The sequence below is a fragment of the Rhinolophus hipposideros genome (assembly GCF_964194185.1).
Source record: "Rhinolophus hipposideros genome assembly, chromosome: 9".
In the NCBI taxonomy this organism is placed as follows: domain Eukaryota; kingdom Metazoa; phylum Chordata; class Mammalia; order Chiroptera; family Rhinolophidae; genus Rhinolophus; species Rhinolophus hipposideros.
In genome coordinates, this window is record NC_138055.1 from 44,722,043 (window position 1) to 45,298,758 (window position 576,716).

Sequence of the window (576,716 nt, forward strand, 5' to 3'; positions counted from 1 at the left end):
AAGTCTTAACTCATTCCAATATCAACTCTAAAGTTTAAGTCCAAAGTCCCACTTTAATTTCCTCTACATCGGGTATCAGTGAGACTGAAGGTGCTATTCATCCTGAGGCAAAATCCCTCTCCAGCTGAGGACCTGTGAAACTAAGTGTTATGTTCTTCCAAAATCCAATGGTGAAACAGGCATAGAGTAGATATTCTCATTCCAAAAAGGAGAAACAGGAAAGAAGAAAAGGGTGACAGGTCCCAAGCAAGTGCAAAACATAGCAGAACAAACCACATTGGACGCTAAGGCTCAAGAATAATCCTCTTTGGCTTGATGTTCTGCCTTCTGGGCCCATGAGGTGGTGGTTCTGCCCCAGCATATCTGTACCCCCAGGGCTATGCCACGTGGTCCCACACTCTAGGCTTTCAGCAGAGGCCATCTGATTTTTTGAAAGCAAGGTGATTTCCACCTTTTGAGACCAAGGAAGTGGCCTTAATGATCTCAGAATCGCCTTCAGGGTCATTCTTTCCTTGTCTTACAGATAATACAAGTTCAGAGCCTAATAATAATATGACCCGGCTCTATAAAATCCAACAAGTCCAACAGCCTTGCTTCATTCCTTCCTCTTCAGTTCAAACTGTCAGTTTCCTGCTGAGGTGGTTGATTGAGTTCCTGATTCATATATGTACTAATCTCTTTTTCCAAGCGATGTTTGGCCTTTCCAATTCTCTTCTGAACAGGATTTCCTATTTTTGCAATAGGGATAGGCTGAGAATTTTCCAAATCTTTCCGTTCTACTTTCTTTTCGCTTAACAATCTCATCTTCAAGTCCTTTCTCTCTTCTTCCATTCTACTATAAGCAGTCAGAAGTCAAGCTGCACAATCAACACTTTGCTGTTAGGTCAGCTGCGGGCATGGCCAAGCGACTAGGCACCAAGTCATTTCCCCTTTGCTAAATTAGACCTCTCCTCGCCAGACAGAGACTGGAGCCCCTGGCATTTCCCAGAGAAGGCAGCAGACCGCTAGTGCGATAAGCAACCCTGGACACAGCCGCTTCCCCCGATCTGCTGCTGGGGGGGGGGCCTGCTTATTTGCCACCTCACTCAGCCAACCCCCCACCCCAAAAATCCCATATATGCCTCCCTCCCTCTACCCTGGGAGTGACTTCGCCGGCTCCCGGCCCGGTGAACCTCGCCCGGTAGCGCAGAATAAAGCACTCACTTTTCTCAACCCACCTGACTAGGCTCATTATTTCACCGCAAGCCTTACATCTTGGTGCTGAAACCCGGAAAAGAACCAGGGATTACATTTGCTTAGAAATTTTCTCAGCTAAATATTTAATTTCATCACTCACAAGTGCTACCTTCCACCCAAGACTAGAACACAAACACAATTGGCCAAGTCCTTTGCCACTTTATAACAAGGATCTCCTTTCCTTTAGTTTCCAATAGCATGCCCCTCATTTCCATCTGCAGTCTCATTAAAATTGCCTTTACTGTCCATATTTCTGCCAACATTCTGTTCGGGATTACTTAGGAATTCTCTAAGATGGAGACTCTCTCTGCAGCTCTCTTATCTTTCTGAACTCTCACCAGAATTGCTTTTGAAGGTTGCCATGTAGGTTTGTTCTAGCACACACTTCAAAACTCTTCCAAGCTCTCATTACCCAGTTCCAAAGCTGCTTCCACATATTTAAGTGTCTGTTACAACAGCATCCCCACTTTTTGGTACCAATTTCTGTGCCTTTCATGCCTTTAACAAAGGCACAAATCACTCTTCTGAGGGTTTCAAACTCATGGCCTCATCTAATCTTAATTACCTCCCACAGACTCCACCTCCTAATACCATCACATTGTGGGGTAGGGTTTCAACAAATAAATCTGAGAGGGACACAAACATTCAATTCATCACACCCCCACATGGCACAGGCCAGAATGAATTCTAAATTCTTTTGAATAACATACAATATGCTACCTTGTCTTTGCCTACCTTGTCAGTGTCATCCATCGGTGCCATCTCTGCATTCCCCACTATTCTACAGAAGCACAAGACACCCTTTATTCCCCAGTGTGTCTCACTTTAATGAAAGTCCATTTATTTTTAGGGGTAGCTCACTGGGACTGTCACTCCCTTTCTTCTTTTGCCCTGATTAAACTTCTACTCATCTTGGCATCCATCGTAGTACCTCTCACGGTGCCATAAATAGACAAAACAAATTTTGTAAGATTTAATTGAAACAAATCATCAGAGAAATGTACAATCTTCTAGTGATTCATAATAGCAAAGGGAGTATCTTTGCCCAAGTGAAACGGCTTCATGATCTTTTCCCTATTATGTTAGGACTAAATATACATTTTTATTTTGGTAATTTCTATCCAGCCGTGGAAAGAATAAGGAGAATAAGGGAAAATTCTCTCTCTCTCTCTCTCTCTCTCTCTCTCTCTCTCTCTCTCTCTCTCTCTCTCTCTCTCTCTGTCACACACACACACACACACACACACACACACACGAATAATACTTTATATTCATTATTATATGAAACATGTTAACTGAATGTAAACAACATGCCCCAAATTCCACTACCAACAAATGATTTAAAAATCACTTGAAATAAAACCTGATACATAACTGGCATAGTGTTCCTTGCCCAGACATCCATTTTTCTTATTATTTTCCCATATTTTTGTTATTTTAAGGTATTTTCAGGAGAGCATGTGAAAACTTCAGAAAGGCTCTTTTCCTCAGGGTAGGCAGGAAATGTTCTTGTAAGCAAATAAATGGCACAGCATAAAAGGCTCAGAATTACAGATTTTACCCCATTGCTGATACACATCTATGCCGTCTTTAAGTGGCATTGTCCCTCTTACAGAATAGCAGCCAAATGTGATCATATTCACAAAAGCAGCAGGCTGAAGAGCATGTGGAATGTTAAACAAATAATAAACAAAAATGTAAATAAAACTGGGCACTCTGCCTACAAAACAGAATCTGTGTGCAAACAACACATATGCATGCCAAATTTTAGACCCGTTGAAAGGCCATTCAACTGTGTTTCTCTCTAAGCATACAGCTAGAGAAAATAAGTGAATTTTCCATCAATATACGGTGGGAAGGTATAAGGTTCAAAGATCGTGAATCTACTCTAGAAAAGCCTGAACAAAAGGATGAAAAGTCAACCAAGCCTCATTCCTAATTTGACAGGCTGACATTTCAACATAGGAATATCTACTACCATCACCCAACATCAAGTCCAGGAATCATTTCATAGTTCAGCTCCATATTTTAGAGTTCTTTTTGGTTCATCAAAAACTTTGTGTGTGTGTGTGTTTGTGTGTGTGTGTGTGTCATTATGAGAGACTTCAAAGGCTAGAAATGGTATTAAATGGCATATATCTTATTTCAGATTATGTGATTAGACAAAACACTTTCTTCTGGTCCCATTTTTAAAATAAAGTTAATCATTTCACAAAATCATAAATAATACACTCTAAATATCAGGTGCTATTATAGTTAGAGTTAACAAGGAAGAGGAAGTACATTCCAGACAGAATAATGCTCACTAACATTGCAATTCCAACTGTGGCTCTATGAAAAAATAGCCAGGCCACAGCTGGGAAACAAGTAGTACACCTCTGTGGCTGGTATAGCAAACTGCAAATCTTATCAATGCTTCCTTTGAATAGATGGCTATTCAAAATAGCCATTTCTTCCTTTGATTTTGATGGCTTCTCCAACTTATTTCTTCACAGGTACCTAATGCCTGGCTATAATTTATATCTGAAAATTAGGAAATACAATTGTCAACCTGATCTGAGGTCCCATGACCTCAGTGTCTCTCCATTCTAATCCATCATGTCAAAATTTCTCACATACAGTTTTCATGTACCTGCTGAAAATTCTATAACACTTTACTATCAGAAGCTCACTAGTCTATGTCTGTTCACTACCAGAATTTCAAAATCTTTTATTCATTACCTCCACTCAAATAAATCTAAATTTATTTTCCATTAAATTCTCATCAGGGTCATTCTTTCCATTGCTGGAGAACATTCTCAATCACATCCACTTCTTGAAGGCTCAGTCTCTTTCTCCTTCTGAAATTCCTTTCTTCTCTTCTGGAGTCTTCATTCTTTGCCCACTCATCAAGGACAGGTGGTCTTGAAGTCTCTGCCAACTTCTGCAGCCTCTTTACTCTTATGAGTTCATTTAACCCTTTCCAATTGCATCACACGACTTAACATTTGATTATATCTTGTCACATATGTTTTATATTTTAAGATGGCCCAATTAGATTGAAATTGGGCACAGGGAATTTTGCTTTTTCCATACATAGCAGATGCCTTAAAATGCAACTTGACTGATGTATTAACTGATTGGGAGTGAATCTGAAAACTGATTCAGAGGTCTGACAATACAACAAAGCCACTCCTGTGTCACATAACCCTTCACAGATTTGCCCACTATCTCCCTTGATAAAAGCCTATTCGATTTACCTCACAAATCACAATGAATATCAATGAAGATAAAGACACTTTTCTTGAATCTGATTTGTAGTCTTAAGTCACCGCTTATAAAGGAAACATTGCTTCTTTAGCATAACAAGTTATCTCTTTTGAGTTTCATGACAGGATGTGTAATAAGTTTCCTCCGAGGGTTAAGATATGATGTATCCATAGGAGTGATCCATAGAGGCTGGTCGAACATCAGAAATGTGACTTTCTGAAATCAAAACTATCCATCTGTTTCAGTGTAAACAATGTGGTATGTGCATGGTAAACATTACTTGTATTTAGTATTTAGATTTTGCAAGGACTGAAAAAAAGTTATACCAAACTTAGAAAGGGTGTGAACATAGAATGTAACACTCATGGAAAGGTCTGTATCTTGACAATATTTCTGATCAAAATCTGTTTCTGTAGATATAATATTATTCCCCTTATTGTGCACATTGTGATAAGCTGCTGCATTTTTAAAAATTTCTTAGTTACTGAAATATGAAACATGCAAATTCCATTGATTATTTAAAATTTATATTGAATATGTATTTAAAAATAAAGCAGTCACATCTATGCTTTTCAATTAATGAAAAAGATATGTTGCTTCAAAATTTCAAGTCATTTAGACTTTTGGAAGTAGATATGGCTGGATCAGTTCTTAGAGAAATGAGCTTGATTGAAGGGACTATGTTTACTGTTAATATTTGATTGTGCTATTAATATATTAAGTAAAATAACACTGTGCTTCATAAAAATGAATCCATTCTGTGAATAAGCAGAATACTATTTACCGACACTATTCACCTCCTCTTTCAAAGACATTAGGCCTGGTTTGTATGGGGAAATTTAGGGGGGAGACAAAGCATAGAGGCCTCAGCCACTGAAAGGAGTGTTACACTGTTCCTTCTGGCAGTTTCCAGTTTTACGGCTCTAATTTGATCTATTTTAAAAGGCTGGGGCATAGTGTCAGACTAAAAAGATTTATTATACAACTGAAATATTGCATGCCTTTATGCCTTTAAACTTGGGGAATTCCTTTGTGAGATAAAATAATCTGAGCAGTCCTTTGAAAGAGTGCAACAGCTAGGACGAGAGCACATGACATGGGAAGGATTTAGAAGCAAGGCTGAAAGTGTTGGGTGAGGGACAGGACCTGGTGGAAGGATGGAGGGAGGAGGAGCCCAGAAGTTGCTTTCTCCCAGCAGCAACCCATTTCCTGGCAAAAAGCTACACTGGGGAAGGAAGAAACTTAATCAAGTCCTGGAATAAATAGAACAGTGAGCAGGCTACTGGATTAGAGTTTCCTCAATTATTGCCTCCTACAAAGAACGTTTGTTACCAGTAGAGAAACTAAAGCACGTTTATATCCATCAACTTCCATTACTGAAACTTCCCTGCATTATATCTATTGACTATATATTTACAGATTAAATATGATGGGGGAAAATATCAGTAAGTGGTTGCAAAGTTTAAATAACAGCAGCAGTGTGATATAAGGTAACACTAATTTGATCTGATCCACCTGTCCATGCCAAGAAGCCCAAAGTAATTACCATTTTACAATCACTGCACCTGGATTCTGTATTAAATTTCAGCTGAACTTTTATATAAATTTCACTTTAACACCAAAACCATGAAATGAAGTCACCCTGAATGCACTGTGTGGACTTGGACAAGTTAGATGCTTTGATATGATAGTTACAGTTATATATTATCAAAAGAAGTTTAGAGAGATTATATTTCCATGTTTATTCTCCTGCAAGTCATATAAAATTTTAATGTTCACATAATTTTCCCAAAGGAAACTTCAATTTCTCTGCATGGCATGATGATAGTCATGACATCACTTTTAAAATAATGGTAGTTGTACCTGAGATTTATGCATTTGGGTGAGCCATATGATATATGTGACATTAATTGAGCTGGATGACATCCAAAAGCAGTCAAATACTCATCTTTCCATCTCTGCACAAAAGTTCTGAATTCTGACCTGCCAGAAACATTATTTATTAGGACATAAGATGCTTCATGCTCTGAAATGCTCAAAAGTCTGTCAGCACTTTCTGCTTAAATCTTTCAATGTTCCTTTCAACTTTTCCTCTTTCCCTTTACCTTGTTTCTCTGTGTGTCTTTCTTTTTCTTACACACACACACACACACACACACGTCTTATTCTACTTCTTTTCTTGGTTTGCAATGCATTTGCTTTTGTAAATTTGAATGTTCATGGAATTTGGGGACTTTTGATTATGTTTATTTTTTATTGATTTGTTTTTTTTAAAGTTTGAATAAATAAGCTTCCCATCAATACTTTGTATTTTCATAGGGCCTAGTTTTCATCTCTCAATTTCTTTTAACTCTAAGGGAAAAAGAAAATACAATATACCCAGTCCCTATGACGAGACAGCCACTGTCTTAGGTACTTTTATATACTTATTTCATATAATCCCCTGACTACTCAATGTGATTAATTAATTTTATCCCTATCTCTGTTTAAACACCACCTGGTTCAGGAAAGCCTTCAGTTATCAACCTATCCAAATAGCAACTACTCCTATAATTTCAGTCCCCTTTTCCTAAGTTATTTTTCATCTTAGCACTTACCCCCTGACCCAGTATATAAATTTTCTTTAATTATTTTGTTTCCCCTGCTATAGCATAAGCATTCTGAGAGTAACCATTTTTCCTGTTTTTTTATTTCTAGCTGTGTGACACATCATAGATTCAAATAAATATCTGTAGAATGAATAATTAGATAAGTGATTGACCTGAGGGTAAGGAGCAGACTGTTGTCATAACATCTGGGCTCAGCTCCTCAGAGAGACAATATAAGGTAGATGTTAGGCATATAGCTTTGGAGTCAGACTGCTTGGGTTGGAATTCCAGCTTTACCATTCATTACCAAAGTGACCTTGGACAAGTTACCTAACTGCCATGAATTACAGGTTCCTTATCTGAAAGATGGTGATAATAATAGCAGCCACCTCATAGGATTGTGTTAGGGTTGAATTAATGAATATCACATGTTTAGAAAGGTAACTGGCATTCCATGTTAAATGCTATCATTAACCTCTCAGCTCACAGATGAAGAACTGAGGTTTAAGGAAGTTATACAACACATTAGGTGGGAAGATAGTGTTTCAAACAGAGCTTCTTCTGATGCCACAGATTATTTTCTTAATACATGATTTATTTCTCAAAACTATATTTTCTCTTCCTCTTCTTCTTTCTTTATAATCTTAATAACACTGTCATTAAAAATAATAATTGGATGTTGCATACATGTGAACATTGTAGGTTATAAATAAAATGCATATTTCTCTTTAAAGAAATCATCTAGGGAAAGATGAATAGGGTATAGAAAAATATACTTAGATATTTAAAAGGACTAACAACTCAATCTCATTTTCCTCTAAAATCTTTTCAATACTGAATTTTCTACCTATAGAGATAGCTTTGCATTGCTTATTTAAAACCACTTCACTATGAAATGTCATGTTGTAAGAGTACCACAGATATAGATCCTTTTAATGTGTTAATAAGGCCCTTTAGCTGATTTTTCTCATTTTGTCTTTGTTCTTTCATATGATGATTTTTTTATCTTTGTAGAATCTCCCTTTTATTCTATCATAATAGTCATTTCTCTGATAGCCTATAGTAGTTGTTGACACATATTTTTCCACTTTTGTTCAGAGAATCCTTTCTTCATAAAGAAATTACTGGTCAAGTCCAATATAGAAAACATCTAAGTGGAGTCACTCTGACTGAAATAAGATTGGGTATTGCAGAGTCTGGCTTACTCAGGCCTTCTTTCCCTCCTCTCAGGAGTCCTCTAAAACACATAGAAGACTCCAGGGTAAGATTTCCACTTCAAAAGAAATAGTATGAAGACTGGTTCTTCTTATTATAGAATAAATTCTACTTAAAGGAGATTTAAAAATGAAAAATAGAGTTTAAACTGACAATTTTAGAAGTGTCAGAGAAGCTCGAATCAGAATTAATTTTCCTTTGTTTTCCCTTCTCACTCTAAGCTTGATTTATTATTGTCCTTTTGCCTTTTAAAAAAACCACTCCGTGATTTCTAATGTATTGTAATTATTAAAGCCTTATCTTAAAACTCATCATTGTCTTCTCAGTTGCCTTTCAGATTTAACCGGAAATATGGCTGACCTATCAACCTGGCTTGATTCTCTCTATATGTTCATCTCTTTCCCTCCACCCCACCCCAGCCTAAGTTTCCAGCACAAGCCTGCAGCCAGGCTGTGTCAGAATCTTTGCCCTGAGGAGACATGCAAGCTGAAGGCAAGATTTGTTCTGGTCTTAAACACAAAAGAAGTCAGTAGAGGGGTTCTGCCCCCGTTGGCCTAGCGTGTGCACATGCACAGGTATACACACAAGAAAGACTTGGACAGCTACTTCCCTGGACAAAGAGAGGGGAGGATGTATAGGTGAAGTGAACCTCAGTGCCCGGGCCTCACTTTCCTTTGAGAAACTAAGCTGGACTCTGTAATATTCAACTGGCTTTTGAAAAAGTGAACCCCAGGCCAGGCTTGTCCATCCATGCCCCACACTGGGTACTGCATGACACAGCTTTCTCAGATCAGGAGCAGTCTGCCGCTCACAAAATATATAAATGCGAGATTGCAGTTGGGAACACCCCCTGGTAAGGAGGGCATGAAAACCTCTTAGAGGTTGCTTCAAATAATGACTAAACATCCATATTTTTTTTCTTTCAGTTTGAGAGGTTGGGAGTTATTTAAAGCAAGTGAAAAAAATTACTATGATTACTATTGTACACAGTCTGAGGTCTAACATTCATCTCTGCTATAATTTAAAAGTATTGCTTTGGATTTAGAATTTTTTTCTGATAACTTCTCACTGTACAAAAAGTATGTTATGTCCTTTGGGTATGTAATTGCGTGTTTGTTTGTTTTTTAAACCCGAAGTTTGGATATTATCTTGATGTGTTTGCCTAATAGTATTTCCAAGGAGAACAGAGAGTCGTCAAAGACTGATATTAAGTAAATGGTGATGGGATTGATTTGGCCCTGACAGTACATCATATATAAGTGAATTTTTAAATTGCCTTTAGTAAATAGAGTCTCTTAAATATTTCCAATTTCCAACCTAATATTTGGTTTATAGTATTAATTTGTTAGTAAATACCTTTTTAAAGAGCAAAATACTAAAGCTTATAAAAAAAACAGTACAGCTACAATCCTGATGAATCATTCATTACAAGTTATATGTAAGTTTTGTTGTTTTTACAAAGCTGAGATTCAAACAACACAGAATACACTGTTCATCATTGATAGCAACAACTTTAATTTTGTAAAATAGAAGTGAAAGAAGACAAACACAATGGAATGTCTGCATATCTTTTCAGAGGTATTTAATTTTCTTTCTAAGCATATCTCATGCTCTAATAAAGGGCATAATCTACATGGCCCCTTTAGATAGAGACGCAATAAGATTTTTTTGATGAGGGGTTGGGGGACAATTAATAATGGGGAGAATACAACTTAATAAATATTATGTTAAAAATAATTAAACTAGCTGCGATCACTAACTTAGTGGGCATTTGTAACTACAAAGCTCATTAAGTGACTAGTAACTACAGTGCAGGCTCACACAGATCACCCTTTGATTTGCATTAGAGCTGATTAATAGCTCTTTTTTTTACAAAACCAGCTCCATTTGCTGCTTGGCTTCACTTCAGGTCCTTCTGCTGCCACCTCATCCATCATAAGTCCTGGGATTGTCAGCTGTGATAGGCATTTCCCAAAGGGTTGTAATATGGCACACCACATGAAATTTCCTTCTCTAGGTTTTTGAGGGATGTCGGGTTCATCCCTCTTTAGAGTTGCTATATACTAACTCTACTTTATTAGCTATTATCTCAATAAAATATATTATTATTAAAATAAAATGGTGCCTATTATTAAAATAAAATGGTGCATATTTTGAATACTCAGTATGCTAGACAACATGTTAATTATCTTAGGATCCCTAGCATATCCCTATTATACAGATGTTGAATCTGAGAAAGACAAGAAAATTTTCCCATGGCTAATATTAGCTAATCAGTGTCAAAGGTGTTAGTTCATGATTTGTTTAACAAACATTGAGTACCTATAGTAAGTTGTTCAAATATAACAATGTATGGAACAGAGTGTTGGCCTCTTGGGCCTTTCCACATGGTGAAAGAGAGAAAGGTAAAACAAATTAATTAATTAATTGTTAAATGATTAGGAAGGAAAACACAATGCAATTATTCTTGTGAAACCTAAGGAAACTTATCAAATGAGGGTGATACTGGAATTGATTTTCGAAGGATGAATAGATTTTGGGATATGAAAAAGCATGTTGACTTTGGAGAATAACATCAAGACCAGAGCAGAAAAGTGGCAAAGCTTGAGGGATAGACAAAATCGTATTTTGTGTAGTATTCTAATAAGAATGAATTTTATTATAAATGTAAATATAGTATAAATATGGGAGTATTATAATGCAGATAATTTTTATAAGGTTTAACTTTTATAAACATTACTATAGATAAAGTAGGGCAGATAATATTAAGCCTTGACAAAGACTAGCTGAATTCTGGATCCCAATTTTAGTAATCCTCTTTTCTTCTAGAAAAGAAATACCAGTTATTTTTGGAATAGTTATAATTTGAAAACTGGTGTTTGTTTTTTCTCTGATCGCATTTCTTTCTTTAGAGTTTGGTAGAAAATTCAAAGAAATTGAAGAAGCAACAAACTTCTGAATGAAAAAGCAATATTCACAAGCAAATTCTAAGTACTGGGGTTGTAATTAGAAACACTGGCTTTGAATTTGGCCTCCACTAATTTGGAGTTCTTTATTCATCTAAAAATAGGAATATTTGTTTCTACCTGTCTCAGGAATAATTTGAACTTCAAATAACGATATCTGCAAAAGTGCTTTGTGAATTATACAAATATCATAGAAGGTGTGAGTTAGAGCTTACAGTGTGTGTAGATGTTTGTAATGGGCTTATCTTTGTCTGCCTCAGTTGGACAACTTTAAAGATTTACTGTGGTATCCTGGGTGGTGCGTGTCACACCTTAACACTGATCAGAATAAATCTACTCTTGTGAGTGTCATGAACTAGAAAATATCTCTCTTAGTAATGGTGGAAACACTTCCTGAAATTAGAAAGCACTCATAAAGTAGAGTTTGGCAAAAGAAGTTCTGACAGCTTTTCACCCCCACATGTATAGCTGTAAGTCTCAATAGTCAGACAAGAGCTTCCAGTTGATATTGGGACCTCAATTTGATACAAAAGATTTTCCAATATAAAGCTTTTCCTTCAGAATTTTCTTCCTTTTTGAATGTGTTAGAGAAGAGTATAGCCACATGAATTTATAATGGATAGGGAAATTATAGCATTTCAATTTATTTGAAGCTATTAATTTCATCCTCTTTATTAATAAGTAGTTTGTGCTCCCCCCAACTCATATATTAAAGTCCTAACCCCCTATGTGACTATATTTGGAGAAAGTGTCTTTAAAAAGGTAATTAAGGTTAAATTAGGTCATAGTGATGGGACCCTAATCTGGTAGGACTGGTATTGTTATAAGAGAAAGAGACCTGAGGTACAGAGGAGCTTCTCTCTCTCTCTCTCTCCCTCTCTCCGTCTCTCCTGTCTCCCTCTCTCCCTCTCTCCCTCTCTCTCTTCTCTCTCCCTCCACCCCTCCACCCCGCACCCTTTCTCTCCATGTGCCAGGAAGAAAGACCATGTGAGGACACAGCAAGAAGCCGGCTGTTTTTGTACCCAGAAATTCATATCCCAATCTTCCCCCACAAAAAACTATTTTCTCCCCAGTTGCCATACCAATTTACTTGTGACTTCAAAGGAATAACACTCTTTTTTGATTTCACCTCCTATTCCTAGAATATTTTTACTAACATATTTATTCAGCCAAATACAAATCATCCTTTAAATCTTAGCTCATATGTCTGTGTCTTCAGTAAACTTCTCTTCATCTGTCTGTCTGACTTGACTATGCACTGTGCTTCCAATATACTTAAAGTATACCTCTATCAGAGACGGATTATGTTTTGCTGTAAACTTGAATTATCTTCTCTTCTCTGTGACTATAGGATGAGCTCTCTAAGGATTCACATCTCAGCATTCAGCACTGTTCTAGTCTTTGAGTAGGTGTTCAAAAATTATTTTTTGATCCACTTAGTGGGTTACAAGAAAAAAATATAGGAATTAAAGTCAAAAGGAAATTAAGAATAAAACCCATGAAAGGGAAAAAGGGGCAGGTAACTTCAGTTAGAATAGCTTAAGCACAAAAGCACTAATTGTTGAAAATTAGAAGAAACGATGGAAATTTGAGTATGTAAATGTGGTAAATAAAGTACCATGCAGAAAATAAGTAATCGTACATAAAACTCTATATGGCTGAAAAATATATAAAAGTTTGTGCCACCAGTCATATGGCAAAAGGTGAATATGTATTGCCTTAAAAAATGAATGGATGAATGCATATTTATTAGGTAACTGGAGGAAAATGGAAGGAATGAACAGTAAAGAAGTTAGAAAATACTGAGGATAAATTGAGGAGTGAATGGGTAGAGCAATAATGATAAAATGTTGCTGATACTTCATCTGATGAATTTCCAAATGATGACTCCCAATGTTAGATTCCTTAGACATTCTAAGATTCATATCCAGCTCTTCTGAGTAATCACCTATTTTACTCATCTTTAATAATAATGATGACTTGCACAGTTGAATGGATTTCTATTTTGTAAAGGGTTTTCATACCATAACCTCATTTACAATATTATGTAATTGTACAATATTATGTGAAACATTCCAGGTAATCATTGCATCCATTTTATAAATGAGGGAGCAAAGGATAGACTAAACCACTTGTGAATGGTACTTTCCAATTCATGTTGGAGCCAGAGTGGATCCTTAGATTATGGCAGCTAGCCACTTATTTGGCAGATAAAGAAGAACCACAGGAATATGCCTGAACTTGCTCCAAGTTAAAGAGGAGGTAGCCATCTCATATCTTCCAATCAAGTGCATTTCAAATTAATCAAATTGTTTTTATCATTGTCTGTATCATATGCTTTTAAAATGTCAGAATGTTTCATTTATCCTTTTGCTACATTTTTAGATTGATAATATACCTGTACTGAAATACTGCACCTCATAACCTGTCTCAGGGCAGTTTTACCTGCAGAAACCCTGACTAATACGGTTTTGTGAAGATTGCCCATCAAAGAAAGTGAGGTGATCCTTTTATTTTTTGATTCCTTAGCTGAGCCAAGATGATGGCAAAGAATTTTTATATATAATATGTAATTTGTCATTCTTACTGATATAAGCTCAATTTTGAGGCCCTTCTCTGTGGCTGGTAGTATCTGCCTTTTTAAGAGGAGGTATAAAGGAAGAAATCAACATACTTATTTGGTTTTATACATTTTCATACCCCCACTAACCCCAACCCCATTCAACCACTCACAAAAATCTATGACTAGAATTCCTTCTACTTATTAGTTATCACTATTTTCTTTTTAAATACCTGAAGAAATCCTTCGCTGATTATTTAAAGTACCCAGAACATACACCTATATCTATCAGAAAAGATAATTCCACATCTAACACCGTATTTTATTAAAAGACTTCTTTTAGGAGTATCACATTCAGAAAATATCTACAAACAATGGAAACGATGCACTTCAAATTTGAGAAGAAATGTAGATTTCATTGAACATGGAAAAACAAGAAAAAATATTTTAAACCTACCTTAAAGGGCTTTTGTAAAGGCTAATGAACTAATGTTTATAAAACATGATGAGCATCTGTTTTGTTTAGTACAGAGCAAGCAAAATATTTTAATAATAGCATCACATATTCTCATATTACAAAGATGTAAAATTATAGGTTTTAGTTTGCAATGAAAATGTACTACTCAATTTGAAGAGTTCTCAATTATTTCTCCTCCACTTAGGGTCACCCTTCCAGGCCCCTAGCTCAATTCAGACAGCATGCTGTTAGAACTGTAAGGAATAGAGCAGAAGTGTCTGCTTCTGCTTTGCTTGCTTTTGTCTTAGACCCAATAATCTCTAAACATTTTAAAGAAAACAAATCATTTTAATGTTTCGCCACTTTCCTGTAGCATTAAAGCAAGAATGTTTGCAAATGTTAACACTATGACTCCTGTGAAAATGAATTATATGTATTAAACTTGGCTTGTTTGGCTTCTACAAATAAATTTCTGTTTGCACAGTATGAAGATGAGACTGTACCACAGAAATTTATCACGTCACATAACTAGAATCACCATAAATTTTCAGCCAGGATTTCACTAATTGAAGCCTTGGCACAGTGAGATGCAGAATTAAAATGATTTCTAAATAAAATATAGTTTGACTCAAATAATCTAAGAGAAAATTGTGGAGAGTAGATAGAAGAAAAGAGAGAAGAGAGAAAGAAGAGGGGGCTAAAGAAAGAATGGTAATATCACTGCCTTCTTGATATACGTCCTCCCTTATAAGACCTTTTTTCTCATAGATAAGGCAATTTATGAAGTGTAAAGACCATATTTTAACCTAGCCTTATCCCTTCATTCAAGGAACCATCTTTTCTGTCTCCATATATTCCTGGTGGGACTGTCAATTATGAGGCTCCACCCATTCCTAGAAATACATGTAATATTTTTTGGCCAGCAGTCTGTATCAGGATATAGTGATTAGTAAAGAAGCAGGCATGCGATCTAGGCTAATCTGAGTCTTTCTAAAAAATAATAGAGAAGATCTCAGCTCCCTTTGGACTATAAGATATAAGAATACAAATTGGAGGCCAGTATCCGTCTTTTAGTCCACACTGAAAGAGTCTGCCTGAGATTTAAGCCCACTAACAAATCAGGTGATATTGTTCAAGTCCCTGGTTATAATTCTGCTTGGACTTTTCAGTTATATGAGTCAGTATCTTTTCTTCTGTATTCTTTTTTTTTCTTTTTTTATTTAGGTTGATTTTTGTTGAGTTTCTTATAACCCAAAAGATTTGATTAATACATTCTTTACATGAATTTTTCTCAATCCCTCAAAAATCTAATTTTACAGATGAGAGGCTTAAAAAGGCTAACTAAATCATCCAAGTTTACATCTAGAAAATGTCACAGCTAGATTCAAATTCACATAATGCATTTGGGATTTCCTTGAACATAATGCTAATGTCATTAAAAGGCTGGACCTTGTGGGCCTGGCATTCATGAGAATCACACTTTTTCTCCTTTTTTTTGATTTTCATTTTATTTTATTTTAATTAACATTTTAATATTTTTTTATTCTAGTGTACATTTCATATAAGTTCATGTAGTTCAGTTTGTCCCGTCAGTTGGAAAAACTCACTTCAGCAAATGAGAACAATGTTGCATATATAATTTGATAATTTAGAATTATTTGCACTGATGAAGAAAATAAAACAATGGCTAATGATTCTCAAATTATATTACTGAAATCATGCAATTTTTGTATACCAAACACATTTCTGCAATTTTTTCCTAAGATGTTTTGGGGATGTGTTGAAGGAGAATTGCTAGGCAGCAAAGGATTTTCATGAGCTCATGTTCTCCTTCCTTCTGTCACGAAATCCAGCTTATTCATTCTCCACTCTACCCATGAATGCTCTATTCCAATGTCATGGTTACTAAATCTTTGCATACATAAATCACAAACTTCCTTTTTCTAGCTGTCTCTTTTTCTTCTTCCTTGGTCCTACTGTTTCTATTTACTGCTACCAAACTTATATGGAATTTAATTTTCTGCCTGCTTACTTGCCCTACCATATGTGAAAACATTTTACTAATTAGAGCCTTCTCCTCTGCTCAACCATGGGTGTGAAAATATTATGACATGATCCATAGCCTTAAAAGGCAATATGCTGGGAAGAAAGACATGTTAGTAAATTCTATAGAAATGCCATTAGTCTTGTGGCATGGCTATATAAAACTTACCAAGGGAGCCCAGTGATAGGAGCAAATAAATAACACAAGAAAGTCCAAGTGAGAATGTTAGATCTCAGTCATTAAGGACAGACAAGGGCTGTAAGAATACAACTGGAGAGGCAGCAGTTGTGCCAAACAGGATGTCAGACAGATGAAACAACAGGGACAGAGGTATGAGGCATGAAGGAACTTAGCTTCGGTCACGAAGTCATTTTTGGAATGCTTACCCTGATTATAATAAACCCTTTATCAGAATCTCCATCCTTTGAAACTTCTCATCTATGTGTCTATAACTACACACTCTTGATTATGGTCCATTAGACCAGAGTGCTTCCTTGTTCATGTTGAATGAATAAGCATCCCTTGTATGAGAACTCAGAATTTGGCTTAAAGAGAAAGAAGAAGATATAAAGAGAGATGTCAAGCTGTTGGATCTATACTTTGTGAGTTTTTCTAATGTGCCTGCTAGGTGGAAGAAAGAAGCAATGAAAGCCAATGAAGCCAAGAAGAGAACAATGGATCAGACTGGAACAGAGAGTCCAGACCCATTCATTCATACATCAAAGTTTATTACAGAATTATGATATGAGAAGCATGTGAAGATTCAGAGAGCAAAGACATAAGAAAATAAAAAATACAGGCCCTGCTCTCCTGAAACTAACAGCCTAATGCTAGTGATAGACAATAACAAACAAGACATCAGATAGTGATTAAGGCTACTGCGCAATAAATCAAGGGGATGTGGTAAAGAATATCTTGGGAACTAATATGAATTGGGGATTCAGAGACCATCTCTAAATAACGTAACATTTAAACTGAGATCTCAGTGACAGGAAAAGCTAGTGAAGATAGGGGGAGGAATTTTCCAAGCTGAGAGTATAGGAGGGAGTAAATTTAGTGTGTTAATTTACAGAAAGAAGGTCAGTGATTGTCACTTAGTGAAGTCAAGAATAGTAACAGGTGAGGTAGAAAACAGACAGGGACCAGATGAAGTAAGAGAACTTTTATGCCAGGTAAAGGATTTGGAATTTAATTTTAAATCCAATCATAAGCCATTGAAGTATCGTATGTAGACCAGTGATAGTCTCTGATTTGTGTTGAGAAATAACTTTAACTTGCACAGTGGATTTTTACAAGAGGGAAGCAAGGGAACCAGGGCACAGATAGCATGAAATAGCTCAAGTTGGAGAACATGAAAACTCTTACCACCAGGCTGGTAATAATGTAGACGTAAGAAATAGGATATTTGGAGGTAGAGAAAAGGATTGCTAATAGATTAGACATAGAAGATGATGTAAAAAGAGAAGCAAGAATGATTCCTAAGTTTTGGGGTTTAAGCACCAAAGTGGATGAAGTTGCTATTTTCTGAGATGGGTATGACTATGAGAAAAACAAGTTCAGGGTTGAGTGGGATGAATTACGAGTATTGTTTTGAGTATCCTGAACTTAAGATGCCTCTTGGACATCCAGGTACATATGTTAAGTGTGCAGTTAGATATTTCAGTCTGCAGTCCAGGAAAGCAGTCTGGGGTAAAGATATAAATTTGGTAACAACTATCACGTAGATAGCATTTAAAGTCTGAGCTGGAGGATGCTACGTAGCCAAAAGCATAGAAGAAAAAGATCTGCCATTTAGAGATTAGGACAAGGAGAAAAGTCAGGAAAAAAGAAAAAAAATAAACCTGACAAAGAGTGCCAGTGGTAGAAGAAAATTGCTACAGTGTGATATTTCAAAAGCCAAGAGAAGAAATAGTATCAAGAAAGAGGGAGTATTTAATTATATTGAATAGTTTGGGAAGTTGAATAAGATGAGGACACAGGTATAATCCTGGGTTTGGAATTGGAGAAGACTTTGTTACATTGACAATATCAGTATCAGGATAGTGACAGAGATAGAAACCCTACTGAAGGAAGTTAAAGAGAGAATAGAAAATGATTTAGTGGAGGAATAAATTGGCACAACTCTTTCAAGATTCTATTGTTAAGAAGGCTGGAAATAGGCTGGAGGAGCTGAAGGAATAGATTCCTACAATATGACTGTGCACTGATGAGAATGAACCAGCTGATGATGCAGGAGCCAGAGCAAACAATTATAGGAGTGAGGTCCTTGAGTTAGTGTTAGGCGATGAGACCAGGCACTGAGTGAAGGAGTGCCATTTCATTGAGTGAGATTACAGTAGAAGAAGTACGGGGTGCTGGTTTCAATAACAGAAAAGTGGTAGATTTAGGGATATAAAGGTGTGAGAGTTCCTGCCTAATGCGATTTTTCTCCTTGAGGGCATTGGCTATGAGTAAGAAAAAAAGGTGGAGTGTTTAAGCTTGAAGAAAGAAAGGCAGTTTGAAATACTTGTTGTAGAGAATAGATCAGAAAATATTCTAGAATAGTATGTAGGATTCCTGACCAAAGTTAAGTCCTCACTTGAGATTTGTGATCATGAATATAAGATGAGACCAGTTGGTTCCATTGTGTTTTTTTTCCCAGCAATATTTATTTGCTCAAGCAGTGATAGGGGAAGAGCTGAGATTTATCAGAGTTGGAGCAGGAATTGAAGAAAGGAGAGCAATGTATAATAGTTTAGTAATTTTTCAAGATAGTAATTTTAGTTATTGGCTATACAATCTAAGCTGTATAACCATAGCAATGAGAACTAGAGGATTATGGTTGATATAGAAAAAATAAAGTTAAGAATTAAAAGTCTCAACGAGGGCAAACAATACTGGAGGAGAACTAGAATAAGTAAGCTAAATGTGTAGGAGGTGTTGGTTAGAGTCTGAAGATTGAAAAAGAAATTCTGACAGTGTTTGAGTATTTGTTGGTTATAAATGTCAAAGATAAGACCACGGGTGTTGGTGAGTGAGATAAGGTGAGGTGAAAGAAAAAGAAAGTAAGGAAGGAAGGAAGGAAGGAAGGAGGGAGGGAGGGAGGGAGGGAGGGAGGGAGGGAGGGAGGGAGGGAGGGAGGGAAGGAAAGAAAGAAAGAAAGAAAGAAAGAAAGAAAGAAAGAAAGAAAGAAAGAAAGAAAGAAAGAAAGAAAGAAAGAAAGAAAGAAAGAAAGAAAGAAAGAAAGAAAGAAAGAAAGAAAGAAAGAAAGAAAGAAAGAAAGAAAGAAAGAAAGAAAAAGAAAAGTGAGCCTAAAGCATTAGGAAGACGCTGAATTTTACCTAAATCATGTCAGCAGCCATTGAGTCACAAGAAATGTCCCTGAGTAAATGTAGTAAAGAAAGAGAGCAACTATTAAAGTCATCATGAATGAAAGGGGAGTGGCCTAGAGGTTGGCAGATTAAACTCAGAAGTGGTGGCAGTTAAATTCTGTTGGCATAAACTTCAAAGAACCCAGTGTATTTGAATGAGAAGGATAGAGACGGTTTAGAAGCAGCATTGGCGAACAAGAGAGACACACACCTTTTCGTTTTCTGAACCCAGAGGTATGGGGAAGGAAAACAAACAGAAAAACAAACAGAAAAGCTCTCCACTCCAGAGCTTTGCCGGAAGTGCAGCTTCAATGGAAGATGGCAAGATTTCATTTAGGACAAGAAAGGAGGAGGGATATTCAGAAAAGAAGTTACTGGAAAGGGCAATGGAGAATCTACACATTCCAAAGGGCACAGTGGAAAAGATTCAAAGGGCAGAGATTGGTGACAGCTGGGTCACATTACCTGCTGCAGCATTAGATTGCAATCCACGTAAGGAATATATACATATACACATTAAAGATCCAACCCACCTACATAACATACACATATGTGGCTGAAAGCAGTTTCACAAAACAACACTTCCTTATTTAGTATGTGTGATGTACTCTGACTAGTAATAGTCATTGATGTACAAAGAAAATGCTATTTTGAACCTATTATATCACTTTTATCAGTAATTAAACACTTGTTAGCTGCTCAAATTTTGAAAAAATTGGATTGACTCCTGCTTTTATCTCAGGTGTCAGAGGTTTCCTGGTTCTTTTCTCAAGTGGCCTATTCAGTTAGCTCTATCTCCTTTCTATTTCAATTTGCTTTGTTATGCATATAACCTGTAATTAGCCTGATTATCTGTCTAGTTATCATTGCTCACCTCCTGCCTAAAATGTAAACTTTATGAGCCAGGAGCTCATCTGTCTTGTCTGTCTTTGTCTTTTAGCAGGGTACCTAGTGCTTAACACACTCTAAACAGTGAATGGATAAATTCCTGAGAATACCACTCTTCCATGTTCCAGATTAGAAAATACTTAAATTGTCTCTAGCACTAGGTTTTAGACTTCAGCTATGCTCACTAAATAAATATTCTCTAGAGGGTGCCTAAGAAGTTTTTTTTTGTTGTTTGTTTGTTTTTTATCCTTTTGTTTAATGTATATGTCAAACAGTAAAATAATAAAACCCTGCTAGGTATTCTAGATTTGTCTCTCCAGATTCACTCTCTTCCTCTCTTTGCCCTGTTCTGTGACCCTTTATTGATTGCCTCTTCCTCCAGCTTCCAATGTGTCTGGTCAACAGGAGATCCAGAGAAGGCAGGAGGCCTATCTCTAGTGAACAAGGGTTGCATTGGCTGTGCTCTTCCCTGGAAAACTTCTTCAGGTCTCTGTGACTGCTCCTTCCCTCTGCTCCTGAAGGCCTAGAGGTGTTAACAGTCCTTTCTCGCCTTCTCCCCATCCCCTGCCACGGTTCCTTCTTTCAGTCACTTAACTCTACCCACATCTTTCTAAACAGTTGTTTCATTAAACTTCCCCCAGTCAACTCATTTAAATGGACCATGTGATTCCTGCCTGGACCCTTATTAAAACAAATTTATAAATATAAATATATATGTATATATACATATATGTATATATACATAAAATGTGTATATATATACATAAAATGTCTAATATATATATATATAGCCAAACATGTATACACATTTTTAAGAAAGAAAGAAACTATTACAATTTTAATACTCAATATATGTGATAACAAAAGATGAATAAGATGAATACAAGTCATGTTTGACTTCTGCAATTAGAAGAGGTGCTCAAAGTGGTTACCATCAGCATCAAGACACATCTGATTACAGTGAACTACTGCTTGAGCAACGTTGACAAAAGTGTCCACTTGTATACATTTTTTGGCACCCCTAGTACACACACACACACACACACACACACACACGATGTCTGACAATTAAGGTCGAGAACTCATCCTAGAAAAGTGGTTCATACCTCACTGCTGAATATCACTACAGTCACCTTTGAAGTACTCCGCTTGGGAAGCTGTGCACTGATGCCAGCGCCTAGTCCACCCTTCAAAGCAATTTTGGAACTCTTTCTGGAATGGCCATCAGAGCTGTCGTCGGATTACCCTTGATGTCCGAATGTCATCAAAATGTCTTCCTTTCAATATTTCCTTTATCCTTGGGTAAAGAAAGAAGTCATTGGGGACCAGAGCAGGTAAGTAGGGAGGGTGTTGCAATACAGTTATTTGTTTACTGGTAAAAAACTCCCTTACAGACAGAGCCACGTGAGCTGGTGCATTGTCGTGATGCAAGAGCCATGAATTGTTAGCAAAAAGTTCAGGTCGTTTTTATCTTTTTCACGCAGCCTTTTTAGCACTTGCAAATAGTAAACTTGGTTACCTATTGGTCCAGTTGGTACAAATTCATAATTAATAATCCTCTGATATCAAAAAAACGGTAGCAACATCGTTGCAACAAGTTCGCGAACTTACTTTCAGCTCTTTGTGTCTGTGTGTGTGTGTAATTTATATTTGTAGCATGATGTATTAAAAGTATAAGAAGCACTTTCTAGACTCAGTCTGGTTCAATTTCTCCAAATAACAAATCTCCACTTTTCCCCTATTTTTATCCCAACATCGTACACTGCTTTCTGCAACCTCCAATTTTGGAGCCTTTCGAGGGTTATGTGGTTCATCAATTTGCTTTTCATTGGCATTTGTATCAATTTTCTCCTCTCTGGCAACAATGCCATCCTCTTTTAAATTCTAAAAATGTGTTGACATCTTTTTATCACCATTTCACCACACCATTCTCCCAGTACTGTACGTTTTTACATTTTTATTACTTTATCCTAATTTCAGTAAAGTCTTTTTATGGGAAAAGAAAAGAGAAAAATATGTATTGATTCTGGGATGCTCGACTGGATTCCCAAGGTCTATTTTTCAGTGTCTACACTTTACATACAAAAATATCATAGCACTTGAGATCATTGTTAGGAATCACAGGTTCTTTGGCATTCCCTCTTCTCTTGTTGGATGACTGTAGGAAAGTTACTTTATATTTTAAATCTCTGTCTCCTCGTGTGTAAATAGTCTTTCTCATCTCTTAAGGATGTCATGATAATTAAATAGTATAATGTATGTAACATACTTAGCACAGTGCTTGATAGAATAATAGGTACTTAATATGTGCAGGCATGCTAGTGGCTTTGCACAGCTTCATACTGTATCTTTTACCAGATTAATTGCTATTTACTTTATGTTATTTCAATTACTTTATATTAAAATATTTAGTTTTCTGGTTAATGAAGCTGACAATTTAAAATACAAGCCTAACGTTATGATCAAAATCTCAAGTAGCATATAGAATTAATTTTTGTTAAGCAAAATGCTTCTTTCTTTCCAGTTTGAAGGCCAAAAAAGAAAATATAGAAAGATAATATAAGAGTATATGAAAAATAATATGAGCAGGCGATTTGAGAGCACACTTGAGAGAGTATACCAAATAATCTATCAGTGGTTCTCAAATTTTAATATGCAATTGTTCAATTTCCAGTATGCGTAGAAAAATAATATAGTTTCCTAGAATCAATTCCAATAGATTATGATTCAGTAGGTCTGTTTTGGGACTCAGGGATGCATATATTTAATTAACACCCAATTTGGGCAGCACGTGGCTAGTACACTCACTCTATTCTGAGACACACCAAGCTTCCAAGGGCAAGACATAAAACTTGACACAAAACTCTACTAGCTTTTTATTCTATGAAGATACACAACATGTGCTTCCAGTTGTGAATGAGAAAACACAGTCCCATCATACAAATAAAGATATATGAAAGATAACTGTAAAACAAAGATATATGAAACAAACACATAGCAGCCCAAAATAAACTGACCACAACTGTTTATAAAAATCATTTGGCAAATTTGAATCATTTAAAAGAAACAAGTGGTAAGGATGGCAAACACTTTCAACTTCCAGTTTGTGCCAGTAACTGATCTAAAACCTCACATAGGTTAATCTTCACAACAACTCTGAATGGTAGGTGCTTCTCATAGTCGAAAGATGAGAAAACTGAGGCATAGTAGTTATATAATTAGCTCGAGGACACACAACTTGTTAAGTGGCAAATGCAAGCAATCTATTTCCATAAGCATGGTCTCAATTTTTAGAAGTAGCTTTCTGAAAGGTATAAGCTGAATGGACTCTAACTTTAGTATTTATTTTTGTATTTATTTATACTATTTATTTATTTATAAATACTTTAGTATTTATTATATAATTTCAAGTATTTTGCTAAAACTAAGGTTTCCTTTAAGTTTCTTGTTTTCAGCTTTTTTCCCCCCTAACTTTTCTAATTAGCCTGAATACCAAAACACCAGTTGAATACAGAATAGCAATGGGGATGAGTAATGTTTGGCTGCTTACATAAATATTATAGCAAATCAAACCCATGATATCCTAAGCACTTTTTAAGATGAATGAGCTGCTCTGTTCTGAAAAATTAGTCTAGTCTTCCATGATGCTACTTCATGGCAGGGAAAAACACCATCAGAATCTGTATTGTTAGGCTATGTAATAATAAACAGTCAGTTTACTGTATTCTGTTTAGCACTCAACTTTACTTTTAAGTAGGAGGAAAAATAATTCTTATTTTGTGAAGATGTTTTTCTCTACTATGATGTACCAAAATAGTCACCAAAGCAATGATATTTGCACTGGTCATTTTTGGTTTTGAAAGAACACGATTGCTATCTGAGTGCTTCCAGAATGTATAGATAACATGAATTTTTTTTTTTTTCCTCACTACCCAACTTTCCCAAAGATTGATGTTGCTTTTTAATTCAACAAATCTACTCATTCTGGCCTTTGTTTCGTTTCCTCATCAGGTATCAATGACTTGACTACTTTCCTATCTCACTTAAAATGCCTTGATATTGTTAACTTCTCACTTACTATTCTTAATGCTAAACATGAATTATTTCCCTGCAACTCTCAAAGTGGATCGCTGTATTTTATACATGGCTCCCTACTTGGTTCTTTGGTTCTTTGGTTCTTTGAGATCCAGTGGCTCAAATTTGTGTATGTTCATAATGTCAATTGCCATTTAAGTACCAATGGCTACAAAATGATGACTACCTATATGATTTTTCGTTGTGTTACACTTTTGTATCCTAAATAATTGGTGGGACACACACTTGCTTTTTTATGCAATCATTTAGCTAAGTTTTTTCTTTCCTTTTTTTATTAGTTTCAGGTGTACAAAACAATGTACTAGACATTGACACCCCTCACAGTGATAACCCCCTGCCCTAATCTACTACCCCTCTGACATCGTACACAGCTGTTACAATTCCATTGACACTATTCCCTATCCTTTACTTCACATCCCGTGAATATATATATACGTGTGTATATATGTATATATATAATTATAGTTGACATTCAATATTATTCAGATTCAGCTTCAAGTGTACAGCATAGTCGTCAGGCATCTGTCTATGAAGTGGTCTCCCTAATAACACAAGTGCCCATCTGACACCCTACAAAATCCTTACATTATTGATTATATTCCCCAAACTGTCTTTCATATCCCTATGGCAATACTGTGGCTACTAATTTGTACATTTTTTATTGTGATGTTTGCTTTATCACAGTGGTATGAAACTGAATCTGCACTATTTCATTTTTTTAATAAAAGTTTATTGGGGTGACAATTGTTAGTAAAGTTGCATAGATTTCAGGTGTACAATTCTGTAATACATTATTTATATCTCACATTGTGTGTTCATCACCCAGAGTCAGTTCTCTTTCCATCACCATATATTAGACCCTGTTTACCTTCTTCTAGAACCCCCATCCCCCTAACCCTATGGTAACCCCTGAACTATTGTCTATGTCTATGAGTTTTTGTTCCTTCATTTGTTTGTCTTATTCTTTTGTTGTTTTCAGTTTTATATACCACATATCAGTGAAATCATATGGTTCTCTACTTTTTCTGTCTGACTTATTTCTCTTAGTATTATAATCTCAAGATTCATCCATGTTATCATAAATGGTACTATTTCATCTTTTCTTACCACTGAATACTAATCAATTGTGTATATATACCACAATTTCTTTATCCATTCATCTATCGAAAGACATTTCGGTTATTTCCATGTCTTGGCCACCATAAATAAAGCTGCAATGAACATTGGAGCACACTTGTCTTTACGGATAAAAGTTTTCAGATTTTTTTGGGTAGATACCCAGGAGAGGGATTGCTGGGTCATATGGTAATTCTATTCATAATTTTTTGAGGAACATCTGCACTGCCTTCCACAGTGGCTGCACCAATGGGTATTCCCACTAGTAGTGTATGAGGGTTCCTTTTTTTCCACAGCCTCTCCAACACTTGTTACTATATGTCTTGATGATGATAGCCATTCTACCTGGGGTGAGGTTATATATCATTATGGTTTTTATTTGCATTTCTCTGATGGTTAGTGATGTTGAGCATTTTTTCATATGTCTATGTACCATTTGTATGTCCTCTTTAGAGAAATGTCTCTTCAGGTCCCCCGCCCATTTTTCCATTGGGTTGTTTGTTTTTTTGTTGTTGAGTTTCATGAGTTCCTTGTATATTTAGGATATTAGCCCCTTATCAGAGGCACTGTTTCCAAAAATCTTCTCCCATTCAGTTGCTTGCCTCTTTATTTTGTTGATGGTTTCTTTTGCTGTGCAGAAGCTTTTAAGTTTGGTATAGTCCCATTAATTTATTTTAGCTTTTACTTCCCTTGCCTTTGGAGTCAAATTCATAAAATGCTCTTTGAACCCAAGGTCCATAAGTTTAGTACCTATATTTTCTTCTATGCAGTTTATTGTTAGAGGTCTTATGCTTAGGTCTTTGATCCATTTTGAATTAATTTTGGTACATGGTGACAGATAGCAGTCCAGTTTCACTCTTGCATGTGGCTATCCAGTTCTCCCAGCACCATTTATTGAAGAGGCTGTCTTTTCTCCATTGCTCGTTTGTTCCTTCTTTATCAAAAATTTTCTGTCCATACTTATGTGGGTTTATTTCTGGGTTCTCAATTCTATTCCATTTGTCTGTGTGTCAGTTTTTCTGCCAATACCATGCTTTTTTGATTATTGTTGCCCTGTAGTACAAGCTAAAGTCAGGCAGTGTGATACCTCCAGTATTGTTCTTTTTTCTGAGGATTGCTTTGGCTATTTGGGTCTTTTGTGGTTCCATACAAATCTGATGATTTTTGTTCTATTTCTTTTAAAAAATGCCATGGGGATTTTGATGGAGATTGCTTTAAATCTGTATATTGCTTTGGGTAGTACAGCCATTTTAACTATGTTGATTCTTCCAATCCATGAGCACGGAATATCTTTCCATTTCTTTGTGTCTTCTTCAATTCTTTTAAAAATGTCTTATAATTTTCAGCATGCAGGTCTTTCACATCCTTGGTTAAGTTTAGTCCTAGGTATTTTATTCTTTATGTTGCAATTGCAAAAGGAATTGGTTTGTTTTTTTATTTCTTTTTCTGAGATTTCATTATTAGTACATAGGAATGCAATGGACTTTTGTACGTTAATTTTGTAGGCAGCAACTTTACTGTGTTTGTTTATTGTTTCTAATAGCTTTTTGGTGGAGTCTTTAGGGTTTTCTATATATAGCATCATGTCATCCGCAAAGAGCGACAATTTAACTTCTTCATTCTCAGTTTGGATGTTTTTTATTTCTTTCTCGTGCCTGATTGCTCTGGCAAGGACTTCCAACACTATGTTGAAAAGCAGAGGTGATAGGGGACAGCTCTGTCGTGTTCCTGAACGTAAAGCAAAGGGCTTCAGTTTTTCACCATTAATTATGATACTAGCTGAGGGTTTGTCATATATGGCCTTTATTTTGTTAAGGTATTTTTCTTCTATACCTATTTTACTAAGTGTTTTAATCATAAATGGATGTTGTATCTTGCCAAATGCTTTTTCTGCATCAATCATACAATCATATGATTTTTGTCTTTTATTCTGTTTATGTGATGTGTCACAATGATGGATTTGTGTATGTTGAACCATTCTTGTGCCCCTAGAATAAACCCTACTTGGTCATGATGAATAATCTTTTTAATGCATTGTTGTATTTGATTTGCTAGAATTTTGTTTAGGATTTTTGCATCTATATGCATCAGACATATTTTTCTGTAGTTTTCTTTTTTGTGTTATCCTTACTAGGTTTTGCTATCAGGGTAATGTTGGACTCATAAAATGAGCTAAAGAGTGTTGTCTCTTCTTGAATTTTTTGGAAGAGTTTGAGCAGGATTGGTATTAGATCTTCTTTGATGGTTTGGTAGAATTCACTAGTGAAGCCATCTAATCCTGGACTTTTGCTTTTGGGAAGGTTTGGGATAACTGATTCGATTTCCTTACTAGTGATAGGTCTATTTAGATTTTCCAATTCTTTGTGATTTAGCCTAGGAAGGCTATATGTTTCTAAGAACTTGTCCATTTATTCTAGGTTATTGAATTTGGTGGCATGTAGTCCTTCAGAGTATTCTGGGATGATCCTTTGTATATCTGTGGCGTCTGTGATAACTTCCCCTTTTCATTTCTTATTTTGTTTATTAATATCTTTTCTCTTTCTATCTTAGTGAGTCTAACCAAGGGTTTGTCAATTTTATTGATCTTTTCAAATATCCAGCTCTTTGTCACAATAATTTTTTCTATTGTCTTTTTGTCCTCCATTTCGTTTAGTTCTGCTCTATTTTTATTATTTCCTTTCTTCTGCTGACCTTGGGTTTCATTTGTTCTTCTTTTTCTAGTTCTTTAAGGTGTAACGTGACGTTATTTACTGGAATTTTTCTTGTTTCTTGAGATAGGCCTGTAATGATATAAATTTCCCTCTTAAAACTGCTTTGGCTGCATCCCCAAAATTTTGTGAGGTTTGTTTTAATTCTCATTTGATTCTATGTATCTTTTGCTCTCTCCTCTTATTTCTTCTTTGACCCAGTTGCTCCTTAAAAGTATGCTATTTAATCTCCACATATTTGTGGTTTCTCCTGCTTTCTTTGTGCAGTTGACATCCAATTTTAAAGACTTGTGTTCAGAGAATATGCTTGGTATGATTTCAATCTTCTTAAATTTGCTGAGGCTAGTTTTCTGGTCTATCCTTGGGAATATATGGGTCTATCCTTGAGAATGTTCCATGTACACTCGAAAAAAATATATAGTCTGATGTCCTACGATGAAGTGCTCTGTAAATATTAATCATGTCCATTTTGTCCAGTGTGACACTTAGGGCTGCTATTTCTTTATTTTCTGTTTGTATGATCTATCCATAGCTGTTAATGATGTATTTATACATAATTACATAATAACATACCCTGGTATAATTGTGTTTTGTTGAATTTCTCTCTTTAGTTCTATTAGTAGTTGCTTGGTATATTTCGGTGCTCCCTGACTGGAGGCATAAATATTAATGACTATTATGTCTTCTTGTTGTATAGTCCCCTTTATCATTATGAAATGTTCATCTTTGTCTCTTGTTATCTTTTTTATCCTGTAGTCTGTTTCAACTGATATCAGTATAGATACACCTGATTTTCTCTGGATACCATTTGCTTGGTGTGCCAATTTCCACTCCTTTGCTTTGAGACTATGTTTGTCCTTGTAGCTGAGATGTGTCTCTTGAAGGCAGCATATGGTTGGGTTTAGTTTTTTGATCCAATCTGCTACTCTGTGATTTTTATTGGTGAGTTCAGTCCATTTACATTTAGGGTGATTATTGATATGTGAGCATTTCCTGTATTCTATCTTTAGTTTTCTGGTAAGGCTGTATCTCCATTGTTTCTTTGCCTTTTTGTTGTTGTCTATTATTTATGTGTGTGTTATTCTATGAGTTTTCCCTCTGTTTCTTTTTTTATTATGTTGTATATTTCACTTCTGGATTTTTTTTGAGAGTTTATCATTAAGTTTATGTAAAAGAAAGTTTGATATGTAGAGTATTCCATTTTCTTCAGCATGCTTACTTTCTCCATTCCCATATTCTAGTTCAGGCCTTTACTCTCCCCCTTTTATGTTTTGGTTGTCACAAATTATCCCATTTATGGTGGTCGAATAGCCTCCTTCAGTATTTCTTGTAGTGCAGGTTTTGTGTTAGAAAATTCCCTCAGCTTCTGTATGTCTGCAAAGATCTTTATTCCTCCTTCATATCTAAAGGCTATCTTTGCTGAATATATTATTCTTGGCACATAATTTTTCTCTTTCAATAGTTTGAATATTTGATTCCAGTCCCTCCTGGCTTGTAGAGTTCCTGTGGAAAAATCTGATGATAATCTAATGAGCTTTCCTTTCTAGGTTACCATCTTCTTGTCCCTGGCTGCCTTGAGGATTCTTTCTTTGTTGTCAATTTTTGACAGCTTCAATACAATGTGCCTTGGAGAAGGCCTGTTGGTGTTGAGGAAATTAGGTACTCTCTTTGCTTCTTGGATTCGAGAATCCAGTTCTTTCCAAAAGTTTGGGAAGTTCTTGTTAACTATGTGTTTGAATATATTCTCTGTTCCCTTCTCTCTTTCTTCTCTTTCTGTTATGCCCATTATTCTTATATTGCTCTTTCTGATGGAGTCAGATAGTTCTTGTAGAGTTCTTACATTTCTTTGAAGTCTCAAGTCTCTTTCTGCTACCATCCGTGTCATTTCCAGATTTCTGTCTTTGATGTCACTAATTCTCTCCTCCATCTGGTCAATTCTACTATCTAAGCTGGCTATTTCATTCTTCATTTCTTTTACTGAGTTCTTAATCTCCAGAAATTCTATTTGGATCTTTTTTAAAATTTCAATCTCTTTGGTAAAATGTTCATTTTGTTCTTTGATGGTGTTTCTGAGTTCATTAAACTGCCTGTGTTTTCTTGCATCTCATTGAGTTTTTTAAGAACTGCAATCTTGAATTCTCTTTCATTTATATCACATATTTCCATATCTTTAAGTTCATTTTCTGGAGACTTCATTTTTTTTCTGAGCTGTCTTGTTACCTTGGTTATTCTTGGCAATTAATGATCTATTATTTCTCTTTCTAGACATCTACTGTAGTGGTTTTTGCAACAGGTTGATAGAAAGTGGCCTTTTTTGTTTTCCCATAGGTATTGGTAGAATGTTTTATTTTCTCTCCGACTGCAGGCTTTTATTCTCTCTCATACTGTAGTGTTATATTTTCTCTGCACTATTCTGGCTTCTCACACAATGAGGGTATTCCCTGGAAGGCGGGCTTCTCCTCTGTGAAAAGTTCACCAGGGTCATAGAGCGCCACCTCCGTGAGGGGATGTGGAGAGCTTCTGCAGTTCCAAAGCTCTTCCTGCACCAGATTCAAAACCCATGCATTTCAGCAGTTCTGTTTACTCCTGCAGGGATCCGCCTAGATAGGTGGGGACAGGGGTGGGGTGGGTTGTGCGAGGTGGCCCAGAGCAATGGTGGTGACCCCCACCTCAGCTAGTCCCGCTTCCACAGCTTTCTCCCCTTCGCTGGAACTAGTTGGGCTGTGAGTCCATGTCTGCAGACCACAGTTCTCAGAACTGCAAATATTCTGTTCTTTTGATCTGATACTGCTGTATTCTGCTTCTAGCACTGGGCATGTGGGGGCAGGGCGAGCTCTGGGAGGGTAGGGAGAGGACGGCTATGCTCAGTGCCTACGGCTTCTGTTCTCTGCTGGGCAGTGAGGGCCTAACCGCCGTTTTCAGCCTTCTTCCCTCAGTCTTTGCTCCGAGGTCTCTGCCGTGAGCGTTGGGTTCAGCCACGTTACATATGCTGTCCCCTCAGCTCTGTGGGCGATATGTGGAGCCCTAGCAGTGGAGTTCTCTCTCCCACAGATGTGGTAGTTCCAGAATCCAGTGAGCTCGGAACACCGAGCTAGTCTGTGTCCTGTGCCCGCATGACCCCATCTCCACACTTCTCCCTTCCCTCTTCTTCTGCTCATGCAGTTTGCCCACCTTTAGATGATTTCAGTAGTGCGCCTCTTAATCTTGCCTGCCTGCTACACAGAGAGTCTTTTGTGGAGTTATAGTTGTTCAATCTGTTGTAAATTTGAGGGGAGATTTCAAGAGGCTCAACTCATGCTGCCATTTTTATGACTAATTTGTATTTTCTAATCCCTTTACCTTCTTCTCCATCCCGACCTCCCTCCCATTTAGCAATCATCCATTTTTTTCTCTATAACTCTGAGACTATTTCTGTTTACTTTGCTCATTTACAAGGTATGAAAACTAAGTTTGTGAACTTGCCACCTTGTGATTACATTGGTAGCACTGTATAAAGAACTCAGTAAGGTTTCATAACTTTGGTATATCAGTGTCTCACAGCTGTGTTTGTGTCGACATGTGGTGGTGTCTTGCTGAGTGGCATTCATTGCTGTTGTGTGTTTTTGTGAGCCGTCAGGAGAATGTCTGAGCTTGAACTAGAGCAACAAACAAACATTAAATTTCTTGTTAAACTTAACAAGGGTGGAAGTGAAATCAAGGACTTGTCAGTCCAACTTTATGCAGATAATGCCATGAAGAAAACAGCAGTGTACAAATGGATTAAATGTTTTTTTCTGAGGGGAGAGAACACTTCACTGATGAAGAAGAGAGGTTAGGGCGACCAGTAATGAGTAGAACTGATGAAATATTGCAAAAATTTGTTGAATTGTGCATCAAAATCATTGGCTAACTGTGAGAAGCATAACAACCAAGTAAACATCGATAGAGAAACAGTTAAGAAAATCTTAACTGAAATCTTGGCATGAGAAAAGTGTGTGCAAAAATGGTCCTGAAGGAGCTCACCGATGAACAAAAGCAAAGGAGAGTTGAAGTTTGCCAAGACCTTTTGGAGAGGCAAGACGATGTTTTGGGCCATCTTATCCCTGGTGAAGAAATAATGGAAGTCAGTCAATTCTCTAAGACCAAAAAAGTTCTGTCAATCCAAATCAAGAGTCAAAACGATGTTGCGAACCTTTTTGATATCAGAGTGATTATTCATTATGAATTTGCACCAATTGGACAAACAGTTAACCACATTTATTATTTGGAAGTGCTGAATAGCCTACGTGGGAACTTTTCACCAAAAATTCACCTGAACTTTTTACCAAAAATTCATGTCTCTTGCATCACGACAATGAACCAGCTCACATGGCACTGTCTGTGAAGCAGTTTTTAGCCAGTAAACAAATAACTGTATTGGAACACCCTCCCTACTCACCTGATCTGGCCCCCAATGACTTCTTTCTTTACCCAAAGATAAAGGAAATATTGAAAGGAAAACATTTTGATGACATTCAGTACATCAAGAGTAGTACAACGACAGCTCTGATGGTCATTCCAGAAAAAGAGTTCCAAAATTGTTTTGAAGAGTGGACTAGGCACTGCCATCAATGCATAGCTTCCCAAGGGGAGTACTTCAAAGGTGACTGTAGGGATATTCAGCAATGAAGTATGTAGCACTTTTTCTAGGATGAGTTCTCAGACCTCACATTCTGTTCTTTAGCTAAGTTTTTTATAGGCTTATTTAGGAAATCAGCTTGTAGGGACAAGAAGGACAACTGACATGCCTTCCACTCATACATTCTCTTGAAGTTTCCCTTCTATGCCATGTTATTTTCTGATAATTTCAACTCATATAGTTCTCTTTATCCTTAGATCTCCTATAGTATTTCATTTTTAGCCATTGTGCTTTTGCTATTTGTTTGAAATCTGATCATTGTCCTTACCCAATTATATTGTAAATACATGGGAGCAGAGATTATATCCTCTACCATTATATCCCCTCAAGTGCCCTTCACTGGGCACTGGGTAGGTACTCATTAAATACTCATTGAAAGCTTTTAAATCATATTGGTGGGATTTCCCCCATACTTTGAATTTAACTCAAACATCACTTAATACATATTTTTTCTTAGTAAAAAAATTACAAACTAAGACTTTTTAATCTGGTTACTGGCCTTTAATTATACTAACTGCCACTATTAAGTTGCATTACTGATCCAAAGAAAATACTGACTGTTAGTTATTTTCTGACTCGTGATTGATGAAATGGTATTGAGTAACATTAGGTCATATTCTTTGTCAGAATGTGACTTGGTATTTGGCAGCTATACCATCAATTAACAATACTGCTGATAACTTCTATTTTATATAGCAAGTAATTTGCTTTTCCATATGAGCTGGGAGAAGGAGAGAAGGAAATGATGGTTGCTTATTGCCACAAGTAATCTGTAGTAAGAACTATAGATTTTTTAAAATATTCTTTAAAACTTTTTTTAAAATCTCTTATAATCTTTATGTGGTTAAGTACATTGTAAGCACACACACATGGCCATCTTTTTAGGATTTCTGATCTACCATTAAGTGCTAATTTACTTTTATTGCCCACTTTTAATCTAGATGTTTGATCCTTCATTTTTGACCTAAATGTTTGTATTAGAGTCAGATAATCCATGCGTCCCTACCAAGGTCCTAGAAGCATTCACATTGCCCAACCCAATAGTTGCCAGCTTAGCTTATTTCCCCCCTTTCATGAAATGCGTACCATGGAAGCAAACTCTCACTGCAGTGCTTTCACACCACATTCTAAAACATAAGGATAATTATCGATTTAATGTCTAATGTGTCAAACAATGTTGTTGGCATTTCTCGTAAATTTATAAATGAGAAAAAATAAGCCCTGAATAATTTAGACCAAAATAATACATAGTTTATCAGGTGCCAATCAGGTTTTTAATCTTCAATTGTTTTTGTTCCCAAGTCCAGTTTCCAAATATTGCTCTACCACTCACACAAATATAATCTTTGTTTTATACAATTCTGGAATAATAATTGATATTGGTATTCTAGGTCACACATTAAATAATATCTTGTATGAATATGCATTAGTACAAGGGCATACTCTGAAATGTTGTTGACTAATATTACATCGGTGTAGAAGTAACTTAAAAAGTCTAAGAGGGAAACACTACTTTTTAGTGTTCTAAGTAATTTATAATTCACATGCAATCATTAAGAAGAATCATCTAGTTCAGAATCAGATTATCAAATCATCTGCATTAGTGGCATAAGCTCAGGTTCCCTTTTCCCTAAAAATAAGAATTTTAGACATTTTCCATTTCTCCAACCTCTCTTTCATATTTACCAAGAATATCAGTTGGCATGGGAAAATATAAATTTAATACAGATTTGTAAAGTATAGAAAGAATGCATCCCAACCTCCACAAACAACAAACATATGTATTGAAGTAGGCAGAAAGACCAAAGAGCTTTCTTGATGAAAACTGAAGCACTTCGGGTAAGTAGTAAACCTCAATAGTTTTTATATAAGGAGTCACTATTTCAAAAATGTCTAAACTGATAATAAAATAAAGAATTAATGGCTCAAAGTCAGATTTATAGATTCTAAGATGCTATAATTGATTTAATGCTTTCTATATACAATTTAACATATTTTAGGGATAAAATTAGGAATTATTCTTAATTTTCCTAATTATTCCATTAACCTTCACTTCTTAGCGCACAGTAGCCAGTTAATAAATATTGACCAACCGTTCTAAAACCCACCCCTATCAGCACCCCCCCGCCATACCTATAGACTCATGTGCATTTTTATTGATAATCCAGGCATATATTCAAAGCATGGTGAGGTACATTCAGGTATACATGAATTTGCAGTCTTATATGTACAGTCCTTAAAGAGTAATGAATATAAAGTGCAATGGAAACAAAGACATACCATGTGATTTTAGGGGGGGAAGTACTTTTTTTTTTCTGAATTACGTCTGTGTTCAAATTCTAAATTAAAGTTGTTCTAAACAGTTAGTTGTGAGTGACAGTTGAAAAAACACACCCAAACAATAAATTTAAGAATGATGTGGATACTTTTTCTGCATTTATTTCTAAGTAAGCCCTTCATACAAGTATAGCTATCTGTTGCTTAATAACTTTTATTTCTTTCTAAAAATTCTCCTTCTAGGTGAAAAAAATATTAAATGAAAGAAACATTTCCATTAATTCTAGTGGGTAAAATTATTAGCCATTCCATCCCATCCAAGATACCCAAACAGTTTTTATAGGTAGAATAATGTATCAAATACATAAAAAAAAGTTTATGTAAGTTGTAAAAAATTGAAAGTAAATATGTACATTTTGTACATAAAAAGTAAGGTAATAAAGGTTTATTGTATTCACCAAAAAAAAAAAAAAGAAAGAAAACTTGATAGTGGGTTAAGGTTTGTGAAATTAGTGGAAGAAGGGTACAAAGGAGTCATTCTTTCAAAGATGGCGGAAATGAATGCAAGTGATTGACTTCTGGGCAGTTCTTCAATATGAGAGTCACATGTGCTTGATGATAACCATACGCTAAACATGAATGCCTTTTGAAGCACATGGAAATAGCATGCAGTTAAACAGACTGAAAAGTTTAGAGGATGCTATCTCTTCATCTCCCTTACTGGTGTACATTTGCAAAGCAAAGCATTTTAGGTTTGTCCAAATATGACATATAATCTAAATTTGTTCCAAATGACTGTTTTTGACTAGAAACTTTGTTTCACGTTAAATGGTGAACATAACATATTATAACATATTTAGTGTGTTCGATTAAAAAAGTATATATAAAATGATTATCCGAAAAACATTATAATTTTTCCTGATTTTGCATGATTAGGCAAAAAAAGGGGGGGGGGGAGAAACTGAACAGCCTTTATGTGGAAGAAATCCACATTATTACACTATAATAAAAGGAAACATACAACAATCGAGATGAGAGATGATAGGTCTTCAATCAGGCTGGCAACTACAGTAATGTTAGGAAATGGCCGATTAAGAATATATTTTATGTTGTTTTCAGCAGGATTTCTGGAGAAATTGAAATGAGGTATGAGAGAGCAAAATAATAATAATAATAAAAATAACAATAATAATAACAACAATATAATAATAACTATACCATTCTTAGCCTGAGCAACTGGAAGGATGAAATTGAAGATTGGAAGTAGAGCAGTTTTAGGTGAGAAAATAAGGAACTCATTTCTAATGGGAGTTTGAAATATCCATTAGATATCCAGCTGGAGATGTTGGAGATTTAGGGGGAGGTTTAGACCGGGGGTATAAATTTGCTAGTCTGTAGCATGTAGATGATATTTAAGATTGTGAGTTCGAGGCCTGGGGCACTCCAGCAATGAAGTCAGGGAGAAGAGAAGGAACCAACAGAAGAAATTGAGAAGAAATGACTAGCATAATAAAAAGAAAATGTGGTTAGTACATGGTGCTAGGAGGAGAGAGAGAGAGAGAGAGAGAGAGAGAGAGAGAGAGAGAGAGAGAGAGAGAGAGAGAGAGAGAGAGAGAGAGAGAGAGAGAGAGAGACAGAGAAAGTAATCTCTGTCAAATGTTTATAAATCAAGAAAGGTGATGAAGGAGAATGGATCTTTGGATTTATCAACATGAAAGTCACTGATAATCTATATAGAACAATTCCTACGGAGAAGAATAATGTCTTCTTAATTTTTATTTGTGGTAGGTTCAAATTGTTATTCTGGAGTATAATGAATTAAGCTAATTTATTTAAATTGAATAAGCAAGATCTTTATTTAAAATACCTGAGATGCCAATTTTTACTGCTTTAATACTAATATTCAAATATAAATCATTTTCCCTATTTCAACTAATTATCGTTCATCTCCTGTATACCTTAACTTTTTAACAAACAAAATTAAATGCGGTACATCATATCTTATCCTTAAAAGTATTATAAAAGAATGAGATATTTCATGATGATAAACAGTATAGCATGAGACAGGGCTTGGTTCAAATTCCAACCTCAAGCTTTTATAAGAGTTCATATTATGCGTTCAATAGATGAGTGTAAATACTATTAATTAATGTGATCTGATAGTAAATTTCTTCATCTGGAATAAGTGAGAAAAACCTATCTTAAAATATTTAGCTCAGTATAGGTATCTAATAATTGGAATATGTTAATATTATAACTTCCCTGAAGCTCTTTAGTCTAACACCTCATTCCAATATACAATAACTTTAAAAATAATAAAACTCCACTAAAAATATAATTCAGATTTTTCACAAATTCACATAAGCATGCTGAAAACAACCTAGTTATAGAAGCATTTAAAAGTGTTAGATCATGAATTCACTAAAATGGTTTACCGAGCTCTTTGTCATAATTAATTCTTTACAAATTTAAAGTTATTTGTATTTAATTTTACTTCAAAAATTATAAAAAGTTACTTGGTAAAAAAAAATAGAAACTTCTATTTATAGGGCTAACCTTCTCATTACATAATTTCTCTAATTAATCCAAATACACATTCCTCTACAATTTTCTTTGTTCTACTATTCTATATCTATTATTATATATCTATTATTCTATATCTACTATTCTATATCTAAGAGACACTTGAAATTCTGTTTTCTGCTGTGTGATATATCATGGACATTGTGTATTTTGTTTTAAGAAACACTGTTACCTCCTTTTTAAAAATATTTTTGCAATTATTTTAATGTGCACTTTTTATTTTTCTAAGCGGTGTGGCTGACAAAAATATAATCAAATTAATTTGTTAAATGTCAGTGAATTATATAAAGATTTGAATATAGAAATCTTCTAATAGGAACAATGAGGAATGTGGCAGTCCTGATATAATTATATAATGCTTTAGAACATTTTCTCTAAGAGGCCTATAGATAATAAAAATTTTAGGTCTTGGAGGCCAGACAGTCTCTGTTGCCATTGGAGTGTGAAATCAGCCATAGAAGATACATAAACAAATGAACTTTTTTTCTAATACAATTATATTTATAAAATTGGTGGCAGGTCAGATTTGCCCTTAGGCCAATACTTGCCAACCCTTCTCTAGAGAACAAGATTTTCAGCTTTGCTCTGACGTTCATATCTGATTGTACTATTTTAGTGATGCATACTCTTTTAACACTAATAGGTTCAGAACTAGAAGAAGAACACAGAAGTTTATTCAAACTTTTCCTCAAAGTGCATGCTGTAGCATACCTCATGAGTATGAAAGTATCTTATTAAAAGTTATTTTGAATTCTTCAGAAACTAAAGTAATTTGGATATGATTCAAGAAATATTTGCATATGAAGAATTCTGTAGAGAGAGATATTTAATTCTTCACTTCACTATGAACAAGATAAGTGTAGATTTAAATCCTTATAAATTATATCTTTTATTTTAAATGTTAATAAAAAAATACCTATGAGATTTTTCAATTCAAGAATTGTGTAGGGAGGAAAGGTGACATGCAAAAGTTTGAAATTGCTGAGTTATGGCTTATTTAGGGATGTTTGCGAGGTTGATTAAAACCATAATTTTAAAATAGAATTTTTAAAATGGATAAAATTAATCACTATCTGTTAAAAATACATTATCCTACTAAAATTTAGGAATTAATGACTCTCTTTAAAAAGTAAAGGGAATGAGATGACCCAAATCCTGCCTACATATCCCTGTTATTTGAAAGTGGATGAGAAACCAATTTCTCTTCTAAACCTTTGCTTATAAATTTCCTTCCTTCACTCAACAAATATTTGTATAGCTTCTACCACATGCCAGATATGGTTTTAGACATCAGAGTTACAACAATGAACAAAACTAGTCAGAAAGGTCTGTCTTCATGGAGGCTGTTATAGAATGAGTTAAATTAGAAAATGTATGTCTTATGAAAAAAAAAACCTGTATTTTAAAGGTTAAGATTTTCACGGGGCAGAAAAAAATTGCTGTTAAATAGAAAACTATGTGCCTTATTTACTTCCTAACTGAAGTAGAATTTCTACAGAAAGAGTCTAAGAATTGTTGGTAGGAAAATTGCAGGAAACTCATTTCTGAATTAAGCCCAATGATCCAGCTTCTTGTTCTGGCTGAAATTTTCTATTCTATTGAGTTGACTTAATTTTTCTACATAACACTAACATTAGAGAGACCTGGATGTTTCTGGTCTTTCAAACCTGAGGAAGAGTTTTCAAAAATATTTTGGTGAGAAGGAAACAAGGTTTTAATAGTCTAGTTGTCATTTACGTAAAATAAGCTTCATGAAAAAATAGGGTTCATGGATATTATAAAGTGTAATTAAAAATATAGGTTTTTTGGTATAATCTCAACTTTGAGAAAATATTTAAGAAACAAAAAGGCAATAATTCTGGTGCCATGCTTTCAAAACTAAAGAGGACAAAAACTAGTTTAAATGTAGAAAAAAAAAGCGTTAATCCTAAAATTAGTTGACCAAGATTCAAATTCTAGCTTGTGACTTTGGGCAAGCTAGAATTTTAAGATCTGAGACTCTGTTTTTTAATCTGTCTACAACAGTGATAATAATACCTGTCTTTCCTTGTAGAATTGATGTGAGAGATCAAAGACATAATGAATGGGAATGTGTTTTGTAAACACTAAAGTCCTATTTAAATTAGAAGAATCATTGTTCTTAATCTATAAAATAGTGTTGTGATGAAAGCAGTTTTATTCATTTTAAGAGTCATATATTAAATGTATTTGTTTCTTAAGCTTTTTTCACTTGCTTATTTCTCATTTCTAACGTGACTCCTGTCTAGACAGAGAAAAAAATAGTAAAATGACATCAAATTAATGTTTGTCTCTCAGACATATTTATTGATATTTAATTCCCTTTTCTATTTTGCTTTTAAGAAGACATGTGGGACCCTTTCCCCTGACTTTTAGGAAGATATTTTGAGTCTATCCTTTATGATGCTTGCCTTAGCTTGAAGGTGAGCCAATTGCATTCTCGTGGAATGATATTTAAGCTTCAAAATCCTAATTCCAAGAATTAAAGTTAACACTTTGGAAATCCTCCACTATGCTATTTTTTTCTCCTCATTTTTCCTCTGTTGTGTTTATAGCTCATTTCCTCTTTATACTTCACAATTCATTTTTCTATCCTGTTAATAATGTTAGATCAACAGAAAGAGATTTTTTTATTCTTAATAATGTAATTGTTCAACATTAATTAATTAAACAGATTTCCTAGATCGTATGAGAATCAATCGTTTATGACAGAAAGCCACTAAACAAAAATCCCAGTGTAGCTGTACAGTTTCCTGTGGACACTTGAGGAATCTTTGACAAGCTACAATTTAAGCAAACTGGCCATTCACCTGAAATTTCACTTAAATGAAATTTACTTTAGTGGCTAATAATAACGGTAGTTTCAATATTCAGTTGCTCAAAACTTTGTTTTTGTTAACAATTTAATGTCTTGTAAAAATATAAGATTGGTAAATTAGCTGAGGAAAGCCATTAAGTTTTCGTTGTCTATTTTCTGTGTCTTAAAAAAAAAAAAAATCACAGGTCTTTATATTTCTGGGCTGTGTTGTTAACTCAACAAAATTGCAAGGTAGAAAAAGTTAATCTTCAGAGAAGCCCTAACTCGCCTATTGAACCTCAGCCCCTACTGGGGTGTCTGTTCCTTTTCGTTCAGAAAATCCAACTTGGTAGGCCAACCTGAGTTTGAATCCTGGCTCTACATCAACCCACAGAGTAATTTTGTCCATCTGTAAAATGGGATTACTAATAAAGCTTACCTCTTACATTTGCCATAAGGATTAAGTGATTTAGTAAATGTAAACACGTAGGAAAAGTCTGACACAAGGTAAATGTTATTGTCACAGTAAGTGCTAATATTTTGGGCCTTCAAACTCATGCAACCAGAACTTGTTCTTCATGACTTTCTAGCTGGCCTGCCCTCCCCAGAAGCAGCCATTTTCTACTCTCCTGAGTTCTCTGCCCTCAGTTTTATTCTGCCAGAGTTTTGATAGACAATAGCTAACATGATAAAGTGGACGATAATGATGGAAGACAATAGCTAACATGATAACATGAATGATAATGATGGAAGAAAGCCAATTTGGAAAGAAGGGGGTGCTGTGGAGCTCAAGAAAGGTGGGTTCAAATCCCAGAATGCCACTTATAAGCTGTAGGATTTGATGTCAATTACTTAACTGCTTTCCGCTACAGTGTCTTCATCTGAAAAATTAAGACAGTAATAGAGTGGTTATCACCTATTAAGAATCCTATGGATCCATCACAGAAGTTGAACCATTCTGAGGGACATAACACATTTATTATAAAAATCAGAACTTGTATGACTGTGGGACCTGGCTAAGCAGTCTAAATGTGTTGCTCCTGTATGTAAAGCTGTGCCTGAAGTCAGCAAGGGCCAACAGCGAGGAAGGGGAGGTGAACACAAACTGAGGGGAGCAAGAACAAAATGTGAAGATAAACTGGAGTTTATGGGGACACATTGGGTCTTGCTACTTTCTGTCACTGGCACTTGTGTCCACGTCTCACTGCCTCTAAGCGTCTAATTGTAAAGGTGTTGGTGACATGTGGAAAAGCTGACACTGCCATGGAAATTGGCCCAGAAATAGAAGAGGCTGCAGGAGAATCCAGTGGGAGCTGCAGGAGCTGTTGATTCATGCCAACAAGGTAAGCTAGAAGATCCAGGACACCAGGCCTGAGCCATAGCAGCATCTGACCCTACACCAAACTTCCCAGCAGAAATGCAGCTGCTGCATTACTTCTGCCTTCCAAATCTTGCACAAATTATACCCATGGCCTATCCTAACCCAGAAACATGCAGGAAAGGGAATTCTCAAAACATCAATCCAGCTGAGCTAAATTGACCCACAACAAACACCACACAGCTAGAATGATGCCAAAACCTTATACCTTCCGTTTTAGATGTGCATAAAATAGATCTTCTTTGTGTTCTGCAACAGATGTCTTCCTGCTTCTGAGCCTGAATCCTATAGTGCTAAAAGGAGAAAAGACGTAAGCTTATCAATGAAAAGGATCTTCCTTTGACTTAAACTGTCTTTTTTGGATAAAGACAATCTCTTTCGGGTAAATGCTTGGTGTTTAAGAGTTTCTTCACCAACCCATCTCTACCCAGGACTTGTTCTCTCTACCCCTCCTTCTAGCTAAGATGGCATCTCTATATGGAATTGAGTTAAAAGATCATGGTAAGATAGAGTGTAGGCCTCACATCCATCTATACCCATGGTATCTGTTGGTACCTGCCACAGAAATCTGTGGAACTGAGTCTTAATTTTAGCATAGTTAAGTCCTGACAGGATGACCAACTCATTCTGGTTTTCCTGAGGCTGTTCCAGTTTTAAAAGTGAAAGTGCCATGTTCTGGGGCCACCTCAGTTTCATGCACATCCAACTAGTTTGTCACCCTGGGGTTTGATGTTCCTCACCCTTCTGACTATGTCCTTGTTACGCTTAAATATGCAAAACTGAGATCATATGGATTATCAGGTGGGCCTTTTATGGCTGTTGGCAGGAATGAGTTCCTGTGGGACTGCTAGACTGCCAGTTTCTTGTCGGCCATTGGACAGAATCCACCCTCAGATCCTTGACATGTGGGTCTCCCCAGTATGGCAGCTTGCTTTATCAAAGCCAGAGACAGTCTGCTAGTAAAGCAGAAATCACAGTCTTATGTAACCTAATCATATAAGTGACAACCCATCACCTTTGCGACATTCTGTTGCTTAAAAACAATTTGCCAGGCCAGCCAACAATCAAGAGAAGAGCATGAATACACACTCCTCCAATGCCTTCTGTCTCCTACATCATCACGTTATCCATCTCTAATGGATCACATTAATCAACATGCAAACATGCTTTAGATTATCTAATGTTGAAGCAAACCTATGGATCCACATATCCCTCTAGTTACCACCTGATTTATCATTTTTAATTTTATGGTTAGCACTTTTTACATTTTAAGAAATCTTAGCCTATTCTAATATAATACATTCTTTTATGCTTTTTATTCTAAGATCTATAGTGTTTTATTTTTTATATGTAGCATAGCTGTGTTTTATCTTTACAGCACTTTCGCACTTAGAACATTGTATATTGCATGAGATAGAGATCATGATGTTTTTCTATATTGCTGTCAAATTGACCCAGAAATATATAATAAAAAAGACAATCCTTTCACATTTTACGGTAGTGAAACCTTGTCATAAATCATGTGGCCATATACAGAGGGTGCCAAAAAAATGTATACACATTTTAAGAAAGGAAAACTGTATTAAAATTGTAATGCTCGATATATATCGATAACAAAAGATGAATACAAGTCACATTTGACTTCTGCAGTTACAAGACTGTCTCATAGTGATTATCATCAACATCCAGACACTTCTGATTATAGCAAACTACTGCTTGAGCAACGTTGACTAAAATGTCCACTTGTGTACATTTTTTTGACACCACCAGTATGTGTAGGTTGATTAGATTCATTTTTTATTGTGAAGTCTAAATAAAACTATGGATAAAAATTAAACTTATAAATGATTTTTGTATCCTCAAAGAGGTTATACTTCTCCACGGCAAGGAATGTAAAATCCAGTCAGTCTCACTAATCAATACGTGGACACATGATAGACAGGATTTCATATGCACACACACACACAAACACACACACACACAGATATCTAGACATCTATATTCTCTTAATCATAAATTAACCTTTGACATTTTGTTAGACAAATAGTGTTCTCTTGTTGCTTCTGTATTTAACACGTCTTTAACTTAATGAAATTAACCTTTTGTTTATTTGTTTGTTTTCTTCTTAGTCATTTGTATTTCTTTCCTGTAAATGCTCCCTGCTCATTTCTCTGTTAACATTTTAATATTTTTCTTAAGCGCTATCACCTGCATGTTCATTACTCATTTTTGCTTCTATTTTATTGTTAATATCCAGAAGTTTTAAAGGGAACATAGCCAAATCTACTGATATTTTCATCTATTTTCTTCAGATTAATTTCCAGAAATTAGAATTTAATTATTTCATGCATGTGGAACTTATCTATGCAAATGAAGATAGGTCAAAATTGAAACACTTTGTTTCCAAATATGTGGGTGATTTTCCTAATATAATTTATTGAATCATCCACTTCTTTCCCAATTTTTGTGCTCAATACTGAGACTAGATAACTTAAGAAGTCGTGGGTCAGGGTTAATGTCTAGTGTGTGTAAAAGCCTATTCTCTACACAGCCAATCCTCTCCTTTTCATTCTCTCCCCCAAACCCTCCAGGTTCTGCCCTGGGTTTTGGAAGCTTGGGGTATCTCCATAGCCTAGAGGGATATTTTGTGTGTCTGTGTTCTGTCTTTCCCTTTCAGCTTCTCTTAATGTTTTACATATGTCTTTAATTTAGCTATACTACCCCATAGTAGAAAAAATTAACCAAAAAATATAGTTTATATAATCTTTGAGCACCGATACAAGTATGCATACACAAACATGTTCTACCCTTTACTGTTTAGGAGCTCTCTCTGGCTATGAAAAATAGAACTAACAAATATCTACAAAAACAATCCTGTTACTGCAAATGTTCAGCAGTCTTAGTAGAAGACAAAGCCAGGTAGAGAGATGATTTGCTTTTCCTGCTTTCAATTAAAGTATGGATTAAATCAATCAATTTAATATATAAATATCTCCGTAGTCATTATGTGAACCTACTAAAAGTAAGCAAAATTAATGCACTCATCTTCAGGAAATATGCTTTGGTGTTATATGCAGGTATGCAAACTGAATTAGAACTACTATGAAAAAATTAAAAGTGAAATTATTAAATGAATATTCATGAAGTAAGACCTGACTGTAGTTTCTCCTTCCCTTCCCATTTTGTATCTCTCTCTGTCTCTCTCTCTCGTTTTTATTAGGCCTTATAAACAGAATTGAATGAATCATAATCCTCAGTTCATGATACACCATCATCATTAATCTGTGCAATTCATTTTCTTGATCTTTTCTTTTTCCTTTTATTCCCACTCCTCACAACCATTTCCTTCCTTTCATAGTTACCTACTCTAATACATTTAATATGTGTCCTTGGGTATGTATGTATCCTTTCAAAATGTGCATTATTGTTTTATGAATATAACTGCTTTTAATTTACAAAAACAGTATTCTGTTACAAACATGCTTGTGGTTATTCTAAACTCAATATTGTGGCTTTGAGCTCAGCTGTGTGCTATATGTGTATGTAGATCATTGTTTTTGACTACTACATAGCCCATAGGCTATTTCAACCACACTTTTACATCTCTTCTCCTATAGATGAACTCCTAGGCTTCCCATCATTCCCTGGTCCCCAGACAAAACTGTGGCAAAGCTCCAGAATCAACCTGTGGAAGAGGCTCCCAGGAGAGGGTTGCTGGGTCATAGGGTCACACATTCTTGACGTCACTAAGTGCTGCCAGATTGTTCTCCAGATTTGTTGGCTTCTATTTCTTAAGTATTTTGACAAGATTCACATTAAGTTGAATATCTGGTTTTGCGCCAACATTTAGGGGCAGGTTGAATTATATAACTATGTGCAAAGTCAAAAAGAAATCTAATGTTTCAGATACTTCTACATGCAACTCTCGTTTAGATTATTTAACTGAAAAAAATAACAGCATTTTTGAGAAATGGTACATGCACTATTTGGTTTTATCCATGTTTATAACTGTGGGTCAGATTTTAGGAAAACATTTTGAATAAAATTATATTTCAATTGAAAAGGGATGATGGTTGTATAATATAACTTATAGGATAACCAAAAATTTTGTAATCATTACATACATTTTACACTTACAAATGCCTTAACATAAATTAGGCCTGCCCAGAGAAAATAAGAAGAGTAGCTATTTATTAAATATGGCCTATGTGTTAGAGAAATAAACACTATTTTATTACTTATATATTCATTATTCTATACAGCACAATCACTGTATAGTATTCATTATTTTGGTCATTTTACAGGTAAAGAAATTAATATTGAGATAGTTTAATTATTTCCCACAAGATTGCCCAGCCATTATATAAAGGAGTGAGGATTCAATTCAAGGACTAAATTAACTACAAGTCTTAATTTTCACTATGGACTTCAGATAAAGATGGTAAAGTGGACAGCATGAGAATAGTTTGGCTTGGTGCTTAACAGCAGAGACTTTGAAGCTAGATGTCCAAGTATGAATCCCAGTGTTGCCACTTACATACTCTGAAGCCTTGAGCAAGTCACTCAACCTCTCTATGCCTTAGTTTCCTTGCCTGGAAACCACAGATGATGACAATAATAATAATACCTGCCTCCTAGAATTGTTTTGACTTGTAAATGACAAAATACACTTAAAGTTTAGGGCAGTTTCTGGAACATAGTAAGTAGTCAGGTAATTATTATCTTTTCTTTTTCGAAAGAAGACTGCATTTTTGTTTGGATATTCATTTTTTTTCTGTCAGAGTCCTGTTTACCAAGGGAAAGCTGATCTCATCCACAGGTCTAGGTGCCGGTCCTGGTCAGTCTGAATCAATCAGCATAACTCCGTGACTCTTGCTAGTGACTGATTCTAGAATGCTCTAACGTGCAACTGTGGCCAGTGAGACTCAAGTAGATTTGTTTGTGTGTGTGTTGGGTGGGTGGTTGGTTCTGGCTCTTTGCTTGCTTTTCTGGGGAAAACTACCGTGTGACCACTTGACATGTATGAGGAAGTACAGAAACACTGAAAGTTAGTGGCACCCCACCCCCACCCCATCCCGCCTTCGCCCACGAGGGGAACAAGACTTAGAAACAGCAAGGGCCATAAAGGAACAGAACCTGAGTCACTAAGCACATTCTGGAGCCACTAGATGAAACAAAGCCTACTCTAGCTGTAGACTCCAACCGACTGTTTAAACCAGCATGAGTTGAATTTTTGGTGCAGCGGGTTATTGAATGAAAATTGTAATCATGTGTCTATAAACAGACCATGAATAAATACGGTCAATTTTCCTACCTCTGAGATTTTAGTGATTAGGAAAATGAATTACTTTATTCTTTAATAGTTTCTTGAGGAAGAATTCAGATAACAGAGGAAAATCAGGTTAAGTTGGTATGGTAGATACTAAAATAAATTTCCTAGGATAATTTGAATATATGAGAAAAATTCTTGGAAATAGAATTACACAGGAAAGCTTTGTGAAAGAAGTTGAAAAGAAGATGTGAAAGATATATAAGTGTGGTAAAAAAAAAAATAAGAAAAGAAAGGAACTGAATCAGAAAGAGTTGGGGGAAGACAGTTAACCCAAAGAATTTATAATTTGGATGGTGATTATGGATCTGACTGGAGTTAGTAACATGGAGCTAGGAGGTGGGCAAGAAGTGTATGAATAAAATTAATCAGCTTCCCTATTACAATCAGAAATTTGGTGTGCAGTTGTGGGATGGCTCTGCAAATGAATACTGTAATCGTAACCTTAACTATAAACCAAAATTGCACATAATTTAAACTGTCATGTTTATTTAACATTTACCAAACATTTACCAAACACTGCATTGTGCATACAAAGTTTCATAAAAAAAAAAAAAACAGTTCTTCATAAAATGGTACAATTTTAGCATAGCACATATCAAATAAAGGTAAATGATATCACAAAGCTGGTGAACAAGATTTGCAACATAGATGAAAGATTGTTCTGGTGGTTTCAATAATCTAGAGGGAAGAATCCAGAAGGAGGAAAGTGATTTCCCTGGCTCATGTTCAAAGTTGCATTGAATGGCACACTCTTTTCTCTAAGCATGTAACAAGGCATACATATCTATTTAATGGATGAGGTGGGACACACACAAAAAGCAATGACTTTTATTTCTTCTCTTCTCAAAATAATACAGTAATGATTGATAGTCTGTTTTAAGATCGTTTTACAAAGAATAATGTATGCTCTTCTTTCCTCAACTTTCAAAGATAGAAGATCATAAACAGAATTTAACAATGTTATATAGGCTGTTAAAATTAATGTTCTTAATATATAAAGGACCCATATATAAATTAGAAAAAGACAAATATTATTGTAGACAAATGTAAAGGATAAATTCTGTGAAGAAATATGTATGGTCAATAGTCATTAAAAATATTCAATTCCACTGGTTAAAAAAAAGTGCAAACTAAAATAACTTTTTTTTTCTTTCATTTTTTGGATGGATGGTATTCAGTGTTGAGAGACATACATACTCAAACACTGCTCTCTATGTGTAATTTGATAAAATATTTCTGGAGTGCAATATTGAGGGCCAATACTTACATAATACGAACTATGCTTCAAGGTTCTATATTACATTTATTAACTTGATCTCACAACAACCCAATGAGTTAGGTGTAATTCTGATTTTCATTTTACAGATGATAAGAAACTAAGTCAGGAAAAACTTAACTACATTGGTTAGAATGACACAACCAGTTGGTGGCAACAATGAGATTTGCTTTACCTTAATAAAGATGGGATACCTTGAATTTGGGAGCTTAGAAATTAAATTTATGTCACATATTATACTTTAGTATATGATCACTTTGTCTAGAATTATAAGTGGTTATTAAAGCATTCTAAACATACTATAGATATTTTATTCTTTAAAGATTTCTGGGAGGTATGAGGATAAAGATGTCAATTATTTCATTTTGCAGGTGAGATTATACTAAGATTAAATAACTCATGCCCAAACCCATGGTGTGGTAGAATAAATAATGGCAGAAACATCTCTTTGCTTCTTAGACCTTATAGTAGTCAACACAGTTTTCATGTGGAATTTCCAATACCTCTTATTTTTAAAATATATATTATCATGTAATATATTACTAATGAATATTAACTGTTTATGGATTTCCTTTGAGTTGTGCAAAATGGACAAACAAGTGGCTTCAGAAACCCAAGAGAATTACTGATGGTAAATCTGATTAGTGATTTTTTTTCTAGTTTCTCACACCATTATAATAAGTAGTTAAAACAAAACAAAGAAACAAAAAGTATTGACAAAATAATTTGTTGATTTTCATTAAGCAACATGTTTATTTAATGAATTTATCATATGTCAACATTTTGTGGAAATCTCTCGAATTTTGGAGAAACATCTAGAATATATTAAATCACAGAAAATCTTTATTGAATGACTAACCACGAAATAAGGTTTCAACCAAAATATATAGTGATTGATTTATTAAACCAGGATTTAAGGAATTAAGACAATTGGTTTATTATATAGAAAGCTCCCAGCTATTTGAGACGAGTTATGTGGGACAAAATGATCTAAAAATATAACTGCATTAGTATTACACAGAACAATTAATAAAATCAATATTCTCATTCACATAAATTACTCAAAGACCTCTAATAAATATGACCCTAGAATTTTTCTCCTTAGAGAAAGGAAAACAAAACGTGGTAGCCTTTAAGCAGTGGAATTCTGATAGACACAATTATAGCTTCCAATCACATATCAGGTTTGGTAGTGCATTTTACCTAAAATAACACCATGGTAGATATGAAAAGAAAAAAAAATTACTAAAGCCATTATAGTGTAATGTAGAGTGAGATGTTTTGTTTGTTTGTGTGTTTCTTTTTGTTTTTTATTAAAGTTTATTGGGGTGACAATGGTTAGTAAAGTTACATAGGTTTCAGGTGTACAATTCTGTAAAACATCATCTAAATATCACATTGTGTGTTCACCACCCAGAGTCAGTTCTCCTTCCATCCCCATATATTTGATGCCTTATACCCTCATCTATTTCCCCTTTTCCCCCTTATTCTCTGGTAACCACTAAACTATTGTCTGTGTCTATGAGTTTTTATTTATTTGTTTGTCTTGTTCCTTCGTTGCTTTCAGTTTTATATACCATATATCAGTGAAATCATATAGTTCTCGACTTTTTCTGTGTGACTTATTTTGCTTAGCATAATAATTTCAAGTTCCATCCATGTTGTCTCAAATGGCATTGTTTCGTCTTTTCTTATGGCATAATACTATGTTTCCCCAAAAATAACACCGGGTTTTATGTTATTTTTTGCTCGAAAAGACACATTAGGGCATATTTTCAGGGGATGTTTTATTTTTTCATGTACAACATTTATTCAAATACAGTCATGTCATCTTCTTCTGTAACATTGCCATCACATACTAAATGCGTCCGTCTGGCTGACGATCTTAACCGGGGCTTATTTTGGGGGTAGATCTTATTTTCAGGGAAACACGGTAGTATATTCCATTGTGTTCTTTGATGAGGCAGACCTGGGTTTAATCCCAGTTTTTGCCACTTTCTATTTGTATACACTTGGGCCAGTTGTGGGAATAATAATAGTATATACCCCAAATAGGCATTGGAAAACAGAATAAGATTGTGCATGTAGCGTGTACTGTGGTTCTTGCCACAGAGTAAATACTTATTACATATTAGTTCTTATAATTGTTTCTGATATCCTCTCTCTTTGTCATGGTCTATGACCCACAAAGATATAGCATAAAATCAAGATTAATTAAAGACAGGATTTAATATATTTCCCTGTAAAAACCATATCTCACAACAGTCCTCTCTTAAGTAGGATAATAACGTTACAATAAGTAATGGCTCAGTAACTTTAGAAATCAGTCCATAATTGAATTGAAAGTTGCCACAATTTTTAAGATCTCACTTTAATTTGGTTGTCTTCTAATTCTTCATTCTGCTCTATCTGATAATTCATTCCCATAGAGACTGCACAACTATTATAAATCATTTACTGTATTTTGGTATATATAATAATTGTGTTTATATCATTTTGTTACTCTTAAAAATGGTATTCTGTACTGTCATGGTGCCCCTTATAACTCTTACTTTTGCCAGATAGCTGAAAAGCAAGATAATAGCAAGTAACTTCTAATGGATTACATGTCAACAGACAGGAATCATAACAACTGATATTGCTCTGTGTTCTCTGGGTTTGACCAATTCTGTATTTTCCAAAGAGCAAAGTGCCTATCCAAAAGTGTCTCTTCTCTAGCATAATATGTTATCAGCCTATCTTGTAAAAATAGCTTTCTTGTTCTTTATGAGCTTTCAAATAACAACTTTTATTTTTTTTATCAAGTTTGGAATTTTAAAATAGTGTCAAGCTCACCTTGGTATCTCATATTTTCTAAACACATTTATTTATTCTACTAAGTGCATTTCTGATCCTAGATTATGATGCAAAAAATATAAAGAGAAGAACAAAAATGAATGTAACCTCAATAATACAAATAAATGTATTCAACTGTGTTTTGACCTGAAGTCGCTGGGTATTTCTACCCAGTAATCTTACAGAGTTACAGTTCAAATTCAGGATACTTTGGGGAATTGCATACGATTATAGACCATAATAACAATTCATGATAAATGACCAGAAAATCAGGGAAAAGAAAATATAAATAATGAAATTTCAAGTTCTTAGAATAGAAGATTTAAAAACCACGGTTTTGATAAAAGTACCAAATTATGCTATATAAACATATGTAAATTAAAGAAGTGATTTAAATGGGATTTTTAAAAAAAAAATTTCGCCCGATATTACAATTTTCCCAATATATAGAATAATCTTTTATAGTATGGGAAGGAAAATCATACTATTTAGCTCAATTGATGTCAGAGACTTATTACTCTGCAATGTCTTTATATGGGAAGAGTCCTTGAAGTTCACTTAGGTGTGCCCATTTTCCTCAGTGTTCAACTCTTACAATGTTTTTCTCCTGATACTTAACTCTTTCGGAAGTGTTCAAGTGCACATTTTCTCACGTAAAAGATTTTATGATTTTAGGATTTATGACCTTATGATTCTCAATCAAATGCATGAGAGGACATAAAAAAATCACAAGTGAGTTGGTTTGAAGTATTATCTATGCATAGGGTAGGAAAAAAATTATTTCTCTCTTCGTTGTCACCTCTCCATTCATCATTTCTTAGTCTTGGAATATAGTATTTCAGTATTAGGTCTTTTAGCATTTGATTAACAATCAGTAACTCAGATTCTCTGTTCTTTGTTGGAAGTAGGGATGACTCAGAGCTGGGTTGGAAAGCTGCCTCTTCTCACTGGAAGCACTCATTGGCATACCCCAGTTTCATTACTGCACTAGGAATTGACCCAAATAATATAGCAAGTTAATTCTTTATCTGTGTTCATGAATATATGATCCCTGGCAGCGGATTGAAGCAAAACCAAGTTTCTAAGATGAAAATACCTAGCCAAACACTGATTACTTTAAAATATTTTGAGGTCAGACATGGTCCTTGGCTTGGGGATAAATTCAGTATATTTATTGTCTTTCCATTGTCTCTCAGTTGGCAAAGCATATTTTCATGTCCAGCCTGAATGAAAGGGTGTGTGTGAGAAAGGTGACAGGCCTGGTCTTGGCCACAACCAGCAGGACAGCTAGAGATTGGCTTCGTCCAGCCAGAAGGAAGACAGTGGCTTGCCTTTCAGCTCTTCCCCCAATGTTGCTCTCAAGCCTACAACTTTCACTGACCAGGAATTCTTAATAGATAATTATGATCAATGAATACACAAGGATATGCCCAAACTAATGATGCAAGGTGCTAATTTTTCTCATTTACCAAAATATATTTGAGTGTAACTGGATCTGTTTTGCTGAACTATTTGTGCATATTTTAAACTTATTCCAACTGCTTTCTTTGCTTACCTAATTACTTCAACCTAATTAGGCTCTATGTTACTACCTCATCTAAGCTTTCCCGAGATATTACAATTTTCCTAATGCATAAAATAATATTTTATAGTATGGGAAGTGAAATCATACTATTTAGCATATTATTTATCTCAATTGAGGTCTCAGGTTTATTATGCTGCAATGTCTTCATATGGGAAGAGTCCGTGAGGTTCACTTAGGTATGTCCATTTTCCTTAGTGTTCAACTCTTACAGTGTTTTTTCTCCTGGAACTTAACTCTATTGGAAGTGCTCAAGCTTGCATTTTCTCATGTAAAAGATTTTCGTAAGCTCCCTTTTGGCCTACTTCATTACTTGGCTTCACTTTACATGTTCTCATTTTTGAACTTGTTATTCTCTGTGGACAAGCTTTTTGACATCCATCTTCTCTTTAACAGTAAAAAATGTTATACATCCTGGAATTACTCATACCATAATCTACTCACGTTCATTACTTTTGCTACAGGAATTGCATGGGTAAACCAAAGACATTATATAACCATTGTTGTAATTTCTTTTTCTTTTCAAGTAACTGCAAGTCTCATTTTCCTAATATCTCAATGGAACATATTTAGATTTCATCTCTTCTCTCTCTTTTTTAAAACTTTCTCACTGCCATCATGTTTATTGTGAAATAAATGTCAAGCCCTAGCTATAAAGTCACAGCTATAAGTCATAGCTTTTTTCTATAAAAAAAAAAAAGATGGAATAGATCTCTCCAGCCCAGATTATTTGAATACATTCTGTCACATTCTCCTTTTTACGGTCTATGAAATTCACTAGAATATGTTCATGCTGTTAATGTTAAATGATTTCTTATTTATTCGGGGATTTATTATTTGTTTACTTACTTGGTAAGAGGCCATAAGGAAGGTGGAAATTTAGAGCATTGTGGCAAATGTTACTTTATCATCTATGTACGTATATGTATAAAAATATGGAATATAGCATCTGTCGTGCGGGGGACCCTGCTCGCTGCGCCATTTGTCGTGCAGGGTCTCAGCTCCCACTCCCCGCCCAAGAACGCAGGACACGGTAAGGCCAAAAAGGAACACCCATGGAGCCATAAGTAGGGGAGTCAAACCAATATATTCTCTCTGGCGGCTGGGCTGGAGACACAGGAAGCAGGATCTACATAATCTGCCTAACAGCAGTCCGCGCTTGCCAGCCACCATCTTCTTGCTAGCCCCCATTCCTTCTCTGCTAGCGTAGCCACAGCCATTATATTAGTGGCCAATGGCCTACGGGTTACAGCTGACGGCCAACTAGCCACAGCTGCTGGCATCTGATCACAGTTGATGGCCATTTACTACCCGAGCCAGCACCTTTCTATGTGAGGCCGAGAGCCTGGAAACTGTTTTTTGGGGTTTTGTCCCCACAGCATCTTATTTTGAAACAAGTTTAAAAGCATATCAAATATCTGGCAAGCCACTCCAGGATCCCTACTGCTATTGAACTACTCTAGTAAAATCCCATCTTTCAAACAGAAAGAAGGCTCAGACGGTTCTTATTAGCCTCCATTATTAGCCTTTGCTAATTTTTCCCTTAGCTCCAAGGATTTAAAGGGCAAAGTCTGGAGCCTTTTCCATGTGTTTCAACTGATAGGTTTTGGTACTATACAAGAGTACACAGTTTTCTGGGAACAACACTCAGCTGACAGTGAGGAATTATCAATGATTAATTTAGGAAGCCCATCCTAAGCATGTGGAAGTAGCTTGTAGGATAATGGCAGGAAGTGCCCTGCATTCAGGTGATAAGTTTGCTTTGCATACCTAAGTTTCAGAAGATGGTGATGGAAACCGGGGAAAGAGGGCTTGAAGGCATCTCTTACCGCATGTTTTCAGTAAGGCCTGACATGCGACACACTTTGAAGAGTCAGACTGGGGGAGGAAGCAGTTTGGAACGAAACTGTATATTCAGCGTAAGTAGAGGGAAGCAGTCATTAAGATTTTATTTCTGTTATTTCACTGCTTTCTTTCATAATTCTTCCCTTTAATTCTCCTTTCCAGGTGCCCAAATGATCACATCCCCCTCCCCAGCGGTCAATTCCTGTGGAAGTAGAGATGGATGATGTGGCGATTGGACCTGGTGTCAGAATCCCGGAATCACCCCATAGGAGGCCTTGTATGGAGGTTCAAGTTCAATCACCCCATAGGAGGCCTTGTATGGAGGTTCAAGTTCTCCCCTAAACCTAAGAGAGAGAGGTTTCATAAGGCGAGCTCCTCCTGGGTTTCCCCCCAATTGGCTGCCACTCATCATCCCGCCTCCCTACACTCACCTGATTTCTGGATCGTGATTTGAGAAGCCTGGTTCTGTAGATACCTCTGTGATTTTCCTAAGGCCGTAGACACTTAGCTGGTGATTTTGTAATTGGCTGATTCAAAAGAACAGAAGTACGTCTATTTCAAATACATTTATTGAAGACAGACTTGATGCGGGGCGATGAGGATTCAACGGAAAACCTCATGGACACACATCCTGCTCTCCCGGAGCTTGTATTTAGGTGGTTTTAAAAGTTATTTCTCTACATCCGTGCTGAACCCGTTATCAGCTCTGCTGGAAGACTGCTTGAAGTTCACTGTGCAGGCAAAGGGGAGCACAGTTTTCCTAAGCGCTACTGTAAGCTGGCGTCAGCTCTCGGCGGATAACATTAAAAGAATATAAGTTGCAGGGCAGCGAAGGAGGTGGGGTGGGGGTGGGGGCGAGTTATCACTTGAGGTGGCGTCTATTAGCGTCAATACGGCGGAGTCAGGGGACCTAGCTGTAGCCTGAAAACTTCTAGCCAAACAAACTCTGAGATTACAAACCCTCACCCTCCTCCTCCTCCCCGCGGAGCAGCCAGGGCCGCCACGGGAGCGCTGTCCTAGGGGTCCCCGGGGGAGACGAGGGGCTCGGAAACAGTGGACTCCGCCTTCCAGCCCCGGCCCCTCATCCAGGCCATGGGCTTTGCCCTGGAGCGCTTCGCCGAAGCCGTAGACCCGGATTTCGAGTGCAAGCTGTGCGGCCAGGTGCTGGAGGAGCCCCTGTGCACGCCGTGCGGGCACGTCTTCTGCGCCAGCTGCCTGCTGCCCTGGGCGGCGCGGCGGCGCCGGTGCCCGCTGCAGTGCCAGCCCCTGGAGCCCCGCGCGCTGTACCGGGTGCTGCCTCTGCGCAGCCTCATCCGCAAACTGCGCGTCCAGTGTGACTACCGCGCCCGCGGCTGTGGCCTCTCGGTCCGGCTGCACACGCTGCAGGCGCACGTCGAGCGTTGCGACTTCGCTCCTGCTCGCTGCCGCCTCGGGGGCTGCCTCTCCCAGCTGGGCGGCCGCGGCGGCGGAGCCGTGCCCGCGCGGGGGGGCTGCGGAACGGCGCCCGGGGCCGTCGCGGGCGGGGGCGCGCGCGGGGGGCTGCCGGGCAGCTGCTGCGGGAGCGGGTGTGGACCCGGGCCTCGAGTCCTGTCCTGGAGGCGGCGCGAGAAGGCGCTGCGGGCGCAGCTCTGGGCGCTGCAAGGCGAGGTGCAGCTCTCGGCCCGCAGGTACCAGGAGAAGTTCACCCAGTACATGGCTCACGTCCGAAACTTCGCCAGGGAGCTGGGCGGCGGCCACGGCCTGGTAAGCGCAGAGGGATAGGGCGCCCGGGGAATGAACGATTGGGGTGGAAAGAGGAACGGTTCTTCCTGGTACTTGAGGATTCCTGTGGAAGGTGACAGGCTTCCTTATTATGCAGTAGGAAGCGTCCAGCCTTCTTGATCATACTTGACTATTATCTTTCGAATGTATTAGTATTGCAATTAACAAGGATCGTCCCCTCTCCGCGTGTGTTAGGACTGGAAAGAGTTAAGCAATTTCAATTCCAACTTTTTCATAAAGAAGGAGGAATTAGGAAAACTCATCTTCCCACTCAGACCCTTGCTCCCTGTCTTTCGGTCTCCTGGCCTATCCTTTCTGCCTGCTTTTTGTACCTTTGGCTTGTTCCTGAAGCCAAAGAAAGCAAGCCAGGGAGCAGGGACCTCTCCGATCCTGCTTCCCCTCTCCCGCTGCACCAGCATCCCCTTGGCCTTGTCAACCCCACACCTTTGGCTCTGACTGACTTAGTTTCCCTGCCAACTCCCCGTGTCATCCACCTTCTACTCAGTACAGGAATTATCAGGGACGTGAGGAACTAGGATAATCTCGAGTGGAGAGATTAAGGCCTGCAGAGTTCTTTTCCTCAGCCTGACTTTCCCCAAAGAATCCTTCCCTGCCTTTGGGTTTCATTATTGGTGGTGGTGATGGTGGTGGTGGTGGTGGTGTGTGTGTGAGGGGGAGAGAGAGAGGGAGAGATAGAGATATTTGGGGAACCCAGTCTGAGAGTACCCACATCCATCTGTGGTCAGAGGAGCTCCCAGGCAGCGGCTGTTTCCCTTCTTTGTTAAAGCTGCTGGCCCAGAACTGTCCTCGTGGACTGCCCGCTTTCAGACCGAATAAACAAGCCTCTTTGCAGCACCCCGTGTGAAGAGGCTTGTTTATAAAGCTGTTACTTCTCTTCTGGAGGACTTCTGCACAGTGTTTGACATTGTTGTTCGCTGCCATGGTGAACAGCGATTTAGCAGAACTTGCACTCCATTCAAGGAGCTGTTTTCATTCTTCAGCCTCCTGGGGAGGAGCAACCAGGATGATTCCCATTTGGAACTGCCTCCAACCCAGGCATGGAGCTGAGAAGCTTCTGTCCTTGAACCTAAAAAATACTACTGCTACTACTACTACTACTAATAATAGAAATGCAAGGGACTACAATGTTTCTGATAAACGGAAGCACATTGTTTATTAGAAGACTGGATGGTATCTGTGATCGTTTTTCTATCCTGTTTACATCCAGTTAAATTTACAAAATGAAAAGAGCCGGAGAGAAGCACAGAAATATACTCTGTGTTACCAATTCAGGTTTCAGGTCTTAGGGAAGCATTGGTTGATGGAAGCACCAACAGCTAGAATTATAGGACAGAGAAATCCATGCAACAAGTCAAGGTATGGTTCTAAGAAGTGAGGAAAAACTGCCCATAATTTGCAGACTTAATTATTAGAAGGTTTCCCCCGTGCTCCTGAGAAATGTTTTCTCGCTACCCACTACCAGTAGGGGCTGCTGTGTGCACTGCCTGGGAAAAAAACTCCTCGGAAAAGGTGGTGATGATGGTAGTAGTGCTAATGATGCTTATGGAATTTTACCATACAGAAGTAATTACCAAATATATAATTTCCTAGGATAGTTGATAATGTCCATAGCCATATATAAAACTTGTCTAATCTGGCACTCTTTCATATTAGTTTTAAATTGGTCTCTACTAATGAACAGGTTGCAGTTATGATTCTGATTTAACTCTTATTTGGCCATCAAGAGAGAAACACAACTTTACTTAGCACAAATCCTCTGTTTTGTAAATTCTTCAGGAGTTATGCCAGAACAAATAAGGATACTATTTAAAATTAGGATTACTGTAATCTGTCAGCTCCTGCATTACAATAGCCATCTGAGTATTATGGTTGAAAGAAATTTATAAATAGCTCACTATTCATTAAGACTTTCCAAAGTGAACTTGTATATAAAATAATCCACAGATCCTTTAGCAATTCATTTTACTCCTCTGTAATACAGAGAAAGAATAAGGATACCTGTAGGATTAAACAAGAAATCTGTTTTAAATTATAGTGAAGTCAGAATTAGATGATAATTGCATTAGGATAAAAGCTGCATATGTAAAAATGCCAAGCCATTTAGTTGAAAATGTTTGTTTTTCTGACATACACTATTGTTTCCTTCAAATACATACTTTGAAAATACATTTAGGAATAAATTAACCTTCTCTCAAATTCAACCGTCCTTAATTTTAAGGTTTTCCTCTTTTCAAATGTTAATTTATTTACAGTAAAAGAAAGCTTTATTGTAGTAATTTTTTCTTTTATATTTTTTATCTAGCTACTTATTTTATCCCTTTTCTTCTAGGATAGAGAATATAAGCCATTCACCATTGTGTTAGAAAGAGAAAATGACACTTTGGGATTCAATATTATAGGAGGTCGACCAAATCAGGTAACCCACCTTATTAATGCAGAACTCACTCTTTGCTTATAAAATAATAGAAAACTTAGCTTTCGTGTGTGGATTCTGAGTAAGGAAACAAGTAGTTTAATCTTTAAAATCATGGTTGTGATCAAATATCAGATTCCTTAATGCAATATTCCTTAATCCAGTAAATACCTATATTTTTTTTTTGAGAAAAACAAAATAACAGCTACCAAACTTGTTTCTCTTTGCTTTCAAATAAAGAGAGTACATTTTTATCTACATTGTATAGCCCCGTTGGCAAATTTCTTAAGTAAGCCTATTTCACAATAATATGTATAGACAATGTCTACTTGATAATGTTAGGTAATTATATTGCCTGCTGATACCTCCTATTTATTATGTTAAATTGGTCAGTTTTCAGATGCTTACACAGACCACAAAGTATATAATATATGCTGAATGAATGAATGAATGAATGAATGAACAGTTAAAATAAGTTGAAATAAAAGATATTGTTTTCACAATTACATGGGAAATGCCATATTACAAGATGATACCTAGTTGATTTGGGTTTTATTATATCCCCAAATCAAATCCTTTATTAACTGAATAACATTTTCTACATTGATGCCAATTGTTTCCAAAACACATGGTTATAAACTTATACCATACATTGTAGTTGCAAAGTTCTTTTACATCCTTTAAATACTACATTAGCTTAATTTTCACTATAACTAAAAAAAGGTGGTAGCTTTTTAAAAAATCATGTTCTTTAATTTTTCCCAATAAACCCTCATGACACTTTTTACATCCTGTATTGCAGATGTTGTCCAAGGAAACTGTATTAGAGTTCTTGGCCATATGCTTTGGTTAGGTCAGGATGGCAGTGACATATTTCCTCTTTGTGTTTAGTATTTCCAAAACCTAGCAACTAACGACTGCTGTACTTCTGTTTCCAGAACAGTCCCCTTTATTATGAAAAGATAGACATATTTTCATCATATAATTTTTGTTTCTTTTTTCCCCTAAGGAATATCATTATAAATGCTAGTTAGGTGTCTGACATTTAGATGACTGGATGTTTATAAGAGCCTCTTAAAGTTCATGTTAAGAAAGGCTAATTAAGGAGAAATAATTTTATTATATGACATTTAAAATTATATGCTGTATTATTATAGGAGGATGGGCATTTTCCCTAAATAAGTTTTGCAAGATAATGGGTTTCCTTGAACTGGTTAAAATGTCCTATTTGTACCATATCGGCTCTATGTTTTAGGTTTAATCATTAGGCTCATTGCACCTGGAAATGTGTAACGATTAGCGTTGAATGGGTTCTGTTACAGTTTAGAGTTGGATCTTTTGGGATTTTCACACTTGAGCAAGCTCCCAGTCTTCCTTGTGAATAGAAACAGTCAGACCTATATTTCAAAATCTGTCAAATCATGATGTGAAATTATATTTTCAAAACTATGACCCCGTCTCAAACCAATTATATAGTGAGGCTGGATATGCTTTTTGTTTTCTTTCATTTATAACCCTTTTTAATTGCAGCATCGCTTTAGAAGCGAGATGTTTTACAAATCATACTTAGGAGACAGTTATTATCCCCTTGTACGTTCCCTCTCCCCATAGCTTCTTATGTATACTCAAAAATGTGAGGTGAATAGATAATCTTGTCAGAAATGCTGAACTCATTCATTAAAGCTGCCATCTTGATTAATGACTGTGTGGTGTCAAGTAACTTAAAATTCAGTGTCAAATCCCCAGCTAAGAAAGAAAGTTGCACGTTTAGAGAGGATTGGCAATGTTATATTTACTAGATTGTCCTCTATCAAGATTAAAATTTGGTTTACATCTTCTTACTGTTAATTGTTATATTTTTAATTGGATAAACAGGAAGAAACATCAACAGAAGGAATTTATGTCTCAAAAATTTTGGAAAATGGACCTGCTGACAAAGCAGATGGCCTGGAGATTCATGACAAAATCATTGAGGTAAGACAGTAATAAAACACAAACATGATCCATGGAAGAAATATTTGGGATATCTTAAATTTCCAAACTTACCGCTTTACCATGGTGTGGTACTTATTAGAGTGTATATCTAACTAGAGAATATAGTATATATCTCACCTATATCAATTACTAGATATTGGGATGAAATAATAAATCACCTGAAGTTTCCAAGTGTGATAATGAATTATCTCTGTTTTAATAAATTGGCTCTCCCCATAAACTATGAAGGTACTTGTGTGATAATTAAGAGATTAAATTTTTTATAACATTTCAAAAAATATGATAAATCTCTGCTGAAGGACACCTTTGATGAGGAAATACCACCTTTAAACTTGTGATTAGTGCGTTACATATCGAGATTGAAATAATTTATACAATGTCTTTTACCATTTCGTAGCTTAATATGGTTATCTTGGTCATGTCTTTTTTTAGGTGAAAAAAAAGGAAGCAGCATTTTTTTTTTCCTATTGCAAAAACGTGGTGGGAACTCTTCATTTTTTCTAGTATACATTGTAGCTATATTGTTGTAATTGGGGGGGGCAAAGGAAATACAAGTTAGTGAAATTTGGGCTATGATAATGGAATTTTGTGTCACTGCCATTTATCAACTCAGTGCTTTTGAATTTTTAACTGGTTGTGGTAGTATTATTTAGTGTTACTAAAATGATTAAATTCCTTTTGTCAATGACATCATTTCCAATGTATTAGTAAAGGCATAAATAGAAATTTGGAAGGTGTATTTGGTTCCACTATTCTTTTTGAAAAATTCTGTTTATTCTAGATTATATAATCGCGAGTGATATCTTTTTATGTGTTTATATAAACTATCTTGATGCAGACTGGTTTTCTTTTTTTAAAATTAAAGTTTATTGGGGTAACAATTACTAGCAAAGTTACATAGGTAAATGAGGGTAAAGGAGATCCGACTAGTTTTCTTTATTAAACTTTAAATAACATTTTAGATTTTCATTTATTACTCATATATTTAAAAAGTTAAATTTCGAATAATTTGACCTAGGATAGGGGTAAACAATATAGAAAAGCCAATGGTTTTCTGTTTTGTAAAAAAGAACTCATAACATTTAGAAAGTCGCTGACTAGGCACTTTGGGAAAGAGAGAAGAATTGCCTTTGCCTTTTTGGCTGAAAAACTGTGGTTTATATTTAAAGAGGTCTCTTGTGTCAAGATTTTCTCCTTCCAGTTGTATACCCAAGAAAGTACAGACCTACTTTCACTGATGCTATCCAGTTGGTCTGGACACTTTGCCTAGTGGAAATATTTTTATACTGCAGTTTCTAAAGTTTGAATTTTTCTATTTCTACTCATGTTTGTGCAGTGTGATTTAAAGGGCAACAGATTTTTTTTTAAAATATTACTTTCTGCTTTATCTCTAAAGCATTTTGGTTTTTATAGTTAAATGGAAAACGAATGCCTACATTTGGTACTGTTATGAGGGCTGATAGAACTGAATACATATATTCAATTAGCGCAAATACTCACATGTACACACAATAGAAACACATACTGGGGTTTTAAAATTTAATTTATTCTAGCTGGGTAACATTCATTGATGTTTCATTAAAAAGAGGAAGAATAATCTTTTATATTGTATATAGCACTTTTATTAAAAATTTATTGGTTTTGATAATGTAAAGAAGTAATTTTATAAAAACTGGTGGATAAATCAAGTGCATCTAGACATCTATCTAATACTGTTACTAATACATGTCAAAATAATCTTATTTAAGTCATGTGAGATAGAGATCAAAGAGATGAATCATGGAAATGTAAATAATAATTTATAACTAGCTGCAGTATTATTAGTTCACCTTGATGTGCATATACAAGTATTAGCAGTTAACGACAAAAGCTTGAAATTTGCCTCAATGATAGAAATTTATCAATGTATCTTTTATGCCAGGGTATACTGGTAATATGCATATTTTTCTTATAGTTCTGTAATAGAGTCATGTGACCACATTTTCAGTTAAGAAATGAGTTAGATGGCATGCATATTTCTGGAATGTTGCCTGTTAAATAGCAAGAAATATTTTGTAGGGAAGATTATTAGAAATAAATCTCTCATGTTTAGCTGTTCAGTGATGCCATCAGCTCTTTAAAGCAAATAAATATTTGTGTGATTTTACTTAATATATATATTTAAACAAGTGGCATGCTTATTCTTGTGCATGTATATGTGTAAAAGAGCCCTGTGTACCAATTAAGGTTAGCAATATTTGATGCTTGTCAGTTATTTTAGTTCATCTGCCATTATGGTACCATTCAGCTTTACACATTTTATAATAATGGGAAACTGATAAGAAATATAGTGATTAAAATGTCCAGAGACAGAAAAACAGATTTTAAAATAGAGTAACTTCTTTTCCATTTTTTGTGCTCAATGATTTGTTTACTGAATGAATTTGATGGATTGTTTCTGTTTTTGAATTTCAAACGGCCATTCTGATTTAAACTTGGTGCAACAAGTAAATTTGTTAGCAGTATAAAGTGTTCCAATAGTTCGTATATTATGAAACTACCCATATGACCTACTGCCACAATCTGACACATTACTAAGCGCTTGAAATTCAAGTGATATGTGATTGAAATAAGAAATAGAAACTGTTAGACAATTTATTTTTTATTGTAGTCAAGACATGCTAAAAATATTTTGGCAAGTTAATTGCTTAAAACACACATTACAACAGGTTTATGAATTGTTCTCATAAAATAAAAAATAAAAAAATCATTTCTTAAATCATTCAGTTGAAGGAGAAATTAGATATGTTAAAGGTTCGGTTTTATTAATTAAAGAGATTTTACTAACTCTAATAATAATATTAGATAGGGCAATTTTGCTAAAGTTTAACAAAAGCTAACAGCTTCCAATATATATATATATATATATTTTTAATATTCTGCATTCCACTCAAGCTGATAATGTAAATTCAAGGATCATAAAAGAAAAAAGTCACAGTCATGAGGTAAATCTATGTCATATTTTTCACATAATACAAAGCAGACTCATTTTTGGAGTCAGTTTCCATGAGAAACCACATTTACCAGTTTCTAGATGTTTGCCCATGTACATTTATTAAAATATTTATGTGTGTAGAATCAGAAAAGAAATCAGCTATGATATTTGAGTTACATCAGGTGTCACCGGAGATTGAAAATGCAGAGGATATTGTCAAAGGCATTTTGAAACACAGAAGTTCATAGACCAGAAGTTCACCAGAGTGTACATCCAAATAAAAGCGTCCTTTGCATGCTGTTTTTCACCTTTCAAGACTCAAAGGAACTACAGAAGATCCTTGATGCTATCCGAGGCTTAGGCACAGTTCCTAAGAGGACAATACCATTACTGTGGTTATCCCATTAGGATGCCTGGTCGGTATGTGGGAGGGAGTTGAGAATCAAAGTTCACTGCTGCTGTCAGACTCTGTTCTTCTATTATTATTTCTATGCTGTTGATAGCAGGCCATAAACTCATAACCCTAGAGTGGAAAAGTGAATAGAGGGTGGGTAGTTATTCATACTTGGTTCACAGTTTCTCCTCCCCACCTCTCCCCCCAGCTCCTAGTCAGTGCTGTGTGACAGGAAAGTCAACCCTTCTCTCAGCTTCTGGTGACTGGGGAGTGGGGGTGGAGGTCTGTGAAGTCTATGAGAAGAACAATTTGGAGTAGAAAGCAGACTTTTCGTTAGTGTGCATATTAAAATCTATTTATTTACTTTGAAATTATGCTACATGATGAAATGTAGCATACAAGACATTTTCATTTACTTTAGAAACAGTGCCCACAGTTGAACAATGTCAGTGTAGCACTTTCTAGAAAGTGCTGAGGTTAGTACTAGTAAAAAGAACTTTACAAATGCAATGTCTCAACAAGAACTCAGCTATTGCAGAACCGCCAACTACATTTTCTTTTTTTCTGGAATGTTATACCTTCTGTATTTTCTGTCACTGCTCTCTGTGCTGCTAAAGTAAAAAGCGTTGGTGGTTATCATCTCTATTTGCCTAAGGCTCTGCACAATTTGGTTACAGCTGTTAACGCAGGAAATTTAAATGCAGGTCGGAGCCGAACCTTTAGGAATGCTGTCGAAGCAGATCTACAATGTGCTATCTCTGTATGTGCGAGATGGCAGAGTGCACCTTACTGCCTCATCAGTCATGCTAACTCATGTATGCATAAGAAGCATTTGCATGTTTTGTAGGTCACTTATAAATCGGGTGGACAATTCTTTTTGGATTTTTTTTTTTGACAAAGTGCTGTTTAATTCGATCATATCATTCAACTCTTCAATAAAATATCCGTCAGTCCACATTTTTGAAGTGTGTTTTAACTGTTCAAATAACATTGATTGATTGTCTGAAAGAATTAAGAAAGAACTAAAAGCATTCGTGTTAGTGCAAGTAAAGAATTACATTGTAATGAGATTTGCGATCATGATTCAATGTTACGAAAATTGAATGTAGTTTTAACATTATGATATAGCTATCATTTAGTAATTGTATATTTTTATGTATCCTAAAAAGTACTGTGGTGCAGTGGGAAGAGCATATGTACTGAAATCAAGGGCATCTGGCTAGAATTCCTGTCCCTACTCTTAAAACTTGTGTGGCCTTGAGCAAGCCAGCTGTGCCTCAGTTTCTGTGCCATTCGTTACTGTATACACAAAGTGTGGGGCACAGGGCAGGTTCTTGGAACCCCTTGGGATGTGTCTCAGTCAGTTTATGCAAGTAGTTTGTTCTCCAGAGCACAGAGACAATAGCAGGGTAGGTATTTTCCTTTGCTCTCCGTGATTCCTACTTCCATAGACACCACAGTTTGAATGAGTAAATGTAGGAAGTATTAACTTGTACAGATTCACATGTTCATTTGGGCACTCATGCAAAAAAAGGGCTGTGGGGAAAAAAACTTTGTAATTATACACTCATTATTTAATTTAGTTATTCAACAAGTATTTACTAGTTGACTATATGTGCCAGATGGTGGACTCTGTGTTATGGAAATAAAGAAAAGAAAATCAGAAAAGAAATCAATAAGACCCATTCTCTGCCCTCAAGTAGCTCATAGCATAGAAGTCTGTTTCGTGCCTATACAAGGCAAAGCAGGCTTTTCTGTAAAGCTGTTTCTTTAATTGTTCCAAACATAAAAGGGCATCGCCTTTTGTCTGGTGGAATGATACCATAGGTTTGATCCAGTTTGCCTGTTCTACCAGGAGTAGTTCCATTAATTCTGAGAAATCATGGCAAAGGTTAGTAAAATAGTAGAATCTGTGTACATAAGATAGCACCATGGTTTTGGGAAGGAACACATGCTTTGAAATTGGGTCTTGGCCTTGCATTTGTACTGGGTTATTTTGCAAAGATTTCTTATTTTCATTTTCTTCCCTGTAACTATGAGAGCAAGAATAGCTAGTTCCTAGATCTTCTATCTAAAATGATCAGAGTGTTTGCCACTCCACTTAGTTTCCATTATTAATAAATGTAATTTTATTTTAGCTTACCAAAGAGGCTGAAAAGTTCTTTACACCATTTACCTTTAATGTGTTAACCACTGTTTTATCTTTTTTAAATTTGTGAAGATATGAACTTGAACTTGAGTTTGATCTTTTTTTTTTTGAATGCTAATCTGAGAAAGGAAACAGAGTTACCACATCTGATTTTGCAGCTTACACACTGTGTAATTGTATGTAGTGTCTGCATGTAGTCTTCCTGTCAGAAGATCCAGCTGGAGATCCTATTGTCCTCATTATTCTGTGCTGCAAAATCTCATCAGAGCACCTATACAATTATTATTTTCTTTCAATTTATGTGACTTTTTTTATTAAGGCATAATTGGCATGCAACATTATATTAATTTCAGGTGTGTACAACAATGATTTGATATTTGTATATATTGTGGAGTGATCACTACAAAAAGTCTAGTTGACATTGTCTTCATACATCATTACAAAATTTTTGGACTTGTGATGAGAACTTTAAGATCTATTCTCTTAGCAACTGTCAAATACAAAATAGAGTAGTATTAACTGGAGTCGCCATGTTGTACATTATATCCCCTGATTTATTTTATATTGGACGTTTGTACCTTTTGACTCCCTTCGCTCATTTGGCCCAGCTCCACGACCCCGCCTCTGGCAACCACCAATCTTTTCTCTGTATGTATGAGTTGGTTTTGATTTGTTTTCTAGATTCTACACGCAAGTGGATAATAATCTATTTTCTTTTTTGTCAGGCTTATTTCACTTAACATAATGCCCTTAAGGTCCATCCATGCTGTTGCAAATGGCAAGATTTCATTCATTTTTTTATGGCTGAGTAATATTGCCCTGTGTATATATACACCATATTTTCTTTATTCATCTGACAGTGGACATTTAGGTTGTTTCCATAGCTTGACTATTATAAATAATGTGGCAATGGGAGTTTATATATGTTTTTGAGTTAATGTTTTCATTTTCTTCAGATAAATACCCAGAGGTAGAATTGCTGGATCATATGGAAGTTTTATTTTTAATTTTTTGAGGAGCCACCCTACTGATCTCCTTAGTTACTGCACCAATTTATATTCCCACCAACAGTGCACAAGGCTTTCCTTTTATCCACACCCTCTCCAATATTTGTAATCTCTTGTTTTTTTTAATAACAGCCTTTCTAACAGGTGTGAAATGGTATCTCATTGTGTTTTCAATATTCATTTCTCTGGTAATTAGTGTTTTTGAGCTTCTTTACATATACCTGTTGGCCATCTGTATGTCTTCTTTGGCAAAATGTCTATGCATAGCCTCTGCCCATTTTTAAATAGGATTGTGAGTTTGTTTTTGCTATTGAGTTGTATGAATTATTTATATATTTTGAATATTAGCCCCTTATGAGGTAAATGGTTTGAAAATATTTTCTAACCGTTCAGTAAGTTGCCTTCTTGTTTTATTAATGATTTGGTTTGCTGGGCAGAAGCTTTAAGTTTGATGCAATACCACTTGTTTATTTTTGCTTTTATTGCCTTTGCTTTTAGTGTCTAATTCAAAAAATCATTGCCAAGACCTAGGTCAGGGAACTTACAGCCTATTTTTTCTTCTAGGAGTTTTACTAGGTCTTTACTAGTTTCTTCTAGGTCTTATATTCAGGTCTTTAGTCCATTTTGAGTTGATTTTATGAGTGGTGTATGATAGGGGTCCAGTTTCATTCTTCTGCATGTGGCTGTCCAATTTTCCAACCACCATTTATTGAAGAGACTGTCTTTTCCACATTGTGTATTCTTGGTGTCTTTGTTGTAAATTAACTGACCACATATTCATGAGTGGGTTGATTTGTGGGCTTTCTATTGATCTATGTGTCTGTTTTTATGCCAATACCAAACTCTTTTGATTATTATGACTTTGTAATATAGTTTGAAATAAGGGAGTGTGGTGCCTCCAGCTTTGTTCCTCTTTCTCAACATTGCTTTGGCTAGTTGGGGTCTTTTGTGGTTCCATTCAAATTGTATGAATAATTTTTTCTATTTCTGCAAACAATGTCACTGGAACTTCGATAGAGGTTGCATTGAATTTGTAGGTTGCTTTGGGTAGTTTGAACCTTTTAACAATATTAACTCTTTTGATCCATGAACATGAAACATCTTACTATTTATCTTTGATTTATTTTATCAATGCCCTTTAGTTTTTAGTGTACAAGTCGTTCACCTCTGGTTAAATTTATTACTAGGTTTTGTTTTGATGCATTTATAAATAGAATTGTTTTCTTATTCTAACAGTTCTTTTGGTGGAGACTTTAGAGATCATATTTATATATGATCATGTTATCTGTAGATAGTGACAATTTTACACGTACTTCTTTGCCAATTTTGATGTCTTTTAACTTCTTTTTCTTGCCCAATTGCTCTGGCTGGGACTTTCAATACTATGTTGAATAAAAGTGGAAACAGTGGGCGTCCTATGCTTTTTCCTGATCTTAGAGGAAGAGCTTTAAGATTTTAACTATTGAATATGATTTCAGCTGTGGGTTTGCATGTATAGCCTTTATTATGTTGAGGTACATTCCCTCTATACCCACTTTGTTGAGAGTTTTTAACATAAATGGATGTTTAATTTTATCAAATGCTTTTTCTGCAACTATTGAAATGATCATATGATTTTTGTCCTTCACTTTACAAATTGATTGATTTGTCAGTGTTGAACCATTGTTGTACCCCTGTAATAAATACCAGTTGGCTATGGTTTATGATCCTTTTAATGTACTGTTGAATTCAATTTGCTAATATTTTGTTGAGGATTTTTATATCTGTTCATAAGGGGTATCAGCCTGTTATTTTCTTTTCTTCTGGTGTCTTTGTCTGGTTTTAGAATCAGGGTAATGATGGCCTCGTAAAATGAATTTGAAAATGTTTCCTCATATTCTGTTTTCTGGAATAATTTGAGTAGGATCAGTATTAATTCTTTGAATATTTGGTAGAATTCATCAGTGAAGCCATCTGGTATTGGACTTTTTCTTTGCTGAGAATTATTCATAATTGATCTGTTCAGACTTTCTGTTTCTCCATGTTTAAGTCTTGGAATGTTGTATGTTTCTAGGCATTTATTCATTTCTTTTAGGTCATCCAATTTAATTTATTGGCATATACTGTTTGTAGTTGTCTCTTGTAATCCTTTGTATTTCTGTGCTAGCCACTGTAATGTCTTCCTTTCATTTCTGTTTATTTGGGCTCTCTCTCTCTTTCTCTCTCTCTCTCTCTCTCTCTCTCTCTCTCTCTCTCTCTCTCTGAAGCTAGCTAAGGGTTTGTCAATTTTGTATATATGTTCATAGAAACAGCTCTTGGTTTCATCGATCTTTTCCATTGTTTTTGGTCTATATTTCATTAATGTGCTCTGATCTTTATTAATAATTTCCTTCCTTGCACTAACTTTGGGCTTCATTTCTTCTTCTTTTTCTAGTTTCTTGAAGTGCAAAGGTAGATTGTTTAAGATTTTTCTTGTTTCTTGAGGAAGGCATCTATCACTATGAATGGAAACTTTAGAACTTTTGCTGCATCTCGTATGTTTTATTATGTTCTATTTCTGTTTTCATTTGTCTCAAGCTATTTTTTTTATTTCTCTTTTGATTTCTTCATTAACCCATTGGTTGTTGAGTAGCATGTAGTTTAACTGTACATATGTGTGAATTTCCAGGTTGTTTATTTGTTTTTTTAATTGATTTCTAGCTTCCATAGCATTGTGGTCTGAAATAATGCTTGATATGATCTTAATCTTCTTGAATCTGTTAGGACTTGTTTTTGGCCTAACATAAGTTATATCCTAGAGAATGTTCCAGGTGCACTTGAGAAGAATGTGGACTCTGTTTCTTTTGGATGCAATGTTCTGCGTTTATATATACCTGTTAAGTCCATCTAGTCTAATATATTGTTTAAGGCTCTGTACTGATTTTCTGTCTGAATGATTTATCCATTGTTGTAAGTAGAGTATTATGACACCTATTATTATTGTATTGCTGTCTATTTTCTCTCTTAAATCTGGTTAATATTTGCTTTATATATTTAGGTACTAAGTTTATTTCATCTGATATAAGTATAGCTACTCCATCTTTCTTTTGGTTTCAATTTCCATGGAATATCTTTTTCCATCCCTTCACTTTCAGTGTTTGTGGCCTTATGTCTGAAGTGAGTCTCTTGTAGGCAGTATATAGATTAGTCTGTGTGTGTGTGTGTGTGTATGTGTGTGTTTAAATCCATTAGCCTTTTGAGTAGAGAATTTAGTCCTTTTAAATTTAAAGTAATTATTTATAGGTATGCGCTTATTTGCAATTTATTAATTGTTTCTGTCTGTTTTGTAGTTTATCTGTTCTTTTTTCTTTTGCTCTCTTCCGTTGTGGTTTAATGACTTTCTTTAGTGGTATCTTAGATTCATTTCACATTATCTTTTGGGTATCTACTATAGGTTTTGCTTTGTGGTTACCATAAGGCTTACATATAACACCTATGTTTATAACAATCTATTTTAACTTTATAACAACTTAAATTTAAACACATTCTAAAGCTGTACATTTTTACTCTCACCCCCTACGTTTTGTTTTTGATGTCACGTTTTACATATTATCCTTTTTATCTTGTAACTAATTATACTTTCAGTTTTTACTACATTTGTCTTTTAACATTCACGTTAGCTTTTTAAGTGATTAATCTACCTTTACTATATGGTTACCTTATCAGTGAAAATTATACTTCTGTATGTTTTCTTGTTACTAATTGGCACCCTTTCTTTTCAGCTTAAAAAAGTCCTTTTAACATTTCTTGCATCCCTGGTTTAGTGGTGATGAACTCTTTTAGCTTTTGCTTATCTGGAAAAGTCTCTCTCCTTCAAGCCTGAATGACAACTTTGCCGTGTAGAATATTCTTGGTTGAAAGTTCTTTTTTCCCAAGCACTTTGAATATATCATGCTATTCCCTTCTGTGCTGTAGTTTCTGGTGAAAAATCTGCCTGTGGTTTTATGGGGGTTCCTGTATATTTAACAAGTTGTTTTCCTGTCTCTGCTTTTAAGATTCTCTCCTTGTCTTTAATTGTTGCCATTGCAATTATAATGTGTCTTAGTGTAGGTCTCTTTAGGATCATCTATTTTTGAACTTTCTGGGCTTCCTAGATCTGGATGACTATTCCTTCTCCAGGTTAGGGAAGTTTTCAGCTGTTATTTCTTCAGGTAAACATTCTGCCCCTTCTTCTTTCTTTTCTCCCTCTGGGACTCCTACAATGCAAGTGTTATTCTAGTTGATGTTGTCCCATAAGTATTGTAAGCTAGCTTCACTTTTTTTTTTTTTCCTTTTGCTACTCTGATTTGGTGAGTTCTTCTGACCTCTTCAAGTTCATTGATTCTTTCTTATGCTTCATCTAATATGATGTTGAACTCCACTATTGTATTTTTTTTCTGATTTTTCAGTTCAGTTATTGTATTCCTCAGTTTATCATCTTATATTTTCTGTCTTTGTTGAAGTTTTCACCATGCTCACACATTCTTCTTCTGAGTTTGGTGAGCATCTTTATGACCATTAGTTAGAACTCTTTATCAGGTAAATTACTTATCTCCGCTTCATTACTTTTTTTTATGAGGTTTTTACTTGTTTCTTCATTTGTAACACAGTATTTTATTTCTTTAGTTTTCCTGACCCTCTGTGTTGGTTTCTATTCATTAAATGAAAAGCCTCTTTTCCCAGTTATGATGGGTTGGCCTAGTATAGGAGATGAACCTTATCATTCAACCCTGCCCTAGCTCCTAGTTGTATCTCAAACATTTGTGACTGCCAAATAACCTATTTTATATTTAATAACTCCCAGTATTTGAAGGTGTGTCAAAACCTGTCTGTATCTCAAAGGGGGAGGGGAGATATTTCAATCAGAACCTAGATTCCGGCATATTGGAAGCCAGATCATCATGTAGCAGCTTTGAGAGTTTGTAAATATGCTGTCCTGTGGGACAGCAAGTGTAATCGCTGCTGAGCACCAGAGCAATGAGATCTGGAGGTCTTCCCTGGGTGACAATTGTGAAAATCAGGGCTCCAATGAGTGTCTGTATTTCTTTCTGGGAGATACTGGCAAGCTATCGTATGGCAGAGGGACAGCACAAAGATGGCACTCCCCTGTCTTAAGAGCACTTCCATAGCCTCTGGATGTGTTTCAAACCTGAAGTCTGCCCCTAGGGCCAAAGCCCTAGGACAAGGAAACAGGCTTCTTTCACAAAAAGGCTGGAGATGTGTTTCAGTCTGCTCTCTGTGCAGTGCCCTTGTGTGTGAGGAAAGTCAGGGGAGTAGCTTGCCAAGAACTACCCCTTGGATTGTTACAGTCCCATGGGACCCAGGAGCAGAAGCCCACCTGGCCTCCAGAACCAAGCGATCAAGGGACGTACACTGCATAGCAGTTACAGAAACCGAGTCACGAGATGTACAATCAGGGCACCAGATGTGTGTAAAAACTCCCCTCCAGGAGATACTGGCACTTTGGAGTGTGGAAGAGGAAGAGTGAGAAGATGACACCCACTGTCTGGAGTGAAACAGAGGAGGGGTGCAAAGATGGTAACCTCTAGAAGAAGAAAAAAGGGGGGAAATGTATATGTATATATACACATATATTCATATATATACGTGAATATATATGTGAATATGTGTATGTATATATGTGTATGTATACATATATACACATATATACGTGTATGTGTATATATACATGTATATATGTGTATTTGTGTGTATATATATATACACACACACACATACATATATACCATGTTTCCCCGAAAATAAGACCTAGCCAGACAATCAGCTCTAATGCATCTTTTGGAGCAAAAATTACTATAAGACCCAGTATTATATTATGTTATATTATATTATATTTTATATTACATTACATTACATTATATTATGTTATAAAGATCCTTATATTTTACTTATAGTAAAATAAGACCGGGTCTTATATTAATTTTGCTCCAAAAGACATGTTAGAACTGATTGGCCAGTTAGGTCTTATTTTCAGGGAAACATGGTGTGTGTGTTTGCGTGTGTGTGTGTGTGTGTGTGTGTGTGTGTGTGTGTATAGAAAAGAAAGAAAACAGATAAAAATAGAAAAAGAGAAAGAGAAATACGGTGCCCACTGGCTTCGTAGAGGCCAGAGGAAGAGCAGAGAAGATGGTACATGCCTGCTGGAACATAAAGATGGCACTGCCAGACAGGGAAGAAAAAAAAAGATGGTTCCTGCCAGCTTTAGCGAAGCAGAGCAGGAAGATGGCACCCTTCCACCTTCCTCCCTGGTCCCTCCCCCTCAGACTAATGCTTTAAATTTAGCAAACATGTCTCTTTCACATAAAGTCTGGAGACTATTCAAAGGGCTGCTTCTGTGCTACGCTGTGGGGTGTGCGAGCCTGCACACTAGCCCTTTAAGAGACATGTCTCAGTTTGCCACAGTCATACAGGTGTCAGGAGCGTGAGCTACTTCAGTCTTCAAAGCCAAAAGTTTGGGGTCTAGTCTCTCAGTTGCCCAAGCTGATCCTTTGCTGCTCTGAGAGAAGCTCCGGGTTTTGATTTCTCTCCCGTTGGTGGCTCATCTCACCAGGGTGGGGTTTCTGGCAAGAATATGTCTCAGACTTTCCTACCCACTTCCATGTGCTTCCCCTTTCGTTTGCCTGATGTGAAAGGGTTTTTGTTTATTTGTTTCTTTTGTTTTTTAAGAGGAAATCATTCCATATGTAGCTATAGATTTGCTGTATCTGTGGGAGGAGGTGAGTTTAGGATCTTCCTACATTGACATCTTGAAGTGGAACCTCCCTGTAACGGTATTGAGATTTACTTTAAAATGAAACTCAGAGTTGATTTTAGGTAAAATTTCAAAGTAAGCCATATCTTTTACTCTCCTTTTTACCTTCAATCATCATAGCCATCTGGCATCATTTTTCTCACATTTTTTTATTTTTATTTTTGGGCAGCATTTGTCTTTAGGAAAAAATATCTTTAAAGTCACTTATACCAATAGATATTTGAATAATAAAAGTTTGTCTCAACCTGGGAATCTGAACTTTAACTGGGGATGATGCGTTAATGATTCTCAGGCTTTTATCATTTTCACCATGACTAACACAGTACTGTCTTGAGTAAACTTTTCTTTTGCCCAGTTTCTCACATTTGCAACTCGACTTGCCTACCCTCTGTCAATGTTGTCATTTTTTTTTTCTCCTTTGGTTAAGGTCCTCCATTAGCATTCCACTGTCAGTAGGGTAAATTTATTAGTGAAGCAAAAACGGACCTTCAAAACCTTTATTCTCTCTTTTTTTTTTTTTGTTTCCCCATCAGACCCTGTACTATAGTAATGGAAAACTCCCCTTTTCTTATCTTCACTCTTCTCTACCTTTGCTTTTTACCTGGTATTCTTGCCCTACCCCCACCCATACATCTGTTCTCTAACTGGCAGGTTTCCGAGTATCTTCAAAAATCCTCCACTCCCTGAGAGCCCTTCAAACCCCACCAAGGGGGGATTAGTCTCTTTTCTATTCCCAATTGATCTTTATACTGCTCACTTTTATAGCACTTTTCCTATGCTATGCTGTGTATTTGTTCTTTGGTGTTCTTCTCCTACAAATGTATAGGTTTCTTAAAGGGGTTTAGAATTTTATTGAACTTAATAAGCCTCCTCACCATTCCTGCTCTTAGCATGGTGCCAGGCAAACTGCAGGCATTCTGTTAATTTTTTTTGACTGAATGAATAAGTGAATGGATAGATCTTGAGCTCAAAATTTTAGGCATTTTTTTTAGGCATGATCTAGATACAAGAGTTTTTCAGATGCCAGGTGGGCAGTCACTGAAGGCTATCCCTATTAATCCTATTCCTATTCTTTGTATCATTATCACAAGGTCATTAAGAAGTTGAAAGATTTAACTATTTAAGTTTCAAAATCTCTAAAATATAGCAATAATAGACTGAAGCAATTGCTTTTCTCTGGACTGTTTCTTCTAACCTGTAAATAAGAAAGAACCCAAGTCTACAGCACAATGTTTCTAATTCTGTTTATGCAAATTCTTGAATTGGATCTGAAGACATGTGTGTTCCCCTTCATCCTGATGCATAGTTTTCATTATTGAACTTGAACACTGGTAAAGCAGACTGAGTTCATATGCTTGCCTGCAAAGCAGATTTGTAGAAAATGTCACTGGATGGAACATGGAATTGAACAAAAACATGATTAACCACAGAGGAACTGAAAATATGAAAAACGTTTTCAATGTTTCCAGTTTCCAAGCCTTGTAAATGGTTTGGTGAAAAGACAGAGTTGGAAACTTCCTAGAGCACTGAGGAGTGGCCATGGAGACTCTTTGAAGTTCTCCTCATGAGGATTGCTTGGAATAATTAACAGTAGCCCCAGCTGTTAGGCCTTCCGAGGAAATTTAAGGAATAACTCCCTAAACATTTTGCCTGGAACATTTTAAGGCAAGTTTAAGAAGTTTATGTTTTCGTGGGATACATGCTGTTGTATTTCTAGTATATTCTAGTGTTTCTAAAGACATGAATAAAAAATTCTCCAACATTTTCTAAAATGTTCTTCCCACTGCCTTGAGAAAGCATCACAAAGTGGGAAAGGGCAGTCGAAATGTGGGTGGATTTGGTGTCTGATACTCTTCACTCTATGAATTATTATGACCGTATCACAGTTCAGTGGCTTTATGGACAATACCTTTAATCAGTTTCCCTCCTCTTTTAAAAAGAGTTAATAGTGTCCTTAAGAAGGAGTTTATCACTCCTTTTATAATCAGCATCTTGGATAATTCATTATTATCTCCAAATTAAAAATAATGCCCCAAAGAATAGACATTATTCGTTATATGTTTTAAAATATTTTAAACAGTTCTATATTACTGTGTTTCCCCGAAAATAAGGCCGGGTCTTATGTGAACTTTTGCTCCAAAAGACACATTAGGGCTTATGTTCAGGGGATGTCATCCTGAAAAATCATGCCAGGGCTTATTTTCCGGTTATGTCTTATTTTCGGGGAAACATGGTACTGTAAAAGGTATGAGAATAAACCTTCAACTCATAAGGTTAGATGAGCGATTGACTGTGCTGTTTACTTTATGGGGAAATTATTATTTTTATAATATAGATTAGGAAAAATTTAGCACTGAATAGCTAGAAAAATACATAACATTAAAATAAACTTTAAGGTATTTTTTATATAAAGCAATTTGATATTTTACCCATATAATGTATCACAGTGAAGTAAAAGGAAGCAATTAATTTACCTTATAAATTCATAGTTAGAAAAGAAATCATTAGTTAATAATGTTAATCATATAAAAGATAATCTGTTTTCTGAGTTTGGCGTTTTGTTGTTGTTTTTCCACAAGTAAGTGATACCACACAGTAGTTGTCTTTGTTTGGCTTATTTTGTGTAGCATAATGCTCTCAAAGTTTCATCCACTTTGTCTCAAACGGCAGGATTTCCTTCTTTCTCATGGCTGAATAATATTCCTGTGTGTGTGTGTGTGTGTGTATCTTTATCTATATTTAGCTATCTAGATAGATATAGATATATAGATAGATACAGATATATCACATTTTCTTTATCCATTCATTCATTGATGGACACTTATATTGTTTCCATATCTTGGCTATTGTGAATAGTGTGGAAATGAACATGGGAGTACAGATATCTCTTTGATATCCTGTTTGCATTTCCCTTGGGTATATACCCAGAAGTATATACCCAGTATATACCCAGAAGTGGGATTATTGGATCATATGGTAGTTTTATTTTTTATTTTTCGTTTTTTGGAGGAACTTCCATATTATTTTTTGTAGTGGCTGCACCAATTTACATTCCTACCAAAAGTATACAAGGATTTCTTTATCTCCACATCCTCACCTACATTTGTTACTTTTTGTCTTTTAGATAATAGCCATTCTAACAGGTGTGAAGTGATATTTCATTGTGGTTTTGATTTACATTTCCCTGATGATTAATAATATTGTGTACCTTTTCATGTGCCTGTTGGCTATTTGAAATTCTTCTTTTGAAAAAAAAATGACTCTAGTTCCTCTGCCCATTTCTTAATCAAATTGTTTGCTTTTTATTGGTCATTGAGTTGTATAAGTTCCTTATATATTTTGGTGTTAACCTCTTTTCATATATATCATTTGTAAATATGTTCTCTAATTCCATAGGTTGTCTTTTCATTTTTTGATGGTTTCCTTTGCCAAGCAGAAGCTCTTTAGTTTGATGTAGTCCCACCTATTTATTTTTGGTTTTGTTGCATTTGGTGTCCAGTCCAAAAAATCATTGCCAAGAATAATGTCAAGGAGCATACCCCGAATTTTTAAAAAAACTTGGAATTTTATGGATTTAGGTCTTACATTCAAATTTTTAACCATGTTTGAACTGATTTTTGTGAGTGGTGTGTGACAGGGAACCAGTTTCATTCTTTTGCATATGGCTCCCCTGTTTTCCCAGCACCATATATTGAAGAGAGCATCTTTGCCCCATTGTATATTCTTGGTTCCTTCGTCATAAATTCATAGACCACATATGCATGTGTGGGTTTATTTCTGGGCTCTTTGTTCTGTTCCATTGATTTATTCATCTGTTTTTATTCCTAAACCATACTGTTTTGATTCCTATAACTTTGTAATATCGTTTGAAGTCAAAGTGTGATGCCTCTAGCTTAGCTCTTCTTTCTCAACATTGCTTTGGCTATTGAAAGGTTTTTTTCTGGTTACATGCAAATTTTAGGATTGAGTTTTCTATTTTTGTCAAAAATGCCATTGGAATTTTGAGAGGAAATGAATCAAATCTCTAGGTAATTTTATGTAGTATGGACATTTTAACAATATAAATTCTTCCAAGTCATAACCTCAGCATATCCTTTCATTTATTTGTGTCTTCATCCATTTCTTTTATCAATGTACATGTATTTCACCTCCTTTGTTAAATTTATTCCTAGGTATTTTATTCTTTTTGATGCAATTGTAAATGGGATTGTTTTCTTAATTTGTCTTTGTGATAGTTTTTGTATAGCAATGCAATTGATATTGTATAGTGATTTGGGGTTAAGGGAGAGGTTGATAAAAAGATACAAACTTTCATCTACAAATTGAATAAAGTCTGAGGATTTAAAGTGAACCATAATGACTATAGTTGATAACACTACATTAAATCATTGAAATTTGCTAAGACAGTAGAACTTAAATTTCCCCACCAGTTAAATAAATAAATAAATAAGTTGATGGATGTGTTAATTAAGTAGATGGTGAATGTATACATGTATCAAATCAGCACAGTGTACACTTTAAGTGTGTTACTATTTTATTGGTCAGTTATACTTCCAAAAAGCTGAAAAAAACATAATTACTTTTCACAGTGAAATTTACTGTGCACAGAACTTAGTAAGTAAATAAACATACATTTAAATGACAACAAGCTTTTGTTGCTGGAGCTAGAAAGACCTGTTAGTGGTTGCACATACCTCAAGTCTCCTAGAATCAAGACAGGAAGATAGGTATGCATTAAAAACCTAAAATGAAAGAACACATAATGGAAGACTGGCACAGAGATACTACCAAAAAGACTTCCCTGGTATGATGGTGGCCTGGAGCTTGATAAATAAAATGGTACTTGAAAGGGCCTTTAAAGGAGATATGCGAAATGGATTAGGAAGGAAGAGAGGATGGAGGAAGGGCTTTCCATATTTAGGACGAATGCCATGAGCCAAGTGAAAAGGCAGGACTGACTGTCTTGCTTGGCAGCAATTTTGGCTGATTATCATAATGAAAAAAATAATAGCAAATACATATTGATTACAAAAGCCAAACATTCTTTAGGTGCTCTATAGGTATTAACTTATTTTATCTCCATGAAAACTATCAGGTTGGAATTATAGGTACTAGTAATATCCCCAATTCACAGATGAGAAAACTGAGACAGAGTGAGAGGAAGTCAATTTGCACGGTCACAGAGTAAGAGTTCATAGGTCTGTGCCCTTAACTATCACCTGATACTGTCTATTATTAAGAGTTATATATAGGTGATTCAAGGTAGATAATGTAGGAGAAGTCAGTTGAAGTCAAATACTGATGAAATTAATGGAAGGCATCTTAGGTTTGGCTAAGGAGTTAGGTTTTTATAGTATAGGCAGTGAAGAGTCAGTGATCATTTTTGAACAGGGGAATGACATGGGTAAAGCAATGATTAAAAGATTAACTTAAAAAATAGCCTTCACTGGGATATGTAAATGGATTGAAAATTGAGGGCATTGGAAACAGGCAGACTAATTGAGTGAGTACCCCAGCTGTCCATGTATGCGGTAATGAGGACCTGTAGCAAATACAGTAGAAAACGGCCAGAATGCAGTGACACACCTGTTACCTTATTTATCATACTTATCTTGAATATTTCCCCTTGTCTTCACTTTCATACCATATGCTCATCTTAAACCAAAAATGGTGCTTTACGCTTATGTTTTGTACAGAAGTCACAAATCATAAGCATCTAGTGCAATGAATGGTCATAAAGTGAAGTCACCCACATAGCCAGCATCCAGATCAAGAGACAGATCATTACAAGCACCCAGGAGTCTCCTGCTTTCCCCTATTCCATCATTACCTTCCTCCAATTTTTGCCTATTTTTAAATTTTGTATAATTAGATTCACACAATAAGTATTGTTTAGAATATGGCTTCTTTTGAACATTATACTGGTGAAATTCACAGGTGTCATAACTGTGTGACTGTATGACTATACCATAATGTAGTTACCAATTTTACCATCAGTGGCATTACTAATTTTAGATTAATACAATAACAGTGTGTTGAACATTCTTGTTTGCATCTTTTGTTGAATATATACATGCATTTCTCTCTCTCTCTTACACACTCACATACACACACACCCCTAGGAGTACATTTGTAAATTGCAGAATCATAGGCTATGTACATGTTCAGCTTTAGTGATAACTTCCAAACAGATTAGCTAAAATAGTTGTAGCCGTTTACATTCTTACCAGTAGTGTCAGAGTTCCAATTACTCCACATACTTTCAAAGACCTAGTATTGTGTATCTTTTAAAATTTAAGCCATCTAGTAAATGGTGTACACCCAATTCCTTGATGTCTAATGAAGTCAAACAAGTTTATGTGTTTATTGGCCATTTCAATATCCTTTTTTGTAAAGTACCTGTTCACACCGCAGTGAATGCAGAAATCCTAACTTTTTCTGCATCTTCAATACCTAGCACACTGCCTGGCACACAGTGGCATACATTTGTTTGATGAATGAATTAATACATGCAAGATTATAAGGATACAGCAAAGTTAGCATTGCTATTAAAACTCCACACTTGACATATGTGAGGTGTGCAATAATAATATACCAGTGAATGAAAAAAGCTTTCCTAAATTTCTTTTATATATCTATCACAAAGCAATTATACCCTTCCTATCTTACCCAGTTTTTTCTAGAAGAAGTAATTTTATGTGTCTTTTGCTTTATCAGTTGATCATCTTGGCATGCAATTTTTAATGTTACTGTTTTTGTAGGGCCAGTCTTATGCTGTATATATCCCTTCACAATTCTTTGTTACATTGTCAAAAAGATTAATGTGATCTCTAAACAAATACATTTGGCTTAGATACACTGTGTTACAAATCCTTTAACCTTACTCAATGTGTGGGTGTTATTTTTTCAGAAGCATAATTCTTTCCAACAGATAAGAATGATCAAAGAAAAATTCTTTGTTTTTGTTTTTTCTTACCTGAGCTTTCACTTAGAGGAGATTTCTTTTTATAACCTAGAACTTTGTAATACATATCTCCTGTTTGACCGGTATAATTTTTCTTTGGTCCACATTAGAACTCCAGTCATGCCAGGCCTTACTGCTTCAGAATTACATCACTGAGGCACATTTAGTCAGCCCTAAGTTAAAAGGAGTTTCCCAGGCATACACCTGGTTAGAGCTGAAAGAACTGATTCGCTAAAAATTGTTATGTAAGTAAACAATTGAAAAATTATTTTTATATAAAATTAAAAAGAAATGCTGAACACTCTAGCAATATTTTATATAACTAGAGATTTTATAATGTGGATGCATGAATCATCAAACAAATCATTGGGCTATATTTCATACATGTCTGATACAGTGAGAACTCATAAAATATACTTCAATATGTAATATAAATTATGTGCCAAATGTCTCTTTACTTTCATCAGAATAATGACAATGATGATTTTAAAGGCTAATAATAGCACTAACTTTTATGGAACCCTTATTGTGTAGAAACACTATGCCAAAAACTACATGAAACAAATATATCAGTACAATTAAAGGATACCAGTGAATAACAACTTAAACTTGAGAAGATTCAATTTTATCATAATCAACTTTTTTTTATACCCAAGAAGAAAACATGGGTCGGTTTATTTGGAGGAGGAATAACCATGAACTGACACGTAATGGAGACCTGTGGAGTTGATGGTTCCAACAACACTTGAAGCCAGGAAATGAAGTTCAAGTTGATCATATTATAGTATTAACCAAGTTTACTGCTCCTGAAAAATCAAGGCAATACAGTGATTATTGTCATTTCTTATAGTATTTAGAGTTCATAATAACTTTCATTATTAAAAGATTCTAAGGCCCTTAGAGTAGGTTATAGTTAGTTTCATTGTTCGCTCTGACTGTTCCGTCTTTTGCCAGTTTTAAGCTTTATCTACATCTGGCATCCACTCTTTCCTCTTTCCCAGGACCTGGCTGTTAAAAGCCAGGATTCATAACAGACTGGAAATGTCTAAACTGTTAAAATAGAGGTCTTTAAATGTAAGCTTTACAATAAAGACTTGACTATTTGGTTGAAGGGAAATTTTTAAATCCAATTCCAGGAATAACTTAAAGAGGATAGTTTCTGCTTCGAGAGTATGATTCCCCAAAGTTTAATATTTCTGACATCTTTCCATATGAACTTTTAAACTAAAGAAATCTCCATCTCTATCTATGCAGTCTCATCACTCTTTTTCTAAGAGATTTGTATTGTACATGTCAGCAATATTTGTTTGCATCATTTTTCAGATCTAGTTTCCGATCTTTGTCATTTTTTTAATCAGTAGCAGCTGATGAAATGTCTCCTTTTAGAATGATCACAACCTAATGTGTTTGTCTATCATCTTTTACCATATTCAGGTGAATTCTTGACATGGAGGTGGCTTTGTGATCTAAAAAACTAAGAAGGATATATGAAATTTTTAAATAAAAGCCTGAACTTCGGATCTGTAGGAAACCTGTTCTTTAGTCTTTTTTCCTTTGAAATGAATTCATTAGTAAGATGCTTATTGTTTATTCTTTCAGGAAGAGGTGATATTAAGGAAAGAAAATGAAGGTGGTTATTTTTACAAATATTTTTTGTTGTTTTTTGTGGGTTTTGTTGTTAGAAAAATATTTTCCAGAAAGTTTATATGCACAAGATGAATTCTTGACCTTCATTTTTTCATGCTCTAGGAGGTTAAAAGTGTGTAGATTAAGTTCCATGAGGTTAAGAAGCTGTGTAAACTTTGCGAACTTCTATAAATACGTATATTTGTGCATGCATGCATGCATGTGTATGTGTGTTTCTTCTCTCTTTGCCAAGTCAGAAAATAATGTGTCAGCACTTTGATTTATTATAAGGATAATTTTTTATTCTTATTTTGGAAAGAGCTCCTGGGATACAAATGTGTGGCTAAGTTAATGACCCGGGAGAAGTGGTTTATTTTAAGTGAAAATGAGCTAAAAAAAAAAAAAAAAGAAAAATCGAGTTGCTTCATTAGGTATCTAAGAGGTCAGTTGGATGCAGATGAAGACATCTTAAAATCAGACATTGCCTTTTTTATCACCAAGCACAATATTAGTGGCAAATTTTCTATTGAAAGTGTTCAGAAAACAATATAAGCATTACTTGTTGCACATTATTTATTATTGGTATCTTTTGGAGTGGAAGGGTTAAAATAAATATACTTAAAATCGTACAACATTTTTAAAAATGCAACAAAAGTACCACATTTTGTGTCTTACAACATTGTTTAAAATGCAACAAAAGTATAATATTTTGTGTCAGAAATTCATGGAGACTTTTAAAATGTGAAAATATAAGAAATGTTCTAAATTATTTTATTGTGTACAGTTTAAAAATGAAACCATAGTGTAAAAAAGTCAGTTAAAACTGCTTTTTCTTTTGGGGGAGTCTTGGAAATTCTGAAAGCCAAGTATAAATGAACTTAACACAGTGCTCAAAATATAAGCTCTGGCTCACCGTGTTCTTTGTGTAGTTCCTGGGATCAATTCGTACATATGGATTTTGCAGAAGGTTTAAACTCCCAGAATTACTTAAACCATTTCTAAGATGTTCTTTTTTTGTGTTTTCCAAAAGATGCTAAAGTCCAAAAATAGTTAACTTATTTCCAATTCTTAAATATTGAAATATATTTCTGCTAATTATAGCATTTTTCTCTGCCAAGCTGTTACTCAAGTACAATCTGTAAAATACTTTTAGTTTCATGGATAACACAATGCCAGAGGATACAGATAATCCTTAAAACTTTGAAAATCAAAATCCTATATTTTATTGCTTTAGCAAACACAGCTGACCCTTGAACAACATGGGTTTGAACTGTGCAGGTCCATTTATACACGGATTTTTTTTTCCAATAAGTTTTGTAAATATATTTTCCTTAGTTTCTTAATGATGTTTTCTCTAGCTTACTTTATCATAAGCATACAGTATGTGATATATATATATATATATATATATATATATATATATATATATATATATATAACATATATATATAACACATATATATATATATATAAAATATGTGTTAACTGTTTTTATTATATGCAAGGCTTCCATTCAACAGTGAGCTATTAGTAGTTAAATTTGGGGAAGTCAAAAGTTATATGTGGATTTTCTGAGATCAGCACCCCTAGCCCCAGCACTAAGGTCAAATGTATGTAATTGGAGATAAGTTATGTTGTTGTCAATAGTCCCAACTGCCAGACTTGTCACACCAGGGTACTTTACAAATAGTCACCTTATTGAAATAATTGTTAGTATCCATTTATTCCTTGAAGTGAAAAAAAAAAAATCATAGGGTGTAGAAAGATTCCTCGATTGCAGACTGAGAGTTTAATTTTCAGAATCCAACTGCATCCTGGGATTGTTCTTAGAAGACAGATTCAGATTGTATTGCTTTGGTTTCTTTTAGGAGAAAATCTGTGGTACAATATGAAAGAGGGTTCTTATCTCTTTGGTATTTGCCTAATTTTTTCTATTTTCTGATGGTATTTATAGAAAACTGTTTGGATAGATCTGTTTTCCCTAGTCATTCCTATATTGTTGAAGAAGCGCTTCTCTGATGTGCTTATGTAATATGATTTGCATGAGAAGTGCTAATCACTGAGACAGATAAATAATCTTCACCAGAAAACTGTTATCCTAAAACTGCAATCCTAACAAAATCAAAAGAAATACAGGAAAAAGGCCACCTGTAGATGCTTTCCACTGATTTAATAATTGGATGGTTTAGGCAGCAGGCGTGGAAGCCTGGATGTGTGAAAATGCAATTGAATTTGATGAGCAGTTTGAAGATCAATTTAGGCAGAGTAAAAGCCACTTACTTCAGCCAAAATTGAAATGAAAACATAGTTTCAGGATTATAGTTTTTAATTAGACCAGAAGCCCATAACAGTGACATTAATTATTCATTCACCTGTGGATGTTTTTCTGTCAGGATCTCTTTTTTTATTAGTCCTTTTATATACCAGTTTCCTTTGTGTATGACTAAAATAGGTACATATGCCTTACGTCTAACTTAAAGGAAACTTCACTTGCATTTTTTTCTATTTTTTAGCACATTACTGTACCCTAAAATAGAATAATCCTTTAACTGGGCACTGTGCCAGTCAGCCTAATTTGACTTTAATTTGATCGTGCCTTATACTAGTGTATGTTCCAAAATCAATCTGGGCTATAACAAAATTGCATAGTTATTATGGGAACACAAACTCCCATATAGATATTTAAGCATTTGTTTTGCCTAGACCAAAATATTACTACCATGTAGACTTATTATGATATTGATGCAATGATATTTTGTTGCTCCTGTTTTTAGAGTTTTTCTTTGTTTTTCCATTAACTAGTAGTTATCGAAGAAGGTTCTTGTTTAGGTAGGTGGATTTTTTTCATACTATTCTTATTTATTTTATATCATCCCAACCAGAGCACCTATGTCCTTTAAATATGGAAAGATTGACACCTCTGTGTCATTTTTGTTGTGTTTTATATAAGAATAGTTGTCTGAAATCAACACTCTTTCTGTGACAGAGTATTTATTCTCTAATCCTCTTTTTAAAAAAATATTCATTTTCTCATTCATTCAATAAATATTCACCTAGTTTCTCCTATAAGCTACTGTGGTAGGTACTAGTTTCACTGCACCTAAGGAACTGTAATGATGGTAAAATGGTAGAAACAGAAATTAAACAAATAGATAACTAAACATTATAGCAAACGTGTGAAAGAAACGTTTTTGATGTTGTATGAAAAAATAATGGGAGTGAGGTGAAGGTGGTTTTTAATTTAGTGGATTACGGAAGTCTTAGTTGAGGAGTGATGTTTAAGCGCAACTTGAAACATGAATAGGTGTTAGGCAAAGATTTGAGGACAGAGTTTTTTAAACAGACAGATGAGTATGGCAAAAGCTCTGAGGTGGGAAAAATCTCAGTGTATTACAGGAATTGAAAGAAAGCTGGGTAGAAGAATGGCTCTTCAGCGAGGGTTAGAGCATTTTGAAGGGGCTAATTCAGGTATTGTCTCACCAGCAGGGTAACCATGCATCTGGGTTGCCCTGGGCAGCTTTGTTGATCTGGCAAAATGATTGAAAATGTCCCACTATCAAAAGTGCTCAGATTTGTGTTAAATTATATGGAACCCTAATTATAAATCAGGTTTTTTAAATCCTAAGAAAAATAGAAACCCATTAAAATAATTAAGCAGTAAAATGACAAGATCGAATTAGCATTTTTAAGAAAGCTATTCTGGCTGCAAAATTGTATGTAGACTTGAGGAATCTAGATGGAGATGGGGAAACCAGTTAGTCAGCCAGTAGTTCAAATGCCAGATGGCAGTGGTTTGGGTTAGGGGTTTGGCGGTGGAGACAAAGACATTTTATGGACTCAACATATATTTCAAGGACAAACTCAGGACAGTTGTAAACAACAGGCATATCCATTGTTCTAGCCATAATAACACTGCCTTTCTTCATTTCAGTAAAAATTCACAAAGGCATGCAATACCCATATTAAAATTACATTTTAAGTGACTTCTTCATAACAGATAAGGGTATGTGTTTTGTCAGCATCCTGTCCCCTGATTAACCTGTAGCAAGTTTTTGGAAAGCACTCTTGTCAATAGTTAATCTAGGAAAATATAAAGTATTGGTTTGGAGCCCAGACTCTGGAGTCAAGGGGCCTGGATTGAAATTTCAGCATTAAAACCTGGTGGTTATATCATGGGAGAGTCACTACCTTCTCTGGACCCTCATCTCTAAAATGAGCATAAAAAACCAGTCCCTACCTCATAAAATCCTTATTAAGATTAAATGAGTTAATGTTTGTAACAAGTTTGAAAAAGTTCCTGGCACATAGTAATTCCTGTATAAATTTTGTTAAATAATTAAAAATGAGTTACTGTGTGATTTACAGTACAGTTTGATCAGAGGGTTAGTGGGATAATTCTTGGTCAAATTATCTTATATAACCTTGGTTATATATGTTATCTATTTGTAACTAAGTTCCTTAAACTTAAATAATAAATTATCATCTCATCTTGAACTTGATTAGACTTCTGGCTGGAATAAATAAAGAAAACATTAAAGGAATGGTGACATTTTTAAGAGTGTTTGTAGGCTTAATGTTTATAGGTTTAATTTCTTCAGGCTATTTAGAGTATGGTTTTCTAGCTCAGCCTAAAATTAGATCTATATTTATAGAATGTTAGAGTTGAAAGTCATTATAGATGACTTTTTAAAAAAAACATTCTTTTGTGATAGAAATGTAGAAATCAGAGCTTAGAAAAATTAAGTTTAAGAGAAAAAGGTGTCTACAAAGCTTTATATGTTCAAGGAAGAGTTTTATAGTTAGTAGTCTAATAGTCTCACTTTCTAGATAGTTCTCAGTACTTTAAAAAGCTGTGAGTTGTGTTTGTGAAATTAAGAGATTCATGGGATATGCACATGTTTTTCTAGGATGGAGAAACAGCCATCAACCATAGCTAGTTGGAAATACAGTAGACTGGATATGGAGACTGATGGCCCTGCTTCCCTGACCAAAATATTTCCCTTCACACCTATTACTTGGCTTGAATTTCCACCATTATGATGCATTTTGAGCCTTGAGGATTTCTTAGTGTTAAGGAATCCCTTAATAGAATGAAAATTGTGTATTGGCAGTCTCAATCTAAGACTGTTTTATCTAAGGACTTGTAGGAGGAGTTTCTAAAATTATTGTATAGAAATCACTATGTAAGGTTCTTGAGGAAGTTGTTAAAAATGCGGATTCCAGAGCCCAACCCAGACCTACTCCTAAAATCATCTCCAAGCTATAGATTCCTCAGATCTTTTACTATCCTTTATGTAGCTGTCTTGAGAAGCCCTAGATCTGCAACATGAGCTCCTCAAATTAGACTTCTGTATGCTAAAGCTTGAGAACCACTCACGACAGTGAATAATTCATGAAAATTAGTAGAAGGGTACCTATAAAGGTGTAAAGGACTCACATTGGCTGCTTGATGGTACTGTTGGAATACTTTTTGAATATCATATTTATTATCACCAGGGATAGGTAGAAAGTTTGTAATAAGCAAAACCTATACAGTATACAGTCTATTTCCGCTCTTAAAATAGTAAAGCAAGTTACATCAGTTAAGTTTCTTTGCATTCTGGCTGATTGTCTTTGGAGACTCAGCAGATTGTCTGCCATGATGATATTAATAATAGAAATACTAGTATATTAAGGAATTTTTATTACAGATACTTAATATATTCATTTGAAGTATAACTTGCAAATTTTCCACCTTAAGCAAAGACTATTTAGAATTCTCATTGTCTCTGAGCCTAATTTTATGCTTTTCCACCATTTTCCCATGGTTGTCTAATACAATGCTTTGAGTCTACAGCTTCTTTGAATAAGCCTCATAAACATTCTAAGACTATTTTTTTCCCTCTCTCATTGAATTTAACAGCATGCTCTCCTAAATTTCATGTTGTTGTGAGGATTTAAGTAGATAATTTACATGAAAGCATTTTGTAATTGTAAAATACTGTACAAATGTGAACTACTATTACTGGTTAAGGACTGGAGAATTCCTATTACTCCTTCAATCTTTTCTCTTTCTCAGGACTGTGGTCTCAATTATACTGGTTAACAAAAGTATCAGGGTAATGCTGGCCTCACAAAATGAGTTTGGAAGTGTTCCCTGGTCTTCTGTTTTTTGGAAGAGTTTGAAAAGGATTGGTATTAATTCTTCTTTGAATGTTTGGTAGAATTCATCAGTGAAACCATCTGGTGCTGGACTTTTGTTTGTTGAGAGGGTTTTGATTACTGATTCAGTCTCCTTGCTAGTAATCAGTCTGTTCAGATTTTCTGTGTCTTCATGACTCATTCTGGATAAGTTGTATGTTTCTGGGAATTTATCCATTTCTTCTAGGTTGTCAGATTTGTTGGTGTGACAAATTCAATTTTTTTAAATAAAATTCATCTCTGGTATTAATTGGTAAGATCTATTCCCATGGACCAAATCCAGCTTAATTAGGTACAACTAATAATTATTAAGGATCTAGTATATGCAAAGTATTATTCTGGATATTATAGGAGAATTATGAGAAGTTAAAATGTAGTTCTTGATACTGTTGTAGAGATTTCCTAAAAAAGGAAATAAGAAATATAAACAACCATAATGCAAGATACTATATAATCAGTGCCAGTAATGAGATAAAAAGAGCTGGGTGGGGTGGAGTTTTTACAGTAAAAAGTAAAAAATGCTGTTTAAAAGATTCACGGATGATTCCATATGGACCTTAAAAGATGAGTAGGATTTCAGAAGCTTGTATCAGAGAGAGTATGATTAAAATACAGGGTAGAAGTCATTTCATGAGTACATTTCACCTGCAAAATTTTGAGATTTGAAACCAAGAAAAGTTAGAGTATATTTTTCATTTATAATTTTTAATTGTAGAAAACACATTTCACTAGATCTGAAAGCATCCATGTTGAAAACATTACATTTATGTTCTACCTTCTATTGAATTTTTCTATAGAAGGCAATAATTGAGTAATTATTCTGGGACTGTTGATCTCATGTGCTCTATTTATAATTCATCTCAAAGAACAGAAACAGGTATTTGTCATCTGTTCTTTTCTTCAGGAAATAGGGGATCATCAAGCATTTTTTTTAAGTCACTGAGTCAACATGTTAAGTTTAAATTAATGTTCTTTTATTATTCTTAACAAGAAGTCACTTGCCTTATTAATATTTAGTAAATGCCTTGCATAGAATTGCTCTACTCATCTAGAAATCCTTATTTGTCTCTTGAGAAAATCAACTCCCCAACGTCATAACCTTCCCCAAACAAATAGGCTAATTTTATTATCTTTCCTTTGTGACCAATGATCCTTTCATTTTCCGTATATACCTGAGCAAAACCTATAGTTGTGGAGCTAGTTTAAGTTATAGGTGAAGCAAAAGTGTTACTCAAAGCTGGCATGGTGTCCCAACTTTCAGTTCAGGCTCCTGACATAGAGGTCTTTGACCTAAATCAGAGCAATTCAGCTCATCATTTTCTATCTTTATTTAAAGTCCATAAAGAGGCCAAACAGCCTGTCAGGCCCGGCTGGCTTCATGGACTTGCACTTGTGCAGTCACACTTAGAAATGCCCTGTCCTTGTTTTAATGCTCAGCAGTCACCATCTCGAGATTCTTAGTAATTTTTGAACAAGGAGCCCCACACTGTCTTGCTGTACTGGATCTTGCTCTAAGACTTTTATCTTTTGCTATAGAGGCCTCTCAAAACAGGATCAAAGTACCAAACAAGTGTTGTCAGTTTTTTTTAAACACAAAAAGATTAGCAGAGTTTTGGAGAGCCAATCAGTCTGAGTGCCACATTTTCTTTTCTTTTTTTTTCTTTAAGATACCAATTTTATTTCCTTTGAATATGTGCTCAGAAGTTGAAATGCAGGGTCATAAGGTAGTTATATATATATATTTAAATTTATTGAGGTGACAATTGTTAGTGAAATTAATTACATAGATTTCAGGTGTACAATTCTGTATTACATCATCTATAAATACCACTGTGTGTTCACCACCCAGAATCAGTTCTCCTTCCATCACCATATGTTTGAACCCCCTTACCCTCATCTCCCTTCCCCCACCCCCCTTACTCTCTGGTAACCAGTAAACTATTGTCTGTGTCTATGAGTTTTTGTTTCTCATTTGTTTGTCTTGTTCTTTTGTTGTTTTTGGTTTATATACCACTATCAGTAAAATCTTAGGGTTCTCTGCTTTTTCTGTCTGACTTATTTCACTTAGCATTATACTCTCAAGATCCATCCATGTTGTCACAAATGTTCCTATATCATCTTTTCTTACCGCCGAATAGTATTCCATTGTGTATATATACCACAACTTCTTTATTCATTCATCTATCGAAGGACATTTTGGTTGTTTCCATGTCTTGGCCACCATAAACAAAGCTGCAATGAACATTGGAGCACATGTGTCTTTATCTATAAATGTTTTCAGATTTTTTTGGTAGATACCCAGGAGAGGGATTGCTGGGTCATACAGTAATTCTATTCGTAATTTTTTGAGGAACCTCCACACTGCCTTCTATAACAGCTGCGCCAGTCTGCATTCCCAGCAACAGTGTATGAGGGTTTCTTTTTCTCCACAGCCTCTCCAACACTTGTTACTATTTGTCTTGTTGATGATAGCCATTCTGACTGGGGTGAGGTGATATCTCATTGTGGTTTTTATTTGCATTTCTCTCATGATTAGTGATGTTGAGCATTTTTTCATATGTCTATTTGCCATTTGTATATCCTCTTTGGAGAAATGTCTCTTCTGGTCCTCTGCCCATTTTTCAATTGGGTTGTTTGTTTTTTTGTTGTTGCGCTTCATGAGTTCCTTGTATATTTTGGATATTAGCCCCTTATTGGAGTCACTGTTTGCAAAAATCTTCTCCAATTCAGTTGGTGGCCTCTTCATTTTGTCGATGGTTTCTTTTGCTATGCAGAAGCTTTTAAGTTTCATATAGTCCTATTCGTTAATTTTAGCTTTTACTTCCATTGCCTTTGGAGTCAAATTCAAAAAATGCTCTTTGAACCCAAGGTCCATAAGTTTACTACCTATGTTTTCTTCTATGCAGTTTATTGTGTCAGGTCTTATGCTTAAGTCTTTGATCCATTTTGAATTAATTTTGGTACATGGCGACTGATAGCAGTCCAGTTTCATTCTTTTGCATGTTGAGTGCCACATTTTCACTAGCACATTCTACTGAAAAGAAAACAGGTTACATTTGAAATAGTCAAGGAAGATACAGGGATGTTTGATTGATTGAGTGAGTGATTGATTTTAAATCAGTTCAGCAAGTACTTCTGACAACCTGAAGGAACTATGCTCTGTGTAACACAATGACCATTTTCTCAGCCCTCCCTCAGTGTTCCTCTTGTTTTTGTTTGTTTGTTTGTTTCTCTTCAATGGTGCACGCCCACACCATCCATCTGCTAGGCATTCGTAGTGTGGGCTGCCAATAAGATAGACAACGCTGCATATTGAGCCTGTTTTCCCAGACCTGTTTCTCTGTGTCCCCAAGACCCTTCTAAATCCCATCAGTAACTTCAGTGAAGAAATAATAAAGGGAGACACCGTATTATTCACATAAGCTTCCCACAGAGCACAGCCTTCCAGTCCAGGGGGAAAAGAACTTGGACAAGTCAGAGAACAAACAGCTGAAATGCTGTGAAAATGAATTCATTCCCCAAGCTGAAATTTTGGTGGGGGAAATTTTTAAAAAGCAACTGCCCTATCTTCCCGCAATTCAGTTTGCTTCTCAGACATAATGAACTATTGAAAGGACTACATCAATTTAAAACATCTGACTTTTGTCTGAATTGTAGTGATAATTAAAGTAAAAGCCTATTTTCCTTTTGTATGTTGCATGAATCTGTAAAACTCTCCTTGCTCATTGCTTCATTTGATTTCTTTTTTAATGGACACCTTTCCGCTTAGACAGGGGACGATAGGAGAAAGTAGATGGGGCACATAAAGGGAAGTACATATTAAGAGAATTTAAAAATGTCAAAGTCTGAAAATCAGGAATACTATTTTAGAGCAGGCCTAATTACTGATTTTGAAAATGTTACAGGTGAAAAAGTTCATTCTGTAGTGTAAATCTATAGTTATAGGTATGACGCTCACTTCTGATGTATGTCTTCTATTCAGGTGAATTTGTTTAAGAATATTTTCCAAGTGCTAGAAAACTAGATAACCATAGACTTGGAAGAACTGACAGACCCTCTCTATTGAGTATTATATTTTTTCAGTAGTATTAGTTGGAAGCAGACTGTGACTCCTAAAGGAAGACTCTCAAATAATTCAGTGTTATCTGCTAAAACAAAATAACATAAAATAAATTTACTTTTGTTATTAACTACAGCTCATTTCCAACAAATATGTATCAGTTATAAAGGTTGAAATATGTTCAAATAGTTTCCATCCACTGCTCCTACATATTTTAATTTAATTCTGCCCCTTTATGGAAAGTTCAAATATTTGGCTAAAAGTGAATAAAACTTAAATTAACTGCAGAAATATTTCTAAAATCTTAAGCAGGTATCTAAGAATAATAATATTATTTTGATGGATGAAATAAATGCTGCTTCACTGAGCATGCATTTACAGAGACTCCTTTGTATGCAAGGATACAGTCATTCTCTTGCAGGAGTCGAGGCCATCAGAGTGTTATAGCACTGTGTTCTAAATGCTAAGATGGAAGATGAGAGGGGATATAAACATGTTCTAGCTGGAAATGGTGGAAAGAAACCAGGAGAAGAGATATGAAAATTCCTGGAAGATCTGACCTCTGACTCGCATTTCAGTGACTAAGTACATGTTCAATCAAAGTTGGAGGTGGGGAATGGCAAGGAGAAAAAAACTGGGTAGTCTCAAACCTCAGATTATATTTATTTTAAATATTGTCTTTTTGTAGATATTTTGCTATTAAGCTAGAGATCAAGGAAAAGGAATAATCTAATGATATGCACTAGAACCTTGGCATTCTTTGCAGTGGGAGTAAACATAACTTCTTTGCTAATCAGTTGTAGCCTTGGCAATGTCCTTGGAAATCTAAATTTCAAGTGGCATAAATGCTGAAAAGAAATTGGATTATACGTTAGGTGAGGTGTTAAAGCTACTAACTGGCACACCTGAACTTGCCTTGAGGCGAGACAAAGTTTCCTGCTAGACAAGGCACTGCTTCACAAGTGTACTAGTCAAGAAGTGACCTTGGCATGACATTAAGAAATTAGCTGGAGGTTTTTGCTGTTTTTGCAGAAAATGGAATCTTTTTCTTGAAATGAATATTTTATAGCTGTATCATGCTTTCCAAAAATTTTACTGAGAATTCTATATATTTCAGCACATTTTTGGATAGTGTAACTTGCTACTAATATAACCTACAAAGTTGATTTGGAAAATGAGATTCTTCTGTGTCAATTTGACCTAGAGGCCTTGTCTACCTCTGCTGTCAAAGGGAGGATGGACCAGTGCGAGTGCTTTCCATAAAGGCTGCAAGTGCAAAGGATCCTAGGGGACAGGACTTGTTGGGAGGGGTGTGCTGAGAGGAGGAGTATAATAAAGGAGAGCCTAGAAGCTAAGTTGCAAGAGTGCACAGGATTTTTATCTGTTTTTGGTTTTTTTCTCCTATGTGAAATCTATATTAGTCTCCTAGAGCTGCCATAACAAAGTACTGCAGACTGGGTAGCTTATTTATACGACAGAAATTTATTTTCTCACAGTTCTGGAGGCTAGAAGTCCACTATAAAGATGTTGGTAGGGTTGTTTTTTCTGAGGGTCTCCTCTTGACTTTTAAATGAGCATCATTAGTTTCTGTCTTCACATGGTCTTCTGTGTGTGTTTGTGCCCTGATTGCCTCTTCTTAGGACACTTCCTCAAACTGAATAAGGGCCCAACCTAACGACCCCACATAACCTCATTTATCTCTTTAAAGACCCTATCTCCAAATATATTCACATTCTGAGACTCAAGCCTTCAGCATATGAATTTGAAAGGGACACAGTGCATCTCATAACAGAATTTTCAATGCTTAGAGAAAGTATCTGACATACAGTAGCACTTAATAAACTTTTTCTGAATAAATGTTTCAAAGAATAAATAGCCAGAGAGAAACTGATGTCCAAAGCTGACTTGAATTGTGTGTGCAAATAGACTATGGCAGGAAATACATGGTATCTAAGTCAGTTCTGTAGTCCCCAAAGGTAAGAAAATGAAATGAGGAGGAGGGCATGGAAGAATAGCCCAGGCAGTTCAAAAAAAAAAAGTTGAGCATAAGTCAAGAAGGTCGATTCATAATAGTGATGTCTCAGTCTTGACACTAGTTAAATTTGAGTGTTTTTGCTCATTGCAACCATATTTGGAAGGGAAATAAAATACAGAGAAAATATCTGTTTACCTAGAGGGTCTATTTTTCTACTTACTAGGCCTGGAACTGAATTATAGCTAAGACAATGTTGCATATTTCCACACATTTTTTTTCCTTGTGGATACATTAGAAGACTACATCCCCCCATTTCCCTGTCATATAGGTGGACTACATGACAGAGTTCTAGCCAAAGAAATACAAAGGAAGTAATACTACTTCTAGACTTGGTCATGCAATTGTGTTTTCTCTCTCTCTCTCTCTCTCTCTCTCTCTCTCTCTCTCTCTCTCTCTCTCTCTCTCTCATTCAACCAATCCCACCGGACAAACAAAGATGAATAACATACACCACTTCCTCTCTAGAATTTCACCCTCTAGTCATAATATATAGTACATCGATGGTGCTCTATTTGTTTCTAAAAGTATAATTATTTTATAGTCCACATAGCAAATTTCAAATCAAAGTACTTTTTTGCTGTGAAAGTAAATATTAAATATAGAATAATACTGATTCTGGGAGTTGTTGAGCAGTTTAGTATAGTAGTGGTCAGTTTGCTCAGTGAGCCAAAGTACCAATCAAGCCTTTATTCATTTACTACAACGAGGCAAATAAGAGATACCCATGCCTAGAGTCCCATTTTTTTCCCCATGGAATGGCACTGGGTAAGGGTCAGATGGGTACAGTGAAGATTGTGGGATTGCTTCATTGCTGAGGAGCCCAAATAATACTCTCACCTCTTTATAGAAGGGTGGGTCCAGGGCACAGAGTTGGGGAAGGGCTAGAAGTGAAAAGGTACTGAGTCAAAGTAAAGTAATTGCCTTAGCCAGGCCCTCCAGTAAGGAGGCCTCTGATGGACGTATCTGAGCTAAAAATACAGATTTTCACATACACATGGCTGGCCCGGGAGGTGATGAGAGGGGGACTGAGTCCTTCAGTGAAGCTCTCTCCAGAAAACTGTTCTAATTCTGATGTGGTGAAGACAGTTTCCCCAAGATGAGGCAAAGCTTTGCAACTGCCTGTGGTTGGACCTGAAAGAGCACACATAGGATTTTGGCTTAGAGCTGGGCTTTTTAGGTGCTTGCTATGTGCAAGACATTGTGGCATTCAGTTGCCTTCAAAGCACATGAGTTTGGGCTATTATTGACCCCATATTACAGGTAGGTAAACTGATGTTCAGAAAGATTAAGGTACTTGCTCAGTATTGTGCCACTGAATCTGTCAGTCAGTGTTTCAGATTATAGTTCATCTATTGAGATGTTCATAACATTATATTTTGATACAGTCTTTAAAGTATGTTGCATTAAATATTAATGCCAAGATTATTGGGTCAGCTATTTGCTGGGGTGTAGTCATAAATGGAACTCTTCCTATGCATGGACACTTGATTAAATTACAGATAGTTTTAATGAGGAGGTGATGAAGAAATAGTACTTGTAGTGGGGCAAAGAACAAAGAAAAGAAAATATCAAAAGAATTTCTGTTCCTGGAAGCACAGAATTGTAGATCTCTTATGGTCATAGAGATCATCCCAATTTTAATACTACAGGTGAAGAGAATTTGTTTCATAGAGCCATATATTTAACTAATAGTAGAGATGGGACAAGAAATCAGAATTCCTGAGTTTTAGTACAATTCACGTTTTACTGTATAACAGCAGCTGCAACAGCAGGGGCTATTATTTTTCCAATTTCACAGGTGAAAAAGCTAAAACTTTGAGACTAGAAACTCAACCAGAATTTAAACCCAAGCAGACCAATTCCAGCTCTCACGGTTTTAACCACTACACGATATGTCAGTATTGCCCCTATATCATTGGAATAATGGAGACCATGTCTCCTTGAGCATAAATCAGGATACCTGGTCTGAAAAATGACAATTTAATACTTAGAAAAATAGGGACAAGTTTTACTTTTTCATGTGATCCTTGTAATTATACAGTCCTCCCTTTCCTAGTGTGTAAAAAGTTGTGCTATTATTTTGAGGAAAAATAATATACATTGCATGTATTTATTTTTTTATCAAAGAATAGTACATTAATTACTCTTTGAACTTATACTTTCAGTCTGATGAATTTTTATTACCACAATTCACAGAAGTATTTACCATTTAAAGTTTTAAAGCTAAATAAAAATTGCTGTGATTTCAGTCTATAAACAGGAAAAATGTCTTAATGCTTTAAGCCAGGGGTGTCCAAACTTTTTTCAACGTTTTTTTTACCAAGGGCCATATGCGGTAAAATACACAAACAGCCGGGCCACTCACTCGAGGTGAAGTACGTATTGCCTCACCTGGTTTATTTAAGTAAACTAAATATATTTTTGGAATTTGCTGCAGGTCAATTAAAAATGGATTTGGGGCACAGTTGGCTGTGGGTCACAGTTTGGACACCCCTGCTTTAAGCTGTGGGTAGTTGCATTTAATGTAATAAATTGAGAGGAAGAAAGCTAAAAACAAAGCTTGAAAACAGTGACCTAAAGTATATTGGGGTTCAGATTTGAGGCTATAATTCATTTTATATTAAATTTTGATTATTTTTCTGACACTATACATTACCTTTAAATAAAACTTTTAATTGTGGAAAATTATTATAAGAACTACTTGATGTTGAAATGCTTTTGTAATACTTTTGCCAATTAGCTAAAAGAACAGCAAATTATACAACACACATACATACACACATACAAACTTGTTTTAATGTCTCTGTCTCTTCTTTCTGGATCAACATGGATAATTCCTTGCTGCAGGTTATTACGAGACAACTGAGTATAGGGGTGGGGGCCTAGAAACGTCTCCCCTTACATCCCAGTCAGCAGTCAGTGCAAACCCTCACCATTCCTGTTATCAATTTTACTGTATCCATTGTATCAGCTTGTTTGCATGTTAAATGTAACAGCTATTAAGGGGGCTTAGGATCTGACATCTCAGAATTGCATTTGTGTCATGCCTTCTCCTACCATACAGGGCTATGGAGGAGCCAGGTACCTATGGGGGAGGTGACCCTTGTCAACAGCATACTTCTGCTTCCACTCTGGTCCCTCTTTGTCTGCTCCTTTGACCTCTCCAGGCATTCTTGCTGGTCCTCAGCTCACCTGTTCTGGGTCTCTTTCTCTGAGGACCTGGTTGTATGCTGCCTTAAAATGCTTGAGCTGATCATTTGGCGTTATGGTCCTTAACATGAAGACCTTGAAATTTTCTGAAAAACTCTGCGTGTTGTATGCTGTTATAGGTGCATTATAAAATGAAGAACTCCCTGTGGCCCACTCACTCCATCACTTGCTTCATGGCTTTTCTCAGATATTATGTCCTTGGTGAGCACTGGCCTGACCACCTCTTTCATTGTATCTCTCTACACCCGGCACTTCCTGCCTCGCTTGTCTACTATTTCTCCCCATAGGAACAGCACCTTCTGTTGTGCTGCATAATGTACTTAGCTGTTTGTTTATTTATTTTTTGTCTGTTCCCAGCAGATCAAAAGTTCCTTGAGGGCGTGTTGTTTTGTTTCCATGTTTTTGTCCACTGTTGATAATTCTAGAGCCCAGATCAGTAAAATAAGTTACTAATTTATTTAGTAACTGTTAAATAAATTTTGTTGAAGTTACAAGACGTTATGGGAGACACATGGCTTTCATTATATTACAAAAAGGACCCATGACCTTAAACAAAATAAAGTTTAACTCCGGCTTACGGTGTTCAATCATGAAGTAAAGCATAGAATCCTGATTTTAAATGTTGCTTCAATGTATAAAACAGTGCAGATCATAAAAAATTGGGGGCTCAAATATTGGTCACAAGATTCCAGTTAGCAACCTGCAGTGTAAGGTATATTACTCAATCCAGACATACTGGCATTTTTGTGTTGAGGTTGGAAAAGTTCTTAAGATCCAAAGAAAATACCAAATCATTAGTGGCTGAATACTATAGTAAGCACCGTGACTACTGAAGGAAGCTCTTTGCCTTCCCTCACCCCATCCTCTCAGCCCCTCCTTTGTGGTGAAATCATCTGCCTTTCAAATCATACCATTTAAGCTCTAAAGGCCTATCTATGGCATTCTTCCTTATTCTTGTGTCAAACCAACCAACCTTCTTTTGACCATTTTCTATTTGCTGTTTTGTACACAGGTAGTTTGTCTGTTTGTATCATGCAGGTGTAAAGTATCTCAAATCACAGAGAGACATATGCATCTTGAGTAGATAACTTTTCTCTGTCCAAATTTGTACATTCAAAACCTGTCAACAATCCACATGTTTAGAATGATAATTATTATTTATACTAATGTCAGAGTGTCTTTCACAGAGGATAAATAAAATAAGCAGAATGGTGGATTAAAAAGAGACTTGTGAGAAGGTTAGAGTATAAGAACTTTGTTCAGTCAAGTGGTGATTATAAGTAATTCTGATTTAGCCTGAGGTTTGTGCAATTGGTCTCAGATCAAAGAACTAGAATTCCTAGTGATTTTGAAAAACCCCATTGCATCTTTTTGTTTTGTTAGGACCAATATGGAATTTGCAAAGGACCTATCCAGCTGCAAATTGGGATATCAAAGGTATTAGGGTCTATAGCATAAACACGTATATGAGATACATGCTGTGTGGTGTTTAACAAACTATATCCTACGTCTCTTCTATACAAAATATGGTAATGAGAAACAAAATGGCCAGGAGTAGAGATTGAAGGGAATAGCAAAAATCACATCTTAAACAAACAAACCAAACAATAATTGCCTTAAGCAAGCAAACAAAAATTTACACACACACACACACACACACACACACACACACACACACACGTTACAGATGTACATCACATCACATATGCATCACAAGAGTTGATTCTGCATGTCATTATACATTAAAAACATAATAGCTTTTAAAGATATTTATTAGTACTATTTAGATGACTGATTAAACTATTAAAGAAAAGGTCTTTGATACTGTTGATGATATAAATAAAATGATACAAGGACAAAGAGTTATCTAGATAGAATATGGAGCCAGAAAAACTGAACTCTATTCACTTGTTACCAAAAGTTATGATCAACCCTCTTTAGAATCTGCCAGAGCCCAGTGAAGATGTTTTCTAATGTTTCTCCAATCAGATGAACAGTGGTAGCTATTCATCTGTATATCACCATTTATGTCATCATAATTATCTTAAAGCATAGAAGGGAAATTCACAAGGGTTTCTTTAGGTTGAAGGTTAACTTTAATTAAGTTTTGGGGCAGAAGTCAGACTTACTGACTACAGAATAATTTTTGTACTACTCTGAGAATTTGTGACTATTCAAGAAAGTTCATAACAGCATTAGTATCATATGAATAGTCTGGTTAACTTGAATATAATAGGTAAAAAAGAAAAAAAAAAAAAAACCTGAGTCTAGTCTTGGATTTTGAAAGGCCTTTTGCCAGAAAAGGAGAATGTGCAGGCGGTTAACTTGTTAATTAGAGGGGGGAAATCCCAAGAGAATTTTATCTTCCTAAATCAAAAGGCTACTTTTGTTCAGAATGTGTCACACTCAAGGGGCTATGATGCTCTTATATTCATGAATTAGACAATATCATTGACAAATGATATCATTGACAAGTAAAAGCATGACTTTTCTTAATCTGTGAAAGTCAATATATAAAATGAAGCATGGTGATTTTCTTAATATCTTTGCGTTTATATGTAAAGCCGATGAATTCTTTCCAGGGAAATAATTTCATAGAGTTTAAAAATTAGACAGAAGTGCATTATGCTGGAGTATCAGCCTGGATGGGTTTTAACACTCTAATTCTTAAAGAGGTCTGAACAATTCAGTATGACATTCTTCTCCTTTCCAATAAAATAAGTCCCTACCTCCCTGAATTAGAAGTAAACCCATTACCCTAGTCAAATCGTGCATTATGCAGTACTTTATAATTCCCCCCACATTAACTCATCTAATGTTTATCTTGATAAACTGAGACACATAATGTGTACTACAGCGTTTCCCCTAAAATAGGACCTAGCCGGACCATCAGCTCTAATGCATCTTTTGAAACAAAAATTAATATAAGACCCGGTTTTATTTTAATATAATATAAGACAGGGTATAATATAATATAATATGATACCCGGTCTTATTTTAATATAAGACTGGGTCTAATATATAATGTAATATAATGTAATATAATATAACATAATGTAATATAATACCGGGTCTTACATTAATTTTTGCTCCAAAAGATGCATTAGAGCTGATGGTCCGGCTAGGTCTTATTTTCAGGGAAACACGGTATTGTGCCTCTTGAACTCATTGAAAAACCATGCAAAGTGGGAACTTGAAGATTACCACAAATTGGTTCAATGAAAGAATGACAAGTTCACTATTACAAATAAAGCATGGAGTACCAAACAGGGTTCCTCCAAGTTTCATAACCAAAAATGTCAGATTCAAGATCAGGACCAGAATTTCTGGTGCTTTGTTATTTCTGTTACTTATATTTTCTTATTTCAGAGGAGATATTCTTTTCAAGTTAGTGGAGGAGCCTGTTAAGAATGTACACCACGTTATATCGCTAGAACTAGGCTCCCTCTGTCAGACTGTGTGGACTTTTCCTTGTCTTATTTCCCATCTGCTATATCAAAGCCCAGGAATAGATGCAGTTCTGGTTTCTACTTTCATCTAGTTTCACATTGTTCTTTAAAAGAACTCCATGACCACTAACACCACTGCTGTATTGGAATTTTCATTTGTAACCCTTCTTATGCAGACTTCAGAAGACTTAGAATCCAGAGCTGGAGGCCTGAGTGATTCCCCATTTTATGAATAACCTTTTTTTTCCTCAGGGTCCTAAGTGAGGTTAATGACATTCTCTGCATTTCTCACTAGGAAGATACATCTTTTCTTAGGCTAGAAGCTCATGCATGATTGAACTTGACATTTTTTAAAGGTATAACAATTTTGGTTCTGCGTAAAGTTGGGGAACTTGGTGATTTTCACCAAGTTTCTACAAATGGTTTTTGGTAGAAATAGTTTGTTTTTGTTGTTATGTCAGGGGTCCCCCATAACTCAACAGTAATTGATTTTCAAGACCTCCCTATCTATCATTCCTGGAGGCCAGAAGTCACAAACCTGATAATATTTCTGAACAGAGTGAGCAATGCTCCTGGGAATTGCACTGTGTCAGCTTAAAGTGAGAACCCCCTGTGTGAAGTTGACCAGGTAGAGTGCATATGCTCTTCCAGTCTGGGTAAGGGATAGTATGTCCTGTGTACAAGTATGGTACTTCATGTCACGTAAGGAGACACTTATATGCCTATGATTTTATCAATTGCAGATTTTCACCCCTGCCTGCCTTGTCAAATCTTCTCTCATAACTGCACTGTAGCCAGGAAGTATAACTATAGTTAATATTAATTAGTCTGAAGGAAGCATAATTAGGAGGGTGCATCTTCTGCTAAAATATAAAATTGAAATCTTACAGTACGTTCCAAAGGAATTATTTGTGATTTGTGGGTTACCACTTTGACTTCTGCTTCCCTCCCTTGGCATATAGCCAAAAAAAAAAAAAAGTATCATTAGTGATCAATGTAGGCTGTTATGAATAAGGATGGCATGTTATGATAATAGAGTAGCATAAATAATGTCCTATTCTGCTGTTTTGGGAAATGGTAGATTCCAAGTAAAGTATTTCATCTGTATCAGTGGACTTGTGAACTCCTCATTGGTTTTCAAAGTGATTGGTTCTTTACACGGTGTTTTTGGTTATTTTAGACATGTTCAGAAAAGTAGATTTCTGTCTTTCATTTTTAACTCTTGTACGTGGTTTTATTTGTAATAATCACATACTTGGTAGTTTTTTATTTTTACCCACAACTGATATTTTTGTTTTTATTTTAGCCACACTAAAAAAAATACAATATAGTCTTTTTTTTTTTTTTTTACATGAGCTGTCTAATTCTTCCAGGGTAAGATTAATTTAAAGTAATTTCTGTCACTTCTCCCATGGTTTAATGGAATGTGTAGGTGCATGTGTATGTGTGTGTGTTAATAAAGAGGTTTCAAGGACATATAGAACAGAAATCCATTCATGATATAGAACAGAATCCATTAGTTGCACAGTTATCTTAAATGAAAAACACTGATTAGGGCTGAGCAGATACGAAGAGTTTGGAGCCAATTTGGATTTGATAAGCCCTTGAGCAACTATACTGCTTCATTATCATTAATGGGTTTTGTAAATTTCTCAATTGTGTTTTTCAGGGTTATTATTAGGGAAAAATATGTGGATGCTGAAATTACATTTGTGTCATCAGCTTTAAAAACCCATTTGTTGGCATTTACATTGCCTCATTTCCCACTGATATTATTTATTGCAGAAAGGGTTAGACTTGCTCTATTCTGACCTAAATATAATAGGAAAAAAAACCCTGCAAGAGAATGTGACAAACGTGCCAATTTATTTAATTTGGTGCCCCTGATGTCAGAGGGATGGTGGCATACAAATAGGATCCTCAGAGGTGTGCTTTTCGCAGAGTGATGGTCTTTCCTAATCATATGCTGTATGGTATGGAATATTTTGTTAGACTTTGTAAGAATTTACTTTACTGTTTAAAAATGTTATTAATTTAAATTTTTACTTGCTGGTATATGACAGACAAGCCTGAAGCTATAATTAGTATAGTGGTCCCACCCCAAGCTTTGCTACATGAAAATGAGCAATTCTATTTGTCAGTTGTGGTCGCTAGACTAGATCTTGAATTATGGTCAGTTCTAGTACCAAACATTTATGATTCCATGAAAGCCAACTGAAAAGTCTTAGCATTGAAGTTATTTTGAAACAGGCAGCATAACTATAGAAATGTTTTCAAAATACTGTGGTACCATTTATAACTGAGTTAAAGTTTATTAAACGTAAAAATTAGTGAAATTATAATTGTTTTAGTAAGTGAATTATTTAAAGATGTATTTATATTATTTATTTATTAACCTAGACATGGACATTTTGACTGTTTCTAAGAGTCTATTTTTAGGAAATTCAAAGGTTATGGAATGCCCTAAGCGAGCCCACGTAGATCACAAATCTATTAAGGAACTGCATATTAAGAAGCATGTATTCAATTGCAAATTTCTAGGTTTTGATGAAGTGCTGTCTTCATATACTATTGCTGAATATTTACTTTTCATAACAAGGCATATATAAATCAATGCCTAGGTAGCCTCACCTGCCCCTTCTGCATAGGATGATAGAGTACATTGTTGCACACTCCTTGATTCACTATGCCCTGAATGTATAGTGTGAAAAAGACCCCTATACTAAATTCCTATATATCATTCCTGAATATATAAAGGGGTGTGCAACATTTGTGTTATCAAGGCCTAGAATTTAACAGCACATTGTACAGTTTACTTAGCTTCTAGATAAAGGCACTCCTATCCTATCCTTACATGTTTAGGAAATGAGGCAATGAACTGCAAATAAATATATTTTCAGATATAGCAGAGAACTTCTCTGATTGGACTGCATTATAAAGCAATGTTGACTCTATTAGGAGTATCCATTTTAGCAAATTTACTAGTACTTCTTCATTAGTAGAATCCTCATGTAGCCAAATAAGGAGCACTGTAGGAAAGCATTTGCTCGATAATGTATCTTTACGTTTTCCTTTTAAAACTCCAGAATTACAGAGCTGTCTATAATTTCATAAAAAAATTAACAAATATTTTAATATTATTTGTTTAATTATATTAATATATGATATATGATCATATCAGTATCATACTTTTATAATTAGGATGACTGATACTGTCACTGTATTTTATAAAATTATTTTGGCAAATAATGAGACCTATAATTTTCTTTACATTCAAATAATGTATAAAGAGAGTAACCTCTCTAAATTCATACAGTTGGGAGTCTCATGTAAAATTATAAATATGAGCACCAGGATGAAAACAGAAACTCAAAATCTTTGGTCAGAAAAAACATCATAGAAAAGTTCAAGGATACGTTTCAGAGCTTCCTAACAGAAAATTCCAAGTCCTAGGGAATGGGTGGATACCTTTTATGGAGAGAGACTTTTGCAATGGCACTGTGGAAGAAGTCCTGTGAAAAATATTAAATTTCATTTCATATGGCAAATGAAGGCGTGAAGACATCTTACAAGAAAGAGAGTTTGTTTAATGGTGGTGTCTGGATCTCTGGGATGAGGAGTACCGAGGGAGGCTTTGTGGTTCACCTTTACATGCATTTGTGTCACGTATGAGATGGAATAATGCCATTCACAAAAACCCAAATGGACAATATTTTCTTTTCTAGGTTGCTCTTTAGTTGTTATATAAATGTGTCCTTTAAAAGTTGATTGGATCAAAACTGTATTTTTTAGCTCATTGAATCTCCTGAAATTGGAGATGGTTATTTAACCCTATGACAGATGGAGACAGCCTGTCTCAGCCTTCAAAGATGAAATGTGAATGAACACAAGAGAGTAAATATGAGACTAATTGAAGTGGACTGACTGAGAGACTGAGGAAGGATGCATTCCTGGCACTCCCCAGACCCCAGCTTTGAAGCCAGCCATCAGTCTGTGTAAATGACCCCACTAACCTATACTGGAAGCGGTTAGAAGGTTACCTAAACACACCATCCTTTATAAGTCTATTAGAAACACCTTTCAGGGTATTAGTATCCCTAAATATGTCTGGTCTGTCTTCTCAATTATAAAGTAAGAACTAAGGCATACTGGTTTTAAAATAATCACTTATTTTATGTAGTTCAGATACAAATTTTTAGTGTAATAAAATCAAATATTAACTCTTTGACTTGATAACAAAGTTGATATTTCAAGCCCTGCTACCTTCTCACCTGACAAATTAACATGCCATTTTGTTCCATTTGTAACAATATTCATCTCCTGGGAAAATAAGAAAAAGGCCAAATAATGAAATAAAGTTGAGAACAATGTGGTTTCAAAGTCCAGCTTTATAAATTATAGCATTTCATAAAATCTTAATGAAGAAGAAAAACAATTATGTTAATCAAGGCCAAAATTCAAAATGTATACAAGGGTCAGGAAAATTCCACACAGGGAATAAGTTCATTTGTACACACTGTGCGTATGAATGGTGAGAATTGTGGAAAATTAAACACACATGTTACTGTATAAGCATGTGGGCCCAGAAGTGCTAGACTTGGTTTTTTCAAGAAATGTAGATATCTAAATTTGTATGTAAAATACATCAATTTTTAAATGTTGCTTCAAAAAGTTTTAAACTTTCTATGGGCCAAACTACTTATACATTGGTTTCAAGGGCCATTTGGCCCAAAGGTCACCAGTTTGCAACCTCTGATGAAATGTATAAATATGCACAAAATCAAAGCTTTGTGTATTGTAGACACTGCACAAATATTTGCTTAATCAAATAGAACATAGGCATCAGAGTTACAGAATTTCATTTCCAAATGTATAACATTTATTTTCTCATTTTTCAATTTTCAAGTCAAATTAAACCTATATTAGATATATTCAGCTATGTAAGTTAATAACTTAGCCATTTCAGGAATCAGCATTAATCCTAGAGAAAATAAACTCAAAATTAATTTGAAATATTTTTTCACCATCCAGTTAACTCACATTTATTGAGTATCCAGATTGAAATACATTGAAAGAGGTCATTAAAATACAATTCCTAACCAAAATAGTTTGCAACCCAGGGGATGAGAAAGACTAGCTTTAATATAGCACAGATAAAAGCAAATGTACAAATGTCACGAGAGAGAGAAAATATGATCTCCTTTGTGCCTTCATAGTACAAAGGAAGGAAAGATTGATTCTTTGCAGAGATCAAAGATCAAGGAAAGCATCCTGAAGGAAGTGGCATTTCAGATGTGTCTGAGAGAGTGAGACATTGCAGAATCAGAGAGGGAGGACGGGAGTATCCAAATTCTTGGGTTGAGCAATGGTAAATGGTCTGGCATGGCTAAAGCACAGCAGGACCAGAGTGGAGGTGAGATGGGCGGCTAACTCGGGACAGGCTTACAGAGAGCTCTGAGTAACATAATGTCATGGTTAAGGATTTTATTCTGCAGAAAGAAGAGATCGATCTAAGGATTTTTAATAGGGACAGTCTCTGTTTTAGAAGCTAATGCTACTGAATTGTAAAACATGGATCAGAGATACAGGAAAAGAGACTGAAAACAGATCAGTTAGGAAGCTATTTCAATAGTGTAGGCGACAGATAATGGGGACTTGAGCTGGTGTGGGGGCAGTAGGACTTAAGAGACGATGGATTTGAGTGTCATACTATATTACAGTCCAGGGATTGTGTTTTCTTTCTTGCCAACACTGTGAGTGAAATAATTTGACCTAGATCTTAGTTTTGTTCTTGTCATTCTATCTGCTCACCACTCTCTTTGAAATTCAGCATAACAAACAGACTAAGAAAGAAATGATAAGACAATGGGTATTTGGATTTTTGTACACAATCAAAAACAATTTCTATTTTCAGCTTCTGGGTGTATTTTCTTTTATAAATGAGATTCGTTGAGGAGAGGGGGACAAAAGATAGAAAATGTGCTTCTTCTGTTTTTATTATATACACTAAAGGTGAAGGACTAACATTTCAAATGTATACACGAGTAAAAATCAAAATAAATGATAACAGGGATTACAAAAAACAAAGACAGAAAGGATTAGAACTCCCCAAACTAACTTGCATCATTGGAAAAATAAAACATGAAAATGAAAACACAATTGGTAATATCATTTAATCATCACACCTTCTTGGAGATGGTGTCCCCTTGTAGACGCTTCTTAGAAAAAATGGAAATCAATAGCTTTCCATTTGAAAAGGGTGTACAATCCAGAGATAACTGATGAAATGAAAGAATTATTCATACTTCAAAAAGAAATCTATTGCTTGTTTTTCGTTTTTTGTTTTCCTTCTGAAATGAAAGTATAAAACATTTGGTAAAATTAAGATCACGAAAGATAGATATATTTAGAGCAAATATCTTTATGGATCATATTCTCATTTGGCCATGTTAATTGCTACAGATGTTCAAGTAAATGTCTCAACTAAATTGTTTCATACTTTTATTACTATTACTAGCACGTGTTGCTTTGTAATGTGTGGTAAAATAATTTCATTTAATGCTTCAGGGCACAAAACTGTCACCTGTTCTGTTTCCCAATTTTGAAATAGTGTAATGACATAGGGATATTAGATGCTTTCCTTATCTACTATGTTCAACTCATGCATCAGAACTTAACCAAGCACCTTCTAGATAAATGGTGCCACGTGTGCTATGTGGGTTATAAAGGTGACAGGAACATTGAGTAAGCCATTTTCAAGAATTTTGATTTTTCGTGTGTTTGTTTATTTGAAGCTTTGGAAAGTCAAGTCAGCCTCTCTTATAGCTTTATGTTTTCTGCTGATTCACTGGGAAGCAGGTGTACTGGAGAAATGATTAGGCTGGTGCAAAAGTAATTGAGGTTTTTGCAATTATTTTGAATCTTTTAAACCACCATTACTTCTGCACCAACCTAATAGAAGAGTGAAAAGAAAAAGTTATGTAACTTAGGATTTTGAAGACTATACAGACATTTGTAAAAAAGACAAATATTAAAAACAAAGAACAACCATGAAGAGGATGGAGCTTACAAGTTTTCATTGGAAAAGTTATTTTATAGTGTTTTAAACCTCAATATACCCATTATGGGAATCATTTTTTTCTTTTTTAAAGAGTTCTAATGTGTACTTCACACTTGAGCATTGTCATGCAGGGTATCTTGCAGGGTCTCAGCTCCCGCTCCCCACATAGTAACGCAGGATATGGTGAGGCCAAAAAGGAACAGCCACAGATCCATAGATAGGGGAGTCATACCACTATATTCTCGCTGGCGGCTGGGTTGGAGACACAGGAAGCAGGAGCCACACTTTCCGCAACCTGCCATCTGCTTCTCTCTGCCAACCAACCTCACTTGCTAGCTGCAACCTGCCTCTCTGCAATCCGCAATCCACACTCCGCTGCTTGCTAGCTCAGCCACCATCTTCTTGGTAGCCCCCATTTTGCCGCTAGAGTAGCCACTGCAGTTATATTAGTGGCCAATGGCTCACTGGTTACAACTGACGGCCAACTAGCCACAGCTGATGGCCATCCAATCACAGTTCATGGCCATTTACTACCTGAGCCAGCGCCTTTCCATGTGAGGCCCAGAGCCTGGAAACTGCTCTCCTGGCTCTGTCCCCACAAGCATGATGGACATATCACTGAAGCAAGCAGCAGTTTATATTGTTGAGGATGTGGCAAATTTTATTACTCATTTCACATTCTCTCCTGCTCACTGCTTTGCATATTTGTGGTTGTAAGTATTGCTATTATAATTGAATTTCAATTAATTGTATGCATCTGAAACATTTCTAGCTGATGGTTACCAGAAGTATTTTTGTGGATGATCATTCCTAAATATTTGTTTCTTGTTATCCCCATCAACAACATAATTGAGGTGAGATTCTCACATTTGTGTCCAAGGACCAAAGGAGGCCCTGTCTCAGAATATAAGGGATCGAATAACTGTAGTTTGTCAGCACCATACTAAAAAAGTAAAAGCTAAACTCTAAATTTTAGAGGTGCATTAACTGGAAGTAGTTGAAGAGCCAACTACTTCACATGTTGCTTGTAGCTGCTTTAGGCTGCCAGGTGCATGTAATTATAATGAAGCACATGAAAACATCAACAAAATGACAAACTGGCTGTCGACTAGTTATTTGCTGATTTAATTCTGTATAGATGATGCAGTCTTAAAAGTGGACGATATTCGCTGTCTGTGCCCTACTCTCCCTCCCCAGTGCTTTTAACTCTTTCCCTGATATTACACAGAGAGATGCTATCAAGGGTAGAGATCTGTAGCTAACATCTGCTCCGGTTGGTTGTGATGACCTGTTTTTCTTCATAACACTTCTGACACCAGTGTGTGTGTGTGTTTGCGTGACACCAACCACTTGTCCAACTCTCTGAACACCAACTAGGTGCTGCACAATTCAAATCAGTTCTGACCCTTACTGCCACTTGGAGTTAATGCAGACCTCCCAGGTTAAAGGCTCAGTCCCACAAGACTGCCCCCATTTCAGACGCCAGTAGCAAGTCCAGCCCACCTGTACTTCTGAGTGACCAACTATAAAGTCTTGGCAGAATTCCCACAATCCCCTACTCAGATTCAATAATTCACTAGAATGGCTCACAGAACTCGGGAAAGTGCTTTATTTACTATTACTGGTTTATAGTACAGGACATAATTCAGGAACAGCCAAATGGAAGGGATGGATTTGGCAAGGTATGGGGATGTAGGGCAGTAGCAGAGGTTCCATGCCTTCTTTGGACATGTCATCCTCTCAGCACCCCGATGTGTTCACCAACCTGGAAGTTCCCTGAACCCCATGGAGGTTTAATTGCATAGATATGATTGATCATGTCCAGCATCAGACACAAGGGCCTATATAAATTGGTTAACCAGTGCACACAATTGCCTAAGGTCTAATCTCTATAATATACTCCAAATTCCTTATTATTCCCATTACTTATGCCTTTTGCTCATACTCTGATTGATATACTTATCAAATATAAAAACTTCATTTTGCAATATAAATACATGTATTTGTATTCTAAACTCTTTGCTAAAAGTCTTTTTGGGGAGGAAGTAGGTAATAATCGACATAAAATAAATACAAAAGGACATAGGCACACACACACACACATGCACACACACACACACACCCAGAGAGAGAGAGAGAGAGAGAGAGAGAGAGAGAGAGAGAGAGAGAGACATTTCCCCTGCAGAACTGATATTCAGCATGATCAGCTATACCTGAGGATATCTTAGAATCAAGAGAATATGTATGAGAGCACATGACTCTCCCAACAGTGGGTGAATCAGGACAGCTGTTTGAAGCTCTTTGGCTTGGGGAAACTGAGCATCTGGGCAACTGGGAGTGTTTTCCCAGATGCAAGGGATCAACGATCAGTTGTTTTGCCAGCTCTTGTTATAAACAGAAATGAAGTTTACATAGGTTATAAATTACTTTTTTGACAAAATGCTCTATAATCTTATAACCTAAAGGAATTATCCAGTTTCCCAAAGTCAGATTGCTAGTGCATGCTCTGAGGTGGGAATGTGGGTGTTAGAAGGTCACTGTAGATGCTGTTCAGTATTGTAATGGGCTCAAAAAGGATGGGCTTATCAGTTTATATAAAGCATATCTTTAATAAAATCAATTTTGGTCATATGTGTGTGTGTATGTGTCCATAAAAACAAGCACAAAAGGGCCCCTTATCTTAAGAGTTTTTATTAATTTTGTGTTACAGTTTGGAAAACAAGAGTACTTTGTGCTGGTCCTGAATAGTTTTAGAGTTACTCTGTCAAACATTTCCATCAGAAATCATATAAATTGTGTAGACAGTTGTGCAATTAATGACACATTCTTAGCATCACATCCAGTATTTAACATTGAGAGATATACACATTAACCTGTTATTGAAATTCATTTTGTAGATGTTCAAATAATGACATGATTAATTATATAACCCTTTCTGAGTGTTAGCATTCGCATTTGAAATTCCTTCCTGCCCCCAAGAAGTTACCTTTAGTTTTAGCCTATCGATAACTGTTTTGGAAAATGACCTAGAAATCCATGTGACATCTTCCTTTCAACTGGGTTCAAGGCATTCTTAAGATTTTTATTATTTAATTTTTTTTGCATATGCTATCTTACATTCAATGGGGTTCTTGAATCTTTAAAATTATTATTATTTTTAAAAAATTCTTTGCTGCATCTCTAATATGGCTTGTACTTTTTGTTTCTTACTTCATCTAAAAAGTCTGTTAGATAAAACCTCTGCTGCAAAACATTAATTTCCACAAAATATCCTTGAGGATGGAGAACAGTTGTCACCTGCTGTCGGTTTTTCTGTTATGGAATCAGGGCACTGGCAAAATTGCAGTGCCTGCAGTGCCGTGCTCACCACCCTCAGTGTAGCCCTTGTCTGGGATAAATAGGATTGGCAGAAGCATCTCCTTCTTAATAGATTCCTGACTCCTAATTTCCACCTAATTGCGATGTTTATTCTAAATGTGTTTGTCATATCAGATTCTAAATAAGATTCCTTTCACTATTTATTGGTTGATTGATTGATTGATTGCTGTTCATTCTTTTTCTTTTGTTACTTTATTTCTGCCTCATCTATTTTGAGTCAAAACTTTTTGAGTGTAGAGGGAAGAAGAGTTTTCCCCTCTATCCTTCCATCTCTTTACCTCACCTACAGAATGTTCTCGCTACCTCTAGTAGATTGCATAGAATAAAAAGCATAGAAAAATATAGAGATGTAGTCAAAGTCAGATTTTTATAAGTAATATTTTCAAATTTAACCATTTGAACAGATGTTACTCCTTAGATTTCTTTTAAATTTTAACACCTGGATCAGCTTCATTTATTGTTCTGGTACTACACTGAATAATTGCAAATTTAAAAATTAACAAGTGCAGTTTTTGGTAAAACAAGGAAAAATATAGATGTTAAAATATTTGAAGTTTATGATCACGTCTCATGAGTTGTGTCAGAATAATGATAAAGCCACCAGTTTAAAAGTAAAAAATATCATTCAAACAAGTTATCTGGCAACATACGAGTATGAGCAAATTAAAAAATGGTTTGATTTACTTCACATTTAAAGCTAAATAGATTATTGAAGTCAATTTGTAATTACAGCTGTGATCAAAGTAAAGTTATCAGAAAATAACTTCAATTTAGGGATGGTTTTTCTTACTGTATTTTGCAGATTTGTTACTTGTTTTTTATAGGGGATAGTGTTGCCTCCTATTTATTTCACAGCATAGAATATATCCCTATTTATAATACATTATATACTCATATAATACAGAATTTCCAATTTACTAAATATATCTCTATAACTAACAAAAAAGACAGTACCTGATGTTTCTGTTTTGTAACCTTAGCTAAAATATTCACTCAAACATCATTATTCCCTTCTCATATTCTCTATATGACCTTTTAAAATTTTTCTATCTAGTTTTAGATGATCTCAGCCAAACCCAAGGCTGGAAGAGCTTTAATGGCTCTTAACATTTTATATGGGATCTGACCTCTAACCTGAACTCCACTTGCTTTCCCAGCATTTCCATTTGGACATCTAATAGGCCTCAAATTTTCCAAGTCTCAAAGCAAACTTTTGATTTCCAACTCCTGACCCCTAAGACATCTCAGTAAATGGCAATTCTGTTCTAGTTGTTGAGGTCAAACGCTTGGAGTCACCTTTGTCTCCTTTTCCCACACTCTACATGACATTCTGTCTCACCATCCACACTAAGCCTCGGTATTGTTCTCCTAGACTATCTCATTAGCCTTCTAACTAGTCTCCCTCCTTTCTTTTCTGTCCCACTGCATTGTATTCTCCATTCTGTAGCCCGTGATCAATCCTCTTGATGTTGGAAGATTATGATACTCCTCTACTTAAAGACCTTCATTGAGTCCCATTTCACTCAGTAAAAACCAAAGTTCTGTCCATGGCCCTATATGACCCCCCCCACTTTTACGTCTTTGACTTCATCTTCTACTCTTCTCACCTTTGCTTGTTCTGCCCTTACCAAACCAACACTCTTCCTGTTCCTTCAGCAGGTCAAACCCACTCCCATCTCCGAGCTCTGCTGGTCCCGCCCCTGGGAGGCCTTTCCCTCAGACATATCCTTGGCTTGACCCTCACTTCATATTGGTCACCTTAGAGAAATCTCCTTAGAGATTTCTTCCTTAGAGAAATCTTCCTGGATCATCCCAAATAAAACAGCATCCCTATTTCTCACCTTAGAGAAATCTTCCTGGATCATCCCAAATAAAACAGCATCCCTATTTCTCACCGTAGGCACTTTCTATCTCACGGCGGTATATTATTATATTTCAAAGCATCCTCACCATCTTACATATTTATCAGTTTATGACACCTCCCTCCGTTAAACAAGATGGTTTCCGAGCACAGGAACTTTGCCTGTTTTGTTCACTGCTGTCTTCAGGACCCAGAAGAGTGCTGTCCCCCATTAAGTGTTTAATGAAAATGTGTTTAATTAATGAATGACCAAATTCATTATTTTGTCAACAAACCCATATTGACTATTGCCTGGCACTATTTCAATTGTTAGGGAATCAAATAGGAATAAAATATGGGTTCTGTCTTCAAGTGGGAGAGCTAGACATGCAAAAATTATTTATAATGTGATGTGACTACTACTAATTAGAATCTTATAAAAAAATTCTGTGCACACTGAAATATTTATGAATGACATGATAGGATATCTAGGATTAATTTCAAAATGGTATGGAGGGCATGGTGGGATTTATAAATGAAACAATGTGTTCACAATTGTTAAAGCTGGGTAATGGGTGCATAGGGATTCATTACACTATTCTCTCTACTTTTAAAAATATTTGACATTTTCCGTAACAAAAAAATTTCGTTTTTAAATCCTAGAGGAATATAGTGGATAAAACAGTAATTTTTCCTATGGGGACAGGGAGTCTTTATAGGCAAATGGTATTTAGTCTGCCTCCTACAGGAGATGAGGCAAGAACTCATTAAAATGGTGAGTTGAGAGGGAGCTGCAATCACCTGCCCTTATCTACACTGCAAAAGGAAAGGAGAATGCAAGGACTTGATATTTTAGGTGTGGCTCAAATCACACAAGATATTTAGAGGGGTAGCGTGGGGGGGAAATTGTCAAGGACCTTGTTTGCAACATGAAGAGATATGGAATTATTCTATAGGGAGTCAAAGCTGAAATTTTAATACTTCTAATTTTAGAGCGGTGACTCTGATAGCATGCACGTTTAACAGTGATTGTTAACCAGGGGGCATTTTACTAACTGCACAAAGATTTCTCTACTAGAATATCTTTTTGACAATCGCTTTGTGGGTGTTGTTTGCCTGCTTCATCTCAATACTTGATACAAGCTCTGTCTGCAGAGGAATTTTTTAAAATAACTGTTTTGTCATATGTACATGCCAAAATGTTTAAAGAATTGTACAATTGACAGTTCATTTCAAAATTCACTATCTAGATTGAAAAGTTGTGATTGCATGGTACTTAAGTTTTTGCAAAGAAATTGTGCTGTGTGGATACATGTACATATCTACATCTGATCCTCTTGAGGAAATTCTTTATATTCTTCATGGTATTGTGTTCTTTTATTTTCAAAGGAAGTTTTCCTCCAAAATGTTCAGAGCATGTCGTATTGCTACACTTTATGATGTTATGACTAGATCTAAGCTTCTCAGTTTGTTTGTGTATGGTTGGCTGGAGGGGCAGATCAGGAAACCAGATGCGGCATTCTGATGAGGTCAGCCTCAAGGACTTAGAATCACAAGCAACTTCATGATGACACTTGTTTCTATTCTCATTTCCTTTACCCTGTAAACCTTCTCATTCAGTGGGAGTTGAACAGCAGCACGTTTCACTTCAACTCTTTTATTCTTCATGCCTTAGGAAGGAAGCAGTCCTATGATACCATCGCATTGGAAATACAGTGAAGATAATGACCTCTAAATTGCTTAAGAACCTAAAAAAATTTGCTTTGCATAAAGAGCCTACACAATTTTCCCCTTTTTTTCTCTGTAACATAAGTAGATAATTCTATACTGAGTCTTCAGCTAAGATATTTTTGTTCACTTTGTTTTTAGTCCTTCAGGAATTAACATGCTCTTTATTCCTTTCGTCCTATTTTTTAATTTTTTATTTAACAAACATATCAAAATCTAATATATGCCATGTTCTGTGCAAAGTGCTATGAGTAATATAACGCTGGTGAAATCCTGGCCTCAAAGAATTTAAAATTTAGTAAAAAGATTAATAGGTACCCAAATAATTATGGTCCAAGGTAGAATATGATAAAGTAAGAATATTTTGGAGTACATAGGAATGATATATCACATCTGGTTGAGAGTTCTAGAAAGATGATGCTAATCATGCTGTGTGGGACCTTAACTTCTAAGTGTGGTACAAGAGCATTCTGTGAGAACTTTGCTAGATATGCAAATTTTCGGGCCCGAGCTAGACTCACTGGATCAATCACAATCTTTGGAAGTGCTGCTTTGCTATCTGTGTTTTAACAAGTTGATTTTTGTGCATGTTAGTACATGCCACTGACCACTGCAGCTACTTGATAGAAATATATTGTTGATTTTTTTTTTTGGTGGGGGTTGAGGATTATTTTTAAATATTTTGCATAATGAGCAAAAGTCCTCCTGTGTGGTGGCATACAAAGAGTACTGCCATTTGTCTCACTTTTGCCTTGAGTTTGGCTTTTTTTATGACCAACTTGGAAAATATAGGATCAATCTATAACATACTGATTGTTACATGTGTCTTGGCATAGTAGGTTTGGATAGGAGGAAGTAAATGGACATAACATGTTTTTATGTTTGTTTTGTTTTTTTTAAAGTACCCACTCATCATCTATGCTTTTTAAAAAATATATATTTAAAAATATATTTTTTTAAGATTTTTAAAAGGCAAACACAATAGCCTTTGTGCTTAATATAGCCAATTTAAAATACTGGTACTTAAATTTGTTTTTACAAGATCTAGGCTCAAACTAAAATTTGAGAATATTCAGGTTTATATTAAGATGATAGGACATTTGTACAGGCATTTCAGCAATCAGTACAAGTATTACAGAAATCACTGACATTAGGCCATGTGCCGGGAGAGTTTATAGATGTGAAATTTACTCAAGTGTTGTTTTAGGCAATCAGGGTGAAACAGGAAATGACCTGCACGCAGCAGGCTGCAATGAATGGAAATGATGCTAGTTCTTGCAGGTTTACTTCACCAATTTGTGATGATATTTAAAGTGATGCTGGCCAAAGGGTTTGCAACTGTATTGGTTTTGGGTTCTTTTTCTTGCTTTAGCAAAGAATATGTGAAAATTAGGAGTCATTTTAGTGAATACTTTTAGAGTTAGATGAGTCAAAACCCAAAGTGCTGGATACAATTTGTAGGCCGTGCATTATCAAGATTTTCTGTATGGGAATCAAAACCTTTTTGGCCGAGATTTTATCATTATGCACATGCACTATAGGTTTTACAACTTGCACATGATATGCTAAAAATAGGCACATAATGCAAATGATACGAAAAGTAACATTTAAATTGCTTGAACAGAGAAAGTTTACTTAACATTCAATAGCTAAATCCAGTTAGTGTACAATAGACAGTAATAGCTGAGATTTTTATCCTCCTGTTCAGGAAATCCAGTGTGAAATTGTGATTTTAGAATGGCAGTAATTAATCATTATGGTAGACTGTCAAAAAAGAGTTCAGGTCATTTATGTTAATGATTGCAGTATGCAGTTTTTGACATCACTGTGAGCCCTAACGTATTTCATATATAACAATTAACTAACAATGTGAACATCTGGAAAGCATTCTGCCTGAATTATTGGAAAAAGTGGTATACATGCATATATATTATAAAATACTAAAAATTATAAAATATATATTTTAATAATGTGTTTTATAAACTATGTATGCCACTGGAAGATACCTTCGTGTAAATAATTGCATTATAAAACAGCATTTTATCTGAAACACAGGTAATTTACTTAGCATAAGATAATTTTTCCTCAAACAATTTATATTATGTCACCAGTAAACACAGCCTGATTGTATTTGTTTGGAAATAACCAGAAAGCATTTAGTTGCCATGGTTATGTGAACCATGCATGCATTATACTTAGGCAGATTAGTGGACATTTCCGGTTCTCCAATATTTGTTTTAAATTGCTTTGAAGTAAAAACGTCTTGGTTATTACCAAACAAAAATGACCGTGTAATCCAGGTTATACACACTCGCACACACACACACACACACACACACACACACACACACGCAGAATCAATTCTGAAAAAGGATAATTCTGAAAAAGGATAATTATCTTATGTTTCAATGCCTGAACATGCAGATAGGTACTGCAAAATGTGTTTGACTACAGAAAGTACAATTACATTGTTAGTATAGTGGATACTAGACATACTTCATGAGGAAGTACTTTGTCACCGATTAGGAAGCATTTCTGTGTTGAGTTTGACTTGTAAAGGTTGTATATAACATATCAAAATAAGTTGTTTGGGGAAAAATAAATGTGTACATGGTAACTGTCACACCCATTGATCGCCCCTGGTAGTATAGTACTCTAAAACCTGTGGTCCAGCTTTATTACTGAATTGAGGGGATTCGAGTGAAAAAGGAACCTGAGCTTTGAGGCTGGAGAGAAGTCAGTAGTAGGGTGACAGGAACATAATCATCATTCTCTGACCGCACCATCCCCTTGGTAATCCAGGCTGCTTTCAGCCTTAATTATTTAAGAAGCATAGCAATGGATCACCACTATCCACGAGTGCTTTGCAGATGACTTGCCTAAAATAGTAACCAGCCGTCCTTTTCTCTTAAGACTTCTTACTTTTTGACATGTACTGTTGATTTATTCTGCACAGAGCTAAGAATAGCACAAGATGGAGGGAAGTACAGAGGAAGCAGAGATCACTCAGAGATAGTGTCTGGATTTGGTAACTGAAGCCTGTCTTTATTGATAGGAAAGACGTGTGTGTGTGTGTGTGTGTGTGTGTGTGTGTGTGTGTGTGTTTAAACTACCCCCATAAAGTTTTATGGGAAATGAATCAAATTTCTCCACAGTTTATCCCAGCAAGCATAGTTGTGAGATATAAATCTCATTTAAGGATAATTTTATTTAGACTGATCCTTTATAAAATTCCTATATACGATATATATGATGATGGAGACAATGGTTAAGGTGACTTGTGTACTTTACTTATTTGCTCTTGACTCCGGTGTTCCGACAGATTATTATAGCTTTATTATAAAATAGCCTTTTAGCCATCCCAGACCCACAAAGCATTTTTTGTAATGTTTTTTACTGGTTCATTCCATGTTCCAGCAAAGATGAGCAATTGCTTTTCACTGACACCGTTGTATGGATAGGAAAGGGAGTTGTTACTAGTGTATACTTGGCCATTTGCTTTCCTCCAAAAAACATTTTTTTAGGAATACTGGAAGTCTCTGTTTGAAATCCTGTGCTTAGAACACATTAAGAAATTTCTTGATTATTCCACCATCATCTTGTTTTCTTTTCGTATAAATGCTCTATGGTAAATCCCTCAGGATCCTATCTTCCCTTACCTGAGCTATTTGTACGTTTCTTGTGTGGTCAAATTACAATATAGATCAACAGCTCCTTAAACAAATTGTAAAATTTAGGAATCAAAGTACTTATAAATATGTTACATTTAAAATAAGCATTGCAATACAACTATTTTGGGAATTGTGCAATATCTTATAAAGTTATCCATACTATGTGGCCAGTAATTCCACTCCTAGATATTTACTAGAAAGAAATGAAAACATAACTATATGTATATGCTCTTTTCATAACATAAATATATGTATATGCTCTTTTAAGATTCATCAAAAATCTTAAAGTAACTCAAATGCCCACCAGCAAGTGAAAGAATAAACAAATTTTGGTATGTCAAAACAATGAAATGCTACTCAACAATAAAATAGAATGAGCCACTAGTACAGGCAAATCATAAACGCTGAGTGAAAGAAGGTAGGCACAGAAGTTTCGTTTATATGGAACACTGAAGCAAAACGAATCTTTAATGACAGAAAGAGATCAGTGATTGCCTGGGGCTGGGGAAAAAGATAGGAAGGATTTACTACAAAGGAGCATGAAAACTTTTTGGGGTGCTGGAAGTGTTTCAGATCTTGAATTTGGGGGTTGTTACAGGTGTGTATATTTTTAACAAACTCATCAAATTATGGACATACTTAATATGGGTGGATTGAACTCGTATGTAAATTTTACCTCAACGAAGTTAGTTTTGAAAGAAAAAAGGAATGAATGTGTAAGAGCAAATGAATATGTCACGAAAGTCATATTTCAATATAAAATTGCAGGAAATAACACCCCTAAAAGAATGAGAATTGAATTTGTTTTAAATTAAAAACATATTGAGTTGAGATAAAACTTGAATTATAGAAGTCAGCATTTTCTTCTACACTGCCAGAAAGATCAGAAGCAGCAAAAGTTTATTATTTAGCACAGTGCAGACATTCTTCTAAGTACTTTATAAGCCTATTATTATTTAATCCTCCCCAAAACTCCATGAGGTACGTGGTAAAAAAAACAAAGATTATGGAGACTGAGTAAAGTACTCAAAGTCACATGGCTAATAAGTGGCAGAGCTAGGATTTGAATAAGATTGACTCAAAACTATAAATGCTTTACAGTTATACTCAACGAAATCATTTTGAATCAGTTTGTTATTATGGAAATACCAATATTTAGTATTGTTCAAATAAAATATATGTAAAAACATGTTGCAAACTAGAGAGTAAACCATTGTACCCATGCACATTTATTCAATACATATTTGACTACTTACTATGTTCCAGAAATTGTGCTGTGTACTGGGAATCTGAGAAAATCCCTGCCCTTATGAATTTAAAGATGTAGGTAGTAAAACGAAGAAGTTGAAATAATATGCAAAGAAGGAGGTACAGTGGTATAAGACCATTTTGCATAGGCAACCATCTCCTTGCAAGTGGTGATATCTAAGTGACAGCTGATGTATTAATAAGAGTTTGCTCCCTGGGTGTGGGAAGTGGGATGGAGTAACCGTCTCAGAAGAGATTTATGACAAGGTCTAGAGGAGAGACAATTCATGAAGACAGGTTTAGTGGAGCTAGAGTGTAGAGTGCAAAGTTAGGAAGAAGGTTGAAATGCCCAGGAGGGGCCAAATCATTCAGATCCTTCAGGTAGAGCATCCATGATTCATCATCCAAACGAGAATACTTGAGAGAGAAAGGGGTTGTATTAACAATTATGCCAAGACAACATATCTAAATTGGGGCTGTTTGTGACCAGCGGTTTACTCTACAAGCCTTAACAGGAAGTTTGGGTTTTTTAAGAGTAGTAAGAGTAATTGGAGAGTTTTACGTAGGGAAATAAAATGATTAAATTCTACTTTGTGTTATGTCTAAAAATATCCTTTAGGGAGGGAGTTGAAGGGACTCCTGTAGTACATTTTAACTTCCATAAGTATATTTATGATGCCTTTTAAATGATAGTTACTCAAGAAATAGTTAAGAAAAAACAAAACAAAACACTGATTTACTTTAATGCATTGACAGAAAGAAGTGTAAAGATAATTTTGAAAATAAAATTATTTTATTGTATTATTTTCCTAGTCGTGTAAAAATGGTTTTAGACAAATATTCTAAATAAAATAAAATAGTCTGAAAAATAATAGAGAAAAGAATTTTGCAAAATGACATTTTAAAATGGATAAAGATTTATTTCTTTAGCCCTTTCTAAGGCCTGCTACCCCAGAGTCAAATTTTGATAACGCTGTGTAATATGAAGGAAAATATTTAAGATTGCTTCTTTTTCCCTGACATTTATTTATTTATTTGTTCATTATTTTTTCTATTACAGTTGACATTCAATATTATATTAGTTTCAGGTGTGCAGCATAGTGGTTAGACATTTAAATACTTTATAGATCAATCCCCCTGATAAGTCTAGTATCCACCTGGCACTATACATGCTTATTACAATGCTATTGACTTGTGAACTGGTTTGTTCAGAATATCTGAGAATAACCTTTGATATTGTTTTCATATTTGAGTGATGAAAAAGAATCAAATGTATTTTCTATGAAAAATACTGAAAGCAATTAAATTTGCATTTAAAAAGTGAGATCTTTCAGGCAGCCATTTTTCCCCCCTTTGGCCAAACCTTTGGATAGTATTTTTAGAAAGATTTACTTGTCATGTTTTGTTTTGAGTTATATTAGAATAGGAACAGTAGTATTCCATACACTCTACTTTCCAGCAGAAGGCTGGTATAATTTCCAGAATCACAGCAGTTATGCATGTGTCTGTCCATTTTGGTATAATTTATATGAAAAATTTAGTCTTGATTCCCTTTTAAACAAAGGCTATAAGAAGTGCCACATTCTGGGTGGTCTCTGATTAAATAAACTAATGCTATTTAATAGCTAGTGTTAGTGAATGGAAGTGTCATAGTATATTTTATTCTGAAAATAAGATTAAACTCAAGCTTTAAGGAAATTCAGCTTGTAGCAGATCCAATTTACGACTCCAGCTGTACATGAGTTCACGTAAAATTGTTTCCTTGTTATATAATACAATTATGTAGCCAGTGTTATCATGTATTCTTAGTACAGATTTTTTTGATATTAAAAATTGCTATATACTACATTATCAACAAATAGGAAGGGAAATTCAAGTATATTAGTACCATCAAAATTTAATTGAGGGTCTGTTATATACTATAAAACTATTATATTAAAAAAGAAATACAAAGAATCTTACATAAACTGTGTACAGTTGAAGTCAGAACTTGGAGCTTCTACAGTCTGCACTGCCTTTATTTCGCTCAGAGAGAAACTTCAGTATTTTCCACTTGAAATACTTGTAATGACAGAAAATAAGGCACACCTAACCCTAGAGTTCTGCTGATTTACTACAACATAACCCCTTGCAATCAAGATATTTTTTTAATTTTTTTAAACTCTAGAATAGAGTTATTTTTAATTATAAAAGCAACAGTTTTCCATTAATTCAGTAAAACTGATGACCCAGAAAGATTCACTATCTTTATTTTGTTGCTTCATGAATTCCACCTCATATCCTAATTTGAAAAGGTAAAGAATTCTCTATCCTGTAGATTCAACAAGGATGTACAAAATGTCTACAGGGTCTGAAATTCCCTAGCATTCCTCATACTAATTTGTATAGATTTTAATCACAAACTAACTTTATTTAGATTTTTTTTTAAATAATGTGTATAGTATACTTGTGAAGAATGTAAATTGCAGTGCTTAGAGAAGAAGGGGTGCAGCTTTCTTTAGAAAACACCTAAGGGCAAATGAGCAAATCCCATTCTATGTGATTGTTCTGTGAAAAATCTAATAACTTCTGATGAATGAATTATGCTACATCAGAAGTCATGGGCTTCATCAAGATTTAGGAATTCAAGGAATCAGATCCTATTCTACAACAGCAGTCAAAGTAGTTACATTTTCTTTTTATTGTTTTGGAATCTTCTAAATTTGAGAAAAAACTCAAACCGTTTATAACGAAGTGTAATGTGAGAAAGAGAAACACTCTGTACTAGCAGAGTCTTTGGCTCCTCATTGAAATCTGGACATTTATCCTGTGATTGCAGAATCTTCTCCCATCTTCATCTTCTCATTATCTCATCCCATGATTCCATTAGCCCTCCTTCCAAACTCCTAGATCTTGGTCCAGTTCCCTAAAGACTGTCTTCTCCAACATCAGGACTTCTGGAACTCTTTTTCCTGCTTTCCAATGGCACTGATGTAACAACTGTTACACATCTGCCTGCTGAAGGATTATCCCCACACTCCATCCTATGGCAGAGCCTTGAGCTAAGCAATTGCCTGTTGTATACATAAAGCCAACTTACAGGTCCTTATTTGATGTGCAGGTATACATTTGGTTTTTGTGAGAAGATTCTGTTGAGTATCTTTTTGAAATGTAATGCCTTTGGGCATTGATGTACAAAATAAGTAAGACAAGGTTTGTGATCTTTAGGAATTTTTAAGTTAGTTAGAGAGATGGATAAAAACAAACAAAGAAGCAAACGATTCCAACATATTGTAACATGTACAATTCTCATAACAATATTTATGTAATAGCATTACTATGGTCTAAAAAGTGCTAGCTAGAACTCATTGAAATAGAAAGTAGAATGGTGGTTGCCAGGGGCTGGAGAGATGGGGAGATGCTGGCCAAAGGGTGCAAACTCCCAGCTATAAAATGAATAAGCTTTGGGGATATAATGCACAGAGTGGTGACTGTAATTAATAATACTATATTATATACTTGAAAGTTGGTAAAAGAATAGATCTTGAATGTTATCAACACACACATACACAATTTTAATTATGTGAGAGGATGGAGGTATTCACTAACCTAATGGGATAGTCATTTTGCTATATATACATGTATAAAATCATCACATTGTACACCTTAAACTTACATATGTTATATGTCAATAATATCTCAATAAATGTGGAAAACAGATAAGAAATGCTGGCTAGAAGATACTAGAGATACGACTTTCCTTGAGGAAGTAGCATTTGAGATGGTTCTTGAAGATTGCTTTTGATTCTGAAAGGATGGAATTGCTGCTGGTTAATAACCAGCACAGAGTAAGACCACAGGAGTAAACACTGGCAGAAGAAACACAAGGGGAAACTGATTCTTAGACTGGATACTATTTGTTTAGATGACCTAAAGCAAAGTGAATTTGGGGAAAAAATGAGCACTAAGAGCAGAGATAGCAGAGATTAACTTGCACGCCAACTCCAACCAATTGTAGTAACTGTTCAAAGCATTGTGCTGAATGTCTTCCAACTTCTTACGGACCCCATGGAAGTGAGGGTCCCAATAATTATCGATATCTGTCCTAGGTTTGAGACTTGGGAAGAATGACATTTATTCTACAGATGTTTAATCCCTGTTTTAGAGTGAAGTTACCACCCTTAGGCAAACCATTCCTGACAAGTGCTAGATAATTTAGTAATTAATATCTCATTTTAGATTGATTCTGTGTGAAACTGGTACAAGAAAAATGTAGATCATTAAAGTAATTAGGACATCTGCAATTTTAGAATTAAATTGAAGGGAAATCCTAAAGATTAATAAATAAATAAAGTTGCTATTTTAGCCTGATGTTTGCATCCGGAATAAAAAGCACAATATACATTTTAACATTCTAAGCCACATAGTGTATGTATACTATTTAGTTAAAACATGCACAGTATTAGAAGATAATCTCGTGTTTCCAATTATAAACCACAAGGGACTGTGGTCATTTATATCTATTGGATAAAGGAACTCATAAAAGGGGCTTATTTATTCACTTTAATTATTCCTCAAAATTATTACTTAATCTTATAGTGACTCCCAAAGGCAAGATGTGTGTATGTCTGTGTGTATGTTTACACACATATGTATATCAATAAGACATATAAAGTGAATTATTCAACCGTCCTAATTTTAGGTGTGTTTTGGGAGGAATATACTAATATAGCCACCTTTATTTAATTATATCTAATATTCGTTTAAAGAAAATGAAAATAGAGCCCATCCATCATGTAAATGCAAAATGCTGATGGGGATGAAAAATTAGCAATCATGTTAATATTTGTGCCTATATTAGATTTTGAAAAGACTTACTAGTTTAAATGATATAATAAAAATATTTACCATATCTAGTCCCATATCTTAAAATGCAGGAAGGAGATTTCTCCCTTCTCCCTGTGTTGGTAATATATGTATTAGTAATTAATATCTGTATTAGTAATTACCAGTCCATAAATGTGCTTTTACATGTGTGATCAAGGACTACCCTCGATGGCAAGTCAAACTATGGCCGAAGAAATGAACTGCCGGTCTAACCCACACCTTTGACCTAGCATCCTACTCCTTTGAATTCTTAGAACTATTTGAAAATACAGAACTATAGTTAAGAATATGTGCATACTCACAAGTATCCTAATTTAGGGAAAGGGAAAAATTTTAAATTCTATCATTTCCCTGCTATGTAATTATTCAAGACTGTAAGTATACTGAGTACATTGTTTTTATGTGATAATAAAATAATGAAAGGATTTTATTGTTAGGACTAATAATGATATCTAATTGCAAAGATCCAGTGACTGTGGCTTTTTGCAAGTAAACCTCAAATTGCGGTTTCAAAGATGACTGTGTTAATTTGTTTTAAGATTCAATTAAGTATCATAGCAATAGGAACCTTATATTAGTGATAGCTCTTGAAAATGAGCTTATTGCCACTAAAATATATTCTGTTCACAATTTCCTTAGTATCTACAGAGTGGTTTGTAGTGGTTCAAAAAATCCATTAGAGGGCAATATAATATTGCTCTGAAGCTGACAAAAGGTACTTGTGAAGGGACACGGAATTACTCTGCCTCTTTAGGAATTTTTAATATGGGCTTCCTAATAAGAAAATAAATTATTTAGTTTTGGCGTTCCTTTATTAATATTTTATTTTTGTGAAACAAAAACCCTCGGTTGAATTCTAAAGCTTTTTTTTTAAAAAATGACAATTATAAAGAAATTATTCTGTTAGATTTCTATCTTCCATTTGTGTTTTTAACTTTGTAGATACAAATAGCACAGGTAGTGTTCTCAAGTTTCATTTTAAATATCTTTTTTCCCCCCACAATGTAATGTAAAAATTCCTTTCAAATGGATAAATAACTTTTCTCAAATTTAAAAAACAAATAGAGAATTTGTATGAAGAAAACCTGGGCTTCTTTAACAGTTGATTAATTATATTAAAGGACATATATTTCACATATATATTTAATAAATAAAGGAAAGGCAAAATTTGTACTCAATCATCAACCCAAATTATATTTGAAAATTGAGAATAAGTCTTAATTCATGTGATCAAGTAGTTCATATAATTTAATATATCCTTGTGTTTTACTTTACTTAAATATAATTTACAATGAATATGTCATGAATATGGTTTTACTTTAACAAACAGTTCTATGAGACATGACAGCGCAGCAGGAACCTACCTCAAATCCTGTCTTAAATCCTGTGGATTAAAGTATGTTGCACCAAAATAAGTTGAACATTTAAAGAAAAAAACTAAGCACTAGAAAACTATATTAGGACTTCTGTTTTCTTAAAAAAATATAGTGGATAATTCTGGATTCTTCTTAGCGTAGGGGTAGCTGTGCCCTGGGCCAAAGATGAGCATCTGAATGACACAGGCAACTCCTTCTTACAAAGGCAGATGATGATTTGAACTCAAGAGAAAGGGGATGGTAATTAACTAATCAATTAAACTTACGTTTTTGGGAACTAGACTAATTCCCCTCAGACTTTCAGCCATATCCATGTACCTCTTGTACTATTGTTTACTTCATTGGTCCAGCTTTTAAAATTTAAATCATTGTGTTGTAAAGGGTACCATGACCATGAATTGAAATCCAAAATGATGTGCCATAAATACCAGGGAACAATAAAAAAAAAACAAGGAAAATATTTTAAATAAAAAATGAAATTAAACAATAAAAATAAACTATGATGGATCTATCTACGTAAAAAATGCATAGAAAATAAATTATTCAGTGCAAAACTTTGTTATTATCAGTTCATAGTAAGGGCATTTGTTTTGGTCCAATGTTGCTTAGTTTATGATGTAAGATGAGATTTTTAAATCAGTTAAGATAATTCTTTCTGTTTTTTTTTTCCTTTGTGTTGATGTTAACTGGAGCTTAGAATCTCATTTCACGTTGCACCTAGTTGGATATTATGAGCCAGATCACAACTGACATTTTTAATTATGGTCCTTTGAGCAGTGGAAAGCAGGTATGAAGCAGAATGCTGGACCTCAGACTACTATTCGACTCAGGTCATGTACTCACCTCAGGAAAAAAAATGTTAAGAGACTTTGAAACTATACAGTCTTCCACTCTATCCATGTTCCTGCACTCTTTGCAAACACTAGTTCTGTGCCCAAAGTGTTCTTGAGAAGCCCTGAATGGGAAGGGCCTGTGGCTGACCATGCACTCCTTTGTGCTTTGCGTCATCCATAGCCCAGTAAGTCATAAAAATCTGCATGCCACCATCACCTTGCCATGTGTGAATTAGCCACAATGAAGGCTACTAGCCTGAGATCCAAGGAAAGAAAAGTTCCCTCCAGACACTTCAGAAATCTCACAGAAGGACAGATTTTCATCCTTGTACCATCAAAAATTATTTTGTTAGCATAGGTGTTCCACATTTGGGAAACACTGAAACAGTGAATGTGGAGACTAGAAAATTATAAGTCAGGAAAGAATGGCACGGAGACCAATGCTGAGGAGAATGGAATTCTAGATAGTATCTTTCTAGATCCAGTCCACTCATCACCTTAGACTGATCTGATCTTTTTTATCAGGGTTACCTGGGTAAATATGCAGAAATGTGCATGTTTATTTAGAAAAGAAAAGCTTCTTGTTTAAAAATAATGCAATGTTTCCTGGGAATGTATCCATATCTTGTATCATTCATAAATGATGCTATCTTTTAATCTAAATATATCAGTTAGTAGTTTAAGAGTTTTTAATATGATACCATAAAGCGGAGTGCTCTTTCCAATGTATTCATAAATTTTGAATTACCTATTATTAATACCAGAATTCCATTAGTTTGTCTCGCCATCTGTCCATTCATAGAGTTAGACAACTAGCCTCGCATTTTAGTGAATCAAATCATTGTTTGCTGATGTAACTTCAGCTCACGTTACTTTTATTATTAAAATAAGCTGTTATTTAAAAATAATTTATAATTTAATTTTAATTTAATAATTAAAATAAGCTGTTATTTAAAAATAATTCAGTGCTGGTCTATGAACTTTTTGAAACAAGCCTGTCCAGCATATGGCTGTCATCTTATCTGGATAATGTAAAAGCTACTTATGACTTTTAGCATATAATGAAGCAGAAATATAGCCTTGGTGGGATTTTGGTAGGGATGGCAAATACTTGGCACATATAATTCATTTGCACCCCTTGGTACCTATGGCAGGCATTGCTAATTGATCATTTCCCACTGAGCCTGATCAGGACCTGTCACTAGACAGACATTAACAACCAATTGGATCAGGCATGTTACTTGAAACCTTGATGCCATTCTTGTATTTAGAGAAAGAAAAAGGCAAAGATAAGGATATAGGACACAAGAAAGAGGAATAAGTACTAGGATTTCCCAGGGGATCAGAAATTAGAAATGTTATTTATATGTGTTGCTGATAAAAATTGGAGTTGAAGTAAAGGGAAGGAAAAGAAATGGATAAGAAAGTTATTGTAGTACTGTCACCATAGGAAAAGAATCCTTCACAAAGTAACCCGTTACCAAGACTGCCATTGTTACCATGGTGACCTGCGGGAAAGTAAAGACCTCTGACTTCATGAAATCAAATTCAGCAAATATTTGTTAAGTGATATTATGCATACTATGCAATAGTAGGTTCCTACTATTCTATGTCCTATGGTAGGTACAAAAGAAGAATTCTTACAAATTGAGCCCCTATTATATGCTAGATACCATGCCAGGTCATTAACATATGTTATTTTTATAAAATCTCCAAAGTAATCCCATGTTATGTGTCCACTTTAGAAATGAATTGATTCTGGGGCAGTTAAGCCAGTTGCCAAAAGTCAGTTACTGAGCAAGGCCAGATCTTGCACAAAAATTCATAATCTGTTCACATTGTGTTGCCTCACATGGCCAACAAGATGATTGCACTTGTCTTTTTATATATATCTGGATTTACTGAAAGAGCAAAAGAGCAGAGATGTTCTTGACTCCTGATCATACACATTATTTCCTTCGGACAAACCATACAGGCTCCAAATAATAAAAGTAACATATATATGTATACATATATATTACATATATATACATAAACATATATGTGTATTACGTATATACATACACACATATGTGTATATATATTACATATATATATACACACATATGTATATATACATATGTATATACACACATATATTACATGTATACATATACATATATATGTATTACGTATATATACACACACGTATATATGTATATGTAGAGAGAGATATATCGAAATATATATCAAGTACTGTATCTATATATATATAAAATCAGTTACCAATTCTTGACTACCTATTCTGGTCTCATTACTTGTACTAGTAAATTATTTCCATTATGAAAAACTTTGCTTTTTCTCCTCCTCAAAAACAGTTGCCTATTAAACTTTATTGTAAATATAGCTTTAGGAACTTAAAGATAGCCAACAAATAAGATTGCAATTTCCATGCAAACATATCATTCTTTTCCAACATAGTGTAAAGAATTTTGGAGTCAGACAAATGAAATCTCCATGTTTTTTAGCAATGTTAATATTGTTTAAATGGGACCACCCTTCTTTTGAAAAGACTGGGCTATTTTTAAAAAAATCAAATTAAATTGGCGGAATGAATGTAGGAGGAACATGATAAATGAATCACTGAAGGGTAAAAAGATGGAAAACTGCATGATTGAAGCAAAGGCATCCCTCTTGTACCTTGCCTTATAAGTTATCAACTGGATAATACAGTTCTGTATAGTAAACCTTAGTCATTAATTTTTCACTCAAAAGGAATCATCTGCTTCACCTAGCTGCTTGCCTTGAGCTTGGAGACTGCAAACAAGGATATTTGGGTTTAGCCTAGAGCAACATAAAAAGAAATGGAATAAAATCTTCTCCAGATCTCTGTGTAGCTAGTGGCCTACAGCAGAGTTGGAGTTATTATGGTTCTAAAGCTAAGACCAGTATTGCTCATGTCCATGAAAATGGAAAGCAACTATAAAAATGATTGACACGCTCTATAAAGTAGACTTTCACTGTCAGTCATCTAAATTTGATTCATTAATCATACTATCAGCATTTGACAGCTGACTGACAGTAACAAATTCTCCCCAGAGAGAGCTGTGTAGAAACTTAAGAGCAGCTTATTAATGTTCATCCTATTTAAGCCGGATGTTATGCATCGTACAGGAAGCAGAGAGCTTCTTGCAGCCCAACATAATTGATTCCAGCACAACTTTTATTACCAGAGTGTGCATTACATAGCTTCTGATGCATCCCCAATTACAGAGGACTAATTGGTTTTATGAAAATCTTTATTACAAGAGAAAGAAAAAAAGATGGAAAACACCGCTGATCTAAATTAAACAAATGATTCAAATCGACTCTCTAAAAAATGTGTTTTCAATTTAGTTCAGCACTTTGAGAGCTTTAATATTAAGGCATAAACATTATGTCAGACCAGTGGCAGTTTCTCTATGTTGCATCACTATGTGCCAGAGTTCAGGTCCTCATGTGGTTCCTGTGCTCAGGAACCAGTTGGTCTTTGGGTCACATTCTTATTTCCAAAGGATTCCAAAGAAAGATGCAAAGTCAAACTTAAAGTACAAACTAGGAAGGTGAAGGGTGTAATAATAAAGAGTTGTTTTGCATAGGTCCACTGGTTGTCCTTGGGAAAGACACCAGTCAACATTAGGTTTCGAAGTATGATAAGCGTTCTGCTACACACACACACATACACACACACACACACAACATTGCTCTAAAATATCTAGAAAGTTAATTAAATACCCCACAAAGGATGAGAAACCCCTTTCGCCTCCTCCCTGCCCTCCTTTCTTTCGGGAGTTTTTGAGTAATTTCCAAGGGAACACTGTTGTAGAGTGGGAAGAGTCAGGTATCACACAGACCTGAATTTGAATTCAGGCTTCAAGTTTTGCTCATTTCAAAGCTATGGGCGAGTCCGTTATTCATCTTTAAAGTAGTTTAAAGTAGTGATAATTATTATACTTCCCCATCTAAAGTAGTGATAATTATTATACTTCCCCATCCCCAAGATTCTTATAAATTAAATAAGCTCATAGATAACAAGAGTGCCTACTGCTCAGTTAGCATTGCTATTATCCAGGTTAATTTTTGGAACAATTGTTTGTGTGCACATTTGTGTTTTTAGAATTAGATTTTCAGTGCATATAACTTGGCCATAATTTAAGCAATTTATAGAAATTTAAACTCGATAAATTTTGTCATTGGAAGGTATGGTAGGAGATATCTAATCCTCTAATTTAATTGTAAGGAGAACTAACACTAAAACCCTTAAATGGCTTGCCTAATAAACGGTTTATTTCTTCAATTTTTTAAAGGAATTGTGTCCTAGAGTTTTTGACTTTCTCAAAATTCCTGCTTGTTTTCAATGAAGATACAAGGTTAGAATCTTTTCATTTGCTTTCATCTTGCCATCATTACAATGTAAGAAGTCATTGTTCTATACTAATTAACCTCCTAATAAATCTACTCACTCTTGTAGTAATTATTTCTTGATATTTTATATCCTAATGGGATAAAATAGAGATACATGTAATTGAAAGAAATTATTCAGATTTCATGCAAAACTCATTCATTCTTTTATTCATTTGTTCAGTGAGTCAGAAATCTTAAAATATTTGTATATGTATCGTAATGAGAGTATAAAAACTTAATATATGCAGTGGGGAGGTAATATTTTGAACTAGAAGCACTCTATCCTAAAGTATATTTCATATCTATCTTTAGATTTAGTGACAATTTTGTATTTAAAAATGAGACAATATAGACGATATAGTAAAATTGATCATTAAAACAATTGATCTTGTTCATTGTTACAAGTTGAAGTTATTATTATTTTAGAAACCTTAAATATAAAGTCTTTATAGCATGTAGTTTTCCAGGACTAAAATTATTCTATTTTGCTTTTAGAATTTGCTTTTGTATAATTCTTTTCTCTTGTGTTTTATATTATTTATACCTCATGGTAAAAGATATATTCTCATCTCATCAGATTAAAATAATATAGCTATTTGTTCATGAATGATTATACTTAGAGGTTCTTTTAAACTGATTTAATAAATCTCTTCCCCCATCAAGCAGTAAGTAGAGGCAGGATACATTAAATATCTTCCAAATTTATTGTTTTATGAATATCTAATTTCATTATACTTAGCTCCTTTCCCTTAGGTATAAAAATATGGGTCAAGCCCTATTTTCATGGCCTCATTAAATCACAACTGCAGGTAGCTTGTTTAAATATCCATGGTATTGTTTTAAATACATCTTTTACATAAATGTTTTTTTTAAAAAATCACTCTTTCTTGTGTGTTTGCATAATTGTTTTTTCCAAAACTCAGAGTTTTTTTTTTTTTTTTTTCATATTCTATTCTACACATTTTGCATCTTGCCAATTAAAATGCTAGCCTTTTGGCCCTAACTTCCTTTCCCTTGTTCCCAGCAAGCGTCTGTTTTTCCACATTCTTGTGTAGTTTAACTCAAAATGCCAATCAGTGATGATTGATCACATTTTCAGACAACAGCCTGGACCCCGATTCTGCACTCCACATGCATTTGCCATTTTGATTAATGAACATAAATCAGGGGTGACAATTCACATTTGCAAGTGGATGGAAAGAATTATTAGAAATGCAGCATGTTGGTAAGCTAAAGCTTTCCTTCTTTCTATTACAATTGCACTGAAAACAAATACATGCCCCTCAGAGAACCTTGTGGTTATCATTAGGGAATATCTGAAATATGGAAATAAAACACATGCTGCCCAGGCCTGTTTTCATTATTTTGATCTCAGAAAAGATCTTTATATTTCAATATGGTATACGCACCAAGTGATCTGGAAACGTCATTTCTACATCTACATGAACCTCTATTATATTTTAGTCTCAAAAAGACAGCTTCTTTATCTACCAAATAATGAGCTCATAATTTTTTGGTATGAAAAAAAGTGGCAAGTAGACACTTAAATGTGTTTTCTCAATTTACATAAACAATCAAAATCAAGGATTTTTAAAGGTCCACTCAATGAATCATTTGCTTCTTTTTTTTCCTCTACCAGTATTAACTTTAGGAACACAAATTCATAATAAGTAAACTCTTTTAAAGCCAAAGTGCTAATATTTATGGTGAATAAACCTAAAATTATCTGTTAAATATACTTTGTTTTCTCTGACTATGAAATTTTCTGACCTAATTGGAATTTGCAGATGTGGATCTTCACATAAAATATTCCTAAGTGGCATCCATATAAAATGTAATTCATAGACCATATGTATTGATTCCAAGAGTGAACTGCTTGACATATTAATTTTAAAGCATCGTAACTATAATGGCCCATTCATTGTGTTAAATGAGTATTAAATCTTTACAACTACTTAAAACTGTTTTAAAGGGTCATGGATCTAATTGCCCCACAGATATATACCTACACCAGCAGTTATTCCCATCTTCACAAAAGCAAAAGCACTACAATGTTCAATAAGTGTTGTAACCCACTCTTCTGGTTTAAAAAAAAAAAAAAATGAATGTGGTTTTAAAGCACATGTACCAGTACGACCAGATAAAATATTGCAAACTTCATCACCATTTGGAAAGTTGTAAAAATATCGGCCAGACATGGATTAATTTTCTGTATTTTTATCATAACATATTTTCTTAGAAAATACTGTCTTTCTTTTTTGTGGCAGTCAAATTGTTCCTTGAAGGTATCTGGAGTAGACATAGGAAGAGTTGGGTACATTGTTACACATGTGAGAGAACAGCAATATAGGTGCTGTTGAGTGTTAATCTGAATTTTCAGACGTTACATTAAGGTCCTACTAATCAAATCACATAGGAGGAAATTAACTACTGCAACCAATGAGCATTGTATAATGTTGAGAGTTCCTGAACACCTATTTTCTTGGTATCTTGCTTAAATTTGTCTGGGTCTCATTTAGTAGTCTTTTCATGTTAAATTAAGCACTAACGGGCATGGGAAATAAACAAAGTGCTGAGTGTCCATTTGAATTAATTTTATTCATGCAAAAAGATATATTTTAATGAGACAATATTTTAAATACTGCAGATAGAAATAACAAAGAGATTCAGTTTCTGCTTTCAAAGCCTTCTTACTCTAGAGAGGGAAATATTCATATAAGGAAAATAGGTTATAATCCAGTTTGATAAGTATAATAATGGAAATATGCATAAGACAGAGTTTAACAAGTGGAAGAATGATCACACTTGATTGGAGGTTGGGTGGTGTCATGAAAGACATTATAACTAAACCCTGGAAATGCAGTTCCCCTGACATATAAAGAAGGAAGGGGTATTTGAAAAGAAGAAAGTTAATTCAGAACAGAGAAGAATGAAATAGTGTGGCATGGTAATAAACTACAGGTAGTTTAAATGCAAATTAAACATAGGGCATAAAGCAGAGATGGGAGAAATGAAAAGGGATGGAGTTAGTAAGGATCTTCAGATTAGATATTCTGAAAGTGATGCAGGAATGAATACATGAGGTATCTCACTAAAGAAAAAGTACATTTAACCAGAAGTAGTCATCTTAGGAATTTTTGAAATACCTAAAAATAAAGACTAGATATAAAGTCATACTTTTAATTGATAAAATATTTTGTCAGTTCCATCAGCAAAAACTATGATTGATTTAAAGATATGTCTTATTGTAGTAGAAAACCACCAAATGCATGCAATTTATCATTAAATTTACATTCACTGCAGCAGATGCCAAAGAACTAGTTCAGCAATTATGCCTTAATGTCATCCCATTATCATTTATCATTTTTCTCAATGCATCAAGACCTAAAGTGTAAATCCATGAAGGCAAGCTTGGTCAGCAACCATAGAAATATGGGGTTCATATTCCTTTTCCTTTCCTTTATTATAAAAAGGGTCTTGCCTTCTTATACGTAGGACATGACATTTAAAGTTAAATTCATATAACCTTTTAAGTGAGTACTTTTTTTTTTTTTCATTTTGCACTGGGACAACTACATCACCAGTAAGTGGTAGAATAAATTGTAACCATGTGTCAAAAAGTAGATTATCCTAATGAGTATGGGTAAAGCTGATATTTTCCTTTAGGAAATATTGGTTTTGTTTTATCATAGAACAGTAATACATATTTTTAATAAGTGGTCTGTATATTGTGTAGTTAAAATTATTGACTTTTTAAGGCCTTTAATGTCAAACATTATTTAAAATAATCAATCTTTTAAAAATTAAATCGACAGACTATCAAGGTGCAATTTGAATTGAAATATGTAGACTTGATATCACTAAATGGAAAACATTTGAAGTGCTGAGCTTGTTTCTGTGTTAGCTAAGACCTTTTAGTTGAAACTAGAAAGAAAGAAAGATTGCCGTATGTTAGTAAAAGGTCTGAATTAGAGAATACTTTGAAGCAAATACTGTACCATAGATTTTCAGGGACACTGGAGGTGATCCTCCAACCACCACCTGAAGTCTACCTGATATCCACAGCATCTCTGCCTATTGGCTCCCTAGACCTCATTGAAGCACGTGATTCAGCGGTGGTGCACAGACCCCTTCAGGCAGTCTGCTTCTTCTTTAGAAGGCTCCATGAGCGAATGCTCCCTTATTTATACCCAAGTCTGTCTCCCTGTAACCAGAATTTCCTGGCCTGAATCCTGTCTACTGGGGCCATACGACATGAGTTCTTTAAATATCTGAAGACAGCTTACGATGATTTCCTTCCTTTTTTCTAGATTGCTAGACTGATTAGCCACAAGAGAAGTGTGGTAGACAAAAATATTCTGAATTCAGCCAAATGTTTGCAAAGTCTCTCAATGAATTCTTATAGACAGAAAATGCTGGCTCGACAGTACAATTAAGTTAGAACCAGAGGCTAATTAATGGGTCTGTCAACTTGGAGAGCTGAAGTATCCATGTAGCTTGGATGCCATGTGGATCTGCACTTTAGACTAAGATGCTCTACGTTTGAATTCATGACCAATTGGAGGATCTTGATTGGCATAGGATCAAACTGACATTAGAGGCAACTCTGAGAGAGAAGGGGTACAAGTGCTTGATGACTGACAGTTGTACTAGAGAATTGTATGGCTCATTTCATTTTATTCAAGTCTCTGATAAAAGTTCACATTACGGATAGGCCTTTTCTGATCACTTCATACACATTAGCATTCTCCTTGTATAAATCTCTACCTGCTTTATTTTCTTCATAATACTTATCATCACTTGGTATGTTGTATATTTATCAGTTTACTGGAAACATCATGCTCCACTGGAATGTAAGTTCCGACATTGTTTTCTTAGTTTTCATTGCCAAACGTTCAAACATTCAGTTCTTTCCCATTAAATGGTCTAATGGTAAAGTTAGAGGCATGAGCTTTATAGTAGATTGAACAATAAACTTAGAAACAGTAAGCTCATGGAGTGACGTGGTAGGGAGGCAGGAAATAGACTCACTCTGATACACATTCTTACCCACTACATGCTAGGGTCTGGGCTAGGTGTTTTCTATTATTTTTTTATCTTCTCTAAAATTTCATGAGTGTGTATTGTAGACATTAAAAAAATAGAATCTGAGGGATTATTTTAATACATAGAAGGCTATAGATATATAGTAAGTGAAGGAGATAGGATTTAAATTCAGATATGGTTGACCACAAGACTAGCAGAGAGTTTTTTATCATCTGACCATAAGGGTCATCATTATATGTATAAAGGGGGTTTTGTTGAAAGAAAAATGAAGCATAATTGAACCTAAGGAAATCATTTAGAGAAAAGGTAAGGCTGAATGTGAAGAATGAAGGTGATTCAGAGGGATGAAATTCAGAGTTGGGTAAAGGTTACAGGCACGGGGAGCTCCAGATTTATATATTTCTGTCTTGGTGGATATAGTTGACTAGCAACAATTTTACTGTTGTTAAGAGGAAGGGTGAATGTTGTGATAAGCCTGGAGTATTTTCAATGGGGATGATTATCAACCCCAAAGGGGTGAAATTGGTTCTTAAAGGGCAAAAAAAGATCTTACATTGGCTTGTGGCCCTCCAAAGGACTATGGTATATAAACAGATATAACAGTATATCTGTGTTATTAAGATTTCATGAGGAAGGGGGAGGATGATAATGAAGAGAGAGACAGAGAGAGAGAGAGAGAGAGAGAGAGAGAGAGAGAGAGAGAGAGAGAGAGAGAAACACAGACCTTATACAACAGAGTAAAAGAATAAAAACCATAAGAAAAAAAATAACTTATACAAAGGAAAATTCAAGGAGACTGTTCTATGGTGTTTTAAGAACTCTTCTTAGTATATTATAGTTGCTGAAGGAGGACACTCTGTCCTCAGATAGACCCGCAGATTGTTGTATGTTAATTGTTGTATGCCAAAGACTCTTCTAAATGTTTCCCATGTATTCAATGACTAAAGCCTTCAATAAATTTATGAGAGGTTATTTGAATAAAATTTGCTTAAAGTCATACAGCGCTTAATGCTAGGGCCAGCATCACTATGTATGAGCTTTATTTTCCTTTTGGAAAATTGGGCTAACACAAGAGTAACACCTGTTTTGTAGGTTGCTGTGAGAATTATATGAGATAATGCATATAATTATCATGCATGTAAAGCAGGTAGCACGGTGCCAGGCAGGAATGTTAGCTACTCTTACCATCCACCTGTGGTTGGTACCCTACATTTGTCTGGATAACAAGAGTCAGCAGCATTTGCTATTCTTAAGGATCCATTTCTGGTTTCATTAATAATAATGCATCAATATTGTTAGTGTGATACATGTACCACATTCATGTAAGATGATAATGGCGGAAACTGGGTGTGAGTATATGGGGACTCCCTGTACTTTATTCACAACTTGTCTCTAGACCTAAATCTATTTTTATTTTTGAAAAGATTCATTTCTAGCAGTGAGTTGAGTATTTTCTTTTAACTTGCAATTAACTGGATTTCATAAATCCAGCTGAACAATGACAATGTCAGAAAATCACAATAATGAGAGTGCACAGAAATTTTAAACATTCCACAGATAAGCCAGCAGATGGCAGAGTACCCAAGCATCTGAACTGGGGCCTAAAACCCTGCTTCCCATAAAATGAAGCCTTTTCTTTTTTCATGGAGTTTTGGTTAATTCATGATACCAAAAACATAAAGTACCGTTGCCTCTCAATACCGGGCTATCACTGAAAATAAAACGAACGTGAGTGTGGAGTGGATACTTTAGCTCAGAGGCATTGTAGTGGTGAATTCCCACTGAGGGAAGAGGCAGCTTTGATTCTGAGCTTTGTGAACGCAGATGCTTATTCACTGTCCCCATCCAGGGTCCACAAAGAGATGATGAGTCTTCTTGTCCCAGTTTCCTCTTCACCTTATGCTCACTGTGGTGGTTTCTCACCTGGTTCAGGTGGGTGGCTAGTCAACTCAGTAGACGAGAATAGTTGGACCCATCAGTGATCTCTGGCTGTGCCGACACTAACCTAGACTTACTGGTGGAACGAAGTGTGACATCCAGCTGCAATAAGGTTGGGGACTGCCTCTTGTTACAACAGCTGAGGATACTCTGCTGCCCTTTGGGATGTAGGGAAAGCAATGTTTGATAGAGGAAATCAATTTTTCTTTGGTAGATTAGTGGCCACGGACAGAATTCACACACAGAGTTTCCATATGGATAAAGATGATTTTTTTTTTCTTATGTCTGGGAGAGAAGAAGATAATTTATGTGAGTGAGTGAAAGGTAATGTAGAATAAAAGGGATATTAGTTAGACATTTTAGTCCTCAGCAAAGAATTTAAGGCTAATGGCCTCCATCTGATCCAAAAGCCAATTATGCTAATGGTACTCTTAGATGTAAAAAGCTGCGCCCATAAGTCAGCACAGACCTTTGGCACTTAATATGTTTGCCTGGACACTTGCATGATTCTTTTCCTCCCATTCCCTGGCTGTATTCAAAGTTAAAATCATTTTTACCCTTTGATATATGCATTCCCTATAAGGTAATAGGACTGAATGGGGTGGAGGCTCTTTATAAGGCCACACTTGGATATGTCCTCCGAGCTGCATCTTATGGTATATTCAAAAGTTATGGAAGAAAAAAATAGATACAAGATGCAGTGAAAAGAAGAGTAACCATCTTTCTATCCAGGATGTTGTTTTTCTCCAAATGCAGACTTTTCAATTTCTTTTATTCAGAAGCTTAATCGTTGAGATGGGTTAATGTACAGGCATTGGTTAATCTTAGCGGTCTGTTAAATGAAGAGGTTTATTGACTTTACAAAAGGTTAGTTTGTGTAATGATTACATTGAAAAAGCACAACTCAATAGAGTGCAATAGAAAGCAGTATTTTTTTTTTCTACTCTCCCTAAAACTCTGCTAGTCAGGCCAGTTATTTCCATGAAATGTCAAAGCAGTCCCGTAGCTTCAGTCACTTCTAATTTCAAAAATGGTCTCTTAATAATCAAAACTACCTACTTCACTCAAAGTTAAACCTTCTCCAGTAGTTCCTTTAAAACTTTAACTTAGCTAGAAATGAGGTAGCAGTGGGAAAATGCTGCAGCACATCAGCTCTCATCTAAGAAATTCTATCCCAAACCATCCCATTTCTTAGCTCTAATTTCTAAATATCTTCAAAGTACAGATTGAATTAAATGTTTCACTGTTTGTTTTCGGACCTCATTTTTTCAAGCCTGGCCCGGCGATGTAGTAGTCACTCAGATTATGGGGACCTCAGCCTTTGTGTCTTTAGCCAAAAATATAAAGAGAAGATGTCCTATTTAAATACCATCTCATGTTGGTAGCTCTGGAGGATTTAAGGGATATTAAAAATAAGGCAGTACAATGTGAAAATAGCAAGGTGCTCGGAATTTTGTTGAGGGAATCTCAAAGTGCTGTGGGAATTCAGAGCCACACGTGAGTCTTTGGTTCGCAGTAGTTTTCAAGTGTTTGATCTGATAAAGTTTGAGAACCACTTCTCTTGTCACACCTTAAGCAAATCAAACGTTCTTGACATATGTCATCTTATTTATAAAATAAGAATGTTGAACTAGAGGGACTTGTAAGGTTCCCTTCAACTCAAAATGATTTAAGAATGACAAATCAAACAATAATAAAGAAAATACAATTTTCAGAATATCTTAGCTTTGATTGTATACATACAAGGCAGGCAGTTATTAAAAGCTAAAAAGCTAAAACACCTTGGAACAATTTATGAACCTAAACGAGAAGCAGCATATCTTCATTGTATAAAAAATGATGGCTGTGGTGGTAAATGATAAGGGCTAATTCCCAGTGATAGGTAGGGAAAACAATCATTGAATTTATTAGTTTCTATTTGGGTTTCTCTAAAGAACACTGTGTGTGTGTGTGTGTGTGTGCATTTTTTACTTAAGTCTCTATGTCCTCAGGTGAAAATATTAACATAACCTGGGTTTAGTCTGTGGGAAATGTGAATTTTTAAAACTGAAAATGAGGAAATCAAATGTATTACCATTTACATGTGCACACGAATGCTTTTGATGGAGGAAAAAGAGATTTGTTGAATCAAACTAATAGAGTTTAAGATAATTATAATAGTATTGAGAGACTATAATGATTAATTGAAAGGGCACCAGCAAACACATACAAAGATTTTTTTTTTTTAATTTGAAGACTTTTTTCTCTATCATTCTGAAGGACTATCCTATTTAGCAGAAGATAGCAACGTAATATCTGACAGGTTCGAAGGAGTTGATAGCTCAGAAAATCTCCTTTCTTCTTTATTGGTAACTTTTGTGTGTAATAGGAGCTCACAGCAAACTAGCAAACTTCAGCAGCCATGGGAGAACTGCTCTTCCCCGCCCAACCCCTTAGAGGCTCTCCCTTTTTCTTTCAAAAAGGGTCCCCACCTAATCCCTGACCGGGTCTGCATGATAACCAGGGCACACATTCTAAGGTCTGTGAGGTAGTTAATGCACAATGGTGGTTCTGCACTCCCATTTCATTAGATAAAGGCAGGTGCTATTTAAATAACATTGCTGGTCCTCTCATTGTCATACAGGCACAGGCAGCTGTCTGTCCTGTACATGGATGTGCCAATACCAACCAGGCACATTCAATGTTTGCCCATTCACTAGAAGTCTTCGTATTGGGCGGTTGTTCCCAGAGATCTTCGGGGCAGTGAGAGTACTATGAGAGCACGTCTTTCCTAGCAGTAGTTTGGGATTTCACTGTGTAAATGAGTCTGATAATGATGAGACACCCCATACACACGAAATAATGACCATTTACATTTTAAATATATGACACAGTGTTCCATATTGGTCATTTACTACTTTTCCCTTCTTTTAGTAGTCTTTATGTTATCTAGGTTTGGAAATAATGTGTGTTTTTTTTTTTTGATCAATTTTCCTTATTTAGACATCAAAACATATCCAAGGTAGCTTCTCAGTCTAGGTAGCTTCTAGAGGACCCCAGGCAGCAACATATGTAGAAGTTGTGATATGCAGAAATAGATCATTGTATTCAAACATTATTTAAATCATTTAATAATAATATATTATTAAATATGTATGTATAAATATGTATATATGTATGTGTTTATATATGTATGTATGTATGTATGTATATATGCATGTTATGCTAGAGGCATAACCCAAAGCAGATGCCTTTGTTTATGAGGTCAGATTCCTAATTTGTAAAAGGAAGTAGTTAAACTGATGAGCTCTAAGTTTCTTCTCAGCTCAACGTTGTATCAATTCTTGATGTCTAAAAGAAACTTGCCCTTATTATAAGTATCATTACCCCAAATTAACTTTTAGTCATTACATTGCAACTATTCCTTCCTACATGGAATAAAGAAAGGAAATTAAATGTATTTGCAAAGATCCAAATGCCATTTGGCTATGCAGTCTAATGCAAAAATAACTTGAAAAACTGAAAACAGCAAAGGAAGTCTGAGTTAAAAGAAATCTCATCTTCTTTAAGGACCTTCTTCTCAGAATGTGTTTTAGAATGAGGCACTTCACCATCTGACGCAAGAAAAGAAAGAGAAAGAAACCAAATAATATAATAGCAAACTCTAACAGGACCTCTCCTTTATAAACTAACTTCCTGTTCTTTGGACTTCCCTTTCCAACAGAAGCCTTCCTGTTTAGCATAAAAGACCCCCAGTGAATCTGGGTAGAAAATTACAAATGTCTCTCAGGGCTTTGGGTAAAGTTTCTCCCTTATGGAGCACTGACATTTCTACAAATCCCCTCTAAATATTATGAGAGAACGAAATGGCTGTTTATTTGGAATGCTAGTTGTGACTTAGGACTATTGGTGAAGCCCCTTTGTTTGGGCTTTATTGAAGCATGTCAACAGCTGTCAACAAAAATACTTGTTCTGCCTGCTGCAACGTGATGTATCGATATGTATACAACAATATGTTATAAATTGAAATAAAATATGCATTTTTTCATAATTTATCAGCATTATGATGGCACAAAAAAGGCAGTCTTATGAATAATACAGAGCTCTTCAGCGGGCATTATGTACCGTAGATAATAAACACAGCCTCTCCCCTGGACTGCCAGGAGAGTTGTAAAGCAGAATGCATTAGTTCAGCTCTGTGATAATAAATCATTTTAGTATGTCAGTAGGCTCTGGCTAACTTTTACTCCTGAGGTCTGAAAGAATAGTGTGCCATACGGCCCTGGATGGTTTCTGAAGTGTTTAGACTGGCTCTGATTCTCCTGGGTAATCTTTTGAGTGAGTGATATGGTTAGATAACAAGTGGCAGTATTTCTCAGGTATCGATATTGTGATGCCTCCTGTTGTTTTATTGCCTGGAGTGGCTGATTTTGTCCTAATTGGAACTGTGGTTCTTCTTTGTGTCTCTATTTACAAGATGGTGAAGTGTTTCTTTAAAAAATAAAACTTGTTCCATAATACAGTGCAACTGTTCTAAATGATATCAGCCTGCCTCTCAGTTATCTTTGCATGGATAAGAAATCAATAAGTCCTTACTGTTCTTATTTATCCTCTTAAAAAATATAGATACCCTTATAGGAACTTTTTTCTTAGCGTTTTAATGACAATTAGTTCATCATTACTACGTGTGTTGAAAGATGACAACCCAGCTTAGGAGGTAGCAAATCTCTACTGATTGTATATGATTTAAAGAATCATGTTTACATAAACTTGATTTGAATGTCTGAGACGTCTGTATATATTAATTTCTCTTAGAATAACAGCAGTAAGGGTGATGTTTGGCATATATGTAGAAAAAGACCCAGTTCAAAATCATTCTTTTGGCTGTGAATATACACCTATAAAAAAAAAAAGAAAAACATATTATAGTTTTCTCTTATGATATCAAAGATCTGAAAAATTTTATAAGAAACACCAGATGGAAATTAACAGCTGTTCTGAAGGAGGTGAAACGAGACATATTATTTCAATGTGTCATTATTTTCTTATGTTACAACTACATAAACTAATTTTGAAAAGTACTTTAGCTCTTTTTAATGCATAAGGTTGCTTACCAAGCTTCTGTTGTCTGGATCTAAGTATCCACACATTAAGTTCATGCTGATCTCCGAACAGTTAAGAAAACAGTGATTTGATGCTTCCATGTAGTACCATTTACTGCAGTGTAATAGTACGGTTGATAACGGAAGCCACACTTTAAACATTCAAACTAATTAGAGTCATAAAATTATAATAATAGTGTGTTCTAATCCACTGGTATCTAAACCAGTGTGGGAGGGACTGAGCTTTCCATACAAAAGATCCTGAACTAGTCCTGAAGTATGTTTGAATAGAAACAGGTGGAAAATAGCAGTTTAGGCCCACTTCTGCTTCATGTCCCTGAAATACATAAATGCAGGGACTATTAGCAGTGGCACACCAGCTGAGCTGCATAAAGATGGCCAATTTCTAAGGAAACCAGAATTTATGTAATACAGGGCCTTTTAGAACACATCAACTCGACTTCATTTGGAAGCCAATACGTAACTGGTACAGCTCGCAAGGCACGGCATGGCTCTCTCGCATTTCAAATGGCTTGTATGGCCTCTGTTCTGCTCCAGCAGGCCCTCAAAGCTGGCTCACACAGAAGAGACTGCTGCAGTCCAATATGGGGATTAGAAAGGCATGGAACACTAGGGTGACAGCAATTTTGAAGACAGATGACTTCTATCGGTCTCCAGATTGGAGGTAGTGAAGAAAATACTTGTGCAAAGTCTTTTCCATCCACTTCCTTCTTCCTTGTGTTTTGTGAGTGTACCCTAGAAAAGAAAGCAGAATTCTGACTGCATAATGGAAGCTGGATTTCCACTGATTGTTATGACAGAGCTGGAAATTTTGACACCAAATAAGGGCTACTTATTTGCGAAAAGCTACTATGCTGCATAGGAAATGCTGATGATGGCCTTTCCTTTGGGTTCATGTGTAGCTGGAGATTTATTTGATGTTTGAGATCCATTGTGCTTCGGAATAGAATCCTCTTAGCATCGCTACCATAAGCTCAGATGAAAGATGATTTAAGTGCTGTTGGTGGCTAACATGCATAGCTTTTACTTATGGGAGATATTTTTTTTTAAATAAAAATATTTCAAAGCAAAATATCAAATATGCTTTAATAGGGAATTTTGTATATCACTGAAGTAAGCCTTTTCTTAAAATGCTTTTATTCAAAGACATCTTTTGTTTGAAATTCTGAAGCTGGTTGCTCTGTGTCATCACACTTTAAAAATAAAAGTAAATAGGTCACTGATTTATTACATTTTCTATAAAATTGTTTTTTGTCATTTTATTTAGGAAAGTGTAAAAGAAACAGAAAGTCCCTTCATATATATATGTATATATTTTAAAAAATCACCCTTAGGGAAAAAAAAGCAAAACATGCATATTTACACATATGTATTCTATGACACATGCACAATTGACATATATACAAGCACTTTAACTTGGGGGAAAGGTCTAGAAAATATAAAATCCAGTATTGATATTACTTAATGAACTTTCATAAAATAAAATTCTGAAATAGATCATAATTAAATCTATCAGGGGTAATTTCATATATTCACTGTAATAATTTTACATGTTTACCCAGGAAAATAGAGATTGAAAAATCTTTCAAAGAAAAAATAATCTGTCATTCTTCACAGTTTTATCAGGAATTCATTACTTCTCTTGGGTCTAGCCAGGGTACCTCTTCTCTTACTTTCAGATTTTTTTCACCTTTATTTCTAAACACTTATAATTTTCTAATTCTAAATAATTAGATTCACTTCTTTAAGTATGTTTTGAATTCTGTATTTATCTCTCTCTACATTGGGCAAAGCATAAATGTCAATGAGAGAATGAAAGACTTTTTTTGAAATGGGATATATTTTGCATTAAACTTTATTTTACTTGATTATTAGGGTAATTATGGACATTAAACATATTGACTAAATTCTGAGTTATTGGTGATCAGCAACAATGTAGTTTATCCTAATAGAAAATGCTTCTAAAGTGTAAAGTTTAAGTGAAAGAAACTCAGGAAATCATACCTTTCCCTCACCTTTGCTTAGGTGAAGGGCTTGTGAACATTGCAGAATTTATCAGATGCAGGTGAAAGTAAGTCTAACCCTCAATTTTCTCATTCACTTGATGTGTAAATTTGAATATAGTATTTAAACTCTCTGGAATCTCAGTTTCATCTTCTGTAAATTGAGAATAATGGTTCTCAGAGTTTCTGGAAGACTTGAAAGTGCTCAATAAATATTATTTTCTTTATTTGTTCTATAGTGTAAAATATAATTCATCCTGATTCTGCCAAAGCCAAAAGTAAGGCCTAACTACATAAGGCAGATGCCCAATACACTGTAGTCATACAATGTATGTAGTTACCGAGTGAGGTCAGAACTATCTGAATCTTGGTTGGTATGAACAAGGGCTTTTGCTATTACTTTAAATGGAATTAGTGCTTCAAACCCAAATGGCCCAGAATTTCACCTTTTAAGTATACATGATAGCAAGAAGGAGATAGACAACCCTGTGTACACCATGAGGAAGGTCTTTCGCAGGGTAGGCAGATACTGCAATTACTACTTCATGGAAAACTGCCCACCCCATGATATCAAACCTGGTGCATTCGGTGCAAACTCTGCAAGAGTCTTCATCACTTCAAAAACTTTGAGCACCGAACATGGGAGGAAGCCAGGATCGGGGCAGTTAAAAATCTGCATTGCATTGGGGAAACAGGCCAAAGAAGCTCTATATCCACCTAAGTGGTGTTTCACAATCTTTAGCATGCATGAAGTAATTAACCAGCAGGCAGACTAGAAGAAATTAAACCATAAGTGTTGAGGGTTACAGAAAAACGTAGGTCAGGTATAATGGTTCTTAGACAAGAAAGGGATGCGAATTGTGATAACAAAGGGACAAGAGAAAAATGGGCAGATCAACAGATTTAAGGAACCAGCTACAGAGAGTTGTTGATTCCCACCACAATGCTCAAAAAAACAAAACAAAAAATATTACCAAAGGGGCAAAAAAATTGTTCCAGAGCTTGGCCTGCCTAGGGATCATATATGCAAACCACTAGTCCCATGTTTCAGTTCCACATGAGTTCAGGAAGCGCATCCTGAGAATAGCAAATGCACAGAGGTCAGGAAAGGAAGCGATAATATCATTCCTATCATATATCCCTATCATTGGGATATTTTTCCTGATTTGATTGTTACATCTCAGGATGCCTTATGATTGTGTTTGTTTCCTTTTGCTATTACTTTGAATAGAATTAGTGCTTCAAAACTAAATGGCCCAGAATTTCACCCTTTAAGTATACATGATAGCACCTTGGACATCACTGGAAGCATGAGACTTCTTTTCAATTGTTAAAATAACTTTCTAAGTATGATGCCAACCTGTTAACTTTATCCTTAAGGAATCTGGAGAAGAATATGGCACATTGTGTATATTTTAATAGGGTTCAGCAACTACTGGAAGTATGTCCCAAAGAGTTGTACGTCAGGCCAGTATGAGCAGTTTTATTTAGGCTCTGTATTTCACAAGATCAGGTAAGGGTTATAATAAACAACCTCCAAATCTCTGTGACTTGTGACTTCCCCCAGTAAACGTTTATTTCTTGCTCATGAAAAGTCCAGCGTGAATGTTCATGGGCAGGCAGCTTTTCCTGGGTAGTTCTTTTCTGAAATAGGCTCAGAACTCTGGGTCCTTGCATCTTGTGGCTTCACTGCCATCTTGGAGTCCCTTGCTTCCAGCTGCTCAATCCAGGTAGAGTAGAGGTGAATGGGAAGTGGGAGTGGCGGTGGAAAATGGAAGTTCCCCCTGACTATTTTATGGCCAGACCTGAAAAAAGCATTCATGACTTTCATCCACATTCCGTTAGCCAGAAGTTAGTCATGGGGTCTCACCTAGATGCAAACTGTAGTCTTCCTGGCGCTGTATCGGAAAATACACTAGTTGGGGCACAAGTATTTTGTACCTGCCACAGCCTCTATAAAGTTTAACCACCTCCACTCATGCAACTGGGCTGTTGTTCTTTCCCCATTCCCATCTCCTACATTTTCTCCCTTCTGTCTGTGCTTCTCCTCTAAAGTCAAGAGCTATGACCTGAGAAGTCTGTGAAGCCAGTAGCTGCTCCCCACTCTCTCTGCTACTATTTACAATAAATGTCATGGCAACGTGTCAGCATTTGGGGGGATTTCCTTACAATCTTTAACTGTTCCACTCTTCTTTTGAGAAAGTAAACTCACCATTAATGCATGTCCCAAGTATGTTGTACTCCAAGTAGTGGCAGAAATAACTCATTCTGGCAAAAGGAAATCACCCTGGAAATTACCAGAGGATGTGACATGGATTATTTACTGTAATGGCTGAAGGTGTTTTCAGTAAAATGCAGTGTGTGCTGTGTTCCCTGATCCCATTTGTCCTCTTAAAATTAATTTCTGTAGTGTTTCACAGTTACCTGTTTAATTATTCATTCTGGATGTCATGGAGAATGATACAGTACTGCAAAATAAAGCCAATAAAACAAGTTTCTAATGCTAAATATCGAAGCTGGAAAATATGACCATTACAAATAAGCAAGGATCTGTCTTCCTTTTTCATAAGTATTCTACAAAAGACATGCCATGCAATAAACAATAGTGTTGGTTGGATGAATTTGAAGATGTTTGCATAAATATGCTCAGAGTTTTATATTTTTTTCCACTATAGTTTTTTTGTATCAAAGAATGTGTGTATCCTGGGCAAAACAGTTACCTTAATCTTTCATGTCACTGAAACTTCCACTTCTCCTTTCAGTGTAGGGTTATGGAGAGGAATGAGCTTTTAGAATCAGATCTGAGTATAAGTCCTGACTTTAGTATATATACTTGGTATGCAAATTACTTGCCATCTCTCAGGCCGTTTCCCATTTATAAATTATACTTCACAAAGTTATTGTGTGTATTACACTAAATGATGTTAAACATACCTGAATTTAGCATACGGAATTGCCTCTTAAAAAAGGATTAATTTCTACTAATAATTTTATATGAATTATAAATAGCAAAATTTATTTCAAAGGGTAAAAATGTAAATAAGAATAGGGTGAGAATTGTTATGACTTTATGAAGATTATTAAATGACATAAATAAATTAATTCATTTTCATTTTAAATATTTAACATTTAAAATTATTATATTGGAAATATTATAATATCAAATAGGGTTACTTTAAAATTAAATTTCTTTATTAAAATAAAGATCAAAATTTGATTAACTTAAATATTATCTCCTTTCAAATCTGAGCTCAAGGAATCACACTTCACTAGGGGCAATACTCTGATATTAAGGCAGAGCCCTTGTATATTAAAAACAGGATGACAAAAACAATTTTTTAAAAATCTAGAAACCTCACTAATCATTAGAGAAATGCAAATAAAAACCACAATGAGACACCACCTCACACCTGTCAGAATGGCTATCATCAATAAATCAACAAACAACAAGAGTTGGGGAGGATGTGGAGAAAAGGGAACCGTCGTGTACTATTGGTGGGATTGCAGATTGGTGCAGCCACTTTGGAAATCAGTATGGAGGTGTCTCAAAGAACTGGAAATGCAACTACCTTATGACCCAGCAAATCCACTCTTAGGTATCTATCCAGAGAAATCCAAAACGTTAATTCAAAAAAATGTATGCGCCCCTACTGTGTTTCCCCCAAAATAAGACCTAGCCGGACCACCAGCTCTAATGCGTCTTTTGGAGCAAAAATTAATATAAGACCTAGTCTTATTTTACTGTAATATAAGACCCGGTCTTATCTAACATAATATAATATAAGACCGGGTCTTATATTAACTTTTGCTCCAAAAGACGCATTAGACCTGATGGTCTGGCCAGGTCTTATTTTCGGGAAATACTGTATGTTTATTGCAGCACTATTTACAATAGCCAAGACATGGAAACAATCAAAATGCCCATCGGTGGATGACTGAATTAAGAAACCATGGTAAATTTGTACAATGGAGTATTACTCAGCCATAAAGAAGAATGAAATCTTATCATTTGGAACGATACGGATGGACCTAGAGAACATTACACTAAGTGAAATAAGTCAGACAGAGAAAGACGAATACCATATGATCTCACTTATATGTGGAATATAAAGAATAGAATAAACAAACTAATCAGAAACAGTTTCAGAGATATAAGGAAAAAAACGGCACGTGGCTAGATGGCAGGGGGCCAGGGATGAGGGAGAAGGTGAGAGGATTAGAAAGTACAAATTGGTAACCACAAGATTGCCACTGGGATATGAAAGACAGTTTGGGGAAAATAATCAATAATGTTGTAAAGATTTTGTATGGTATCCAATGGACACTTGACTTGTTAGGGAGACCACTTCATAGATGGTGTAGATGCCTGACCACTACAGTGTACACCTGAAAGTAAAGCTGAATAATAATGAATGTCAATTATAATTTTATATATATATATATATATATATATATATATATATATATATATATATATATAGTCACAGCATGTGGAGTACAGCATAGGGAACAGAGTCAATGGAATTGTAACAGCTATATACTATGTCAGAGGGGTAGTAGATTGGGGGAGGGAGTTACCATTTTGTGAGGGGTATAAATGTCTAATTAGTATATTGTTTTGTACACCTGAAACTAATAAAAGAAAAATAAAATCTATTACATGACCTGGATGATAAACTTGAAGAGGTCTCTTAGAGCAAACAGAGAAATAGACCAGCTCAGGAGGTGAAATATCTTTAACATAAATTTTAAAAGGAAATAAATGAGAAAATGGAAGGGAGGGGATGATCAAATAAATCATAGAAGAAATTTTCTATAGCAGTATAGAGACATGAATTTTTTTCAAAGAGTCTAAAGTCTTTTAGAAAGGAAATAGTATTTATCAAAAAGGTGTAAAAATCATAGTGGCATCTGATTTCTCATTTGTAACACTGCAAAGACAATGAAGGAATTCTTTCAAATTTTGAGGGGTAATAATTTTCAGAGTAGAATTCCATACCCAATCAAACTTCTTAAATTGTGAGGTCAAAATAAAGACAATTGCAGAAATGCAGGGACTCCAAAAGTTTACTTTCCACTCACCATTTTGAGGAAGTTGCTTCAAAGTGTACTCTAGCCAGTCATGGAAACCAAGAAGGAGGAAAAGTTGAGATATAAGAAACATTGGAATCAATCCAACAAAAAAAAATCCCCATATTGTCATCCATAAATCAAAAATAGTCCCCAAGTCAAACAGAAAGCATGAAGCAGAGGGTGACAGAGTTAAAATTGATTCAATTCAAAGATAAAATGACTAAGAAGCTAGAAGCTATTGACTGCAGAGACTTTTTTTGTTCTTTGTTTTTTTAACTTAACTAAAGAATGGCACTTAAGAAAGCCAGAAAAAGCAAAATAAAAAGTAAACAGAAATGTACTACCCCTACACACTTCAAAATCAAAACCTAAAACTCTAAAAGAAAGGCATGGCCCAAAATAAGTAAAAAACAAAAATATACCATGGTTTTGAACAGGGACAGAATCTAAGACAAAAATTTTTTTTATCATAATATTTGAATGTTTGAATTTTAAATAGCATAGAGGTGAGAATATTGGACAAAAATAAAATAAAACTGAGAAGGGAAAAATAAAATCCTAAACCCAGGATGTATCATCTCAGTGGCTCTGGCCTTACACTCCACTCCAGCTTCACTGTTGTGAAGTCCATAATAATGCTTTTGATTATTGTGCCATTTGGCCAGCTAATGTACAACTAAAGCCTTTTCTGTGAAACTTGTGTTTTCATACCCTTAAAAATTGGAGCAGACAATAAACTCGTTATGGCTGGCCTAAAAGATGTTAGGACATTGAAAAAAATGATTTGTTAAAATATAGGCTATTTCCCACCAAGTGGGGATACCTAGTATCCTTGGTGTGACACAGAAACTACTCCTTTTCAGTGGGGAGGAGAGAATCCTTCCTTTCTCCCCCTTTTTTTCTCAAGCCACCCGCAGTGGAAAACTGTGTGTAACTTGTGCCCTAAGCCATGTTCATAGGGTACCCAAATAGTCATTTAGTTGGAGTAAAATAATACAAAAGTGTTGACCAAACTGTTAGGTTAAAAAGGAAAACATGATATTAAATTATAGTCAATCTTTAGGAGATGTAGGAATCCAGAATGGGGCAACTTCTAAGCAAACTGCACAATCGCCCCCTTTAGATTTAATACTTGAGATGGTGACATCATGAAGCAACTTCTAAGCAAATGTCAGAATCACCCCCTTTAGATTTAATGCTTGAGATGGTGACATCTTTGCAGCCCCCTAAAGTAGGTTAGTCATTGTTTTTCACCATCCCTTTCAGAGTCTGTTGCTAGTCTGAACTTCTAAAGAAACCAATACATATTTTCTAGTTCCAATGTATTTTTAAACTTTAATTATATTTATATTATAGAAATAAGGAAGGAAATTAAAATTCTCAAAAATCCCACCCCAGAGAAAAATACTATTAATAGATGTGAGTATTCAAGTATAATTTTAAGAATTGAATTTCAAGATTGTTTCCTGTGACAATTCAGAGCTTGAAGATTTTTTTTTGGTGAATTCAGAAACTCTACTATTTGCATCTTATACATTTTCTTGTTTTCTTTGCTAAGAATGTACTATTCTGGTTGAGTACTCCTCAGCTAATAAATGTAAAGATTTAACAATGTCGTAGCTGTATTGCCACTCAAGTTGCCTTTATGTTTTAATTTTTATTTGCATATACTTCATATCCCATGATACTACTGTATACATTTTTAAGCTTAGTTGTATTTGTTGCCTTATGATTTTTTAAATGAAGATACGTTTTTTTGTAGTAGATTTCTTTACAAATTACCTGATAAAAATTGGATGAGAAATGGTATGTAATGGAGCTAGAGATAAAATAGAATAAGGTTAAAAGGCATTAAAATGAGCCAAACCTGTGGAATAGACTAGTGCTTGCATTGTCTTCCAGAAAGGAACATAGCTTGTCAGAGTACAATTAAGATTGGAATTTCTGTTATTTATCAGTTAAAACGATAGGATTTGGGAGAACATATTTCTTTTTCTTTGAGAAGGCAATCTATCCTCCTCTGTCCTTTGACTGGTTTAGTGGAACTCTTAAGAGTCATCCCCCATTCCTGTTAGACCTCTGCTGTGTGCTGTGAGATCCTGCATCACCCCCCATCCCCACCTCACCCCACCCTTTGACCTTGTTTTCTCATTCCTGTTGTTCTGCCACACTTTTTTCTGACAAAGTCTAAATAGCACCCTCTCTGAGGCTTGTGCCAGACATTCTATGCATCCTTCAATAAAAGCAATAAACAGGAGTGACCCTGGGTTCTTGCAGGAATTCTTCATTCTATATAACATTCTAAGGCAAATAACTTTTAAAAATAGATAAGCAGAGCTAGCCGTCTTCTCTAGCTGCTTTAACCGCTAATATAATTAATCAAAAACTTTTTGTGAAATGGTCTTGTACTTGGTTTCACAGAAAGTTAAAAAAAAAAAGAGCAAGAGAGTTTGAAATTTCCTGCAATTAAATAGCCTTCATCTGAACACATTTCTCAAGCCCCCTCTTGGGCGTCAGATTTTTCTCTTCTGTAATCTGTTAAATCATCAAGATTTGTTGAATCTCAGAATGCTCCTATTGGACACATATTTAATTTGTGAGGTTATTTTAATTATTGGTTTTGATCTTCAGATCCAAATTGATTCCCAATATTTTCTTTCCCAGAATTCATTTATTTTATAATCCTCAGGTTTTTGAGGCTTAGATGCTATCCTTATAATCTTTTTTAATAGCAAATTATGCTTCATTATTCAGTGGCAGAATTGCTGTATCCTTTTATTAATTGGTTCTTAAAGAGTAGAACCTTCAAAGTACATTTTCAGGTAATAAAATTATTTAATCTTATAAGAAACAACTGTAAATAATCCTACTGTGCTTTTACATTTTCAAGCTGAGTTCATTTTTAAAGCATATTTCACAGTATATTTGTGTTTCATGATAACAGACTCAGCAAATTCAGCCACTAAAAGCCATTTAAGTATATTTATATATTGGGATCTTGTATAATTTATAGTTTTCATCTCCATAAAGCAAGAATATTTTATAGATAATACTATTTTATGATGCTTTCATGAGCAAAAGTATCTTTTAAAAAAGGGTGCATGTCACCATACCCTATTAAAAATGAACTTAATGCATGTATTTTATTTAATCTTTGTATCTATCTTGACCTCTGAATAACCTCTACCAGTATTATTCCAAGATAAAGTATATTTATTAATTTATATATTTGCATCATATTTTATATATTATATATTATTATATCACCTTTATTACATTTCTAATAAATATATTCTGAAAAGGATAATACCATGTGACAATAGCAATGCTGCACTGCTTTTGCATAGCTCTTTTAACTACTGTTTTAATATATATTTTCTTTTCTTAAAAACTTTTGAATTATGTAGCTTTATAACCATTTACATTCATTTTAAGAAACTGAGATACTGCAGCAATAAATGGTACGCTGACATCACAAAGCCTAATAAATTCAGTACCAGAATTAACATACAGTTTTCTTGAATCATAGTTTTATAATGTTTCAAGTACAGATAGTCAATAGTGAGCATTCAAATAACTTTAACAATCTCATTTGAAGCGTGTGTGTATGTATTTTTATGTGAAAAAGTTCAATAAGCTTCCTGGCACACCCAGAAATGCCCCCAATTAAAATCGAACATGTATTAGAAATATTTCATAATATGTAGGTTTTATTTTTTCCCTTGTGATCATTAGCTCTTCTTTGAGAAATGGCTTCTAATAAAGATATTCATTTGGCCCCAGGATATGTGTACATTAAGGAAATAAAAACCTCAAGAGCCATCCCTTCCCTATTATATCTGTAAGGTATTTGTCAAATATCCCCAGGGCCTTTCACATACTGGTCAGCTGTACACAGAGATTATTATGAAAACTTCATATAGTTTTGCAGTATAACTTTGTGATCCTTCAGAGCTATTATATCTTCTAAGACTTCCTTGTGCTTTATTGAAAGCTTCAGGGAAAATAAATATGTCTTTCTAGACCCAGAACCTGAAATGACAGTGGACTCAAGAGATCAAGGTTATCAAAACAAGAGTTCTGTGTTATGGCTTCTGTTTATCTGCAAGAAAGCTGCCAAGGTGAAAGAGGTTGTTGTTATTTTTAAAGTATTGAATTATCTAGAAGAGGAATTTCTTATCAATATAGATTATTTTTGTTTCCAATTCTAAATGTTGACCTTATTTTTGATATCATCTCTGTCCTTTGACAGTTATTAGCTTACAGATGATTGCTAGAAAAATAACGCCCAAATTTGCACACACAGGAGGTTATGGAGGATGTTTGGCTGTTTGCTTTCAAATGGGTTAAAAAAAAAAAAAAGGTTGAAAAGATGAGAAAGGAAACACGGACAGGCATCATATCCAACAGAGATTATACTGTCTTGCCTTCCAGGTACCCACTTTCAGGATTCCTAGTGTTTTGTATCTGACATATTAATTTTTCTCAAATCTTCAGTATTTGAGGAGTTCCCTTCGTCTTCTACACTACAGAGGAATAACTGTATCTGTGCCATGATGACGATTGTTGTGTCTATTTTAGATATGATAAAAGGAAAATCTGACCATGTACAGACTTCATGATTTTTCATTTCATTCTTATAGAAAAGTGAAATCATGTTACTGGGGCTCTATGCCTACATGATTCAGAAGTTTTAAATATATTACTTAATTCAAGACCTTTTTACAGTTACTCATCCTATATGTCATAACCCAAAGAAAAGATAATGCTAAATACGAGTATAATAGCTGTGCTATAAGTGATGGTTAGCAAAATTCTTTATTTTTTTTTCTTTTTCACTACAGCAAAGAAAGAGAACACATGGTAAAATAGCGGTTAGCAGAATTTAGGTATTAGGAGTCCCAAAACGTGGGTGGAAAGAACTCAGGATTTGTTTCAGAGTCTCACAATCCTAGGTTACAAATCATGTCTTGATAATTATTAGTCATGTCATCTCAGGGAAGTTATTTAACCTCCTCCAAACTCACATGGCTCATCTCTAAAAGTATCCTAATACTAATTTTCAAATTCGTTGGCATCATATTTGAGATAATGTATTTAAAATGTCCAGCACAAGATAATAGCACAGTAATAAGATATCTGCTCAATAATTTTAGTGTTTTTTCTTTCTCCTCTCTTTTTGATTATAAAACTTATAGAGAGTTTCACATGATATATGTGTTTGTATATGTGTATCTGTGTGCATAAAGATGTGTTCATGTATGTGTATATGCATATACTTGTGTGTATATATGTGTGTATGCTTTTATGTGAATGTTTTCATATGTATATATGGACATTCATGCATATAATGTATCTTATTCAAAATATTTTGACTGACCTGAAGCATAATTCTTTGAAGTTTCTTGTTTAATCTTAAAAATACGTGTACATTTTGTATTTCTTACATATTTTAATACTAAAATAATATCTTCACACTCACCATGTTTTAAAGTAAAATGATTTACCGCAAAAGATACTCAATATTGATTTTGTGGTTTCTTGTGCCTTTTGTTCACCAGTGTATATCGAAGGGAAGTGAAACATACCATAGTTTTCAAAGCACAACATTAAATGACATTTTAACATTTTGAGGATGATTTGTGTGTACAGGTTTTTTTTTGTTTTTTTTTTGCTTTTTTTTAGATGTAAGGATACTATTGAGAGCTATGTGATCTGTTATAGTCACTTAAATTACATAATTCTTACAGTCACTTAAATTTTCCGGGAGGCAGTGAGTTTTTATAGGATAAGGTTCATAATCTCAAAAGGAGTTAAATCTGTTTCATTCCTGAAAACTTTTGCACAAAGCATTTTGGGAAAAGGTCCTTTACAAAGTTAAAAGTTTTCTATATATTCAGTGAGCTATCACAGACTTGCAGAAATATTTTCTGTCTACAATTTTTTATAACCCTAGTTTATCAATTGTGCCTTTTGCCCTTCTACCCCCATCCATAATGTATGGCATCGGGTGTAGCTAATTCGAGTGAAACATCATGTGTATCCTAAAAGAAAGTCACATGTTTAGAATTTTAGTCCTGGCCTAATTTAATTATGGGGCTTGGCTTATTTATGTAGATCAGTACAGTATGTATATCATTTTGTGAATTGAAAATTTAAAAGCTACAAGTATGTATTTCACAACATTGGCCTTGGTACTTGTAGTCAAAAAGCTATGAATCACATGATTTGAGGAATTATCCACTGGGAGCACATGAACTCATGGCACTATAAAGCCAGTCTTTAGGGAGACTTCCATGACAGTTACAATTATTGCTCTAAGTCTTCTATTTCCATAATGTTATTGATGCTGGCCAGTAAATCAGTAAAACCACCAGTCAGATCATGCCCTTGGCAAAATATGATGTGGCATAATTACAAAGGAGGTTTTTGGAAAGAACTCCCCCGATTCCTTTGTGCTAAGTGCCTAAGGGGGTTTTCCTGCTGGCCTGTGATTTGATCCCAGTCATGCATGGATCTCATGCCTCTGGGCTTCCTAGAAGTTCTCTTTATCCATGAACTATGTTCTGAAATGTTTGCATCTTTACATAAGACAAAGGCTACATACATCCAGTTATAAAAATGCTACTTACAAATAAAAATAGTGAAGAACCCTTCTATTTCTCTGGAAACCTCATATTCAATTAGGGCTCAAGATTTGATCCAGTTAATCACTCAAGATGTTATTTTTTTATTTAAACATTAGAGTAACCATGTCTAATTTGTCATTATCCTGCTTCTTGAAAACAATGCTAACGCTGATACTATTTCACCATTTGATACAGAAGATTATTGCAGAACTGTGACACACATCTAGGGTACCTCATTTTAACCAAAGGCAGGTTTTGTTAGAGGATGTGCCTTTGCTTTTCCAGATCAGCTCTTAGCAAACTGGGAGTTCTGAATAAATTAGGTGGCAGCCTCTTTATTGTCCCTCAATGGAGCAGTGACTGGAGGACTGAGAAGGCTATATTGTCTCAGACATGCAAGTGCCTGGCTTCACATTTACTCATCAGCTTTTAAAATTAATTTGGTTCTCCTTTTGGTAGAACACAAACTCTGCACTCAAAATTCTTAGGCTCCAAGTAAGGACATATGAAGACATTATTAGAGTAGAGTTATATACAGTAGAGCAGTTTTCCCTTAAAAGATCAAAACATATTTCACAAAACTTCTACCTTAAGAAGTTTTTGAGTAGAGATGAGGAAAGGCATTTAAGTGGCACAGTCCTGAAGCCTAAAAGAGTATGCTATGTACATATGTTTGAGTTTACAGTGTTTCCAAATATGTGATATGCTTTAATCTTGCACCAGTCTTACATCATAAATATTACATCAACAGAAATTAAATGACTTATGTAAATTCACCCAGATAATAAGTGCCAGTACTAGAGTTTGAATTCATTCATTCTTTCATTTACTCAAAAATATTTGCTGAATATTAAAAAAATAATCCAAATAAACCTTGATTTGTTCTCTATGTCTATGAGTCTGTTTCTGTTTTGTATGTTTGTTTATTTTGTTCCTCAGATTCCGCATATAAGTGAGATCACAATTGACAGTTAAAAAATAGTCATGGGGATTTAAAGTACAGGATATAATCAGTAATGTTGCAACAACTAGGTATAGTGGCAGGTGGGTACTAGACTAGTCGGGGATCACTGCACAATTGTATAACTATCTAGCCACTATGCTGTATACCTGAAAGTAAAATAATATGGAATGTCAATTGTAACTGAAAAAAATAAACAAATAATTTTTTAAAAAGAAAAATAAACCTTGATTAAGTGCTTACCTGAAAACAGTGTTTATCATACTTTTTTTTAAATTATCACTCCATCTAATGAGACTTTTTAGACTTTTTTTTTAACCAAATTGCCCTCTGCCTAGGAAATTTTAATATACCTCAGATATACTATATTTTCTGTTTAATACTGTGGCTCTTTAGAGGTCCACAAACCATTATACTCGTAATAGCTATGATTTTTTTTTTTTACTCCCTTCCCAAGAATCAAGTTTTGCCCCTTGAAAGTACATCCACCCCATTGAGAATGAATGCTTTAGAGACATTCTGCTAAATGCTAATGGTATAAAAATAAATAGGATATGGTCCTTTCCCTTAGTTATTTTGATGACTAATTAATGGATGAGAAGTACAAGCAAACTAATTTCGGTACAGAGTAGTGAGTTCAACAATATGAGACTGTACAAGGTACATGAATAGCACAGAAGAGGATGTTTTCAACTTTGACCTGGAGCACTTAGAAGAGACTTGATGAACTCCCTTCATGTACTTCATCCTTGCAGTACAAGGATGTGACTACCAGGTAGAAAAAAAGAAAAACATTGCACAGGCAAGACCCACATATTCAAAGGCAAAGAGGGGAAACAACATGGCCAGTTTTGGGGTCTGCAAAGAAACCTGAGGATAGAAGAGTGCTGGAGATGTGTCAGAACCATGTCATAAACTGGAAGCCTAAATTTTGTTGTGAAAACAGTGGAGAGGAAGTATGATCAGTTTTGTGTTTTACAAAGATCACTCCGGTGTTTCACTTCCTGTTCAAGGTGGATAAGGAAAGCCAGCAAGTTTCTCCTTTCTCTCTCCTGCTAAAATTGTAAAGAAATCACATAGACCACATCATTGTAAATCTGAGGAATGCCACCAGTAAACCAGAAAGGGTGAGAAAATTTGGGAAGACTTGGGAAGATAAATGAACTAAAGCACTTGGACAGTGCCTGATATACAAGGTGTGATCACAAAATACCATGATTGTTTAAATTAAAAAAAAAACTTATTACAGTAAAAGACGCATGGCCATTAATCCCCCTCAAAATACTCCCCCTTGCTTCAGACATACTTATCCCATCGTTCTTGCCCCTTTCTGAAGCAGTTCTGGAAATCCTCTTTTGTGCATGTCTCTAGTTGGGCTGTTGAGGCTGCGTCGATGTCCTGAATTATTTTGACTTTGGGGAAAAGCCACAAGTTACACGGTGCCAGATCCAGTAAATAAGGTGGATGATGACACACGTAATGTTTTTATTTGACAGAAATTGCCATATACCAGAAGCGATGTGTGACACAGAGCATTGTCATGATGGAGGGTGATTTATAGCACACTTAAAAACACACCTTCTCCTAACCATAGCTCACACCCAACTGACTGCACTTAACAAGTTGAAACTTGTCACACCCTATTACTAACCTTTGACGTGCCACTTCCCATATTGAAGATCCCTCCCTTTCCATTGCATGGCACTCAGCAGCAGCATTCACCGTATCTTGGGATCACAATGGAAAGGCTCCGTGTCACACACATCTCCTGAAATAAAACATTATGTTGTGTCCTCATCCACTTTATTCACCAGATCTGCCACCATGCAACTCTGGCTCTTCCCCAAAGTCAAAATAATTCAGGACATCGAGGCAGACACAACAGCATAACTAAAGACACTCAGAAAGAGGACTTCCAGAACTGCTTCAGAAAGTGGCAAGAACGATGGAATAAGTATGTTTGAAGCAAGGGGGAGTATTTTGAGGGGGATTAATGGCAATATGTCTTTTACTGTAATTTTTCTTTAATTTACACATTCACCGTATTGTTTGATCACAGCTTATACAATAAGCACTATTATTATTATTAGCTATTATTTAGTGGGTACAGCTAAGAGGCTAATAGCTAAACCTGATGAGATTCTTAACCTGAGGCAGGAATGTTGTATGGGGGGTGGAGAGATTTTTAAAATAATGTGTCTTTATATTATACTACACATTCCATAAACTCATATATATTGTCTGTCATATCACAGTCCTTCCACAACAGCCTTTCCATAATTTCTTAGAAATTCACTCTTGGTTACATATGAAAATATCTTTGGTTATTTTGTAAGCACAAGATATCGACAGATTATGGTGTGTCAAGCATTGGGATAATTGTTTTATAGACAGTTATCCATACAGCATTTCTATGAGCTTATTGCTGTTGTTATACCCACTTTGTAGATGGGAGAGAGAAAAAAAAACAACCTAAGGCAGGTTACGTAGTTTTCTCACATACCTATAGTTAAGGGGTTAAATTTGAGATCATGACTCCACACCCCATCTCTTAAACATCTGCTATTTTCCTTTGTATATTATTATTTTCAGATAGCATTATTTTCTTAGTCCTGTTTTGGCCTCCATAACAAAATACCATAGATTGGGTAGCTAATAAACAACAGACATTTATTTCTCACAGCTCTTGAGAATAGGCTGTCCAAGATGAAGGTACCAGGAGATTTGATATCTGGCGAGAGACTGTCTCCCTAGATGGCCAACTTTTGCTGTAACCTCATATGACAGAAGGCACACAGAAGGCTCTCTCTCAGGCCCCTTTTATAAGGGCACTAATCCCATTCATGAGAACTCTGCCATCATGATCTAATCACCACTGAAAGGCCCCAGCTCCTAATACCATCACCTGGGAGTTAGGATTTCAACATGTGAATATTGAGGGGACACCATCAAACTGTAGCAATCCTTACGAATTGTTTTAAAAAAAAATTCTATTTTAACGTTGATAGTATTTTAATTCTTTATTAAGATTATTATTTCAGTTTATCTATCCTTAAGCTAAAATTAAAGACTATTCCTGGCCCATGTGTAATGTATGTATTTTCAAGGAATGGAAAATGTAAGGCATTAATATTTACTGTCTGACTACTGTGTACCAGACCCTGTGTTGGGCCCCTTCTTTCTGTCTCTCATTTCAGTCTCGCCTTGATTTATGATGTAGCATTAGAATACTCAAATATCAGATGAGAAACCTGAGATTTGAAGATTATAATCCTCTCTTTTTGTATGCCATAGTATTTTATGCACAAAAGAAAAATGCTTACCTTTAACACTCACAGTTCAAAAGAATGAATCATTTGTGAATTAGATTATGTCAGACGCAGGAAATCTCAGGAAGCAATAGCAAAGATGAAATCCTGAGGCAATCCTAAAGTCCAAACTAAGAACTAGAAATGAATCCATGTTGTCAACTCGATTATCTTTATAAATGGGAGAAAGAGTTTACACAATGTCAAATAGCAATTTATCTGAAAATATATTCATATGTGATTTTAAAGCTTTTGTGTGGGTGTTTATGGTCTCAATAGAGCATGTACTTTTATTTGAATATTTAAGTTACAGATATTCTAGAAATTATTTTCAAAGAAGAGAGTTTACTTAGTGAAATTAGATTCATATTCTCTTCCTTTTTTATACTTCACACAAGATTCTAGGGATAAAAAAAACTATTCATTATTTTCTACCTAAAAATGCTGTTATACAGACTCTGCTTTATCACATTCATGAGTATGTTTATAATGAAGTATTTCAACATATTTTATGTTCACATTTCAATTTAGAAAAAAACTTTATATCCCTTTTAAAAACTATACCAAAAAATAAATTTCGGATGGATTAAAGACCTACATTAAAATGAAGTATTCCTCTTAAATACAATACTACTAGAAAAGTACTGGAAGAAAATATAGGATACGATGTTTTATACACTTTGAGTAGAGAAGGCATCTTTAAGTACCATAAGAAACACAATTTAACACTTGAAAGGAGAAAAAGATACTATAAGCAAAATTAAAGTTAAAAATATGATTTGAAAAAAATTATTTGCATCATGAGCAACAGACAAGTTAATGATCTTAATATGCAAAGAGCTGATATAAAAAAACAAGTGGAAGTTAAACAATCCCATAGAAACATGATCCAGGCCTAGGGTCAAGTAACAGTGAATAACGGTGAACACATTTGTTAAAAAAAATATGTCTCCTATTAATGATCCAATAAATGCAAAATATCAGTTATCAAAATGAAGAATGACAATGTCCTACAAAAAGTAAGATAGAAAAAGTAAGCTCTACCTTTTTACTGTCTGAGAGATTATGAGGGCCTGTGTGTGTGTGTGTGTGTGTGTGTGTGTGTGTGTGTGTGTGTGTGTGTGTTTGAAGTGTTATTAAAATTTGAATATCTTAAATGAATTATCTATGGATTAAAAATAATACAGTGATGGGCTTTACATGTTAACAATATCTAGAATTTTTTAAAGTTCATGTCACACTCTTAACCTCATCCTCCTTTTCCTCACCTTGTGACTTGCTGTATTAAAGAGTTCTATTCAGTCGCTCTTAACCCTTCCAGACTTGCAAAGAGGATTTAGCCTGGATCATAGCTACATTTGCAATCACCATCCTCAGGACCTAAGTACATTATAACTGCATTGATGGTTCCATTATCACAGCTTGACCATGCCAGGCTTTATATGGTTGCTAAGTGATCAGTGTCAATTGTTGCTCTTGAGGGTGAAGGACAAAATATTTCTTAACATAAAAGGAAAGCTTTATGAAAAAAATAAGTCTACCTTTCCCCACAGTATCCTATTTCTAAAACACTACCATGTCTTAATATTTTATTCATGAGACAAATTCTTTCAAGTATTCTGTCACTTTTTTTAGTAACTTTACCTTGGAAACCATTTACATTTAGGGCAAGTGGTTATAACTAACATAAAAGCATTTTTTGCATGTTCACAAAGTTCATATAAGATTATGGGGAATATTCAGATCTAATGTTGAATCTCATGAGGATATGCCTCTTCTACTCACTTCCTGTCATCTGGAATGTAAATTAGGCCTTCTGCTAATAATATATTTCCTTCAGCACACATAACAACGATTAAAAAATCTTTTTCATACATCTGCAAAATTTCTTACTGCACTGAATCATCAAAAATAGATAAAAACATTGAACAGTTTGAATATCCTTGTCCACAATTAAGGATGCTATATGATTTTGCTCCAAAACTAACACTCCAGTACCACATCATTGTATAGCTTAATTTGGTTTCAGTAAATCTTTTAAAAATCGTATCAGTCAACAAATATGTATACTGAGTCAGAAGTACTATCCCACAGGCAGGGAGAGATTTAAAAATAAAAGGCAAAACTCTTGGACGAGGGGAAATTATACCCTTGCCTATGAAAAGGAATAAGCCACTCATTATAGTTATTCAGAATGGGAGACAGGGAAGTGTGGCAGTGTGTGCTAGAATTTTCGGGATATATGAATACCTCTTTGGCTTCAGTAAGTTCAGATGGACCTGAATATCTGTAATTTTAAAGGTCCACAAGGTGATTTTGATGAGCGTCTTGGGTTGAAAATTGCTTCATTCAAGCATGTGAAGACTGAAATATTAGGTATCATTATGAAGGAACTGGAAAAACACATTAAACCTTTACTACTCAGTGACTTGACTTCCTAATTTACTGCCTAGTTTTATAAAATACAAGATATCTAATAAAAATGTCAAAATCCAGTGATCTTCAGGAAGCATATGCAACCAATATTCAGATTTCAGAATATGGGTGAATAATTTCCTGATTTGTTTTACTTGTTATATGGGATATTAATGACCTCTAAAAACAGAAATAAGTTTATATCAGGTATAAAAGTATTCTCAAAAGGTATAGAGTGAATTTTAAAATATATTAGAAAAACGATTATTCTCAGGGAATAGTTAGCTTTCTAAAAAGTTATTACAGTTTCTTTTAAACGTGGTACACATACAAATATTTTATTTGGAAGAAAAAAAACCTGGCAGTTTATGTTTAAGGAAGACATTCACTGCCATTGATTTGGCCTCGTGCTTTTTATAGCTATCAGCCACCTGAGTGAGAAGAAATCTAGGGTTGTACCTGATACGAAATCAGATTTCCCTCAATCACTATTAGGTTTTTTTCTACCGTGTCAAAATGTTAAACACTTAAATACTATTACTTTAAATACATCTGTACTGTGTGTTCAGTTTTGTTCACTGTCTTTGTGAGCATGATATTTCATTTTTTGTTTTTAACTTTTTCTGAGTATTTTTATATCTAAGGGCAGTCTTCCCTCTAGGCCAAATGCTTTTGTGGAAACACACACACACACACACACACACACACACACACACACACACACACACACACATTTTACATTTCTCGGTAGCAAAAAAGGACTTCCAGAATCATTCCACTGAGCTTATCATTCCACTGAGTTTAGAGTTTGGCAAAGCTTGGGTTTATTAACAAATCCAGGTCTTGTAGCCTCTTCCTCTGCCTGCCTATAAGCACTTCACCTGCAGGTACATACTCTACTCCTGAGGCCAGGCAAGTAACCTCCTCTTCTTCTTCCTCTAAATTCTGGTCCTGGGCACTTTTATTCACTCCTATAGCCCTTAGAGACTCATGACTCTGATGTCCATTATTGCCAAATCAAACGTCTTTTCTTAGTGTTAGACCCCAAAATTCTGGCTGTCCACCAGGCATCTCCAGCTGGATGACCCATAGGCAAAATAAACTCAGGGTACTAAAAATGAAACTTACTGCTTTATTTCAATACCTTTCCTTCCTCCAGAGTTATCCATCCAGGTGAACCAGACCACCATTCACACTCACCTCCAAATCGGAAATACAAAAACCATCCTATTGATTAAGAATCCCAATCCTTAAATGCCTGTTGTATACCCTACCACATGTTCAGTACTAACTCCTAAAATTGTCTGAAATCTGTCCTTTCCTCGTCATTCCCACTGTGATACTACCTTAGGTCACCCCATCAGAAAGCCTCTTTATTACAAAAGACTCAAAATTCTCCTTCCCATCTCGTTTTCCACCTGTCTGATCTGTTACTGCCAGAATGATCATTATAAAATGCAAATATGCTTGTGTGATTCCCTTGCTTACGTTAAAGGGTCCTTGTTGCATTAGGTAATGTTCAAACGAGTGAATTGGTCTTGTTCACAGGCCCTTCTTATTTCTAGCAGAGTCTCACTCTTGGTAAAGCCGTGTGAGTTCTTGACTCTGCCTGTACTATTGCTCATTCTGTTCCCATGCTGAAAAGGACCCTTCTTTATCCTTATTTATTAGAAAAAGATTCCTTTGAGGCTACTCACTACTTCTTGTCCTGGAAATCACTATCTATTCTTCATAATTGAAGATCTCAGAATCAGGAAAATTACAATTTAAGGATGCAGAATATGCTATAGTAACATAGTCAAGGAAGTGATTAGTCCTTGAGCAGCGATGGGCTTTCACCAAAGAAGTGACATTTCAATTGAGTCTTAAATGTCGAGTGGGAATATTCTGTGTAGAAAGAAGGAAGAAAGCATTCCATCTATGAACAGAGATTTAGACATCAGAAAGAATGTGGAATGTTTAGTGAAGATTGGAGAGTTTGTGTGGCTGAAAAGCTGTGCTTTGTAAAGGTTTAGTGTGTTGGTGAATTGGTCTTTGTCTTATTTTGGTTACTTTTATTTTTGAGCAAGATTTTTTGTTTATGTTTTCCCCATTCAGATTCTCTTACCATTGAGACAGCCAAACTCTTCACTGTGGGTTTTGTTTTTTTTTTTCACATTTTATCTAAGTTTCCTGTGGTACTGGCGTAGCCTAAATCTTCAGAAAAGTAATAAAATGCTTCTTGGGAGATTTTAGAGTTTACATATCCATGAAAAATAATTGAAAACTAACTTTAAGTCATTAAGAGTGGCAGCTCATGCAGGCAGAGGTCATGTGGGAGACATTGTGACTCTGAGTGATCTTGTTTGTGTGGTAGCAAGTGGTTTACACCAAACCAAAGCTGTATTCCTGAGAATTCAGGAGAATTCATCTACACACACTTTTTCATTCCTTTCTGAACTCTTCTCTGCAATATTATCCATATTTTCAATCTAAAAACATATGAAGCCAGACCTATATAAGACAAGTGAGCATATATTTCATTGTGAAGTGACATTTTATGAACTCTGTGTGTCCTTGTTCTCATGCATGCCTACTTCATAACAATGAAACCTCTTCTGCCAACCAGCATATAAAATTCAGTTTAGTTTATTCTTTCTACTGTCATGATCACGATAGTGAAAATGCCAAATGACATTTGATTTTCTTCTGCTCTTGTTTATTACATTGATCCACACCACTGGCATTTGACCTTTGAATTAAATGAAGATGTATATGAGAGCAAATGAACGTTATAGCCCCTTTGTTTGAAGTAAAATGTAAACAATGAAATACATACAAACATAAAGATTTCAATGGTATTTGTTATCATTATCATTTGATTTTTAACTTTGGTTAATAAATAATTCTTGTCCTTTAATAAATTGTAGATGAAGTTTTGATGTGAATAAGTTTGTAACACTGAGAAAATTTGGGATCATATGGTGATAGGATTTATAATAGTACTGTGCAGGGGCTGGAAAATAAAGGAATTATCCTAGAACCATATAAAGGACTATTTAGGTAGAGTGCCCTTATACTAAGTTATTGTAGTTATTTATATTGCATTGCAAGTTGTTTTTCTTTTGTTGCCATTCTTGCTTTTTGGATTAGAGAGGTAAAAATGTCCTGGTCTGAACTTAAATTTGCAACCCAACATAAATCAAAGCTCCATTCTCTAGTCTGAAAACTTCTGCCCCTAGCTTCACTCCCAGTAACCCTGTGAATGTAATCTTTCTGAGTGAACCTTGAATCTGGTCTAGACAGCATGTGACTTATGAAGTGAGGTAGGGGGAGGTGTCCAGGGAGCAAGGCAAATCTTTCAGAAAGGAGTCTCAAAATCAGGTGTTTTTTTTCTTGGAACCCTAAAATATGTAGAATGTTACCCACTTTCCTTTTTCACAGGAAAGCTATTTACTCAGATCGGAATGCTGTTTCTTCTTTCCAATATTCATGCCTAGTGATCATAATCCATTATTACATTGTTTCTGTTTTTCCTTTATTGATCCCTCTGGTTTAGAGGACAAGTCAACATAAGTATGTAATCTTGGTTAAGAGTGAAGTGTACTCGTATATTAAAATCAAGATAAGGTAGCGATGAGTAAGAGAGTCTGCCTTTTCTTTCTGAATAGTTCAAACAGTGCTTTCATCATATATATAGTAGTCGCCTTGAGGAAATAATCTAGGAAACATTTCTAATAAGTTCTGAGGTTGGTGTGATTACTAGAGGAAAAAATAAAAAACGTAAATTGTAGTCAAAGACAGTGAATGTCCTACATGGATAGGCTATACCTAAATAAAATTTATTTTAACTTATGAAAGTAATACTAATGTCAGTTTCAGGAGTATTCCAACTACATGGCATCAATGAAAGTGACTGAGTCACAAGAACACCTATATTTGGCTCATAACAAAACTTAAATAAAAACTTTATTTAAGTTTTTAGTACTTTTAAACAATTAAATCCAGTTGGTCCTATAAAAGAGATTGAAGTCTTAACTCTACATGGCATTCAGGAATCAAGGTTTGGTAGAGTTTTTCTTTTGAGAAGTAAAAGCAAAGCAAAGCAGAACAAACAACAAACCTCTGAGATTTATACATATTGTCCCTACTTGGCCAATAAAATATTTCTCTAGTATTTTCAGTGTGACGTTTTTGGACACCTGTACACAGTGTCTGGGCTAGTGCTTCTCCACTATTCTCCAAACCCACACACCAGGAGAACTGAACACATTAGCTGACTCACTATCTGAGTGATTTTCAGCCATATTTCCAATTTTCAACCACTGGTGTATCTCAATCTGGGAAAAGATGGTAGCAGGTGGTGCAAGATGTTTACGCAGGTTTGTGGGTTGAAAAACCCGACAGGTATTTTGATGTTCCCCATAGAGGCAAGTACAGTGTAGCCCTTCACCCTTCTTGTTACCCTATACCTTATAACAGTAAGTGGTTTATTCAATTAAAGTATTTTCCATTAAATTACTTGTTTAATAAATATTTATTGAATGTTGCATTACAAAAAAAAAATTTAAAGTTAATGTAGCTGCAAGAAAACTGTTGTTTAGATGGCTTATTATTACCTAGATTTAGGTCCTGGGAAATTTTCAAAAAATCAAAATGAGCGGGTATTTAGTGTATTTTCCCTAATTGTTTTTCCTATAGATATGTTTATGTAATTACCTTATATCTATATACTACCTTTCAACTATGACCACTCAATAAAAAATGATTTCCATACTATAGTAAACATTAAAAGTCAAAATTGAATCAGCATGTGATGACTATTTTTATGATAAGGAAGGATGCAATTTCATTGTGGAAACTTGGGAAAACAAAGAAGGAAATAAAAATTGCCCATGATCCTAGCACCCAAAGAGAAATAAAAGTTAACATTTGTTTAAATTAAGTTTTATTGGGGATGACAATGGTTAGTAAAGTTACATAGGTTTCAAATGTAAAATTCTGTAATACATCATCTATATTGTGTGTTCACCACCCAGAGTCAGTTCTCCTTCCATCACCATACATTTGATCCCTTTTACCCTCATCTACCACCCTCCTTCCCCCTTACCCTCTGGTAAACTATTGTCTGTGTCCATGAGTTTTTGTTTCTTTGTTTGTTTGTCTTATTCCTTTGTTGCTTTCAGTTTTATATACCACATATTAGTGCAATCATATGGTTCTTGATTTTTTTTCTGTCTGACTTATTTTGCATAACATAAGAATCTCAAGATCCATCCATGTTGTTGCACGTGGCACTATTTTATCTTTTCTTATGGCAGAATAGTATTCCATTGTGTATAAATATCACATCTTTATCCAATCATCTGTCGAAGGACACTTTGGTTGTTTCCATGTCTTGACCACTGTAAATTAAGCTGCAATGAACATAAGAGTACATATAGCTTTACAGATAAATGTTTTCAGATTTTTTTGGTAAATACCCAGGAGAGGGTTTGCCGGGTCAAATGATAATTCTATTCTTCATTTTTTGAGGAACCTCTACACTGCCTTCCACAGTGGCTACACCAATCTGCATTGAAAGATGCTCCACACCACTAATCATCAGAGAAATGCAAAAAGTTAACATGTTGATATCCTCATGGAGCTGCTGTATGTGCTGGGTCCCATATTAAGTCAGTGTGCTCAGATGCAGGGGCTCATTAGCCATATAAGCCTGCAGTGTTTCTCAGTCTTCCAGTCAGTATCCCCACCAGCCGAGAGCATTTGTATCGAGCTTTACTTTCTGTAGTTTGTACAATGACAACAGCAGATGTATTGGTTATGCTTTCTCAAACTCTGTACACCTAGATTCTGATGATTTCCTCCATCTCCTTTTCTCCCACTTCCATCTGAGAATTACAAGTACAATCATATAAATGAAACAAACACAGAAGGACAGGAAACCTCTGATTAGAAGCCCTCTTATTGTTCTGACTCTGTCACTTAAAATCGTGTGATTCATTCTGGGGAGATTATTACTTTTTTTTTGAAATTTACATCAGAGATGTTAGTAGCATTTAATAATTTGTAAAGTGGCTGATGAGAATTAAAATGAAAAATGCATGTAAAGTGTATTGCAGTGTTTCTTCAAAAATAATTAAGTTTAACTTCTTTATGCCAGGACCTGGTTTGCGCCCTATCATTTATGTTATGTAATTAACTCCTCAGAATAACTATGACCTAGAATAAGCATATGAAGTTTTACACGTAACTTGAATGCCCCAGGCCTCATCATTCTATGAGTGTAAATGAGATCTCAGTCACATTAATGTCTAAATTTGGACACTTCCCCAACAGCCCCCATTGACCTCAGCCTCCTCTCAAAAATCTTCCTAGTTCTTCTAAGAGTCTTCAGAGGGATATTGGAAGGTTTATTTATGTTCTGCTGCTCCAGTTAATCTTTATGCCCTCTGTGGAAACCTACATACCCTTGCAGCGGAGGCTATAATAACAAACACAGAATGCCAACGCTGCCAGGTGGATTGGCTTATAGAGACAAGAGAGAGAAGACCGCCCATAGAGCGATGAGTGGTGTCGCCTAGGGCCTGGTTCTCTGCATTTGTGGCCATAGCCTCAGCCTCACATGCCTATGGTCCCTCCCTCATCATTCTGCACAGAACACTTGCTCCAGAGCAACTGAGCACAAGACGCTGCCCCTCCTCAATGCTCACATCTGTTGTCTTTCCCCAGCACCTTGGCACAAGCCTCTTTCTTCCTTCCACGCAAAGGCAAAGCCCACTAGCATACAGACCCTCTCATGATTAACCACCTCATCTAGTCCACAGTCAGCTGGAGTTGAAATTCCTGTTTTGAAAACAAACAAAAAAATGTTTGTTTTTTTTCTCTTAGATAAAATATTTCAGTTCATTCAGAGAAGGAAACTGAGGCGGAAAGTAACCATTAAATATGTATAAAGGTAAAAACAATTTATTTATCTCACCGGCAACCCTGGGGTTCATTTGCAGAAGTACATAGTCTGCCCCCTGCTTTTTAATCTCACGGTCGCCCCACCCTTTTCCGCAAAAAGAGCCACTCCATCTCTGATGCTTGTCGCAGGTTGGCCCCTGCTGTTGCTTCCCAGCAGCCGGCAGCTGTGCAGCATGGCTTTAGACTGTGCTTCTGCATGTCCTGAGGCATTCATTCTGCCTCCTGGGCTTGCAGCCGCCCTGCTCTTGCCTGTTGTACAGCTGCCGTGTGGGTGCCTGCTGTTAGCCATCTCAGCGCAGTCCCACCTGGGGGCTGAGGCAGAGAGAACACAACTGCAGCACTAGGGCCTTGGCCGTGGACCAGGTACTCACCGGTGGTCTTGCCATACCACTTCACACCTTCCTGTGACTCAGAAGGGATTCTGAAGCGACTGGGGGATGCCCAGACCTGTGTGAATGCTACCAGTCTCCTTCGATGTGTCACTGGAGCAAAATCAGATACAGTGTTGACACGACATTGTCATTTCATCTGCTATAATGTGTGCTGACTAAATAGTTCTATTTTTTCATCCCATCTGTCAACAAATATTGGGATTTCTTGCTGCTGAGAACACAGTTAAGGCTATCAGTTTTATATCTTAAATATTCAGGAAAGCTTTTAGCTGTTATCCAGGATGTTGTCGGAATGGAAGGCATCAGGCAAAAACGCCATTCATGTCGCCTTGAGCTGTCTCTCCTTATCACTCCGTGCTTTGCTTGCAGTGACCAATAACTGGGCACCTGGTCAGAAGGGAGCAATGCTTATTTCCAGCTGACCTCAGGCTGTCCTGCAATCAGAGACAAGCAGATATCAACAGGGAGATAGTTCACTCAGTATAGTTTTTAAAGACTGGACAAGTGAAAAATTTCATTAAGTAGGAAGTGACAACACAAAGGAAAAATCTCATCTCTCCCTTTGAATGACAATCTCTGAATTAAAATTCATTAGACTATGTGAACGAAGTTCATTAGAATAAATAATCCTATTACTATAGAAGTGTTAAGAAGAGATCATACCAAAAAAATTAATAAGGGTTATCTTTAGATGATTCAATCATATGCAATTTTTTATTTTCTTCTTGTCGCTTACATTTTCTAGCAGTTGTACAATAAAAATATATCACTTCGATAATAAAAAAATTGTATATGAAAACTTTACAATTTTAAATAATCATACCCTCCAAACATTTAAGTATAAAAAAAAATCCTCTTTGCTTTTCCATGGGAGTTTCTAAAATTTTTCTCACATACTAGAAAATCCAATATGAACTAAATAAAATAAACAAAAACCCCTCCAATATACCTTTTAAAAATAAAGTATCTGCTGTTTATGTCACAAACGCTGGACTATGCAGATAAGCAATAAATTACCCTCCAGTGTTTGAGTTATCTATCTGCTCTCTTACTAAATTACATCGGTCATCAGAAAGCCATGTACCTAGACCACACCACCTCAATAGCTCAGAAACACCTTCACTGAGGTAGGTTTTAGTGGTACATTTTCTGGATCTAACCTGAGAATCATTTTCACATTATCTCTGGGTCCAATTTTAATAGTGTAGTTCAAAATATTATTCAGACACTTGGTCCTTTACACGCAAACTGACATAGAACTTTTTTGTGATGTTATTCCTAGGAAACAGTTTGTTTCTATAGTAAGATTTTGTGTAGAATGAAAACCACCTAATCCAAATCTCCCCTGTCTTAGTGCCTAGAAATCCAAATCAGATGCGCTATTCACTTAGTAATGTGTATATTCACCTAAATGGTGGCATCTACTGCTTTGTTCTATTTGCCTATTTGCTTGCTTTGGATGGTTTTTTTTTGAGATGGAATCTAATGTGTCTTACTCACTGTATTTTAAATAAATAGACTGTCTCATATTTTCTTAGAAGATAAATATATGACAAGACATTTGATCACATATATAAATGGGACATATTACCCTTTAGTTTCTGTGAACAGTGATGGTCTCATCACCAAAAATATCTTATCATAATTTTATAATTTGATTAATTATAGTGGGATTTCTGGTTGAAAAGCTATAATTTTATTTTCCCGTGAGTAGATATGGTTATAAACCAATGGAACTGCCTCTTCATCCTACAAGAGTATATGAATTTATATATTTAAAACTGGTTGCTCATGACACACCTCAGGGGCTGGTCCACCAATGCTGCCGTCTACCAAAACTCTTTAAAACTAGACTTTAAGGATTACCTATTAGGCAATGTGAAACTCATACAAGAAATGTACTCCAAAATGTATAGCCGAAGCTCATTTTATATGATAAATGCATTTATTGAGTATAGTATAAAATGAATTTTGGAAATTTTGACAATTCTATTAGCGTCATTAGAAACATCCTTATTTAAAGGAATCCCGAGTCTGATCATTTTCTTTTCCTTTTCTTTTTCCTTAACAAAAAAAAAAAATAATAATTGTTGTTATTGGGGAGGAAAGTGTTATTTTTTTATATCCTGAAAATAGTTATCTACTGCATTGCAAGGATAATGAAAAACATGGCAAAGGGCAAATAAGGCCAATCTGGCAAAGACATGTGTTCCACATTGTGCTCTGTCTGACTGGATATGAAGGTGGCTAGATTAGTAGTTGCATTACTTTTGTTTAAGACTTTCTGGATCTTATAAAAATATTTCATTTCTTTTAAGCCCAGCAGGATAAAGTACTCTACTTTACCCCCAATGTTTGCATCTCAGTTGCCGCTTCAAATTGACAGGAGGACTATACTGGGACATATAGTAGAGTGTCAATCTTCTGGGGATAGAGTATGCCTTAAAGGAAACATCTAAATAAGTCCTCGTTGTTACTGGAATGAAGGATCAAAGTCAATTTTCAAAAATATAAATATTTTAGCTTAGTATATGAAAATACTGACCCCATTCTTGAAATTTGCATAAGACCTTTAGTTGCGTTTGATGGATATCTAAAAAAGTATGTGATAAAAGAACAAAAAAATAGAATAAAGTCTAAAAGTAATGAAGCTATTGAAATTGAATGCTCCTAAGGTAAACAGAAGATGAAAAAGTAATATTTTTTGCTAGATGAAGAGATAGGTCTTTTTATTGTATTGTCAGGCAAATAAAAGGAAGCAATAATCATAACCGAGTTATAGAATAAAAAGTAAGATAAATTTTCATACAAATTGAAATGATAACATACTTTGAAATCAATCATAAAATTACTTGTTACCCAAGAAGTATGTCACTAATACAGAAACAAACTAGAGTTTAGACATTTACATTTCTCTTTCCTAGTAATGAGTTACAAAATGTCTAAACATTATCTGCACATTTTCATAGTGATACATATTAGTTTCATTTTATTAATAAATCTAGCTATAAAAGTTTCTCATAAAGATGCAATTTACTTTAATTTTCTAAAATTTTACAGATAATACACTAAATGAAAAGTTACCTTGAGTTACTATATTATAACATATTATTAATCTCAAACAGAACGCATGTAATAAAAACATTGTCCAAAACTTTAGCTGTATTGCTCTGAAAAAAAAAAAAAGAACTGCTTAGATTTATTTATTTTGCATTCTAGGTATTTAGCTATTTTAGACATTCATTTTCTTGTAATTGAACTTCCATGTCATTTATTTGAGACTATACTTTCAGTAATGTATGAAAAAGGATATCTTGTTACAGTTAATGTTTTTAATATGTCATAATACACCATAGCATAGAAAGATTGTTTGAATAAAAGTTGTGTCTCAATAAAAGTGATCCAGTTTTTCCTTTTTCATTCCTCTGAATTGGATTTTGCAAACACCAGCAAGTTTCTAAATATTTCTTTAACCATTATACTATTTATAGCTCACTTCAAAGATATATTTACAAAAGCACATATCAGTGCAAATTTATATATAAAATAATTTTTGAAAATTAGGCCATATTTTAAAGTCAGAAAAGTGGCTACTGTTTTAATCAGTAGTTGTGTAGCTTGTTGACTACTGAAATAATTAGATACTCTAGTGCTTTCTGTGAAACATTATGAAAGAGGAGAAATTTTACAGATTATATTTTCATTGAGAAACATTAACCACATTTTTTGTCTTGTGACTTTGGAAAGATACTATTATTTTTCCACTGTAGCTATAGATGACTATAATCCAAATATCAGTTTTCATGGATACATTCATCAAGAATAACTGGTTTAAAGGAACTTTATGATAAATATTCCTGTAGATCCAAATAATTACTTTCCAGACCTGTGCTTTCCAACATAGTAACCACTAACCACAGATGGCTATTTGCCTAATTAAAATAGAAGTCTGAATTGAGATTTGCTGGATTTTCAGGACTTAGTATAAAAGTACCTTGATTTTTATATTGATTACATGTTGATATGAGAATAGCAGGGGTTAAATAAAGTGTTTTATTAGAATTAACTCCACTTTTTTCTCTTTACTTTTTTAATGTAGAAACCAGAAAATTTAACATTTGAAATTATATGTGTGGCTGTCATCTGTGGTCATATGATTTCTATTGGACAGTGTTGGTCTAGATATCTCCAGTGTATTTACCGTGCTTCCCCAAAAATAAGGCCTAGCTGGACCATCAGCTCTAATGTGTCTTTTGAGGCAAAAATTAATATAACACCCGGTATTATTATATTATATTATATTATATTATATTATATTATATTAATTATATTACATTACATTACATTATATTATACCCAGTCTTATGTTATAGTAAAATAAAACCGGGTCTTACATTAATTTTTGCTCCAAAAGATGCGTTAGATCTGATGGTCTGGCTAGGTCTTATTTTCGGGGAAACACAGTATTTTATAAACTAACATAGTAGAGCACATGTCTTTTTTTAAAGTGAGGACTAGCTGTGGAGGTATTTAAGTGTATTTTATTAACATTTGTGAAATAATATTTCAAGTATTATAGCATGATTATTATTTGTATTTTTTTCTACTGTATAGTAATCTTAAAAATAAATATTCCAATGCTTGGACTTTTATTTATATGCCATATTATTATGTGATAATTCAGTGGCATTTGGATTTATACTTTAAAATATTAGACAACCTTATGTTAGAAATTAACATTTCTGTGAGAGTTGTTTGTACCAATATGTTTAGCATAATGTAGTTTGGAGATTTTTCTGAAAATAGAATGAACCAAAATTAGTTTGTATGCATCAGTGATTACAATATCTTCGTGCATATTATTTTAACAGAATTCTCAGAAACAGTAAATCAATTTTAAAAACTCATAACAATGAGTCTTTGAGGAAATGAGATGGGTTCTACTAGGGAGGAGGAGATCAGGACTCAGTTACTCATCTCAATAAACTCATGTCAACAGGGATAAAGTTGATTTCTGTAGGAAGCCAGAAAGATAAGAGGCCCCTTCTAGAGAAATCTACTACATTTAGCCGATGAGCTAAATGTAGGCCCAGAATTTAGTTTCTGACAAAGATCATTTGCTAGAGAGTCTAACTATCAATCTGCCTCAGTGAATTGTTATTTTTGTAGTTTAGATATTGTGAATACAAAAAGTCGAAGTGATCCCAAAAAAGACATTTTAGCAAGTGTTTTCATTCCTAATAAGGGACATGGACTGTGATAAGAAATAAGCAGGTTTAAAGGGCATGTGTCTTAGAGAAATTGAATACAATAAATACAGAGGGTGTGAAAAAAAAGTATACACATTTTAAAAAAGGAAAAACTGTATTAATTGTAAATAATCAATATATACCGGTAACAAAAGATGAATACAAGTCACGGTTAACTTCTGCAATTACAAGAGGTGCTCAAAGTAGTTACCATAAGCATCCAGACACTTCTGATTATGGCGAAGTTACTGCTTGAGCAATGTTGACCAAAGTGTTTACTTGTATACATTTTTTTGGCATCCCCGGTATAATATCAAATAACTTGAAAAAACTTTCTAAGATGATTCCATTTGGAATGTTTTTGACTTTTTACTCTCACAGATAAGTGTTTTTCTATTGGAGTGACTTTCAAAGTTTTTGGACCATGACCAGTAGGAACACATTTACATTACAACATCCACACACATTTACCTAACCATATTTGTCATTATTCCAGCTGATAGATTTTGATATTTTCTGTCTAGTTTATTCAATTTCATTTTCTGGTTATGATCTATAAATTGACCTCTCAACTTTTAATTTAAAACCCTCCTCAATTTGGAAAAAAAAACAAACAAAAAAAAACTGGTTCTATGTCGATGTCAAGTGATAGGAGTCACGAGGTCAAGCTTGAAGAATGAACAGCAAAGGATAAAAATGCTATAGAACGTTTGGGATCAACATACCCCATCCACAGCAAGGGCAAGGGGAGAAGAAGGCTCCAAGCACCAAGTACCTGTGATTAAGATCAAGTGTAATTCTGATGTAGTTATCTTCTGCCCAGAACACTTTTTTTCTCTGAAACCAAAACACCCAAATAAGGCAATATACCTCTCGACTTAGAGTTGGAAAATGAGGATGCAAAGAATGTCTCACAAATGCATACTGTAGTTGAAATTTTTAAAGAAAGAGAATAAAACATCATTTGCTAAAATGAATGGCATTATATAACCTACAACTTAGGACATTCAGGTACTAATAAAGTACGTGGACAAATCAAATTTTTAATTAAATTCTGAATATAAGCAGGAAAATGAAAACAAACATGACTGAATGATGTATTTTTGGTCCTGAGTGTCTGAATTGAATTATTTCTCACCCTATCTTTTCAATCAGTTTCTCTCCAAGGGAATATGGTCGTTTATAATTTCTATTTCTCTTGAAAGTACAGTCCCACTCTATTTTCACTTCCCTTACTATCTTTCTATCAAGGAGTAGACTTTTTTCTTTCTAATTTTAGTTCATATCCTACCTTACTAAATTGGAGTGGTAGTTCCAGCATTGCTCATGCATTGTTCAGGCCATTTTTTAATTGCTCTCTATTCCTTTCTTTTCTTCAGCTGGTAGTGATTGGCAGAAAGCTTCACACATTCTCCTGCGGGCTTATTCCTTAAGGGACTTTTCTTTTGCAGTCAATCTGTGGTGCTGAAGCACAGGCCCCTCTCTGTACTTTTAATGTTACTTCTTTGCTAAATCTTTTCCCTCTATACCTGAGACACCTGAATTGTAGCACATTTGTTGAAATTTAAAGGGCAACTCTTATCATGGTTAGAGTGTGATGCTTGATTTCTGCAGCTTTAATTTTGAGGGAGTGGTTGTAGCTGTGAACATCAATCAAACTGAGAGGCTTGTTCATTTTGAATACAACCTTTGTGCAGCTTGTGAAGGAGAGGGGTTAACAGTGAAAAGCCTGTGAGTCCTCAGCACATCCCCGAACTAGTGGATAAGGCCAGGCAGGGGCTTAAGGTTGTAATGGCCACTAGCTCATTTTGCCACTGTTGGTACAGAGCTCAAAATCACTTCAGTAACTACTATCTTTAAAAATGATACAGTATATACCTAGTATATAAAATGATGTCAAACTGCTCTATGTTGGTATATATGTGTGTGTGAATATACAATATGTACACACACGTGGATGCCTATGGATGAGATCCCTTACGTATTTACTTCTCTATACATAGTTATGCATTCCAATATATTTGTTTAAGCTTACTGAAATAATCAAAATGCATTTTATTTCTTGTCTGTGCTAAGACATGGTTTCATGGTAATAACAAAACTACACTAAATGAGTTAAATATGGGAAAAAAATTGGGTGACGATAATTATGAATCCAAACTGCATTTACTCTCAGAGGACAGGAAGAGGGTTGATCTGCGTTAACTATTCATTTAAAAAGAACAGTAGAAAATAAATCTAAAAGCAAAATCTAATTTCCAATTATGAATAAAGGTAGTTATTTTTAATCTTTTGTCCAAATCCTTAGTATTGTACAAAATGCAAAGATTATTATGTGTCCCTTGACATTTGATGGTGGTATACTAGCTGAAATGTGTTCAAAAAAATATTTTTAATATATATAGCATTTAAAAATATAGACTACAGATTTGGGGAGTTTGTTACAAAACAGCTCAACTTTGTTTAAAAGATTAGTTGTCAAAACTTTGTTTATACGTGCCTAGATCTCCTTTAAGAAAGATGTGTTCAAGTTGTTTCTGAGAGCCCACTGGCTTAGAGAATGGTGCTGCTTGCGCTGATAGACTTACTATTTCCGCAGAGCAATAATCTGTCCAGGGCAAAGTAAAATGTATCTGAAGACTCCAAGCAGACACATCTGGTGAGTCTTATGAGACACAGGAATACAGAGGATCATCACGAGGAGCATTTAGAAAGAGCCAAGTAGATTTGATTTTGTGACTGGGAGTGAGCCTTTTCTGATTTGTTACCTTATTTAGCTGGAAGGTGAAGACTTGAGTATTATGAACAATGCACCAGGGAGTAAATTTGGACACAGTAAAACAGAATGGAACCAACTTGATAAACTTGAGATGATGGTCTTTCTTTTAGATATCAGACTTGCTCCTCCCCTCCATTTCAATTTTAAAGGTCCTCATCTTTATGGAATCATACTGCATGTTTTTGATAGCATCCTCTGCTAGTTATCTTGTAGTACAACTTGATGTTTATTCATTTGGGAGACATCAGAAATGGGAACCTCCCTTGAATCAATCCTAGTTGCCTGTATTTTATAACTCATTCTCCCAAAGTAAGAGGGACTATATTTCATAGAGGAATTTGTTTTCAATCTGTTCCATTATAGCTAAGGTCAACTTTAATACCCACACATTCTATGCTAATGTTTTACATATGCTAATACACTAAGTTTTTTCCCCCCCGCATTAATGGTTTTAAAAAGGTAAGTTTAGCAAAAAACATACATTTTTAAGAACATGTGTTTACAAATCCTATGGTCGCTAGTGAAATTTTCTTCTGCTTAGTTAATTCAGCCATCTTAGTCACTTGTAATCAAATTCCTAATCTTGTTTTTAAAAGTCAGTTCAGCATACTGTTCATGACAATAAATATATCTCTTGTCATTTTTGATGTGACTGTGTATAGTAATGTAGTGTTAATGTGCATTTTTTTTCTTTAATATAATCATAGAATAATGCTAAAATAATGACTACTAAGAACAGGCAAAATAAGATTTTTAATTGCTGATTAAATTCCTTTTCTATTTTCTTTAAGTAAATGCTGTTTCATCTGGCATTGCTTATACATATTCAACCCCATTACACATATGAGGAAATTTAGCATATAAAATCATTATGCAAGGAAAATAGTAGATTAAACTATCACTCAAGGAAAGTATCACACTGTTTATTCCAGTTGCTCAGATCTGACGCCTAAAGATGAATCCACAGTGCTCCCCTGTAATCTTTTATAGCTGATACTCTCTTGATAGCAACTGGGCAGTCTTTGCCTAAAGGCCAAATTTTGATTAATTTTAGAATTATAGCATACAGAGATATAATGTGTGTGTTTTTTAGGTGTATCAGGAGATAAGCTGGACCATTTAAAAATTCTTTGTTATGTGATTTTCAGTAACTGGGTAATTTAGGTTTATTAGGCATTGTTTAAAGAGCTATTTTCCTTTGATGCTTGAAGTTAGCATAATGAGTATTACTCAGGATGACAAAATACAAAGAATTATCTGATAAAATCTGAATAGGTTGAACAATTGATAACCTAGTAGTTGCAAAACTCAAGAGTTATCATTGATCAAAGTCCCCCATTATAAGAAAAACAGTTATCTTGACATTCCAGGTTACTAAGATGCCGTTCCAGTTTTAAGTTTTTCCAGTCATTGAGCCTTACAGACCTGAGTGTGACACAAGCCTTGAGTACTCAACTTCACCGCTTTGTACATCAGTGTCCTCGTCTGTAAAATGGAGATATTAAAATCAGATTAAATCATATAAAATTGCAAGTCTGTAGTTCAAATATGATTTTAAAAATAAGAAAAACAATTTCTATGGTGTATCCTAATAGTAACTATTTCATAAGATTGATGAGAGAATTAAAAGAGCTAATGCATGTAAGCTCTTAGCACAATGTCAAATATGTTAGAGTAAGCTTTCATAAATTTTAGTTACTATTTTTATTATTAGAATCAAAAAAGCCAAGGATGATTTGGTCAATCTGTGAGTGAAAGAAATATATTCAAAGTGATACAATCCAACAGCCCAAAGTAATTGATAATAAATTAAATTTTTTGCTTATATTTCTCAAAGTCAGACTAATTAGAGGTTTGCATTTCTGGAAAGGGGATGTTTTTGCGTGTGGAATGTGTGCATTCACATGACTTGGTACGCCTTCAGTGCAAGAATCTTTCAAAAAATTACCTCCCAAAATATTTTTGGTACTGCATTTATCTCATGTCATCAAAGGGTTTTCAGTATCCAGCTTTAAATTATACCACATTCTGTGATTTTAATATAGCTATTTTCTTCTTTACCATTGAGATTTAAAAAAAAAAAAAAAAAAAAAAAACTGAGAATTACTAAGGTGAATTAAAACTCGAAACACCTGAAAAATGAATAGGCTTTGGGAAAGGCCAATTAACATTGCAAATTGCAAATTACCCCAACTGATTTGAGAAATATAGCCAATGCAATGAACCACTAAGAACCACTCAGAGTGAATATAAAGGATATTTAGATGTTGAGAACTTGAATTTGATGATTGTGGAAAGCAGAGAAGCAGCAGGTATGTTTGGACCATATTTCATTTATTTTGCTTCATGAAGACCGGTCTCATGGTTTTAGAATGTTAAATATTTTTAACTATTTCCTATTCTTTAGTAGGATTATCTGGCCATTTACTGATGAGCATGCCTATAAACAAATATATCAATAATCTTATAAACCCAAAAACAATTACACCCTCCAATTATTTGTGGACTTGAAGGGCTAAAAGTAGAGGATGTAAGTTAGGAACAGGAGTAAGAGCTTGAAAGAGAAACCAAAATGGAATCCAAGCACTTAAGAAGGGATTGGCATTGGCATTTCTTAAATACAAAAGGAAGGAAAAGGAGATCTGTGGATATATAAGTAAGTTTGTAGACCCAGTTATAGAGAATTGGCATTTGGCGATTTCAATTTTCACAGTAAAATATGAGGTAGGACAATTAACTAAGAGTGAGTCAAAGAGTTAGTGTAAGAGAGGAGAGAGAATAATATATGAAATAGTCATGTCAGATATTGAGAAGTGAGTTTGAGAAACATGGAAGAATGGCTAAGTAGTATAAGAGCCCATTTGAGATGTAAGATCATGATGCTAAAGTAAAAACAGTATGCTGGTTTGTATAATGTTTTTCCAGCTACATTCAACTAGTCAGGAAGGAACATTAAGAAAACAGATTATGTTCATCTGGAATTTGAGTTTTGCAAGAAGAGTACAATGGAGGAGAAGAGAAATAATATAGTTGAGGCGATGATTATCATAATGTACTTTTGTTTGTAAGTTGCAGAAGAAGTAAAGTCCAAAGAAGGTGAGAAAGGATGAAAGCTCAATGGGTCCAATGCCCAGGGGACCATAATGTTATAAGGAGAGTACTATTTGCATAAGGAAAAGGATAGGAAAGTGTGATCCCAGGGCGGAATATTTCATTTCATATTTGGAGATAGTGCAGATTCTGATGAGGAAGTCTCGGCTGTGATCAGGAAAAAAGGTACTTGAGGTGCTGTGAAAGATTGGATCATCTGAGATAAAGAGGTCAACAACCCAAGGGTCCATTAAATTGGAAGGATCATTCCAATTAATGATAAAGTTATCAAGATGAGCTAGAGTTTATATGACAAGGAGGACAGGGCCCAGAGCTCAAATGATTTGTGAATCAAGGGAAATGACCAAGAAATAAATAACAATAGCTCCAACTAGGTAGTGAAGGCAGAAAAGCAGTTTTTATAACAGTCAGATAAAGAAATGGTCTAAAATTGAAAATGTGTGGGAGCAGGGTGTGCTGTGGGAAAAAGGAATCAAGAAGTGTATCTCCTAGCTCTGAAGAACATGAAATACTAATAATAATTTATAATAATAAAAAAAAGTAATAAAATAATTGCTGCAGCAGCAGCAATGATGAAATAGCTATTGAGTGTTTACTGTGAGACAAGATACTGTTTCAAGTGCTTTACAGTGATTCTCCCATCACAGTAATCCTTTGAGAAGTAAGAACTATTAACAATATTTCCATTTTAATAAATTGTGCCAACAAAAATTTTAGTAGTTTTGCCGAACTCACATAGCCAGTGAGTGATGCAGCTAGAGTTCAAATCCTGGCAGGAGAACACAAAGCCTGTACTTCTAAATCACTACATGGCTCCCTCAGTCCTTAACTGGGAATTGAGAGAATCAGTTTTTGTTTTAAATATATATTTTTTTAATTTCTCAATTACAGGTGACATGCAATGCTATATTAGTTTCAGTTATACAACATAGTGATTAGGCATTTATTACAACTTATGAAGTGATCACCCTGATGAATCTAGTACCCATCTGACACCATACATAGTTATTACAATATTATTGTAATAATATTGCCCTATGGGCACAATATTGCCCTATGGGCATTGCCCATAGGGCATGACTATATGCCCTATGCTGTACTTTACATCCCCATGACTATTTTATAACTACCAATTTGTACTTCTTCACTTTTTTACCCATCTCCAAACCCCTTCCCATCTGGCAACCATCAAAATATTCTCTTCATCTATGAGTTTGTTTCTGTTTGTTTGTTTTGTTTTTTAAATTCCACAAGTCAGTGAAATCATATGATATTTGTCTTTCTCTGTCTAAATTATTTTACTTAGCATAATACCGTCTAGGTCCATCCATGTTGTTTCAGATGAAAAGAAGACTACATTAGAGGGACTCAACAGTAGATTAAATGAAGCAGAGGATTGAATTCATGATTTGGAAGATAAGGTAGCAAAAAAACACCCAATTAGAGCAGCAAAAATAATCCAAAAAAAAAATGAAGATAGTTTAAGGGGCCTCTGAGACAACATCAGATGTGCCAACAGTCACATCATAGTTGTACAGAAAAAGAGAGAGATCAAGAGTTTGAGAACCTATTTGAAAAAATAATGACAGAAAACTTCACTAACCTGGTAAAGAAAATAAACATGCAAGCCCAGAAAACACAGAGTCCAAAACAAGATGAACCCAAAGAGGCCCACACCAAGACACATCATAATTAAAATGCCAAATGTTAAAGACAAAGAGAGAATCTTAAAAACAGCAAGAGAAAAAAAGTTAGTTACCTACAATGGAGCCCATTAGACTGTCAGCTGATTTCTCAACAGAAACTGCAGGACAGAAGGGATTGGCACAAAATGTTCAAAGTGATGAAAAGCTAGGACCTACAACCGAGATTACTCTACACAGAAAAGCTATCAGTTAGAATCCAAGCATAGATAAAGAGCTTCCCAGACTAAGCAAAGCTAAAGGAGTCCATCACCACCAAACCAGTATTACAAGAAATGTTAAGGAAGGAAGGAAGGAAGGAAGGAAGGAAGGAAGGAAGGAAGGAAGGAAGGAAGGAAGGAAGGAAGGAAGGAAGGAAGGAAGGAAGGAAGGAAGGAAGGAAGGAAGGAAGGAAGGAAGGAAGGAAGGAAGGAAGGAAGGAAGGAAGGAAGGAAATAATACAATAATGAAATAGCAAAAACTACATATCTATCAATAATTACTTTAAAGGTAAATGGATTAAATGCTTCAATCAAAAGACATAGAATGGCTGAATGAATAAGAAAACAACACCCTACCTATGTGTCTACAAGAGATTCACTTCAGATCAAAAGACACACAATCTGAAAGCAAAGAGATGGAAAAAAATATTTCACAAAAATGGAAACAGAAAAAAAAAAAAAAGTTGGGGTAGTGATATTTATACCAGACAAAATAGACTTTAAAACAAAGACTATAACAAGAGACAAAGAAGAACCCAGTAATTCCACTTCTGGGTGGAAGTGAAATTTATCCTAAGAAACCCAAGACACTAATTAGAAAGGTACATGCATCCAAATGTTCATTGCAGCATTATTTACAATAGCCAAGATATAGATGCAACTTGGGTGTCCATCAATGGATGAATGGATAAAGAAGAGGTGGTGCGTATGTATTAATACAATGGAATATTACTCAGCCATCAAAAACAGAGAATCACTTCTGTAAGAGAATGAGTTAACTGGATTTCAGGTTGCTCTGGGACTATTTGGGATCAGTGGGCTAAGGCTCTGAGATAGGAAAGATGGTCTCAGGGATCCATGCTGCAGGATGGAGAGGCACTAGAGGCCTCTCTAAACCCTTCTTTCTTGGCCGCCACATACTCCTACACAGCAGGCTGTCACTACCCCCTCACTACTGCCACCCCACCTTGAACCTAGTAGGAGCCCATCTGGACCTCTGCTTTGCCAGATAAAAGAACAGACTGTTCTTTTATCTGTGACTGGGGAGAGTGCTGCTCTCAGTGGTCCAGATATTGGGCCCTATCCTATTCTTCCTTCATTCCATTCCTCCATGGCAAATCACTACTATTAGTAAGGCTTGTGATTTGACAAAATAAAGTAAATATAAATATAAAATATAAATAATATAAATACTGGGGTGCCAAAAATGTACACCTTTTAAGAGATGTTATCTATGTATTACTTTTTGAAGTTGAATTAAATTGCGTAGTAATGTGTACTATGACGTTTGCTCAAAGGATGGCATTAATCTATGAATGCTAGCATCATTCATTGTATTACAATTTTAATGCAGTTTTTTCCTTTCTTAAAATGTATGCATTTTGGGGCACCCTCTGTATACCATCTTGTTATTCTTTATGCCAAAAGTCTGCCACTAGAAAAATCTCTGCTGTTCACATTGACTATTGAGCTTTCACTGTTTCTAGGTCCTATTAAAGAATACATATTTGTGAAGAAATTTGTGAAGGAAAGAACTTCTTGATTTATGTGGTTTATCATTTTTTTGCTTTGCTTTTATCTGAGTATCAGGATTCCCAAAGCATCTTTGTTGGCTCAACCAGGATATGCTATTCATGCATAGTTATCTTTGTGTGAGGCACAAACAGACTGAGAATTTGAACAATTAATTATTCCACAACCCTTGCCCAAAGTGAAATTTTCCTCTTTCTAATTCTAGTGGGCTTTCAAGTTGCTAACAGGGACCTCTATTCCTAGCTAAGTATCTGTTGGTAGTTTTTAGTTACTGTTTTTACTTACGTACACCTCTTGGGCAAAGGCCGTCCTTTTCTCTGGAAAACTCAGTTAAACCTTTGACTCTTAATTAGCATTTGAATCTCTGTTCTTCTATAACAGGGGTGTCCAAACTTTTTTCAACGTTTTTTACCAAGGGCTATATATGGTAAAATACACAAACAGCCGGGCCACGCACTCGAAGTGAAGTACGTATTGCCTCACCTGGTTTATTTAAGTAAACTAAATATATTTTTGGAATTTGCTGAGGGCCAATTAACAATGGATTGCGGGCCGCAGTTGGCCCACAGGCCGCAGTTTGGACACCCCTGTTCTATAACTGTCACCTCACCAGTCCCAATCATCAGAATGGAATCTTTCACAGGCGCTGTGCCTGCAGCCTTTTCATTATTCTCAGGTCCTTTTGGTATTTTTATTTTATTTGTTTGTTTGCTTCTTTGTTTGCTCTTAAATGCTAAGAATTTGTCTGTGGTAACACACTAAATTTAATAAAGCTTTGGAAGTATTCAGTGGAAAGTTTTAAAAAGGAAAGAAATAGAAGTAGAAAGAAAGGAGCCAAATTGATGACTGTTGTTCTAAATGCAGATGGCACTGATTAGTTTGCCGAGATCCTTCTGAAAAACAAGCTCAGCACCATCCCCTTCTTATCTCAGAAATCAGCCTTCCTGCCAGAAGTGATGGCTGGAACAATGCAGATGGCTCTCAAGTGGGAGCTTCTCTCAGAACCCAGTCCTTATCATGGCTTTGACTGGCAAAGGCTGTCATTCATGCTGTCACTCACAGTGGGTACACAATGGATCATGTCTGCCTTGCACATCATAGATAACTAGACTAACTGGGGCTGGATTTAATTCCTTGGTTAAAGAAGAAGAGAAAAGATAAATCATTGATTACAGAATATCTGATTTTCCTTTAATTCACTTGTCACTGAAACTGTAACCTTGTGTTCTAGATCAGTTAAATTTGTCAGCATCCCTAATAGAAACTGCCATTTAATAAGATTTTTTTTTCAAACTACCATATACTTAAAAGTCCATATATGTGACTCTTTCAACCTTGTGTCTGTGTGACAATCTTTTCTTTGAGAAACAGCAACAGTGGTTTTGATATGCTTTAGAATTTTTATCCTAACATTGTAAAGTAAAATGAGCATTAATGATCTTGATAGAGCATTCTTGAAAAATAAATGGTTAGGAGGTAAAAATGAAAATGTGAAGATATTAAATATAACCATATTTTGTATGAAAGTCTACTGTTTATACAATACTCCGACTGGTGACAGCCCAGAATTCATTTACACATCTAAAGTAGCTTTGTGTATTGACAAAGAGTGTTCGAGACAGAACCATCATAATAATCACTATACCTATTCAGCACCATTTTATGTTATGTATGTCACAAATGTTGTGCTCCTTATAATGTATTAAAATAATCTGATAAAAGGAGCAATAATTCTTAGCTAGGTTAATTATTGAGTTTTGAAAAGCTAACTAATGATTTCTGACCTGATTTTCTTTTTGCTGCTGAAGGAAGGTATTGAAGATTTTAAGATATGCAAACACTCCTTCATATACAATAAAACATAATTATAATGTTTGCCCAGGATATTCATTATTTCACTGGGTTACAACACTGAGAATGCAGAGGTTGATATTACTCTATAATTTTTTTTTTTGCCCAATGATGGGAAAATAGCCACAATGTTCAGAAAAACACATAGAGCAATGTGTCCAATATGTATACTTAGAAATTTTAATGGAGCAGGAAACTATGAATGTGACTTTTTATATCTTAACCACACCAGTGAGTAGTTACCTGGGTATCTAATTCTTACTCATATTTTTAATATTCTTATTCTTATAGTCACTTATCCAGAGAAATTTAACTAAAAAGTGCATGGCTTATTAAAATGTTAACTGAAATAAGAGTTCCTTTCAGAAATAGCATTTCACACTATATAACAGTTACTTTTAGGATAAGGCATATAAAAAAAGTTCTTTTATAAAGAATGATAGCTCTTTCTAAGGTTTATACATCTGCATGCAAATTAAGGCGGTATTACTCCTCACTTAAAAATTCTCATTCAAAAATATTTATAGCATGCCTATGCTATAAATCTGTTGTCCTTAATATTCAAAAAATATGGCCAATAATATGCCAAATTATACAAAGCACCCCTTAGAATAATATACATATCAAATAGAGGCAGATTCACTTGGCATGTGAAGAATAGAGTGGAAAAAGAAAGACGAGCTGATAGATTGAAGCTTTGGGAAACGAGGACAATGCACTGCTCTTATAGTGACCATTATAGGTCACTAGCCAGCTCAGGTATTGGTTACTTTTGAGTCCGATGCTCCTAGTATTCCTTCCTAGAAAATAGGGTTGTATACAGGGAAGTGTCAACCAAAAGGAGTAGTTGAGTATGATAGTCATGTAACTAATGTATCCAGAACATTCTCTCTCTCTCTCTCTCTCTCTCTCTCTCTCTCTCTCTCTCTCTCTCCATATATATATATATATATATATATATATATATATACACACATACATATATATGTATGTATATATGTAGATATATATATACATATATATGTGTATGTATATATGTAGATATATATATACATATATATGTATGTATATATGTAGATATATATATATACATATATATATATGAAAATCTGACTGGGAGAATTTCAGAATGTGTAAGTTTTTGCTCGTTCTTTTCAGTACTCAAAGTAGAAGCCCTCCAGGTCAGAGCTGTGTCCCCCAAAGAAGGACAATATCACCACAAATAGGCAAGGTTACTGGACTACCTAATGCCAAATAGTATGGGGTCTCCAACTTTGCCCTGCCTCAGCTCTCAACAGTGACTTGTGTATTTAGGTTCTGGCACATAGCTTTCAGAACTCTAAGGCTGGACAAGCTAGAGGAGCAATGAGGCCTTGCTCCTGAATTTTGATTTTATGTGTATATAGATTCTTCAGAGGAAACTCAAAGGAGTTTCATAACTTGTCCAGGTGTCATAAAATAATTATCATCATCTCAGTTTTTACAGTCTCTGCTCTTTGTCTGAACCATGCCTTTGTTCTCATGAAGAATTCTCAGACGATCTTGATCCCAGGATTCAGTTTTCTTGGTCACCTGCGAGGATAAGAATGAAATCATTCCTTGGAAGCTAATAGAGTTAAATTGCCTTTGACCCAGTGCTCTCCTGGAATAGACCGACTAAGACTATAAAGCATGCTGGGCTACCAACATGAATGACTTCATAGAGGCCTCAAGATTTATTCTTTTCTTATGCTCTGTCTTTTTAGTTACTTGCTAAGATGGCCTTAATGACGATGTCAAAATTAGAAAATAAATGAAGATTTTCTATAACTTTGTTCTCTTAGAGAATGTATCAGATCTAGATATATAAGTATAGTGTATAATTTGGTTATTTAGAAAGGATCAATTTATATTTGTTCTGATATATATTATATTTTTAATTAAATTTATTGGGGTGACATTGGTAAGTAAAATTATATAGGTTTGAAGTACATCCTACAATACACCATCTATGTGGATTTTGTTTCAACATTTTACTTCAATAGTAAAATATAACCTAGTAGAAGAGTGAATTAATTTATTCATTCATCTAGTATTTATTCAGTGCCAACTATCCCATTTCTCATGAATCTCAAAATTAGTAAGGTCTGAAAGGAATGTATAAAGATTAACATTATGAACTTATTTTAACAGAATGTAACTATTAATGTAAAACTCTTAATGGCCTTAGTTTTCCATTTTGAATAAGATTTGAGAGATTCTTTATAAAGTTTATGCAGTAAATGCACCATGGATCACAACAGATCAGTCACTTTGGTTTGTTTTGGGTTTGGTTATATAGCCTATGTGGGCATAGCCCTGCATTGGGAAACAGAGGAAATCATCCAAATCTATGGTTAGATTAATGGCTACATTAACCAGGTTGGCCAATTCCAGTACCCACAATATATATTGGCAATGGAAATGTGGCACTCTCTTTAGCACTGTAACTATTCTTTTTGGTCACAGCAAGAACTGAGTCAGTTTTCATTCACTGTATATCTTAGCAAATTAAAACAGCCAACACATTATCTCACACAGTTTCTTAAGGCCAGGAATCTGGGAGCTGTTTAGCTGGGTAATTCTTATTCAGTGTCTCATACGAGGTTGCAGTCAAGATGTAAGCCAAGGCCTCAGTATCTGAAGGCTTGATTGGGGCTGGAGAATCTGCTCTCTAGCTCACTCATATGGCTCTTGGCAGGAGACTGCAATTCCTTACTGGCTGTTGGTTTGAGGCCTCAGTTCCTTGCCATGTGGGCCTCTCCATAGACACTCACCACCCGGAAACTGGCTTCTCAGAGCAAATGATCTGAGAGAGCAAGTGAACAATTAAGATGCTACAATGCTTTTGTAAACTCATCTCAAAAGTAATACACCATCACTTCTGCAGTATTCTATTACCGTTTCCCCGAAAGTAAGACCTAGCCAGACAATCAGCTCTAATGCGTCTTTTGGAGCACAAATTAATACAAGACCCAGTCTTATTTTACTATAAGACCAGTTCTTAAAAAACATAGTATAAGATCAAGTCTTATATTAATTTTTGCTCCAAAAAACGCATTAGAGCTGATTTTCCGGCTAGGCCTTTTTTTCAGGGAATCATGATATTAACACAGACGACCCTGGTGCCATGTGGGATGGCATTACACAGAAGCACAGATACCAGCAAGCAGGGGTCATTGGGAACTATATTGGAGGCTGGGATCAAAAACCACGGATCCAATTCTCAGCTGTTTTCTAGAGTATCTGATCCAATTAGACTTCCCTTTAAAGCACTGATTCTCAAAAGAGGATGGAAAGATACAGAATTGAAAGGCATGTTCAATGTTATAGTATGCTTTTATATTTTGAAGTGAGAAAACACTGTTTATTAAATATGGACTACAAAAAATTAAATCTAACCATCATTTCTTTGCTTATGGGGATGTACAAATGCATGCATGTTAGTGATTCTTTCAGGGAAAATTCAAACTCACCATCTTGCTGTGTGTGTGATTTTTTTATTTTTCTTGCAGGAGTTTGATACTTTTAATGCTGAAACTACTTTAAAACAAAATTAGAGACTTGTGGTGACAATATAGGCTAATTATTAGACCCATTATCTCAATGAGATCAGGCCACACGTATCATAGTTCTTTCACTAACAAAGGTTTTTTTTCAAGTTTAAGAAAAAAATAGTTAATATGTTTGAATCAATTCATGTAAAGATATTGAGAATTTCTGTCAGCCGTATGGTATATAGATCTAAAAATAAAGCAAGAGTTATATTATCATAAAATTTAATTATTTCAGTCCTAAAACATAGCAAATACTGTAAAATAGTGTACTGCTACTCATTATTAGCACAAGTATTTTATATTTAATTTCTTCTTGCTAAAGCAGCTTCCCTGAGTTAGAATCTGTACCAGAGATCAAGGAAGCTGATCACATCATTCTGAAGTAACAGCAGGCAAAGTTCAATGAGGCTTTTTATCTTAAATTATATTTTCAACTTGACCTCATTAAATTCTTTTCCTTCTGTTTGTCATTGCTAGACTTAACTATTTTTCATCTTTCCTCTTGGCCCTTTTACCATTTAAAAATTGTCCTTTAGAAATAACTCTGGCATGGAGAGTTCATTATCTCTGTTAGTGACAACATATTGAATGCCCTAATGCTCTGATTTCATTGTGCCTCATGACCTTCATTTATAAAAATTCAGGTAGATTTCCTGTTGCTGATTATTTTTTTAGAAAATCATTAAATGTCAAAAACGATTTCTTGTTTCTTCATGTTTATTTCCAAATTTATTTTTAAACTGTCTTTAGGAGAGAAGTTGCCGTAGTCTGACAAATGAAAAAAAAAGAAAAATCCCACTTGTCTGGCTAGATTTTATTTTTTAGAGTGGAGAAGCAAATAGGAAATGGGAAAAATTTTTTTCTCTAACAAATGACCTAAATTTCTATTGCAGTGAAGCTGATCTTTTTTTTTAAAATATAACACCTATTTCTGTGAATTTTTTCATAGTTACTCTATTTTTCATCTACATAGTGTGTATGCAATGTGGAAGTAAATATATACTTTAAGTATATCACATAAGTACCAATATGGGTATAATTTTGATTTGAAAATAAAGTAACTTATTCTGAATAAAGTACAGCTTTCCAAGCATCTTTAAAAACGGTGGTGACTACATTACCGAAATGTAGCCAGATGAGCCAATGTTATTAGACACAACTATTGGAAAGACTACAGCAACACACGATGAATTTAAAAAGGGGGGGGGGGCATTAAACTGGAGAATCCCAACAATCAAGTGGAAGCATTTCAGGTTCTTTAGGCTTCACTGCTGGAATAAATATGTTGTCCCACTCAGCTTTTATGAAAGGCCATTACATTTTTACCAAGTTTAATCTGCTCAGTTTTGTGTTTAAAGGATGGGAGTCACATTAAAATAAAAATTTCATTTGGGTTATTATCTCCCCAGCTGTCTGTACAGATCATGGGGCTGGCCAGAAAATAGTCTCATTATGTGTTTTGAGCAGTTACTCAGTGATTGATGCTGCTTTAATGTACAGCACACACGCGTACCTTTTGTTACTGAATATTAGACAAATTAGTACTTACAAATTCATGACCCACCCTCCCCCTCCCAGTCAGTTCCCTTTCTCTTTCTCCCTCTCTCTCTTAATTCCCTATCTGCCCCCATGCTTCTGCTGGGCACCAGGCTTGAAGAGAGTTAATATTGCTAATAACCTTCAGTGAAAAAAAAAAAAAAAACTGAGGCATTAGGAGGAGTTTGACAAAGGAAGCGGCAGAAAACAGACATGGGTCCTTCTAGTCAAGCAATATATAATGAAGTTCGAGTTATTTTCCAGGATACTTCAGTGCAGTGATGACAAATGAATGTTTGTTTGTTTGTTTTGTCACAGTCCCAAATTAGTTTTCCTTCCCTGCTTCATGTGAGGATTCATTTATCTTCTCAATTGCTTTCAATGAACTTTTATCAGAATAGGGAGAGATGAGTGATCATTTCTTTTCTTTTTTTTAAAAATTTAGACAGTTTCTTTATCCATGAAGCAAAATATGAGAATGGATATACCTTTCTTCTGTTGCCCAAAATGTTTGTATTGGAATTCTTTCTGAAAATTTTTAAAAGGCAGTCCAGATATTAAAACTAAAATGTGGATTCCTGAGCATGAACAATGGTTTCCAATTGGATTATGTGTCATATATACAGAGTGCCAAAGAAATAATACACATTTTAAGAAAGGAAAAAACTGTATTAAAATTGTAATACTCAATATATACCAATATCAAAAAATGAATACAAGTCACGTCTGACTTCTGCAATTACAAGAGGTGCTCAAAGTGGTGACCATCAGCATCCAGACACTTCTGATTACGGCAACTACTGCTTGAGAAACATTGACCAAAGTGTCCACTCGTATACATTTTTTTTGGTAGCCCTGGTATGTGTTTTGTTGTGAAAAGGTATGCCAGTGATTACCAAATGTTTAGAGTTTTAAAAATACATCATTATATGTATATTACTGGAAGAAAATATTTTGAGTTCAACGTTACTGTTTTCTTATTGAATTGAAAATGGAGAATTTCCAAATGTACATATGAGGAAACTAAAGCACTGTAAAGTTAGGTAATTTGCCCAGTGTTATTTAATTTAAGTCAATTTTGAACCTGTCTCCTGAAAAAGTGCTGTATAGATTATATTTGGATTATAAATGAAAATGAATTTGTTTTGTTTTCAGTTCTACAATATTAGCTATCCTTGAAGCTTCCTTTATGTAGTTTTTCTTAATGCTCTAAATTTTAGTTTCTAATACAGTAACTACTTACATATATCATTATATTTATTTTATAAATATTTTGATATACTTCACCTAATCTAAAGCTTGATGAGGTCCTAAATAATTTTTTTAAAATATACAATTTAAATTGTGTAACAAACTGCAACTAGTTATAGAACATTTGTGTCCACCTAAAAGAAACCCCACATCATTTCTCTCCAATATCCTCCTTCTAACCTATATCTCGGTACATTCGCTTGTACTGGACATTTCATATAAATGGAATCATGAAACTCATACAAGTAGGTGATTGTGTGTGGTTTCCTTTAGTTGGCATAATACTTACTAGGTTCGTTCATTTTCTTGCGGATATTAATACTTCATTTTTTAAGTTGCTGAATAGTATTTCATTGTGTGTATATATCATACGTTTATCCGTTTAACAATTGATGAACATTTGAGTTTTTCTTACAATTTGGCTATTATGTGTTATGCTATAGTGAATATTTGTGTACAAGTTTTTGTGTGGACATTTGATTTCATTTTTCTTGTGTGTATATCTTGGAGTGGAATTTCTGGGTCATGTGATAATTCTATATTTAATCTTTTGAGCAACTGCTAGCCTGTGTTCCATAACAGCTGCACAGTTTTACATTCTCACCAGCAATGTATAAGTATTCCAGTTTCTTTACCTCCTTGCCAACACTTATTGCGTGTCTTTTGATTATAGCCATCCTAGTGGGTGTGAAGTGGTGTCTCATTGTGGTTTTGATTTGCATTTCCCTAATGACTAATAATGCTGAGCATTTTTTCTTGTGCTCATTTGCCATTTGTATATCTTCTTTGAAGAAATGTCTATTCAAATCCTTAGCTTATTTTTAAATTAGGTTATATGTCTTTTTATTGTTGAGAAGTAAGAGTTTTATATATTTTGGATATGTCTCTTATCAGATATATGCTTTGCAAATATTTTCTCTCATCCTATGGATTGTCTTTCATTTTCTTGATCATATTGCTTGCAGCACAGTTTTTAATTTTCCTGTAGCCCAATTATATTCTCTTGCTTGTGCTTTAAGTGTCATATTTGAGAAACTATTGCCTAACTCAAGGTTACAAAGCAATACTCCTATGTTTTCTTTAGCATATATATGTATATATATACACAATTTAATTTATATATATATACATACATTACATATATATCATATATGTATATACATATACGTATATGATATATATGTATGTAATGTACATATATATATAGATTAAATTGTATTGGAAATACCCTATTAAGGGCACCTTGTGATATAGGCCTAATACTTTTTAGTTTTACCAATTATATAAGTGAATTAAAAAAAAAAAGTATCTGTGAATAACTGTTATATATTCAAGATATATAAGCCAGATGCTTTCCTAGAATCTGATAGTAAATTCTGCATTAAAGGAATTTTGCCTAATAAAGAGTAACAGACATAACACAAATAACTAAAATGTAAGGTAAAGTGTGACAAGGACTGCCTGAAAGGAAGTGACTACATATCTTGGGACTTCAGGGAAGAAAGAGTACCTGTGGTTGTGGGAAGTGATAGTCATGCTTGGTTTGAATCTTGGAATAAAAATCAAAGTAAAGTTTTGGCAGACTTTCCCTGCTTTGCTAAAGGTCAGAGACATCACTGATTAATCCCACTTGCGTTGCAGTTTCTGGAATGGACAGTATTGCTGACCTTGGCTGTTCTATGTCATAGAGCAGCAGCTCTAAAAGTGCTGTTAGCGGAACACTTAGAGTCCCTGAGACCTTTACCAGTGGTCTCCGAGGTCAACACAATTTACCTAAGAATATTCAGACATTATTTTCTTTTTCCATTGTATTGACATTGTGCTGATTATGCGGAAGCAATAGTGGGTAAAATTTCTGTGTATTAACATGAGTCCAGGCAGTGGCACCAAACTGTGTTAGTAGTCGTTATGTTCGTACTGCCACAGACCCCCAGAAAAAAACTTAAAAATAAATAAATAAATACATAAATAAATAAAATGCCAGCGTCTCTTAAGAACATCTTTGCTGAAGTAGTAAGATCATTAATTTTATTAGATCTTGACCATTGATTTCATGTCTTTAGTAGTCTTTGTGATGAAATGGGAAATCCACATAAAACACTCTGCTGTATGCCTAGAATACCAGGTGTATTCTCATAGCTTACTGATATAATTACTGCTAGTTCCTAATAGTATGGGCAACTGAAGCAATTCCAGAATTTAGTGCCAGCAAACCTGTAATTGCTGTACCTAATAATGTGCCTAAACAAGGTGGCACAGGATGTAACAATTGTTCAGAATTAATTTTGATGAATGCCTGTACGAAAATTGGACAAAAAGTCCGTAAAGTGCTCAAAACAGGGTAAATAAAAACCCATACGCTTAAGGGTTCAAAATAACCTTAATGTTTACAAAATCTTACAAATTTGATAAACTTAATTGGAAAAAAGTGCTACACAATGACCAAAATGGTAGGACTCTGGAACAAATACAAATACATTTTAGTTTAAATTGAGTAGAAGTGCCTGGTCTCTGCCTGAATAAGCATCCCCCAAAAGGAGATTCAGATAAAACATAGTTTCCTTAAAGTATATAGGAAACAGTAATAACTTTCTGAACTATGTATATAATAATAGTAGCTTAGAACTTTATATACATTTTAATACATTCCCCAGTCGTATTAATTATATCGTTATTATAACTATGTTATGAATGTTATTACATCTACTTTATTATAAACGCTGAACTGAAGAATTGAAACCAGCCCAGAACGGGGTCTGAATTTGTCTGACCCAGAAGCAGGTTTCCTGTCAGAGTAGAAACTGCAGTGATCGCATCCTACCCTTATCTGCAACACACCTGGAAGAAATGTAAGCATCAAAACTGTACTGCGACTGGGAAGTAGCTAAGCTTTATTTTGATTCTAGGCAGGATTCAACATAGAGCAAAAGCCTGAGCTGAAGGAGGTAAAATAGGTGCATTTCTTCTGGAGTTTTGGGTCATGAACAAGATTTTGATTATCAGAAACACATTCAGTTTTTAACAACAACAGAAATTAGTTGAATATATGATTTGTGTTCTAGATTGAAATCTAGGATGGAGATATAGATTTGAGTCCTTACCTAATAGGTGATAATCTTTCAAGATGTGACATTATATCAGAAATTCTGGAGAGAGATTGTTATCAATATCGTTAAAACAAAACAGGTGGTATACGCTATGTTAGCTAGCAGCCTTGTAGGTAAAACAGCTTTTCCTGTAAAGAAGCTGAAAGTGAATGGGAGATTCAGATATATAAATAGATGAAAAAATAAGAGAGTAAGGCAAAAGTCAATAATTTGGAGAACATATAGTTTTTATTTTGCTTTTTCCAGCCTTATTAAGATATAATTGACATAAAACATTGTGTAAGTTTAAAGTGTGCAAAGAGTTGACTTGATACATTTGATATATCTAATTTACAGCCAGTGATCATCCAATATTAAACAGGTGGACTGAAGTAGAGGAAGTCTTTTAAAATTTTTTCAAAGGAATAGAGATGAAGAAAGAAAGCTGGGAAAGAAACGACATGAAAGTTAAGGAGGATACTTATTTTTACAAGGTAGAAGTGGCCATTGTATCTGATTACACCTAGTGGTCAAATTAAGTTCTGAAAACAGTACACTGGAATTACCAAATGAAGGCTACCTAGTGTTTCCAAAAATCTTCTCCCATTTGGTTGGTTGCCTCTTTATTTTAACGATGGTTTCTTGTGCTGTTCAGAAGCTTTTTAGTTTGATATAGTCCCATTCATTTATTTTAGGTTTTATTTCCCTTGCCTTTGAGGTCAATTCATAAAATCCTCTTTGAACCCAAGTTCTGTAAGTTTAGTACCTATGTTTTCTTCTATACAGTTTATTGTTTCAGGTCTTATGTTTATGTCTTTGATCCATTTTGAGTTAATTTTGGTACACGGTGACAGATAGCAGTCTAGTTTCATTCTTTTGCATACGGCCTTCCAATTCTCACAGCATCATTTATTGAAGAGGCTTTCTTTTCTCCATTGTTTGTTTTTGGCTCCTTTGTCGAAAATTATCTGTCCATATTTATGTGAGTTAGGTTCTGGGTTTTCAATTCTATTCTTCAACACCTCTGATAAGGGACTAATATCCAAAATATATAAGGAACTCATACAACTCAACAACATAAAAACAAACATTCCAATTAAAAAATGGGCAGAGGACCTAAATAGACATTTCTCCAAATAGGAAATACAGATGGCCAATAGACATATGAAAAGATGCTCAAGATCACTAATCATCAGAGAAATGCAAATAAAAACCACAATGAGATATCACCTCACACCAGTTAGAGTGGCTATCATCAACAAGACAAATAAAAAGAAGTGTCGGAGAGTCTGTGGAGAAAAAGGAACCCTCATACCCTGTTGGTGGGAATGCAAATTGGTACAGCAGCTATGGAAGGCAGTGTGGAGGTTCTTCAAAAAATGAAGAATAGAAATACCTTATGACCCAGCAATCCCTCTCCTGGGTATCCACCCAAAAAAATCTTAAAGCATTTATCCATAAAGATATACGTGCTCCAATGTTCACTGCAGCTTTATTTACGGTGGCCAAGACACGGAAACAACCAAAGTGTCCTTCATTGGATAAAGAAGTTGTGGTATATATACACAATGGAATATTACTCTGCCATAAGAAAAGATGAAATAGTGCCATTTGCGACAACATGGATGGATCTTGAGATCATTATGCTAAGTGAAATAAGTCAGAGAGAAAAACTCAAGAACCATATGATTTCACTGATATGTGGGATATAAAACTGAAAGCAGCAAAGGAATAAGACAAACGAAGAAACATAAACTCATGGACATAGACAATAGTTTAGCAGTTACCAGAGGGTAAGGAGGGCAGAGGGTGGTAGATGAGGATAAATGGGATGAAATGGTGATGGAAGGGGAACTGACTCTGGGTGGTAAACACACATTGTGATATATAGATGATGTATTACAGAATTGTACACTTGAAACCTATGTAATTTTACTAACCCCAATAAATGTTAATTTAAAAAAATTTTTTTAATGGAAGAAAGCTGCCTGCTGAACTCAGAATTTGCAGATTAAATGGAAGAATAGGTTAGCTTGTATAGGTTTGAGGATACAAAGACAATGAGCACAGGCTCACTTTTAAATAGCATGGCTGTGAAAAGAAAGAATGAGGGAGAATGTCATCCTGCAAAAGGACAGACTGTCAAGAAAGTGCTTTTGTTGATTTAGACAGGACAGATTTAAGCATGTCAGAAGCTAATGGTAAGAGCCAGTGGCAAGGGAGTGGTGGGTGATTTATTTGGGTGACTGGCAGTTCCTGTTCTATTCAGGATAAAAGACCTTGAGTTCCTTTTATTTATCATGGCATTTCTGACCCTGATAAACTTATTGTCATTTCTTCCACTTTATGTCTTGCAGAAATTTTGTTACGTGGTTTAAAGTAAAACAAAATAAACAAACTATATGGGAACAAAATAAATAATTCTAGAAGCTTATTAAGATAATTCTCTGATTAGCAGGAAATCAGCTAACTTATTAACCCAAACTTTTTCTACATTTTTCCTTTTATATGAATGATAAAGTACGTGGATGTGGGTGATTAGGAATTTAATTTAAAACCTACTTCAGGGGAAGAACAGGCAATCAGTAAGCATTTGTTATGTGGTTGCTCTCCCAAAGATATGATGCTATGTGCTAGAGCTGATACGAAGAATTATAGTACATGGTCTTTATTGTAATGAAGGTTACAATCTGTGGATATAAAACTGCAAATGTGAAAAGATAGCTCAAGGTGTCACAATATAAATGATAAACATCAAATGAATGATACAGATTAAATGCAATAGGAATTTAGAAAAGATGGATAACACTGAATTAGAGTGTTCAGAGATAACTCCTTGGATAAAATGGGCTCAAGCAAATTCTTAGGTTGGGTAGATGTGGAGACAAAAAGAGAGAAGCATTTCAGCTGAAATGGGAGTAGTATTTTCTCATGGATTAGGGATTGCTATTAGTTGGTGATATACTAGATGCTTCAAATATGCATACTCATAACTAATTTAATGATTAGTGAAGGTGAGGAACAGGATTTGTTTCAGGTGACTGAATGCACCACAGATTGATGGGTTATTGGTTTGGTTAGCACAATAGTTAGCCAAAAAAAGCTCTCTCCTATTCTCTCTCTCTCTGTTTGTTTATTTTGTGTTCTCCCAGCACCTGAATTTTCTGCCCATGTTTGGACACTTCCCCTCATATAAGCATTGCTAGGAGGCACACCTTACTTCTTGCTCTAGAACTTAGGAAGTCTAGGTAATTGTTTTCCCAGGCCCCTTGCCACAAAAGACAGGGTACTTCCCCAGTTCCCTTATACCAACAGACAGGTTTGGCCAAGTAGGAGATTTGTCTGGGACTAGGAATCGGGAACTACTAATGAGGCATCCATTCTGGCAGTGGAGGTGGCCACATCCATTGGCTGCGGTAGCAATGGTGGTGTACCCACTGTTGACACCAAGAAGTATTGGTGACAGGGAGTGTCAAGCTGTGGCATGCAGTGGTGAGTGTTTGAGTTAGCAATGTCCTCCCTGGAACAGTGCCATGGCATGATTTGTAGATGGCTTAGACTGTCTGGCCTCTTTTCTTTCAAGTCCATTTTCTGATCAAGTTTCTCTTGCCTCTCCAACCATTCTGCAAGCAATCCATCCAATAAGTCTTCCAAAAATTCCTTTTCTGTTTTTGTTGCTTGAAACAAAAAATTATAAAAAGTTCAAGAGTTTAGGGTGAGATCACAAAGGCTTGTAGTATCAGCCTATGGAGTTTGAGCTCTAATCTACAGGAAAGATCTCAATCTTGAAGAGTTTCAAACAGTAGGATGGCATTACCTAAGTGTTTCACTAACCCAAAATTTATAAGTGATGATTAATGTCAGTGTTATGTAGGACAAATAATTTGAGAGAGAGAGACTATATCTAGAAAGATAATATAGGAAAGATTGGTGAGATTAGCAAGGAAATTGGTTTGCAGGGGAAGAGGTGAGAGTTGAGTCTGAGTAAATGCAACAAGTATATTATTAGGCAATAACAATATGGGCCTGGACATAGATTAGAAAGTCAAAACTTTAATAATAATGCATCTCTTTGTGAGGGGTGGGTACTGTTCTAAGCAAAGGGATTATTGCTCTGAGGAATTATAGAGCATTGGTCCTCTATATAATATGTCTTAATATGCCTGCAGACTAGCACATGGACCACACACAGAGACAGCAGTTCATTGGATGGTGATTCTGTTTTCAGCCTCACTTCACTTTCAGTAAGCATCTGGGGGAAGGAGGCAAGTGTCCATTGAGGAAAATCCAAAGAGCATTGAATCCTTCCTCTGCAGTCCCCCACTCCACTCCAAATGCACTTTACTTAGGAGTCTCTTTTTTTAGAAAGTGAAGACACAACAACAAAAAAGACAGAAACAAACACAGACTACTCTTAGAAAGAAACGGAGGACAAGAATTGTTCAAGAAGTATCAGGATTGCCAGTACTCTTGGCAGCTGAATTCGATCTCCCTGTTTTCATATCTAGAGGCCTACCCAGAAGTGAGGCAGGGTATCATAAATAGCATTAAACACCAAGCTTAGGTAAAGCTATTCCTTTATTTTATACCTAAAATGATTGCACTACTGCATAAGAGCTTGACCTTCTTTCAATTAGAATATTAAAGCATAATACTGCTCACAAAAATACCTTCTTCCATAGTACTCATGCAAAAAACAAGTTTGAAAATGCAACTTTCTGGTTCTTCCAGAACAAAGGCAAGTGATACCAAAATGTGAGAAAGAGTTCAAGATGAATTCCTCCATTACTATAACGTAGTACATTGAAAACAAGATACATTCCATGTTAGTAGTTGCAAAGCACAGAGAGTTGTGGGAAAAAAGCAGCATACCATTTAGTCAAGAGTCTTATTTTGCCACTGATTGTTTCCTTTGAAGATTTTCTTGCCCTCGTTCCACCTCAGTTTCCTTATCTCTTAAGTGAAGAGATCACTGAAGGCCCTTGTGGAAAGGATTGAGAATTGAAACTATGGTTCAGGAAAATAAAATTGGCTACCAGAGGGAATGAACAGATGCTGCTGCAAGATGAATTTGCAGCCTTCATAGCAGAAGTTGAGAACAGTTGCTACTTTCCTTAAAGGTCATTGCTTGTATTCCAACAGGAATGCGGTGGTGATGGCACTTTGAGAACCTGTTGTCTTTGTAGAACCCGCCCTACCCCATTCTAGCAGTTATCTGTTTACCTTTTAATATAATTAGGCAGACCAGATTGGTATTTAGTCTTGTTCTGACAACAGCAAATTAGGCTTAACTCTTTAATTACAATGAGAAGGAAATCACCTTTCTGATATCCTTCAATTAGCTCAAGCAGCTGTTAAGTTATAATTAAAATTTCACATGGATCATTTGAGTTCTTGGAATGTTTCCATTTAATAACAAAACATTTGCATATATGCATTCAGTTTTCAACAACCTTTTCAAATCTGTCAATGGTAAACCAAGAACATTGATACAGTATTAAACAATATCTTTGTAGTCTTGTAAGCAGACAGCTGGGTCCCACAAAATGAAAAACGAAAATAGAAGAAGGTAATCAGAAAGTTATTCAAGCCTCCAAGTTTTCTGGAGCTCATTCAGAGAATTAAACTTTTGCTTTATTCATAGTTATTCATGGGAAGGAGGGGAACTAACCAGGAGAGAGTGGTTATTTGGTGTTTAACAAATAAATACCTGCATTATATGTCTCCCATTATTTAATACAACAACAATCACCCCACTGTGTCTTTACAAATGGATCATTGCCTCCATCGATTTTCAAAAATGTAAATATGAGAGGAAAAAGTGCGTGTGAAAATTCAAATATTCTCTTTCCTTTATTTTTTACTTTATTCTGATATTTCAATGAATTAAATAATTAATCTCTTTGAGTTGCTCTGGCCAATATCTGTCTGATATAGCCATGAATTCAACTATGTATATAATACCAGGATGGAAGAACAAACATATATTAAGCACACTTATGCTTTAGTTTAATTAAAAGTATTTGAAACACTAAATGTTGGCTAAATTAAACTGAATCCAATTAAAGCATCCTAGGAATATTTTTATTATGCTTAGAAATTTTAATTTATGACAATTGATTGGCAGAAAACTGATTAAAAGGACTTAAAACTGTTTTTCTTTCTTTTCTTAGATACAATTTGTATCTTCTATTCTTTAACATTGGTAGGAGGAAGTGATAAAAATTGTGTAGGTTAATAACCATTTTGGGAGGTGATATCTTTTAGAATCTATAACCAAGGCCCTACGCTATTTTTAACAAGCCAGGATTGTGTTCATGCTTACTCATTGATAGCCTATACTGACACATAGAATTCTGTGTTGCTTAAGAACTTAATGATGTCCTCCCAACTATCAATGTATAATGTATATTATCGAGTATCAACCACCAAGATAATTGTATCCCTGGGAATTAAAGAACACATGTAGAGAAAGGAGAGAGATGAAAGAGCAATGTCTGATATCATAATTATACCAGTGTGCACACATTTTGGGGCTACCAGCTGTTATCAGCACATTTTCCATCTGCCTTTACTAATTTTATAATGACCTTTTAGAACTGATTTCATCTGGCAGAGAGTTGGCTCTGACACCTTCACTGAGACAATTTTATCTTTGAACAACTAAAGGAAAGAATGAGTAACAAGTGGCATTCTATTCAGGAAAAATGTTCCAAACTGATATATCATTATTCTTTCATTGGAAAATCTCACTGTTGAGTGATTTTAAGATTTATTTCAAGTGCATAGGTTTGCCAATCTACACATCCATGGATTACCTTAGGGAATTAGCAGTTTTCAGTTCAGCATTCTTTGGAAAATGTTTGTTTAAAGGGTTTTTATATTTTATGCAAATGAAAAACAGAATCCTGAAAAGGTAGTTTCCTTTATTCTGACTCCCTAATCTGGAAAGATTTACATTAACTTCTCTCTCTCTCTCTCTCTCTCTCTCTCTCTCTCTCTCTCTCTCTCTCTCACACACACACACACACACATAAACACGCAAATACACCATACATAAAGACTGTACCCTAGAATAACATAACATGCTTAGAACACTTACTGTGTACTCTAGTTCCCTCACTGTGAATAAACTACTTTATTCATCCCAACAACCCAACAAGCTAGTTTATATTACTATATACGTCATATATAAAAGAAAACCGAAGCCATAAAATGTTGAATAAATCATGCTTGTAGGTGGCTGAGCCAGAACTTAAATCTATGTGTGTCTTATTCTAATGACCATTCTCTTAACCAGTATGGTGTTATATTCATTTATTCATAAATTGGACAACTTAGCATCTACTCAGTCTCAGACTTTTCTAGAAGCGAAGAATACAAAGGTGATCAAAATGGACATGGTCCTTGTCCTCATGGTGTCAACAATATGTAAATAGTTTTCTTCTTACAAATTAACTGTTGGACAGTGAATAACTTCTGCACATTCATAGGTGTTTGCTCTAAGCATATGCTGCATGTGGTATTTACTGATGCCATGGAGGCCTGCAACAATTCTGGGCACGTTATTAATTCTGTAGTTACTATGATGAGTCCAGTCTCTGATGGCCATGTTAGCTTTGGCTGGCTTTTCGGGTGATAGTAAGAGCTACGCATCCACAGAATGTTTCAGAACCCAGACTTTAGACATAGGATCAGTTTCTGAGTTGCTCTTGGAACTTTCCTCAGTTTTCTAACAACCTGCATCCCACCTAGCCACCCTCTAGGAGAGAACTTCCTTCTGAATTTCCTGTTAAGTAAGGAACAGGCTACGTGAAACTCAAGAAGAAAAGTTTGATGTCTTTCACTCCTATCAAGAAAAAGGATACTATCCCTACAATGGCTCATGCCATGGGAACAATCAGGAGTGAGGAAGGGAAGATGTGAAACACAGGGGACAACTAGCAGGTTTGAAACAGTCATTCTGAACAATGTGCATTTTCTGATTTATGGTAATCCCTCTGAGGGGCTTTTTCCCTTAGTAGGATCTGATATTAAAAACACGAGTGTGGGAAATAGCACAAAATAGGCAAAAAAAAAAATGCAGCCTCAAAATTATAGCTATTTATATAACATTTGTATACCAGCCGCCACCCCCATCTAATTATATATGCTGAATAGAAGAATTATATTCAGGATTTCCAGAACTCACATGCAATTTCTTGGCATGGGAACAGAGTATTCTGATTTAACTCTATGTTCCAATGTTTAACAAGTAATTTTCCCAATCATTCTTATGAATAACAGCATTAATAGTATTCTGCCTTTTATTGAGATTTTATCATGTGCCAGATACTATCCCAGATAATTCTCATACACTTCATCCTATACCTACTCACTTCCCTCCATTGTACAAAAGAGGAAACTGAAGCTGAGATAGGCTGGTTGACTTGCTCCATGTCACCCAGCTAGGAAGCGGCAGAGACAAGGCAGAATTTGGGTCTGTCTGATTTCAAAGTTGCTTACCTTGAACTAATCTGAATCATAAGAAGGCTGCCCCACCTTGGCTGCTATAGGCCAAGCATATGTGGACCTTGCTTATATTTAAGGAGTTTCAATGCGTCTTATTTTTTTCTTGGACTCTGAGGCACAGATCTATGCGTATTTTGTGTAGATATTTTCATCTTCCAGTTGCTTGAAAGATTTTGATGCTAATTTACAAATTGTGAGCATATGTCAAAGCTAGGTTATAATTTTGTCTTTTAGATATAGCCACTCAGTAATGAATTGTTCCCCCCTCCTCTGGGTTCCATTATTTAATATTTCTAAAATAACTAAGGTTTTATTTTTTAATGTATTTAAATTATTTAATTTAATAATTAAGGTTCTGAAATTGATTTGTCTAAGCAAGTTTAGATTAATGACCTAACTGGCAGTAACTTAATGATACTAGGTAGGACTTCTTCTATTCCTGTAATTGTTAGTATTTATATTTTATTGCTAACTGGATGACTTTCACAAGTCCTTTAATATCTCTGAGCTCTATATTTCACATACAGAATAATGTTCCTTCTGCTTTCTTCAAAGGCATTTTCAATCACTACATCTCTAAAAAGTTCTTTTTTTTTTAATTCTTTGGAGGAAAGTCTTGGTTAATTGCATTATGGTTGAGAATAGTTTGCAGAAATTTATTAAATAGCTACTTTAGGTTAGAAATGGGGCATTTCTATATTCACATTACTCTGTTAATATATTTACTGCTTTGTCTACCTTTTAATAACATTTTAGTTCTCTCTTCTAAAAGGCAATATGATATAGGCAATTCTCATTTGGGGTCAAAAACCAACCCTGTATCAGGCTAGGACCTTTGTACGGTAAGACTAACAGTTAAAATAGAATGAGCAAGGTACCTTGACTGTGCTATTGGCTTCTTCTAGAAGTGTTGTGTGACAATATTTTTAATGACTTTTGTAATCATTTCTAAGAAGTAGCAGTGGATTTTGCTCTTCAGAGGAATACTTGAAGATTTCCATAGGGGATAATCAACAGGTCACACCTGCTGGTACTTTCTAGTTCTGCGGCCTTTTGGCATGTGTTGTGAGCATCATTCAGTATGACAGTTATACAGAGGACAATATTTGGTTCAGACTTATTGTTGTGTGCGTTTGTTTCTTCCAGAGATGATTGACTCCATGAACATAGAAACTGTCTTGTACTTTTTTACATTCCCCCACAATACCTAGCGTAGAGCTGAACATTATCGTAATGGTATAATAAATATTTACAGGATTGGATAGATTTATGTTTGAAATGTTGATTTACTTTGCTTAAAGCAAGAAATATCTGTAAATAATAGTTACTCTCATGATCCTGTATATTTCATATAGGTGCTAAATCATACATTTGAAATATATTTTAGGCAATGTTTAGATACAGTTTTCCATTCTTTGTGGTACATTAGCTGTCAGCTGGGGAACCTATAAAAGAACCTTATGTAGAAGTCTGGAACGCACTCTCAGAGATTCAGTTTAGCATATTGGGGGGTAAGTCACGGGCATCATTACTTTTAAAAACACCACAAGTGATATTAAGGTGTGGCCAAACTTAAAAACCCCTAGTTTAGGATGATCACAACCAATTCTACAGAAATTGTCAAAGGACATCACACAGAGAGTTATATAGCTTATTTGGTTAAAATTAATGAATAATTGACTTGCTTTGCATACATTTTTCAAAAGTTGAATAGACTGAGCATAATTGCCTCTTTTAAGACTACTTGAAAGAGGCTTGATTAAAAATTACCTGTGTGTGGGGGCCAGCCCGGTGGCTCAGACGGTTGGAGCTCCGTGCTCCTAACTCAGAAGGCTGCTGGTTTGATTCCCACGTGGGCCAGTGGGCTCTTAACCACAAGGTTGCCAGTTCGACTCCTGCAAGGGATGGTGGGCTGTGCCCCCCGCAACTAGAAAACGGCAACTGGACCTGGAGCTGAGCTGCGCCCTCCATAACTAACACTGAAAGGACAACAACTTGAAGCTGAACAGCACCCTCCACAATTAAGATTGAAAGGACAACAACTTGACTTGGAAAAAAGGCCTGGAAGTACACACTGTCCCCAGTAAAGTTCTGTTCCCCTTACCCAATAAAAATCCTTAAAAAAAAGTTACCTATGTGACTTTACCAAAAATTGTCACCCCAGTAAACTTTAATTAAAAAAAAAATACCCTTGTACATGTTAGAGACCACAAGACATGGGGAGAGCATTCAAAAGTTGGCACCTGAAGTGTCTAATATCCATTGTCAGTTATGTCCTTTATGTTGCACAAGGTCTACTGCCAAACTCCAGGGTTAGAAAATTAAAACAACAAAACAAAACAAAACAAAAAACTACTATTCCACAGAATTTATATACATAAAAAATATGTATATAAGTATAACTTATATCTACACATATGTATATATAATATATACAGACACACATATTTATATATCAACAACTTTCAAGTATCTGATACATTTTTTTCTTTGACTAACATATAGAGTATCTTATTTGATATGGATACTTTCCTCTTCCAGTTTCATGAAAAATCTGCGTGTTAGTTTACAGATTTGCATACTAATACACAGTTTATAATTTTGTCTTTTAGGAATAACCACTCAGTAGAGAAAAAGTACATAGTAAAAGTATATAAATCATCATCTAATTATAGAATTAACTTTCAGTAACCTCTTTTTGAAGTTTAAATGTTATTCCATTTAATTTGAATGGAGTAATTGGAAATACTAATAAAATATATTTGTAAGGTTTCCTTCTAAAATAACATTGGGAGACAGCAAAGTCTCTCTGCAAACTGCTTTTCGTTTTCACTCAAAACATGCAAAAGAAGAGGCTTGTCTGTATATTGGTATTGAGCTTGCTTGGTATGAGTTATGGATGTTTTAGCAATAAAATTTGGCTTTCTGGAACAAATGGATGTTCAAACCTGATTTTATTAGTATGGTTGAACATTGTGGAACTAAAACAAGGAAATTCCTGCATATTGCCACAATTTGAGGCCATATGGATCATAAACTTTTCTATTTATATTTCACTGGTGGACATAAATGGCGTTATCTCAGCAGGAAAAAAAGGAGAAGCAAGGAATACACAACTTAAGTTTAGAAACTGTACATCTTGTTACTGAATGTCAGATAAAGGTGAAGCTTTTAAACAGGAGGCCCCTTGATTTAGTACCTTTAATGTGCAGAGGAAGGGATTTACAAGGTACATCATTAGTGTGACAGGGTGAAAGGGGCAACACGTTTTTTCTGTTACTCTGGGAAGAGGATGAATCTCGCACAGCTCTGATGTCAGAACCTCCATCACCTTTCTCGCAGATGATGTAGATTTTAATTGTACTCAGGGCTGACTCGCGTCGCACCAGCTCCTACGTGACACTGAGATAGATGAAGCCATTTGTTGGCATTATCAGAGCCAGCTGTGTGCTTGGCTGCAGCTACAGTAGGCATTTGATCTCATGCATAATCCTCTCATTGAGAGAGGATCACAAGCATCTGAACCATATGGCAAATAATTTTATTATGATCAAAAAAGGACTCTTGAAGCTAGTTAAACACAAGAGTCTTTGAAATTCAGTCAGAAGAAGTTGTATTTTCATGTCGCACCATCAGCTTAAGTTAATTGTTAGTGTTGCTACAATCTAGTAGAACCAAGACTCCCCTACCCCTGCAAAGTGAGAATAAACTTCAAATTACTTTATTTCGCCTGCAATATTTTTCACTTCTCAATTTTGGAGAATTTACTGGGATCCATATTAGAGAAAGGAATCTGGATTTCTAAGACTGAAGCTGGCTTCCGATTTAAAAATAATAATAATAATTACAATAATAATAATAATAACCTGTCCAAGCACAAGAACCCAGACCAGATGAGACAAGCTTGAATTTATGACCTCAGTGCTGTTCTCCTAAAAGGCACATAAGACAGACACTAATTTTTTTTCTTTAGGGGAAGTATAGTCTTAAAATAAAGAAAGAAAGGAAATCTATTCTTTCACAGGGTAGCCTAATGATCCTGTAAATTTAGCATACATCTTCAAAGAGAAGACGCAAGTTTGTCTTTTCCACATGGTGGGATTTCCTGCACACTGTCAAGGAGATGCATGGGTCTCCATAGTAAAGGCATGCAATCCGCTGCCCTCTGTCCAGGGAAGTGATGGGAAGCAGCTGTTACAGGACAAGACGGGCCTGGTTACGAGGAATTGTGTGAGGCTGTGGCAAGTAGCTTAGTTATAGTATCAAACCAGAATTGCTTCCAGCTATCATATTCCTCTGTTAATTGTGACTTTTATTAATCACAAAGGATGTTTCAAAGCTCCAGTTCAAATGTTACAAGGCTATAAAACGGCAAGTTGCCTAATCTTACTTCGTATATGATGTGTATGTTCTGTTCTTTTATTATGATTTTTCTTTCCAGAGGAAAGTATATAAGATTTGGACCTTAGGGCACCTGTTAGTGATGTAAAGGCATTATCAGCAACTTCCACACCACAGTCTGATAACAAAGTATCACAGGGTCCAAATGGTAACAGCTGCTTTATCTAGAGACTAGTCTTTTATTTGGTATTTTATTGACAAATAATAAAGCTAGTAATTGGACTGGGACAGGAATATAGCCACCTAATTTACAGGAACCTTAATTTTCTACTACTAAATGCCTGAAGCAGCTTTTTGTTCTTATCACCCCCTCATGACTAAATCAGAGTATCAGCCTGAACTGTTAAAATGGTTTAAAATGTGTATTTTTTTTCTCTTCATTATTTAAGAGCATGTTTGAAAACAAAATACTTATTATGAAATATGACAGTGATTCCTTAGAAAAACAAACAACAAAGCACCATGGGATCCTGACTGTAAAGCCAGGATACGCTTTCAGGAAGTTTTCCTAAGTTGCTGTCCTCAGCTGTGGGGTGTGGAGCAGAGCTGTGTGCACTGGTAGCAAGGGCAAGTAGCAAAGCAAGACAACTTTCCAGTAACTGCCACACGCCGGCTTCCCACATCAGCAAAGTGCTAAAGATGTGCATCTCCTTATCTTTTCAATGTCTTCATCAACTTGGCAATTAAAAAGAAAAGAAACAAAAAGAAAAAAAATATTTCATCAGGCCCTTAGTCTACTTACCTAGTATTGAAACAGATGTTATTAGCTCAGTATTGCATTTCTTTTCGATCTTTGCAGTCCTTACCATGATGCAAGGAAGATCGGGGATATTTGATTGCTCTAGGACAAAGGAAAGGCATTCAGGGCCTTATAGTTTCACCTAAGTGATCTTTGTTAGTCTGGAACATTCAGTATATTGCCCGACTAAATGACGTATATGATTTTTGTCTGGGATAATTCTGATGCTTTTTAAATGATCTGGTGTTTTCCCATCAGAAAAAAATTTGCACACTGTTGAACGATTATTATCCACTATATGCTTTCTGAAAGTTTTTGCTAAGTGGCGGGGCCTGTTTTTGGCGCCATACCAAACTTCACTGGCACTGAAGGTTGTAAATAAATAATGGATAAAGAGGGGTGACAGGGCCTGAGCGCTTGGGGCATGACAGATTATCTTGTGATGTATTGCAATTAGATATGTGTCAGTGTCACTGCATTTATTCAACTAGTAAGAGTACATAACTCTTTGAAGGTAGATTTATTAAGAGCTTTACTCATGTCTTTTCAAAATTTAGGATGGATTTTTTGAGCATTTCTAACAGCTTTCTAAATCATCTATCCCTTACTTTTTTTTTTAAGTATGGAAACTTAAAAATATCTTTACTAAATTACTTAAATTTTTGGTTGTATATTTTATTTGTGCTCAACGCAGTTGCTGGATGACAGGTTCACCTTGTCACCAGCTGGTCAACAAACCAAATGGTCCTTTGGGAAGAGAGAAAAAGGAAGTGGTGCAGAAATTATAGGTGCTGACCAATGGCAAATAGTAAACATCCTAATGAAGAATGGTTATTTCCATGAGAAATTTTGTGCACTTGCATTCCAAGTAAGCATTGGCTTATTCTTTTTGCAAAAGAGATGCCAGAGTGGAGAAAAATATAAATTCTCAATGTTCTGAAGCATTTTTAAATAGGACCCTGTTTCTAAATCATACAAGTGGAATTTTTCTAGGTCCCTACGATGAATTACATAAAATAGCAATGGCCCATGTGCCTAAGCCCTAACGTTGTGAGAGCAGTTAAATCTCATCAGAATTTTACAGTGTATTAATTACATCTTGTCTTTGTTTCACATATTATTTTTGCTTGAAAACTTAGAATTGTGTCACATGTTTTTCTCCTAGAGCTCAGTGATATGAGAAATAATAGAGTATATTGGGAACGGCTAAAAAGAAAAAATGCTATACTTAAATGTGAGTGAAGCCCATGCTGATTTACTGTTATAAACCCAAAGTTTCTAGCAAACTATTTTTCCAGCTCATCCTAGATCATATTAAATCAGGTCATTAAGAACCTACTGTCCACATGAGCACACACATCACTTCTGCTATTACAATATGTATTTTTAATTGCATGTTCTATTTAAATCGATTTTTCTAAAATAATATGCATGATTGCAAGACTCCCAACCTCTCTGGCCAGAGTGCACCTCACCTTAGATCAGGGGTGTCCAAACTGTGGCCCACAGGCCAACTGTGACCTGCAATCCATTTTTAATTGACCCGCAGCAAATTCCAGAAATATATTTAGTTTACTTAAATAAACCAGGTGAGGCAATACGTACTTCACCTCAAGTGAGTGGCCCAGTTGTTTGTGTATTTTACCGCATATGGCCCTTAGTAAAAAAACGTTGAAAAAAGTTTGGACACCCCTGCCTTAGATGAATTCAAGTCTTAATTTGGTGAGACCCTCTTCAATAATCTATCATTATAAGATAAATTATTTTAATGCCCTCTGAATGTTTGTTTTTTGGCAAAAGGGGGTATATTGTGGCATAGACAGCAAGTGGCTACAAAAGCAGGAGGAACCCAGAATTCTCAAGATTATAAAAAATTTCCCTTCTGCCTTTGGAGTCCAAATCAATCTCTCCAGGGGTCTGAATAAACAAACGTGCTTGTCACTGTGGGACAACTTCTACACTCTTCAGATAAGGACTCAGCTCAGTTTGGGGTCAAATTATCCTAGTAGCAAAACGGATCAGAGCAAACAAGGTTTTCGAGGATTCACTCACTCTTGTAAAAGCTGATTATAATTGATGAACGACCAGCTTGCTAGACCCTGACAGGCTGGTTGCCTGGCCTTTGCTCTCTGCCAGTTCAAGCCTTACAAGTGTGAAATAGCCAATTACTGCAATACCTATTGAAAGTAATAGGCCAATGAGCAAATTGCTACTGTGGGACACCGTGGCAGTGTAGATGGAAGGAGGCCAAGATAAAGTTCTGCTCTGTGCAGCTGCTCCCACCGCAGACGGCTAATACTATTGGATGACCAAGAGATGAGAGCAAGGTATTTTCCCATTCAAACTGCTAGTGTCCTGCCTTGTATTGACTTAAAGTTTATGATGCATGATACCATCTTGTTACTCAGGTCCTAATTTGCAGAAATAAATCCTCCTTTTAAAAGGTAGTTAAATAGGTAATAAGGATAGTCACGGCCATAGATTTTGTGCAAAAGCATTAAACACAATTTTTGCAGGGAATGAAAAGTCATATAGTGTGCAGAGTGTTAATACTTGCCAGCCATTTGCTATTGACAGAACAATTTATCTTGATAAAGGACAGTGAAAAATTCCAATCTATTCACTGACATCACATTATCAGCAGTAATATATGACTGCATCTAAATATAAGGTTGAGATCTGATACAGTTGAGAAGTTCCTGGTAATTTTCCTGTAAATATATTGTGTACAGGACAATGAACAAATGACACATTTACCATGTAATTGGATAACCTATTTTTATGTGAAATTTTAAGTTTTGCTGTGTTCAATGGAATATGCCATAATGTTTCTGTTTGGAGGGATAGTTAGTTCTTTTGGAATATACCATAATGTTTCCATAGTAAGACTTTAGCAATAAAATGTTTTGTTTTATTTCTTACTGTGTTTCACAGAGAACAAGAGATGGAAAAAGAAAAGGTAAATTCTAAAAATCTGCACAGGACAACAGGTCCTCTCAGTATTTACTACCATAAGAATATTACCTTAATATTTACTATGAATTTTAAATTATAATGCAATTTTTTAAAATGGTATATATACATATTATGATATTAGTTAATTGTGAATTGCTTTTGAAGTGAATGCACTTTGAAAATTGCTCTAGCACAAGTCTGAATTCTCTGAAATGTGTCTGAGTAGGTCAGACTGCAGTAAGTTCAAGGTGGGGTGACGTTGGGCATGAAAGGTGTTAGGAAATGTGATTTAGACCTATGCAGAGCTATTGGAGCTCCATTTCTCCCTAGGTTAGATGCATGCCAGTTCAGCTCAGTGAGACTACAGTTGGCACAAGTGTAGACACATACAAACTTCTCTGTGTTCCTATGTGTTGCACCTTTGCCCCCACATCCCAAGTACGTATACTTATATGAGTTTTACATAAGGAAGAATCAAGTCCATCACTGACTAATATCTGAATTGTGAATTATTTGAAAAAGTCATAATGTTTGCTAGCAAGCCTGTGTAAATGCTCACAATGTCTCATCAGCGCGTTTTCCTTCTTTCTGTTTGTCTTTTGTGAACACTTTTACAAAAGAAATGAGAATTTGCTGTTACTGACATAAAATAGCTTGGGAGTAAAATGTGTGTTCCATTTTGGATAATAACTATGGAAAAATAAAAATAGTTTACTATTGTCAATATATGAACCTGCCATCCTCAAGAGGATGTTAGGAACCTACAAACTAAATCAAATCATGATATAAAATCTCTTATCTAGTTATTAAAAACAAATAAAAACAAGGGGGAAAAAATCCCAGAGCACATCCAGGAGGCAGAAGGAATGATTGCTACCAGGCCCTTGAGAAAAATGATTTCCCAGAATTGACACTGAGTTTGACCATCTGGTTTTGAGCTTGCTAAGACTACAGAAAAAGTCTGTATACACCATAGTGTAGGGGGAAAATAAGCTGCCCTCTATTTCTAATAGTGTCTTAGAATAGTCTAATATTCAATTTAAGCACTTAAGTTACCCCCTGAACTAATAAGCAAGACACTCAGTTTTCCTCTTTCTCTCTCTCCTCTTTAAAAAGTCCAAAAGCCCAATTCTGCTTTCAAAATCAAGGTTGAAGGAAGCACAGAGGAATCTCATGTGTCCTCACAATTTGACTGCCTTTACTTCTGTATACCACAAAGTGTCACTGTTGAAAACAGGAACTGCACAGCTTGTTGTCTCCCTGTCCACAGCTCTGGTTGTGACCCAGATCCCTGTACAGTACACAGGGGTTTCCATGGGAAAGATAGTCCCACTGCAGCCAGCATTTCTAGCATTTTTCGCTTTTGAGTTTATACTTGCATTCCCCCCAAGCAAACCCATAGTGCTGGGAGACTAGGTAAGTAGGGCCTTCAAACTCATGCTAAATGAGAGAACTAGAATATCAGACTTGCCTCAGTGAGTTGTGTGATGCTGAGTTGTTGGTGGTAGTTAATGAATCACACACACACACACACACACACACACACACACACATACATTGAGAACAGACTGTTAGTTATTATTATTCAAGTAACTCAATGCATGGCCATCTTGAAGTTGAGCACAGAGCCCTCCAGCCTTCTGCCTTTACTTACATTTGGCATCTCTCTTGTTTGCAGATTTCAGTCGGTATTATCTCTATCCATTCAAAAGATTCCAATAATATTAGTCCTTAAAAAGACAGTTGTCTTTATTTATTCCCATCCAGGTATTTCTGTATTTTTCATCTTCTCTCTAGAGACTAGCAGTATAGATGAGGGCAAGGGGCTACTCTTGTCAAGAATATAAGGCCCCCACTGTACTTTTTTGTAGGTGTCTTATTGGGATGTGGAAGCCTGCTGGTTTTATATTTATATAACTGTGAGAGATTATACAGTATTTAATTGCAGAACCAATCTCTAAGGTAACTTTCCATATTTACATTAAAGAAAACCAGCCAACCACTTTAAGTGTCAACTTCTCTTTCTAAAAAGTACTGCCCAAATTGTATTCACTTCCTGTTATGAGAAAATTTTCTGCAAAAATAATTTTCTTGTAGTTAAACTTAATTATTAATTTGTTATATAGAAAGGGTATTGAGTAATCTAATGAGTATCTTTATTATGACCTATGAAATAAACATTGTAAAGGAGGGAAAATAATGTTTCTAGATACCGCGCGTATATACACTTTGTCATTTTATCTTCACAACTCTTAAGAGAAGTATTATTATCATGGTATTTCAGGTTAGGAATCCATGTTCAAAGAGTTTATGGCACAAACCCAGAAATCACCTGGCTAAAATAGCTTATACATATAAAACAATTCCAAACACAGGTCACTGCACAATTTTAATAAATGGATTTCATTTACAGTGATTTAACTGAAATCGTTTAATCTATAAATTTGTAGATTCTTATGGATTTTTCATTCAAAAAATTATATTGCCTGCAAATAAGAATTTTGTGTCTCCCTTTCTAATTCTTTTACCTCGTATATTGTTGTTTATTTTTTTAATTATACTAACAAGGGTTTAGTGCAGTGTTAATTGTGTTAAATTACAAAAAGAATGACAAGCACCCCTGTTTTCTTTATTTTAAAGAAATACCCCCATCTTTCTTTCTACTGTTCTATATTTTTTCCTTTTTTTCTAATCCACTATTGCCAACAGTTTGTCTAGTTTGTTAGTCTTTTACAAATTTTTATTAAATACTTCTAATCTTCTTTGTTCCTGTTTCAGTAATTCCTACTCTTATCTTTATTTTTTTCTTAATGCTACTTCTTTTGGGTTTACTCAGTTGGTGTTTTCCTTAATTTATAAGTTAAATACTTCGCTTATTAATTTTCCTTTTTTACTGCCCTCCATATGTGCCTTTCAGACTATACATTTTCTTTTATTTATTGGATTATATATAATGTGTCCCACAAGTTTAACATAATTGTTATTGCTAGGACATATAAATGTTTATAATATTTTTACAATTATTTCTTCATATAATTTTTTAAGTATATTTTTTTCTGTGTCACATTTATAGATTGTGCTCTCACCTATTCAAATTTATTGCATTTTTGTCAATAAACATATTGATTCATCTATATTTATTGATAGTTCCTTAATCATGTAATATACTTATAATCATTTACATTTTTCAGTATGTAATGTAGAGAATGTAATATATGATTACATATATTCTATAATGTGTGGGTACAGGTTTATTCTTTTTCTCACTCGTGAATGTGAGCATAAATATGTGTGTATGTGTATATGCTACACATATAGTCATATAGAGGCAGTATGCATTCACTCACAATTATACATGCATTCATATACATACAGGTGGTACATCAAGCTTCTTAATTGTGTAATTCTACTTTGTAATATCTGCACGACTGTTTTGTCTGTTAACTATTGTTTATCAGTTTCTTAGAATGGTATGATAAAATCTTACAGTATGATTCTGGATTTATCAATTCTTTCTTGTAATTCTCTTAAATTTTTCCTTTATGTCCTGTGAGGAAATATGGTTAAGTGCATATATGATCAATATGGTTACCTTTTCCTCTTGCGCTGATTTTATTTATAAGTAAAATTAATTAGTTTTTAATAACCTTTTACTTTAAAGTCTATTTTGTTTGCAGTCAATATTGTTATCACTTATCTTTTAATTTTTTTTTAATGCTATCCCTTTACCATTTCCTTTTCAGTCAAACTTCCTATGTCATTAAATCTTTTAGTGTATATATTTTAAACAACATATATCTGGATTTTTATTTATTTTATTTCATTTCTTATTTATTAGTCCTTTTTAATGTTTTTAGTTTTTATTTTTCAATTAGAGCTGACATTCAAAATTATATTAGTCTCAGGTGTACTTTATTGTGGTTAGACATTTATATAATTTACAAACTGATCACCGCAGTAAGTCTAGCACCATACATATTTGTTATGGTGCAATAAGTCTGGCACCATATATATTTCTCACAATATTTCACCCAGACCCCCAATCCTCCTCCCATCTGACAACCATCAATTTGTCCTCTATATCTATGCGTTTGTTTCTGTTTTGTTTGTTCATTTATTTGATTTTTAAATTCCACATATGAAATCATATGGTAATTGTCTTTCTCTGTCTGACTTATTTCACTTAGCATACTACCCTTTAGGTCTGTCATGTTGCCACAAATGGTAAGATTTCATTCTTTTTATGGCCAAGTAATATTCTGTTGTGTATATATGCTACATCTTCTAAGTGTTTATCAATATTTATTTATTTTAAATCTAAAATAAATCTTAAATCCTTGTCTTTACATATTTACACCATTTTAAAATAAAGTATAAATGTAAACCAAATGTCCACAGTACTGGTCTCAATGCTTTTAAATATACTAACTCATTGACTATAGCAATCCTATGAGCTAGATATTATTATCCCTCTTTTACAAGAGAGGATAAGACTCAGAGAGATTAAACAACTTGATTATGATCACATAGCTAATTAATGGCAGAGGCTCCCAGACTCATATTCTTATCTACTAAGTATTGAACTAAGGAATGGGGCAAGCAAAGGGACAACCAGGGTAAGGAATTACAAATCCAAGGAATAGAGACCTTCACTGAGTTTTGCTGGAACAGAGGTTTCTTTTATTCATATTGTTCATGCATTTGTCGAATATTCATTAAAAGTCAAACTATATTCTTGCCACAGTCTTGATTCTTCTTAGGAACCTGCCTTGCACAGTATGCTTAGCCTTATACAGAGGAGGTAGTTGACTATAAATTACTTGGCAGAGTTCACAAAGGGAGTAATTGCAGTTTCTCTGCTTTTCAAAGTAGTGTTTTTTCCATGACACTATTTGGCGGCATTGTGGAAGTCTGGGTCAACTGATGGAAGAATTTAGGAATAAAAACACTGTGCTTTTTTATATATATACAGGTGATATTTTTCTATAACTATTCTTTTAACTTATATCTCTACTCATAGATTTATATCACTCGCACATTAAGAAAGGACACACACTAAATAATATAAAAAAGTATTCAGTTCATTTGCTAACAAATGCATTTACATTGACATAGAATGAAACCCATCTTGTTTTGTGAGTTGCCATTTTATAAACAAACAAAAAATGTAATTTATAACCTTTTCCTCATAGTTTTCCTCCTTGGAGTTTTCCCCCAGAAAGAAAGACAATATACACATACAATAAATGCAATATAAGTGCAGCACAAGTAAATTCCATTTTAATGTTGTGATTTTATAATGCATTGAGTGTAATATATGGAGTTTCAACTATGACTGCTTGGCCCCCGATGATGCCTTCAGTTCCTCAAATGTGTGAGGCCAATGAAGCAGTCCCTTCTGTGCCTTTCTGCTCTTTAAAACCCCAAATGAGGACTTTTGGCACCTACTTTGGAAATTTGGAGCACACTATTTCTTCAGTTTTTGCCATGTAGATGCTCCAGAAATTTACCTCCCTTCTGCCAAGGAAATAACTCCAGCAAAGCTGTTCTGTGTAAGCACTCTGGGGGAAAGGCAGAAAAAATGGATGTGAAAAGCAATGTGATTTGTTGAGTATTTGAAAGTAGTTAGTTGGTAGAAGTAAGCACTTTTATATTTTTGTGGTTAAAGCACCAACTTAAACAAAATATTTATGACTGTGAGGCATGTATTCATAAGCACCGAGTCACATTGAGTTTTCATGAATAGCAAAAATACATATTTCGGAAAACTTTGGAGCCCAAAAAAATCTGAATCAACTTCTTCTCAAGATCAGCTCCAATAATCCCTCTGTAAAGTTTTCTCTCTTCACATGGATTAATCACTCTTTTGTCAGTATTGGCTATCACTTTGTACGTACTTATAATATAATGTCATTATAGGTAAACATCTCCTCATCAATTTGAATTTTTACCTAGAATATATTAGGATCCTTTGAGCTGATTTAGTCTAGCTCAACTCATAGATGACTGATGCATACATCAAGATGTTACTTGATTTTTCTGAAGGGTATTGGAGATATGTGGAAAAGCCTCTTCATAGAGTGTTCTCAATTTCTGGTCCACAAAGTACCTCCTGGGAGGGTCCCTTAATATTCAGAGTTGTGTGGTGTTGGAGGAAACAGAATTTTAAGTGGTTAATGTCAGTTTCAGAGTGGGGGCTGTTTTAAGCGCTATTTCTTCCAGGCTGTGGAAAGACATGGCAAGTATTACTATGCCCCTTACACCAGAGTAGGCAGCCCCATTAATCCCAGTAGTAACCTCCTCCTGGCAATGTTGTCTTCCCCTTCACAAGGCCAGATTTAACACTGCCAAAAACTTTCTTTGGAGACTTCCTATGTTTTGACTCAATATGCATGGAATTAATACTGTCTTCAATAGTGCTGGATAATTTCGAGTTATTAAAATAATTACTTTTCTAACTGTATAAAATTAGTCTTGGAGGGGCTTATGTGCCCTACGCTCTTCGAGTGAGCTACTTCTGAAGGCAGCTCAACCTAGCTACTGTGGGTTTATTATAACTGTTGACTCATTTCTTGGCTTCAGAAGCTTCTGATTAGCACTTAAAAGACTGTAGAGTATAAGGCAAAGAGGGCAGGAACTGCTAAAATTGCCAAATATGGATTAGAACCATGTATCTCCTATTTAATCACCTGTGTGCCCTGAGTGAAACTCAATTCCTCATCTGGAAAAGGGAAATAATGATAATAGAAGTAATAGTAATGCTTAACTCTAAGGGGTTTAAGAAGATTAAAGGTGATATATACTAAGCATCTAAAATCCTGCCTGTAAATTGGAGGCCTACCCATTACACAACATCCACTTGATTGAATTAGAAAAAGCATCATTTTGCAACCTACATTCATCAATTCATTCATTCATTCATTCATTCAATGAACAGCACCTATTTGATGCCAGACAGGATTTATAACACTGATCCTACAGTGTTTAAAAATTAAAAGTACATTCGAGTGGGAGGAAACAGACCATGAACAAAATGATATTCCATAGTAGAAAATGAGAAATGCTATGGAAAAAAAATAAAACAAGCATGAGAGGATGGGAGTTTTGGACAGGGGTTGTACATTTTAAAAAGGAGATAAGGTAAACAAAATTGTGACATTTGAGCCAAGGAATAAAGGAGGCAAGGGACCCACCCAGCAGGTATCTTGGGAAAGGATCTTCCATGCAGAGGGAAAGCCAATACAAAGCTATGTGTGCATAGACTGGGCATATTTGAAGGCTGATGTTCTAGAACAGTGTGAACAGAGAAAATTTTTTAAAAGGTGAGGTCATATAAGTCCCAGGGACCAAATTGAAATGGGCTTTATAAACCATTGTCAGGACTTTATCTCAACTAGAGTAAAAGCCATTGGAGGTTTTGTTCAATCTTGTTTTATATCAGCTTTACCTTTTGTCTCTCTGGTTGCTCTTTTGAGAATGGATGGTAGAAAAAGCAAAGTGGAAACAGGAGAACATTTAGGAAACTACCGCAATAATCTAGGTGGGAAATTATGAAGGGGCAGTGAATGGAGGTGGTGAGAAATGTTCAGATGCTGGATATGTTTGTGAGACAGAGCTGACAGGATTTCAGATGGATCGGATATTGCAAGTGAGAGAGGAAAAAGTCAAGGATATCTACAAAGTTTTTGAGCTGAGTAGATGGAGCTTCCATTTAAAGAGCAAGGATGGTGTATTATTTCTTCTTCATGTGCACTAATGGTAAATTTTTTCTCTGTATGGTAATCAGCAAATATTGATGACTGATTGACTGGTTTTGTATGGCTTGTCAGTGACACTCATTAAACTTGTCATAAAGTTGTCTGTGATGGCTGAGATAATTCCACATTCATAGCCATAGGTGGTTCTGGTTGGATTGTTAAATATCTCTGGAGATATTTAAAATTATATGAAAACTGTAGAGGAAAAATGTTTGTTTATACTAAGAATTTTGACTCATTTTAAAATTCTCAGGTCTAAAATTCAGTGTGCTTAAAGGGTCCATGATTTAATATAAATGCTATAAATGAGAAAATTAATACACTCCTAACTGAAGCAACATCTAATTACAACCAGTAAATCCAAATGAATGTTTAAAAGACTAAAAACACATCTTGTTTTATTAGAGAAGCTTTTTTAAAGGCATTCTCTAGGCTTTTAAATGAAATCAAATGAAGCCCTAATTTTGAATAAAAGGTGGTGTTTATATGTAAACAAGTACACCTATACCTCTCTGACAATCCAGAGTTTATAAATGAAAGGGAATTTAGAAAGTATCCAGTTTTACCTCTTAATTTTCCATCTGAAGTACTATGATAAAGAGTCAAGGTGAATTGGTCAAGTTCCCATGGCTAATTAATGGATAATGAAGATTTAAACCCAATCTACTTGTTCCTGACTCAGTGGTCTACGTTACTTTGTTTATGTTTTTACTTTAATTAGTCTTTTTTTTTAATTTTCAGGGAATGTAAAGTATAATCCTCTCAATCTCCCAATGGTATAGACATAATTTTAGAAAGAAAGTGATTTGAATGCCAAGTGAGGTACTTAACCATCTCCATAACGTCATGTAGGCCGCAGTATTTAGACACTATCCCTGATGTGGACTATGACCTGTATAATCTCAACTACCAAGCCCTCCTTTTCTACTGCGTTTTGTGCTGGCTGCTCAGAGGTCAGACAACAGCTCACCATCCACCTCCAGACATCTCCATTTCTGGGTTCTTCTGGATTTTGTCATATTTTGCAAAATGCTGAATGTAATCATCACAATTCCCATTATAGTTAGAAATAATTCAGTCTCAAGCACTTTGGAATTTTAGTAGCATCCTGTGTTTGATAATGTTGAAAAATGACTGATTATTCTTCAAATAAGATAAATAAATTACTAAAAGTCAATAATTCAATACTTGATATGTCAGCTGTAAAGAAAGGATTGTAAATCTTAGTTAGTTGCCTGAGATTAAAACCCTTTTTATAGTTGAGGACAGTGATATTTTTAATAATATTAATTTACAGTGGACAAACTATGGATTTTTAACGCTGATAATCCAGCCATTTATTAGACTTTAAGAGCAAGGGTAATTATTACTGCCCAGACGACTTGCTGTGGTATTATTTATGGCCATGATGAGTATTAAAAACGTAACTTTTTATGTTTAAATGAATATTCTTGCTTCATTAGATGCAGACTGGAATATTTGCATTGATGATTTCCCTATACAATTTAATTTCCCAAGTTGGTTGAGTTGCTAGTTTGTTGTTGTTTTATTTTGTTTTGCTCCCCATCCCTAGACAACCCATCTGACCTTCTAATTGGAGAGAAGGAACCAGAGGGTATTTTGTGAAAGAACTGTGCCTTTGGCTCTCTAAGTAAAATAGAAATTTGCCTGGTAGCGTGGTGATTGTGGAGACCTTCTGAGCCAAAAAAAAAAAAAAAGAAGAAGAAGAAGAAGAAGAGAGAAAAGATAAGCTTTTTTGATATTTCCAAACTCGGGCTCAGATCATACATACCCTTCTAATTGGGCTAAGTAACATGCCATTATCCCATTGATGTTGACATCCTCTTATACGTCAATATTGATATACTCTTATAGCCTTATATAGTAAGGCTTATATAGTAAGTTGTTTGACAAGAATAATGTAGCAATGACCTGCAGGAGGTGAAATTTATGAGCCCCTGTAGTGCAAGCAATTTCAGAAGTGAGTAAAACCAAATAACTAATGCAAACAGCTTGGCAATAATATTTATTGTCATTAATTTTAAAACAAAAAAGAAGATACTGTACCGTCTTATTCTTTTCTAATTCTAAGCATACGTAATAGATGCAGGAAGAAAATAAAATTCCATCATAAACAATAGAACAAACTTTGCAAGTTCCACACTGTAACTACAATTATGATGTCTCCCCACTATTAGTCCATAACTGGATGTGCAATTTCAAATGTCCTAGGACTGTTGGAACTTCCACCCCTTCAAAACCTCCAAAGACTCGGTTTCTTATTAAAATTCTATACCTATATGCTTCATATTTCTTGTGCCTCCACCTGTTATAACACCCTCACTCTTGATAGAAACTTATGTGGATAATGTCTGGAAGCAAAGCATCCCTCCTGAAAAGGTTCAGGATGGAGACACTCTGTCAATACGTGACAGGTGTAAATTTTTTAATGTATGAGCAGTATATGAAAATACAAATCACCATAGGAGACAGCCTAAAGCAGACTGAAAAGCTGTCATAAGCAATTTTCAAAAAGCATGAGTTATTTGGTTCCCTTCCAGAGGGAACAACTCCACAGGCATAAATTTATGAATGGTACTTGACAATCTTAACAAATCCTGTTCTCTCCAAGTTTACTGTATGGCCAACATGTAATGTGGACTTTCTGCTAACCTACATTTGGAGACTAAGGGAGAATTGACATGATAACTGGGAAAAGCTTGAGCCACTTTACTTCCTGAGACACATGCCCAGGAACAGAGTAAACAACCTCACAGTCTGGGACACTTTGAAGCAATTTATTTATCAACATATTATTTGTGGACCCTCCTTATTTGTATCAATTCAGTCACGATATGAGGGGAAATGGAGTCTTTGAAATGGACCCCAACCCCATCACTATTTTTTAATGCTGTAACATTGTAAGATTTTTTTTTTCCTTTTCTTTTTGGCCCTGGGTTCATTGAAAAATCTTTACTAACTAAATAGCCTTCTCCCTGGTGGAAGGGGGCTGACTTTAGCAAAGGAGTGCGTGATTGGCAAGTCGGTTCTAATTGAATGAGTGTCAAGGTCAAAAACTAACAAGTGATGAAGACGAGGAAGCCCTGGAGTGATGTTTGTTTCAAATCATATTATGTCTTTTTTAGTAGCACAGGGCTTTAGGGAGCATATATAAAAGTGAAAAGGCAAGAAAGTATAGCTTTATGCTATAGATGTTATAGCCACTAAAATGGAGAGACCTTATTTTGTGAAACCTTATTTTGTAGTTCTTAATGAAATTAGGCCCCGTGAAATGTACTGATATCAGAATTCTTGAGAATTCAACATGTGGGGATGGAATAAATCATGAATATGTCCCGAAGGATTTGCTTTGATAGAAGAGTAAACTAAACGTTTGGGTTATTGTAATTCAGGACCCCCTGTAGCTTCTGCTGATGTTTCCCCGAGGATAATGGTTCGCAAACTACTTTGATCATGACCAGTGAAAGAAGAGATCATTGACTATGACTCAGTATATACACAATTACACATACACAGAACTTAAATAAATATTATTCAAAAGAGACCTACTCCTATCTTCTTTCTCACACTTTAATTTCTGTTTTATTCTACTATTTTAATATTTCATTTAAAAGTCTGATTATATCACACTAACTTGATGACAGCTTACCAGTGGTATACAAGATTAAAAACAAAACATTATTTGAAGTACATTCACTGAAATACTCTTTATTCCCCAAATATGCTGTGCATGTTTCTCTCATTGGACCTATGTTCATTGAACTATTATTCTTTCCAAAATGCCCTCCCTTTACCTAAATCCCAATCATCTTTGAAGTTACTCAGAAAGAGAACTATCTCCTATTGAATCCTATTATAAGTAGTTATAATACTAATGGTATATGGTCAGAGGATCCAAGAACAGTGGAACCTTACGCTTCGCCAGCCATTTCTTTCAGCAAGGTTCCTAATTGAACTACATGTGCAATATAGCTGCAAATAAACATTTTATTTTTAACATCAAACCACCAGGTGAGGTATCCCATATCTTGTAGAAAAATCCCCAAAGCATACTATTACCACATTCTATGTGCACTTTCTCAAAATACATCCATTCATTCAGAGATTTGGGGTGCCTGTAATGTCCCAGACATTATGTGTTTACTGTGATAACACTATGATAGTGGTCTCACTATCACCAGTAACTGTGTAGTGAAAGGATTCTCTTTCACTAAACCTTTCAGCGATTCTCTTTGGTTCCTTCATTGAGTGCGTATCCCAATTGATAGGATTTACCATGTAGTGCATATTTGGAAATAGTACTTTCTCCTGTTTTTAAATCATGTTAGATTCCTGTATACAACACATAACACAAAAAAAATTTTATGTAACAACGCTGTCATTTTGCAACACTATAATTGGTCTAAGGCTAATAATTATTTGTTGGGTAAATACATGGACTATTAGATTTATGTAAAAGGCTTCCTTTGTTGTCATGACTGTTCATAACTGCTGTGTAACCCAATTAATTGTAGCATGTGCATATTTAGAAAACTGAACACTAGGATTCCTACTCCTATTTTTTTTTTATTTTTTAAGTAGGTTTTCAAGGTTTACAAACTCAGAAAAGAGCTTGGAACTCACCTAGTATTGGAAAGGGTAGCTTTTCTGGTTATGTATTGCTGTGTAACTTGATGTTTATCACAGAATAAAAATGGTAACTGTTCTGGTTATCCATCCATCACCGCATAAGTTCTCCAAACTTGGTGCCTTAACACAACAACCATTTTATTATATCTCATGATTTTGTGGGAAAAGTATTCAGGAGAGAGAGAGAGAGAGAGAGAGAGAGAGAGAGAGAGAGAGAGAGAGAAGGATATGTATCCAAACCAGGAGCCAGTCTTTTTATACCACTATTTTTGGAGTGGCACAGCATTATCTCTGTCATATTTTATTCAGTAGAAGCAAATTAATCAGTCCAGCCCCCACCAGAATGGAGGTAAACTATGTTCCACCTCTTGAAGAGAGGAGTATCAAAGAATTTTTGTAACTAATTTCTGGCCATAAATTTATTCACATTGCTCCAACAAGCAAAATACACCCACCTTTCTCAAGGCCCACAAAGTCTCATCTATTACAGATAGCATCAGCGATAAATCTAGAATCTTATTATCTAAATCAAGTGTAGGTATGGAGGAACCTCCTGCGCTATAGATCCTGAAATAAAGCTTCTTGAGTACAGTTCCTCTTAATATGTAGATCTGTTGAACTAAAGTTATCTGCTCCCCCCACACCCAAAATACAATGCTGTCACAATGCTGCAAAATACAATGCAAGTACAAGATAACTGATCTGCGCATTCCTGTTCCAAAAATGGGGGAAATGAGAGATGTAATGGAGTTGCTGGCCCATCGCAATTCTGGGGGTCCTTGATTAGGTCTCAAGGTCTGGGAGTGATTCTTCACAGGTCTCAGCTCCACTTTTAGGCTGAGTCACCCTTCATTTTTCATGAAAGTTAGCACATGTTTGCATCTGAATAGCTTTGTCTGCTTCCAGCAAGTAGAACTTTGGAAGTCCAAAATCCATATTTCATTTTGGGCTTTCCCTGTTCCTTTCAGTCTAAGCTGACAATGTGTCCTCACATATAATTATTTTAAAACTTTGTGAGTCTTTTGTGAATCTTACTAGCATTCACTCCATTAGACAAAGACTACACTCAAAAATATCTTTGCAGTCAACCCTTCTCTCCTTTGGGATTCAGCTGTGGACATGGAGGAACAGCACCCTTAATCTTTCTAGATTTATTGTTGGTTGGAAAATTGGGTACACCCCTAATCTCTTTAGAGGCCTTTTATTTGTCTGAATAGTATGCTGAAGTACCATGTTAGATCTTCCTGAGATCTTAACAAAAGATCTCACAGGTATACCCTTTGCTTTATCTTTGGACCAGGATTTCTTGGCAGTACCCTGGATTTCATCTTTTCTCAGAAGCCATTCTTAATTTTTATCATTATGTGGTATATGGAAATTGTAGGAAATTTCAAATTATCAATTTCCACTCTTGTTTAACAGTTCTTTCTTTACTTCATCTTTATTCTCTTGCATTTTACTATAAGCAGCAAGAAGAAACCAGAAAGCAACTTCAACACTTTGCTTGGAAATGCATTTAACTAAGTCACCCAATGTAATAGGCTGTTCACTTATTTCCAGGTAACAGTGTTGGGAAAATTTACTGCTACTCCATAACAAGGATCTCTTTTCTTCTAATTTTCAATAACATTTACCTCACTTTCCTGCAAATCCTCCCCTACAGTCCTATCAAAGATCATGAGACAGTTTCTTCCAAGCCCTTTAGGCTCTTACTAGCACTTTCCTAAAAGCCCATGCCTGGTTTCAATGCTACTTACTCATTTGAGGTATGTTGTTTTGTTTTGTTTTGTTTTGGCAGCACTCTATTTCCAGGTACCAAAGTCTGTATTGGTTTTCTGTTGTGTAACAACTTACCCAAAATCTTAGCAATTAAAAACAACAAACATTTATTACCTCACAATCTTTGTGTGTCAGAAATTCAGAAATACCATAGCTGGCTGTTTCCTGGCCCAAAGTCTCTTATGAGATTACTGCCATGGAGTTGCCTGGGCTGCAGTCTCATCAGAAAGCTGTTCTGGGGAAGACCTCCTTCCCAGCTCACATTTATGATTAAACCAAACACCTCTTTACATCCATGGCATTTTCCATTGTCCATTTACATGTTATCCTTTAACTAGAAGATCAAAGACATAGTTTAAGAAAATTATAAAACAAATTAAGTGAGTGCACAGTGAGAAAATTAGATATTTGAGAATGACTTTTAGGATCAGTCTTACTAGCTGTTATATTTTATGATGAAACATACTAATTAAAAATTACTGCAGTATAATATAAATCAAAAATTCCCAAATAGAGATTTTTTTTCTGATAGTTTTTATTCTCTTGCTCATGTGATACAGTTTTAAAGTGGCATATGTAGTTGGTGGGTATATACATTTAACTAGTTAGCAATAAAAGCTTGTTTTAAAGTACTTCTTTTTGCAAGTTCTACTTTTATATCACCCTCATATTTGATTTTGTTCATGGAAAGACATTCTGCTAAAATAAAATACTAATAAAATATTGGAATTACTTCATTACCCTCCCTCTTCCTTCACCTTAGATAGAGTTTGATTTCCAAGGGTGTGTTTAGCTTCTTACTCTATTATGTTAGGTTGCTACAAAAGTAATTGACGTTTTTGCAAGTTTTAACCTTTTTAACCGCAATTACTTTTGCACCAAACTAGTACCTCCGTCCTATTTTCAATCCAAAAATAGGCGGAACAAAGGATTCTTTCTTTGTCCCATGCTTGTAAATGACTAGCAAAACAAACATATCTTTTGAAAGCAATTTCTACTGTTACAACAAGCTGGAATCAAAATGTCCAATCAGTAATAAGCCAACACTTATTAACTTGCACTAGATTATTTTCATTTGGCAGATAAAGTAACCAGTTTTCCACTCTTAATTAGAGTTTGGTCAAATAGGATTGACAAGTCAAGCTGGGGGTGGGGGAAGGTTTAAATGCTACATTTAATTGCTTTTAACATTCAGTATTTTTTTCAATACATTTAATTTTGAGAAAGTTCCACAGAAACTTGAAGAATCCACTTTCTTTTTTCTAGGATACTCTTTGTCTTAAAGATAAAAGAACTCTAGCCAATGGACTTTTAGAAATTGTGCTATTGTACAATATATTGGTTTCTGTGCCCTTATAGAACTTAGACTATTGTTAGAAATGGCAGTTTATTCTCTCAGCCACTTATATTCGTTTTTTATTCTCTATACAAGAATATAAGTCATTTTACTCCTTGGGACTGTATCTTGTGGCAAAAGACACACAAAATTGCCGCTTATAGAAAAAAGAGGTAATATGATTTTTAAAAATAACTGGTTTTAGAGCTACAAGTACTCAAGTTCAAATTCTGACTCAGTTGCCTACTAGCTGGGTGGCCTTGGGCATGTTATTAACCTTGTCTGTGCCTCTGAGTTGATGTAAATAGTGGAGATATAAATACATAATGCTTCTAACAAAGTACTTGGTACATGAGATATGCTCTGTACATTTTAATTATTATTACCATTACTGCTCTGTTCTGAATATGACAGTACATTTTAAAATACACCCACATCGGCAGACCCCACGTCCTCCTAGTCCAGGTCCCCCAGGTCAGAAGTCTGGCTGCAACTGAGAAAAACTAGGTTAAGCAGTCATGAGACTACAGTTTTAAATTAGGTTAAATGGAATTTTTAATAATAGCAGGTGACCAGGAAACTATGGAATTTGCTGAAGGTTTCATTTTAGGATGGACAGTGGCACAAATGGTTTTTGAAGTCAGTGATTGGAGAACAATAACTGTTTCTAACTTGGGAAGGAAGTGCAGGGAGCAAAATAAGAAAGAAAGGACCTCAGTGTTGTGTCCTTTTCTAAGAAAATCATAGGCCACCACCTAAAGAAATGAACAGATCAGGTCATAACTAAAAGATTCATGATGATGTATGTAGCTGTTCTAATTTGAATCAAAATTTGTAATGACAATTGTCATAAGCTGTAACTTCTGTGTAAATTCTATTTAGTAAACTTTCCATGCTTTGGTCAAATATCAAATATTATACTACTTTAATTTATATTGAAATTGAAGTTTGGTCAGTTCCCCAGGGGGGAACAAATTCAAAGATATATTTTTATTCCCATTTCTTTCATATCTGGTACAAATTAATTATAAAAGTATTTATTCCAGAAATTACAACAGTGCCTGACATAGTAGGTGCTCAATAAGTATTTTTTTGATTAAATAAAAGTTGACAATTAATTTGAGAATCTTCCCTTTGTGTACTAATTCTAATGTTTTGTTATTAGATTAAATTCAAAGAAACTATTTTCATTTCATCTGCATAAATGTATCCATAATACATTCTCAGCTGAAACAAGCAAAGACAACACATTTTAGTACTTTTATTCATATGTAGTTTCTTCAAAGGATTTGAGTCATCAAGTCTTAGGAAAAAGTAGAAAACTAGAAGGCCTAAAACTAAAGTGTTTATTATAGGTAGTAGACTATACTATTCAGGAATACTGTTTTATTTGATCCACTTAAATTCAGCAGTTGCTTTTATTACATAAATAATACACATCAATTGTCAAAAGCAAAAACGATCAAGATATATAAAAAGAAGAAATTTGAAAATTATCTATAGCTATTTAAAAAATTACCATTAACATGTTATATGCATATATAAACATGTAGGCTCATATATGAATAATTAAAGAATATTAAAATTCAAATGGTAAATCGTATCCCTTTATCCTGTTTCTTATTTCTTATGCCTATTTTGCCAATTTGTGTTAGTTATCTTCCTTTTTTCTTTTTCAATGCCACACACTTAAATTTTTACAGATATATGGGTTTTAAAATTATTCTAACCCATAGTGATATATAATATTGGTGTCAGGAAAAGAGAAAGAAAAAGCAATAATTTCCCTTTGTATTCCTTTCTTAATTGTTTCATGGGCCTTTCAGTTTTAGGGTAAAATTCAGTTACTCCTAGTTGGATAGATGTCCTACTCTCTCAGCCTTATAATGAAGGCTCCATACATCCTGCAAAGGTCATGGCAGAAAGGCAGAGGTGGAACAGAGGAGCGAATGCCCTGGACCTCTGTGCCAGCGTCATGTGTAAAATGGTGTTCTCTTTTAAAATTGAGGTACTGTGCAACTTTTCTAGAGAAACAGTGAAACAGCCTTCAGTTATGAAGCAGTTGTCAGATAACTCAGGCTCTGGTTGCAAGACTCAGAGCAATACACAAATACATTCTCTTTGTTTCTATATCTACTGAATCTGCAATTTTCTAGCAGCTATTTTCTCCCTGTTGTGTATTTAACTTAAATCTGACAGAAACTATGGATGAATTTTATAATAGTCTAATATCAGCAAAATTTTAGTGGGTAGTCAGGGAATGATATAGGAAACATGTAATTGGCCTCCATGTGAAATAGTCGACTAATACTCTTCTGATGGGGCTTCAGATTCATCTAAATCTGAATAATTTGTGTTAAGTGATTTGCATCACATTCAAGGCACCATCAAGGGTGCATTTTGGGCAGAAGGCAGACTTTAGAAATTAGGACCTCATGGGTTATTTTTTTCTTTCTGTTTGAAAATACACTGCATATGTTCTGTTTTGTTCTGGGACTGTCACACAGCTCTAAAATGTTTACTGCTTTCACCAGAGGGAGGAAGAGGGGGTGAGTGAGTAAATGTAGCCAGGGAACGATAACTCCATAAAGCTGCCCGAGTGCATCATTTTACCCTTTTTTACAGTAAAATCTAAACTATCCCTCACTGAAAAATAATTTCATTAAGACATAACCTATAAAAGTGACTTTAGAAACAGATGTTGCTTTACAAATAGTGTAAAACCATCTTTTCATAAAAATGTCCAAGAAGCTAAAATAGTTCTGGAGAAGTATAGCCTACTTAGCCAAAATTAGTCCTCTCCCCGATTTTACTGAATCTATATCTTTTGTATTTTTGAAGTAGATTTAAACCTGAATGTAATTAAGCTTTTTTATTATATTCTTGAGATTCTGGATTGTATAATAGAAATGACTTTCACATTTATTTAGGATCTAAACATTTGAAAAAATTCTCCCTAATGACTTAAATGTGTACATTTGAAAGACATAGCTAACTATAGTGTGATTTGCGTGTAGCAAAAAATCTACTTACTAGCAATCCAGATTTTTTGTGTGTAAATGTAAAAAGCTTGTCCTTACAATTACTTTGATCTACTTGCCAGGTAAGTTTAAAATATCCATGAAACAACAAACTGTCACCAACTTGACACTTTGCATGCTTGTAGTCAAACAAATAAATATACCATTTCCTTTATTCAGGAAACATTTCATAAATGTCTACTGAGAACACAAGCTATTAGAAATTGAAAGTTTCTCTCCAGTAGCTCACGGTAATAACATCAATTTGTCCAACATCTATAATAAACATGTTTCAGTTGTTTCTTTAACTTGCTCTTATATTGTGTTGTGTGTTAAATTCAATAGTTTTATTATGAATGTGTAACTTATAAAATGTTCTCTTTATGTGCATTCACTATCCATTAGTTCTCAAGTCAGAAACCTCAGAATCTATCTCTGTTTCTTTTTCTCAGTCTCATCAGAAAACTGTTCTGGGAAAGGTAATTTGTGTTATGTGATTTATAACACATTTGTGGCACCATCAAGGGTGCGTTTTGGGCAGAGGGCAGTCTTTAGAAATTAGGACCTCATGGGTTATTTTATTTTTCTTTCTCAAGCTTCACTGAGACAGATTGTTGCCTTCTTAGAGCTTCTTGAATATATCTATCGCCTTTCACATTGCCTCTCTCCACTGCTATGGGTGTTCTTCTCATGCTTCGTCTAGCTTATTATAATAACCTCCTTCTGGCTTACTCAGTCCGATATCTTCAGTATTGCCAGAATTTCTTCTTTTCAGAATAACCTAAGCATACTACATTCCTTGATACCAACTATATTATGTGCAAGATGAAGTCCAGAGTCCACAGAGTATCACAGAAAGACTTTACCGTGTCTCCAATCTTCATCTTAAATCTAATCTCCTAAAGTTCTCCCCATCTATGCTTTAGCCAGAAACAATTCACTCTCTTCATTTTGTGAACCCTTAAATTCCTCAGGGCCCTTACACATTCTGTATCCTTTGTAGATAGGGCCTCTTTCTCTTTTCTCTCTCATATAAAAAATCGTATCCATCCCTTGAGGTCAGCATACAAATCTTTTGCCCAATGGGTGGGCCTCTCCCTTACTACAATCCTAACTTCTTCCCACTCCTCTCATTCCAGTCGCTAGAAAAGATTTGCATTTATTGAGCACTAACAGTCTCTCAAAAATCAGAATCACCAAAGATTTTACTTATCATGATTGAGCAGAGATTAAAAGATTATAATCTATTTTGTATAAGAAAATCAAAGAAAAGCCCTTTGAGGGCAGGGTCAGTTTCTTATATACTCTTATTAATTATTGTTGCCCAAATTGAAACTACAATGAAATAGCACATGTTAGAATGGCTATAAAAAATAAAACTAAAAAAGACAAGAGATAACAAGTGCTAATGAAGATGTAGAGAAAAGGAACTCTTATGCATTGTTGCTGGGGCTATAAACTGGACCAGACACGATGGAAAACAGTATGGAGGTTGTCTGTCACCAGATGAATAAATTAGAAATGTGTGTATGTGTGTGTGAATGAGTATATGTGTGTACGTATAATATTATTTAGCGTAAAAACATAGGGAATCTGTCATGTTAGTGACATGCATGAACCTGGAGGACATTATGCTAAGTGAAATTAGCCAGTCAAAGACAAGTACTACATGGTATCCGTTATAGGTGGAATCTTAAAAAGCAAACAAACAAACAAAAAGGTGAACTAATACAAACAGAAAGTATAAAAGTGATTGCCAGTGGCTGGCTGTTGGGTAAATAGGGAGAGGGTGATAAAAGGCTACAAATTTTCCGTTATAAGGTGAATTAAATTTGATGATCTAATTTATAAAATGGTAATTATAGTTGAAAACACAGTATTATATAATGGAAATTTGCTAAGAGATCAGAACTTAAATGATCTCACCAAAAAATGGGGGAACGGGGTATAGGTGAGGTGATATGTTAAAGGGGATATATCAACATATATACATATATGAAATCATCGCATTGTACCCTTTCAATAGCATATAATTTTATTTGTTAGTTATACTTCAATAAAGCTGGGAGGAAAAACATTAAAATATGTGGGTATCTGATCGTTCATGTCTTCTCCTAGCTACCTATCAACCACTGAGAAATCTTCATTCTAACCTGATTTCCACTTGACAGTTCAGGCAAGTCACTGTTGAGAATACCCTCATTCAATGTGATAGGCCATTGCAGCTTTAGCTCTCTTTCATTTACTTCTAATCCTCTTCAAGGAATTCTTTTAAATTACGTTGTCTAGTTTCTGATTTTCTTCCACTCTTTACCCTCTACCACATCCCAGATTAAGCTTTTGAAACTCAAGTGTCAAGAATTTTCTGTAAATTGTTTTTTCAACTTCCTGATCTACCGTATCCTTCTTAGAATAAAAAAGGGGGGGGGGGGTGTTGCCAAAGTTCATTGCAAAGTGGGGGCAACAAAGAGACAACAGGAGTTGGGGTATGCAGAGACTCAACAGTGGCAACTTACAATAACCTACACCACAAAGAAAACGATACATGCAAAGACCTGGAGGTAAAAATCTCACATACTGATCAGAAACCTATAAATCCCACTGTGTGTTCACCACCCAGAGTCAGTTCTGCTTCCATCACCATATATTTGATCCCCTTATCCTCATCTCCCTCCCCCCACCCTCCTTACCCTCTGATAACCACTAAACTATTGTCTGTGTCTATGAGTTTTTGTTTCTCATTTGTTTGTCTTGTTCTTTTGTTGTTTTTGGTTTACATACCACATATCAGTGAAATCATATGGTTCTCTGCTTTTTCTGTCTGACTTATTTTGCTTAGCATCATACTCTCAAGATCCATCCATGTTGTCACAAATGTTCCTATATCATCATTTCTTATTGCCGATTAGTATTCCATTGTGTATATATACCACAACTTCTTTATCCATTCATCTATCGAAGGACATTTTGGTTGTATCCATGTCTTGGCCAATGTAAACAAAGCTGCAATGAACATTGGAGCACACGTGTCTTTATGCATAAATGTTTTCAGATTTTTTGGGTAGATACCCAGGAGAGGCATTGCTGGGTCTTATGGTAATTCTATTCATAATTTTTGGAGGAACCTCCATACTGCCTTCCATGGCGGCTGCACCAGTCTCCATTCCCACCAACAGTGTAGGAGGGTTCCTCTTTCTCCACAGCCTCTCCAACACTTGTTACTATTTGTCTTGTTGATGATAGCCATTCTAACTGGGGTGAGGTGATATCTCATTGTGGTTTTTATTTACATTTCTCTGATGATTAGTGAGGTTGAGCATTTTTTCATATGTCTATTTGCCATTTGTATGTCCACTTTGGAGAAAGGTCTCTTCAGGTCCTCTGCCAATTTTTCAATTGGGTTGTTTGTTTTTCTGTTGTTGAGTTTCATGAGTTCCTTCTATATTTTTGATATTAGCCCCTTATCGGAGGCACTGTTTGCAAAAATCTTCTCCCATTCAGTTGGTGGCATCTTTATTTTGTCAATGGTTTCTTTTGCTGTGCAGAAGCTTTAGATGATTTTTGCATTCGTTTATTTTAACCCATTCGTTTATTTTAGCTTTTACTTCCCTTGCCTTTGGAGTCAAATTCATAAAATGCTCTTTGAACCCAAGGTCCATAAGTTTAGTACCTATGTTTTCTTCTATGCAGTTTATTGTGTCAGGTCTTATGCTTAAGTCTTTGATCCATTTTGAATTAATTTTGGTACATGGTGACAGATAGCAGTCCAGTTTCATTCTTTTACATGTGGCTATCCAATTCTCCCAGCACCATTTATTGAAGAGGCTGTCTTTCCTCCATTGTATGTTTTTAGCTTCTTTGTCAAAAATTATCTGTCCATATTTATGTGGTTTTATTTCTGGGTTCTCAATTCTATTGCATTGGTCTGTGTGTCTGTTTTTCTGCCAATACCATGCCGTTTTGATTATTGTAGCCCTGTAGTACAAGCTAAAGTCAGGGAGTGTGATACCTCCAGTATTGTTCTTTTTTCTTAAGATTGCTTTGGCTATTCGGGGTCTTTTGTGGTTCCAAACAAATCTGATGATGTTTTGTTCTATTTCTTTAAAAAATGCCATTAGGATTTTGATGGGGATTGCATTAAATCTGTATATTGCTTTGGGTAATATGGCCATTTTAACTATGTTGATTTTTCCAATCCAAGAGCACGGAATATCTTTCCATTTCTTTGTGTCTTCTTCAATGTCTTTCAAAAATGTCTTATAGTTTCCAGCATATAGGTTCTTCACATCCTTGGTTAAGTTTATTCCTAGGTATTTTATTCTTTTTACTGCAATTGCACAAAGAATTGTTTTTTGTATTTCTTTTCTGAGATTTCATTGTTAGTATATAGGAATACAATGGACTTTTGTACGTTGATTTTGTAGCCAGCAACTTTACTGTATTCATCGATTGTTTCTAATAGCTTTTTGGTGGAGTCTTTAGGGTTTTCTATATGTAGCATCATGTCATCTGCAAAGAGTGATAATTTAACTTCTTCATTCCCAATTTGGATGCCTTTTATTTCTTTCTCTTGCCTCATTGCTCTGGCGAGGACTTCTAACACTGTGTTGAAAAGCAGAGGTGATAGGGGACAGCCCTGTTGTGTTCCTGAACGTAGAGCAAAGGGCTGCAGTTTTTTACCATTAATTCTGAGATTAGCTGAGGGCTTGTCATATATGGCCTTTATTATGTGAAGGTATTTTCCTTCTATACCTATTTTGTTAAGTGTTTCAGTCATATTATGTTTCTTGAGATAGGCCTGTAATGATATAAATTTCCCTCTTAAAACTGCTTTCGCTGCATCCCAAAAATTTTGGTAGGATGTATTTTCATTATCATTTGTTTCTATGTATCTTTTGATCTCTTCTCTAATTTCTTCTTTGACCCAGTCGTTCTTTAAAAGTATGTTGTTTAATCTCCATGTATTTGTGTATTTGTGTTTTTCCCTGCTTTCTTTTTGCAGTTGATATCCAATTTCAAAGCCTTGTGATCAGAGAATATGCTTGGTATGATTTCAATTTTCTCAAATTTGCTGAGGCTGATTTTATGTCCCAATATATGGTCTATCCTTGAGAATGTTCCATGTATACTCAAAAAGAATGTATAGTCTGATGTTTTAGGATGAAGTGCTCTATATATGTCAATTATGTCCATTTCATCTAATGTGTCACTTAGGGCTGCTATTTTGTCATTTATTTTCTGTTTGGATGATCTATCCATAGCTGTCAATGATGTACTTAGGTCCTCTAGTATAATTGTGTTTTGGTCAATTTCTCCCTTTAGTTCTGTTAGTAGTTGCTTGGTATATTTCGGTGCTCCCTGATTGGGGGCATAAATATCGATGACTGTTATGTCTTCTTGTTGTATAGTCCCCTTTACCATTATGAAATGTCCATCTTTGTCTCTTGTTATCTTCTTCACCCTGAAGTCTGTTTCATTTGATATCATTATGGCTACACCTGATTTTCTCTGGATACCATTTGCTTGAAGTGTCAATTTACACCCTTTCACTTTGAGTCTATGCTTGTCCTTGTAGCTGACATGTGTCTCTTGGAGACAGCGTATGGTTGGGTTTAGTTTTTTGATCCAATCTGCTACTCTGTGCCTTTTTATTGGTGAGTTCAGTCTATTTACATTTAGGGTGATTATTGATATGTGAGGATTTCCTGTCATTCTATCTTTAGTTTTCTGGTAAGGCTGTGTCTCCATTGTTTCTTTGCCTTTTTGTTGTTGTCTATTATTTCTGTGTGGTGGTATTCTATATTTTCCTCTGTTTCTTCTTTTATTACAGTATATATTTCAGTTATGGATTTTTTTTTGAGTGGTTACACTTAAGTTTATGTAAAAGAATGTTTGATATTTAGAGTATTCCATTTTCTTCAGCACGCTTACTTTCTCCATTCCCATATTCCGGTTCAGGCCTTTACTCTCCCCCTTTTTATGTTTTGGTTGCCACAAATTGTCCCTGTTGATGGTGGTCGAATACCATCCTTTAGTATTTCTTGTAGTGCAGGTCATGTATTAGAAAATTCCATCAGCTTCTATATGTCTGGAAAGGTCTTTATTCCTCCTTCATATCTAAAGGATATCTTTGCTAGATATATTATTTTTAGCTCATAATTTCTCTCTTTCAATAGTTTGAATATTTGAACACTCCCTCCTGGAGTTTGAACACTCCCTCCTGGCTTGTAGAGTTTCTGCTGAAAAATCTGATGATAGTCTAATAGGCTTTCCTTTGCAGGTTATCATCTTCCTTTCCCTGGCTGCCTTGAGGATTCTTTCTTTGTCGTTGATTTTAGACAGCTTCAGTACAATGTGCCTTGGAGAAGGCCTGTTGGGATTGAGGTAATTAGGTGTTCTATTTGCTTCTTGTATTTGAGGATCCAGTTCTGTCCACAAGTTTGGGAAGTTCTCATCAACAATTTGTTTGAATATATTCTCTGTTCCCTTCTCTCTTTCTTCTCCTTCTGTTATGCCCATTATTCTTATATTGCTCTTTCTGATGGAGTCAGAAAGTTCTTGTAGAGTTCTTTCACTTCTTTTAAGTCTCAAGTCTCTTTCTTTTTCCATCTGTGTAATTTCCAGGTTTCTATGTTCGATGTCACTGATTCTTTCCTCCATCTGGTCAACTCTACTACCTAAGCTGGTTATTTCATTCTTGATTTCTCTATTGAGTTCTTAATTTCCAAAAATTATTTTTGGTTCTTTTTTAAAATTTCAATCTCCTTCGTAAAATGCTCATGTTGTTCTTTGATTGTGTTTCTGAGTTCATTAAACTGCCTTTCTGTGTTTTCTTGCATCTCGTTGAGTTTTTCAGAACTGCAATCTTGAATTCTCTGTCATTTAAGTCACATATTTCCATATCTTTAAGTTCCTTTTCTGGAGACTTTCACTTTCTTTCTGAGCTGTCTTGTTGCTTTGGTTATTCATGGAAATTACTGATTTATTATTTCTCTTCCTAGACATCTACAGGAGTGGATTCTACAACAGGTTGATAGGAAGAGGTCTTTCTTTTGTTTTCCAATACTTGTTGGTAGAATGTTTTATTTTCTCTCTGACTGCAGCCTTTTTTTTTTTTCTCTCACACGCTAGTTCTATGTTTTCTCTGCACTATTGCAGCTTCTCACACAATGCAGGGATTCCCTGGGAGACGGGCTTCTCCTCTGTTAATAGTTCACCTGCGTCACAGGGCGCAGTGTCCATGTGGGTATACGGAAAGCGTTTCAAGTTCCAAAGCTCTTCCTGTACTAGATTCAGAGCCCATATGTTTCAGCAGTTTTATTTACTTCTGCAGGGATCTGCCCAGATAGGTGGGGCCAGGGGTGGGGTGAGTTGTGAGAGGTGGCCCAGAGCAATGGCGCCGACCACCACCACAGCCGGTCCTGCTTCCACAGCTCCCTCCCCTTTGCCGGAACTAGTTGGGCTGCGAATCTGTGTCTGCGGTCCACAGTTCTCAGAACAGCAAATATTCTGTACTTTTGATCTAGCACTGCTACTGTTCCGCTTCTAGCACCGGGCAGGTGGTGGTGGGCAGAGCTCTGGGAGGGTAGGGAGGGGGCGGCTAGTCTCAGTGCCTAAGGCTTCTGTTCTCTGCTCAGCAGTGACGGCTTAAACCATCGTTTTCAGCCTTCTTCCCTCAGTCTTTTCTCTAAGGTCAGTGCCAAGAGCGTTGGGTTCAGCCGTGTTAGATGCTGCCCCCTCAGCCCTGTGGGACATAAGCGGAGCCCTAGCAATCGGAGTTCTTCCCTCTCCCGCAGCTGTGGTAGTTTCGGAATGCAGCGAGCTGGGAGCACTGAGCTAGGTCTGCGTCCTGCGCCTGCGCGGCTGGTCTCCATCTCTGCAGTTCTCCCTTCCCCCCTCCCCCGCTCACGTGATTCACCCACCTTTAGGTGAATTCAGTAGTGGGTCTCTTGCCTGTCTGCTGGGCAGGGAGTCTTTTGTGGAGTTATTGTTGTTCGATTAGTTGTAAATTCTAGGGGAGCCTTACAGAAGCTCACCTCATGCCGCCGTTTTGATGACGTCTCTAGATTTTTCCTTTCTTAAAATGAGTACACATTTTCTGGCACCTTCTGCTTGTTTCCCTGAAAATAAGACCTAGCTGGACAATCAGCTCTAATGCATCTTTTGGAGCAAAAATTAATATAAGACCCAATCTTATTTTACTATAATATAAGACTGGGTATCATATCATATGATCATATTATATCATATCATATCATATCAACATGACATAATATAATATAATAATAATCCTGGGTCTTATATTAATTTTTGCTCCAAAAGGCTCTTTAGAGCTGATTGTCTGGCTAGGTCTTATTTTCAGGGAAACACAGTGTGTGTATATGCATGTATAAATGCATAATTAAATACATATATTTAATTTAAAATGAAGTAAAATTAATTTTAGTTTAGGTCCCTCCCCTTAAGATAATAGAGTGTCATAAAACTAGGATTGGGATTGGGCTTCTCTGTCCTAAAATGCTATCTGGAGATTTGGATAGGAACTTGAACATGAGTTGCTATTACATATGAAGAATGTAATCTTTCATATTCATTTCTTTAATAAAGCTTTGAATGAATGCAAAATTCAGTCCAACTTAGATTCCCTTGGAATGATGATACATTGTGCAGAAAGACTAAAATATAAGTATTGGTTTAGCCTAATTAATTGGATAAGCCTAATAACTATTCCTGTAAGAATACTAAATATTTAGTAAGAATACAAAGTATTCTTTAGTAAGAATACTAAAACTCTTGAATTCCAGAATGTTCTTTAGAGCAAAGTTATAGTTAGCAAAAAGAAAAGAAAATGAGGAAATGAAGCAGTTGAAAGCTAAAAAAAGAAAAAAAAAGAAATCAGAGCCTACTTATGGACTGCAGGGTGGCTCCCTTTAATCTTGACCCAGAGATTATGATGTCCTCAATTTGTTGTTTTGATATGAAATTATTGTTTACACTTATCCAGGACAACTCATGTTATTCACACCAGCTTATAAACCTTTTCATTGCCAATCTGCTGAGTATGAAGCCAAAAGTTAGGACAACATCTGTCAACTAGAAAAATCACCTTTAAAAATGTTTTCTTTAGAAAGACCATTTTAATTTGAAAATTGTGTGTGTGTGTATGTGTACAAAAAAATTAAGAAAGAAAAATGCAACCCAACTTTATAGTATGAATATTGCAAAGACAAGAAATGCTTTAGGTGTTCAAGAAGTGCCTGGTTTGTGAGCATCGTTCCTCCTAATGAGTTGTGTGTTGTGATGCAGAACTTATATTCCCTGTGGACCCTGTGCTTTCAGAACTATTAATTTATATTTTATGAATTAACAGTGCCTTTGTTAATCGTACATGGTCCGGGCCTTGGCAAAGTCCTCATCCACTTGGGGAAAATACTGAGCTAAAATATCTCATGTCATTTTAGGTTAGTACTTTGGGTAACAGAGTAGACTCATCCAGCAAGAAAACCCTTCTATTCTTTGTAAGAAAGCTTCTAAGTTCTGTGATTTAACATGAGCCTGTAGTAAGGAAAGAGCTATTTGATGCCGAGTTCTGAGCAAAGGGTTCTTTGTGGGAAGGTCTGTCAAACAGCATAGTTACCATGGCAACCCTGGCTGGATAACCCATTTGGGAAAATACTTGTAGGACCTAACACTCTATCATCTGTCATTCAATAATTCCATGTTCATAATAACTAGGAAATCAATGTCTCTCCTCTGAGACAGTTTGTGGAAAGGGCAGGCTTGCTATTGGCAGCACACAGCTTACATTTGCGTCTTTTTGTTGTGGTTCCTGTGCCAGGTTAGGAGTGTGAGAAAGAACTTGTTTGTTTGGACTGGCACAAAGATTAAAGGCAGGTTCAGTTTTGCAATCTAATTACAACTGTAGTGTTTACATGTACAGAAGAGAAAGAACCAAATGGCATATTAATAAAGCATTTGCTAGACTGTTAGGAAGTAAGGTTCACCTAATATTAACATTTCACATTTTAAAATTCTGCAAGAAGAGATGAGTCCAAGTTGTCACGTGACTGGCATGAACAAATTTGGTAACGTAAAAGGCATTTTTCTTATCTTAGCTTTCTAATTAAACTCCTTATCATTGTTGAGGCTGTGTTACCTGGATGTTGGTACAGAATATAAAATGATCATAGAAAAGTAATTAAAATTCTTAAACATGCAGCCCGTTGACTTTACATACAATTAGTTTTTAAAGTATGAGGTTTGATAATAAGGCAAGTTAGCTGAGTAGAGAAATATACACTTAATAATTACCTTGACAGTATTTATCAACTGGAAAAAATGCCAAAAATAATTTCAGTAAATGAATATTATAAACAAGAAAGCATGATGAACTGAGACCATGAAGTGACTAGAAGAGAAAAATTAAGCATTTTGTATTCTATAAAGAAAGGGATATTTTACCCTCATAGCAACATTTGGAAGATACCGATTCATACATTATGAAAAGCTCATAGTTTTTAATTTAGAAGTGTTTTGAAACATGAAGAGAAAGATGTTTATAAATTGCTTTTCTTTCATCACAACAGGTTTTTCTTTTAAGCAGCGACCAATGAAGTACAATCATATAGGGAAGCTGTGTTTCTATAAGTTTGTCAGAGTGGATGTGTGGGAGCTAATTAAAACATTATCTTTTTCAACATAAAGATGATGTCTTCTAAAGAGAAAATGGTATTTTATCCAAAGGAGGAGTAGTTCTCTAAAGAGTCACGCTGAATATGAACATATAAAATAGAAAGATTATATGGCCCCGCTTAATCTAAAACCTGAGGTTTAGTGAAGACTTTTAAAGTCAAAATTTTATACATTTCTTCCAATAAACAATATGCTATTCTTGTTGAATTTTCAAAGATCTGGTAGAGCAAATTTACTGTTTGTTTCTCTCTTTTTCTTCTTTCTCCCTTTCTCTCTCTCTCTCTCACCCCCCCCCCCGCCCCTTCCTCTCTCCATCTTTATCTTCTTATTACTTTTAGGGCTGAAAGATATTAATTTCTATTATTAATGCTTATTTGAATGAAAAATGAAAACTTCTGGTAGCTTTTATTTTAAAAACTCCGGCAAATGTTCCAAGCTATTTGGGTACATAGTGGAATCCGAGTGGTATCAAAGGGAAAACTGTTTCTATTGTGGAATGAATTTTGGCTCCAAATAGTTTTACTTTTAAAAGAGAGAGTTGATTATATTTGTAAATGTAACAACTGAGCTAAGAAATATAATAAAATTTGAAGATGACAAAATATTTTTATAAATACCTTTACATAAAGGTATTTACCATACTTTTGTTTTAGAAAACAAATTTTAAATACCTCTTAGTTTTTAAAAAGGGTAAAATTTATGTTATTTTGTTATTCCATTATTCATTTCTTCAGTACATATATTTATTGAATCTTTATCAGGTCCCCAGGACCTCAGGGGAGAGCAGAAGTTATAAAAAGAAAAGACCCCTTTCTTTAAGTACTTCTCAGTCCATTGGGGAAAAAAGATAAGTAAACAGAGAGATTCAGTGGGCTCATTGAGAATAAATATTTTCCCCTATCATTCTTAGTAGTATTTATTCCTTTTATTGCAAAATTTACGAATATGAGGTTGTTCCTGACCATATTTTTTGGCATTTCATTTATTTACTACTTTATAATCAAGGATTCAGAAATACCAACATGTGAAAAGTTTCTCTGTATTCTCAACAAGATTCAGATATTGAAAAAGATATGTTTCAATATTCTCAATAAAACTCAGAAATAACTAGTATTAGAATATGTTAATACATATTTTGTAGGATTAACAAAATACCACACACTGAGTGATTTAAAACAATAGAAATTTGTCGCCTCACAGTCTTGGTCAGAAGTCCAAAATCGGGGTCTCAGCTGAGTCATGTTCTTATTGAAGCCACCAGGGAACGAGCCTTCCTAGTAACCCCAGATATTCCTTATCTTGTAGCAGCATAACGGGCTCAAATGTCTGTCTCTGCCTTCACATATCATTCTTTCCATATCCTCACATAGCCTTCTTCCTATAAGGACACTGGTGACATTGTATTAGAGTCCCACCCTACTCCTGGATAAACTGATCTTAACAACATTTTCAATGATCCTAGTTCTAAGTAAGGTCACATTCTGTGGTACTGAGGCTAAGACTTCAACATAGCTTTTATTTTTCCTTTTTCTTTCTTTCTTTTCTTTCTTTCTTTTTTTTTGGCAGCAAGGATGGGGGGCAGAGAGACACAATTCAACCCATAACAGTATATAAACTTCCATTTCAACTTTTTACCTATTGGAGAAAAATAAATACTGTAAAAATATGAACAATGGCACGTATGTTTTCTCCTAGAAAGATTTCTAACATCTTTTTTCATTTTGTTAGGCATGGTTATGTGCAGCCTTTGTCAGTATTTTTGGTTTATACCAGAAGCACAAAAATTTCCTAAAAACCCTCTATATTCTCATAGGCTGAAAAATGTACACACGCACACACAATTACGGAGATTAAAATGGTTATTCTAAAATTTTTGCATGATAATTCAGCCTTTAAGTACATACCACTGGTTGGAATTCTTTATAATAGGCAGTTCTATAATTAACATATCTGTACCTACACCATTTTACTATTGAGCCTTCTGATATTGTCTTGGCCTAGCCTGAAGTAAAACATACTGTACTAAAATATTATGTCATACTCGTTTTCTAAGTGATGCAGTCCTTCCTTTAGTATTTGGAGTATCAGAAAGTATATTCTGTTTGATACCCTGGCTAGGAAGAAGAATGCTGCAGTGAGATATAAAGGAGGACTGATTTCACCCTGTTCTGGTGATGGCTCTGACTATTGAATCTGCCTTGGTCTTAGTTTCCTTATCTTTAAAAATGAAAGGGCTGTTGCCATGATTAAATGACATAACATGAGATAGTGCCTCTTTCATTGTTGGGAACATAGGGGCTACCTGGGAAGGGCTGGTCATATCCAATTGGGAATTTGCAGTAAGTGGAAACTAGGCTTTCACAATCTAATGCCTAGAATGTGAGGACACAAAACCAGTGTTATCACCAGATGTACGTACAGCTATTCTGTTTGCAGTTCTAGTCCTGCTTATTAGCCCTATTTCTGGCAATTTCCCATTTAAGATAGGAAAATTGAAGAGGAAGTAGGAAGACGGTAGTCCCCATGTGCCATATTAGAGATTTACTATCTCCAGTGGTGTTTCTCTATTTTTAGTCATGGCTTAGGTCAGAGAAACTTGTACCTGTCAGTGAGAAATAGCATTGATCAGACTGACTTCTCTCACTGGGTGAAAGACAAAAAATCAATTGATTCAGGATTCCTTGTTTATGGGGCATCCATCGATAAAAGCACAGACAATGCATCTAGGGTTTGACTATTTAGGATGTTAAAGAATTTAGAGGATAAGCAAATTCTGGCTTACTTTATCCTACTGGGTTATTGCTTCACTGAGTGCTGCTTAATTGAAGCAAGAATGCTATTTCAAGTAAAAGACATCAAAAGACATTTCATTTAAACCTAGTTAATTCTTTACAAGGTCCTATAGGTAAACAAAATAGTTCAGCTATGTCCTTCTCTTTTCACCTTCTTCTCCTATTAATTTCAGTTCTTAATGTGATCAACAGCTTTTTCTCACGGGTTGTTATAGCTAAGAAGAACTCTGCTTATTAACAGAAAGAGACAAAGCCAGTGAAAAGAAAGGATAAAAAAGAGAAGGCCAAGAGACTAAGATCTCAAGCTAGTCTAATGTCTGCTATGCATGTCTATATGATCTTAGGTAAGACAAGTTATCTCTTTGGAGCAGTTTCCTTAGGTATAAAATAAGTACTTTGCATTAGATTCAGCTTTAATTAATATTTTAAAGGTCCCCTTACTGCAAAGTCTCATAATTCCTATAGATTTCTTTACACCGTATCTGGATATATAAATACAATTTTATGTGTAATGTAACAGTCTCAAATGCACTTGAACCACGTGTGCTGGCATACATGGCATCCATTTTCAAGGTCACTTTACGGCCCACATGAATGTTTCACCTCCAGTCACTATGTCTACTTTATTTCTGCTGGAAAGATAGCAGAAAGGAGAAAATGATGATAAAAAACAAATGAGCAAAGAGCATGAGTCAGCAGCGATTTAAGGGAGGTTCCTGGGAGCTGCCACATGACATTTCACTTACACCTCATTGGTCAGAAACTTGGCTACACTTGAGAAATGGATTTTGGGTAATCATGTACCAAGTTAAAAATTGGGAGTTCTTTTACTTTGAAAGAAAGGATAGTCATATTATGTGACAACTCGCCATCTCCGCTATAGAGACAGAGATGCATAGACACATATTAAGTAAATTGAAAAAAAAAAGAGGGTCAACATTACTCCAGGGAAAACAAGATTTTGTATAAGAAATGAAATATCAGAATGTATCACATGACTCAGCACTGAATTGTGTATTCATACTTATGATGACATAATAATTGAATATTGATTTAAACAAAGATTGTGATGCAATAATTAATATTAAAAAGTTGGAAGGGAAATAAAGAGCTTAATTCTCATTATCCATTGTACAATATCAAATATATATTCTACACACACACACACACACACACACACATATATAATGACTTAAAATCTAGAAGTAAGAGTAAAGAAGGTAAGCATTGATCACATTTCCACAAAAGTAATTAAAACTATGGCAACTACCATGATGGAAAAATAACAGAACACTACAAAGATGTCTAGCAGACAAATAATCTCATTTTAGCCTTAGGAATGGTGTCCTAGAAGAAGTGACATTGTAAGATGGATAGGCATTTATGATACCAAAAAAAAAGTGTTATTCATTCAGAAGAAACAGCATAGCCAAAGGTCCTGAGGTGGTAGGGAACAGGGCAGGGCACACATGAAGAATTGAACAAAGGCTAATGACTAAAGGAATTGCAGCAAGAACTGAGGTTGAAAAAGCACAGATCTAATCATGCTGGGCCTTTCAAATAGTATTATGGATTTAAGTATTTAGCCCTAAGACACCAGGAATTCATTGAAGGTTTGAAATGTGTTGTGATCCAGTCTGTCTTTTAAAATCTACACCTCTAGTCTAGGTGAACTACAAAAAACTTGTTGTGGGAGGTGTTGGAGGGGTCAGGACATATGTAATGGGACCAGTTTTGTACAATTCAGATTAAAGATGATGGTAATTTCACCATGGTTATATGCAGTAAAGAAAAAAACATAGACATTTGAATGAAACATATATTTAGAAGCAAAAGTCAGTGGGACCTTTTTTTTTAAATAATAACTTTGTAAAATTCAGTTACTAATTTGGAACTTTGCTTTTTCTTTCCAGAGTCTAGCCCATATAAATAAAAATTGAATGAATAAACACTTTTGCTTTTGTGTAGGAAAATTTTGACACCATCAAATTTATAAAAGCTAACAGACTTTGTTGTAAGGCATCCAACATTTTTGATGAAATTTTGACTTTGGGAAAATATTGTAGTGATGTATAGAAACATTTTTCTTCTGTATTTAAAATAAGAAATTTGGTTACCTTATGGTAGATAAAACGTAATTATTTGAAAATGAGGAATTGTGTCCAGAAGACATGCTTTACCATAGCAACCTTACATTGAGTTACAGTATGCCTTTCAGTTTTACAAAGAGTAATTTATCATAGATGTAATGTGCTGAATCTGTCACATTTTACTATCCACTTAGTTAGTTAGATAATCAAGATCTTGACTCTTGAAGTAGAATTATTCTAAGTTTTGTCTATTTTCAAGCTTGAAAGTATAATATGTATATACTTTACATTCATTTTAATTTTAAATAAATTGAAACTGAGTAAGTCTAGCTAGCACACACAGGTCCTAGAAGCAAAGCCATATATCAGTTTTCTTTCCTGACTTTACAACTGTGTGATTGATGGAGACCCAAATATTTCTTCTGAGATTAACAAACATTTTTTTCTTAAACTAAGCGATTCAAATTTGAGAATTTACACAAAGTATAAATTGAAGAAGAGGACTTGGGTTAAAATGTGAGCAAATATGCTAAATTTATTTTCATAGTTGTCTCTATTTTCTCCACATACTTGTATATCTACTGTAGTTTAAAGTCTGGTAACTGAGTTTTTATTTTATATCATTTTCTTCCATTGTTAAGTAAGAGAATCTTTTTTCTTCTTTCTGAAGACTAAAAATGGTGAAAGAGGGACTTTCTTACTTATTAAAAACATTTGGCCTTTTATTTTTCTCAACATGCATTTTTATATACAGTTAGAAATTTAGACAGATTTAGCTACAGGAGATGGCTGCAAGGCCTGGAATGAATTTTTTTCTTCACTGGGTACATGTTCTAATTTTGTGCAGGTTGATCTGTAAGTGTGTGTTGGATTAGGTCTGTTCTTTTATATTGCAGCAGGGTGCTCTAGCTGAGTCCAAATCTATGTAAGCCTTTCCCAAAACACTATCATAATACCCTTACTTAAAAGCATCATGTGCCTTGATGTTTAAACACTTTAAGCATCTGTCTTAGTCCATTTCATCTGCTGTAATAGGATATCATACACTGCATGGCTTATAAACAACAGAAATTTATTTCTCACAGTTCTGGAAGCTGGGAAGTCCATAATCAAGGCACTGGCAGATTCAATATCTGTTGAGTCTGCTTCCTGGTTCGCAGACAGCCTTCTTCTCACTGTTGTCCTTACGTGGCAGAAGGGACTGAGGGAGCTTTGTGGGGTCTCTTTTATGAGGATGTGAATCCCATTCATGAGAGCTCCGCTGTCATGACCTAATCACCTCCCCATTACCAACTTCCAACACACTGGGTTTTGGTTTCAACATATGAATTTGGGGACGGGGATAAAAACATTCAATCTATAGCAGCATTGAAATAATATGTTCTTAAAGAAACTGGAATTTGACTTCCTGGATGAACTCAAATTTTGTTATGTATGATGTCTTATTTTTGTTGTTTAATAAAACAACTAATGATGTAACCTCTATGTATCACTTCTAGAGAGGGAATATTGAGATGAATGCTATAGCTTGACCAAGGATGATTTCTAGATATTCTTACTTGGAAAATAAATTACCATATTTCCTCAATTCTAAAGAAACATATGTGGATGGGGGGAGGGGGGTTCACGGTGTGAGGGATGTAAAAATAAAATAAAATAAAATAAAATAAAATAAAACTATTATAAAAAAAAGAAAGAAACATATTTCTAAATATTTTTACATTTTAGAAAAGTTTAAAAAAAGCTTGCGATTTATATATGCCTTTAATGTTGTAGTATTTTCTTTTCTTTCCATCCCCAACTCCAAAAGCTGATATTAAATTGATGGTTGTTTTGTAGGCAATGCCATATTTGGTCAGAGGCAATTTGGTTTGTACCATTGTCAACACACACCAATTATCATCAACTACTTTCAGGGAGAACAACTGGCAAAACTATTGACAAGGCTAATGGTTTAAGAGATTTATGTATGATGTTCTATCTGAATTTGGCTACTATTTTAGTTTCACACATCTCATTCAATCATCCATTAGTACTTATTGAGTGTCTACTGTGTGCCAGGCAGTATTCAAGATGCCAGAAAGGTGGATTTGATGCTTGTCCTCCAAGAAGTCACAATCCAGCAGGCAAAATACAATGTCAGAATTCCCATAAGAGCAGTAATTACAAAGTGGTGTGCAAGTAGAGAAAAGGAGGCAACTGGGTTCTGCTTCAGAAAGAAGGGAAAAGCTCACAGTTAGAGTCAAGTTTGAATTCTCAGATGGATTAGTGGTATTCAAGATAGAAGAAATACTATCACCCAAGGTACACAGGATAAAGGTACATGACAATGTTGGAAAATGGCAAAACTATACAGTGTCCTTTGGGGGAGTAGAGGAAGTTGAAGGTTAAACCTATAAGGAACATTGTATGAGTCTCAAGATTTATTCACACTTTCATATATATGTGTGTGTGTGTGTGTGTGTGTGTGTGTGTGTGTGTGTGTGTGTGTGTATGTATATATGTATATATATACATATAATATGCACACATATATGTAAATATATATATGACAACTTAGTCCAACATGTTAACTCCCTTGTAGTCATATACCACAAACAATCCCAATTCGTTAATTTCCTAATATTTATCCCTACAACAGATAATAATCAGTCTTTATCTTATATATGCAGCATATAACTTGCATAATTATAGATTTATATATTTTTATTTAAAAATACTGAACATTGAAGGACAAAGAATTTATGCAGTTCTAACAGGGTTGTTTTTTTCCTGCTTCTATGAGAATCCTTCTATAGCAGATTATCATTTATTTGAATTTATAACTGACATTGACAAACAACAGAAATACATGATGTTTGCATGTATTCACTTTTCTTAAATAGCAACATGCTTTAAAATCTAAATTGAAAAAGTTGAAAACATTGCTTGCATTCTATGGAACATTAATTGAAAGTAGAATGTCATCCTGAATGAATCATTGGTGTCATTTCTGCTGGTACATTATCTGGAAAGAATAACTGGGAGAACGATACTGTAATATACATTTTCAAACTAACAAAGGCATTCTAGCTTGCATCAAAACAAGGAAATAATCATAGTTACTACATATAGATACCAAGCTTAAAAACTGGCCTGAAGGAATTTCATTCCTAGTTAAAAAAGAAAAAAATCCCTGACTTGTTAAAAATTGTGCGATCATACTTCATGCAAATCCCAAAGCAAGCTGCATCTCTATAAATAGTCATGACTTTGTCCTATTTTAAGTGGTTAAACTGGAGATTGTATGAGATTCACTACATTTTGCCCGTGGCTACTTTTCTACCATGAAATTTCAGAGTTGGCTGTTATGTAAAACAAAGCAATTTCACTGCAACCTTCCTTGGCGGACAGCTCTGATATATGAAGGAAGCATTGATCTATCACTGCTTCCCTGAGTGGATACAGCAGCAGCCAAGAGAAAGGTTTGGCTGGAGAAGAATAGTTGGGGGAACAGTGCAGGGTAGAGGTGTCAGTGGTAGGGTGACTGCTGTCTTAGATCAGCATCCAGCTGACGACCCACAGTCTGAGAACCAGTCAAATGTGACAAATCTCCCCTTGCAATTTGATGGGATGCCCTGCTTGGCTTCTTGTAGCCAGAAGAAAAGCAGATTTCAGATTAAGGCTGCGTAACTCCATTCAGAGATAAAGCAGGATTTTCTATGCTAATTGGTATTATTTTCCATGGAAAATGAGCCTAAAAGAGGAAACCTCTGTTGAATAGACTTAAGCAATAACCCTGAATTAGGAGCCTTCCTTTTCTCCTTGTCTTCTTGTCTCCAATGTCAGTTTCATTCTGGTGTTTTGATAGTATGATTTTTTAAAAAGTCTGATGGCTTCTGTGAGAGTCGCCATAAAACTGTGGTTGGACTGCGAAGCATTCACTGCCAAGCTAGTGGTTCTGTAATCCTGTTAAGTACCTGTACGATAGTGTAACAGCTGGTGCGGGCTGCAGTCGGTATGTTAGTGTGCTATGTTGGGACTTGGGATCCAGACAGACGATGTGCCGGGTCAGCTTAGAACAGACCTAAGCACCCCTCAGACAGCTGGCCCAGTAACTATACACTAGCCAATCTGGGGAGAGAGACTCGTGGAATAACATGAATATTCTTCTCTAGCAGACGGTAAGGTAACCGAAGCCAGGTTGATTGTGCTGCCTTGGGATTTTTAACTAATGATCTTCTGGAAAGCAGGTGCATTGGCAGGGATTTTAAGCTTCTGAAAACCCAACTAGTATTATAGAGTAAACCTTTGCTGCCGTGAGGGTTTTATAGGAGTGGGGTACATTAGTGTTAGATCATTACAGAGCATTCTGCTGACTACTGTAGAATTAATGGCACTTTTAGGACTCGCGGTTAATGACTGTCAAGAAACAAGAGTTTATATCTGTTCAAATTGCAATGTTAAATCAAACTAGCCAGCTGTCAGATGCATCTGGAACATGAGGAATCCTTTTTGGTGGTAGTTGATGTTTCTCTTATATCCATCCTGTTATTAGATCATTACTTGGAACCTCAATTGTTTTGTATAGGCTTGATGTACGTTTTATCATGACAAAAGCAGAGAAGCTGTCACTTGTAAGAGACAGTTCCCATGTCCCTGTGGAAACCTAGTCTTCTTCAGTAATGAAGTACTTGAAATTATTGCTATTTGTTGAGTACCTGATTTTTTAAAAGTAATGTTATTATTATTTTTTTTAAATTTAACCTCAAGAAATTGTAACCTTACTTCCTACATCACTCAAGGCAAGGACTTCTGATGTAAGCTCATTCAACTATTCTCCCTTCTCACACTTTTAAATTGTCCATGCCTTTGCTTATCTTTGTTTCCTGTCTAAGAAAAAACCTTCCTCCAATCAGTATCTGTTACCTTTACTCTGCCTCTCATCCTATGCACTCTTAGCTCCTCTACATTTGTGTTCCATCTCTCTTCAGCATCTTCAATCTCTTCTTTCTTAGATCCATTACTATTTTTTTCTTTTTTTGAATTTATTTTTTAATTACAGTAGACATACAATATTGTATTAGTTTTAGGTGTACAACATAGTGATTAGACATTTATATACCTTATAAATGTCTTATATACCTTATAAAAACTCATATTTTATGAGTCTAATACCCAGCTGGCACCACATATAGTGGTGCAGCCACTATGGAAAACAGTATGGAGGTTCCTCAAAAAATTAAAAATAGAACTACCATATGACTCAGCAATTCCACTTCTGGGTATTTATTTGAAGAAATCCAGAACATGAATTTGAAAAGATATATGCACCCCTATGCTCACTGCAGCATTATTTACACCATCCAAAATATAAAAGCAAACTAAGCATCCTTCAGTACATGAATTGATAAAGATGTGGTACTTACATGCAATGGAATATTAGAGTCATTACTATTTTAAAATAAGCAAATAAACAAATCCTCCCTTGATCCTGCTATACCCAACAGCATCACTGTAACTCCCTCTTCTTTCCATTATAACTTCTTGAAAGAGTAGTCTTCATCTGCTGTCAACACTTCATCCCTTGCCCCATTTTCTGTTCAACTCTGTGTAGGCCACTCTGCCTTACTTTAAGCAGCTCTCTCAAAAATGACTGATGTATCCCAATCAATAAATGTACAATTCGTCACGCTGCTCCCCTGCCCAGGATTCTCAGCCACACTTCACCCTACTGACAAGCCCCTTATTTTTGAAACTGTATTTCTGTGGATTCTTAACTCCCTGACTCTTGTCTTTTGGATTTCTTTACCTAGGGATAGATAGGCAGAGGTACAGGTCTTGGCTTCCTTCTTTAAATATATATATATATATATATATATATATATATATATATATATATATATATACATATATATATATTTTTTTTTTCTCTGAATTCTCAACCCACTATCTCAGTCCCAAATACATATTGGTGACCTTCACATTCATATCATTATCTTTGTCTTCTCTAATCAAAATTTCAACTCCATAAAGGACATCTTTATTCTGAGAAGTACCTCAATGTCATCAAACCCACCTCCAATCTGTTTACATAGCAGCTCTTCCTCCTGACTTTCTTATTTCTATTAATGGCAGAGCCTTTAACCCAGATACTTAAAAATGTGCTCATTGTTGATTTCTTCCTATATCTTGTCAGTGACTTAGCAAGACTACTTGTTTCTACGTATCTCATTATCGTTTCTCTCATTTACTCTGTACACCCCTTCTTTCCATTTCCATTTTTCAAGATCATTCACCCACTATTCTATTGTAAAAGCTTTATTTTTTAAATTATTAATACTGTTATTAGATTCCTGTGTTGTTGTTTTTTTCCAGTTCAGGACTCTTGAGAAATTAAAGTAATGACATAAATGTTGGCACTCCCTCATACAAAATCTTCAGTAGCTCTTCACTACCCATTGCAGAAAGAAAAATACAGACCATCAAGACTCTTCATCTAATAGTCAAATTCATCTCTCCTGAGGGGGTTCCACACTACTTCACCCAGGAGGCTAAATGATTTGCCATACCCTTAATGTTTCCATGCTGTCTTAAGTATTCACCTTTTTGTCACTATTTATTCCACAAACAATTATTCTTCAATTCCTCCATCACTGCCTGTTATATCTATCCTACCCTATATTTTACTAAGTAGTCAAAAATTACTAACAATGAAACACACATACATGTGTCATATATTTATAAGTAGATGATACATAAAATAGATCTTTCAGCCAGCTAATATTCCACAGTGATCAGGATATTATTTCTCTGCTGAGAATTCTGTTTTAATGATTCATTTATTTAATTATTTAAGGTTAGCAGAGTACCCATGTGTATCAATAAATACTTGTTGAATGAATAAATGAATGTAACTGATTGTTTTTAATTAGAGTCGCTTAGCTTATTACCTTGGTATTTCTTGGAGCTGACAGATTCATCAATTTTGCTTTTATTTGTTGTTTTAGTCTCCCAGATTTTCACCATTTTATATGTTACACCTATAGAAATAGTTAAATAGGTTTATCTTTAAAGCAAAAAAAAGAAGAGTTAATACAAATATAACTTATTTTTATATTACTTATTAATATTAAAACTTTATTGTGTATGTGCCATTACATGATGAAATAATAAAATATATTCTCCAATGAACTGTGTGTCACAGGTACCTAGCAGATTGGCACTTTAGTGAACTTTTGATAGTTACCATTATTATAATAAATTTCCAGTAATAAAATTCATTAGAAATCATTATAGTGTCCAAAATTTTATAAATATGTACACACACATAAATACATACATACACATAAAATATACATGTACATCTCATTCTCTGTGTATGTGTGTGTGTGAGCACACAAAATGGAAATTTCTTTTGTCAATATGATATGTATCCAAAGCATTTAGAAAATGATCAATCTAGCTCCTATCCTCTGGTATCTTCCTTCCATTTATGTATGCTTATTGTGGTTTTTCTAAATTACTACGTTATGATTTTCTTTGTTCAACAACTCCTCTTTGTTGGTTAAAAATTGGCAGCATATGCTCAAGTCTGTTTTGTTGTTGTTGTGTTGCACGCCTTAGCATTAATTTAAGTTAGAAAATATTTTAAGATTCATTCTACTAGAACCTGTAAATTTTTCCCAAAGTTTACTGAATCTGTGTAATTTGATGCTTCAGATGTTTTGCATATAATATTGTAGTATTGTATTTAGCAGACTTCTAATATGAGTTCCAGACTCCTGAGTCTCTCCCCAAATCAGAAGTTTCACTTTACCTTGCCATTGGAATCCCACTCCCCCACCCATACAGTAGTTAAAAAATTGATATTTAAATCTGTAGCTGATAAAACTTTGAACAAGTTAGTAATTGTAACCTCTCCAAATCATCCCCAAAGTTGTAAGACTCTGGGGAGCTGGGGTAGGAAAAGATGGTCTAATATGGGGAACAGTTATTTTGTAAAGCTTATCAATAATGCCACAAGGCAGAAGCTATTAACTTTGTTTCACAAATGGGAAACTAAGGCTCACAAAGTTAAGCCTGTGTTGTAGTTCCAATTGTAAAGGTGGGATTTAAACTCATGACTTGTTGATTGTGAAGCCCATGTTGTTCCATTATTCTTTCTGTGTTGAGAAGTTCCTCATGCTGTGGAAATTCCTATTCTCTAAACCACACCAAAACCTTTCCAACCTATGTCTGGTTTCCTTCAGGCCCACTCTCCGTTATTTAGAAATAATTCATCACTTGATTAGGAATCAGCTTAACCTACTTATGCTATGTTTGTTTGCTACAGAGTTGCTGTCTTAACCCAATTAAGATGCAAAGTCCTTCAGAGCATCAGTCTTTCTGAAATGAGCAAGGTTTTTCTCCAAAGCATCATTAGCTCCATGTGATCACACCATGCATATGCTTAGTTTGCTTCTATAAACCTGTCCTTATGTTGGATTTATTCTTCATTCTTTCTGAACACATATTGCTTATCTTTATGGTTAACCATAAAGATAAGCAATATGTCTGCTGAAAATCTGGATGGCTTATAGGGAAACTTGAGAATTTTTATACTGCTATTTCTGAATATTCGTTCAATCATGCTAGGTCATGCTGCTATATTTCTTTACACAAAATAGCTGAAGAGGTCCCTAGAAGCCATCATGGCCTGTTATTGAGTCATGATGAATTGAGCTTTTCATGTGAACTTATTTGTTTAAATACGTAAACTCAAAAGTTTTGTCTTTGAGTCTTAGTCATGCTAAGCTATGCTGGGGCAACCAGCCGTTGTCAAATCCTTAGTGGTTCAATGAAGAAAAGGTGCATTTCTACTTCACACAGAGCTGGATACAGTTCTGGAAGCTCATCTGAATGACTTCCTCCAAATAATGAGGCAGAGATCTAGGCTATTTTCACCATGTGACTCCACTGCATGGGTGTCTTTTGTTTGCAGGCATGTAGTGGATACATTTGGTCCTTCCCCACTGGATTTAATCATTAGACTTCTGTATCTATTTCAACTTAACTAAGAAATATGCTTACACATGGCTGGATTAAAAACACCAACAATTTTAAGAATTCCAACATGAAACCACAATTCCAAGATACACTCTCCATTACCCCTTTTCTGATACCATAGGTTTTATGACCTCAATTACCCTAAGTGCCTTATCACTACTACATGCTGCTCCTTGTGAAACAGATTTCAAATGGCAAGCAACTAAGCTCCAGAGAGGTTGAACTTGGTGTCTAGAGATACTGAAAATCAAAGAAGAGCCTTATCTTTTAGAAGAGCAGGTGGATTTATACTTTCACTTGATCAATCATGGTACACTATGGAAAATCCTCTCATTAACACGGAATCCAATAAGCAGTCACTTAACTCCCTTTGCCTGGCACCAATACCTGGAATGTGGGCCACTCACTGTCCCACTAGAGAATGGTGGGTTCTTCGTGCTTAACCATATCTGATCTCAAATGCTGAATCCCAGCTTTGCCACAGGTCTGGTAAGATTTTACTCATCAGGACAGCCCATAGGTAGGACATGTCTGGTGAACTGCAAAAGGAAACAATGACTCTGATTCAGGCTTAGCCCTACCCCAAATTCTTCATTCATGGGCCGCAGGACTAAAGACACTGTGCTGTGTGAAATGGGTCCACTCTCCTTACTTCTTTACTGGACAAGCCAGGGTCTTAGAGTTAATCCCATCTGGATTTAAATCTCAGTTTAACCACTTACTAGCTGTGTGACTTTGATCAAATTGCCTAGTATTCTGAATCTAGTGTTTATGTGAAAAATAACCACATATGTCTCACAAAATTTTTGTGAGACTTAAAGCACTTTTGATATAAGAGGCACTTTGTAAATGTTAGTTACCTCTTTAAATTAGTAACAAAGACCCAATGATCTTTCTAATCATATAAGTAACCATATTTGAAATTTTAGTGACGGGAGGCTTCAAGAGAGTGTCAGGTTAAAACCTTACATCTACATTTGGAAGAGGGGAAGGGATGCACACATCTGAAATTTCTGTGGATGGTTTGAAAATGCATAACCAAAGGCCTCAAGCTGGATTTGCTAACCCAGAAGCCCTGGGGATAAAGCTTGTGCCATGTCATTTGAAAAAGCTTCCCAAATGAGTCAGACGCACACCCCTAATTAAGTACCATGCTCTAGAGGCCTGCCTATAGCATGGTAAATAGAAGGTACTCAGGAAACATTTGTGGAATTCAGAGGGCCCATGTCTTAGAGCAGTTCCTACCTCCCAAAACCGTATAGCTCTTTTCTGCTACTTCCTGGCTGCCAGTCACTCTGATATCAACCATTGTTTATCTTAGAGGAATCTAACCCCTCCCAGAGGAAAATTCATGTTTCAAAGTATCTATCTGGCCATTTGCAAAAAATGCAGATAGGACAATAATATAGCTGCCTGCTTTTCTGGATATGTTCACTATAATAAAAATTAGACACTTCAACGAGATGTTATTGCAGGCTATAATATTGTTAGCGAATGTTTATTGAGCACCTACAAGGAGCAGGTCCAGATAAAGCGCCTGTTCACAAAATCCCTGTGTGGTAGGTACTATGAAAAACCCTATTTCTTTCTTTCTTTTTTTTCTAAGTATTTTCTTTTTAAACTTTTATTTATGTAAGTGTGTTTTTCCAGGATCCATCAGCTCCAAGTCAAGTAGTTGTTTGAATCTAGTTGTGGAGGGCGCAGCTCACAATGTCCCATGTGGGGGTCAAACCAGCAACCTTGGTGTTAAGAGCACCGTGCTCTAACCAACTGAGCTAATCGGCTGCCTCAATCCCTATTTCATAGTGAGAAAACAGGGGCATCTAAAGGGTGTGGAACTTGTTTAAGTTCATACAGAAAGTTTTTTAGAGTGTGATTCAAAGACATTTCTCGACGACTTCAAAGTCTAAAATGAATAGGTGCTCATTCTAGTAATAGTAGTGTCCTAGGCCATAATTTGTATACACTCAAACATTCTATATTACCAGTTTCACAGAATTGATGTACTAATATATTGGTTAGTAATGCTAATGTTTTAATCAGCATATTAGGGCCATTCTCATGATAAAACAAAAGTGGCAATGGGGTGGGAGAGATCTGAAGATGTGCGGACCACAATAGATAAGTAATTTTCTAGGGTCCTAAAGGTGGAGAAAACTTCAGACCTTGAACACCCTATTAAAAAAGCTCATCTCGTTGCTTGCTATCCCCTTACCTGCCTTATTTTTCTTCATTTATATATTTGGTTCTGTATATGCACACATATAAGCAGGTAGGGAATAAAGAGGTATTCCAGGCTCTAGAATACCCAAGAAGGATGACCCATTTAGTCTCTAAGGTATCACCCTGCATTAATTCCCTACATAAACCCTATTATTGCCTGGATAGTTTACATAACGATTACCTGTTTGTAATCATTACGTGCTTCCTTCCGCTATAAAATTTGCTCCATGAGATCTGGAACCTTTGTATAGCTTGAATATCATTATAGTGTCTTAATACTTGTGCACAGTCCAAGAATGAAAGAGAAATGATCATATGTCACAGTGCCAGATAGAAAAATAGAGTCTAGAATCTGTTAAGGTCAAAAAGGAAAGAAATATACCTAAAAGACATAGAGAGTGGTATTAATAGGGATGTGATCTCTGGATCACGAATATTCTGTTATATGTTCGTGTGTGTGTGTGTGTGTGTGAGAGAAAGAGAGAGAGAGAGAGAGAGAGAGAGAATAATAGATAGGTAGGAGAGGCAGGTTAGGGGCCAGGGAACTGGAGGTAAAAGGGCTTGTAATTGTGTTTATAGGCAGAGAGAAGCAAGAACCCTAGTTGGCTCCTTATATATTGTTATAAACTTCAAATGCTCATGGGAGAATGAAGGACCCAGCTGAGCAAAGACAATAACTGAACGTAGAATAGTGGTCTGAGAAAGAAGAAAAGAGACATTGACTAGTTGAAATTAATAGCGCTTGGTCATTAGGTGTAGGGAGAGGGAAGAGCCAAGGTTGATGCTCCTCAGACCTCAGACCTCAGCACCACAGGACAGTCAGTCCATTCTTTCATGTGGAACACATTTGGAGCAACAGTTTTGGGGGAAGAGGATTATGACTTAGCTCTTTTTTTTTTTGGTAAGCTTATTTTTATTGAAAATTAGTTTTGATAAGTTGAATTTAATGTACTGTAGATTGTGCCAAGAGCCCATATGCTACTGTAGTAGTCAGTGAATAAGCGGGTCTGAAGTTTAAGAGAGAAATTAAGTCTGGAGATTTAAATTCAGGATATCTTCATTTTTCTCAAACCCTCCAACTTTATTTATCATAAGTAATGGTTGATGATTATTCCTTAATATAGAGCTATAACTGCCCTATTATTAATGTATATATCCCCTATTATAATAAATGTTAAGGAGAAAAATATTCTACAGTTATTGGCACATATTCAGTGTGGCAGTACCCCATCACCAGTGGAATGGAATAAGGTTATGAAATTGCTTAGATTTATTCAATATATTTTATTCAGCCATGCTTGAGGATATAACTTGGAATCTGAGAGTTAATTTTAGGCTATACTCTGGTCCTTGGGGAAATTCTTACATCTCAGTGTGCTAGAAGCATCATCAGAATGATGCTTCTAGCCATCTAGGAATTTGTTATGATAACAATCTCCCAGTGGCAGGTAGTATAAAATACTGGTAAAGCAGTGGATCCAGACTACTTGAGTCTGAGTCCTGGCTCCCCCATTTCCCACTAATGTGACCCATTAACTACCCGTATCAAGAGGAAATATTAATAGTACCCACCTCAAAAGGTTAATATGTGGATTAAATGAAAATAATAATTTCTAGTACCAGAACAATGACTGGTATTCAAAAAATATTAAAACATGTTAGCTCTTAATTTCAAAAATGTTTAAGAATTATCACCATGCTCTCCTCATGGTAATGGTCAGGAAATACTAGTTGAATGAAAGTATTTACTAGACCACTTTTGTAGTACTGAAAATGGTGATGGTAGTGTTCGGGGGAAACCCTATATACTATCTATAATGTTGCTAAACAGTGTTTATTAAATAACAGGGTTATTACTCTGAATGTATTACATTACATTCTTTACACAAAAGTAACGTGTGTGTATGTGTGTGTGTATGTGTGTGTGTCACATTTACACAATGAGTACTCCCTATGCCACTATTTCTGTTATACAAAGGAATGGGAAACAAACAGCCTTTTAGAAGTTGTTGAATGACCTACATACACGTAAGTGTACAATAGCAAACCAGATGGACAGAAATATGACTATAAAGTTTCATTGAAGTAAATTTCAAATAATATAGTAGAGATTGATTATGACATAAAAATTAGAAATAGATCACCTAGAAATCTAAAAAAGATATAGTTATTATCATTATTATACTATTCGTATGATTACTACTGGCCAGTACACAAGTAAATGATAAAATGCATGTGATCATACCTTATTCATTTGTGTACCTGTCAGAAATTTTTATTTTATAGACTCTCAAATTTATGTTTACATAATTGAACTAAATTAAACATGCCTTATATTTATGGTTTCTCAGTCCTTTGACAGTATTCTTGAAGCAGCCCTAATGGGGAAAAGTGTCACCTGATAATTAGATATATACACAGATACACGTATTTATGTCACAGACCAGAATCAGGTCTGCTCTCATCTCCCAGTCACATTCATTCATTCAGTGTGCTTTTATTGAAGACATACAATGTGAAAGACACCGTGCTGGCTCTGAGTTTTAAGAAGTCAAATGTTAATTGACCAACTCATCCTAGTTTGCCAGAAATTTATATTACTGCTGCCCTCATATTTCTATAAGGGGGATAAAATATGTATATAAAAATGATGCAAAGTAGAACTGATGGGTGTCTTTAGATAGGTACAGATAAAATGCACTGCAGATTCAGAAGTTAAAGAGATCACTACTTCAGCTTCATGAGCCCAGGGAGGAGAGAACATTTAAACTGGACCACAAAGTGCCAACAAATTGATTTGTGGGAGTTTCTGGAGAAAAGGCAGGTTGAGGTAAAATCTGGGACAAACGTAATAGGATGAGGATCTGTTACAGGTGTTCAGCTTTTCTGGAGCCTGGAAAAGGAACTATGCGCCCGAGTAACCAGTTTGCCCAGGACTGGGGGTGTTCCCAGGATATGGAACTTCAAGTACTAAAGCTAGGAAGGTCCCAAGCAAACCTGATGAGTTGGTTATTGCTAGTGTGCACTCTGGTACAATGCCTAATGACTGGTTATCAAAGGTATTAGCTAATTGAAGGTATTTAGCTGTGACATGTAAAAACATTTCAATAGTTTGATAAGTAAAGTTTACATTTTTAACCAAAATTCCTTCCCTTATTTTAGGCTAGATTTACCTTTTTTAGAGTTATTCTCTCTCTGTCTCTCTCTTTCTGTCTCTCTGTCTCTCTGTCTCTCTGTCTCTCTCTCTCTCTCCCTCCCTCCCTCCCTCCCTTCTTCCCTCCCTCCCTCTCTCTCTCTCTCTCAGTTTCAGCACTTTCAAGTGCTATCCTCCATTCCTCAGTCATCAGGATCAGGTAAAGGCTTATTGATGCAGCTCTAGCTTCCTCTGCAAGAGAGTTAGTTAGCTCAGCAAATTAGCTATTGAATGCAACCACAGAATTTGTAATTGGAGAACTGAGTTCAGATCTCTTTACTCAGTTTGGCCTTGAGCAAGTCACTATCTCTCTGAGCCTCAGAGTCTTTATCTTATGATTAAATAGAAGATATTAGACTTTAGAAAATGTTAGACAATGAAGTGTCTACTCAAAAGTGCCTAGGTACCCTCTAAAATGGATGCAAGATTGGGACTCGGACCAAAATTTGTAAACTCAGTGTCAAGGTGGGTGGTAAGCCTAGTTGGAAGGTCCACATATGACTGTGGCAAGGACACAAATTGGATAATAGAGACGAGTTACCTACTAACCCTCCATACCAGCAGAGGGAAAAGAACATCAGATTCATTGCAAAGGCAATAGAGAAGATAGATGATCATCCACAATTTATGGCAGCTGTCACAGACTCCAGGGGTTGGAGAGCCAAGAGATATATTTGGATTTTCCATCCCTCTCTTCATAGGGACCGCAACTATGTACTGTCTTGAACTCCAGGGATGGGATATAGGCACAGCCTCTTTGTAAATTAAGTTTTTAAATGTCTTCTTATAAATGTAACAAAAATACAAAGAATACATAAAACGTAGGTCAGTTAAATGAATTATGACGTGACAGCCTAGTAAAACTGCTACCCAGATCAGGGGTTAGAATTTTGTTAGCCACTCTGAAACTTTCTGGTGCCTATGGTAATCACAGCCGTCTATCTCTCCCTAAGGAGTAGCCGTTATCTTGACTTTTTGGTAATCATTTTCTTTCTTCTATTTACAATTTTATCACCCAAATTATGTGCATATCTAAAAAATATAGCTTAGTAATTCCTGTTTTTAAATGTTGCTGAAGTCTCTTTTAACCTATAGACTTCCTCCCATATCTATCACTAATCTCTCGCCCCTCGTCCAGAAACTGGAATATGGATCTATCTATGTTGACTTGCTCACATAGTCTGAATTTGGCTGATTGCATTTTCTTGTTGTTTTGTTGTTTTTGGTTTATATACCACATATCAGTGAAATCATAGGGTTCTCTGCTTTTTCTGTCTGACTTATTTCACTTAGCATTATACTCTCAAGATCCATCCATGTTGTCACAAATGTTCCTATATCATCTTTCCTTAACGCCCAATAGTATTCCATTGTGTATATATACCACAACTTCTTTATCCATTCATCTATCGAAGGACATTTTGGTTGTTTCCATGTCTTGGCCACCGTAAACAAGGCTGCAATGAACATTGGAGTACACGTGTCTTTATAGAGAAATGTTTTCAGATTTTTTGGGTAGATACTCAGGAGAGCGATTGCTGGGTCATATGGTAATTCTATTCGTAATTTCTTGAGGAACTTCCACACTGCCTTCCATAGCGGCTGGGCTGATTGCATTTTCATGGTGTAGTTTAATATACTACCCTGTCCTCTGCCTTTCCCTGTAATTTGCTTACTTTTGGAAAGGCTCTTTAAAAGGCGGAGTCATTTTCTTTTATCAGGTGGTACATAGGAGTGTGTGTGTGTGTGTGTGTGTGTGTGTGATTTGAACAACCATTAATTGTCAGTACCTAGATTCATTAATTAATTAAGAATTGCTGACATGGGTATGTTCTATCATATCTCCTTCATTTTTTGGCTAGAATAATTCAATAAAAAGAAACTCTCCCTCATCTACTCTTTAGTGACTCAGTAGTACAGTTATATAGGAAAAACAAGATAAATGCTGGATTCTTTTATTTCATTTGTCTCTCACTTAGCCCTCTTAGATGTCAGTCTACATCTTGATGAACATGTGTCCTATTTTGAATGCCACTGCGTTTTGGGGAAGTTAACTACCCCAAAGGCAATTAAAATAAATAACTATATCTTGAAATACATACCTAACATACATTGTTAAACGTTGGTGAAGTTTTTCCCAAGGATATTTGGAAAGATAGACACCTATTCTCTGTTTATTTTTAATCCGTTTAATCCCAATTATAATTAGCACTTACGAGATACTATGGAATCCTTTGTATTTTAAAAACTGTTCAGATTAATTCGTTTTTCCTATCTACTTCAAACTTTACATTCTAATACAAAATTGTGCAGTTTAATCATTAAAAAACTTAACCCTCATCTTCTAATGAAATTTAGAGAACTTTGGAATTATGAGTTACCCTTTTTCAGATCACCCTTCAATTCTGTAAGATGAGCCCATTAGTAGCAGAAGATAGAATCTTCCAGGACCTATGGGCCAAGGGCAGCATTTGATAAATGATTAGCAAAACTGCCCTTGCTTCCTGAAATAGAAACAGACGAACAGGGGTGGGTGAGCAGACTAATAATGAATAAAGAAAACAGCCAGGAGAAATCCCTGAAAGAATAACTTCAATTTGAAATTGTTTACTTTACTGGAGTGTTTATTCTTTACTTTCTGATGACTAAGAAAGCATTTTTTAAAGCTATGATTGTTTATTTTCTTCTCTAAAAACTATAAAATATCATGAGAAGAAAGCTCCAATAAGCAAAACTAGATTTAATAATTAAGTTTCCTGCTTAGATTTCAAAACTTATTGCATAAAGAAGTTTTATTAGTGGAGGAAGCACTTTCACTGATAGATGAGTGAACCATCCTTGCCTTACTGCATTCTAATTCCTTGATCTGACTTTATAATGTACAGAATTTAAATACCTGAAAATCATTAATTCTTGCACAGCTCAGCAATACAGAATCCTTCAAAGAAAGAGGCAATGCATACTGTGAGGATGTGAACTCTAACATAAGAATACTTCATGGGAAGCAGTGTAAACACTCAGAGAAAACTACAAATTTTAAAAGCACCAAACATATATATTTTACAACAGCATCTAGAGAGACTGCTTCTGTTTGACTTTCATAAAGTCCCCCTCAAATACCTCCTTGAAAATATTCTTTCCATAAAGGAGTCAAAATAATTAATATCTACTACAAGTGGTTTCTAATTTACAGGAAGTCCTGGTGAACTTTGTTCACATGCATTGTTCCCAATTATGGCATCGCTTTCTTGCAGGTCTCTCAGCTTGGCTTTCCTCCAGGCTGTTAGGTGAAATTAGGCCCAGAAAATCGGATTATTGCGTCCCAAGGGAAACAACTGATAAGCAGCAAATGATTGCTCATCTCCTTGCTACTTGCTGGTGTTGAGGTGTTGCTAGTTGCAAAGCCAATTTGTTAACAATTAGTACTCATTAGAATCATTTCCTGTTATCGAGTCTAAACATTTGACAAAGCACTTTTAGGAAATTGGGCCCCCCAAAGTAGCTATATGTAAGTGTTGAGCAATTACAAATCCCCAAGATTCAATGTGATTCCTACCCGTAGTCATCAGTTTCCAAGTAATTATTTTTGCTTTGGAACCCACCTGCTATCCTGTCCAGTTTAAAGATGTGCTGGAACAAGGACATACTTCTTAATTAGCAGAGGTTGTGGATAAGTCAGTAAAGGAACAAAAGGAATTTTCTTTCATTATCTGCTTTAGCTGTTTGTAATATATCTTTAAGGGACAAAAATAGCCAGCTTCCAATACAATATAGGTATTTGTAAGAGTGTGAAATTAAATACATTACTTCTGTTAGCTAAACATCTAAGCTTAGTTTTTAAGTCTGTGTTCACCTTTGTACATGATGAACTCTATATATAGAAACATAAATGGAGTCATTGTGCATTACATTAGAATTTAAATATTGCCAATGTCAGCTTTCTGAAATGTTATATATGACTTTAATAAAATTAGCATAAATACTATATGCATTTGAAATTTTTCTCAGAAAAAGCATTGTTTTTATCTAATTTTTAAATATCAACCTGCATGCATTATCGTGCCACAAATTTATATTCAATAGACATGCCCTTATTATCTAATTAAAATATTTATTATCTGTACGAGTATCATGTATTCATAACTCCTTAAATGTTCTTTATTTAGACTAAGAAAATATGCCTTATTTCCTCTCTAGGAAGTAATGGTCTTTACATGTGAACTATTCAGTTATTTTTTTTTTTTTAGGACCAGATATAAAACTCTGAATGACACCCCCAATTTTTTGTTCCTTTCCCACATCACTCCCCAAATTTTCCTTTGTTTCTGTATTTATTTTATAAATATAAATAATTGCTCCTATTCATCTTCCCTATACTTAATAATGCTGAAAATATTTCTTCTTTTAATTGTTGCAAAACATGGAGATGTGAACTAAATATATTTCTGTTTGTGAATCTCTCATTCCCATAGTAAAAGCTTATATCAATGGCGAAATTAAGTGTATGTTCTTTTTTTGAAATGCCCTATGCTCAACCCCTTTATCCTTAATAAACAGAGATGGTATTGACACAAGTGAATTTTGTTTAACCACACTACATTTGCTTCTTAATTAGTGAATATTCATCTGTCATCAGCAGCAGCTATGACACCCCTCCCTGCTAACATGTTCTGTCATAAATAATCAATGAGGTACTATTAATATTCATGAGCTGGAATCTGTGTAGTCATGTGCACTGATGCAGAGACAGGGGGAGTGTTGCCATGAACTGACTGGAAACTCTGTGTGTGTATCCGTGAGTGCAGGATACTTAGGGAAAGCGGAGAAGAGCGTGCTGCTACGCACCACCCTAGCTTGTGCTTCCAGCTAACAGCGGTTTGTCTGTTTCTGGACTGAAGTGACTGATGAAAAACAGTAGTCAAGTCTGGAGGGTGATTCCCTTTCAGTTCACTTGCCTTTCAGTTCTGGGGAAATTAGAAGATTTGCTCTCTCTCTCTGCTTCTTAGAATGGGCTGCAATTTGTGCACTTTTCAGAAAAGAGAGGAACACTACAAACTGCTGTATGAAGTTTCCCAGGTGAGTGCAGGGTCTCTGATACCTAAGCAGCTAAACAGCCAGCCAGGCTTTGTGTTTGTCTGAAAGATGGTAAATGAATTGTGGCTAGCTTTATGTTTTCTTTCAGTAGATTTTAGAATTGAGGGAAGACTTACTGGTGGGGGAGGCTTTTTATTTTGGTTTTGGGTGGCAGTTTTCAGCTTTCCTGCCACTCCCCCTTCAGATGACTTCCTGTGGGATTCTTTTTAACATTTTTTTTGTGTATCTACTGCCAAGATGTCAGTCAAGTAAAAGGAGTAACACTGAGATCTATGTCTGTCATATTTTGAGACACCTTTCATTTTGGAATAGTGTTGACATTTGAAAAATCAAATGTATCATTGTCTGCATAAATATTAGGATTTAATAGGTCTGTGATCTCAGCTATTTTGAATAGACAGGAAAAGTTTCTTGCCAAATCTTGTTAACCAGAGGAATTATTTGATTAATTAGGAATTTTTGCTTTGGATTAAGAGGAAGAACCAGTATGTTTGTATTATGAGAAAAACAAAGCAAAACAAAACAAAAAACCATGATATGTCTTGGCTTAAACAGGAGATAAAGGAATTTTCTTATCACTTGTTCTTGGATACTTCTTATGATTTTTTTTGTCTGTTTACTACTAGAAATTAATGTTAAGAGCTTGTTATACTATCTATGTGTCCTAGGAAAAAGTATGCAAATTCACATCTCTTTAGAGTATATCTGAGGGCTTTTCTGAATAAAAATAAGAAAACTATATCTCTAGCCTTCATAGTTTTCATAGCATCTTATTAAAACACAATTTTATTTGGACAGGTTTTCCTGGGATTGTATGCTCAAGTCCAAATTTCTTGTTTGTCAAAACAAAGTTTATTTCTCCATTCTTTCAGTTTGTCCAGATGTGACACACTACGACTTTTGTGTTTAGATAATATTGTTGCTGAAAGACAATGTTTGGGATGTTGGTGGTTTGTGGGCACAGCGGCAGCCAAGTGCCACTGCCTACTGCTTCCCTCAGATTTCCCCCAAACGTGATTCATTTCACAGTGGGCTAATTACAAAGTGGATTTGCTACACATGAAACAGCCTCCTCAGTTGCAATGTTAATGCACATTTTCATGGTAATGTGATCAGAGGCTCATTAGCCAGTTTCCAAAATGATCCTCTGCATTAATTAAATATAAAATGACTCCTTTATCACCATAGAGAGGAAAAAGAAGATTAACATTGTTAATTATACCAGGGGCGATACCTTTTGCTTCATTTTTTACAACAAACTTGCAAGGATAGGCTACAATAATATCCATTTCATAGATAAGCTCTCACCCACTTTGACTCATGAAAACAGTCTCTAGGTGGAACACTTTCCTTTAGTTTGGTTTGTTGGAGTTGGAGTTCTAGTATTGCTTTTCTTTGGGAGGTAGAGGAGCAGGGGAGTGGATTCATCAATCCATTTTTTCCCTGAATTACTAAATTGATATAAAAATATAATATGGAGGAAGTGGTAGGTGACCTCCTCCCCGATTATGCCCAGGTTAAGCTGTTTATATTCTACTAAGAAATCAAGGAGGATTACTGCATCCAGAAAGGACCCTTGTATTTGTTAAGGAGCAGGAGTCTTTGTTGTGGATTTTTTAAATGCTTGCCTGTGAGTTTTGGCTTTAAGTGCTTCCTAAATCTTGAGAAAATAGATAAGCCACACTCTTTATTGCCTCTACCTGTACTCCTCCATATATTTATTTTATTTTCTCTACTCCTGAGTTGCAGTACTTATGATCTTTAATAAAGAGAGTGAAACATGAAATATTAGCTTCCATTTAACTGGCTTTTATTAGATAAGTTAAAAACCCCAGCTTAAAGGTCTTGCATGTAATTTCCAAGGGGAGCGAGCCCTCCTACAGTTTGTCCTCAGCTTTGCGTTCTATTTTACTGAGTTAATGGAATAGATAAGATATCAAAGGAAACCAGTGATCGGCTCATATAATACACTGGAACCCCGTGTGGTGCTGCAAACTAGTTTCTATTTTTATTTGGAGGAGAAGCAGCTCAGAGCACACATGAAAGTGAGCATGTTCTTAACCAGGTGTTCACAGGGACACATAGCTGCCCCCATTTGAGAAGATACTATTTACAAAAGTGACTTGAGATTGGAAGCCTGAATATTTCTAGCTGGTATTAGAAAAGGTATCAGCTGGCACAAACATTAACACCTGACTGTCCAAATCATATGGATTCATAAAGTTGTCCTTCTCTGACCACTTGCCCTTTCAATTTTTTTGTTACCATTTTTTAACAGCTAAGGCAAACTAAACTTTACCAGGGGATGGGATGATTTAAGATGAGCAGTGAATAATAAATGCATAATCAAGAGTAAAATGTTCATTTCTCTATAATAGAGTCATGATAATATTGAAGTTTTCCACATTTTCTTTCTAGATTTAGCAGTCTGGTAATGTAGACCAAGTAGAATACAGTTTCAAGTTTATCACTGCAGTAAACAAAAGCAAAATATACTCACTTTGGAGTATGGTGGAACAATCAAAATAATGTGCTTAGATGTGAAATGAGGTCAAGTTTCTATTTTGTTGCTATTTTTTGCTCTTGTAGAGAAGCCAAGGTTTTCATTTGACAGAAGAGAGGAAATGCCACCTCAAGAAAATGATTTTCAGCTGGAGTTAGGCCAATCAGGCTCCAGTATGAACACAGATGCAAGAACCTAGGGTTTGAGTAGCTCCAGCAACCTTCACACCAAAGAGTTTTCATACGACTTTATGCATCTATTTTATATGTGCCAGGGACACAATTGTTATCTGGAATGATTTATTTTAGTCAAAGTAGGTTATTTATTAACCTCTTAAGAATTAATAAATGGGTAATTTGAACAATGTCCTTCTGTGGACACGAACTGAATTGCCTGTTTCGTATTAATCTGATTAAATAGTCAACTGTATTAAGAGAGCTACAGTAGCTTGCTTGGCCTTTCTGACCTAATAACAGATTTATTTCTGTGAGATTGTATGGTAATACCGTGTTTCCCTGAAAATAAAATCTAGCTGGACAATCAGCTCTAATGTATCTTTTGGAGCAAAAATTAATATAAGACCCGGTCTAATATAATATAATAAATATAATATAATACTGGGTCTTATATTAATTTTTGCTCCAAAGGACACATTACAGCTGATTGGCTATGTCTTATTTTGGGGGAAACACTGTACCTAAATATTTTGACTTTCTACTTTGATTTTTGCATGCATAAATCAAATGTAACTTTTTGATTGATTAAATAATGGAAATTATCAATGGGGCATTCATTGATGTTGAATAATATGTTCAAAATGTAGGCAAATATTTAAAAGTTTGTACTGTTAACATAAAACTGTTGATAAGATTCCATTAAAATCCCATAATGTGATATGCAAGATTCTCCTCTTACTTACTTGCCAAACTAGAGAAAAGAAATAGCCTCAATCTCAGGAAAACCAGAAGTAGAACAGTGCTAGCTCTCTAGGCAGTGTCACCTTGTAATCACCTCTACGACCACTGTCCTCTTGTAGGTGGACATGGTTGCACAGAGTTGGTTTATTCATTTGACTAGTTTGGCACAACTCAAAGGTCTCCCCACAGCATGCACCCATGAATTAGTAACAGAAACTGAAACAGAAACTGGACTGAAAGTAACAATAATCACAATGTTGACAGCACCTAGCAGGAAGCACTTAATTTATTCTAGGCACTGGGCTAAGCACTTTTTCCCTAAGTATCACCTTACTTAATCCTCACAAAAACCCAATGAGGAGTTGCAGGATAGCATCCCAAAATTTTAAAATATGTTAAAGGCTCCATTATTCTATGAGTTTCTTGAATCTCTTGTAATCCCCCTTCTCTCGTTACTGTCCCCTATCCCTTAGAAATGTATTTTGTCACATGTTATGTAAACCCAACTCATAATGTCTTAACCTCTTTCCACAAATGTCATACTTTCCCTGCATTCCTTAGTGCTAGTGAAAGGCTCACCATCCTTCTTGCTATCAATAAAACACAGAAACACTGAATTTGAATGGACACTTCTGTCTTCTTCTGGCTATTGTACTACTACTGCACATTCCCCAGCATCAATTCTTGTCCTTTCCTACAAGCACAATTTCTTTGATTAACTCTCATATCATGGTAAGAACTTCCCCACTTAGAATTTGCCAGTGTCCCGATCCACCCTGATTGCTGTTGCTGGAATGATATTTCTAGAAGGCACCCAATGGCTCCTAGTTGCTATAAAATGAAGTAAAACGTCTTGTTCCAATGTATCCAAGGACCTCATGAACTGGTCCTATGTTCCTTCCCAGCATTCTCCTTCACCAGCCTTCTCCTAGTGCAGTTTCTAATCCCTCCAGACCTGTCTTTTTGCTTTTCTCTTTAAGTTGGCTTCCCAACTTGGACCCTTGTAACTTAGTTCTTTTCCTTCAGCTTCTGTAGAATACTCTGTATATCTACCTCCACCACTGTTTACTGTTTATTTCCTTCCATCACTAGCTATACAAATCTTGCTTCTTTGGCAAAAATGTCTCCTTGGACAGAGAGCTTTAGGCTTACTATTGATTTAAAAACAAGTGATATCTCCCACCTTGGAACTTTCATAGCATTTTGCATGCAGTTTTTAGAGTTCCTTTTTCATTTTTATCCGTCTGGTATTATAGTTAATGGTATGTGACTGAACTGTGAGCTCTATGAAGGCAGGTCAATGCTAGCTTGTCCTTTCACCCCCACCATGCAGGCAGAAATGATGTCTTACACGTCCACAGTCTCTTTAGAGTACCCCACCCACAGCGCTGGTGACACACCATATCACTCTGCATTCTCTACCCATACCTAAGAGCTCATTAAACCAGGGGCAGTCACCTAGTGCATAAAGTTGAGGGTTCAATTAGATGTTTTTTAGTCTCAGAAATTTATATTGGGAAACAAGCCATTAATGATGGGATTAAGATGCAGAGGAATGCAAAGAGAGATGAAGTTTGAAGTAGATTGGGGAACTTGGGGTTCTGTCCAGATCTGGGGTCCACCAGATCTAGGAGGATCATATCTATTAAAAGAATCAGAGACACGTGAGAAATAAGGACCTGGGTCATGAGACAGACAAGCATAAAGGAAAAATAAGAGATATTCAGAGTGACCTCATTGGTTCCTGGTTCCATTACATTCCTATAATAAATCCCCACTTATTGGAATTTGCTTGAATGATGTGTATATTCCCTACATTCAGAAGAACAAATCAGAGGACACATCACAATGTCTTGCTTTTGTCAACCACCTAGCAAGTGCCTTAAACTCTAGACATGCAGTTCAGTTCAATAAACTTTCAGTAAGCTCCAATTGCCCAGTGTGTGTCAAGTCCTGATCTTTGCCAAGGGGACTGCAAAGACAAATGTGACAGTCTTTGCTTTTGAAAATGCACACTCTGGTGATAGAAGAGATATGCATCCACAGAGAATTTTCACATAACGTGTAAGTGAAGCATTGAATCAGCAGAGATATTCACAGACCTCTAAGCAGTGAAAAGGTACTCACCATCATGGGGGTTTGGGGAGTGGGGAAGAAAAGGGAGAGGAAACCACACAGATGTAATGGTAAAGAAGTCCATGGAAGTGGCAAACAGGTGATCGGTGTGAATGGACTTGGAGTATGGGAACAATAAGGGATACGTGTTCCTAAAACCTAAAGCAGGAGGCAGCCTCCCAGGACATGGCCTGAGAGGTGGATAAGACTGGACCCTGTAGAGTCTCCCATGTCCTAATTGTTTGTTGCTTTGTTTGTTTGTTCTTAAAGAGGGAGAGATCACTCTGATAATAGTTAAGAGTATGGACTTGGTGATAGTGTGTGCCGGTGGGTGGGGCACTTGGACTCGAGTTGGAGATGGTGTACTACAGCAAGCCTGCAACAAGGGAGACCAGTTGGAGACTGTTACAATAGGCAAATTAGTGGTAGAAAGAATGTAAATGGGTAAATGGGAGGACAGAAGTGAAACCTGTAAGGAGGTAAATTCAATATAGGTTTGTGAGTTAGGAGGTGTTGTGATATTTACAGCGAAGAAATAAGAGAAGGGAAGCGAGTTCTGAGAAGAGGAGAGGAGGCTGTTAATTTCACATATGGACTAGCCAAGCAATGTCCAGCAGGGTAAACATGTAAAACAAAAACTTGGCATATATATATATATACACATACATGTATGTTTGTTGGATAAGATCACCCAGAAAGATATAAAAAGTGAGGAGAAAGCTGAAAAGTGAGGAGAGTTGTGAGCCAAGTATAAAATACTGAGAAGCAGGCAAAGATGGAGGAAGAAAAGGAGAAAAAGGGAAATTGTTATAAAGCGAGAAAGAGAATGAACGGTGGGAGAAGCCAAGAAGATAGAGTTCAAAAAAAGGAGTGGCCAAACATGGTCAAACACATTAGAGTGCATAATAAGTTAAGAACTACTGTGTCTTTGGATTACAAACAAAGTGATGTGCTCCAGCTGCTGACAGAGCTGACAGTGACAAGCTTCAACTGTTAGCCCCTTCAGGGACGATCTCAGATGCAGGAAGCACCCTCACACAAGGTTCTCCCCCTCCCAGGAGGCCCACATCCAATGACAGATTGATGCAAGTGTATGATGAATGTTCTGTATGCCTGAATAAGGACACTGAAAGGCAATTCCAGCTCTAGAGCTTTCTGCAACTATTGTTGGGCCGGCATGACAGTTTGGTTCTCCTTCTGCCCAATCCTGCTTCCTAATTCTCCTTTCTACAAAAAACAAAAAAAAAAAAAAAAAACACTCCTCAGCAAACACCTTGCACACTGAACTCTATCTCAGAGGTTAGCTGCCTGGAGAACCTAACCTGCACAGAGGCCAGTGGTCACTATTACAGAGCATTTCAGTACAAATGTGGACAAAATCTAGAAAGTGGAGGAATCAAAGGAGAGATCCACTGCACTTCCAAAAAGTTTCTCTGAGATATGACAGATTATCAAAAATGGAGTCACTGCTTTTCTTAGTTCTTGTTGGGGGGGGATGCAAAATTATTTAAAATTGTGAATTTAAAAAATAAAAGTCATCTGACTTTTACTTTGAAATGTCAGGTAATTGATTTCACATCTTGAGCCAGGGTGTTAAGATAGTGGTCATAATACAGTGATTAAAATAATAAAATGTACATTTAGTTATCTAAGACTACATGCTAGAGTGTTTTGATATACAAAAGGTCTTTTGTAAAAATAAATATTTTAGTGATTGCAATTTAATTTATAGTGTTTAATAAGTGCCTTTTTTCTATTAAAAGGATCAGAATGTCACATATTTTACTGAAATGTATACATTTAATTTACTCTTATTTCACCACTTATTGAATTGATCTGGACCTAGGAGAAGATCAACCATTTTAACTGTGTATCTATTTAGATGAAGTACTGTAGGAAACATTTTCATTGGTTCCATATTACACATAAGGGGACATGTTGCTGAAAACTTAGCTGATAGATATGCTGAGATATTTGATGCTTCAACTTATCTGAATTGGCTAGTTAAGCAGGCTAATCTGATTAGAAAATTATTTAATTTCAATTTTTGAAAAATTGTCTAACATACGTGATCTTACTTACATAATTACTTAATGTATGCACATTTATTATTCATTTCCAATCACATTAAATAGTAATACATGAGCCTCATATCTTCAACAGTGATTTCTGAACAAGAGGAACTATTTCTGAATAGTTGGTAACTGAAAAATTCTTCCACAACATCCAATCACGATCTAGTACATTCATTGTATATAAGTAGATTTTTATATACTGAATTTTCACCGGTCAGTTAATAGGTAGCCAATCTTATTAAATGATTAAGAAAGGCACAAAAATTAAATCACTACTCTGTTTTCCCGAAAATAAGACCTAGCTGGACAACCAGCTCTAATGTGTCTTTTTTTTTTTTTTACATCCCTCACACCGTGAACTCCCCTCCCCCCATCCACCACCACCCCGACCTCACACCGAGCCATCACATTATACACATAAAATTATAGTTGGTATTCATTAATGTCCAGTCTCTGGTGTACAATGCCATGACCAGGCATCCTCTAATGTGTCTTTTGGAGCAAAAATTAATACAAGACATGGTATATATTATATTATATTATATTATATTATATTATATTATATTATATTATATTATATTATATTATATTATATTACATTACATTATATCATATACCATATCATATCATATTATAGACCTGGTCTTATATTACTGTAAAATAAGACCGGGTCTTATATTAATTTTTGCTCCAAAAGACGCATTAGAGCTGGTTATCCGGCTAGGTCTTATTTTCGGGGAAACACGGTAGATACTCAAGTAGAGGCCCCTGGATTGTGGTTCTACAAAGGATCCCTGCCCTTGAAACATTTATAATCCATGGGGATGGGTGAACAAGGTGCCCAGAACAGGCTCTGCTTCAATCATTTAGTCTTTTGCAGACACTGTTTTCCCCCATTATCCATCCTAAGGCATACACTATAAGAATTTTAGGTGTTATTCTTAATAAATGTCGTCTTCTTTTGACACATGAGGATTTAGGTGCCACTGGGTGGTAATTTTGTTTTCAAATTTAGAATTCAAGATAATTCAAGTGCAGCTGTGTTTTTCAGATCTAACTGCAATATCTCCAAAGTCATCAATATAGCCTATCCCATCTCCATCTCCCTTCCAGCTGTATTCATTTCTTCTTTCTTAATTCTATCACTCTCAATGTGGAATAACAGCTTTAAAAGGGTTATTATGAAGAATTCATTGTTTCCTTCAACAAAAAGCTTAAAAGGTAGCAGCCCCATATTCTCCTGTGTTTCAACATATAACATCTAATTGCTAATTTGTGCCATTCTGTAACAAGCTGTAAATCTTGCTTTATGGTTGTTTGGGTCCTGGTGAAGTATGCTCTCCCTTACCACCCTCCCCCACCAACCGGTTTCTGTTTTATGTAGCTTTTTAGAAATACTATAGGAATTGTTTTTTTCTTTTTTTCAGAAACTTGCTCTCATCTCAGTGGAAATTAGATTTTTCTGAACTAACCTCTCACTCCCAAGCCTCTTGAGGGTCTGTTTTAGGTACCTTTATTATTATTTTTTAAAGACTCTTTCAAGGCTATGTGAACAAAGAGAATTTCTAAAATACTTAGTATGGTTTAAAAAATAATGAATCCACAGATAAACAACCACTATTGCTAATTAGTGCTAGTAATGTTTTCTTATAATTAAATAATGGTAGAATTCAGATATGAATATTTTTTAAAATAAAGTTTGGGAAAGAGTGGTTCTCACTGAATAACAATAAATAATTACGCTGTACCTGCTTTTTGCTCTGTAGTGTGTTAGATAGCAACAAAGGATACAAAAGAAGCATAAGCTAAGAAGCCAGTCTTCAAGGTATATTATCATTAAACAATTAAAGGACAGATGTGCAAATGTATGACCCTAATGGGACATAAGTGGACATTACAGAGAAAGGACAGTTCTGTATGAGTAAGGATAGTCTAAGGGTCTTGTAGAATATCTTAATAGTGGTTCTTATTTGGAACGCCCATGAGGAAAGGTTCATATTTTAGTTTAGCATAATCATTATATATCCATTTAGTTCAAGGTAACATGTTGGGTATCCAGGATGTATTGTGAAAGAAAAGTCATAGAAAGATGACTAATGGGACTTATTTGAAGGGAAATGGGAAGGACAGCCTAACTATGGGACAGCCTGATACGGGATGCAGATAGTTGAATGTCTTAATCTCCATGCAAAAATGAATGGACTTGGTGCCATCATCACTACAGGGTGCTATACACTCAAAAGGGGCAATCAAATGGAGTCTTTGAAGTCAATTCAAATAATAGAATATGTGTAAATGTTGTTCACTTGATACTTTATTTAAAAGAGCATAGATGTGCTGAGTTGACTCACAATGGATAGATCTTGCCGTGCACACTTTAAGTATGCTCTATACTTCCTTAGTGATGATGGAGGAATATTTTCCTGTGAGTCCCCAAATGATGTAGGTGATGTTGGATCTGCTGGCAGTTTCTGGGTGTGGGCCGGGATCCTGTCTCGTGAGACCGAAGAATGGAAACACGCACCCAGGAGAGGCAAAGAGTTTCAAAGAGAGGATAGTTTATTGAAAACAGAGTCAGAGCTCCCGAGCAAGAGGGGGTCCCAAATGGAGGTGTCCCTGTGACTGAAGCAAAAGCTCTTACTTGTATACCTTCCCTTGCCTGCTTGGGGAAGGAGAGCTGTTTGAAGAAGGAAACTGTTTGAAGAAGGGAACTGGCGCCTTCTAATGAAATTCGTCTACCAGGTTTGTTCTGCTTGCCCATCCTGAAGGAATTAGCAAAGTAACCCACTCTTATCTATCAGATCTGCTCCATTTATCAGGCCAAAAGGAATTTTATGATTAACCTCAAGGCCTTGTTACATTATGTCCTGGAGCGAAGGAGCGATTTCAAAACATGGAGTTTTAGGATATGGCTGTCTTTGTTTATTCCACCAGGGACCTCCCTGTCTACCTACGGACATACTAGCTAACCTGTATCAGTGACACATATGTATAATATTTGAAGTTGGTTTTGCCTGTATAATAGTGAACCTCAGTGTAAAGACAACATGGAAAATAGCGAAAACGTTTTGCTCACTTGGCACATGGGGTATTACTATCTGATGAGTGATTGCTAAATACCAAGTATTATGGGTATATATTGTGTTTCCCTGAATAAGACCTAGCCAGGCAATCAGCTCTAATGCATCTTTTGGAGCAAAAATTAATATAAGACCCAGTCTTATTTTACTATAATATAAGACTGGGCCTAATATAATATAATATAATATAATACTGGATCTTATATTAATTTTTGCTCCAAAAAAAACGCATTAGAGCTGATTGTCCAGCTATGTCTTATTTTCAAGGAAACAGGGTGGGAGAGGCGCTATGCATAGAGGAAAGAACTGATACTTTGGAATCAAGCAATAGCACCACTTATTTTCTCTATGACTGAGTTAGTTACTTGACTTCATTTAGCCTTTAATTGATTAATATCACCCTTGAAGTGTTTTGTTGAGGATTAAATAACATATATAAAGGGCATAATACATTGCAGGATTAATAAATGGTAACTTTTGATTTTATGATCTCATTTCAGTCTAACAAGTAATGCTGGGAGGTAAGTAATATTGCCCCCGTTTACAGATGATAAAACTGAGACACAGAGTAATCAAGTGATGAATTCATATTGTCAGCAAGTAGAACACTTAGAATTGAAACCAGTATCTGCCTAATGCCACAGTTCATGCTTATTTTATTATAAATATCAAATACCCCTCTCCCTTTGAGTTTTCCATGTTTATCTGCTTTACTGATCCATAAATACTAAGCACCTGGCATATAAATATCTGATAAAGGAAGAAGGAAAGAAAGAAAACAATAGATGCTATTTAAATTCTTCCTTGGAAGGGTCTGCAGAGATGCCCTTTTTTGCATAATGAAAAGAAACAGGTCCTCTCCACTATCTCTTTCCTCATATGTCTTAAAAGCTTAAATCAAATTATTTTACCTATGAGAGCTCACCAGTATGGAAAAGCGACTTGTCACTCTCACTTTTGAGAGGTTGAAAGCCTGTCCCACTTTTTCATAAATCCATGCCTGGCATCTTTCACTATCTGCTCTTTTCTTATGCTCTCCTAACAATCCAAATTTTAGGCACACCATACTATTATTTTTTATTTGAAAACAAGGTGATTTTCCCCATATCTTTGCCCTTCAACTCAATGTCCCTTTTGCTTACTGTGCTTTTTCCACCTCGATATGTGTAAAAACACCAATCCCTTATGATTCAATTCAAGGTTTGCCATCTGGGAAGTCCTCTCTGAACCTCACAGCATCAGTCACTCTTCCCAGTGCTCCTATTCAATAGTGCTTCCCAATCTGAAATACAGTCAGATGTTTCTGTGTTTGCGTTTAGTGTTTCCTCATCTTCGCAGTTTTGCCATACCATACAGTGCCTGGCTCAGAACAGGTATTTAACACAGATCAAGTCAAGGAATAGGATTGGGGGTATAGCTATAACGGCATTCATAAAATAAATCTTTATTATTCTCTCCAGTGTTCCCTGAGTTGTCTTTGAAAACGAGATAATTCAAGAAACTGAACATTCTATATTTTCTTCATTTTAAAGGTGCCATCTATTTGAAGATATTCTTAATTGTAAGGCTGATCATCAAATTTGAGAATATCGAGGGATGACAGGCTACCACCTTTAACATGCATATTGATTGCAAGCTGAATCCTAACATGAGATATTGGGGAGAACTTATTTGTTAGAGTTGAGGGAAAATGGGCCATTGCTTTTCTTAAAAAACAAAACAAAACAAAACAAAAACCACTATTGACCTTTCCTTCACACCTACTACACTCTTGTTCCCTGACCCCTTCTCCAAATTGAGGATTTTATTACCCAGATGGGCATGAATTATCAGATCTTTATCTCAAACTCTCCAGTCATGATAGGTAATGATAGAATTTTTATTCCTCAACTGTCAAACTGGCCAATAAACCTAGCTGGGTTTTTTTTTCCCCTTTTTTTATTATTAGTTTCAGGTGTACAAAACAACATAATCAACATAATGATTAGACATTTGCACACCTCACAAAGTGATAACCCCAACAAGACCATGTCCCATCTGACATAATACATAGCTATTATAATACCATTGACTCTATTTCCTGTGTTGTATTTTACATCCTATAATCATATGTGTGTGTGTGTGTGTGTATATATATATATATATATATATATATATATATATAAATTATAGTTGACATTCAATATTATTTTATATGAGTTTATTAGTTTCAGGTGCATAGCTGGTTTTTTCTTTCTTTCTTTCTCTCTCTCTAGAATTTCCTCACTGTTCTTGAACTCACTAGTTGTAGCCCTCCTCAAAGCTAGGGTCAGGTATCATCACCTTTCCCAGGACATCTTCCCTGAGTTTCTGAACTTGAGAAGGCCCCCTCTTTTCTCTTTCCAAGGTACCCAGGTACCTCTATCCATAACACATACCAAATGGTATCATTTCTCATTTTGCTTGCTTGAGATTTCCACTGGTCTCTGAATCTCTGCAGAGCAAAAACCCTGTCTTCAGTCTAACCCAGTACTCATATACATGTTTCTTGAGTAAAGAATGAATGACTAAATGCTAAATGAATTCTGTATGCAAAGCAGTATGATGAAAGTGACATAAAAGCAGAATAAGAAGGGACCTCTGCCCTCAAGGTGTTTACTTTCCAGCAGGGTTCAGTAAATCATTTGTTCACAAATAACTACAGTGCAAGGGGTGATATTAGTTCTATGAGAGAAAGAGAGAAAGGAACAAAGTTTCATGAAATTTGTTGTAGTATACACAAAAGTTAAAATGAACCATCTAAAATAGAATATGTTATATATGCATTGCATAAAGGAAAATTGTGCTCTGTGAGCCATTAAATGCATCGATTATTGATTTAGTAACTAGTTATGTTTCTTCATTTGATGCTTTCTATGCTGTAAAATTGAATTAGCTATTTTGTATAAAAATGCCTTAATACATAACCTCTTTGTTTTAGATGATTTATATGCATTGTTGAAATAGTAAATATGGCTAACTTATTAAACTATTCATTTTATATATGCTCCTCCTTAGTATAAAAATAATTTTAAATGATGACTATAAAATATACTGGAGAAATGAATGTTTTCTAGTGGTGGTGCTGCCATTGAGTTTCATAATTACTTTAGCACTAAGATGAGAATTTCTCCAAGCACAAATATCCCAATTAACATCATATAAAATTAAAAGTAGCCTTTAAAACTTTAAGTTCTAACTAAAACCTAGTTCAATTAAACAATATATTAAAAGTATATTTCCCAATAATTTAATATCATATTTATTATTATTTATTATTGGCAAAACTAGGATATTCTTTGAACCACAAAGAATACGAGTGAATATAATCCCCCTCATATACCCAATATCAGTGAAGATTTTCAGGAAACTAACTCAGTGGACAATAGATAACTTGAGATAGAAAACTCAAAACGGGTAGAAGTTAAGTTTTTAAATTTAAAAAAGTTATTCTTAAACCAGGATTTCCCATTCCCATGAAAATTATTTCTGAATTATGACCTAAATGCCCAACAAATTCTATTAAAGACTAGAATCATATCCAGATTCTAGGGTCATCTAATAGGGAGGATATTTTACCTGTCTTGCTGATGGTAGACATTTTAAGAACTATATATAAGGCTGGTTTCTCTACCTGAGGGTAAATTAGTCAACCCCCAAGAATTTGTAAATAGTAAGTAATAATTTTTAAAGTTTTTCAGAATTGCACCAAATTATATTTAGTGTAGTTCGTAGAATTGAGAGGAAGACAGTGACAATATTCCATTCAACATAGTAGCATTTTACTGGATATGAAATTTAGAGTTAAAAGTCTTAGAAAATAGCTCCTCCTGAATTGGCACAGATTTAGATGGTTTAATTTAGTTTTCTCCGTGTCTACCTTCTGAAATGTCATCAATACCAGTGACCTCAGCAAGTGTATAACATACGCAGATTCATTTGTGTGATGTTCATATGTACAGCAGATATTCACAAGTATATTGAGGTGGAGTCAGTGAGATTTGTGGGGTCTATTTGGATACTATTTTTAAATGTTGTTAAAGCTAAGTTAAATACAATTTATAAAGATGTGGCCTTATAAATCTTTTATACTATCATTCCAGTCTCCTGAAAGCAAAGTAACTAGGTCCTAGATGTCAGGAAAATGAAATTGTGGTTTCATAACTGATTAAATACGACAGTGATAAACGTATTTAAAGCAAATAGTTTACATAAATAAGCTCCCCAACAATTTCTATGTGAGATCCCATTCACGAAGTGATATTAATGGATTATTATTTTCTGGATGAGTGTTGGATTCTTTGTCAACTACTGTGACTGATGAACATGACACGACGTCGTTGAGCACACCCAGTAACAATGTTACCAGTGTGCTAAAGTCCACTCCCCCATGCTTTCCTCCCCTTCCTCCCACCTGGTTCTCACCTTCCACAACCACCAGAAAATTATTTTAAAATTGGCCTCTCACTTTGAAGTTTGCTTTGATAGCTTTGAAGTATGCACAGCTTGCCGGCCAGTATTATCCATGTTTCGTAGATCACAGAAAATCCTGAGGGAGGGAAAAACACTTATTAATTTGAGATGTAGAATCATCTGTTGATATTTTTCAAATAGGTGTAGTTTCATTTTTTTATATCCTATAATAAAATATTGCTTTTAAAAGGTACATAAGACACAAATGGCTAACAATATCTTAGGGAAATATCTATTTAAATTGTATTAATAATATAGCATTCATAATGGGAACAAATAGGTGATCATACCATAACTAATGTTGCCTTAAATCCCTCCAAAAGGAACCTGTAGGCTGAGCAAATGGTGCCTTAGCCACTGAATGTGTTAATACACTTTGATTAGTTGATGGATTACATTGGGTTATAGAGGCCCACTACTTAAACCATTAAATGTAATATGTTTAAATGCTTTTTAAGAGTTATGTAAAAAACACCGTTTTTGTCCACGTAAGTCCTAACAAAGTAATAGTATATTATTTACCAATTGTGAACCTGAATGTCTATAGTTATTTCATTTAGCCCATTTAAATTATCTTAATTTGCTGCAAATAAAAATGAATGGCTCTTTGAATATACATGTATATATATGCAAATATACAGAGGGTGCAAAAAAATGTATACATATTTTAAAAAAGAAAAAAATTATTGAAATTGTAATACTCAATATATACCAATAACGAAAGACTAATACAAGTCATGTGCATACATGTTTTTTGGCACTCCCGTTATATCCACAATCCTGGAAACAGGCTCTGAGAAAGAGATTTTGTATGTGAGATGCCTGGGTGTTGTGTCAGGAACAACACCGGCATGGAAGTGAAGGTAGTAGGACTGAGCAGAGGAAAAAGCAGAACTGAGATGCAGTCTCCACAGAGACCTCGGCTGATGGCAGGGAGAACGGTGAAGCTAGGATGGCCCTTCAGAATTCTTCCCAAGGGAGGCAAAGCAGCCATGCCTTCAGACCCCTGCATTGCCTAATGTAGGATGCATTGGCCCGTGAGGACAGGATTAGCTTTACACAAGGCAATTCCCTTTGGCTGAGCACAGGTCCCGGAGCAGGACAGAGCTGTGAGACGCTGTACCCAGTGCCCCAAGGGGCAGGGAGACCTAGTGCCTCCGTCCTAAAGGGGGATCTCAGTGTTCAGCAAGTATCCACTGCGTACATCAATTCATCTTGTAAGATGTGGGCATAATTTCTGGGCGATAATAAAATTCCCCTTCTAAAGGAATTTTAATCACTTACACGACAAGGTTAAGGTTAACATCTTTTACTCCTCTTTATCCACTTTGTTGCTAGATTAAATCATTTTCTGGAATTAAGAGTGTCATTGGAGCATATTTTGAGAATGTGACTTTGAAAGTCTGACCTGGAGAGATGTGATAGATTGTGTCTGGAGATTGATTTTGCTGAGTGCTAATACCAAATCATTTAGCCACATACTTTCACTTACTAAATATTACCCAGGCCATATTGTTGAACTCTGCACTGCCACGGTCACCTCATCAGGATGTTTTCTGTCCTGTGACTAGGAGCTTCAAATGTAGTCATCCATCTTCTTGTCCCATTACATTTTGTGTGACTGATGTTCAGCACCCATTAAAATTGATGGGAAAGAACAAAGAGAAGAAAAATGTGCCCTTCAATTGATTACTTCTCTGAAAGAGCAAATGAGAATTCTCTACTACCAACAAGAGATTTAGATTGGCGGGTTTCCCCCCATTTAGTAAGTGCTTTAATTAGCCAGATTTACTAAACAGAACCTCCTGTTTATAAGTGCATGCTTTAAAATTCAATCTCCTCCTGAAATGTTTGATCTTTATAAGAAAAATTTAATGGCTGTAACATTGTTTATAGTCAGGAGTAATTTTGGTGGATTCTCAGTACTAGAACCAATTAAATCAGATGCCTTCCATGTCAGATTTTTTTTTCCTTCTGATAAGCTATCATAATGGCTCTTTTTATGTCCTGTGATGGCCTATAATTAAATTGACCATTATTGTAAACCGAAGCCAAAACTATAGTGATGTTGGAAGGCCCAATCTTTCTAGGTTTTTCTTGGATCTATTGAATGTTATCTTTGTGCTCAACAAATTACAGAACAGCAAGATATTTCTGCACCGCTCACAAAACATTTGTTTAATTACAATATTTAATGTGTCGGGGGAAATTCTGCCCACTGGCAGTTACCAGGCTTTGGCCTCTGTACCTCATTTCTCCTCATATTCTGTATTCAGCTAGAAGGAACAGAGTGGACCCGTTTCTTAAGAGACAGGAGAGATTTACATTTTATTAAATAAAATTTACAAATGACATAAGTTTGACCAAATCATATGAAATAAATTGTTTTGGAGTTCCATTGAGAAAAAGCTGACTGCCCCAAGGATCTATGGGATAATTTGTTTAGGAAAACATTGGTGCTTGAGAAAGACAGGAAAGTAGGAAACATTCTTCCATATTGACCTTGGTCACAGGATGGCAAGAGCTATTCTGAGACTTTGACCACAGAAATATATCTGTGAACAGCTGTCACATTGGATGGGGCATAGCTGGTCTACATTTTCAGCAATATTAATTACCATGTGCTATACAAATGCTTGGACTAACTGTGGGTTAAAGAGAACTAACCTGACTGCAGTCAGTCTCTCACCTATGCAAAAATATGATCTCAACTAACACTATGCAATAGATGGAAATATTAATGGAAATATTCAATACCTGTGTTATTTAATACAGTAGCCACTAGCCACATGGGGTTATTGAAATTTAACTTCATTAAAATTAATAAAATAAGAAATGTGTGTATTGGTTAAAATGTGGCTAGACTAACTAAAGCAACAAATGTCTCAGTTTATTAATTTTAGTTCAGTTAAATTTCAATAACCCCATGTGGTTAGTGGCTACTGTATCGGATAGTAGAGGTCTAGAAATCCTTAAGGAATCATATCCAGTGCTACAGACTTAAGGTCTTAAAACTTTTAAAATTTACAGTTCAATTCTTATCCTGTCCTAGCAGCATTTTTAAAATCTCTTTGTGGATTTTATTTTCTTTTCACAAGGGGTACTTTTCTTAAATATGTAATGCTTCTTTAAAAACTGACACAGAATATAAGTTCAAAAAGCAAGCATAAAAAATACTAATCACGTGGAATTACCTACCAAGAGGAGTCTTATAAACAAGATCACTAAAAGAACCCCCTTATATAACAGTTTACTCAACATTCTTGGCACTAAAATTTCACAGGAAAAAGACAGTCTCACCGTTTCATAATTTACAGATGGTGAAACCTGATTCATTGTGCTTTAGCAGTGGGAGTAAAGAATAAATTTATTTTAATCCACATACAAAAGAGTTGCATTTCTAGCTCTCAAAACAGTGTCCTCAACTGGAGCATTCTGAGAAAAAAAACAGTTCCCCTTTCAACTGTAACAGCAAAAGTAAAAAACCTAATTCAATGACAATATTAATAACAGTATTAGGGAAGCAGTTTGTATTGAACCTCCTTTCACACTCTACCCTAATCTTAAGAGTCTGCCCATAAATTTTGTCTGAGAAATGGTTATGAAGTGCTGTTTCCTCCAAGCCCTTATTAGTCCATTTTGGCTCTAATAATACTTTCTATTTATGTGAGTATTATTTTATATATATATTCAGTCTTTACCCCAAGATACGTGTAATTCAGACTCACCCTTCAATAATAAACCCATCTCAATAATAAACCCATTTGCTCTTTTTCCCTGGTAGGAGTATCACAAGCCTTTCATTTACTTCAGATCCTAATTTGTACATCATCTTCTACTCGTTTGTGTCCCTTATCCTGTTCTTCCAACCATCACATCCAAGTTGTCAAATTCTGGGATGCCTTCTCTACAGTGTTTCTTTCACTTCCACCCTTCCTTTTCTTTACTACCAATCTTCTGAGATTATTGAACCTACATTTTCTCTCCTCTCCTAACTAATCTTTTTGCTTTGGGTCCCTAAATGTCAAACCATCTTCTAGTCTGCTGCCAGTACATTGTTCTTCTAGCTTCTTTGCTCAAAGCTCTTTGTTGACAGATTTCCCATCGTGCGTAAGACAAAGTCCAAGCTGTACAAGTTACACCTATCTCAGAGAGGACCACTGAATCCTGAAAGCCTTCCATAATCACCTCAATTAGAACCAGTTTATCTCGTTCCTATATTAATCGACTGTGTTTCTTTTCAGAATAACTCTAACATGTACAAAGGCAGTAATGGTAGTTTGTTACTTCAGAGACTGCAAAACATTTTCAATGCCCTATCTCATGTTTAAGTTTTTGATTAATTCTGTGATCTAAGTAGGACAGGCAGGATTGTTTTCCTATTTTGTAAAGAAAGAAAACGGCAGAGGTTAGAGAGGTGAGATAATAACCCAAGGTTACGTAGCCAGTAAGTGACCCAATTTCTGGACTCTTTACACATTAATAAGACAAAAGTTTCAATAGAAACGATAATATCCCTGGTACCTTAAATACTACCTGGTATATAATACGTGTTAAAAAATAAATGTTGACTGATTGGTTGAATGAATGAATGAGTGAGTGAGTGAGTGAATTAATTAATTAAGGCACATTGTGGAGGGCCTTTTGAATATCCTGACTGGTGTTTAAACTGGATTAACTAGACAGTGAGCAATCACAGCATCATGTGAGCCAGAGGGGTGCAGGTAAATTTGAGAGGACAATTAGGAAATGATACGGACATGAGGAGATACAAGCTTCATATAGTATATCAGAGGAACCCAAGATAAAAAGGGGAGAGAGAGAACTTTAAAGATAAAGATAAGAAGTAGAACTTCTTGACACTAAGTGGCTGTGAGGGCCAAAGGAGAAAGCAAAGTGAAACATCCAGCTTTGGTGTGTGTCCCAGAGTGGTGCCTATATCAGAAAGCGAGAAGCCTAGAGGACAAGTTGTTTTCCTTAAATGCAAATGCGCTTTTATCTGTGCTAAGCCCTTTCATATCTAATTCAGCTAGATATTGTCTCATACTCTTCACTGGATCCATCTAATTATTCACATGTGAAAATGTTGTTTTCTCTACTGTTTCTTTATTGTTCCCATGGCTCCTAGCCCACTGCTAGGCAGAGGTAGACCCACCAAGAACTGTAGACACTGATTAACTTGAATATGCTATGCTATTAAATAATGCTGCATCCTTTATGAAAGTTTAACCAAGGCACGAGTTATATAACCAAAAATATGATTTTTCAAAAAAATAGCTGATCTCAAAAGCACTGGCTGCATTTTTCCCAAATGCATTTTGCTACTGATACTTTTTCAAGTGGAATAGAAGTAAAATGAACAGCACAAACTAACTCTTTTCCACAGAGGAAATTGCTTGAATTTTAAAGATGATTTTTTTTTTCAAATTTCCTAGAGAATACTAAAATAAACATTTAAACTTCCTCAAGCTTTATAACATAGAAACTTTTAAGTCATGAAGAATAATCTCCTTCCAGACTCGTTTTTTAGCTACAGTAGAATGAAATGGCTGGCTTATTGTACCCATCTGAGTTGTATAGTTATAACTACAATTTCTAAGAAATGAAGAACTTTTCCATCCATGCTATTTTTATTGTACCAATGTCAGAAACATGGCATTTATTTTAAATTAAATTAAAATAATTTAATTTGCAAGTTGAAAGTGTAGCTCTTGTAAATAATTGGAAAAGATTAGTGACTTTTTGGTGATATGAGTAGCAAATGAACCCAGTGGTTGATCATGACCAATTCAATTAAACACATATTTTAAGTGCATTCTAGGTGCAAGGCTACTGGCACAATGGCCCTCTGAGTAAGACAGGACGTGACCAGAGGTTTCACATCTTTAGGAAAAGTCATAATGAGACAAAATACAACTGATGACCAGGAAAAGGAGAGGGCATTATAACTAACAGAGCCACACAAAAAGTCTTATGATGCACTTGAGATCTGAACTGTTCCTGGAACATCAGACAACCAGATAGGGGTGCAACATTCTAGTAAAGACAGTGAAAGTAAAAGTTCAGAATTTGGGGACTAAATTCTAGTGTGCTAGTCTGGTGTAGATGGAACATAGGAGACTCAGGGCAAGTTGAGACCAAAGTGACCAAAAAGGAAGACAGGAGCAGGTCACAGGAAATTTTGTGTACCACACCAAGGAGAGTGGTATTTTTTTCATATGGGCTTAGAAGCCTTCAGATGTTTTTTGTTTCTTGAGAATGGGGTAGGAAGATCAGATCTACATTTGCCTAAAATGAGGGAAAATTACTATTAGCAATGTAGGTGTGGTTTCCACACTCATTTTTAGGAGAACAATTTTTTTTCATATGAAATAAAGAGCTTCAATATATAAAACAGAATTGCCTGGTTGCGTCTGGGGAATTTCAGAGGGTAGACTGAGACCTGTGGTCCTTGAGGCTCCTACAGGTGGATCCGTGAGGGAGGTAAGTGAGGGAGACCGAAGGTTAGCAAGAAAGTCAAGAGACATGAGAACAGGAGCCGGGACTGGCTTGCAGAGGGTGGCTGTGAGAGGGAACCAGCTAGAGCATCATGATTTGATGACTAGTTCCAATGGAGGGAGTTTAGGGACAGTAGAGAGGCAGCACATTTTCTGATGTATCAGACTGGTGCATTTGGGAAGAGGGCAGTACGATAGGAAATACAGGAGACAGAAGAACTAACAGATCTTTAAGGATAGATGATAAACTAGGTGTAGCCCCTGAATTCAAAAGGTTTGTAGAACAGTGGATGTCAAAAATTCAGACAAATATTGGCAGCTTCACTCAGAGATTTGAACGTGTAACTATCTGCCCCAAATCATGTTGGCACAGTCCAGGTGTAAGTAAGGAAACTCCATACGCCTCTTTTTGACCAACACAGTAGTGCATCTTGGGGAAATATAAATGAACATTCAGAAATTGGAATCATGCCTTTGTCTAAAATCCGGGCTATATTTTAGCCTTCCTACACACTGCAACCTTTCAATTAGCCATTGCCAGAGTTAAGGGTAGAAACATGTAGCTGGTACTGGAGTCTTCATTTTGTCAATGGTGAAATCAGATGCCATGGCTAAAGAGATACAATGTTCTTAATAGCCTTTATGAACAGACTTAGGCACCCCAAGATTCTGTTATTTCAGGAAGCTGTTATGAACAACAAGGCTCTAAATTGTGGATGCTTACTAGATACTATAAATCATTTTGCCTTGCAATAAACATCAATTAAATGCACTCCACGTGCCGCAGTGCATAGAACAGATCAATCCTGTAGATAGGGCAGCCCTGTGTTACCTAGTAGATTCGGGGGTGTAGAAAAAGAATACCCATTAAATTAACATTAGCTTAAGAAAAATGAAAACTTCTGCAACAATTACAGTTTTACCGTTTTGACTGAAGGCAGAAAAATGACCTTTGTTCCAAGAGATGTGACTTGAACAATGCTATTCTGCATGAAATTGAGAAATTGCCAACTTCCCCAACCTGACGGATAGTGTGCGTGAGATCTTAGTGCTGCTTCATTAGGCTCTCGTGAATGAGTGGTAAATTTTCCCTATTTATGCATTTGCTGTCAGGAGATCATAAACATAGCCTGCCTAGCACATGTTTTTACTGCTGCCTTTTTATTTATATCTTGGTTGCAGCTTTGACAAAGAGTTTATTCCTGAAATGAGTATTTTTCTCCCAAATATTTAGGAATAAGTAAAAGTATACAATTGCTACTTTGTATAATGTTGCACGTTAAATATGCAGTCTTTCAAGGTTGTAATTTTTCTATTTGAATGAAAATAAGCTTGAAACCAGTATTGAACTGGTTTCAAACTTTCTAGTGTATAAATTTTAACATGCTGGGAATGAAGCTTAATAAGAGAGGCGTTTCTTAACTGAAACTTTTTTTTAATACAATTTAAACAAAGGAAGTCTAGAGAAAGTGAATCGTTCACAGATGAATTCGGTGGGAATTTATGTTTTGAAAAAAACTTAAAGCAAGCTGTCCGAACTAGTGTTCTTAGAGCCTTCCTGAATCCATTTTTGAAATATCCGAATGCATCTTAGAAATTGTATTATATTTTGCAAGTAACATGTTACTGATAATTGTGTAAAAGTACTTTAATGTCCACAAACTGTTTGTGGAAGAGAGAGAGGGAGGGACGTGTTCTCCTATAACTGTACTGTTACTCGCTTGCATTCTGCTGTGCTTTCTGGAGTGAGAAAGAATAGGGTGATGTGCTGCTATGAAGTGCACGTATAACCCTAGATGGACAGGGTCATGGAGACACATCCGTCTGTCATGACTGTTCAACATCCTATTGCTGGACTGAGGTGTAACAATGTGGATGGCAAGGGTTCATTGGCGTTCCAAATTTTTCAGGCTGATGTCTTCTCTAGAGGGAATCTCTACAACTTCTGTGGCTGTCCTTCTCAGCCACAACTGTGTAGTCTCTTCTACCCTGGATGATGCTCTGCAGAGTATCGTGTGTGATGAAGTGGGCACTTTCCCTGGGCCTTAACTTTTGGAGAGACCCCAGTCACTTGAGTAGGGCTATACAGAAAGAGCCTAGCCATCCAACCAAAAGACAGACTCCAAAGCAACAACAACAGCAACCACTGAGCTACGTAGGCACAACTTCCCCAGAAAGATGAGGAAAAAAGGATCTCTGGCACCCACAGCTCCCAGTGTTATTTGCAAGTGGTAGCTTACCTTTCCAAACATTTAATGTAGATGTATATCAGCTAGGTTTTATGCATATAGAAATATCGGGGGATGAGACTGAAATGGTTCTTCCCTGATTTCCTTACCTTTAAAGATTCAATCTCACCTTCAAGACCCAGTTTAAATGCCACCTGCTTCATGATGTCTTCTCAGAGCCCTAAATAAAATAGATAGATTCCCCTCCAAAAACCTGTATATTGTCGGGGCCTCACTTATTGAACATTTAACGGGCACTTTGTATTTTAATTGAGTGCATGTCTCTCTGTCCTCTAGAGCAGGACCTACCTCTTTGATATTTGCTTCATTCCACCACCTCACCTCAAATCCCATAGAAGAGTGCTTTGCACATAGTAGATGTTCAGTAAAATGTCATTCATGTTCACATTCAATATTAATCTGACACTGTGCTCCCAAGGATTAGACTTTGATAATAACACTGATCACATTCAGTCTTATATGCCTACGCAACGTGTGTCTTTTTCTGGCAACCAGTCTCGGTAGTCCTCTAAACCTGATTATCAGATCTATTCAAGATTAAATACAAGTAAATTAACTTCTATACTGAAAGGTCCTTGAGGGAAATATTACTTCATATATCATTTTTGAATCCCACAGAGTTGCTCAGTACAGGGCTTTTAATAAAATAGGTAGTCAGTGTTTGTGGAACTAAATTGTTAAGTCAGAAATACCTATAAAACTCATATGGAGTCTTCCCGACTGCTGAGCATGCATTTCATATGTATATTTCTCATATCTCATAGAAAGTTAATGTACCTGGGAGACTTCATTAAGTTTGCATTATGCTTGAACTCTAAAAAGATATTGACATGGTTTAAAAGTCATTGATCATTAGTCACAAGATGCTGCTAATCTTTCTACCTGAGTAAAATAAATGAAGCTATCCAGGTAAAAAATTGGCCATCACTTAGTCATTCCTTCAGAAGTATTCTTAGACTGTCTGTAAGGATATGCATACAATGACCCCTGCGTGGATTCCAAGATCGTTGTTAGCCAACCTGTGAGAAAAAGGCAGAAATATTGGTTTTCAAGCTTTGCCAAATCAAGTAAAAAATTAGTGATGGAGGTGAGAGAGGGTTGTTTCTTTGCAAAAGAGAGAATATATCACCAAAAATTGATGAACACAATTACTTGTCAGTGATTTTGTCATTTTTTAAAGAATATAGTCTTATAAGAAAATAAGAATTATGATCATTGAACAGTGATATTAGCAAGAGCAATTGGCTGGTGTAAAGGGACTTGTCTGTCCACTGCCAGACCCCAAGTTTCCTCAAGACTAAGATAGGGCCATGAACTCTGAGATCACTTCAAGTATTAATAGGCATAGCCTATGATACCTTGCCACCACACTGCCAAACGTGTATTCTTAAAGAATATCTAGCTATGTCATCCCCTTGCTCAAAAGTCTTTAGTAGCTCCCAATTGTCTGTAAAATTACAAAACCAGATATGATTTAATTGAAGTATAATATTTCTCTTAAGCCATATTGCCCCATTCTCACAAATATACAAATGCCAAACTGGGCAACTGGCTGACTTCTGACTTCATTTTACACTTTGCCCATTCCATATTCTCTGCTGGAAGCATTTTGTTCTACCTCAGGGATGCCTCTTCAGCCCTGAATCCTTTCCTGAGTTCCTCAATTATACTTTCTCAATGTCCACATACTCCTAGTTTATAATGAAGCTCTTTGACACTCTGACTTATATTAGAGTTAATTAAAATTTGGGGAGTTATGTTTATATTCTAATCTCCTTGAAAGAAGGAGCCCTGTCTCCAAAGGATCCAAGAAGGAGCCTTGGATCCTTTGTTCCTTCCTCAATATCTAACACAATGCCTTATTCACTGTGGATATAAACCACAGAAACTTTAAATAAACAAATGAGAACCCACAGCACCTTGGAGGGCACAGTACACATGAGAGATGTATAGAACCATAGAATTAGAATATTACATGGTGATCACCACACTTATATTCAACATGTGATTCCCTTGATAAATCAGGTGGTAGGATGCACTGTGATATGTTCAAGTTCAAACAGAAAAGGTAGGTTATTCACACCCAGTTGGCCTTAAAGTAAATGTTTCTTTCCTATTCCTGTCAATTTGATCATCAGAAAGCACTGGACTTAGACACAGTCTCTGATGAGATAGAAGACAGTATATTTTCCCTCTAGTACTTGAAGAGCTTGTGTCAGTTATCGATAGGTTACCCATTTACATCTAACAGGAGGCTTCAATCTGGCCAAACATAAAGGGGATTCTGGGAGCTCAGCTAACCCAGAGAAGGCATCATGGCTCTCTGGCATGAGGATGACCAGGGCTCTCATGGCTCACACAGTGAATCTATTTAAAGGCTGGATTTGCATCTCCAAAGACACTATGGGAATAAAATTCAGTTACTTCCAGAAGTGGCTGCTTTGTCCTCCACACTCCATAATACCATCTATGTCCAACTAGAATAATCCAGCAGTCATATACCAGCATAGTCTTGAATGAACGCAGGAGCAAAACACATTCAGCAGATGATAGAACTGGCTCTCTTCAGAAATCCAGCTGAATGCCAAGAGAATTAGCCCAGTTCTGGGCTTCCACCGCACTAGCTCCCAGAAAAAGTAGAATGTGGCTCTCGTATGTTAGTCAGTTCTGTGGAACAGAAGAGCTCATGTGCAAGTGAACAGAATGGCCAACTGTGCCTACTCACCATTTCCATTATGATATCATTCAATGGAATCACTCACTCATTCAACAGTGTCCGGGGACATGCCAGTCTAGACATGGTATTAGAATATTTAGAAACTTATAAACAATTAATATGCATTTTGAAATTATATTTGTTATGGTTTTCTCCTTAAGCTTATTTTGGTATATATTATTACTTTTTCCTCTTCTGAATTAAAGACATATTTTGCTGTAGCGTTCATATATGCGAATTTGTAACGAAAAACAACCAAGTACTACCTTACATATTTTTCTCTTTAATTCATTCATCTGTTGAATTCACTCTTAGAAAAAGTAAAGATAGAATGTGATAATGAAAATATTGTGTGATAATTGGAGCCTGTTTAGAACCATTTAGGTTGCATTTCGTTGTTAAATGAGTGAAGGAATGTGATAGTGTCTCTTACTTCTTGTGCACTAAGGTAGTGAGTGAGGGTGAATGAACTATTATCAGACCCTCAAATTGTACTTCTTTCTCTTTAAAGGCATGAAACATCTAAACATCTACATACATTGTTTGTACTCTGCTGTAGGGGGAGGAGGGACCTGATATTGGGTCAGTGTAGGAGAGACAGATATGTTTAAATTATATACATGATTTAAGACATTGAAACTCATCAGTAACCAACCACAGAGATTTTACTTCTGACTCATCACACATCTGATAACTATAGTTCTTTTCCTTGTTCTCTATTTTTTGTCTAAACCAAGAAACTTAAGAAAATTCGTGTGTTTCTAAAAAATTGGTTGACCAAAGAGAAGCTATGAAGAGATACTATGTTATCAGAATTAGAAATGGAAAGTTTCTGTATTGAAAAGATAACAAATATCCTCATTTGCTTATAGTTATGTTAATATAATAACATCATGTATAGACTGTTTTTGTGTTCTGGCAGTTGTTCCTCCTTAACATAGCCTCTGTCCTTCTCCTTTGTTTATCCCACTGCCAAAATCTTTCTTTATATCTGGACAGTTATGGCACTAATGGGTTTCTCTCCCTGTCTCCAGTTCATTTGGACATTGGGGATGAAAAAGAGAAGAATGTGAGAAGTGTTTACCTGAGACTACTTTAATTTCCCGCCAACTGTTAATTTATAGAATCTCATAAGCATATTTATATAAATAAGTACATTTATATATTTAAATATAGCTTAAGTTATAATGCCACAGTGTTTTCAGAAAATACATGTATGACAGCTTTTAGTGTTTTTTTTTTTTTAAATCGCCTTGGTTTCAATGCCATTGTCAGGTTATTATCAGTGTATCGTTTGTTTCATTGTCCAGCACAACTGTCTGATAAAATCCTTAATTATTAAGCATCTGATTATACTATCCAAACTGCTTTAATTACAGCACATTTTGTGCCTTGTTTTATTACATTTCATGCCAGAATGAACCTAGCCAGGATCTTTAATAAGGCCATATTAAATCCAGGCTAGAGGTTAAAACTCATGAGGCAACCTTGATTCTCTGCCTATTGTGTAGGGAATCTCATCAGAAAAGCCCCAAACTTCATTAAAGACCGCTGGACGTGGGCGCTCCTATATTGCCATTTACTTTAAGGGCTATCACTCAGGGACAATTATTGGTATGCCCCTCGTGATCCCTGTTATATTAAGGCAATTTCTACACCTAGGTTAGGCGTTAATACCGCCATTATCTCCAACACAAATCCCCTGACGGTTAGAAAAGCAGGAGAAATTACAAACGGATTAATCTCTAGTGCCCGTCCAAAAAGAAAACCGTCCCCCAGAGGACAGAGAAGGCTATGTTGAACTCAGTTAAGCTGTGTTACAGGTAATGAAAAAGAGCCCCCTGTGCCTGCCTCTGTCTGAGACGTCAGATGACCCTTTCTCAACTTGTCAATATCCCTTTTGGGCTTTCCTTCTCTCCACCCCTACACGGCTTCTCTGAATCTTATGGCATTTTGAAATTATTATGTTCGTGCTTAAAAAGAAAGAGAGAGGAAAACAACGAAGCTTATCCATGTGGGAAGGCTGGACAAAGTAATCCATTTCATACAAAAAGAAGAAAAAAAAAGAGGCAGGTGTCTTCACAAACGCTTCACATTTCCAGTGTGTTTTTCCAGATGCCTTTGTGGGTCTCACACCATGAACCACGCTGAGAAAAACAGATCACAGAATGAGGACAAAGATTCTCACTATGCACAAAGGCGTGGTAAGACAAGAGGATGCAGCGACTTGGCAGGTCATTCCTAGTGCACTCTGCCTGGCCTGATAAGGATACCTTTGACAGAGGCTGCTGCTGCTGTTGACGCACCTCTGTGCCTGCCGAAGAATCGCTGGGGTTTGGGAAAGGAATGATAAGGAACACAATGAATAACTCACAAAGCTCCTTTGATGAATGCAGTCATTTGCATTGCAGCGCCAAATAGCTTCGCTCCTGATGGGACAGTGGCATACCTAAACCACAAATATCCTATCCTTCAAGGACATACAAGGGCAATAGTGGATGGGGTGAGCATTTGGTGGGTGGGAAGTTTTAATTCACTAACTGTATAAAATGGTATGGAAAACATTGACCCAGAATAGGATTTGGTTTTATGTTATTGGCCTCAAAAACTAACGAGGGTGTTTTCGTTTTGAAGGAAAATATTTGTATATCCTTTCAAAAACCATGATAGTTGAAATTAATATCCAATGGGTCCTTTATATAAAGATGTAAATGGATGATTCACAGTTAAACTGTTTGCCTCAGTGCTACAGAAATGCTCTTTCACCTCACTTGATTCCTGTCCTACTCAATAAGACAAAATGGAAGGAAGTTTTGATTGTATGAGGTTGAATGTGAGGGACTTTCTGGGTTCTAAACTCTTCCAGAGGAAGTAATTGGATATATTTGTCACTATGATGTGGTCTAGCTATTTGCCCAGAACACAGCAGTGATTTGCAGATTGAACTTATCCACTCTTATCTAACCACAAACCAGAAATATAAAGCTGTGACCCAGAGCCAGCCACAAGCTGTAGCTTCACCCTGAGTTTTGATCTATACTGCTGGTGATAACTGGTGACTCCCAACTCATAATGCAGAAAGCCCCAAGGTACTCAGTACTTTCTGGCCAAGTAAAAGCTAATATAAAGTGAAAAATCACTTATTTCACAACTCACTCCTAATTCATGTGGTACATTCCCCTTTTATGTTGGTAAACTATTATGTTGGTGCAAAAGGAATTGCGGTTTTTGCAATTATTTGTACCTTTTAAACCACAGTTCCTTTTGCACCAACTTAATAGTTGCTATTCTTACTAAAAGGTTCTCTGCCCCTTTAAATTACTTAAGTAGTGGATACCTTCACTAACCTTTGATATTATAAAATTCAATCAACAAACATATTAAATATCTATGTGCTAGCCATTGCATTTCATTGCACAACATTCCTCCTGTAATGGAGGCGGAAACAGCATATTTGCAACCTAATGTGAAGGATGCTGTAATTGAAGTAGTATCATGAAAGCACAGAGAAGAAAGGAACAATTTCAGAATTTGCAGCTGATCCCTAGAAATGTGGAAACTGAAAAGGAGTCTGCGAAACTATGAAACTATAGAAAGACCTCCCCACTTAATTCTCTATCCCTTGGATAGATTGATTGGATCATAGAAAATACTTGGAAAAATCTTCCATGGACGTATGTGGGCATTAGAAGGAAACTCTTTCTCATCCATAGAAATGAAGGGATATTTTCCCTTAATACACTCCAAAATATAGTTCCCTTTTGTACATGAGTTAAACACAAACTAACTTATATCAAAGATAGATATTCTTGACTAAACTTTAAAAGAGAAACCACCACAAGGCTAAAATATCAATTTTCTTTTCTAAAAACTACCTTGTTTGCTCATTCCTATTTATCCTACTTCAAGTATATATTCTTAAATAATAGCCACACTTTTCCCAAGTAATTGTTTTCGTGCTTCTTCCTTTCAAGTTGTAGGAATTATGATATTTTTTAACTTTCTGGATCTCCACCCCCCCCAAATATTAACATATACTTAGTAGATTGTAACCTTTGCATAAGCACATTGCATACAAACTAAATGTACTCCATAATTTCTTCCTTTCAACTACAGTGACTAGAAATCATCAAAATCAATTCTATCACAGACAACCTAGTAAACCTCTTTTTGTTCCCTTTTGTTTTGTTTTGTTTTTAATTTCTGTTACTCAGATCATTTGTCCTTGCTCCTAGTCATAGCCATCCTTTCCTCAGTTACTTTGTGGTACCGTACTCATTTTTGTACAGTTTTCCTGAATGTTACAACAATGTGATACTAGGAGACAAAGTGTTTCTTTTCAGAATTGGGGGCAGCCTATAGAAAACTGACTTTTTTTCTAAGCATTTTAGTAACATCGCTTTGCCTAAATAGCCTGCTAAAATGAATGTCTTTGAAAAAAGAGATGCTGAAAATAGTTGAGAAATTACAAAAGGAAAACTATAATTAGTGAGACAACTAGCTAATTTGGATATTAACCAAATGTATAAAATCAAAGAATATCAACTTACCTTGGTGCTAGTTGGCTTCCTCTATGTGCATCTTACTCTGTATGTACGTAATTATTTTCTAAATTCCAACTTAGCTATAAGTGGAAATAAAAATAGTTAAACAGTGATGTATATCATTGTGTTCCCTCTACAAACTAGACTCTCTGCCATAGCCTTTGAAAAATTTCTGCCTAAATTTGGATATTTTGTTTGGTTTTTTTTGGACAAATTCATCAGTCCAGATCCATTTCTTGCTGCTATTAGTGTGACTGCTAATCTGGGTGTGACACAGACTAGAAAATCAGATAAAAAGCTTGTTAAACTGGTGTGTAAAATAACAGTAGATAGATTTGGAGTTAGATCTTATAGAGTCCCCTTTGCACAAAACCCTGTCATATGGCACTCCCAGTGGGTTTTGCGCAAAGGAGACTTTATAAGAGTGCTAGAGCATATTTATTTTGACTACTTAAAAGGTCACTCTTATTTCTGGGTCTCTACTGAGCCTTCTGTAGATGAATTTGCAAGAAAACTTCCAAATTCATTTTAGATTTTTGACTACAATTGAGATAGCTACCTACAACTGTTCACCAAGTAACATAATTAAATAGACACTTATTTTTGATAATGTGTAATAGTGGGGATAAGAAAGGTCAAAGTTATTTGATAAAGATCCTCTGCAGAAGAGAAAAAAATGAACTTGGGACTGGATATTCTCTTCTATGGGCTAGAGAACTTCCTCCATGTGTTTCAGGGACTCGAGCTCCTTCCATCTTTTGTCTTCCATGCCCTATGGCTTCAGAATCCTTTGCTTCCAGCCAGCAGAAAGGGAAAAATAGGAGAGCAGAAAATCCCACCCACTTTTTAAAAGTCCTGCCCAGGAATGATGGATTCTGCTCTTACTTGTTGACAAGAACAAGCCAAGTGACCACAGCTGGACACAGTGGGGGAGTCAGAAATATAGTCAGTCCCCTGGCTTAGCAGCACCTCCAGCCACCACCCCACACTGGGACAGCATGACTTTATGGTAGATAACTAGCCACCTCAGCCATAGGTAATAAACAACTTAGAAGTCTGAAAAATGAGAGAAAATGCACAAATAGATAAGAATACACACATACACAGGTAAACTCATCTAGTTGCACTATTATGCAAATTACCTACTTAACACTCCTCATCGAGTTAATAATGCACTCTGAGTATATTTTTCAGTAATGTTGGTAATTTGAAATGACCCTTTTCCCAAAAGGAAAGTCATACATGCAAAGCTACGATGACCAAGAAACTTTCTTAAGTGAAAAAGTGCATCCATGCAGCAACCTGCATTAAAAAATTCAAATGTTGTTTAAATATGCACATGGCCGAAGAGTAAGAGTAATTCTTTAAACCAGTGCGATGTTCTTTTTCTTCTCACTCTTGCTGAAGTTATTTAAATATATTTTATTGGTTTATTTGGTTTCACTATTTACTATTTATTTTTTTCTATTGTCACACCTAACAGGTGATGTCAAGGAGAAATGTCGAAACTCAGTCATTTTCCAAACTAAATTATTTTTGATGCCATGTCTGAAAATATACTAGGATAGTGGAATTGAGCTTCAAAAAAGGATTTATTCTTTACTTTGTCAGAGAGGAGGATTTCTCTACTGGCTTGTCTTTTGAATCATTGCCTCATAGATAGTAGGTATTTAATCAATATTTAATGAATTTAAATAGGCCTTTTGATGATGTCAGTGATGATGATTGTGATGATTTTTATGCAGAAACTCAGAGATAGTTGAATGGATTAATGAATGCTGGTTTAAATTGTTTTAGCTCTTATGATGAACTGTATCATCATAATGATTATTACAGAGTGAGGATTATAAATCATTGATAAAAAATATGCTGGGAATATAATTCATTTAACATAGAATATGCTGCTTTTATTAAAATTTCTTTCTAGAAATCAATTTACTTTTCTAAGAATACATTTTAATATTTAAGATCCCTTTGAGCATAATTCATTGTATTTCTAATAAATGTCAATATCATTGATAGGTGACAAATGATAGCATCAATAAGTCTGTTCAAGTAATAAAAAGTACATACATTTAAAAACTATTAGTCTGTAATACATATTAAAAATACCTAATTCAATTTGAGGTATTTCATATCACATGTGTAGCACTATTTGTTTATCAACTGTGACAGAAAAACAATAGATACCCTTTCATGGATATATATTTTTGCTAGAGCATATTTTACTTCCTCTGGAATTATAAAAGGTAGTTCACTTTCCGTGAAAGCATTTTAAAAAGAAGTATTCTAGCTGCCATTTATTTAGTAGAGCTAAGAATTATTGAATTTTTACTGCGTACCAGGTGTCACACTCAAATTTTTAAGCATACTAACACATTTGGTTTTCCTAGTGACATATGAGATGACAATATTATTATTTCCATTTTCACAGTGAGGAAGCTGAGCATAGAATGTGTTAGATAACTTGCCCATGTCATCACACTGCTCACTAGCGGAATAGGACTTGAACCCAGGAAGTCAAACACCAGAAGCCTTGCTCTGAGCCATACTAAAGCTGCCTCTCTGCTAAGGACAAAACAAACAAAATATTTGTTTTTAAAGTAATTTTTACATAATAGTGTTTGCAGTGTATCCAAGTAAGCATATTATTGAGCAACCCATAATCGAATAGAATGCATATATAGTTCATTATTACATATATAAGACAGAAATTATAATACCTATTATTTATCTTGATTTAAAAACATAGTTTTTGATCTTTCAAGGCTCATTGAACAATTAAGGCATGAAGGAAGGGAGGAAAGTTGAGTGTTATTTTAATCAGCCTTATAAGTTAACTAATATGGTAGTTTTTTGTTGTTGTTTTTGTATTTTTTTGGTAGTTTTTTGTTGTTGTTTTCGTATTTTTTTATGTAAAGCATCCTAGAAAAGACAAAATATGTTCAATTGAACCATATGAAATTTCCATTTTTGTAGGTCAAAAATGGTTATAGATTGGCAATTCCATATAATTCACATGATTACCAACCAAATACCACAAATATGTATTAAAGAGTGGGTCAGAAATGATGATACGAAAGATGCAGGCATTCAAAAGAAGCCCTAGTCATGGGGGCTTACGATGTGGATGTAGGAACAAGATGTACATACCTATAAATGTAAATGATACCACTCAAAAGCTCTTACAGAGTGCATTTGTGTCCAGATGCCAGGCTCTGAGAGCTGTCTCATAAAACCAACACAGGTACAAGGGCAGGAATGAGCCTCAGGGTTCAGAAAGTGGCCTGCAACTTCCCAGTACCTGCCAACACCCTGTGGATGCCTTATTTCAGTAACCTCTGCCTGCGGGCCTCGTGGAAACTGCTCATGCTCTGAGTCTTTGACCCCAATTTAGGCTTGCTCTCCTGCTAATGTCTGTAGTTATGCATGTACCCTCTCTAGGCCAGGCACAGGTGACCTGCCCCAATCCCTAACCACTGCCTCCACCCAGCATCTGGCCGTTGTCTCCATTTCCTGTATACTGTGGAGCTCTCCCCATATCCTGGGTGATACCTTGATAGGACTCAACCTCTAAGTGCTAACTTATAAATATTCTAGCATAAACTATTTCAAACCAGTTAGTATTGTAATTTTAAAGAGAGAGACCCTTTGAGAATCAGACTATTTAGATAAAGCTTCACTGACATGGGTAAGCCTTGAATGGAGAGTTGGACAACTGGTAGGACGTAGATGAATGGAGAAGTAAAAGGATATTCAGGCTGTGGAAAGAGTGGAGTGAAGGAACAACTCAGAGGGGCTCACGGCCTGCGGAGGGGGTAAGGAGTCATCCAAACAGAGTGAAGACGTCATGTGGTGGGAGACAGAAGGGAAAGGGGAATTAACGTAGTCTGTGTCACGTTTTCTGTGTTGAGCTGAGGGCCTGACTTCACAGCCAGTAACTGCCACCACGTACTGAGTACTTCCTTTGTACCAGGTACTTGTCATATGACATCTTTAATTTTAGCAAATGAGAGAACTCAATTGTCAGTTATTCGGATCAGAAGCTGAGATCCCGAGAGGATAAGCACCTTATTAAGGGCTAATTTTTAAATATTTTCAGTTAATCACTTTTAAAGTAATTACTATGTAACAGGCTCAGATCTAAGTGCTTAACAAAACTTAACTCACTGAAACTGCACAACAACCCGATGAGACAAGTACTATTATTATTATTGTCATCTTGTATTAGAGCTAAAAGAGGGAACCCAGCATGACCTAATTTGCTCAATGTCTCACAGTTTATAAATGCTGGAGCCAGGATTCAAACACAGGAAGCCTTGCTTCAGGGCTGGCATTCTTCTATGCTCTGCTAATAGTTGTAAAACCAGGAGAGGTCCTGCAAGGCACTAAAGGTTTTGAGCAGTATGATTAGATATCCAAAGTGGCATGTAAGTATTAGTCACTGCATGGGAGGTCAGGTGGAAGATTATGACTATCATTTTAAACTGAGATGACTGAGACCTGGAGTGGGCAATGTTGGTGATGGCAGAAAGAAAAAAATAATGTGAGAAATATTATGAAAGAAGAATAAAGCAGAGGTGGGAACTAATTAGATATGAAAGTTAAGTGTGAAGGAGTAAAATATGATCCTGAGGGTGTAAATGTGACTAGCAAGAATAGTGATACAACTCTCTGAAAGAGGAAAAACTTTAAGAAACACTTTGAGACAGATTTTGTGCCCCAACTGAAAAATGCAAGTGGAAATACCCAGTAAAGTACTAGAGATAGATACCTGAAGTTCCCATTTTATGTTGGATGTACTTATATTGCATTCAATGGCGTGTTTCTATATCTGTTTTTCCTACCTACCTAGAAGTCATTTCTAAGCCCTCATCCCTGGACCTAGTAACATAGTAGATGCTCAATAAATAGGATGGAATGAATAAGAATTATCCAGATAATAATGATAGCTGTGGTCTTGAGTCTCTAAAGAAAATAGTAGAGAAAGGAGAACCAGATGTCAGCTTTCTCTTTCTTTCTTCTAGAGATTATGGTCTCAGCTCTATCTTTTCCTAACAGATTTAAGACTTGCAACCTGTGATAATTATAGAGTAAAATAAATCTTCAGATGTATAACAAAATATTACCTTAGAATTATCTTGATGGTTTAGTAGTTGGAATCAATACGTCTATTACTTTCATGTCTTTAATTATGTTTATCTAGGATACTTGGTTATGAGGCTGTAAGTGGGGTGGAAAAGCAAATTCTTTGCAGCTCTAAGTGGTATTGTAGGAAACTCTCAAAAGAATACTCATGTACTGAAAGTGACTTTTCTTTCTTGGTTATAAATAGCAGTTCGTTTTGACTGTGTGATTTTCTGAATCTAAACCACCCAGAAAAGCAGACTGATGGCGTATTAACCATTAAATATTTATTTGTTTGTTTGTTTGTTTGTTTATTTCATACATCATGTCATGAAAAGTGTGATTCTTCTCTTATGCTTATAATGCTTGGGATATGTTAGCAACGTGGAATTCCTATGTGATGTCTTGAATAGAATACTTACAGAGCCTTTTTTACTATTCCCTTTGTTCTCTTCTCCCTGGTTTTTCTTCTGTTATGCTGTCTGTATCATTCATTTGATAGGTGCTATTTGGTATTTTATGCTACACTTTCACTCAGGGAGCATTTCAGCTCCCTGAGGATATCAAGCTTCTAAGGATTGTCCTCACTACCTGCAACCCTCCATACATACCACAGCCATGTCCAAATGCCACTGACAGTTGACAGACTTTTGAGATTCCAAAGTGCCTTGAAAATGGTCTTTTAGTATCCTCTATAAGTCTGATATTCTCCTACGATTATTATGATTGTGAAAGCCTTGTAAATGAAGAAAGAAACAAGATATTAAAATGAAAATTACCTGTAGAATTGTGGTTGTAAAACAAGGTCAGTCTCCAAGGGTTGCTCCAGTACAACTTCTCTGCCTAATATCATTCTCTTTACTAGCTTGCCATTAACTTTGTAATAGCTGTTGTTCTCTGCAAAATCGGCTGAAACCACTCATTTTCATAGTACATATGCATTGCTAAAGAACCAGCGTAGTAAACCAGGGGTAGAATCACAATTAGAAATTAAAATTAGGAGGTTCTATCTCATTTTTATTCTAAGTTGTTAGATAAGACCCAAAATGAACTGATATTTAAGCACCATCCATTATAAAAACTGAATTAGGGGACCACTCACATCTGAAATAGATGACCCTTTTTATTTAACTATTGCTTTACCCATTTAGTCCTCTTCAAATGGTTTGTTTTCCCTAGGCAGAAAGACTTATACTGCCTTCCCTTCAATCTGTTCCTCTCCCAAAAACACACTGAAACTTTCGATCTACTCTGAGAGCTTTGTTTGCTTTGCTTAGAAAAAAGCTCCTCATATCCAGGTGTTTCACCCTTGCAGGCAGGTGGCACCTTGTTGACAGTTCTGAAAGTAAAGGAAAATTGACAAGTCTGAGCACCTAATATCCTCAGACTACCTGTTAATGATTGTGGTTCCCATGCCTGCCTTGCAGCCTCAGTCTCTAATTAAGCATCTGTGGTAGCTGGAAAGCTGGACTCTTAATTGGGAAACTGAAGATGCGAGGTAGTTTGCAATTTCTTTCTGCCAGACATCTATATGTCAGGCCAAGCTTTATCCCCTAGTCCTCACGCTTGCATTTGTGTTTTGTTATTCTGCAGGCTCCCACATGGCACAGTGAGAAGGTTATTTAGCAAACATCTGAATATACAAAACTCATTTTGCATGAGGAACTTTTAGCTCCATAAATAACCTCCTACCGAACCAGGACCCATGACAAATTTAGTCCTAATGGCACTTTATTCTCACCCTTCCTCCACACCTCCCATTAAGATATATTGTCTAGGACACATGCAGGAGATCTGTTTGCAACTATCTTTTACATAGAACTGATTGTTTAATTGCAGATTAAAGATTAATGCAAGTATAATGATTCCAAGAGGACACTTCAGACAAAAGCATCCTGCATCAGGCTGCCTGCCTCCATTTTTCAATTTGACCATAAATTTGGCTGGGAATTAAATAGTAAGTAGCCGTGATTGCAACTCTGGTCTCTGAAGGCACTCACGGGAATGAAAATAAATGAACAGGCTCTCACACAAAGCATGTTTCATTATGGTCATTAGTGGACAGATTCTCAGCAGTATTGAAGGTGAAATTGTCTAGAAGAGATGTTGGCACATGTCTGTTAAGAATAGCTGAAAATGATGGTGAAAAGTATGGAAGTGCTCTTGGCTGGGGAAGGATTGAGCCATACTTTTCGAATTTTAATTCCTTTTGTTTATTACTAGGCTTTAAAAGGTTTTGGGCATCAGCACTGCGTTACTTATGCTACACAGCCACATAATTGTAAGCTTAGTTTGTATAGGTTTAGAATTGGTATGATGTAGAATATAATGTCAATGATGGTTATTTGGCAAATACACCGACTCTGAATAAAATAGCCAAATAAAAATATTAGAGATAAATGTGACATCAGGAAAAGACCACAAGGATCTTTACCATAAATGTGATAATGATTTCGATGGGGAAATGCTTATCTTTGAATGTCTCTTGTGTTTTTCAAGAGAGTTTGTCTTTTAACCTTTGACTTTCTGACATATTTGCCATCCATTGTGAGAATGATATTTATTTCATCACTTTAGTCTCATGCTTATCAATGAGCAAATTAACCTACATGCCTATAAATAAGAGGACAAACCTGGCTGCTCTATTTTTTTTTTTATCACTGGTTTTATATCCCCAAATAACATATTTTATCCTATAGTTACTTTGAATGATATAACCGCATTAAATGTGTTAATTTAAAGATCCCTAACATACACTAGTTTATTTGAGTTATGCTGTTATTTGGGAAGCTGGTTCTTACTCTTTACAAAAGAATAAAAGGCCAGAGAATAATCCTACTATGATTTGGTAATATGTTTTAAAACATTCTTACCTGTTGGTAATTTACATGAAACCAAGACATAAACTAAAGTCTGAGAAGGCACAAACTTCCCTCATGTTCTCCCTGGTCTTGCAGAAGTCCTGTTACATGAAGGGACAGATACAATTGTGATAACAACAATGACCCAATAATGATTGGGGGGGAAAAAAAGTTAAAAGTTAAAATAATTACAGTGAGTTTGGTCCCTTAAATAAGACACACACACACACACACACACACACACACACATACACACACACACACACACACACACACACACCCCTACCTACTGTTCATGATATCCAGGGAACTCTCCTGGGAAAAATTGAAGGAGCTATGCTAAAGCTTGATAAACTTTTTGTTAAAACCATATTGCCTCAAAAACACACATCCAATGCCAAGGCTTAACCATCTGTAGAGATGTTCCAAGTCAGAATTCTAAGGGAAAAATAATAGTGGTTTTGGTTTCTAATCACTTAAGGAAAAAGAACCAAAACAATTCCTATCTCCCTACCCAAAATAAAAGCAAGTAGTGATAGTAAAAAAAAAAAAAAAAAGTTAGTTTTGTTTTTGTTATGAAATCCATTCAAATACTCAACATCACAATTGATGTGAAGAATTAAGAATAAGAAATAATGACTTTTACCAATGACATATTATTGAGATAAAGTTAGGGACACTGGCAGATAAAAAGAATGTGATCACATCCTAACTGGAATATGAGTATGTTTTCAGTTGATACACAGAAGGAAAGGATGACTTCCTCTGGAGATTGGGGCAGTACTGATTTGTCAGGAAACTAAAGTAGATGACACAGTATTTTTTCTTGTTCTTCTTCTTCTTTTCTTTTTCACAGTCCAAGAGATCAGTGAACATAGTTATGATAATATTATGATAATATATATCTATCCATTTTTACTCAGTTCCATTATTGCTTCAAAATTCTTCTATAGCTGAGAGAATGATTAACTTCTCATGTGCATGGGATTATTTTATGAAAAAAGTTAACCAGCTGCTCACCATTTTTACTGGCGAGTGAACACGAAGAAATAGTTTCAATTCAAGTATGAGGTCTCTACGTTGCGTGAGAATCATGATCACCGACATCATCCTCTGTCCAAAGCTTCCTACACATGCGTTCCTGCTACCTGCAGAGGAAAGCACTTCTTCTTTGGAAAGGTGGTTTAATGCAAGAAAGGCTTCACTCAAAAACTTCCAGAACACCCATTTCTCTAGAGCTCTTCGTAGAAATAGACATGTCCCTTTGTTGAAGATTTCAATAGCAATTTTATGTTGAAGAAAATGAGAGCCCAGAGAATGTAAGAAATAAGAGAATTAATTAACATATGCACATATTAAAAACACATTTTTTACCCTTAAAACTACTCATTTGGTCCACCTCACTATTTTATCAACTCTGAATATTTTTTCTATTAAGTATGAATAAACATCACTGCCCCATACTTTCTAAAACTAGATTAAATGACATTCATAGTTTAATTTCAATAAACCAAAAATCTCATCTCGTGTGACCATGTCATTCTTAGCATATTTTAAGTTTGTATGTTTCGTGCTCATCCTACATTGCTGCAGAATTTTTCTTCTATAAATTAAATATTATGATTAGAAGTTCAAGGGCATAATTTTGGTTATGTCAGCAATTCCTTCTCTCAGTCACAATAGCCATCTCTTTTACCAACCACCTGTTGAGAGAGCAGTTGGCCTGTTTATTGGCTCAGTGGCTTTGGTGTCCTTAAGAGGCAAGGCTAGTTTATCAATCTCATTCTAGAATTGCTCCTGTTCACAACACATGAGGCTGACATTAGTCGACTGGTAAGTTACAAGATAGTTGGGGTATTTCAGTCAAGTTAAATTGAAATTGAGATTTGGAATTCTTAGATAGAATTTACTCCTGGCCCTTTGTTTTATGTCTACCTATTGTACTAAGAATATAGATTTTCAGTGGAGTAACATCTTGCTGAGATTTTGGTCTTTTGCAATCTAGATTGAAGGTATCTTCACGTTATGAAGATACAAAGTTGTTAATAAGTAGGTTTTATTTTATATCCCAGATGCCCTGTGAGAAGGTTTCCTACTCTGCATGCTACCTCTGTACACGTTACTGGAATGAAGGTAACAAATAAAAACCACATTGCTATTTGTCACCTAATGTCAGGCTCAGCTGCCAAATTAGAAATTTTTATATAAACATTTTATGGTTTCTTAACTCTTTCACTGGAAGATAGTCTTTCCAGATAATCAACACAGAGCAAGATAGAGGAGGAGAAATAGAAAAAGATGCTGCTCAACTCACATGGAAACTCTAGGTAGGTAATGATGATATTCTATAGAATGGGGGACAAATAAAATTTCAACAGAAAATAGAATGGAGAAGATAGATTTCAACACATGACTAAGTAATTATTTTGTTTGATACACTGAGAAGCCTCATGGTGTCAGGCAAATAAAATATAAAAACCAAAAATGAAATCGTAAATTACAGAAACCATATTTTTATACTTATTTACCTCATTAGTATTTATTACATTACCCTACTGAAATGAGCCATTTACTACTGCGGTGTGTGGATTATAAGGATCAATTTACCAGGTTAAGAAGAATGGGCTGATTATAATAATAATATATAATATCTATCAATATATAATATATTAATTATAAATATAATGTATTTGTATTTATGGATGGCTTTTTAGTTTTGTCATTCTTTTGGCTACAAGTAACAAAATACCCCACCAAAGGTGGGTTAAATTTAGGAGTTCATATTCATTTTGATCACATCAGAACATTCTAGGAATAACTGTTCCCTGCCTAGATCAGTGGATTAATAATGTCCAGGCACTGGGTTACCTTCCCTGTCTTTCTCTTAATTCTCACGAATGGCAACCATAGCTCTAAGCATAATATCCTCACAAAACCAAAGCTAAGTTGGGAAGACAGAGCAGGAGTTTTTCCTTGCTATCTCTTTCTTTCACCAAAATGAAAAATCCCAGAAATACCTCAGTATTGTGATTCCCCCAGAAATAGTTTAGACTAGTATAAGATTTTATGACTATCTCTTATCTACTAAGGAATATGTAAAAGAATTATCTGAAATATTTTGCCTCTATCATGGGAGCTGGGGGTCTACTAAAAGGAGGAAGAGAATGGCATTTGGATAGGCAACCAATGCAATAATATCTGTCACCAGGTAAGATTCAGACTCAAGTAATAATCATTAAGTACCTGCAGTGCCAGGATCCAGACTAGCTGCTGTCATGTGTGTTGAGTTGCTTATTTCTCATAGCAATCTTGTGAGATTGGTAGTATTTTCCATTTTATAGATGAAGAAACTGAGGATCAGAGATTAGAGAGTTCCCAGAATTAACTAAGTAGGAGAGATGAGATTTAAGTCCCTCTTCTAAGCCAAAGCCAGCATGTTTTCTATTATACCTCAGCTGAGTCTCAGAGCAGAAAATTTTAATGATAGGTACAGAAGGAAAAAAAAAATGCAGCCAGAATAAAATAAGGTAGTACGCCTGATAAGTAGTAAAAGGGAATCAGGGACAGCATAAATAAATTGGCCTTCTGATAGTGAGGTTGCTTATAGCGATGGGGGAAATTATGCAATTATTTCTATTTATATAAACAGAAAAATAATTAACTTTTTGAGAAGCATTCATGAAAGGGAATTTTTCAGGTGATATAATTTATGTAGCATCTAAAGGATGGCCTGTTTTTCAGCTCAGCTTTTAAATATTCTAAACATTTTATATTTTGGCCTCTTAGATAATAGGTGTCCTCCAGAAACAAGGATTATGATTTTTCTTTATTTTTAAGTTTCCCTTTTTAAGGTGATCCAAAAAGTAGCAGTACATTTTCATTCTCTCAATAAGCTTACACAAGAATTCAAAGAGAAGAATCTCAAAAAGAGTGAAAAATAACACGTCTCTTTTGAGATTGTTTTAGATTTTTATGGTACCTTAGGACTTCTAGAAAGCAGAATCCTAAATGTCTTTTTTTTTTAAGAACTTGGGGAGGAGAAAGGAGAGGGTGGCTGGAATTTCCCCCCCACCCACATCTAGAGAGTTTCAGAGCAGTGTGTAAAATTGATTTATAACATGCTGTTCCTTTGTAAAAGCATCAAGAATATTAAAATACTCCTATTATCTATGCTTAGCCTCAAGCTTCCTTTAATGATCCTCTCAGATCTTGCAAGAACTCAGACTAAATCAGACTAAATCGACTCTGTGAGTTCAAATGGTAGCAACACAGTGACAATTAATAGTTCTTGTCAGGATCCCTAAATTTTGGCACTTAAATGTGAGTCTTTTTTCTCTCTCGAAAGATCTTGGGCAGCTTCTTAAAGCATCTAATTTTTTGCTCTGATATGCCCTCTCAAAATAAAACATAAATAAACAACCAATGAAGTAGAAATTTTGTGACTTACCATGTTCCCCCCAAAATAAGACCTAGCTGGACAATCAGCTCCAATGCGTCTTTTGGAGCAAAAATTAATGTAAGACCTGGTCTTATTTTACTATAAGACCGAGTCTTATATTTAATATAATGTAATATAATATAATATAATATAATATAATATAATATAATATAATATGCTACGTCTTATATTAATTTTTGCTCCAAAAGATACATTAGAGCTGATTGTCTGGCTAGGTCTTATTTTCAGGGAAAGATGATAATTCAGTCTACTAGTACATACATTATATTTATATGAATAGAGCCCTCTTCATCTGTCATTTGAACTCATATGATTTTCATCTAAAATTGTTGTGCTTATTTTTTATCTCTGTTAAATTTTGTTCTGCATCCCACTCTAAAAACATACATTCTATAAGTAGCTAAATATATAAAAAATACCTTAGGAGTTTGTGTAAGATCCTGCTCTTCCTGTTAGACCCATCAAAAAAGTTCAACAACTTATTTTTAAAAGACAGAGAATAATGACCTGTATTATTATAGAGAACTTATGAGGTCCTATAGCAAAACTGAGGGAGTGTTATTCCTTGTAAGTGGCCTCTTTTTTTTTTTTTTTTTTTTGCCCTTCTATAATGTGAAATTGAGATGAGATATTTGGAAATACTCAAATAATACCAAGAGATCAAAGGAAATCCATGTGAATTTTTTAAACTTAAACCTACCTTAATCATAATTGCAGGACTGAACAGGTCATTTGTGTGCTGGGTTCTTCCCACTGCAGCTAACTAGTGCCTTTTCTCATTTTAGTACAGTAATTAGAAGTTTTAATGCAAAACCTGACCATTGGGGAACTTGATATGTGACCTGAGACAAGTCACTTAAAATTATTGTATTTGTTTCTCAACTACCCAAAAACTACAGTAGAAGAATTATTCCACCACAAGGAGCCTTTTTACCAATTACATGCTGAATGTGCACAAGAAAAATATTTACCACTTGATGACTAGTAACTACTACATAAATGTGAACTATTAGAATTGTTATTGCCCATATTTTCGTCTCACCTTTTATAACCCTGACCAAACCAAGGGATCCAAAATTGTACCAAGGAGATCTGTATTACCCAGGTTTGAGACAAATAACTGTGTGACTTTGGGCTGCTCAATCCTTATGATTCTGTTTCTTTAATTCTAAGGTGAAGTTTTTGGTCCAAATATTCTTTGTGGGCACATTGACACTTTAATCAGAAGTCATCACAGGACAACAAACACCAGAGAAAAGCATGCAGGAGGTCAAGTGTGCCTACACACCAGTCCACCCAATGACTTTGTGTGTTCTTTCAGATTGTAACCTCCTTCCGGCCATCCAAGACTGATTAGACTGACTCCTGCCTTGCTTCCCAAGTGTGGTACCCTAATCATTTTTCTCATGCCTCAAAACTTGCTTCTTCTCTTCAGTCCCAACCTCCTCCTAGAAAAACGTACTTGCCCTGGATCCAGGTTTCTTAATATCTAAATATTGACACTAGTTGACCTGATTCATTCAACTGTGGTAAAGTACAATGAATGCTGATGCATTACTGTTCCCAGACAAGATATGTGTTGCTTTTTTTTAAGTTGGGGGAAGGGATGAGACGTTAAGGAAAGTGAGGAGTTTCAGGCTCCATGGCTGAAGAGGCAATTAAGGGAACAGGAAGTGCAACACTTGAACGTCATCTTGTACTTGGTGCAAGCCAAATCAGACAGTCTGCACCCCTTACTTGTCCTGAGATGACTAGATCCTAGAGATCGACTATTCCTCTGGGTTAATTCTGGTACGGAAATGACACATCAGGAAATTCCCAACGTGCCATGGTTTCCTGAAGGTATTACTATTCTTACTATCACCTGTTTCCTGTGTTACTATTTGTGTTTGTTTTGCAATAGAATTAGAGGCAAGGAAGTTTAATAATTTCTATATCTACCTGTGCTACAACATTATCTCAAAACAAAATTTAGCCAGAAATATACTTAAAGGTATGCTATTAAATTATTTTAAAATTTAGCACTTAATGAGATGAACTAAGACAAAAACCTGTTAAGAGAGAAGAGAACTGAAAAGTGACAATAACTTTTCAGTATTTTTATGTGAAAAATTACAGCCAATAGTTTCCAGTCCTATATAAGAGAGAACAATAGAATATCATGGACCTATAATATAGTTCTATTTAAAAACAAACCATTATTTCAACATTTGTGGCCAAAAGTTTTCATGGACAGCCTAGATGACCATTTGACATAGAAGCTGTAAAAGACATTCAAATATTGAGGAGAGGTTAGATAGAATGATTTTCAAAGCCCTTCTAACACTGAAAAATAATTTGGTAAGACTCCTATTCCATTAAACCCACTTCTTCTTTAATTGAGAAATACTTCTTTAATTGAGTTGGGAATAGAAAAACCAGGAAACTATATAACTTAGTGGATAAAAATCTTAGATTTGGTGTCAACTCTACTGGGGTTCAAATCCCATTGCTTACAAATCTTTATTATGCAACAGAAACAGAAAATGTAACCTTTTGCCATATAAAATATGTATCTCTTTTGCCATCTGAAAAGTAGGGGTAGCAAAAATTCCCTACCTAAGAGAGTTACTGCAAAAGTTGAATTAAACGTGATGGTATCGAATGCATCATGTTCAACACAGAGTCAGAGCTCTGTGAATGAATAAGGCTTCACTGCTTGTGTGGATGGTCTACCGGGAGATTGCAAGAGAAATGGCAATAGCATGGCAACAACCGGGGGAATATGGGCGATGACAGGGAAGGAGGAGGCAGATTGAACAAGACAGGAAAGTAGAGAATGAAAATAAGGAAAAGAAACCAAAGTAAGAGAAGTGGAGAAACCTGTTTTGGAAAGACAACTAAGGGTCCAAGTCCAGTTCATACATTGGCCAGTAAGTGTCCAGGTACTGTGAGTTCATCTATCGCTCCTCTGCCCTACGCACACTTTTCCAGTCTTTTTTCTTCCCTGCTGTCTTAAATGCACAGAACGTTTCCATCTCTGGGCCTTTGCAATGGCTGTTTCTCTCCTTGGGCTCCTTCAGGTACACATATGAGCATTCCTTTATCTCTTAATTAAATCTTTGTTCAAATGTCTGGTAACTTCTCAGTGAGCCCTACACTGACCACAAAAGGAAAAATTACAACTCCCCTCCTCTACTCTCAATCTTCCTCACAAAGCTATATTTTCTCCATAACATTCAACAAATAATTGTCTTTCCATAGCACTTAAATAGATGAAGATTTCTTATATTTATTTTCCATTTGCTCACTAAAATATAAGCTCTAAAAGCTCTATAAGCTCTATGAGGTCAGGAATTCTGTCTCACTTGTTCACTTATATTACTTCAGTGCCTAAAACTGCCTGGCACATGGCTGCTGTTCAGTAATTTTTTTAAAATTCATGAATGAAAATTGAAAGAAAATGATGAAGAAACTAATCTCAGACTCAGGAAAATTATTTTCTAATTTTTCATTTTAATTAGTATTCCCAGCGCTTTGACAGGAGTATAATATTACACACTAGAAAGGTCTCAATATCTAATTATATTTTAAATTATACTCGTTAGCTTTGAGTTTTAACAACACTATTTGCTTTCTATGCTACTGTAACCAACTCTAAATAAGCCTAGAACTTGAAATACTGTAAGCAGGGAAACTTAATTATATGTATTTAAATGTTTACTATTGTGAACTCTACAAATATGCTGGTTTCCAAAAATTAGCTAATTATGCAAAATGTCTATTTACATGTTTGGTTTGTATACCAAAAATATTCTTTAATTCATAAGGCTTGTCTCTTGACATGCAGTAGAAATATCTGAAGCCGTGATATCTAGCAATTAAAATTATAGTGGAAGCAACTAGTGTAGATGAAGCATAGATTTTGTCACACTTGATCACATTTTCCTTTGTCATGTTCAACTACCCTAATGAGGGAAGATGGAAAATGTCTTCTAGCTAAGAGGTGAGTGTTTTCTCAAACTGGAGTTCTGAAGTTGAGAAAGTAGTTCCTTGTTGGGTAAACATAGTAATTGACTTTTATAGCCTCTTAGAAAATACATATGTATGCATACTTCTTAAATCTAGAGAGAAATGCATTATATATGAATGAATGAATGAATAAGTTATGAGTCTGCTATGTTACTTTTCATCAGCATCTAAAATAACTGTATGCAGTCATGTCAAGAGTTCCAAATAGGTAAGTACTATTTCCAGAACAAATGTTGCAAGGTATTGTTGTTAATCTGGTGATATGTCACAGCCTTTCAGTCCTGTAAAAGAACATTCTGTCATCCCTTCCACATTCCTTTATTCAGCATCCTAAATTCTGTCCCAAGGCAGCAATGCTGTGACGTGTTCAGATAATCAACATGGAGCAGAGCATTTCTGGGAAGAGCATATGGAATTTCAAATAATTTTAAAATTTATATTAACAATGTTTAGGCTATTATGTATTAGAGAACCATGTATAGGCTTACTTGGGGAGGATATAGAAAATTTCAATAAGTTTAGAGGAAATTATGAATTGAATAAAAAATAGAAAATAAGATTGAAAAGGAAAAATCAATAAAACAGTATTTATTAAAACAATCGAGCAGGAGGTCATCTGGAACTAGGGATCCTTGTCCTCTCAATCCTTGTCATATGGCCATCACCCACAGAGTATGATTTTACCACTTTAATGATATTAATAGCTCAGAGAATCTGACGTAGAGGAAGTAATGGAAAAGTGACAGCCTCTGGATCCCTACCTAAGGACACCATGGTAAAAGAAGCCTGACAATCACCCTTAACTTTTCCTGACTGGCAGGAAAAACAAATTAGAGTCCTATTAAGTAATGTTTCTTGCTATTTTTTTTCACATTATTCAGGCCACTTTTTCCCATTAAAATATGACTATAATTATAAAATGAAAAAAATACATGAAACGGTAATTTCTGTTCTTCAAGTTCTATGTTATACAGTATTTTAACTCTCTTATAATAAACCCAGGTCTCTGTTTTAGAGAGACCCAGCATTATTTAACCTTAGTGAACTAAAATGTCATTAAAATGTAACATATGACTTATTTATTTTAAAACAGGAAGTTTGTACCTCTAAGTCACGGGGATATAATGTATACCACAGAAATACAATCAATAGTATCATGACTTTGTATGGAGACAAATGGTTCCTAGACTTATTATTATGATCATATCATAAGGTATATAAATGTTGAATCACTATATTGTATACCTGAAACTGACATAATATTGTATGTCACCTATGCTTTAATAAAAAAATTTTAAAAATCACACCAAAATTTGAGGCCCAAAACAGCAATTCTCAACTGGGTGTGATCTCACTCTTGAGGGAACATTTGGCAATGTCCAGAGATATTTTTTGGTTGTCACAATTAGTGGTGGTGTGTGTATGACTGTGTAGAAGCTATTACTAGCATCAAATGGGGTGAGGCCAGGGATACTGCTAAATATTCTCAATGCCCATGATAGTCCCCCACAACAAAGAATTATCCAACTGAAAATGCAGATAGTGCCACTGTCCACAAAGCCTAGCCTTAAGGATATTGTGTTATTCAGCAATTCAGTTACTTAGGAAATCATTTCCACCAGCTGCTCCTCTCTGTACATCCTGTATTATAGTAATTGTGGGGGTAATGGAGCAATAGATGTGAATAGAACTTACCTCCATGTTTGGAATCCCAGCAATTTACATACAGTGTTCAATTTAAGCAATGAGAGCAAGTCAAGTCACCATTCTTAAAACTAAATTTATGTTATTTTATTTATTTTAAAAGACAGACTTCATAGATTTTGGATATTGTACTGAGGTTTTCAATTATTCCTCTTCAACACAAAACTCTTACTTTGTGAAGCTGTCATGTGATAAGTCTAGGACATTAGTAAAAAGTTAATAGTGATATCAATTATCCATAATCCTCAGCTTTCAAAAAGGTACCAAATTGAATATTTCACAAGGACCAAGTTTAACCAATAGTTCTCTGCCCTGGTTTCTAGTTAACTCAAATACACTTATGAGAACTTCAGAATCAATAATAGATAATTTTATTATCATTATCTTCTTTGATAAGCAGTTTTGCTGAGAATATAATATTTGGATTTAAATTAACAACCATTTATTTTATCCTGTACAGTGATTAACTAATCCAGGCAACAGGTCAAGAACAAAAGAGAGATGTCTCATGATGGGATAACAAGAATACTGAGAGCTAGTCAAGGCTTTTAATCCCAGTTTTAGCACTTATTGTGTGACCTTGGTAAAAATCAGTTAAACCAATATTTACCTCTTAAGATGTGGATAAAATTTAAGTCTCCTGTGAACAGTGAGATAAATGTTCATGAAGCAATTAATTTATAAATCACTAAGCAGATTTCAAATATCAAGCATTAGCTCCCCTTATCTGTAATGACTTCACATGTACTTGAAACATTTTACAAACTAAGGTTTCCAGAGCTTAAGTGATTTTCCAAGTCTACATTGGTAACAAATGGTCTAGAGTGAGGATTCATGTCCTCTGACCACTAATCTAGTATTAGTATTAATCTAGTATTCTTTATGGTGTATAACATTTTACTTCTTCATATCTGTATCATCCAAAAAATCTTACAAACATGCTTTCTCAAAATGTCCAAACATGCCATAGTAATCACTCACTAATAAATATTGGATAGAGAACCCTTTTGAATGCCATGTACCTAACAGAATATCATAAATCATTTCCATATTTTTTTTGTTGAATTCCTACTCTATCTCCAGTAAACATACTGGTTACTTTTTCCATGTTTTCTCATTACTTTGTCTTAACAACTTTTGGAAATCAACATTATTATCCCCAATACATAGAAGAGGAAATCAAAGTTCAAAAAGTGCTCCGTCTGCAGTCTCACAGCTGCTAAGGGGCAGAGCTTGGAATCAAGCCCAGGGCTACACATTCATACATTTTTTCCTTTGCCTTTGTGCATATAATGGTACAGTAAGATATTTTCATGTACTATTTAAGTACCTTAGACCCTCAAAACAGTTCTTTCTCTGTGTCCACAGTTCTTCCCTGTCTTTGTCTTATCATTAGCAGCATTGAACTTAGAGAAGAGCTAAGTGTGGTTCGAGCTCATCTCCCTCTCTCTGTGTCTCTCGCTCTCTTGCCCTCTTCTTTTTCTATGCTCAATCATCCCTTCTCATAAGAAGTTTTAAAGAAAACTAAAGAAAATAACTTGAACACAATTAAGATGAATAAATTTAAATACGGCACCTCTTCACATTCCAAGGGAAAAAAAAAATTTAAACCACCTCGGTAGCATCATCTCTTGAGTTCACCTGAGTCCCCAGAGTCTCCTGCCTTCATGATTGTCCCATTTTTAAGATCCTCTACTTGGAACTTCTGCTACTACGCAAATCTCCCTACACATTTCAAAATATTGCCACCATCTGTCTACCAGTAGGATCTTGCCTCTCAAAATCCGTCTTCTCAGCCCCAGCAATACATACCCTCAGGTCTGACATATTAAAATAATCTAACGGTTCCAACAGGATAGAGCAGAGTAGGTTTTTGTACTGTGAGTAACAGAATATTTCAGGGCAGGCATGGACACTGCCAGGTTTCCCTACAGAATTAGCAGCACAGCTGCCACTTTACTTTTCTGAGTATCCAGTGGGCAACTATTAAATCTCTCTCTCTCTCTCTCTCTCTCTCTCTCTCTCTCTCTCTCTCTCTCTCTCTCTCTCTCTCTCTCTTTCACACACACACACACACACACACACATATTCTACATGCCCATGTTATCCCAATATCATGTGACCTCTCAGAGAAAGTTATCTAAATTGTTAGTTTGGTTCAATCAGTAGGTGAAGAATTCTGTGAAAAATCATGATAAATAAAGTAACCGTGAATGCTGCCTTTCACTGTCCCAGCAAAATTCTTTCCCCTTTGCCTTCATAGATAATTGTAGTGGTACATCAGGAGAGCCTGTGTCAAGAGTTGTTAACTGGGCACAACTCTAAAAAGAAAAGACTATCTTGTGCAGTTTTTAAACAACTCTCTTTAACACTTTTGTTCTGATTGGAAATGCATGTTATATTATAAATTGGTTAAGCCCTGAAGATGTCATCATGTATTTGACAAGAGCTACTTTTGATCACATGATATTTATTAATGGTGGCCTTCGGGAAGCTTGCAAAATTTTACTGCTGTATTTTATTCTCTTTTTTGTCTGATTCCTAGCCCTTTATTAATGCCCAGTATAGACTGAATAAAAATGTTTTCACTTGACATAATTTTAATAACCTAATTCATATCTGTTTCTTTCATACATATTCATATGAAGACCACATAACCCCCAGAAAAATGGAACTTAGGCTATGAATTGATTAGTGTATCAAACAGTTGTATCAGATGCATACAAAAATGTGTGTTCTCCATGATCTTAAAAGATTTTCTAAGCTAAAGATTTATTTATTCAGCAAACTATAACTTCTACATATTACTATAAAAAAATCTTAAAAATATAAAACCGTAATGGCAAACTGATAGTTAAATTTCTCTTATTTAAACATCTTTAAAGTATAGGAAAAATCTGTCATCTAAGATTAATTTATTAACTCCTTTATATGCAAAACTCTTGGAATTTAAATCTTGCTTGCAAGGAGAAAGAAATCTTAGATCATATGAAAAGCATGTGACAACCTCCCATTGGAGAGTTTCTCTCACAAAAATTAATGAAAGCATTATAAGAACAAAAATAAGCTATGCTTGGCATGGATTCTTGAAGAACGAGAAGGTGGTGTGTGTGTGTGTGTGTGTGTGTGTGTGTGTGTGTGTGTGTGTGTGTGTTGTACACACATGTGGCACATCTGGCACTCAGAGTAAAAACTGTCATAAGAAAGAAGGTTTTTAGAGTTGGCTGTATGGTTTGACTATTTTACCAGATTGCAGATGCTGGAAATCGCTTGAGTATCACTCTTGCCATTTAAAAGGAAATGAAGGGAAGGAACTGTTTAGTGCTGAGTCTTCACTGTTCACATTAAGATGGAGTTACCTAAAGTTCTCTAAAGTATGAGATCTTTGTGGTTGAAGAAAAGTCAGACTTCATTTAGCATTCTACTTGTCTGTCCTTTTGGATTTTCCTTTACACTTTTGAAATGTCCAAGTCACTCTGGGATAGCTATTTGTAAGCTGCTACTGTGAGATGACATTTAAAACAAATGAAAGATATAGAAAACATCCTCTCTAAATAAACAAAATCAACCTTGGCTCAAAAGCTGGTATGAAAACGCTTGTTTTCCATCCTGCTCTTCTGTGCATATGGCATTCTGGAAATTACAAATTCTGTTTTACAGAACTACAATATTTATTACCAGAGGAAAATAGATTATTAATTACAGCCAAAGGCTGCTGTGATTAAATATACAATTAATTAGCTATGCTAAGCTCATCCATCCCAGAGTTCCTAATATTTTCAGCCCGATGATTCTTCTAGTACTTTTAATTAAAATTGTTTTAAAAAGCCACAAGTTAGCTGCATGTGTACTTAAAGTGAAGTTATCTCTTCAGTATTTCATTGGTTTCCGTATGCCATGTAATTAATCTTTAGTGATTAAATGTACATAAAATCATCAGAGATGCAAGGTAATTTGTGCAGACATGGAACAATGAAGAGCTTTTACTGGGCCTTGGCAGGATGGTTTTATCTGCTGAAAATTATTTCAAAAGCGTACAGATGGTAATTGTTTAAAGGAACTAAATTTATAAAAATTTGCCCCTCTCCCACTCTTCCAAACAAAGTGAAATAAAATTAACAATATTAGTACAGAGAAATGTCTGTGGCAAATTAAATTTAAGAGTATGATGACTCCATCTGCAGAGTTGCACACACTCTGTTTCTCTCTTATTTGCTTCCCGAAGGAGATATAAAGACATGAACACAGTTTTCAAAAAGTGTCCCCAAATACTGTTGTGAAATTTTGCATGCATTGCATTCAGATACGCCTTGAGTCGGGTACAAATCTCCATGTAGTCCAGCTGTTGTTTTGGAAAAGTTCTTTTTGTTTGAGCCACTCATTCTGACTGTGTCCACTAAGGTAAGAGAGAACCCAGGTAGTCTTGTCCCCTTCAGAACTTTATCCATCTTACCTCAGCAGAAACAATATTAGGTCACACCCAAGCAATACTAGGCCTTGTTATTGGTATATATTCCATATATATTACTTCTTTATCCATTAATCTGTTGATGGACATTTGGGTTGCTTCCATATCTTGACTATTGTAAATAATGCTTCATTGAATATAGGGGTGTATATGTCTTTTCAAATTCATGTTTTGGATTTCTTCAGAGTATTTCTTCAGATAAATACTCCAAAATGGGATACTTTTTAAGTATATTTTTTTAGAACCGAGGAGGCTGTTGGATAAATCTTGTGTAACTTATTCATTTTACAGAAACATTTTTTTCACTTTTAAATTGGAATTTTCTTATCCAGAGGACACAAGTTAAGACAATTATCCATATTCATAATGCCCGCGATGGAGTCACTACTTAATTATAATCTTATGGACAGTAACAGGAAATAGAAGAATGCATTTCCCACAATCCTCTGTGTCATTTTTAGAGCTTCTATGCTAAAACTCCTATTGATGTTTAAAAAGAATTAATAAGAATTTATAGAAAAATCTTGGGTGTTATTTTTCACTCAGTAGTTGTGTGATCTTGAACAAGCTGTTAAGCTGTTAAGGTTTAGTTAAGTTCTTTATCTACAGAATGAGTAATATAATAATGTTTGCACCTGTACTAGCAGAGAGTGCTGAGAAGAGTAAGTGGCATATAGTAAACACGCAACAAATTTTTATTATTGTTATCTTTATTATCCATTTCAAGGTGCACTTAGAGACAATCAAGTCAATGAAATCCCTGGGGCAAATTCCAACTACTCTAAATAAAGTATCTGTAGCTATTTTAAATGTAATTATTTCATCTTTTGACTTAGGTAGCAATCTATTTTTTAATAAATATAGAACAAAGTATTTCTTTTCAGAACCTATGAATCTGAGGAAGTTGGGAGTATGGTGTTAAAGTGTCCTTCGATGGATGAATGGATAAAGAAGTTGTGGCATATATACACAATGGAATACTATTCTGCCATAAGAAAAGATGAAATAGGACCATTTGTGACAACATGGATGGATCTTGAGATTATAATGCTAAGTGAAATAAGTCAGACAGAAAAAGCCGAGAACCATATTTCATTGATAAGCGGTATGTAAAACTAAAAACAACAAAAGATTAAGACAAATGAAGAAACAAAAACTTATAGACACAAACAATAGTTTAGTGGTTACCAGAGGGTAAGGGGAGAGAGAGGGGTGGTAGATGAGTGTAAACAGGATCAAATATATGGTGATGAAAGAAAGAAAAAAAGGTTATGGACACAAATTCAGGTAGTTTTACTTACAGATGTAAAAAGCTGTGAATTTCCCTGGGAGCTTGACCTTTTTATTGTAGTTTCATGCCTGACCTCGACAAGTGTCAGAATGAATTCAAATGGCAGGATTGATTGTTGAAAATTATTTACACCTCCTGCTTCTCATAGGGTGATGTTTGTTCAGATTTTCTTCTGTCCTTTCAAACTGGTATGAAATATCTTTCATCTTCTAGGCACTAGGTTAGAGATGCTGGTATTGAAAGAGAAAGTTATATATGATGCAAATTCTACTTTCTTGTGTTAATTCCCATGTGCTACAACTCCTCTACAAGTATATTCACTTGGGTAAAATGTCTTTCTAAGTTTACATCCCACACAAAGCCATAAATGATTCAGGTGGAGGATCCTAGAAAGTATAAAAGTGCTTGTATGTGTGTGAGTGTGTATTTTGTATGTGTACTTTAGAGAGAGAGTGAGTAAAAGAAAGAGAGAGAGAGAGAGAGAGAGAGAGAGAGAGAGAGAGAGAGAGAGAGAACAGAGGGAGGGAGAGAGAAGAGAGAAAAAGAGGGAGAGAGTGTGCGTGTTTATGGTGAGACAATTATTCACTTGGCTATGTGTGTACTAACCAGAAAGGCAGAGTTTCAGAACATTTAGAATAAGTAGTTTTTGATTTCTAAAATAATCATTGAAAATATAAGTCTACAGGGGATGGACAACATTTACTTAAAATGCCTTTATACTTTATACTTAAAATTCAACTGCTACAGCTTATATTTCTGCACAATATGGATTTAATTATTTGAAATAGAAGCTAAGGTTAGGCTGTTGTAGAGTCTGCCAGTCTGATAGGTCCCATTGAAATACATGTGAATGAAAGCATCAAAATACCATTTTACACCTCTTTTCATCCTCCTCCAATTGTACCAGCTATGTTGTCTCTGCCTTGACCCAGGCATGGATCATTTTTTTTCCAGTAACTTCCTAAATGGTTTTCTTTCTTCCATTCTGTTCTCACCACAGCCTCAAAGATATCTTCCCACAACACAAATGAAATCATGCTACTTTTCAGATGAAAGTTGTTATTTGAAACAAATACCTTACCTTGGCCCATTGAGAACACTAGGACATGGGTCAAAGCGTCCTTTCCAGCCTCTTAACCCTAAACTTACCCAAATCCCTCCATACTCAGTCACACCAGATCTCTCACTGGTTCTCAGACTTGCTTCTTCAACCTGTACCCTGGGATTCCTTTCCTTTCTCCCATCTTTACAACTTATGAAACTCTTCATCTCTTAAGATCTACCTGAAATGTCACATCCTGGAATCACATCACAATACTCACAGGCATAGTTAGCCCGTTGTGCTCCCACATAACTCTGTTAATACCTTTATTTCAGCTCTTTACAAGTTTGCTTACAATTATAGATGTATATATTGATTTTCCCTAGCAGATCCTGAGAGCAGGTGCCTTCCCGTTTTCAGCCTATTATACTTTCTGATTCTCAGACAACCCCCGCTCCCCCAGTATTCAGATGGGGATAAAATACTTCCCTCATATGATTGTTCTTGAGTGTGATTGAGATAATATAAGCCAAGTGCCTTGCTCAGCTCCAGGTACTTGTGAAAGCTCACTCAGTGCTAACTGGTATTGTCATTGTCACTGCCAAGACTGTAAGCATAAGTATGAACTTGTGTCCCCATAGAATTGTCTAGTCTGTGTCACTAAGCGTTCCTCCAGAAGTAATGGAGGGCTGGAGAGAAACATGGATCAACATCGTTAGCTGCCTCTGTTAGCTGCCTTATTTACTTGACCCAATCCACAACTCTGTGAGTGGGTGTTATCATCTCCTTTTCCTGATGAAGAAACTAAGGCTAAGAGAGTTTAAATAACTTCGTCACACAGATAATATTAAGAACTATGTTTAGAACCCAGTTCTAGATGATTCTCACATCCTTGTTCTTTTGTACTACCACACTGAATGAGGGGTATGGCTTTCAAGCAGAGCCCCTGATGCCTTTGCTTGACACTCAACTCATGTGCACAACATATTTAATTAAAAATAGTAATGTAGGTAATTGGGTTACAAAATGGAGCTGGGTGGTGAAAGGAACAAAATTTCCATGTAAACACAGATAACTTTAATGACAAATCCAATCATATTTATTTCAATGTGGCTCTTAATAGAGAAATATATGAAAATGTATTTAACACATATTTATTGTCAAGCATGTGCCAAACGTTTTGGGGCCGTTAAACTACAGCACTCCACAAAACAGTATCTTATCATTTAATGTTTTTTGCACAAAAGTATTTAAATAGTGAAGCATGAGATCCCTCTTATACCTGGGGCAAAGCGAGTCTCTGGTGACGACGTCGTCAACTTCTTTGATGTTGTTATGACATACCCCGTTACAGATAATTCACTCTCTCACAGTCTCTTATTAGTAACTATGTGAAACACTTTTATTCCATTTAACAGGTAGTTATACTTAGCACTTTTTTGGCAGTATGCTTGTGTGGCTAAGACCCAAGGTTATCTTCTTGATATCCATATATGCTCTTATAACAAAAATGGGACCAAGAGATCTTGTCCAGGGGCTAAGAACACATTTCCTCTTGTTCAGTGGATACGAAAGATGAATAGCTCTGTCCAAGTCCTCAGTTACAGATGCTGTTTATAGTAATTTTTATAAGAAAATCTGGATCACTTAATTACAATGAAGTTTCTTCCAAATGAAACAATTTGAGTTCTTTTTAACATCATTTGCCCTACATATGCCTTATGTCTCTACACCTTTATGCCTGTTGCAGAAAATTTTATGTCTCTTGGAGAATTTCTCATTAAGTTTAACATACTTGGATCTGATACGTCAAAACTCAGTTGATAGGTTTATTAGTAATCAGCTACATCAACTTAGTATTATCTTAGGAAGTAAAAGGTCAGTAAGTAGTTGTTATCCTACCATTTCATCAGTGGACTCTTCTCTAAAGACTTCAAGTCATTATTCACTGCTTATAGAGTCAATTGAGATACAAAAAGTCTTTTTATAGTAACGAAAGAACTCCCACAATTAGCCAGAAGGCAGCCATCTATCTTCTTCTTTTTTTTTTTAATTGCCATCTATCTTTTTAAATAGCTCAGCTTGGAGAACAGAATTTCAGGTGATATTCAGTGGATGAATTGTTATGACAATGATAAAGTTGGTGATACCAATCTGTTTTTTGCTGTAGGGATGTTTGTGTGTGTGTGTGTATGTGTGTGCACAATTAAAAAGACGTCAATGCAGAGTAGAAATTTGTTTCTCTAGAGATATGCAAATACAGAAAAACTCTGTGGATGCTCTGTATTCATCAATTTCTTATAATAACCCTTACATGGTTACAGTACAAATACATTCTTAGTTGATAACAAATATAACAATATTTTGAAACATTTTATTTTGACAGAATTTAAGACTTATCAAAAAGTTTCAAGAAGAGTATAAAGAATTTTCAAATATTATTCATCTAGATTCCCCAAATTTTAACAAACATTTTACATTTGCTTTGATTCGTATTCATATTTCTCCCTCTCTCTCTTAGTAAATCATCAAGATTAACACACCAGTAATGGACAAATCCATATTACTTACTTTCTCAAAAGATAGACTGAAAAAGGCACACCACGACTTCTAGGCACTCCTGCCAAAAATATATAACCGGAACCTAATCAAGAGGAAACACTAGACAAATGCAAACCAAGGGGTATTCTACAAAATAAATTATGCATCATATCTGAATACTTTGAGTTTGCTGTATGATCTCAGTACAAGTTATATTTTAGTTATCCCTTAAAAATCTTTGACTTTTGCTAAATCTGAGAAACTAGAAATTGTATTTTTGATGCAACTCCTTTTGATAGTAAACTTAATTTGCAAAAATGACAACTTTCAGCTTCTATCATATTAATATTTTTGTTGTTGTTATTGTTTAAAACCAAGGAGTTTTATGTCTAGTTGTGTTAGGCACAGTCCCAGAAGGAAGTGGAAGGCACACCCAAAGAAATTAATTGAAGAAAGTTTAATGATGGAACAACAGAGCAGAGTTAAGAGAAAGAACAGACGGTATAGCAATTGAAAGAGAAGTCCTTGCTATCCATAGACCAGAAGGGGCAGATGAGAGAGGGGTGTGAATAGAACCTAGCAAGAGCTGGCATCCCCAAAGCAAGGTGGGGAGAGGCTTGGTAAAGGCACAAAATATTAGCTCTCTTATCATTGGCTGAACCAAACAAAATACATAAAGCAGGGAATCTACAGTGGTCAGTGTCTCAGGGTACAGAGGAGGGTGGAGAAGAGTGGACCATGAATCTGGGGGACAAACCAAGAACCACCAGTTCATGTGCCAAAGAGGAGAAACTTCCATTTCTTTTATTAAGTTGAGGAAAAATAAATGTATTTATAAAAAGGTAAATGAAACTATGTTGTGTAATTTTAATTTATTTCCCTCAGTGAAGATCAAAACATCATAAGCTGTTTCTTAATAAAAGAAATAATTTATATAAATAAACACTTTTCAAATTTGTAAAATCACAAATGGGAAAATTAGACAAGAAGTGTAGCAATGGGAAAGAGGAAAGAAACAGAAAAGACAGAAAAAGGGATACAAAAAATAAGACAATGAAAAGATAAAAAGGGAAAAAAGCAATTATGAAAAATGCATCTCCAAGGTTTCCTATAATCAAAATTACGTATTGGTTCAAGAACACTTTTGGTAAATTCACAAATAATGGATCTATAACATCTTAAGAAAAGTTGAAGATGTCTTGCTTGCTTTTGGGAACTCCCCAAATCAAAGTGTCCTATGAAGGAGATCAGGAAGCAACATACTATCCTACTGTAGTGACCTCTGTGTCACAATCAATTAAATAAATATAATAATAAGCTATCTAAATATCTCATTGGGTTACTGAGAGTCTTAAATACATTACTGTCACATATACAAGCATTTTTAACATATTCGATTCTTTAAGTTGCAAATGTGTATTATGTAGCACATGGTTTTAATAAGGGCAAATCCCACAATGTCACAAGTTAGAGGTTAGGCAACTGTCTTTATTAGGAAAACAAAGGAGTCAGCCACACAGAGAGTCCGTGCAGGGGGCCTGGAACTATAGGACATGCAGTGAGTCTGTATTCCAGTGGAGGGATCCCATCCCACTGTTGCTTTTTCTTCTTATGGAAACATCGGCAGTAAGGAAACAGACTACAGGAGGGAGGTTCAGGCTGTCTGGGTTAGAAGTCAGTTATTTCCATTTGTCTGGGAAAGCCAGCTGGGGACTCTGGAACTCAAGGAAAGCTGCAACACTCCCACACACCAAGAAAATGAAGCTGCCAGTCCCTCATAGTCTAGACAAGCCAGAAGGAGCCCCAGGATCATTTTTGGATAAGTCTGCTCATTATATCACATGTGATAATTACCATATTCCAAAAATCTAATAGCACTGTCAAAAGCAGAACACTGGACTACACACACTATTGGTTTCATGCAATTTAACATTTTCAAACATTTCTTATGTTCTTATCTTCTACAATTACATAATGATCACAAACCTACCAATGATGGTTTTGTTCATTAAAAATATTTTAAAAGGTCAAAATTAATTTTAATCAATCTTGAATGAGGTTTTCTTCATATAATTTTATACAATCCCTATTCTGTGAGTTCTTTTTTCTGTAAATATTCTAGCACTGTATTATGCTCAATTTATGTAACAGATGTCCACATAGAATTATACATACTAAAGTTTAGAGAGAAGATGTGCTTAAATTTCTTAAAATTAATTTAAAGATTATATATGACAAGTTTTTAAATGAATACAGGGATCAAATTATTTTAAATTATTTTATGTGAAACATTTTAGCAGCAATCTAAATAGTTTCCTCCTTTTACAAAATATTACTAGATCGTGTTTTTACAACACCTCCCTAGTTATCAAATAGAAAATTTGATCAGCATTCACATTAGGACTTTAATCAAAATTAATTCCACAGTTTTTTGTGAGGGTGGGAGAGCTTGTAAACTGTCATGTCCAACCAGAATTACAACACTCAGGTGTGAGAATGTAAAGTAAAACATGCTGTCTATAGTCAATAACACTGTTGTATATAATTGAAACTTGCTAAGAACAGAACTCACTAAAAAAAAAAAAGTAAATATGTGAGGTGATGAAAGTGTTAAATAATTAGATAATGGGAGTCCAAGGGTGCCAAATACATGTATATACATTTTAAAAGATATTAACACTTTGGTCAACGTTGATCAAGCAGTAGTTCACCATAATCAGAAGTGTCTGGACACTAATGTTAACCCCTTTGAGCATGTCTTGCAACTGCAGAAGTCAAACTTGACTTGTATTCATCAGTATATATTTAGTATTAGAATTTTAATAGTTTTTTTCCTTTCTCAAAATGTGTATACATTTTTTGCCACCCTCTGTATATATCAAATCACCATGACATACACTTTATAGAACTCACAATTTTATTTGTCAACTATACCTCAATAAAGCTGAAAATAAATGAATGAATGAGTAAATACTCATCAATAAATAAATACAATTTGGAAATATTCAAAAATATCCAAGTGCTTTCTCCTTATTCTCAATGTGAAATTAGGGTATCAATTATACATAATCCTCAGTATTCTATACTTCTATAGAGTATTTTTACATGTATTCTCCCACGAAAGGCATAAATGCTTAAAAGCCCGTATTTTTCATAAAAACCACAGAGGCTTGGAAATCTTCATCAATCCCAAACTATTGACTGTAGAAAAGGCAACTCACCAGGGTGACTCAGTTATTCATGCACTTGTTTGCACTTCAAAAGGGAAAAAAAATGCCTGTTTGTTTTCTGATTTTCAAGAAAATTTTGCATGTGGCTGGATTTGGAGAAATAATCAAAGTCGAACAGCTCATATCCAAGCTGAGGCCACCAGCCGCTCTGGGGACATTGTTGACAAGTGGCCCAGATTTTGCAATTTATCCAAAAGGGTGGATTGTTCATTAAACAGAAGCTTCATCAAACATTGCCTGTGATATGGTTTACATATGAAAGCTATATTCTTTACTTAACATTCACAAGTTGCTTATGGATTAATTAGCCCATCTGCCACAACAAATGTATTCACACTTCTTTTGCATTGATTGCTCAAAAGTGCCTACTTTTTTCCTATCCACTTATCTGTATTGATATAATGGCAAATAATAACTTTTTAGAAATAGGACATTTACTTTGTCATATTTGTAAAAATGTGTGAGTTGATAAGTGAGGGGGTAAGAGAAAGACCTTCTCAGAAAATGGTTTCCCATGATCAGTTTTTCTTTTAGTCACCAATCATCTGTTTATTTGTTAATTTATCTGAATGTCTTACAACTGCTTCAAGTTTGACAGTTTGACATGACTAAGACTATTCTTTATTTTTTTATTTTTCATTTTTATATATATTTTTTTACTTAAGTATAGTTGGTATATAATATTACATTAGTTTCAGATGTACAATGCAGTGACTCAACTTTTACATGCCTTACCATGTGATCACACCACTAAATCTTTCCACTTGTTTCCAATCCCAATGTTGTTTTTTTTAAGAGAATAATCACATGTCTCTGTTTATCTTTAAATTCCTGTATCTTCCTTCCCTCATTTATGTTGCCAATTCTGATAACTCTTTATGCACAGTGTGTCTGGTTTCTCATTTATCTCAAATCAGATGACTTAGTCACCATCACAAAGTCCAGTCGTCCCACTCTGGGACTGCTATTAGCTTCTTACCAGATATCAATCACATGAGTCTTTTTAGGTACTCTTGTTGCTCAATAGCAGTAAAACCAAATCAGTTTTGGCCACAGTTATCACAATGCCAGACATTATTGTTATAGAAGGAATTATCTCATATACTTCTCATATTTATTATGACACTCAAACCTTTCACCCATTCCATTGAACAACCACTTGAGAAAAAGTCTCTTTCTCTATAATATGTTGAAATTTAATTCCCAGCCTTCTTGAAACCCTTCTGCATATAAACTTCAAACTGAAACCCCATAGTACTTGGGTATTTCCTTTTTAATCTTTAAATTATCTTTCATCTCTTCTCACCAGTTTAGCTTCCAGCCCTCTTCATCCAGTTTTCCTCCTAAAAGTCAACTTTCACGTACACTTCTAGTAAAAGAGCTCCCCTCCTTTCACTGGGCAGCTAGAGGAATTTGGACCTAACACCCTTCACTACCTATGTTAAATGGGACACCTTTAATAGAATGTCTCTCCATCTCTAGTCTCATTTCACAAAACACATAAAAGTTATATGTCTCCCATACAAAATCAAATTTAAGATTAAGACAGAGTGAGTGGGTGGGGGAGAAAGGAAGAGAGGGGAGGAAGCAAGGGAAGGAAGGAGAGAGAGAATATGATGGATAAGAAATATAATGGTAAAGAGATGGCACCGTGAAATATCATATACCTTGTTGTTGGTTTAGGATCTCACCACTTGGAAAAAATGAAGTTTTGCTATTAATTTATATATTAATTTACTACAAAATTTTTCTATAGGATTAAACGTTTAGCTATTCTTTCCATGTTATTCTTCCTCCTAGCTGTAACTGATGATAACTGAGCAAAGCCACTGCGAGAAATATCCCAATTAAACAATTCTTTTTTTCTATTGTGAAAGGCATAATTTATAAAATGGTGACCTTTTGGTAGGCTAACAGTACGTTGATGAACTTCAAGTGAAGTAAAAGAAAAAAAAAGAGTGTTTTGTATTACCAGTGCTTACATTTTCTAAGGAATCACGTGAGGCAGTTGAGCCTTTAAAGGTCATAGACTTCTTTACTTTGAGAGACATTAAATAGCTTATGAAAATAGAGGTCAGCTGCATGATAACTGGAAGAAAAGAGCATTCCCCAGTGAGAAAGTAAGATATTTGAGATTACATTGACTGTCCTTTTTTAAGATTGTATTTGATTGTCCTTAAAGCCAAAAATGGAATTTGCATATAAGTGCCATGATTATAAATGAATGAATGTACAGGTCTTAGAATCAATTGTTATTGATCTTGCTGTATGAACACTATATTGTCTGCATATACTAACCATTACAGTAAGAACTGATGATTTCATAGCTTAAAATACTCTTTAGTAATTTTTATGTTTATGCAGAATTTTTTTATACTTTTCTGGATTTTGCACACACCAAAAAAAGAATAAAATCTTATTTATGTCACAGGAACATAATCATTACCACTAAGGAATTCACTTTTTAAAAATTATTCTTGTTTTGAAGATCACTAAAACAAGAAACAAAGGAATACTGAGACTAGATTAACATGTAGGCAAGGTACACAGCCACCTTGAGGAAGAATAGAATAATGGCATTTGTCCACTACTTCATGGCTCACAATTTATGCATTAATGTGTGACTGGGAGGAACCGTGGCCACAAGTTATTGTTCCCTTTACCCTCAGCTATTGCTTGAAATTTCTTTTAAAAGGGCACCGTCTTCTTTCATTCTGCCACTGTTAGGGGTTACTCTAAATGCAAAGCTTATAAGAAAAGGTACAATATTGACATAGTTTCAGTAGGTTTTTAAATAGTTGGTAAAATGACAGCAAGTTCTTTTCAAAGAGAGAAGGGGATGATACTTTGCAAGAGCAGATATTCACTAAATAGAAGGAACACCATGAAGTGGGAAGCCTGGGGACAAAGGGGCAATTCTTCTGTACCACTGGCAGAGCCACCTTATCTACCACTGGCTCAGTATCCACAACCCTGGGATTTATAAATACTGACCACAATACAAAGCATAGAGGATGACATCATTAAACATGGGAGGTTAGATTTTAGTTTGTGCTTTAACATTCCGGAACTTCTCTTATCATCTGCTGACTACATGTGCTCAGGGGAGACAGCAGTGGCCCCAGCACAGAGTGCCTGTCATCCGATAGTAGCTCAAGGAACATGTGATTGCGTTCGTAGGTGACCCATGTTTACTTACTCCCATGTGCCCAAAGTCATCAAGACATTCCAAGTTTGTGCCAGTGAAACATTGCTGATATTTTTCAAGTTTAGTCCATGGAGAAAAGAATCAGAGAGTGAATGTACAGACTAGTGAGTGTGTGCGCACTGGTAGTTACTCACTCAAATCTCCAACTAAAGTTTCTTACTGGTGATCCAAGAACAGTACTGGGACATATTTTGCTGGTGAGGAGACTTAATTGCTCCATCTTTGAAGGCACATTAACTCTTTCAGGGTCCATTGAGTAAATTAACTCCTCCAGGTCATTAAGCCTGTCTCTACATGACATGATGATTTTTACCTGGCATTGTATCATTTACCCACAAACACTGCACACTTGCTCTGAGCACACATATATTCTTTGTCTCCTCAGGGAGAGAGAATGTGCTCATTTGAATGTTAGCAACTGCTCGATGATTGCAACTCAGTGATTCCCTTTGCTTCTTCCCAGGGGTCTCTAAGGATTCGCTTGTGCATAGCAGTTATCAGAGCCTGCCCAATAGGCAGGTGTCTTAGTTGTCTAGAGATGGTATAATTTCAGGAGTTTGGAGTACAGTATTGTGCTCTCAAGCATCTTCTCATATATACAAAAGCCAACATTATTGATTCAATTGGGGTGGGAGTTGTGAAGCTATTTTAGGATTCCATGGTCCTTTATTAAAACACAACTCTCACTAAGAAGCTTTGTTATCAAGACCCATTTTAGGGAAGTAAATTGACAACTATTTGAGAGCATCCTGTACTGCTCCTTTCTGAACACCCTCTTGGGTGTTCAGAAAAGTGTGCAGGTGTTTGGAGTGCCACAAGGGTAGGGTAAATGACACTCGTTGGCCTTGCTGAGAAGCAGTGATGAGAGGCAAATAAATGTTACCTCTTTCTTTGTTACATCCAGGGCTACCTTGGAGAGTTATCAACTGGTATAAATTAAAACAGGTGAGGCTCCAAAGGGATACAGTATTTTCACTCAGAGGTGTTTTAGAGAAGTGCTCCTTTTGTGTGCATATCATATAAATCAGCTTGGATCTTGTTAAAATGCCAGTTCTGATTTGGGAGGTCTGGAGTAGGACCAGGTTCTCTACATTTCTAATAATCTCTTAGGTGATGCATCTGCTATTGGTCCACAGACCACACTTCGAATAGAAAGGATTTGGGATAAAATATAAATGATCATGGATAAAACATGGTTTTTGACAAGAAGATGATGAATATGAAAGAAGTATGACAATATCCAAAAAAAGTAGATTTCAGGTCAGGAAGACTTTGATAAAATATTTAAAATCCCACCATGAGATTGATCATAAAAATAGATATGCTTAACATTTCTACTTATCTGAAGATTTTAGTGAGCATTTTCTGAGGCCGAAGTGTTATTTAAATTTTTAAATCTTTACTAATAATTCTGATTGTGTACTTCCTAAAGATGCCTGAAGTCATTGTTTTCCTTGAGAAAACAATGGGTGAATAGTTCAGTAAATGTCAATGTCTGATTAAATAGTCCTTTACAAAATTCATATCAGAGTTGGTTTAAACCTCCCTTTCCCACCTTTTATTAATCTATCATGACAGCCTTTCTGTTCTTTCCTCTGAGATGAGCAATGTCCTTCCATCTTCACAGGTCAATGGGAAGGATCTCTCAAAGGCCACCCATGAAGAGGCAGTGGAAGCTTTCCGAAATGCCAAGGAGCCCATCGTGGTTCAGGTGCTAAGGCGGACGCCTCTCAGTAAACCAATCTATGGCATGACCCCAGATGTGCAGCTCATGAATGCCAGCACTCAGACGGACATCACCTTCGAGCACATCATGGCCCTGGCCAAACTTCGGCCACCTACCCCTCCAGTGCCAGACATCTGTCCATTTCTGCTCTCAGACAGGTACTTTTCTGTCATTTCTCCCTCGGCCCTGTTTGTTTCCATTCATCATTTAAAGTAGGTGCTGGAAAGAATCACTCACACTAGCAAGTTGACAATTACGGAGACAGGTGTTCAGTTCTGTTTGGAAAATGTCTCCAATGTATCTACATCCAATTAGTTCTCAGCTGTCCCTGCTTGTGACTTTCCCTGACCCTCACAGTTGTGTTACCTCAGGAATCAGACTTTCTGAGATGCAGTGAAAAATTCTGTCTCTGATTAGTTCATCTTTGTATTTCCAGTAATCAAAAGCCTCATGCTACTTGAGCGCTGGTCAGGGAAATCGCTTTTCTCACCAAAGCTGCCAAAAACCTTATTAAGACTGACACAGAAGTGGCATGTTGGCACTATATTCTCCTCTGTGGGTCGCCTCAGTCTCTCACTCTTTTGCTTTTCTCTTCTTTAAAGGAGAAACTAGGAAATTAATCTAATTGAAGTGCAATTCTCCAAAGAAAGCAATTATCCAGTATATTGAGATGTAAACAAAAGGCCTTGGCTGTCAGAGGATAAGTATAGAACTATGAAATAAGGAACTATTAAAGGAATATTTCTTCCCAATTTTTTTTCACCTAATTTAAAGACAGTTATAGATATTTTATTCAAATAGTCCTACTTGTATAGTCTTGGGAGTATGTTTTGACCCATATATTTTGTTCTATAAACTTTTAAGTAAATATTCAAACATTAAGAGTTTGATTTATAAAAGCAACAAATGTAGTCTCTTCAGACTACATTTTCATTGCCTACTGTACTCCATTCTCCACTTTGTAAAACGCAGATCTAATCATACCACTTCCCTGCCCTTTAGTGGCTTTTGTAAGCCTATTTCAGTATACTTTAAAATCATCTGGGAACTTGGAAAAGAACTATCAGTTAATTGCCTGAATCCCACCTCAGTCCGATTCAATAGAAGTTTTTCAGAGTGAGATCTAGTCATCAGAATTTTTCAGACATCTCTCTAGAAAATTTTAATGTGCCACCATGTTTTTGGAAAACACTCCTTGAAACCTCAAATTCCAGGAGGGCAGGGGCTCTGTTTGTCTTGCTCATGACTCTATTCATTCATCCATTACTTATTAAATAGCCCCTTATGTCAGACACTGGAACTCGGTGCTGGGCATAAAACTGGGAACCAGAATAAACTCACCACTTCCTGGAGCTTATATGCTAGAGGGAAAGATGAACAATACACAAGATAAACAAATACATACGTAATATCCATTACTACAGCCTGACCCAGAGTAGCCACACAATAAATACTCTTTTGATTGAATAATGATAGCCAATATTTATTAGCTCATTTAACATGTTTTAGGGAATACTTCAAGTGTTTTACATTCATTAACTCATTTAGTCCTCACAACAATCTTTGGAGGGAGTGTATTATATTACCATACACACGCCACACATATTAAATAACTTGGCAATAAACACATAGGAAAGAAGTGAAAGGGCCAGGCTTCTGAGCAAAAATGTGAACCCAAGTGTGTCATTCCTTGCAGATCTTAGCAACCTCTTCTAGCAAACGCCCTAGGGCTGCGGTAGGTACATCCCCACCAAGTGCTCTCACAACTTCTGTATTTTCTGCTTCATTATCACACTACATTAAAATTCCCACTTTGCTGCCTTACCCAAATAATAGGGCAAGGATTGTATTTTGTGCACCAATGTATTTCCAGCACTTGGCATAGGACCTGGCACCTGGTAGACATGCAATAAATGTTTATTGAATGAATGAGTAGTTCCTCCCGGAATGGCTTTCTTCTTATTGACAGAAAGATGAGAGAAACACATCAGATGCCCCAAACAGCAAGCTTTGACATTTTGCCAGCCCAAGTGGGTTTTGCAGAGCCAGTCCAGATTTAAGCAAGGAGGGTTTACCTGTTAGACCGGCAAGCAAGGTGCCGCATGTACTGCTTTTGTTATTTGGACCCATATTGCTTCACTCTGTGTGGAGCCAATAGTAGTGAGAAGAGGCTGGTAGAATATTTACACTGACTGTTTCAGGGCACAAGGCTAGGTCTCTAACACCTTTCATTTAGTGTAACGGAACTAATGTATGTTACTAACTCCAACTTTCAAGAGCATCCACACTGGCAGAGCTTAGCTGTCTCCCCTGCAATGCACTTGGTTCACTGCACTTCCGTTTTTTTCATTGACTTTTAGAAATAGAGATGACCTCATGCCCTATGTTGTTGAACTGTGCTTAGCCTTTATATGGTGTAGTGTGTAGTATCTATCATAGCATATAGTAATTTGAAAGCAATTCTATCAATTATTTAAAACGTTGCCCAAAAGTTAAAGGATGTATAAAAGTCATATACAAAGCCCTGGATTCCCCTCCTTTTGAAACACCTGTGACTTATAGAAGTTTCCAGTAAGTGATCACCATGAATGCTCTTTAAGATTTATACTCGTGCCTTTTATCAAAGAAGGGAAAATGTGGGTTAGGAGAGAGAATGAGAAAGGAGGTCTTAAGGAATGGTGGCAATGTGAGTACGTGTCACAATCTGAAAAATATGTGCTTTTGAAAACTGATTTCAAAAACCAGTTTGGGGCTGTGTATTATGAAATGGGTAGTACTTTGTTATAAAACATTCCTCTTTGGGTAGACTCTAATCTCAAATGCCACATACCCATATATGGAGCAAGTCACGTTTGGTGGAATGGCAGCAGACCAGAGAGTATCAATAAAGCACCGTGGCCTGTCAAAGAATTCACATCAGGCTTCACAGAATGTAGCTCTGACCATGGGCCCTTATCTTTGAATTCTCTCAGAAAATCAAATTGATGGACGTCATGCAGGTGGAGAAAGAAAAGCAATTGCTCATTTTGAGCGGTAGTTCATGTAAAGGCTAGATCAAGTATAGGTCTTATTGCAAAGCAGAAAAAACTAAAGTGAAATTCTAAAATCACTTTTAATCTTGAAAGCAACCCTTTTGATCCATCCCTATCATATTGCTACATTCCCCATAGCTGCCATTCTCTTCACCCGATGGAGCATGAATTTTATGAGGACAACGAGTATCTTTCCAGCTTGCCTGCTGTTACAGACAGAACAGAGGACTTTGAATATGAGGTAAGATCATTTTCACACCACTTCACATTTCTTCACAAAGTTACAGCTGAGGGGTTTTGCATGACAAAGACAAAATTAATTTATTACTGGGGGAAATATTTTGTCTAGTATATATCTGGAATAAGGTCTTTTAAATATTTGTTTTAGCCTTTTGGCTCTAGTATTTTAAGTATATTGGAAAACATTTTTGTAATATAAACTTCAAATTAATTTGCTCACGCTGTTGCTTTTTATAAATAGTATTATGGCAGCTACATATTTTTTTCTTCTTTCTGTAATATAAGAGAATTTCCAAGTAGAGTTTGGAAAAGAAATTGTATTTAAAACCAAGATGGTGCTTATTATTTTCATTCATTGTGTAATATTTTAGTTGGAACTGGTAAATTAAATTTTGTTACATGTTATATTCCTTCCCGTCACAAATTCAATGTTCTTTTTATTTGGGATTCAAGTGTGTACTCTAAAGAGCAGTTTTAATGACTTTCTAGAAAGAGGGATGGCCTCAAGCCCTTTGTTGTTAAATTATGTTTAGCCTTCACAAGGTATATGTTAGAGTATCTGTACTATGATATATAGTAATTTCAAAAGCCCGCCTATTAATTATTTAAGAGCTTTCACAAAAGTTAAAAGATCTATCCTAATATTTCCTCTGCTTCTGCAGTCTGTAAATCTTTGAAAGGTGTCAGACTCCTCTGACATTTGGAAATAAAATAGATTGAAGAGGTAAAGAAGCTTTGGTAAACAGGCAGAGAACCCATGATTATCTGCCCTTTAATGCTTTAGATGATGTCATACAAGTTCAGCCAAATGTTGTTTTCCATTTTACAACCAGGAAATCCTGAAATCTCTTCCCTTAGGAGAATCTGAAATCAAATAAGGCTGATTCAGTGAAGCTCACCTAAAGCAAATAGATGTTTATTTGAAACCTTCTCCCTGCAAAAGTCATTGCTGGGGATTATAGAAATCATTATTGCTTTTCAGCCAGAATTTGGAAGGATGTGGAATGATACTTAGTATCTGAGTAGAAGGTTTTGTCATTGTTATTGTTCATGTTAATTTTTATCCTCTCCTCTCCATTAAGTTGATTGAAAAGTTTTATTTTATAAATCCACTCAAGTACTGGTCTATACTGAAATATCCATTAAGTTTTGTCTACTCATGCAAAATAAATTACAAAATTGAGTCACTTACCCAAATAATTCAAGATTAAATGATGTTTTCCTTTCAGTTAATGAATACTTTGGGTTTGGGGATTGAAATTACCTTCAGCTTTTCATTTAGCGTGTGCCTTAAAACTTGATTAAAATAAATCTGTGTGCTGGGGGAGGGCATGGGAGACAGACTCACTTAGTCTAAGCAGGTTAATAGTAAAAAAAACTTTCAATTAATTAACATATCATTGAATATGACATTCCAGACAGGTTTCCTTACCTTCCTATAGGACTACTGTAACTGAACTACGACGTTTTTGACCAATAGGAATCACTGATAGATGCCAGCATCAGTGTGATGACAGGGGTAAATGCTCAGACAAGTCTTCTGTAGCCTGTAATCTCAACTAATCATAACATCATAGTCATTAATTTGCTGTCAGTTGTGATTCTGTAGCCAAAGGCACCTTTCTGAGTGATTGAAATAAAGAATGTTCCTGTGAAATTTAAATAAGAAAGAAGTTACTGTGACAAGCCTTAATCATGGGAGAGGATACATTTGAGAACATAATGCATAGTTCAAGGTCAGGGTAGAGACTTGAGGGAATACCCCAAGGATAATTGACCAAGTTTAGGAGAGAATAATGATTCTACCCAGTACTCCCCAGTTCGTGACAGTTACATGGCAGAGGTGCACACACCATCCATCATGGTGGCCTCAGGTTAGACTGTAAAATCTAGTCAGTCCACTGCTGCTGCTGTCACCAGGGCTGATTGTGGCCACCACATAAGTGGGAGAGATTTAGAAATGCTAATCTCATCTGGATATTCTCTTGTACTTAGAAGCAGACTGGTCAAGTGTTTCTGTGACCAGCAGGATGACCCCAGCTCCTCCAAGAGCTCTGTCATAGCCCAGTAGCTCTGGGGATGCAATGGATGAGAACCTTCATGGAGGACCCGTTTCGTGCCACTTAGAAAATATTATAGGAAACTGGCCAAAGAGAGGACTTTATCTCAGAAAGAGATACTCATTCTCTCTCACCCTAAATATGTATACACACCAGCAGGTAGTTGGGGAAGTAGAAAGAAGACTCTATTTCATCTGCTTTCATTCATTTGTATCATAAATATTTCATGAGCACTTAAAGATGCCAAATTCTCATCTAAGTTTGGGATGCATGAAGCCCCTTCCCTAGTAGAGCTTAACCTTTAGGGGAGAGAAATGGATAATAAACAAATAAGCAATGACGTAGTATATTAAATGGTGATCCGTGAGTGCTTATGGAGAAAAACAAGCCTGGGTAATGTAGAAAGAAATGCATGGTGTTGGGATGGGGGGTTGTTATCTTATACAAGGTGGTTCAGGGCAGACCTCTCTCCTAAGACTGCCAAAGGAAGTAAGAGAGCTAGCCATGTGGATATCTGAGGGAGGAGCTTTCCAGATAGAGGGAAGGGAAACACAAAGGACCTGAAGCAGGAGCATGCCTGGTGCGTTCAAAGAACAGCAGAAGCCAGTGTGCCCTGGCAACAATGGCAAGGGGGAAGATGGTAGGAGATGAACTTAGAGTGAGGAGGGGCATAGCTTGAGGAACCTTTGGCTTTTACCATGAAACGCAAAGTTGCTGGAGAAGAAAGAGCAGGGCCATGTTCTGAAGCCCTAGCAAGATCCCTCTGGCTGCTGGCATGAGACTGACAGTGAGGAAGCAAAGGCTACAGCAGAGCAGTCAGGTGACAGGCAGCTGTGGACTGGACCTGGATGGTGATGGAGGAAGCGCTAAGACAGTCTTGAAGGATACCCTCCACCCTGGTGCGGAGGGCTCTGCCTAAAAGTCTGTGTTTCCATTACTTGCCTCATAGCTTGAATATAGTTTAGGTTATAGCGGTTTTACTTCTGACTTTTTAAAGGCAAAATATCATAGGCCAGAGTGAAACACAGCTTCTGACATCCACTGAAATTAGCATAGCAAATCCACTCTTTAAATGACAGAAAGTGTAGAGAACTGCGTTTCTGAACTTGCTAAAGTGCAAACTATGCAACTACCTAAACCTTTTTATAAAGGCCTACTTACTGTTGACTCAGTGAACCAAAGCTGATTTGTCTATCTTATGAATGTATATTTAGGGACTTTTAGTACGTAGATTATTGACCCACTAGACCAAAACAGATCTGACTACTCTGTAAATACATACTTCGGTACTTTTTAACATGCAGATTATTGCATTGATTGACTGTAACAGCTCCCATCAGAGCTATGATAGACAGCAAATGCTTCTTTGGAGACATTATGGTCAATGTGTCAATGTTATGGTGACTGTGGTGTGTTAGGGACCCCTATAAAATTTTAATGACACCTATATCTCACCATGGCCTATCACCACTTTGCCTAAGAAAATTATTGAACTAGGTTTAAAATTCTCCCACTGTGCCTCAGAAAAGTCTCAGAGGAACAGTCTGCATTAAAAGATACACTGCTTGAAATTTGTTCTCTTTAAAAAATGATGGCACTTGTTCTCCAATTAAAAATGATGAAGGATTTTAATTTTATTTTTGAGAGAAAAAGTAAAAATGTTTTTAAATGTAAACAATGCACTTATCATAAGAGTCAGGGTGCTCCGTCTACTGAAATACCACTGAGGATAAGCATCTCCTCTTCTTTATTTTCAACTTTGTTCTTTTTTTTTCTAGAGCCAGCTAAAGGTTGAAATAAATCATAAATAGCCCTTAGCAAGTCAGAGGCAGATCTCAAATCCAACCTCTACCAGAAATAATTTAAAGGGAAAAGCTTCGAGAAATATAGCATTCTTTCACCCAACTCCTAATAAAGATATGTTTGCTACTGCCTGAGTGCAAGGAAGATGTTGAATTTTCTCTAGCATTTGCTGTTAACTCTCAAATGTCAGTGCTGATAGAGTTGGAGAACTAACTAATCAGTGCAACATTTTGACAGCATGAAACATCACGTTATCCAAGACAAGTAAATAATATAACCAACATTTCTGATCCTACAGATTTCCATCACTTGAAAATGCTATTTGAAATCATTTTTACTGCTTCCCCCTAAGATCAGGCTGAAGAAACATATCCAACAATCTGAATTAAGTACACTTAGAGTTCCCCTTAGGTGCGTATTGTCAACAAGATGAAAAGGAACTTAGCAGTTTGCTTGAAGAGGTATTAAAGGTGAAAAGGAGAACCTTCTGTATGTATCAAATTTCTGTGTACATGTTAACCAAAAACCAAACTTGGGCCAATGTCTATAAATAGGAAAGAACATTTAGCATATTAAAGAGTTCTTCACAATTTTTATGCAAAGCATAAGTAAACCATTATGCTATGCCGAGAAGTGTCATTTTGCAAAATTTATTTCCCAGAGCTAGATCCCTTAGAATAGGTGTAGAGTGTTTGTGAGAATTTAAATATATAATCTCTCTCTTACTTAGTTAAAGAAAAGAGAAGTATGAATCAAGGAGATGTTCATTCAGAAGTTAACAAGAGGATAAACATTAACTAAATTTCAGTGATATCATTTGAGCAGCTGCATGATTTGCGAAGCCAGCTTTGGGTAAAATCTTCCAGGTACACGTGTGAGAGAGCTCTGTAGCTCCTTTCTAGGTTGTGAGGGCAGAGGCCTTATCTGCCTTGTTCGTCATTGCGTCACATCCCCTGTTTCATAATAGGGGCTCAATATTTGATGAACAAATAAATGAATTCTTGCCGTCTCCATGGACCAACTTCTGGGCAGTGCAGTGCCTTTCCTCCTTTTTATACAAAGGAATTAGAAAGGAACCTGGGACTGCCATGCAGTTACAACAGATCTTTTTTCCCTTTGTAATAGGTATTTGTTCTTTATGTCAAGGATCCTACTCTTAGTACCATCTTTGTTTCAGTTAAACACTTCTAAGGAAAGGGCCGAAATAAGGGGGAATGGGGAGAGATAAGTAATGAACTAGAATTTAAATGGTCTCCATGAAAACTCATCTTTACCAATTACCATTTAATAAAATCATAGATTCTCATACTTGGTATGAAGTTGACACATTGTCTAATCCACCTTTGTACTCTTTTTATCTGTAACTTCTTCACCAAGGGATCACTCAGCAAGTTTGCGATACCCTACAATGGACAGGGAACTGAGCGCCTCCCCAGGGAGTCAATTCTGACTCCGGCAATCTCTGGGTATTTAGAGAGGGACATGGGTCAAAGAATTTGAAAACAAGTGATGGAAGGAATATGTTTTGGGTTGACACATAGCTCTTAAAGAGACTAGATATTATCCTTATGTTGCAGTGGACAGTAGAGAAAGAGAAAAATAGTGTGTGTAGAGTATGAAAGCGTAGAATCTTCAGCCTTTTTTCATTCAGTGGATGCTTTCTTTATATTTCACCAGTCCCTTTTCTTCCACTTGCTAGTCACATTTTAGAATTATTAATGAAATATCCAAATGATTCTGTACCACTTACTACTGGCACAATAAAATCATCCATTTAAAAAAATATCACCTTCATATGTTTTATTCTTTTGGAAAATGTATTGAATTGAAAACTGATCTAGACGAAGTGTGAAAATATTTTTATTACTTGACCATTTAAGATAAAATGGTGTAAAAAAAAAAAAAAAAAAAAAAAAAAAAAAAAAGATAAAATGGTGTTTGGTCAGTTTGGAGTTGGTTCATTGCAATATCTGTTAATGATGCCACCCTTTTCTCTATTGGGTCAAATTAAAATCTTAATCATGGAGGCCAAACCAGTCAGTTGACATATATTTGGGCTTATATTTCCAGACCCTCTGGGGCATGCTCCTCCTTCATACCTCCACTGCCTCCTCCCCTGCCTAGAACGTTACTCTATTTCTAGATCACCTCAGGACAGTCAGTTCTAGTCTCTACAGTCCATCCTACTCACCACTCCTCAAGGGCACTCTCATAGGATCTTTCTCTGTTCATCATCTCCTATGATTCGAGCCCTTGAATTAACTCTAACATTCTCTGCCTGGCATTGAAAATCCTTTGTACTCAGTCACCACCCTGCTTTTCCAGACATCTTGAGGTCAAACTCCACAGTTTAGCAACACTCAAAGAAGCCATGTGTTTTCCTTCTTCTGTGACGTTACTTATGGGCCTCTCTGCTCCCGAACACCTTTCTCATATAGCTTTCCCACCACTGAACTCCCATACTACATTTTATATATATATATATACATATATATACATAATATACATAAATATATATATATATTCACTATGTATACACACAATATATATACATATATACAAATATATGTACTATATATAAAATTATATATATACAAATATATATGTATATGTACACACACATATACATATATAGAGAGTTATAGATATAGATATATATTATTATGCCCTGGGTTATAGTAATTTATACTTATCTTTTTCTTCTAAATCGTTTGTCTTTCTTACCAGAAGTGACCACTTCTAATTATCTCTCATCAGGAGAGCCTAGCATAGGCCCGGGCAGAGAGTGGGAACTCAGCAGCATTTGCAGAATGACTGAATAAATTATTGATTGGTGCTGCTACTGTTCTTATTTTATGAGTGTCCTGAAAACAAGCACAAAGGGTTAAATGGGGGGGGGAAGTAGGGAATAAAGCTAATAGAGAATAGAAATTTGAAATAAAGTGTGAAAAATCTTTGTCTTTTTTCTCAAAATAATTTAACAACCTAGTAATTAGAGTAAATAGGTTTAAGCCTACAGTTTTGCCAGATTATAAAAGACTGTTTGGATTTTTTTGTTGCCTTTCTAACAAGAAAAATATACATGTTTTACTCCAAACATATCAACTGGAGAAATTTGTAGATAGACTTGCTAACTGACATAGATGAAGAATGACTGGTGTTCCGTTCATGTTAGGATAACCATACATCCTGGTTTAACCTAAACTGTCTTCTTGTATGGCCAATGTTTCGCTTTCATGATGAATAGCACTCTCTTTCACTTTCAGAAATGTCCTAGTTGTTCAAAACATTATATGGTTGTCCTAGTTTTTATACTTGTTGAACGTTGCTGAGATTTTGGGATCATATTTTATATAATCCTATTATTCTAAGCAATGACTCAGAATTTCTTTCTTTGAATACCCATATTTATTAAATTGAATTTAGTTGTGACTTTCTATTTTTAAAAAGCTCTCCTTAAGGATGACTAGAAAAATAAAATACCACAAAGTCGGAAATAGTCATCAGTTATTGTGATCCTTTTAGATTTCTTACTGAAGGAAATGAGATTAGTATTGCTGTTAATTTGGTCATGTAATTTCATAAAACAAACATGAGGCAAATCTATCTTTCCCCCACTGATTATCACAACACTAACCCTTATTTCCTAAGAAAACAATGAAAAGCAAATTTAACCTTCCAAGTTGGTTATTAAACAATGTAACCATGGGCACATTTACTTTAGGAGGAATCTAGATATAAAGAGATTCCTTTCACTGTGTACATGAGTTTTATCAAAACGCTGACATTCAATTTTTATTTGAAGACACTCGTGATACACATTCAGATGATTACAATGCATTACTGAAAGGTGTTTGTGAAAGGTTGTATTTAAGGTGAACATTTGCATTTCAAATCATGTTTTCCCAATGACTTCTATTCTGCTTTCAAAGAACTGTTTTCATAAGGGCAAAGAAAGGAGAGCTGGCTTTTTCAATACAAAGCAAATCACAGTAAAGGATTCCAAATGTTCCTTCCAGAGGCAATATAATCTGGTGGGAGGAACCCAAACAAGGAGTCTTGCCCTAAATCTAGCCCTGTGTCATGAAGGGGCCATTTACCTCTTGAGTGACAGCAACCTCACGTGAGCTTCGTGGAGATACCATGTTAGTTTGGTATCTAAGTTAAGTAAAGTGAGACAAATGCATAGTCAAATCCTTTAATATTTTACAAATATTTTAACATTTCAAACGTATCAACCCACATTTTACAGCTTTTTTTTATAAAGAGAGCACACACAGTCATATGGCCACACATTAGTCTGTGTCTACTACCATATTACACCAAGTAATACACCTCTCCGTATTATCTCTGACATTAATTTTAGTATTTAGACCAAGTTAACCTGTATGCATTTGCTACTTAGAAATGCCTCCGGCTTTATTCTCCTTTCTCAAGATTACTTTGGCTATTTGGGGTCTTTTATGGTTTCATATACAAATTTTAGAATTTTTTTTTCTATTTCTGTGAAAAATACCATTGGAATTTTGAAAGAGATTCCATTAAATCTATATATGGCTTTGGATAGTATGAACATTGTGTCATAACAATATCAATTCTTCTAGTCAATGAACACAGGATACCTTTCCATTTATTTGTGTCTCTTTCAATTTCTTTCATCAAAGTCTTAAAGTTTTCAGTGCACAGATATTTCACCTCCTTAGTTAAATGTTAAATTTACTTCAAAATGTTTTATTGTTTTTGATGCTATTGTGAATGGGATTATGTTTTTTTTTATTTCTTTTTCAGCTATTTTGTTGCTAGTGTATAGAAGCTCAACTGATTGCTGTATATTGATTTTGTATCCTGCAATTCTGCTGCATTTGTTTATTAATTCAGTTGTTCACTGGGATCATTAGGATTTTCTACATATAAGATCATGCAAACGGAAACAATTTTACTTCTTCCTTTCTGATTAGGTTGCCTTTTTTTTCTTCTTTATGTCTAATTTCTATGGCAATAGGAGTGATGAGAGGGGGCACCCTTGTCTTGTTTTTTATCTTAGGGGGAAAACTTTCAATCTTTCACCATTGAGCATGTTAGATGTGGGCTTTTCATATATGGCCTTTATTATGTTGAGGAACATTCCATGTATACCTAATTTGCTGAGAGTTTTTCACCATGAAATCGTTGAATTTTTGTCTAATGCTTTTTCTGCATCTATTGAGATGATCATATGATTTTTATCTTCCATTTTTTAAATGTGGTGTATAACATTTATTGACTTGAATATATTGAACCGTCCTTGCATTCCATGGATAAATCCCACTTGATCGTGCTGTATGACTCTTTTAATGTGCTGTTAAATTCAGTTTGCTAATATTTGTTGAAAACGTTTGCACCTATATTCATCTGGGATATTGGCCTGTAGTTTTCTTGTTTTCCAGTGTCTTTATCTGCTTTTGATATCAGGGTAATTCTAGCCTCATAAAATGAGTTTGGAAGTGTTCACTCTTAGATTTTTTGGAAGAATTTGAGGATTGGCATCAATTCTTTAAATTTTTGGTACAATTTACCAGTAAAACCATCTAGTCTTTGGCTTTTCTTTGCTGGGTGGTTTTTGATTACTAATACAATATTCTACTCATTATTCGTCTGTTCAGATTTTTATATCTTCAAGATTAAGTCTTGGTAGGTTCCATGTTTCCAGGAATTTGTCCATGTCTTCTAAGTTATCCAATTTGTTGGCATGTAGTGGTTCATAGCAGTCTCTTAGGATCCTTTGTATTTCTGTGGTCTCAATTTCTGTGGTCCTCTTTCATTTCTGATTTTATTTATTTGAGTCTTCTCTTTTTTCTTAATCTAGCTAAAGGTTTCTCAGGTTTTATCTTCAAACAGTCAGTTTTTACCTTCATTGATCATTTCTATTGTTTTTATGGTCTATATTTCATTTATTTCTGTTATTTCCTTCCTTTTGCTAACTTTGGGCTTAGTTCATTATTCTTTTTCTAGTTCCTTGAAATGTAAAAATAGGCTGTTTATTTGAGATCTTTCTTTTTACTTAATGTAGGCATTTATCACTTTAGCTTCCCACTTAGGACTTCTTTTGCTGTATTCCATATGCTTTGGCATGTTGTATTTCCATTTTTATTTGTTTCAAGCAATTTTTTTGATTTCCCATTTGATTTCTTCTTTGACCATTGGTTGTTGAGCAGTGTGTTGTTTAATTTCCACATATCTGTGAATTTTCCAACTTTTCTCCTATTATTGATTTATACTTTCATACTATTGTGGTCATCAAAGATATTTAATATGATGTCAATCTTCTAAATTTGCTAAACTTGTTTTGTAAACTAACATGTGATTTATTCTGAAGAACGTTCTGTGTGTTCTTGATAAGAAAGTGTATTCTTCTTCTGTTGGATTGAATGTTCTGTATATGTATGTTAGATTCCCTGGTCTAAAGTATATTTCAGTTCCAATGTTTCTTTATTGATTTTTCAATATTTCCTTGTTGATTATCAATTTATTTTTGATGACCTATCCATTGTTTAAAGTGGGGTATTGAAGTCTTCTATTATTATTGTATTACTGTTTACCTTTTCATATTTATTAGTATTTGCTTAATATATTTAGGTGTTCTGATGCTGAATACATATAAATTTACAATTGCAATATCCTCTTCATAAATTGACCCCTTTATCATTACATAATGACCTTCTTTATTTATTATTACAACACTTGACTCATTTTATGTGATGTAAGTATAACTATCCCTGGTCTCTTTTGGTTTCCACTTACATGAAATATATTTTTTTATCCTTTCACTTTGAGCCCATGTGTGTCCTTAAAGCTGAAGTGAGTCTCTTGTAGGTGGCATATATAGTTGGGTCTTGTGTTTTCAATCCATCCAGCTACTCTGTGGCTTTTGAGTAGAGAATTTAATCCATGTACATTTAATTAATGATAGGTAAGGACTTAGTAATGTCATTGTACTAAATGTGTCCTGGCTGTTTTATAGTTCCTTTTTTCTCTCTTTCTCATTTGCTCTCTTACTTTGTAAATTGATGATTCATTGACTTTGTGATGGAGGTGGAAATAAGAATGCAGAGACAAAAATGCTGCATTAACTGTTAAATAATTGACAGTCATAAGATATCATTACAATTATTCACTTAAACAAGCATTGGGTCTTGGTTTCTGGCCTCTGCATCCTCCTCCACTTGCCTTATTGTATGATTATTATTTGTTCTCATTTTGGGCTCCTGCATAAGTCTCTGAGTTTTCTCAGTGTGGAGGATCTTGTATTATGCATTTTTTTCTTTCGAGTACCAAGCACACAGTAGAATGATAGAAGCAATGACTAAATCTTAAATATACTTGCAGGCTCCCAATCTAAACTTTTCTAAGGGGTTTAGAACTGAATCTCTTTCGACATTCTCATTTTTTTCATACAGTTGTTTTATTCTTCAAATTAAATATCAGAGAAAATATCATCAAAAATTTTTCAAGTCGAAATAAAAAATTATTATTTACTGTTCTAGTAAACATAACTAAAAGTATTACACATACACACAGAGTCACAGAGTCTCTGACTCTGCCTCTTCATTGGCTAGTAGGGTGTTTAGAATGTGGTGATGAAGCAAATAAATATTTTGGCTCATTTAAACCCAGTGAAATTGTCAAAAGTGTTAATGATATTTACAGATGAAGCAATGAACAGTAGTGTTTTGAAATACAAGAAATAATCTACGCCTATAGTCATCATAAACAGAATAGACTGGGAAAATGCAAAGATGAATGGTACAAAATTGGTAATCACTTTGACTGAACTGAGATATAACACTTACCTACATCATCAGATTTTAAATGACCAGATTTCATCCCTTAGGATAGGACATTTAAGGCAGTATGTGTTTATACTTGGTGTTGATATAATTTATAGAAGCCACTGTTTTGGAACCCAAGCCTAACTGTGAGTTTGAGTTCTACAGCACAAATTATTCACCAGCCAAAGTTAAAATTTGACCAGTCTACGATCTCTCACTCTTTTGCCTGTGCTTTCATTTCATCCTTTTTACCTTCTTGTAGATACTCCCTTTTCATATTTCTATTTGTTTTACAGTAGCCAAATGTTGACAGTTAAATATATATATATTTTCTTTATTGTGTAAAATACATTGAAACCAACTGTTCTTTTACTCTCCTGAGGAGACCAGGTTTTAAAGTCACATATTCTACCCCAAAGGAAGTGAAAGATTTTATAGGAATCAGTAACAAAGAAGGGATTTGCCATAGAAACTTGTTTTTAAAAGAAAGTATGTACCTTTAAAATGAGAATTGTAAGAGCTCTCTTTTCAAATATAAAAGGAATTTTAGTAATCAAGTCATAATAAGCGATATTAGAAGTAGAACTTTAAAATAAAAACACATTTGAGTAAAAAATAATTACATTGTGTATGGACAGAAGATAATTAAAATTAAGAGACTTTTGACATAGAATTTGAACCATATAAAGGTTATAGAAGCACATTTGATGTAACTGACAAAGAAAAGTGAAGCCCAGGAAGGTTAAGGATTTATCTGTCACAGCTAGTTAATAGCAGATGCTAGACAAGAATATTTTCTTTCTCTTAAAAAAAACCAAAAAACGTTTTTATGGTTACAAAAGTAATAAATGTTCATTATTTTATTTCCTTATTCAGATTCCTCTTTGACGTGTAATGGAGTATGTGTCCTTTTCTAGAGTGTATAATTGTCAAGAGTATATAATATTTCACCTTCCTCATATGAACAAGCTATAACTAACACATTCTACAAAGTGTGATTACCTGTAATTTATCCAATAAAAACGGTCTGGAACTCCTAAATAACCATTAGAAGGATAGTGTATTTCCAAGCGGATGTTTATGAGTAACTAAAGGATCCATGAACAGCTGTTGAGCCTTTTTACAGCCAGGAAGTTCATAATCCTTAAAGAATTTTTCCTTTCTTTGGCTTATTCATGAATACCTGCCAAATAAAGACAGTCATAAATCCTTTTAAACAAAAGTTTTAAATATACTTTAAGAACATGTGAGCAAATTAGTTGGGAAATTCAAAAGAAAACTGTAATTCCCTGAGTGAAGACATTACTAACTATTACTGGTTAAGAAAGGTTTAATCACTTCCGGTATGATATGCACAGAAATTAATAAAATCTCTCCTTCCAAAATGAAAGTTGGAAAGGACTTCAAACTTTTGTTTCTCCCCTTCAGATAACCCAGATCACAATCAGAGTTCCCATTGGTTACTTTCTTCTGTGTTAACTTGAAGGTCTAAATTTTTCAAATGATGTGCTTTGGGATTTGTCCACCTTAAAAACATTTTTAGTAATTCAATTTGATGCAACAAAACCCAATGCTGGATAAGTAAACAAGGTCACTTACCCAGAGCAGTTTGTATAGGTGGCAGCACATGTAAATATTCTATTTGTTTTACTATCTGACAGTCATAGAAGGAAATGCATTAACATTATCCCCACTCCAAAACCAGACTGGCCATTTCAGATTCAGGTTCAATTCTTTATGTTTCTTAAAAGCAGAAAAAGCTATGTGTTCTCTCGGGGACTTCTCTCAGTCATGGAGATATTATTTTTAGAGTCATTTCCTGTCATTTGTCTTAATGGTCTTGAACATATGCGTAACTGTATAGTAGCCATAAAACAAAGTGTAGATGTCTATGACAAAATAATGCAAGGTGATCCATACCTGATGGGTATCAGATCAATCACATGGAAATGATTCTAGAAGGTTTCCTGACACCCAAGTTTTCTTTATTTTCCAACTATATAAAATAAATTATCTTTATTAAGTCTTCATTTATTGTCCCCTATAAATAACCGATCCATTAGATTAGAAGAAAACACTTCAAAATTCTTACTCGCAACAAATTAAAGGTTTGATTGTATCACGCTGATTGAAAGAAAAAATATATTTAGGTCTATTTGGAATTACACTTTAAGTGGTCTTAGGTAAAACTCCATTGCTTAGTACTTATATGACCTCTCTGAGCCATGGGCTCTTCATCTGTGCAAAGAGCATAACATTAAGTGTTTCTAAATATTAAGGGATAGAATGTATGAGAATATAATATATAAGAATATATAATACAATGGCTGGGATATATATACTGGGGGTGCCAAAAAATGTACACATGACTTGTATTCGTGTTTCATTATTGGTATATATTGAGTATTACAATTTTAATACAGTTTTTTCCTTCCTTAAAATGGGTATACATTTTTTTGGAATCCTCTGTGCATGTGTGTGTGTGTTCCTTTTTATATATATATTTATAATCCAGTATTTAACCATTGTAAGTTTCAATTTCAGCACCTTGAGGAGAAAGGAGAAAATGAATCTTCAGAAGAGAAACTTCATGTCTTATGTATAACTAACTACAAGCACTTGAAACATTAATTTTGAGCTGCACACAAGGAAGACTACTCTTGAGTGTCACAGCAGGCCCAAGTATACATCTGTCTTTTATTTGAAAAACAAACAAACAAACAAAAAAACCTCAGATGAAGTCTGTTAGGATCTCTGATATCCATCTTCTCTATTGTTCCCTTTCCTGAACATCTTAAAAAATAGTTTGATTCTCTACACTGAAAAATCTCATTCATTTCTCAACCCATTAAAGTGTGACGTGAGGATGAAAATTAACAGGTGAATGACCAAATCCAGATATATCTTCTACTTTACCGTCATTTTGGCAGTATTTGGTACTGTTGGCCATCTTCATCTTTTTGAAACGCTCTTCTTCCACTGCCTCCACAATACCTCCCTGCCTTCCCTTCTAATCCTGTGACAGTTCTACCCAGACTTACTTCAATGTCCTATCTCTAAGTTTGGGGCTACTACAACCTTACCTCTCAGAGATGTGGGGACGGTTAAGCAAGCTGACCTGTGGCTCTTGGTGTTCTGAGCTGGCAGGGAGAACTGAGGGGGAGGAATACAGTGCGTGACACCACAACCCTGCTGTGTGTTTGGAATTCCAAGCTCAGAGCCTTGCTGGTTCAGTGTTGCTTTAGAATCAGTCCCTTGGTTCTCATTCTCTCTTCTTTGATCTTCAGGCTTTAATGTGATCCCTTCTGCTTTTCATCTTCCTGAGATTTCTGTTTCCAATCCATCAAGGACTCCCTTTCTTATTTTATGGCATCATTGTGATATTTTTTAATGTATACTTTTCTTATACATCCTCGGGTTTGGAGCAAGAGAGGAGATGATTGTTTATGCTAGCATCAATGTATGTTAGTTTCTCCCGTTAGACTTTTGGCTCCTTTCTTCCAACTTTTCATATCTCTCATATAAGTTATATTTTCAGTATGTATTTGTCGAATGATTTTCTTTTGTACTTTAAAAATCGGATAAATGAAGTATTAGTTTTCTTTTTAGACTAGAATAAGAGCAACTCTCGTAGTAGTAGTAGCAGCAATGGAAAATTAAAGACAGGGATAGATCTGAAGCATACATTTCACAGGCAAATTTGAAGAACTGGTAATTACATGAGGAAATGGAAGTACTGAATAAGATTATTGTGGTAATTGTTTCATAATATATACACATATTTCAAATCATCATATTTTATACCATAACTTTTCCTATATTTCAATAATACCTCAATAAAGCTGGATCAAAATAAGAAAAATAAAATTGTACTCTAAGGTCTCAATCCTTCTGCATATAAAAACAAATCATGCAATGCCCGAAATACATGATTAACCATGCAGGCTTTTTACATTTACTTTTCATATTCCATTAAATTTTCTTTTAGACCCAAGTATTTTGGAATGACTTCCACTTCTACTATACTATAAAGCTGTTTTCCTTTCAACTATCCGATAGCCATGGGCACCCAGATAAATTCAGAAATAAGTATTTTTGAGCAATATGATATTTCAGATTCTATACTGAGCACTGGTAAACCAAAATAAATAAGACACAGTCTTGTATCAAGGAGCTCACAGTCTAGATGTGAGAACATAAGTAATTATACCACTGGGAGACACGCAAAAATAAAATACATCAGTGGCACAGAGAAACCAGGGACTAACTCTTTAGGGAGTGGTCAGAGAGGTAATGGTGCCTGAGAAGAATTTCTAACAAGCAGACATTTAAGGCAAGAGCAAGTACAAATGTGTGAAGGTGTCCACAAGCACAGCAAGTTCAAGGAACTGCTAGTAGTTAAGTCTACCTGGGAAGTAAGTTTTGAGGAGTGTAGAAAGAGACAGGATGAGTCCAGACAGGGGCCAAATAAAGAAATGTCTTTTATGTCATAATGAGCAACTTGGACTTTACATTACAGGCAATGGAAATACATTCCATGTTAGAAGAGGCGTGATGGTGTCTTATTAGTATTCCAAACTGACCCATTTTTGTTAAGAGTGTGGACAAATTTGGAGGAACCAAATGCAAACAAGATAAAAAAAAAAAAAACTAGGGGCCAATTTTTATAGTTCAGGTGTGAAATGAAAAAGACTTGACCTAAGGTAGTGGGAATGGTATAGATTCAAATAAATAAACTAAGTAGTTGGCTTTTTTAAATAAGCAATAATTATTTAGGAAAAGTGTTATAGTTCTCCTAAGTGAAAAGTGGTTATGAGCCCTATTTTCTTTTTTTTTAAATTAAAGTTTATTGGGGTGACAAATGTTAGTAAAGTTACATAGATTTTAGGTGTACAATTTTGTAGTACATCATCTATAAATCCCATTGTGTGTTCACCACCCAGAGTCAGTTCTCCTTCCATCACCATTTATTTGATCTCCTTTACCCTCATCTACCAACCCCCTCTCCCCTTACCCTCTGGTAACCACTAAACTATTGTCTGAGTCTATGAATTTTTGTTTCTCATTTGTTTGTCTTCTTTTGTTGTTTTTGGTTTATATACTACATATTAATGAAATCATATGGTTCTCTGCTTTTTCTGTCTGACTTATTTCTCTTAGCATTATAATCTCAAGATCCATCCATGTTGTCACAAATGGTCCTATTTCATCTTTTGTTACCGCCGAATAGTATTCCATTGTGTATATATACCACAACTTCTTTATCCATTCATCTATCGAAGGACATTTTGGATGTTTCCATGTCTTGGCCACCGTAAATAAAGCCACAATGAACATTGGAGCACATGTGTCTTTATGCATAAATATTTTCAGATTTTTTGGATAGATACCCAAGAGAGGGATTGCTGGGTCCTATGGTAATTCTATTCGTAATTTTTGGAGCCTTCCATAGCGGCTGCACCAGTTTGCATTCCCACCAACAGTGTATGAGGGTTCCTTTTTCTCCACGGCCTCTCCAACACTTGTTACTATTTGTCTTGTTGAAGATAGCCATTCTCACTGGGGTGAGGTAATATCTCATTGTGGTTTTTATTTGCATTTCTCTGATGATTAGTGATGTTGAGCATTTTTTCATATGTCTATTTGCCATAGACATAGACATCTCTTTGGAGAAATGTCTCTTCAGCATCTCTGCCCATTTTTCAATTGGGTTGTTTGTTTTTTTATTGTTGAATTTCATAGTTTCTTGTATATTTTGGATATTAGGCCCTTATCGGAGGCACTGTTTGCAAAAATCTTCTCCCATTCAGTTGGTTATCTCTTTATTTTGTCGATGGTTTCTTTCGATGTACAGAAGCTTTTAAGTTTGATATAGTCCCATTCATTTATTTTAACGTTTACTTCCCTTGCCTTTGGAGTCAAATTCATACAGCGTTTTTTGAACCCAAGGTCCATAAGTTTAGTACCTATGTTTTCTTCAATGCTGTTTATTATTTCAGGTCTTATGCTTCAGTCTTTGATCCATTTTGAATTAATTTTGGTACATGGTGACAGATAGCAGTCCAGTTTCATTCTTTTGCACGTAGCTATCCAATTCTGCCAGCACCATTTATTGAAGAGGCTGTCTTTCCTCCATTGTATGTTTTTAGCTTCTTTTTCAAAAATTATCTGTCCATATTTATGTGGTTTTATTCCTGGGTTCTCAATTCTATTGCATTGGTCTATGTGTCTGTTTTTCTGCCAATACCATGCTGTTTTGATTATTGTAGCCCTGTAGTACAAGCTAAAGTCAGGGAGTGTGATACCTCCAGTATTGTTCTTTTTTCTTAAGATTGCTTTGGCTATTCGGGGTCTTCTGTGGTTCCAAACAAATCTGATGCTTTTTTGTTCTATTTCTTTAAAAAATGCCATTGGGATTTTTGATGGGGATTGCATTAAATTTGTATATTTCTTTGAGTAGTATGGCCATTTTAATTATGTTGATTCTTCCAATCCATGAGCACAAAATGTCTTTCCATTTCTTTGTGTCTTCTTCACTTTGTTTTAAAAATGTCTTATAGTTTTCATCATATAGGTCTTTCACATCCTTGGTTAAGTTTATTACTAGGTATTTTTTTCATTTTGCTGCAATTGCAAAGGAATTGTTTTTTATTTTTTATTTCTTTTTCTGAGATTTCATTGTTAGTATATAGGAATGCAATGGACTTTTGTACATTGATTTTGTAGCCGGCAACTTTAGTGTATTCGTTGATTGTTTCTAATAGCTTTTTGGTGGAATCTTTAGGGTTTTCTATATATAGCATCATGTCATCTGCAAAGAGTGACAATTTAACTTCTTCATTCCGAAATTTCGATGTCTTTTATTTCTTTCTCTTGCCTGATTGCTCTGGCGAGGACTTCTAACACTATGTTGAAAAGCAGAGGTGATAGGGGACAGCCCTGTCGTGTTCTGGAAAGTAAAGCAAAAGGCTTCAGTTTTTCACTGTTAACTATGAGATTAGCTGAGGGCTTGTCATATATGGCCTTTATTATGTTAAGGTATTTTTCTTCTATACCTATTTTTTAAGTGTTTTAATTATAAATGGATGCTGTATCTTGTCAAATGCTTTTTCTATATCAATTGATGTAGTCATATGATTTTTGTCCTTTTTTGTTTATGTGATATATCACATTGATGGATTTGCAGATGTTGAACCATCCTTGTGCCCCTGGGATGAACCCCAATTGGTCGTGATGAATAATCTTTTTAATATATTGTTGCATTCAATTTGCTAGAATTTTATTTAGGATTTTTGCATCTGTATTCATCAGAGATATTTGGTCTGTAGTTCTCTTTTTTTGTGTTGTCCTTACCAGGTTTTCGTATCAGGGTAATGTTGGCCTCATAAAATGAGATAGGGAGTACTATCTCTTCTTCAATTTTTTGGAAGAGTTTGAGCAGGATTGGTATTAGTTCCTCTTTGCAGGTTTGGTAGAATTCACTAGTGAAGCTGTCTGGTCCCGGACTTTTGCTTTTGGGAAGGTTTTGTATGACTGATTCAATTTTGTTACTGGTGATCGGTCTGTTTAGATTTTCCAGTTCTTCATGGTTCATCCTAGGAAGGCTATATGTTTTTAAGAACTTGTCCATTTCTTTTAGGTTATTGAATTTGGTGGCATATAGTCCTTCATAGTATTCTTGGATGATCCTTTGTATTTCTGTGGCATCCGTGATAACTTCTTCTTTCTCGTTTCTGATTTTATTAGTGTCTTCTCTCCTTTTATCTTAGTGAGTCTAGCCAAGGGTTTGTCAATTTTGTTTATCGTTCCAAAGAATTAACTCTTTCTCACATTAATTTTTTCTATTGTCTTTTTGTTCTCTATTTCATTTAGTTCTGCTCTGATTTTTATTGTTTTCTTTCTTCTGCTGACCTTGGGTTTCATTTGTTCTTGTTTTTCTAGTTCTTTAAGGTGTAAGATGAGGTTATTTATTTGGGATTTTTCTAGTTTCTTGAGATACGCCTGTAATTATATAAATTTCCCTCTTAAAACTGCTTTCACAGCATCCCAAAAATTTTGGTAGATGTATTTTCATTCTCATTTGTTTCTATGTATCTTTTGATCTCTCCTCTAATTTCTTCTTTGGCCTGGTTGTTCTTTAAAATTATGTTGTTTAATCTCCATGTATTTGTGTTTTTTCCTGCTTTCTTTTTGCAGTTGATATCCAATTTCAAAGCCTTGTGATCAGAGTATATGTTTGGTATGATTTCAGTCTTCTTAAATTTGCTGAGATTACTTTTAGGTCCCAATATATGGTCTATCCTTGAGAATGTTCCGTGTACAGTAGAAAAAAATGTATAGTCTGATGTTTTAGAATGAAGTGCTCTATATACGTCAATTATGTCCATTACATCTAATGTGTCATTTTGGGCTGCTATTTCATTATTTATTTTCTGTTTGGATGATCTATCCATAGCTGTCAATGATGTATTTAAGTCCCCTAGTATAATTGTGTTTTGGTCAATTTCTCCCTTTAGTTCTGTTAGTAGTTACTTGGTATATTTCGGTGCTCCCTGATTGGGGGCATAAATATTGATGATGGTTATGTCTTCTTGTTGTATAGTCCCCTTTACCATTATGAAATGTCCATCTTTGTCTCTTGTTACCTTTTTCACCCTGAATTCTGTTCACCTGATGTCAGTATAGCTACACCTGATTTTCTCTGGGTACCATTTGTTTGGAGTAGCAATTTCCATCCTTTTGTTTTAAGTCTATGCTTGTCCTTGTAGCTGAGATGCGTCTCTTGGAGACAGCATATGGTTGAGTTTAGTTTTTTGATCCAATCTGCTACTCTGTGCCTTTTTATTGGTGAGTTCAGTCCATTTACATTTAGGGTGATTATTGATATGTGAGGATTTCCTATCATTCTATCTTTCATTTTCTGGTAAGACTGTGTCTCCATTGTTTCTTTGCCTTTTTGTTGTCTATTATTTCTGTGTGGTGGTATTCTATGATGTTTCCCTTTGTTTCTTTTATTACAGTATATATTTCAGTTCTAGATTTTTTTGAGTGGTTACCCTTAAGTTTATATGATCTCTATTTTCTTTATATCAACTACTAACCAATGTCATTCTGGCAAACTGAACACTCACCATGATTTGTCCTCTTTGATAAATGTTCCTGGGAGTCAAGACAGTCACTTGTCAAAATTGATAAGTGACATGACAATAGGGAATGTAGTCTTATTTGTAATGACACAGCTGCCAGCACTTTCAGCCTCTTTACCTCTAGACTGGTCTGTCTCACTCTGAGACTGCTATTTTCACCCAGATAGTCCCCAAACACATTGAGAGTATGCCTACCCATGTGAGATATTCATTCCAGAGTAGTCTGTGAGAGCAGGAGGAAAATAAAGAGGCTACTTTCATTAGGCTGTTTTCATAACGGAAGAGTTTCGATAGTTTTAAAAGGGAAAGCATGAACTTGACAAATTCTCTTTAGGCATTTAGCAAAATAGGTAGTAAATTCTGTAAAATAGAGAAACCCAAGGGATTACCATGAAACGTACTTCTAAAATTCTAAAGTGTTCATTACCTCATACATTGAAGGTATCTAAGGAATTAGGAGCCATTTTTTTGATTAAAAGGACTTAGTTCTGAACAATAGAGTGGCTGGTATTTTTAAATTAAATACACAGGAAGGCATTTAAACTTCATCTTTTGCTTTTGTGAAGGAAAGAAATGAAAGTCTCAGAGGACCACCCAGTGTTGATGAGAAGTCCGCAGTGCAGTTCTGTACAACAATTTTTTCCTTTGTTTCCTCTTTTCAAATGGGACTGTGGTTATCTATGTACGTGAACACATTGCTCACAAAATCTAAGAAAGAAAGAGCCGAAATCTAAATAGAGCAACAGCAGGAGTTTGGTCTGCCAATGCTGTGGTCACTAACAAAACTTCCATTCACAGTGGAAAGTTAAAATTTTTTTAAATGAATATTTTCTTTAAATGAGATGCTTGCAACAGTTAGGAAAATTCTAATTATGGCAGGGGTCCACTGCTTCTCGTTGTCAGATTATCCTGCCTCACATTGTTGACTTTAGGAAACCATATTTTGAAAATTAAACTTATCTTTTCTTTTTCCCTAGAAAGCAAATAATGATTCTTTGAAACTAAAATGTTCTTTACCTTCCAGCACAGAGCAGTAAATTGCAAGGTTTTCTCTGTCACACATGAGTTTTCAACAATTGTTACAACTCTGTTAATGTTCTAAAGGTCCTGTCTTTCCTCTGCTGCAGATGTTTGCCCAGTTGACAGTTAAAATGTATTTTTCATTGAGATTTTTTAGTCCTTTCTATGATGCAGCCTTTCCATTTTCCTGCTGAGATTACTCCAAGACCTAATAGACGCCATCGTTAGAAAACGTTTTATGGTCCTCAAATTGGCTTTTCCTATGTTGCATTTCACCAGTTTTTCCTCTCCATTGCCCATTATAGAAGTAATTTGCAGAATTTCTGCATTTTAGCCAGCAGCTTTCAGAGGGAGCGACTACCTGGGGTGCTGCAAACCAGTGGCATTGCCAATGTAGAAAGGGCAGAGCCTTTTAGAGCTAGTGTATATTCCAAATGGGTGTGTGTGTGTGTGTGTGTGTGTGTGTGTCTGTGTATGTGTGTGTGTGTGTATTTCTGGATTTCCATGTGTACATGAATTACCATATTACATATATCTTGTCCCTTTTATAAATTCTGGACACTTGTGCTTTCACAGACCCTTTACCTCACACTCATACTTGCCCTATGTTAGACATTGAGTTAAATTTGGATATGCCCAATGGTATTAGGACATGTAGAACAGCACTTTGGTGCTACAGTAAGTTATGTGCCTTCTTCTGTTTTCAAAAATGGTATCCCTAATATTTAGTGTCAGACACACTTATAAGTTGTTTCATAGGAGTTCTGTTGGATTTTTGCATTCATTCATAGAACGTTTATTTTTTATATCACGTAAGGTAGTATTGGAATAAAAGAAATATACAATCTCTACCCTTAGTATTTATCTCTATTGTTCATTTTAAGTGCACAGATAACAGTTACCCCGTTTCCTTAGAAAATGCCTATGTTTACATAAAACACAGACAGTAAGAAAACAGTATTTTTCTGGCGGTGTTCTCCTTGACAGTTTTTAGGTTTAAGTCCCCCACACCCCCAAAATCCTTTCAGAAGTTTTAGGGAACCCTCAGGGTATGTATCATCTATGTTCTCAAAACTGCCTTTCTGCCACCCCATAAAGTCTGACATTTTCCTTCCGTCTGGCTTCAACTGTGATGTTTATGCCTCCTGCTGGAGATGATGTTTTGATGCCCACTCTCTCCCTCTCTCCATTTCTGACTGGCCCAGACGGATAGGTACATGCATGCCATGTTACCAGAGTTACCGCAGGAAGATGAGCCACCTTTGCCTGTCCTTATGCTTTCAGTGTCATAAAGAGCTCAAATATGTCTTTTACTTTTGCTTGTTCTCTATTGTACGTATAGGACATGGCATAAGAAAATAATGGCAGGTTTAAAAAGAGTCTGAATAATATTATGCTACAATGTCAACTTTCCTTCAAACAGAGATGCAATAAACACCTGTCTACTCAACTGCTAGTTCTAGAAAACAACATTACCATGGCATTGTAGTTCTGTGCATTCCTCTCTCTGATCCTGTTTCTTTACCTTCTCCCACAGAAGTAACCACTATCTGAATTTTATGTTTATCTTTATAATTTTGTCACATAAGTTTGTCAGTCCAAACAATGTATTCTTTAATTTTACACGTTCTCTACATGAAAACTTCCCAAATATATTCTTCTGAAACCTATATTTTTTATTCAAAATTGTGACCCTACCGTGTTTCCCCGAAAATAAGACCTAGCCGGACCCATCATATCCAATGCGTCTTTTGGAGCAAAAATTAATATGAGACCTGGTTTTATTTTGCTATAAAACCCAGTATAATATAATATAATATAATACAATACAATACAATACAATACAATACAATACAATACAACATAACACAATATAATATCATATAATACTGGGTCATAATATAATATAATGTAATATAATATAATATAATATAATACCCTGTCTTATATTAATTTTTGCTCCAAAAAAATGAATTAGAGCTGATTGTCTGGCTAGGTCTTGTTTCCTGGGAAACAGGGTAATTCCTAGTTGATCCAAGTTGTTACATACAGCTATTACTCATATTTACTCCTATGTAGGATTAACATTTATGAAATTAGCATAGTTTATATAGCCTAACCACTTGGTAGGCATCTGAGTTGTTTCCAAATGTATCGTATTACAATGCTGTGATGAATATTCTTTTATGTATAGACTAGTCATATTAGAGCTCTCTAGGGGAACTCCTGAGCATAGGATATGCACATTTAATAAGCAGTGAGTGCTTGAGTCAGGTCTAATTCCTACCAATAGCGTGGAGATGCTCCTGGGGCGTCACATCCCCAAAAACACTTGGCATTTTTCAGACTTTTCATTTTCCCCAATTGTTTTGAAATGGTGTTATATCTTGGTTTAAAATCTTCATTCTCCTAATTGATAATGAGGTTGAGCATCTTCTGATATATGCATGAGCCATTCAGTTTTCTTCTTCTGTATAACAAATCTTTTTGCTCGTTTCTACATCGATTGTTTTTTATTGATTTTTTTTAAATTCTTTAAATATTGTGAAATCAATTCTTTGTGTTGCAGATGTCTTTTCACAATTTGTGACATGTCTTTTCACTTTTATGGTATCTAATGATAAACAGAAGTTCCTAATTTTAATGCAGTAAAATATGTTAATATGTTTCTTTATGTTTGATGCTTTTGATATCTAGTTTAAAAAAAACCCTTTGGCCCAAGCCAAAGTAGTGCTTACGTTGTATTCTCAATTTTTAAAAATCATTTTGCCTTTCACTTTACCTTTGATTTACACAGAGTATTTTTTATTATGGTCAATATTTGGGGCTCAAAGTTATTTATTTTTTTCTCATATGAATAACATAGTCTTCTACTCCTACTAACTGAAAGTCCACTTTTTGCCTGGTATGTAATTACAACTCCACTGTAAATCAAGTTTCTGTACATATGTGAGTCTCTTTCTGGTTTCCCCTATCTGTTCCATTGGTCAATTTGTTGAACTGAGTGCCATACTACATCGCCTTTTTAAGTTTTATTATAGCTTTAGAAAAAGGCTTTGTGGCCGACTAGATAATCCATTTTACTTTATTCTTCTTCACAAATGTCTTCAGTATTCTTTGTGCTTTGCAGTTCATATAAATTTTTTTAATTAGCTTTGCAAATTCACAGCAATATTATGGGAATTTTTAATCTGTATATCAGTTTGAGAAGAATTAACTAACTCTTTCTGTTATTGATTTTTCCAATTCATGAACGGGAGCTCTCCTTTGCTCTAGGTCTTTAATGTCTTGCAATAGATTTTATAATTTTTCCCTATAAGTTGCTTAAACATCTTTTTATTAACTTCACTCCTAAGTACTTTTGGCTGTTGTATTACATAGTAGATAGAGCATAAACTCTTGAATACCAGATCTTTCATTTTCTCGTTCTGTTATTGAGAAAATCACTTAACCTCTTTGTGCCTTATTTTTTTTTCAAAATCAAAGTAGGGATATTTGTATACCAAACCTTTAGAATTCTTGTGAAGATTAAATGTATGTTAAAGTGGTTAAAACACTGGCTAGTACAAATTAAATGTAGTGTGATTATTATTTTGTGATTGCTATTACTACGTTAAGGAGACCCCTTTTATAAAAGTTTAATTCATGCTTGAAAATAATACATTTATTCTGCATTTACTGGGAATTATATATAGCTATACATTAGATCAAGCTTGTTAATCATATTGTTCAGATCATCTATATCCTTAAACTAATATTGCCTGATTTATATACCAACTGCCATTATAGGAATAGATTTATCATTTTTGTTTTTACAATTTGAGGTACATCCAAGTCCACAGCGTTTATTTCTTCCTTGTCAATTTAACTTTTCTTAAAAGAAATTGTGTAGTGACCTTCTATTTCTTGTGATGTTCTTTGTCCTACAATATATTTCACCGGATAATATATGTACACCAGCTTTCTCTTAGTGTTTTAAGGCATATCTTTTGCCAACCTTTTACTTTCAACTTTTCTGAATTATATTTTACATGTTTCTTATAACATCTTGTAACTTCAGGTTACAAGTGTTTCTTGTCACCTTTTGAGTAGTTGGATTGGTGTTCCATTGTGCTAATGGTGGTGGTAATTCATTTGCGTTTCTATTTTGTCATTTTTTGTCTTTTAACTATATCAGTCTACTTACACTTATTATTAATTATTTATTAATTCCGGTATCTTGTACCATGCTTTATTTGTTTTTTTTTTTTCTGTTTCTTTTTTTCTCTCCTTTTTTACCTTTTAAGTGAATTGAGCATCTATGTTTCTCATTTCATTTCTTTACTCTGTTGGATTAGAAGTAATATATACTATTATAGTTTTTCTAGTGTATATCTTAGAAATCTTAATTTGTCAATTTTTATAATTATGCCGTATCTTTACCCTTCTTCTAAACAGGAATACAGGGATTCAAAAACATTAAACTCCAATCACTCCCTCCCGACTTATATGTTACTTCTATAAAAATTTTAAATTTTTCCGACCTTATTTTTAACTCGTTAAGCCATTATACACAGGGTCGTTAGATACATTTTTTTTAGGTGTTATATACACTCCAGATTTTTCAGATTTTCCTTGCCTTTCTTCCTTTTTGCATCTCAAACCTTCCATCTGAGTTTTATGTTCTGAACTTGAAGTATATCTTTTAGAGTTTCCTTTAGTGAGAGTCTGCTACTGACAAAATATACTTTTTTTTTATTTATCTAAAAATATAGTTTACCCTTGCTTGAAAAAGGTATTTTTTTCCTAGGTATGGAAATCAAGGTGAGCAGATGTTTTGTCTCAGCACAAAAAGATATTATTCCATTATATCTTTAGTAATACATAATACAGATAGATTGCATAAGAAAGATACTGATTCCTGAATTAGTGGATTAATGGCTTTTATCAGTTCTGGAATATTCGTAGCCTTTATCTTCATGTTTCTTAACCTCTATTTCCTGTTTGTTTGTTTTTATTTCTTTGTCTCTTTGTGTGCACTCTAGGTAATTTTGTTCAATCTATCTTCTAGCTCGCTAATTTCTGCTTGATTAATTCTCTCCTCAAGTATGTCTAATCTGCTGATAAATATATCCATTAAATTTTAATTTCAATTATTACAACTTTCAGCTCTGTTAGTTCTTCTTTTTTATATTGGTTATTTTTATACTCACTCTTTATTCATATTTTCAATCAGTTCTCCTATTTTTTTCATTATGTTAAATTTCCCTGTACATATTTACAGTGTCTTTGCAAATATGATACTTGTTTAATTTTCTTTTTCCTGCTACATCCACTCATGGTGCATTGTGTCTTTGTATATTTTGTGAAATTTGATTCCAATCTCATTTTAATTCTGACTTTATCTCTGGGACAACTTTGAGGCCTATGTTTCTCCAGCCAGAGAGTGTGAGTTTATTTCTGCTATGACTCCTGGAGATATCACCCTCCCAGGACTACTTTAAGCTTAATTATCAGCTTTAACTGTTTTAGATGTCACCTCCACCCCTGCAGGTAGTACAAATTGGAGCTGCAAACATCCATGAGATTTGTATGGGGGCCAGCTTGTTATTTCATATTCTCAGGTGAGACTTCTGTCCCTTTTACTCAAGGCCAAAATTCATGATATGCTATTTTCTTTGCAGTGCCCTGGGAGAAAGATGTTGTATTTCTTGTTCACTGTTACACTAAGTCAATAGCTCTTGGGGCTTCCATCTTCCTTTCTGTTATCTCCTGTTAGCTTCTTCATCCTGGGTGGGCCCTGGGCTTTGTCTCCTGTTGTTCATACCCTATGAAACTGTTGACATTGAGGCTAAGGTTCACTGAAATCAGTAAATGCTCTAAAAGCTAAAAATCTGCTGCCTGATTATTTTTCTCCAAATTTTCACTTTCACTCATTTACTGTTATTTTGTCATCTCAGTAACACATTAAAAATAATCAAAGAAGTTTATCAGCATCATTAGTTGTTTGCAGCAGGAAGGGTCTCAAAGTACCTTGTCAAATATGAAAGTCCTGTTCCTTGAATCTTTATTTCTTTAGTATCAGTTTTCTTTTTCACAGGACTCTTAAGCCCTCTTTTACAAATGGGTCCTAGCAGGCCATTGTTACCAGTCTTCTAGACAAGTCCAGATGCAACTGGATCCTAATGTGAAAACATAGGCCCATAAACTGGAAATGGCCATGTCTTCCCTAACACATCAGCTAGAGTGTGACATATATTGAAATAGAAACACAACAACCCGTATGTACTTAGAGGAATGAAGAGCACTCCTGAGTGATGATACTGTGGTAGAGGTTGGCTTGAAATATATTCATTAATTCAGCAAACAGGCACTGGGCACCACTTACTATTTGCACGGGCCTACAAAGTTGAACATATTTCCTATACCCTTTGGAAATTCATAGTTTATTAGATCTTAAATATAGGTAGAAATTTTAAAGTATAAAAGAAATGTTTATTTAGGATGAGAAATCACAACTAATTACAATTTTTAAGAAGTGAAGAGTACAACAAATGTCACAAACAGAAAAGCAACATATTATTTTTCAAAATTAATTAACAGCCTGCCTGTCCTCTCCATACCTTTATTTTTATTTATTGTTAATTAGTTTCAGGTGTACAAAACAATGTAATAGTTAGACATTTACACCCCTCACAAAGTGATAACCCCCCTCCCCAGTTTACTGTCCCTCTGACATTGTATATAGCTATTCCATTAACTATATTCCCTATGCTGCACTCCACATTCCTGTGACTATATATATATATAATTATATACTTCATTATATATATTTAATTATTATATATATTTAATTATAGATGACACTCAATATTATTCAGCTTCAGCTTCAGGTGTACAGTGCAGTGATCAGGCATCTACACCGTCCATGAAGTGGTCTCCCTAATAAGACAAGTGCCCATCTGACACCCTACAAAAGAAGAATGAAATCTTACTGTTTGCAGTGATATGGATGAACCTAGAGAATATTATGCTAAGTGAAATAAGACAGACAGATAAAGACAAATACCATATCATCTCACTTATATGTGGAATGTAAAGAACAGAATAAATGAACAAACAAAACGAAAATAGATTCAGAAATATAAGGGGGAAAAACCTGATAGTTGCTAGATGGGAAGGGTAAAGGTGGGGGAGAAGGTAAAAGGATTAGAAAAACAAACTAGTAGTTATAATTCACAGGGATATGGAAGGTAGTTTGGGGAATATAATCAATAATGTTGTAAATATAGGTAGAATTTTAATTGGGATGAAAATAAAGTGGCATAAATTTTTGTGAGGAGGAAGAAGGTTTGATGGATCTGGCAAATGATTCCTATTCCAGTTTGACCAGGTCATCAAATCTTTCAGCAGAAGAATAGGAGATGTTGGGGAAAATATTGTTTGGGATCAGATTACAGAGTCAATATTAAGAGTTTGGACTTAATTCAGTAATCAGTAGGAACTATTTGGTGTTTTTGAGCATGGACTATTGTGTTCAAAGACTTATATTAATTTCAAGAAGATAAATCAAGCAGTAATGTTCCAGATGGATTCAAGGGGGAAGAATAGGTAGAGAAGAGATAATGAAGGCCTGTTCTAGAGCAACAACTAAGGGAATAGAAAGTGGAAAAGAGAATAATTTTGTAGGCTATGAGCAATTATTTGTAAAAGGCCAAAGTTGGAGAATACAAGATAACCCTGAAGACCTAAGCAGGTCTTGGTATAATAATAATGCCATTAATCAGGTTGGGAAGAAGATTATTAATAGATTCATGATGAGTCCCTGAGTCTGACCTGTTCATCATGTAGCGATTTGTCCCCGGTACAAGCTCACAGAACTTCAGGCACTGGCACTCCATAGCTGTATAGCTTGGCTGCCTTTTGGGCATAAAAACAACAGGTTTAGCATGTGTATCTCCTTTAGATAAAGATAAAATGATTTTTTTTAACTATGCAACATTTTGAAATTACAAACTACCACTTGCTGAGCCTGCATGTTGTTGTTTATTTATTAGTTAAGGCCTCAGAATCTCTACCCCACATTTTCTAGAAACCCTATTCTATTAAGTAGTTTTCTCTGCTACTCGTGGTTTAGGTGAGACATGCCTGTACAACCCTTTGAACTTCTTACACACAGTGGTTCTCTGGTGTTTGTGTTTAGTTTTTTCTCGCTCCACTGAATTGATCAAATTACATGTATTATTTGCTTTTTAATCAGGATTTTCCAGTAAAAAATATGATCGGGTAGAAGGGAAGAAATAAAGATCTGCAGGCTTCATAATGTACCTAACATTCATTATTTATTTTTTCAATAATTAATATTTGTATTTTAAAATAATGCTTATTTTTTGGTTTTTAAATAAATGCTCACATAAAATATGTTTGGAAATACAAAAATATATTAAAAAGAAAGAACTCATCATTATAAAAACAGCAACCGGATCTAACTAATTATATTTTCTTCCAGGAATTTTTCTTTGAATAGAAGACTTTTAAAAAGGGGGATGAGATTGTATGTTATATAAATTTGTGTTCTGCTTTATTATTCATCATGATGATTTCCATGTTATAAAATTTCTTCAATCATAATATTCCATTTTTTAGATATTTCTTTCTCTGTTCAAACACTCTCACATTGTACACATTGAGACCATATAATACTTTGCTACGATAAATTATGTGGCAGTGAACAGATGCTGATATACATCAGGTCACTTTTGATGATCCATCTTTTTGTATGTAGTTACCAAATCACACTGCAGAATACATAATGCAATGATTGCAATTAATTTTCAAGTGGCCAAAATGATCAGACTAATTTCATTAACAACACATAGAGAAACAAGACTACTCTTCAAAGGCCCAAGGAAAAAGCAGTTCATAAAGTGGTTGCGCAGATAACCATAAAATGATTTTAATAAATGAATATGTTAAATAAATGAAAATGTTTAAATTAATCTGATCATGTATTTTATTTAATTATCTGTCCCCAGTCATAAAACGCTACTCAAATTTTTTTAAAATGACACAAGTTGGCATCATGATTATGCAAATATACAGGTACATACCTATGCACCTGTCACTGGGGAAATTATACCATCTAAAATAAAAATCAATATGTATGTGTGAGAGTATATGCATTCTTATGAGAATTTATAAGCTCACAAAAATTTATGCCGTCACTTAGTTTGCATTTTTTAAAGAGATGATAAAATAATATCAGTGGTAAATACTACCATTGTTAATTATGAATCCTATGGGTACAAATTAGGCGCTATGACCAAACTTAGAAAATATAGGTACATGCAATTATGCTTTTAAGAATGTTATATACATTTTGAGAGACCTGCTCTAGTATTTAAGAATGCACATAAATCCCCCAAATGAACTTTTTCCCTTCAAAGTATGGGTATATTTAAAGTGCATATCTGCTTCTTGATTTAAAACAAAAAAATACTCATCAAGTATCTTGAGTGTTTTGAAGAAAAGGTAAATATGTTGAGTAAAACACAAAGCTTTAACTTCCACATTTCATAACCTTTTGTTATATTTTGTAATAGATCTATTTTTAAGGTTTAATTTCCTTAATTATATCAGAAATATCTATGAGGTAATGTGAATATATTTAATTATATGGAAGTGCTACTTTACCAAAAAAGAAAAAGAATAGGAAAAAATTAATTTGGAAACAATTATTATGATATTTATGAGATCTTGACAGGTTTAAAAGTCTTGTACCTTTTCCTGTTATGATGACCACAGGAAAAACTCCCTAGCCCCCATTATAAAATAGCTTAGAAAAAACTTGCAATAATAGCCCAGTCTCTCATTAGAAAAGCCTATATTTCCTGCTCCAATAACCAGCTGATGGAAATGAAGTTCATCTTGTCAACAGGTTTATTTGTTTCCCCTTCTTCTTCTGCTTTGTTAATCTCCCTTTATGTTTCCTTAATAACACATTCTGGAAAAGTTCCTGAATGGTTTTTAAATAAAGAGAAGTTCTGAGGGGGATTGACACATTTCTGTTGTGTCAACATAAACTTGGGCGTCTCCCAGTCTGGAACTCAATGTATAATATCTGAAATAGATAAAGGTAGACTCTCCTTTTCTCATACATCAGGTCAGGGGATATTCAGGCCTGCTACTTAGTTTTAAAGTGTGTTATTAGAATTTTATTGTCAATACAATAAAGATGCAGTGCATTTCATGTATTACTATAATAGAGTGGCATTAAAAAATAATTAGGAAAGCTAGCTCAAAAGAAAGGGATAGAAAAGGAATAATCTAGAATCTGTGTTGTCAAATCAATTCTTTGGATACTTTGGGGTCATGGTCAGTGACAAAATGTAGAGCCTACTAAATTTTAAAAAATTCATGAATTCAGAATCAGCCAGTTACCTACAATGCAAAGCTATGTATTTACTAAGAAATTTGTTATTGTACACTGTGATACTAACCTGGAGATGTGAAACAGCAAGCATCCTTTAATAATTAATCTTGTGGATCAAGTGTCTTATTGACCATCACATGCTAGAATAAAGTACAATATTTTTGGATGATTATATTAAGGAAGATAATACTTTGGATTTTCGTGGGAAAAAAATTTAATTCATTATTTGACCATATTTTCAACCAGTGTCTTAAATATTGGATATAAAAATATTATAATATGAAAGATTTCTTCCTTTAACCCACTTCCAGGAACACAGATTTATTCTATGTAATGTTTTACAATGTAGTTGTATGTGTAAACTTTATAATTAATGTGACTTACTATGAAGAAAACAATGGATTTGCACAATTTTTCACAAAAGAATTCCATTGCAATTAACATATTGACCCAACATGAATGATATTAAATGGAATATTATCTGATAAACTTAGATTAATATCTCCATTCAAGTTCAAAAAGTAGTTTTTGTTAATATGCCCCACATTCTTTTCCTTTTATTAACCTTTAGCCCAACTTCACAGTAAATCTACCATCTCTTCTAAACTCTGTGCCCTTTGCAGCAGTCTTTCAGTCCTAACTAAAGCTAAATATACTCTTTTTTTCTGTGTATCTTAGACTGTAGCCCTGTCCCTTTATTCTGCCTTCTTTACTACTTGATCCTTACCCAGGTATCCTACCTCGGGATAAGCAGTGTCTCAGCTTCCATGCCAAATATTTAACAGGACTTCCAATATTCCAAAACGTTGACTGCCAGTGAAATTGTTTCCCATTAGATAAAGTAATGATAACCCTTACCACCACAGCTTGTCACACAAAGTTGATATGTGTAACCTATTTCATTCCTGGTTTACTAAATTCCCTTGAAGGTGCTCCTGAGAACCATTTTGTGAATGCTTAGATTTGCTGTTATTCCTCTATAGTGTGCACTCTGCCACCTAAAGTAGCTATAGATTATCTATACAGACCCTGATATTTAGGTAAAAGATATTTGCCTTTCTCAAGTAAATGTCTGCCTCTTCAAAATGATGTTTTGTTTTGTTTTTACTTTAATGTCCCAAACAGTAGATGGTATCTCTTTAGCTGATCTCCTTTATGGAAAACATAGCCAACCCCAAATCATGACCATGAATGTCACCAAGAAGTGCAATCATTGAATCAGGGACTACCAGGCACAAAGGTACTCCTTGTCCTTTTCAACTATTTCCTTTGCAGAGAGCACACAGCTAATCTCAAAGAAACACTGTTAACACTTCCCTTTGAAAAAGCTATTTTCAGTAATTCAAAGAAAAGACAGTTTACAAATGCCAAGAGTAGATATAGAATAAAGACAGCAGGACCAGGTGAAAAGCAGTGCTATTGAAATCACAATAGATGTTTAAGCCTCTTAGAGAATGGGCAACACTTTTATGTAAAAGTTTGGTGTACTCTTTCTTCTTTTTAAGTTTGCTGTAGACATGAAGGGTTGAAAGAATACTAAGAATTTTCAATTCAAGCCCTTCTCTCCTAGAGTATAGATTCCTCATTCTAATTCAGTTTACAATACAACAAACATCAGCTTCTTGATCTTGTTTCTGCTTCCACACATCCTACCTGCCAACATGCTTCTATCAGTTTCTCTCATTCTATTTAATGATTTTGCTACCCCAACACACTCTTCTCCTGGTACCACTCCAAACCACCATCCCAGCAAGATCCAGTAAGCTCACTATACTTCTGCTAAAGCCATCTCTCCAAACTGCAAATCAGACTGTATTTCCTTTACAGTGACTCCTCTTTCCTTTTTGTAGAGTCCAAATTTCTTAATATGTTGTGGCCTGTCTTCCATGAAATGGCCCTCATTTACCTTTACAGTTTTATTTTTCACCGTGTCCCCTCATCTACCCTAGTCTTAAACACTTAGCTTCATACACTTCAACTACTAAGCTCCTCTAATTGGACATGCTGTTTCCTATCTCTGTCTCTTTGCATGGTCAGTGTTCTCTGCTTGGAAATTTGGTGAACATCAAGGTCAATTCCATTATCTCTTCCAAGGAGCTTTCATTCCCCAACCTAGAGCTGACCACTGTCTCATTGGGTTTCCTCCTGGCCCATACATGTGGATTTATTAATGCTTTTTGTGTGTGTAGCAATGAGAATGATCTAATAATAAAAGAGAAACTGATAACACAAGACAAGAGAAGGTATAATTCCATGAGAAAAACTCTTGAAAATTTTTTTTAAAAAAATTATAAAGCATGTACAGGAGCCATTGGCATTTGACAGAATTGGGGATTTTTCTTTCATTGTAATAGAGACACAGACTACAAGGTGGTTACAGATGAATTTAGATTGATATTGATAAACTGAATGGAGTAGTTTCCATTTCATGGCTTCTTTTTGTCCATGAAGCATGGAACAAGACAACTGGCTAAGAGTAAAGAGAGGGAAGGCACTGTAATAGAGGAAATGGGTGTGAGATACTAGTCTCAGAGTGAAAAGTTGAGTAATAATTATCTACTAGTGCCCAATGAACTATGAGGTGAGGTCATCTACTGAGAGTGGGAAGGTTCTGTTGGAAATTTGAGAAAAGAGGTATAACCTGACAAGGGAAGTATAGTGTGATTGTCAGACACACTGATGGCCCATTTGAGATTTGTGGTAATGAATTTACAGTGAAAGCAGTCACTGTGGTCAGCATGGAGTGCATTTTCCTCCAGGACCATGCAGCTGCTCAGGTGAGATTACAAGGAAGTGAATAGTTAGTTGGGCTTAACCATGATTGACTTTTGCTGAGTGATACAGTGGAGACAGAGAACAAGGGAGTTGTGGATTTTTTAAAATGATTATTATGACTAACTGTGGATTCAAAGCTGGGAAAGAAGAGTGGGCAGGGCATGAGGGAATTATGGATATTGAAAAGTGGAAGGGTCGATAGGTTCAAGGTCTAGTGAGACAGCAAAAATGCTACAGTGAGAACACAGGAGTACTTGAGCTGATCAGAGTGGAGTGCTTAAAGTGGATGTTTTAAAATTAAAGCAACTATGGAAATAACATTTTATGAATAGTCTTTTCTACACATTGTTTATGGCATGTTGAACTATTTTGGATGGAGACTCCCACATGAAGAGCTAACATATAAATCACAAAATCTAGTCACAAATGACTGTGGACAATGTCATTAGTAAGCTAACAAATGATCATTTTAATGGTTGTTCAAAACTCACGAGTCAACTGTGAAAAACCCTGGATTTACAGATTCTTACAAACAACCCTCATGATCCTAATACCTAAAAGCAGTTTTCTCAAAAGACATAACATCCAAAATAGAAAAAGCAAAAAATAAATAAATAAATAAAATAAAACCATATCTGATGTTAACAGCACAGCAGTAATAACAATAATAAAATGTACCATTTTTTTACACTCACCTTGATTTTAAGTTTTTCATTTCTATTTTTGGTCCAGAATTCATGCCATCGATTATTGATTACAGGCATCATGGATCCATTCCCACTCCAATTAAGAGTATAAACAAAAGTACTATTTCATTTTTTTGTGAAGGTGTAAAATACATTCAAAATGGGTAATTTATGACTTCCTAAGGCTATTCGCAGTCCACAGTGAGAAGCAAACAACCTGGGTCTAGAAAATGTGACAGCTTTATTACCCCAAAAATCCAGAAAGTCTCTAACATTAGGAAATTGGGGATTAAACACTGTCCTCTTTCACAACAATAATACTGGAAAAGAAAAAGTAGTTGAAAAAGGGTTGAAGTGAGGGATGTTATTAATAGTATAAGGGCATGGCCCCATTGCTTTCGATTTTACCCTAATGTCTCTAGAAATGTGAATTAGTTTCTAGCTGCAGCAACTTGTTATGAATGTTTGGAGTTGGAGTGAGTGGTTTTGAAATGTTGTTGTCATAGTGATTTGGGTATTCCAGGAATTTTGTTATTTATTTCTTACTATGTATTATACCTGGTTTCCACTTTCCAGAAGATAATTACATTGAATCAACATTTTCACAGTAGAGTTTCTAAGCTTCTTTTACCTGTGGGGGTTAAAGTTTTCATATTTCCCATTTATTTTATTTTATACTTTTATTACAATGTTTTGTTGAAACATCTAACCATGGTATTTCTCTAGTTACTACTAAACAATACAAAATGTAAGACAATATATATGATTAATATTAAATGTGTATAGTAGTACGTATGTTGTCTGATAAATAAAAAACAGGAAAACAAATGAAATAAAAATAAAGGTATGCATCCAATAGACCCTCTCTCCTGTGATTGTCAGTTAATATCAATGACCGTCCTGTCTAGCCCTGACTATTTAGACTTGAGGCGTTCTGACAGCCTCTGAGTTTCCTACTCAGAGGAAAAACCTTCATGGCATGGACCTCAGAGCTCTTTAGTTTGGAAACAATTTGTTTTAAAAGCCATGGCAGGCTTCAAGCCTCAGCTCTTCCTCCAACAAGACAGTCCTATATAGAAAGCAAAAGTGTAATTGTTGTTTTTTTACTTTTTAAGTTCCTTGTTCCTTCCCAGACCCAATCATAAACAATATGAAAATTTCCAGCAATGTAGTATAACTGATTTATGTAAAAATCCCGTTCTTGTCATTCTAAAATTAGGAATGTGTTTCACAGCAAGCTTTACTAACTTTAATCTTCTACTCCACCCTCAATCTTCATATAATTAATTTCTTATAGGATTAGATATCATGATTTGATTTTTTTTTAAAAGGGACTTTATACCTGCTCCCAGAACATAGCATGTTAAAGCACATTTAAGCCAAAATTAATGTAGTTTCACCAGGTCTATGAAGTGATTCTTCCACTCCAGTCACGAATGACTGACGGATGGTGAGCAGTGCTATCTGTGCAGGCTTGGCTTTGATTTGTATACGCCCATGAATCGTCTCCGTGGAGAAAATTGTACAAAGGTAGCATTTCACTTTTATGTTTTTCATCAAACAGCTTCTAAGTGACAGATGGAAAGGTATGAACGTTGTTAGGGAAAACATGCTCTATTACCAGGAGGTTGTTTCTTCAGAAGTCAGAGGCTGCTGTGCCCTGTGAAGGGAATGCTAAATTAAACCTGTGCCAGACAATTCCTTTCAGATAATCAGGCTTTACAAAGCCACCTTTGCCTCACACAAACAAAATGGTCTACAGGTAGCTACGTATAAGTTATTTTGTCATAGAATTAAAGGAACTTTGATTCTAAAATGTATGTTTTCTTTGTACCAATATGAAATATGTAGTGTCTGAGGCATTTTCAACCAAAGAGAGAAAAGCAAGTCCACACTTGGGACTGGTTTGTGGGATCCAGGAAATCTCACATTAGTCTCCTCAGAGCCTGGATTCCTGCTACCAGAAATTCTGTCTTTTGAATGAAAGCTTGGTATTTTCAGTCTTTATTAGTATGAACCTAACTTTGGCTGACCCACATTTTAAGTAATTTTAATGATGATCCCATTAAGAAATATTTATCAATTGTCTTTATATCTCAAGAGCTACTTGTGAGACAATGGAAGACCACATCCAATGGCCAACTTTGCAAGAAGATCTAGAAGATGGCAAACCTGAATTACCAATGGCTACCTAGATAGGCAGACCTTAAGAACTCCAGGAAGCTAAAAGGAAATATGAGTCCTCTGAGTGTCTTAAAAAGGGAGATACCTAAACAAAGATGCTGTAGGTAACTTTGAGACCAGTTTCACAGTTTTACTTAGGTCCAACACAATGACAATATAGAAAAGTTATTTTGACCTCAGGATCTTAGCCTCCTTTTCCCTGTGGGTAAATGGTTTTATTTGTGGTATCGAAGTCTTACAGGTGGGTTCTGCCCTTTTTATTTTAATAGATTGGTTCCATTTTATTGCAAAATATTTTGATATGCATTTTCTAAACAATCACCAAACCAGGGTACATCACTGAGAAAGCAGAGAAAACACTCACAAAAGAAATGCTCCCCTCTGGAAATATCTTCCCATGTAGGAAATGTCTTCCTGCTATTAGAAGGGTGTTGAAAGTCAATGGATTTCAAGTTTGGCTATGGCTCTTCATTTGCTTGCATTTAAAGGTTTCCGTCTCAGTTCTTTATGGAATGTTTAGGTTTTCTTGTAGGCCTCTTAGGAATCACAAGCTTCTTTACTCCTTAACTGTGTACTTCATTGCTGTAATTGAAGCTTTTTTGTTACTGTAATTCCTTCCTAATGTTACAGTTTTAGTCAAGTATTCTTTCCCTCTGGAGGCATTAATTATTGCCAGTTTTGAAAATGTCCTTGCTTGGTATGTTCTTTTCACTTCCAGTGCCAAATCATGTCACTTTTTCCTATTATTCTTCTAGGTGACAAGAATTGTCATCTTTCTTCTTTATTGTTCAGCATATACCATGCCCTTTTTAACCACTGTAATGTAGTTTATAGTATCTTTGTCCATCAGTTAGAAAGTCAGCATTCTTCATAGTTTCATGTATTTCACCAATTTGCAGTAGATGTCTCAAGAGAGGAGATTTAAATTCTATTTGGTTTGATATTAGCTGTGAAGCTATTGGTCAGTGGAGCTTATGTTCTGTCCTTGCTTAGGATTTACCTATGGTTTATAGCATGTCATTAAAATAAATGCTTATTATCCAACGACAAAGACTTCACTGAAATACAAAATTGAAAGAGAGAATAAACTTCTTCAAATGTAGCAGAGTGTACTGGGAGGTATCCTTTTGTTTGAAGTTAAGTGATTTTTTCTTTATTTAGTCCTGGTACCTATTTCAGATCATAGGCAGTTAATGGATACTTTATTATTATCGCACTTCAAAATCTTCTTTCCATTCACACACACACACACACACACACACACACACACACACACACAATCTACTCCCCAATTAAAGAGGAAAGACTACTTAATTACTGCTTTACAAAAAGTTACAAACACTAGGAAAGATTTCAAAATAGAAGCAATCACCCTTCAACCAGCATTTTCTGAGTGCCCACACTCAGTAAATCCCTGTTCTAGGCATTGGAGAAAGAGCATGAAGCAAGACAGACAAATCTGCAACTTCCACAGAGCCTGAGTTCTAGAAACTTGACCCAGACTTAACTTTCAATGTAAATTTGCTTTATTCTTTCTCATCTGATTATTTTCTACAAGGCTTTATATTCTCCATCCAATATGAACAAGTTCTCCATGATGAGAGTACCAATTTGTGTTTTAGTCCTTGGAATTAATGCAATTTGTCCTAAAGTCATGTGCTTCTGAGAGTAGTACAAGTCTATTTCATTATATAAAAATGAAATACACTGAAATTTATTATTATTTTACTGAACATAAATCAGGAAATAGATTCAATATACATTACCTAAGGACTGACATTTCAAGCCCCTTAGCCATGTGTTTCAGGAAATGTGTTCTGTTGTTCATTTACTGCTACATTTTGAATCATTGCCTCTGCCCATATGAAGGCTGATGTCTCTCCTTTCAGCCTGGATGAACCCATTTCATCCCAAGGGCTAGAGCTTCTGCCAAGTAATAGAAAACTTTGACCTGAGCCACACAACACCAGCTTATTATTATATTGTGTGGAATTCAAAAGAATGGTGCACAGTCCATATAGTCTTTTTTACTTGAACTTTATTTTGTTTTATTAAAATACAAATAAAAGCACAGTAACTCAATATTTTTATGAACAGTTTTCCACCTATTTTGACATTCTCAAATATTTTATTGATTCCACCTTATTGATTTATGCATATTTTATTTATACTTTATTGTGTGATTTCTAAGGAGTTTTAAGTTTATGATTTGATGCAAAAAAAATTCACATTTCCAACTTTACAATGACATTTAAAACACTGAGATAAAAATGCAGAAATACATGTTGAAGGTAAATTTTGATGATTTGGGTAACAACTTAATTTCAAATGTTGGGCAATAATTATGAAAACTTCCCAAGGTAACCCAGAGTATCAGTGAGTTCTCCATTCTGCTGTGGGATTTCTCTCTGAGATAAATGTCGTTCGGTGTGTGTTTTTCTCTCAGGAGGTCGAGCTGTGCCGTGTTAGCAGTCAAGAGAAGCTGGGCCTGACAGTCTGTTACCGAACGGATGATGAAGAAGACACCGGCATTTATGTCAGCGAGGTAAGAAATGCCACGGAGGGGAGCTGAGGGGAGAGAGACTGTGAGGAATGGAGTGAAATGACTCTCAGTGAGAAAATCCTTGGGAGGCTTGAATGTGAAGAATTGGGCATGTTCCAATACTTGTCACTTTCAATTAGGAAAGTAAATTATGTTGCCCACGTAATGTAATTATTATCAGCTTGTTTACTGTGGATGCTTTCACCACAGAATCCCAGTAAGGAAAAAAGCAAAAATAGTAACATTGTGTAAATCTGAATAAATTCCCATAAGTATACAGAAAGTCGAGTAAAGTTTCTGATCAGCAAACATTTGTCCTTCCATTCCACTGTCTTTTATCACTTCTGTTAACAATAGCATTAACTAATTCTTTTAAATCTAATTTTCACAATAATCACACATTTTACTCTGCTGACAGGATTTATAATTTGAATGTTCAAGGAATGCATCTATTTGTTTGTTTTATTCAACCCCATAATTACTTTCAAAAAATGAGGTATTTAAATGTAAAACACACTAGTATTAATTACTGTGAAAATATGTGAAGCAAAATTTACTATTATATCTCCCAAAAAAGTCATTTTATGACAGGTAGTAAGGTATGATTTTTAAAAATTATATATACATATGATTAACAATTACATATAGATGTAAACTTATATATATGTTTATGTATACATGTATATATATTAACTATTCATATGTACATGTATAAATATATGTATATGTGTGAAAACATATATATGTGTGCGTATATATGTATATGTTTGTGCAGAATTTAGAGAAACTAGATACTAATTGCTGTTCCATGCTGTTCCACATTTTCCTGGCCACGATCTTGAAAACATTACCTAACTTACTGAGCTTCAGCCTCCTCAACTAGAAATTTAATATAATAACGTTTATTTCATTGTTTTTAATAGGTGTTTAGAATATGGAAAAGATATTGTAATTAACACATTTGGAAAACTACACAGCTCTATAAATATAAAAGTTACTCTTTATCACTTTACCAAAGAATTTAGTGACTGGCTTTTGCAAAGGAAAAGTCTCCAGAGAATATTTGATTTATATAACCATTTTTAATGTACCACTGTGATAATCCCTCCAATTATAGTTAGGAAGTATAAAGAAACACCTGCAGAATTGTCTTTTGTAATATGTACACAGGTACAAATGTAGAAGTTTAATATTAGTTTGATTACAGTTCTGAAGACAAAGTTTCAGGATGGCTTCTAAATAAAACACAATTAATTAATCATCCCTCACTTCCATCTAGTAATCTCTATTTATTATTTGAATATGTCGGCTTTAGAACTTTGTTTTTCAGGGATAGTAAAGAAGCCACAGGAATGGAACATATGTTTTTGGAAGAAGTGTTTTCTTTATACCTATTACATGTAATTATAGTATCTTTTGTTCTTGATTGATAACTTAAGACTCATTTATTGGGTACTACCACCTAATAAACAAGTAATATCTAACATTTGGAGAGGATGGATCAACCTTATAGAATATTTGAAATACTTTACTTGGAAAAAAAAAAAACTTTGATGGAATAAGTTCAAATAAGTGGTTTGTTGCCATCATGTGAAATGTGATAGATATAATTACCCCCAGTGAACTATAAGTCATCACGCCATTTGGCCCATTAAAATGTTGATAAACTTTTAATAAAGCCTTAAATATCTTTCATAGTTAAGATAGTTCACCATATATATACATATATATGTACATATATATATGTGTATATATATATATATATAGTAGTGTCTAGTAATAATCTATATGGGTAAGATAATTTTTTCATTTCTTGAACAACATAGATTATAAATCTCTTTATAAATTAATGTGCTCATGATGCAGAAATCCCTTTAATAAGTATCGACTTACAGTATAACTGTCAGCTTTTCTAAGACGGTTAAGGCAGGATTTAAAAATCCCACTAATAGAAAGTAAATTTCCTGAGTCCAGAGAATCCTAAGTTTTAACATCAGCTGAAGGTCATGTCAGCTGAAGATTAATGTCTGATAGTTGTGAATGGATGTAAAAAAAGAAGAAAAGATAAAAGGAAAAGAGGTAGGAAGAAATAGAGGGAAAGAGGGAGGGAGGGAAAAACAATTTTCAAATCAAGTTCTTCACTAGTCTTCTTCAATTACATTATTATTCTAAAAGAGTCCATTTACATTTTTAGAATCAGTGGTTTGACACAAAGATTTAACATGCACTTTATAAATCAATAGATAATTTTGAACCAGATATTTTAAAATATGTTTAAAAACATTTTTAAGTTCTTGTGGGGGAACACTGCATATCCAGTTGAAGGTGCTATATTCTCTTCATTACAGGTAGATCCAAATAGCATTGCTGCCAAAGATGGTCGAATTCGAGAAGGAGATCGTATTTTGCAGGTATGTGATGTAGTTATTTCCTTTAGTTTCTGACTCTCTAACAGTCTTAATTTGATTTTGTTTCTCGTAAAATATTAGAGAAAAGAATGCCTTTGCTTTGGATAGTTACATTTAAAAAATAAAAAGCTACTATTTAAACCTTTTATAGGTAAGGACGGTGCCTTTTATCAAGAATTATTAGCTAATAATTAGTGATTAAGACATCATCTCTGGGCTCATATAACTTGACTTCAACTTCCACCTCCACGTTTCCTTGGGTACATTACTTAACCTCTCATTACTTAACCTTTTAGCCTGTTTCCTCATCTTAAAAAATGATAACAAAACATATTGTTGCAAAGGTTAAATGTGATTATGCATGTGATATTCTTATCATAGTGTATGGTAGGTAGTAAACATTAATTGCTATTATTACTAGCAGCAGCAGCAGCTATTGCTGCCTTTTCAAGAATAAATTAGGTGATGAATCTCAGTGTTCCATATATGAAAGTCTAGAAGTCTGGAGACATTTTAACTATTTATTAATGTGTTACTGGTGACAGGTGTAGCAACTGTGCTTTCCTCTCCACATGGAAATGTGAAAACATAGAGACTGATTAAATTTCGGTTTAATGAGAGAGATGGTAAGCAGACTATGGTGGCGGTGGGGGATGCAGAACTAGAAAGAATTCTGGGCCAAATCAGGAATAATTTTGAGAGTCAAAGTTTCTGTCCTCAACCTCTCTTGATCCACTCTATCCCTTCTGAATCCTTTCCCGTGAAGAATGTCTGCAGAAAGACATATTGCTCCTCATCTTTTGTGTACAGATTAACCCAAAATAAGAACACAGGCCCTTGAGAGGTGAGATCCACTGCAAATCCAACTGCAAAACAGGGAGGAAGACTCAAAAGACAAATTGAGGATGGTACAATCTGTTAAAAATTTCTGCAAAATTTTTGTCATTGTGACAGATCTATAGTTCCCATTTCATCTGACTAGATATGGACCCCTGAAGGATGTTTCTTTGAATTCAACACATTTGTATTCAACATTCTGCCTAGAACCAGGGCTTCAAAAGTAGACAAGATGTCATCCCAATATTTGGGGTACTCCCTGTGTAATTGGAAAGACGGCTGCATACACAGATGCTTACAAATACAGTTGACATTGTCATGATAAAGGTGTGCCTGTGCCACCATGGGCACGTCAGAGGGTTATCCTGCCCAGCCTTCTACTGTTCTTCTTGCCTTTCTTCGGGGTGACACTCTCCAAATCATACCAATTCTTCGTACTATTTCCTTTCTTTAGCTAGATGACAAAGAACTCCATCTTCATCAAGGACCTTCTACTGAAACTTCAACTAGGAAAGAATAAAAGTATGAATTAGTGGTCGTTCATGGTCCCACTAGTTTTCAGAAAATTTCCAAAATATATCGTTTCTATTTCAGTGAGCTCCCTAAGTGGTGAACTGTAGTTAACAAAACAGACTGTGTCTATCATTGGCTATGTCAGGGGAAGGAAAGTGAATCAGGAAACCAAGACTTAGTCTTGTTTACTCCTGTATTTTCAATGTCTCACTTACGCACATGTGCATAAATGAGAGAAACAAAGGTATTCAGTGGAAGGAGTGATACAGCATAGATGAATAAAGTCTGCAGTAAAACTGTATTTGTATAGCCCCAATAAGAAATAAGGGTACCATCTTAATGTATCATCTAGATAATGAAGCTTCAAAATATTTGATTTTTTTTGTTTAAAAATGATTTTAAATGTATTGTTCATTTGGTTAACATCTCCAATTAAGTACACTAAAAAAAGTAACATTGTTACTTTTTTTTTAAAGCTCAGGGTCATGTTATATCCAGCAATCATTAAAAATTCTATAATAGAAGAATAAAATGCTCGGTGACTAAAAGGTCTGAAAGATTTTGTACCTTGATATAAAATGACCCTACTTGGCTACATTTTCTGATGTGTTGGGCCTATATGTTATCATTTTTCTCTTGCTGTTTGCAGCTGTCACTTTGTCCTCTCACTATCTATTCATCATACCCCTTACCTTCTGCACCCTCACTGGCTCCCTTCCTAGTTTTCAGCTAACCACTTTCCCATAGACTAGATACACAAATATAGTTATTAAAATGGCATCTATTAGTTCTGTGGCTAGAGTTAGACAGAAATAAGTACACGTGTTTCCAGGTATGTATGCTATATGTTTTGATACTTTCTTATTCTTGGCTATATTATGGGCTGATAAAGTTTTCAAATAAGGTATTTGGTGGATAATAAGGCATTTGTTAATGGAGTTGGTTCATTGAAGAAACAACAGTCAAATTGATAAAGTGCAGTTGTCTGCCTGATTACTTTATATTCAATGACAAATGTGTCACACTTAATGAATAAATACATGATACATTAAAAAGCCTAGAATTCAATTCTGTCTGCACATACAGGAAACAAAGCGTCTTAAGGGTGATAGTGAAATTATATTAAATAAAACTGTGACAAAATTGTACCCATAGACAAATAGCTCCCATATGGCTGATGAGGAGATTATGGGATACTCTGTAATGAAGAATTAATGACTCCTTTCCCAGGGAGATGGGAGTGGGAGAAAGAGAGGATTTACTTCTTATCCTAGAAGTTTCCTGGCTGGCTTTTATTTAAATGAATCTCTTCAGAGCAATTGTGATTTTAATTTCCTGTTCTTAAGGACCTAAGCAGAGGACTTCTATGGTCCTGCCCTCATTGTGTAGCTAAAATTCTCCAAATGAACTAAACCGTGGGCCTGTTAGATGACCTCACCCTATGACACCACCCACAGAGAGAGAGTCACATGAGATTGGTATAGGGTAGGGATTATGCAGCAGGAAAACCATGAACCAACCTTCTGAGAACATATTCGTGCTATCGTTTTTTTTTCTCTCCAAGTACATGATGGTACTACCGGCTGTGCCATTGCCACAAATTTGTGATATCAGGAATTAATATGGGGAAGCCCTCTCACAAAATTGCAGCACTGAATAAAGACTAGGCATTTCTGAGCCAGAGAGGAAGGATTGAATGCCACACATGATCAGCTTTCCACAGGAGAGAGTGCTATGTTCTCATTTTCTCCTTGGGATAGTAAGCAGATAATATTCTGTGTAAACAGCTTAATCTCATATTGGCCAAAATAATCAGTCGTACTCCTAAGGATTACTCCCTGACAAAACCCTGCAAAACCTCAAACAGTGGAAAAATGAGACTCCTAATGAGCTCTCTTTCTTTCTCTGCCCTACACATAAACTGGTCGTCGACATTTCTTCCTTCTCTTACTGTTTTCTTCCCTTTGGATAGCTATTTTCCCATCTCTGTGTCTCTATACTTCATTCATCTTGTTTCTCTCCATGCTAAAATATAAACACATTTGAAATGAATCCTTCCTTTTTGCCTAAGACTCTTGTGTTTTCAAATAAGAAATTCTATAGGTGGTTGGACACCAAGAATTTTGGTTACCCACCTACCGCTGATGCACTAATGCAGGATACCTAAAAATTGGTGGATTCAAGCAAAACAACTATATTAAACTATCTCTAGGATTTTAACAGTTTACACACACACACACACACACACACACACACACACACACACATACTCAAATGCATATCCTAGATATTGGGCCTACAGTGAGATTTTGATTTATCTTTGTAATTGCCACAAATCTCTTCGAAGCCAAGGTAATATCTATTTTGAAACTAATGTTGGCGTATGGCCATCCACAGAAAATGAGACAGGTATATTATATAGCAAAGTTTTTCCTCATTTATAACAAGAGTTACATGTTGCCTCCTCCTGGTTCCTTTTCCCTCTCTTTTTTAAAAAAGGGAAGTCTTCCATTAAATTGTGGTGACATGACTACTCATCTGTCTCCTCCCCATGTTTCTGGGCCCTGCGCCTTTATGTCTGCTGGTGTTTTCAGGCACAGGACACCACTTTCCCACAAGCAAACCTGTAGCTATAAACCATCATTCAGGAATAAGAGAAAATGAAGGCTGAAAACCCTATCTGATTCTATTCCTCAAATCTTTTCATGCCTTGAGAAACATCTTTGCTGAAACCCATGGCTGCATTTCTTGCCCCAAGATCAGCTTGGTATCAAACAAATGTCGTGAGTACAATAGGATCTACCAACCAATTGACTAAGTGGCCTTTGTTTGGAAAAAGAAACAATAAATCACATTTTAATGCCAGATCTCTGTGGAAAATTTATTTCATTCCACATATGACTCTGAATGTAAAAGTGTTTCTAAAACATATGATCTGTCCCCCCAAAACATGGACTGATTGCCAGGGCTGGAGACCTGGGTCATTATGAGTTCACAGAGGAGAGAGGTGAATACAAATTGTAACAGGGCTGAAAATGAAACACAAAGATATTGTTTCTTGATGGCTCTCTAAGAGTTAAAAGTATATATGAGATAGATAGCTTTTAAAATAGGACCATGTTTACTACGATGGATTGGATTGTTGTGCATAAATTTTAATATATTTGCTTTATTTAGAAGAAAATTGTTTTCCTTTACCGAAGATTAAGATATAAATGATGATAATTATAATAATAATAATAGCATCGACAGTAATATGTGCCAACCTTGAGCACTTTATATCTTGCACTTATTTAAGCCCTTTACATATGTTAGCTCATTTAATCCTTATAGCAACCCTCTTAAAAAGGCACTATTGCCTGCACTTTAACATAGGGAACATAATAGTAATGTTAAACTAACATGAATGAAAAGAAGTTAGATTAATGGTAAGTGAAGGTTAGATGAAGAATTTGACAATATGTATATACTTGAGTAGTGACCAGAAAAAACAGTAGGGAGGATTTTATTTTAAATGAGAAAGATGAAGACAAGCTGTGTGCGATCATCCAACACTCTCCCCTTACAATCAGATGTGCCTATAGTGGAAGGACAGTGATTAGGTCCATGACTGACACATAAATCAATGCACTGCAGATATACTACTAAGAATTACTATGAAATGGACATAGCCCTCAAAGCTCAGAGAAAGTAAAAATTTTCAAATCATTATTTTCAGACTACACTTAATTTGGGTGGGAGAGGTGTAATAGAATCCATCACTGCCAATTTATCTTTATTTGAGGGAAAAAAGGTCTTGGATTCAGTACAAAATTAGCTTTTCAGATATATATTTACATATATATACATATATATGTGCCTTTCTAAGAGGGTTATTATAAGGAATAAATGAGTTAACATATGTAAAGGGCTTAAATATGCTCAAGATATGCATATGTATATATATATGTGTGTGTATATATATTTATAAATATATATATACATATTTACAAATATTCAGATATATATTTACAAATCATGTATATATACATATATATACATATATATATATATATATGTATGATTTCCAGTCATGAGTCTCCACTTTGGAATCATAGCTTCTATTTTCCCATTTGATAAATTTTATTTGTGAATTGCAAAATAGGAAATTCACTTGAAACTTACAAAAGCTGCATTTCCTGTCTACATATACAAGTGAAAAACTAAGCTGATACTCATTTATGTGATGAGGTTGTGTGATTCCTGCCCCCACCCACCAACCCCCCCCCCCATTGCTTGTTATTGTCTGCTCTGTTTGTGCTCAATATATATGATAGGAGTCTAGGAATATGGATCATTTATTGTGGTCAAATTTGAGATTTCCTAGGCTTGGTTTTGGTAATTATGTCTGTCATCATATATCAGCCAGAATGCCAGAGACGCACAAGGAGAAAACCTCAGTAGTCTACTTCATGCTTTTAAACAGAAATCCTTAGTGAAAGATGTTAGATTAATTATTGAAAAAATGGTCAGTGCAGCCACATTTTAATTTATTGAAATAATTAATAGTTTACATAGAATGACTTGACCTCTTCAATTGAAATTTATTTTCATATATTTTGATTGTGTATTATGGACCAAAAATCTCATTGACTCTATAGATTTGAACAATCAATAAAATAAAATAAATTTAAAATACCCAAAAAAAAGCTGGGGTAACTAGGAGCTAAATACATTTGAATATGAAAACGTAGTTTAAAATACAGACTTTAGAAACCTTATTTGCTCTGTCTATAGAACTTAGAAAAATAGGAAAAACGCTGTATTTTGAATGCCACTGGAATCTTTTCTTTTTTTAACCAAAAGTTTACTCAAGCTTGGTTTCTTTCCCTAAGCATTCTTACAAAAAGCTAATTTTACTCTGAGTAATTTTTAAAATATTTTTTTAAGTACACTTAGATAAGCCTTAAGATGTTGCATTAGTTTTGTTGTTTTAGGATAAGGATAAATCTTAGAAAGGAAGTGGAGTATTGATGAGGATGTTACCGATGATTCCTTCTTTGGGTTAGTTAAGCACTGAAAGACATTCTGAGAGTGATTTGGGACAACTGAGTCAGACCCACACACAGATATGAAATGATTAAATGAAAATGCAATCAACAGTGGCCTGGGAGCGTTGTCTGGTGAGAGATAATACTGCAGCTCTCTAATTGGCTCGCAGCAAGCATGCAGGATGACGGATTTCAGTTGTGGTATTGCCACACTGCTTCCCCCAGCACTATTATCTCAGAGTGACACTTCCATTACTCTGAGCGGAGAAAGATGAACGTCACCTGTCAGGGGCTGGTTAATTGTGTTGCTAGATGTATGTTGCCAGGGCGCAGGTTGGACATTTATGAACATAACTGCTTCCTCTGATGTCCGCCATCCTTCAGGGATCGATATGGCTCTTACAGTAAGCGCGTAATTGAGTGAAGGCACTTACCACTGAGGGGCTGAAGATGAGCCCATTGTGTGAGCTTCATTGTCCATACATTTACCATAAATGAGCTGATATTTGCCATTTATTGTGTGCAGCATTGTGGAAATGGAAACTAATGTGCCACTTTCATTTGTTTTCTAGATAAATGGGGAAGATGTCCAGAATCGAGAAGAAGCAGTGGCATTGCTCTCTAGCGATGAATGCAAAAGAATCGTGCTGCTTGTAGCAAGGCCAGAGATTCAGGTCAGAACAGAGATCAGAAGTCTTGAGACCGATCTTTATATTCATTATCTGCTATTCTGTAGCAGTTCAGTGCCACGGATATTGGTAAAACCAAGTATACAAAATATAATTGAGTTATCTTTCCTAAGTTACCAACCTGATCAAAACAATTATAAGTTAAAGACTCCCATATATTGCTCCACACAATGGCAGCTAAACATTTTCTTTTTAAAAAGAGAAACACACCAAATTGAATCGTTATTCTCTCCTTCTTTTACCAGTTATTTAAATGACTGCATAACTGGAAAAATGTTGACTTTACATGATTTTTAATTCTGTGTGGATCCTTGCTTCAGGGTTCCATCTAAAAATACCTAATTGACATTTTAAGGTATCTTGAAAGAATCTCTAATGAGAGAAACATTAGCATATCTAGCTATCAACTTAAATCTTTTTAGAATAACTTTAACAAATAAAGTGCCTTACATTGCATGGTGTGGTTCCATGTATGGTAAATGAAGTTTTTCCAAGTTTAGTGTGACAAAAAGATCTATCCAGCCAAAAACAAACTGATAGCTTCTAAAGGAATTTTTTTTTTATATCTTTACAGAGGGAGATATCATGAAAGTAAAGGAGAGGTAATGGTGGAAGAAAAGTACCATTGGTACTTCCTTTTATATCCTTTTTATACCCCACCACAATGCAGAAAGGACATTACATCGTCACCATTCTATCCATCTGTCAATAGTTTGAGTGAAGTTGGTTATATCACCATTTGTCTCCTAGGTTATTGATCTGATATCTTTCAGACTCAGTAACTACATACTATCTATAAATTACATTGAGTAAGTGTATTTCAGTGTCAGATCCGAATCCTGACTTGAATATAGTGGTTATAAAAGATCACCCTTTCCGCATATATTTCCTTTATGCCCTTGACCATTCTAAATGGTTCCTATAAAGCCTGCCATAGCCCAGGGCAGAGTAAAGTTACACACCTGAGGTCTTAGGAATGGGGAAGGGAACATTTATAACTGGCTTCACTTCCTACTTGGTAGTGAATTTTTAAAATGCACATGAAATTGCACTAATAAACTGGATATTTCACAAACCAGTTTATCTCACTGGTCCCATTTTTGAAAAAGAACATAATAATGAGGCTAAATACATATTAGTGAAACTCATGGTAAATTGAAGACAACTCAGTAGTTATAGAAAAGATATTTCAACGTTATAATTTGGTCTCCCTGCCCTTTCCAGGTAACTGCTAGAGAACCTCATTAATTTAGAATTAAAGCATTTCCTTGCCACATAGCAGGTATAATAGGCTGTGGAAAGAATAGAAATTAATGACTTCAGACCAGATCCTGTTAATCTTAGATAGAGTACATATGCTTGGTAGAACCAGTGGCATTTTTGAATACCTGTCCTGACCCAAAATATCAATGTTAGAAGGTGAATTTTCAAACAAGGCTTCCTTTCCACTGTTGATAAAAGATGATCATCTGACTCTGTAGGAGTCCCATCTGTCAAAATCAGGATCTGCATTAACCCCTTGATACTGAAGCCCCTTAGCCTTCATCACGCTGGAAAAGAGCTAATTACCTTTAGAAAATCAGATTTCTAGAAAACTTAAGAAAATGCATTTGAAAGCCATATTTTAAAAATATAATTTGAACAGTACATGCTATCAAGTGGCATTAAAAATGGAAAGAAAAAAACTAACTTGTCTTTATATCACCTATATTTTTTTCATCAATTTCAATATATCCCATTATTGCTTTTTTTTTTTTTGCATGTATATTTTTTTTTCAGGGATAATGTGGAAGGTTTTTGTGTGCTTTTTCTAGCCTTTCTTTTTTTCTTTTTTTTTTTTTTTTTAATGTTTCCAATACTGCCTACATTCTTGGAAATGATCTACAGAGTTGCTGGGGGCAGTATTGTGCAACTGTGCAATATTTATAAATAACTCATTTCTTTCATTCCCTGTCAACTTTCTTTCATTTTCTGCCCATTTTCTTCCTCAGACCATTAACGATATTGCTATTCTCTCCTCTTCCCCTTGGGACATGGGGGCAGAGAGGGCTCTCATAAGAACTTGTCGCCATTACTTTGGAGACAGCGCAGGTCGTTTCTTTCTCTGAAATGCCAGTGTATGATCCAATACTGTGCAGACAGATCCCCCTGTGTCATAATGACAGTCCTTCCTTTCCAGCATCTCAGCTCAGGGAAAACTTCTGGTTCCGCCACAGCGCTAGACTCAGACTGCCATGAATGTACTTCTAGGTGGAAAGGGATGGAAAAAAGAAGTGAGCAAGAATCTCTCTTTCCTGATTGTTCTGTGTCTTTCTCCAATGTAGAGGAAAGCCTAATCAAAATAGACATACACTAAATACAGAAGGTAACTCAGGAATCCAAGGGGATAGTTAATAAGAAAAGACTTACAGAGAACCATTAATTTCTACCCTGTGGTCCCTTTATCTTCCCCACCTCTTCGTTTAAATTTCAAAAGACTTTGTTCCATCATTCATTCTATCAGTGTCAGCAAATATTTTGTTTTGACCTGATTTAAGAAAAATTTTTTGGTGTGTTTACAAAAAGTGATCATTTCTAGCTTTAAGTAGTTTCTTTTGGAGTCAAGCATTTGCAGTTTCATGAAACTTAAAAGGGATTAAAGAATGTAAAACTCGGACAATTATAGATTGGACTGAATTTAAATTTTTAGTCAGCTTTATTTTCATAGTTCATCTGCATATCAAAGTCAGTGGGGTAGAACTTGATCAAGTTATCAAGGCTACATTAGGATAAATGAGGATGAATAAATGTGTCCCTGATTTTGGCCCCAGTGAAATTTGAGGTGATTTTAGTTCTCTACATAGCCTTTAATTAATATCAAGAAACCTATGATAGCCTTCATATTAATGAACATGATAAACATATTCTAATGCCTCTTCTGATGCAGTTTAATGTCCTTCTTCCAAATTTAGAATTCACTTTTAAAGAAAAGGTTATTTTTTCCATTTATTTAGTGGTGAAAACACCTCAAACTATTGTCAATTTTGGCTCACTAGAAAGCTGCTGTTTCTTTGTAACAAACTGAAACAGAGATTTGACAATAATTCAGTTAATTTAATCAGCATAGACAGATAATTTATGTAATCCAGCACCACAATCTACTTTGAGAAAAAATTATCTGTATTGGCTGTCAACATTCATCATATTAGCAAGGTAACCACCAGTTTCCACTTCACTTTGTATTGACAACTCAAGGGGATTTGTTCAGTTTAATTTGTGTAAGACTCACACTAGACTACGTGCATTCAGCACCCACAAACAAAACTCTTCATGCTCCACATCACTCCACCACCCTTAAATGTAACTTTTTAGATATTTTTCCTTGGAATTGGGCCTGGAAAATGAATCAAAAGAGACAATGGATAGCATCACTTTTTTGAGAATAACTTAGATTTCTTTTTCTGATACAATAAGTGATGTCTGTATTTGTAGCAAGCAGCCATCTTGTTAACTTGGAAGCCATTTGCCTAAAACTGAAAAAGCAGTGTGGGGGAGGGGCACTTTGTGGGTAGTCAGGTTGGTAGTGGTTATTAAGGAAAAAAGCCCAATCGTCTCATGGCCCTATTAGTACCACTGCATTTCTTTAACATGAGGACTGTTGGAAGTAATGAGCGTGACAGCTGTGGATTATACAGTACGCTTTTCATACATTTTGAAAGACGGTAATGTTGTATGCTGTGAGATCTACTCGGTTGTAAGAGAAAATCTGTAGCTCTGTTTCAGGAAAGGATAAAAGGCATAAGAGTCCGATTTTTTTTTTTCTTTTTTTGTCACCTTTTCTTCCTTCTGAGAGGTGAACTATCAGAGACTGGTATTCTAAAGAGAATCATTATGATAAAAGGAACTGGTCAGGCATCACCATTTAAGTTTCCCTTATTTTAGCATGAGTTCTCACTAACCTAATATAATGTACTAATGTATTTTTTTGCAGCTGGATGAAGGCTGGCTGGAAGATGAAAGGAATGAATTCTTAGAGGAGTTAAACTTGGAAATGTTGGAAGAACAGCATAATGAAGCAATGCAACACACTGCCAATGAGGTGGAGCAGGTAGGGCCAACAATTTGAACTACATCATTTGAAATGTTGCTAGTTTTTTTTTTAGTGTATGACAATAAATGAAGTAAAAAACAAAATCAAAGAGTTTGATCAAACATCCATATAAAGGTAATTTTTAAGAGCAAATGATCGTATCAAATGAAGCAGAAAGGCTAAATACAATTTTTTTCTATTAAAAATATTTCTTGTTTGGGAAGCTTATGGACCACTGTCAATAGAGTACAGTATTCAAATGCTGACCCAGATACTATTCAACCTAATTCAGAAATTTAATAGTAAAAATGCACATTGCTTCCCAGTATGCCAGCTGTAGCCAAACTATATTTCATAGGTAACCACTCCCCCTAAACTGTGGTTTTATACTTTGAAATTAATGTATGTATTTGAATATTTAGGCAACTAAATGAAGATGATAACATGATGTAAGCCTTCAGTCTTATTTGTGTTTTTGGTATTATGATTACACCTTTATACTATTAAATAGGAGCAGTTCTGCTTGAAAGTATTGACATCGTTTTGCCTTAGGGTCACATATTCATTCAACAAAAAAAATTCTGAGCTCCTAATATGTTCCAAGCACCACACTCGATTCTGAGAATACAAAGAAAAACGAGCAAAGTTCCTATCCTTAATTAATTGATAACTAGTAAAAGAGCACAGTGTGGTTTGTGTCAAATCGAGTCCTCATTTTTGTTGTTGTTGTTTTCCTACTAGATAAAAACAAGATCAATACATCATAGATTTTTTATTTCAGATTCATGACATTCACCTGCCTGATATAATTTTATTAACACTTCTGCTGTCCGTTTACTGATTTGTTTAATTATAATTCTATTCTCAACATTAATTCTTAACATTCTTTAAATGATAATAAAAAAATAAATAAATAAATTTTTAAAAATCCTGACAGGTTTAGGAACATGAAACACAAACATCCTATCACTTTACCAAGCTGAATGATAAAATATATTGACATTCTAACATCCCATAACAGAGATGTATGTGTGTATATGTGCACATGTCCATATATTAAATAAATCATTAGATTGCAAATTATAGTGTCAACATAGCCATGTGTGCAATATACTCTGTGCTGATCAAGGATGCTCATTGGCCACTTCATAAACAGTAGTTCATGCTCAAAATTGATGCTGCTACTGTAGTGATGGCTTTTCAATGTAGGACAGATTGAAATTTTTATGTATGACTTCAATACTGGCCACAAATAAAGATATTTTTGGGTGGCAGCTGCTGGTTACAAGCAAGAAAGTCCTTGCTCCAGGCTTTTTCTCTCTTAGATACAAAATGTGACCTGATACAGAATTGACAGGAGGATGTTGGAATAAAGAAAGAAGAGAGAAATCCTGTCCACGTGAAGTGATATGGTGTCAAATGTTGCCTACTCATCAGACATAATACAAATGCTAGGTGTTTTGAGGTAACACTAGATGTCCCTGAGGTTAGATTTTCATCATGTGGAAATTTTTCTTCACCATGAGACTGAAAAATGATGAGAAGTACAGAAACCTTTAAATGTCCTTTGCCCTTATAAACAATAATACTACATTAGCAATGTCTTGGTAGAAACATTGCCTGTCACTAGACTAATTCCATAGGGAAATGATAAATGATAGTGTACCATTACATTAGAAACCAGGAATTCTAAGTTGGAGAACAGAAAAACTCTTTTTATTTTCACATTTGTTCCTAAACCAGACATAAAATAAAAGGAAACTTAATTAAAAATGAATATCCATATTTAAAAACTAAAATTAATAACTATATGAAAGTTTCACTTTACATACTACCCTTGGTCCTATGGCTGCTGTTAGCACATTGTGTAATATCTCCCATAGCATAATTTGTCTGTGTTATTTGTACTGCATGTAAAATTTTTAAAAAGATAGTAGCCTTCTTGTATTTTTTCAGCTTATCATTTGATAAGAGAAAAACAAACATTAAATAATGTGGCATATAAATGTAAATAATATGGTATGGAAACTCAAATGTCCAATATCAATAATATCCTCTGGAAGTCTTATGGCACAAAGTGCAGATGTCACCACATTTGATATTACTTATTTATAACATATGTCTTTTATCAATAAGACATTATAAATCAATCTGAGTATGTTTTCAACATAAGAGGAAGAATACTTTAGAGCAAGATTGAGAATCCTAGAATAACACAATACGTGGCCATGTTCTCCCCTTTCCAGTTTTTTTTTTTTTTTTTGCATTTTGTTCTGTCATTTATGTGGGAAAAAATAATTATCTAGGGAGACCCTTTTAAACCTGTTCCAGCATATTTTTTATCACCCATCGTCCTTCTTTAACACTAACAGGTTTAATTATATTTAATTATATCATTACACGTGCTAAAGAAAAAAACTTAGACATAAGGAAAATATAGCCTAGAAACTGCCATGTAGACTACTATACTAGGAATGGGGAAAGAAAAAGTAACTTTACCCTATTCACCGACAAAGAACTAGACATGCATTTCCTTAGGGCAGTGATAGTTAATCATTCTGCATGAAAGCCAAAAATTACCAGGGAGTAAAGTTTCATATACATATTTCCATACGTATGTCAAAATCTATTTTTGATGTTATGTCTATGTCTGGCAATAAGTGCTGCTCAGATTTTCTTGGAAACTGTTGTTTACTCTCAGTAGAATAAAACTCACCTTTGAAAGAAATTATAGGGTAAGAGTAGAAAAATCTTTTTTAAGTACCTCATGAATCCTAAGACATGTTGCTTTGGAGCCATGTGATTTGGAGATGCACTGAGTTCAAAGCATATGTATGCAGGAGTATGGCATCCTGGACATATAAGAAATCTTGATGCTGGGAGATGGCACTGGTCTTCTAGACTCTCTGTCACTAATAAGCTAAATTCATCTGAGATTAAGTGGCCTCATCTATAGATAGAAGGTCCTAGGCTCCAATACTACCCTATTCCTGAACTTTTCCTCTGAACTTTAAGAACGTTAAGAAAAACAGTAAGAGGGTGATGTGGCTTCTGAACTCCAGGCTTCCATATTGCTAAAGACCATTTAGACATTCTTCTCATCTTTTTGTGTCTTATCAACTCAGAAACTCATGAGTCACCTCATTTATACACCTTCACATCACAGTCTCCCAAGTACGAGAAAGCCTTAAGAATCACCTATTTAAACGTGTCCTGTTTTATTTATCCCCAAGTGAGTATCATAGCAGTTTTTCTTTATTTCATTGCATAAAAAGCTGCCTCGAGCTAATTGCCTTTATTTCTAACATTGTTATAGATAATAAAATTAGAGCAGCTTTCTCGGAACTGCACTTTTGTCAAGAAGCACTGTTCTTCCAGCACGTTTTTCAACAACCGGTATTTTCTTTCTTCCCTCAACGTTATTTTCTTAGCCAAAAAAACAAGAAGAAGAAGAAGGCACAACAGACACAGCCACATCCTCATCCAACAACCATGAGAAGGACAGTGGAGTGGGGCGCACAGATGAAAGCTTGCGGAACGATGAGAGCTCAGAGCAGGAGAATGCAGCAGAGGATCCCAACAGCACGTCTTTAAAGAGCAAGAGAGAGCTGGGGCAGAGCCAAGACACTCTAGGGAGCGTGGAACTTCCGTGCAATGAGAGCTTCATATCCGGTGAATACATTGATTCAGACTGCACTGGAAACCAAGACGAGGAGTGTGAACAATTCCGGCAGCTCTTGGAGCTCAAATGCAAGATTCGAAACCATGGAGAGTATGACCTGTATTACTCGAGCAGCACAATAGAATGCAATCAAGGGGAACAAGAGGGAGTGGAGCATGAGCTACAGTTGCTTAATGAAGAGCTAAGAAACATTGAACTTGAGTGTCAGAATATCATGCAGGCTCACAGGCTCCAGAAAGTGACAGACCAGTATGGAGATATCTGGGCATTGCATGATGGAGGATTCAGAAACTATAACACCAGCATTGATATGCAAAGGGGAAAGCTAGATGACATCATTGAACACCCAGAAAAGTCAGACAAGGACAGTTCTAGTGCTTACAACACAGCTGAAAGCTGCAGAAGCACTCCTTTCACTGTGGATCGTTCCCCTGACAGTTCCCTTCCAAGAATGATCAACCTCACCAATAAGAAAAACCTGAGAAGCACAATTGCAGCCAATCAGTCCTCTTCTGGACAGAGCAGTAAGGAATCGGTCTCCCCCAAAGCCAAAGCCACTCAACAAGGCTGTGGCATTGAAGGCAAGGAGAAGATTTCAGAAAGCAACAAGCTTTCTGATCAAGAAAAGACAGGCAGCGAACACATCCCTTACCTCTCTCCTTACCACAGCTCCTCATATAGATATTCAAACATCCCAGCACATGCCCGACATTATCAAAGCTACATGCAGTTAATTCAACAGAAATCTGCAGTAGAATATGCTCAGAGTCAGCTCAGTTTGGTGAGTATGTGCAAGGAGTCTCAGAAGTGTTCAGAGCCCAAGATGGAATGGAAAGTAAAAATTAGGAGCGATGGGACTCGGTACATAACAAAGAGACCAGTGCGAGACAGGATTCTGAAGGAACGTGCCTTAAAGATCAAGGAGGAACGGAGTGGCATGACGACAGATGATGACACCATGAGCGAGATGAAAATGGGGCGCTACTGGAGCAAAGAGGAGAGAAAGCAACACCTGGTTCGGGCCAAAGAGCAGCGTCGGCGCCGAGAGTTCATGATGCGCAGCCGATTGGAGTGTCTCAAGGAGAGTCCTCAGAGCGGCAGCGAGGGCAAGAAGGAGATCAATATCATTGAACTGAGTCACAAAAAGATGATGAAAAAAAGGAACAAGAAAATTTTGGACAACTGGATGACAATCCAAGAACTGATGACCCATGGGGCTAAGTCTCCTGATGGCACACGAGTTCATAATGCCTTTTTGTCAGTCACCACTGTATGACGGAATGAATGGGATGCAACTGATTTTAAGAGGGTGCTACCAGTTTGGGTAGAGTATGATTGCCTCGTTCAATGTGGCATTTTTATATATATTTTCTGACTCTTTATAGTTTAAATTTTTTGTAAGCAAAAATACCTGGTAATTTTTGATTTGTTTTTCATATGCTGGTCCCTTCTTTTTGGCTGAGATCTTTCTTTAACTTGTGATATATTCATATTACTCATTTATATATAAAAACAAACAAAACGAAAGAAAACAAACAAAAAAAAACTCGAACAAAGATACCGAGGAGCCAATTAATTTCCTATTTTAATGTATCTATTGTAAGTTAAGATCTGGATTTATTTCTCTAGTTTACTTATTTTCTACTTTGAGAACAACTCAATGCCAAAACATTTCTATACCTGCTTCTTGGCATAATGCGTAGTAATTCAAACCTGTTAATAAATCATCCGCTACAGCTTGTCTTATACATAAAACCACCTCTTTTTAACATCCCATTGTACATTTAACACATAAATGGCCGTTGTCTTTGTCTCAGTAAAGTGTAGGTGGACAATCTTCCTGTGATATGTAGTGGCATTGGTCATGTAGCTAGATAATTGTGGTAATTGTGACAATAAACGAGAAATAAATTATTGATTATCCATAAGAAAAGTTATCGAGGAGTGTTTTATTTTCATTGTCCACTGTGGTTATCAGAAATAAATTAGTTATATATGTATACTATTTAGAAAACTCCTAATTGTGGATTATAAAACGTGTAAATTTTCTATCACTTTTTTTCATAAAATCGTCTTGAAATACTTTCCATAGATCATGGTGTCACATATTCTTACCAGAATTAAATTAGATAACATATATAGAGCATCTTATAGATGCTCACTAAAATTCAATAAACATGGGTTCATGCTCCCTTGCCTGTCACTCATTTAAGGAAAAGCCAAGAAAAATTTAGGGGAAGACATAAAGAGAGAGGATCAGTGAAGTATCTGAGATTATTTGTAATGACACTATATGAATAGCTGCCTTAACAAAATACCATACACTGTGCGGCTTAAACAACAGCAATTTATTTCTCACAGCTCTTGAGGCTGGGAAGTCCAAGATCAAGGTGCTGGCCAATTCAGCAACCTGGTAAGGGCTCTCTTCTTGTTTTGTAGATGGCCACCTTCTCACTGTGCCCTACATGGTATATATAAAGCATTCTGGTGTCTCTTCTTATAAGAGCACTGATGTCATCATCAGGGACCCACTCTTTGATTTCATTTAGATTACCACCCATCTCCAACAATTATCACATCGGGGGGTTAGAGCTTCAACATATGAATTTGGGAGGGAGAGGGACACATTCAGTTCATAGCACTATGTACGTTTATTTATTTGATCATTTGCAAATAAACTTTTGGGAACCATCTTTTTAATCATTTTCAGCATAGTCAACTATAAATGCCTTTTGTGCCCATTTATTAAAAAGTAAAATTGTTAGATTATCTGAAAGGTTTTTTTTTTTTTCTTTAACCTAGCTTTTCATCATATAAACATATAAACCATATTATGTCAATCATGATGCCTTCTGAGTGAGGTCCACCCTGTACATGCAAACATGACTTGGATCAAATTTGTATTAAACCCAAGGACTTGTTTAACATAATGGAGATAAAACATCTGAATATTTTTGAAGCTACTTTCCTGTTTAAAAACCTGCAGTGGCTCCTTAATTAGATCTTGAGTCCGACTCAGACCTCAGCCTTATATTCAAGGCCCTCTATTAACTTGCCCACCTTGCTTATTGGCCCTTTTTAGATCTTCTTTGAGTTATTCCTGGCTCCAAAACAGCCTGCCCATTTCCACTGAAGTTACGCTATTCTCCTCTCTGAGATTTCTGTGCCAAATCCTACGCCTCCCTTAGAACATAATCAGATATATATTTTCTCTTTAGAGCCTGTTTTGATGACACCAGATTTTCTCAGCATTTTGGCATATGCTATGATTGCACTGCAGTACTGTTTTACCTTGGAAATTCTATTCTTTTGTTATCACTTATATAGAACTTATTATCCTCTTGTGTAGATTTTTAAGTTCATAGAGTTGGGCCCTTGTGTCCGCCTCTGTCTTTGTAAACTTCTAGTGGAATGATATTTGAATAATAATGAATGCTGGTTGAGTTAAATTGTTTTATTCATTTATATCTCTCCTCTACATATTGGTCCTTTTGTTACTGTTTCTTTTCTCTTCTACCCTTTAAGTTCTTACCTTTTGAAGGGCTAATATATTGATGGAAAGAAATGAATCTTACTCACATATAATGAAAAGCTGGGCTCAAAAATTTTAAGATAGTGATAGTAATAGCAACCTAAAGCAATTGAAAATTTCATCACTTCTAACTTCAGCCATTATTAATCGATAAGATTATTCTGAGTGCACTGAGAGTTAATTTTTGATCAAATGGTGTTAAGTAAGAATGCCTGTCTATCTTAAGAGCTCATTTCTTCCCTGACCTAATGCCTGTGGTCATTGTTTATCCTCTTGACACAACTAGGTTTAAATATTCATTGAATTCATATTGCTCCAATAGATAAATGTGATTTGAAATCAACGTGTAGATTTTTCCTGAAGAAACATGTACACATCTCACAGAATGCTGTGTTTCCAAAGTTACCAGTTTAATTTTACTTTTATTAAAGCCAAGTGTGCTTGCTAATTTTTTAAAAATGTAATGTTGGTGTTTTTCATGTCTGTGTTTATATAGTTCTACAAGTTGAGAAATGTCTTTTTCAAAAATCAGTGAAAATCTGAAGTGTTACGCTTTATCTTTCTACATAACATATCTTTGTGCTAAACATGTTTTTTCAGTAAATGAAAAATAAATCTGTTGCTCAGCAAAGAAAAATGATTGGCTATATGTGGGATATTTTATTTCAGTTCAGAAGAAATATGTGAATGTAAAGAGGAAAAATATTTTACTTGAGTTTACCTTTGAAATTCCATATTTCTTATTGCTTTTTATATTCAAGATGTGATAGAAATTAGTGTTAGGCTCTATATGTGAACTACCTACGGGGTTCAAAAATAATGTATGTTCAGTGGACATTTCTTCACTGCATGCCATGAAGAAGGTTATTGCTGCCATCTTATTTTGTGCTGACTGTACCTTTACGAACACGTAACGTGTGCTGAGGGAGGACTCCTCCAACATAGCCTTTCCATAGCTGCCTACTAACTCAATTCATGTCTTGGTGTGTCTAAATCTTTACATAAACATATTTTTTTCCCCTCCAATGAGCTTATGCTCCCTGCTTCAAAATCCTTGTTTTGTTATGGTGCCACTGTTCACCGGCTCTTTCATGCTTATCACCTGAGTCTTCTTGAAATTCTCTTTTGGCTAGTCAGTCACAAAGCAGTGTTAATTTTCTTCTAAATGTGTCAGATTATCTTTATTAGTCTTAAATCACCTTTTGGCTAGATTATTACTGTCTAGTGCCCAATTACTTCAATGGATCTGTACTGGTCTTTCTGTACATACTTTCCAGTTTATCCTACTTATGGTGGCAACACTTGGCCTCCTAAATATCACTTTCCTCAGTGTGCTAAGGTATCTTCAGGAGTCTTTTCCTGAGCAATGTGATAAAATCTGAGTGTCCGAGACCATTATCTGTGGACTTCCATAATTGAAATTCAACGTGTTTTGCCATCTGATTCATACCTCTCTCCAGGAGAGATTTCCAACTCAGACCTCAGAAAAACTGTGCCTTTGGTAGATAAACAATTTGATGTTCCTTCAAACTAATATGCTTTAAATTTTAATTAAAATAAATTCAATTTTTTCTATCAATACTCTATTATTAGTTTTCATTATTTTCTACTATTACTAAGCATTAATATAATTGATATAACTACTATGACAATTATTAAAATTTATATTAACTTTTAATTAATGAAATTGAACATTGTAATAGGTTCACTAATTCACTTCTAAAAAAAACAAAAAAAAACAAAAAACAGGAAAAACATTTTCCCAGCAGATTATTTCATACTTATGAAGTTTTTGTTCTCCATTCGGTGTTCTATTATTGTTTTCTAAAATGTACCTCTGTGGAGGTATATTAAAGGACTTAAAATTTAGATAAAACAAATAATTTGCTCCTGTAAATATGCATGATATGGTTTCAGAATTTTAGTGACTTGTGATGACAGGAAGCCACTGACAAAAACAGTTGACCAAGATAGTCATCTATTGAGGAGCCCTTTGAAATTTTTTGTTCTTTTTTGTTTGCTGTTTCCACTCAAGTGTGCTGCCCTTTTTAGTTAGAGCAAGACCAGGTTACCCTGCAGCAGTTAGGTAAGACGTCTCCTTGTCGAACTGAGTAAATGGGCACCATAAAGCAGATTATTAGGGGGATGTTTTGTGCTACTCTAGTACCCCACTAGCTTCTGCTTTAGTCAGACAGGACTATAGTTTTTCAAATATGACTTTCTCATTTCCAACACCACTCTTTGTGGTATCTTGAATGTTAGATTAAACCCTTCCCCTTTCTTTTGTCGATCCCTCCATCAATGTTTATTTCATATCTTTCCATCTCTCCAGGAGATTGTCCCTAACTCTTGCTAAGAGCAGCTCTTATTTCTGAATAGATGGTATTGTTTTAACACTCACTTGGCTTTCCACCCAATAGTGTCTAGTTTTTCCCTCTGTAATGTGTCTGTCAAAAGTATAGTGTGTTGCATAGCTAGGAACCATTGCCACATATGTCCTTCTGGTATATCTTCTGTTTTACCAAACAACAGATGCTCAGGATTTTGGGTGCTGTGCATTTTTCACAAATCCCAATCAACAGTGTTGTGTTGCAATAAGCATTGCTCTTGGGTTCATAGGCCATCTATAAACTAGGGTCCCACTTGTTATTCATTATCCTACTACGTGTTTTAACTTATTAATATCCACTACTTATTTACTGCCTCCCAGCTCGGCCACTTGCTAGGTTTGTATTCTTCAGCAAATTACTTAAGCTTGCTGCTGCTCAGTACAGTAGAGATAATTATACACTTTTTCATTAGTTGGGAGTTAAATGGGTTAATACATATAAAGAAGATAGGTGAGTGCTGGCACAGAGTTGGTGGGCATTCAATAGATAATAGCTAATATTTTTACTTATGAACAGATTGTGGCTAATATAATTTTAGTAATCTGTCACAAATTCCACAACTACTAAACAATAGGTTCTAGATTCAAACTCATGATGGTCTGCCGCAACCCCCCCCACAAAGTTTCCCTTCTTTCCACTACCTACGGTCTCCACATTAATTAAGAATGGACATAAGAGTTAATAGCAATGTGTTCATTTAAGCTCTATCAGTTCTGCTCGACACAGAAGTCCAGGCACTGAAACCATTTTCTGTGTGTCATCAAATGTGCTCTTTTTCTTCATTTGATTATACTTTACCAGTCAACCAATTTTTTGAATTGCATGTTATCTATGGTGGGGAATTTTGGTGATAGGTTTTGTTTTTGATCAGTCAATGAGCTTATGCTTATTTCTCTAAAGCTAACCAGTACGTCATTACATTCTGCCTAAAATTTATTATTACCCTCACCATTGTGCTGTCTGCCAGTCCATGACCAAAAATGTAATATTGTTGAATATCCATCTGAGGAACTGTCACAGATCCTTAAGGTCTGGTGTTTTAATAAGACGCATAGTCAATGCTAGATATTCTGTCCTCAAATATAATAAACTGAGACATTTATTGAACTTCACATCTCTTGTAGTAATAAGAATAGATTAGATGGGGTGCAATTTGCCAACATATCTTTGAATATTTTTGAGGCACTCTAGGAAGCAAAGCCTACTCAAATGTTTCAGGAAACCAGCCATATACTGATGTTCTCATTATGGGAAGGTCAGTGAGTATAGCACAGATTTCTCTTTGTGTCCATTTAATTTAGCCTGTCTTCATTTTTGAAACAGAAAGCTAATCAGAATTAATCGGAAGGACACAAAAAATAGAAATGATACAAAACAGTCAAGAGAAGGAAATGTATTTAAGAACCTACAACATTCACTGTCTTAAATGCTTTGCATTTGTCATTAATAACCTTCTTATGTTGGGGAGATGAAATATGAGCACATAAAAAGAAATCTAACTGTATAAGCAGTGAGTGCAGAGTGATGGAGCCAAGTAAGGAGCACAGGAGAGTTAAAAGGAGGGTTTCCTATGGGTCGTCACCATCTTTGGGAAGACTTTCCTGGTCTTACAACCTGGAATAATGGCTCACCCATAGGACAAGTTCTCATCAAGTATGTGATCTTGAGCAAGTTACATCCCTTATTTGAGGTTCCATTTTTCTCATCTGTGAAATAAGAATATTGGAACAAATTATCCTCACCACTCATTTTATTTCTAGCATTCTAAAAATTGGCAATAAATAATGAAATATTTTATTGCAAATTTCCTTTTGTTGTAGCTGTACCACAATTCGTTCTGGAGCTATCCTACATAAGTTAACAATCTCCAGTAAAGCAAATAAGGACATTTTCCAAAGGAAAAATAAGAAAGCAGTCCATTGGTATAAAACAATGCCTAGCCCCTCCTATCATATTCACCAGCTGACACATCTTATATTTTATTTCCAGAAGCCATTTTTCATGATGGTTACCATACTCTGAAAGACTGCATGTGCATTCTACACTCTCAGAATATCACAGAGTTGTGCTCTGGAAGAGAGACCTGGATCTTCCGACACTTGCATTGTTATAGAGAATATGAGAAGGGGAAGAGATCATGCACCATTTGGATAATTCTCGGTTTTGCAATCTTGATTACCAAGCTGCTGGCCTGAGAAAGCTTGTTGCTAGGCTATTTGAGGGAGAGCCCCTGTGTCTAGCAGACACATTGACTAATTTATCCATCTAATGTATGACTGAAATTTAAATTACACGAGAAGGGTGGGAGAGTTAGGCAGGAGCTAGGTCAGGAAGGGTTTCACATGAAAAGAAGTGTAAGAGTTAAAGTGAGCAAATTTATGTTTTTGAAAGACCTGTTTATTAGCAATTTAGACCTACTATTGAGTAGAGAAATATTTGGAGTTAGGCTGTTATTCCAGTGATCCAGAAGAGAGAAGAGTTTGAACAAGGAGCCAGTGAGTGCAGAGAGAGAATTTGACCTGTATTAAGAACTAGGGTTGCATGTTTAGCAAACAAAAATACAGTATACCCCATTAAATGTAAATTTCAGAAAAACAGTGAATATTTTTTTTCAATGTAAGTACATATGGGGAGACATACTTACATTAAAAACTGATTATAACTTATTTTATCTGACAATCCTATTAGGGAAGTAAATAGCTAGGTCTTGGGGACTGACTGGATATAGAATGGGAGAGAAACAGAGAGAGGAAGAAGTTGAGGAAGTTGTTCAGATTTCTGGTTGGTTGAATGATAGTTCCACTCAGCATAACAGGCTTAGAATGAGAACAATGTTCTGGAAGGAAAGGTAAACAAATAAGCCATGGGCATGTTGATGTTAAGGTACCAACAGGAGAATCGTATAATGGGCAATTACAAATACAGATATGGAGTTCAAAATAGCAGACAGGGATCGGAGGAATACATATTGGGGCACCAATAGTACCATCCACTGGTTTCCTCTCTTCACCCAGGCCCCTCCATGACCACAATGGCCTGGTTATCCATAGAGGAGCAGTCAATAGGAAACGGTTGAGTGTAAGAAGGTGAGGCGTATGTCAAATTGCTTTCTTCCTCCTGGGCACTTCCCTCCTTATACGGGGCAGTTGGTTTGCCCATGTCCCATCTCTGCCTTGTTAAGAGTGGAAGACAAGAGCATCCCATTCACGGGTCCTCCCAGCATCTCTAGAGTCACCTTTAAGTCTAGAGAATGAGTTTTAGAAACATTCCCAGAAGCATGTAGGAAAGCACCTTGTAACCAAATAAATATTTCTTCAGCAAACCAGATGAATAGTGAAACTCTAGCCCATGAAAGTTTAGGTCAGATTTTGCAACCCAATTATTTATGAAAACAAATTTGTTTTTCAGAGATTTATGCATTTTAAAATTTCAGCTGAAGGATTATGAACTTTATTTACATCAGTGAAGCAAAACTAAACAACTCCTTTTTTCTTAATATTTCATATTAGTCCACAAAGAGTTTGTTTTTTCCTTTTGAAAGTGAATACTATTCTGTTGTAGTGATGTACCATAAATGTGCTAATCCATCACACATTTATATTTATTTTTTATTATCGCTAATCTCTATCACAATCAATGCCTTAATTAATAATAACCTTATAAATACATCATTTCATGCATGAGTAAGTATATCTGAGATAAGTTTCTGGAAGTGGAATTGCAAGGTCAAAGGGTATGTACATTTGTGATTTTGATAGTTACTGTCAGAAATACTACCCTCCATGATTTCAACTCCTACCAGCAGAGTCTGAAAAGACCTATTCTCCCTATTTTCTTGCTGTGGCATTTTAGGCCTGTTTGCCTCCTAGTATATTCCCCTTCACCTACTCTGCAGATCTCCATGGACTGTATGTCCCAAGCTCCCATGTCAGCTGGACTCAGTCAATGGAGAATGGAGGACAGGAGGCAGGGAACGCCACGGCATTTTCCCCCTTCCAGGGGAATATTTAGGTTTTTTGGAGCCTGTGGCTTAAACATTCAGAGGTGCTAATAAAAAAGTTTTATTTATGAACTCAAAATTAGGCACAAAAGCAAATATTTATTTATGTGAAACACAAAAATATGAAAATAAATATATTCCCAACTCATCTTCTCTTTAGTCTGAGCCCAAACTGTCCATGTCCATTCTAGCACCACCTGACATAAGGGGAAATGTGAAAAGAAGAAAGCCTGAGTGAAAACAAGCAGCAGTCTTAACTGATCACAGTCACAATATCTTAATTTTACAATTTTTACAAAAACATGTGACCATGTGAACACATTGACCAAGCCCTTGCCAGGACCTTAGAAAGCAAAGAGGGGTGCTGTAGTTCAACCTTCGTTGACTCAACCCTCATTCTGCTTCTGGTTCTTCCCTCTTCACCTCAGGCAGCATCTCTGGCAGAAGCTGAATCTCTTCCGTGGCTCCAGCTCCCACCAGACAAGCCAACCACAGTTCCAGATTCCAAGTCACCCTGGCCCCTGAACTCCTATAACATGTGCCCAGGACCATTCCTGGCTTCACACTATTTCTAATTTATGTGTTGTCTCATTCTCAGCTTTTCCATCACCCTTGATGGATTCCCTTTATTAAACTCTCTGTCTTATTTAAAGCAATTTTTACTCTCCTGCTGTAATTCTAATCAATACTGTTCTTGGTAGTAATAGATATGGTCCCAATAAAGAGATCCTCAAGTAAGATTCTAGAATAGTGTTACCCTACTGTTCATGTGTGAACACATTTGTGACCTCTTTGAAGATAAAAAAAAGAGACCTTAGTAATGTGGGCAGCCAATATATCGCCTATAGTTACTTAGGACTAATTACCTGTTGAAATCATTTTTTTTTTAAGGAAACCAAATAGTTACTAAGTTGTTATACTTGTGTAATAAGAAAATATGATTACAAAGAATGTAGAGTAAGGTAACTCCTTCTGACGGCACAAGGGCATTTATAAGGAAAAAAGCATTAGGAAAAAAAGTCCTGTTTTTAATAGAGACCCATTTATAGGCTACAAGAAATAACCCCTGGCGATCTTATAGTGCATCTAGACTGGACAAACTAAGCTTTCAGAATGCCTAAAGCATCATATTTCCTTTCTAAGTAGTTTTTTCATTATTATTTACTAATGATCTTTTTTTTAACTTTTATATCAAAGTAAAACATTCATAGAAAACTATAAATTATCACAAAATGGACACACCTGTATAACTAGTATCCAGGTCATGAAATAGATATTACCCTAAATATCAACCTTCCTTCATTTACCACTGTAAACAATATCCAGGCTTCTAACACTACAGATTAATTTTGCCTATTTTTGAAGTTTGTATAAAGTGGGATCCTCCCATATATATTCTTTGGGTCAGGCTTATTTTATTCAATATTTTGTTTGTGAGGTTGATCCATGATTTTATGTGTATTGCACTTTATTCATTTTTATCACTGTGCAGTATTCTGTTGTGAGATTACCATAATGTTTATATCTATTCTATAGTTGATGAAAATTTCAGTTGTTTCCAATTAATAATTGTTACAAATAATGCCATAAACATTTTTGTATACATGGTACACACATTTCTATTAAGCGTCTACATAGAGGTTGAGTCTCTGGGTCTTAGATTTTGCATGAGTTCAACTTTAGAAATATGAAACAAGTGATTATTAAAATTTATATTTCCACTAGCAGTATTTAAGAGTTCTTAGTGTTCAACATCATTACCAATGTTGGATTTTTTTTAATTCTGGGAAGAATTTATTTTATTACAGTACTAATTATTCATGCCAGCTCAAAGCATCCAAAGATTATAAGAAATACCTATTTTTCATAAGCATGCAACCTAATTTAGTGCTTAACAATTTAGTAGAATGTTCTTTATCGTTCTTTCCCTGTTTAAATTTTTTTCCAGCTTTATTGAGATATAATTGGCCTATAACATCGGGTAAGTTTAAAGTACACAACATGATGATTCAATACATGTTTGTATCACAAAATGATTACCGCATAAGGTTAATTAATATCCCCATCCCCTCACATAATTACCATTACTATGTGTGGTGAGAACATTAAGGTCTACTCTCTTAGCAAATTTCAAGTATACATTACAGGACTATTAAGTATACTCACCTAATGTACATTAGATCCCCAGAACTTATTAATCTTACAGCTGGAAGTTTATACTATTTGACCAGCATGTCCCTATTTTCCCTATTCCTCAGCCCCTGGCAACCACTATTCTACTCTCTGTTGCTATGAGTTTGGCTTTTTTTAATTCCACATGTAAGTGAGATTGTATACTATTTGTCTTTCTCTGGCTGGCGTATTTCATTTGCATAATGCCCTGAAGGTCCATCCATGTTAATGCAAATGGCAGGATTTCCTTCTTTTTATGGAAAAAAATACTCCTCTGTGTGTGTGTCTGTGTGTGTGTGTGTGTGTGTGTGTACAAATTTCATTCATTCTTGATCCATTCATCTGTCAAAGTATACTTAAGTTGTTTCCATGTCTTGGCTATTGTAAATAATACTGCAATGAACATAGTGGTCAAGATATCTCTTCAAGAAACTTGTTTCATTCCCTTTGGATATGTACCCAAAAGTGGGGTTCCTGCATCATGTGGTAGTTCTATTTGTAATCATTTAAGAAACCTCCATACTGTTTCTCACAGTGGCTGTACCAATTTGCAATCCCACCAACAGTGCACTACAGTTCCTTTTTCTCCACATCCTTGCCAGCACTTGTTATTTCTTGTATTTTTGATAATAGCCATTCTAATCTGTGTGAGGTGAAATCTTATTGTGGTTTTGATCTGCAGCTCCCTGGTGATTAGTGATGTTGATCACCTTTACATGTATTTGTTGATCATTTGTAAGTTTTCTTTGGAAAAACGATTCAACTTCTTGGCAAAGTTTTAAATTGTATTATTTGGATTTGTCTTGTTTTGTTTTTTGTCTTTTTGTTTTGTTTTGTTTTTGCTATTGAGTTGTAGTAGTTTTTTTTCATAGGTCATCTCCTGGTATCCGGAACATCCACACCTCTGACTATACCTAATTAGACCAGAGAGTGGACATCTAACTCAAGCATATCCAATCTTGAGGCCATCTGTCTGCCTAAGAAGTGACATAGAATATAAGCATTGTCCAAACAAGAATACTAATCAAGTGGATCAATTAATTTTGCTAGAAATTTGAAGTGGAGCTTTGGGGAGCTCATCAGTTACTTACTAGCTGATGATAAAGCCAATAGACACTCAGATAGGAAGAGAAAGCATCTCTGTAATGGTAAAAAACTAGAGTAGGGATTCATGCATTCTAAAGATAGGACAACCTTATGAGTTACTACCTAGTTTCTGTCTCCATAAATCTTGACTCCTGTAGTTCATGTGTTTTTTAGTGATAAGTGGTAATAAAGTTTCTTCTGGTTTAGAAGAGGGTTGGCCATATGACTGAAATTACTATATCCCTTTTCTCCATGTGTATGTTCATAATAGGCCACCATTATTATAGTAACCTGAGGAAGTTTTCATTTACTGCAACCAGCAGAACCCGTCAAAAAACAATCTCCTTCTAAATCTCTTTCTGTGCATGTGTGTGATTATATTTTTACCAAATCATATGATACAAACTGTCCTGATTGTTTGATTTACCAATATATTTTTAATATCTATAACAATAAATATGTATGTGCAGCATTTTCAGTGTTTAGAGTATACATTATATGGATGAACCATAATTTCATTAATACACTAATTGCCTTTTTCCCTCTCATCATTTGCTGCTGGTGTAATAAATAATGATCTAATAAACACATTTGTTCATATATCTATATATATACTAATTTGATTTAATTTCCTTTGATTAATAACTAGGAATAAGCCTGGTTGATTAAAAAATATGAACATCTATAAGACTTTTAAATCATATTCTTAAAATGCCCTCCAGAAAGTTATTAACAATGGCATCCTCAACAACAATGCATGAGAATGTCCAATTGTATGAAAAAAATATTTGCTTTAAGATCTCACTCTGTCTGAGGAGTATCCCCAGTTATAGTGACTACATACACCAAGGGAGGCCTATTATTGAGGGAGCAATTTGGAGGTGAATGGGTCTATTAAACATGAACACATGCTAAGTGGATAGCCAAATTTTCCATAATTTGATAAATGAAAACTTGCTGGAGATAGTGCTTTCTACACACATTTTAGGAAAAATAGTTTACGCTACCTGGAGGGGTAACCAGATTTTCACTCATATATGGGTTTTGCTTTCCTATATAGTTTAAAAGTTCTAGCAAATGTTTACTTTCCTTCCAAGATGTTTTCTATATAGTGGGAGACAAAAATGAGGCATTGTTAGTTTAAGGATATTTCAGTTTTGTGAATAGGTATAGGTATAGGTATATATCTATAGCTACATGAAAAGTACCCATTTGTATAAACAGTATAAGTGTATGAAAGGACTGCTGCATATTTGATAGTTCTAAGAGGCAGCATGATATGGTAGAAAGAATGCTAAACTAGTAATCAAAATACCACACCCAGCTCTCTATGAACTTTATGAACTTGAGCAAGTTCCTTGATCTTTAAGAGTCAATAAAATAAAAAAATAAACAAGCAATAAGATACTTTCTTGCTTTTAAGTTGTAAGAAATTAATCAGGCAATGCATATTAGGTGGTTAGATTAGAACTATGAATTTCTTGATAGGATTCAAAGAGTCTAGACAATTTAATTTGTGATCTGTGAAAATTATGATGTAAGAAGTTGTCATTCTAGGTGACCTGACAAAAGTGATATGTGATGGCTACCAATGAGCAAGAAGACTGTGAATCAACTCTGTGGTCCCACCATGTCATTGGCATTACCCAGGCATTGCTGCAAGCCCATGACTTCTCAGTGAGAATCATGCCAAGAAAGCTACAGGCATCCTCGATTCTACTGTTTGAATTTAGTCCTGAAAATATTAAAAAGCATGTAAATAGAAGATCTATTTATCTTCTTTCCTAATGAGGAGTCATTCACACACTGGGCATTAAATTTTTATGCTAAAAGACAAAAAGGTTGACACCATATTTATGATGGCTGGACCTTCTTTGGCAGTAACTATAGAGAAAAATAAAGCAGGAAGTTGAGCAGTCAACAAGCTCATGAAATTCAGTAGAGATCAAAACAGTCGCTTTTGACACTTTAAAGACTTTCTTATTTTCTGAGGTTATTTAACCTTGCTGCCAGTCTCAACTGTGCATAAATATTTCTGTGGCTTTGAAATCACCATCTTCATGGCATATACATAGATGCTATACAATGGGCAATATGAAGTGTATAAATATTCATATCAGTCAGGATGCTGTCACACTTTTGACAGGCAGGATCTCCAAAATTAAAATATAAAAAGGATAATTCCATTTCCCTTCCCCTTTGTCTTTGACTTCGTACTTAAATGAATAGTGAGAATAAAGAAATGGCCCCTGAAATTCATATCAAAGTTCAGGTGTAAGAAATTAAAACTAGAGACCAGTTCAACCCCAACAGTTTAATTTACTTCTCTTAGGATCTTTAATACCAAACTTATCAGTTCTCTCTGGTAGGCATTAACTTGTTAAATGAGTCTTAATTATACATAAGCAGATGGAGATTTGAATTAAAATTACCTTACACTCGAGTGGCTTTAGTTCATTATAACATATCTTCCTCTTAATCATTTAGTCAGTCTCATCATCTTTCATATAGAAAGTTATTAAAATATTCCAATTTCCATATTTCTTCAGATACAGCCACTATTAAATGGCAAGTAATGCACATTAGTAGGTGACTTATACTATCCAAGAATTGGTGAATTATTCATGTCAGGAACAATTTTTGTGCTTTTCTGTCATCTGTAACATTTTCTTTTAAATACTTTATATTTACTTGATATGTGAAACCTTACCTCATTTAATTTTAAGTACCAATTTTAATTCCATTTCATTTTCAGAGGGATGATCAAAAGGGACACGGTCAACTTTATTCCATACTTTGGTTCATCAGAGTCTAGAAAGTGGAGGTATAGGATCATGTTTCTTGAAAACTGTCATAAAATTGATCAAGACTAAGTACTCCTTAGTCACATCAGTGCTCAAAAAGACCTCTGCCTTCCAATGTAATGTACCCATGAAAAGAATCTGATGCTTAAAATTAGCTTTGAGAAATATTAAGAGACATAACTCAGTAGTAATTTTACCCCTGGAAATTAGTATTTCTTGACTTAACAACCAAACCCAAGATTTGTTCTTCTTCAAAGTTGCTAACAATGTTGAGGCAAGCCTCCACCCGGATAGTGTTCTAAGGCCAACAACTCCAGTGTGCAATAAGGCTAACTTAGGCGAAGTATTAGCATTTTTGTCTTCCTGAAAGTGAGAAATTTACAGCTATTCCCATAGGAATCCTCTTGAGAAAATTTCAAAGCCCAACACTGTCAGGCCTTCTTTCAGAAGTGGAATTCCCCTGCGGCTGTTATTTTACCCAAGTAGTCAATCAGTATCCAATAATGTTCCATCCCACATGCGTCACTGGATTTATAAGAGGCAGTGACAGTTGCAGCAGAATCAAACGAGACAGCTGACATGAGTGGAAGATCCTTAGTCTTGGCTGAGTCATCAAGATAAAATTTCAGTCAGTCTTGTCAAGAGTTGCCATATTTTATTTATAAAATAAAGTGGAATACTATCCCTTACGTTTGACAAAACTCAATATTCAGCACAACTTTTTCTGCACTTCTTAGCCTGTGTGAGGGAAGACAAATGAGGAATCTCAAAACCAAATGTAATTCGAAAAGTAGAGTAAACTGGGTCTCAGTTACACAGGGAGTTGTAGTAGCCTCAAATGGAAATTTAGGAATACTGTACAAAATAACAGTGATTCTGAGAGTAGTGTTTTAATAAAACAAATAAACAAACAAAAAAACCTTTCTCCAACAAGCAGGCAAGAGTTATGTCAATTTTTAATTGCAGCATATTAGCAGTTTGACATCACAGCTTGCTGATGCATGTTTCTATAGGAAAGGAAAGGAAAAAATATAATCAGATTTACACCTTGAAAGCAAATATTAAGCATATAAGATGTGGTAGAAACATTAATTCCATTCCTCTTTGTTGTTTTGTTGAACAGAGCATTCACTTATAAATATATACACACATACATGTTCCTTTTGCCAGTCCTCAGGGAAATAGAGTTGTTTTCCAAACAGGCTTGTTCTTTTTTTTCTTTTTGTATTTGTTTATCTCATTTACTGTCACATAACACTGAGTTACTTGAAAAACAAATATATAAATGTAATGTGCTGTCAGAAGCTATTTAAATTGATCAGTAATCTTTAGAGGCTTTGACAACTGTCCAGCCAGGACAGCTCCCTGCCAAGGGCAGTAGATTTAAACGTGATCACTTCTCCACTTAAAGCCCATACACTGTTTGGGAATCCTCCAGCCTGCTCACGCTCTAGACTCTAACTAATTAAGTTTTCTGCTTGCTGCTATTGAAAGCTTCAGTCAGGTATAATTAAAACTGAGCCAATGACAGCAGTGGCATTTGTCAGAATCATCCAGTGGTTCAAATACCAGTTCTGACAGAAATGTCAAACTGATAGCACTCCCATCTTCCCAGTGCATGCAAGGGAAAAGCAGAGAGGACTTTTATTATAAATGCTTGGCTGATAACCTTTTTGAATCCCAGAACACCAAATGCTTCACATGAAATTTCATTATCATAGACGAGAACGCAGCTATAGATGCTCCCTTCTCATGAAGTAAAGCTCAGTCTAATTTGATGGTCTTTACTTCTGTTAGGTCTTTCAGAGAAGTTTAAAATAAACAAACAGAATATAACAGATAGTCATGTGGAAAGGAATATTCTAGCCGCAGAAGCATCAATCTCTTAAGTGAAAATTTTCGCAGATTTAAAACTCTTGTTATCAATCAAATTTCTAGATACATTGTTAGATTGGAGCTTTGTCTTTTGTTTCAGTAATAAAAGATCACCCAAAACTAGTGAAGGCACCGTCCTGAAAGAGGAGAAGCCACCAACCCCTGGCACAGACCATTACTGACCAATTTTATGATCTATTACCTAAGATAGTTTCTGATGGGAGTCAGCATATGTTTGGTAAGTTTAAACATGAAGGAATGAATCAATGAATGAATATCACACACATTCTTAAGAATACAATTTCTAAATCACAAAATAAAAGTCATAAGAAGAAGATAACTTTGTGATTATTTATTGTTGGAGATGAGAAAGATAAGAGATAGAAAGAAGTGATTTGTTTTTCTTCTCTTTCTACATGAGTGCAGGTGTTGAAGATTGGATCTTCAATAGGTAATAAATGCAAAACACTTTCATCAGCCTTATGCCTCACCCCCAAATTTTCTATGTGCACAAGCTAAACAGTAACAAATACGAAATGGTTAAGTTGAACTGTTGCATCATAAAGAAAGATTTAATATGGTACACAGAGAATGTCATGACTGCATATTTTTGTCCACCTTGTGATATATTTTTAGTTATATCCCAAAAGTATTGTGTTCTATGGAAAAGATTTTTAACTGACCACCTTTGTGTGTACATGTAAAACTGTAGAGGTAGGAACAGAGATCAGAGAAGCCTGCAAGGGCACAGAACTACAATCCAGATAAAAAGTCAAATAGCTCCTGATATGCCTGGCACATGGGAGGTACTCAACTACGTGTGGACTCATGAGAAAGGACAAATAACAACAGAAAAGAACAAATTATTCAAAACAGAGCTCAGTAAGCCCGTCAAGAATAGAAGGTGAGGTCCTAGGTCATAGATGGAAACGGGTGGCAACTAAATCACTCTCCATGTGATAAAAAAGAGAAAATGTGGAATGGAGAGAGAGAGAGAGAAGTTCTGAGAACTTACAACATTTTAACTCCATTTGCCCATTTTATGTTGCAGTTTATATGTATTATTACATACTTTTTAATATCAAATGATATTGTTTTCGAACATCTCTGTTGACGAACATTTCGTTTTACGAACGCTGTAAACCTGGATGTAAATGCTTTGGTTTTCGAACATGCCTCGGAAGTCAAACATGTCACATGGCTTCTGCTGAGTGCAAGATCCTGAGGCCTAGCTGTTGGCTGTTCAGTCCTGAGCACCTGCGCAACACGGAGGTGATAGTTGGGCTTATTTGGCGACCGCGTGCAATCAATCTGTGCTCATCTCATCTCAGGAGCACTCTTGCAACCAATTTGTATTTGTGACTGTGTGGAACCCAGTGCATCAATCTGTGTTCATCTAATCTAAGTAGCCCTCTTGCAACCAATTTTTTTGTGACTGTGTGCAATCAGTCTGTGTTCATGTCATCTCAGGAGCCCTCTGCCAATCACCCCTTGCTGTGAGAAATGGATCAAAGCTGCAAAGCCAAGAGAATCATTAACAGAACAACAATAGAGGTGAAGAAGGAAATTATTTCCAAACAAAGTGGTGTCCGTGTGTGTGATCTGGCAACGCAGTGTGGTATTGCCAAATCTACAATTTGTACGATCTTAAAAAATAAAGAAGCCATTGAAGGAGCCAATGTTGCAAGAGGTGTTAAAACACAAGACATAGAACACAGACAATTGAAGAAGTAGAAAAATTGCTTTTCATATGGATACATGAAAAATAGTTGGCCGGTGACAGCATTTCTGAGAGCATAATTTGTGAAAAAGCTTTACATTTGCATGATAACCTCATCAAAAACACCCCTGGAACAAGTGCTGAGTGTGAGATTTTCAAGGCAAGTAGAGGGTGGTTTGAAAAGTTTAAGAGGAGAAGTGGCATACACAATATGGTGAGACATGGTGAAGCTGCCAGTGCTAACAAAAAAGACGCCGACCAATTTGTTTTGGAATTTAAAGATTATGTAGAGACAGAGGGTTTCCTTCCCCAACAAGTTTTCAACTGTGATAAAACAGGAGTCTTTTGGAAGAAACTGCCAAAGAGGACCTACGTAACAAAGCAGGAGAAATCATTGCCAGGATACAAGCCCATGAAAGACAGGATAACCCTTTTATTTTGTGGGAATGCAAGTGGGGATTTTAAGTTGAAGCATTTGCTAGTCTACCATTCTGGGAAGCCCAGGGTATTTAAGAAAAACAATGTCATGAAAAGCAAATTGCATGTGATGTGGAGGGCAAACAGCAAAATTTGGGTAACCAGGCAATTTTTTATTGAGTAGGTTCATGAAGTGTTCAGGCCAAGTGTGAAAAAATACCTCCAAGATAAAAACCTTCCAATGAAGTACCTGCTTGTTATGGATAAAGCTCCAGCTCACCCCCCAGGTTTAGAGGACGAGTTGATGGAAGAGTTCATTTTTATCAATGTAAAGTTTTGCCCACCCCCCAACGCAACTCCTCTCATCCAGCCCATGGACCATAGGTCATGTCTAATTTTAAGAACCTTTACACCAAAACACTGTTCCAAAGGTGCTTTGAGGTGACCTCAGACAGAGAGCTAACCCTCAGAGAGTTCTGGAAGAAGCATTTCAATATCTTACATTGCTTACATCTCATAGACAAAGCATGGAGAGATGTGTCTCACAGAACAATGAAGTCAGCATGGAAGAAATTGTGGCCAGACCCTGTCCCTGAACGTGTATTTGAGGATGTTGAAGAGGACGCTCCTATTGTTGAGGATGTTGTGTCTCTGGGAACGTCCATGAGCTTGGGTGGGAGTAGTGATGATGTGGAGGAGTTAGTGGAGGACCACAGGACTGAACCCAACACGTTTTGAAGAAGAACTTCAAGACATTCTGATGGAGCAGCAACAGGCGGCAACTGAGGAATTGTCTTCGGAGGAGGAGGGAAGACAAATTGTTTCTACTGCACTGATCAAAGGAATGTGTGCAAAATGGGTTGAAGTGCAAATTTTTGTTGAAAAATATCACCCTGATAAAGCTGCTGTAAGTCATGCCACTAACACTTTCCATGATAATGCTATGTCTCACCATAGACAAATTTTAAAACACTGGAAAAAGCAAATGTCAATTGAAAAATTTTTAGTGTGGAAAAGATCCAGTGAGTCTAAACCAGGTGTCAGTGGTGTAAAAAAATCAAGGGAAGGAATGGCAGGAGAGGAGTCACCTACAATGATTATGGAAGAGGACCACAGAACACCTGAACAACACTCACCTATTGTGATTCTGGAAGAGGACCACAGAACACCTGAACAACACTCACCTATTGTGATTATTGAAGGGGACCCCCCCATCCAAACCATGTCTATCATCATTGCAGGTGAGAAAAAATTACATTTTCATTTTTATCATCTACAATACTGTTTTTACATTGCGTTTATTAATTATTGCTTTTACAGTACAGTATATTGTGTTTATTGCTTTCATTGTGTATCATTTTATGGATCTATGGTATCATTAGATAGTAAAATTCATCCTAAATTGCTGTTTTAAGGGTTGATTTTAAAGGTCTGGAACAGATTAATCCATTTTGTATTACTTTCTATGGGAAACCGTGCCTCGGTTTTCAAATGTTTCAGAACTCGAATGGTCTTCTGGAACGGATTATGTTTGAAAACCGAGGTACCACTGTATATAGAATAATGCAAATATATACTTATATTTGGTCTGGCTTCTTTCACTCGCGATAATTATTTTAAAATTATCTATTTCATGTTTGTCTATTAATAGTTTATTAATTTGAATTGCTGAGTAGTATCTCTTTGTGTGAATATACCACAAAGTATCTATCCATTTACCGTAATGGACACTTGGGTTGTTTCCAGTTTGAAACTAATACAAATAAAACTGCTCTGAAAATTTGTGTACAAGCATTTATACGGGCACATGCTTTCCCTTCTCTAAGTAGCTAGGAATGGAATGGTTGATTAATATGGTAGGCTTATCTTAACTTTCTGAGAAACTGTCAGACTTTTCCAAAGAGATTATGCCATTTTACACTCTCACCAGCACTGTATGAGAGAGTTCGAATCCCTCCATATCCTTGCCAACCTTGGTGTGGTCAACGGGTTTAATTTTTGCCATCCCTATAGGTTTTTAGTGAGATATAAGTGTGGTTTTAACAGTCACTCCTCTAATGATTAATGATATTAAGCTTCTTTTTATGTTCTTATTTTCAGTTTGTATATCTTCTTTGGTGAAGACCCTATTCAAATATTTCACCCATTATTTATTGGATTATTTGTTTCCTACCATTAATTTTTGAATGAGTCCCTGCACTATGAACCGCGAAGTCCCTCAAAACATTAATCTGGTGTAATCACAGTGCTCACTTCATTTGCAAAGCATCTCTCAGGGATCACACTTTCATTGCCTTAATGTTCAGTGTCTGCAAAACTTTTGTTTTATTTATTTTGTCCAGTTTCTTGTTGTTGTTGTTCCAGGCAGGAGGGTAAATCTGGTGTCTGTTACTCCATATTGACTGGAAGCAGAAGTCCATATCTGATTTGCCCTAATTAATGCTTTTTTTTTTTCCCCTGAACATAAAAATTGTCAACATTTTGGTGAAAACATTTATTGTGTTCTGGCTTGCATCATTTCTATTAATGATCGCTCGTCTCTCAGCCTTACTGTTGCTACTTAAAATGTATTATAAGGTATAATAACATGTTTCTCTGAGTTCTTTTAACATTTTTTTCTCAGTCTTTGGTACTCAGCAGTATTATTATGATGTGTCTCTATGTAGGTCTCTATATTTGCTCTACTTTGGGATGATGGCACTTCATGAACCTATTGCTTAATGTTTTTCTTTCATTTGGAAAATTTTATGAAATTAATCCTTCAAATATTTTTTTCTTCCAATTATCCATTTATATTCTCTCTCTGTCTTTCCCTCCCTCCCCCTTTCTTGCCTCTTTCTCTCTCCCTCTTCCTTCTGTAATTCCAATTACACACATGTTAGATGTTTTCTTGGCATCTCATATGCATCTAATGCTCTTTCTTGAGCTTTCTAATCTATTGTCTCTCTTTGTTTTAGTTTCCTTCTGATCAGTATTTCACTTATATAATTCTCTCTCTAGCTGACTCTAATCTACAGTTATACACACCCACCGATCTCTTAATTTGGGGTATTTATTTGTCAGTTAATTTTTCCATTTGAGTTTGGGGAGGGCGTATTTCTGCTATCTTCTGAAATTCTTCATCTTGTCATATAAATTCTGGAACTTATATTAATCACACTCACTTTAAGTCTCACTTCTCCAATATCTGTATTTCCTGTTGAACTGTTTCTATTTTTTTCCTCTTGGATTCTGGCCAGTTTATACCACTTTTACTTTGTTATTTTTTATTTTGGCTCACACTTTTTTTGGGTGTGGAAAACTACAAAATGACTTGAGGCTCCTCTGTATGATGTTATATCCTCCAAAGAACATGTATTTTAGATCCTTGGAAAAAGTCAGTTTGGGGGAAGTTTACCTTAATACAGTCATGGATTGAGTTGATTCAAAGCTGAGTCCTTTACTCCTTATTTCCATTTTACTTATATGCATTCTCACCAGGAATTTAAATGAATTTCTTTAATTAATTCCATTTATTCTCAAAATCTAAGAAGGGGGTTCAGATCCTGGGAAGCTAAAATGAATGACAAATGCCTACCTAGTGTATTATTTAAAAAGTGTGACACTTTCAAAATTGTGCAACCCCACAAGCACGTACTTCCCTGTTTAACTCATTTCTAGTATGTGGCTGACCTTAGTAGGCACTGGAGCTTGTGACCCATAAAGGTCAGCCCTTGAATAAATGAATGTTGACCTAGTGTCTCAGAGCGCTCTAGGAAAGCATGTATTCTACCAAGTCTTAAATACAGGTTTAGTTCAATGTATAAAAAACTAATTTGACCTGTTCAAAAATACCAATGATTATCCTGATGACCTGACACATTCATCATCTGTGACTCTGGATTTTATGCCTAAGAAATGATAGAAGAGCTCATTGTCATTTTTATTTTCCCTCTGTGAACCTCAAGTGATACAGTTAAAACAGACAAAATGCACATTATTTTCTGGAGCATAAATAGTTAAAAGTTAACAATAGGATCTAGAGCCATAGATACTAATTTTTTGGGGGGAGTTATAGACTCCTTTTTGGAACTAAGGAGAGCTATGGCCTCTCCCTCCAAAAGGAAATGTGCAATACACATTTATATTAAACGTTATATGTACCATTTCAGAGAGCTTATAGCCCAACTGAAGCTCATGAGTAAACCCAGAATTAAGAATTCCTGCTCTAGAACAAAGGACATTTGTTCTTTATCTTTAAGAATGAATTAAAGTTACAACATTTTAGTGTCATGAAATGCTTTCTTATTTAACACTTGTCAATTACGTGCATCACAGAACTCATATTCCATATTCTGCCTTTTATGTTATCAGAGAATTGACAATACTAATCAAAGAAGGCAAAAAAAAACCTCATTGAACCTTTAGATTTAAAAAGGTAATAATATATAATAATAACAAACACCAAATCTATAAGCACATGCACTGAAGGAGGGACACCTATCTCCCAGCAAATAAATTACAGAGAAGAATGGGAGAGTCAGAGACAAACCCTTTGGACCACAGTAGCAAACTATGAGCATAAGGCTGTGTCTTACTCACAGATACTTCTTGTTAGGTCTACATGGTAATTTCAAACATTTAAATTAGCTGTACACACTTAGAAATTGTGGGATTTCATGTAAAAATTTTTTCTGTCTCCTCTTGAAAAGTCAGGAGATGATAGACACATTTGGTCCATACTTCCATGTAGCAACTATTAATAAGGGCTGAGTGTCCACTCTCTGTTTCACCAGTTTACTGCAATCGCCACAAGTACCTACTTTCCTGTTTCTTTCATTTCTAGTATGTGACTGGCCTTAGTAGGCACTGGAGCTTGTGGCCCATAATGGTCAGCCCTTGAATAAATGAATGTTGACCTAGGGTCACAGAACAGTCTCTACTGAGCAAGCCTGCTTTCCCCATTTCCTTCCAGCCTCAAAAATTATACCTATCTTCTTGATGGGAGATTTCAAACTCATCCCATTCTCTCTGAATTCATCTCCACTCAATTTTTTCCAGATAACTTCCAGCTGACCTCCCACCGTGCTCTTCTAAAGACCAAAGTTTCCTAAAAGAGTGAAGGAGAAAGGACTCTCCCTGGCATTGCTCACCTCACAGTTGATAATCTCTGTGGTGCTCCCATTTCTCTACACCACTTTCTCTTGTCTTGTTTTGTTTTTTGTTTTCAAATGTTGACCTTCATTTGAAAGGCTGGTACACTTTATTGGGAAACTTAGTTCTGAAAGCTATGTCTGAAAGGACTGTATTTCTTAGTGAAAATGTCTGAGATATCACATATAGTATTTGTAGCAGAGCTGGGTCAAAATTAACATATTACAAGAGCTTGTGTCAGACTGAATTGCAAACTTTCCACAAGAAAGGGTAGGCCGAAAGGTCATACTCATCAGCTCATACCACAGAAAATTGCAGAATCCTAAACGATGATTTCTTCTTTCTATAAAAAAACAGTCACTGATCTTTCTATAAAAAACAGCCACCACCCCTCTCCTACCCACACACAGGACTCACATACACACCTCTCACCCCACAGTCCATAGCTAGTTTCTCTCCCACCCATTTCTGTGAATTTGATTTCCTTGAGTCAGTTCCTATGTGTTACATTGTTCTACTTTGTTTGTTTGCTTGTTCTGATGGAAATGCTTATTTAAATCATTACCAAGCCACTAGCCCAGACCTTTACTATGACTGCAGTTAATAACACAGATTTCTCACTTGCAATGCTATCCTGTGTGATCGGTGCCTGTGGCATGAAACTTCTTCAAGACCTCATCCCATTATGTAAATGCCACAAAAAAAAGAGCTTCCCTATTTCAGCCACTGAAGCACAGGTTGTGCGGGTTACATATCCCAGCCCACAGCCCTATGGTAGGGTTGCTGGAGTATCTTGGGACACAGGGAGCTGCAGAGATAGATGCTCAGTGGATCGTTTACTCAACTAGAAGGCTGAGCCGGACTTGGCCACTCAGTCAGCATGATGTCAAAATGACAGGTTATTTTCTGTTACTTGTCCACTGGTATTGGCGTTATTAACCCTCAGGTGGGTGAATGAAAGATACCTCATTTTACCACAGATGCTATTGCACTAATCCTCCCAGGTGAGAGTTCAGAGTCTCTAAAAGCCAAACTGTCCTCAGAGAACAGAAGATGAGAACTTAAAATACCTGGCCATGGGCCTGGGCTTTTTTTTTTTTTTTTTTTTTTTGCACTACTGGCTCCAGCATTGCCACCAGAGAGCCTATCAGAGTCTTTAGTTAGAAAACGGCTGACTAAAAGGTGCAAGAACTAGAAAACATTTCAATATTCCGGGATCTCAGAGTGTTCCTGTCACCAGACATAATATTTGCTTAGGCTACCAAAGAGAGACATTTGATTTTGCAAATGCTATCTTTTTCAGTGAGGTCCTGCCCTTTGTCCCTAACCACCATCAACTCATATTACATTTTCTCTTTCTCTCTCTCTCTCTCTCTCTCTCTCTCTCTCTCTCTCTCTCTCTCTCTCTCTCTCTCTTCTCCCTCCCTCCCTCCCTTCCTCTCTCTCCCTCTCTCTCTCTTCCCTTCTCCTTCCCCCCCCCTTCTCCCTCTCCCTCTCTCTTTTCCTTCTTCCTTTTCTCCCTCCCTCATTATAAAGCATGCTGTCTTTCAATTAACATAGTGATGACCTATTGTTACCCGTTACCATGCTAATCCTGAGCTGGTGTGAAATTACTTTATAATAAACACTATGGAGTTCTGACTTTCAATTAATTTTTCACAAGCTGTGCTAAATCAGATTAACTCTACCCCCACCACCACCACTTTTGACCACAGACCTAATTCTTTCCTTATAATGAAATGGGGGATTAATTTATATGAAGCATATCTGTACACATTTGCAAATAAATGTAAAGATAGACATTATGCCATATTTGCATTGTGCACAGTGTTGGGTCTAAGGCAGTCTCTCTAAGATGATTAATTTTTTGTGTTCACTGGTGTGGGGAAAGATATTTCCAGTTGTTGTTTCTCTGTTAAATTCTAACTAAATGCCGCTACGAAGAATAAGCAAAGAAATGCTCCCCTATGCCACAATGCTGAGAGAGTGGTGCCTTGTCCCGTAAATCTACACTACCACATTAGGAGAAGCTGAAAGGAAATGTAAACACTCTGAAATGGAAACAATAATCATTAATACTAAATTGATTGGTGCTCTCCCTAGATGTGTGCACTGACATTCATCTTGAATGAATGAGGGGTGGGGTAGCTTTTTAAATGACCATTAAATTGAAGGAATTTGATGACAATTTCAAGCAAATGATGGCTTGTGCTTTTTAAAACTAATATAGCCCCAGCACTAAATTATATTTTTAGTGAAATAATTATTTTCATCTCTGAAACTCATTAGAATGAAGTGGTGGAAGATGAATGTAGGCACACACTAAATGAACAAACTTGTGTTAAAAAAATTAATCATACTACCCGGATGCTGGGCTGTATTTTTTCTTCTGTCAGTCTCCAGTGTATTTCATTCAGCTTCTTTTATTACTACAAAATATTGATGGAAAAATTTCCCCAACACATATTTTCTTTTTGACACCAAATGAGAAAAACTGCCAAAAGGACTAAAGGTATGGCACATATAAAAGATAAATGTGTACTTATCAAATCCTTTAAACCAATCTTTTGTTAACAATAGAAAAAATAAAACCTTGTTTACTGTTGCAATAATGAAAATATTTACCATTGAATTATTTTAAGACAGGCTGAGCAAATTACAGTTGGCAAATACTGGAAATTTATTTAGTCATTCATTTAACAGGTATTTATTTGATGCGTGTTCTGTGCTAGTCTCTACTTTAAGTACAACTGATAGATAAAACCATGAACAAATTTTCCTGCCCTCATAGAGATTCCCATCTGAGGGGAGTCAAACTTGAAATTATAGAGTCCATCACTATCATCATGATCACTTTGAACTCTTAGTATACGCTCACAACTCTGCCAAATGCTTTCCTACTCTATGTTTCAATCCTTGTGCTTAATCTTTTCCCTCTAGGTTATTATTATACATATTTTATAGATGAATAACTAAAGCTTAGAAGTTAAGTAATTTGTCCTAACCCCACAGATACAAAGTGACAGAGCTAGAATTCAAAATTAAGTGTTCTGGACTAAAAATCCTGTGCTATACTGCCTCTGATATTCATTCGCAAAAGGATGTATCATCATGTTGTATTTGTCCAAATTTTATTTTTTTTACACTATGGTGGGTAAAAATGCGAGCAGAAGGTACAATCCCTCACCTAAGGAGAATTCCAGTCTATGGAAAGTAAATTACACATTTATGAAATAACTCTTCTTAAAATTTCTTTCAGGCAGGTAAGTTTATAGTATATAGATATACGAGTATACTGTGCATGTTGATGGGGCACAGGGGCAGGATTATTTGGGGACATTTATCTCTGTTTGAATAGCATTTTCAACTTCTTCAACTTTACTCATTGTAGAATGCATCATTAATTTAATAGAAGCTTTTAGAGAAAAATTGAAATAATATGACACAAAATGTCGCCATGCTACACAATATGTCCTATTTCAGTTCCATGGAATTGTGAAAAGCTTGATTCTTAGAGGTGAAGATGTACAGCAGAGTAAGAATAATCTATTCATTGAAGGCTTAAAGACTTCAATTTGAAAGTAGCACAGTTTAAAAGAGAATCTTCTGGGTCATTCTGGTAATCAAGGTATTATTAAATTTTGTTATTTATAAACTGATGGTTGCCAGATGGGAGGGGGTTAGGAGGCTGGGTGAAAAAGGTGAAGGGATTAAGAAGTATAAATTGATAGTTACCAAATAGTCAGAGGATGTCAAGTACAGCATAAGGAATATAGTCAATAATATTGTAATAACTATGTATGGTGTCAGGTAGGTATTAGACTTATCAGGGGGAATCACTTGATAAATTATATAAATGCTAACCATTTTGCTATATACCTGAAACTAATATAATATTGAATGTTAACTGTAATTGAAAACTAAAAATTAAAAACATAACATAAAACAAATAAAGCCATGGAACTAAATGGTAAAAAAAATATTATTTGTATTTTCCTAGATATTTTATTTAAGTTTTCAAATCTGTTATCAGAAATGCAATCAAAACTTTTTATTTTAAAGACTTTATTGGGGAAGGAAAACACTGTGTATTTCCAGGACTTTATTGGGGAACAGTGTGTTTTTACCCAGGACCCATCAGCTCCAAGTCAAGTTGTTGTCCTTCAATCTAGTTGTCGAGGGCACAGCTCAGCTCCATGTCCAGTCGCCATTTTCAATCTTTAGTTGCAGGGGGTGCAGCCCACCATCCCATAGCAGGAATTGAACTGACAACTTTGTTTCTAAAAGCACACGCTCTAACCAACTGAGCCATTCATCTACCCTTGGCAGCTCACAGCAGCTCAGCTCAAGTTGTCTTCAATCTAGTTGCACGGGGCACAGCTCACTGGCCCATGTGGGAATTGAACCAGCAACCCTGTTGCTCAGAGCTCACACTCTAACCAACTGAGCCATCCTGCCTCCCCAAAACATCTTTATAATTCATTTAATCTTGACATCTGCAGTTATTTCTAATTTCCATTTTTTTCTATTTTTGTTTTTTTTTTCTATTTTCACTTGATTAGATTCAGTAGTATTTTATCTTTCTTATTGTCTTTCTGTTTATCTTCTTTATGGTTCTTCAAAGAACCATTTTATTAAAACAGCCAATTCTTACATTTGTTTTTCAATGCTAGCGTTCTTTTTTTATTAATTCATTTATTTCTGCTTTTATGTTTATTAATTATTCTACCTGCTCTACATAAGTGTATTTTTCTTCTTTTTATAACTTCTTGAGTTGAATGGTAATTTTTAATTTTTCCTCTTTAAATACCATAAATTTTCATCCTAGGCTGTATCTCATGATTGTTTTCCTAGATATTCTGTATTTTAAGCAGTTTTGAGTTCCTCCTTTACCTGAAAAAAATTTTTATCTAGAAAATATATTTTACTTATTTTTAAATAATTGTCTTATTTTTCACTTATAGTTGACATATAGTGCTATATTAGTTTCAGGTATACAACACAGTGCTTAAACATTTATATAACTTACAAACTGATCACCCTGATAAATCTAGTATCCATTTGACACCATATAGTTATTATAGTATTACTGACTATATGCCTTATGCCTCATGCTATAGTTTATATATCCATTACTATTTTGTAACTACCAATTTGTACTTCTAAATCCCTTCCCCTTTTGCACCCATTCCCCCAACCCGTCCCCCTTCTGGCAACCATCAAACTGTCTCTCTTCCTCTGGTACACCTATGATGTTGGTATGCAAATGTTGGTATGCTTAATGTTGTCCCAGAGGCCCCTTAAACTATCCTCATTTGGGGGGGAGGGGAGGATTCAGTTCTGTGTGTGTGGTTTTTTTTTTTTTTTTGTATTCTGATTGGGTGTTATCTTCTACCTTATCTTCCAAATTGCTGATTCAAACCTCTGCTTCATCTAATCTGCTGTTAATTCCCTCTAATGTATTATTTATTTCAGTTATTGTAGTCTTCACTTCTGACTGGTTCTTTTTCATGTGTTATATATCCATTTTTATGTTTCCTATCTCTTTGTTGAAGTTCTTCCTGAGATTGTTGAGCATCCTTATAATCAGTGTGGGGACAGAGTCCCAGAGAGCAGTTTCCAGGCTCTCGGTCTCACGTGGAAAGGTGCTGGCTTGGGCCATCAGCTGTGACTAGTTGACCATCATCTATAACCAGTTAGCCATTAGCCACTAATACAACTTCCATGACTGAGCTAGCAAGGGGGGGATTACAGTTAGTAAGGGGTTATTGGTTGGCAGAGAAGCACAGATTGCAGCTAGCAAGTGGGTTGGTTGGCAGAGAAGCAGACAGTGGATTGTGGATCATGCGGATCCTGTTTCCTATGTCTCCAACCCAGCCTCCAGTGAGAATATAGTGGTATGACTCCCCTATCCATGACTACGTTGGTGTTCCTTTTTGGCCTTGCCATATCCTGCGTTCTTGTGCGGGGAGCGGGACTAGAATGCTCCTGTGTTTGGAACTCTGTGAACTCTGCGTCTGGTAGATTGCTTGTCTCTGTTTTCTTGAGTTCTTTTTCTGGAGCTTTGTTCTGTTCTTTCATTTTGGGACATATTTCTTTGTCTCCCATTTTGACTGCCTCCCTGTGTTGTTTCTATGTATTAGGTAGAGCTGTTATGTCTCTCTGTCTTAAAAGAATGGCTTTATGTAGAAGGTTGTTGCATCCCACACAACGAGGGTTGTGGGGAGCGAGGAGAGCTGTGCAGGATTAAGAAAAGACACTAGTCGTGAATAGAGTTTAAGCAGGGCCAACGGTCCTGCAGCCTCAAGGACTGGGCTGGATGCCTAATGCATTAGCTTTTATTAGTTAGGTGGGGAAGTAAAGGAGATAAAGCTTGTTAATCTCAAGATCTGTGAATCCTATACATCATAATAGGAAACTGATTCAAGCCAATCACCCTTGCCTGCAGGCAGCAGAACCCTAAGTCTCAGGATGTATGTACTTCCCCAAGGGACAAAACCTTCATGCATATGAATAGATGGAGAGCACATCATTGAATCACTTACCTTGCAGGTTTTGGGAAGGAATGCAGCCACAGAGGCAGAGGCTTTCTTTAGCCTGGGGACAGTGGGAGGCTGTGCCCACCTCTATGAACCCCGTGGGTTCTCCTATTGGTCCCTACTTTACTGTGCCTGGCTTGAGTTGTCTCCCCCATGGGGAACCTTACTCGACGTTGGCTCACCAGACATCTTTTTGGGGCCAAAGATGGAGACATAAGGTGCAAACACAAAGGTGAAGAAAAGTCCCTGAAAGGATATGTCTCACAGACTCTCCTTTCTTTAGGGGCAGGTACAAGGAGACAGATGGATAGGCTGCTACGTAGCAACAGAAGGTGTCCTGTGGGGTCCACTGGCGCAGCTTTCTTGGTCACCTGAGCCAGGTGCTCAGGTGTATCTCTTTTGTGTATTGTGTTTGCACTCTTGTTGTACTTGGTCCTTGGTAACTGTTTGCACATCAGTAAGAGGGATTGATCCTCAGGCTGATTGGTTGCGAGGCCTGGGTGTCTGTAACTGCATTGCAGAAGCTGTTATATAGGAGCTAACCTAAAAAAGCAATATTTGCTTTATTTAGCAGGGCTCTGATGGCTGCCAAGTCTGACCATTGGGTGTGTCATCTGTAGAGCAGGCCTAGTAGTGTGCGAGCATGGTCAAAAGCTGTCCACTGAAAATGCTGGTACCACAGCATCCTCGGAGAGGCCTTGTGGAGACAAAGGCCCAAAAAACTGTTTCCAGGCTCTCGGCCTCACATAGAAAGGTGCTGGCTCGGGTAGTAAATGGCCATCAACTGTGATCAGAAGGCCAGCAACTCTGGCTAGTTGGCCATCAGCTGTAACCTGTAAGACATTGGCCATTAATACAACGGCTGTGGCTACGCTAGCAGAAAGAAATGGGGACTAGCAAGAGCAGATTGCAGAGAGGCAGATGCCGCCGGCGAGAATATAGTGATATGACTCCCCTACTTATGGCTCCATGGGTGTTCCTTTTTGGCCTCACCATGTCCTGCGTTTTTATGTGGAGAGCGGGAGCTGAGACACCTCCAGACGCCTGCACCACAAATGGTGCTGCGAGCCGGGTACCCACACTACTCATGGCGTAGTCCGCACGATACTGTGCTGACCAAAGTTTTCCGAAAGTCAGTGAAGCGGTTTGTGCCTATGAACACTTGGTCTCGGGAAGAACAGGAAGAGCAGCTGCCAGAGAGCTGGACCCCCATGGAGGGGTGGAAAGAGGTGGATGGTTCCCCAACCAGCAGAGGCCAAAGAAAGCGAAGGTTGTTGACGCCCTGTGGGCTGGGAAGTGCTTGCTGAGGCTGCCCGGATGCAGGACTTGTCCCAGGAGGAAACACTTGCTGAGTTCTCCGTGGGCGATGAGGGTGAGGTCAAGGTCTTCCCTCACCCCCTGGACAACCCTGGCGAATGACTATGGACTATGAGGAATTGCCTTCTATCCCTCATTTAATGGACGCTGGACTGTTTGGGAACATACCACCATGTAGTGGAATTGGTGGATGTTTGCTTTTGTATCTTGACTGGCCGCCATTGATAATATGTAAGCACCTTGACTGTCAGCCACTGTTGTTCCAGCAGAGTACCCAGAGATGTCCAGAGAGAGTGGCAGTGCCCGGAGAACCCTGGCTGTACCCAGAGAGAGTGGCAGTGCCCTGAGAAGACCTGGCAGAGTCCAGGATGTCTGGCTGTCTCCAGAGAGAGTGGCAGTGCCTTGAGAACCCTGGCTGTGCCCAGAGTGAGTGGCAGTGCCCTGAGAGGCCCTGGCTGTGTCCAGAAAATCTGGCTGTGGCCAGAGAGAGTGGCAGTTCCCTGAGAGGCTCTGGCTATGTCCGGGGAGACAATGGTACCCTGAGAAGCCCAGGAAGTCTGGCTGTGCCCAGAAGTACTGGGGTGGTGCCCTGAGAAGCCCTGGCTGTGCCAGGGGAGACTGGTGGTACCCTAAGAAGCCCAGGAAGTCTGGCTGTGCCCAGAAGTACTGGGGTGGGGCCCTGAGAAACCCTGGTTGTGCCCGGGGAGACTGGTGGTACCCTAAGAAGCCCAGGAAGTCTGCTGTGCCCAGAAGTACTGGGGTGTTGCCCTGAGAAACCCTGGCTGTGCCCGGGGAAACTGGTGGTACCCTAAGAAGCCCAGGAAGTCTGCTGTGCCCAGAAGTACTGGGGTGGTGCCCTGAGAAACCCTGGCTGTGCTTAGAGAGCCTGGCTTTGTCCAAGATATTGCATTCACCTCCAGGCTCCTTGCACAGGGACCCTTGCAAAAGACACTTGTCGTGTAGATTGTGTGGTGAGAACCTGTAGGGATGGAGTGTGGCGAAAAAGCCCCAAAAAACTGTTTTCAGGCTGTCGACCTCACATATATGGTGCTGGATCGGGTAGTAATTGGCCATCAACTTTGATAAGACAGCCAGCAACCGTGGCTAGTTGGCGATAAGCCATTGGCCATTAATATAACGGCTCTGGCTACGCTAGCAGAAAGAAATGGGGACTAGCAAGAGCAGATCGCAGAGAGGCAGATGCCGCCAGTGAGAATATAGTGATATGAATTCCCTACTTATGGCTCCATGGGTGTTCCTTTTTGGCCTCACCATGTCCTGCGTTCTTATGTGGGGAGCAGGAGCTGAGACCCCTCCGGACGCCTGCATGAAAAATGGTGCTGTGAGCAGGGTACCAGCACTACTCATGGTGTAGTCAGCAGGATTCGGTGCTGGCCAAAGCTTTCCGAAGGTCAGTGAAGCAGTTTGTGCCTATGAACACTTGGTCTCGGGAAGAACAGGAAGAGCAGCTGCCAGAGAGCTGGACCCCCATGGATGGGTGGAAAGACGTGGACGGTTCCCCAACCAGCAGAAGCCAAAGAAAGTGAAGGTTGTTGACGCCCTGTGGGCTGGGAAGTGCTTGCTGAGGTTGCCCGGATGCAGGACTTGTCCCAGGAGGAAACGCTTGCTGAGTCCTCTGTGGGCGATGAGTGTGAGGTCAAGGTCGTCCCTCACCCCCTGGACAACCCTGGCGAATGACTATGGACTATGAGGAATTGCCTTCTATCCCTGATTTAATGGACACTTGACTGTTTGGGAACATACCACCATGTGGTGGGACTGGTGGATATTTGCTTTTGTGTCTTGACTGGCCGCCATCGAGAATATGTAAGCACCTGGACTGTGAGCCACTGTTGTTCCAGCACAGTACCCAGAGAGGTCCGGAGGGAGTGGCTGTGCCCTGAGAACCCTGGCTGTGTCCGTGGAGACAGGTGGTACCCTAAGAAGCCCAGGAAGTCTGGCTGTGCCCAGAAGTACTGGGGAGGTGCCCTGAGAAACCCTGGCTGTGCCCGGGGAGACTGGTGGAACCCTAAGAAGCCCAGGAAGTCTGGCTGTCCCCAGAAGTACTGGGGTGGGGCCCTGTGAAACCCTGGCTGTGCTCAGAAAGCCTGGCTTTGTCCAGGATATTGCATTCAGTTCCAGGCTCCTCGCAAGGGACCCTCGCAGAAGACACTTGTCGTGTAAATTATGAGATGAAACCCTGTAGGGGTGGAGTGTGGGACAAAACCCCAAAAAACAGTTTCCAGGCTCTCAAACTCACATAGAAAGGTCGGGTAGTTAATGGCCATAAACTGTGATCAGACGGCCAGCAACTGTGGCTGGTTGGCCGTCAGCTGTAACCCGTAAAGCTTGTGGCTACGCTAGCAGAAAGAAATAGGGGCTAGCAAGAGCAGATTGCAAAGAGGCAGATGCCGCCGGTGAGAATATAGTGAAATGACTCCCCTATTTATGTCTCCATGGGTGTTCCTTTTTGGCCTCACCATGTCCTGCGTTCTTATGAGGGGAGAGGGAGATGAGACCCCATTGGATGCCTGCAGGACAAATGGCGCAGCTAGCAGGGTCCCCTGCACTACTCATGGCTTAGTCGGCAGGATACGGTGCTGGTCAAAACTTTCCGAGGGCAGTGAAGCAGTTTGTGTGTATGAACACTCGGTCTCGGGAAGAACAGGAGGAGCAGCTGCTGGAGAATGACAACCGTGGAGAGGTGGAAAGACGGGGACAGTTCCCCAACCAGCAGAGGCCAAAGAAAGCGAAGGTTGTTGACGCCCTGTGGGCTGGGAAGTGCTTGCTGAGGCTGCCCGGATGCAGGACTTGTCCCAGGAGGAAACACTTGCTGAGTCCTCCGTGGGCGATGAGGGTGAGGTCAAGGTCGTCCCTCACCCCCAGGACAGCCCTGGCGAATGACTATGGACTTGAGGAATTGCCTTCTATCCCTCATTTAATGGACGCTTGACTGTTTGGGAACATACCACCATGTGGTGGGACTGGTGGATATTTGCTTTTGTGTCTTGACTGGCCGCCATCGAGAATATGTAAGCACCTGGACTGTGAGCCACTGTTGTTCCAGCACAGTACCCAGAGAGGTCCGGAGGGAGTGGCTGTGCCCTGAGAACCCTGGCTGTGTCCGTGGAGACAGGTGGTACCCTAAGAAGCCCAGGAAGTCTGGCTGTGCCCAGAAGTACTGGGGAGGTGCCCTGAGAAACCCTGGCTGTGCCCGGGGAGACTGGTGGAACCCTAAGAAGCCCAGGAAGTCTGGCTGTCCCCAGAAGTACTGGGGTGGGGCCCTGTGAAACCCTGGCTGTGCTCAGAAAGCCTGGCTTTGTCCAGGATATTGCATTCAGTTCCAGGCTCCTCGCAAGGGACCCTCGCAGAAGACACTTGTCGTGTAAATTATGAGATGAAACCCTGTAGGGGTGGAGTGTGGGACAAAACCCCAAAAAACAGTTTCCAGGCTCTCAAACTCACATAGAAAGGTCGGGTAGTTAATGGCCATAAACTGTGATCAGACGGCCAGCAACTGTGGCTGGTTGGCCGTCAGCTGTAACCCGTAAAGCTTGTGGCTACGCTAGCAGAAAGAAATAGGGGCTAGCAAGAGCAGATTGCAAAGAGGCAGATGCCGCCGGTGAGAATATAGTGAAATGACTCCCCTATTTATGTCTCCATGGGTGTTCCTTTTTGGCCTCACCATGTCCTGCGTTCTTATGAGGGGAGAGGGAGATGAGACCCCATTGGATGCCTGCAGGACAAATGGCGCAGCTAGCAGGGTCCCCTGCACTACTCATGGCTTAGTCGGCAGGATACGGTGCTGGTCAAAACTTTCCGAGGGCAGTGAAGCAGTTTGTGTGTATGAACACTCGGTCTCGGGAAGAACAGGAGGAGCAGCTGCTGGAGAATGACAACCGTGGAGAGGTGGAAAGACGGGGACAGTTCCCCAACCAGCAGAGGCCAAAGAAAGCGAAGGTTGTTGACGCCCTGTGGGCTGGGAAGTGCTTGCTGAGGCTGCCCGGATGCAGGACTTGTCCCAGGAGGAAACACTTGCTGAGTCCTCCGTGGGCGATGAGGGTGAGGTCAAGGTCGTCCCTCACCCCCAGGACAGCCCTGGCGAATGACTATGGACTTGAGGAATTGCCTTCTATCCCTCATTTAATGGACGCTTGACTGTTTGGGAACATACCACCATGTGGTGGGACTGGTGGATATTTGCTTTTGTGTCTTGACTGGCCGCCATCGAGAATATGTAAGCACCTGGACTGTGAGCCACTGTTGTTCCAGCACAGTACCCAGAGAGGTCCGGAGGGAGTGGCTGTGCCCTGAGAACCCTGGCTGTGTCCGTGGAGACAGGTGGTACCCTAAGAAGCCCAGGAAGTCTGGCTGTGCCCAGAAGTACTGGGGAGGTGCCCTGAGAAACCCTGGCTGTGCCCGGGGAGACTGGTGGAACCCTAAGAAGCCCAGGAAGTCTGGCTGTCCCCAGAAGTACTGGGGTGGGGCCCTGTGAAACCCTGGCTGTGCTCAGAAAGCCTGGCTTTGTCCAGGATATTGCATTCAGTTCCAGGCTCCTCGCAAGGGACCCTCGCAGAAGACACTTGTCGTGTAAATTATGAGATGAAACCCTGTAGGGGTGGAGTGTGGGACAAAACCCCAAAAAACAGTTTCCAGGCTCTCAAACTCACATAGAAAGGTCGGGTAGTTAATGGCCATAAACTGTGATCAGACGGCCAGCAACTGTGGCTGGTTGGCCGTCAGCTGTAACCCGTAAAGCTTGTGGCTACGCTAGCAGAAAGAAATAGGGGCTAGCAAGAGCAGATTGCAAAGAGGCAGATGCCGCCGGTGAGAATATAGTGAAATGACTCCCCTATTTATGTCTCCATGGGTGTTCCTTTTTGGCCTCACCATGTCCTGCGTTCTTATGAGGGGAGAGGGAGATGAGACCCCATTGGATGCCTGCAGGACAAATGGCGCAGCTAGCAGGGTCCCCTGCACTACTCATGGCTTAGTCGGCAGGATACGGTGCTGGTCAAAACTTTCCGAGGGCAGTGAAGCAGTTTGTGTGTATGAACACTCGGTCTCGGGAAGAACAGGAGGAGCAGCTGCTGGAGAATGACAACCGTGGAGAGGTGGAAAGACGGGGACAGTTCCCCAACCAGCAGAGGCCAAAGAAAGCGAAGGTTGTTGACGCCCTGTGGGCTGGGAAGTGCTTGCTGAGGCTGCCCGGATGCAGGACTTGTCCCAGGAGGAAACACTTGCTGAGTCCTCCGTGGGCGATGAGGGTGAGGTCAAGGTCGTCCCTCACCCCCAGGACAGCCCTGGCGAATGACTATGGACTTGAGGAATTGCCTTCTATCCCTCATTTAATGGACGCTTGACTGTTTGGGAACATACCACCATGTGGTGGGACTGGTGGATATTTGCTTTTGTGTCTTGACTGGCCGCCATCGAGAATATGTAAGCACCTGGACTGTGAGCCACTGTTGTTCCAGCACAGTACCCAGAGAGGTCCGGAGGGAGTGGCTGTGCCCTGAGAACCCTGGCTGTGTCCGTGGAGACAGGTGGTACCCTAAGAAGCCCAGGAAGTCTGGCTGTGCCCAGAAGTACTGGGGAGGTGCCCTGAGAAACCCTGGCTGTGCCCGGGGAGACTGGTGGAACCCTAAGAAGCCCAGGAAGTCTGGCTGTCCCCAGAAGTACTGGGGTGGGGCCCTGTGAAACCCTGGCTGTGCTCAGAAAGCCTGGCTTTGTCCAGGATATTGCATTCAGTTCCAGGCTCCTCGCAAGGGACCCTCGCAGAAGACACTTGTCGTGTAAATTATGAGATGAAACCCTGTAGGGGTGGAGTGTGGGACAAAACCCCAAAAAACAGTTTCCAGGCTCTCAAACTCACATAGAAAGGTCGGGTAGTTAATGGCCATAAACTGTGATCAGACGGCCAGCAACTGTGGCTGGTTGGCCGTCAGCTGTAACCCGTAAAGCTTGTGGCTACGCTAGCAGAAAGAAATAGGGGCTAGCAAGAGCAGATTGCAAAGAGGCAGATGCCGCCGGTGAGAATATAGTGAAATGACTCCCCTATTTATGTCTCCATGGGTGTTCCTTTTTGGCCTCACCATGTCCTGCGTTCTTATGAGGGGAGAGGGAGATGAGACCCCATTGGATGCCTGCAGGACAAATGGCGCAGCTAGCAGGGTCCCCTGCACTACTCATGGCTTAGTCGGCAGGATACGGTGCTGGTCAAAACTTTCCGAGGGCAGTGAAGCAGTTTGTGTGTATGAACACTCGGTCTCGGGAAGAACAGGAGGAGCAGCTGCTGGAGAATGACAACCGTGGAGAGGTGGAAAGACGGGGACAGTTCCCCAACCAGCAGAGGCCAAAGAAAGCGAAGGTTGTTGACGCCCTGTGGGCTGGGAAGTGCTTGCTGAGGCTGCCCGGATGCAGGACTTGTCCCAGGAGGAAACACTTGCTGAGTCCTCCGTGGGCGATGAGGGTGAGGTCAAGGTCGTCCCTCACCCCCAGGACAGCCCTGGCGAATGACTATGGACTTGAGGAATTGCCTTCTATCCCTCATTTAATGGACGCTTGACTGTTTGGGAACATACCACCATGCGTAGAACTGGTGGATGTTTGCTTTTGTGTCTTGACTGGCCACCATTGAGAATATGGAAGCACCTTGACTGTGAGCCACTGTTGTTCCAGCCCGGTACCCCGAGAGACCGAGAGAGAGTAGCAGTGCCCTGAGAACCCTGGCTGTGCCCAGAGAGAGTGGCAGTGCCCTGAGAGGCACTGGCTGTGTCCAGGAAATCTGGCTGTGTCCAGAGAGAATGGCAGTGCCCAGAGAGGCCCTACTGTGTCCGGGGAGACAGGTGGTACCCTAAGAAGCCCAGGAAGTCTGGCTGTGCCCAGAAGTACTGGGGTGGTACCCTGAGAAACCCTGGCTGTGCCCGGGGAGACTGGTGGTACCCTAAGAAGCCCAGGAAGTCTGGCTGTGCCCATAAGTACTGGGGTGGGGCCCTGAGAAACCCTGACTGTGCCCGGGAGACTCGTGGTACCCTAAAAAGTCCAGAAATTCTGGCTGTGCCCAGAAGTACTAGGGTGGTGCCCTGAGAAACCCTGGCTGTGCCCGGGGAGACTGCTGGTACCCTAAGAAGCCCAGAAAGTCTGGCTGTGCCCAGAAGTACTGTGGTGGTGCCTTCAGAAACCCTGGCTGTGTCCGGGGAGACTGGTGATACCCTAAGAAGACCAGGAAGTCTGGCTGTGCCGAGAAGTACTGGGGTGGTGCCGTGAAAAACCCTGGCTGTGCTTAGAGAGCCTGGTTTCATTCAGGATATTGCATTCACCTCCACGTTTCTCGCACAGGGACCCTCGCAGAAGACACTTGCGTAGATTGTGAGGTGAGACCCTGTAGGGGTGGAATGTGGGGACAAAGCCCCAAAAAACAGTTTCCAGGCTATCGACCTCACATAGAAAGGTGCTGGCTCGGGTAGTAAATGGCCATCAACTGTGATCAGAAGTCCAGCAACCGTGGCTAGTTGGCCATCAGCTGTAACCCGTAAGCCATTGGGCATTAATATAACGGCTGTGGCTACAATAGCAGAAAGAAATGGGGACTAGCAAGAGCAGATTGCAGAAAGGCAGATGCCGCCGGCGAGAATATAGTGATATGACTCCCCTACTTATGGCTCCATGGGTGTTCGATTTTCAACTCACCATGTCCTGCGTTCTTATGTGGGGAGCGGGAGCTGAGACCATACTGGACGCCAGCAGGACAACTGGCACAGTGAGCAGGGTCCCCTGCACTACTCATGGCGTAATCGGCAGGATATGGTGCTGGCCAATGCTTTCCGAAGGGCAGTGAAGCAGTTTGTGGGTATGAACACTTGGTCTTGGGAAGAACAGGAAGAGCAGCTGCCGGAGAGCTGGACCCCCGTGGAGAGGTGGAGAGACGTGGACAGTTCCCCAACCAGCAGAGGCCAAAGAAAGCGAAGTTTGTTGACGCCCTGTGGGCTGGGAAGTGCTTGCTGAGGCTGCCCGGATGCAGGACTTGTCCCGGGAGGAAACACTTGCTGAGTCCTCCTTGGGAGATGAGGGTGAGGTCAAGGTCGTCCCTCACCCCCAGGACAGCCCTGGCGAATGACTATGGACTATGAGGAATTGCCTTCTATACCTGATTCAATGGACGCTTGACTGTTTGGGCACATACCACCATGTAGTGGGACAGGCGGATGTTTGCTTTTGTATCTTGACTGGCCGCCATTGATAATATGTAAGCGCCTTGACTGTGAGCCACTGTTGTTCCAGCACGGTACCCCGAGAGACCCAGAGAGAGATTGGCAGTGCCCTGAAAACCCTGGCTGTGCCCAGAGAGAGTGGCAGTGCTCTAAGAGGCCCTGGCTGTGTCCAGGAAATCTGTGTCCAGAGAGAATGGCAGTGCCCAGAGAGGCCCTGGCTGTGTCCGGGGAGACAGGTGGTACCCTAAGAAGCCCAGGAAGTCTGGCTGTGCCCAGACGTACTGGGGTGGTGCCTTCAGAAACCCTGGCTGTGTCCGGGGAGACTGGTGGTACCCTAAGAAGACCAGGAAGTCTGGCTGTGCCGAGAAGTACTGGGGTGGTGCCCTGAGAAACTCTGGCTGTGCTTAGAGAGCCTGGTTTCGTCCAGGATATTGCGTTCACTTCCACGTTTCTCACACAGGGACCCTCGCAGAACACACTTGTCGCGTAGATTGTGATGTGAGACGCTGTAGAGGTGGAGTGTGGGGACAAAGCCCCAAAAAACAGTTTCCAGGTTATCGACCTCACATAGAAAGGTGCTGGCTCGGGTAGTAAATGGCCATCAACTGTGATCAGAAGTCCAGCAACCGTGGCTAGTTGGCCGTCAGCTGTAACCCGTAAGCCATTAGGCATTAATGTAATGGCTGTGGCTACGCTAGCAGAAAGAAATGGGGACTAGCAAGAGCAGATAGCAGAGAGGCAGATGCCGCCGGTGAAAATATAGTGATATGACTCCCCTACTTATGGCTTCATAGGTGTTCCTTTTCCGCCTCACCATGTCCTGCGTTCTTATGTGGGGAGCGGGAGCTGAGACCCTATTGGACGCCTGCAGGACAACTGGCACAGTGAGCAGGATCCCCTGCGCTACTCATGGTGTAATCGGCAGGATATGGTGCTGGCCAAAGCTTTCTGAAGGTAAGTGAAGCGGTTAGTGGGTATGAACACTGGGTCTCGGGAAGAACAGGAAGAGCAGTTGCTGGAGAGCTGGACCCCCGTGGAGAGGTGGAGAGATGTGGACAGTTCCCCAACCAGCAGAGGCCAAAGAAAGCGAAGGTTGTTGACGCCCTGTGGGATGGGAAGTGCTGGCTGAGGCTGCCGGGATGCAGGACTTGTCCTGGGAGGAAACACTTGCTGAGTCCTCCGTGGGAGATGAGGGTGAGGTCAAGGTCGTCCCTCACCCCCAGGACAGCCCTGGCGAATGACTATGGACTATGAGGAATTGCTTTTTATTGCACATTTAATGGACGCTTGACTGTTTGGGAACATACCACCATGTAGTGGGACAGGCGGATGTTTGCTTTTGTATCTTGACTTGCCGCCATTGATAATATGTAAGCATCTTGACTGTGAGCCACTGTTGTTCCAGCACGGTACCCCAAGAGACACAGAGAGAGATTGGCAGTGCCCTGAGAACCCTGGCTGTGCACAGAGAGAGTGGCAGTGCCCTAAGAGGCCCTGGCTGTGTCCAGGAAATCTGGCTGTGTCTAGAGAGAATGGCTGTGCCCTGAGAGGTCCTGGCTATGTCCGGGGAGACAGGTGGTACCCTAAGAAACCCAGGAAGTCTGGCTGTTCCCAGAAGTACTTGGGTGGTTCCCTGAGCAACCCTGGCTGTTTTCGGGGAGACTGGTGGAACCCTAAGAAGCCCAGGAAGTCTGGCTGTGCCCTGAAGTACTGGGGTGTTGCCCTGAGAAACCCTGGCTGTGCCCGGGGAGACTCTTGGTACCCTAAGAAGCGCAGAAAATATGGCTGTGCCCAGAAGTATTGGTTGGGGCCCTTAGAAACCCAGGCTGTTTCTGGGGAGACTGGTGGTACCGTAAGAAGCCCAGGAAGTCTGGCTGTGACCAGAAGTACTGATGGTGCCCTGAGAAACCCTGGTTGTGCACAGAGAGCCTGGCTTTGTCCAGGATATTGCATTCACCTACAGGCTCTTCACTCAGGGACCCTCGCAGAAGACACTTGTCTCGTAGATTGTGAGGAGAGACTCTGTAGGGGTCGAGTGTGGGGACAATGCCCCAAAAAACAGTTTCCAGGCTCTCGACCTCACATAGAAAGGTCGGGTATTTAATGGCCATCAACTGTGATCAGACGGCCAGCAACTGTGGCTGTTTGGCCGTCAGATGTAACCCGTAAAGGCTGTCACTACACTAGCAGAAACAAATGGTGACTAGCAAGAGCAGATTGCAAAGAGGCAGATGCCGCAGGCAAGAATATAGTGATATGACTCCCCTACTTATGGCTCCATGGGTGTTCCTTTTGGCCTCACCATGTCCTGCGTTCTTATAAGGGAGCTGGAGCTGAGACCACGCCGGATGCCTGCACAACAAATGGCGCAGCCAGCAGGGTCCCCTGCACTACTCATGGCTTAGTCCGCAGGATACGGTGCTGGTCAAAACTTTCCGAAGGGCAGTGAAGCAGTTTGTGCGTATGAACACTCAGTCTCCGGAAGAACAGGAGGAGCAGCTGCCGTAGAGCTAGGCCCCGTTGAGCGGTGCAAAGACATGGAGGGTTCCCCAACCAGCAGAGGCCGGAGAACACGAAGGTTGTTGCCACCCTGTGGGCTGGGAAGTGCTTGTTGAGGCTGCCCGGATGCTGGACTTGTCCCAGGAAAAAACACTTGCTTAGTCCTCCGTGGGAGATGAGGGTGAGTCAAGGTCGCCCCTCACCCCCTGGACAGCCCTGGCGAATTATTATGGACTATGAGGAATTGCTTTCTATGGCTCATTTAATGGACGCTTGACTGTTTGGGAACATACCACCATGTAGAGGGACTGGCAGATGTTTTCTTTTGTGTAGTGACTGGCCGCCATTGAGAATATGTAAGCACCTTGACTGTGAGCCACTGTTGTTCCAGCACGGTACCCCGAGAGACCCAGAGAGAGATTGGCAGTGCCCTGAGAACCCTGGCTGTGCCCAGAGAGAGTGGCAGTGCCCTGAGAGGCCCTGGCTGTGTCCGGGGAGACAGGTGGTACCCTAAGAAGCCCAGGAAGTCTGGCTGTGCCCAGAAGTACTGAGTTGGTGACCTAAGAAACCCTGGCTGTGTCCGGGGAGACTGGTGGTACCCTAAGAAGCCCAGGAAGTCTGGCTGTGCCCAGAAGTACTGGGGTGGTGCCCTGAGAAACCCTGGCTGTGTCGGGGATACTGGTGGTACCCTAAGAAGCCCAGGAAGTCTGGCTGTGCCCAGAAGTACTGGTGGTGCCCTGAGAAACCCTGGCTGTGCCCAGAGAGAGTGGCAGTGCCCTTAGTGGCCCTGGCTGTGTCCAGGAAATCTGGCTGTTTTTAGAGAGAGTGGCAGTGCCCTGAGAGGCCCTGGCTGTGCCTGGGGAGACTAGTGGTACCCTAAGAAGTGCAGGAAGTCTGGCTGTGCCCAGAAGTACTGGTGGTGCCCTGAGAACCCCTGGCTGTGCTCAGAGAGCCTGGTTTTTTCCAGGATATTGCATTCACCTCCAGGCTCCTCGCAGGGGACCTCGCAGAAGACACTGATGCGTAGATTGTGAGATGAGACCCTGTAAGGGTGGAGTGTGGGGACAAAGCCCCCAAAAACAGTTTCCAGATTCTCGACCTCACATAGAAAGCTGCTGGTTCGGGTAGTTAATGGCCATCAACTGTGATCAGATGGCCAGCAACCATGGCTAGTTGGCTGTCAGCTGTAACCCGTAAGCCATTGGCCATTAATATAACGGCTGTGGCTACAATAGCAGAAAGAAATTGGGGTTAGCAAGAGTGGATTGCAGAGAGGCAGATGCCGCTGGGGAGAATATAGTGATATGACTCCCCTACTTATGGCTCCATGGGTGTTCCTTTTTCGCCTCACCATGTCCTGCGTTCTTATGTGGGGAGCGGGAGCTGAGATACTACCGGACGCCTGCAGGACAAATGGCGCAGAGAGCAGGGTCCCGCGCACTACTCATGGCGTAGTCAGCAGGATACGGTGCTGGCCAAAGCTTTCCGAAGGTCAGTGAAGCAGTTTGTGGGTATGAACACTCATTCTCAGGAAGAACAGGAGGAGAAGCTGGGGGGGAGCTGGACCGCAGTGGAGAGGTGGAAAGACGTGGAAGGTTCTTCAACCAGCAGAGGCCATAGAAAGCGAAGTTTGTTGACGCCCTGTGGGCTGGGAAGTGCTTGCTGAGTCTGCTGGGATGCAGGAATTGTCCCAGGAGGAAACACTTGCTGATTCCTCTGTGGGAGATGAGGGTAAGGTCAAGGTAGTTTCTCACCCCCAGGGCAGCCCTGACGAATGACTATGGACTATGAGAAATTGCCTTCTATCCCTGATTTAATGGATGCTTGACTGTTTGGAAACATACCACCATGTAGTGGGACTGGCAGATATTTGCTTTTGTGTCTTGACTGGCCCCCATTGAGTATATGTAAGCACCTTGACTGTGAGCCACTGTTATTCCCGCACGGTACCCCGAGAGGCTGAGAGAGAGAGTGGCAGTGCCCTGAGAACCCTGGCTGTGCCCAGAGAGAGTGGCATTGCCCTAAGAGGCCCTGGCTGTGCCCGGGGAGATTGGTGGTACCCTAAGAAGCCCAGAAAGTCTGGCTGTGCCCAGAAGTACTGGGGTGTTGCCCTGAGAAACCCTGGATGTGCCCGGGAGACTGGTGTTACCCTAAGAAGCCCAGGAAGTCTGCCTGTGCCCAGAAGTACTGGGATGGTGCCTTGAGAAACCCTGGCTGTGCTCAGAGAGCCTGGCTTTGTCCAGATTATTGCATTCACCTCTAGGCTCCTCTCCCAGGGACCCTCGCAGAAGACACTTGTCGCGTTGATTGTGAGGAGAGACCCTGTAGGAGTGGAGTGTGGGGACAAAGCCCCAAAAAACATTTTCCAGGCTCTCAACCTCACATAGAAAGGTGCTTTCTAGGGTACAAAATGGCCATCAACTGTGATCAGATGGCCAGCAACTGTGGCTAGTTGGCCGTCAGCTGTAACCCATAAGCCGTTGGCCATTAATATAATGGCTGTGGCTACGCTAGCAGTAAGAAATGGGGACTAGCAAGAGCAGATTGCAGAGAGGCATATGCCGCCGGCGAGAATATAGTGATATGACTCCCCTACTTATGGCTCCATGGGTGTTTTTTTTGGCCTCACCATGTCCTGCGTTCTTATGAGGGGAGCAGGAGCTGAGACCCCGCAGGACACCTGCTCGACAAATGGCACAGCGAGCAGTGTCCCCTGCACTACAGTCCTTGTCATAGGCTAAGCTCAGCGTCTGCCAGTGCCCTTCCAGGGGCCACCTGGAATGTGCCACCAAGCAATCTGCAGATGGCCACTGTCCATGCTGCATTTGGAGGTGCCTCGGAGAGGCTAAGCTGCAAACTGAGGTTGACAGCCACTGGTCCAGACATTGGGATGCTTATCAACAGGTGTGGGACATGCTGAAGCCTCGTGCTACTAGTTTGGGGTTGTGAAACCCTGAGAGATTTTGGTAAAGTCTGCAGCTTGATCCAAGACAGACCATTGATCATTCATATGGAAAAGCCACTGGAAATGGCTTGGGTGGACCTACAAATTGGGTGGGGTGGTTTTTCAGGGAATCACCAGGGCAGGGCAGATGGTATTAGCCCAGTTGATGGAGACTCAGATATGGCTGCCACCTGATTCTGCACACTGGAATAGGACAGGGCTCAACAAAGAAACAACACTTCTCCCAGCACTTCTCTCTGGGAGAAAACTGCCCCTCCAGCCCTCACCCTAAAGTGAGACAATTCATTTCCTCTCTATATGACACTGGCACCTTTTCGAGCTGCTGCCCTAGTGCTGCAGCTTGCAGTACATGAGTCTGTCAGCAAGTAAGTCCATATGTAGGCCCTTTCAAAGGAACACCTGGGACTCCAGCTGCTCTCCATCTCAGTCAGCCACAATTTCCACTGGTTTTCACATCCAGAAATGGCAGGGACTTCTCTCCCTGCCACTGGAACGCTGGGCTGTGGAGCTTAGTGTGGGACTGGAACTCCTCGTTCCTCATTTGGGTGTTCCTCCACAGCTGAGATATCCCTCCCAATTTTTAACTGCCACATGTGGGTGTGGGGTCAGCCTTTCCACATCTCCTCCCCTCCTACCAATCTCGTGGCTTGTTCTATATACCGTGTTTCCCCAAAAATAAGACCTACCCTGAAAATAAGACCCAGTTAAGATCGTCAGCCAGACGGACACATTTAGTACGTTATGATGATGTTCCAGAAGAAGATGACATGACTGTATTTGAATAAATGTAGATTTTTGTACATGAAAAAATAAGACATCCCCTGAAAACATGCCCTAATACATCTTTTGGAGCAAAAATTAATATAAGACCCAGTCTTATTTGGGGGGAAATACGGTATAAGACCCGGTCTTATTTTCAGGGAAACATGGTATCTTTAGTTATAGGACTTCTTTAATCTAGCTTTCAGACAATTCTCAAGTGTGATCTATAATTTAGTTGTAATTTGGATGTTGTCGTAAGAGGATGCAAACACAGTGTTTTCTTACTCTGCCATCTTTAGACTGGAAAGTCTAAAATTTTTTGGAATAATGTTTTCCAAATGATTCAGTTTCTTCTCTGTGGTCTTATACTTGCAGTATTCATTTCCAGTTTTAATGGAATGCAGTTCAGAATGTTGTCTAATATTTGATCAGAAGGTACTTGAAATAAAATATACATGCTGCTTGTGTAGTAGAAAGTTTGATGAGTATCAATTTAAATAAGTTTAGTTATCATTGAGATTATCTATGCCCTCGTTATCCTTTGAGCTTTTTCTCTGAAAGTAATTGAGAACATTATGAAAAATCTAATGCTATCATATTTCTGTTAATTCTTTTTCTTATAGTTGCAGTAGTTTTTGCTTTTAAATACCAATGATATGTTATTCAGGATGCAAATATTTATGAAAGTTGTGTCTTCAGTAATAAAACTGACCCTCTGGTCTCATTTAATAAACCAATTTCCTGGGATATTTAATGAGATATTGTGTGTAATAGAAAAAGACTTGGGACAACCTGAAGGTCCATCAATAAGAGATTAGTTAAATAATTTAAATACATCCATGCAACCAAAAATGTATACTCACTAAAACTAATGAGAAAACCCTACATGTACTAATACATAATAATATCAAAAGTCTATTTCTAAGTGAATAAAGCCAGGTGCAGAATAATGTGTAGAGTATGTTATCCTATGTTATCAGGTCCATGGAAAGCAGGGTACCAAAGTGGTAGGAACTCCAGTTCTAACATTGGTCTGCTTGAATGAATCCTGCTCCAACTTCTACTAGTTGAGTGACCTTAGCAAGGTAACTAGCATCACTGTACCTTCATTTGTAAAGTGGAAACAAGAATTAAGTACTTATCTCCTAAATTTTTGGAAAAGATTAAATGAATTAGTGCAAAAAAATACCTAAAATACTTCCTAGCAGTATGTGCTCAATAAATGTTAATATTTAAAACAAAAAAGCAAAAAAAAAACAAAACAAACAAAACAAACAAACAAAAAAACACAAAAGAAAAGAATTCTCACATACGTAAGTATGTATATTTACATACACATAATGTATAGTTTCAAGGTATGATAGTAAAAGCATCTCTGATTCTTTACCCCTTTCTGAACCCATAGGTCATTTTGCAGCTTCTCCCATTAAGAAGTGGAATCTATTTCTTCACCCTTTGAATCTTGCCTGGCTTTAAATATTAGAATGTGACAGAAGTGGCAGTTTGTCAGTTTGGAATGCAGGCCTACTATGAGGTCTTTTGTGTCTCTGCTCTCTCTCTCTCTCAGACCCCTGTCATTGCCACCATGAGAAACCTGGGTTAAGCTGCTGAATAAGAGTCGACCTGGAAGTTTCTAGTCATCCTATTTGTCCCAGACCAGGTCATCATAGGCCTTGCTCTGTGTAGAATTTTAAGATAATCTTGTGGTAATAAGGGGGTGTGTTATGAGGGAAAGACCCCTCACAGCTTTCATTCCCATCACAACTGTATAGAAGTTTCCTGAAAGATACACTGAAGAGGACTAGATTGAGAGTTTGTATCACTCCTTGGATGTGGTATCATACTGATAGTACAATTTTCATATATGAAGAAAAATTTTTTTTTTAAAAAAAGGAAGAACACTTTAGCTTCAATTATTTTAATTTATTGATCTGATGTAATTTTATACATGGCCTAAAACTTCTTATTTTGATATGTTAAAACTAGACTCTAATATTTATTTTTCAACAAGAGGATTGAGTTGTTGCTACATAGAAGAGTTAGATGATTACTCTGAACTGTTCAGAGTATAAAATATAGTTTTTATCTTCAAGGAACAATGATAGAACCATAAATTGAATGGATAACCATAAAAACAGTGTTATATTTAAAGCCTCTTTTATTACATTTTCTTGAATATTTGTTGTTTGTAATCTATAGTTCTAAGTTCTTTTTTAAGCTTTATTAAAATATAATTGATAAATAAAATTGTAATATAGTCAAAGTATATAATGTGATCATTTGATATATGAGAGCATTCCACAATCCAATAACCAATACCTAATCCATCACCTCACATTTTTTTTCTTTTTCTTTGAGAACACTTGAGTTCTACTATCTTAGTAAATTTCAATTATACAATACAGTGATATCAACTGTAGTCAGCATGTTATACCTTACATCCTCACACATTATTCACCATATAACTGAAAGTTTGTACCCTTTTACCAACCTCTCCCCATTTCTCCACCACCCCTGAATAGGATGGCAACCATCCTACTCTATGAGTATGAACTCTATGAGCTCAACTTACCATATAAATACTGTAACTTGTGAGCCAAAATACCAGTTAACTAAAAACCAATGGAAAAAAAATAAATCACAGAGTATCTAAGAGTTAGTATAACATTTAAAAACTAAATGTAATGTGATCATTGCTGATAAATATCGACTGAGCTTCTTTTAAATGTAATAAACTATATTACTCCCCTTAAAGAGACTAACAATCAAACATGACTACCCAAAATAGCCTTTTTTAGCATTTTCTAGATGCCAGATGAACAGTGCACAAAATAATAGGTATAAAAGTTAAAAAAAAAAAAAAAAAAGCCTTTGCTCAGTTTGGAGGAAGAGGGATAGGCTGGGTGCAGAAAAATAAGGTAGAATTAGACAGGCAAAGAGATGAGGGTGGGGTATCACAGGCTGAAAGGACAATGTGAACCAAAGGCCTCAGGTAGAAATAAATGTGTGTGTGTGTACACATATATATGTGTGTGTATGTTATAAAAATCCATGTGTGTGTTTTTCCATGCTACTTACATGCATACATGTACATAAATATATTTGTATGTGCTTCTATTTATGGTAAGTCATTTAATTCACCCAACAATCTACTAGACTTAACTCCTTGATACCTGAAACCCCATACTTGTCAGGAACTGACATGAGACATGCGTATTGCATGTTCAATAAATATTCATTGCATAAATGAAAGAATGAATCAATGGACACTGTAGAATAGGTATGAAAAACCCGAGGCCCAACATGTGGCTTTCCCTAATTAAGGAATTAGTAAAATGTATTTCTGACAGTGTTTTCCTCTCTACTTCCATTTTCTCAAAGTCATTCATGGACCAGCAGCCCTATGGCCTGAGAGCTTAGAGATTCAGAATTTCAGTTCCCACCCCAAACCTACCGATTCATAATCCACATTGTAACCAGGTCCACAGGTGATTTTATGCACATTACAGTTGGAGAAGCACAGCACTATTTTGCACTGCATCCTGGAAGAATACAAGGATGAATTGACGAAATCTGAAGGTTTGCAAAAGAGAGAAATGAAGAAAAACTGTGCAGACGTTGGTGTGAAGCAGTCTGAGGAAGGCCATGAATTCAAAGCTGAGGAGTTTATCTTACAAACCAAGGTTTCCAAAGTAGAGTGTCTTGACCCCAAAAGATGCACTAGGCAATCAAACCACTAGGATGTGGGAAGAAATTTTAGAACTCATCACTATTTAATTTTTATCTAAAAATAAGAAAGGGATTTGACTTTACTAATATTTAATGTTCATAGAGACTGCTGCACTCTCAGCTGGTCTTACAATTCAGATCCGTCACCGGGAAAACCACAATTCAAGCGGCCAACACTGCTGTGTTTATACACTGAATACTGAAGCATAGAGGGTCTTTACTTAGGAAAGCACTTGTATTAATTATGTTGTTTTAATTAACATAACTTTTACCAAGTGCACAAGTGGTTTTCAGTGATTCCTGAGCATTAACATGTGCAGGTACAAATGTGCACAAACGTGTAAACACACATACACACAGTGGATAGAGGAGTAAAAATGCAGCACAAGTGAACAAGAAAATGGCAGAGCTAATCCTTCTCTTAATATCTGATAAAAGCTTTTAGTCATATTACAAGAAAAAAACAATGACACTCTCACCATATCTGACAGAAGGCAGCCAACAAATGAAAAAGATGACTGCTTTTCAAAGGAGACTTATGTTTTGAAGTCGGCATGTTGAAAATGGATGTCTGGAAATATTTCTGTGGATTGTGTTTTTGTCGACAATGATAACGTAAGCATGTCTTCTATAAAAACTTGCATATCTGCATACTTAAAATTCTTGGAAACAAATTTCTAACTTTAAAAAAGAAATTTCTAAATACAATTACTGAGTTTAAACCATTGTAAAAATTCAACATCTTCTGTTTAGTTTGCAAAAACAACTGATTGACATAAGGGAAGATGAAAATTTATGAGCTGGTTTTAAGAAAACCATTGGCTTCACTGTTGGTTGGGATTGAATAATGAGTATTGTGATTTAGTAAGTGTAGCCTGTCTCGAACTTCTTCAGCATAGATGTATGTATTCTTGTGAAGTATCTTTCTCAAATATGACATAATACCAAGTATTTAAATAAACTGAATTTAGAAACGATCAGAACATAAATAAACCAAACATTTGAAAACTAATAAAACATATTCAAATACATGGTTCTCTCCAAGTATAAGTAATGAGGACTAAGAAGTTTTATGTCACTAATAAATTTTAAATTAACATGTTTAAATATTAACGTTCTTGACATAAAAATTAATTTTTACCTTTGTATATATTTTACTATGTTTGGTATTATACATTACAGTGTGTCACCTTTGTTAGGCACGGCCGGAGGAATGAGTTGCGGGAGAACAAAATTGGTCTATTAGAATTTATTTGGCGTGTTTGAACTGCGGGAGGTCAGGCTAGAAAAGACCATAACCTCCTCAAGCAAAGAGGGGTATGGAGTTTTATAGGAGGTGGTAACTGAGGCTGTTTCCCCTTCAATGTTTCAGGGGGGTTTCATTGCATTGTCTCTCACAACAAAGGGTTTTGGGGCATGACCAAGCCCTTTGGTGCCACATCCTGCCCCCCCCCCCCCGACCACCCAGGCCCACTGATCATAAGACCCTAGGAGACAAACAGAAGCCAGCAGGTTCAAAGTGCAGAGCAAGACAACATGGCTTATAGGATAAGATGATTTCTACATTCCAGGCAGCTTCTCCAGGCCTAAGGCAAATACAAGCCTGCAGGTACAGGTACAAAGCAAGACAAGATGGCTTTTAAGATAAGATGGTTCCTTTTCCTAGCCTAAATATGGCCTAACAAATTCCCCCTCTGAGTTTGGTAACTATTCTTAGGAAAAGGGGTGGTGGTCAGTCTTCTGTAACTGCTTCCTGCTGAGCGGGGGTGTTCATTAGGGTCCCTAATTAGTTTTGGGTGAGGGGACTGTAGTGGTGCTCTTGTAAGAGCATGGTGAGAGCTATTGGCCTGCTGGTAACTTCAGCTATGGTTTTCTGTATAAAGTTAATGAGCAAGCAGAGCAGGAAGGAGCCAAAAAGTAAGAGAAGAAAGAAGGTGATTAAGGGGTCTATCAGTGGGAGTAACCAAGAGAGGCTCGGGAGCCAGGAGGTCAAGGAACTCAGTCACCCCTTGACTGTTGTATTTGTGCAGCCAATCAGCCTGTTCATAAATCTTTTTGATACTGGTTTCAACTTGTCCTGAATTATTAATATAGGTATAGCAGGTCTTGTTAATGACCTCACAAACACCCCGTTGGTCTGCTAGGAGGTAGTCTAGAGGAAGGTGGTTGTCGAAGACAACATTGGCTAGTGAGTCTAACTAATGACCTGGAGAGTCCTGCCAGGGCATCTGCTGTTTCCCGGGAAGTGTCTTCTATGGAATGAGTGAGCTCCCTTAGAGTGTGCTCATGACAGGCAAAACCTCCCCAAGGGACAGCGGCTGCTATCGCTGCAGCCACCCCCACTACCACGAGTCTGAAGCCCCTCTTCTGTCTATGTGGAGGTGGGCTCTGGATGAGGTTTTAGAATGGTAAGGCTCTGTGGGGCCAAGGTGCCTAAGGTGCAGTCTTCCCCCTGTAGGGAATTATCAATGTGGGAGTGGTCTATGGCCTCAAGAGGCTCCTGCTGGGTAGCGAGCCAGTTGTTAGAGATCCTACATAGCCACATCTGGCTTGTGGGGTAGGGATGAGAGTGTTATTGGTAGAGTTATATTAACTAAGGGGGATATAGGATGGAGGGAAGATACACGGTTTGAAAGGACCTAGGTTGGCAAGCTTGGATGTGTAGGGGGAAGCCGGAGATGGGTTAAAGCTGGGTAAAGTCCCCTGAAGGGATTTGCCCAGTTTCCATGAGTGTGGACAGAGTCTCAGAGAGCAGTTTCCAGGCTGTTGGCCTCACATGGAAAGGTGCTGGCTCGGGTAGTAGATGGCCATCAGTTGTGACTAGTTGACCATCAGCTGTTACCGGTTAGCCATTAGCCACTAATATAACTCCCACGGCTCCTCTTGCAAGGGGGTTGGTTGATTGGTTGACAGAGAAGCGGACGGCGGATTGCAGATCTTGTGGCTCCTGCTTCCTGTGTCTCCAACCCAGCCACCAGCGAGAATATAGTGGTATGACTCCCCTATCTATGGCTCCGTTGGTGTTCCTTTTTGGCCTCACCATATCCTGGATTCTTGTGTGGACAATGAGAGCTGAGACCCTGCATAACACCATGGTCTGCAGCTGGTCGAGTTGACTTGGTCCAAGGTTGTAATAGTCTCAGGACAACAATGGGTGTTATTAGGGGTGCAAGGTTGACTGAAGATAGGTTGGCAGAGGAGGTGAGACCAATTGAGAGGCTTTAGGATGTCGCCAGTTGTTAAGTCAGCTGAGCTGCCCTAGGTTAAGGCACCAAGGGCTGAAAGAGGTTAACGTTGCATATATGGGTGTTATTAAAGCAGGAGTGCAGCCTAGGGATGTGTTACAGGTGGGAGAGGTTCTGGAGAAGTTGAAAGTCCTATGTTGTAAAGGAGTTAGTCGGAATCAGAGGGGTGAGTTACATTGCTAACGAACCCTCAAGGAAAAGGGGGGCCTCTCATTTTGGAGGGAGGAGTTCAGCGCTTGGATTAGAGAGCGATTAGTAATTGGATAAACCTTAACATGGGTATTGTATCTAGAAGGTGTCTCGGGGTTGGTATGGCAGATCCAGCATCTACCGTGTTTCCCCGAAAATAAGACTGGGTCTTATATTAATTTTTGCTCCAAAAGATGCATTAGGGCTTATGTTCAGGGGATGTCATCCTAAAAAATCATGCTAGGGCTTATTTTCTGGTTAGGTTTTATTTTCACAGAAACACAGTAGTTAAATTTTCACCTGCAACTAAAATGTGAGAGGCGTTAATTAAGGAATTGTCTTCCCAATTCCCGTGTCCGGGGGAGGGGAGAAAGCAGAGAAGGGTGAGGTAAAGTAGCAAACCTGGGGAAGATAAGGGAGGGTGATGGTACATTTTGAAAGGCTGGAATAAAGAGTTTGGAGATTATAGAGAGAGTTCCAAGTAGTCCTGAAGCTCAGTTGGTGTGTAGTCCATAAAATCCCCCTGTAACAGTTTATCAAAGGCCAATTCCCAGATCAGTTTTTCTACTTGGGTGTCGGTTAAGTCCCTTAAACTATCTTGGGGCATTTGAGTCAGATCCTCTAAGATGATATCGTAAACTTGTCCAGCACATACCTTTGAGGTCTTATTACTCATGTGGTCTGTTGCTTACGTATTGTCACCTTTGTGTCCCCTGTCCGAGTGCAAGTATAATTGTCTAGTGGGGTGTTTAGCTGGGGTCCCTCTGGCTGGTCTAGTTTCTGTTGTTTTCATTGGTCTATGTCCGGGATTGTGGCTCCTTTAAGCATAGATAGGTGAATCCAAGAAGGTATCCCTAATAGTTTGGCTGCTGTGGTGGTTGTTAGGACGACTTGATCAGGTCCTTCTCATTTGGTATGGAGGGGGCAAACTTGGTCTGGGAGAGGCCTTCAAGAGGATCCAGTCTCCTGGTTCTAGAGGAGTTGATAGAATTTCAATTCCAGCCTGAGGTCTGGGGAAGAAGGTATCAGCCTGGTAGCAGAGGAGGTGCTGAGTGAGAGAAAGTGTAGGGAGATAATCACCAAGGAGAGGTGAAGAGGAAGGGGTATGTTGCCAAGGAGGAAAGGGCAACCATACATGAGTTCAAATGGGCTGAGGAAAATTGGAGCGTGGGGGGGTCAGCATGGAGTTGGGAAAGGGCAAGAAGGAGGAGGGAAATCCAGTCCTGATGGAGTTCTAAGGACAGCTTAATTGAGTTTTGAGGGTAAGGTGAGCCCTTTCTACCTTTCCAGAAGACTGGGGACAATACAGGATGTGTAGTCACCATTGAATACCAAGAGAGGTAGCAACTTGTTGGGTGATATGGGAAATAAAACTAGGACCACTGTGGCTCTGGATGGTTGAAGGGAGGCCAAAATGGGGGATAATGTGGTGGAGAAGAGCATGTGCGACAGTGGAGGATTTTTCAGACATGGCAGGGAAGGCTTCTAGCCATCCAGAGAAAGTATCCAGGAAGGTGAGGAGATAGCAGTGTTGATGAATGCATCACATATGAGTGAAATCAATTTGCTAGTCTTGGCCAGGGATGTGGCCATGGGCCTGAAGGGGCGGAAAGGAGTGGGGAGGCTGAATTTCTGCCTGGGTGTTGGAGAAGGGGCAAATGGAGTAAGCCTGACTGATGTGGGCTAAAAGGGAAGAAAGACGTGGGTGAATGATAAAGGGATGTAAGAAAGTAAATAGGGGTCTACATCCAATGTAAAAAGAGTTGTGGAAAGCCATAAGGATGTCTAAAGCCTGGCTATCGGGCAGGATTAATTTGCCGGTGGAGGTAAGTCAGGGGCCCTCCCAAATGGCTTCCTCACTGGTAAGGGAAGTAATTTCATCTGGAGTGTATGTGGGCTGAAGGTTAGGGATGGCATGGAGTTGGGTAACAGGCTTTCGAGAGCTGAGGAAGGCAGCCCGGTGTGCCTCCCTATCAGCCATGTTGTTACCAATGGCTACAAGGCCCGAGCCGCTTTGGTGGTCCCTGCAGTGCATAACGGAAACACGAGCAGGGAGTTGAAGAGGCTCAATAAGCTTGAGGATTAAGGGGCCTGGGCTACAGGAGAATCTTGGGAGGTAAGGAAGCCGCATTCTGCCCAGATTGTAGAATGGGAATGGATGATATGAAAGGCATATTTGGAGTCTGCATAAATGTTGACAGAGCATCCTTTAGGTAGGGTTAGGGCACAGGTAAGGGCGATAAGTTCAGCCTTCTGAGCAGACGTGTTGGAAGGCAGAGGGGAAGAGTCTATGAGTTCATAGGCAAAGGTAACGGCATAGCCTGAATAGCATTCTCTGTTATGAATGTAACTGGACCCGTCAACAAACTAGGTGTAGTCAAGAATCAGGAAAGGGGTTTCAGAAAGGTCAGGGTGAAGAAGTCGGGAAGATTCAAGTTCCTCAATGCAGGAATGAGACACAGAGGTGGAAGTAGGAAGAAGTGTGGGGGGATTGAGGGCAGGGGACTGGAGTAGAGTAATGTGGGGAGAGGTCAGAAGAAGTTGATAATGAGTAAGGCGAGAAGCGCTAAGAAGTGAAGGGACCTTATTATTAAGAAGATTAAGGACCGAGTAGGATGAGAAAACATTGATAGGTTGAGAGTAAGTAAATTTGGCAGCCTAAAGTGAGGGAGGCAATGAGGGCACGGAGCCAGGGCAGCCAACCCTGGGCATTGGGGTCTAGTTGTTTGAATAGGTAAGTGATTATTTTGAGATTGTGGCCTGACTTCTGACCCAAGAGGCCTAGCACAAGCCCCCAAGATTCACGGGTGTATAGGAAGAAAGGCTTAGTCAGGTCAGGTAAAGCAAGGGCTGGGGCAGAAATGAGAGCTGTCTGGCTTTGAGAAAAAGTAGAAGTGGTCTCTGAAGTAAGCAGGAGAGGTTCCTGGAGGGGACCAGTGGCGGACTAGTAAAGGGGTTTGGCAATGAGGTCAAAATTTGGGATCCAAATGTGAAAATATCCAACCAAGCCAAGGAAAAAAGAAAAGATCCTATTTAGTGGAGGAGAAGGAGATAGAGCTAATGAGCATTCTGCGTTGTGTAGTGGTTTCCCAGTGACCTGGGGAAAGGCGAAATCCTAGGTAGGTGACAGTTGGGGTGGAGAATTGGGCCTTATAGTGCGAGACACGATAACCTACGGAAGCCAGATAATTAAGGAGCAGGTGGGTATGGGAAGTGGAGATATTAGGTGTAGGGCTACATAGGAGATCATCAACATATTGGAGAATCATAGAGCCAGGAAGGGAAAGGGAAGTTAGGTCTTGACCTAAGGCCTGGCCAAAAAGATGGGGGCTATCCCTACAGCCCTAAGGGAAGTCTGTCGAGGTTAATTGTTGAGAAAAGTTGGTATCAGGATCAGTCCAGGTAAAGGCAAACAGGCCCTGGGAATCAGGGCATAGAGGAATAGAAAAGAAAGCATCCTTAAGGCAAGGACAGTAAAATATTGAGTGTCAGGAGGTATGAGGGATAAAAGGGTATATGGATTGGGAACTATAGGGTGGAGGGGAAAAACCGCCTCATTTATAATTTGAAGGTCTTGAATGAAGCTGTGTGTCCCGTCCTGCTTCTTGACTGGGAGAACCATAGTATTTTAAGGGGAAGAAGCGGGGCGGAGAATCTTCACCTGGAGGAACTTAGAAATTAGAGGTTTGAGTCCAAGGAGGCCTTGTTGAGGAATAGGATATTGAGCTTTAGCGGGAAAGTGAGTGGGATCTCTGAGTGAGATAATAAGAGGAGGGTGGTGAGTGGCGATAATGGCTTAGGAGGCATCCCATATTGAGGAGTCAATGTCAGGTGGGTTAGAAGGGGAAGAAGGGGTGGGTTCTGCAGGTGATTCTCCTAGCAAACCGAGAAAAGTGGTAGCAGAAAAAGGAGTATATAGAGGAACGGTGGAATGAAATTTTGAGAGGATGTCCCTCCCTAAAACAGTAGTGGGATGAGGACTAGGAAGGAATGAGTAAAAGGGTATCCATCCAGGGAACATAAAAGGTGTGGGGTAGCCATGGGGTGAGAAGGTATCCCATCGATCCTCACAATGGAGACGAGAGAAGGAGAGAGCTTGCCCGAAAATTCAGGGAGTGCCGAGTAAGTAGCCCCCGTGTCCAGAAGGAAAGAAATAACCTTACCAGCAACTTGGAGGTTTACCCATGGTTCCCCCATGTATATGGTATAGGTGGAAGCATGGATGGGACCAGGCCCCTTCAATCATTATGGGTGCCGAGGATCCCCAGGACAGGAGGGAAAGATTATTCTGATCTGCTGGTGCTGTGGCAGGCATGGTATTTGGCTGGGGCCAGGAAGCAGATGTTTCTGAGTCTTAAGGGGCTCAAGGAGAATCCAATTTCCAGTGGCCACCACAGCCACATGGGACAAGGCTAAGTAGGAGGCCTTGGGTTAGGGCAAGAGGGGCTCCAGAGTCCTGGGAGGCCACATTTAAAGCAGGCACCTGGTTGATTAGGCTGTGCAGAGGATTGGGGTCCCGGTTCTTTCCTTTGGAGCCTGCCCAGCCTAACAGCCTGGGAAACTGCTGCGGCAACCATCTGTAAGGACTGGGTGTGGGCCTGTCTACTCTCCTTGTCTTAATTATTGAAGACCTTAAAGGCCAGCTCTAAAATATCTGCTTGTGGGGTGTGAGGACCTTTCTCTAGTTTCTGAAGCTTCCTGCGGCTATCAGGGGCTGACAGAGCGATGAAATGCATGGCTAAGACAGCTCTGCCATCCAGGGACTCAGGGTTAATGTTAGCACAGGTTTGTAGGGCCTCTGAAAGGCGGGAGAGAAAAACAGCTGGGTTCTCATGGTGGTCCTGGTAGATTTCCCTAACTTTTTCATAATTGACAGCTTTCTGAATGGCTGCCTTCATGCCCTGAAGGAGACAATTAACCATGTGGTCTGTCTTTAAGGGGTCGGGATTGGGCTGGGGGTGAGTCTGCTAATTCCAGTTAAGATCCTGGGTAGGAACAGCCGTGTCCCAAGGGGGATGGGTGTTATTATTTTGGCAATGCATAGAGTCTGCTATTTCCCTAGCTTTTTGAATGATACGATCCTTTTCATCAGAGTTAGTACATATGGAGAGAATAATATAGATGTCCCACCAAGTAAGGTCATAGCTAAGGGTGAGGTATTTGAACTCTTTAGTAAAGCAGCAGGGATCAGAAGAAACGGAGCCTAGTTTAGATTCAATCTGACTCAGGACCATCATCAAAAAAGCGACATGGACCCTAACAGGGCCTTTAGCACCTGCCACTTCCCTGAGAGGCATCTGGGTAGCTGGGGGCACGTAAGGCTATCCAGATCAGGTATGAGAAGGGGAAGAAAGATCGGGAGCAGGCAGGGAAGTAGTGAAGGAAGCGGGAGTATCTGGTGTTGAGGAAGAAGAGGAAATATCAGGTGGTGACACAGAGGCAGCGGGTTGATATGGTTTGGGGGTTTGAACTAGTGGAGGTCAGGGAGGAGGAGAAAAATCAGGGGGTCGAAAGGATCTGGATCAGGACCAGGGGGTGATGACTCTGGAACAGAGGGAGAAGAAGAGGCTGAAGCTAAACCCAAGAGGTATGATTCACCCTTAGGTGGGAAATGGGACAAGTCTGGTCGCAGCTCAAAGAAAGCCAGGAGGTAAGGGACCTCACTCCATTTACCTGGCCGGTACCTTGTCTAAATCTTGGAGAATATCAAGGTCAAGAGTTCCAGTGGGTGGCCAGGATTTGCCATTATCCAGTTTATATTGTGGCCAGGCCACAGTTGAAAAAGAAATAAGGCACTTAGCCTTCAAAATGGGATAAAGTTCTCTCTTAATGAGTCCCAAAAGGATCCCCAAAGGGGAGTCCCTGGAGTTAGAGGAGGACCCAGAGCCCATAGTAATGAAGGAGAATAGGGGGCAGAAAGGAGGTAAAGTTTAGACACTCTTAATCACCCGGAGGATAAGGGAAAGGGGCAGGGCATCCCACTGTCAGTTTCCTCAGCTCCACTGGAGAGGAAGGTTGCAGACCAGGGCAGGCGTCCCTGACGATGGCTGACCCAGGAGCCTGGCCCCAGGACACGATCAGGCCTAGTGCTAGGTCTTGTATCAGATGGCAAGTCTGACAGAGTTGGAGGGTAGAAGAGGGAAGACTTACCTAAGCCATTCGCCCAAGGGTAGACGAAGATGGCTCCCCATATGAACCACCAAATTGCTAGGCACAGCTGGAAGAATGAGTCGCGGGAGAACAAAATTGGTCTATTAGAATTTATTTGGCTTGTTTGAGCTTGTTTGAGGTGCGGGAGGTCAGGCTAGAAAAGACCATAACCTCCTCAAGCAAAGAGGGGTATGGAGTTTTATAGGAGGGAGTAACCGAGGCTGTTTCCCCTTCAATGCCTCAGGGGGATTTCGTTGCATTGTCTCTCACAACAAAGGGTTTTCGGGCATGACCAAGCCCTTTGGTGCCACATCCTGGCCCCCAGGCCACCGTCTGGACACCCAGGCCCGCTGATCATAAGACCCTAGGAGACAAACAGAAACCAGCAGGTACAAAGTGCAGAGCAAGACAACAAGGCTTATAGGATAAGATGATTTCTACATTCCAGGCAGCTTCTCCAGGCCTAAGGCAAATAAATACAAGCCTGCAGGTACAAGGTACAAAGCAAGACAAGATGGCTTTTAAGATAAAAAGGTTTCTGCTCCTGGCTTAAATATGGCCTAACCACCCTATTTCATCAAATATAAGTTGCACTCTATTAAAATAGGTTACATAATTATATGTTCCACTTCGAAAGATAAGAACACTATCATTCTAAGATGCCATTCATTGTAAGAAGCATCCAGATTTTAGAGATGTTAAAATCTGGGAGGGTTGGGCAGAAGTGCATCTAGAGTAATTATGAGTAAGTTTGGCAGCTAGTAAGAACAACAAAACAAGAACAATGGTGGTCTTAATAATAAAAGAGTGTTTCTCTTACGAAAGTCAGGAAATGTGCAGTCCAGGCACACAGAGTGCCCCTTCTTCCTGAATGCACCAATCTCTTTACTGCTTTGCAACCTCCTCCCATCACTATTCCTTTTGTCCATGGAACCCTTCCCTCACCTGTTCTGGATTAATTTCTTCTCAACCATAATGTATCAGATTAAATATCATTCTTCAATGATGTCTACCCTGACTCAACAATCCGAGATAGATCCTCCTTACTCTTACCTCCTGTGTTCTTTTCCCTGCTGGCTGGCATCACAGTTTGTCACTATCAGTGTGTGTGTGTGTGTGTGTGTGCATGCATGCGCACACGCACGTATCTCTGCCCCTAGTTCACCCTAGAAGGCAAGGACTGTGAATGTTTGTTTCACTCTCATGTACCCACTGTCCATCATGGCGCCTGGCAGGAAGTATGTGCACGATGAACAGTTGCTGAAGAGTTATATAGCTCACAGTCATTGAGCCCTGACTCTGTGCCAGTCTTCTAAGCTTTACATGTTCAGTTAATGCTCAAACTCTACTAGGTAGTTATTTTTATTAGCCTTATTTTACAGATGACTAAACCAAGGAAGACAGGTGAGATTACAACCCAAGTTCAGTTTACACCTCAAATATTCTTTGCACATTTATTGAACACCTAATGTTTTAGGCACTTAGGCTACATCAGTGAACAAAACAAACAAAAACCCCTACCTTCGAGAATCTTACCATCTTGAGGACAGTAAATAACAAGCCAGGACTTGGAGATGGCAGAGACTCGAGACTGAGGGCTTTATCCCTACTCCACACTCCTCCTTCCATATCTTCTGAATGAATGTTGTGGAGAGGCTACAATAGACCTGTCATTTGGAAAACCCCACTTACTTAACTTTAGGTTATTTATGTATTTTACTTTCAATTTCTTTGTTCTTAAATTTCTCCGGATTTCTCAAAAATGGAATGAGAAGCTCATTGTGATCTCCCACAGAACCTTATTCTACTTTGCATCTGCTAAGCACACAGTGCCACCAAATACACATGTATTGAATGAGTGAGTGAGTGAACAAACAAGGAGCAATAAATCATTCTGTGCATTAACCCCTAGCTGTTAGTGTGAAAGCTTCTCTTATTTTTTGGTTTGACTTTTAGGCAATAGACTAAGTACTCAGCTCACTAAGACCACGTCTTAACAAATACGTGAATATTTAGAGTGATAATCGGTGCAGTTTTCACCCCTGCAGGGAAGACAAGAGCATTATGGAAAGTCTCAGGAGAGGATAGAGGCATTAATCTGCAGCTGTATTTGACAACAGGAAGCAGGTGATAGGGAGTGGGAGGAAGGGGGAAACCAGAGAAAAGAGTGAGGGAAAAGAGGGAGGGAAACAAAATGAAGGCACCAGTGAGAGTGAACACAAGTATGTGTAACATTATATTGTGATCTTTTTAGAAAAGAAATAAATGGTTACAGAATATATTTCTCACCTCCCTCTTTTTCTTGTTCTTTCCTCATTAATAGACTTAATTATTTGCATTTAATTTCTTGTTGGTTTAATGTTTAATTTTATGTCTAATGAAGTGTTACCATTTGAATAAGTAATATTTAATATTTACTAGTAAGGATTCAAACAGCATACACCAGTCACTTGCTTGAAATAGTACCTGTTTTTCATATTATGAAGAAGAGAAACATTACTTAAAAGAATCTTCACACCTTGACCAAATTCCCATCATACTCAATATACCTGATTATCACTTCATTCTAAAAAAAATGTCCTGGCAAATGTGTCAGATAATTTGAAAGGTAGGGAAAAGGAAAGGTGAGGAAAAGTGATCTTTCATCCCAGGAATTCCTTCAAGCCACATCATTTCATGACTCTCATATCCAGGAGCTTCACCTGCATGGTAGCATTATATAGCAGTCATACTAAATCAGCATTTTCACTCTTAGCTCTCTCCTGCTTTTTCTCAATGGTGTTAACTGTGAAATGGACTAATCTGCTATCAAGTCCTAGAAAAATGGAACTGCTTTGTGCACTGATAAAATTCCTTTTGTTACTGACGTTACTCCCTAATTTTGACATTAATTGGTATATAGCATGCATGTCATAACAACCTATTAGTGACCGTTGGTTAAAAACAAGGCCCTAGAATACTGTTTGTATTTGCATAATTCTAAAGCAGAGTTTTGGAACACTATTCTAGTGAATTCCTCCACCCTTGGTTACGCACAGGTATTTAGGTCATACCTACTTCCATCCTTAGACACTAAAAAGAATTGTAACACCAAATCTCAATCAGGACTGTAAATCTCAATGACAAAAAGGTGAAATTCACTCTTTTATGCTGTACACCATTCCCTATTCTTAAGGGAACAGTGGGAAATCAGGAAGAAGGTTGAAGATAGAGGAATCTAGCATCATGACAATATCAACTACTTAGCAGCCCTCAGAACCCACAAAGGTGATTCTGAATCTCTAGACCCTTACTTGAATACAAAAAACTTACCAAACAAAAACAGCCAGGGCAATCCTGGCTTTTCCATTGTCCCATACTTTATAAGGTGCCATTACAGAATGTACGTAGCTTTGATAACATGGCAAGTAAATGTGTGTAACAATCTTCCTCAAAGGGACATCAAGCACTGTTTCCTGAACAAGCAGCCTTCAAATAATGGGAAGAAAGCCCACAGCGTTAAATATTTCAGAATAAGACCTGTAACCTTCACAGAGACTTTTATTCCAGCTATGTTCACATTCATTATAATGACTCTGGAGAACAGCACTGACTCATTTCAGCTGATGACTACATAACTATTCATTTATACTTAATGAGTTTATTCCACCAGGTATATGATGAACTCTAAACAAATAGTGTCATCGAATCACACATGTCAATAAATTTGACTACTAAACTGATTCTACCTAGCAAAGGTAATGATAAGCTAGGAGGAAAGAGAGCTGTGTCTAATTAATGAAAATGCCCTTTCTATTCTCTAATGGTTGAAACATTAACTTGAAAATGGCTTTCCCTGCATTAATTTACAGACAAGCACTCTTTAATGGGAAAACAATTCAAATTTATGTGCAATTGAACTACAATTATTTGATTAACTTTATTAAATTCTTGTTGATTCTACAGTCTGGATAAAGAGTATCATTTTTTACAAGTTTCATATGTTGTAGTTTTAAGTTTTTCTACCTTGGGTTACAATTGATCCTGAAAATGTCCTTAAGAACCTGCTTTTGTGCCTCCTGTACAGAACCACAGTGTCTGGAATTCATTTCATGTGTTTCTTTCCATAATCTTATTTTTATATTCAAGAAGCACTTGAATAAATTTAGTAGCAAAATTCAGATGATTCTTTGCTGTTTTGTTTGTAATTGAAACTATGGGAAATATTTGAATGAAAGAAACCCCATTAAAATTAATAAAATCATTTATCTATGCTTAGGTTTAACTAGGTAGTACTGACAATTCTAATATTCTCTGCTGTATTTTCATGTAGTATGAAAGGCGTATATCAAAACAAGAAAGGAAAAGGCTCCAAATCAATAACCTAAACTGAAAAAGAACAAATTTAACCCAAAGCCAGCAGGAAAAAGGAAATAATAAAGGTAAGAGGAAACACAATAAAAACTAAAAATAAAGAAATAAATGAAATCTAAAATGTGGTTCTCTGAAAAGAGCAATAAAATTAATCTGTACCAGGAATAAAAAAGAATACATAAATTACCAATATCAGGAATTAAAGAGGATATAACTTTACAAATATTACAATATAAAAGGATAATTATGAATAGCTCTATGTTCATAAGTTCAACAATTTAGATGAAATGAATGAACTTCTCAAAAGACACCATCAAAATTTACTCGAATTTTGGTCACTTGAATAGTCCTAAATCTATTAAAGCAAATAATTTTGTAGTTAAAAACCTTCCAACAAAGAAAACTCCACACCCAGATGATTTTACTGGAAAATTCTATCAAACATTTAAAGAACAATTAATAGGAATTTTAGACAACTTTTCTCAGAAAACAGAAAAGAAGGGAACACTAATCTTGTGAGTCCAGCATTACCTTGATACCAAAATTAGACAAAAATGTTATAAGTAAATAACATTAGCCATCAATATTCCTCAGGAAAATAGAAAAAAATATTTTAACAAAATGTTATCAAAATTTTATCAGCCAATATGTAAAAAGGATATTACATTATAACAGAGTGAGGTTTATGCTAGAAATGCAAGCCTGGTTCAACATTCAAAAATCAATTTAATTCAGGATATTAAAGAAGAAAACCTACGTGATCACCTCAATATATACAGTAAGAACATTTCACAAAAATTCAACATTTATTCATGACCAAAAATAAAATAAAATGCTCTCAGCAAACTCTGAATAGTAGGAATCTTCCTTATCCTAGTAAAGAGCTGCTATATAAATCTATATCTAATATGATATTTAATGGTGAAAGCCTAAATGCTTTACCTCTAAAGGTTAGGACAAGTCAAAGATATCCATTCTTATCACTGATATTTAATACCATATCGGAAGTGCTAGTTAGTACAATAAGGAAGAAGAAAATTAAACAAATTAAATAAATAAATAAAACCAACTTAATTGCAGATGTCATGATTGTCTATGTAGAAAAATCCAAAGAATCTACAAACGTTTTCTAGAATTAATAAGTGAGTTTAGAAGGTTCCAGGCAAGATCAATATAAAAAAATCAGTTGTACCTCTCTATACTAGTACATAGTATAAACAATTGAAAATTGAAATTATAAAATAGTCCTCTTTAAAATAGCACCAAAAAATGAAATACAAAGATTTTAGTCAGGCAAAATATATTTAGGTTCTGTCTGCTGAAAACCACAAAATAGGATTAGAAGACTAATATAGGTAAGATGTCAATTCTCCCAAAACTATCCTGTATATTCAATGCAATCCCATTCAAATGTCCAACATATTGTTTGTTGTTATTGATAAAATAATCAAAAATTTTTATCAAAATGCAAAGAACCTTAGACTAGGCCGAATAATTGTGAAAGTCATAGGACTTACACTACCTGATAACAGGACTTACTCTAAAGCTACAGTAATCAAGGTAGCATGGTATTGATGAAAGGATATACACATAGAGCAATGGAACAAAACAGAGTCTAGAAATAGATTTATACAAATATGCTCAAGTGATGTTTGACAAATATGTAAAGGTAACTAAAATCGCTAAGAGGATAGTCTTTTAAACAAGTGATATTCGAACAACGTGATATCATATGCAAAAAAAGAGGAAATGCAAAATGCTATAGCAAGTTTGCAAGTTGATAGGTTTTTATAAAGTTTAACTTTCACTTACCATATGACCCAGAAATTCCACTCCTAAATATTTACCCAAGGAAAAACCATGGTCACACAAAAACCTACATGCAAATGTTTACAACAGCCCTATTTGCAATAATTAAACTGGAAACAACCCCAAAATCCTTCTACTGGCTGATGGATAAGTGAAGTATTCAACAATAATAAGGAATGAACTGATGATATAACAACATGGATGAAACTCAAATGCCACATGCATGATGAAAAAAGACTCAAAAGACTCAAAACTGTATGTTTCCATTTTGACTAAAATGGCATAACTATATGGACAAAGAACCAATCAGGTGTTGTCAAGAGTTTAGGACTGGGGAGAGATGTTGACTGCCCAGAGGCAAGACAAGGAAATTTTTGTAGGTGAGATTGTAGTAGTAGTCACATGACTCAATGCATTTGTCAAAACTCATAGAATTGTAGTATATTAAAAAGAGTGAATTGTACTGTATGCAAGTTAAAAATAAAATCAATCCATAGAGATCTAGATTAACTGAATTTCATCTTATATTTCTGCTTGCCTAATTTGCCCCTAAATTAAAACTCTTAACTAATAATAATCCATCACAATCAGTGGAAACACCTAGCTTCCAATCTTTGATAATCATTATCTCTCTAATTTGACTTATCGTTTTCTTATATTCTCTATCATCACCTTTCCACTTCCAATTACCAAGTTCTGCCAATTTTTCCTATGTAACAACTTTCATATTCACTGTCTCTTTCTGATTTCCTTAGCCACCATGTCTTCCCCATTTCATCAATCACTATATCTTGCTAGTTAGTTTGCCTAAAGCAAGCCTTTTTGCCTTTCCGTAATATTGTCTTAAACATCATTTTCTTTTCTCAGAAATTGTCAGTGGTTTCCCATTTTTTATCATATCTGTTCCCAGTGGTTCAAAATTATCAACTATTCTTCATGCCTTAAAAATCTCCTTTCATGCCAAACTAATACTAATAAAAATAGTATCTACAGTTTATAGTTTATTATATTCTATGCACCATGCTAAATTATCTTTTATTGTTTCTACTTAATCCTGACAATTGTGTGTGATTTATCCCGATTTTACAAATAAGAAAACTGAGGCTCAAAAAAGTAATTAAGTTTCCTAAGATCAGACATCAAGTAAATGGCTAAACTGGAATTCAAACCCAGTGTCTCTCTGACTCCAGTTCCTATACTTTTAACTTCTAAATTCTTTAAAGTCCTTCAAATTTTACTTCATTTGATCCTCTACTACATGTGTTATCAAATCATTTCTTCTCCTATTCTCTTCTTCCCAGTTGACCTTTACCAAATTCTTCTAAAAGAGTTCCTGACTATCCATACCACCATTTAATTGCCCTCAAAAGATGTTTTAAAGATACGTTTTCTTGCCACAAATCATACATTGTTCCACAATTGCTCTCTAAGATATTTCACTGGTATATGTTTTATTTTTCTCCCACCCCACAATCTTATTTATTCACAAGAGAAAGTAACACAGGTTTCATGAGTACCTATTATAGCCTAGCAATAAGCAGGATGGTTCACTGCTTCAAGGAGTTCACAGCAAATTTCTTAAGGGCAGAAATTATGCGTTTTCCCTTTTATATCCCTCTTCTCCCAGCCTCCACCAGAAACTACTATGCTGTATTCCATATGCTTTCAGGATAGAAAGGTGAATGAACTGGTTTGCCTTGGTCACAAATGCGCAACATCTGAAAGCCAGATATGACTATCAGAGCCCTGTGAAATTTTATGTTGAAAAACTGCTAATGATGCCATCAGGCCCAGTGTCCTTCAGGGGAGAAAATGAGCTCTTGAGGCAAGCATGTAGAAGCTGCAAACCATTTGTAATCAGAAAGTGAAGTATGCAACAAGGGAATCTTGCCAAGCTCAGGGACTCAGTGGCTTTAATGAAGGCGTGATATTACCAGTAGAAATCAAACTTGCCTACCAGCTGGATTATCTCATCTTCACAATGAGCTTTGCTGGCTGATAACCACAGGATCCTGAGAAATTAAGCAGACCCACAAATTACCTGCATAACATTCTGGCTAGATGTTAGAAAGTTGAATTAATTGCCTGAAAATAAATGAATGGGGTAGGGCCAAGAATCATCTCATTAGTATTCAGCAACACGGCTGTCTTAAAAAGAAAAGGAGAAAAGGCAGGGGAGGAGGGCGAAACAAAGGGACGTAGGGAGGGGAGCAGAACTGGGAAGAATAATGAGGGAAACGGTTATTTGACAAGTGCATTATGGGAACCCTTTTTTTTTTTTTCAGATTACAGAATTTCCTGGTCTAGCCCAGTTCACAATGTCTAGGTGGACTCCAACCATGCTTCGTGATGGAGCAGAGGCTCTGGGGAGCCCAGCAATTAATAAAAATGCATAACAGAAATCGATTAAGTACATGGATACTTTCCCTTTATTTCCAAATGAGAGTTAGCAGCATTCAGGTGTTTTCCTTTGGCAAACAAAAAGCATTCAGGTGTTTTCCTTTAGCAAACAAAACAAAGGGGGTGGGTAGGTAAATGGAGAGAAACAGTGCCCAACAGGTGCACCACTCAAACATTTGCCTCAGTGGCTTTATTCCAGCAAACTACAGCTAATACATGAATCTGCCAGGGACGATTACACTTTCTCTTACAGCGTATTTAATTTCTTCAATTTATAATTCTGTTCAGTCTAAAAAACCACGACGCAAAGCCATGTCTTGTGATGCTACCATGCCCAGTGAGTTTCTCCAAAACATGCTGTTAGTAATCGTTAGAGGGTGCTGTTCCTGGGGGAAAGGGCAGCTCCTTGGGGAAAAGCCCTCAAAGCTCATGACATGGAGGGGACCGTTGAAGCTACCTTGGTGACCAGATGGTGAGATGGTAAGCAGCTCCCTCCCTACAAGAGTCAGTTCACCAATAACTTATCAACTATTTCTTCCTGAAAACCTATGGAACCTTCTGTGTGATATTTGCATTACAATCACTTGCTGAAGTCAGTTTCTTTTCCTTTTCTTTTTCTTTTTTTAAGGATCACTGACATCCTTTCAACTTTCAAAGCTTTTCTGCACTGATTTTATCTAAACCCTCCAAGATGTACCCCGAAGCTTGAAAGTAGAACTGCTACAATTGGGTTTCGTCCACTTGTGGACTGCTTCCTTTTGTTGTCAGGGGCAGTATCTCTTTTCATGATGTGCATGCTTTGAGTAAGGTCTAGCTAAAATGCTTTTCTTCACTCTGAGTGCTGAGAACATATATGCCTGTCCAGGAGACTTAGACCTGCATTTCTCTTTCCATTTCAAGGAAGATGTCATCTAATTACCCTCACCCACAGCTTTTAGGCCATAAATCACCTTAAGATTATGTAAAAAGTAAATTTCCCACTATTTTTATGTTTCCTCTAAATCCCTTTGTCTTTCAAACATCAAATTGTGTCTTATTTTGCTCAAACTTTTCTTTTACACATCTGAAATATAGCTATACGCTGGCGGTTATCTTAAAAAGCAAAAATATTCTCTCTTACCTATGATTTATCTTGGGCAAGGATGTCTGCTTTTTATTATACATAGCAAAAATATTTTTAACCTCGCTTCAAAAAACAAAGGCGATTTTGAAGTGAGAAACAGTCATTACCAAGTATAAACTGAGACTGTTTTGGACACTTGCCTATATACTCTGAGATATGTAATTACAAAAAAAAAAAGAAAAAAACAAAACAACTAGAAATCCAACTTAGGTTATGGATGTTTTCTTCTTTTATTTATTTCAAAGAAGTTGGACCCAAATGGTTATGCCTGGGATTCATAAGTTACCACATATTTGTTTCCAAGTTACAATCTCTCCTGGCTCTATGCACATTTCAGTTGTCTCAGATTCAACTTAAAAATTCTCATTTTAGAAGGAGTCTGTCTGTCAGCCCCAGGACACGAATCAAGTTTTCATGTCTACCCTTGATTTTTCGTATTATTTTGGACTTGCTGAATTCCTTTATCAGTTAGAATGCTTTGGGCTATAAGTGTAAGAAAATTCATCCTAAACCAACTTAAAGAATAAAGAGCGTTTATTAACTAAAGAAACTGAAAAAGGCCAGAGTTAGAGTTGCCTTTAGGCTTGATTTGAGCAGAGTGGAGCTTATTTTCTCTGTCTTCTTTATCCCTATCCTCTGTGTCCACTTCAACCTCAGAATGCAATATAATATCCTCATGTCAGGGGTTGGCCTACTATGGCCCACAGGCCAAATCCGACCTGTCATGTGTTTTTATAAAGAAAGTTCTATTGGAACACAGTCGCTTTCATTCATTTACATATTGTTTATGACTGTTTTCACACTACAAGGGCGGAGTTGAATAGTTGCAACAAGACTACATGGACCACAAAGCCTAAAATATATACCGTCTTCCCCTTAACAAAATGTTTACCTTTTTACTCTTTTTAATTGGGAGCTAAGAAACTTCTTCCCCACAACTGTCAGCAAACTTTTTGCCATTTCTTTAGATCCCATGGTCATAACTAAAGCAATTCTGTAGCCAAAATAATGCCAAACTCTGGTTGGCTTAAGCCTACCATGGCCAGAGAATGGGGTTGCCTGTAGATTATTCACATCAGTGGTCTGCATGGGAAAGATCCACAGTAGTAGATATGATTGCTGTATTATTAGAATAGAGTAAGGAAACAATGTACATGGTGTTATGGGTTTAATTGTGCCCCTCCAAAGTTGAAATGTTGGAACTCTATCCCCTGGTACCTCGGAATGTGACTCTATTTGGAGCCATGGTCTTTACAAAGGTAATCAAGTTAACACAAGGTCATTAGGGTGGACCTTAATCCAATATAACTGATGTTCTTACTAAATGGAGTAAGCTAGAGACAGACGCACCCAGAGGGAGAAAGTCATGTGACGATGAAGGCAAAGACCAGGGTGATGCCTCTAGATGTCAAGGAATGCCAAAGATTACCAGCAAACCGCCAGAAGCATGGGAAGAGGCATAGAACAGATTCGCTCTGACAGCTCTCAGAAGGCGCAAACCCTGCTGACACCTTCATCTTGTACTTCTAGCCTATGAGATGAAAAATTACCTTTATATCAGCCACTCGGTTTGTGGCACTTCGTTATAACAGCCCCAGGAAATGAATGCACACGAGAAGACAATATTATGTCCACTACCATGCCATAAATTTCTCTATCTGGAGAGTGATCTGAAATACCAGAAGGAACAAAATATCTCTTGAATCTATATGTGAAAGACTTTCAAGGTTACCACAGCCTGATGATACCATGCTAGAAAAGAGAACTTGTTAAGGAGGAAAAGAATGCAGCTTGGGACAGACCAACACAGAGACAAATAAAGAATACACCATCAGGATAAAATTAAATGGCCTGAGAATACTGCCTGCCTGATGATCCTTTTAATTGCCTTCCTTAACCTTTGGGCATTGTTTGATTTTTTAAACTATCCTTTATTACAGGGTCTAAAGCCACCAATCATAGATCTGTGTGGATTTAAAAGCACTCTCTTTTAAAAAATAAACATCCTGAGAGGGTTTCTATCCATCACTACTTACAGCATTGGCATTGAAAAAGAAGGATTTGTGGTTTGGAAATGAAAATGTGCTAAAGTCAAGAAGGAAACCAAATATTATTTCTGTATTCTAGTCTTAAGAGGAATTAAAAATACCAAGCCATTAATTCTGTAGTTCTAAAATTTAATCATTCAATCACTCAGTTAACAATTATTTATGGCATTCCTATAACCATATCAAATGCCAAGAAAACAAGAAAAAACAAAACAGACATAGCATCTGTGCTCACAGCTTAGAGTTTAGTGAGAAAGGTATAGAAAACTATAGCATGGCAAGTGCTAGGATAGAGAAGTTTAAGATTCCATGGGTACACAGAAGAAGGACTAGAGTGAGCCAGGGGCAGTTTCCTAGAATAAGTATTATATAGTCAAGCTGAGACTTGACAAATAATTAGGAAATATTCAAGCCAACAAGAAGAGTACGGTGGAACATAGGGGAGGTCATGGGTAGTGGTAAAAGCCATCTTAAAAATTCTAGGTTAAAAAAAAAATTCTAGGTTTTACCCAGAAGAAAATAGAGAGCCATGAGAAGTAATATAATCAGATATGCAATTTAGAAAGATGATTGGCTACTCAGAGAAGTAAGGACATCCTGCTAGGTTTGGCTTTGTTCTAACAAGGACTTATTTCTGAGTCAAGTAAAAGGTATATGCCCTTATGGATGGAGCTTTATCCCTTAGTGAAATCAGGTTAAAACTGTCAAATAAAAAATTACCCAAAGCTTTACCCACCTAAATAGTCAAGTTACCGTGCATTTTAAGTGAGCCATTTAAGTGCATTTAAGTGTGGGAAAGTGTTGAAAATGAGTTTTCTTCATGAATGGGAACACTGTGACACAACCTCTGGGCCAAATAATTTAAACTTGTCAGTGATGATCATTTTTTTAAAATAAAGCTATTTAGCACATAATTTTAAAAGTAGCACTACATGTAGAAGGCATAGGTACTAAACCACCAGGATGTTTTCTAAATGTACTGAGGTAATCAATTACATTGGTAGCCACCAGTGAACCTCACACCCATATATGTAGTCTCCTCCCCTTGAATTTGAGAGAAACGTATGGTGTGCTTTAACCAAGAACATGTTGCAAATGTGTTGCTGTGCAAGTTATGGGCCTGACAGCCTACGTGTCTGCAATCGTGGAAGCCTTGAGCCACCTCCTAAGATCACAAGCTACTCTGCTTAAGAAATCATGGTGGATAGACCACGTAAAGAAGCCTTGCAGAGAGCAAGTCCTGAGAATACAGGAAGAGAGAGTCTCTGCTGTTCCAACATCCCAGCTAAGTCTAACTCCAGATGATTCACAACTGCAGCTGTACAAATGATCACTGAAGAACCACCCAACTGAGCCCAGTATAAATTGCAGAATTGTCACAAATAAAATGGTTGTTGTTAGAAGCCACAAAATTTCGTTTTATAGTAATATATAACTGAAGCACTTACCATCAGCCTTTTAAAAGCAGAAATTATTATCATCATCATCATCATTAGTTAGGCCAACATCTTTATGTCAGGGAAGAAAACTGAGAAACGGAGAGGTTAAATGATTTGTTCTGAGTTTCACAGCATCTTCCCCATCAACACACAGCCTCTCACAAAGCCCTAGTCTCAGTTTTCTAGTGTAAATGTAATGAGAGGAAAAGAATGGAAGAGGAAAATGGAAAAGGTGTGGAATAAGAGAGATAATTCTAAATCTAATAAACTGAGGACACTGGGCGCAAAGTCTGGCATCTGGCCTTGGAGTAAATGAAGTACTCTCTGCTCTCTTATTGCATTGTGTTGTGTACGGTGTGTGTGTGTGTGTGTGTGTGTGTGTGTGTGTGTGTGTGTGTGAGTATTCATAGGACCAAAAAATCTGGGAACTCTTTAGTACAGTACATGAGTATTAAAGACTGAAAGTCATTTCAACTAACTGCATATCACTCTTATTACCTCATTTCACATTGTGTATTTCTGAGAAAATATTTCTCAAGTCTTACAAGAACTGATCAGTTTACAGTCAGTTGACATCAATAGGCACCCAGTTGACTCCCAACCAGGTTGCACAAAGAGATAACACTTCAAGATTCTCAAGTGGCTTATTTTTCCCAGGTGAGGCTTTACTCAAGATGCCAATAAGTCTCTCAGGTTCTTTTACACTGGCCCAGAACTCGTGCCTTCTGAGACATTTTATAAATAAGTAAGAAAGCCTATTCTCAAAAGACTCTAGGTGAAAGCATTTTAATAAAGCAGACATAATTTTTCAATCTCACCTTTTGTAACTGAGTATGAATGAGCTATTCTTCATGTTCTTGTAGCTTGACAGGAACAAGAAAGTGTACCAAATCATTAATTCTCTAATTTGCCCACATAACATAAAACCAGCTGGCTTTTAATATTTAATTAAATTAGTGTGCTCCCCGACTGAGTTCTAATATTCCAATTTCAATTTTCAGCACAAAGCTAACATAAAACCAAAGAAACACTGAGTGATGAGGAAAGGGAAACTGTGACCTTGGTAAGATAATGTGAAGGCGTCTACAGATGAAAAGAATCCTTTTTTTTCCCTGAAGCAATATAAGATGTCCGAAGTTAACATTCTGACTAAAAAATACTGCATTCTCTTTTAAGAAGTATCTTCATGAGATAAAAATATGTGCATATTTGAGGACAGTTTCTTTTTTCACTAATTAATTTCTTCATCCACTCGTTCATTTTTCGTGTTATGTTGACATGGCATACGTGTGACAACGTGTTGTACTGGGAGTTCAAGTATGAAGATGAAATGCATAGTCCCTAATCCCAGAGGAGCTCATCGTCCTACTTCTTGCTAGGGACCTTGTCGCCAAGTGTGTATTTGACATCTTGGACAAACTTAACCTTTGAGCTTCAGACCAGTGTCTATAGAATGACTACATTAACAACACTTAGCTCACACGATTCCTATGAGAATTAAATGAGATCATGTCTTGTGAACGAGCTTAGTACGTTGGAGAGTGGCAATCACATGACAAGTTGGTATCATGAGACATTTTGTGTACGTTTTTTTGTTGCTGTTTGTGTGCAATTGTATTAATGGGAGGCAATAGGGAAAGGATCCTGCTATGATTGATTATTTTCTAATGGATCCATTTTCACTGACACACTAAAATGTGCTTAAGCCTGGCCTCAAAAAATTCAGTCTCAGGGCCCTTTATCTGCCATTCTCCTTATGAAGTATTTCCTACCTTGAGTAGCAGATTCAATGTTCAGGGCCTATTTGTTTCTGTTTCTTTTTTAATTGGATTGGATTATGCTAAACTTAGGCTAAAAGTTTTTCTTAGCTTTTCATGGTGATTTTATACTTGTGTGTGTTTATTATAGCTGAAGAGTTCTTGTTTCTCTCTTTTCTGTTTCTCTATTTGTTTGTTTGTTTTTCTCTATTACACTAAATTGGGCTGATTTTCTTACTTGTTGGGAGCCTTGTAGGACACTGTGATACAAAGGTAGCTGGTGCAAGTGAAGATGCCTGAAAAATGTTCAGTGAAGAAGTGAGAAGGCAGGCTGTGGATCTCATGGCATGGTGTGTCTGGCCCCAGGAGGCTGTTGTGAAGTGGGTCTAGACCAGAATTCAGAGTCAAGGCCAATAGATAAATGTTGAAGACGAAGTGTGGGTCACAGTTTGCACTTTTTGAACCTTAGGTACATAATTTTACACGGTACCCAACCTCTACTTTTTAAAAAAAAATTTTGGGGTGACATTGGTTAGTAAAATTATATAGGTTTCAAGTGTGCAATTCTGTAATACATCATCTATATATTGCATTGTGTGTTCACCACCCAAAGTATTTCTCCTTTCATCACTATATATTTGACCCCCTTTTCCCTCTTCTACCATCCCTCTTCTCTCCCTTACCCTCTGGTAACCACTAAACTGTTGTCTGTGTCTATGAGTTTTTGTTTGTCTTGTTCGTTTGTTGCTTTCAGCTTTATTATCCTACATATGAGTGAAATCATATGGTTCTTGACTTTTTCTGTCTGACTTATTTTGCTTAGCATGATGTCAAGATCCATCCACCTTGTTACAAATGGCAGTATTTCATCTTTTCTTATGGCTGAGTAATAATCCTATTATTGGATTATTGAATATATGAAATCCACATTTTCTTTATCAAAGGACATTACGGTTATTTCTATGTCTTAGCCACCATGAATAATGCTGCAATGAACATACATCTATTTTTCCCTGACTGTTTTCTTTAGCTTATGGTATGATGATTCATTTACTCAGTTGCCCAGACAAGATTTAAGAGGCATCCTTGATTCATCCACTGTCACATCTTTTACCCCATGGGTAAACTTCAAGTTTTACCTCAGAAACCACTTGTGTTCTGTTTCCTCCTTTTCATTCTACTATCAGTACCTCAGGCTTAGCCTTCATACATCACAATAACACTATTTCAACAGTATTTTACAGACCTGCCTACCTATAGCATAATACCTATAGGATAATGTGCAACTTCTTTGAAGGAATTTAGCTCTTCTTATTGAATCCTCCACCTGTCTTTCTCACTTACCTTCTACCAACCACAACCCCCTATTCCTGGTGCTAAATTGAGAAGCTACACTGCATAGTTTACTAATCCCCAAATACACCTTGTACATTTGCACATGTCTCTGCTTGGAATGTTGATTTCATTCCATTCTCTGGAATTTCACTCATTCCACCTAGCAAACCCCACTTATTTCTCAAAAATGAATTTAAATGCTGCTACTTCTGTATAGCTTTCTATGTCCCTCCAAGACAAAATCAATTGTTCCTGACTCTTTGTCCCTGTGTCACACATACACCAGGGTTTTTTTTGAAATTATGATCAGTCTTTTCAATTAAATGGTAATGTGTGGGGGAGCAAGAATATTCTTTCAAAAATCTTTCTATATCTAATTTCTAGAAAAGGGGCCTATAGCCTAGCTCATGTAGATGTTCAACAAGTGCTTAGATTGAATTGTTAAATTGCTTATCTTTTTTAATATCAGCAGGTAGCCCCAGTCATGACTTGTATCTGCCATTCCTGAACCATATAGTATTATGATTTATTTTTCAAAAAAAATGTGTTATTTTTCAAATTATAAAGGTGATATTAACTCACTGTAAAAATTTTGATAATACAGAAAAAAATGTAAAAATGAAAATAAAAATCACGTAATAAACCCATCAAGGATAGTTAACATTACTAAGTTGATGAATTCCCTTCCAGTATACTTATGCATACAAATTTTATGCTAATTTTATAATATTACCTTTATCATCATTTAGGATAGCAAATTTACTCTCCTTGAAATGACAATGCATGTGTCAGTATTAGCTGTCAATTTATTTTAGCTCCACAGGTCTCAAAATCAGTGTAAATCCTCAGATTCTGTGTACTGAGAGACTGAATCACAGATACTATCCTGAAGGGAAGCTTGCCTCTATATACATTATTTTATATGAATTTGAGATAGTACTCTGTAAATAAATTGTAACTTTTTTTAACTTTATATTATACCATCAACTTTTCCCCATGCTATTAAGTATTCTTCCCACAGTGACCTTTAATGTTATGTGTCATGGGCTGAATTGTGCCCCTCCCAAAAAAATCATATGTTGAAGTCCTAACCCCCAGTACCTCAGAATGTGACTGCATTTGGAGATAACTACCCCTTTAGAGGCCCTAAGTTAAAATGAGGCCGAAAGAACGGCCTCTAATCCAATCGGAGTGGTATCTTTAGAAAAGGGATTTGAACACACACAGAGACACCAGCGTGCACATAGAGGTATGACCATGTGAAAAGCCAGCAAGAGGGTGGCTACCTGCAAGCCAAGGAGAGAGGCACCAGAAGAAATCAAACCTGCCAATACCTTGATTTGGGACCTCTAGCCTCCAAAACTGTGAAAAATACATTATTTAAGCCACCCAGTCTGTGGTATTTGATTATGGCAGCCCTAGCAAACTAATACACTGTATGATATATTTCATGATATTGCTTTACATAATTTATTTAAACACTCACCTACTGTTAGATGCCAATTTCTCTTCAATCAAAACAGTGGTGTTGTGATGTACATCTTTATAAAAGATACCTTATCAGATTAACTGACTATTTTATTAGAAAAGCTTTAAAATATTTTCCAATACAAAAATAACAAATTCATTCAGAAAAGTTTAGAAAATAGAAAAAGAGAAAAAGTAATATAACACTATTATTCAAATACAAATGTGGTTAGTTAATATATTTTTTTCCAGTCCTCTCTTTCCCCTTATTTGGGTTCTTTAAAAGATGGCTGTAAGTGCTAGAAGGGGAACAGTAGCAGTGTCAGATCAAAAGAACAGAATATTTGCAGGTCTGAGAACTGCGGTCCACAGAAACGGATTTGCAGGCCAACTAGTTCTGGCAAAGGGGAGGGAGCTGTAGAAGCAGGACTGGCTGTGGTGGTGGTCGCCGCCATTGCTCTGGGCCACATCTCACAACCCACCCTGCCCCTGTCCCCACCTATCTAGGCAGATCCCTGCAGGAGTAAACAGAACTGCTGAAACACCTGGGCTATGAATCTGGTGCACGAAGACCTTTGGAACTTCAAAATCTCTCCACAACCACACACGAATGCAGCACCCTATGACCCAGGTGAACTGTTAACAGATGAAAAGCCCGCCTTCCAGGGAATCCCCCCATTGTATGACAAGCTGGAATAGTGCAGAGAAAACATAACAATACAGTGTGAGAGAGAAAAAAAGGCTGCAGTCAGAGAGAAAATAAAACATTCTACCAACACGTACTGGAAAACAAAAGAAATACCTCTTCCTATCAACCTATTGCAGAACCCACTCCTGTAGATGTCTGGGAAGAGAAACAATAATTCATTAATTGCCATGAATAACCAAGGCAACAAGACAGCCCAGACAGAAAGTGAAAAGTCTCTAGAAAATGACCTTGAAGATATGGAAATATGTGACTTAAATGACAGAGATTTCAAGATTGCAATTCTGAAAAAAACTCAACGAGATGCAAGAAAACACAGAAGGCAGTTTAATGAACTCAGAAACACAATCAAAATGAACATTTCACCAAAGAGATTGAAATTTTAAAAAAGAACCAAATAGAATTTCTGGAGACTAAGAACTCAATAGAAGAAATGAAAAATGAAATAGCCAGCTTAGGTAGTAGAGTTGACCAAATGGAAGAAAGAATCAGTGACATCGAAAATAAAAACCTGGAAATCACAAGGATGGAAGAAGAAAGAGACTTGAGATTAAAAGAAATGAAAAAACTCTACAAGAACTTTTTGACTCCACCAGAAAGAGCAATATAAGAACAATGGACACATCAGAAGGGGAAGAAAAGGAGAAGGGAACAGAGAGTATATTCAAACAAATTGTTGATGACAACTTCTCAAACTTGTGGAAAGAAGTGGATCCTTAAATCCAAGAAGCAAATAGAGCACCTAATTACCTCAACACCAGCAGGCCCTCTCCAAGGCACATTGTATTGTAGCTGTCAAAAATCAATGCCACAGAAAGAATCCTCAAGGCAGCCAGGAAAAAGAAGACGAAAACCTACAAAGGAAAGCCCATTAGATTATCATCAGATTTTTCAGCAGAAACTCTACAAGCCAGGAGAGAATGGAACCAAATATTCAAACTATTTAGAAAGAGAGAAATTATGAGCTTAGAATAATATACCCAGCAAAGATATCCTTTAGATATGAAGGAGGAAGAAAGACTTTTCCAGACATACAGAAGCTGATGGAATTTTCTAATACAGGACCTGTACTACAAGAAATACTAAATGAGGCTATTCAACCACCATCAACAGGGACAATTTGTGGCAACCAAAACATAAAAAGGGGGAGAGTAAAGGCCTGAAACGAAATATGGGAATGGAGAAAGTAAGCATGCCAAAGAAAATGGAATACTCTAAATATCAAACTTTCTTTTAAATAAACTTAATGGTAACACTCAAAAAAATCCAGAACTGAAATATATACTGTAATAAAAGAAGAAACAGAGGGAAAAATCATAGAATACCACCACAAGGAAATAATAGACAAAAACAAAAAGGCAAAGAAACAATGGAGACACAGTCTTACCAGAAAACTAGAGATAGAATGATAGGAAATCATCACATATCAATAATCACCCTAAATGTAAATGGGGACTGAACTCACCAATAAAAAGGCACAGATTGGATCAAAAAACTAAACCCAACCAAATGCTCTCTCCAAGAGACACATCTCAGCTACAAGATCAACCATAGACTCAAAGTGAAAGAGTGGAAATTGACACTCCAAGCAAAAGGTATCCAGAGAAAATCAGGTGTATTCATACTGATATCAGATGAAACACACTTCAGGGTGAAAAAGATAACAAGAGACAAAGATGGACATTTCATAATGGTAAAGCGGACTATACAACAAGAAGACATAACAGTCATCAATATTTATGCCCCCAGTCAGGGAGCACCAAAATATGCCAAGCAACTACTAACAGAACTAAAGGGAGAAATTAACCAAAACACAATTATACTAGGGGACTTAAATACATCATTGACAGCTATAAATAGATCATCCAAACAGAAAATAAATAATGAAATAGCAGTCCTAAATGACACATTAGATAAAATGGACATAATTGACATTTATAGAGCTCTTCATCTTAAAACATCAGACTATGCATTTTTTTCTAGTGTACACGGAACATTCTTAAGGATAGACCATATACTGGGACATAAAACTAGCCTCAGCAAATTTAAGAAGATTGAAATCATGCCAAGCATATTCTCTGATCACAAGGCTTTGTAATTGGATATCAATTGCAAAAAGAAAGCAGAAAAAACACAAATACATAGAGATTAAACAACATACTTTTAAAGAACGACTGGGTCAAAGAAGAAATTAGAGGAGAGATCAAAAGATACATAGAAACAAATGAGAATGAAAATACATCCTACCAAAATTTTGGGGATGCAGTGAAAGCAGTTTTAGAGGGCAATTTGTATCATTACAGGCCTATCTCAAGAAACAAGAAAAATCCCAAATAAATAACCTCATGTTACACCTTAAAGAACTACAAAAAGAACAAATAAAATCCAAGGTTAACATAAGAAAGGAAATAATAAAAATCAGAGCACAACTAAATGAAATAGAGAACAAAAATAGAAAAAATTAATGTGACAAAGAGCTGGTTCTTTGAAAATATTAACAAAATTCACAAACCCTTGGCTAGGCTCACTAAGATAAAAAGAGAGAAGACACTAATAAACAAAATCAGAAATGAAAAGGGGGAAGTTATCACAGATGCCACAGAAATACAAAGGATCATCCAAGAATACTATGAAGGACTACATGCAACCAAATTCAATAACCTAGAAGAAATGGACAAGTTCTTAGAAACATATAGCCTTCCAAAGCTGAACCATGAAGAACTAAAAAATCTAAACAGACCTATCACCAGTAACAAAATTGAATCAGTCATACAAAACCTTCCCAAAAGCAAAAGTCCAGGAACAGATGGGTTCACTAGTGAATTCTACCAAACCTTCAAAAAGGATCTAATACCAATCCTGCTCAAACTCTTCCAGAAAATTGAAGAAGAGACAGTACTCCCTAACTCATTTTGTGAGGCCAACATTACCCTGATACCAAAACCTGGTAAGGACAACACAAATAAAGAAAACTACAGCCCAATATCTCTGATGAATACAGATGCAAAAATCCTAAACAAAAGTCTAGCAAATCAAATGCAACAATGCATTAAAAGGATTGTTCATCACGATAAAGTGGGGTTCAACCCAGGGGCACAAAGATGGTTCAACATACGTAAATCCATCAATGTGATACATCACATAAACAAAATAAAGGACAAAAATCATATGATTATATCAATTGATGCAGAAAAAGCATTTGACAAGATACAACATCCATTTATAATTACAACACTTAATAGGTATAGAAGGAAAATACCTTAACATAATAAAGGCCATATATGACAAACCCTCAGCTAATCTCATAATTAATGGTGAAAAACTGAAGCCCTTTGCTCTATGTTCAGGAACACAACAGGGCTGTCCCCTATCACCTCTGCTTTTCAACATAGTGTTGGAAGTCCTTGCCAGAGCAATCAGGCAAGAGAAAGAAATAAAAGGCATCCAAATTGGGAATGAAGAAGTTAAATTGTCACTCTTTGCAGGTGACATGATGCTATATATAGAAAAGCATAAAGACTCCACCAAAAAGCTATTAGAAACAATCAACGAATACAGTAAAGTTGCCGGCTACAAAATCAATGTACAAAAGTCCATTGCATTCCTATATACTAACAATGAAATCTATGAAAAAGAAATTAAAAAAAAAAAAACAATTCATTTTGCAATTGCAACAAAAAGAATACAATACCTAGGAATGAACTTAACCAAGGATGTGAAAGACCAATATGCTGAAAACTATAAAACATTTTCAAAAGAAATTGAAGAAGACACAAAGAAATGGAAAGACATTTCATGCTCATGGATTGGAAGAATCAACACAGTTAAAATGGCCATACTACTCAAAGCAATTACAGATTTAATACAATCTCCATCAAAATCCCAATGGCATTTTTTAAAGAGATACAATAAAAAATCATCAGATTTGTTTGGAACCACAAAAGACCCCAAATAGCCAAAAAATCTTAAGAAAAAAGAACAATGCTGAAGGTATCAAACTCCCTGACTTTAGCTTGTACTACAGGGCAACAATAATCAAAACAGCATGGTATTGGCAGAAAAACAGACACATAGACCAACAGAATAGAATTCAGAACTCAGAAACAAAACCACACACATACGGGCAGAGAATTTTTGACAAAGAAGCAAAAAACATACAATGGAGGAAAGATTGCCTCTTCAATAAATGGTGCTGGCAGAATTGGAAAGCCACGTGCAAAAGAATGAAACTGGTCTGCTATCTGTCGCCATGCACCAAAATTAAATCAAAATGGATCAAAGACTTAAGCATAAGACCTGAAACAATAAACATCATTGAAGAAAACATAGATACTAAACTCATAGACCTTGGGTTCAAAGAGTGTTTTATGAATTTGACTCTAAAGGCAAGGGAAGTAAACGCAAAAATAAATGAATGGGACTATATCAAACTTAAAAGCTTCAGCACAGCAAAAGAAACCATCAACAAAATAAAGAGACAACCAACTGAATGGGAGAAGATTTTTGCAAACAGTTCCTCCGAAAAGGGGCTAATATCCAAAATATACAAGGAACTCATGCAAGTCAACAACAAAGAAACAAACAACCTAATTGAAAAATGGGCAGAGGACCTGAAGAGACATTTTTCCGAAGAGGACATATAAACGAAAAAATGCTCAACATCACTAATCATCAGAGAAATGCAAATAAAAACCACAATGAGATATCATCTCACCCCAGTTAGAATGGCTATCATCAACAAGACAAATAGTAACAAGTGTTGGAGAGGCTGTAAAGAAAAAGGAACACTCATACACTTTTAGTGGGAATGCAGATTGGTGCAGCTGCCATGGAAGGCAGTGTGGAGGTTCCTCAAAAAATTATGAATAGAGTTACCATATGACCCAGCAATCCCTCTCCTGGGTATCTACCCAAAAAATCTGAAAACATTTATACATAAAGACACTTGTGCTCCAATGTTCATTGCAGCTTTATTTATGGTGGCCAAGACATGGAAACCAAAATGTCCTTCGATAGATGAATTGATAAAGTCGTTGTTGTACATATACAGAATTGAATACTATTCGGTGGTAAGAAAAGATGAAATCGGACCATTTGTGACAACATGGATGGATCTTGAAAATATAATGCTAAGCGAAATAAGTCAAACAGAAAAAGCAGAGAACCAAATGATTTCACTGATATGTGGTATGTAAACCTAAAACAACAAAAGAACAAGATAAACAAATGAGAAAAAAAACTCATCGACACAGAGAATAGTTTAGTGGTTACCAGAAGGTAAAGGGTGTAGGGGTGGTAAATGAGGGTAAGGGGGATCAAATATATGGTGATGGAAGGAGAACTGACTCTGGGTGGTGAACACACAATGGGATTTTTTTTTTCACAATGGGATTTATAGATGATGTAATACAGAATTATTCACCTGAAATCTGTGTAACTTTACTAACAATTGTCACTGCAATAAACATTAATTAAATATATATATATATGGCTGTAATACAAGTGTTGGAGAGGATGTGGAGAAAAGGGAACCTTCATACACTGCTGCTGGGAATGTAAACTGGTGCAACCTCTATGAAAAACAGTATGGAGTTTCCTCAAAAAATTGAGAATAAAGCTACCATATGACCTAGCAATCGCTGTTCTGGATATTTAGGTGGTTAATTTGAAAATATTTTTTATAAAAACATACATATCCCTATGTTCACTGCAGCATTACTCACAACGGCCAAATCATGGAAACAACTTAAGTGTTCTTTAACAGATGATTAGATAAAGAAGATGTGGTGTATATACACAATGAAATACTACTCAGCCATTAAAAAAAAAGATAAAATATTGTCATTTGCAAAAACGTGGATGGATCTTGAGAGTATCATGCTGAGCAAAATAAGTCAGATGGAAAAGACAATAACCATATGATTTCAGTCATATGTGGGGTATAAAACAGAAAACAACAAACTCTCAGACACAGACAACAGTATGGTGGCTACCAGAGGGGAAAAAACATGGAAGGGTGAAGAGAACAAAGCAGGTCAAATATATGGTGACTAAAGGAGACTAGACTTTGGGTGGTGAGCACATACTGCCATATACAGAAGCTGTATTATAGAATTGAGCACCTGAAATTTACATGTTATTAACAAATAAATAATAAAATATTGTTGTAATAATATTTATGATTTTTGGTTTTGCTCTTTAATTTAATGTAACATTATAAGTATTATTTCACAGTTTCATACTCTTAATAAGTATTTTAATGACTCCATAATAACTGGCTTTACTAAGAAAAGAAAAAGTGAGGCTTCCCTGACTATTATATCTTATATTTGGACTTTGTAATAGTTAAAGTACAGCCTAAGTTCCTGGAAAGAAGGAAGGAAGGAAGGAAAGGGAAGGGAAAGGAAAGGAAAGGAAAGACGGGAAGGGTGAAAAAAAAAAAAAAAAAAGGAAAGGCATAATAAGACAACACAGCAGCTTCACCCCGATGGGAGTTTACTTCTCTATCACACAACAATCCATAAGCAGACAGGGATCCAAGACTGGTAGTATGGCTCTGCCTTCCATTACATGGTTTGTACTTGTATGACCTAGATTCTTACTCTAGCCAGCAAGAAGTGAGGAGAAAACTAAGAGAGTGCCCTCACAATCCTTTTGCCAAAACCCAGGAGTGGTATACATTACTTCTACCACGTACTATTAGTCTTTACATAGCCTTGTGGACACATCAGCAACAATAGAAACTGGACACTATATTTCCTTTAAGAATTAAAAAATAGATGGAAACAAATGACATTTATTAAATGCGTATTGTGTGCTCAGGACTTTCAGTAGTTACTTCATTTAATATTCTCTTACTAGATATTATCATCAATATGGTACCTGCAGGTCACTGAGACTCCAGACAGATTAAATAACTTGACCAAGGTCACAGCCCCTCTTGTTATCCAGGCAGAATCTCAATCCAAGTCGATGGGACTCCAAAAGTACAGCTCTTCCTGCTGATTATTACCCTTACTTATTAACCTTTAAAATTACAATTTAAAAAACATATACAGGGTTTCCTTCTAAGACTTCTGAATTTTTTAAAATAATTCTTGTTACAATTAATAATTTCTGTTATGCCTCCAAACATGGATTTAGTATACAATATTGTTAGGTGGTCTTAGAATAAGATTGGTTTCTAGACATATGAGAATACTTAAATAACCAGTATTTATAATCATTCAATTTGTTCCCATGTAAATCATGACAGTTAGTGTTTTTTAAATGTTGTGGATATTGGAAAATAGACCTTTTTGTGACAATATGAAGTGGGGAAAAATGCTCCCCCTATATTGTTAGCATAATAATTGTAATATTATTGTTTTTCTAGGGCAAGGTCAAAATCATAATCACAGGAATCCTACCCTTTCTTCATATGATGAGAAAATAAATAGAAACATGGCAAAATATACTTGCCTTTTAGGAAAACTAATGAGGCAGTCAGCTGCACTGCTCTCTGCTGGGGAGATGGAACTGAAATAACAGCACCCAGTTTCACCTGCACTTACAGAACTGACGCCTTCCTTCACTTTTGACACCGGACTTTGAAGGACACAAGATAGGGCCTGTCATGCAGGGTCTGAGCTCCCTCTCCCTGCACAAGAACACAGCATATATCGTGAGGCCAAAAAGGAGCAACAACAGAGCCATGAATAGGGGGTTCATACCTCTATATTCTTGATGGCGGCTGATCGAGACACAAAAGCACGTATCTGCCAGTACCCCAACGCAGGTCTTCCTGCACCCCAGTTCCGCTGGCGGCCAGGCGAGATACAGAAAGTAAGATTCACACGATCTACAATCGACCATCTGCTTGCTAATCGTACTTGCTGGCCACAATCCACAGTCCGTTTCTCTGCCAACCAACCAACCCCCCCCCCCCACACACACACACCACAGCCACAGCAGTTATATTAGAGGCTAATGGCTAACTGGTTACAGCTGATGGCCAACTAATCACAGCTGATGGCCATCTACTGCCCGAGCCAGCACCTTTCCAAATGAGGTCGAGAACCTGGAAACTGCTCTCTGGGACTCTGTCCCCACAGGGCCAAAAGGGACAAACATCTTCCTTCATGCCACAGTGGAGTTTCCCCAAGAGGCAGTGGGGTTTCCCAACTGGGAGACGTGAAAGAGGGCAGAGAAGGTGGCATATGGTATACTCTCCATTGGAGAGCCAAAGTCATAAACAAAGCCTTCCCTTATATAGTTGAAGAATATGACTAAATTAGATTAGATTAAAGCCTCTTCCTTCCATACACTGTATTGCTTTTTTGAGCTGCCACAGCTTAAGAAAAATAACTGTACATTTCTGTTATAGAAAGTTTGGTCTGGGGAAGACTGTCAGAACAGCAGGTACTCAAAGAAAGGATTGTAGCTGATCTCCAATCATCTTTTCAGGACTACAGTAGGTGAAGGAGGCTAGAGATCAAGTCTCTGTATTCAACCCCCTCAAACTCACCTTACCTCCCCACCCCTTCACCACCGCTCATGGTAAGTGGGGAACTTCCTTCAGGTTAGCAAGAAAGAACCTTTCCACACTAGGCTGTATATGTGTATGGTAAAGTCAACTAAAAGTAATGGACATGTGAGCAAAATGTTGAGGATTTACAATTCCATTCCCTCTCAGTAAGAGTGGCAATGGTTAATTGAATGGAATACACAATCATTAAGTAATATGTGTATTTTCTTGGTAATATTCAACATTAGCTTCTAAAAGGCTTCTACTGATTATGTTTTATTACCTGGTTTGTTAAGCATCTATTATAAAGTGCTGTTAAATTACAATGAATTAGCTTTCCTCCTACAGAAGTGTCACCTGAACGTACTTAGCTGGCTCATCAGTGCCATAAACATGTAATTATTTATTATATTAAACAGTTTTGTTGCCTTTTACACATTACAAAGTGCTTTTACATCAATTTTACTTGAAAAAAATAGTTAAATTATTGTCAGGCGTCACATTATTGGCTATAGTTGTATGCTCACACAAATTCCAAAGTTCTTAACAGTTTCTTGGCCCTCTGACACTGCTTAGAAGGTTACCTTTGATCTACAGATCAAACACCAGAGTGAGAATCTTATTACAGCTACGGAATTTCTCCCAAGAAAATGAGCATGAACGGAAAATGTTACATAAAGCTTCAGGACTTTCATGGATCTCTAGAAAGCTATTCTGTGGGTGTCCAGGTTAAGAAATTCTGAGTTACAGGGTTCTTGATAAATTCTGTAAAACAATCAATTTTCTAATACTCTACACTTGACTTTTTCGGGTTTTTATACAGTGAAGAAGCAGAGGACAGACATCTGTCATCATAATGGCAGGGAAGACAAAGGCCTTCTCAGTCTGGACTTTGTTGGTTAAAAAAATAATGCTCCATTCCCTTAATTTTTCCATATCAACGAAGGATACATTGTCTGGCACCTTTTGCCAGTTGTATTTTACATGAAAAAGGAAATCACTTCAGTGATTTTAGCTATGTCAAGTCCTAAGGAAGTGAGAAAGTATGTCCCAGTCTAAAATTATTGAGTGCTTACTTTTGTGCTAGACATTGTGCCAAGTGCCTTCCATGCATCATTGCATTTAATTCTTACTATAAGCATATGAGAAAGCTACTGTTTTTTATCTCCATGTTACTCATAAGGAAGTTGAGAGAAGCATAATAACTTGGCTGAGGTCACACTCTTGACAAATGATGGGGCTGGGACTCAATTTTTCTTTTTCAATCTGGCAGCCAAGCAAAAACCATCAGAAACAGGTGTCTTTTATCTGAAGTTCTGTAAAGGAGGAACAGTTTTATTTGATTTCAAAGAAACAAATGACCTAAATCAATTTGTCCCTGCCCTTGATTTTGTGCAAATTTATTTATAATGCATTGCAAAGGGAGAGGAGATAGTCCTCAATTCAGAAAAATTTAAAGTCTTAAATCAAGCATGTAACATGTAATCCCATTTGTCCAGAAAAAAGGCAAAAGGCAGAACAGTAAATCTTTTCCATAGCAAAATTATCACAAGGTTACGTGGAATCTTCCACGCTTGACTTTTCCCCTTTGAATGGAAACTGCAAATCACTGGGTTATCATGTGGTATAAGCAGTGAGTCCATTCATCTCTTTTGCCCTTCATTTGCCTTGGATCTGATTTGACTTAGTGGTAATGCATGGCTCTGATCACCCTGTGCCCTTCTTGATATAGAGTCTCCAGAGAACGCTACAAACTGACAGAGAAAGAAGACTGGTGGCTCAATCCTAAAAGGGTCTGAGGGTGAGGAATGGCAATGTTTGGAAACACCCAAGAGAACTTTCAAGATATAAGCCAGCAGTAAAATACGAGTAGTAGTGAATAGTAAAGCAGGAACTAAAAATGAATTATTATAGCCACTCCAATTCAGTGTATAGTGTTCCCCCTAAAGATATCTGCTGAGCATATAAATATGCATCTAAATATGCACCACAATGGTTAATCCAGTTAACATTCAAGGTTGGGGTTTCTACAGGAGAGGCTGAGATCCAGAACTGTTGAATTACTTGAAATCTCACTGAAAATTAGTGTTGGTCAGGCTTGTTTTAATATCTGTCCTCTATACTTTGTTCCTTCTCTAAGTATACTCTAGACCAGGGGTTGGCAAATTTTTTTCTTAAAAAGTCAGATAGTAAATATCTTAGGTTTTGCAGGTAATTCTGTCTCCGTAGCAAATTCTGGACTCTGCAATTGTGGAGTGAAAGCAGGCATAGATGGTAATAATGAATGGGCTTGTGTTTCAGTGAGAAAAAACAGACAGCTGGCTGGATTTGACCGGCAGATGGTAATTTACCAACCCCTGCTTTAGACTACAAATTTTATCCCTGCCATTTATTAATTATAGGCTTTGATTTAGTTGTTTAGTCTCTCTCAACTTCAGTTTCTTCCCCTAATGAAACACACTGTTTTCCCAACAGTAGAAACAATTTTTCTCAGATAAGTTTATGGAAAGTGGTTTTCATAGAATATGGTTTGGGGAATACCACTCTTCAGAGTTTATAAAATCATTTATAAATATGGTGTGTGTGCATAGTTTGTTAAATAGCTATTATGTGTTAGACACTATATTAAATATTGTACATATACTGTCAAATTGAATTCTCATAACTCAGTCCTCATTGTAGATAACAGGTGACTCAGAGACATTAGAGAGCTGACCAAAGTCACGTAGCTCACTACTGGTAGAACTGCAATCAGTTGCTTATAGAAGCTTCACTCCTGTCACTACAGTAGGTTGTCTTTCCACTGTCTCTATTTATTGTATTGTATTGTATGTTATTTTATTTTATCTTATTTTACTTTATTTGTGTTGGAAAGAACACTTAATATACGATCTACTCTCTTAACAAATTTCTAAGCGTACAAGTTATTATTGTTGACTATTGGCACAACGTTGCCCAGCAGATCTCTAGAGCTTCGTCATCTTGCTTAACTGAGACTTTATGCCTGTTAGTTAGTAACTCCCCATGTGTCCCTCCGCCCAGCCCTGGTAAACCACCATTCCATTTTCCTTCTATGAATTTGACTATTTGAGACACCTCCTATAAGTGGAGTCATGCAATACTTGTCTTTATGTGACTGTCTTAGTTCACTTAGTCTATTGTCTCTTGATAAGGACATGCTGGTGATCTTGAATAGTCATGAGGGTAGGAAGTGTCGTTTACATGGAATGCAGGTCATTTTTTGTGGGGGACAACTATCTGCCCAAATTCAAACATTACTTGGGCCATGTCCTACTAGCAGGTAAAGTGACAGAACTAAAGTTTAGGGTTAGGGTACTCTCCTGTTCCATTTCTGCTGCATTTTTTACTTTGAGGTCCAATGACTGTAAGAGGAATCTGGTCCTTTTGCCTTTTCAGGGGAAAGTAAAGGTTATCTCCTCTCTGATCTCTCAAAGGCAGCCTGGTACAGGCTACAGTCAACCTTGCATATGCAAGTTTTCTACATCTGTGGATTCAACCAAATATAGATCAAAAGCATTTGTTTTTTTAAGTTCCTTTATTGCTGCTGTGTGCTATGTAGTTAGGCCTACAATGGTTGTGTCTGTACTGAACATGAACAGACTGTTTTCTTGTCATTATTCCCTAAAGAATACATTTTACTATTTACATAGCATTTATATTATGTTAAGTATTTTAAGTAATCTGGAGATGATTCAGGTATACGTGAGGATGTGCATAGGCTATATGCAAACACCGCACCATTTTACATATGGGACTCGAGCATCCATGGACTTTGGTATCCATGGGGGATTCTGGAATGAATCCCCCGCAGATACTGAGGGATGACTATATTTATCAAATACAGACTAAGCAGCGTATGACCACTCAGCTCTGGGTATTAAGGCTAATTAACACTTTGTTGCTTTCTTTTTCTTTAACTCTTGGCCTAGTGGATAAACTTCAGACTCACTTTTTCTTATAATGCAATGACAAGATGCCATCCTCAAGTTGTAGATGTATAGTAAACATAAACACAAGGAGAGAGATGTACAAAGCTGAAATATAGCATGAGACCTACATTGTATTCTATAACATAGTTTTTATCAAAGCTCTGCATTAAGGGCATTGGGAAGTTCTCTCAGATTAATAAAATCAATATTGATTTTACCATTTGACCACAATCTTTGTGCATGAGATCTCTTGTCAGGGAATGCCAGCGAGGAAGAAAGAAGAAGAGTAGTAGCCTGAAGACTCATGTAAGCCTTTCATATTTAAAACAAATAATAAAAACAAAACAAAGAAACAAACAAAAAACCCTTCACCTCAACCTTGCATCAAGCAATTCTAATGGGTTCTAGTTTCTCCATCTCTTTTTCATATGATTTAGTCACTGGCTTCTACCCTCATATTCCCCTGAAACTTCTACCATGAAAGTTTACCAATGGCTTTAACCCAAGTTCAATGGACACTTTTTAGTTCTTAACCCATTTGATCTTTCTAGGTGATCCTTTTTTAGAATCCCTCTCCTCCTTTTGATTACCTGGGAGCACTTTCCTTGTTCTCTTATTTCATGAGTCAACACTCAAATGCATACAGAGGCCGAGCCCATGCTATAAACGAGTGAAGTGGTCTCTTGTGTTATATTTTTTCACCACAGATACATTTTACACATATATAAAACATGTAAGAATATCTCCTACAACTATCATGGTATTACTCATTGTTCTTAAAACTCATGGCCCATATGTCCTCTCTTTCATTTTCCCATTTTGATGGAAACATGGATACAAGAAATGTTTCACTTTCCTCTTACCTATACTGTAAGACAACCAGCTATCACCTAGGTAATAAATAACCCCAGACACTTGGTTCCAGGTCAGTGGATTACGGTTGAGACTGTTGCAAACCAGAGCCCACATACCTTACCTAAAGAGGAGGTTTCTATTCATCTCCAGGTTATTGTTCCCAAGACTTCTTATTTGCAGTGGATGCTAGAAACCCAGATTTTACATAAATCTCTGAATTTTTAAATGTTGACAACACTGTAAGTGAAACTCAATACCTCCAAGTATGAGGACTGGATTGCTAGTTTGCCATTTTTGTGGTCAGAACTACATTGCTTTTTCACTGACTCTTTTTCTATCAGTTTATCTTCTGGTTCCTTCTTGAGCTGTATTCTCATTCCAAATGCCTTCCTTGAGAAAGTCCATCTCCTCTGCCACCCCATACATAACACTTTGTTGCAACTTTATTCTCACACAGTATATTCCTCCTTGTATAATAGTCATTTATGAAGTTGCCCTAACTGCCTGATATGCTAGTAAATATATTATGGGTAGTGACTCATTCTTATTTGTATGTGCACTCTACATGGCAACTAGATCCATTGCTTTGCCCATGAAAGCTTTGTTGTAAATATACCTTGATTCATTAATACTTAGATTCTGAATTTCTATAAAAATATTTTTAAAAAGTGGCTTCTATGTTGGATGGTCCCAGGATTATGCAGGCATCACACTCCGTATATCTCTATTTGTATAAGACAATGGTTCCTCCCTAAAATTCCTGCAAAATCCATACAGTATCAGAAGAAACTTTGTTTCCCAGGACAGTAGTTTTGCTGAAGGCAAAAGTGTTTTGTGAAAAAATGAAAACGGGCCTTATTGGTCAAATAAGTTTGAGAAATTTTGGGTTAAACAATGTTTAACACATTTCTTTATTGCAGCACTTCTCAGTTTTTATTGTGCTAAAATGTACTGTAACTATCTATCCAAAGGAGTAATAAAGAGCTTTTCAATTTTTTTTTTTTACTCTGGAACCACTTTGTGAAGATCATTATTAAGATGTCATGGGACTGGAACACAGTTTGGCTTAGAGTTTAAATGCTTGCGATGCGAAGTCTTCTATGATCTGTCCCCATCTATGTCTTCAGTGTTGTTTCCTACCAAACAATTTTTCCTTCTATTCCAGAATGTACGTTATTCTTTGTTTCCCAAACATGGGCCTTCCTACTTCAGCACGTTTTCTCTCAAAGTTTCCATGGCCTGAAATATGATCTAACCTTCACTAAACCCAGTTAAATGTTACCTATCCTTCAAAACCCACTTTAATACATACTTTTCTAAGAACTCATCAAAAGCCGCTCCTATCCTTGCCCTCTTTTCCCACTAAGCACAGCTACACTATCTTTTTTCTGTAAGACTTTGATAGCATACAATAGTTTATGCTAACTGTATGTTATATGTGCACGTATCTACTCTTTCCATTTTAGATTATTATCTTTTAAGAGCTCTTTTTACTCAGTGCTTTCTTCATAGAGGAAACTCAATCAGTGATTTTCATGATATAAAATAAAATACAGTAATCCCCCTTATCTATGGGGGATACATTCCAAGACACCCAGTGGATGCCTGAAACCACATTTCATATCAAACCCTATATATACTATGCTTACCCCTATTCATACATATCCCTGATAAAGTTTAATTTATAAATTAGGCACAATAAAAGATTAACAATAACTAATAATAAAATAGAAAAATTATAATAACATACTAATTATGTAACTGTGTGTGTGTGTGTGTGTGTCTCTCTCTCTCTCTTAAAATATCTGAGTATTGTGCTCACCCTTCTTACACCTATGTGATGAGATGGAGTGAGGTGAGTGTATAGGCATTATGACATATTGTCAGGCTGCTATAAGTGTGGCTTGAACACAAGTCCTGAGATACTGTGACAGTGGATCTGATAACTGAAATAAATAGCTACTAAGTAACTATTCAGAAGGGAGTGTCCACAGTATGGATACATTGGACTAAGGGATGATTCACATCCCTGGCAGGATGGAGCAGGACCCTTGAGATTTCACCACACTACTCAGAACAGCACGCAATTTCAAACTTATGAGGGGTGGGGGGAATAACTGTAAAATAATTTGGTAATCTAAAATGCATCTGACTACAAGTTCTGAGACATGAAGGGTAGGAAGGGACTGCTGGTGTACCTGAAGTTTTAGTATAGCACAATTTTCCCAGCAATCATGTGGACAAGAGAGCTTTTTGTCTCCTGTGGAAACAGTAAACCTGAAATTAAGACTTTCAGAACAAGGATACAGAAAGAAACTCCTAAAAAGGGAAAGAAAAATACCTTAAAGGACAGGAAGCACTCTCTTGGGAAGAAAATGTGTGTCCAGACATCTTAATCGCAGCCTCAGTAATTTTTGAGAAGTCAAAGACTATAATACAGGTTAGAATCACACGATTAACTCTCACTGCATGCAGTCTGCTTCTTTGGAGGACTTAGTATATGTTGTTCTAAATAAAGTCAAAACTGAGAGACTGCTTTCTGGGGTTTTGAAAAGGCTGGACAAAGAATGTTTCAAAGAGCTCTCACACTTAGAAAAATATTCCCTCTACCTGCAAGATTTGGGGGTCTCTGCAAAATGAAACACCTGGGAACTATGACTGAGGAATAATAATGGAAGAGGACAAAGTACAAAGCATCAAGAACTTCTATAAGGGAAACATCCAGAGAGGGATCCCTGGGGCAGGGATGGGAGAAGACTCCAGGAAAGCGGTACCCTAGGAACAAATGGAAGACTGTCTGGAGCCAAACATCTTAAGTGAGGTCCTTATTGTTTTTCTCATGGCTGTTATATCCTGGGAAAGAAGGTTATACTACAATGTGGCACTTTATTTCCCAATAAAGTAAATGTGGCAGAATCCTGAAATTTATTTTGTTTACAGTTTGATTTCCCGGCCTGTTAATTTCTTAGAAAGAAGAAAGGAATTTGAAAGTGAGAAATATTTACTTATGTGGGAATAAATATGCATGAAAATGCTAAACAAAAGTGCAAAACCAGTATTTATGCATATTTGCATGATTTTTAAAGCAATATGAATCAAGAAAGCTCTAACATTATCATTTTGACTATTATGGGACAGAGAATAAAGTAGTATATACATTTAAAATTCTATGTGTGAATAGATGCACATTATATGAATAAATTTCTTTATGAATTAATTAATTATTTTTTCTTGAAAACCTAATAAAAAGTTGGAATCATCAAAATTAAGAGATCAGGCTAATGCATAACAAAGTGAAACATTCTAATCTGTGTATGTAAATGAGGTAACAGCAACACATTCAACATCTGTTAAACTCACAGTATATAATATTCATTGTTGGAGGTTTGAAATACAAGCATGACTATTATGAAAGGGAATATACTTGCCTGAGAGAACCCTATGTGACATTTTCATTTCATATTTACACTCAGCTATATGTGTAAATAGGCAGGTATTTTAATATCTCTACCAAATGAAAAAGTATATTGCACTAGTTTGAGTTTTGATGCACTTGGTTTATATATGTAGTTTAATTTTGAAGAAGAAAATGATGGAGAGCCTAGAGATTATCAAAGTTATACCTAGAGAAATGAGCAATTATCACCTTAGCCACCTTCCCCACTGGACAGACATCCATCTAGAAATGCATCCATTTTTATATTAACAGAAAACACACCATTGCCTGATAAATGCTTACATATTGTAAAATGTAGATTATCTCTAACAACAAAAAGGCATTGCCTTTCAAAGTCTGGGAATATTATCTTTTGATTTTGTCACAAATGATCTTTATTTAATTGTTCCATTTTAAGGATTATTTATCTTGTTTTTGCCTATTTGATTGCTTCCTTCTAGTGCCTTATAAATTGGAACCACTATTAGCAACATCACTAATTTCCCCTAAAGATCATCTGAGCTTTCAAGCTGAAACACTGCACTTAGTTTTATTTTTCATAAAATCGAAATGGTTTTAGATGGCTAATTTTTATCATCTTTAATTCAAGTCTCAAAGGTAGACAATTTTTTTTTTTTTACAAATAAGTAATTGCCCGGACTGAAATATTTAACTGCAAAATTTCAAAGGGAAGATAATGCTGAAATAGTGTTGGTTATAATAATTAAGCCCTTTGTTCAATCAAAAATGGACTCTTAGCTACAGGCCACTAAACTTCATGAGGTATATAACAAATCATGTTTCAATTTATTGAACACAGATTTTTTTTCCTTCCCTGTGTTTAGTATTTGTCATTGGGATACATAAATAGAGAAGTAGATTCTGAATAAATTAAGCGAAGCAATAATTTTTGGCAGCTCTGATAAATCATATATATGTGTATATATATAATATATTATATATATATTATATATATATATGTGTGTGCAATGTGATTACATGAAATGAGAGGGTCATCACACAATAGGCAGATAAATTGCTCTAAGACCAGAAAGGGTTTGATCTGCTGACCATCTCTGTTTTCTTTCTCACTTAGGCAAAATTATTAACTGTTTAACTAGAAAACTTTTGCCTAATATTTCAAATAAATTTTAGAATATTAACAGTGGTAGGTGTTATTCAATTATTAGGATTAAACACATGATAACAAATATTAAAAAGAGAGAACTGAAAACTAAATGTGTAGTACATATTTCATTGAGAGGAGATTTCCCTGGCTGAATTGGAGAGAAAATAATGTGATGTAAAGGAAGATAAAGTGAGGACAGAAAGCTATGGCTATTTTGTAGAGGTGTAAGGATGAGGTATGTAATCTATAAACAGTAGAAGTTGCCTTTGTCAGACTGGGCTATTATAACCAAATATCACAGACAGCATGGCGTATGAACAACAGAAATTTATTCCTCACAGTTTGGGAAGCTGGAAGTCTGAGATCAGGTTGCCAGCATCGCTGGATTCTGGTGAGGACCCTCTTTTTCTGTCTTATTGTATCCTTATGTGTCGGAGAGCCAGAGAAGAAGCAAGCTCTTTCAAACTCTTACACGGGCACTAATCCCATTTATGAGGGCTTCACTCTTATGCCCTCATCTAATCATAATTACCTCTCAAGGGCTCCCTTTCCTAATCCTATCACATTTGGGGTGGGGTTTCAACATATAAATTGGTGGAGGGGCACGAAATATTTAGTTCATAGGTGGCCACTGTGGATTTTGTATAGGGACTTGTGTGATATAGGTAACATTTTCTAAAGAGTGATCTGGCAACTGTTGTCAGGAGAGACTGTACAGAGAAGGGTCTGAATAACTTGAAGAGTAATAGCAGTTCAAGAGTGAAATAAGAAGTTGCTGAACACAGGTGTTGATGATAGTTATGGTTAGGAAAGGATACTTTGAGAGATATTGTAGAAGAACCACAAACAGGGCTTTCTATACCATATATATATATACACATATATATATACATATATACACACACATATATGTACATATATATGTATATATATGTGTGTATATATATGTATATATATATGTATATATATATATATGTATATATATATATATATATATATATATAAATGCTTGAAATGTTTTTAGAATTAATAAGTGGGGAGGTGGGGAAGTGGATTTGGGGACAAGAAAGGCTATTTCTGCATATCAGTTGAGATCCTATAAATTGTGTTAGAATAGCAGAGTTCCTAAATCCCTTATGCTTAAAACACCTAAATTGTTGTTGTTGTTTTGTTGTTGTTCTTGTTGTTTGTATTTCCTGCTCAGACTACATGCCCATGGGCATCAGCAGGATTCTCTGCTCCGCATTATCAGGCTCACTTGGGGACATACAGCACTCTGATAACTGCTGCAGGAGGAAAGAGAAGAGGGAAGCATACGTCGTCCCTTAAAGCCTCTATATGAAAGGGACACGTAATACTGCTTGTCACATTTCATTAGTAAAAGGAAGTCACATGACTCTGCCTGACGTCCATCTGCCTTACAAGGGGATGGACATTGGTGATTAGCAGTATAATCTACCACTTTCTCTTTTCATAATAGTCCTGGGCATTTGATGTGTAAGAACATTTTTTTTTCTAGACTATGTTCTACAAAACATGACAAACAGTTATTTCCTTCTTCTCTTAGATGACAAATATGGTGCAATTTAGAAGAAAATAGAAATATAATTAAATAATAATGTCCCTAGCTATGTACAGTTGGTTTTATAAAAACCCAATCTCTAAAATATCTGGTTTGCCATTTAATAGGGCTTTCTTCAAATTAGTTTCTTAAGACTGCTGCAATAAATTTCCACAAATTTGGTGAATTAAAACAACATTTATTCTCTTACAGTTCTGGAGGTCAGAAGTTCAAAATCACCTTTATTGGGACACATTCATGGGCCAGCAGAGCTGCACTCCCTTGGGAGGCTCTAGGGGAAAGGTGATGACTTATCTCTACCAGCTTTTGGTGGCTACCAGCAAGGAATGCATCACAGAGGCTCTATCTCCATGGTCACACTGTCTTCTCCCCTTCTGTATAAATTCTCCCTCTGCCTCCCTGTTTTAAGGACTCTTACAATTATACTCGGTCTACCAAGATAATCCAGAATAATTTCACCATTTCAAGATCCTTAACCCAATTACATCTGCAAAGTCTCTTTTGATAATATTCACAGGTTTCAGTGATTAGGGCCTGGCTATGTTTGGAAGCCTTTATTCAGCCTACCATATAGCATATTCCTGTAGCTCCCATTGTGTTTAGATAAATACATGGAAGAAAATCAACCAAAGCACCATTAGCATAAGCTTGTATTCAAAAATGCCAGGCATGAGAAGACTCTAAAAGGAATATTCTTACTTAGGGAAGGAGGATGTAACTTTGTATAGGAGTTAAGGAGGAAGGGTCAACTGCACTTTGGGAAAAATGGTTCTTGGAAGAGGGAGGATTGGTCCTGTGGATTAGCAGCCATTGTTTGCACAATGTGGCCTCTACTCAGGCGGGTGGGAATGAACAGTCAGGGGTTAAGATCATAGGCAAGAATCAACTTGCAGATGAGGAACAACTGCAGGTAAAGAGGCTAAGTGCCAGGGCCACGATGAAAAAATTTTGTGTTTTCCATAGCTCTTACAAAAAATTAGCATGGATAAAAAATTAAGCTGTATTTGTTCATAGCCTTATAATTGTAGGTCTATAGAATGGAAGGACTTCCCCTGCTAATCAGGAAGTCTCTATGTAAGTTTGAATCTTTGCTCTCTGAAACTTTTTTCATATTGCTCTAAGGAGAAAGAAAGAAACCCAGAAAAGTAAGATATTTATACTTTAGAAAAGGCAAAGACCTTTCTGTGCAAGAAAATAATAGATCTGGAAAAGCAGAAAATAAAAGAAAGAGGGCAGATTGAAGAACAAATGAGAGAAATGGGGAAAGATAATTTTTAATAATTGTTCTTGTTATTAAGAATGTAATTTTTATTTACTCCTTTTCTAAAGACTTCAGAAAATATATAGATTGCCAAGACTAGATGCAATTCTCTTACAGAGAAACTTCCCATTAATTATCTGTCCTTACACACTAAAATCTGTGGCATAATATGTTCTAAATTCCAGCAACTCTTTTCTTAAATTTTTTTTTATGTGATATGTTTGAGGTTATAATATTTCTCATTGGGCAGGTGTTTTCCAATTATAATCTTATTATTATTATTTTACATGTAGAAACTTGAGTGTTTGTATAAAACCATTTGGGGCACTTCACCACATCTTAATGACTACATCAGAACAACCAAGCAAGGATCTTAATAATTACTTGTCAAATAGTCATAATTAGAGCCAAGAAGAAAGGAAGCAAATGACCAAATGATAAATTTGTTAATGTAAATAGACAAACTATTTACATTTAAGATTTAATTTCCAAGAACAAAGATTTAATTTGTTCTTGGAAATCCTATCTGTCCTAAATTCAAAGGATGTTAGTGAATAATACTGGGGGTGCCAAAAAAAAATGTATACAAGTGGACACTTTGGTCAACGTTGCTCAAGCAGTAGTTTGGCATAATCAAAATTGTCTGGACGCTGATGGTAACCACTCTGAGCACCTCTTGTAATTGCAGAAGTCAAACATGACTTGTATTCATCTTTTATCGGTATATATTGAGTATTACAATTTTAATACAATTTTCCTTTCTTAAAATTTGTATACATTTTTTGGCACCCTCTGTATATTCTAATCACATCCTAAACAATCTCTTTCATTCTCTCTAAATCATCACACAAAATATTGTGTGTAGAGTAAAGATAATCAGACTCTCCCTCGGTTTGAAGGGAAGGTCCCCTCTGGGAACCAACTGGATCACTGGGATCTTCAACTATATGTCATAACATCTATTATCCTTTTGGATTTTTCTAGAGATTTGTTCACAGACTTTAATAATCATCATCTTAGTTGGAGCTTACAAAATCCCCAGAAGTTAGAATAGCCACTGCATCCTGGTTTGTAAAGAAACAGTGGTCAGAAAAGTAATGTCATTTTTGTTAATTTGCAGACCAAATTCTAAAACCCAAGTGTCCTTCTACTGCCCCCACACCACCCCATCACTAACTCTCTAAAAAATTTGTATTGTCTTTTTGGACTGGCTAATGGTTTATACTGACAAAGTCCTAAGGGCATACATCAATTTCACAATCCCTATAATCATTAATCTTTCTGAGAAGTTCACTTGAAAATGGTTATCTGAATATAAAGGCAGTGCTAGTCAGAAGTAAATTCTAGGTTTGCAAGCTGCAGAAATCCAATCTCATTTCCCATGCAGAAGATCCCTGTGCTATCTAGTTTGATTTTCCATGTAACTCAAGTTCACCATTCTTACCACTCACATTTTGAATCCAAACAACCCAAGAGAAACGTTCAAGCAGCCTTTTCCAATGATTAGTGATAGCAGCCTGTTCATATGCCACAGAAACCATGTAGCAGATTGTTCTAAATTTATTAAATATTTTTAAGAAAATGGCAATTTGATATGTGTGTGTGTGTATATATATATATATTTAAGAAAAATCGTTATTTAATAACACTGCATTTTTGGCATCATGCTATGTTCTCAATAACTTTTTTTGGTCATTTTCAAATTACAGTGTTTAACTTTCCCAATTAAACTGCAGATGTAAAAATAACTCTGTGTAAGTAGCAAATAATGAAGAGTAGGTGACTGCTTTAACATGAGACAGACATTCATAATCTCTATTGACCTCCCACTTACACACACACCACACACATCATCTCTGCTTCATTCCCTACTCTATTTATTGTGCAATATATTTTCTGCATCGATTATTATATACTAATGAGCTGTGTAATATCCTTTCCAGATATTGTTATAGGTATTTTATAAAAATGAATATATTCAATTATATAAAAAAATTAAGTCCTTGACTACTGCTGTTTATTTTAATTGTTAGTAGTTAAGAATATAAAACTTGGCATTCTTTGTTTTGCTTCTAAGCTGTATGTGGAATCTGATTTCCATTGATAACTGTGCATTACTTTTGCATTACAGGTAGGCTAGGATGTGAATTTCTGAGGTTATTATTTCTGAGGTTACACATTCCATTCACATTGATAAGCATTTGCCATCTTCAGATTTACATCTGGAGAAAAAAAGTTTTATTCATTTATTTACCTACTCCACATTTATTGCTTGCCTACTATGTACCAGGTATTGTTTTAATGATACATCATTGGGGAAAAAAGAGAGATAAATATTCCTACTGTGATGAAGTATCCTTTCTAATTGGGGAAGACAGACAACCAATAAACAAACAAGTAAAAGGTAGACTATGTCAGATGGTGATACATAGGGAAGAGGAAACTAAGGCACAGAAAGAGCTGAAGATTTCCAAGGATAGATAAGCTGTTCCAATTTTAAATAAGTTGGTGGCCTTCCTGAGATGAAGTCATTTCTGCATAGACCCCTGGAAGATGAGGAAGCAAGCCATACACATATATTGGGAACAGTGGAGGCAGAGGAAACAATAAGAACAAAGGCCATGAGACTAACCCAGAAGCAGTCTGCCAGGAGTAGAGTGAGGAAAGGGAAGAGTAATCAGAGATAAGGGCAGAGAAGCAATGGTGAAAATTATATAGTGTCTTGTAGGCTACTCGAAGGACTTTGGTTTTTACTCTTAGTGAAATGCAAATGTATGTTTTGACTTACATTTATTTAAAATGTAATGTAAATTCGGTGATGTGCTAAACAGCGAGCTGTCTTCTGCATGGTGATTCAGTGATCCAGGCTGCCTCTATTTATGACTTTATTATTTCAATGCTCAGCTGACAAATGCCCTGACAAGGGGAAAGTGAACTGGAAGGTCCACAGGAGACTTTTGCTTCTACTCCAACTCCATTGCCATGAACTAGTCAGAAGCCCCAGGAAATGTTGTCCTCCCAGGAGGAAAGGAAAACTGATTTCAAAGAGCAGTAGTAACATCTACTATTGTGGGCAAATGTAGGAGCAGCAAAACCAGGTAAGAGAATATTGCAATTATCCTGGAAAGGAAATGAGAACTGCTTGAACCATGTTGGTAGCAGGAGTCAGATTCTGGATATATTTTGAAGGTAGGAACAGTAGAATATACTGATGGATTAAATGGGGTATTTTAGAGAGAAGAGATAAATTGGAAAAATGGAGTTGCTATTTACTTGTTGGAGAAGACTTCAGAAGTAATGTGTTCAAGGGGGCAAGAGTTGGATTTGAAGCACTAAATTTTTAGTTGGACCTTCATATTGGGGTATTGAGTCGACAATTGGGTATGTGTCTGGAGTTGAGGAGAGACATAAATTTAGTAATCATCAACATAGTGATAGTATTCATAGCCATGTGACACAAGAGAGATACCTAAAGAGTGGGTGTAGATAGAGAAAAGGTCCGATGACTGAGCCCTGGGGCACTCCAATATTTCTAAGTATGGCAAATGAGTAAGACACATAAAGGAGCATAAGAATAAGCAGCTGTGAATTAGGAGAAACATTAGCAGTGTGTCGACCAGTTATGTTACCAGAGAGTAGGCCCTCCTCCGCGCGGTGTCCAGGTTCTTGGCGTCTCAAGCAAAGAATTGAACAAGATACCTAGGTAAAGTAGTGAAAAAGCAGTTTATTAGAAGAAAAAGTATACTTCCAAGAAATAGAAGCGGACCTGAGCAGTAGAGAATGGCTCAAAGGCCTTATTAGAAGAGAAAGTACACTCCGAAGAGTTTGGAGCGGGCTGAGCAAAAGAAGAGGCTCAAGAGGCCCAAGGGGCTCAAGGCTCAAGGTGGCATTATTAGGAGAAAAAGTCCACTTCAAAGGGTTTGGAGCAGGTCCCGAGCAAAGGCAAGGCTCAGGAGCCACTGACTGGTGGGCACTTGGAGTTTTTATCCTTTTTTTCTCTAGAATGGACTGCTCCTTTCCAGGAGTGGGACCACTTGATTGACACCTATAATTGACAAGGGGCTATTACCTCATCTTTTTAAACTGCGCATGTTCCTTCCCAGAATTCAGTCTGTTATAATGATATCAATGAACTTCCTGGCATATGTATGTTATTATAATGATGGTATAATGAGACCCAGGTGAAATGAAGGTCCTTGTGGCCTTTACTGCACAGGTGTGAGCAGCCGGTTTGGTAATCTAGTTAGATATTTTGTACCCATTTGTTTGCTCATAGGGATAGGTAATTATAGTGAAAATGGGAAGTTTTGGGGGGAGAGGGGAGGTCTTTTGGGTGGTTGCATTCTGTGGGTTGTGCAGGAATGTAGAGACCCGATGCCTATCTCTAACTGCCTGCCTTGTTTTCCCCTTGCGAGACATGATCCCCATAGAATCTCTATGGGCAGCTCAGGGACAGAAGGTCTTTTCTTCTGTATCTGCTTCCTGCTGGGCAGGGGCATAGAGCTGTCCCTATCTATTGGGGGATTCGCGGAACTCTTGCCCTATCTGATCTTAAATGAGAGAAAGGGATCTTGAGATCCACCTGGAAGACCGAGATCTGCTTGGAAGGCCATGTTGGCTTCTTTGTTTGGGACTGGTAATCTCTCTGGAGTATCATCTGTATCCCCAAGGCCCCTAAATGAGGAAAAATCAATTTTGGTTAGACAGAGTTAAAAGTTTGGCCCAAGAAGCAGGACCCAAAGCCATCGTCGCAAGATGACTGTGTGATAGAAATTCCTTTTAGCTTGTGGAGCCTGTGGTCTTCCCCTCTGGTTAATCTAGTTATTCATGTGGCAGAATTCACCCAGGACCTGGGCCTGGAATGGCCTCAAGCAGGGGGCGGGGTACTTCCTATGATTCAGGCTAGGAAAAAGCTGATTTGAAAGGTGATTAAGATCAGGAACTAGGGAGCTAAGAAACTGGGAAAAAGGAAACTTAAGGAAAGGGATACTTAAAATCTCTATAGGAAAAAAACTTAAGAGTTTTTCAGTGAGGGGGTGGCTACTCACTTGGCCCGTATCAGTTAGTGGTTGTGAATACCAGCAATAATAAATAGTGGAGGGCAAAATGGCTATTTTGAAGAGTGTGTAAAGTAAATGAAGACCACAGCATTCGTAACAGGAACTATGTGACAAAGGTATTGCAAGGAAAGTTATCAACACTGTGAAATCCTGCTAATAGACCAAGTTAGATAAAGACTAATAATTTGTCACTGGATTTAGCAGCATGGAGGCCATTGCTAACCTTTACAAGAGCCATTTTGTGAAATGGTGAAGATGAATGCCTACTGGAGTTTTTCAGGAGCAGAAAAATGGGGTGGTAGATGGAGTGGGATGTGGGAGAAATTCCGATGGCTGTATGCTGATGAGAATGATGCAACAGAGTGAGTACAGAGGACTACACAGGAGGGGCAGGGGAAAATCCCAGTGGTGATGTCTTGAGTGGATTAGAAGGAATAGGATCTGATGCATTGGTGAGGGGATTCATTTTTCATCTTTGAGAGGAGCATAGTAGTTCTATCTGTTGAAGTGGAAAGAAGTCAAAGTGTCTGGGGATGAGTGCAGGTACCGTGTTTCCCCAAAAATAAGACCTAGCCAGACCATCAGCTCTCATGCATCTTTTGGAGCAAAAATTAATATAAGACCCGGTCTTACATTACATTATATTATATTATATTGTATTATATTATATTATATATTATTGTATTATATATATTATATATATATTATATATATATATAAAATATAATATAATATATAATATATATTATATTACCCGGTCTTATTTTACTATAATATAAGACCGGGTCTTAAATTAACTTTTGCTCCAAAAGATGCATGAGAGCTGATGGTCTGGCTAGGTCTTATATTTGGGGAAACACGGTAAGTGGAAAAGTGTGCTGGTGGGAATTTGAGGGACATGAGGGACATCCTTCTGATTGTTTCTATTTTCTCAGTGAAATGGGAATCAAAGTTTTCAACTAGAATTAGAATGAAGGAGGTTTGAGGAGAAGGAAGACAGGAACTTGTCATCTAGAGTGTAGATGAGTGTATGGACTATGACACAGAATATGATTTCCAGGCTGCTCTGAGGGACTATTTAAGGTCATGAACTTAAAGTTAGACGAGTCAGCATGTGTGTATGTTTTTCTCAAGCTGCACAGGCACAGACCAGGTGTGAAAGTTGGGTCTTAAGAAGTCTCGTTTTCATTGATTATGATTCTGCCATTTAGTATTCTTGATTATTTTAAGTGTCTACTTTCCCACAAATGCTCTTGAGATTAGTGAATCACTTGTAGATTCTGCCACTCGCATTCTACTCTAAATTTACTTGTTCTCACTCCTTTGGTGCCAAACCCATTAGCTATAGCTTGTTCCCTCTTAGCACCTACTGCCTTTGCCAAGAGTTTATCATATTCCTACTTGATCACTGAAGCACAAGGTTCCAGTTTTCCTCATGTGCAAGCTCAGCAGCCCCTGGTCCAGTTTCCCATTTCTATGCCCCTCCCACTCTCCTCCTGTTAAACCCTGTCTGCAGCCCCCAGTCTGGAACATACCCTGATTCAGGAAGTTCAAAATATGAATTTGAGCCGAGGGTTAGTAAAGAACTGTTCTCTGAAGAAATAAAAATGAATTGAATACCATCATGAAGGAAAGAAGCTAGAGGTTTCAGGATCCCATCTTACCACTTTGCTTTCTATAAGATCCCATCTTACCACATCTGCCTTTCTGCTTTATCCAGAAGCCATTTCAGAGACTGTTTGGACTGTGAGTGACATGGGGTAACAGAATGCATCACAGAGTCTGCTTTTTACCTCGAATTGGACCAATTCCTTCACAGTCCAGATGGTTAATGCTCTTGTGAAGACCTCGTCAACATGTTGCTTTTACCATCCTGAGTAACTTGCTCCTGGGGAAATTTGAGAAATTGTTGTCTAAACAAATAGAAGGTCAGATTATTTAGTTAAAAAAAAGAAAGTCTCTCCCTACAGAAACATTTGGGCAGGTTTCAATTTAAGCAAAAAGCATTTCATTCACTTCATTGTAATGGTCTCTGTTGAATAAGCATGAAAAATGGTTTTCATTAGTCCTTCTTCCACATTATACCTGACAAGCAGGAGAAAACATGATTTTTTCCTGTACTTAACAAATATTCTGTAGTGATATGAAGCAGCAGGAAAAATGCAAAAGGAATAGTAATTTTGCAAAATGAAAAGGCTTGGGCTAAAACAGATCATTTATTCTCAGGAAGGAGCAAGAATATGTTAGCAAACGATAAAAATAAACTGAAGAAATTTCTAATACTGGAGATTATGATTAAAGATTTATAATCGGTCCGAAAATGAGGAAGAATGCTTCATTTTCATTATTTGTTTCAACCTTATTTATTTTCTCACACCCCATTCATTTAGCAGGGGACCCCCAGCAGTCTCTCCATAGGGAGAACTTTCTGCCTTGTGCCCTGGCTAATGCTTGCTGCCACACAAATAGCTCATTTCCTAAACTATTTTGCTTGCTGGGTCTAGGATTTTAACGCTAATGTGATTTTTTTTTCTTTTTTATGCTCTGAGATTAATTGTACTTGTGGAATATCTAGTTTTCAAATGTAAATGCCTTTGACATTTTATTTTAATTCCAATTTGGATGGTAATTTAAGGGTTTAATTAACAATAAAGATGAATCAACCTATAAAATGAATACATAAACAGGGAGCAGCAATTTACAAAAATGAAAGAATTTTTTTCTAATTCATCCTCTATAGTTTCTTCTTGGTGTGGGAAAGTAGTATGTGTTTCTGTAGTTCATCACACAATTAAGAGTAAAAAAGACCCAGCTTGAAAGGTTGCCTATTCAAATGACATTTTAGACCATTCGTGGTTCTGAATACCAGCAATAATAAATAGTGGGGATTGGGGGGAAGGCTATTTTGAAGAAAAAATGAGTAAAGCAAATGAAGCCCATAGCAAATCATAACAGACTAGATATATTAGGATTTAGCTTTTGGTTAAAATTATTAAATTAGCTTTTCTTAAGAGTCGTAGCTACCCTGAAATGTAGTCCTGTCCTGAGGCCTGTAGTCCTACCTATAAAGCAAATTTCAGAAGGTATCTTCTGCTTAACAGAAGAATGTAGCCTGTTAAGCGTGAAATGTAGAGCTCCATTCTTTTCTTCCTGCACCTGAGATAACATCACTGACTCACAACCACAAGATGTCTTATGGATCTCTCTTTTAGTTCAAGACCACCTGGCCATAGTCACATAGACCTAGACAGGATGCCACCAGGAGCTGAATAAATCAGATTGCTGAAGCTTGCATAAGAACTGACCAATCGACACAGCCCATGACCCTGAACCCCTTACTCATGATTGCGCATGATTTTTGCTCTATAAAACCCCTTGCCTATAAACCACAGAGGAGTTCAAGACTTTCCAACACAAGCTGCCTGTTCCCCATTGTGTGCGATATACAATAAACTTCACTTTCTTTCACTGCACTCCAGTGTCAGTGTAATTGGCTACAGGCAGCACTGGGTGGACAAACTTTTTGCTCAGTTACACAAATAAGCTGTAAAAGTCTAAAAGGAATACCTCCCTTAAGTTTGCATAGGCAAAAACGAGTAACTCGGTAAAGTGTAACACAAAATTTGTATTGAATTCTAACTACTGTGTTTCCCCAAAAATAAGGTCAGGTCTTATATTAAGGTTTGCTCCAAAAAACACATTAGAGCTTATGTTCAAGGGATGTCATCCTGAAAAATCATGCTAGGGCTTATTTTCTGGATAGGTCTCATTTTCAGGAAACACTGTAGGAGCCCAGGAATGTGCTAAATACTTTACTTGTCTTGCTCAGTTATCCTCACACAACTCTATGAGAACGATCCTATTATTATTCCTAGTTTACAGATGAAGAGACGGACCTCAGAGAGGTGAAGTAACTTGCACAAGATCACACAGCTAGTATGTGGCCTGGGCAGGATTTCTACTCAAGTCAGTCTGACTCCAGACTTTTTTTTATACAAAGATCATTTCCTAAAATGTATTTTTTCTTTATAAAAATCCTCTTAAAATGTATAGAATTGTATTAAGTCTGATAATGAAACTGCATACCCAATTAAAAGTCAGATATAGATTGGCACGATTTGAAAAGAATTTTCCTGAGGTTGCAGTATCACTCCTAAACTTATTGATACCACTTGTACCTCTTAGAAACCTCACAGGAAAGCGGCAGAGGTGGTTACTAGCCTACTTCAAAGGCTGCAATTTTCTTCCTAAAAAAGCTGGAGCATCTATTCTGGGACTCAATCAGAGTGAGTGCATGTCACTGTAGGGACATGAATTCTCTAACTCGTTGGAGATGATGTGGTAGAATGTATACCCATTGGTTGTTCTGGTAACAGGGAGCTAGAGTAATACCGGGGGTCCAAAAAAAAAATGTATACACCTGACTTGTATCATCTTTTGTTATCAGTATAGATTGAGTATTACAATTTTAATACTGTTTTTTCCGTTCTTAAAATGTGTATACTTTTTTTGGCACTCTCTGTGTTTTCAACTAACACAAGTCAAATAGCAGTTTTCATGCAAACTGACATGTCAACAAAAGACTCAGTCTTTTTTCCTTAGGAAAGTAGGAAATGAAGAGGAGTTTTTAGAGAAATGTGGACCATAAACAGGGAAAGCGAAATAGATAATAAGTTATAATGTATTCATAAGTTCTTATAATATTATAGCACTTGACAGTTTATGCAGTGCTTTCAGATAAAATTCATTTATTTTGATAATGACCCCTGGAGTTGGGTGGGGCAGATAAGTACCATGCTCATTTAACACAAGAGACAGAGGCTTAAGAAGGTCAAGTTGCCAGTGCAAAGTTACACGGATTTTAAGTGATACTATTGGGCTCCAACTCAGGTCTTTTGATTCTGTCAAGATAATATTGATAAAATGTTTATTATCTGGAGGCATTTTTGAACAATTATTTCATTAAACAGAAAATTCTCCTGGGGTTTTTCCGGAAGATTATTGCTTCTCGCTGCGTAACTACCCATGCCACAACATCTCACAGTATGAAATTCCAGCGAAGGACATTATCATCACCTCAACTCCAGGATTACAACGAATATCAATCAGTGCCTGTATTGTTTCCTCTGTGTCAGACATTTTCAAATATTAGCTTCTTCACTCATCACAAAAACCCTAATGAGGTAGGTATCATTATTCCCTTCCCTCACTGAAGAGGTTAGGAGAAGTAACTATGCTAACAATGCTATTACATAACAATATCAGTCAGGCTACTCTGTCGTTAAAAACAAAAAATAAAGACAAACAATGAACCTTCCGAGGGTTTTAACTGCAAAGGTTCAGTTTTTACTTAGTCTCAGGTCTGGTGCGGCTCTACTCCCTGCCCTGTATATTCCGGGATCCAACCCGCTGAAGCAGCCCTCACTGGGACTTGATTTTATGGCAGAGGCTGGGATGGACCACGTGGTTCTGCTCAGAAGCTCATGTCCTTTCCTCTGAGGTAAGCCACCTGAGCAAGTCTGACATCCACAGGGTGGGGATGTATAATCCCCCCAGGGAGAAGGACCACAGAGAGGCAGTACATAGTTTGTACACTGTTACACTTCACCAAAGTCAGTAATCTGGGTTACAAATATTTGTTTCTTCCTTTACTGGAGTCAACTCTAAAGTTTTATCTTAACATGATATCAGACTAAAAGTCTAGGATTCTGGGATAGTCATATCAGATCTGGCTGCTATGGTAGGTTGAGACCAATCAATCAATAAAGAAAATTAAATAAGTCTGTGTCACACACACACACACACACACACACACACACACACACACACACCAGTGGTGTGTGGAAGGAGCTTGTATCTCCTTAAGAGTCAGTGGTTAAATTTTCAGGAATTTTCCCAGTGTCACCTAGATAGCTTAAAATTGGCCCTTGTTGGAGTATTTACACCACAGAAATGAGCAAATGCTACAACTTAGGGCTTTTTTCTCTAGAGAGACAGTTATTACAAATGTACCAGGATATCACTGCGCACTAGGCATGTATTGGTGGCATAGGAACAGGATAATGACAATAAATTCTGTGTTGGAAAGAAGACAAATGGAAAGCTCACAGCAGCCATTGACCCAGAGAATTCTGGAATGCTATTGGGCAATTGTTGCAAGCGCCCCCTACCCTACAGGTGGGGGACATGCTCTATTGACTGTTTTTGTTCTCTAGAAGCAGCTCCCCAGGCTACTGTTCTCCATGTTGTCAGTGACCTTGGCTCTGCCCTCTGGGAGATCCTTTGTTTTCCTTTTCCTCCTTGGCTACACCTAAAAAACACCTTAGAAACTGCCCACCTTGGAGGTTGTGAGCTATAGCAGTCTGCTTCACAAAAGACTGGCTCTGTATCTATTTAATTCTAGTCAATTCTGTGTGCCAGTAGCCACACCTCCAGTTAGATATGCCTCACTTTATTGCTAATAATTTTAGTTTATCAGGCTCCTGTGGGATCCCTGATAGTCTCTTTACTCTGAGCCATGTTTCCCATTTGAAAGGATTTCCTGGACACCAGCTGAATTGATTCAGAGATTTCAACAAAAGGGATGGCAGCCACACCCTCCACTTGGTTTTTGCCAAGAATTTGGGTCTCAGTTTTTGTAGCTCAAAGCTTTTCTCAGTTTTATCTTTTGGGATTTTTAACACTACAAGTTCCAGAATCTCTGGAAGTTCTCCAATCCTTTCTCTTTTTTCTTGCAAATCAGTCAGTTCTATTCCTGAGCTCATCTTTTTCTTCAAGTATGTTGCCAGGTACAACCAATAGTGACCAATTTATGCTACAAACATCTGTTTCCCACTTCACCTAAAGCCACAATTTGATTAAATACATTATCTGCTTTCCAAGCGACTGGGCAACAGTTTCGCTAAATGTTTCACTACTGCATTCAATGGCTTCCCACCTGCAATAACAGTTTATTTTCCACCCTATACCCAGATCCACAAGAATATACATAATTTTGTAACAACAGGAACTCCACTTCCAGGAGAATTTTCTGTAGCATTCTGAACAGGCTAGTTTGATGGTAAGTATATCCCAAAGCCTTTGGGGATTACACTAACAAAATTAATTAAAGTTTTTTTCTCTCACTTGTGTTAGTGTTGGCTGCATGGGTATTGTGGCTCTGCTCCACATTCCCTGTATTCAGGGATTGGAGCTGAAGGAGTAGCCTTTATCTGGGACATTGTTGGTCTCATAGCAGAGGAAAAAGAGCATGTGTGGCTGACCATGAAATGGATCTTAAAGCTCTGTCACTTCTGTTCACATTCCACTGACCAAGAGAGTAATGTAGGTGATAGGATTTGGGTATTGCCCATAGGGAGGGCCCACAGTGGAGAACCTGTGGGGAGCAAATATTTTGGAATAAAAAATAATACAATGTTCTGTAGTAGTACAGTCTGTCTGACTCCAAAGCCTATGTTCTTAACTAGTATATTATACTATTGCCTCTCCAAAATATGGCTTAGCTTTATTTTGTTACTAGATTAGTGACAAAAGTTCCAAGAACGTCTTGTGACCCAGAGCAAGTACTATTATGCTTTAATTGCTAGAGTTTTCTAAGTGACACAAAGGCAACAACAGTCAAGGCTACAAGTCATAGCTGAACTTTTCTCTAGCTAGATTGAGACAAAATTCATTTCGAACAAAAAGATTTAAGGGAAGGGGTTTGCCTACAGTAATATAAGGCATATTTTTGTACCATCTTCAGAGTGACAAAAAAGTTAAGTCATAAAAATTATGTTCTTAATTGATGTTTTTCATCTTGAGAGATTACTTGTAATTATCATTACCTATGATTTAAAGCAGTTAGAGAAATAAATACTTTATCCTTCTTATTTTATAAGTTAGTAAATGAAACCAGGTCTGCCATTTATGTTGGCATAATAAAGTAGGAGTTTAAAGCAATTATGGATAACTCAAAAAAAGACTACCTACATATTCTATATACATATATATTTCTTTGAATATATAATATATTTAATATATGAAAGTACATATGTAATATATTATATTTATATATCTTTATTACTGTATTATATGTTTTATTTATTTTATTATTTTATGTTATACTTTATTTCTATTTTATTTATTTAATATATTTTATATCAATAGATTATATATTTCCTATTATACATATATATTATTAATAAATTATATATTATTTTAATTATATATTTAAAGCCATTACACAGATAATTCAAATAAACCATATATACGTTTCTTTGAATATACTTATTCTTTGAAAAAACATATATATATATACATGTATATATATATATATGTTTTTTAATCTCATCTTGATTTAGCTGGAATAAATTCAGCCTTAAAATCTTGACCCTCAAAGTGTCTTTTAGAAGAAAGAAGTGTGAACTGTATGCTGGAACAGTGTTTTTATTGAAGCCTTGGTTTTAGAGCCATAGCACCTCAAATTCCTATCCCTGTTTTCAATATACCTAAGGTCTCTAGTGTAATGTGGGACACGCAGAGGCAACAGGAGAGTTGTAGTATGAAGATTAAAGTTAAGTGGGCAGCAGGTTTGGTTAATGATTATGAGAATGCCATTTGACATTTTTCTGTAGCCATCAGAACAAGGGTTATGAAGGAATGACAGTCACATTCATGCGCTGGAGGCTGAGTATCCCCCAAAATGGTCTTTGACTGATTTATTGAAGCCTGTGAGATAAGACTGGGAAGGAAGTTGTTATTTAGCGTGGTGGGAATACTGATGTCGTAGAAACAACATCGACATACTTGACTATATAAAATCACTGGGTTAGCGGTTCTCCTTTGCTCCCCTGATATCCAGTCTGCAGTTTCTATTGACTTTCCGCCTTTCCCTACTGCCTTGTATCCCCCTGGAAAAGCAGCTTAGTCTCAAGGGCAATTAGGCAGACATTTTATTTATTGACCTTTAATAATGGCTTTAGTCTTATCTAAAACAATTTCTAAACTATAATTAACTAATTACTAATATATTTCCTACAAATGGGCAATAGATATTTGGACCTGATATTCTCAATAGGCTACTTTAGTCCCACGCTTAGTGCATTTAGATCATAGATTGCAATAGCTGACTAATCAGGAACAAGAGACACGTGGGAACAGCTAGAAGTTTTGAAGATTATTCCTCAGAAAATATCTCCTCCCTCTTAAAAGTTGCCCCTTAGAGTCTTTTCAAGTGGGCTAAATTGGACTGTATGGTCAATTAGTTTAATTCAGGGGACCATGTTTTATATGCTTCCTAGATTAGCAATTCACAATGAATGAACATTTCTGATTTTTTTTTGGCTTCTAGATAGGCTCATTCTAAAGTAAAGTAGAAATATGAAGTAATTACCCAAAACTTAAAATACTAGGCTTCTCAGACATATTCTGATGAAAACATTAAAAGCATTAGCATAACAAGTAACTGAAAATTTTAATCAAGAATAGGTTCATTATGTGGAAACATTAAACACATTGGCCTCACAAATTCTTGGCCTTGTGATTTCCAAATATGTTCCAAATATACTTCCAAATATTATTTCCACATCCTTCCCATGGGACTCCTCATTAAAATTACTTATTCTGCTATCTCCAAAGAGGAATGTCCTTTTCTGACCATCAGTTCTCATCATCATCTCTTCCTTTCATTCCGAAACCCTTGGCCCTTCCCTTTTCTCTGAGTCCATTATACACCCCAGTATCCACCTTGAATCTTATGATCATTTCCTCCTAGTTTAATTACAAAACAACTCAAAATGCTTTCCCTCCTTTCACCAAAAGTGCAGTGCAACGTGAGGGTAGACCAGACAACTGTGGGCCAAGTTGTCTGGATAGTGGCAGCATAAGTGGTTGTAGATGAGTCCAAGGTTGTAGCACTCGCCACAAAACAGCCAGTATGTCAAGTGACAAGGTGTTGGGGCAAGGAAAGCAACTTCATTTGAAAAGCCCTCATGCTGAGAAGATTGTGGACTAGTGTCAGGATCCCTTAGAGAAATAGAACCAATAATATACATATAATATACATATATATAAACACATACATATAGAGAGAAAAAGATACTTATTAAAAGGAATTGGCTTGCACAATTATGAAAGCTGAGCAGTTCCAAAATCTGACATTGGCAAGCTAGAGACCCAAGAGAGTAGATGTAATCCAGTCTGAATCTAAAGGCCTGAGAACCAGCAGAGCCAATGGTGTCAATTCCAGTATGAAACCCAGCAGGCTCAAGATGCAAGAAAAGTCTGTTTCAGTCTGTATCCAAAGACCACAAGAGACTGATGTTCCAGCTCAAACTGCCAAGCAAGTGCAGTACCCTTTTACCGAGCCATTTTATTCTATTCAGTCTTCAACTGATTAGATGAGGCCCACCCACATTAAGGAGGACCATCTGCTTTACTCAGTCTACAACTCAAATGTTCATCACAACCAGAAACAGCCTCACAGACACACTCAATAATGTTTGGCCACTTTGTGGCCCAGTCAAGTTGACACATAAAATTAACTATCACAGCATCATTGCAACATTTATTTAAAAATTAGAAAATTCCAGAAGAATTCTGAACTCAGACCCACTGTACGGAAATTATAGATGATGCATTATATGTGTGGTTTATGTGAAAAGAGGATAAAGGATCTTTTGAATAGGATTAGATTCATATCTACCCTCCAAAAAATGTTTGTGTTCTACATTAAACATACTAAAGAATAAATGAACATGTTTTCAGGTAAAATAATGCAAATAATATTTGTATACTTTTAATTTTTTTATGATTCTTCACTTTATTTTTTATTATTATTTTATTTTTTTAAGTGTAGTTGACTTTTACTATTATATTAGTTTCAGATGTACAGCATAATGGTTAGACATTTATATAACTTATGAAGTGGTTCACCCCAGTAAAGTTTAGTACCCACCTGGCTTTAACAGAATTCTTTTCCAATTAACCCACCAAATGGGTGTCCCAGATGATATCAGTTAAGAGTAATTCTACTGTATCAGACCATAAACTTGTCAAGGAAATGAGACACATGAATGTCAGAGCTGTTTATGAGGACAGCTTTATTTTGCCTAAAGGCATCTTTTTTCCCTGTGCATCTTACCTATATGTCAATTCTTGCTATTTGGCGTTTTAAAGGTCACTCAGAACCTCAAAATATCCATCATGGCCATTTCCAGCCTTGGGTAATGTCAATCATCAGATCACCCCTCTCTGACTATTGATTGCTGAGCATTGTTAGAAAAAGTCATACAATGATGCCAGCTGGCATTACAACCAATCCATGTTATCTAACATCTGCTGGCCTATCAAGACTGCTGGGCAATCATTTATCTCTAGTTGACTCTAACTTCATGAAATTTTTGTTATACATCTTTCCTCCTTTTCCACTCTTATAAAATCCTCCAATCTGTGTGTATCTCCTTTCACTCTCAGCGAATGGGAGTTTTGCCTTCCACTTGAGAAAATAAATCACCTCCCCCAGTTCAACCACAACATATAACATCCCTCCTTCTCTCTTCCTTTCCTCTTCCCTCAGGATTTTCTTCACTCTTGCTTGGCAATCTTTCATTTCTGCAATAAAACAGCACAAAGGCCTCAGTTCTGCATTTTCCCCTATGTTGTCATTTGACTACTGGGTATCCTCAGCTAGATTTTCAGCGTATGCTTTAAACTCAGCACCTTTAAATTCGTTAAGATTCCTTCCAATTGTATAAAATGTTGTGGGTCCATTAAATTATCTGGATGGTTGTCTTTATTCTTTAATTCATTTATTCAGGTCAAAATAGGTGAAAGTGTTTTTTATCCGCCCCCCCCCCCAATCCCTGGCACTAAAATTTCATAATACTTTTGTGGTGTAGCGTCTAATAACCCTATCACATTTTTCCTCCAGAATTTAGTACTATGATGCACTTCCTTTGGCCATCTCAATTATGAGCTTATTCTTATTTTACAGTGAACTTGCATTTGCCTGCTTCTTAAAATAACAAGCTAAATAAAAGATCCTTGCCGGTGGAGTTCTAAAATGAGAAGTTGAAGTTGCCAAAATACTCTCCTGAGAGATTCTCCCTTCACTCGAACAGGATCTAAGTCCAACCATCCCAGGCTCCCAGAAGGCCATACCTGCCAGCTGTTACCAAGTGCTTCCAGGTGGGTATCTCAGCTAATGGACAGTGCTGTTGGAGAAATTGGAGTCCAATTACAATGACTCACGGCAAAGGCAATTTACCTTTCTTTCAGGAATGGAAGGACAAAGTGCCAGATGCAGCAGGTTGCATGTTTCTACTCATAAAATATATAATTTGTCAAAATCATTTTTCTCTAAACATTTTAATGGAAATCCTTGGCAGAGCTATACACCAATGATTTCCATATTAATTCAGTACTCAGTTGTTAATTTTATCCCCAAATTCTGCATCGCTCAGGTAGTTCTATAATTCTTTTTAGGAATCACATAACTAGACCATTTTCCAAGGAAAAGGGTATCTGTTATTTTAAAAGTGTTCTGTGACTCTCTTTGGATGGCCCATACTGAAATTAGTTATCACAGTCTGGATGGACTATGGAGCAACTTTTAATGACTCCTTGCATGGAGAATTATGTTGACTCAGAATAATTGAAGAGAAACATTACAAAACAAAGGAAAAGGGGAAAGAGAGTTTTCAAGTAAGTTCAGAAATCTCTTCTGTCAGATTTACTTTATTAAGAGTGATTTCCAGACTTTAAAAATCTTAGAATATCATTTATTTTACTGATTTTCTTTCAATGTTTAAAGTTTTTTCCCCAAATAAATTTAAAATTTTTTACCTCACCCCTTAATGGCAGGAGCTATTTTGCTACCAATTTGCTAAAAGAAAGGAAGAAGAAATATGCTTGAGGAGAAAAAGAAATCACCTTCCATTGTAATAATAGACAAGGAATGCAGGTGTTTGGGCTCTGAAGTCTGTTTGCCCAACATTAGTGGTCATATTAAAATTCATCTCACATTGCAAGTTTGTTTCTACTGAACACTGCTTGGCTTGGCTTGATCTGATACGTTATCAGTCACGTTTTAAGTAGCAGTCCTCATACCTTTAAGAATGTGATAATATGTCCTACTGAGCCATCAAACTAATTTTGTGTTTTGTTTAACCCTTCAAAACACTGTTGCCAGAAGGGTGGGGAGCCCAGATGAATTCATTTTGTTTCCTAAGCAAGACCTGGCTGCCCAGCTCTCATATGCAAAGTCTTTTATGCTTTTCTTGTCAAAGGTAAGCTATTCAAATTTCACAGCCTTAACAGTTTCCCTTCTCCTTTTTCTCTTTGCCCTGAAGATATTCTCAGAGGGTTTTTACTCAATGCCATGTGAGGCTGAAGTTGTTCAGGAGCAATATGATAATTGCACGAGAGCTACAGTTAAGGCCTAATGAACATTATGTTTATGAAGAATGTAGCTCTGATTTCTAAAAGCACTTTGGTAAATTATACAAATTAAATATTCATTACTTTGTACTTCATTAGTTCACATTTGGCACACTTCTTCTTCATTATAATAGCCTGGAGTAAAAGCTTTTAGGTTTTTTTGTTGTTGTTAATACATTTTATTCTGTTATTTTTCAGAAACTCTTTACTTACAATATTAGAGCAAGGATGTATTTTTTCCAAGAGGGCTATAATATTCAGTTTTCTTTTTAAAAAAATACTACATATTTTATTTCACACAAAGAAAGTGAATGTGTGTTTGTTTCCAGTTCTTATTTCAATAGTCAGCGTAAAAATAGGTAAACTTTTAACTTTGAGTTTTACTCAGTTTACTTACTCTTCTTATTCCTATAAAAAATTTCTATTTCATTGGGGAGAAACCTCATTATTAAGTTAAATGTACTGCAGAGTTATAAAGAATGTTTATTGTCTATGTTGGAATAACTTTACAGTGATTTATTAGTCATTGGGCTCTGAGAAGTTAAAAATCCTTTAAATAGTAAGGTTGTTTGTCTGAGATAGGTGATAAATAGACAAGCTTCCTTGGCACGTGGAAATTAAAATAGAAAAAGAATTATGATTGGAGCTACTCTTTTCCACTTCTAAATACCATACTCAGCTAAAACGTATTCTTCCCTCAATGTATTCAGCAACTGTGTGTGTGTGAAATACTAAAAATAAGTAACTCCTCCTAAGATTCTATTGATCCAATGTCTGTTGCAGGCAGTCATACCGTTACAGTTAAATAACTAAAAATAGGCAACTTAAAAAAGTTCTTGTAATCAAATTCAATGTCTTCAGATTTAGAGATCTTCAAATTTTTTTCATTTAAGATTTCCACAAATGGCAATTGATGATGGGTTTTTACTACCAGAGAAAGAAGTGAATTCTGAGAACATGTTTTAAAAGATTACAGATAAAGTGGTCTGCCTGAACTGAAATAAAATAATATTTAAATTTAGGGAGACAGAAGACTTGAATCTGAGTTCTGGATGCATCATATGGTTTTGTAGTCTTCATAAAAATCCTTAAATCTCTTTAAAGATCAGTGATCTAATCTGGTAAATTGGAATAAAAATACTTGCTTTGCCCACCCCCATGGGTCATGGGGGTGAATATACAGCAACAAACAAAAACATTAAAACAAAATATTCGATGGGTTAATATTAAAATTCCAAATCATGAGCTCTATATTTACCATACAGTAAGAGATCAACAATAAAACATCAACTCCATTTTAAAGTATGCAAACTGAAAACAGAATTGCGGTCCAGGTAATTAATGAGATGCTATCTCCTCCTGAGTACTAACTATATCGTATTCTATCAGCAAGCTTCAGCAAGATGGTCATTACCTCTTATAAGTGACAGCTTATTCATTATTCTTTTGCTTCTAGTATTTGTTTTAACTGACTTTTTTTTGCCTTAGGGAATTTAAAGAGAATAATAGGGTTATTAAGAATAAGTTTTCAGCAAGAACTTGAAAGAAAAGACAATTGGAGTCTTTGTAGTTATTAAATCTACCCATTTCAAAACTGAAAGACTCCAGAGATCATGAAGTGAGGAAAGGAGCAATGTAATGATTCAAAACACTTAGCAAAACAGAAAACAGAACACAGACTAGGAAAAAGGTGTTAGCCTATTGTTTTGCTTTTGCATGGTAAGTTGGAAAAGAAGCTCTTGAAAACAACTGAAAAATAAGAAAGGTAAGAGGAAAGACACTACTACAGAAAACTGTGTAAAGATTTGATTGGAATAGAAGTATTTGTATTTTGCATGCATCAAAGAACAAATTGCTAAAAGGAAGAGTCTTAGAAACCAGAAAAGCAATCTACTCAGAGATTCTGACTGTCATAGAGAAACAACATCTGAATTTGTCAACTAGATTCATTTGAAAAGCGAACGATAATTGGAAGGAGTCAAGGACAATGGGGAAAATGCAAGTTAAAGTCATAGCATGGATAGGTCGTTTCCTATAGGATAAGAGTGAAAGTCTAGGATAAATATTAAGAACAGCACAGAGTTAAGTAATAATGCCTATTCCTGTTCTCTATGGGTCTATGTTCATTCCTGACATTAAAACTTACTTAATATTCACTTTATTCAATAAGCCTCTTCAGAAAAACCACAGAACCATGATGGCAAGATATTTCAAGTAGTTTATTCAACCACACACGCCTTAAACCTTCCAATAGCATTCCAGCCAACAACATGCCTGGCTTACATGTAACCACCTCTGGGGCTGAGATATTCACTACTTCCTGAAGCAACATATGCCACATTTGGTGAACTTACTATGCTATAAAAAGCCTTTCTTATATTAAGCTGGAATCGGTCTCCTCTAACTTCTCATTGGGCTTATTCTGCCCTCTTAAAGTCACACAGCCAGATGCCTGCCTCTTCTGCTCAGTTCTTCATTCCTTACTTTCTCATACTAATGTATTAAACAATTATTTACACAAACATTATAGACTGTGCTATTATAAATTCATCTCCCCTTTTATCCTTCAGCAGTAACAGAGACCTACCACCCCTATCACTACCAAGCTCCATGTTTTGACATTACCATAGGTCCAAGATTCGGTGAGAAACCCACATCTCTTCAATTTCCCAGGAAGAAGGAAACTTACATTTGATGAACCCTGTGATGTACCAAGGATATGACATATATTATGTCATTCAATCCTCTCAGAAGCCCTACAAAACAGGTGATATTATAAGACCTTTCTAAACAGATAAAGTCATCAGTTTTATCCTTTTACACTTGGAGACTGACTATATAATAACTTTCCCAAGGACTGGTTTTCTGTGTGTACCCTTGAATTCCCTACTATATAGGTTTTTTTTTAGTGTTTATATTTTTTATTATTTTTAACATTTGCTCTTCTAGAAGTACTTTCCAAGTCTTTCTTGAATGAGGCAAGATATAAATAAAATAAATGGTATTTTAAATTGCCATTTCACAGATGGGGCACTGAAGCTCAAAGAGGTTGAATAACTTGACCAAAAGATGATCAGACACTGGAAAATGGATTCTCAGTAAACTGAATTCTTGAGAATCTGATTTATAAACCCAAAGTCTCGTTTACTACTTTTAATGGAAGGATAACTGATGCCCATTGTTGCACGAAAGCACTTGAAGACCAAGTTACAAAGCAAAGCACATATCAGAAGACTGCTTAGAGGCACTGAAAAAAAGAGCCTGTGATGCCAAAATGATATTTACATGAACAGAAAATAGCTTGACTATTAATCTTCTTTGTTTAGAGATAATTCAAGATAGGGAGTTAAAAAAAATGCTCTTTACAATTACACCAGGTCTCTTAGACATTTTTGAAGCAAGACTATTCAGGTTTTATTTTTCAAATTTCTTTTCTCAATGTTACCAACTAATTATCTACATTTTCAGGCATAAGTCTTCCTCATATTGTAATTTCAAAACTTACCTTAAAATGAATATGCTTTAAGTATGTGGGGTTTTTCATTTATTTAGGGAGAGAATATGTTGCTAATATTTTAAAATACCACAAAGATACCACAACTATTTGGGTAGAATATTTTTGGTTTCTATTTCATGGACATTTTGTGACCTCATTCCTAAACAACAGAGATATGCTTTGTCTAAGACACAGAGGCTTAGCCATACTCTGTGAAAGGAGTGAGATAGTTCTCTTGAAGAAAATGAATGAAAACTATGTGATGGGAAAAAACCTGGGACCAGGGGAAACAGAACCCTGGAGTCCAGGACCGGAGGACGTTTTCAAAGTGACCAGGTTCAGGGGAATTAAATAGGCCACAGTCATAAGGCCACAGGTTGGAGCTGAAAAGGAGTTGATCTGTGGGACTCCTAACATTGAAAGGGCCAGGGTTGATGATCTCTAGGAGCACTGATTTCTCTCATAGAACTATAAATTTTCATGTTCTGCTGTGTAATCCTATTATGGAATCCTCAAGTCTCCTGGGAAATTTTGTTAAAATGTCATTTCTTGGTGTTTGGTGAATTTAAGGGAGACGAAAACTTGGGGTTCCCTAGGAAGAAAGAAGAAGATTTTGAAAATCCAAAAGCAACTAACAGTATTGGCCTCAGAAACTGAATCACAGGAACAACTGGGGAGAAAAGCAGCATTCCTCCCGATGGTATCTATAAATATTGTTCTAAATTTAAAGTTTTGACAGTCTTCATTGAATTTTTCAAATTATGATCATAATAAGCCAAGCTCCCAAATGGATATGTTATCAGCTATGTAAGATCAGGAACACACAGTTTCAGAAAGAGAGATAACTATAGAAATTTGTTATACTTACATTGATAAAACAGTACAACTAATAGAAAATATACTACTCCTCTTGTTTCATAATTGTGCAAATGAATAATAAATGAGCATAAAAGAGAATTTATAACCATTTAAAAAATTCATTATAAAACTAGGGTTACATATTTTGAGATTTTGTTTTTTTTATTTATTTATTTATTTATTTATTTATTTATTTATTTATTTATTTATTTTTTAACTAAGGCATCTTTTATATTTGAGAGTCAGGTTTTTCAGTCTCTCAAGAAATCGATTAAAAATTCATATTTCTAAAATATGATTTACTGAAACTGATTTGAAATTTTTGAAAAGTCTTCTGCTATTAGACTTAAGGAATACATAATAACTTATATTAGCTTATGTTGCTCTTACCCTATAGAAAGTAGGAAATTAAAACTTTAAGTAATCTCAGTTCAATTACATTTCAAAACCTGATTAGCGCTTTCAACTCTTTTATCTGTCTTAGTCCTGCATATAAATACATGTTATTAAAAGTATTACGGTCTTGGAGTTAAAATTCTGAGATGAATCAGATTTCTAAGGCTATGAACTCAAATGTACAAATAATGTCAATTTAATTTTCTATAAGTGCACTTACTTTCAATCTTAAACCTCCATTCTACCTGATAATAGTAACTTAATCTTTATCAATTCAGAGTAAAAAAAAATAATAATTCAGAATTTCTCGTCAAGTTGCACTTTTTCTGAGTTAGCTTTTTACTTTTGTGTGAAATAAATTTGTATTTTCCCTGTACACAACCCCTATAGTTGTGTACAAGTTTTGAAAAGGCTCATACAATGAGTCTTACATATACTCATGCCACTGGCTCCTCTGACTGTCCTTGTGCCTGGATCGTCTCCAGATTTTGGAATCTGGAGGACATCCAATTTCTCATCCAGTTTGTATGAGACTGTAGGCAACCTTGCTGCTGCATTGTTCTCCCAAGAAATGTAATGCTACTTTTGGTCTGCCAGATCTTTCTCAGATACTGCTATATCCCTCTGTGTGTCACAGGAAGTATTCAGATGCTCTCCAAACCCATCTGGGACCAAGGGAAACACACTGAGGAATCTCTCAGTCTTTGACCAGATACATGCTCTATGACTTAGATTAGGCCTTCCTTAGTGTCACTCCGTACAATAGAAGGGCAATGGATTCTTGATCTTCCTCCACCAAGACCTGTTCAGGAATGTACTTATAGTAGGCTGAGAAGTACCAGCCCTCAGGGCATTACGTACTGTTCTTCAATAACCATAAATTAATTCATTGAATACTTGAGATTCCCTTGGCACAAGTCCAGGTGAATAGTTAATTTTCTTGTACCTAGGAAAACACCAAGCATCTTCTTAGATATTCACTGACATCTGAAATCCCTCTACCTCAATACTTGCAGCATAGTGCCTCCCTATGGAATTTTTATCTTCTTCGGGGTAGGGCATGAAAACATCATGCACTTCTCTCAAATCCAAGTTTATGGAAAAACACTCTTGGCCATAAGCTCTCCAGGGCCACGGATTTTGAGATAAAAAAGGAATAGCATTTGGGTTGTTTCCATGTCTTGGTTATTGTGAATAGTGCTGCAATAAACATAGGGGTGTATATATCTTTTCGAATTAGTGTTTTGAATTTCTTTGGATAGATACCGAGGAGAGGAATTGCTGGGTCATAAGGTAGTTCCATTTTCAATTTTTTGAGGTGCCTCCATACTGTTTTCCATAGTGGCTGCACAAATCTGCAATCCCACCAACAGTGCATGAGGGTTCCCTTTTCTCCACATTCTAACAAGCACTTGTTGTTTGTTGATTTATTGATGATAGCGATTCTGACTAGGGTGAGGTGGTATCTCATTGTGGTTTTTATTTTCATTTCTCTAATGATTAGTGATGTTGAGCCTTTTTTCATATTTCTGTTCAATAGACAATTGGATAAAAAAAACTGTGGTACATTTATACAATGGAGTATTACTCGGCAATAAAGAAGAAGGAAATCTTACCATTTGCAATAACATGGATGGACCTAGAGAATATTATGTAAGTGAAATAAGTCAGATGGAGAAAGACAAACACCATATGATCTCACTTATATGTGGAATCTAAAGAACAGAATAAACAAACGAAACAGAAATAGACTCAGAGATATAGGGAAAAACTAACTGATGCTTGCTAGATGGATGGGGCTGGAATGGGGGAGAAAGTAAAGGAATTAGAAAGTACAATTTAGTAGTCACAATATAGCCATGGGGATATGAAATACACTTTAGGGAAGTGTATTGTATAATCAATAATCTTGAAAAATTACTTAGGGTGCCAGATGGGTACTGGACTTATCGGGGGATCACTTCATAGGCTGTGTAAAGACCTGACCAATATGCTACACTTGAAGCTGAAGTAGAATAATATTGAATGTCAACTATGAATATAAATATAAATAGTCACGGGATGTGGAGTACAACATAGGGAATACAGTCAATGGAATTGTAACAGATATATTTGATGTCAGGAGGTAGTGATTGGGGGGGTCATCATTTCGCAAGGGGTGTAAATGTCTAACTATTACATTGTTTTGTACACCTAAAACTAAAAAATAAAAAGATAATAATCAAAAAAAAGGAATAGCACTGTAATCATTTCATAATTTATATGTATATCAAATCATCACATTGTACACTTTAAATATATACAATTATATTTATCAATTATTTGGCAATAAAGTTGGGAGAGGGAAAGGAAAGGCATTGAGACTCAAAAAATTTCTTTGTCAAACTTTTGTCTCTGCCATGAATTTCAAAAATTAGTAGATTATTCAAGAATTTATTAGACAGGCCAGAAGAGATTGGCATAAAATATTTGAAGTGAAAAAAAGCAAGGACCTACCACCAAGACTACTCTATCCAGCAAAGCTATCATTTAGAATCAATAGATAAAGAGCTTTCCAGACAAGAAAAAGCTAAAGGAATTCATCACCATCAAACCAGTATTACAAAAAATGTTATAGGGACTTCTTTAAGAAAAAGAAGAAACATAAATAAAAAATGAATAATAAAATGGGAATAACTACATTATTTTAAATGAAAATGGAGTAAATGCTTCAATCAAAAGACATAGGGTGGCTGAATGGATAAGAAAACAAGACCCTTATCTATGCTGCCTACAAGAGACTCACTTTAGATCGAAAGACACACACAGACTGAAAGTAAAGGGATGGAAGAGGTATTTCATGCAAGTGGAAACAAATAAACAAAAACCTGGGATAGCAATACTTATGCTAGACAAAATAGACTTTAAAACAGAGGCCATAAGAACCTCTCTTTAAAACAAGAGACAAAGAAGGACCCGGCAATTCCACTTCTGGGTATTTTTCAAAATAAAAAAAACTTAAAACATTAATTCAGAAAGACATATACATCCCTATGTTCAGTACAGATCATTTACAACAGCCAAGATATGGAAGCAACCGAAGTGTCCATTGATAGATGAATGGATAAAGAGGAAGTGGTACATATACTTGTATACCATGGAATACTACTCAGCCATAGAAAAATGAAATCTTGCCGTGTGCAATAACATAGATGGATCTAGGGATTATTATGCTAAGTGAAATAAGTCAGACAGAGGAAGACAAATACCATATGATTTCATTTATATGTGGAAACTAAAAAATAAAACAAACAAACAAAACAGAAACTCATAGATACAGAGAGCATTTTGATGGTTGCCAGATGGGAGGGGAGTTGGGGGGATGGATGAAAAAGGAGAAGAGATTAAGATGTGCAAATTGCCAGTTATAAAAATAGCCATGGGAATGTAAAGTACAGCATGGGAAATATAGCCAATAATATTGTAATAACTGTATGGTGTGAGATGGATACTAGACTTATTAGGGTGATCGCTTCATAAGTTATATACATGTCTAATCACTAGGTTGTACACCTGAAACTAATATTATATTGTATGTCAACCGTAATTGAAAAATAAAAAAATATTTAAAAATGATTTATTAGAAATTCATTTGAAAAGACTCTAGAAATTAAGACTATAATTTACATAATTAAACATTCAAATCTAACCAATTTTTATCATAGAACCCTTAGCTTAGTAACCAGCAATTCTATAGATAATTTCCTCTGAATTAGAAATAATTTTAACTTAAACATGACATAGTGCTTACTTGATTGGAGAAAGTGTTCTCTTATTAAAAAACAAATTTGTCCATTTTTGAACTCTGTCAGCATAAACTTTTTACCAGTATTTAGAAGAATTTTTTTTTCATGCTAGTTTTAACTGTAGAAAACAGTTTTATAACACAGCTTTAAATATACTCTTTGGAATCCAATTTTTAGTCAATGTTCTCACAATTTTCAATTCTCACATAAACTTGCACCTTCATTTGGTAGTGCGTTATCTCTAGTATTTTTGTATCACTTACGCTTTTACTTCTTGAAAGGATTGGCTTTATTTTATTTCAGCCAAACTAACCTACATAGGGAAGGACTGCGCCTAGTTTTTCCTACTTATTTAGACTGAGGGTCAAGATTTCTGTCCTATAATATAAAAATGACTTTCCTAGTCACTTTCTAGGATGCTGATCTTAGTCATTCTTTAACAGTCATAACTCTAGTTTTCACTTTTCATTGTTCTTCATACAAATACTCTCCTCCCTGCAAAAAACAAAACATGCAATTTTGATACACAAAGCATGCCAAAAACATGTATACACATTTTAAGAAAGGAAAAAACTGTATTAAAATTGTAATAATATAGACCGATAACAGAAGATGAATACAAGTTACGTGTGTATTTTTTGGCACCCCCGGTATGTCAAAAAACAGAACAAGTTTCAGTTGTTCATTGGTCCATGATGTCTTTTATAACTGTCCCTATACCTTTCTGTATTCTTTAGCTTCAACAAAAAATGTAATCTCACAAACTGCAACCCATGTTTTTGGAAGCCATGTGCCTTAAAATTAATAAGGAATTTTAGAGGAAATTCAGTAAGAACACCCTCACCCTTAATTTTAAGACCTTGCCACTCATAAGTATATTCTAGTGATTTCATGTGTATTAATTTTGTTTTCTTCTTTAAATTGTGAATGTTCCTGTAGAACCTCTCAATTTTTAATTTTCATGTTTCTCCTAACGTCCTGATTCAAAAATACTTGGCTCCTAGCCTCAATTCCACATGTAACTAGTTGTGTGACCTTCAGCAAGTTGTTCAATGTGGAACTTCGCATCCTCATTTGAAAATCAGAGACATTGCAAACAATCTCCCTTAGAGCTCCTTTCATAAGTAAGATTTAAGAACCTTATAATCTACATTTCCCTTTAGTTCTAAAATTTGATATTGATTTTCCCACAAGATTCCTATTACACATGTTGTGACCTTTACTATAACATCAAGAACACTCTCTCCCCTACAGTGACTACAGAGTACATAGGAAGATATGATAAACATCTGCTGTTTTAAGGTGAATAGGTTCTAGAATGCTGATTAAAAATTTTGAAAGTATCAAACATAATGTCAGCTTTGTGTATTCATATATGCTGCATTAATTCAAGCCACAAAGTTATGAGAGAAGAGGTATTCATTGATTGGATTGTTTGCCTACAAAGTCAGTGTTGAGATACATAAGTACTGTTTTGTCTTCATGTTGCAACATATTGCTATAACATGCATATTACTTCTCTCTGCCGCCATGCCTCTGAGCAATCGTAGATGAAATGGCATGTAATCCATGAGTCTCTTCCTTTCCCCAACATGATCCTTTTGAAACCAGTGCAAGACAGACCTGTTTCTGTGTGACTTTTAAATTCCATTTCAACAGCTCTGCTTGAAAATCTAGTTGCTATGGTGATATGTACCATGGCAAACAATCTCCTTCTCAACAACTAAAGTTATTCCTTATTCTGTAAAAGTGGTATCTTTAGCTTAATAGTTCAGCAAAAGGCTGATAGATCTATGGTCTTATTTCTGTCGGTTTGTAATAAGTAGTTACAAACCTCTGGAATCTGAGAAGACTGAACATACTCTGTCTAAATTCAGCAGGGTCAATCTTATAGGACATTTCCTGGACAGACTGAATATTGTATAAACTGGAAAACGCTGAATCAGCATGCCAACATGGTATTCTTATTTTGAGTCAGTGCAAAGAGAAACAAACAGACTACCCCCTCAGTCTTTCAAAAGAAAAGAAAACTGACCTACAGGGAGTAGACACCTCTTCCCCAGTGAGATTCTCCACTTAAGAACCCCATCTCAACCCAGCGCTCACCCAGCTGGACCAGCCTCTCGGAGCTGTGGTTCTAGCTCTTATACTCTCAAAAGATGAGATGGAAGAAGGGCAAGCTTTCTATCACTGCAAAGAAGTGATCTTTTTGGCATTTTAGGTGGCATCTCTGAGTGCATTTCCTTTAAATACATGTTATGTTACGTAAGGATTAGATTAAAGCAGCAACATGGGTCATGGATTACAATTGTGATTGACTTATTGGATTAATACCCCCTTTGTCCTATTTATATGACAAACTATATCCACAGTTCTGAACAATTGCCTGAAATGGAATTTCGAAAAACAAATTTGTTATATTAGATAACTATAAGCTGCTACATTATGAGAACCTCAAATGACAGAAACTCTTTCTTCATCTTCATTTACATGCAGCATTCGGCACATGTGTGACCAACATAATGACAATTATATGGTGTGTTTTGGGGTGCATAAGATAAGTGGATAAGGTATAAGTAAAGATAATCCACAAGTCTTTGGATATGGGTAACGTGTTCACATCCGTTCCATATATTTATCACAGCTCACCTTTAGCTGTTTTTAGGAGAGATTTTTCTAACGCCTATATAAAATTACTGATCAAACTCTCCCGTGAAGGTACCAACAAGAAAAACAAGAAAGCCATGGGTTCATAAAATGAGCCAATAAAAATTACAATTATAATCACAGACTGCAAATTACCAGGGTCAGGGTCTGTAAATAAGAACATCTGATGACATAAGCATTAACATCTTAAATTAGTATACACTCTGAGATAACTACACAGCTTGAAGCAAAATGCAGGCTGTGGGGAATTCTCTAATGTGCACTCTTGGAGACAAGGACTGAATCAGCAAATATTTTTGTCATTAGATGATATTCCTGTTCTTGGAGACTATGATTTTAATTGTGATTTCTAATTACTAATCAAAATTCTATGAACAACAACAAAATATCTCTTAATTACATGGCTCTTTTTACTTTGATAAAAGATTTAGTTCTTCATTTTGTGTTTTCTCCCCCAAGATTGACTACAAAGCCTCAGTCCGCCATGAGAACATATTTATTTAAAACCCTTTCTAGGTTGCTAAATTGTAAATAAATCCAGATCAAAATGCTGAGAAACATATTACCAAAACTCAGTCGCTTTTTCCCAGCTCACCTACAGATAATTACAGTTTCTTTGAAACCAACTTGGAAAAAAAGTTTTTTTTCTAAAAATAAAACTCGTGAGTTGTATAGTTTTCAATCAAACTATTTTGTAAATCATATTAAAAACAGGTTTCCAAAAATCCAATTGATTTGGTTTCTGTCCTTAGCTTCTCAAGAAGCCCACAAACCTAATTTTTTTTCCTTTTTCTCTCTGCTGCACCTTCCTGTTGTCCCCCTTCCTCCAGTTTCTTAACTATAAGTGCTGTTAAATGTTCTGCCCTAGAGCTCAGCAATCCACATTTTCCCTGACATCTCAACAATCCCCTACCTCGTCAATTGTAATGTTATGAAGGTGACTCCCCAAATGAGTATTCTGATCTCACATTCTCTGCTAATTCCGACCTGCCATGTAGAAATCTTTATTAAAATAACACATCTGAACAATATATGTATATCAGTTTCTCTCTTCTTTTCCCCATATAATCTTCTATTAACGTCACTTTGCATCATCAATACTTATTCTAGGTGCTACAACCCCAAATCTCAGAAGCATTGTTCTGACCTTGACCTCCACATCAAATACGTTCCATCTGTAGGTTATGTCTGCAGTTGCTTCCTCCCTGATTGTCCCCAGCCCAGCTGTCTTAGTTAAAATTTTCATTACGTTCCATGTACACCGTGACTAGAGCCACTTAACTGCTCACTGCAGTTCTTGTTCCAATTAGCTAAGCCAGCACCCCTAAAGTGACTCAGGTACATAATATATAACATCATATAAAGAGTTTAATTTTTAAGTCATTCCCCCTGTTGAAAGTTTGTGTGTGTGTGTGTGTGTGTGTGTGTGTGTGTGTAAGTGTGTACATCTCTAGTTATACTATTGGAGTATTTAAAGTTTTCATGTCATTTGAACTCTCATACACTGCTGGTGGGAATGTAAAATGGTACAATCCTTTTGTACAAGTGTTTGTCAGTGTTTTATGAAGTTAAACATATAGCCATTCCATTCCTGGGTATTTATCCGAGAGAAATGATTTAAGTTATTTTGATCATCACCCTACTGCATTAACCATTTTTTTAAACCAGTATTTTTCAACATAGGACAATGATGCTCAAGTGTGCTTTTGTGGTTTCGTAGCTTTTTAAATGAAGCATTTTAAAGTGCTGGGGAGAAACAGGACTTCTAAGGGAATGGTATATTTGGGGGAAAACAGGTCACATCCTCTCGGATTACATTAAAGAAACAGGCAGGAATATGGTGCCAACTTCATTATTTCTCCCCAAAGAAATTGAACTTGTCTTCCGTTTTATTAGAGCACTTTATATGTGTGAGTTTACTCAGCAATTCATTGATGTGACCAATTGCATTTACAGTAGACAAAACTAATGAATACAGGGAAGAGGTGACAGCTGGGAAGTCGCAAATAGGACTTTTTAGTCATTAAACCCGTATAGACTGTGTCAAGCTCCTTTCTCTGATTACCTCAGAGTACTTCACAACCATCATCCATTAAATCTGTGTGACATTGATGCAAGACAAGAATGGCTGCATCACCACCTCCTTTTTGGAGTAAAAAAAAAAAAGAAAAAAAAATACCTGTGCCAGAATAGAAAGAAGACACTTGTTTACCAAATGAGCTAAGAGCAGGGAACAGCACAGAGCATTGTTTCAAGACCAAGGCCTGTGAAACTCAGATGTCTAACAGTGGCTTCAATTAGGTGACTTCAATTAGGCTAATTACCTGGGAAACAGGGAAGGCAGTTAGCTAAATATTTACCAAACATCACACTTTTTTTTTTCAGTTGTCGTACATAACACTGTATCTTTCTTTGTAGCCCCAAATATGTGGCACATGGTAGGTACTCCATTTATTTTTTGTTGTATTTTGAACAGTTATATTGAAGCATGCATTGCATATCATAAAATTCACCCATTTGAAATATACAGAATAATTTTTAGTAAATTTATATAGTGACACAACTATCATTGCATTTCAGATTTGGAACATTTCTATCAAACCCAAAAGTTCCATTATATCTGTTTCTGGTCAATTATTATTCTCTCCCCTTGTCCCAGGCAACACAGATAGGTATTTTTGTCTTATAGCTTTGCATTTTCTAAAAATTTCACATAAATTGAATTATGCAACATATAGTATTTTGTGTCTGGATTTGTTTCAGTTAGTATGTTTTTTAAGTTTATCAATGTTTTTGCATGTAGTAGCTTTTTGTACGTAATAAGTAGTATTTGACTGTATGAATATACCACATTTTTTTTATCCCTTCACCAGGTGATGACACTGGATTGTTTCCATTATTTGCCTATTATGAATACAGTTCCTATGAACATTTACATTATAAGTCTCATGGACATATGTTTTTATTTCTCTGGGATAGATAGCTGGGAATGAGATTATTAGATCAAATGATAATTATATGTTTAACATATTATGAAACTGCCAAGGTGTTTTACAAAGCAATTTTACTATTATTGTGCATTACCACAAGCAATGTATGAGGGTTCTGTTTCTACACATTTCCTCTAACACTTAGTATTTTCAATCTTTTATTTTAGTCATTTTAGTGAACGTGTAGTTATATCTCCTTATGTGTGTGTTTTATGGGTAGCTTTATGGAGGTATAGTTACAATACAATAAATTGAACAAGTTTAAAGTGTATAATTTAAGTTTTGACATAATGTATACGACTATGAAATAATCACCACAATCAAAATAGTGAAGATATTCATCATCAACAAAAATTTCATTTTTCCCCTTGGTAATACCTCCATCCTGCATTGAAGTCCCTACTCCATGCCCAGAAAAACACTGTCCTACTCTCTGGTACAGAGAATTATAATAGTTACGTTATTTAGAATTTTATATAAAAAAATTAAATCACACAATGCTATTTCCCAAATCCTCAATAAAGTCTGCTGCTTATATGTCTCCTAAAAATGTTTTGTATGTTCTTTTCCAATGAAGTGAATGAAGAACTAAGTCTTATATTTGACATAATGCCATAATGGAGAAAGAAGACATAGAGGAAAACAAACATTCAGTGGAGGCAGATAACCAAAGCCAATCTAATCATGAGACTATGTTCTTCTTGCCCCAGTAATCTTGGAAAAAAACATGAAAATTTGTATACAAAAAGCTAAAGAAGTCTAGTTGAAATACGAGCTGCACATAGTTCTATCTACTAGGCAACACCTCCTTATTTTCACCAAATAGAAGAGTTTATTTCTACTACCAGCATGAAAAGCAACCATAATCATTAATTCCCCCACAGTTCTACTTCTCAACAGTCCTAATGTACATTATTTCCTCCTGATTTTCAGACGCTGCCTTCTACGAACTAATGTTTATCATAACATGTATATCTAACAGATGGTGGTTTGTTCCTTCCCTTCTCCGCATTCACACTGTGCATTGCATAAACATTGAATACAGTAAACATTTCAGCTGTTCAAAATTATTCTAAAATGTATGGCAGAGTTAGCTCAATTTAGAAAAGAAAGCACAGATGTATCCATGCAACAAAAGAAATATTAAAATAAAAATACCAATTAACAGGGCTGAAGTTAGCAACACCACCACCTCATGTTTTGTTTTTTGCACCTCCCTTCACTTTCATATTAGTAGGAAAACCAAGCATATTGGAAATATAATAGTGTTGTTAACCATGTGGGTTGTCATGAGAGACCGAGCCTTGGTTAATCCCAATGACTTCTCCAAATAATTTTAAATGACATATTTTAAGAAAGAAAGTTAAGTACTTTAATAGAGCACTTAACATACCAGAATGAGCAACTCTGGGCATGGAGTTGTACAGGATTTTCCAAGGAAAGCTTCATGAAAAAGGTGACATGTGAACTGCATTCATGAAGGAAGAGTAAGTTTGCCAGACAAAAAAGAAGGGGAATGACGTTCTAGGCAGAGAAAACACTGCATTGAAAAACTCAAAAAAACACAAAAGAACTAAGTGTCTTCTCTGTACAGTGAAAAGTTCAAAAATTCTGTAACATGTGGAGAGGTTAGAAGGGCAAGCTGTTGAAGGACCTATTCAAAGGATGACAGTCCTATTAAATCTCTTTTAAAAAGTTTGTTTAGTCAATAACGTGCTAAAAATATTAAAACAAACAGACAAAAATAAACACTGTGGGCATTGTATTTTCAATCTGGAATTTCTCCCAACCACAATATAATTGCCCACCACAGATAAATTGTTCCAGGACCCAAAAAAACGCCGACATTCAGTAGTTCCCTCTCTCAACAGTCCTTTGTATAGACAATTTGCCTGGTCTGATGACTCAGTCTCCATGCTGATCTCCAGCCAGAGACTTCAGGTATATCCCATCTGATTTTATTGACCATTATCTCTGAAAAGAGCTTTATACTTTCCTCTTCCACCCCCATCCCCACCCCCAAAACACACACACACACACACACACACACACACACACACACACACACACACAAAGTACGCGCATGCTGCTGAGTCCAGGCTCCCTGGGGTTATGTAGCAGTTACCTGCTTGAGTCTCTACTTCCTGCAGCCTTTCTCATCAGAGACTGTGCATCAGGCAATTAACAATGAAAAATCCAAGGACCTTTTCAAAGAAAGGAAAAATGTAATGAGAGTTATCAATTTTTTCTTATTAAATATAAAAGCAATAATCATTTAAAAGTTGGAGTTCAAAAAAAGTCAGAGTGAAACTTGAGAAAATTTTCTCAAGTGACAGGCCTGAGTAGCAAGTTTTTACACATTAATTGAGGGCATAAGAACACACTCAAACACAATAAGAATAGCAAACTTTCAGATTTTTTTCAAAATTAAATATTTGCTTAATTCTGTCTTCTCCATGTGCCCCCTCCCCAGCCATCTATGTGAATTTCCTTAACCAAAATAACATGAGAAGCTGAGGAAAAGAGACAGAAGGAAGAGTGTACTGTAAGAAAACAAACACGAGTACTGATTATTGGACTGCAATGCAAAATAATATAAAAATTTAAATCCCTATAGCATGAACTTAGAGAGAGTTGCATGATAAAAATAAGTCATTTATTATTAGCTTTTCTACACCTACAGATAAATGAAGCCAAGAAAATCTCCATTTTTCCAGCTGCAAATTTTCTGACTATGGTGTAATATTAAGCTATTGAGTTGAAGAGTGTTGTCCGCTCTAACTACTAGTGTTGAATATAACATGAGTAATCAGCATGAAATAGTATTCTTAGACCCCTCGCTGTAATCAGCATGTCACTGTTACAATATTATGGTACCCAAATAAAGTTGAGTCTCCTCATTCTTAATTTTTGAATAACTGTTTAAGGAATAAATTACAATAATTTCTAAATACATGAGGGACAGCTTTGTAAGATTGTATCTTTCTCCTAAAATTGATAAGAAATTCACTAATGAGTCTATTAGACAGAGTCCATTAAAGGTGACGGGACAAAAATCTGTTGGAGACTTCATCAAGCAGAGACAATATGCAGGATTAATTCAGTGTCCACACAGCTTCCATGTACACAGGCGGGAAATGAGATTTGAGTGACAACTTTATTTAGCGAGTCAAAGACTGTTGAAAATTTTATGAAATGGTGCAACTCACATGCAAAAAAGAACAGAGTTTGATTAGGAGAGTTTGATTTGATACTGTGAAAAATGTGAGTAACTCTCATTAGATACCAGTTAATAAAAGGCATGAAATATAAATTAGCTGCAAGCTTCATCTGCATGAAGCTGACTTTGTGTTTGCAATAGTAACCTTATCACTATACATTTATTAATAGGGATCTCATTTATTGTCCTGTCTCCTTTTATACTCAATTCATTTGAAATCATAATGGTTCTTATTAGTTAGGCTTCATTTAAAACTATCATTGATTGTTTAGACATCCATCCTTAGAAATTTATTTGAAACTGAAATTCTTTTTTTTAATTAAAGTTTATTGGGGAGACAACGGTTGGTAAAGTTATATGGGTTTCAGATATACAATTCTGTAATACATCATCTATATATCACATTTTGTGTTTACCACCCAGAGTCAGTTCTCCTTCCATCACCATATATTTGATCCCCTTTACCCTCATCTACCACCCCCTGACCCCTTTACACTCTGGTAACCACTAAACTATTGTCTGTGTCTATGAGTTTCTGTTTCTCATTTGTTTGTCTTGTTCTTTTCTTGTTTTTGGTTCATATACCACATATCAATGAAATCATACGGTTCTCTGCTGTTTCTGTCTGACTTATTTCGCTTAGCATTATAATATCAAGATCCATTCATGTTGTCACAAATAGTACTATTTCATCTTTTCTTACTGCCGAATAGTATTTCCATTGTGTATATACACCACAAGTTCTTTATCCATTCATCTATCGAAAGACATTTTGGTTGTTTCCATGTCTTGGCCACCGTAAATAAAGCTGCAAGGAACATTAGAGCACACATGTCTTTATGGATAAATGTTTTCAGTTTCTTGGGGTAGATACCCAGGAGAGGGATTGCTGGGTCATATGGTAATTCTATTCGTAATTTTTGGAGGAACCTCCACACTGCCTTCCATGGCAGCTGCACCAGTTTCCATTCCCACCAACAGTGTATGAGAGTTCCTTTTTCTCCACAGCCTCTCCAACACTTGTTACTATTTGTCTTGATGATAGATGTTCTAACTGGGGTGAGGTGATATCTCATTATGGTTTTTATTTGCATTTCTCTGATGATTAGTGATGTTGAGCATTTTTTCATATGTCCATTTGCCATTTGATGTCTTCTTTGGAGAAATGTCTCTTCAGGTCCTCGGCCCATTTTTTAATTAGGTTGTTTGTTTCTTTGTTGTTGAGTTGCATGAGTTCCTTGTATATTTTGGATATTGGCCCCTTATCAGAGGCACTGTTGGCAAAAATCTTCTCCCATTCAGTTGGTTGCCTCGTTATTTTGTCGATGGTTTCTTTTGCTGTGCAGAAGCTTTTAAGTTTGATATAGTCCCATCATTTATTTTAGCTTTTACTTTGCTTGCCTTTGGAGTCAAATTAATGAAATGCTCTTTGAACCAAAGGTCCATAAGTTTAGTATCTATGTTTGCTTCTGTGCAGTTTATTGTGTCAGGTCTTATGCTAAAGTCTTTGATCCATTTTTATTTAATTTTGGTACATGGTGACAGCAGTCCAATTTCATTCTTTTCCACATGGCTTTCCAATTCTCCCAGCACCATTTATTGAAGAGGCTATCTTTTGTCCATTGTATGTTTTCTGCTTCTTTGTCAAAAATTATCTGTTCATATTCATGTGGTTTTATTTCTGGGTTCTCAATTCTATTCCATTGGTTTATGTGTCTGTTTTTCTGCCAATACCATGCTGTTTTGATTATTGTTGCCCTGTAGTACAAGCTAAAGTCAGGGAGTGTGATACCTCCAGTATTGTTCTTTTTCTTAACATTGCTTTGGCTATTCAGGGTCTTTTGTGGTTCCAAACAAATCTGATGATATTTTGTTGTGTTTCTTTAAAAAATGTTATAGGGATTTTGATGGGGATTGCATTAAATCTGTATATTGTTTTGGGTAATACAGCCATTTTAACTATGTTGATTCTTCCAATCCATGAGCATGGAATGTCTTTCCATTTCTTTGTGTCTTCTTCAATTTCTTTCAAAAATGTCTTACAGTTTTCAGCATATAGGTCTTTCACATCCTAGGTATTTTATTCATTTTGCTGCAATTGCGAAAGGAATTGTTTTTTGTATTTCTTTTTCTGCGATTTCATTGTTAGTATGTAGGAATGCAATGGACTTTTGTACATTGATTTTGTAGCCGGCAACTTTACTGTATTCGTTGATGGTTTCTAATAGCTTTTTGGTGGAGTCTTTAGGGTTTTCTATATATAGCATCATGTCATCTGCAAAGAGTGACAATTTAACTTCTTCATTCCCAATTTGGATGCCTTTTATTTCTTTCTCTTGCCTGATGGCTCTGGCAAGGACTTCCAACACTATGTTGAAAAGCAGAGGAGATAGGGAACAGCCTTGTCGTGTTCCTGAACGTAGAGCAAAGGGTTTCAGTTTTTCACCATTAATTATGAGATTAGCTGAGGGTTCATCATATATGGCCTTTATTACGTTAAGATATTTTCCTTCTATACCTATTTTATTAAGTGTTTTAATCATAAATGGATGTATCTTGTCAAATGCATTTTCTGCATCAGTTGATATAATCATATGATTTTTGTCTTTTGTTTATGTGATGTATCACATTGATGGATTTGCATATGTTCAACCATCTTTGTGCCCCGAGGATGAACCCCACTTGGTCGTGATGAATAATCTTTTAAATGCATTGTAGCATTCAATTTGCTAGAATTTTGTTTAGGATTTTTCCATCTGTATTCATCAGAGCTATTGGTCAGTAGTTTATTTTTTTTGTGTTGTCCTTACCAGGTTTTGGTATCAAGGTAATGTTGGCCACATAAAATGAGTTGGGGAGTACTGTCTCTTCTTCAATTTTTTGGAATATTATGACTGTTATGTCTTCTTGTTGTATAGTCCCCTTTACCATTATGAAATGTCCATCTTTGTCTCTTGTTACCTTTTTCACTCTGACATCTGTTTCATCTGATGTCATTATGGCTACACCTGATTTTTTTGTATACTAGTTGCTTGGAGTGTCAATTTCCACCCTTTCACTTTGAGCCTATGCTAGTCCTAGTAGCTGAGATCTGTCTCGTGGAGATAGCAAATGGTTGGGTTTAATTTTTTGATCCAAATTGCTACCCTGTACCTTTTTATTGGTGAGTTCAGTCCATTTACATTTAGGGTGATTTTGATATGTGAGGATTTCCTATCATTCTGTCTTTAGTTTTCTCGTAAGACTGTGTCTCCATTGTTTCTTTGCCTTTTTGTTGTTGTCTATTATTTCTGTGTGGTGGTATTCTATGATTTTTCCCTCTGCTTCGTCTTAATTACAGTATATATTTCAGTTCTGGATTTTTTTTGAGCGGTTACCATTAAGTTTATGTAAAAGAAAGTTTGATATTTAGAGTATTCCAGTTTCTTCAGCATACTTACTTTCTCCATTCCCATGTTCCAGTTCAGGCCTTTACTCTCCCCCTTTTTATGTTTTGGTTGCCACAAATTGTTCCTGTTGATGGTGTTTGAATAGCCTCCTTTAGTATTTCTTGTAGTACAGGTCATGTATTAGAAAATTCCGTCAGCTTCTGTACGTCTGGAAAGGTCTTTATTCCTCCTTCATATCTAAAGGATATCTTTGCTGGGTATATTATTCTTAGCTTATAATTTCTCTCTTTCAATAGTTTGAATATTTGGTTCCACTCCCTCCTGGCTTGTAGAGTTTCTGCTGAAAAATCTGATGATAATCTAGTGGGCTTTCCTTTGTAGGTTACCGTCTTCTTTTCCCTAGCTGCCTTGCGGATTCTTTCTTTGTCCTGGATTTTAGACAGCTTCAATACAATTTGCCTTAGAGATGGCCTGTTGGGATTGAGGTAATTAGGTGTTCTATTTGCTTCTTGGATTTGAGGATCCAGTTCTGTCCACAAGTTTGTGAAGTTCTCATCAACAATTTGTTTGAATATATTCTCTGCTTTCTTCTCTCTTTCTTCTCCTTCTGATATGCCCATTAGTCTTACATTGCTTTTTCTGATAGAGTCAGAAAGTTCTTGTAGAGTTCTTTCCTTTCTTTTAAGTCTCAAGTCTCTTTCTTTTTCCATCTGTGTAATTTCCAGGTTTCTATCTTTGATGTCACTGATTCTTTCCTTCATCTGGTCAACTCTACTACCCAAGCTGGTTATTTTATTCTTAATTTCTTCTATTGAGTTCTTAATCTCCAGATAATCTTTTTGATTCTTTTTTAAAATTTCAATCTCTTTCGTAAAATGCTCATGTTGTTCAATTGTGTTTCTGAGTTCATTAAATTGCCTTTCTGTCTTTTCTTGCATCTCATTGAGTTTTTTCAGAACTGCAATCTTGAATTCTCTGTCATTTAAGTCACATATTTCCATATCTTTAAGTTCCTTTTTTGGAGACTTTTCACTTTCTTTCTGAGCTGTCTTGTTGCCTTGGTTATTCATGGCAATTACTGATTTATTATTTCTCTTCATAGACCTCAACGGGAGTGGGTTCTGCAGCAGGTTGATAGGAAGAGGTCTTTCTTTTGTTTTCCAGTACGTGTTGGTAGAATGTTTTATTTTCCTTCCGACTGCAGCCTTTTTTCCTCTCTCACACTGTAGTGTTATGTTTTCTCTGTACTATTCCAACTTCTCACACAGTGGGGGAATTCCCTGGAAGGCAGGCTTTTCCTCTGTTAACAGTTTTCCTCTGTTAACAGTTTACCTGGGTCATAGAGTGCCACATCCGTGTGGGTATGCAGAGAGCTTTTGAAGTTCCAAAGCTCTTCCTGCACCAGATTCAGAACCTGTGTGTTTCACCAGTTCTGTTTACTCCTGCAGGCATCCACCCAGATAGGTGGGACAGGGGTGGTGTGGATTGTGAGAGGTGGCCCAGAGCAATGGCAATGACCACCACCACAGCCGGTTCTGCTTCCACAGCTCCCTCCCCTTTGCTGGAACTAGTTGGGCTGCGAATCTGTGTCTGCAGTCCACAGTTCTCAGAACTACAAATATTCTGTTCTTTTGATCTGACACTGCTAATCTTCCTCTTCTAGGACTGGGTAGGTGGGGCTGGAGTGAGCTTTGGCAGAGTAAGGAGGGGGCGGCTAGTCTCAGTTCCTAAGGCTTCCATTCTCTGCTCGCAGTGAGAGCTTAAACCACCGTTTTCAGCCTTCTTCCCTCAGTCTCTGCTCCGAGGTCTCTACTGTGAGCATTGAGTTCAGCTGTGTTATATGCTGTCCCCTCAGCCCTGTGGGCCATAAACAGAGTCTTAGCAGTCCAATTTCTTCCCTCTCCTGCAGCTGCGGTAGTTCTGGGATGCAGCGAGCTCAGAGCACTGAGCTTGGTCTGGGTCCTGCCCCCATGCGGCTCTGTCTCCACACTTCTTCCTTCCCTCCTCCCCTGCTGGCACGATTTGCCCATTTTTAGGTAAACTCAGTAGTGAGCCTCTTTGTCTTGCCTGTCTGCTGTGCAGGGAGTCCTTTTTGGAGTTATAGTTGTTTGATTTGTTGTAAATTCCAGGGGAGATTTCCAGAGGCTCAACTCACCGTGCCATTTTGATCGAAACTGCAATTCTTGGCGCTCAGAGATTTTGTTTCACTCAAGAACAAATTTTCATATTATGAAAATAAGCCTCATCTATACAGACATACAAAGAAAGGGTTACTGATACTTGGACAACTCAGGAGATCAAATTTTAAAATTTTAAAGGGTTATTGGAAATATCCTATATGAAAAGGCATGGAGTCATATGGTCTAAAACCCATTGGCAATAATAATGCACAGGTGCAAATTTTATAATTAAAAATGCAACACTTATGTTATGTATTCTTTTATTGTTATTATTAAAGAAAGTAAATTTTTAAAAAGAATATATAGGCAAAGCCTAACTTTATTAAAGAAAGCCCTTCTATTGTAATCATGACAACAAATATCAACATTTAAGAATCATAAACACAAAGAACTCACTAAATTTTACATTTTTCATATAAATTTTATTGGGGAATATTGGGGAGCAGTGTGTTCGTCCAGGGCCCATCATCTCCAAGTCATTGTCCTTCAATCTAGTTGTGGAAGGTGCAGCTCACTGGCCGATGTGTGAAACGAACTGGCTGTTCAGAGCTCATGCACTGACCAACTAAGCCATCCAGGTGCCCCTTACATTTCTTAATATCTTACCAAAATATAAGTTCATCAGATGTTTGTGTATGTTTAAGGATGTTTTGACAAAATAATTGTCCTTCTATAACCATTTCTAAATTGTCAATATGTTAACTAAAATAACAGTATTTTTTTAAAAAAAGATGTGACTAGAAAATTTAGTATATGTTGATTTCTATTATTTTAAAACAAGGAATAGGGTTCATGTTAGGTTCATTTGGTGGTATTTTAAGTTCTTTGACCATGGGAAACCCATGCATGTAATACACAGTATGTTTCAGAATAATAAGCCCAAGATACATAGGTCTGGGAATCAAATGATATTATTTTCACAGTAGTACCCCAATCACTGAGCCCCTGACCCCCTCTCCCCCACTTCACCTATTTAACTATCAGGAAGTTTACATCAGGCCTGTTGTCTGATGAATGTCACAGTCCAGATGTGTTCAATTGTTTCCTGTGATATCATTTTACTGGTTCCCCTGATCCCTGTATTCTCTGTATATAGGTAGCGAATTCAAGTTGAATGTGTTTGGCAAGAATATTTTCTAAGGAATGCTGTGTACGTCATATTACATCACATCAGGAGGCCCATGATGTTTGGGTTTTCCACTAGTAGTACAAAAGTTTGATCACGGGGTTAAGGTGGTGACAGTTGGATCTCTCTATTAATCAAGATAAGTTTTTCCCTTTGTGATTAGCAAGCCATCTGTAGCCCAATGCTTTGGCATCATATAAAATCTTTTATCTAATGGTTGAGCACCAAGTAATAATGTTTGCTTGAATCAAATATTTTATTAGGGGTTAAACATGATTTTTAAAATGATATTATTTCTTCTGCATTTTACTTGGCATTCCACTGTAAAGCTCATGAGAGAACCTCAACTGGCGCTATTAGCTTACCCAGAACTTTCATCCAGGCAGACAGGTAGGATAAATGCTTAATTCTTTCCTTTTAATTACCAACTTCCAAAGTAAGGAGTTGATTTAATAGTACTTGCCAATGGTGACAAATGAGGGTTTAGTCTTCTGTTTTTTTGTTGTTGCTAGTATCAATATAGACTCATTAATTTTCATATATTCAAGGACTTTCACTTAATTGCATTATTTATGATGTTCAAATTTGATCAGCTGGAGTCCTTTCAAATTAGCTCCCATATCATTTTGATAGGACTTCTTTGATTAATTTCTTACTTTCTGGCACAAAATATGAAAACAGAAATTTTTCCAATAATTTTTTTAGTATGGAATTTTTTTGGTATGTGTTTAGAAACCACAGTTTGGACACTAAGAGTTTCATTGCTCCTGAGGTATCAGTAATTCTTGGCTTTCTCAACGGACAGAGCTAGAAAATATACATATATTTTAATATCATGTGTGCATATTGATATTTTCCCATTCAAATTTAACATTTTGGATATTTTACTTTTTTTAATTCTATTCTTCTATGTCTTTTCTCTTATACTTAAAATTTTGTTTCCTACAAACAATATTTTATTCTTGCTCTACCCTACAACATTAACAAAAATAGTTTCAAAATAATTTTACCAATATTATTAGTACTAAGAATAAAATTACTAGTGGAAGTTTAATATTTTTCACAGTTTTCTTTCTTCCTTAGAATATATACCAGTAAATGTATGCAGAGTGCTAATGTTATTTGAAACCATTTTTTTCTCTGTGTGGTTGTTTCCAATTTGGCATAGAGTTGGGTTCCTTTGTGTTGCTTTGTATTTACTTTGAAGCTTTGCTGCATGGTGCTCTGTTAGGAGCACAAACCAGTTTGCTCAACCACATCCCTAGGAATCCACTCATACACTGGTATTGCTTCCAATCTTTTGTTATTATCAACAATTTGCCTTTAACTCAAATATCACAACACACCAAAGATACTATTATCTCTATTTTAATATTCTGCAACTGAGGTTCAGGGAAAGTGAGTAATTTGCCCAAGTTTATATAGGTGTCTGTAGCTTACTTCTTGCTCTTAATTTCTAACTACAGTGCCTCGTAGGTATCCCCATCACTACAGTCATTGACTGTGTTCTATCCTCCATTCTTTCTAGGTATCTTTGTGAAAATGAACAAACAAATGAACAAAAGAAAAAAGAAAAGCAAGTCTCCCACATGCACGTTTGGATCCAAATGGATACGTAGCAAGGGCCTGGGCAGGTGGAGTATTATCTAATACCTACAGCCAGAAGAACTAGCTGAACATCTACTCCTACCTCATCACATCCTAACACAGAAGATAATTTGCTACACACCCAACGTTTGCTTAACCAAAATGCCATATCTAACTACCAGAGAAAAGGAGTGTAATTTACAAATCCTCTGCGAGAACAGGTGATGATCATATTTGCTTTGATGTAAGTATACAGAGTTACATTGAAACAATATAGTTTTATTAAAAATGTCCCCCTATTGAACAGTGTGAGACCCACTAAATAAAATATCTGATTTGAGTCTCAGTACAGTATATGAAAAGACAGGACACGATTGAGAATTAGCTAGTGAAGCCCTAATGCATTTCCTGACCATGGACTGTTTTCACATGCCAGAAATTAGCCACAACTTTGAAATGATCACTAAGATATCATTGTTTCAAAAATAGCAGCAAAAGCCCACCTCGCTATATGGGAATGATTCTCTTTCCTGTATGGATGTACTTCCAATGGCTTAGTGGAAACAGTCTGCAGGCCCTTTCCACTGATGCATTGGGTGTAGAAATAAGGGTTATGAGCTGATTGTTCCTCCACATATAGAAAAAAAAAAGAAACACCTCTTAGTTTGAATTTATATTTAATTTTCATCAAGCTCACATTGTCCTAGAAGACATGTGTATTACAAAGTTTCACCCTTGGGACCCATCAGGACAATCCATCTCTTTTTCCTACCTCTGAAGCTAGAATTGGCAGTATTCTCCTTATTCCATGAACTACTTTTAAATGACATGCAGAAGAAGAAAGATGCTGTAGTTAAATATATAAAAATAAATTTTCTTGGCTTACTGGGATAGCAAACAAATATCTATGAGTAATGCCCCTATATCACCAGCTAGCAGGGCACTTAATAAAACCCAAACAACTGTCACACACAGGTTATAAGGTCATTTCTCACATATAAGATAAACTAGAAATCTATCCAAAGGATAGAATCAGGGAGAATGTTATGAAGTTTGCTGGAAAATAAAAAATGAGTTTCACATGCTATTTCATTTCCCAAGGGCACTTTGATAAGCATACACACATATTGTCAGTGCATACTGGGACCCCAGTGCATGTGGGGGACACAGAAACAAGCAAGTTCAAAGCCATAAATGTCATTTAGTAACAAATTAAATATTTGCCATAGGTGACAGGGAAACAAATAAGTAAAATAAAGCTGTATGTTTTGTGGCTGCCAACAATGTGGAGAAAGACAGAAATGTAAAATATGAAGACACGGCCCTTCCGGAAGGTAATGATAAGGTTTATATTTATAACCTTTCCATTTAAAATAGTCATAGAGGCCTGTACCTGCCAATGTTTGTTGAATAAATGAATGAATAAATGAACGAAAATAAATGTTGTAGGAAAGTGAGTTTGTGGATTGCGGAGAAGACATGGGAATTTGTGGACATGGTTTCAGAACGGTTTAAGCAGCAACCAGATTTCCAAATGAACTCTCAGACTGAAGAAACCATTTGTTTTTAACCCTTCCTGATACTGTGCACACCTGACCAACAGAAAAATTCCAACCTACTGGTGGTTAAACTTCAGTGTGCATTAAGATTCAGCTGGGGTGTTTGAGATTGAGCTGGGTGTTTGTTCAAAATGTAGATTCTGATTCAGGCCCAGGAATACACATCAAATGTCCCAGGTGATTCCGAGACAAAGTAATCCAGGAACAGTATTTTGAGAAACACTGCTCTATACCAAGTGGCAGGCCTGGGGGAGGTTTGGTTTTCCTCTCTTCTTTCATCTGTGGGTTTTCATTGATAACAGTTTATTTTTGTTTTGTTTTTTAATTTAAAACATTTTTTTAATTAAGTCTGCACCACACACGGTCCCAATACCATAGCCAAACTTAGTCTTCTTATAGGAAAATATTATTCCTTAAGCTCAGAATTCATATTTGGAATATATTTTAAATTAGAATCATTCCCACAAAACCCACCATTTAAATAGAGACAATTAGTGAATCAAGAGTGTCAATTATGTAGTAATTACTACATAGAATTTGTAGGGTAGGGAAGGCAGAGAGTAAAGAATGGGAAGATGCGTTAGGTTTTGTTCAGATAGAGAAATACACTGTAAAGAGGCTGGAAATTTTAAATTTTATGTTAAAGTTATAAAGAAAATAAAATGAAAAAAATTATTTTTCTTTGTATTAAAAACAAATTAAAAGTAATTAAAATACATATTAGGGTTACCAGATGAAACACAGGGTGGTCAGTTAATTTACGACCCAATGAATTTTTTTAGTGTAAATATCAAATTTACCCGGACATTTCTGTATTTTTACTGTTGTTAAACCTGGTAACTCTAATACTTACTATGTAAACATAGTATTAAGAATTACTGTACTGGGTGCTATAGTGTGAAGAGCACAGGCTATATATCTTTTATATCTTTGAGAGGATCATTGACATAATTGAGATCTGACTTCCACTTAAAGGAAAACTTGCAAGATATTTCCTGTGACCTGGGAGCTGCCATTTATATGAAACATCGGAGACGTTTCCCCAAAGACTATTTTAGTCGATCAATATGACAATTTCTAAAAGCAAGTTCCTTTTAATACCCCACAAACCTTCTTAATGAAAGATTGTAGAGGTCAGTTCAGTGTATATAACTAGATTAATTTTCTAAATGTATACAGTATAAGTATGTAATAACAATGTGGTATAAAACGGTCTTTCTCCTCTTTCCCATAGAAAACTCATTTGCGCCTTGCTTCTTTAAACATTGTTAAGTTCTGAGTATTTTTTAGTGTGTCTCTGGTTTTTTCAAAGCATTCTGTTTACGTTTTTACAAGAACTTTTTTTGATTCAGCACTACTGACTTTTGGGGCCAGATAATTCTTTGTTGTTGGGAGCCATCCTATGTATTATAAGATGTTTAGCGAACTGACTCTGGGTGGTGAACACACACTAGGATTTATAGATGATGTAATACAGAATTGTACACCTGAAATCTATGTAATTTCACTAACAATTGCCACCCCAATAAATTAAAAAAAAAAATGTTTAGCAGCATCTCTGGCCTCTACCCACTAAATAGCAGAAGCACTCCCTGAGTATGACAACAAAAAATGTTCCCATACATTGCCAAATGTCCCTAGAGGGCAAAATCACCCCAGTTGAAAATCACTGGTCTACATGGATAGGTTGTAACTTCCTTTCTTTCTTCCTTCCTTTCTTTCTTTCTTTCTTTCTTTCTTTCTTTCTTTCTTTCTTTCTTTCTTTCTTTCTTTCTTTCTTTCTTTCTTTCTTTCTCTCTCTCTCTCTCTCTCTCTCTCTCTCTCTCTCTCTCTCTCTCTCTCTCTCTCTCTCTCTCTCTCTCTCTCTCTCTCTCTCTCTCCTTCTTTCAAAACTGGGAAAGGATAGCAATTTACCTTTAAATGAAACAAGAAATTCCTTTTAGAACTTCAATTTTAAAAATAGGCACAGTCATTTAATTACACTCAAAAATGGGTTGGGGGGGAAATCCATGAATGATATTGAAATAGATTGATAAATTAAGAAAAAAATTAACTACATACCTATTAAATGATGAAATATTCTGAACTAAAATATATAAAAACTAGTTTAAAACAATATTGGGTATTTATCAGTGTAATAAAAATGAAAATACTGCAAAAATACATCTTGCTAATATGTAAAAGGGTATATAGGTACAATTTAGTATGTAGTAGAAGTTCTCTTATCTGAGGCAATTGGGACAGTACTTAGTGTGTTCATCAAAAAGTTCAAGTTCAAATTATTCATAAGTATCTTAAATACTTTAGTTTAACTTAAAAACATGTAAACGTACAGTTATTCAGGATTCTTTTGGTATAGAATTACCTCTTTCTTTTTTAATATTAGTGCGTTATGAATTCCACATTCACTTTCTTGCAGAAACCACACCTATAATGCATCTAAAATGATTTCCAGGGTATTTTTCTTTAAATAAGAGAGAATTTATTTCAAATACGTTGGCAAAAATCCTTTTTAGTCTTTATAATATCTTTCAATATGCTGCAATTATCTATCACACTCTAAATTTAAAAGCATTTTCACTTAGCCATTAATCTTTATTCTGTTTTTCTGCAGCATTCAATTTAGCTTTTATAGAAATATCTCTCTTTCCACACTCATATTTCACCATTTTAAATAATATAATATGGAACAATAATTATGTGCTACAAATAAATCTCAAATGGTATGAAAGAATGTGGGAAGAGCATAGCTGACTGTAAGAATATAACAAATAATACTTTTTAAAAAACTGCATAATCTATCAATTTTTCTTTATGGATTGTGCTTTTGGTGTCATATCTATAAAAACTTTGTCTAACCCAAAGTCACAAAGCTTTTATTTTATAGTATCTTCTAGATGTTTAATAGTTTTAGTTTTTAATGCTTAAATCTACTATCCATTTTGAATTAGTTTTTTTTTTTATATATATAGTGCAAAAAGAGGATTGGCTAAAATCTTTTTGCTATTCAAAATACACTTGGAGCATGAAAATACAAACAGGGAGAAAATACAAGCATTTGCCTTTTGCATTTCCACTTAATTTTAAAATCTGTTTGTCAAGTTCTACACAGAAAAAACAAACAAACGAGATTTTGACTGGAATTGCATTGATTCTTATACATCAGTTTGAGAAGAATTGACAGCTCTAATATATTGAGTCTTCCAAACAATAAATGCCAATGTATTTAGATCTCTTACTTACCTTAATAATATTTTATAGCTTTCTTCATAAAGGCCTTACAAATATTTTGTTTTATTCATAGGTATTTGATATTTTTGTCTTATTATAAATAGTAACTTTTAAATTCTTTTCTTCTTTTGTGTATTTCTATAATTTTCTATATATTAATTTTGCCCTTTTCTTCTAATGTTGTGAATTATACTGCTTTTTTATGCTAAACTGAACTTGCATTTTTTAAATAAATCCAACTTGGTCATGACGTACTTTTCATGTAGATCTAGTTTCTATGTGACTATATGTTGCTAGAATTTTTACATCTATGTTTATGAATAAAATTAGCCTATAATTGCCTCTACTATAATATCTTTTTCAGGTTTTAATATCAAGAACATTCTAGTCTATGAAATGATTGGGGATTGTTTCTTCTTTTAGTCTCTGGAAGAGTTTGTATAAGATTTGTGTTATTTCTTCTTTAATACTTATTGAAATTAGTCATTGAAACCATCTAGCAAGAACCAAATCTTAAATTTTTATAAGTCTCTTTTAAATTTCTATTTTTCCTTGTGCTACTTTTGGTAAATTGTATTTTTTTAGACATTTGTCTATTTCATCTAAATTTTCTAATTTATTGTTCATAATATGCAATTAGAATATTGATTATTTCTGTGGTATCTGTAGTAATGACCTTTTTTTATTCCTGTTTGATTATTTTCTCCATTGTTATTATATTTACTTAATCAGTGTAGCAGAGTGTTATAAATTTGATTAATTTCTTGAATCAACTTTGAGCTTCATTCATCCTCTGTGTTGTATGCGTTATCTAATCTAATAATTCCTAATTTTATATTTTCCTTTCTTCCACTTTCTTTGATGTCTTTCCCTAATTTCTTGTTATGAATTCTTAGCTCATTAACTTTTATTCTTTTTTCTTTTCTATATTTTGGGCTATGCTTTTCCCTTTATCAAGTTTTAATATGTGTATTTTCTTTTTCATTTAGTTCAAAATATTTCCAAATTTCCATTCTGATTTTTCTTTAACTCATGGGTTATATATAATTGTATTTCTTAATTTACAAAAATATGGAGTTTTTACATTTTTACTTTTGTTATTTTGTTCCTAGTTTAATATCATTGTGGTCAGAGAACATACTCTGCATAATATTAAGCTCTGTGTATAGATTATGTTCTGTGTATACTTACTTTATTTTTTTTTTACATACTTTAAAAGAATCTGAAATCTTCACATTTTGTGAACATTGTTCTATATATGTCAAGATTTCTAATAATCTTATTCAGGTATTGATTATCCTTGCTAATTTTCCATCTAAATGTTCCATCATTTAATAAGAGAAGTTACCAACATATTTACTATTTTCATTACTTTTTATTCCTTCTAACACTCCAATCCTCCATATAAAATTATTTTTTTTACTGCCTAAAGAATACTTTGTGTTATTTTTTTTAGTAATCTGTATATCTGCTGTGAAATAATTGCTCTGTTTTATTTGATTAAAAAATGCCTTTATCTTCTGTCTTAGAAGGTTTTTTTTGTTTGATTGCTTTTTTGTTCTGTTGGTTGGTTGGTCAGTTGATTGACTGGTTTTTGGTTTGTGGGGGGCATTGTATATAGAATTCTTTCAACACATGTAAACATCACTTCCTTATTTTCTGCTTTCCACTGGTTTTGCTGAATGACAATTATTAATCTAAATGTTGCTCCACTAAAGGCAACCTGCTGTTTTGTTTTGTGGCTGCTTAACTGTTTTTAAGATTTTTGTATTTGTCAGTTTAGAGAAAATTGACATTATCTTTTTAAATATTGCTTCTGTCTAATTGCTTCTCTCCTCTCCTCTCCTGCTTTTCTCCTCTAATTATATGTACATTAGGCATTACCACTCTCTTCTCTATGTTTTTTAATCTTTTCTTCTGTATTTTCATTCCTCTTATTTTTCATTACTTTTTTGTTGAAATTCTTCTGACTTATCTCCTGTTCAATAAATTTCAATTATATCTAATGTGCTGTTATTCTCATCTTTGTGCTCTTAATTTTGGTTATTATACTTTACGGTATTAGAATTGACACTTAATTTTCTTCCCCATGGTTTCTAATGCTCTGACAAAATACTCAGTTGTGTATTATTTCAATTTTAAGCATATTTTTTTAAAAGTCTGTGTCCAGTAACTTCATCCTCCAATATCTAAAGTCCCCACTTATCTGTCTTTAATGTTTCTATTTCTACTGTGATGATTTATGTTATATTATCACCTGTGTGCCTGATTTTTTTTAATTATATGCCAGACATGGTTTGCAAAATTGTTTGTAAAATTAACTTGAGTCTAACAAATCTGTTACCTTTCTCTAGAGATCATCTATGTTGTTTCTGTCAACTACTTGGGGACTCTGGCAATCTTGGACCACCATTTATTAGTTCAAAAGTAAAAAAGATTTGCAGGAAATCCAGTCCTTTGCAGGTCTATTTACTCAAGTTGGTCCTTACTTCTAGAATGTAACCCATTAGGGGTACGAGCCCCAAGCCAGAGATTTTCACCAGGGTCATTTTGCCCTTTTTCCAGCCCTGAATACAGTTTTCTATTTCCTTTCAAGGTTAGTAAGAGTAGCAGTCAGCTCCTTATTTCTTTTGTCTAGAACCAACAAATGATCCTCTTCCAAATAAAACAGCCCTGAGCAGGAAATTTACTTCCTCAGTTCTGAGTTCTCCCAGGTTCTAGCCTGATTTAACTCTACTCTCTTGAAAACTGTCTGTCTTCAGGGATAACATCGTCGCTGCTCTTTAGAGTTTCTGAGCCTGGCAGAGAGTGGCAGCTTTCCTCCTTGGTTTGTAAGCAGAAAGCATCACTGTAACATCAGTGACAGTAGAAACTGAAAATGAGGCAGCTTCCCCAATTTTTCTTAACCTGTAAACAGCCATGGTGTGTTTTTTTTTTTCTTGTCTTCAGGAGAAGAATCCCCTAGATTATTTCATAACACTATTTATGGAAGTGGAAGCCAACTTGTCTGCAGTTTGTCTTTTAATTCCCTTTGTTACAACAGTTAAGCTTTCAGAATGACTAATAAAGTTGACCCACTAATCCTATTTCTTGGGGGAAAATGATATGATTTATAATATGTATTGTAGCATTATTTACATGGCAGGAAAATCTATTGAGATATGAATGTGAGCCTAATTCTCAAAGGACTTAAAAACAATAAAATGTTTTTCTCTTCCCTCCTCCACATAAAGGACATCCATGCCCTTGTATTATAAGTTTTGGGCTCTGCTTGGGGTAATGTTTCAGGAGGCTTAACAAGTTCTTGTTATTTTTATTTCAGAAGCTGCCTTAAAGTAACCCCCCACAGAGGCCTTGGTTTGAGAGGGAGGTCTGGGTTTATAAAGAAGGAAATTAAAATTGACAGGATGGGAATGGAAGCTGGAACCATGACAGAAGACTGAAAGGACAGGTTCGGTTTTGGTTGTTTTGTGTGGGCAAACTATATATATGATTGAGTACAGTTCTCCAGAAGTAGCTGAGACCTTGAGGGAAGCAGAAAGATGCTGCTTACATATCAGAGCTGCCACCAAGGGCAGAGCTTCTATGAACAGATATCATTGCTGTCATTTGGAGCAGCCATAAATGCAAGACAGTGAGGACTCACCCTCCACTTTGGATTGTAATGAAAAACAGGGAACAGAAGTGAGCTGAGGATAAGGAGCCCTTCTCCAATTTTCTTGAGCTGTGTTAGCCCCAGGTTTCTGGTAAAACCAAAGAAACAGACAGAAATTGTTTCAAAAATGGCTAACATTGGATTTCTCATTAACCTTCACAGGTGGGACCCCTAACCAGATTTCTTTTGATTTAGGAAAATAAAGAAATGTGACATTTCTTGTAGTGGTGTGTCATGAGGTAATTCATTTAGGTTAGATTCATAATAGTAAAATATAGAAAACAACCTAAATGTCAGACAACAAAGCAAAGAGCAATCATGGTATAGCAACTGTATAGAATTTGATGTAGTTATTAAAACTTTAACTACTCAGATTAATTAGCAGCATAGGGAATATTTATGCAAGTTGTTAAATGCAAAGACAAAGCAAAATTATATCTACCTATGATAACAGTTTTTCAGAAATTGTATATAAATGAAGATGAAGTCTGGAACAGGATAGAAAAAATATTTGATACTTTGGCTGATATACTTTGGCTAATGCTTTTCTTTGCTGTGTCTTTTTTTTTTAACCCCAAAGTCAAGTGACTTTTTATTTTTTTAATGATACATAATTAATTTGTTTGCACAGATTCAGTACAGCTGAATTCTTTTATCATTAATTTACTCAACATGTTTATTTAACACTTACAAAGGTACTTACAAAATTTCTTCAGTTTTATTTACCACTGTAATAATATCTATCAGCTGTGATATAACAGTGGTAATTAAAATTGAACAAATCTCACATGAACCAAATGATGGGAGAGGAATAGACATAAACAAAACAAAAGCAAAAATGTGTATTTCAACCCTTATCTCTTATTATTCAAACTTCTCCTTGCTAAGGATGAATGGTATATAATACTTTCAGGCAATATTCAAGCTGAGACTTGAAGACTATGCAGCCAAGTAGAAAGAAAGGGAAAGAAATACCCTCATTGGAGATATATTTGAAAGATTCAGACATTTTGAGGCTAGAAGAGGAGGCAGAACATAGTAAGAAAATAGGAGCTGCTTACTGGTTAGAATTTCTGTGGTGCGCAATGTTTCCTCACATGAAGTATTAGTCAAAGTGCAACCTCCATGCCCATACTCTCTCAGACAATTTTAATTTCTTCTTTTTATAAATTGGTCATTGAGAGAGAAGTTAATAATGGAACTAATGTATAGGGACTCTTTAAGACAAGTGTACAGGGAAGTCAACAGAGATAGTGCAATATTAGTAATGGTAAGGGGTAGTAAGTCCCCCAAGCCTGAATAAGTGAGGGAAAGAGAAATTACCAGAACCTGGAACACAGGCTATGTGGAGAGGGCCACTCCAAAGGGAACGTGGCCTTAGGAGCATGGGACACAGCCAACTTGCAGCAGCCCTAAGGGAAGGAATAATTACCTTCACGTTATCCTCTGTGTTCCCCTGATCTCTCAGTGGTGTTCCACATTGGCCAAACCCAATCTGAAGCCAGAGGGCAAGAGAGAACCAGGGTGTGTGCCGCAAAAGTCAGCCTCCCAGGGCAAAGAGCAAGGGGGAGAAGGGAACAGAGTGGATGTATCTGGAAAGGCAAATGAAAGATATCCAGCATGGATGATAAGTTGACCCCTCTTAGCTTTGCTGTTTAACAGAGTAACTAAGACAAGTGGTCCAGCCTTGGTCATGAAGCCAAGGTCCAGAAGGAGTCACTGTCATTGCACCTACTGCTGACCACATCCCTTCCAAGGCCCAACTGATCCTGAGATAATCCTATTGCCCAGGGTAAGAGATCAAGGGAGAGACGGGTGGCACCACCTCTACTTTTTCTATCCTCTGAACACCCTAAATGTGCCTCTATTCTATGAACTAACTTTATTCAATTGTTCCCTGGTAGGTTAGAGGGAACTAGAATAAGCTGATACCCTTAACCTTTCTTCCCAACAAAGGGCTCACTAGAGCATTCTTAAGTACTCTTTACTCCTAAATTTTGGGTTATAAACATTTTCAGTTGCCAATATCTTCTCAACAGCCCTTCTGTCAACTAATTATGGATATGTTTTCTTCCCTCTTTCCTTATATCTATTCTGAAATGCTTTCGCTAGTTTATATCAGGTTACAAAATAGCCCATTCATTGTTGAATGTCAATGTATCAGTCCCTTCTAAAAATTGATCTGATTTTAGTGTATTGCAAATGAGTAGAGTCAGGAGTAATCACAATCACTGTATCCCTTTTGGAAAGAAACAAGAACAACACAGAAACTACTATTGTCTTGAAAAAAACAAACAAAAAAACTCAGGGTCGGCTAAGTGGCTCAGGTGGTTGGAGCTCCATGCTCCTAACTTCAAGGGCTGCCTGTTCAATTCCCACATGGGCCAGTAGACTCTCAACCACGAGGTTGCCGGTTCAACTCCTTGAGTCCCGCAAGGGATGGTGGTCTGTGCCCCCTGCAACTAGCAACGGCAACTGGACCTGGAGCTGAGCTGTGCCCTCCACAACTAAGACTGAAGGGACAACAACTTGCAGCTGAACAGCACCCTCCACAACTAAGATTGGAAGGACAACAACTTGATTTGGAAAAAAAAGGTCCTGGAAGTACACACTGTTCCCCAATAAAGTCCTGTTCCCCTTCCCCAATAAAATCTTAAAAAACAACAACAACAACAAAAAACTTTCTTTCCTGATAACTAAATGAAGGATTTGACTCCTTGAGTAGGGTTTTAACAATTAGTCACTCAGACTGCTCCCTAAATGCAATTTGCCAACTATCCATAGAACTACAATCAAAAAACAAGTCCCGTCTTATAATGGGCAAAGATTTATTAGATAAGACAGAAAAACACTACTATAAAAAAGAGAAATTTGATCTCTTTAAATAATTTCCATTATCAAAGAACATCATTAAAAGAGTAGAAGGCAGGGCACACAGACTAGGAAAAAAATATTTGTGATATACATAGCTGACAAAGGACTTGTATCCAGAATATATAAAGAACTTCACATACCAATAAGAAGATTAAACAAGAAAATTTTTCAGACTGGTACTAGACAAACAGATACTTCACACACACACACACACACACACACACACACAGAGACACACAAACAAACACACAAACCAATAAACATATGAAAAAATGCTAGACAATACTCAACAGGGAAATGTTCCCTAAATAGAATTCAGAAATATATCACCAGTCCTTCACCAGACTGGCAACATTTTAAAAAGACTGACAGTGCCAAACGGTGATGAGGATGTGGAGCATTTACATTACTGGTGGGAATGTGCACTGGAACAGACACTTTAGAAAATTATCTGGCAGTATGAAATAATTTATGAAAACTAACCCAGCATTCCCGCACCACAGTATATATTCAAGAGAAATGAGTACATAGATCCACTAAAAGACATACTCAAGAATATTCATAACAGCTTTATTTATAGTAATTTCAAACTGGAAACAACCAAAATGCCCTACAAGAGAATGGATAAATAAGCTCTAATATATTTATATAATGTGATACAACTCAGCAATAAAACAAAATAAACTGTTACATGCAACAACATGGATGAAGCTCATAGACATCGTAAATAATGAAAGAAACAAAACACAAAAGAGCATAAGATTCATTCAGGATTCATTTCATGAAGTTGAAGAGGCAAAACTAATCAACGGCTGTCGAACTTCAGATACTAGTTACCTCTGGAGGTGGGAGGATTGCCTGGGAAGAAGTACAAGGGAACCTTCTAGAATGCAGGAAATACTCTCTGTCTTCTTCAGGGTGATCCTGATGGGTGCATACATATATAAAAATTCACTGAGTATATACTTATAATCAGTGCACTTTCTGCTCATTACTACGCGAATGGTATGCTTCAGTTTTTTAAAAAATGGTCAGGACCCACTCCCCAAATTTCCTCAATCAAAATAGCCTCATGTGGGTTTAGCAAAATTAAAATGAATACACTTTGTAGTTCCCTCGGGTGAAACGCTAACATGACAGAGCACCAGAAATTCCAAGGGTAATTGAATTGACTCAATCCTCTCTCATAATGAAATTCTGCAAGTTTAGATTTAGCTGAGAGCACAGAGAGACTCCAAAGGAGCTGTTAAGAAGGATGGTTGAACAAGCTGTTACATTCTTTCTCAACATATTTTGTAATGAAATAGGTATTTGAATACCTATTTTTAAATAAAAGAAGTATTTAAATATACCAGTTAGGTAGGTCAATGGAGATCTATTATTGTCAAATAAACTAAATCAAGGACTCTACAACTGGGAAAGGATAGAAAAAAAATTTTTTGAAGGTGCTTTGTGCTCATTTGCAGCCAAATTCAATAGCTTTCATGCAGAAACCCAGGGGAGTTTTTATTGAATTCAATACTTGAATTGTCTCTAGCTAACAGGCTCAGTTCTATTTACAGCATTATTTTCTATTAAAGGACAAGCCTGGAAAGTCAAAGAATTTAGAGCTACTGTTTTACTTGAATAATCAACACTTCCTAGGCTGCCTTTTTCGTTCTCTTATGAAAGGATGGAAATCGAACTGACTGCTTTCTATCAGCTGAGCTGAAACTTTCCAGGAACAGGGATTTACATAAATATATAGAGACAGTAACTATAAAACTGTAATCAGCCATGAGAGAAAGCCAGTTATGGAACTGTAATGGAAAAAAAAATGAATCAGTGGCCTTCTTACACTGAAAGATGGTGAGAATGAGACTCGGTTACAAACTCAGCACTTCTGAGAACAGATCTCTCTGGAAGACATTTTGACTTTTTTAATGCAACCAAAATACTTGACTTGAAGTTACCTAATAAATTCTGAAACAATTTACAGTTAAATGAGCAAATCTCAAGGTAAATCACTCACTGATGGAAGGAAACAACCAACTTCTTTAAAAAATTGAACAAGGTTTCAGTTATTCCAGAATCCATCACCTTGCTACTAAAACCTGAAGTCTTTGAAAAATCCCACCCCAATCACTTGCTTTGAGGGGGGTCATCTAAGAGTTTATACCAAAGTTTTACTTTTTTTTAAGGGAATTATACTATTATAAATTGCAATCAAACCATGAGTTTAAGTGACCTTTCAGAAGTAATATTCAAAAGCCCCAAGAGCACATATGGCAGGACTTTAAAATCCTGTGTTTAAAATGTATGTTGGTTATTATATTAGTTAGCTGTCAAAGCTCTGGAACTGAAAATCAGACCTGATCATTCCCAGACTAATACTTTCTCTACTACCCACAATGACCCTCCCCCATCCAACCCCCAATGTCTCCTCCATTGACCTTGAAATTCTTACATGTTATGATGCAAAGAAGTATGTGAGATAAAATAATTTACTAAGCTATTGCCCACTGTTACACCTGCTCACCCATAGGAGAGTAAATCATCCTTGAGATATTGAAAACTATTCCCTCCAAAGACTGGATGCCTCACCCTGGACAGCATTGAGAGCTGCTGCCATCAGGCAGGTGAACAAGTGGTCAATAGCTCCATTGCCTGAGGAAGGTGTACAATCAGATCTGTTTTTGGTTTTGGGGAATTTAAAAAGGGATATCACTAGACCCTCACGAAAGAGGCTAGAAGAAGGAAAAGCATCTGGATTCTGAAAAATCCTGACCTGTGCTCTTAAGCCAGGGTATGACTGTGGTCCTGAAGGTTCTATGTATGTGAACAGAAAAGAACTTCTGTAAATGATCACTGAGTCTGTGCCATAGTTCCAAAAGAAGACCCAGCTTGACACTACTATATGCTGATTACATTACTACTATGACTAGACTATAATTTTAGTATTATTCACTTCTACCACCACCACCACCACCACCAAGAATCACTACCACTTTCTTCTAAGATCTCAGGGGAGGAGGCAGGAAACACATTCTAGTATCCCTTCTCTGTATGGTTTCAGGTTAGCATCTGCTAATAAGAGACACTTATATGGGATTTGAAAAATGGAAAAGAAAAAAAAAAAAAACGCTATTCTCCAGAGGCAGCTGCAAGCAGATTTGAGCTTCTTTAAGCAGTTTCTAAGGAAAACTTTTAAAAACCACCCTGTTCAGTGCTTCAGGCTGATAATCTTGCTGAGGACCTACTTGACCTTTGTTCCCACAGCTTTTCTAAACGTTGCTTAAGACTCTACTTTCCTCATTAAAATGTTTTGTATTTGAAATACACAGAGTGGCTCATGTTTTCCTACCTGACCCTTTCCTGACTTGATACGATGGAATAGTATTCTTCATGGATAGAACACATGGTGGGTATGTTCTGTACAGTCACTGCAAACACTGCCTTTGTGAATACTGACCCATTGCTCCCGGGGGAAACACAGGGTTAGATCCCTGGGAGCCCCTGCTCACGACTTCTTCATCAGATCATATCACATCACCTCATTCTGTGTGTGATTCTCTTTAGAGGCAACTTAGTTAATGTCGAGTTGCTTCATTAGCAGTAAACTCTCGGCCAACAGCACTGTATCGCACGTCTGAATGAAGTTAAACCAACATACGTATTTTTTTCATAAGGCACATGACAGCCTTCATGCCCTTAGGAACACTAACCAGCATTCAGCACTCCACTTGGGGGCTATTTTAAATAGCAAAATCATCAACAAAAAAGGCAAAACGGAAAAGAAAAATGTGGCACTTAATAGATCGTGAAATGACATTTGTTTGCGGTATGGGAGCTGAAACAAGAAGGCAAAGTGTCACCTTGTTTGATCTCTGCTGGGAATGTGTGCTGAGGGTGACTCAAGTTTTTTGCCACTCTGTGATTATTTAAAATAACTGTGAGATCACCATGGATATTGATGTGGGGGTCACAAATAAATTCTAGCAAGTAGGCAAATTTGCGAAAATATGGACTCTGCAAATAATGAGGATCAACTGAGAAATTAAATATCTTTCTATATCGACACATTCAGTAACAGAATTAGGACCAGAATCTCTGCCCCCTGCTCTCCGTCGTCTGCCCTTTGTAATTTGGGTATACATCTCTGTATCTTCTCATCTCTGTTGATTGAATCCTGTAGGACCGGGGATCACAGCCCACTGTGTTTCTAGCTTAAAAAATACATTCATAACTCAAAACCACTCTGGAAAAAAAAAAGGAAACCGTTCAAGACACTCTGGTTGGGAAAGCATGTGGGAAGCTAGAGCAGTGTGGCAAGTTTATGCAGACTGTTCAATCAATAAAAGAACAAGGAAATTGCAAAGAAGTATGCATGAAGGTTAATGCAAGTAACCCGTTCATTAACCCATATTTTTGTAAGTAGCTTGTTTATTCTGAAATATCAATGAAAAGTATACATGTAGAACCAGTTTTCATAGCAAAGAGGGAGAGAACAGACCACGAATTCCCTAAGTCCATCCAGAGAAAAGGTTGGTGGCCCGTGGTTTCTGTTTGCACCACCGGTAAAGGATACATAGTTTATTAGTACCTCTAGTGCCACAGTGCCCGAACAGTGCCCTTAACGTTTTTATCTTACCCTTTCCTACAATCAAAATAAAACTTCAGTGTTTTTCATCAACTGGTAACAACACATGGTGGCTAACAATATATTTTACTGTTTTATATCTAAATTCCTTAGAATTTCAGGGAGCTATTTTTAATGCTTTGGGGTCAATTGTGCATATAAAGTATTTAAAACAGATTGCATTCCAGCTCTCTGATAGTCGACTACTAAAGGAGATTCTGTCTAACCAGCTAAAAGCACTTAAAATCTGTGAAATGCAATGGGATGAATCTGTCCAGAACCAAAAGAAAACCTATATTTATAGCAAGTGATTTATTTGGTTGATATACAGTAGGTGCTGTGGTTTATAATTTTTAAGGCATGTGAACTGGAACACATTAGGTACTACAGAAAGAGTGAGTTGATGATTTACAAGACTTCATATCAGGCCTATTGACCTTCTCCATAAGAAAGGTTGGTGGTAGTAACAGCACTGAAAAATGCAGCCCTCGGGAGTCAATTTAATGTAGAATAAACTCTTTAACAACCAACAAGATGGTCATATCAGCTGCTCCATCTGCAGATTATGCTGCTGTTGTAAAAAGCACTTTTTTTTAAATAAAAAATGCATAGGCTTTGTTTTTGAAAACATATGTTCCCCCTACCAAACCAGCAGTTTCTCCCACATAAGCACCCTTGCATTATTAGAAGAATATTGGGTGTGAAAATAATAATAAAAAAAATGTGAGGGGGCAGAGAAACCCTCCTCCCACCCCAATACAAAGAACGCTGGCAGAAATTTGCTTAGTGTTCTTCTAAAACTTAATCACGAGTCACAAAACAAAAATGTACCTGTGTGCCCTTTGTTCTGGTTAAACACAGCCATCTCATCCTCAATGAAAACAATATTAGCCCATGTATAACCTGATATAATCAATAAATGGACTTAGCAATTGGTGATGCATCATGTTTACACCCTCACACTGCTGGTCTTTTGAGAACCAGATGTCTCACTTAATTACCAGAGTCATATGTCAAGGGAATTCCAAAAACAGTCAATCTAAACATATCTCGAACATAGTAAATCAAGGTAGACAAAAATTCTTACAATGTTCTTCCTTATTAGCACAGATTTTCTGAAAAATTATTCACCTCTCTACCACTGGAATGGAAAAATAAAAATGTGTTACAACTTGCTTGATCTTTGACTCTGTTTTGTTTTTTTGGGGGGGTTGTTTGTTTGTTTGTTTGTTTGTTTTTTCATAGTATTCTATAAGCAATTAGCTGAAATCACCAGAGGGGGATAAGAGAAACATGATATGTCCCTACAGAAAAGTCAAGCTAAAAAGATAAAAAAGAAACCTTATCCTATGAAGAAGTTGCATGAGATTGAATCTATAAACAACAGTAAAGCATTAGAATGCAAAGTGAATAAAACAATAGATAGTGGAATCTTTTCTCGGGCAGGCAATTATTTGGTTGTCTTCTTATTGTGCCCATTGTTTTGATGATTGAAATAAACCTTGATATACCATAACTTTCCTTCAGGGTTTTTCTTTTATTTGTAAATCCCTTTGTATGCACCGCTATCCTAGGACTTAAGCCATTGTATAATGTCATCTATGTGTGTCTCTGTCCTCCTATTACATTGTGAGGTCTTTGATATTGTGATCATTTCTTAGTGATCTTTGCATTTTCCAAGTCTAGCATAGTACCTACCACATAGTAATCATTCAATAAATATATTCTGGATTGAATTAACTATCATACGCGTGTCCTTTAAATACTGATGATCTTTAAATATAAATTCACTCATATTCATCAGAGGTTTCTAGAATTCAAGTATCCTTTAAAAAGTCTCCAAGAAGCCAAAATGTAATCAACATTCATTCATTCAACATATATTTATGGAGTAACTACTGTTTGAAGTCACTCAAATAGGTCATGTATAAGATAAAAAGAAACTTAAGATGCTGTCCTTGCCTTCAATAAAATTTGATTCAAAGTGAGGATATAAATTATAAAATATAGTAAGGTAAAGAACACAAAAGACTTAAAAGTCACATGGGAATGTATGAATAATTGCCAGGGGAATGGAATTGGCAAGAATAACCATGCCACACAGGCAAAGAAGACATTTTTTTTAGCTAATGGTCAGGAAAAGGCAAATAGCAAGTGGGATGCTAGGTAGGTCATAAAGGGAAAATTTTTTGTGCTTAATAAAGAAAGCGCAGGAAAGAACTGACTCATTTGAAGAGATTTTATATCCTTCCACTTCCCTTTCCCCTACGTGCCCATTTCCAATCAGGATTGAAATGGAATAGCGGCAGTGCGAGTATTTTAAAGCAATGATATGTATGTTCAGGGGATGTGAGTAAAGATTATATGCTGTGCTGGTTGTGGGGCTTCTGCTTCAAGTACTGATGTAAACCGTCTGCAATGGCACCGCCTCACTGTGAGCTCCTCTGGGCAGGAAAACACTCTGCTTGGCAGAACAGGGATTCCTTGAGCATCGCTCTATGGCTCCCTGAAGGGTCTTCTAAGTGTACCTGTCTAGCATGAATTCTGGTTACAATTAAGCTTCCAGAAAGCTTAGAGCTTCCAAATATCATAAAATGTGACTTTTTAAAAGATAAAATGTATTCTAAAAATGCTTAGGTTTAGTTTGGAAAAATGCAGTCTGGCAGATCCATTCACAACACATTATGTCCTACAACAATGCACAGAAATTTTTCTGTTCTCAATTCAACTGCCTTAAATCAGTCTCTTTCTCTCTCTCTCTCTCTCTCTCTCTCTCTCTCTCTCTCTCTCTCTCTCTCTCTCTCTCTCTCATAGATTTTCTGGAATAGTCATCCAAGGATCTTCAACAAATTATTATGAATCCTTGATGAAATAGTAATAGAAAAAATAAAAGCAAGGCAATTGAATTTTTCAGGATAGAAATCTCCAAAGAATTTTATTTCTTGTATATCTACTTGTGAACTAATTGACACTTTAATAACTTTTTTTGTTTTTAACTTGGATATCTACTAAGATGACCCAAAGAAGTCAGTCAGTTTTCATGATGCAGGTTACCAGGTTTTGTCTCTCTGGGATACTCTGATTCTAATCTTAATTGATTATCAGACCATGGGTTGGAAGCAAAGTTATTATAAAATAATACTTCTCAGTCTTTCCCCTTGAAGTAGCCCTATGAAAGGGTGAACCCATTCTCAAAGAACTCTGAAGGCATGAACTGCTTTGAAGTCTCCCATTTTGCACTAAAATTTCTTGCTAATCTTAATAGAAAATCAATTTTCCCCCAAACACTTGGAAAAAATACAATGCTCCTAAAGATATGCCACATGATTTTAGCATCCCATCTGGTATACTGAGATGCCTAGTGTTCTGTGGTCACGCCTCAGAGGCAAGATCAACCCCCCCACCCAAATTTGTTTAGAATACGGAGACTGATCATGCCATAAACTCGGGAAGCAGCAGCAAAAGAAGTGTTTTATAGATTTCTAACGAGCCACAGCTTTTTGGAGTGTGGACCTCAGCACTCCACATAATGACTACTCTTCCTCACATGAGTGATCACTTGATGGGCCTTGTATTGCCACAGTAGAGTCTTTTCCCTGAGTTGTCTACAGAACAAAGACCAATGCCCACTTGAGACCCACAACCAATGATCACAGGGTAAGAGTTGTTCCCTTGAATCTAGCGTCGATCACTGCTTATGCTGAAATCAGGACACACAATTCAGTCCAAGACTCATGGATAGGTCCAGGCCCAAGTGCATGGCCCATGACCACTTTAAGAAAGGCTCCAGTCACGTACTCCTGTCCCTAAGCACCAGTTACCAAAACTTCCAACTTGGGTCCATGAAATCTATAACAGGCACTCAGTAGGACTTGGCAAACATAACATAACAGATGAAAGCACACACTAGCCAACAGGCAGCAGCTCAGAGTGCCTGTTCACCAGCAGACAGTGGAGCCTGTTAGCAGGCCAAAAGAAAGACAAGGCCTCCAGAGGGTGGTGGTCACCATCAAGACCATCCTGCTCAGAGCCCCAGGAATTTTGTGGGTAGCCTTAGGCAGCAGCATCAACCCCCCAGAACTAGTTCAGATCTTGGGACTGTAGATGCAACACATGCACCAAGAAGGTATAAAAAGTTTTATTATTCACATAATGTCGCTTTCTGGGCAGACACCCAAGCTGGTCCCAAATGGCTTGAGTGAAGGGAGGAGTGAGTGGCTTTGGTTTTTATCATGGTTAGAGAGCAGGACGAGGGTGAAAGTTGCCTCACGCAAGCTGCTTGACACCAAGGGAAGGAGTGTACAAGCTTTCTCATTGGCTTGCCCGGATAGATGTGAGGCCCAGAGAGGAAGAGAGGAATGCAGTTTGAAAATTATCAGCAATCAACCATCAAAAATGGGGTCAGACTCTTTATCACACCTAGTTTAAGAAACATAATTAAAATTAACTGATTTTTTTTTTCTTTTATTCAGTAATAAACAAAATTTTCTTCTCTCTTTACCCTGAAACAAGAAATATCTAAGGGATCTATTCTTTAATTCCCTAAAACTCATGATATTTTCCTAATGCTAAGAGCAGAGATTCAACTGTACATGTGCAAAAGGTAAATGGTCAGAAAAAAAATCTTAAGCGTTCAGCAAAATGCAACTCGGTGATTTAAAATGCCAGAATTTGATTTATCCTTTTCTTATGTTAAATCGGGAGTAATTAGAAATTACTCTTGCATTTTTTTCCCAATCAAAAAAAAAAATGAATGCATTCTTTTTATTTTGAAATTAAAGTTAAAAATTATGATTTTTGTAATGTAGAATCTGGATCCAAAAGACTACAAAAGCTTTCTGAAAAATAAAGCATTTTGTTGTCATTAAAACAATTACCCTTGTCAAGGAGAAAAGAAATAACTTTCCAAATTAGATACATCAATAAAGACAGAAAGTTAGTCTGCAAAGAAGGCAGGGCATGTTTTTTTGTGGTCACTGACTCAGATGGTTTCCAGTTTACTTGTTTTTCGTTTGGGTTGTTTTGTTTTGTTTTGTTTTGTTTTGTTTTGTTTTGTTTTGTTTTTCAGCCAACCTGAAAGATTTCTTGACAATCAATGGGATCAACAATCTGGTCAATTCAATTTAGTTATTAAGACAGGCAAAAACAATAGATTGACTATATTTTCGATCCAGTTGTGGAGATATTTCAGTCAGAGAGACATGGCAATAAATTTTCTTTGAGAGGAAATCTGGGTGGGAAAAGAAATGGCTGCGTTAGCTAATAAATGTTGCTTTTCAAACCTGCTAATGCTCTCAGATGATTTATCACTGTTTGAAAGCTTTGGGCTATTTTACCAAGGAAAATGCATCATCCGTTGAAGTTGTGTAAAAAATTTTTTTCAAACTCACATTTATAAAACACAATACCACCTGAAACTGGCAAACTCAAAGTCGTCCAATCAATACCTAATGGCCTGCACCAGCAAGGAAGCCTGAAGAATCTTCTGTCATGTAATTTCTAAAGGTGATTTTACGTATCACATATCTCCAGATGTTGGCTTTATATGCTCCTCTCAGAAAAGAGTCTCACTGGTCATGGGTATTTGAATGGTGTTCACAGAAGTCTCCCCAGAGGTGGTACCTGGAGTATTCACTCCTATCTGATGAAAGAAAGATGAAAGAAGGACCCTAGGAGACAACAGATTTTGGAAGACACTGTTTTGAGAGCTTTTATATGGATGCCTGTGTGATTTGCAGAGATACAGCGGCTCTGACCATCCACAGCCCTGACAACTCCAAGTCAGGCCTGGTGTCATGATGTAGCCCACTGTAGTCAGATAATTCATGGGAGGGCAAAGAAATATAAATAAATTTCTCATGCGATGTTTTAGTATCCATGGTAAGGTTTTAAAATGAGGCAGTACAGCTTTTAGCAGGCAGTTTGTATCAGTAGCATCATCAGAGGAAACTGCAACCCCTTAAAATAAAACAGTCCCTAATTTTGATCATGCACTGAAAGTTCATTGACATTTCATGGTTTACCTTTACTCCTTTGTGTTTTTTTTAATTCAAATTTATTGGGGTAACAATTATTAGTAAAATTGCATAGATTTCAGGTATATAATTCTGTATTACTTCATCTATATATCACATTGTGTGTTCACCCCCCAGAGTCAGTTCTCTTTCCATCACCATATATTTGATCCCCTTTACCATCGTCTACCACCACCCCCCCGTCCCCTTACCCTCTGCTAACCACTAAACTATTAGCTGTGTCTATGAGTTGTTTCTTGATTTTTTTGCCTTGTTTGAGTTGAGATCCATATGATTTCACTGATATGTGGTATATAAAACTGAAAACAGCAAAAGAAACTTTACTCTTCTTACCCCAGGTATTTACTCATCAGAAAATACACTTGGCCATCTGAATTTTTGAAAAGAGGCCACTGTTCCAGGCTGAAAAAAAAGAAAAGTCCCCCAGCCTTAAGCAGATAAGCTTCCTACTATTTCCTCTGCAAGTCCAAGTTTAAATCCCTTTATAGTTCAGTAATCATTGAGCATCTACTTTGTGAAAAATGCTAGACTGGACTCTGTGGGCGGTACACAGATGACACAAAAAATGATAACCATATCATGATAAATAATAAGTTAATGATAAAATACATCATGGGAGATAAAAGACTGTTGCCCAAGATGGGAAGAGTGATGAGCTATACCATATGATTAGTTATTCCATTCATTATAAATACTGGCTCATGGACTCATGCCTATTTATTTATTTCTATGGATTAAAATCTTATACTGTTATGATTTATTGATTTATTTATTTATTTATTTATTTATTTATTTTTGTGAACTGTTTCAGTGTTGGTCACTAGAAGCTCCTTCAGGGTGGCTCTCCTGTGATCTTTTAACAAGCACCACCACCTCCACCTTTTTTTATTTTTAATTTTTTCTAGCAAGCATTTCCTTACTTTCTGGCACCGTAGTTTGTATTTTTCCTGCATCAGCCCCAAAGTCAACCACTTCTTCAAGGACCCCTGGTTCCTTTTATTGGAGAACGGAGTTTAGAAACCAAAATTTGGGAGATAGATATCAGTGATTCTTGGTCCTCTCAAGCAGATAGAGCAAGGAAACATATGTGTATATTCTAACCCTCCCCACACATATCTGTATTTATGTATTTATTTATCTGTGTATGTAATCAAAACCATGAGTTCCTACTGATACCTCTACTCTAATCCAACACCACAGGGATCATTTAGCCTTCCCTTTTTCTTATTGATAACTTCTTTCTCCAACAGAAGGAACAGAAGGAAGTCCAACTTTCATTATCAACTGTCTATTTCCTCATATATTCAATTCCAGTACATGCATGAAAGAGCTTCAGAATTGCTAGTTCACATGCTGATGACAGGGCATCCACTTCCTTTTGCAAAAAAGAGTGAGGCATTCACATACAGTTCTTTCTGCATTAGCCTCAGAGTATCCAACCTAAGATGCTATTTTCCATAGTCATTTAGGTGAGTTCTTTTCTTTCTTGCCCCCCTCACTGTGGGTATGTAAGACCCACAATACCCTTTGTAATATAGTTTTTGTTTAGTTTGTTATCCTTTGTACTCCATTTTGGGTCCCCCTCACATCCAGTTTGTTTCTTATTGTTTGTTACTCTTTAGGTATAACAAACAAAATAGTACTATGATTCAAAGAGTTAGAGCTGTACAAGAAGATAAACTCACAAAGTGCCATTCCTTCCTAAGTCTAGCTATCTTTTTCCCATTTTCCTTTCTTTCTACACCATTCCCTCCCACCCTGTACGTAAGCAGTCTCCTCAGTTTCTGGTTTATCTTTCCTGATTTTCCTTTGGCAAGTATAAGCAAACACCTGTGTATATTCTTATATCCACCCACTCTTTCTACAGGAAAGGTAGCATATTATACGCTTTTGAGTTTTACTTCTTTTCCTTAACATTATGTTATTGCTGCAACTTCCTGCTTAGGTGTCACACCTTGCTCTATCTTTGATAAATTTACTTTTCTAGGTGGTTTCCAAGAGAAAAGGCAGATTTAGAACTCAGCTGTTGCCATACTCCCACTGAAACTAGAAATTCACAGTATTTGCATTTGGAAAAGTTTCCCTAGTAGAAGACTGAAGAGAACGACTTCATATTGGAATTTTAAGTTCCTTCATGGAGATGTTTGAAATCAGTAAGGAGGAAAGAGCCTTTATAAAAACCATATAAATTCATTACTCAGTCATAGTCATTTAGCAAGTAGTTTTGAGCGCCTACTACGTGGCAAGCATTTTCTAGGCACTTGGGGTATATCAGTGATAAAAATAAAATCCCTATTCTAAAGAAGCATACATTCTAGAATTCCTTCTATATGCAAAATATTATACCAAGAACTTAAAGGACAACAGACATGTTAAAAATAGAAAAAGGTCCCTGCCTTAGAGAAGTTTACATTCTTGATAATAGATAACACATACATACATTTTTAATGGGAGGTAATGTGCACATTTATGAAAAATACAAAGTGATTTATCTTGAATTCCAAATGATAAACATGAATTTCTTTCATCTTCCTCTTAAATATTTATGGAGTACCTATAGTTTGGCTGACACTGTTCTAGGCACTAGGAATACAGCAATGAACAAAACAGAAGAAAAAACACCTGCTTACATGGTGTTTACAGTTCTGTGGTGGTAGAAAGACCATTGATGAATCAAAAAGTAAGCTAAAAACATCAAATATTAGGTAGTGATAAGTGCTCCGAAGAAAAATAAAGTAGGAAAGGGGGATGAAATGTTGGGATGCAAATGGAAATGTGAAGTCTCAGGAAGTTTCTTTTGAGGAGCAAAGACCTAAAAGATGTGAAGACTGAGCCATCTAGGGGACAAACATTCCAAATGAAAAGTGTGATCTGGGGGATTTGGAAGGAAGGAAATCAGCTACAGCTTAGTTTCCAGGGAAACTTCATGGGGGAGGTGCCCTATGGCCAGGCTTTGAAAGATGATTAGTCTCTGGGACATGGAGGGAGTAGGAAAGGCATTCTCGGTGAGTGGTAATCAAACCAGTCATGGAGAACAGAAAGGACTGGATTTGTCTACTGATCTGGCTGTGGAACAGTTTGGGTAAAGCCAGAAAAACAGGTTGGAGACAGTCATGAAAGCTTTAAGAGTGTACCAAGGAGTAGTTCCTTTTTTCTGTAGGCATTGGGAAAGCCATTGACAGAGTCAAAAAGCAGAATACACAGTCATGTGTATAATTTGATCTCCATTTCATTTTCAGAAAAAGGAAGCACATGTATGCATATACCGCAGTAAAAGACTACAAGAAATACACAAAATGATAATGCCAGTTGTATCTGGAAGATGGGATGGTGAGTCATTTTTGTTTTTCTTCATGCTCTTCTACATATTCCAAATTTTCTGAAAATAATAATTATTACTTTTGTAATCATAAAAATAAAATAAGCCCTATTATCATCACAAATGAAATCTTTAGCATGGGAATGGCCTGAGGAAGTGTTTTAGAAAAGTTAAGTGAGCAGTGGCTACAGAAGGACAAGAGAAAGAAGAAAGAAGCTACTCAGTAGAAGTGTGGTTCCAGCCACAGACACAGGCTCCTTTCTCTTGCATGGCCACCCTGGTTCTGCTTTGGACAGTAAGCAAGAGAGACAGCTGTGTGGATGGTGACGTCACTCAATATTTCACCTTGTTACTGGCAGCAGCCTCACTTTTTTCCTCCTTAAGTGTGAAGGGGGAAACAGCTAAATTGAAAAAAGAAAAAAGTCCAAAATCCAAGAAGCATTAAGATACAGTCTATTGTGTATCCCCGAAAATAAGACCTAGCCAGACAATCAGCTCTAATGAGTCTTTTAGAGCAAAAATTAATACAAAACCCAGTCTTAGTTTTCTATAATATAAGACCAGGTCTTTATAATATAATATAATATAATATAATATAATATAATATAATATAATATAATATAATATAATATAGTATAGTATAGTATAGTATAGTATAGTATAGTATAGTATAGTATAATATAATATAATATAATAATACTGGGTCTTATATTAATGTTTGCTCCAAAAGACACATTAAAGATGATTGTCCAGCTAGGTCTTTTTTCAGGGAAACAGGGTATGTATTTTTTTCCTTTTACATATTTGTGTTTCACAGTTCATGTTCCAATCAAAAAGTGACAGGAGAATAAGCATTCCTTGAGAAGTGAGATGGAGGCTCCAGTTTATAAAATTCTTCCGCTGGGATGTCCACAGATGCTATCATCTTCCTTTACACAATTCTGAGAAATGAGATAGCACAGGAGAGGATGTCTTTCACCGGATCTGGCAGGAGTGGAGGACACTATATAAGCAGGTCTTTGTTCCCAAATCGACAGTGCCAGAAGCGCACCCTCCGTTGTGGACAGAATTGTGCCCTCCAAAATTCCTGTGCTGAAGTCCTAAACCCCAATATGATGGTATTTAGAGATGGGGCCTTTGGAGGTAATTAAGGTGACATGAGGTCGTGAGAGTGGGGTTCTCATGATGATATCAGTGCCCTTATAAGAAAAGACACCAGAAAGTGATATCCCCCCACCCTCTCTGCCATGTGAGGATACAGCAAGAAGGCAGCCATCTTCAAGTCAGGATGAGGGCCTCCCCAGAACCCAACCATGCTTACACCTGATCTCAGACTCCCTGCCTCCTGTGAAAAATCAATTTCCATTGTTTAAGACCTGCAGTCTGTGATATTTTTTTATGGCATCCCAGGCAGACTAGACACCTTCCCTTCCTCTGAGTTCCTCCTGTCTTTACTATTCTGTTGACTGTGTCTTTACTATTCCGTTGACTGTGTCATAATCTGCCTCACATTCTTGCGTGTTTTAGGTGTGGATTTAGACTCTCTGTTATCTTAGCATTTCATTGGCCAAAAAGTATTATACATATATCCATCACTCATTCAATAACTGTTTAAGTATCTCCCACACAGCAGCCATCTTGATAAGCCCTCAGGAATACAAAGATGACAAGTATACTGTCCCTACGCTCAGGAAGCTCACAGTGGAGTAGGAGAGCAGACATGGCAAGTACATACACGTAAACAGACCAAACGAGCATGACATGCACAGTTCTAGTGGCATAGGGAGGTTCATGGACACACAGAGAAAAGAACTATGCTTTTACTTGGGGAGCACAGATGTGCTGAGGGGACTTCTTAGATGAGGCAGCATTTGAGTGGGAACTTAGAAAACATGAGCTCCACAGATGAGAAGAAAGAAATGTTCACTCCAGGCAGGAGGACTGGCATGATGATGAGTACAGAATACGGTAGTGGAAAACTGGGGTCTGGCTTATTATGGTGTGGAGGGGAAGGGAAAGAGGTGATGTACATGTAGAGAGATAAGACTACACAAGTAGGTTGGGACCAAATAATGCAGGGTCCTGATGCCTGAGTTAAACCCTAAAATAGTCTATTTAATATTTCAGGTCTTAGGCTTCTCTCAGGGATTTTTAAGCAAGTAATTGAGTGATTCAATTTGCATTTTAGAAAAGCACATCTGAAAAAGAAAATGATATCAGAAATGGAGACTCCAGATTAAAGGAGACTATTAAGGGGATTATTGTAAAAGTCTAGCCAAGAGGTGATGAGGGAAGAACAACAGAAGGAACAGAGAATGGAGAGGAGGGCAGCATGATACACTGCCTGAGACTGGAAACTATATTTTGAATTCAGTCATCACTGTTATGTGATTTCCTCTAACACATTCTGTATCCCTGAATAAGGAAGGGTAACAAACTAACCAACAGATGGGTGGTCTATTCTAGTGCAGGATAAGAAAAGCAGGTGCTGCTGAAAGTCAAAGGGACATTGGAACTGAGGACACTGGTGAGTGTGTTGTGTGAGTGATTTCTCATGGGTCCAGATGGGTACAGACAAGAGGGAAGACAGGAGACTCTGAGAGAATAGCAAAGACTCATGAGAACGGATGTCAGATGAGACTAAAGAACTGGTTACAGTCAGGAAAAGAAAGCATAAAAGGAATTTCAAGACTGAGGATTTCAAGTATTGAGCAGTTTTATATGTGACAAGACCCAGGGTACAGCCACTTGCGATGAAACTAATTTATTAATGTAAGAAAGAGATGAAAGTTTTTAGAAGAAATTATTCTAAGGAACTGAGATAATCAGTTGTCAAACATGTCATTAAATAGGAATTAAAGTCACCCAAAGTAGTGGCATGAGCTGGAAAAGAGGCGCCGACGGCAGGAAAAGTGCTGCCACCTCAAAGGAGTGTGTGGAAGGCTTTGGAGGCTTACAGATGAAGTGCTGAATGACTGAAAGAAATCTAATTTACACAGTGTCAGAAGCGCCATGAAAGCTGCAGAACAATGGTCTGAAAGCATAAGAGGACACCAAGAAAACACAGGTCCTTCCTTCTGACCCTCGAATATCTCTAATGCCAAGATGTGGGGCCCTGTTGCCACCTCAAAGTCTGGGAAAGCCAAGACTCCAGAAGCCCCCACCTCTGGGATTCAGCCAAACATTCCACTGTATCTTCTGGGGCCAACACACTCTGCTGCATTTTTTATACCTTCCTGAAGTGCTCTTTAGTGAAACATTGACTGTCCTCATTTTGAAATAGGATCTTTCCCCTTGTGTTTCAACTCCACAAACATCCTCCATAGCCACTCCAGACCATTCTTTTCCTCCTTTTTGGAAAACTCCTGATCCTTTGTAGTATGGGCCTTTTTTGCTACACCTTCTTCCCTTCTTTGTTGCTATCAACAACCTAGCTCTTAGTCACTGCCCCTGACTCAATATTGTTGTCTCGGCTCCCAGTATTCACCTCTTCCACAATTCCTTTCCTCATTTTTGTTGAATTCAACATCCCTTGGATGAATGAACCAACACTCAAGAATTTCATTTCCTTGAACTCCTTACCTTCACTCCTCAGCCATCCAATTCCATGGTCATATTCTGGACAATTTATGACCTCAAGAAATTGCAGGCATCTTTAGTTTTTTGTTTTAAATATGTCCTCAAGCATGATCCTAACCTTCCTATTTATGACTCAAGTACTCTTGTTTCCACAGCTCTCAGGCTTCCAGAGATGCTAATCAACTGGCTCCACCACCTTGTCATTATCCATTATCTACTCCTGGTTTCATGTCCCTACTTGTCAGCAGGCATAGAGTCTAGAGTTCACCATAACAATCACCCTTTTGCAAAGAAACTCAACTTTCTTGTTCCCCCCTTCCTTTGAACTCATCTGTCTCATCCTACTCCTGAATAAACCCTGCAATCTACCTTTTCTGTGCCTGCACACAAGCAGCTGGATGGATGTTGATGGAGAAAAATACACGAGGTAGTTGGCTAGTCAGTGCTGCCCAGAAAGCCTACCACATTTCTTTAGTAGACTCACATTGCCCTTTACTACACAATATTTCCTACTTCTTCTCTCTCTTCAACTCTATAACACCCCAATTTTACATCCACTCACAGCTAATGCCCTTGCCTTATATTCTAAGGAAATACAAGCCACTAGATCTGAAATCCTGCATCTGCCCACCCCAAACATGCCAGCTTACTTACACATGCAGTCATCTCTTTCCGCCCATGACAGTAGAGAAGCCTCTTTTGTCAAAGGGCAATCGCAGCCATCCTCTTTTTTCTTCACAAGGATTTGGCTCCTTCAATTTTCCTGTTATTCCCTTTCTATAATTTGTATTAGTATATATCATATTCTTGTGTATCTCTCATTTTTAAAAAGTATAGCATACACATACACACGCTCACACACGGCCACATCCATTGCTCACATCTATTGACTCATTCCTTTTCTCTAGTTTACAGCAAAATTTCTGGGAAAAACTGTCTATACAGGCTGTCTCTAAAATCCACCATATACCATCTTCTATCCCCGTCCTCCACTGAAACTGCGTTATCAAGGTCATCAAAGACCTCCATGTTGCTGAGCCTAATGGAAACTTCTCTCTAGGCTGAAACTCTAGGTGACTTGATCAGTTCCCACCCATGCATATACCATCTGTATGCCCATGAGTCCCACATTTACATTTCTAATTTAGGCCATTTCTTTGAGCTTTAGAATTACGTTTTCTATTGTCTAGTTAATACCTTTGCTGGGATGTCTCCGACTTCACAAACCTGCCCCCACACTGTTCTTTCCCCACCTGAGTCTTTCTCTTCTTAATAAATGGTACCACTGTCCACTCAATTCACAAGCCAGAAAACTAGGAGATATTTTTTTTTCCTTGCTTCACTGTTCACATCAATACGCTGCCAGTTTATAGCAGTTCCCAGCATATGTACAGTCTGTGCTCTCTGCTCACTTCTACTGCAACTCCCATGGAGCAGCCCCTGTCTTCTTTATCCATATGTCAACATCCTCCTTACGTTCTTCCTTCACTTCTCTTAACATTCCCATTTTCCACCTGCCTGCCAGGAAGAGTTTCTTAAAATAGAAATAGAATCACACTAGTCCCTCTTTGCCCATGGATTCTTATTCCTACTACATGATTCTGTCCCTCCCTTTCTCTCTGACTACATCCCAAAACCCTCTCACCATATTCACTAAGTTTCATGAACAGCTAGGTTTCATTAAAACAAGAATGTAAAGTGAGTATTGAGGAAGAGAAGGAAGAAGGAGGAGGATGAGAAGGAAAAGAAGAAGGAAGAGGAGGAGGAGAAAAGAAGAAAAATAATTGAAGATAATAAACTAAAATTAATAAAAATTAATGACATTGGGAACTATCTCATGACCAGATAATATCAACATAGACAGGAGCAAAATAAGACTTAGAATGGGGCTAGAGAAAAGGAAGAGATAAACATGATTGAGAAAACCTTCATTCAGGGAGATTCCACCTTAGATTGTGATAATGAACACCAGGATGGTTGCTGAAGAATGGTGGAAACTGGTAAATGAGCAAGAGAATGACTGATGTTACTGATCAGTCTCAGAATTTCATCTGGAACTTTAATGTAGACTGATTGTAGCTTCTTTCCAAACATCAAGAGAGAACCATGAGCCAGGCAGAGCAGGTGTACATACATGCCATGTTCAGATACCAGTCTAGGGATATGGCCAGTGGAGCACTATGCTTCTGGCTGGGAGTGGGTGAGGGGTACCTGACAAGGCTCACAAAAAGCAGAGGGAATAGGTAGGCCAAAGGAAAAACATTTCAATTTCATCCCAGAATGTTGGCTCAATACATATTTGTGCAGCCCCCTAAGTTCTTAACACAATGAAAATCCTCAGTTACTCTGAGAAAACCTTTTTTTTTTAATTCTGCAACTAAAGTTTCAAAATTAAAGTTGTGTGGTTCCAGAAAGCCACTCCTCAAACCCACCTTTGAAAAAATTGAGAAAATTAGAAAATTTTTTTTTGCTTCGAATGATTAACAATACATCACTTTTCATTTTCCATGCTAACAATATTTCATTGAGCTACAATTTATATAGAGTCATATGCACAAGCCTCTAGCACACAGCTCCACAAATGCTAACATATGCACCTAAACCCCTGTCACCACTGCCCAGCACAAGAGGGTAAAGCAATACTGGTACTTCTACTGGCTTCAAGGTGAGAAACAAATTCCTTGTGCGCAGCAGTGCCCATTATATGCTGCTCTCCACCCTCAGTCTAAGGGAGCAAGGTAATTTTTGGTGTGGTTGAGTTAATACCTGGAATAGAAAAGCCATTTTCACTGAAGTTACCTTTTCAATGTCAAACTGACATGAATATCATTTTTTTCTGAAAGAAGTGCCAGCCATGGTAGCTCTACATTTAGAGGAAAAAAGAGAAAAAACATTCTTAGGCTTTGGAGAGTCATTTGTGACCCTGCTTCTCTGAGTAGGATTTCCCCTGGTTATTCTATTCCTGACAGCCACTAATAACCCCAACTCCACTGGTTTGCTTTACTTTGTGCTCCTCAGAAGGACATATGTACAATCCTGTCAGGTGTGAAATCAGAGGGACCAGAGCCCAAAAACAAATCTGTTATTATACTGCTTTCACTTTTGTGTGTCTCACCCTAGTGGGATGGTCTGTGGTTTCCATGGCAATGTCATCTGGCAACAATGCCGGGCAGCCTTCCAGGAATTGGGGTTGGAAGCTGTGAGGCTAAAACAGTCTGTCAGAGGTAATGAAGAGTTCTCTGTGTAAACATTTCTATCTGACTGCTCTGCTCAGCCACCTGCACAGGTTCGGAAAATAATGAGTATGATGCAGGGGTAAAAATCTGGGGATGGGAGTGTCAGCCTGAGACTAACATATCAGATATCACACAGACAGTCTATTGCTTGTATCATGAGACAGCCAAAACTCCCACCCAAATGGATGGTTTACTTATCCAGATAATAAATTAAAAGCTGATACTGGGTGACCTCTGGGAGCCTTTGCAAAAGATTTGCGAGAATTCTCAGATTCAGCTCTAAAAGTTGAATTCCTCATATTTATACCTCCTGCCATCTCTAATAAGTGGCTTTCCCTGAATTTTCTATTTCTGTTAACATGATCACCATTTTCTTTTTCTTTTCTTTTTTAATTAAAGTTTATTGGTCCATTTTCATAAGCATCTAAGGCTTCGAGTTGAGACTTTAACCCATTTTTTCTAATTGAGTCAATAAATCCCATCAGCTTTTCCTTCCCACGTTTTTTTATCATCCATTTATAGCCATTCATTTATTCATGCATTCATTCATTTGAAAACTACTGGGGATGCCACAAAGAACAGAATAGGAAAAAAATATTCAGTGTCTATTGCTGGGCTTGGAACACAGAAACACGTAAGAGCCATGACTCTGTTGTGAGATTTCTGCACACAGGCCAAGAATTTTTCTAGTTATAAAGATCAAGTAATACTCTGGTAGGTTGCCCATCTCTTGCATACCTATGGACATATGATGAACTAGCCCCACCACCACAGATCCTTTTAGGTCTGACTATGCTGATTATCTTTATATCCTGTTGCTACTTACTGTTTGTACTCTGTTGATGCCTTATTTCTGGAAACAAGTGCTGGTTTTTGGCCTCTGACACTGCAGGATTGTTTCATCTCCATCATAAGGGCAACATCTCCTACCATCACCCCAGCCTTCAGAGGCAGTTCCAACTGAGCTTTTCAAGAATGCTGATACTTCATTCCCTAGTTTATCTTTCAATGTATTCATGAAGTGAGTGTCTCATGGTGTCACCAAAGGACGTTCACCACAGCAGAAGCACTCAATGTCCAGATATTCAAGGTGGCATGTTCTATGGCAGGTGGTTTCATTTCCCAGCCACCTCAAAGTCCTTAGTGGCAGGGATAAAAAAAACATGGAGTTCCACTCTACAAAGTTGAACTGGGAATTTCTACAGCTGAGTGTCTAACCTGCCAATAGCATAGACCAAAACTGAACCATTGATATATTATCACTTTCAGGGAAACCAGAGAGCCACCTAGGAGTAGATTGTTCATGTTGGAACTCTTCATCATAGGGGACAGCCATTTGCTCATTGCAATATACACTTATTGGAGTACAAACTTCTCTTCCCTATCAGTACTGTTTCTGCCCGTACCATTATCTTTGGACTTATAGAATGCCTTATTTACTCATGGTATCCCACACAACATTGCTTTTAAGCGAAGAACTTATTTCATGGTGAAAGGATCATAGCCATGGGGATATGGAATCTACTAGTCTTACCATGAACCATACCACCCAGAAACAGTTATTCTGATCAAATGACGAAATTAAAGATGAGTTGATAGAGAAAACACTGAAAGATTGAGATTGGGGTTTTATCTGGTAGGATGAGATATACACTTTGAATCAGTGACCAATACATGGTGAAATTTATCACACAGCCAGAATCAAGGGGTAGAATTTGGGAATGCACCCTCTTAGAAAATATACCTAATAATCTACTGAGATAATTTGTGTTTCCTGTGTCTACAAATTTGGACTTTGTTCATTTATGGATCTTAGTTCCCAAGGAGAAATTATCCTACTTAGGCTTATTTAACAATTTGGGTTTTTTTCACACCACTGAACTAAAGGCTCAAAAAGAGTTTTATGTACTGTCTGGGGAATTTGGGTTCAGCTTCTCACGGGGACAGAAAGGACTATGTTTGGAAAGCATAGTCTTCTATAAGTGTCTCTTAATATCTCCATGTATAACATTTTTGGAAATCTACATCAACCCAATAAAAGGAAGCCCTGTGGGAATTCAGATCCTTTTAGGAATAAAAGTTTGAATCACACTACCAGTAAAGTAGATTTACCACCTAAGTTGGTAGTTTAAAACGAAGGAAACATCAAATAGGTAGTGGGAAAGGAAGTTATAAATATCAGTCATGGCTTTATGAACAATTACAGAAATGCAACAGTTATGAATATTTTCTATCTTATTATGTATACATCACTAATGTTAAATATTTCTTCCCTCCGTCTTTCCCCTATTATTTTCTTTAAGTACTATTGTTGGTGGTTAAATCTATAAATTTGTCTTCATGTTACCAGAATATTCAGATAGATATAGATATGACTGATATGGGAACTTGTCCCTTTGTAGAAGAAAGTACAGTCTTTGTTTGTATGAAGGATAAATGTATCTTATTAGGCAGAAGCACAAAGCTCTTATCAATGGTTAGAAGGATGTGTATGGATGCTGATTAGCCAAGGAGATTAACGGTACTAGTTATTTACCAATTTTCTTAGTGCCCAACTCTTATTTTCTGTAATGTTGGGCCTAGATTTGCATCCTACATTCCTCATACTCGCTTGCTTGGGCATTCTATTAGGTTTTGCTAATGGGAGGCACCAAAGTGTCTGAAGGTGGAAGGAGGAGAGAAGTGGCATTCCTCCTATTTTCAGTCCCTTTAGCAATGCTCCAGAAACCAGCTTCTTCAGTACTCCCAGCACCAGCCCATCCATGCCCCTTCAGAAATACCTGAAAAAGTAAGGCCAAGGATTCTTGGGAATTCCAGTACTAACCATGCAATGCTCCTTTACCTACTGAACCAGGCCATCCTCCATGGCCTGCACCTACCAGATCATGCCCTCTCCTCAGAAGACCACACACCTGTTAGGCAACATACCATCTTCAGAGGTCCAGCAATCACTGAACTATAGTCCTCTTTAGAATTCTGAGCAAAAACACTGAGGGGGCCCCAGGTCCTGGTAACCCACATCCTTATTTTTCTTCCTAGTCCTGTAGATAGCTGATTCCTATAATTACTACTGTCGTAGTTACTTTGGCATCTCTTCCAGTGTGGTGTAATTAATTGCCTCTACTAAATCCCCTTTGTTTTAAATGTCTAGTTTGTTAGATTTTATGTTGTTGTTGTTGTTTCTGACTGGACCCTGCTTGAACAGAGAAGAATAATATTTGGAATAAGGTTTGGAGAAGAAACTGACTTACACCACCACTCATCCATTATTAATCCGTTCATTCATCCCTTTACTCCTCCACCCATTTGATATTTACTGAATACTTTTAAGCACTCTACAAGGCTTTGGGGCTGAAAGTCAACCAGGCATTGTTCATCCCAGCCATCAAAGAACTTAGATCTAGTGGAGGAAACACTCAATTAAAGCAACAGAAACAAGAGAGTGTTGTAAATGGTAGAAGAGTGCTTACCTCAGTCAGAAGTCAGGGGTGATTGGCATAGCCTTCCAGAAGCAGTGACACGTGAACAGAGACACAAAGTATGAATGAGAATTAACAAGATATAAAGTGGAAGTTGAAAAGGAATGTTTCAGGAACAACAAGCATAGAGAAAAAGTGTTTAAGAAAATGTGGCAAGTTTAGTACTTTGATATGGGTGGAGCTCAGATTTCAGAGCTGGGCAGAAGAGCTTCAAGGGATGGAAGGGAAGGTACAAAGTCAAGGCACGTAGCAGGAGGTGAGCCCGATGGCTCTTGTAAGCCTCCCTTCATCCTTCTCTTGTTCACACAGTGTCAGTGTTGGACACAAAGAGGCCATGTTACCAGTGAAAAAGAAATAATGCAATGCACCGGAGGTTTGCATCCACCCAAATGTTGAAATCCTAACCCCGAAGGTGATGGTGTTAGGAGGTGGGATCTTGGGAGGCAATTAGGTTCATAAGAGTGGAGCCCTCATGAATGATATTAGTGCCTTTATAAAAGAGTCCCCAGAGAGTTCTTTCATTCTCTTTTCATCATGTGATTTTGTTACAGCAACCTGAACTATGATGAATAGAATGTGGTGAGAGTCCTTTATGAAATTTTGCAGCCTCAATTCAAAAGTCCCAATAAAAACACTTCCCAAATAAGTCTTCTCACCCCTAGGTCACTTGTTTTCCTTTAAAGTGTGGCTCTCCACTCCAGTTTCCTTCTAGATTTTTCTCTCCTTTGTCTTTCCTGTGTTCTTTACCTCTTGATCTCTCCCTCTTCCTAACATAAAGCAAATTTGTTCTCAACAATGTGAAACATGCATCATCGCCCCCATGACATTTGCTCATCCAATGACCAC

The 576,716-nt window shown here is 36.3% G+C and overlaps 1 protein-coding gene across 2 annotated transcripts; it reads left to right on the plus strand.

Moving 5' to 3' along the window:
* Window positions 1-56,144: 56,144 nt before the first annotated feature.
* On the plus strand, window positions 56,145-400,373 carry PDZRN4 (PDZ domain containing ring finger 4; the record flags this gene model as incomplete). 2 transcript variants are annotated; one of them, XM_081058559.1, is made up of 10 exons in its annotated part: window positions 56,145-56,795; window positions 59,164-59,250; window positions 61,123-61,221; window positions 335,186-335,442; window positions 338,455-338,557; window positions 378,896-378,994; window positions 381,340-381,402; window positions 388,352-388,453; window positions 392,439-392,555; window positions 395,969-400,373. In XM_081058559.1, 10 exons carry the CDS (start codon window positions 56,145-56,147, stop codon window positions 397,493-397,495), a joined length of 3,105 nt encoding a protein of 1,034 aa, XP_080914685.1. In that variant the 3' UTR covers window positions 397,496-400,373. The 2 variants fall into 2 exon arrangements, with proteins under 2 accessions (XP_080914685.1, XP_080914686.1); XM_081058560.1 differs by lacking the exons at window positions 56,145-56,795; window positions 59,164-59,250; window positions 61,123-61,221 and adding an exon at window positions 268,078-268,411.
* Between the last annotated feature and the right edge of the window lie 176,343 nt (window positions 400,374-576,716).